The sequence below is a fragment of the Scatophagus argus genome, chromosome 8 (assembly GCF_020382885.2).
Source record: "Scatophagus argus isolate fScaArg1 chromosome 8, fScaArg1.pri, whole genome shotgun sequence".
Lineage (NCBI taxonomy): Eukaryota > Metazoa > Chordata > Actinopteri > Scatophagidae > Scatophagus > Scatophagus argus.
Window position 1 is genome coordinate 9,000,051 of NC_058500.1, and position 572,287 is coordinate 9,572,337.

The following is a 572,287-nucleotide window of genomic DNA, read 5'->3' on the forward strand; positions in this document are numbered from 1 at the left end:
AGAAAAAAAAACCCCCAAAAAATCAAAAATGTTAGCCATAGCCACAACTGATTATCACAACTCATTAATGATTATTAATCTGCCTATTAATCTGTTTGTATTTGACCAGAGCCAGGTTCTAAATCACGCACTTTAAACCTTAGTTGTTGCAATCATTAATTTTAATCCTCTGCTGTTTCTCTCTCATGAGTGATTGATGCAGATGACATTTATTTAATTAATGGGCTCATATGCTGGGTCTTCTGCCTCTGTAAATTGGTTGTTGTATTGGTTGCAAAGTCAGTGTCATTGACTCTCCACCAGAGAGCACAGTTTACTCACTCATAGCAAACATTACTTCTGCTTTCCTTTAACACTTGAAGTTGCCACAGCAGTGTTTTTCAGTGCAAAAACAGCTGAGATGGTTGAGTCTGAGTGCAAAGAGCAAGTTCACAGCAGGTGAAATGAAGTGAATAAAAACAAACACACACACCAGTAGTGCTCTGGGAAATGGGAAAATTAGATTATTATTTAAGACTAAAATATTTAATTACATCCATGGGATGCGGCATACAGTATGGGATTAGAGCTGAAAGAATAAGTTAGTCAATTAAGCAACTGACAGAAAATTATACTGAAAAATATTTAATAACTGATAAGTCATTTTTTAAGCAAAAATTCAATGATGTTAAATGTGAGGATTTGGTCCCTTTTTTGTTTTTTCAATATTATAATGAATGCTTCTTTGAATTGTGTGCTGGATAAAGATGGCTGTTTCAAGATGTCACCTTTGGGCTGTTTTTATTTTATTTTTATTTTTTAAATTTAATTAATTGAGGAAGCAATGGGTTAGTCAATAGTGAGGCAAATGCACTCAAATTAAACATGAGTAAAACCTTAAATACATATACATTTTAACAAACAGCCTAATTTCACACACAACTGTATTGTGCAGCTCTTTGTTCCTGCAACATGGCTGCCTGAAACCACTACTAACCACTTCAGAAGAAACAGTTCAGTAAAACACGTTTCCGGTAGTAAACAGTAAAGTTTTACTGAGTAGCCTAATGAAACACCTTATACTATTTGCCCCTTCCAGTGTGCAGGAAAATTATGTGACATTCAGCCAAATGTATCCTGTACAGCCCTGTCCAATGAGCGTCCAGATTTTCCTGTATTAATAAAACAAATTTACAAAGTATTTGAGCATACTTGTTGATTAATTACTTATGTAAATATAAATAAAAACTACTGGCACCATAATGGACTCTCAAAGAGGCTGAGCTCCTTACACATAAAGGCTTTACTGACTCATTTTTTGTGAAGGTTCAGTTTCAATATTCCGAAATTATGTCATCCATTCATGAACAAAATTTTAGATTAACAAAAAAACGACATAAGGTATTGCATCTGAAGACAGCAACGCGCTACAGAGTGAGAGTGACCCTGTGCGACATTAAATCCATTAGAGCCGGTGAGAGTAACACATCCATAAGCCCCAAATCTCTTTAATACAACACCCATTAGGAAAGTGCTGAGCTCTTTACCAACAGCTAAGATGGTCCACCACTGAGCAACACTGCTGCCTCTGCTCTACATTCAACACAGTACAGACAATTGACCACTTATTACACATTAGACCTGAAAATATATGAAGAAATTTTCAAATCCTGAATCTTCTGCTGCTGTCTTGGCCGTTTGACAGATTTTGAATCTCTTCATATGGTATATTTTCATGGTTAAACCAGGCCTGTGTTGTAGTGCTAACTAAAATGATCTAGGGAAATGATTCTGTCATTTTTGCCCTACTATGCGTTTCGCCATCTTTTAGAAATAATCAGACATGACTAGCCTGTTATTACATGAGTCCACGAGTCATTCTTTAGTATACAATTACACTGTGAGAAAACCTGCTTCCGATGAAATTAAGAGCTCAAGTAAAGCTATAGTAATTATTCAGTTTGGCGATTAATCAACTGACAGAACATTTTTTAAAAAAATCTAACAATTTTGATTAATCTTTTCAAGGAAAAATGCCAAACATTTGATTGTTTTTGGAAGATTTGCTGCTTTTGCCTGTCCTTTATGACATTAAATTGAGTGGTCTAGAATGGTCTATAATACCCACTTATTTTCAGATATTTCAAAAATATTTTCAGAATTAGACTAAAAGCACATGACTTTGGGTTTGCTTTTAAAATTAAAGTTATATGTCATAGCCAATTTTGATTTTAAACAATCAGGAAATTAAGCTTAGTTCAGGGTCAGGGTGTCTGGGGCATCTCACAGCAGAAAGCAGAGAGATGCCTTGAACGGGTTGCCACTCTTTACATTCATTCTTAAATTGACATCTATTTACAAGCAAACCAATCCCGGCTGTCGTCTCTTGCAGCTGCACCCTTTTTGCGTAAGGACTTGGGAGGTGTTGGAAAAAAGCCACACAAAGATGAGGAGACAAGCAAACTGTGGACAGAAGCAGTCACTCTTAATTGCAACTTTCATATTCAGCGGACATGAATTACTGCCTTCAATGCAGAACAGTTTACTTGTCAGGAACCATTTGTAAAACCATTGACAATAAACTACATTCTGTTTTTGTTTATTTTATGATAGATAGATAGATAGATAGATAGATAGATAGATAGATAGATAGATAGATAGATAATTTATTGATCTCGAGGGAAATTCAAGTGTATTTGTTTTACCCATTATCACAACTTTTTGGGAGACGTATTTGTATATACATGAGGTGTTATAATCGTGCTTTAACATAATGATAGACATGGACAGGTGTAACCTTAATATCTTGATGAGTGATCAGTTATGTTTGCAGTGATGGCTGGATTAGATATTAACTGTGGCCTAAATCACTTTGTGCTGACGGATTTGGAAATTGATAATCCAAGGTGTGCCTTTAAAAGCCAGGCCTGGGTTCATTTGTAGCAAGGTCCCTCCCCATCACTCTCCTGAACAGCCAGAAGAAATACCACTGAAGGGCTGATCGCAACCACAACCTGCAACCATGAACGGCACAGAGGGACCGTTTTTCTATGTCCCTATGGTAAACACCAGCGGCATTGTCCGGAGTCCTTATGAATACCCTCAGTACTATCTTGTCAGCCCAGCAGCTTATGCTGCGCTGGGTGCTTACATGTTCCTGCTCATCCTTCTTGGCTTCCCCATCAACTTCCTCACTCTGTATGTCACCCTCGAACACAAGAAGCTGCGGACCCCTCTAAACTACATCCTGCTGAACCTTGCGGTGGCTAACCTCTTCATGGTGTTTGGAGGATTCACCACAACGATGTACACCTCTATGCATGGCTACTTCGTCCTAGGACGCCTTGGCTGCAACCTGGAAGGATTCTTTGCTACCCTCGGCGGTGAAATGTCCCTCTGGTCGCTGGTTGTTCTAGCTATTGAAAGATGGGTGGTTGTCTGCAAGCCCATCTCAAACTTCCGCTTCGGGGAGAATCATGCTATCATGGGTTTGGGCTTCACCTGGACAATGGCCTCTGCTTGCGCCGTGCCCCCTCTTGTTGGCTGGTCCCGTTACATCCCTGAAGGCATGCAGTGCTCATGCGGAGTCGACTACTACACACGTGCAGAGGGCTTCAATAATGAGTCCTTTGTCATCTACATGTTCATCTGCCACTTCATTATTCCACTGGCTGTCGTGTTCTTCTGCTACGGCCGTCTGCTCTGTGCTGTCAAGGAGGCTGCTGCTGCCCAGCAGGAGTCTGAAACCACCCAGAGGGCTGAGAGGGAAGTCACCCGCATGGTCGTAATCATGGTCATTGCCTTCCTGATATGTTGGTGTCCCTATGCTGGTGTGGCCTGGTGGATCTTCACACATCAGGGCTCTGATTTTGGACCAGTCTTCATGACCATCCCGGCCTTCTTTGCCAAGAGTTCATCTATCTACAACCCCATGATCTACATCTGCATGAACAAGCAGTTCCGCCACTGCATGATCACCACCTTGTGCTGCGGGAAGAACCCCTTTGAGGAGGAGGAGGGCGCATCTACTGCTTCCAAGACCGAGGCCTCATCTGTCTCCTCCAGCTCTGTATCTCCTGCATAAAAGGGCCGTCAACACAGGCTCGATGATCCATTATCCAAGAAGAAGACTTCTGCCCCCTCCCCCGGGAAACGACTGAAGGCTAATGTCTACAGAAATAACTTCCTTTTTGTACTTTTACAAATGAGTTGGTCCAACCTAAGGACAGTTGCAGGAAAGGTCAGCCCATTACAGAGTTTTTTCCTGTATGTTCAGAATATCCAACTTAACTATCTATGAGATGTTTTTTTTTCCTCAGAGGAAAGAGAAAAAATGTTAATCTTTCACAGTTGGATCCTATATGATACTGGCTTATTTTTGAATGTAGAGGCATGTAATCAAGGCAACATAAAATAAAACGCACTTTGCAAATGACTCATCCTGTTTATGTTTTACTTATAATTTGGGAGACAAAGTTCAAATGAATGTAGTATATTTAATCAAATGAATAAATGTGAATTACGTATTCAGAATGCATTTATGTCTTGAGTCAATTTCTACTTTAGAGCTATATTATTTTAGCGACTACTGTTTTCTGCTACAGAGCTTAATGGTACAGACATGTGATACAAGATGAGATGGGTGTTTGAATTTCTTTTGTGGTGACATCTACATTCATTTCCTGTGTAATCTCATTTCAATCACAGGTCACCTTGGACTTAGAACTTGGCCTAGCTGAGGGATTATGACACTATTAATTAGGGATGAATATACTCATCACATCAACAACTTTATCTGATGACGAATATTAATCACATTAATTAAAGGTTAACACACACTAAGACTCATTGGATAACACAAATCAGTATTACCAAGAGACACCTTGATGCAAAGGTTATGAAGTGGGTTTACTCCTGACTCATGTTGCTTACTTTCATCATATCACACACAGTTTATTAAGTCTTGTATGTAGCTTACAACTGCTAAATAGGGAACTTAAAGACTATCAGTTATGACTGATAATAAGTACATAAATACATACATTAATAAACATTTAAAAATATTCTTATTGTTATGTACACATTGCAGTGTGCTATGAATTTTTTATTACAAATTGTTATGCAGCTAACAAATGCAAAACATGGCAACTTAAACCTGCATGGTTAAACTTCTGTCTTAGTCACAACAGTTTGTGTCTAGAGGTCTGACGTTAGATTTGTGAAACTCTCACAGATGCACACGTAATTCAGCAGAGTAGCAAATGACTCGGGCTCTCAGTAGCCCTGCTGTGTCCAGAGTGAAACCAAATGTCAGCATTGACTTATTCACCACAAACCATGATTTTTCCCTAAACCTAACCAAGTAGTTTTGATACCAAATCCCAACCAAACTGCGACTGATAACTGTAAATGTTATCAACAATAATGATCATAATAATTGTACTGGTCCCTTTCCTGGACTACAAATACAGTCATTGAGCAATCTGAAATCAGGCTCCAGTTGAGAACTTCAGGAAAAACAAAACCGATCATTCACTGCTTTAAATTTATTGCTAAAAAAGAAAAGCTTCTCTTGCTGTTGTTGCACAGTTGTGCTCTAATAATTATAATGAATGTTTATGAATGATGGATGGCAATGATATTTCCCCACTGTGGGACTAATAAAGGCCTATCTTATCTTAAAATTAGATTTTTTGTTCACACATCATTTACTTATAAAATTAGTAAAATAAAAGTTAAATTAGTAGAATATAAATTAGTGCCCTAAACATTTACCCAGTTCTTTCATTTGTCTATTAATTAGTTTTTACTATACTTTATATTCTGCCATTTGAGATTACAAAATATATCAGTGGTGCTTTTAGTGTCACTGTAGCACTGGCTGTTTGTAACAGTTAAAAGAAAACATAAATTGTGCTTTTGTTCTACAAATTATCCATTTAATGCCTTACTATGACAAGAAAGACAATACGGTTGACAGCCCATACCACTGACTTTTTTAGTTTTTTTTCCCCCAACTGTTCTATTTCCATTTTTCTTTTGTGGATTATACAAGTGATTGAATCACCATACAGTCACTGTTAGAGGTAGTAAATTTTACTCCAGTGTCATTCTTCAATAATACAAAGCACTGCATATGAAAGCATAGTTTGATCAGGAGTGACACTGCAGAATGATTTGATCAAAGAATACACAAACTAAAAAGACACCCCAGAGACATTACTGAAAAACAGCTGTGTAGAAATATGAAATCCTTTTGAATTTGTATGGAAAACTTTATTTGATAATAAAAATAGCATTCACAGACTTCTTTTGATAGCTACATATACATTGTAATCCATCTCAAGGAAAGAAGCTGGATAAGTCCACATCTACTTGTACTTAGACTAATGTTATGTATAGCTTCATGGATCAAATAAAGCTATGAACAATGTAGTATTTATATATGCATAGTTTTATAAAAAAAAAACAAAAAACAAAAAAAGATTGGCCCATATACATGTACTGCTTTTATCAACACAGAGACAGCATTATGTCCGGAGCACATTGCAAGAACTAATGCTTGAAGAACACAGACTGCATACAAGTGCTTTATAATACAAAGGCAGGCTAACCATCAAGAGAGATTCAAACCATCAAACAGTTTCTGATTGACCAAATACAGTCATTTCATTTTAAAATGTCTTTACATACCTGATCCAGAGTAAATCAACATATTTCCCATAAATCATCAGGTCCATTTCAGAGATATAAACACAATATCACATTCCTCACTGCTGAGGTTTATCATAAATTTCTCTTTTGTACAAGAAAAGGCAACATTTTATTCCTTGACAGGTTCCTAATAGTTATGTTGGAAAAATTCTTTACAGGTGATGGCCAACAGATTAACTTCTTAAATGTCTTTTTTATTTTTATTTTTTTTAAATATAGTACCATGGCGACAACAGTGATCAAACAATGCATTTGTTGTGGTTGATCCAATATATTTTCAGTTCTCTAATGAAACATAAAACAGAGAATACACACGAAACACATTATAAAGCAGCAGTCAGACTCCAGTGGCGTGACAGCATGGCTCAGCATGGCAGATTGGACGTCTCCTGCACTGGGAGTCTCCATATATTACCAACACATTAAACCACATCAGCGCTTTGTGTCAGGACCCAGGAGGTGGTCAGTGGTGGGTGTCATTAACATGAGGACAGGGCTAACAGTTACTGTGGGATTACATTGCATGTTCCTTATCGATTATTCGCGCTCAGACCTATCAGATAAAGTGGTTAAACTACACTCAGATTTACACATGCATCTTGCACATTGATAATTTACACATTTGTTTGTTTGTTGTTTGACAAATCATATTTATGGCAGCTTGAAGCTGGTATTTTGGCATAATTCAGACTCTTCTAAATGGAAATTCTGATGCACAACAAATTTTGATAACTTTTCCCACTACCAGAACAGTTTTACCTGTAGTTGAAAGTGAGTCAGGTTCCTTCCCTTCTATCCATCAGTACACACTGAGGAACAAAGGGCAGGAGTATTCAGTATATTTTTATAATGATACTCCAAAGGACAAACTAAAAACATAACAGCCAATTTTCATTTCAGTTATTGTTTTTTTTTCTTCTTCCTCTTAATTTGGGGTGTGTGGGCATATTTAGACAAAAGAGGGTGAGCTGCCACACATTTCAGGGATGCAACACAAGTAGGGTACAGCATGCTTCTCCCAGGTACAGTGTGCACTTCTACCTTGGTCCTTAAAGATTTAATGAAGCTTGTTCAAGATATGTGCCAAATTAAAAATAAATAGTGAACAAATGCAAAAAAGTAATATATTATTTATATAATTATCACTCTACTTTTACCACCAGATCTTGAATTTAGATTTTTGCCTTAAGTCCAGCGTGACTTTGACAGTTCTTGTGAACCATCGGTGTCTTGTGCTATAGTTTATTCAGTAAAGCAATTGAGGAATGGAAAAGACACCTAAAAACAAATCGAAAACAACCTTATTAGTTAGAACCACAACTGGAAGAATGTTTCATACCTCTGAGGGAACAAATATTTAGATTCAGCAATGCCTACAAAAAGCAATATCACTTTTTTATATGCAGGCACATACAATACCTTAACTATAGTACAACAACTTCTGTTATGTTCAAAATAACTATAACAATGACAAAACAACCAGTATGAACTGATAGAAGGATTGTACTCCTGCTGTTTTATGAATCTCTGGATGGGATCACAAGTAGTTAAGTCAATCAAATCAATCAATAAACCAAGTGACCAAATAAAGCACAAGAGTTAGTATCCTCAGAAGTCCAATTCCAGTGTATGGTACATAATTTGCACAGATAGAGGAGAGAGTGGCGAGGGGGATCTCTGCTCTGCTCTAGATGCTGAGGTCTTTGGGGCTCTCTTTGTACAGCCTTCTCTTGGGCTCAAGGAGCTGGTTTGGGCTGTTGCCTACTGCGATATTGTTATGGCCTGTGTTGTTGTAGGCAGCATTGTTGTGTGCAGCGTTGTTCTTCATCATACTGTAGTAGTCCTTCAGTCTGGGTGCTGCTGCACAGTTCAGCTCATCCCGGCTGTAGTTGCTGTCAGGGGAAGAGTCCCGCTCCACTCGGTATCGTCTCTCCGGTGTCCCGTTCATCCGGTATCTCTCCTCCCTCCTCTCTGAGGAAGAGTCTCTCAGGAGGTTGCCGTTCTTTGTGGCTCTATCATATGTACGGCCCCTGGAAAGAGACAAGGAATCCCCGTTGTTGTTGGTGCGCTCAGGGGTTGTGGTCTCCCTGATTCGCCCGGTCGTCTGGGAGTCCTTGAGGATCCTCCGCTCTTGGAATTTGCGTTCAGGGGTGACTGTGAGGAACCCTCCATCGTCATACTCCCTCTCAGGTGTACGGTCCCGATGCACTCGCTCTGCCCTGCGGTCCATCGACTTGGCCCGCCGACGATCAGGAGACAAGGCGCGCTTTCGGGTTGGAGAGCGGTCAAGGGAGCCGCGACGCTGTAGACGAAACCTCCCGTCCAAAGTAGAACTGCTGCTTGAGAGCTCTCGTCCCCTCAGTTTCTCAGCAGCTGCAGCTTTCTTCCCCGAGCTATCTTTCCTCAGAGTCTTTAGGAGTTTAGAGATGCCGCTCTCCGACTCGGACTTCTTGACTTTGCGGCCCCGGCTCTTCTTGTTGCCACTGCTACTGTTGTTACTGTTGTCTGGAGACTGCTGACTCGGGGTACTTTTACTGTGATTGTTATTCCAAGTGTAATGATGGTGGGGGTTAAATTGCCGGCCTTGGTTGTCCATCTGATCTGACCCAACCCTGTCCCTGTTCCTGTCCCTGTCTCGGCCACGCACAGCCTCCTCCTGGCGTGATGGTTTGTGAAGGTCTGGTGGATAACTGGACTCCAATGAGGTGTGATATCTGCTGTTAGGTGGCAGCGTTCTCACTTCCGGAGTGTTTTGTGCCCCGGGTGTGGGAGGGTGCCCGTCACTGCTGCCGTCTGCAGGAGAGGAGAAAGGAGGAGAAGCTTGTTGACCAGAAATACGTTACAAGAGGGATGAGGTTTAGGAATACTTTTACATCAATAAGGTGGCATTTATTGTGCTATGGAGACATGATTTTCTTTGTTGGCTCACGTGAGGTCCTGTCATTAACATGATGTAAATTCAATGCAGCGATTTATCATGCATACATGTGTTATTTTATATGCTATATATCCCTAGAAATAATCAGGCTAATTGATGTGTCACATTCTGTTCTGTTCTACAGACATAAAATGCATTGAAGTGATGAGTCACTTCAATATGTTTTCTCTATAGGGCTGCAGGTTGAGACACAAGGTGACGTCAGCAACAACAGCAAGGGCAACACATCGGCACGTGTAGGGCAGGGGTTATCAACGACATAGCAGGCACCTAGGAAATCATTCGAAACAAAATGGTGAGCAACTCAATGCGTGTCATTGGGAAGACCAAACCAAGCGCAAAAAACAAGAGGGTGTTTGGCTGCAGCTCACCCCAATTTGAGACAGTTTGCTATGGCAGCAGTATGTGATGAGCATTAAATAGTTCCAGTAAAAATATCCAGTGTAGGGCTTGCAGAAGGAGAGGGTTTTGACATGTAAAAATTAAATTATGTTGAGTTTAATTCAGGCATGACAAGACATAAAGCATGCACACTATGTAAACACACACAAAGTGGGATTCGGGTATTGATGAGCTTGAAGGGTGGAAAAATTTTAAAGGAAAAATATGACAGGGAGAGTGGACTCGGACAGACTTTTGGCTACAAACCGTGGTCTGATTTTGGCCCATTAGGTAGAAACAGGGCTCTCCCATCTTGTCATTCCTCATTGTACCAACAGCGAGATGAGGAGCCATCATCGCTGGAGAGAGGAGGAAGAGCCCAGCAACAAGAGACAGAGAGAGAAAGAAGCAGGAACAGAGAGGAGAAAACAAATAGAACAGACAAGAGGCTGTTTTACAGTGCATCTTAACAGAGAGAAGAAGGGGTTTGTTGTGAAAGACAAGAAGATATCATATTTCATACAGTATAAAGAAAAACATCTGTGAAAGGGGAGAAAGTCAGAAATAAACCTCAGATAAACCAGAAAATAATCCTGAGAAATATAACAATGTGACTCAAAGAGTGAGAGGAATAATCCATCAGCAGCGCATACCACTCTTGGAAAGGAATATTACTTCAAATGCGAAACATCTGTGCTGCAGATCCTATAGAATATAAATCAGTGAACAAGCTTTTGTGTCAGCCATTCCTTCATGAATCAATAATATCTGACAGCTCAATCTTTGACTGAAACTGTGACAGGCTGCTTTAAATTAATGAATCAGAAAAATGGTAAATGTTCATCATTTACAGTAATAACATTCATGAAATTGTGCCTGCGGAGCAAAAATCTGTGTAGTGAGTGTACCACTGGAACAATAATAAGGCCTCAATACTGGCATTAGAAGTGTTATTTACGCAAAAAAGGTAAACAGATGGCAACCTGTTCACTTACCATATTCAGGTACAGATCCATCTCCACGTTTGAGGACAAGCCGTGCTCTGCGACCACCGTTCTTGATCAGTTCAATGGCACGTGAATGCTTCATGTTCTTTGTGCTCTCGCCATTAATCTCCAGGATCTCATCTCCCACCTAAAATAGTGTGCACAAAGAGAACATTTAGCCTGTCAAGATGCACAGGAAAAAACGGAAATTTCTGTAGTCACAAAGCTGACTTCATACCCTCATCTTGCCATTTCTGACAGCCGCCCCATCTTCTGCTAGCCTCAACACATACAGGTCCATGTTGTACTCCCGTCCTCCTCTCAGACTGAAGCCAAAACCTTTACTGTCTCGCTCAAGGTCCACAGAATAGAACTCAGCGTCCTGCAAGACAGAAAAGTAGAGCCAACGAGAAAGTCACCAAAAGGGAGGGAGGTGTGACTAATCCATGGTGCACACGGGAGTCAAAAGGTGACTCCTCACTTAAAGGCATATCAGGCCATGTCCCACAAAAGCTCACAAAATGTCAATGGAATACATGAATAATTAATGCCAAATGAGCTTGTGAGCAGGGTACAAATCACTGAGACCAAAATTTACTATACTCGGGATTTCCCTCATAACACAAGTATGACCTTTCCAAATATAATTTTCTCTGACTCATCGGCTCAAAGCTTTTTGTTTTCTTGATCAAACTGTTCACTCATTTAAATGTCAGAGTTGACAGAGACTGCAGAACTTTCACATCAAGATGACCAAAAGAGGTAAACTCAAGTGAGGAGTATAGAGAGCCTTGCTAATATCATGCATTTGACTATACAATGGAGCTCCAAGATCAAGTTGTATGTTTATGTAATAGAAAAATACTGTTACAGTTTAGCACATGACACACCAAGTTAGACATGAATCAGAAATATGACTTTGTGTGTGATATTTTGATATTTTTGGCTGTTATGACACTTTCAGCTAGAATGCAAGTCTAGCGATCTCTGCATGCATATTATGTACGCATGCAAGACTTAGCAGTGATGTACACTGGACATATAAGCTGCCCGTATGCTTCATCAGAACTGCTCAGCAGACAGCCGGATCAGCTTCAGAGCCCCCCCTCCCACACACTTTTCTGATGTCAGAATTTGGAGGAGATGTGTCAGATAATTCCTGTATCTTTCGTCTGAGATCAACAATTTGACATTCACGCCTTCTTCACATCATGTCTGGCATCATGTCTCTTTTAACATTCGATATGCCACTTTTTCTTTCACTACTCAGACAAATAACTGAGTGCAACACTGTGAACGCCTTCCAGGAGAGACTGCCTGAAAATGTGCTCCATTACTTGGCAACCAAGATTAAGCTTTATGTAACTTATGATCAGTAGCTTTCCTCTGTTTACTGCAATAGAATATGTTATGGTATGTGATGTGAAACCCAGGTGATCATTAACTGTGGACTGAAAAAATCTATTCTTACCTGTGTTGTCTGAGTCTGTGTGGGCGGAGGAGGAGGTGCTCCTTTTGACTTTGAGTTATTCCTTTACAAAACAGAAACCCGTAAAAAATAGATATTAGAAAGCTGCATTTATGCATATTTAATAAAAAAAGCATTCATTGTCACCTACCGGGACTCTGTGGACTGGTGAGATGTGTGTGTGGTGGTGATGGTAGCTATCTTCTCAGCATTAGTCAGCAGAGAAGCATTGGAAGATTCTGGGAAGAAAGACAGAAAAAAATGAATTAAAAAGAGAAACAGCTAAACCAAAATAAAGTGACTGCTTTGGTTAAATGCATTTGCCCCCAGTCATGTTTTCAAAAGACACTCTGGAGAACAAAATGTTACTGTCCGAAAGAGTCCACTGAAACGCCCACGGGCTACTCTGTTCAACCTGATGCTAACTGCCTGTGATGTTGTCATTTGCCATTTGCTCATGGAAAACACTGGCCCCAACTGCACAAAAGAAAAACAGCAGTTAAGAAAAAAAACAAAACAAAACTAGTGCACTCGCATCATTTAGTTTTATCTACTTTTCCAGGAGGGGAAAAAAACAAAGACAACTGTCTTTTCTTGCCTTTTCTTCTTATCACCAGCAAGGACACTGGAGCACACATTAGTTACTTTTCCACTGACACTGGCAGGAGTACAGCTGTCTGTGCTTAGCAAGAACCTCAGCCTGACTCATTCGTCTCAGGCTCCTTACTCACCCTCCACTCATTACAGAAAGATATATGACTTCCTCGTGGCTGCCTCTCTGTCTTTCTGAGGTACAGTTTTCTGCAGCCATCACTGTAACATGGCTTTGTCTTGCTCCCTACTAGGAAATCTTGCATTGCGCATGCTACACGCACAAAGTCTGTGAGTTCGTGTGTGGGAGTATGTTCCCATCTCTCTCACCTCCAATCTTAAGTAAGCTTCACTTTCAGTCTCTGTGGAGGGTGTTACAGCAGAGCTCCGCTCAGTGTTTTTATGGGTTGTCCAGCAGCACAGCCAGTAACAAGCACCCTTGTTACAGCATGTAATATATTTATATTTTACCCAAAATGTGGAGCTTTGGGTCACAGACTGCTTACACTGCAATATTCTGCAGTTTTATTTCCTTTTCTAATCTATGCTGAAGAGATTAACACCAACCGGAAGCCCTTGATTAAATGCAAGCACTGTTTTAAATCCTTTCAAACTGACAAATATTACAAATGGTAAAATATCTGCTGGAGAAGAAACAGAGAACAGGGGGAAGAGGCAAGAACTGTACAAGTGCTGCAGTAATTTCTTCATCCTACTCCCAGTCAGTGACTCACTCTCTGAGAGACCAGGGTTCACACCCTGATGAAAAGTACTCTTCCCTGCGTAAAGCAGCGGTGCCCTTTCCTTTCCTTTCCTTTCCACCACATCCATGAATAAGTCACATCATGCTGCATTATGAAACAGCCATGTGAGGCTGGAAGCCAAAAGCCTTACCATCACCCGGTATGATCCTGAGTGAGACTGTGTTCCCGGCTTCCTTGATCAGGTTGACGATGTCCGAGTGTGACTTGTTGGTGATGGAGCAGCAGTTAACAGCCAATATTCGGTCCCCTACTTTCAGCTTCCCGCAGCGGTCAGCTGGGCTACCCTCGATGATGCGTCCTATTTTGTGGGGCATGGCCACACAAGCATTTCCAGCTTTTGTGTCGACATATGTGTTTGTTTGCATGTATATTGCACAAGTCAGAGGTAGTGTGTGATGATGATTTGATTGGTTGTGTTGATTTTTTGCATTGATTTATATTTTTAAAAAAGGAATAGACAGAAAGAAAACAGGGAGAAAGAGATGAAAAGAAAAATTAATTATCCAGATCATCCATCCATCCATCCAGATCACCACATCCCAATTCACCCAAGTTGAGTGCTAATACCAAGTTAGCATACTGTATGGCAATCAGTAAACATGCAAAATAATACAGTACATGCCTCAGAAAGCGGGGGGAAATTTGCAGTTTGTCCAAAACCAAATTCATAGGCTAGGTGGGAAAATGGAAAATCTTCTTCTTCTGCCCCCATTCGTCTGACATATTAAGCAATAGGCTGTGAATCATATGCCAGTTGTCCGAGCCCACAGTGGCTGATGGTTGACAGCCTATCCATACACTGGCCAGAAGATCAAGATTCCACCTCCCTTCCGGGGATCACTGAGCACACAATTGTTACTGTAGTGTAAGATATTTGGAAAATTGAGCTGTGGGATCTTGATCAGTTCAGAAAATGATAAGGATTCCTTAAGAAGGTCACTCTGAGATGAGATATGCAGCCTGTAGTCCATATGACACTAATCATGTGGTCAATGCAAACACTGCAGGAAATACAAGCTGCATCTGAGTGACAGTGTTCAGTAGTGCACGTCTTGTTTGCACAGAAGCTTTGAACAGACCCTGGGGATCTCCAGTTCCTACCCTCCCACCATCTCACTCCCTTTATCTCTGCTCCTCCCTATGCACCCCCATCCATCCAGGATTTGCGCAACATCCATATTTATTACATCACTTTACAACCCTGTTAGCTACCCTGCCTGTGTCCTGATTGAAAGATGCACCTATATCTCATGACTCTATCTAAATAATGTGATGTCGGACATTAAATGATGTGGCGTGTACGCAGGATTTAATGCTCAATCTGCGAAGCACAACACCAGCCCCAGGTCATCGTAGGAGCAGATGAGAAGTGGTGTGGGCTTTGCTGAACTGGAAGAAAATGGTTTACATATCCATCATATATGGGAATCGGCTGAAACTGTTTTGTTCTTCCCAGGACTGACAAAAATCTGGTGCTAAGGGAAGAATCCTCAGAGCCATGTCCGTAATAAACATCCCTCTGTCATGTTTCAGCTCATGCCTCACATGGCTGGAATCCATTAGGAGAGAGAGAATACAGGATGCTACAACATGATTCCAGATCAGCATATGAAAGCACATGGTCTGGTCATCTTACCATCCCAAGAGGAATCGTGACAGAGCAGAACAGGAAAGCGCTGTGAGACAGCAGCAAAAACAGGAACCTCAAAAGACTACGAGACGTTTAAACAAGGTTGTTGACTAGCGCCATCATGGGTGTCTATAAATAACATATTAATTGTTGCTTTGCATTTTGCAGAGCACCACCACTAGCCCACGAGATCAATGAAGTGTTCAGTGAATGTGACTAACGTCTCATCCATTCTTGTGTTTTTCCTGTGACACACCACAGTACATTATCATAATGGCTAACTATGCAAGGGACCTTGGTGTGACATTGGTGCTGGTAATTCATCACCTGGAGGTTAATACCAAGTTTGTTCGAGGGGGACATCTATAATTCCTCATCAGTGCCCCAGCAACTTTAATACATGCACTTCTGCTGCTTTGCCTTGATACGTAAACGGTATAGACAGATATGGACTGTGCCAAGTGTACTTCAATTACATGCTGAATGAATTGGTGAGGGCAGCTGTGAGGCATGAATCTGTGATGATGGTGTTTGTGATAGAGCTCCAGCCAGGCTGATCCTGAGGGAGTGAGTGCTGCACGTCAAGAGATTTCTGTATCCCCAAGCTCATGATAGTAGATTTGTGACCTTGTTCTGGGGCATCAGCCGCACTCCTGTCAAACGCCACTTGCATGATATTCATAAAGTGGGGGAAACTCAATGAGCAGTAATCGTTAAAAATATTGTAATCCTGCCAAGAGATGGCATAAGTCATTTTACCCAGTGGTTCGTTTTCCTCTCTGAGTTCATGCGCCTTTTCTGGAGGTATACGTAGGAACTTTTTTTTCTTTTCTTTTCAGAAAAACTACCTCTGAAAGTATTAGAAAGTCTTAAACTTAATTTGCAAAAGTTAAGTTTGCCTGTAATAGGCAGTAATTTAATGAAAAATACTTTTTGTATCAGATGGAGGGATGACAGGAGACAGTGATGTATGTATAATGCCACTAAAAGTAGGATAGTTTCAAAAGTGAGGATGCTGTTCAGTCTTCCAGTCAGCACAATCAGACCTACGGCAAACACTGTCATTATAATGAGCAAGACTGGATTTAAGAAAGAATGTTAATGAATTCCATTCCCTGGTTGCGCTGGCTCAGGTTATATACCACTGGGAAGTACTGAAAAAATGTAATTTAATAAATAATTCTTGGCCATATTATTGTACTGGTCCTCCATGATACTTTTGTGCTTTGCACAGTATGGTCGTGAAACAGGCATTAACTTGCCTTTTGTGTGTAAATAAAAAGGTCTTAAAAAGTTGGCGAACCCTGCAGAAACCCTATCCAACTTGTGAAGTTTGAAGCCGATTTATCGTCAGTGCCATGTGGTAACCTTTGAAGAATGTTGCTTTGAGACCAAAGCATTGCTCTGTTTTGAAGTTATTTGTGCTGCTGCTCACATTCAGAGAGTAAATTAACCAAGAGAAAAATAATGATCTTCAGAAAAAACATTTGCAGTAACATGCACAAAGACAGATTACAAATGCCCAAATAATCAAACCGTTGAGTCAGATTAAAATCTAAATTGAACCATGTTGAAGTCGAACAGAGTTTGTAAACACGTTCAAAGTTCTCATGTCAAACAGAACAGAAGTCCCTGTCAATCTCAACTAGCTTCAGATCGGTCTGCCTCACTTACCAAAGGTGGTGCCGGCGTCAGGCCTGGAAACAGATGACACTATGACAAAACCGAAGCCCTCATTTTCTCCACGCTGGATCTCCACATCATACGGCTGCAAGGAGGCAGGCACCACTGCACTGCCGCTTCCACCTCCACCACCGCTGCCTATGCCGCTGGTGGATCCACTGCCCGAGCTCACGGTGTTGAGAGAGTTCTGGCTCCCCTGTGGGGTCCGCTTGCCCTCTGTCAGGCTGGGTGCCTGAGTGCTGCTGTGGTGGGAGGAGGCCGGTGATGGGGGAACGTCACCCTCCCCTTTTGACACTGGAGATGAGGAGGAGGATGAGAGGACACCGGTTAGACACACACTACTCACGCATTTCCTTAACTTCATGTTCAAGTATTCATGTCAGGAACCCTGGTGAGGTTTTCTGTGCACATAAGAACAAGCGCTGTATCTCTTTATATAGCCCGCATGAGACACGTGTGAAGTTTTATGTTAAACTCTCATCACCTCCGTATCCGGGGGTCTTGCGTCTGACAGTAAGGTTGACATGGCCCTGTTTGGCGGCCTGCTGCATCAGCTGCACCACCAGCTGGTGAGACTTGCCCACCACGGCCGTGCCGTCCACACAGATGAGCTCGTCACCCGACCGCAGGCGGCCATCCTCATCTGCTGCTCCATACTTCACTATATGCCCTATGTAGATCTGGAAAAGGCAAGCACACACAATGTATGACGTAACGGACTGCTGACTTTTTCATTGTCTTTCAACAGAGTGATGTGAATACATTAGCTTTATCATCCTGATACAGTACTGAGGCTGATTAGGAGTCATTAAAGTGCAGTAAATTAAACCACCAGCCAAGAGAGGGAGCGTAATGATTCACTGTGACTTATCTCCTCATGAGTTTGAATTAATCTGTTAAACACAGCAACGTTTCAGAGTCCTCTGTCACATTACTTCAAGATATTTGTGGTTGACATTCAGAGAAACCAAGAAGGCCGATGCAGCCTACTGGAGCCACGGAGAAGCTTGGGTGCTTTAGGTATTGTGTAGGAGTGTACACACAGCTCTGACAGAAACAAGTGCACAACTACCACCCAGTATTGTTGGCACAAACAAAAAGTACCAATTCCTGTGCGCTAGACCTGAAGCCTGTCATTTTATTTCCCTCTATTCCTCAGTATGTGCTTTCCACTCCCTCCTTTTAAGACAAATATATGGTGCACAACCAGAGGGATTGTGGGTAAGGCTTTTGTTTCTCTTAACAAGCTGTCTATATGATCCTCTGGAGAGCAACAGCTCCAGTTAGAGGCAGATTGATGTGTTAGGACTTTCTGCGACTGCGTTTAAAGGTTGACTAAACAGGCAGCAAGAGGAAAAGGACAGAGAGAATGAACCAACAAAACATTTACAGATCTGGTAGAATACTAAAAAAAAATGACAAAGCACTAAGATATTTAAATTTATTAGCGTGTATCTTTTAATTCATTAAATATCGTGATAAACTATTGATGGGATTCTTAGGTGGAGGGATACTTACGGGCTCTCCGGGCTCATTTCCTCCCAAAATACGGAAGCCGAAACCTGTGTCCTTCCGCCAAAGGAAAATGTCCTGTTCCTGGCAATCTGGCACTGAAATACAGAAGAGAAACAGTGAGAGGACTCCACTGAGATCAACCACCAAATCCACGAAAGGACCTGCAGGCACTGCTCAGCATAGACTGCTTTGCATCTATATGGGCTAGTCATTGAATCAACAAGTTGTCTCTTGCGCTGTCTAATTATCGCAAATCCATATCCACTTGTGTGATCAATAAAATGTTTGTTTTTCTATTGGCGTTAGAATGACAGCAGGTAGGATTAAGAGCTGCTCCTTCTCCTTCTTCATTCCTGACATGTTATGGAGATTGGCAGCTAAGCTGCAAACTATGACCTCCTCATACTTGCAGACCTGCAGTCTAAGAAGTTACTCAGTGGATTTCCCTATCATTAGCCCCCATTTATACCTGAGCCGATCTTACACACACACACATCTGTAGCCTCACTTTTGCACATTTTCCTCCTGCACACACACACACACACACACACACACAAATCCCTGCACATTTGCATCTTGCCATGGAGGGAACAGACTGTGGAGTAGGACATGGGCAATTTGGTGTCAGCTGTTCAGCCCACAGGGCCAGTCCGCACAGGATGCACAGGCCATTTCTTCTTGCACTGCCTGCTGTCTACACGGCTGCCACGCAGGGCCAGTAGTAAACCCATTAGCTTCAGCTCTGTGGTTCCCCTGATAACGTGCTTGGTGTGAATTAAACTATTGTGGCTAGACTTCTAATTAACCCTCCACTGACCCATGTCTAAAGAGAAGTGATCAAAGCGACCCAAACGAACAGGAGGAGGTATGACCATGTGCATCAGGAGGCAGGTAACACAAAACTCCCCGTTCAGTCACACCGTCCTGCCACTGAAATGGTGCCGTTCTGGTGCACTCTGCAGATGCATGGAATCACCTGCTCACAAATTCAAGAGTGCGCTCTCGTGTGTGGCAGCATGCACATGAATACTTATGAAAAATACAGGCAGAATCTAGGCCTCTTTGTCATTCGTTGTCTCCCTCTCTCTCTTTCTTGTTTCTTTGTGTCTCCCCTTCTTCCCCCGCAGACTCAAAAGGGGGCTGCAACTCCTTCAGGGGTTATCAAACAGATATACCAATCAGCCGCAGCTTAAAGCAGCCCTCTCCGGGCCCAGTTAATATTTAATCAGTAGTAGTCCTAGTTTCTACAGGCAGCCATGATTATCAACCAATGCTGCAACACATGGCATGTCCACGTTTGTCTGGCAACAACCACAATGTGCGACAAGCTAAGCTATGAGACCTGCCGTAGACGTCATCCCTTCACAATCACAAAGCAATCATTTACAACACAGATGTATTTCACAGCATATACAGACCCATTCTCCCTTTAAATATCACCGCCAGTACACGTGCAGGAACTCTGAAAGATGCAACTCAGCCAGAACAATTGAGTGAACCCATTATTTCTTGCTCTTCTTTCCCTTTCTCACAGACTCTTCTGTTAGAAACAGAAAAGAAGTGGTTTGACACCCTTACAGTGTTTGACCATGAATAATGTAAGAATAGGCCATGACTGCAAATGAAATTGGGGAGTCTCACAGAGGGGCTGCCTACTTTTTTTCTTGTGTTCCAGTTTTGAATTTTGGATGTTCTGTTTTTCCACTGATTAGACTGGGCATGAGACAAGCTGTTTGGCTGCTGATAATGTAAATGTGGTCAATTTTTAAACATGATTTAAAAGATGAAGTGCGCTCTGGATGTTGTGTAGAGATGTGTTTTTTGTATTTGCTGGTTCTTTTAAGCCAAGAGGAAAGCAAGAGCAGTGTATGAACGAGTGACACACACACACACACACACACACACACACAAATACCATCACTTCACTTATCAGCAAGCACTCATGTGTTTTCAAGGACTCTTTCCTCTTGCAGGCACCCTTTGTCACCAGGATCAGCTGTGACTACGTAAGCATACAGTTTTTTAGCATTTCATGACAGGAATGTTGCAGCGTTATTCTGCCTTGCCATTATGACATGTGAAGATGTCATAGGGGGCATCGCTGTTCTGTCTTTAAGCCAGCAGCAGAAGTCCTCTTTTACTGTCATCAGGTTAACAAAACATACCCACCAGCACCTACAAAGCAAAAGATAGTCTGCTCATAACACCTGTGAAATGGCAGATTGCGGTTTTTACACTTCGAGTATTGATGCTGGCTGCCGCTTCATACGTACTGACAAAGATCTTCTTATCTAAATCACGCTTCAAAATTTCTTTAAATCATTACATAAATGCCCACTTACAAAAATATATAGCCTCAGTGTAGGTAGGTCATTCCATAATAGCTTTTCTTAGCTTTTATCTTGACTCTAAGCCATCAGGTGTCTCTTGAGAGATAATCTCAGGCCATTTCCACCCTTATAGAAGATTAAAAGGTCTGTAATATCACAGGGAGCTAAACCTCGCTGACCATTTAAACTCTAAAGTCAGCAAAACTTTCAGATTCCTAAAATAAGCCAGAATTCTACTCACGTCGGCTCTCGTACATGCTCCTGGACTGCGCCCAAATCTTAAAGGGGTCTGGCTTCTTCTGGAGGGTGAGGGTGCCATCTGCAGGGTCCTGAGGGGGCAGGCCTGGCAGAGGCTGGGTGGGGGCAGCAGGAGTGGGAGCCACAGCCTCACTGGGCATGACAGAGGGTGGGTGGCTGGGAGAATCGGTGTGGGTGCTGCGATGGCTGCACACACTGTGTTGGGAGCTGCTCTGGCTGTCTTTCCTCTCTAACTGGTGCTGGGTGGACAGAAAACAGAGAGAGAGAGAAAAAGAGAGAGAGAAAGAGTTGCATATGTGTAAGGGACGGGGGTGGATATAAGCGGGAGATGGAAGTAGAGGGCGGAGAGAGGCAAAAAAAGTAAGAGTGGTAGGTGAGTCAGTGATAAGAGTGTGATATAGGGGAAAAGAGTTGAGTGAGAAAGGTGATGATGAAGGACAAAGAAAAAGAAAAAGCGTCCAAGGTCATCTTTTTGTTAGACATTGCAGTAGAACATCTCTCACTAAAAATGTCTAATGGAGTGTAAGGAGAAATGACTTGGTTTCCATGGCTGCAGGACAAAGACAAATGGAGGGAATTTTATTGAACAAAGATATTGCCTTTTATGAATCCTATGATTCTTTGTTGATTGCACAGGGTCCCACATTGGGAAACTCAAGGTCTCAATTAAAACAAGAATGTGTAAAAAAAAAAAAAAAGCCAAATTGTGACATCTCGCCAGCAGAGAGGAATCCTGGTGGGTAGGAGAGTCATGTGCATGTGATGTTTGCTGGGTTTTTTTGGTACACGGTTAACAAAACCTACTTAAAATTTAAAAAGATTTAACAGTGAGATAAAAAAAAAACAGGTAACAATTAAAATATTCAGCATTATTTTTGTCTATTTGGCTGCTGAATGTGGCTCAGCTTTCATCTGTAATAAAGTGATATCATCTGGCACAATGCTGTTGTAAATGCTGTTGTGATAACTTTGTCGATTTGGAAAATCATGTCTTTTTTGTGCCCCTGATAAGCTTTCAGTTACTGCACCTGTTATACAAGCCGGACTTCCTGAATCCCACCAATGAAGTCCCATGAACTGTTCTAATGCTGGGCTGTTTTGTAAAGATTGCGATGATTTTTGTATGCCCGTTCTTTTGCTGCAGCACCTTATGATTATCTTTGTATTCTGATTGTGCATCCAGTGAACGCACACATTACCACGTTATTATTTGCAGATGCACAACACAAAACAATTCATAGCTTTATGACAAATGAGCCTTAGTGAGAAAATGCAATTACTGACAGTGAAAATGCGCCAGAATGACAACTGAATCATTTTTTAAATCAGATATGAATAATAAATCAGTGCATGATGGTAGAGTCTAGAGTTACGGCACAGGGTCCCAGTCTCTCACCCATCATACTGTATGAGATGAACGGTCAAATATTCCAGTAATGCTTCTTAATGAGGACAACAGCCATGTGAAATTGACTTCTCATTTGATCACTGGAGACTTCCTTAATGGACAGAGACAGCGCTGTCTCTCTTGCATATGTGAGCTTACTGAGCATTTATTTAGACTCTGAACTGGAGGCAAAATGGTTGTTGTGGGATGACACGAAGTTGCATGCAGCATGACATTTCACTGACATAACACAGAGGGGGGAAAACTGGCTTTTCCTCACTGGAAAACTAATCTAAAGTGACAGTCAGCCAGTGCCACTATTGGTCCCACTCGACCCCCTTACAGCACCAACCCCTCCTCCAGCCGCCATGCTGCGTGACCTGAATAGGTAACATCCAAAGCCATGACTGATACCATTTCAAACTAATCCTGATTCTAACATCCAGCCAGCTGAGGGGAGGGCTTTTAATGTCAATCAACAGACACGGGACAAGGTCTTCTTCCTTTCAAGTGTTAAGAATGGAACCCAAAACTGACCTTGGATGAGCCTGTCCAGAGGAAACATCCTATTGCTACAGCTCGGTGGCTCTCAAGAGGTGAATTGGGGTGACAGTAATTTAAACCTGCAGTAGCATCTCTTCTGAGCTTGTATTGATTTTTTATCAGGTTGAGATAAGTCATAAAAACGAGGAGGCGCCTGCTCTTTAAACTCCTGAATAACTGCACTGTCCCTTAAGAAACCTTCACTCAGAGAGCTGGTCTTTCTCTTTCTACTGTCTTTTCTCTTCCTCTCTTGTCCATAACAGCTATGAGCCACATTGCAATCTGTTGCAATCTCTCCTCCAGCTTCCCCAATCTCCCTCTGCTTTGTTTCCATCTCACTCTGTTGTCATTGCCCTTTTATCCCTCTCTGTTAGCCCCAGTGTGTCCTCTGTATCTGTGGGCTGTCATAGTGATTCACTCTTGTGGGACAAACATCTACAAACTGGTCTTCCGCTCCCTCATTCACCTTCTTTTTTTCTCATCTTTGCTTTATGCCTCGCTCACATCTTCCCTTAGCTGTGGCTGTCTGCCCTCCCCAACAGCTGGTCACTGTTTCAGCGTTCTGCCTAGTCTATGCATAATCAGTCAACAGGATGGCAGCGTGGCAGGAGTGGAGGGATGAGATAAACGGAGGGGATACAAAGCAAAGAGCAATGACAACACAGAGACAAGAAAGGCAAGAAGAGGAAGAAAACAATGAAAGTCAAAGTGGCAGACCGAGAAAGATGCGAAGAGCAATGACGGAGGCAAGATAAAATAAAATGTTATGAAGCTCCGGTTGCAGAGTTATTGTTCTTTAAATAGCACTACTTTCACTCAGTAGAGCTAACATGCACACACACAAAAGAGCTGAAGATCATAGTACTCACCACCAGCTTTGGACTCCTCTTGGCTGGCACCACTCCTGCAAAACATCGGCAGAGAGACAGAGAGAGCATTAATGACCTGCTGTGCTCTTTCCTTGTCCCCTCTGATCAAAAACTCCCCGGGACAAAAGAATGGACCCTGGTTCCTGCTGCAGAGCAGAGCACAACTGACCCAGCTCTCTCTCCTCCTCCTCCTCCTCCTCCTCCTCCTCTCTGTTGCTTTCTCTCTCTCAGCGCACACTGCGCTAGGCTGCTCGCTAATCCAAGTGATCTCCTCCCCCTTGTGCTGTATCCTACTATACTCGGTGCTCTCACTCGTGCTATTAGAACAGGATCATCTGACCTATCTGCATTAGATAAGCTGACTTATGCTGCAGCAGTCCTGTTCTGTTGGTCCGAGCTACAGGTCCCCCCCTCTCCAACAGTTTGCTTGCCAGCAGTCTCCAACACCAGCTCTCCATCAGAATCTCAACTATTACCCACTGAGAAGGAACTCAGCAGCTTGAGCATCATATCAAAGGAAAGCCTGAGCTTCTGCATTACTATACACATCTTCTGAGTAACTAACTACAGAGCTGTCTCCTCTCCACTCCACTCCCTCTTCTTTGCTCAAGGCTTACATTGCCAGGCTGATCTTTTTTATTTCTTGCCCACCCCCTCTCGCCTTTCCTTCCATTCACCACGACTAGTCGCCCCCCTCTCTGTCTCTGTCTCTCTCTCTCTCTCTCTTATTCCAGCTAACATACTGTAGAGAGTAACCAAGAAGATCAATCTCATTTGTGCTAATGAAATATTAATACATGGAGCCAGTTGTCAGGGGAGACGATTCACAGCATACCAGTGTAGGGAATAATCTGCGTTCCCACTTTAACCGCTTTATTTTCATCACTCATCACAACCCACAATTCATTCATCATGCAGTTTCCTTTATCTTGAACATATTAACGCGAACTGATTTTGATTCCAGTTGATTGTTTACCCAACACTTTGAATGCATACATTGCTTTCCAGGAAAACCCATTTCTCTCCCAGAAGCTCCTTTTCCTGCCACTCACTATACAGCACACTATATTCATATTCAGACAAAAATAGACAAATGAATGCATGAACAACATGAGGCAGGACTGGGACAAAGATTTGCTGTTGCCAAGGCAATCAAATAGTTCTGTGTACAGTGGCAGCATTCTACTTTGTTAAATATGAGGAGCGAGCAGCAGCAGCAGCACATTTACATTAATGCCAGACCTTTGATCCATTTCAGCATCATCCTCCTTCAGTTCTGCGATAGAGACAGATAAAAACATATTCTTCCTTCAACATTTTATACAAAGCCTGCACAGAGAAAAACCTGCTGATAGTATGAATAGAACCTTCCATCGACATTAAGACATGCAAGCATCCATCTTAGCCTTTTTCTGCTGCATTGGCAAAAAATCATTAAATGTTAAAACTCTCTGTTGCTGCAAAGCCCTTCTCTCTACACGATTCATAATTTATCCTCCCTGTTTTCCCTCCTTCTCAGTCTCTCCTTCTTCCTCCCTCAGTTTATGGGGTGCCAGCTACTGGAGCAAGTGGAGCATCTTTGCTGCTGAGTGTGTGTGTTTATCTGACCCCGGAAGGACACACATCAGCAGGTCAGATGTCAATAATAAGTGTTTCCCATTACAGCAGCAGGTTGTATGACCCAGAAGCCCTAAATTACACAGTGTCTGAGGTCAATAAAAACCTTTCACTTTGAAACAACCTCTGAAAATCTTCAAAGTGGCGACAAGGTCGACATAATTAGCATCAAGCATACATAAATTGAATTTAACGATGGCCATATGGTTAATAAATTTGAACATGGAACTGAAGGGGAATAAGGATTCAAGGAACTGATGAAGTTTGACCACAACTTAACATTCACCTGCTGTGTCAGCTAGAACAGCTGACTTACATGCTGCATGGTGTGAACGCATCTGCAGTCTTTATATCTCCTTAACACTTTCTCTGGCATTGTGATGCTCATGTATACATGCAACTCAGAGTTGATTGAATCTAGCTGAATGCAACATTTATGAGCAGTTGAGGCTCGGGTAAGGAAATATAGGAATCGCATGTTCCTGCACACACGCAACTGTGTGTGGAAGCATCCATGAATTCATGCATGCCATACCGATGTAATATCAGCATAAGCAGGTATGCAAGAAGAAGGTGAAGCATTTCCTTATGCACAGCACGCAGACATGGACAAGTATGCAGGCACGCACAGACACACGTAGCACTTACATTATGCATTGAAGTCATAATCCCGATATTTTTTACCCTGCTGTAAAAAATGCTCTGCTCCACTCGGTACAACAGAACGCTGCTCCTTTTAAAAGACTCTAAATTGATCACAGAGGATGCATCACTCTCTTAAAAGGCCTGATTTTATTATTACAGAGGAACCTTCTGCCAGAATGACTGAGAATGTGTCCATTATCATTCAAATAAGAGGGGAGATAAATAAACTGGAAGTGAAAGTGAGCGCTGTCAGTTGTTTGGTGACCTAAACTGGCTGTAAGCATTAGTGTGGAGGAGGATGCTTTGCTTCCTTTGCTTCTTTACAACAACAACAACCAGCAGAATTACAAAGAAATGTGCTAATGAGGAAATTACTGAACAACACTAAAGGCGGGAGAGCACATTATCAATCTGCAATATGATCATTAGTATTTTTGCTCAATAGCTTGTATAATTTGTGTGTGCTGGTGATAAAGGAGTGGGTCAGACATTTGCTTATCCAGATTAGACTTTTTTAAAAATGCCATCTGTCAGATTTGTCAACACTATCAAAATACATACACATAGAGACAGAATTCTGAGAACTCACAATTTTCACCGCGGAGCAGCTTTAACATTTCAGTACAGACATACTTGTGTAGTTACAAATGTGTGTAAGTGTGTGGGGGGAAGAGTCATTTTTTTTTTCATCCTGAAGCAACAGCTCTGGAAAAACTCAAGCTTTTCAAACTGAATATGCAGCGCGACGAGTGGCCAGTAATTCAGTATGCTGTTGAAGCTGTGGCCTTGGTGGATCTATGCAGAGCCCACACAGAGTGAGTGAATGGTCCTTCCTCCAGGTTTTCTATATACATTGTCAGAGGGTGTACGACATGAGTAATGCTCTCTTTTGTTGAGTCAAATGTGTAAACATTTGTCCTTGTTCTACTTATAAGATTGTCCTATTATCCAGTAGTTCTCTCTTTTCATCGGCTTTAAATTACATTGTCTTGCTCTTCCTCATCATCTCTGACTGCTATATTTCATTTCTCTTCCTTTATTTCTTCTACATTTTATATCCTTTCTCTCTGTCCTTTCATTTTCTCTCTTCCTTCTCTTTGTCTCTCAGGGGACAGGAGCACCGTGCACGATTGTCATGGCAACAACGATGGGAAGACAAGATGGAGGAGTAATAGTTGTCCTGGCCTCTTTTACAGGGTAAGATCCTGTCTGTGAGAACACCAGATGTTGCCTTTAAAATTTTACTGATTGATAAAAATTTCCAAGACTAAAAAAGCTTAAAGTAATAATATATATTTTAACAGGTACACTATATAGACGAGAGTATCCAGACATACCTATTTTAGGGGGCTGTTTTTCCAAGGCTTGGGCTCACTTCCAGTGAAGGGAAATCTTAATGCTTCAGCATGCAAAGACATTTTGGACAATGCTATGCTTCAACTTTGTGTCTATAGTTTGGAGAAGGCCCTTTTCTATTCCAGCATGACTGAGCCCCAAGTCCATAAAGACACGTTTGGATGAGTTTGGTGTGAAAGACCCTGACTGGCCCACACAGAGCCCTGACCTCAACCCCATCCAACACCGTTGGGATGAAATGGAACACAGATTGTGAACCAGGACTGTGTCTGATCTCACAAATGCCCTACTGCATGAATGGGCAAAAATTCCCACAGAAACACAGAAAATCTTGTGGAAAGCCTTCCCAGAAGAGTGGAAGCTGTTAAAGGTGCTAAACTGTCTATAAATTTAGAATGCAAGGCTTAAATTTTGTCAGGTTCAGTTTTATTTTTAATATTTTCATAATGCTGCTTATTTCTAATTTTAACTGAATATTTTGCATTAATGTAATTAATGTGACACAAGTCAGACTACATAATATCATACATGCAGTTAGAATATTACAGCTGCTGCTGTTTGAAAGAAAACAACTTCTGTAGAAAATCACTGTGTGATGTTTTTTATTTGACCTTGTGCTTTGTGCCCTCTCTTAAAAACTGACTGCTGACTCAGAGTCAGGCAGCGCAGATTGATGAGTCACAGATGAACAGATTAAGGCTTCTTCTTCTCTATCAGAAGTCCACCTTGTTCTTCTTCCTCCTCCTCCTCCTCCTCCTATACTTCTCTAAACCAATCCCCTCATATATGCTCCCTTTGCTGAACTTCCAGAGCTGTTCAGCAAATCTCACACTCTCTCCTCTAATCCTCCTCCTCCACTTTCTCAAAACATGATCCCTGGTCCTATTTCTCATCCTCTACTCTCTCCTCTTATCTGCCTTACCTCGCTCCTCTTAGCTCCCATAATTGTTGTTTGTGAATGATTATGCGCTAGCTGCTAGTGATCACTTGAAAGGTCACCGCATCACTCTCAGACAGAGAGCTGAGCACGTATCTCAGACCCATGAACCTTTGTTGTAGAGCACAGCTGCAGCTGATGATTATTTTCAGTGCTGATTAATCTACAGTGTTTATTTTGGATTCATCAAGTAAGGTGTTTAGTCAAGAAAAAGTCAAAGAATAGTGAAAAATGACCATCAGAATTTTCCAGACTGCAAGGTGACCTCTTCATATTGCTTGTTTTGTGCAGTCAACAGACCGAACATATTAAATTTACACAGATATTAAAAAGGGGGGAAAAAAAGCAAATCCCCACATTTGTAATACCAAACACTCCCTAGTGAGCGCGTGGCCGTCTTGCCTGATAAATGACTTGAAAATTGTTGTTGATTTATTTCCTCTCAGTCGACTAAAGGTGCCATTGCTTTGAGAGACCACAAAGATCGAGGGAGCTTGTCACGATGTGCGAGGTGACTCTGATAAAATCTGGGTCACAATCTGTGTCAGAATGTACACAATCTTTATGGCTTGAAGGTTCAGCTTTGCAATGTTTTCCTCTCTGCCAGAGTCTCACAACCTTGTATTGGATTGCGTATGTGTGGCCAAGCATGTGCTTTTCCCACTGAACATTTATGAAATGTAGTGCCAGCTAGGGTATTCTCATTTTCTGATTTGCAGATGTGACTCACAGCAGCAGTCTCATTGTGAGAATTCTGGTTCAAAAATTGTGACACTGTCAGAACTTTGTTATGGGTTGTCTTTGGTCATTACACTCTTTATCGTGTTTCTCTCATGATTGCCACCTCAGACAGCCCAGATCAGCTTAAAATTTCAGCAAACTTATCAATCCCCTTGTATCAGCCTCCTTTCCTCTTTTGCATCTGTATTCTTTAGACCAGATGTGTATCTAAGGGCTGCATGGCAAACCTTGAATCACCAGAAGCTTGCATGGAACACTTGTTTGGACTTGTACTCTTCTTTACCTATTCTAAAGCCCACGATTCGAATTTTAAGTAACATACAGCACTACATCTAAAAATGAAGATAACCCCCTTACACCCCCACACACATACACCCTGACTGCATATGTGTTCAGTTTCTGTCCCTCGTCACCTGGCCACTCACCTGAGACCATAATAATGACAGGCTGCTGTCAGAGCTAACAGAGATGATCCACGCCCCAGTAGCTGCCTGTAGCCTCCTTCCCACTTATCCTCTCATTTATTTCCTCTCTGTCTCGCTCTTGTTCATATCCCTCCATGCTCTGATAGCAGGAATACTGTCATCTCTCAAGACACACTCGCACAGGCCCATAATGATGCTGACATTTAACACAATATAACAGCATCATTCCACCAGCAGTGCACAAGGTCAACTCATTAGAGGGCATAATTGATGTGGGGTGCATATCCCAACATGCTACTAATAGAGATCTGGGTCAGCCAGCATGGACAGCAATTTAACAACAATAAGGGCTGGGCACGAATGAGGGACCTCGAATGTCATTCAGTGTCAACACGGATACTTTACACTCTGGCAAACAATTTGTTTTGTTTTGTCATGTCAGTGAGAAATACATTCATCTCTGGGTCATTCCAGGCCAAAAGTGTAGGAAATGGCTCAGTATGCCAGTGAATAAGTTGAGAATTCAAAGAAAGTGACACCGGCTGTATAAAGTCCACATTAATAACATAGGATTAAATGAGCAAACAATTTTCTAATGCACATTAATGACGCATTCAGTCATTTAGGCTCCATCTTCTCACGCAATCATTTCAAGTACAGTATTTCTTAAAAAACCTCACGTCCTTCGCAACACACAATTAGCTTACAGGCAACCTAAGATGATAGCAAAAGTGAAGACTGACAAAGCCTCTAAGGTCCAATACAGGAGTATCCATATTCATAGCACATACCAGTCCCTGAACTATGTGGTTCTCCTCCCCTCCGCTCTCATTCATCCATCTCGCCTCTTTACCCAGCCTCCCACTCCTTCCCACACTCATCTGCTCATCGACTGCCATGTAACTCTGCCCATCGTCTCTCTGCCTATCCTCGTTTCATCCCATCCAGTCCAAGCATTTTCAACCCACCGCCCACTCTCTTCATCACTTTTCTGTCCTGCTTTCTCATTATGCCACTCTTTCCATGCCAGCTATTCAAGCTGTTGTCTGTTCAGCAGACAACAGTGCATTCTTTTGTGTAGTTAATCACACATCCTTTCAAGTCAAAACTTCAGTTCATGCATCTGTTTATCCACCCCTGCTGACAAATATTTAACACAAAGGTGTAATACATACCTCTTTGCACCAGCATGGTGACCTCACTGCCTCTGGGACATTTGCTCAGCAAGTCCACCACCTGATTGTGACTCATATTCTGAACATTCCTCTTATTGACCTCCATCAGAATATCCCCCTCTTTTAGGCCACGGCAGCGTGGATAGTCCACTATCTGTTTCACCCTTTGCCCTCCTCCTGTCAAGCTGTCGGCGATGGTGAAGCCGAATCCCTTGTCGCCCTTCTCCATGTGGATGGTGATCAGCTCGGGCTGGGTGGCTATGGACGACGCCAGGGTGACCACATCAGTGGAGTAACCGTGCGAGCCATTAGACGCCACCTCAGCCGAGGGGCTGTGCGGCCGCGGCTCCCTCATGCCGTTAATGGGTCCGGACTGATTGGAAGGCAAGTCAAATGTCTCCTGTCCATTGACAATGATAGGCTCCTTGTCCAAGATTGCCACTGAGGTCACCAGGCTTGTGTTGGGGTCATCTGGGTCAAAGGGCAGAGGGTAGCCTCGGCATAAGGCCAGGTCCACCATGGAACCGATGGGGATGGATTGGAAGATCTTCACCACCTGAGCGTGGGTGTAGCCCAGCACAATGGTGTCATTCACACTGACTATCACATCACCTGCACCAAGGAAAATTATACTGTTAGCAGTGCTATAATTTACACAATGAACAGCTGTTCACTGGGGTTTGAAGTTACTATATCAAATCAGATCATTGTTTTTAAACGCTGTTGGTGTTTTTATCCTCCAGATGTGTAAATGTCATTATTCAATAACTAAATGAAGCAAGAGCACGACAGGGCCTGTAATAGCCAGTTAATAGGGGTGTACTGTTCCTCAGACCTAGTGTATACTGGAGTATAATCCAACCCAGCCCCACAACCCTGACACATGACTCGATCCCAATACCCCCACCCAACACTAAGCAGTAAAAAGAGAAAAGAAGAAAATGGATGGATGTAGTGGATGTGATTACTGTGTGTGCTGCTGAATGAAAACAGTGCCCCCCTGTGGGTGGTGGTTGTTTACTGCACCTGTCTCCATCTTGCCATCCACAGCAGCAGGACCGTCCAGCACCAGGCTTTTGATCTGTAGAAACTCATCTGGCTCATCACCTCCAACCACAGTGAAGCCAAAGCCACGGCGACTCTTCTTCAGCTTCGTGTTGATGAAGGTTCCTTTCAGCTCTGCTGGGTTTCTCGTGAAGAAAGGCTTCCCTCCTGCAGAGCACCAGAGAAACAACTCTCACCCTCGTGTTTACATTCAACATTGAGATACAGTGGTAATTCTTTTGTCTCAGATTAGTATCATACTTTGTAGACTGCGTTCTTATAAGTGGACAAATCTGCAAACTGAGACAGGAAGGTTCAGACTTAACAAAAACTGATTCCTCAAACAGAAAAGTGTTGTTTGCTGATTTACGTTTGGCTCCTGCTGGGACGGGAGGTAGAGTTGGTGGGACCTGTGGGTCCCTGTAGGTCTCTAGGTGGTTTGGAGCGTAGTTTGCTAACGGAGCCGCTGCTGAGGAGTGCTCCTCTATCCACTCTGCACAGACACAATCACACAAACACAATAATTGACACACACTCAACACAAAGTTGTATTTACATGCTGTACACATGTACACATATAAACACTTAACAGCAGGACACGTATAGACACACAGAGCTTTAAGCACATATTGTAGTCTACATACTTTTTACACTTCAGCTGTAATTAGCTCTTCATTTACATCAGCTTCTACTAGTGTTAATTTTTTTAATGTAAGTGAGGTCATGTAAACAATCTCAGCAGTGATTATGCTGCAAAAATAAGAGAAATTATTAGCAAAATAGTTAAAATGTTATGACATTGCAGGGTAAAGCAGGGTTTTTCAAAGATGTCACTCCAGAAGCCTGTGTCTGTGTGTCCAGTGATTTTCAACACAGAACATCAGTATATTAGATAGGATAGGTAAGTGTCAGGACAATCTGAGCCTCAGTGCTGTCAAAACACGCTGACAAGGCAATATGAAAAAGTTCATATTGAATGAATATGATGAATATGATCATTTCTAACCTTATTCTTACTGTCTTATGCCTAATTTGGAAGCTTTTTCCTGGAAGTGTGACACTGCTATGGATTCAATGAGTTAACTGTGACTATAATCTCATTTTCTAGCCCATATTTAACTAGTTGTTAACTTTTTTTCTTTTTTCTTTTCTGTGATTTCTAAGCAGATTTATTTATGTTTATTTGTGACGGACATCATGGATAATGATATCCTGTGGAAGTAACACTGAATCTAAATTGGAAGTAACACTGAATCTAAAGTGGAAGCAACACTGAATCTAAAAAAAAAAGTGTAACATGTCAGTGTGTGATGCAAATTGTGGCAACAGGCCACCGAGAGATTTAATGTCCTTTAACTGCCTCCTTGAGCTGTCTGACACACTCCAGCTCCTGATTGTACTGATGGACGAGGCCTAAACTACGATAACTAATTCCCAGTTTTTTTCAGAGGTGCTTGTCCCTTTCACCTCACATCACTCTGACCACGTCCCCCCTTTAACTTTTCTGTATCTCAGGAATGCACAACAGTTTGAAAATCACTGGATCAAAGTAAAAATCTTTTCCTTGCCTTTTCATGAGAGAGCAAATCAAATGATCAAATACAAAATGGTATACGGCATTTATGATTTAAAATCACATAAATTAAAAACCTAAACACCAAAGACAACACCAGGGCTTGGGCCAGCTCTACTTTAGTGACATTTAGTGTCAATGAGAATCAAAATTACTATTTAGTGAAAATGTTTGCTTCTATCACGTCTTGACAAAAGCAGCTGTAGTCACAGAGAATAGAAGTCTGGCCCAAACCTGGGAGAACACTGGACAAACTAGAAAGACATGACACTCACAGACATGAAGAAAGAAAGAAATGGTGCCGTGCCAGGGCAGGAAACGAACCTCGAATATACCGCTCACCTTCTGGAGGCTGCGGCTGCTGCTGCTGCTCCAGGATTTTCCGACGCCGCGCCTCCACCACTGGGTTCTCATACTGCGTCTTCCTGTTTATATGACTGAGGCAGACAGACAGAAAGATGAAATAAGATAACACAGGCAAAGGTTGATGAGAAAAAATACACTTATAGTATATTAATGTTCCACCAAATGAGCTCTTATCAATGTGAAGCCTCAGATTCACTGTGGAAAGACATGTAAGAGGGTCTTTCACTGGAGAAACTGTTTTTCTCTGTGAGGCGATGTGTCAATAAGGTGATTAACTTACTCTACATAGTACACCCCGTACACTGGGTCCTCTATCCTTTCCCATCCCGGAGGCAGCTCTGAAATACAGAAGGCACACAACATTAAACACAGAATAATAACACTTTAACCTCAGTCACTGGCAGAGCAGAGTGAGGCAGTGTGGTCATTTTTGTACAATTACAGTAGATATGGTATTCAGAAGTGTAGTGGATTACATTCCTTTATTTATCCAACATCTCTGATTATGGCAATACAGGGCACAGATTACTTATACTGTTTTCCACACAGTTAGTTGTTCTATTTATAAGCAGGATTTGTCAGGGCTTTCGGTCTCTATGGCATGGCATTTTGCTGTTTTGAATTCTTCCATAAATACCAAAATGGGACCAAATGCTAAGAAAAACTACATAACTTAAGCCATGAACTTCTGTACAACAGGATGAATTAGGGCCGTTTTTATTTGATTCTGAAAACAACTTTGTTGTTGTTGTTGTTGGTCATGGGGGGCCCAGACAAGCAGTAGAAAAATAAATAAATAAATAAAGATTTAAAAATAAGTATTACGTTATATATTATATTACTATATGTAGTAGTACATCATTATATTTCTTAAATTCTAGCTGCCAATAACTCACAACACTGTGAAATGCTCCTTTGCAACATGTCTGTTTTATTGGATCACTCTCCCGCTGCCTACAACCCCTTTTATTATGCTCATTATGTCTAAACATCTCACAAACACTATGTGAAAACAAAGACACCACACAGCTTCAAAAAGCCTTCATCAGAATTAGAATCAGCACACAAGTGGCCTGCAAATTTGAAAAATCAAGAGCTACCATCTGCATTTGTCTACATGGAATTCTGCAACCAACTATTACCATAATATTCTGCTCAACTTTGCCTTACTACACACTCATTCACACACCCATGCACATTGGACATACACCTAACCACTCTCTATGGAACCGGGCAGATAGATGAGGCCTATTAAACTGACACATTCCCATTAAGATGTTGGCATCTCAGTTCTCTTCCTCACTGTATTTGATTTCAGACAAAGATATTACCTCCTTGTGTTACTGTGGGCCTCTCAAAGTCCAGTAAACACTTTTATAAGAGACTGGATTTCACAATCAATAATCACAGACTGTCTGCATCTGAGCAGCCAGCAATAATAAAAGGCTAACTGCCAGACATCCAAGGCCTTGTTTGAGACTGAGCTCTCGTTCCATTACAGGATTGTTTGCGCTACCTGCCAGTGAAGTGAGAACCAGCAGCTGAGCCATTTGCCAGTCTCTGAAGCAACTCCAAATTCATACATAAATTAACATCCACAACATTCTCAGCTAAAACCTCAGCATAACACAGTCCAGATGTGTTTTTGTGTATCTGAGAGCAAAACCCCTGAAACTCATGCTAGGTGAGGAGTAAGAATATGAAATGTTGAAGGCAAGTTGAATTGTTCCGTCGTCTGGTTTGTTTCCTTCCAGCCACAAGGCAAGTTGAATGATCCAAAAATCCACAAAGGCACAACCTTTGGATATGGATATTGAAGGCAGAATTATGATCAAAGAACATGTAGCTAAACCACAGATCAAAATATATCAATGTAATACATGCAAAAGACCAAAACCATTAGTTAGAGGACATATGGAGAGTAGGGCAAGAAGTGCAATAAAACCAACTTCCCAAGACATCCAAGTCATATCACAAGACATGGACGCAGACTGCCTGTGGAGAACAGGGTTTGCCATATTTTCTTTTTTTCTAACGGCAATATCAACATTGCTCGGCACACACTGATTTTCAATTTGTGTACTGGTCAGGTTTACATCAGATGGATTTATTTACAACTCTACATATAAACCATCTCAGTTCTACAAGAATGTGAGGAAAATCCATTATTCTTTAAAGGCATGCTATGTAGGATTTCCCTAAGACAATATTTACACTCATATGTAAAAATAACAACAATCATCTCTTGTGACCTACTAGGAGCACGTGACAGTGTATTTATCTGCAGATACCCTGCCCTCTGCCTGGATTTTCTTATTTTCTTAGTATTTTGCTGTGCTTGGGACGTTAACCTTTTGGCAGTGAATGCATAGTACCCAGCCAACAACAGGGAGCAGGGCGTGAGGTCTGGATTATGGATAAAAAAAAAAATCATAGCAACCAGGTTACGTCTCTTGCTTGACGGGGGGGCAGTGCTGAGCTACACAAACACAAGCAGAGCAGAGAGGCAAACAGCAGACAAGTTGAAGCATTCACATAAAATCTGGCAACGCAGCAACATCCAGCAGGGTTGTGCAGAGGTGTTGGCTTGTTTATTTGTGCTTTAGAACATAACCGCTGTGAAACAGTCAGAAAATAATGTTTTATTTCTCTGATTCACGGCGTTGCTCATTTTAACACAGCTCCCTCTCTGCATTCACTTTAGTTCGCTTGACCACCGCTGCTTTTACTTTCAACCAGCTGGGTGGGAGGAGTCATTTTTGAATGGTGTGTTTTCAGACAGCAACCAACAAATCCAGTATACACTGATTGCAGCCATTTACAGATCTCACTGTGTGTATTCTTGGAGCCTAAAAATGGATGCTAAATCCACTGATAAATCCATTTTTTTTTTCTGATGTTGTGAAACCTGCCTTGGTTACATTAGCATATATTCTCCTCTTGTTCAGATATTGCTATTACAGCACATTAACACCACCAACATTTGATGTGCACCACTGCTCTCTGCAGCTGTCACAATCATATCATGTCACCTCCCTGTTTGTAGCATGCAGAGCGCAAGCTGGAGGAGCACGAAATACAAATATTGCAACGTTACTGCACAGCTCCAGTCATTTTGAAAAGCTCCTGTAATTCCTAGATGGCAGGTTTTATCCTGCCTCAAGAATCCCTCCACCACAGCCTGCTGACAGAATTTAAGAGGCTTGAATTTCATACAATGTGAAGAGAAGAATTATTACCACATTTATGACCAGTTTTCAAAGATGGTTAATTAAAAAAAAAAAAACACCTTACCTAGGTCACTCTCCAGTTCCTCCGTATGTATCCCTTCTTCTCCAAGTTGAAAGCAGAATGAAACAGAGAAAACAAAATAAAGAATGGAAAAGGAGATGGATAGCAGAGGAAAAGGTGTGACGGGGATGAAGGAATCAAGATCAAATAAAGAATGAGGTGACAGTCCAGAGAAAGGCAAACAGGGAAACACCTTAGTTTCAAAATTGATATTAACAGGACAAAATTGAGCGAGTGCAGCATGCCACTTTACATTTCACCACTTGATGGTGCAATTTAGCAATGTGTGTTCTGAATTCTGAACCACTCATCTGAAATTTGAAATTGATCAAATATTTTTGTGTGAATTTGACATCTTTTATGTGACAATAGGTGTGCAAGAAAACAAAATTGACTATTTACAGCATGGAAAATGTCGGACATGTGCCAAATCCACCAGTCTTGCAACCAAAAACAAAAATAAAAACTCAGATAAAACGTGTTTCATATGATGTTCAGCAGCTTACCATCGTCGTCGCACTCTTCCAGAGCCCTGGAGCCTTTGTCTCTACACCGAGGATCCAGCCATGATGTAGTCTTTGTGTTGTGGCTGGAAGGAAACAAACCACACGACGGAACAATTCAACACAGGCCATCAAAGTGACATATAAAAGCACAGCAGGGGTGAATGCATCAATAAGAATTAGAAAGTAAACCACGTCAGCAAGTTTACAGAGGAGAGCAGTCATCTGCTGCAAAGAGAAATGAGAATAACAAAACAACACAAGCAAGATAAGAAGAATAAATGATCAGACTTTTCCCTCTATTGTCAAACAAGAACATACTGTAATTCAGTGATAGCAGAAATGAACATACAAGCTCTGAAAATACACAGCCATGTCCTGGTGGTGTGTCTTTGTCGTGCTGCAGAGAGGACAGAGAGGTGGAGGTAGTCAGGTGGTCAGGATGTGATCTCCTTTAGAGATCGGGACATGCAGGGATTAACAGGGAAGCAGTGGCACCCAGGGGGCTGGGCAGGTTGGCTGGGAAGAGGCCTAAAAACCAAATCATGGGGGGAAGACAAGCCACTGGACGAACAAAAGGAATAATAGTGCAGGTAAAATACAGAAAACACCAACGACGGTATAAGCTACGGTGAGAAATGCTTAATCAGGCAGTGTGCGTGTGTGTGTGTGTGTGTGTGTGTGCAGCAGATCATACTGTAAACCGCTGCAGGCTGTTGATACATACTCTATGAAGTAAAGTTCTCCATTCTCAGTGTAGGCCATCTCCCAGTTCTCAGGCAGTGGTCCCAGCGGGTCTTCTGGAGAGACCTGGGGTTCTGCGAGAGTCTGCTGCCCGCTGTCTGAGGTGGAGGTGGCCGCATTGTTCAGACCACAGGATGGAGCATTGTCACGTGCGGGGTACGGCCGGAGGATGCCGCCGCGGCTCTCGTCCTGGTCGTTAGGGTTACCTGTGCACAACAAAGGAGAGGGGAAGAGACTACGCACTAAGGATCCTGGGTAACACAACGAGCACAACACAGAGCGACAAAACACCAAAAAAAAGAACAAAAACACAGTTTATGTCGCGTGCATGCAAGAAAATTGCAGATGCAAAAAGCAGACAGGCTTACTCTGAATCCTCTTTAGCAGATATCATGCAAGTAACCACACCAAAGCCCCAGTACTTCCCCTTCCCCCACGTGAAGTTTGGCTCCCGCCCATTTCTAGTGTACTGAAAGGGCCCCAGGAATATGTTAATTCTTTTAACAGCAGTCTTTCCCAAACTCTTTCTGACCCCCGCCCTGTTTTACCTCTCCAGCCATAAGCCTCTTTCTCCTAGCCACCCCAACCCCCATCCCTCCCCACTTGCTCCCCAGTTCTGGCCCAATGTTCTCCACCACTTCCGTAGGGCTTTTCAGGGTTGATCAAATGCTAATTCAACACTCTGGCAGCCTGGATGGGGGGACACAGAGAGGGCATAGATTCACAGCATCAAGAGAGGGAAAAAAAAAATACGCCACCTCTTGCACTCAAAAACAGGATCAAGCTCAATGGAGAGAGGAAAAGGTGGTACACACAATGCTTTCAAATTTTCACCTATTTTCTTTTTTTAAATACAAACACACACGCATGCACGGACACACATATACATATAAATATGTGTATAACGAAACTGATTCACATGCAGATGATTGCTAAGACGCATTGACAAATGTCTGGCTTGAAAATACTATTATCACCTGAGGGAAAAAATAACACTTGATGTTCACACGCTAGAGGAAACGCGATGAGCAAAGGCACAAAAGTGAAAAAACAAGATACTCGTATTCAAGGATGTGAGGCCTGCAGCATGGAGACAAAATGATGAATCTTGTGAGTGTGTCCTATAGTCTACTTCCTGCCCCACTACATCCCTCCTCACAAGCAGGTGGCAGTGTTTGGAGGCTCACAGAAAAGGAATCAGCATCACAAAGATATGATGTAACCACGAGACACCACCATGCCATACAACAGAGGAGAGGATCATAAACATACACACTAATCTTGCGCAAACAAATTTGTAGACACTCCTAAACAAGCATCCACTTGAGAACAAACAGATGGGGAATATTACACATGCAAAGACACAGAAACCTGCAGCAAACTGAAATCCGCAAACACAGAGGCTGGAGAGGTATCCTACGCTCTCACCTGTAAAACTGTTGTTCATTTCCGTGGCCTGGTCGTCATCGTCATCGTCAGCAGGCACTACTCGGGCGTTTTGCATGTCATTGTAGGACTTGGTGCGCTTTGGGGTGGACTGCTGGGAGCCTGCATCACTGAGAATCACTGTCCCAATGATGGGCTGCCTTGGCGGCTTGGGGGTCCCATAATAGTTACCTAGGCAACAAGAAGGACATTAGCATGCTTGAGAGAGAGACACAGAAGGAGAGAGAAGGAGAAGCTGAGACAGAGACAGAGGAAGGCAGTGGCTCTATGAAACCTTCTAATCTTTTGCTGAGAGGAAAGCTGGATCACAATGTGCCCACAAATCGTGGAAATAAGCTGCTGGTGGGAAAGCAAAATGGTTCTAGTTTACGTTTGAGGCTGCAGAGCTGTATTGTCTGGACTCTGAAAGTATACTGAACAAAAACAATGGACCAGCTCGCAACATCTGCTTGATCTAACAGCTTTTTCTGACTGACTGCTGTAAGTGCTCCAAACAAAAAATGTATCAAATTTTTTCTAGCATGATATGAATCATGTATATAAGTATTCTTTGTAAATATGAGAGAGAAAAGCTCCCTGGATAGCTATGTGTCTAATGCATACCAAGTAATGGCAACACTAAAAGGAGATCAATACCCACTTTTATATCCATCAGTTCAGTATGAACCTTCAGCAACATCAGTTAGCACGGCATAAAGACTGGAAACAGCTCACCCAACTCTGTCTATATGTAACAAAATCCACCTAGCAGTCATTAATTTAATCAACAAGAAAAGTTTAAAAAGAATTATTTGTATGTGACTGTTTCTTTTGTTGGGTGCAGTACTTTCCTGGACTCTGGCCCTGGTTACTTAAAAGAATATGCTAATTCACTTCAGATCAATACTACTGTCATGTCTGTCTGTTAATTTAAGGCTACAGGCAGCAGCTGATTATCTTATTTTAGGATTAAGGCTGAAAGCAGTGGAAACTGCAAGCATGTCACTGTCCAACAACAAACAAGATATGATGTGCTAATTAATAAGACTGAAAAAGTGTCGGTAGGCAGATTTTGCTACCTTCAGCCAGAACCAGCCAAGCAGTTACCCTGTCTTTTTAGTTTATGCTAAGCTAACTATCTTCTGCCTGTAATGTATTTATAGCACATATACGAAGTATTGATCTTCTTGTTTAACTCTCAGCAAGGAAGTGAAAACCAGTATTTAACAAAAGGCCGAACTATTCCTTTAACAGTTAGTATTCAGCCATAGATGTCTACAGTTGAATGTAATCTCTTCCTGTAAAATCTCTGCTGGACATTATTAAATAAATTAAACAAAACTTACCAAAAATTCTCCAGAAAATGGAGAGAAAAATTACAAGCATGTACATATAATCATATATGTTTCTCTGTAGTCATATATCTATAAACATCCAGATTTAGTAATGAATCAATAACCCTGTCTTTCTCTGGATGGCCATAGACTCCTGTGGACAGGTATTTGACATTGTCTGCATGAAAAGGAGAAACGTGCCAACACACAGCAGAACCGGTGCCAAGCAGATTAATGTCGTAACATCCTCTCCCGGCTGCGTGCTCACAATCTCTCTCTGTCTCTCTCTCTCTCTCTCTCTCTCTCTCTCACACACACACACACACACACACACACACACTAATTAGACTTAGCTCTGTGTAGCACACAGGCTCACAAACAAACACACAATGCAAAAACACACATCCACCCACACACGCATGCACACATGCTTACACACACAGGTTTGTGTCAGTATGAGACTTAGTGCTGCACAACACTGTCCTAATCAGAGTGAGAGGGGCAGATGTGAAGTGACCTGCTGTCTCCTGGATGCATCTCTCCCCCCCCCCCCCCCCCCATCATGCACAGTCTAATCGAAATCAACTGAGTGCACAGTGTTACAGCCCGCCTGCATGTAGGAAAAAATAAATGTTGATTGCTTCCACGTTCATTGTATCTGTGGAAAATCAGGACACCTGCGCTACAGTGAGTGTCAGTTATGATCATCATCATCATCTTCATCATCATCCACACCTTCATATGTTCCTATTTCCAGTAGTGTGCCACTCTCCTCAAGTTCTAGGAAGTCCTCCACAGACAGAAAGTTGTAATCCACCCCTGGGACCTCTCCGTCTCGAGGGGGGCGGGTTGTACCTAAGGACAGACAGACAACAGACAACAAACAGATGAGGTTTAGGATGCAGTCAATAACCCGTTAAAATTCAAACCACATGCTTACAGTTGAAGGTGAAATCATATTTTTGCTCCTGGCACAACAACATGTTCAATATGCTTCTCTCACACCTACCACACTGAAAGCCTATCATTACTGTTAAAATGCAGTCAACATCCAAAAGATTGATTCAGCTTTCTGAAATGATGACCAGCCATGGTGAAGGGTTTCCAAAGCAGTAAATGAGAGAGTTCTGAAATCAAGAGGATGTGATTGTAATTCAGCGCAATGATTGGAGGCCAAGTGACTGGTGAGTGGCTGTGAATATAATGTCAGGAAATTAAACTGAGGCTCACATCTCGAGCTGTGTCTCTGCCTCATGGGAAACTGCTGCCTGCTAAGTCACAAGATAAAATAAAGGTCACCTTAAACAGTAGCCTTGATACTGTTACCAATCCATCAGTTTCTTCATGGTGAGTCTGGTATTGTAAAATGCACCATAATAACAGTATTACACCCGTTTTACTTGAGTGGTTATTGATTGTTAAAACTGCATTGTCCTCATTTGGAATGCAGTGACAAACAGCGACATTTACTGCATTCTCAGGCGTTCTTAAGTTTAATTGTAGTACAATAAAAGCTTTTTTTGTCGGAGACAATATTAGCCAGGGCCAATTCCTTTTGTAAGGTTGCATCGGCGACAACATGAGATAGTGGAACTCAATCAATTGTTTAGTTTTAAATTCTGTTAAAAGGTAAAACATTAAAATGTTCCTTGCTTGCCTTGCTGACCTGAGCCCGATACTGAAGTTAATGATTAGGAGTCTGGGGTGTTTTTACTTTATGGAGGGAACATTGTGCAGTAGGAAGTTGACACCAGACAATGAAGACAGGGGCTATTGTGTCTCTGTCTTAACAAAAGGGAGATGAGATGGCAGGCCAGATGGTTGACAGAAGTTGTGAACCAGCTGTGACTGGAGTACCTATGCTTATATATGCTTATACTGTGTTTGTCTCTCTATATATAGATACAAGTACACGGATACAATGTGCTCTCACATTAACACCCCTCTCAAGTGACATAAACATCAGACACAATGCCTCTTACTAGGTCTAAATGCCAGATCTTAGTGTGGCGAATTATCATGGTAACATCCATTCATTACCTCTAAATACAAACTAAAGCTGGGAATTGTCATTAGTTTTGCGAGTACTGGCTCACAAACCAAGGTATTGGACAAATTAAAACCTTGACTTGACGATGGCAACGGGTGAGATTTCAGAGGATCACCAAAGTGATGACAGTTACTTCTGAGGGATCATGGATATCATCATCAAATTCCATGGCAATCCTTCTAATAGTTATCAAGGCATTACAGGCAAAGCCACAAACATCAGCCTAGAGGAAAAAACTCACCACCCAAATCATCAGGATTTATCCTCTGTAAATCATGTCAAATCAATGTCTGTACAAAATTAGCGCCAACCCATGAAGTAGATGTTAAGATATTTGAGAGAGTAAGTGAAAATTTGACACTCTGGTGGCCCTGCAGTAGAAGTCATGGGACCACACAAGTAATTACGGTTTACGCTCTAGGCACCATAAAGATTTTTACAAAATTACATCTCAATCTGTATAATTAGATATTTCGTTCGAACCAAAGTGGCTGACCCAACGACCAACAAACCGACATTACTAGACCAAAATCCATGTCCCTAGTATGGGTGAAAACTGGTTAAAAATCACTTAGGTATACCCTTAAGCAGACAGGTGGAGAAAAAGCAGTTAATGCTACCACTTTGGTATCATCACTGTGTTCTATTCTAGATGAGTGAGAAAGCTCATGTTTGACACAAGTCTCTTGCTTGTTCAAGTGTTTACCTGAGGCTCTCCAATATGCAAGCTCACACTCCATCCCACAGGGTACATCCAGCCCACAAACACCTGACAATAAGCAAGTCTTTGCAGTGCACTACTCGCATCTCCACTGCACTGGAAAAGCAACACTGATTCTCTTTAGCGCTTTTTTCTTTCTCCCATTTTGAAAATGATACTCAGGATAAACTGATAAGGGGGAGGTGATTATACTGACAAGACACAGAGCTCAGCATGTGAGCAACAAAACAATCAATCACATGAAAAAATAAGAAAAAGCAAGATACATCATCTAACTGACCGCTTACAACAGTAGCGCACAAACAAAGTGCTGCTTTGTATTCACCTCAGCGGATCAGGATGAGATGAAAGTGAAACAGTCTGGGAGTTTGAGTCATAGGACTGGGTGGTCCCATGGTGGGAGATGTTTCTCAGGCTCAGTGTGCTCTAATGACGCTATGTGCTGAACAGGGAATGGAGCTGTTATTCCAGGCTATTCCCTATAGTAGAGAACTCTGCAAGTATGACTAATTCTGACGTTAATATATTACAGAATATTGAAGGCTGAGTGCTGCCTTGTTATGACAAATCTTTCAAAGTCTATTAGGTGTTATGTAATTACATTTTGGGGAAGTTTATTTGTCAGACTCTGCAAACACTTGATAATTAAGCTTTGCCATGAAACTTGACAGTCTGAGCTCCTGGGTTATTTACCGAGATACTCTGTTTGTACTCTGTGAAGTCTTATAATGTAAATGCAGTATTTTCAGAATTGTAGCCCACATTGTGAAGTAGTTTATGATGTCACAACCATGGATTTGAACTCATTCAAATCACACTGTGGTGTCACCCGTATGTCCCGATGCAGTGGGAAGCAGTCACAGAACCTCACATTTTGTAAAGGAAATGAACTGATGGCAGCAAACTCAGAGAGTAAAAGAAAAGGTGTGGATTCCAGTTTTAGACATCTTATAATACAGCAACATAATGATACAGTTTCTGAAATCAAAAACTATAATTTACAAGTGGAAGAACCCATTTATTATTGAAGTAAACGGTGTGCAATTTCTGAGGATCTTCACTAATCTTGTGAAACCACACACTGGTGGGCAGAAACACAGAATTTTTCTGTCGACCCCTGAGAGTTTTCCACCCAGTGCCAAACAAGAGCAGCATCTTGTTCTTCTGAAGATAGAAAAACAAACAGAAACTGAACTGTTCAACCTTTGGTCAACATGCATCTATCAGCAGTTTAAAGCAGAACTACTTCAATAAAAATGGGACCACTGTGCGCCAGCAGTGCATTATAGATAAATTAGCAGAATTAACAACAAATCAAATGTCAAGTGGGCACAAATATGTGGGTCCAATGTCCAATGCCCTGATAGTAAGATCTTCATGGGAACAGTGTGACCATACAGAAACCTTCAGATACATAATGTTGACATGATAATCAGAGGTGTATATAGTATCTACATATTGTCTATATCATGATATTTCAAGAGAGCAAAAAATAAAGAACAATGAATCCAAAATTATCTTGAAAATCGATTCATTTTTTTAAACAAATAGTCAAATTACAAAAATTGACTGCTTTACTTCATTTTACATGATAGTAAATTCTTTCCGAGGTTTTTAGACATGAAATGATATCACCTTCTATACTTCAATATTCTGACTGACATAATGGTATCAGTGTATGAGAGCGACAATGAGGTCAGACTCATCACTTGTGGATAAATTCTCCGGCCAGAGACTGAACAATGACTGGGTCATACTCTGCTCTGATGAACTAACTTTGACTGACAGTCATCAATGGGCTCCATTCTTTCAGTGTGAGAAACCAGCCAGTGAATGCATGAATGTAAAAATGAAACACAAGCACATTTGGAAACATCTTCAGTTTTGAAATACCACCCATACCAGCAGAGAGTAATCTTTGTTCAGGAACAAGTTGGGTACTTATTCATCCAGACAGACACTATAAAAATGCATGCTTGTTCATTTTTCTTTTGAACTACATTGTACTGGTAGGACAACCAGTATAAAGCTTTCAAAAAGTCAACACTTGTAAAATAAATGTGATTCAATACAACAAATACAATACAAACCACTGCTGAAAAATAACTAGAAAGGTGAAGCAATATCTCTCTGTAACTGTTGTTACTGAGCTTCACAAAGTATTTATTGCAGCAATACTGCATTGGATTACTTTATTTGTTTCCACTCTGTATTTCCTAATTTATGGTTTTGCCCATAGATTCATACCAATATTAGTTTTATAAGTTTTATCAATCCAACTTCATACATTTCTAAAAATAATTCTAATAATTAATCACAACTGAAAGATCTTTTGGCTGACTGCACATTAGTGTAAAAAAGAAAAAAAAAATCAGAACAGTTCTTTGAACCATGTGTGCAATGAAGATCTCTGTGTCCTGCTGTCTAGTCTGTTTTGATTTTAGAAAATCAAATGTGACAGGTCAGGGTCGATTTCTGCAGGCATCAAATATGCTCTTGAAAAGTGACTCTTTGCACACTGCATTTTAAACTTGATATGTCGGTGAGTATGAGTATTCACTGAAGGAGAGGAGAAAAATTGGTTTTGGCCATTGGTTTTATTGATGGCATTTTAACTGACGGAATTTAATTTTGTGGTAAGAGACAGAAAAGCGGTACATGTAAACAGCTACCAATGCAGTGTGTGTCATGCATTAATGACACAATAAACATTACACATATCGGTAGTCTTAAACAGCGACAGGTTCAAAATGTTTTATGACAGCTTTTAGAGAGGCTTCACGTGCATCCAACAGTCTACAAAGGAGCTCCTTCCACAGTGAAACCCTAATCCCAGGCTGAAGATGCCACAGAGACTCTGAGAATGTGTTCACTGCTGGTTAAAGTATTTGTCTAAAATCCACCAAACGTTAACACCAGAACTGCATTCGCTAAAAGCTGAGGAAAGGAGTTTTACAGACTCAAAGAATATTCACTGTGCTCAACACCTCTATGTAGCATGTCATTTACAATGATATTTGTTGACATTAGTTTTACAACTACCTGAAATCATTAGGACAATAGTTACTGAAAACAGTGTTAATAGAATATAGCGGTATTCTTATGTATTGCTTAACAAGAATGAACACTGAAAACTTAACAGAGTAATTCAACATTTTGGAGCTCATTTGATTATATAAGATGATCAATCAAAACTCTCATATATGTTAATACGATTATAAAGCTAGTAGCCTATTAACTTAACAATACAAGCCAGAGGAAACAACCAGGAGGTTTCTGCTCAAGGGTAAGTCACAAAATGTGCCCTCTAGCACCTCTAATGTCCATTGATTAATATGTCATATCTTGTTTGTTTAATCTGTTAGAAAACCAAAGTGTAAAAATGAGCTGTGGTTTTATGTGGGGTTATGTGTGGGACTATTTTTTGTCCTTGCACCCACACAATAAAACCACATACTTGTCATTACATTTTGTTTTTGTACAGATTAATTAAACAAACAAGAACTGTATGCTAATGTGTTAATTAGTGATCTTTAGAGGTGCTTACCTTTGACAGAGTTGAGCTAGCTGTTTCCCCTTGTTTCCTTGTGCTAAACTTAGTTTACCATCTTCAGGCTGCAGCTTGAACATGATAATAGTTCTGACAGTAGTACTGATCTTCTACTGATCTCATCTACTGTGACTCTTAATGAGAGACTGAATAATTCCCAAAATGTCAAATTATTCTTTAACTGTTTTATTTTTCATCACTAATCATATCACATTGCATTTTTGTTTTTTTTCCAAACATCTATAAAATACAAAATTCTTTGTAACGATATAAAAATAGTCAGTGTTTACATTAGAGGCTACTCAAATTTGTGTGTTTTTTTTTTTTTTTTTTTTTTTTTTTATCTGATTGCAGTTCTGCTGATGAAGCATGTAGATGCCAGCTACAAGTTGCTGATCAATTATCACCATCCATCCATCCATCACTGTTCAGGGTTGGGTCGCAGTAGCGACAGGCTAAGCAGGATATTCCATATGTACCTCTCCTCAGCAACATTTCCAAGATCCTCCTGGGGATCTCAAGGCATTCCCAGGTCTGATGAGACATGTAATCCCTCCAGCATGTTGTGAGTCTACCCCAGGCTCTCCTCCTAGTTGGGTGTGCTTAGAAAACCTGGGAGGCGCCCAGGTTTCCTAATGAGATGCCCCAAAAAACCTGAGGTGGCTCCTTTCAACATAATTAGTGGCTCTGCTATGAGCTCCCCCCTGATGTCCAATCTGTCTTTATGGCTGAGCTCAGCCATCCTAAGGAAGAAACTCTTTTTTGGCCATTTGCATCTGCAATCTCAAAGCTCCCGATCATAGGTGAGGGTTGGATCATATATCAATTGTTAAATTGATATATTGATATAAGTTTTGACTTTCAGCTCATCTCCCTCTTCATCATAACATTCCAGTATAACACCTGTATTACCAGACTGTCACTCCAAGATTTGAGGGGAGAATATAAAAAACAGTGAAGGTTGATAGACAAACCAAACAGGAAATTCAGTTATATTCTAACAGACAACATAACACAAACATAAAGTAACATAAAGTACCACTGTCATCAACCAAAGAAAATGTTTACAATGTTTACGAAGCCTACAAGGTGATTTTAGTTTGCAGAAATAGTTCACACACACTCTGTGCCATTCCAAAAACATGTTCTAACAAGAAGCAGCTTCAAAAATATTAACAAAACTGACAGTCAACTGCCATGTGCCAGTGGCTCTGTGAGGTTGTACCCTGGAACACCAGTGCTTGCTGCTAAATGCTAAGCTACTACAAAGAGAATACAGCACTACTGCAATTTAACCGTAGGCAGATTTTACACAAACAAACTGCGTTTAATGTTGTGAAGCATACACTGCTTCACAACATTAAATGCAGTTTGTTTGTTTGTTTGTTTGTTGCTACAACCTGCATCACTGCTTGATTTGCTAGTAGCTCACAAATCATCTTCGTGTAACCAAATTATAACCTGATTCACTCATTCCTTTCTAACAGAATGGTAAAGTCAGCTATTGTCTCTCAAAGCACAGTACTATATACACTGGTATATGATACATTGTGAGATGACAGAAATGTGTCTGCTATACTGTTTATACCAACGTTACAATCCTTTTAATCTCTCTGGCTGTGTTAGGCTGTTGCAGGCAATGTTGCGATCCAGTCAACTGGATTGGATCCATAAAATGGCTTTGAAAAGAAAAGAAGAAAAAAAAAATCACCAGCAGTATGCCCACAGCTCCCCTTTGTTACCCTTCCCTTTTTATTGTGTAATGAATGAATATAATTCTCACTGTCCGCTCAGCATAGCTCTTGTACCCTTCTCACCACCTCTCTTGATTCCTCTTTTGTATCTTCTTCTTTTTCCTGATGTGCATGTTCTGTACCTCACCATTAATTCCTCCTCTTCTTTCTCAATTTTCATTTCTCACTACGAGGATGTTTAATTCTATTTCTGTCCTCCCGCTTTTGAAATACTCAGTATTTTAGTGGGCTGATACAGTGTTAGTTTGCAGGTATGATGAAGCATCTACCACAGCGCAGATGTTTTCCTGCCAAACACACAACATCCAATCAGTATCAATCTCTCTCTTAACAACGACGTCAATCAGCAGCTCCAGTCCATCCCCACAGGGAGAAGAGGGGAGGGGGGTGGGAGTACGGGGCTGTTGTGACAGGGTGCATCTGCCAAATGGTGGAACAGCAGAAAGGAGAAAGATGGAGAGTGGAGGAGGACGAGGGTGGCACAGACACATGACACACTAAAGGAAAAAATAATCACCTAACGGGCACGTGAAATCCCTTGCACAGCAAACAGCTCGTGTTTTCTCCCTCATTCTCACCTCTTGCTGTCTGACAAACAACTGCCACACCACCAAGAAGCCAAACACAAATACACAAACACTGCACCTCTGGCTTGTTGTGCAGCACGCTCTCCATCCTTGTTCTCCTCACACGCGTCCTCTCCACTTTCATCTTGTCTGAGCATCGTGTTATTGAGAGAGTAACATCTCGTTCTCTTTCACACAAGGATAAAGCTGGGTATGTGCATGTGTGTGAGACAGAACTATTGATCTAAGCACTGCTAAAAGGATAAAGAAGTTCAAGCAAGCCTGTCCTTCCTTCTGTCACGCCATCAACATTATCTGTGTGTCTGTATGTATTCTCTGAACTGGTAGCACTCATCTGTACAATGAAAAGCAGACCAGTGTTGTAATGAATAGTCCATCAACTGATTAGTTGACCTTTTCTGCTTTTTTCTGCTTTTTAGGGCTGTTTGTAATGATTATTTGAATTGCTTCTTGATTCCCAAAGCTCAAGATGACATTTCAAATTGCTAAAACCAAAAGGTATTTAATTTACAGTTTTTTATAACAAAGCTTGCCCTTTATTTTGCTAATAATTTACTTAAATGATTCATGCTTAACATTTTCATTCTGTTAAACGACTTATCTCAGTCTTAATCTGTTTTATATCGTTAACTGAATATTTCTGTTCGTTGGACTACTGGTGAGGCCATTTGAAGACATTAACTTCAGTTCTGGTAAATTTTCGTAATTTCTTTACAGACTAAATATTAATATACAGCCTAAAGCAATGCAGTAACCCAAGAACCCCACTTTTATGAATGACTCCAAATAGTAGAGCTCTTAATTACAGCAACAACACGTGTTATTCTGCTCACCTGTACAGGAAGTGGAGGGCTAAAACGAGCTCTATCATAAGCCAAATCTTCACGTACAAGAGTAGTGTTACATGTCTGCTCACTATTCACCCCCCAATGTGCTTTGCTCTAGATTTAGCTGAAGTCTGTGTATGGCATTAAATTTACAGTAAACACACACACATATGCAGGTATGTGCATCCACGCTGGCTGAACCAAACAGACATACAATCAGAGAGACAGATAAAGACACAGATAGAAGGGAAAAAAGGTGCGTAAACACATACAGTGTATGGTGTATTCAGAGTGTGAACTATAAATAGGAGGTTGTGGAAGCAAGTTTCTGTCCTCACTGGCAGTTCATAAAAAGCTCTGGAGCAGGGGACATGTGTCTCTGAAGTGGCCTGTTTGAGTGCCTGCTATGACCCACATCCTGCCTCCTAATACTGGGCCACTCACTCACTGCTACTGAACACACATCGTAAACTGCAGGAGCATCCAAGCTGTCGTAAGTCATTAATTACAGACCTTGGAGTTGTAGACCCTGGAGAAATGTTATCACCTTACAGAAGGTACTGTACCGTAAATTTCAACTCTGTCATGGCAAAATGAGATTATTCAACCACACATGAATGTCCTGGAGTAAACAAAGAGTTTGTATGAGAAGATTAACACACATTGAGCAAACCAACTTGAAGTGCATTACAGCAGCAACATCTCTCAACGAGGTCCCACAGAAAGCAGCCGAAATTACAGATAAAACTGTGATTACCTTTATCTGTGAGAAACAATTGCTGTAATGAAGAAGCTAGCTTTCTTCAACTATATGATGGCAGCATGTCCTAACACTCAAATTGCGACACATAGATGATGCTGGATGGACTTATCCACATTCTCTTTTGATTACTTGAAAAAAGGAGTTTCTGAAAGATGAGACCACCATGAATTGATACAGAAACCTACTTTAGGTTAGGCTATAGATACACAAGGCGTTTCACAATCAAGTTAAGCCTCACCTTAACCTGCACCAAAACATGCACAGTAAACAGGAACCATCCTCAAGTTCCTTAATCTCATTAAAATGGTCTCAGACAGAATCTGATCAGAGTAGTTTGCTTTTTCCGAATGTTTCTTCATGGCTCTGTGAAAGCACACTGAATAAGCGCAAGTACTAGTGGACATTTTATCTGGCTTCAGAGAAAAGCAGATTCTAAGGCCATCTGGCTACTGAATCTTTTACAATGCACAGGGCTCAACTTCCACAGTTTTTTCAGCCAAAAGTTCACAATTTTCTACTTTTTTTTACCACATCATGAGGAATTTTATCATCGGAAATACTGAGCTAATATCCATCCACTAAAATGGTACCATGCTGAGCATCAGCACAAATGCCCAACGTCAAGGAAAAAAACAAAACAGACAAACATGAACCTATTTTTGCAAGAAGCAAAGTTGCCTTGTGGTCTGAAGCAAGCTATGTGAGTTTTACACTATGATGGAAGCTGTTATTTGTGGAGGCTGGCTAAATATTTCATTCATGTAGCTGAGTGAATGTTTGTATCATCTAAAAGGGGCCCAAGCCTGTCGGGGATAGCCTCATGTAACATTATGTACTGCACAAGTACGAAGGCTAAAGGATTAACAAATGTGACCTGGTACTATTCAGAATTTATGAGCTACAAATGGAAAGGCTGATGTTAAAGGTTTTGAGTGCATCTGAAAATATATTTCATGAGTCAGTGACACTTTAAAGTGTTGTCTCAAGCCATGCTAGAGGGCGAGGCTCTGTGGATAGCGATGCTGGTCAGTCGGCTCATTATTTTGTTCCAGACTAATATATAACTATTGGATGGATTGCCATGAAATTTTGTACAGACATTCATGTTCACCAAAAGATGAATCCTCATGATACTTTGACTTTTCCTCTATAGTGACAAGCTTTTAAGGTCAAGCTTTTAACTTATATGGTGAAATATTTGATCTACTGGACGGACTGATGCTGAATTTCATACCCACAGTTATGTTTCATAGATAACATTAAAAAAAATTTGGTGATCCTTTGACTTTTCTTCTAACACTTGAGTGCCGCAGTGAAGTTCGCATTGAGTGAATTGCCTCAACAGCATGGTAACATGCTAAATTAAGACGATGAATGATGATGGTAAATATTAGACCCGCTTAACCTCAGCATGTTAGCACTGTCATGTTAGTTATGTTGATGTTACCTCAAATTCCTGGTGTGCCCAAATTCAACCCAAATTCCAAAGAAGTAGGATGCTGAGTAAAATGTAAAAAAAATAAAAATAAAAATAGAAAAAAGAATGAAACCATTTGTAAACAAACCTGTCAAAACATAGAATAGGCTATATTAAGCAAAAATCACTGAAGTTGTTTGTTGAGCAGGTGTGGTAACAGTACATTCCTATATTTACTTAATCTGCACCAACCAAAAATTAATTTTAACCTGGGACTTCATCTATTTATCTATCACTAACGCCTGCCAGTAAATGAACCCTAAATCACTCACTGAATGTCGGCATACTCACGCTGTTGTTTCACCTCAAGTTCAGCAGATCGCTATTGTGTGCAATGAAGTGTTGTTTGAAGTGTATGTTAGGAGAACCATGCAATAAACCTCTTGGCTTTTTGGCTTTATCTCATCTGATCTGTTATTACTTTAGTCTACTTTACTGTTATTACTACGGATTCTTTCCTTTTGTTTTAACCTGTCAAATTTTGCTTTTATACTTCTATTTTTATCTTTTAAACAAACAAGTTTGACAATATCAGAGGCTTATATCTGTCTTTACATCCTCCGTAGTCTCTCTTTTGATGTCTTGTCCTGAGCCCTGGCTCATTTTGTTTCACTGTTGATCTGGGGTCAAGATAACCTGAATACCTCTCCAAACACAACCACATCACCTCCTGTTGACTGCTCAGATCTTTACTGCTCCACATCATCACAGACACAAACTCCTTAAGATTATGTATGCGATAAAGACATTGAAAGAAAACCAGAAAGCCAAAAAAGGAAAAGAATATCCTCCCATGTATTAACAAAAGGCAGTGGAGCTGATAGCACTGTGGTGACATCTAATACCCTCAAACGCCTTCCTGCTGTTGATGGTCTGAGAAGCTTCCACTCATTGTCTAACACAGACATACACACACGTAGACACACACAGAGACACAGCCAAACATCTGCTGTTTTAACCCCTGCTGGTTGTGAGTGTAAGCTTGTTGGTGGACACACACACACACACACACACACACACACACACACACACACACATGCAAGACTGAGCAACTTCCAACTGACCTGAGAGTGAGCTTAGCTTGACAGTAGGGCTGTAAACTGTGCAAGGGAAAACTCAAAAATACTCGAAAAAAAAAAAATCTCACTACTCATGCTTATAACCGTCTCCTCCACAACATAAGCAGCCACAGCAACAGCATAAATTGGGGCGTGTTTCCAGGATAAACACACAGACTCGGTGTTGATGGGGAAATGTGTTATGAAAACAGAGGATGAGTGAGAAGAAATTACGTGCATATCTCAGAGCAGACAGAGCAGGGGAGGGGCAGAGGAGGCCAACAGTCACACAGGGAGTTAGCAGGGAAGTCTCTTGGGCCTCTAAGCCAATTACTGGAGCAGCATTGATTGAGGCAGCACTTTAAGGCCTCATCTACACAAGTAGTCCCTTAATACACTGGTCAGATGATGGGAGTATCTCGACCACAAACTATGGATAGATGTCCATTTGCATCCATTATGGTGTCAGCTGGACAAATCTCTTTAGAGATGCTAATAGGACTAACGCAGATTATTACAAAATATTTGGTTTGATCATGGGTTGATCTTGTTTTAATTAAAAGATGTTTCCCTCCATATTCAAGCTCAAAGGCTTCTGTTGCTGAGATGGATGGACACTGGACCCATTTCCTCAGTCCTGATCAGCTGACCTGAAGACCAAGGTGAGTATTATGTCCTGAGTGCCGTGGCTGTGTTCAATCAGCACTTCCATCCCCCATTAAAGGGATTGCTGGTCCATAATGATTTATGAAGGCGAACAGAGAGAGAATCAATGTAGCGGAGGCCCTCAGATTAATGATTAAGCAAATAGCAGCCCTACTCCAGATCCTATCAGAGGCCGAGGTGCTACTAAGAGCATGCTGTGCTGTAGTAAGTTCAATTAACAAGGGTTGAGGAAGCTTCATCATAGAGCTACAATGCCTCCTCCTGCCTCCCACAATGAAACACAGATTCAGATAGCATTCAAAATTTACTATTAAACAGAAGAGAACAAGTCCCTAGGATATTTTCTGTCAAGCATATCCGCAGTGTCACCTAAAGGCTCACATTCATATACGTCAATACTTATAACGGGAAGTTTGTACTCTGATTTATTTGTTCTTTGATCAGACAGTTCTTAATTTAACTCAGGATATTGCTATCTTTATTACAATACTTTGTTTAGGGAAACACCTTTAGTTATGTCTGCTTGTGTTTAAGACTGAACATTTTTGAACACTGGCTGTTTAAGCCTGCAAATAATGATATTTGCATTACTGTCTGTTTATGACTAAGCAATATCCAGGGTTATGTCTTTAAACTTATCTGACCAGAAGTCTACTTTTCTACAATACTGGGTTTCTAGGCCTGTAGATCATCACATTTTAGGAGCTGGGACTATAAGAAATACTTGGATTCTAAATGACTGAAACAATTAACTGATTATCAGAATAATTTAGTCTTTAGTCTTTACCTAATTGACTAATTATTGCAGCTTTACATTTATTGAATGAAAAAAGGGGCAGTAGAAAATCCTGTTTGTATTTCCCAAAGTATCACTAGTATGGGAACATTTCAAACAATATCCAGCCCCAAATTAATGGAAAGGGTAACTTTCTTTATCAAACAGTCAATTTTTTTTTTAAATGCGAAGAGCAGGTTCTTTGTTTTGATTGTTTGAATAAAGGGATGATGTAGTTACCCATTAAAGAAAAGAAGGACAGAGGGAGAGAGAGTGAGAGAGAGGCCAGACACACAATACTGCTCCTGCCCAACACAACAGGCCATTCTTTCAGCTCGCGCCACAACACTCCTCACAGCTGAGTCCCAGTCGCTATTCTCCTGCTGTTCCCCCTTCTCCCTCCCCATCTCTCTCCTTTCAATATGGGGCAGAAGAATGGGTGTGTGTGTGTGTGTGTGAAAATGAATAGTAGGCAAACCCATACAACCTGAAGCGTCATTAACTTTAAATCTTGTGGAATTACACAAAAGATGGCAGGGTTTTCACCAATTAGAAACCACTGTTTGTGAAAGAAAACCAAGATGACACAAAAGGGGAATGAGTTTTCATTTACAGCGTAAAGCCAAGAGCAGAGAGCCAGCGCATAAGCACTGGTGACTCAAGGAGCTAAAAAATGAAGGGATGATGGAAAGATGAGGGAAAAGATGTAACTGACAAACAAATGCACACGCATGTACACATCCGCCGTCATCACAGACACATGGCACAACACATCACAGCCCATCAATATCACACCACAGATCTACATAGGCACTGATTCCCACACTCTCAAAACAAAATCCACCTGCCTCTGTATTTCTGCCTCTGTGTGAACCTGTTTATTCTCCCCACCCACATCCCTCTCAGTCTAATCCCAGAAGCCAGGGCATCATTCCCAGGAGAAGAAGTAAATGTCACAGAATTACCTTTACGCCACCACACTACTGTCTCTGCTGCTTTTCCCTCTGCACGTTATTCCGCAGAAATATCGAAAAAGATAAATCCAAACAGGCTGAATTCTGCTCTCCCTCTCCCAACCAAACCGTCCATGGATCATCCAGTTGTCTGTGAACAAGTGCTGGCTCCAAGCATGCAAGCTCATTGAGGCAGGCAGCTAGTAGGCAGCTGCCGTTTTTCTTCAAAGCTCCACAAGCAGAGCAAATTAGAGGTCCAGCCCAGCTTAGAGGCTAAGCCATTGTGAGCTATTCACACTCCAGTTCCTGTCTGAGGCCAATGGCTGAAGCCCCTCTGCATACTCCCGCCCACTGCCTTCCTCCCTCCTTCTCGCTCTCTATTCCTCTGTCTTTCTTTTTTCCCTTCTACTTCTCCTGCTATCTTAGCCATAAATATAGGCTCTTGACATTACCTAACACATGGTTCTTCCTGATAAACAACCAGCTACAGACAGGTCTAGTGACTGAGAAAACCACTCCAAGGGTGAATGCTGGATCATGGCAGGGTGTAGAGGGCAGCAAGAAAAGGATGAGGATCAGGATGAGAAATGGGATGGGGGTACTGGATAGTAAAAGTAAAATATGTTCCTATTGCTACCAGCTTGGTAAGATACAAATGTGTAAATATGATTATCAGACGTTTTAGTCTTATATAGGGATTGCAGAGTTGGTTTCAGGCTGGATTTGTTTACTATATGCCTTGACTGGACTAGAGAAGAGAGCCGAGGAAAGCCTGCACCTGGCACCGCAGGCCTGTACCTGCATAGACATGGACTGCTGCCCAGGCAACCTGACCACAAAAGCCAGGGGCTGCCCTGAGGGAAGAGGACTGCAGCTTTATGTTTGGATTCACACGGTCCAATCAATGGCAGTAAAGCTACATTTAGAAACTTGATATAACTACTCCATATGTTTACTTAAATACACTGGGGGACAGTTGGAGTTTCTACATCTAATCCTGATACATATTTATGGGTGATCAGAAGTTTTGATAAGCAATATATCATTTGATGTTCTTGTCAGCACGGCACATGAGAATTCATGCCGACCATTTAGCAACAGTTGCGAATTGGTAGGCTAAGCAATAGCAATGTGAGTCTAAGCAAGAATAGCATTTGTTGCTTGGTACACTTATTTGCTTTTTTGTTAGGAACAAAAGCACTCATGTATGAAGCTACAGCTAACATATTAATCTAGTTTAGAACAACAACAAAGAAACAGCTAACCTGCACTGTCTAAAGGTTAAAAAAAAAGTCTACTCAACAGCACCTTAACCTCAACAATTATCTGTATAAAAAATGAAAGAGTAAAATTATGGTTCGAGCTATGCAAGAGCCAGTGGAAGCTGGGCTCCCATGGAGAGAGGACGGGCTCCCGCGAAAGCAGTAAAATCAGACACGCACACTCTTGTGAACGCAGCATGGTCGCACTTGCCATTACGCAGCACAGGAGTATGTTGCACAAACTATCCTTTTGAGAGTTGGCGAACATTAATCCTTTCAGAAGAACCACTTGCTCACTTTGGTTTTGTTCACTGGTTTTCAAGACAAAGAATTAATAAGTTATACTACTGAGACTACTGGCTACCGTGCCACCAAAATAAAGGCCACTGCTGCCGACATCGGAAGGTATTTATGTAAGTACAATGAACCATGTAGCCTCTCACTCATGCAAATCGCACCTGTTAGGCTATTTATTTATTTGTGTCCACACAAATAAGACTTTACAAGATCAAATTCTAACTTGAACCCTTACTAAAATCAATGATTTACTGTAAGTTTTATGGGGAATAAACAGATAGTCAATTAGCTACTGACTGTCATGGCTTTCGGTCTTTAAGTTAAGCTAACTGCTTGCTGAATGCAGCTCTATATTTAGTAGACAGACATGAGGTTACAATTGATCTGCTCATCTAAGTCTAAAAAAATAAAACAAATTTGTATTTCACAAATTGTCAGATATTCCTGTAGATATTTGCTTCATTGACAAATAGCATTATGGAGGGGGAACAAATAAAAAATGAATATAACAAATGTCATTTACAGCAAAATAGTCTGGCCCAGTTATTTCTGACAACCACACATTGAAGCAAGAGTAAAAAAATATTCAATTACCCCTGAGTGAGTGCGTGACATATAAAATAAAATATGTGGTCCTGAAGTAAATTTGTAGGTTTGTTGAACCTCTAAATATTTACATGTGCAAACTACACTGACAGAGCAATTTTTTGTGTGCCACTCAAAAAGTGTTGCTCTGGGATAATAAAAGTGTGCTAATCTACAGGAGTAAATATGATCGAAATACAATGGGTACTGTAAGCACCCACATGAACACAAAGTTCAGTGAAGAAAGTTATCAGATTTTAGATCAATAGGACATCATCATCATCATCACACTCACTGCTTGGAGGCTCACTAAAACTAGCTACAGTATGTGGGCTAGCTGGCCGCCAGTAGATCCACATCCAAACCATCACAAGACACTCACACACAGATGAGCCTTGTAAAAGATAACATGATCAGAACAGAGAATCTTTGTGCTGTCAGTGAAGTTGGACATTTCACTTCCTTGACCTCAGAGACGGGGTTATCATCATCATACACACTGACAACAACACAAAGACATACACTAGCTATCTGTCTGCAATAACAATCGTTGATCTGTTAAGAGAATTCACACCTGCTTTAATCATCAATCCATCCAAGTTCTGGTTTAGTTCCATGTAGACAGTCAGCTGAACAGACTACATGAAGCATTTCTGCAGTTGTGAGGCAAGATTGTGGTTCATTAATCAGGGAGTGATTGCTTTAAATTGATCTGAGTTACTCTGGTCTGATCCTGTCAGCAATCATCATATCTTTACCTCACAAGACCAAAGGACGGTTGTCTTACATGAGCTTACAGTGTTCTAAACTCTGGTAACAGAGGTTGTGTCACTGAAATGGTTCCTTCTGGATAATGTAAAGATGCCTTTGAAATGGGTCTAGAACAGATTGTCAATAACAAAAACAACATCAGAGACCACATCCTTTAGTGCCACCTTCCACCCACTTGTCAGTCACCCTAACGGTAAAACAAGAAGGAAGATCTGCAGTCCTTTTGGCCTATATGTGATTTATTTGAATGATGACAAATGATTCCTACTTATGACTGTAAAATATGCTAAATATGGCAATGAATACATCGACGCATGCATTAAACATAAACCTTTCACACACATACACAGTCTATGTTAACACACACACACACACACACACATGCACACACAGTCTGCACCTGTCTTCATATATCATTACTATGCAAAAACACATATTTGTCCGGCTTCTTCAATGAGCTTGGAAGCCATCCTTTTTCCATACCCTGCCATTTCCAGGGAGAGCCTTGTGTTAATACGCAGATATTTGATCACATGAACAAAATATGAACCATGCGTATGTGAAAAGCGGGCAAACAGAAGCTGGGGCCCACTCATCCGTTACAAGAATGAATGGCCATCATTAGCATGAGGCTCCCCGGCAGCACCCTGCAATGCAGCGACACACACAATGGCGAGTGCCACGCTTCCCCCTGCCGTTCCCCCAGAGAAGCCCTTTTGTTTGAGCAGCATCTGGACCTGACCTCCATGCATTCGAGGCTGATGACCCCCTTCTCCGCTCCCTCTCAGCTCCTCATCTTTTCCCTTCACCTCTCCGATCCAAACCTCTTAAAAACCTGCTCTGCCTCTACAGAAAACCCCCCCTCCTACTCCTCCTCCTCCATCTCCTTTCCTTTCCTATTCCCTGTCTGTTCTTCACACAGATAGCCCCTCTCCCTCCCTCTTCTAGCTAAGGAGAGCAGCCATCTCTTGCTTCTTGAAAAGAGGGTCTGTGTACTACTGGGCCTTACAAAAAGCCTGCAGGGTGAATTAGAAAAACCAAAGAGGAAAAAGCACCAGGGCTACTGGCCATCTGTCCCTCTGGGTTGGACGTGCCTGCTCCGAGTGTGCCTGCCCCCCCCTTTCCCTCACATAATTCCCACCCCTACCCCCACCTTCCCTGATTCCCTTAGCCTATATACACAGCATCAACCTTACACACACACACACACACACACACACACACACACAAACACACACACTCTGCCATGCATACATCACAGGCATTGGATGGTGGATGGCGGTGAGAGTGGAAAAAGAAGGAGAGAACGATGAGAGAATAAGGAGCTGCCACTTGCCTGGATGCAGAGCGAGCCCAGAGCCAGCAAATCAAGCTGTAATCCCTTTCTTTGTGTGAGCGGCAAACAGAGAAATTTGTCTCCGACAATGATTTCCCAGAGATCGGCAGTGGAGTGGAAAACAAGGAAGCGAGGGAGTGAAGGACAGCGAGGAGGGGAGGGAGAAAGAATAAGCGAGAGAGAGAGAGAGAGAGAGAGAGAGAGAGAGAGGAGGCGATGGAGGGTGAGAGCAGCAGAGGCAGGGAGACAGTAGGAGCAGCTAGAGTGTGACAGAGAGAGACAGAGGAAGGCAGCAGCCACCGCCGAGCCACAGGGACGCTGACACTCACTGGAGGATTTGAAGTGAAGAGAGGAGGAAGACAGAGAAGAGAGCAGAGAGCGAGAGAGGGAGGGAGGGAGAGATCAGGTGGGGGAGGGAGGATTGGTTTGCTCTGTGGCTCAAATGCTGGGATAACGCCGAGATAACCCTCATCCCCAAGCAGCAGCTGTAGACGTGAGAGGGAAATGAATCCCACGAGAGAGTGACTTCTCTATCAATTGTGACATTTGCTGCACATGATAACAATGGCCATCTGTAGCAACAGGGCTGTGAAGGAGAGGGGAGGAGGATGGGTGTACAGAAGGAGGGGGCTCGTGTTCTTCCTATAAACACATATGCTAAAAAGAGAGAGAGAAAAAAAAAAAACACCTCGGCCAGTGGTGGAGGGGAAAGGCACCTGTTCGAGTCAAGCACGGGGGAGAGGCAGCAACACATGTGCTCAGGAGAGGGGGAGGAGACGTGAGAGACACAGGGACAAAGGAAACAGAGGGCTGAGAAGTGTGGCTTTTATTTGACTGCTTTTGTTATTCTGCCTTGTCATGCCAAGGAAATGTTTGCATGTGTGTGTGTGAGGGAGAGACAGAGACAATAAACAGGAGGTGGCAGTGATAGTAGGTCACCAGGAAAGGGAGAGAGGGAGGAAGAGGAAGATAGAAAGACTAAGAAAGGAGGCGTAAACACTGTAAACATTTAAGTGTTAGACTTGAGTCGTGGCCTTTTTCTTTTCTTTTTTTTTTAAACCTTTTTCAGGCATTACGGGACAAAATACACTGTCAAAACACATAAAAAATTTGCCCCTTTACTTAAAACTGAATATTACACCTCACACAGGATAAACCTAAATTCTACATATTTTTCTGATCGTAAACAAAACCCATGAAAAGACAAAAACTGTGGAAGAATTAATTCCGCTTACAAGCTGCATGTATTCAAATGTATTACTATGTATTCAAAATCTTACTATATATATATGTTATTCTTCTGTTCACATCAGTTCTTAAGGAAATGCCAAGTTCTTGCTAACTTTCACAGTGGAGCCACAAGAAGCATCCTGATTGGAAACATTACATATTGGCATGGAATGCGCACAGGACAGGAGGGATCTGCAGCATGTGATTAAACCCACCCAGAGCATCATTGGTACCAAGCATCAGTATTGGTTTTGTGAGGTGCCCACATAGAGCCAACAAAATTAGCAGTTATGTAAGTTTCCTTAAATGTGGGTAAACTGTCTAAAAGTAGGTGATTGACTCCCTTCCCATTGCCCGTTGAGCATTTTGCCTTTCCTGCTTTGCAGTCCTGCATTCAAAGTTTTGCTAAAGTTCAAAAGTATTAGCAACAAAATGTGCTGAAGTATTGCTTATTACAGAATGGTCCTTATCAGTGTTATATTATTACATAATTGGGTCATTATAATGCCCTAAAATCTAAACAGCACTTTAATGTTGTAACTACAGGTGGAGCTAATTTTGACAGCTTAATATACTGTTGTATAGTTGTGTTATATTTTAAAAGATGGTCATGTTTCTTATTGAAACACATTAGGATAATGTATCCAGTATTTTCCCAGTACTTTTAATGCAGTGTTAATGTATAATGTCTGTCCTCTGTGAGCAGAGGTCTTTCCATCGTCCTGTGAACTCCGCGAGAGTCCAACATGTTCATCACATAATCAGGCAGGAATCTATTTTCAATATATCAGAACATCATAATCCCAGGCAGGGCACCAGGGGGAAGCTCAGAGAGGCGGATTTACCGGTCACATGGCTGAGCGCAAGAGAAAGACAGACAGCCAGAGAGCAGTGAGTGAAAAAGCACAAGAAAGAACAAGACAGATGAAAAGGGTGAAAAATACATTAATCTAGTCCAGAAGCCGCATTTTAGGAAGCACTGCGATGCAAATAAAAACACACATCCAAACCTCAGTCCATAGAAACCAGAGGAAGTGGTGTTTGATGGGAATGATGATCCCTTTCTTAGCTGATTAAATCATGTCTATGCGTATGTGTGATAAAACAGTTTCTCACAGGGAAACTCGCACAAACACACTGTCTCTCCCTAACCACTTCCCAAATAGATGCACTGTTTTGTTTTATTTAAACATTTTAATCCTCAAGCTTTGTGGTCACCACAACTCAAGCAAAACATGTTCAGACCATGACAGGAGCGCAGAAGGAAAATGAACTGAATGGAGCTGGGCTGTGTCACCCAACCACACATCCGACTGTTTGTGACGTAACTGACCCAGCTGTGGAGTCTGGCACAGTGCTGCCACACTTTTTGTATATTTTACAGCCATGAGAGACAGCTGCAAAAATGGTGCTCTGGCACAGTCAAGGCACGAGTGGCTTTATTGGACATTAATACATAACAAAAACTACAGTTACGTTATGTGGAGAACATAAGGTTTTTGCCGCTTTCAGCAATTAGAAATAGAATGTTAAATGATAAATAAATAAATTTTTACCAATTTTCTGGGTAAGTGAGAGGGAAGAATGAGAAACAAGTGAGAAAGAAGCCAAAAGAAAGTGGATAATCTGAAGAAATGATGCTAAATCCTGGTTAAATACACAATTTTTAAGCCAGATGTCCTAGATTAAGTATCCATCATCACATTATTATGATTACTATTGAAACTCACAAGGCACAGCATGGCGATACAAATTAGCTCGGATGGTCTTCTGCAGCTCGTGGTCAGGGGAGGACTTCTGAAACCTCAAGCTGAGGTAGTGCTTCAGGTCCTTGCTGAGCTTGTGACCTGGAAACAGCAGATAGACAAAAACTCAAGTAAACAAACCTCAATATCACAAAATCCTTTGCTGTTCACATGCTGTCATTTGTAAAGTTGTGGTAGGCCATGACATTTCCAGTGTTGAAATACTCCTAAACAAACAAGGCCTAACTGTTAGTACAAGAGATTTAGATAATAAAAACTATACTGACATACATATGCTACATAAAGTATAGTTAAGTGCAAAGAAAGCAGGTCGACCGACTAAAAACTACAGTGTAAACAGATGTAAACAGATTACTGCCCAAAACATGAGTTATAAAGTGCAGTTGATTGTGCAAAACATATAAGATAAGGTGCATAATGGAATTTACACCAGATGTGACTCAGGCACAGATTGGGATCGTGACCCCTGAACACCTAGAGATGTGTTGTAGAGTCGAATGGTGAGGGGGACAAACAAGTTCCTGATTCTGTTTGTGGGTATAAATAAATAAATACATTTATTAAATACATACATTTAAATACATTTAGCTCAAAGCACAGCTGTACTTTGAGCTAAATGCTGACATTTGCTAATCAGCAATAAGCACAGTGTACACCTGAAGATGATGATAAGTAGTTTTGCAGGTATTTAGTATTGGACAAAGTGAAATTCTGACCTGATGATAGAAAAGTGAAGAGTTTCATCAAGTTATTAGAATTTATCTTTGGGGGGAGGAAGCAATCCTTCAATTGAAATATGTCACTCAAAATAACAAATGTGACCCTCATGGTGGCACTTGAGAAAAAATCAGTGCATCATGTGGGCATCATGAACTGTTGTACCAGTTTTCATAATCCATTTGATCATAATCCAAAGCACTTCAGGTGAAGTCAGGAAATTGTCAAAGTAATTTGGATTCATCTTCCAGAGAAGTGTCTGTACCAAATTTTATAATAGTCCACCTGTTTTTGGGATACTTCACTCTGGACTTAACTGGTGAACTGACTGACAGATGGACCAAAAGACATCACCGTCCTTAGAGCTATACAGCTCTTCATTACACTACATTTGACTAAAACACGAAACAGAGCGAGGGAGAAAAAGTGATATTCAACACACTGGATTTCATTTATTCCAACTTTTATCTAATTCACTGAATGATAATGGAGCAAGTAGCAAAGACACAAACCATGTTGACAGTTAGAGCAACAGGTAGTTGAGCAGAGAAACCACAAAGTGTGTAACAATAAGGTGAATTCATAGAGGAATGCAGAGACTGAAGTGGGTTTGGGTAATTGATTAAAAGAATCTCTGATTGGCTGTAATTCCTAGGCTTACTCTCATCCATCCAATCAGAGGTGCTGATGATGCTGGCTGAGTTTGAACAGAGTCCCGGCACTCACAATGGGGCCAGATGGTCAGAGCTCGCTCTCACGCCAGGGTCTCATTTAGGACCATTTAATGATCTCCAAATATATCATCCGTGTCTGGGAGTGCTGGCAAACAGTTCTTGGGGGAGGTGCCATGGCCTCCTGTCGGCCTCTGATCACAGTGGAAGAGTTTCTCCTGGCTCTGAGCTATGGGATGGCAGGGTTTACTTTGGAACTGAAGGGATTATAACATGGCTTAAAGTCACTGTGAAACAGCATTTAGAGCGCCTTTACCTTCTGTGATGTGATATTATTCAGTATGGCAATGAATATGGAAGTGAGGTAAAGTTAAACATTTTTCAAATTTGACTGTATCACTTAGAAGTTTGACACTACTCTCATGTTTCGGCATTAAGTAATTAGCTGAAGCCAGCAGCCAGTTAGCTTAGCTTAGCATGAGGACTGGAAACATGGGCAAACAATGAGCATCCAGTAACAAAATCCACCTGCCAACAACTCTAAAACTCTCTCATTAATACATCATGTCCCATTTTTTTAATCCATATGGTGCAAAAAATAAAAAATATAGTTTTACAAGGGAGGTACTAGACTATTTCTTATCCAAAATCAGTTGCCAGGAATTCAGCAGGAAGCCATCCAAGTTTCAAGTCTTTATACAAAGATAAGCTAACTGTCTGCTGGATTCAGCTTCATTTACTGTACAGTCATCATGCTATTAATCTCATTATCTACCTCTCAGCAAGAAAACAAATAAACATAGATGCCCCAAAAAATATTTCTTTAAAGTTGGATTTAGGGCAGTGGTCAAGAAGCAGGCAGGAAGTGTTTGCTGGCTGAGAGGAAGTCAGTGTCAAGGACAGACAGATCAGCAGCATCAGTGTAGTAGCTGAGAAATTGAAAATGGTCTTAATGTAGAGGAGTATCTGTCATCTGCCCTGAGGTGTGGCCCTGTGGCAACATCATCATCTGTCAGCCCCGGCTTCACATCCACCTCCTCCTCCTCCCATGGACGCTGCTATAAATACTGAAGTATCTAACACAGATAATGTGTAGCACAGAGTCCGAGAAAAGACAACAGCAAACATCTACAGTGATATACACTGATGACGGACAAAATGAAACTAAAACCAAATCACTTGCCGGTACATTGCTGTATTTTCTACACACACACTTACACTCACTCATACACACAGTCGTGTTTCTGTCACTTTTGGGAACATTACAAAGATTTACATTCATTTCCTGGAGGCTTAACCACCACCTAACCATAACAATAAACATTTCTTTCCTAATCCTAACCCTTAACTTCACCTAACCTAACTGTAACCTCAACCTAACCTTAAAGCAAGTCCCCACCCTAATAAGGGGACTAATTGTGGGGTCTTGCATTTTGTCCCCATAAGTAAGACGAGTCCTTACAGTGTGACTGTGTAAACAGATTTTTGTCCCCACAACTACTGGAATACACATCCACACTCTCTCTCTCTTTCTCTCACATACACACACACACACACACACATCTCACAGTGTAATTCAGTGCAAGTAAAGCACAGTCAGGTAATTGTTACCTAGCAACCAGTCAGTGCTGACGACCATCATTACGGTCCCTGCTAGGCAAGCAGCAGTCAGACTGTAAAAGGAAAAACAGATACAACAGCACACTTGTGTGCACACAGTCACACACACATACACACACACACACTTGACATACACAAGCATTCTAACAATCAGAGCATCCAATGATTTGATTTCTAAAAACAGTACCTCATCAAAAATAAAACATGTTACACATACATTAGTGTTTCTATTCACTGTTGTGTCAGTTTTGCTGGCTCAGATGCTTTCACTGAGATAAGGACCACTGTCAGGAGCAACCCGACGACCCAACCCCCGCTGTGGGTATGTTCAGCTTCCAGAGGGCAGGCCGCCCAGGTGTCATGCTCCATCAATGAGAAAGTCATCAAATATTCAATATTTATGAGGATTAAAGCTGTGTGGCTCAGAGATTACAATCACACCACTGTGCCATGTGTGTTCATGTGTGTGTTCATGTGTGTTCATGTGTGTGTGTGTGGCATGTATATGTACAGTTCACATGCTGGTTCTCCCTGGATTTTTAATCACAAATGCTATTTTGCTAAACAAACAACAAACAAACAACAGACACTATGGTGTTGTATATGTAGCATTCTGCAAACTGAAAAATAATATCCAGCTGCTTGACAAAATAAGTTCCTCTCACTTATTATAACATGCACCTACACAAGTATTAAATAACAGTCTTAAAAAATAGTCTTTGAGACTTCAGAGTAAAACAATAGAGTTTTTTTTTTCTTGGCCCATTTAGAATGACTTCCCAACAGCATGTAACAAAAAAAAGCCAGATGTGGTAAGAAAATAGAAGATATTATCTCAGCTCCACAACCACAGATCTGCAGTGTTCCACAGATTCTGAACAACAATTCATTCAATGTTCAATTCAACATGTGTTTTGAATGGAGATCCCTGTTTTGTATACAATTAGATGCAACATATTGTTAGAGGGAATGTGTGGGACTTTCTCAGATACTTTGTCTGCTAATTCACTGCTCTCTGTTTCTGCTAGCTTAAATATAGTCTGAACTATGCTGACTGTTATACAAAATGAGCTTTTGTTACAGGAATAAAACTGAGATGGTCTGTTAAAGAAATGTTAATGTTAATGAGTAAGAGTAACCACACCAACATAATCAATATTACTGTCTTAATGCCAATATATCTTTGTAGTCAAGGAAATTTATACTGAAGCAAAAATTACTCCGACTGTTGTGTTTTTTGGACTCTGAGTTAGCAGTTACAAAGGCACCAATATTTAAAAGTATAAAGACAGAAATAAGAAATGAGGGTCTAATGATTTAAGAAAAACTGTGGCAAATGATCAGTGTCATCATACTAAGCAAGGGAAACACCACATTCACCATCTTAGTCAAGTGTGTCAGCATGCTAACATCAGCTAATTTGCATTCCACGCAAAGCAGGAATAGTTTACATACAGGTGAGGAATTTCTTTTTTCTCTTTCTGTTTTTCAGGTGTTTGGTCATATAGCACAGTATTGAGTAAGTTGTTGAGTTATTTCAGTCTGGACTAAAATGGTGGACTGACCAACTGTCCAACACCTCTATTCAGTTATAGTCATTAGTGATTAGTAAATTCACTGAAAGTTAGTCTGCAAAAATTGTTACAAGTAATTTTTGTTTTTAACTATAAAATGTGCATATTTGCTGGTTTTCTTAGTTTTCTATTATAATACACTGATGTTTATTGGTTTTGGACTAGACATTTCTAGACATAAAAGGTAATTTAAATAAGTCATCTTGGGCTCTGGGAAAGCGTAATGGGTGTTTTTTTGGGATTTTTTTAGTTGCAAAAAATAAATACAACGTTATTCTGTCTGCCATTGAAAATACTGAAAACAACTGACTTTCAGTCTGTCTCCAGATGATAAGTGGGATCATCTGAGAGCTTGGAAAGGATATTCTTGATTCTCATAACAATGAAATCATTCCATCAGGGAAATTGTCAGACATCAGGGACATTAGAGCATTGAGAGATGTTTCCTGGAAGCAGAGATGTTTGTGGAGCCGGCTGGCAAAAGACTGTGTCACAGAGATCGGCTATTTTCCTCCCTGAATGAGATATAAGAGAGGATGTGTGCGGATGTCAGGCCTCTGTCCTTTTACACTTAGACACATAGACAGACACTGTGTGTGAGAGATGGGTTTAACCCAAATAAGAGTGGATTATACACATCCTCCATGCCTTCAGTTAGCATTACATAACCTTAAATCTAGTTATGCATCCCTATCTCATTTTGGGACTGGGGAAGGGTGGGTGTGCATGTTCTCAAACATCTAAAGGGATAATGATTTACATATTCTCTCATATGTATTTCAGTTAGCAATAATGTGATTCTAATTAGAGAGGTTGTATTAAGAGCTCTTTTCAAAAGCCTGACATGTTTTTATCTCATGCTGCATGATATGGAAGAAGTGATATTTGGAGAGGATTCAAGCCAAAGTCAACATTAAAAACACACCAGGCATATAACAAAAAAACACAAACAAAGAGTCGTGGCTGCTTGAAACATCTGCAGAAGATTGCCAAGCAGCTGCAGCCTAGACGACCACATAACAGCTGTTACCGCCACGAGTCACCGCTACTACCTGTCAATCATGCCAGGTGTTTACCATTTCAAAAGAGCAGTGGTGTTTTTTTATTATTATCTGTATGAAAATCAAATCAACATCTTACAGAGAAATGCTGTTAACTTGACAAGACGTCTGTGTGAGTGTGCCTGTCGTGTGAGCGTGTGTGAAGCTCTGTTCAGCTGCTGATTGGGATTCATATCTAGTGCTCCAGCTCAACACTGCCCTCTGTGTCTTCAAGCCTCACCACTGAAGGTGTTCTGCACACAGAGTCGTTACCACAGCAACCCAGAGCCAACCAGTGAATAAGATGAAACATGTGTGGTCATTATGGGCTGCTGCCCCCAAGTGGTGAATCTCGATTACATGAGGCTGAAGAAATCAATGGAAATACAATGTGACTTCAAAGATGTGATTCTTAATTTCTTGTGGTTGCAGCTGGAGTTGATTTGAAGATTTGAAACAGTCTGTAATATCAGCAACTAACTGAAGAATGAGGATGATTATCCAACAGTATATCAAGTAACAACATGTTACATGTATGTATATGTTATGTGATATAACATGAATGCTTACATGTTAATATTTCTTTATGAAACTTTGAAAGGGACTACTTTAACTGATTTTGCTGCTTATTTTTTATCACTTTTATTTAAGAAAAATCTTTCACATAAGACTTACTTTTAACAGGGTATTTTTTACAGAGTTATTTCTATTTACTAACAGCACCAAACACACTTGATGGCAGTTAACATCAGTTGCATAGCAAACAATCCGCAACCACACTATTGCAAGTCTAATGGGTTTCGTAAAATATCAACACAGATGTTTTTTTTTTTTTTTAAGATACAGACCACACATGGATGTGTCATATTATAGGGGTTAAAGCAGAAAAAAATCCCTAAATTATAGTTGCATTCTGGGAAAATGCAAATAGTTAATCCTCTGCAACTGGTAGGCGACTTATTACTGTAATCAAAATGCATATTACAAGATAAGATAAGCACGGCAACACTGAGAATGGAAACATTCTCAAACAAACTCTTGTTTTATTACTATTTACACAAAAGCAGGTTCAAAACAAACGTCACCGAAGAAAAATCAGCTTTGTAACTCCGCCCAACTCCTGGAGGAAGCTGGTGCAAAAGAGCAGAGAAAAGACCCAAAAGATATTTCCAAGAGCCTGTAAGCAATGCAGCGCCTGGTCAGTGCAAACATGGTCGAAACACATTCAGAAAACTCTGGCTTGTCTTTTTGTCTTTCTCTCTCCTCTGGAAGTTGTTGCTGGCACAGATTAGATGCTAAATAACAGGCAGGTTGCCCTTACTTTAGGTAGAGGAGAACAAACATTGCTGCTGTAATTGGAAGACACACACACACACACACACACAGGTCTACCTAATGAAACACCACCTGTAGTGATGACAGAGAGGATTATGGCAAAAGACAAGACGCCCTCCCAGCCTTGATCCCTACCTGAGGATGCTGGGCTGAGTTGACACTGTCTGAGTGTTTGGCCATGAAACAGCCAGGTGAGACGTCCATCGCTCCTCTAACTTCATGCAATGGTCCTGACATGCTTTAAAGGAACAGTTCATCATACTGTGAAATAAGCTTTTTAGCTTTGTTACATAAAGTTAGATGAGAAGATTGGTGCCATTCTTGGATCTGTCTGGTAAATGTGAAACAACCAGTCGGTCACTTTAGCATAAAGGCTGGAAACAGGGGAAAACATTAAAAAATCCACCTGCCAATTCACTAATTATAATTCGGGATGGGGGAGTGCCCATTTCTGGGCAGGAACCAGGTAATATCAAAAAATCACAAAATTACAATTGAGACAAAGCAGCTATTTCCTGCTCTTTCCAGTCCTTATGCTGAGCTCAGCTGACCAGATGCTGAATCCAGCTACATATTTCTGCACAAGTATGTGTCTCATTTGTTTAACGCATACCAAAACTACGCATAAAAATCCTTGGCAAGAAAGTGGAGACCTACTGCGTATTTCCCAAAATGTCAAACTTTAAGCTTTAACATTATAAGTCTGGGTAGCGGACAATACACAGAACACTGTTGTACAGTACTCAAAAGATGTCAGAAGCAGTGGTCAGTGGGGGATTTCACAAGCCTATCTGTTATCACATTTTGATTAAGAGGGCTCCGCTCTGTCTGCATCCTTTCTGCAACCTATCTGGTATGGTGCTGTGGCATACTAAACACACACAACATACACTGTCATAAACTGTCAAATACATTTTTATTTCTATCAAGTTATATTCTGAAGGTTTACATTTCCCCCCTTTTTAGTCATCATCTCATACAGCTCCCAAGCCATTTCAGGACAATAACCCAAAGCTCAAACTAAGCACAAAGAGACAGCATTTCCTCCAGAGGACAAATATTATTGTATTTCCTCTGGCCAATTCAAAATAATGGCCACAGAGTAGGAACTGGAAATGCTGGTTCTTAAACAGTAAATTCCATTGTTTCAGTGGCTTCCTGTGGGTCTCAGGACATCCCGTCAGTCAACAGTGGACTCTCCAGTTTCAGATGAGAGCATTTAACTCTACATTATCCAGCAATATAAGGAGGGGCCTCTGAGAGAGGTGAACATTGGGAGGGATGCGCCAAACAAAACTAATCAAATATTCCTGCACTCGGTGATGGGTTTCACTAGGCTCTCTCAGTGTGATAAAGTAGCTACAATCTCCAGCTATTACAAGTCCATTATCGGGGCTGAGAGGTCATGACAGCTGATACAGAAGACATGATAATAATGACATCAGAAATGGGACACACTTGTTTTGTTCTCATGCCAATTAGGAACATACAGACATAAAAGTAGTGGGTTTAGCTTCTTCTGTTCACCACTTTCTGCCGCCGTCGTATTCCTGCCTTCCACGAGCCCTGCAATCAGTGTGGCAGGGGTGGAGAGGAAAAAACAACAATCACAGAGAGCTCTGCCGTAAAGCTCTCGACCGATCCTCTGCCTTCTCCTTCTATAATTACCTCCATAACCAGCCACACCCAGTGCTGCTTTCATGTTATTCCCAGTCCAAATCCAAGTTCAGTGGGTCTGCAGGGGAACACTGTGGAACCAGACAGGAGCCCTGAACCAGCACTGACCAAAAGTGTTTTTCTCCCTCATTACCTCCTTACCTCCTTGCCATTTTTAATTCAATATACTTTTTACATTTTTCTGTACTTTACTCTGGGATAACACAGCTCACAATCAGAGAAATATAACATATAACAACACTGATATGATCGTAAATGTGCTGTATTATTATTTTGCAGATAAATTGATTAGTAGTACTATGTACTAATAGTACTATGTTGATAATCAATTAATCGTTATCAACTGAGACAGAAATTCTCCCATTCCAGCTTTTTTAATTTGAATAAAAGCATTTTTTTTCTTTGTCTTCTATCATATTAGACTAAATATCTTTGTGTTCTTCATTTGCACTACTGTCGTTCATTTTCACTACTGTCATTTGCACTACTCTGCCATTTGCACAATATCGCAGTACTGTGACATCTCTTATTCTGATTGTTTTTTTTTTTATATTTATATAGTGTTGTTTATATGTATTTGCATTAGGTATTTTGTTAGGTAATTGGGCTTATACCGGGAGTGGGGAAACTAATTTCGTTCCACCTCATGTTTCCACATGTGTGAAATGACAATAAAGCTCCTTGAATCCTTGAATCCTTCTTGTGAAAAAAAAGAAAAAAATGGAGGCATGGTTTATGTGAGGAGGCGGACAGACCAGTTCTGACCCAGTTCTCCAGTGCTGTCCTGCTGAGTCAGTGTCAGCAGTGCATGATGGGAAAACTGGTATGAAGGAAGAGTCACAGACAAAGACATACTCTGGCACACACACTCCAAGGCGAGCAGAGGCGGTATGTTCCGCTCCAGTGCGCTGCATCTGTTCATTGCTAAATATAACTAGAGGAACCCAGGCCTACCGCTCCCTCTGCTCTGTGTTAATAGCTGAGTAGACCAAAGGATGGAGGAAGAAAAAAGGAGGCAGGGAGGAGAAAGAAAGGTTAGCATGATTGTAAGGACCAAGAGGAAGAGTAAACGCTTGAGGGAGAGGGGCTGAGGATGGCCAATCTTGAATGGTGTTGACATCATCCCAGAGTCCCAGGGACACAGAGATACTGCTTATAAATTCTGCATTCGTCAAAATCTTTATAAAACAGACCAAACATGGACGGCTATTCCTGTCAAACACCAAAATACCAAAATACTCCATATGGCAGGATCTTGTGGGAATAAGAATAGTTTGATTTGCCATGTTTGAATACATTTCACACAAACTGGCTATTTTAATGTCCATCTATGTCCATCTGTGTGGACAATACATGCAAAAAAAAAAAGACACTAAAACGTCAAACTTCAGTGTTCACAACGCTGATAGAAAGCACCAAGCTTCAGTCGGTATGCGAACATGCCATCAGTTCTAACTGGCTGCCTCTGTTAAATGTCATTGCCTGCCTGGCCGTCACACACAAAGAGCCCCTCTGTGATTAAAGTCCCCTCTTTCACAGGAGTTGATGACCACGGGCAATGAGATGGAGATGAGATACACGTCCCCATCTTGCCTGCCTCCTTCGGCTGCAGCGGCAGACTGGAACACATCACACCACAGGGACAAGTGTGTCATCAACAGCTGGCTGATGTGATGAAACTCACAATATAAGATGAGCACCTCCCACATTAGGCCTGAATTCTACACTCTTGGATGAAGGAGTGGAAAAGGAGAAGCCTTTCCACTTGGTGTAATAACCACTAAATTGTACCTTGAGGGTTGTAATTGAAGGGGTCCCCTGTGCTGGTGATATAGCACATCAAAAAACCAGTGGGTTTGACTCGAAGGGGAGAATAGGCAATGGGACATCAAGTAACCTATATATCTGAGTTCTCTGCTGTGATAAACCTAATATTAATTAACATATATGGAGCACCCACTTTTACAAAAATAGCCGTTCTAACCACGGGGCCATCCATCAGATACACAGAGCCGTGACTAGGGAAATGGCTGACAGACAAGAGGCCCCACGGGGAGATTCATTAAATTAATCTGTCATGTGAATTTCTTCAGTTACTTACCCAATGTATGCTGCTACCAGAATTTTGTGCTGAGAGGCACATATAGCTAGTATGTTTGTCACAGGATTTAGTTAATATGCTGAAAAGTGTTCTTAACCAGAAAGTGAGGCAACATTTCTAAGAATTACAGTGTTTAAAGTAGAAGTCAAGGAGCCTGCTTTCAAACAGATGGGAAATGCAAGAATGATTCACTTACAGTGGGACACACGTCTCAAGTTTCTATCAAAACCGTCTGAGAGGAGAGATAACGCGCTGCAGACTGACAGCTGGGGATCAACAGCTGAGATAAGATTAAAGAGAAGCCTTGGATCCTAGCAGTCGGCCTTGTTATGATGCTGCAAACCTCCTTAGGTGCCTATCAGTCCTACCTCTTAAAACCTAATCATCCTGAGCAACAGCACAGCAGCAGCAGATTGCATACACAAGTTCTGTTTCTTGTTATACAGAGAAAAAGAGAGTGGGAATGAGAAAAGTAATAGGAAACAATTTTGATCAAACCAATAAAGAACGCCGTAAAGGTCGAACACTACATGTAACAGCATGTGAATGGCAAAAACTGACACGCAAGATACAACTTCCAAACTCAGTGTTTCCAAACTCATGTACTGCTCTTGAGTTTTAGTGATGGAACACAATCGATTTGTCGGGTACGTCTACCAAGTGTCCCCATGGGTGACGATTTGACAGACGTTTCAGAACACAAAGTCCGTCTGTTTTCATAAGGGCTGAGTATGTGGAGAAACATGCAAAAATGGACCCTTCAACCTACAAAGAAGCCAATGGATCGACACGAACAAAAAACGAAAATGCAAAACGATTAGGACATCTTCTCCAAAATGGTGTGTGTTTTCAGTAAGACATTAATGGATGTCAAACCATGTCAAATGTCCAAGAGCACCTCACTGTGCTCAGTGAAAGGAACATTAATTAAAAAACTAGCTGCTTCAGAAAGGTGCATGTTTCTGATGTTAAGACTTCTGTCAAACACGGTGCATCCTTCACAAATCACTCTCCATCAAACCGTTAAATATCTGACCTTCACACTGTAGGAAATCACAGACTCTCATTCATAGATGGGTAGCAACAGACACAGAGATGAGTGTGAGACATTTGAGATGGAAGTATTAAAGGAGATAACCACACAGAGTGGTGGGGGAAAAAAAGGTTTCTGGACATTTTACATGTCAAGAAAAAACAATCCATATAAACTGATCCTAAAAATAACTGTCAGTTGCAGCTCTAATTTCAAGTTAAAAGAGAAAAAAAGAGTAAGAGAGGAACACAGGAGTATCTAGAGCATTTTGATCAAAGCTTTAAGCTCCTCACGTTATCTCCCTCCCTCCAGCTTTTAACAGTTTCCACTTCTGCGCTCAGACATAATCTTACATAATGGGATCCTTTGGCACAAGCTGTACCTTTGAAACCTGAAAATATAGCTGAAAACCATTGATGTTGACTTTCTGATCACTGAAAAGATGGACAAAAAATGCTGACAGCAATCATAAATAATACATTCAAATAAACATTTCTCTGAATCACAGAATATTACATGATCATTTAACATGAATGTGTTGATTTTGGCTCTGCAGAGCGACACTGTGGCTGCTGTGAGAGCTTTAATGAGGCAATAATTCATTGTGTTTGATGTGACATATTGTGTCAAGTCCTTGTCCTCTTGAGCTTTCTCTTAATGAGTCTGTTTGTCACCCAAAATTGAGGGCCATAAACCAGGATACAGAAAATCCCCCAAAATTATTATATTTATAACTGGATGTGATGGCCAAGAACGTGTATTGTAATAATTACGACATGTACACACGCCCTCACCAAAGTTCTAATATGCTTAAAATCTTCCACCCCAACATAAGAAAAAAGCATGCTAACATACACTGCCTTCGAAAATAATCATTAGCAAACGTAATAATTATCATGACTTAATTTAACAATTTGCCATTATTATTACTACCAGTTCTGTTATTAATGGATTGAAGCTTGCAAGCTAGTTCTGGCAATCAGCTCGAGCTGCACTGCTACATACACATGGAACATGCCTCACTCTCCCCACTGATTACTTAAACACACCCTCCCAATTTGGTGGTCTATTTACGCTGCAAAAATTCCCATTTTGCCCCCTGCCCCATCAGCACTACTGCCTGTTCTCTAAGCCCCACCACCAACCTAGCATCCACCTGCAGGCTCTGGCAGGGGGGGGGGTTCAAAATGTCTTCTCATCACTTCCCAATATCTCATGTAAGCATATCTGCGGGGAGTGATGAAGCTGGAGCCTAGATGCCATACTCTAACATGTTCCGCTGCTTTGATAAACATTTGAATTGTGAGTTGGCTGACTGAACTGCAGTTCTGTTTGTGGTTTAAGTTTTTAAAAGACCTCATTTTGTATATCTTCTTTTGCTGCCACTTTTCTGGCCTGCATTACAGCATTGTATCTGTGGTGGTGGTGCATTCAAGGCTATTGTCATATAAATGATGAAAAACCTGATTAGTAGTTCCTTCCTTCCCATGTCCTTCATACTGACAAGAAATCCACCAGAACTGGAGAGGTGCTGACAACAGCACTGAACAATTTCCAGTGTTGGTTTGGGCATTTTCACAGCACAGATGAGCTCAAGCTCTAAGAGAAGGAAGGATGTGTATTAACTTTGGCCAGACATAGTGCCATTCAAAAGATAGCTCAAAAGTATCTGCATAGCTGGATACCACAAGAGGTGAGTGAGAAAATATATTTTCACTTCTTTTGGGCAAACCTTGAATCTTAAGCGTTGTTAAATCCATAACTTTGGATATTCCATCCTGTGGATATAAAACATGGACAGTTCTTGGAAACTTTCTTTAAAACTGAAAACTAGTCTGAAGGCTCAAGGATCTTAAAGTCTCTGACATTAAATATTTGAGAGTTTGCTGCCAAGAAGCATCGCACTCATGAGGTACGGCATAACAAATCAAAGACAAACAGCTACCAAACAGTTTCTTTACAGAAACCAATATGGAGGGTTTTCAGAGCGGTCCCTGGCTGCAAATCCGTAAGCAGGTGATGAAAATGATGAAAGTGTCGCAGCTCTGCTGGAAAAGGATCTGTCCAGAATGGTTGGCAGTAATACAGACTGTGTATTTTCTCGTTAATAGACTTAATTAATAGACTAAAACATGCCAAACCACATGGATCATCATAACATTTAACACCTTTCTAAGTGTGTCTCTCTTTGTCTCACCCTAAAAAATTGACTGTGCAAATTATAGCCCTGTCCTCTGTCTAACCCTGCATGACCTTCTCAACACAAAGTATTTCTCTTCCCAGTGCACTCGACACCCCCACCACCTCACCTCACCTCACCCCTCAGCACAGCCAGATGCTGCCAACTTCTGACGAACAGCTGCAGCTCAAGGTCACTCCCTCCCACGAACAGAAAGAAGCTTGCAAACAGTCCCAGACCATAACAGAACAAATCTGCACTGTGTTTGAGTTAGAAGGTATCATGTATGTATCTCTTCTATCTTTCAGGAGCAGCAGAAACAGATATTTAACTTTTATCATCTTGCCTGCTGAGTATTTAAAAATATGCCTGCACTTCATTTTAAGATTTGCATTTGCAGTGACTGATCATTGATTAAACAGCCTGAGCTACTATATAACCTCACTCTGAAGCTCTATATTGAGAACAGAGACAAATATGAAAGAAGAAAACATTGTTTTCCTTCTGAGAACTCAATGAGAGACTGACTGAGACTGATTTCAGTCAGTTTAAGGTCAGGCTTTCAAAGGCAAGGTAAAACAATGTAAGACAGAGAGCGAGTTACACAAGTTAGGTGTTCAGAGTGAGTTTAGGTGACACCAAGAGCTCTAGAAAAATCCATCATTATATCACTTTGTCAAGAGAGTCTAAATTTACTCTAGAAATACAGGGATTCAGAGCCACAGCTGGAAGAAAAACAGCGACTGATTTGATAGGCGGAGGCATGTGTCAGATTGTGGTAGATATGTATGTCAAAGCAGGCCAAAGGACTGAAGGAAAATACTGGTTTTTAGGAAGGTTCTTGTAATATGTTTACCCGCTGGATCTGACCAGAAAGCCAGCCATGTAAAGGAGGACAGCGCAGACAAGCCACAAATAGAAATGCAGAAATTTTAGATTTAGAACTTTGCAGGCTTGAAACTAGTAAAAGGAATGGCTGAAATGATTAACGATTGATTAAGTCTATTGTCAGCTATTTTGATAATCAATTAAAATTGTAAGCAAAAAGAAAAAAATGCCAAAAATGAAGGTCACTGTAAACTGAATATTTTGGGGTTTTGGACTATTGGCCAAATAGCTGGGGGACTTTATGATGATTCCTCGCTGTTTTCTGACATTTTAGCAAAAGATTAATCAATGCTGAAAACAACTTTCAGATCCAGCCATTATTCTGACAATCGCACTGTCACAGTTCACTTTCTTTGTCTCTATGGATGGAAATGCTGGTTGGCTGGTCTGCCACTCTGCTTCAGATTGAAATATCTTCACATCAATATGATGGATTGCCATGAAATCTGGTGCATCTGTGGTCCCCTGAGAATGAAGCCTAACATGATTTTGGTGATGACTTGACTTCTCTGCTATTACGACCAGGATATTGTGACGTTTAGCAAAACATTTAAGCAACTACAAGATGGATTTCCATTCAGTCTGGCTGAGACAGTTCATGCACTTCTCTGGACTGGATCATCTGACTTCTCATACAGAACCAAATTCTCAAACACTTTGGTTTCTGACCAAATTTCTTTAAAAATAAAGAAACTAAGATGAGAAGTCCCAGATCATTAGCTAATGTTAGCATGCTCACACACTGAACTAAGAATGTGAACATGGTAAAAATAAATACCAGCATGTTAACATTTTCATTGTGAGCATGTTAGCATTTCGCTCAAAGTGCAGGCAAGTTACAGCGTCACAGAGCCTCTAACATGGCTGCAGACTCTTACACTCGCTTCAACTTAAACTAATAATTTTGTTTTTGTTTTCTTTTAAAGATAGAGATGTTTTCAGCTTGTGGAAGCATATCCGAGGTCTGTCGTACAAAGCTGTCTTTGAATTATGTGGTTAACTGCTGGTTTAAAATCAGATCAGTCAATCCAATCTGGAACACCAGTAAAAAGAGAAGCTGTGGTTTTTACTTGTTTCATTATCGAGGTATTTGACATTCTTCTCTGTGAGACAGTGTACTCGAGCAATAAGTTCCTCCAAGTGTTAATAAAGGTATTTTATGGACAGGTCAGATTTTTTCCTTATTGGTATATTTCTATATTGTTTGGGGTTAAGTCAGTAATTTAACAGAATGATTATCCTGTGTATAGCAGAAAATATCGCATAGGTTCAGGTCAGAAAAACTTTAACCTTAAAATAAAATAACTACCGTAAAACTGCCAGAGTGGCAGGTTGGAAGATTGATCAGCCTGTTTTTGCCAAAGAAAAATCTCTTATGGGTATTATGCAAACGAATTCCAGCTGTTTACATGCAAAACACCAATCAGACTGTGAGAAGCTGCTAAACGTGTGAACTCTGAGGGTTTTTTTGTTTTATTATATAAAACCTTTGTCAATTATACTACAGTAGCTTCAGTTTTTTTTTAATTATTATTTATTTCCTTTTGATGGGATTTTCAGGAAGCTTCGGGAATATCCACAGTATACGAGAGAAGCTTCAACACTAATCACCTTCGTTCGTCGTGGCCTCTCTGCCACTGTGACTAAGTGAAACCACCACAACCGGAACAGTCGTCAAGCTTCTTGACAGTAATGAGAATATCAGATGGAGGAAACCAGCTCCTGCAAAGCTGCTTTGATTTAGATAAGACGTCCATCCACCTGCCACAAGACGCAGATATATGATTGGGAATGGAGGAGATAACGTGGATGCTGGGACACACTGTCATACACAGACACACAGATCTCATACGGGTGTTTGAACCTGTTTGAAGCTGTCGATCCTTTGGTGTGATTTAATGTTTTCACCTTTTCCAGGGTAAAAATTCCTGGGAACAGGATCATGAGAAAACTAGCTGGGTTCCTCGAAACCTTAGACATCAAAGCTGGCTCTGCTTACCGACCCTAGCTCCTGTGTATGTGTGTGTGTGTGTGGTTGACTTTAGGTGTAACATGGAGAAGTACATTATATTTTCATACTCACAAATGCAAAAACCTGTCAGTTAATGAAGGTCCTGTTATGTAACTGAAGTTTAAAATAACATTGTTTCAATTTTAGCTCCAATCCAGTTTAACTGAGAAAAAAGTAAACACACTTTTCTCACAGTCACATATCATCACACAGCTAGCACACAAGGCACTGTGTCATTTACAGCCATGCATCTCTGAATGTAACTCCTGACACAATGTATTTCCGTTTATCACTGTATTTCCACACATATTTTCTGTAAATAGAATGTTTATAAATAGTAAATAGTAAATTTTCTTTTATAAGTCATTTTAAATTTAAACATGAATTGCATTCTTTATTTTCATTATTTTAACCAAAACAACTGACAGCAGTCCATCTAATTAAAATACACAATTCCACCACTAGAAGGCTCTGTGTAATACATTACATATTTACTGACAACACCATCACCTGACACATTTTTGCAATATAGCAACCATTTTCAGCTGTTTTGTAAAACTAAATCAGAGTGTTTCCCTTCCCAGCTTTCACCATTCAGTGATCCAAAGTATTATTATTTGATGAAGGCTCTGACATTTCCTGTTCTACCCTCCTTCGCTGTGAGAGTGTCCCTCTTTGCCAGCAAACTTCCTCTGCTGCAAAGGAAGTGATGCATTTTAAAAATTTCAGAGGAAACAACGGCGGTTTGTTTGGGATAAACATGAGAAAGGAGGAACCAGAAAAAAACGTTTAAACAAATAACCATTTATCAATATAGTTGCCAAATATTTTTATGTTGACTGACTAATTGATAAATGGTTGATAAATGGTTGTTGGTGTTTGAGCTCTGCACTTCAAACAGAAAATCTAATGACACAGCAGTACAGCTGAGACAATTAGTTGATAATCGATTGATTGTTTCGGTGATATGTTTCAAGCAAAAACATTTTCAGCTTCCAAAATGAAAGGTTTTTCCTGCTTTTCTCTGTGTAACATCACTGTGAAAATATGTAGGCTTTGGACTGCAAGTCAGATATCACCTTGGACTGGCAGGTCCATTTGATTTATGACTGTTTACTGAAGACTGTTTACTCAGACTGTGTGACTGAAGTATGTATGACAGCTCAGCTCTTTGAAGATATTCCATGAAAAAGAATGTTTCTACACCCTTCTCTTCACTGTTCTGTGGTTTCTATAAGGGACACTGTGATGCATCAGGAGAACTACTTGTACTAGAATCCAATACAATATAGTACAAGCCAATAGAAAGCATCCTACAGGTGCAGTCATTGCTACAATGTACAGTACAACAAGGGTAGGCTGGAGTTACCATGGACTCCCTTTCCTGTAACATTTGCTTTAGAAACCATAACTGGCCGTCTTAAGTGGAGATAAGAGATTAAGATAACGTCTTGACATTTATTACTAGTAGAGGGCTGATTTCAGATTAAACAGCAGTGTGAACATTAGTGTCAGGATATCAGATGATAGTGTTTTATGCACTGGTAAACCAAGTAGGGTTGGGTCATCCTCTCAAGGGCTTACGAGCAACCTGAATCTCTGGAGATCTGACAGACTAGGAGGAGGGGAGGGATAGAGAGATCAGCAGCATGAGAAATCCTCTGAGGATCATCTGCGAACCTTTCACCTCGGCTAAACAACACACCAAGGTTTAGATAATAAGAGTCGTGCTACAAGTGTAGCAGCACTGAGCTCAGACAATTTCCTTACATATATTTTCAATGCTAAAGTCCTGCTTCAGTTTACGAAATCCAGCCTGATAATAGAGGACCTTTGAGAAAATTAGAAAGCTCCTCACACTCTATGCTATTTGCATCTTAAAGAAGGTGTAATTACTGTGGTTACAAACCACAACAAAACCAGAGAAACGGACTAAAAGTAGAACTATGATTCATGTGTATAAAACGGAGCCTGTAATGGTGCGTAATCCTTTCCAGATGTGTGAATCAAGGGGGAGCACAGCTTAAATGTCAATTTATCTCCACTATACGAGACTCTCTTGCAGTGAATGTGTGTGTGTGTGTGTGTCTCTGTTTGATTGACTTAGCACAGGCGTGTGTAAAAGTCATTGCACATGCATGTTAGTGCAGCAGAAACAGTGCTTCCTCTACAACTGCACAGGCTTAGCAGGCCACCAGGCCAACGGGAACCCCCACAAGGCCAAGATAAATCTTTCTTTACTGCCAAAGATAACGCTAAATATCCATTCATTTATTTATTTTGAAATTATGGGTTTGTTTCCGCTTTCCTCTCTTCCTCTGCTCGCTCTTTCTGTGTTATGGATTTCTGCTGTGATCATTGTCTCAAAGTCACTGATGATGTAAATTTGAGTATGACTGCTACAAGGTCCACAGAGTGCAATAACTCAATTTTCTCTTTGTAAGTCATGGTGTTGCACCGTCTAGCTGATAAGCGCAGTGGAGTGAAGTTAACATTAGTTGAGCTGACGACAACTCCATCCAAGCTCCGTTCAGGTGAGTCAAACCATCATATTCTTGCAGGCAGGGTGGAGACTAGAGACTACCAGTCAGGTAGTCTCTAGTCTCCACCCATCCAGCACAGAGAAGACAAATGAATCAGAAGTACATTGAAGAGTTCACATGAAGAACTGTTGTCAAAAGAGTGACAACAGCAAGCGCCTCATCCGTAGGAGGCGAAACAGAAACACTTCCACTCCAGGGTGGCAAAAGGTAACTTGCAAATAATCAACTGTGAGTTTACACTACATGAATATTACTGTATTCATGAAAACTTTATTAACAAATCCGAAATAAACCAAAAAGGTTTTCTTACTTGCCACACTGAGAATGCAAGGTTTTAAACCGAACATTTTGTTATTTGCTGCCAGCAAGGTAAATGTCTCATTATCATTTGGACTATTTGTCAGTTTATGTTACAGTATATTTTTGCTTGTTGCCTGTTGATAACGAGGATCAGAACATGAAGTAGTCTAAAAGGCAAAAGATTTTTGACGGGGTCACTGCTCTTTCAAAATCATCTGTTCTGTTCTGCACAGTTTGAACTGAAAGATATCAGTAAAATGCTGTTATAATATTCAATTATGATATTCTGATATAAATACAAATTAATTTAACGTTAATTTCAACAACCTGATCATTCTTTCAGTTTGGACAATGGCACAGAAGAGGAGGAGAGGACGTAATTCTAATTTTCAGACTCAAATCAAAAACGTTTAGAATATAAGTCAATGCCAACCGTCTTGCTGCTTTCTCTCAGGCTCTCCATGCTTATTACAAATAATGTGACTGGCATGCTGTGGAGGAGGACTGCATCTCCTCATGAATTTACTGCACAGACATGAATTTTTGTTCCCTCCTTTATCAGCTGGAGGAATCCTTTTAAGCTGAGGTCATTACGAAAATGTAAGCTCTTCATTAGACACTGTATGAGTGCTGATGAGAAATATGCAGCATGACCACAGTAACGCCGACGCATTAGCTGAATTTTGACACCAAAACCAAAACGACACCTATTTTACACCTTACCCTGAGAAATACAAGTGTTTTTGTCTACAAAATCTATGTGACAATGGATGCCAACCCTCTTACTGTTAAATGTCAAGACACAATCAACTATAAGATGGTTTTTATTTAAATCAGGAGGTGACTGATCTGAGAGTAAGTTATCAAAATCACTGATCCCAGTTTTATTCTGGGATATGGGTAAATGAGGTTTCATGATCAGCCCAACTAGTGTATAAAAAAAATGACCAAAAAACATCATATAAGACATGAAAAAGTGAAGTTACATGGCTACAGTTGACTGAATTACAGCAATGGATGTCTCTGCTGGACTATTGCATCCACAGCACCAATGGTTGTTTCTGCTTTTTGGTTTCTTGTGTGTATTTCATTCCAACCTTATTGCCACCACACCTGAGGCAAAGTCTCTGAATTGCACAGCAGTTTGTTCAAGCTTAAATGACACAAAGCTGTTTGTGTGTGGTGCTACTGCTGCCATTGTTGCCATTGCTAGTGAGTCACTTCATCAAGATCAAAGTAAAATTACAGCCTTGTAAAAATAAATGTAACACATGCAAAAAAATACGATTTCAGCAGTTTTCTTTGAAGACACGAGTAGATGTTCTCAAACTGTCTTCGTCTGTGTTGCTGTTTGTGCTTCAAAAAGCTGAACATTTGAAATGATAAGACCACACAAAACATCTGAGATCCCTCACTTGCTATCTAAAACACAGAGCTCATAAAGGGAAGGTGGATGTGTGAGGAAAAGGAAAAAGCAGTATACTTATGCAGTTGATTGCACTTAATCCAGTCAATCAAAATCACTCAGATCTGGATACTTCTGGATATGTGTAAGCCTTCTTAACCACACACAAAGAACAGAGACACGGCTTCAGTGACAAACCTTTACACAGTCTTTACATAATCGAGACAGTTTACAGATGCACAAAACCCACAGAGCTTAGACAGTGAATAAGTTTCACATTTATTTGTTTTTCTGAAGTGACAGCCTCCTCTACATAAGTGTTCTCAAGGAGGCGAGAATTCCTGGTTCTCACTGACAATGTTTGTAATTTGAGTGATGTAGTATCTGGGTCAGTCCGTAATATCACTTTACTCAACCAGCTGAGATGCACCGTTAGCTGTCTTCAGTCTTCAGTCTGTTTTATTGCTGTCACCACATTTGGATGCATGGAAGACAAACAGCTAATGCTAGTTAGCCCATCTCCTTCATGTGACGTGGGATATACAAAACAACTGTTTTTAAATTTTTTGGATTAAAATGCCAGAGTTAAAATAGCAAAAAAGTTAGTTGAGGTGGTTGTGTACTGGGAAAAACAAATGAAACCAGACTCTGCATCAAACCAGAATAACGAATGAATAAATAATGATTGGCATCAAAGTTGGCCTGTCAGATGTTTTCAGCAAAATGAATAAATAAAATGATAATATAATAATCTTTATACTGTTTCATTTTTTGTGATGTAAAGATGGTCATATGCATATGCATGCATGTATACATGCATACGTAGGACCACAAATTAATATTGTCTGAGCACAAGCGGGCAAAGTTACACTTCGCACAAGATGTCAGTCTGTTAAGGGAACTTGGGGATCCTTGGGCACCCCTGATTTAATAGCACCCCACTGTAGGATTACTGCCATTAAATGCTTACGTCAATGAGCTCAACTTTTAATATTTCGTAACAGAACTGTTGCTTCCATTACATAAAAAGAGAGTAGAAGCCTTTACTGGTCTACAGTTTCGTATTTACTGTACTGGCTTGCTTTTTGCTTTTTGCTCTGTCTATGAAATGTTTCATCGGGATGTACCAGTGAACTCCTGGCCCCACTTTTCAGGAATGCCTGGCATCCAGTAGGCTGCCCTGATTCTCTCTGGCTGGGTTCAAGTGAAGGTGAGATCTAAGGGAACCAAAGGCCATTTGTCCTGGAGATCAGACAGGAACCCGGCCAAACCAACCCATGATCAGAGCTCCATAAACCACCAGATCTTTAACTGGTGGAGGGATTTGTTGCTCACTTCAAATACAACTTAAAAAAAATAACTCAAATGCCAAGAAGAATGTCCAAGTGGTAAAACAAAGGAACTAAAACAGAGTGTTGCTAACACCTGTTTTATGATTTTGTGTTTAATAGCGTACCTCATATTTCAGTCTCAAGACAACCTAATCTGCAATTGCTGCACCTTTACAAGTACGCCACTGTTATCACTCAGGAGACAAGATAATGACTACAAAAAGCTTTCACCTCTGATGGTATCAGATAAAAGCTACATTGGTAGGTCCCAGTTTGTAATTCATGTGAAAGTACTCCGTCTGTGCACTCTGATTTGAAAATTACTCCAAATTATAAATCTATTCTTCACATGCCTGAGCCTGGGCCTTCACCTGGTAAAAAGGGTATGATTAATGTTATGTAGTTTAAGTGACCGCAGCCCATTGGAGGCAAGCTAGAAGAATGTGTTGCAGTCACTGAGTGTATTTGCACTAAATGTGTGCTTTATGTGAATTTATGTATTTAAGTTTGCATAAGCCAAAGGCTTTAAAAATGTGAAGAGAAACTTTAAAAGTGTCACACACACACACACACACACTGAATTCCCCTGGAAACAAGCTAAGATATTCAGATTCTATTCAACACCAAGAGATAATGTTCAACAACAAAAATGACAGAAACTAGAATAAAATGTTTTAAGTTCTTGTTGATTAAACAAATGTAAACAAATTTAAACTAATATACAATTCATCAAAAGACTGAGATTAAAATGATCAAGTCCACAGTCATTCTGGTGTATCATTATATTTGTTGTGTAAATAACAAGCTCTCACATTTTTTTTTACTTCTTTCCACTTTTAAGTGTTATTTCCAGAGCTTAATTGAAAGCCAGACGCAAAACCTCTGGAGCGAAATACTCCACCTCTTCCACAGGAATGCACAGACCTCATTCAGGTGGTTTTCTTTGTGCATTCCACAGTGGCGCGACACACCTGTGGGGCTGTAGCACAACGGCCTGCCTACCTGCACACACCGATAGAGTTTCCAGCTCCAGAACTGAGGTGATGTGGCCTCCTGTAATATAACCCTCAGCTCTTCAGAGAGGAAAGAAGAGAGAGATTCAATCTGTCCCCACAAAATATCATCTGCTCTGGGACGGCTGGGATCTCCATTGCTGGCTGGTTCCGCATGGGAGCCCAACAGACTGCGAGGCACAATGGAGGTCTTGTAAGCTACTTAGATAGTCAAAGAATATCCCCCTCCATTAATTACCTACAAGAAGAATCTGCTGACCAAGAAGGTAATAAAAAAAAGCCACAAAGACAACTCATGTTCTTCTTTATGTATGCAGTGCTTACAAGCACACCGTGCTTCCATGAGAGATCAGAATATTTAGAAAACTGGTTATGGATGTTAAAACTAGATAGTGCAAGCTCACTCTGATTATATGTCAAACAAATGCCTGTTCTGCAAACACAAAGCAGCATTAGTGCTGAGCTCTGGTCCCCAGGGGTCAGGACTTGAGCTGCAGAGGTCAAGCATTCAGCATGCAGCCACTAATGGACATACAGTACAATAAATATGCAATGATGCTACACTGAAACTAAACCACTGTTATATAACACAGTTAATGATTTCCCCAGAGAGAGGGCACTGTGAGCTTTGTCAAATATTGGGCGAGTGTGTATGAACGAACAAGTGACCGTGAGTGTGTGTGTGTGTGCCATCTGAGGTGGAATATACAAATGCTTTTGATTTAAAATAATTTGGAAAATGATTTCAGTACTCACTCAGGCATCACAGAACATCCGGATTTGGCCAGGATGAAAAGCAACAAAAAACAGGCTCAATACACCGGAGACTGTGAGAGAGAAAAAACCCTACGTTTGAGACAGCGGCTGCATCCCTCTGCCTCTAGCTGTCTCTCAGACAAATGCAGATTTGGCAGGCCATAGGCAATGGGTCAAGCTCATCTGACACACAGAGAGCACTTCCAGAAATAACCCCAATGTCCCGCTCTCACAAACATAACCAAACTACTGCAAACAAAACACTCAACAGAAAGAATCTGCACTGGAATTGTTAGCTGATTAATCAAGTAGTTGGTTCAGTTATTTTTCAAGTAAAACTAATAAAATACTGCTTCACGTTCTCATGTTCCAGTTGCTCAGATTAAACATTTTTGCTGCATCTCTTTGTCATAGTTAAGTGAATATGTTTTGTGTTTTACCTTGGGCTCTGCGAAGTTCTGATGAGCATTTTTCACTACTTATTGAATTTCACAGACTATTCAGCGAAAGTATTTTTTGACAGGTTAAATGATAATGAATATTAGTGTTAGTTGGGGCTAACCACTTTCATTTTTGGAGTGGAAATGCTTACATTTGGGTACTTGTCAATACTGAGTACCCATACGAATACTCACACAATCATTTAACAAAGTGATTATGCAAAAGTTAAACAATATTAGTGGTGCTCATATTCAGACTCAGATGTTCCTCGAGTGCCCTTCTGCCCAGTGAGAAACTGTAGGATGTCCTGTTCCAGTGATTCTGCATGTCTTTGCTGGACAATTAGAGTAGAGTTTGTATTCTATTCTACTTTTGCCTTCATTGCTTGTCCTAAATCATCTCCTGAATGCTGACATTGCTCTTCCTCCACCTACCCGCTCAGCTCAACTAACAAAAGGTTAACATCCTGTTGCTGTGAAGTAATATCGGGTGCAGCTGTATCAGAGTAGTGTAATGAGTATAGCACAAGTATATAAGCACAGTATTATACTGATACCCAATACTGTATCAGTAAAGTAATATTTTAAACCTAGACTGACAGATTAAAGGATGCACAAATATTAAGATCGTTACAACCGTGTTGGTATGTGTTCATTTTTCTGTATTACCACTATGTGCAGGTTGTAAAGGACTCAGACTAACAAGTAACAAGTGGCATATGGTGACACTGGTGAGTAAAGTATGGACATTTGCTCCATTAACGTGACACTGGCAGCAGAAAGCGTGTGCTGTTAAGCGTTGAGTGTAGATGAAGCTCCGGAGCTGCTGTGACAGTAAGTGGCCTAATCTGTGACCCTGCAGGTCTGACCCACAGTGGCTTTAGCAATGCTAGACAAATGAGGGCAGGAGGACTGTCAGGGCAGCTTCATGTCAAAGACTGTGAAAACTCCAGGCTGCTGTGCAGAGATGAGCAGCATGCAGCTCCACTCGTTTGCCTATAATGCTGTGCCACATGGCAATCAGGGGGGGGGGAACCTTTCATTTCTCAGCTGTTAATCTCCCACACATCTTTCTGTCACACGCACACTCATTCTGCACTGTTTCTAAACTTCATGTTTCTCCTACCTTGACGCACAGTTCTCAACCTGACGGGATCTTTGCAGCACTGAATCAAAGTTAAAATGTCATAGAGGGGTAATCCAGACACGGGCAGACCCTCGACCTCCAGGAGCAGCTCCCCCTCGCAGACTTTACCGTCCTGGTAGACCACAGCATCCTCTCTAATTTGCCCGACGTATGGGAACTCTCCATTCTCAGCTCCGCCGCGCACCTCCACATTCAGCTCCCCACACGCGTCACGGATAACCGCGCACTCACTCACTTTGGTGATCCAGTGGTTCTTCTTCTGAATGACTTTTGACATGATGACTCTGGTCCAAACCAAACCCGTTAGTTCCGCGGAATGGTGGAAAAACCAAGCGATGCATAGCACAGAGGTAGTCCCAGTAAAAAGAAAACTTCAGGGTGTTTAGTTTTCACTCCAAGTTGGAACATTTTCATCCACCTCCTGAGCCAAGGCATGCTGCTGCCAGCGCATAAATATCCCGATGAATCAAAATCCGGATTGTTGTTGCTTCTGTTGTTGTTTCCGCATCTTTGGCAGCAACACACGCTCTGATTCCTCTCTGTGGGATCTAATCCGCTCTCTGATTGTCCGCTTTGCATTCAAAGACTCTTCTCCTCATTAATCTTCTTGTTCTGCCTCCTGTCGAGTATTTTTGCTTTTCTTGTAAACTTTGCAGAGGAGGAAATAAAGTGTTATCTTTAAAGTGAGCAGGTTGAGATGTTCGCACAACCGGCGGCGCCTTTAAGCAGGTAACACGACAACCTCATCCTATTTGCTCCTGCGCTGTGGATGGAGAGAAGTTGGGTGGGGGAGTGGCGGGGGGGGCGCATGCGTCCAGCTGCTACTCCACGAGGGAAATCCAAGCCGAGCCCACACCTACTGGGCTCTGAAGCTCCTCCTCTTACGAGTTTCCAAACGGATTAAAGCTATCTGTGTGTCTAATCCCCCCAGGAGCTCCAGTCTTTAGTCTTTATTCATAAATAATGAAACCACAGCATAAAGACCAGTTTCCCTCTGAGGACAACTGAGCTGACGACAGAGTTTAGTGAGCCTGTTGGTTCAAACTCCAAACTGGCAGCTCTGTAACGCGGCCGTAAAGCTAAGACTTTAGACAGGACAGAGATGACATCTGAGAAATTCATGGCAAGTATTTCAGGAATGTGGAAAAAAAATAAATACAATTATTTACAGTATGTACGGTAATTTGCTCAACATAAATGTAATATTCCTCATATAAACTAAAGAAGAGCACTGAAAGTAGGTCTACTTTATTTTAAAGTTGGTCAAATTTAGATGGATGCTACAACATTGTGTAGACTGTTAATGTCCCACGTGCACACTTTTCTGTCACAAACTCACGTGCTGTTCAGGTGACTTTTGTTCGTATTTCTCTTACATTGATGCACAGCATAGTGATTTGATGCCTCCCTCAGCGTTGACCATATCTCTAATGATAATAATGGTATTAGTCCAGAATAAACCAACTACCAGCAAAATGTACTTAAATTTAAGTAGTGTGTTCAAAGTAATTTCCAAGTTATTTAAATTGACAAGCATGTTGAGTCTATAGTTGGTGTTCAAATTTACCAGCAAACTGTAAAGCACAGATAAATGTAGTAGATTAATATTTCCAACTCATATTTTATTGAAAATATTCGAGTTAAGTGCAAGCCGTACTTGTACACTTGAGTTAATGTACTCAGTTACTAAGACACAGTACAAATAATCCACAATAAAGTATGATGCACAAGATGAAATCACCCAAAATCACATAAATCCACGACCAGAAGCCCTTTCAGTTCAGGGCAGTTGCCTATAATAATACATCTACTTTGATTTCATTTAAAACATGAATATTAAAGCATATTTCTCAAGTAGTAATTTAAGGAAGACTCAGTTTAAACTTCCATTATGTTCTTGAAGCAGAATGTGACTGATCAATGTGAGGAAGTCACTTTGCATGACTCAGAAGCCCCTTCCACACATACTTCAGTCTGAAGTTTCCTGCACCTCACCACCTTGAGACATATGTGTGAATGCAAATGTCAGAATCAGCTCTCCCAGACATGAAGCAGACTTTACTCGGTCCGTTTTCTATTTGAAGATCCCTATAATGTCCACTTGATTTTGTAGGTCAAACCAGTTTTCCTCTAACAGCATGTAAAAAGAAGCCAAACCAAATTAATTTTAGTAAATGAAGGAAAACTTTGTCAATGTGCGACTGATGCAGTAGTTTGGAAGAAGCAGTGTGGAGGGGGGGGATGCACCAGGTGAGGAACACATGCCTCTACAGGGGAAAGACAGACTCTACACGTTTCCTGCCTGCTCTGATAAAGTACAGTAACTGGCACTCTACCACAGGCTGCGAGGGCAGTGGCCTGGATATCAGTGCATGAAAGGCTGCTTTCCATCTCATTTCATCTCAGTGTTGAGTGCTGGGAGTACTCATGGTGATTCGACTGTCTTGCTTTTACCTCTCCTGCTTGTCATATAGATGGTGTTCGTCTCCAGCAGGTACAATATGACTGTCAGTCTCTATTTACACAGAGTGGTCTATACTAAATTAATATCTGTGTGTTTGGTAAACATGCATGAAACTCATGTCTACTCTGTGTGTTTCAAAGTGCTGACGGTCTCACATCACATGACATTTTCGGTGGGGAGAATTCAGTGGCTGCAGGCCACCAAACGTGACACACATCCATGGCACTGATGTGCTCTGCCTGGTGATGTGTGTTGTGTGTTTCTACTATACAGAGCTGTGATGAAATTGCTCTCTGAAAACCTGACTCCATATATCAACACTTTCTGTGACTTTTCTGTTCCTCCCAGTCACATGTAGACTTGATGTTGGATGACTTGCTGCACTCATGTTTGAGAAAACAAATTCCAGCATCCTGCCAGATTTGAGTTTATTCACTCTGTAGCATTTTGGTCATGGTTATTATATTTACAAAAATAATATATTTCCGCTAAAGCCACAAGCTGCAATCAAAAGAGAAACCAAACACCTGAGATTTACCACATTGGTAACTAATAATGATATTCCTAAAATCAGATATAGAACAATGTATTGTTAAAATGTTTAAGAAAGAAAGTGTTAGAAACACACACAATTTCACTCATTCATATGAACACACATTCAAGATAGATAGATAGATAGATTAGAAAATTTTGAAACTACAGATGACCACACCTGTACAAGAATTAACCTACGTAACTTCCTGTAACTATTTATGTTTAATAATTAATTTATTGATTGATTATTATTTGTACCATGAGTGCCAGATAAAAATCACGTTTAACAAATCCCTTAATGAAGACCATCATAACATCCATCAGAAAGAAACTTGAGGTTCCACTCCCTGTTCATTTTAATGTTTCCAAACAAGATTTAGCAATGTGAACAAACTGTTTCTTTTACAAGCATAGAAAATAAACAGTAACTCATACCTATTCTCTTTGTTAAGATGGATGAGATAAGCCTAGCTTTGATTGGGACATAAAGGCAAGCCTGCAAGCAACAACCCGTGAAATAATGAATGCAATTCATCCAGAGTTGTGTAACAGAGACTGTGTTTGGTTTTATGAGTGACAGTAATCAACCATCTAAAGCTCAGGAATGCCGTCAGACCACCATCACTGCACAGTAATTAAATATTAACTAGCAAGTCAAACATTGTATTGATCTGTCAAGGCAGCCAGAGAGTAAACGATGCTGCATTAAAGCTCTTGCTGGTGACAACAAAGAGACCCTAGGACCTCTTTGTCTCTCTATATATTTTCTTACTCTGATCTAAGTAGTAGTATTGATTTAACAAGTTCCTCTTTTGTTATCTGTGTATTATTAAGGTATTCGCTCCATGGTGTCACATGACAATCTGAACTATCCACTTGTCCAATACTTAAAATATTTACTTGATTTGAAACTGTGCCTGTGGAAAAATAAACATTGAACTCCTCTTACTTCATAATCAGCTTGGACTTTGATGTACTGCCTTAATTCAATCAACTGGAGTGCGGCTTGAAATAATATTTAACTTTATATGAAAAATACCGACCATCAATTGATGCATTGTAGAGTATATGCCTATTACTATATATTAGCACACATTATACTTTGTATTTGATAAAGTTGTTGGTATTTTCACAGTGTGAGGCAAGCTCCAAAGATAATATTGGGACAAATTGTCACATGGCTCTGGAATGCCAAGAAGTCTCTTATGTTTTGGAAAATGGTGGGCATGGTAGCATGATGATATACGCGTAATATAAAAGGTATAAATTATAGTTATAAATTATAGGTATAAATTATTTAGTTATATGTTTACCAATCATCCTACCCCATGCAATTACATTCTGCTTAGCAAAAGAAAATATAACACTTGCTGATCACTCATCTCAAAGACACTGGTTACTTCAACGGCTGAGTATTATTCACTTGTTTATGCAGAATTTATTTATTTATTATGTATTTATTTATAATGTATTTACTGTATATTCATTTTGAGGTGAGGTAGAGGTTCATTTTGTTAAACCTGCAGCAACTGTTTCGGCCTCTTGAGAGCAGTGGAATCAAGCAACACATATCATCACTTCATAGTGATTTAGACACACAGCAGGTACAAAGCAGCATCATCATTCATTCAAAATGGTGATTATAGCTACAAGTGAAGTGAATGTTATTTAGATAAGTCTAGTCAGCTAGCAGTGTACATGGCAGACTGATGCCTTCAGTTACTTTCTTGTGCATGTGAGAGGGATTAGTACAACACAGCTGAACAGCTGGTCAGTGCAGTTCAGAAAGATTTATTTCTGTCCCACATAAAAAACACCCAGATTCTGCATTGTACACACTGAGCACACATTTGTGTTTAGTTACAATGCTGTGCATTTGATAAGTGCCTCAGATCAAGTGTATCAAAAAGCAAAGTATATCTAACCTTGTGAAAAGGATTTGATTTCAGACAGCCTGAGGAGGGCTGAGAAACAACCACACTTTCTGCAATACAAACAGAAACACAAAGATGAATTCAGTTTGTAATTCTGAGAAACAACTGAAGGCACAGTGTTTGTGCTATGTAAAATCATGAGAAACAGACTCATGCACACCTGCAAAAGATCAGGTGGCTGGAGGGTTTGTTAAATAATGCAGGAGTTACCAGCTGAATCCTCATATTCCAGATGTCTCACAATCTTCAAATCTTCTCTTTTAGAGAGATCTGTAATAGATGCACCAAGCAGCAGTTACATTTCAATGAGCAGCCTGCAGTCTTCACTTTTAGTGTGTGCTCTTAGCATACACAAACAACATTTGGTCATGTAAAATCCTAATCACATGATGGAAGCACCTAATTGGCAAAATGAAGTGCTCTATAAGAAGTCTAAAATGGTAATCATGAGTGTCCAGTCTGCCTGTTAAGAATAGACCAATGAGAGTGTTGGGGGTCAGGACGAGAGCGCTAAAGATATAAAGCTGGAGGCAGATGTGGACACATGGATCAACTCAAAGAATACATCAGAATAACAGAAAATAAAACATAAATACAAAATAATGTTTGTGATGATGATTTTGACTTCTCATTAAAAATGATTGCATTAGTGAGGTCGTAACACATAGAAAATGAGAATGAGGACAAAGCAAACACATGACGATGGAGTGACAGGAGTTGTCATGCAGTGGATGTTGTTCTTCCCCCAACACACCTCCCCCCACCTCCCCTTACATAAGACACACGCTTGGCTGCAGGCGTAGAAAACAAGGCCTGTCCCCATGCATTGAGCCTTCCCCTTCACTGGTTCTTAACCATGCAGTACACAACAGGAGCAGACAGTGAGCAATACTGAATTATTCAGGCACAGAGAACATTGCATCAGTGCAGGGAACAGGGATCTGTTGACTTTAGTCCAAAGCAGTGAGAATTTTAAAAAGCAAAGTTGGTTATTCATGCAAATTCCCAGAGTGTTTCTCTGTGTTGTTTGTTGTGAAACTGTTCATAATGCATGTGTGCACACCAGGCAGCTGTATTTATTCAAGTACTATATCGGTTTGAGGTGACTGTACTTTGCTTAAAGCTTTATTTATAATAAATATTAACAACATAGATTTATCAACTGACTCTGCAGTTCCCTCTCAGTCATTTGCAGCATCTTTCAGCTCATTGTTTTAGTTTTGCTAAACTTTACTGCTTCGTTTCAGGCTCAACGCCCCGATGAATCTAATTTCCAGATGCAGCTGGCAGAGCTAAAAGGGGAGTGAAGACTGGACTTTGATTCATCAATTGGAAAGACACAAGTCCAGTTCAGGATTGTCTCTTCCCCTGTTGGGAGACATTCCCAGATGGTTCCATAGAAAAGCACAGGGAAGCAGTTCTTAAAGGCAGTTAATCACACATACAAACATGTCTGTCGCCAAACAAAACGTAGCCTTAATCCTTAAAGTCTCTTCTCTTGTGAAACTGGAAAATATTATTTGAAAACACTTTAAATAAAGCAAAAATCTTGGTCCAACTTGGTTTTCTAGTGTGTGTGTGTGTGATGTGTCAAATGATGACAATTTGCTCATTACTACCCCCCTGAGGCTGAAGGGCAAAAAACACCCACTGGAATAGCTGTTGATTTATCAGTGTACTACCTTTATTTGACAGCTGTAGTTAGCCATGCAGATTCAGATTATATGCAAACTACGATCATCATAGAAACATGGCTTGTTATTAAATGTCCCAAAAAGTACATTTGCCTACAACTTAATGCATCATTAATTCTAATCCAATAATTCAGTTTTGCACTAAATTAAAATTCTGAGAGAAAGAAAAAACATGAAAAACAACTGAAAAACAATGACTACTTTTAGGTACTGAGTACTTTTTCCAGCGCTGGTGTACACACAAACACATTCCCTGCTGTCACGTTAAACCACATGAACAGACATTCCCTTGATGTATATTTTTAGCAGCCATGAGATTCACATCGCCTAAAGACCTCATGCTTACTGTTTCACCAAACGAGATAATGAAGGTTTTGCAGATCTCGACTTGATATCAGCTTGCACTTCCAAAAAGATTTCAACCATGTGAGGTGGACATAAAGTTTTTATGACGGATTATGAGTTGTTGTCTCAAACAGGGGGTGGGGTTGGGGGAGTTGGATGATCTTTGAGGTGCATTTCCTGTCATGTCACATGCTTTGATATTTGTGTTCATTGGTTTACAAGGAAACAACTGACCATGAGTACTGCCTTCAGTAGAGTCCAAATAAAATTATAGCCTTCATTAAATTTCGTTCAACAAATTGAGTGTATTTATTCTGTCTGTGTATGTTTGGAGTCCTATGGACCCGGTCGAGGGTCATTTTAAACCACAATTTATCCCATTCTGCAGAAAATGATGTATGTTAATGAACAGTATGTTGCGTAAAATAACCCATACTCCCAACTTTCCTATTTTAATCTCTGTCTGTGAAATCTCATGGGGTACGAATGACAAATAAGGGACATTTATGCCTTTGAGGCATCCTCAGACACCTGATGAGGACTGACATTTTAATAACTGAAGGTAGAGCCATAATGTATCTGGGACAAGAATGTGCTTCACAGAGTTTATATTTAGCAAACAAAGAAACAAATATAATTAATTAATTGAGTATTAGTTGATCTGTCATAAAATGCTACCACCTAATCATTTGTTAAGGCTTTTACCAAAATAAGACTTTAAGTGCATCTGAGATGGAGGAGATGGATGAGATCTTTCAAAAAAAGTCCGCAGAAAGGCCTTTCATTTGCTCTGAGAGGGTGCTGCAGCTGTCTCCCATCAGGCTTTACATAGACTTTACACCTCTTCTTGAGACAGCCATTCAAGTAATAATATCTCCTAATTTTAAGTTTTTTTAAAACATAATTAGACACCTTCAACAATCAACAAACAGATGGAAAAGTTACAAGAAAACATAAATCACCTCTGAATGTTTAACTACCTACATTCCATCCTTTTAAGTGCTTTTGACTTTAGGGGAAACAAGCTGTTTTCTTTATTTGTTTTGTAGATGTTTTGCTTTAATTTGCTTCTGAAGAGAGACCATCTGCCCATTTTAAATTAACTGTATGGCTTTTTATCATATCTCAAGTCTATATTAAACACTCAGTGTCAAGTGTGTATAAAAGCCTAATTTCATATGATGCACAGTTTTGGTAAGTAGAACTGCTTTATTAGGCCTGCTTTCTTATTTTAAAAAAATTGCTTGGGAGCGAAACTGTGGCTGACGATGCAGAGGAAATGTTAGCAACACTCCTGAAAGTCAAACTGCATAAACTGAAACAAATTATAACACTCAGCAAACCTTCCTAAAAGAAACATCATCATTGTTGAGCCAAAAAGTATGAACATTAACATGTGTTGTTCAAAGATAAAAAGCACTCAAAGACTTGAAGAATGGTCTGATATGAACTGATTTTGATTATGATCTCAGATGAAGTGAGTGTCTTAATAACTGTGTTATGCTTTAAATGAGTGCCAGCTTCTTAGATGTTTCTATGAGAGCTTACACAACACAAATATTCTCCCTTTTATCCATGATAAAAATCAGAGTGTGTCAATGACAAACAAACGAGGATCTTTGCCACAAATTTGATGACAAGACAGAAACCACGTTTGTGTACATCAATTAAATGTGAAGCTACAGCCAGGAGCAACTGCCTTTGGCAGAGCCTTTCCATGGTAATATTTACCAGCTGAAAATTTATGAAGTTTTGTCTCATTTTAATAGATTCTTTATGTGTATGAAGTGAAAAAAATAACAGAAAGTAAATATTCCTATTGTATGATGACATTATCAGAAACTGGCTCAGGGAATGTGACAAGCAGGGAGCCCATAAACTGCATTTACATAAAAGAAGAGGAATTTATTTAAATTAAAGTTTAAAAAAAAAGAAAAGAAAAGAAGACTGAATAATGCAGGGTCAGGAAATCACTGTTGCCAGCCAAGTGAAAGCCCAGCACATAACCGCATGTTAAAAAAAAAAGCAAATTGGCATTTAACATGTTTCATGCCTTTATACCTGGCTCAGAGAAATGTTGATGTCTTTTGATAATAGTACACATAAAGTAAAAGATTTTAGGCCTCTTTTTATCAGTTTATCTGGTTGCCTTTTCACTATTCATTAAAGGTAATCCTTCAGTACACTTTTGTGCAGTTAGGGGCAAATAAAGACTCCCTTCAACTCATATTTTAAGTAATTTATAGCCAGACAAGAGACAAAACACACTTAATTGTTTCTTACTACCAATAATCACATAGTGAAAATCTTACTCTTATATACTCTTATATACTCTTATATCTCTAATATTATGACAGCCCTAAACCGTATGTTCAGTAATAGCTGGTAAAATGTATGTCATGACTTTTCTCAACAGTCTCAACATTTTTTTTTCTCCATTTCATTCAACCAGCAGTTTTGTTTTCTGGTAAATAATCATCATTCCAACCTTTAGTCCAGAGGCCCTGGGAAATTCTGGCAACATAATTCAAGATGTATTGCTGAGGAAATCAGCGGAAAGCAACAAAGCACTTCTTGGCAAAATGAAGAGGTCATAGAGACAACAGAGATGACAAAAATAGAGCTGATACAATGATACATTTCCACGTCTGAGTCAGCCCGTTATTGTGAACCCTACAGAGAGGATGTTTGGTGGGTGTGAGGATATGGATACTTGTTGTCCAGGATGTCACAAAGCTTAGCAATTAAAGGAGGATGCCTTTTTTTTAATGAGGATATCCTGTGCTCACTATCCTGTCATGTGATTGAGGTAACCAAAACAACTCAGAGAGAGACAAATACTACCTTTGTTCACTGCCACACACGTGGACATTATTGGATTTATGCTTAGTGCATTAAATCAATTTATTTCAACAGGGTGAGTGAAAGAGTGAAAGAACCAAAATAAATAAATAAAATCCTATGCCCTGTTGATTCCTTCTTCCCTACTTACTTTTCAGCCCTTAGACTTTCATCCAGGATGTTTTGGTTTACAGTCAAGAGTTGTTGAACTTATTTGCATATGTCAATAAGACTTCATGGTCTGCAAGGCAGATGCACTTTATAACGCAGCTGAGGCTGCATTCACTGTTTTGTGTTTGTTTGTTTGTTTTTAGAACAAGAGTAGAACAAGCTCAGTGTATTCAGACTGTATATTTAAACACAAGCTTCAATACCACAATGTAAAATTTATCAGGTAAAAGTAGAAAACTCTTATTAAACTATGTGTGCAAATATCAAAAGTAGCCCTTGTCATTGTTATATCATGATACATTAAAGTACTAGATTGCTGTTACTGGTGCATAAAGCAGCATTTTGACATTCTAATCACTTCATGCACTGTTTGGCATTTTAATCTGTAATTGAATTATACTCAGCAATAGGTTGTATTTTTATAATCTGCTGAATAACCTAACTAGCAAATAAGACAGCTTTTAAATATGAAAAACTCTCTTCTATAGAATCTGTGAGTTTTTAAGAGCCAGTTTTATTTTCTGATAAGCATGTATTTATTAGTTGAATGATTTACTGGCCCATAGTGGGCTCTAACAATGCAAAATCTGATCTCATAAATATGAGATTTAAGCCCACTGGTCAAATATTTCTCTTGACAGTAAACACTACACTTATTTGACAGGAAGCCTCTGTTTTAACAAAGCATCAAGCTTTTAATTGCTGGATCTTTGAAAAAGCTATGGAATATGTTCAACCTGCCAGTGGTCTGAATAGCTGTTCAGACAATGTTTTTGATACTCTGCAGTAGAAAACAGTTGGCTGCACAAAGCTTTGTACTTTGGCTTTGCGCTCTTGTTTATTGAATCATTTTGGCTCCACTGCCGTCACTGCTGGGTGTCTCTTTATGTGAGCTGGCTGCATTTAGTGTCTGTATCTTTTGATCGTGTGCACAAAGCCTTAAATACTCTCTCTCTTTCTCTCTCTCTCACACACACACACACACTTACTGGACAACACTCACAACTCATAACTCTCTTAAAGTCACACCTGATCATATGATTGAAATCCTGAATCAAAGCTGTTGTACGTCATTTTAAATTATTACATGTTAACATCCGTTGTGCATGTTTCACATAAGTCTTGTGGCCACAGTCTGTGAGCAAACCACCCCACAAACTTTAAATTCTTGAACTCTAACAGTATTTGAAAAGTGATAGCAATAGCCAAGTGTGTCGTTACAGAACTGTGCGTTGAATTAGATCACTGTTTAAATGAATTAGAAATTATGTGGGTTGTCAACAGGAATCATGAGGCAAAACAAGCACCAATCAGCATGACTTAATAGTAACAAGGAGATCCACATAAACATGACTGTGTGAGTGTGGGCCTGCTGTTATTAATATTCATGCATCCACGTGATGGATTGTCACACATTGTGGCGTTGCAAACACTGATTTTTTAAAATATATTTAGTTTTTAACATCTTCAAGGTCACCTTTATCTTGATTTGTGCAAATGATCTGTATGGACTGTAATGTTAGCCCTTTTTCAAAATTGATATTTTGACATGTCAGATTAAAGGTAAAGGTGTAAATAATAAAATTACTGATGGATGAATTCCATTTAGTTGTCTTAGTATCGGGGTCCTTGAATGTTGGCTCATTGTAGCACTGTCATCATTTACTGCTGAACTTGAATAAAATAAAGTCATTGTTGTTGCTGTTAGTAACATTATGGGAATATCTGCTATTAAAAAGGCCAATTTATGAATGTATTTTATTTTTGCTTTATTTCTTTCATGCTGTGTTTTTTCTTCTGATATGCTATTACAAATATTTTGTATATTCACATAAACTTATGTAATATTCTGTGATAGGGTTTCTTTTCTCTCACGTAGTAGATATCGATTCAGTCTGCATAGAGGTGGAACAATAAGTAAATGATGTGGGTAGACACACACACACACACACATTCAGAGTTTTGTTTCCATCACTTTTGGGGCCATTGTATAGACTTATATTTATTTCCTGGAGACTTAATCACCACCTAGCCATAACAATAAACATTACTTTCCTAACTCTTTGACTGTCTGCTTTACATTGTTTTTTTTCTTGGAGTGAACATCAACAGCCAAGCACCTAGCCCTTACCTTAACCTAACCTTAAAACAAGTCTTTACCCTAAAATTCAATCATTTACATTATGGGGACTTGCATTTTGTCCCCATAAGGAAGGTGAGTACCCATGTGTAACTGTGCAAACAAATTTTTGTCCCCACAAGGTAAGTAAAACACATCCATCCTCATGTGTTATGTTTTCCAAAAAGGTAATATGTGACTGGGGGATGCAGATTTCCTAAGGTGAAATTTTCTCTCAGTTTTGTTCTAATGCATTTTTCTCCAAGCGCATTTTTCTCCAAGTCCAATGCTGCTCCCTGCTGGCCAGAAGCGATACAGCATGTTTACTTCTCTAAAAAGGTTCAAGGTGACACAAAGATTTAAGAAACACTGATTCATAAAGATAAACCAGGCTAAATAAATAAGTAAAACTCAAATACTCACTTTGCTCTTTGGGAGGATAATATATGACACACCTACAATATGTTTTGATTATCTTTTTGTCTCAGTTTATAATTATTTAACTTCTGTTGTGAGGGCAGTCCCACATATTGTCTCCAGATGGAATCACAGTCTTGTCATCTCTAATCTGGAGTTCACTTCTAGTTAAAAAACACAACTGAGCATAAAATCAGTGAAACCAAACTACTGCTCTCTGCTTTTCTGTATTGTAAATTGTACAAACCAACTTTTTAGAAATGAGCCAGAAACATACAAACATTAAGCATTTTGCGGTTTATACCAGCTGGTCAGAATTTGAGGTGATGTTGTTATAGCTTTTGAAGTCAGGCTTGCGTGATACTTCCCTCAGGTCGACTTTCCTGCTTTGCCACAACCACTGCTCTGCTTCATATCTTTCTTATCATGATAGATAGCTCACAACCCTATGAGACCCTCTTACATGAAGTCTGTCTCAGAGGTGCATCCATCAGCACATACCCATTTAACTCTGCTGTACCTAATTCAACAGCCTTCTCTTATATAAACACACAGCTTTTTGTACTTTCTTTTTAATGATCAGAAAGTTAACTTTCTTTCTAAAGAATAATGAACATTTCTGTATCTAGCCAGTTTCAACTTGAGAGCAGGCCTCCCAGGGAATATGAATGACACTAAAAAAGTATAAAGCCAAAAACAAATCATCTTCCAGGAGGTGGGTTTACATTTCCCATGCCCAAGAGTAGAGCAGTCTAACTGGAGAGGTGGGAGGCCAGTCAGGAGTGACGCATGGGTTCCTCTGTGTGGTGTGGGAAAGAGACTTTTGGTGATTTGTTTAGCCAAGTAGGTCCAAAGTCAGATGACTGTGAGATTGTCCCTAAAATGCTTCTTCAAAACCAACCTGTCAGGCTAATTGCAGGCCAGATAAGGCAGGTACTGTCCTTTTCATGAACAGAATGTGATTTTATTATCAAAGGATTACACAACCATGTTTAATGTGAAAGGGAACCCTCATCACAATGAGCCCACAGAAAACTATCATGGAGCGAAGCTGTTTAAACCGTTGTAGCTACCTTTTTTGGTTTCTTGGTCCAGAAAAACCCTCTGATAAGCCCACTTTAGGACTGGAGTTTGTAGTAAATTCATGATTTACATTTATCCAGAAACCCAACTGCAGTCTTGATTTCTAAATAGCCAAACAGTTTGCTATTATGATTGCCACAGCGACTTTATAAGGTAATAGTAATATTGTGTTTACGGCCTGCTCCACTGCCTCCATGAGGCCGAAAATCAACTGTGTTCCAGGTTTAAAGTAGCAATAAAGATATGATATGATTTTTGGTCCCTTCTAACTCCCAAGGGAAAGATCAGGCTCTTTATCTATGAAATGCTTCACTTTGATCACCAGCAAGTGGCTAACTGTGTTTATCTGCTATTTGGTCCTGAGCACGCAGTGCACAGTGGCTATTTAGAGCTTTTTCACTGAGACCAGCTGCTGCAGCTCAAATTATGAGAGCAGTAAGAATGAACCAAAAGAGTAAAGCTGCAAATTGGACCGCTAAACAATGAGCTGACACCTTTTACCCTGCCACTTCTCAAAAGACATCTTTTTTTCTTTTTTCAAAAAACAAGCCAAAATAAAGCTCATTTGAATATTTTCATGTTTACGACTTGCATGCAAGTAAATATGAACAGTGTAAATTACGATTCAGTTTTGTTGTTGTTGTTGTTGTTTGTCATCACTGCCTCTATCAATTTCTGGAAGCTCAGCCCACAGGGAGTATCTTAATGGCTGACCTCTGACCTCCACTTTGGCTGTCTGAGCTTGTTCCTGACATGGACCCTGACATATCTCCTGGCTCGACTGGGTGGTCGGTACAGCACCAACATATGACCTCATCCTCACAGGTCAGATACTGTGGGAATCCTCCCTGGGGTAAAATCCAGTAAGAACCAGAATGATTAGGTGTTAAGCCGTACATGGTCCTATTGGAGCAAGAACTACAGTACAGAAACACAGTACGCTGTCAGTATCTCTCCACCACATAATATGCTCGTCATGAGCCCCGTCTTGTGCCGATAATCTCTATCTTAGACCTTGAACTGAACCTACAGACAGCGGTCCTTCCCCTTAGCTCACTAATGTGAAAATCAATACTCATGTGGTACACAAGCTGCAATGACCTTTGCATGAAGAGAGGAGTCAAGAGTTAAGGGTACAAACCTGTCAGCTTTACAGATAAGGAATTGATGGCTGTGGGAAAAAGAGACAAGACAGGCTGAGTGTTATCACCTGCGGCAATCAACATTTTAATTCACACTGTTGTTTTATTCAAACATTTTCATCAAATCTGCTGTTTTATAAAACCAGAACATATTTCGTGAAAGCAGTTAACAGATGACAAGAAAACTGATGTCTTAAAATTAGTTTGTAGAGCTTAGTCTGCAATGGCATACATTTAAAATGACTTGTAACTGAGTTTAGTAAGCAACATTCAGCTAATCTGCCCTGACAGCTCAGAGCATCTTTCAGTCCCTCTAAAGCTTCTCACAGCCGGGCAGACAAGGTGTCCGTCCTACCAACGTCAGCAATCTCAGCAGCTCTGCACCCCTGCTTTCTGTCTTCGATGTTTTTTAAGAGGTCAGAGTTCAGACCTCTCACTGGGACCTGTTTATCACAGAAGGGGTTGTGTGACCAAGGCAGAAGGGTAAAGGGGGGGTGAGTTGGGGGAGGGAAGCGGTGCTTGTTTTTCAAGTGGTCACCTCAAGGAAGGCTCCCAGCCAGAGTTAGTGGCCTATGGGTGAGAGCACGGTGAAGAGGACATGGTATAAAAAGAGTTGAGGGCCCAGGCAGACAGCACATAGAGAGAGAGGCAACTTTTCTGAACAAATTTTTATAAACGAGGAATATATTCACAAAAACAGGAAGCTTTGCAAATACAGCGTTAATCACTGCCTGTTATCAGAAAAGCCACCATGGCACAACTCATGAATTACTGGATATGTTTACTTGCTCTATCAATGACAGCAACCTCCAGCTATGCCTTGAGAAGGTAAGAAAATTCCTCAATATGCTTGCCTGCTTTGCTTGAAGAAATGAGAATTTACTGTAGCAATAAGTACTTACTGTATGAAAGCATTCACATAAGAGAAAACGGCCAAGCAATGACTGCAAATAACCAAACAAAGAAGTACAGGGAAACAAATGTGTTTTATCGGCTCATTACAAGAGCTGATGTTTTCAGCACTGGCTTAACGTGTTTTTGTTCCTTCTTCTGGCTTGGCACTGAGAACTAAGCAGCCTGTGCTCTATTAAAGGATTATTGTCATATTGGGATGAAGATTAAGCATATGTATCGGATACAAACATGAGAAACATTCTTCACAGGCCCTTTTTCAGTAATCTTGCCCACACTTCCTCTTTGTATTAACTTATTTTCTGTTGCTTGAAGATACTTTTTCCACTCTTCTGTGCCGCTTTCAGAATCAGCCTGCACAAGATGCCATCCATCAGAGAGACGCTGAGGGAGATGGGTGTTTCTGTGGAGCAGGTGTTGAGTGAGCTGACTCTAAAGACGACAGATGAACCAAACAACGGGACTGTTCCCACACCTCTAACCAATTACTTGGATGTGAGACACTTTTGTGCTTTACATATTTAGAGGGACATTTTAAAAAAGCCAAGGTTGTGAGTCATGTGAAGATTATGAGTCAAAAAGGTAATGGGAAATGAGTCAAAGGCAACTGGAATTGGCTGTTTTAGCCTTAAAGACAAAAGCTAATATTTTCAGCACTGACTTAAAAACAAAACCTGTTGCTGTCACTCATCCAACATACTTCATCATTCCTCATGGACCAGTCCTCATAATGTCTTAAAGAGCAAAACGTAAGATCCAGCTGCCTTTGAATTTGTGCTTTAAAATATTTTCTGTGTATGAGTCATTCTCTAAATGTCATATTTCATACCTCTGAATTATATTTGTGGCTTACTGCCCTAGGAAGCAAAGGTTTCAAAGAAATATTACAACACCACTGAAACTGTAAAACAGAAGACAGAAACTGCATCATAAATTCATATTTTTACTGTTTCTGATTAATAGACTCAGTACTATGGGGAAATCATCATCGGATCTCCGGCACAGATGTTCAACGTGGTGTTTGACACAGGCTCAGCAAACCTGTGGGTGCCCTCGCAAAGCTGCTCCCCTTTCTCCACTGCATGTTGTAAGTGTCCAAACATACAAGTTAGAAGATTGAATTTAATTAAAGCAGCAATAGCTGATGTTTTTATCATAAAAATGTATCAAAGTAAGGAGGTCAATCTTAGTGATTAACCTACAGAGAATTATCCAAATCAAGTATATGACTCAAAAAATTTTGAACTTTTAGTTACCCACAATAGGTATGATTCCTCCAAATCTCGGACTTATGTCCAGAACGGAACTGGATTTTCCATCCAGTACGCCTCTGGAAATGTCAGGGGATTTCTCAGCGAGGATGTGGTTGTGGTGAGTTTAAAATATTGTAGACAAAATAAGAATTATCTTTTAATACTTTCAGTCTCTGATCTTTGGTTTGTTTGGTTTTTTTTTTGTTTGTTCACTACAGGTTGGTGGTATTCCTGTAGTGCAGGTGTTTGCTGAAGCTACCTCACTGTCTGCCATGCCCTTCATCTTCGCCAAATTTGACGGAGTCCTGGGGATGGGCTATCCAAACGTGGCCATCGATGGCATCACTCCTGTGTTTGACCGTATCATGTCTCAGCATATCCTCAGGGAAGAAGTGTTCTCTGTCTACTATAGCAGGTGGGCTGAACTGGGTCAACTGACATCCTCATGCCATTTTGTTTGAACTCAAGGAAATATCTGTTTTGTTTTACAAGTAAATTATAGTGACTGTTCAGACGCTGACTTGAAAAATGACGAGAAAAAAGTCTTGAACATATGGTTGGTGTTCCTGGTGAATGTTCCTCATAGAGCTAAAGAAAGAAAAAAGACTATAAGTAAAGAAAAATGGGAGACAAATGAGACAAATGGGTGTTTTGAGAGTATGTTATTACGTTCAGTGACATCCAGAATGTATTGCCTTTGTGTTGGGGCTACGTTTAATCATCGTAAGAATGAGAGGCCAAAGGATTAAACCAGCAGAAGGCACATGCAATGAAGATGAGAATATGCACAAATACTGCACAAAAAGTTGAGTTGATGCGTCTTTTTCAGAGATCCAAAACACTCCCCTGGAGGAGAGTTGGTCCTCGGTGGCACAGATCCAAATTACTACACTGGAAACTTTAATTATATGAACACCAGAGAAATGGGCAAATGGGAGGTAACCATGAAAGGGTAAGATCTTTGCTTCATAATTTACACAGCATGTGTGCACCCATTCGGATTTAAAAGGTGGCACATTCCCTCTTTTTCATCATTCCAGGGTTTCTGTGGGGATGGAAATGATGTTTTGTGCTGAAGGCTGCACAGCTGTGATCGACACAGGCTCCTCCTACATCACGGGCCCGGCCTCCTCTGTGTCCATGCTCATGAAAACCATTGGAGCAGAGCAGGACGAAAGTGGAGTAAGCTCTAACACACACAACATGGTTTCCCACAATAAGCATTTGTCTAAATTCATTAGACAATTTAAACAATTAAATTCATTCTCTTTGTATTGTTCATCAGTACAAAGTCAACTGCAACACTGTCAAGACGTTGCCAAGCATCGGTTTCCACCTGGGTGGCCACGAGTACTCACTCACTCAGGAGGATTATATCCTCTGGGTAAGCAGGATGATCATCACTGAAACAACTGATGATAAACATGCACTTGCCAAATGAAAACAACTACATTTACATTTTTTGAGGGCTGTACTTGAGTAAAATTTTGAGGTACTTGTACATTACTTGAGTATTCCATTTTATATCACTTCATACCTCGACTAAACTAAGAAGTTGGAAATATTGCACTACATCTATTTTACAACTGTAGTTTCTAGCTAACTTGATTTTACAAGCAAACCATGTGATCAGCTTATAAAATATGATGTTTTAATGAAGGTTAAAGGCCTTGCATATCCAGGTGTTTCCAATTATGTGTCTGATTATACTGCTCAAGTTGGAGTCGTGCAAAGCCACATATGGCGGGATTTACATTGGTGTGGTACGTTGTAATTATTGACTTTGTTTTATAAGATAATAAACATAAATGAACACAATATAACGTCTTGTCCACATAAAATTAAAAAAAAAATATAATTCAGAAAGTGGGTCATTGTGCGTCACCATCAACTTTTACATTATACATTTTGTAGGTAACTGTACTTTTTACTCGTGTAGAACTGTGAATGCAGGATGTTTATGTTGTGTTATTACCACTTTACCTTAACGATCTGTGTGCTTCTTCCACCTCTGCAAATGTCTCACTGTCATTATTGTGATAAAACTGACCTTTTCCTGTTGCTTCAGCAATCACAGATCGAAGGGGATGTCTGCACTGTCACCTTCAGGGGCTTGGATGTCCCACCCCCTACTGGTCCCATTTGGATTCTGGGAGCCAACTTCATCGCTCGCTACTACACAGAGTTTGATCGTCGCAATAACCGAATAGGATTTGCTACAGCAGTCTGACAGGAACATAAACACTGGCCACATTGCTCCATTTTCTTTTTTTTTTCCATCTTTGGTGCTATGTCTTTGTCCAGTCTTTGCTTCGGTTGCTTTTCATGATAACTCATGATCACATCTGTTTTATAAAATGCTAAAGACAAATGCACGATAAACCAGTCTACAATTTCCAGAAAATTTCCTACATTCACTTTATATATAAGAAATAGAAGATATATAATTTGTACCAGTGGTACTGAACACCTTCTAAACCTTTTTTTGTTGTTGTTGTTGTTTGTTTTTTGTTTTGTTTGGTTTTATTTATACACATTTACCAGCAGTTACAAAGTTTCTCTGTATGTGAGACTGCTGATTATTATCAGGCAACAACACCGGATATCTGTATCTGTAATGCAATAACGTAGCAAGAATAAACTTGTTTTCTGGGGTCAAATTAAATTTGACTTCTTTAAGGACTGCATTGTTTTCCTTCAAGTCTGCTAAATCTATTTTGAACCATGTGAAAGTCAAGGCTGAAGTTCAAAGCATGCTGCCAGACCAGTCACAGAAATATGCGCCATTGTTTACTATAACCTTGGGTAGCAAAAAAAATGGGATGCTGTGTAAAATGTAAATAAAACATAATTTTTCTGATCCTTTTTGACATTTCAACTCAAGATAACACAAAGACTGTATATTTAATGCCGTACCTTATCAGCTTCTTTGTTTTTTGTAAATACCTGCTTATTCTGAATTTAATGTTGGCAACTCGTTTCAAAATAGTTCCGACTGGGCAAATTGTGTATATGTGTAATAGTTCTGACTGGGAAAATTGTGTAGTGCCTCAGGCAGCACTGCATTAAAATAGTTTACAGAAAGGATATTATTACATTGGTTCTCGTTGCTGCTTCAAGAAAATGCAAGTTATGACTCAAAAGTACAAACTAAAAGCCATATAGCAACAACATCGAAAACCTTTATCCGGGCCTGAGCTCATCTGAGTGAAAAAATGAAAAAAGAGGTGAAAAAAGACATGGTTGGCTGAGTTTGGTGTGGAAGAACTTGACTGGCCTGCACAGAGTTCTGACCTCAACCCTACCAATGGGATGAACTTGAACAGAGATTGCAAGTCAAGTCTTTTAGTCCAACATCAGTGTCTGACCTCAAAAATCTTCACAGAAACACTGCAAAATCTTGTGCTATAACTGCAAAGCTGTCTGGGTATTTAGAATGCAATGCCATTAAAGTCTCTGATGGTGTAACAGTCAGATGTCCCAATACTTTTGCCTATAATGTCTATATTGTGTATCTTGTCATTATACTGTACTCAAATGAACAAAGGTCGAAAAGAACATGCAGTTTATTGTATCAATGTCCCAGCTTATCCGGAGAAAAGTTGTAATAACTGCAAACATATATATTTTTACAAACACATTTTCAGCATAGAGACTCCATCCAGTCACCACAATTTCAAGGTGGACATGGAAGATGAATGTCACCAATTCAGTATTTGGCCAAAAGTGAAACATATTCATAATCTATTCTGTTCCTGCGTCTTGGTGTTGAACAATGGCCAGCTATGGCCAAAAATATCTTTTTGTTTCTGTGATCTTGATCTTTGACCAACAAATTCTTATCAGTTCATCCTTGAGTCCTGTGGAAGTAAAATTATAGTGTCATCATTTATTTACTCGTGCTCCTCTTCTTACTATTCTGTTACTGCCATGTGCCTTATTATTCCCTGTTGAGGAGGCCAAAAGCAATACTCTTGTGTTCAAGTCCTGAAAAGTAATGGCTGAGTCTTACATGTAAATATTACATTACATTATACTTCATTTAGCAGACGCTTTTATTCAAAGCGACTTACAGAATCACAAGTTTCAGTACAATAGGAGTAGATTAACGCAATAAGATCTACAAGATAATTAAAAGTGTTTAAGTGGAGGAGCAAGAGAGAGAGTGAAGGGGTGTTAGAAGGTTAGGGTTGGTAGGAGAGAAGGTGCAGTTGGAAGAGATGAGTTTTCAGGTGATTTTTAAAGGAAGAGAGGGATGTCCCTGCTCTCACTGTGGTTGGTGTTCCACCAGCGTGAGAAATAAAGGGATGTCCGTCATAACGTATTTCTGGTTAGTTACCGATGTAAACAAATGCATTGCCCGGGAAGTGAACCCTGCCCTCCTGCATGGCAGGCGAGAATTCTACCACTGAACCACCAATATAAAATGAGAAGACATCGTGTCTGTGCAGTTGTTATGGCCTCTTGTGTAATTTCTGTAATATGTAATTTTCTGGAATTAGCTTGTTGTTCCTCGACTTGGAAAGCTGAAAGACAGCAACTTTAGTTGTTCTATAGAGGGCTATGTCTGTACTCACAGAATCTGGGGTCACAACGGTAACCAACAATTTTTTTTGTCTGGACACAAGTACACATATTTGCGCTCATGCACCCACTTCAGACAGGCTGCGGCTAATGCTTTTAGCTTAGTACCTACAATGAAGTTTTCAGCCTAAAAAGAGGAAAATTACAACACAGGTCCTGTATGAAACCATTTAATGTTTATTTTGGGTGAACTGTTCCATCAAGACTAACTCTACAAAGTTGTTTCTGCTTAGTTAGCAAACAGAAGAGAGACATAAATAACGAAACAATAAAAGCAAACGCATTCATCAGATACTCTTGTCAGATCTTTTTGTTTCATTTTCTCTGAACTGGTCAGAAAAGTCCTCTCATGCTCCAAAGATGTGACAGTGTTGGTCTCATGCTTTGTTGCCCTCACATCCACAAATTGTCCCGTTTATGTTTTATCTGTTGATAAAAGACAATAAGGTGACGATGGATATTTCTGTCCTGGAATTTCATCAGCTGACTATTACAGCTATTCAAGCCATTGCAAAACTGTCTCAGTATGAGTAAACAGAACTTTTCAGGCAGGAAACCAGTCCAAACAACCACACACAATCCAAGCTAATATCTATCTCCCTTATTACAAATTTTACACTTGATGAAAGACAAAATGGTTGTACTCATCTGTTGCCATGTAAGGCTTAAGTCTCAAGAATAATGTCATATCTTGCTGGTTAAATACATACAAAAAGCAAGGTGAATAAATAACACATTGGGCTTTTACAAGTGGTTATTATGCGCAGAATTTTGTTACCTTTGGACAGAGCAAGGATAGGTATTTCATCATGCTTTGTTATCTTATTCATTTTGAAAAGAATAAGTACAAAGAACAAATAGAAGTGTGTTGAAATAGACAGACACTGACTTTTAAATAAAAATGTCCTTTTAAAGATCCTCTCCACACATGTATTAACTGTATTAAGGCAAAAAATAAAATGATCTAATGTTTGTCTGACATGTTTTTGCAGGAAATCACATTACCACATAAGATCCTTTAAATGACACATAATCCTTCTCTCGCCTCGAAAATTCCAGAATATAAGAACATACAAGTATTTTTCAGTTTACGGCTTTAGGCACAAAATGTTTCCTTCCTTACTGTAAAGTCAATGACTGGGACTGATTTCCGGGGGCATTTCTGATGTCGGATAAGTCATTTTCATGGGCTTCACCTCTACACAACATTCCAACCCTAACAAAAAAAACAAAAACAAAAACATTTTTGACTGGAGGGCAACTTTAACCACAATCTGATATATTCTGCTCCCATGATTAGGTTTGATTTTTGGTGTTGCTGGAATTTGACAGATCTTGTGAATTTCATGCATGCAATAAAATGAAGTACATTAAAAGCTGGGATAAAGACAGCTATTATTTTGCTGTAGCTCCACTTTGTATCTTGATCATCACCTGATCACACACATTCCAAAAACACATATCACAGAGAACATTTCATCAGATGTTGAACTGTTTTTTTCTAACAGGCAATGTATCCAATGAGAAGAGTGAAAAAAAAAAAAAAAATTTATAAAATATGTTTTGTAAATTTTTAGTCCACGTCTAGACAGTTTAGAGAAGCATCAGAAGTCCTGTGAGACAGACTAACACATTGTAACACATACACGCACACAGGAATAAATGTTAGAAAGTGTTACAGGAGTAAATGGCGCATTTGTTGGTAACTATTTTCAATGCTTTCACTGCATACCAGCATTTTCACTGCATTGATAATGGTGGTCACAAGAATTAGATATATAAGGCTTTGGAGACACAGACCATACTTGGTAGGATCTGGTTTCGAAAATAAGTCTGATCATAGTAAGCTCGTGAAAAAAAATGACCCTACCCTACTTCTTAATTGAATTAGTAATTAGCTTCCCAATTTCTTGTCTCAGTTGTTAGTTTCAAATCTTCTCCAATAGAGCAAGTTTTTAATTTTGTAAATTATGGTCACATTTAGAGTAAAAATTAGACAACAAAACAGTGTATGCTTTATGACAATTATCATAAACTGGAGGCACACAGGGTCATAAGCAGTCTGCCAAAGCTCCCCATCTGGTCCTCAGAATATTAACTACCACAGGAAATGTAATAAATTTATTGATAGAAGAGGCCCGGGACTTCAAATGGCTTGTTAACCCCTGCAATGCCTCAAAAAGTCCATAATTCATTTGTTCTACAGAATCAGATTATTCTCCATCTCCATCTTCTCTGCTCTGTGGACCCACCATCACTATCAGGCTTGCCGTTTCCAGCAGCGCATTGGCTGGACTACAAGTGGTAACTGCGGAGTTGTTAAAAATCACAAAGTTTGTCTTTAAGTCAGAAGACGTTACTTGGGTTAATTTTAGATGGACAACCGTTGAAATGAGACTCAAACGATGGCAAAGGTCAAAATGCCTGCGTTTAAATTTCAAAACAGTAGTCCATAAACCAGTACAGTCTATGTCTTCAATAGAAGATGCAGTACTGTTACACTACGTTTTAGCATTTACCAATGAAGAGTTATGGTAAAATCAGTAATACCACTGTGTTCTATCAAGTACAAGGACTCCAGTGGAATTTTTACTAGTGCAGAATTACAATATATTTAATATCATCACTCAAATTTGCCCAAGTATCAAGTGACACTCATTACACAGGAGGCACATACTCATGTCCCCTTACATGAGTATTATTATACAATTATGTAATTGTATTATTGCAGAATGTTGGTTAATAAGTTGATGTGCTGTAAGAGGACCTCATTTAAACTACTTTAAATTCTGCTGGGTATGTACAATAAAGTATCATGTTCTGTTTTCATGTCAGAGGTTGATTTTCAAAGTAACTAGTAACTACAGGTGTCAGACATATTTAGTGTCAAAAATAAGTCAAATGTACTCAAAAGTAAAAAAACTCAAGCTTGAAAACGTAACTGCAATACTTCAACAGTAAAAGTGTTATTACGCAGAACATTTCACAGTATCTAGAAGTAAATGACTCTGACACATGAGTTTACAATGCGAGGTTGACGGTTGCATTCACTAATTGAATTTACTTCCTGTGTTAATAGATCCCAGGCCAAAAGCTTTATTCCCCCTCCTGGAGTTCGTAAGTCTGCCGTGAGAAGAATTTCCCAACAAAAGCAACTCATTATCTCTAAGGTAAAGCCATGTCTTACAAACAGTAGCACACACCCACTGTCAAAATAAACCTAGAGCAATGTTATTTGATTAAAATAAAAAAATAAATAAAAATAACAAAGAGTTTGGGATTCCTTGAGCAGCATGGAACATCTGCTGCCTACAACCCCTCTGCAGACCTCCTTTTTTTTGACTATGAGTACATCTTATTTTTCTTTACTCACTGAGTACACTCGGTGACATGATTTAATCTCTATAGGAAAACGCTTTGTACACAGCCCATGGTTAAATTTATAACATTCTGATCATTCATATGTGGATCATTGTTTTCCATGCAAGCTGCTTTCAAGATAAATAGAATAGGGATAGAATTTCAAGAACAAGAACAGATGTTATTAGCGCCCATTTCAGGCACCCATAAGCCCATTTTCTTCATTTTTTAAAATTCTTAACCATACATGTTAAGCAAAACCACATTATCCAATCAATCTACAACCCAAAACTCAATTTGTTTGAACGATTTTGCCGAGACGTATAATCCTGTGTCAAACAGAGAAGAGGTGGGAGGTCTTTAAAAGGGTTGCCTGTCAGCTGAAGCAGTTAGTCTCTGTTTGAACTCGCTCTGTGCAGGAGGCGTACACGAGACAATACACTGAAGAACAGCACCACATGACAAAGTGTCAAATTTACTTAACAGCAGATTCCTTTCTGTGGAGTGGAACTGAGTATATGAAAAGGATCTCTTTGCTTCAATGTGTGTGACAGAGGAGTCTGGTGTTTTCCATTGTCAAACACGTACCAGATGACCATCCTTGTGTCAACCCTGATTCAGAGCAAAGCTAAGGTAGGCAAGAGCTTTTATTCAGACACTGCAGTAATAATCCAGTTAAACTTACTTTAAGAAGAGAGCATGTTTTTGTTATGTATGAGGTTGCTTGCTTGATTGTGGGGTTTGCAGACCTAAATAGATATCGCAGACAGTGTGAAGAAAACAAATCATGTGACAGTTCCAGTTGCATCATGTGCTCCTGCCTTTGCCACATACCCCTGACATTAATAGTTTAATTAGATTACATTTATTTAATTATCTGTCATCATCATTCATCGAGTGGGTTCCCAATAACAGTCAAAGGGCTTGCGTGATAGTTTTTCAGCTCACACGTAGCATCTAGTTTTAAGTTAAGAACCACGTTTTATGTTTTATGTTTTGAATGCCATGAGTTATATGAGAAACAGACAACAGAATATGAAAAGAATACTATTTGTCCCTGATGGATTGAAAGAATTGTCTTTTGTGTGTTAATGCAGCTCAGAGGTCGATTTCATTGCTTCAGTTCAGGGTTTCTCTGGCATCTGTTTTGACTGTTGCAAAAGCTGCATTTGAGGCACAGGTCAATGAATCAAGAAACTAATCATTTAGGAAAATCCTACAGATGTTTTGACTGCAGTATGAGCAATGCATGCTCATCACCATCTTTTAATTCTCAATAGCGGGATTAAATCCATCTGAAGGTGCTTGAAAACAGGCATCATCAGACAAGAGGTCTGTGCATGCTGCTCTACCAAACCAAGCTTCAGTGGTAGAGGGCACTATTTGACCATAAGTGAAATTAATCTAACACCAGATTAGGCTCTTCTGAGGTTGCACACAGCTAAACACTGGTCACAGTGTTGCAGCAAAGAGGCGCTATGCATATTGCCCAAACTCGACCTGAAACCTGATTCTTGGCCAGAACCCTGGTCAATAAGTTGAACTGTAACACATTACTAATGTGTAGGGGTAGGAAAGAATGTGTAGTCACACGTTCTTTAGCACATTACAGAGTATATTTTGGATGGAAAGGCAAAAATTGCTCAAATGGGTACTGTTGAATTAGAAGGGAATTCCAATAAAGTTTGCTTTGAGTTTGATTTTCCTTGTAAAATACTTTTAATAGAATGTTTTCCCATGAAGAAAAGATATTAACTGTTTAGGAGGAAAACTGAATCAGAGAGATGTAAATGTTGACTGCACTCTGGTCAGGATGCCACATTTGCACTTAATGTTGCTGTGGTGGAAAGTTGGTGATTGAATGTATTCTTCACTTTGTAATTTTACAATAGCAAAACGAAGAGTACTTGAGGGTCAGCTCCCTCCTCAAAAGCTGTATGTAAATATAATTTACTGTTGCAGAGACATGAACAGACATTTTTAAGAGCTGTTGCTCTAACCTGAAAAAACAGCAACCCACATGTTTCCAAAATTTCATATAAGATTTCATGGACATGCTTTTGGGCTTTACCACCCCATATTTCACTATAAGTATTGTAATTATTTTGCTCAGTCACAAGGCTCTTCAGCTCTCTCTGAATTGGAACGTTTGGGATTATTCCCAGAAAGAAAAGCACTCTTCAACATCATATTAAAGGTGAAAATTAATTCATAGGCACAGATATAATACTGTATGATGACATTTATCATTGAATTAAATGTTTTCTTTTAGTTAGTAATTAGCCTACTTCCAACCTGCCTAACTTTTTAAAACAAATGCTTCTGAGAAAATAGTTCACATCAATTATGTAGGAAATGGTTGCTTGACATCTCTATGCCCTCTTACTGAAGACAGAAACAAGTAGACTCAAGAAGAGTTTTTTTGCACTTTAAACCAGCACAAAGTGATGATGTGATGTTCATACAGTCTGTGCAATAATTATTAGAGTTTTTGCGTTTTCTTTCGTATATATTTATTCATGCACCTGCTTATTACTATAGCCCAGTTATTGTAAATATTTATGAAAATCTAAATGCTAGTCTGTGTGTTTGTGGATCTATGTGCATCAAATGGAGCAGGACTCAATTTCATTGTATTTTGCACAGTACAATGACAATAAAGGTTTTCTACTTCTACTTCTTCTATCATAATGCTGTACATGCTGGCCTGCTTGTACTGTAGTCTGAATGCAGCTCTGCTGCCTCCCTAGCAAGCTAAGATTGGCTCACGTGATATGATAATCTAACTATAAAGCAAGGAATCTCTCTCTTTCTGTATATCCTCCAATCATCCATCCAATCTATTTCACACTTGGTAGGTGCATTGCTGGGGACACAAGGATGTGCAGTGTCGAATTTGGCATCATTTCAACATGCGACACATTCCATATTAACATATTTTGAAAAAACAAGCAAAGAGTGGGGGCAGGGCTTCAGACCTCAGGAGATACTCACAGAGAGACAAGATGAGAGACAGTCTGAGAAATGAAACAGTCAGAGAAAAGTAGTTTCACATGGCGAGCTCTTAGAGGAGAAAAGACAGTGAAGTGTATAGTAGACAGCTGCTGGGTTTTACTTTGGAAAAGTAACAGGATTACCTGTTTAGGAAGCTAAGCAATAAATGTAGTGCTCTGGACCCTGTTAGTTACTGCATTACACTGTTAATACAAACTACAAATTGTTCCTATATCTCTTTCAAATTGAAAGCCCTCCTAATTTTTCAGGTGAGAGAAACCATGTGTTTCCTAGAAGGCTGGGATCAACAACAGATCAGATTTACTTACAAGCAAAATCCAAAGTCAGAAAATAGGATGTTCCCTACATCTACATGTGATGTTGAAATAAGAGGCCATTGCGCTGTAGAAATATTTGTAGTAACCCTTGCTAGCCACAAACATGTCATTGCAGAGAAGATCTCCAACACTTAACTATTTATAAACTTTCTTAAGACTCGGTTGTGTTTATCCCACACTGAGTACCACTGTAACCACTCTGAAAGCCTTGCCTCAAGCTGCAAACTATGTACGTCAGTGGAGCTATCTGTGCACTGCTCATCAGCTAACAGTAGATTACAAGTAAGGAGAGAAACAGTAGGCTTTCTCTCCTTAATTTTCCTCTGTATACCAGTTCTTCCAAACTCTGTCTTTTAACATCAAGTCATCGCCCAAGTGCCATGCTACTCAAGTCTACTGTCCACTGTGTTGTGATAAATTCAGTGACTTGCTCTAAATTATATCTCCATGATAAATTCAAATGTAGCTACTGCTACCTATTGGCACTTGTACATCGCTACAAACAAAAGCTGGCTGAGACATTTCAGGAACACCCATACAGTAACTGAAATAAGATGATAACACAAAGATTAATCCATAATCATACAACTGGCATGCACATCATATGACAGGCACCAGGAGTTTATCAACCCTTGTTTTTCTTTTATCTGGCCTGTATTTTTGGCCACTGTCACATGGCAGAGGGGTACAGGGAATCCAAATCTCTTCCATGGAGGCACATCTATCAAAAATAATAAGTTTGGATGATACAGTGATTTAATTTGGTCTAACTTTAGCAATTACGGACTAATCATATTTATGTAGCCACAACAGCAGAAATAATACAATTAGTTATTTACTTTTTCCTTCAGAACAGCAGCTCAGGCAGTGAGGGCAAATGAGTTTTGTGCATGTCCTTGTATTGCTGACATAAAGATAATATAATGTATTGTTGTGTCAGTTGCAGGTAAAGTGTCTGTGCGTGCTTATATTCCTGAGCTTCCCTCTAGCTATGACTGAGGTCCCTGGTCCATGTAGACACTCCATCACAAAGGAGCACTTGCTGACAGTCAGGCATCTGGTAGGTGTTGAAACAGCTTTAGAAACCGGCAACATTAGAAAGGAGGTGTTGATCAAAGCACAAGGCCTTGGCTGAAATCTTCATTTTGTGGTTTCTGCAGATGGATAACCAGTTGAGAAGTGGGTGCTCGATAACTTACACATTCATTGAACGGAGAAGTTTGGTAAGGTAACATTAGTTTTATGAGACTTGTAGGCTTTGATTCAAATTTTCCATTGATTGGACTGTGCTTTCTTGTTTATTACCTTTTGTTCTGATATCCCACAGAGCAAATGTTGCTTTGTAAAAGCCGCATTCCCCTGGATCCTCGAGCTCCTCACCACCCACTTCAAATATAGTCGGGGCTCAGTCAATGATGGCTACGTTCAATCCCTGAGAGCGCTCATCCTCAACATCTACTCTCAGAAATGTGTGCCTCAGATTAATGAAGAGGTTGAGGTGAGTTTGTAGCATGTTTGTCAGGACCGATGGACTGAATTTTCTATAAAATGAATAAAACATGGAAAGTAAATATGATGTGAGCAACTGCCCAGCATGAGGAGATAAATCTGCAATACTTGTGAAAATATTTAAGCTATGTTTGTTGGCATTTGCCACAGGACAAGCCAGAGAGTTTTGAAATACTCTACAGAGGGTCTCCTTCTGAGGCACTGCAGAGGGTTTCAGAGGTGCTGTCTGTTTACTGGGAGTTGGTGACGATGAGCGATGTACCCATCAACTGGAGATGCCAGCATGAGTACATAGAAACCTTTGGCTCTACCACAGAGCTATCCACAGAGTCATCCTTGCAAGATTTTACAGGTGAGAGTATCTATTCTATGGAAATCTTTGTGATAACCTGTGCCACTGTCTGAATACACTGGCATTCGAGATTATGTGTCTTTTTCTACAGAAAGTTATGTTAGGAACTCAGCAAAGGCCTCACACAGAAGTCCAGTCAAAGACATGTACAAGTTCAGCTTCATCATCATCATCGCCTCTGTCTGCGGAGGACTGCTGTTGATAATTACTCTCTACTGTCTCATTACACAAAAGGTATCAGTGCTTCCGCTTTGTTCCTAAATCCCATGTACCCTGATAGAGTCTAGCCATGCATTCCAGTCATATTGTAATAAAACAAAACTTGGCAGCATTTGTCTGTGCTCTCCAGGCCAGAAGGACCAGCTCTCCCTTCCGGGTAATTACTGAGCATAACAAAACAAGCAGGAGGCTGGACTTGCTACTTAGAACAGAAGTACTATTTTGCAGCAGCACATGAACTGCAGTCTGCAAATGCTTTTGGGCACCAGCTATTAGCTATTATTTCAGATAATGCAATGTGCAGTTCAGATCTGCAGTCGTCTTCATGTTCTGTCTTCATCATCTACACATAATATTATTTATTCCTAAAATGTGACATAACGAAAGATTTAAACAACTTTAAATTGTTTAACAGGATTAACCCCGCAGGAGTTGCAGTGCCTTAATGGCTTATTAAAAACACAGTGCCGCCAAAAAGTATTAAGAGCTTAAGAACACAATAAAGTAAGGGCCCTGAAACAGCACCAGGTGCAGTTTATTGCTGGTAAAAACACAGATTTTCTAGAAAGCACTAATGTCCTTAAAGGGCTGCTTACAAAAGAGACACATGAGTGCGTTGAAGGAGAGGAGCAAAAGCATTTCAGAATAGTGTAAAAGTTAATGGTGAACAAAGAAGAGTTTGTAATTAGTGTTTACTTTGTGAGGTTAAGGAACTGGTAAGCTATGTTTTATTGATTCTTGTAGAGAAAAGTATGCTCTACATCAGGCACAGACATATATATGTAGGGGCATTGAACAGCCACAGTAAAGTGCTGGGGACTCTGTCTAACTCTGATTCTGAGGCCAGAGCTTTGATCAGCATGTGTTTGGTGTGAGATGTGAATTTAGTACCTGCATGAACATGCAAACTGCACGTGCAAAGTTGTGCTTAGTTCTTTCACATATGTGTGCTATGTGGAATGCAAGGATGATTTTGATCACAAGGAAGGCAGGAGATGGGTTTTCATTGTCATACTACACCAGAACTGGATGATTAAGTTAGTGACCTTCAGCATTAAATCACATTAGAGCTGATTCTTCTCAGTATAATGCTGTTTATTCGGCTAATAACATTATACATTCTCCATTCTGAATACATTCCTTGATGATTATGGCTTAAATCAGACTCTAGATGGACATTTAAGTTTTCCACTGGCCGGCAATCAGTGAAAGACCAACCAGTGATCGGTAGACAAACTTGGAATATGCACCAGATAGAGAGGCAACTCTGGACATCAGTGAGTCTCAGGGTTTTGGACAAATTTTGTTGTTGGATTATTTACACGAGGAAGGTAGAGAGCTGCATCTGCTTCCTGTCATGAACTGATCTTGACTGGATAACAAGAAAAATTTAAAAAAAAAACAAAATAACAAGACGAGACAGCTTTAAGGAAGTATTACTTGTTTATAGCCCTAATTAAAATGACTGCATAAAGTGACATGATGTCAGCAGCAGAATAAGAGGGTGCTGCGTGTTTAAATTCACAAATATATATATAGGGGGTGATCGAAATATGAGTGGAATACCATTCTTGGCCTGCTGACAGTAATTTCTTCTGTAACTTTAACTTGTGTCTTGCGCTCACTCTGTTTCCTGTCTTTCCTGGTTTTTTGCCACGGTGTGTGTGTGTGTGTGTGGAAATATCATCCTTTCAACTGCTGCTGAATTCTCTCAGACTTTAACTGACAACATCCAATGTGCTCAGTAGGAATGTGAAGCCACAAGAGGATGCTAAGCATTAAAATGCTCCATGAGAAAGTGGGCAACCTTCTGGAAATCATTTCAAAACTTGCTGCTGCCTTTAGTTTTTTGCCGTAAAGCCTGCCTTAGTAAACTATAATAATAGCTATCAGCTGAATAAGCTGTGTAATTGCAATATGAAGCAGCAGCTAATACGTGCAAAAAGAAATCTTACAAAGTCAGACAAAGCAGCATTTATCTTCACTCAGTGCATGTGCAGTGATAGATGGTCATGCATATTCCAGGTTTTTAGTGTTTAGATTGCATCAAGCTGAGCCCTGTGAGACTTTACAGTTATAACATGAATGTAAATCTGTGAACTGTCTTTGACACACAAGCTTTTTTAAACGACCTGGAATTCCCATCACTGCTGCACAGTTTCCACACAGTGGGAAGCAGACTAACTGAAAATCCAGACCAAAAAACGTCAAAACATAGATTGATTTTGACCGGGATCCTTTTGAATCTGACCTGTAACCAACTTTGGGTGAGGACCTGCCAGTCAAACCCCCCCCAAAAAAAACAAACAAACAAACAACAAAAAAACAAACAGAATTTAGCTTTGCTTTGTTCCTGCTCTTTTAAGAGCCAGGGACTTAAAAGAGATTCCCTATTGAAAATGTGTTTTTTGATGCTCAGCTGCTGTACATTTGAAGGGTGGCTCTTAACAGGTTTAACAAGTTCGCCCAATCAAGGAGAGATGGAGGCTGTTGGAATCACAGCAGTTAGAATCAATTCCAACAATGATAGCTTTTCATGATATATCACAAAACCCCTAAAAATGTTCTTTCAGCATTACACACCTTCTGTTACCTTGTCAAGTATGTTTCAACTCTGATACATGCCAAAATATGTCTCAGTCTTTACCCTCTACTATATGACCTCTGTTGAATTTATTTGAAATGATGTGGATTTATTTCATAATCTTTTCTTTTCCAAACAGAAAACTCATAACCCACACAGGTCAAGATCATATACAAGCTCAAGGTAAGCACTACAACTCACTGAGAAGTGAAAAATGACCAACAATGTCTCCATGTTTGTTCACCCTAATGCATACTTTTGTCATCTGGATTAAAGCAGGAGCCTGCGTGAAGTAGAGCTGGAGCATCAATAATGTGAGTATCCTTTTGACCTCTTCAGTTTTTTGAACCGCTGGAGTTGGAACAGATCAAATGTCTTAAACAAACACCTGTGTTAGCCTTGATGTGAAGTATGACTGCGGTGCAGCAAAAAAAGGCTTTTCCTTCAGTATTGTTCTCTCTCCTCAGGAATTAAAGAAGATATCACTGCGGAAGCAGACGAAGCATATGTGAAGCTGTACATTTTATCCATCGTGAATGTTTTCATATCAGTATTGTGTGTGTAATGTATCATAGTCACCTATTTAATCAGAAGCTTGGCTTTGACTGGAAGCAAAGATGGACCATATTTGGAATAATATGCTATGTATATTATGTGTATGCATTATCTATTGCAAATATCTTTTTAAGTTCACTTAAAGTTTTATTTTTACACTAGATATGTATGTTGAATAATGTGTCAATCTTTTGCTACCACTTAATCAATTGTTTGTAATGTTGTTTGCCAAACACAAATTATTTATTAGTTTGATTCTATTCAGTCTCTGTATTGATAATAAAAACTCCATCAATACCATATCCAAAATACAATCGTCTCCACCTGTCCAGCTTCAGTGCATTTATTTGCTAAGCCCAGTGAAATAACATCTAGCGAATAGTTAAGGACAAAATTTAGGGCACTTTATAGCTCTCATTTTGTTTGACTTAATACCTGGAGTAGCCAAAAATACCATTTTCCTTGTCAAAACGTCTTCAAGCAGCTTCTTAACATTATGACCAAAGATTTGTCCATTCAGTTTTATTACAAAACAGTGTAAATAGTTTCAAAATGTAATCTGCAGAATAAGATTAGGCGGGAATAATGTGGTACTACAGTTTACTCATATGCATGCATGATGTTTAATCATCACAGCCTGGTAGTAGCTACATATCTGAATAACACTCAGAAAGGGAGAGTGTGTGTGTGTCCTTAATATTATCAAGACTTTCACTCGTGTTTTCTCAGTGATGTATAATGTCTGACTCTGAGAACAATTCCCAACAAAGCGAAACATTGATGTGTCCATTGCAGAGGGGACCACATCTTTATTCCTGTCAAAAGGTTCCCACATGTGTTTCAGTTCATGTACTCTGGCCTCTGTTTTGTTTTATGAAGAGTCAGTATAGGAAACAGAAAAGAAAAAGAAAAAAACAGCCCAGTCCCAGAGACTACACAGAGTCGCTTGCGGCCTGCAATATAACATGATCTATAACACTTAATTTCACAGGCTACTGTTTATCAGTGTGCCAACCACTGTTGAGAAGGCAGTAATCCATTTTCATACCAAGACACTGCATTACAAAACAAGGAAAGTATTCTTCTAATTCTATTTAGTGCCTTTCTGCAGTGGATTAAAGGCAGCTGTGGAAGATGAAAAGGCAAGCTGTCTTCAACAATAAATAAGAGGGAACTGCCTAAGACCAGTCAGAACTGTCAAGCGAGCTGCTGCCCTTTTTCCCTCTCCCACTCACTCTGCCTCTTTTACCTCCAGATTAGGGGGAAAACAGCATGTTGTTGCTAAAAATCACTGTCAACATAGTAGGAATAGTTACAAAGTGGTGGACTCAGACATAAAAGACTAACTTGACACAGTAATGTTCAACTCATAGTTTTCTGGCTGAGTGGATACAAACTGTATGCTGACATTGGCTGACTGATTCCATCTGTCAAGAATACATTTGTCTGTGCTATACACTTTCATACACATTGGCTGAGAAATGATGGCCCTTTTAAAAAGTGAATGTGTTTAAGTTACCAAAACAGTTGCTGATTTAAACAAACAAATATATGTATACGTAACTGATAGTTTTATCAGTCTTAAATTCAGTATATGATTATCTTTGTATAATTGAGCTCATTTGAGGGGAAATGCGTGTTTTTCGTCTGTTGAAATCACAAACACTTGATCAAATAACTTTAAATGTTGACGGGAAAATTATGAAGTCTTCACAGTAAAAGTATTCTGTCGATGCAACAGCTCAAACAGTAAAATCATTATTCCATGTACATCATTGATGTCAAAGTGACTTTTGCCAGATATTATTAATGACAATGATTACTGCTTAGTTTGCTGTTCTATCACCTCGTGCCACATGGTGGAGGCAAAGATCCAAACTAAGTCTCACACTGATGATTTTTTTCAGATTTTTACAGGTTACACTTTGTCAAACATGACACCAGCTGAACTTGCTGTCATCAACTACAGCTTATTTACACTTTAGATTATAATTTTAGCCAGAATACTACAGCTACTCATCAGTTCAATTTGTTGAAAGGGTGTCGTTTTCTGTGATGCACATGCTTGTAATCTGGATATGTGATTGTACAACTATGGAATTTCCTGTTGACTAACTGAAACTGATCATTTGGAATAGTAAAAGCAGCTTTCATAACAGTTTAACCACATATTATTTGAAAAAAGGTTGGGGTGCTACAGCCCGAGCAAAACTATAGATGAGTTGGGACAAATCCACAGGAGAAATCAGGAAGAGCTACACATCAACAAAGGCAACATGCCGCAAACAGTAGGCAGCTTCAGCGGGAATGTCTTTGGCGCTGATTCCATTGGCATCCAAACGCAGCATTCTCAGCTTGGAGAAGTTTGTCATGTCGACTGCACTGCAAAAACTTCTTAGGGAGAACTCTGAAAGACAAAATAAAGAAATATGAAGGTAGTATTGATGTCTATGTCTAAGGCCAGAATTGGTCCTGATATTATTATATTACAGCTACTCTGGTTAAAATAGTAAGTACCGATAAAAGTAACGATATCACATCATTTAAATATGGTCTAGCTTTATTTTATTACACCCAAGCCTAGGGACCAGTCTACGAGCTCTGTTTTTCTCTGACAGATTGTATCTGATAGTTCTCCTTTTCAGACAAGTTTATCTAATATGGGCTGAGTCTGATAAACAACCAAACGTATGGCTTCAAGAGGGAAGTCATGCATCAAAGAAAATAAATAAAACAAAGATAAAGAAAACAGTTTGTAGAGGCAGAATATTTTTACAGGCAAGTCATTTTTTAGTCACGTTAAAGGTTTATTTCATCCAAACCGCAGTTGATTATTATTGCAACAGCAGAAAGACTAACCAAGATGGTTTTGGAGAGTTTTATTTTGCTTCTGTCAAATTCAAGTATCAAATTGAAGTGTATTTCACTGTGATCTACGAGATAAAATTACTGACTTTATCAGTGGAGTCTGGTGACACAAGGAGAGCGATCTAACAGCTGCTTCTGGTGAAACAAAAATCTTACTCTTTAACAGGGTGGTCTAATGTTGTCAGACACTAACAATCTGAGCGGTTAAGCTGCTGCCAAATGAGACAATCAACTGGACTATTTCAAAACTTGTGTATCTTTGAGTCATTTAGAGAGCAAAATATTGAAGCAGAGGGCAGAGGATGTTGCTATGATGTTATGTAAAGCCCTTTGTGTGTAAAAATGGGAAGTTGTCCTGACTTGTCTAAGTTGTCTTGTCTTGTCTTGTCTTTTACATACTTAAATGTAGATTTGGAATAACACCACTCCAAGGCCGTTACAATTTCCTTGTATTCGTTGTACATTGACAATAAAGGCTCCTGATTCTGATTCTGAATGTTCACAGACATATGGATGCTAGACCATCAAAGTTCCTCTCTGCACACTGCTGTCTGTCTGTCTTGTATTTTTCTGTCACTCAGTGCTGTGTTACACTGATACTCTGGCTGCAGATCTGTCCAATTGCAATTTGGTCCACACTCCCTGATAACACCCTATGGAACTTCAAAATTCACTGACAGGTTCTCGACTACAATTTTTGATAAATCACCTTTTACACAGTTCAAGGGTGGTTTCGATATAAAATTAATTGTTAAAAAGATATGATGTTAATCACATCACATCATAATCACATTACAGTTCTTAGTGGTGTAGTTTACATTGCTTTTATATTTCCAATGGAATTTTATATATCAAAAAAAAAAAAACTACTACTACTACTTAACTTTGACCAAAAATGCTAGGTAACAGAAGTGTCCATACCTTTGATCTTATTGGCTTGCAAATAAAGGTTCTCCAGGTTCCGATTGACAACAGGGATTTTCTCCAGTTTATTGAAAGAAAGGTCAAGCTCAACCAGCGTGCTGATATTGAAGACATTGGAAGGAAGTCCTTTATCTGTCAGCTTGTTATGAGCCAACCGGACAAACTGCAGTTTGGGATACATGGTGAGGAAGCCCAACGGCACACTTTCTATGTTATTAAACTCCAAGTAGAGCTGCTGCAGCCTCTCAGGGAGGTTGTCAGGGATTTTCCTCAGCCTGTTTTTCCTCATATCCAGCATGGTCAGTGACTTCAGTCCCTTGAACACACCTCCAATGTCCTCAATGACATTTGCGTGGAGCTGGAGGGTGGTGAGGTTGGCCATCCCCTCGAATGAATTGGAGAGGATTTTTGAGATCTTGTTGTGACCAAGTCGCAGGTCCGTGATAGACTTTGGTAAGTTTGGAGGCACGCGTGTAAGCTCGTTGTGATCTAAGAAGAGCCGGTCCAGGTTCTTGAGCTTGCTGAATACGTTCTTGCCAATCTTGTCTGAGCTGAGCCGGTTGTGAAACAGTACAACCCAGACCAAGTTAGTAGCGTTGTCAAACACCCCATCCTGAATGCCTGTGATCTGGTTACGCTGCAGGTAGACATACTTAATATGTGAGGGGACGTAGGGAACATGCTGAAGGTTGCGGCTGTGACAGTACATAGCTGTGGGGTAGGCTGAAGGGCAGTCGCACTCCAGGGGGCAGTCCACATCCTCGGCATGCCAGCTGGCATGCCGCTGCCGCCCACGCAGTTGGGACAGCCACTGGAACTGACTGTAACGTTGGCCGATGCTCATATCCACTAGTCCCATTAAGAAGAAGAGTGCCACTGTCCCCATGATGACTGATGGAAAAGCCAGAGACAGAAAAAATATAATTTAAAGCTGACATGAAATCACATGGTTACCTAATAACCCAACCCCAAATCTGTAATATACTGATAATAAAAGTTTTTTGCAGTGAATAATGAATTATCATGGTTGAGTAAGACAGATCTAATTAATTCTCTCTGCTCCACTTTTTAAATGGGCAGGTAACCTGTACCTACCAGTTGCTTGATCGAGACGATGCTTCCGTCCTTGTTCACGTCGCCTGTATCTTTCACAGACTGAGTGGAAATTGTTGTTACTATAGAGTAAATACTCCTACTACCCCCCACCCAACCTCCTGTATGCAACTGCAGTCCCTGCCACCAGTCTCATTGGAACACATAGATTTTTCCACTTGCGCGTAAAACCTGTAATATAACATATCTCCTCCAGCCATGTCAATATCAATCCCATCTGTGAACCCGTCCAGACATCTGCTTTTTAACAACCTTGTTTACCCTTACCGTGTTATGCCTTGTCATTAGTGCAGCCACTCAAAGTCTGGCTTCCAGTTTACGGGTGTGGAGAGATTCGGGGGGCTATGGTATAGAACATTTAATGAACCAGACAAGTCGCTGTAAAGGTAGATGTGTTTCTTCACAGATAAAATGACACAACTTTGTAAAAGTTTAAAACCTAACTCTTTATGTTGCAACATGTTTTTGTCCATTACACACTGCATGGTTTGATACCTACAACTTATGACAAACCCTGTTATTCGTCCTCATTCATCCTCCTTAAACATTTTTTTTTCTTTCTTTGTTCCTACCTGCTTCAGGTACGTGTTACTTTTGTGAATTACAGTGTTCAAGGTGTGGAGAAAGTAAACATATGTTTTTGTGCTGGCATCTGCAGACCGAAGACCACCATTATCATCCTGCAGATTGTCTTCAGAACAGGCCTTTCACTCATGTCTTCCATTGGAGCAGGAAAATTGGAGACAGAATGTCGGGAACTACGTTTATACCTCTCCCTCCCAATCTGCTTCCCTGGCCCCTTTGAGGAAGAAAAAGGCAGGGTGCTGATTTGAAAATGGATGTGTTCAGCAAATAATAGACCTTAATCGTCAAACAATTACATTCCCTTTGAGAGGATAAGGAACCTGAGGATACACAGATGGCAACCTTTAGTGCAAAGGACTTAGCAGATTTTTAGTTACAACACAACATTCTTTGATCAAAAACAGCTTTTAGTCTGAAACTAAAACCAAATATGTAAACATTAAATACTGTTTTTTACCCAAGTGATGTTATATTATCTTATATTTAAGTAGCAATGCCTTTCATTCTTTTACAACTACGCAGTCAACATTACAAATGTCATTACAAATGTTTCCAGGATACAATGTCATTTGATTCTGTTGGATTTATCATTCAGTTTTGATCAAACAACGTCCAAATCTCCCTGTAATTCACTTTATACTATAACAGACGTTACTATTTTGTGTCTGGCAAGACAAAGCTTTACTTTCTGTGTGTCTGAATGTACCACAAAGAACATCTGAATTAAAACAGGATGGAAGAGCTGAAAATATTATCTTGTAATTAGAACTTCATGTTTAAAACATTTGGTGTGGACCTCATTTATTCAAGGCTCCAAGGACAGCTTGGAAGCCTGAAAGGCTAAATCCAAATTATATGACAGCAGACAATAAACAATACAGTACGGTCTGGAGCTGATCTATGATCTTGAGGTATGTCACAAGGTCAAGTCGAAGCCATTCTTTGGTATGAATGGATTTCACTTGAAATTACAGATGGGGTGGAATGTAAAGAAAATAAAATATACTAATTTAAAACACATCTGTGTATTTTCTGCATAGGAATTCTTGGAAGAGCACAACGAGAAGGTCAAAGAGAGGTGAGTGTAATGTGTGTCATGTAGCCAGTCTAAAGGACTGTAACTGGCACCTAATTAAGGCTACAAATGTCCTACTGGTCGTTTCCTATACCAGATGTTAGACGGAGGTCCGAATTTTTAGCCATATCGCTATCAGAAAGAAAGAAGAAACTATTGATTGAGTTGTCAGTAGTTGTTCAGCAATTTACACTGTATATGACCTTTTTATTGCCTTGGTCTACATATTTGCTGCCATTCAGTTTTCAGACTTCATGCACTAGTTTTATATTATTGCGTTGGGGGAAATTAATGCTACACAAACATGAATTCCAGTGAGTCTAGTTAGCAGCACAGTGTCCTCAGTCAAATGCAATTGTCACCACTCTCATAGGCACAGCAAGTATGATTATTGCTTCACATGGTAAGTAAGTTTTAGAAACAGCACTATCCATAGTGCTGTAAGAAAATTTCCATTTACAACAGCCTCAAGACAATAAGTTTGCCTAAATGGTTTTCAGCACTTTAGAGACAGAAACAGCCTAAAGACAGTTTGTAAGTCAACGTCAACAAGGCTCACTCAAATGACTCACTGAATATGAGTTCAAAAGTCCTTAAAGCACATTTACCAAAATGCTTAACTGCATTTTAAGTTTTAAAATAAGCAGACTAACAGAAAGAAATACAAACTGCTAAAAAACTTCAAATACAAATACAATACAGTATATGAAAACAATATGCATAACAGGGACATCCACTTTGAGGTTAATATTGAATGGATTTTGTTTTGCAGTGACAAAATCAGGTATGCATAAAAGCATAAAATATTAACACAAAGCATTAAAAAAAATAAGCCACATGGTCCAAAACAAACCCATGCTCAACCTATTCCTGATTTTCAAACTGAGACAAATCCTTTGAAACAAAGCCTTTTCTGTGTGTCTAAAGAAGCAGCAACAAAATGACGCATGAACAGCACCAACACTTACATTAACCTTCTCCCAGACATCTTATTCTTCTTGTAGCATGTGGCTGCTGTGAGGAGGCGTTTGTAGGACCTCGACTGACGGCTGCAGTGGTGCGGGAATATGGACGTGTGGTTCGCTAAATCTCACAGACATCTTCCAAAACCGGTGTTCGCTCAAACAGATTCAAGCCTACAGCGAGCTGCTTTCATTGATACAGGGATGGTTTATGAACTCAGTGATGCTCATTCTCTGGGTGGGCTCAGTTTTCAGCAAGTGGCAGATCAGCTGTTTGGCTGAAATGGGAAATCATCATCATCATTATAATCCTAATCATTAGCATCATTGTTAAATGCTCATCTGTGTCTCTCAGTAATACGAGATGTATATTTAACAGTCATTGCAGTAGCTGCAATTTTCTGGGACAGTTTTTGCTTCCTAATGTTATCAGTCTCAATTCTTGTAACAGCATTTACATGGAAGTGAAATAAAAAAAGTATGAGATCAGATTGCCTCTGCAATGCATACTAAGGTATAAAGAAGACTATCATTTAATGCATGAAGAGGACAAACATTTAACAGTCACTGCTTTGCCACTGAAGCCACAGAATAAACATCGTTATAGCAGTTACAAAGAGAAAAAGGCTTTTCTTCTTATAGTATTTATAATGTGCTAGTAACTGACAAATTCTGTCAGACAAAGTCTATTAGACTTATTGCAAGTGAATGAACATTTACAGAGAGTAAAACTTAAAATAAAGGAGCATTAACATGATTAATTTGCAGTGTGATAAAGCACTCATTTCAATGATCTCACCTGCCTCAGACACCTCAGACCACTCTGGTTTAGGGAAATCATATGGTTCATTAAAATCCTCCTTTTCATTTCTGGGATATTGCCAAACCGTGATGTGAGAAAAAGGGAGCATATCCACTAACTCTAAGGATTAATAATTTGGAGAGACCAACCATGCATGACTGCAATGTGAAAATAGTAGAAAACAACATCATGCTGATTGACTTACAGGATATAATGACACCCAGAGACCACATGTCACAGGATATGTCTCATTTATCTGTACCGGAACCTCTGGCACTGCCAGTGTTGAAAGAAATTATTTAAATTGGACTGGAGAAATACCATTTCATGAAAAAGCCTGAAATGTGAAACGCTTTATGCTCTTTTAAGAAAGGGCATGAAATGTGAAACTGGAAAAATAGCATGTCATGAAAGGGAATAAAATGTTTCGCATTTCATGCCCTTCATAATTCGTCATAGAAGACATATTATGGAAAACCCCATCTGATTAAAGTAGCATATATACTAACCCAACGAATTCACAGGATTTAATCCTTATAAGCCACAACAATATAATCACTTTCTTAAGGGCCGAGAACACCAGATGATTTTATGTTAACTCAGAGAAAGACTGGATACGGTGACATACGTCTCATAGGAACTCACACAATTCAATGTGACAACAAAGTAAAAATCCATAAGCATCAAAGACACATCTTCTAGTGCAGGCCTATTCAACTTGTGGTCTTGGAGTTGCCTGTGGACCTTTTGAATTTTTCTATGGCCTCCATGACAGCCTGCAAATCAGGGTAGCATGTGTGAGAGATGATATATAATAAGGTACATATTTCTGCAGCACTTTGAAACATCTGAGACTCATTGGCTCTGATCTGAATTTGCAACGTCTTTATGTTGCACAACTGTGTCCTGTGATTGGCTGCAACTGGATTACACCTTTGATTTGATTACTCTTGACTAGCAGGCCTCAAAGAAACTCACATTAGCTAGGCTAACAGCAAGCTTCAAGTAGTGCGGCCCACAGTCACTTTTGCACAAGAGAGAGGCATAGTAACATGCCTGTGTGTAGCCTGGTTCTGTTTGATATCGATTCAAACATGCCGGTTTATTGTTAGTCTGCACACTGTTTTACTTGTTTTCACTTTTATGTAACCACCATCTGCTTGGAATTTCAGAAGATCACAAGAAGGTATGTTAGAAAGTAGTGAAAATGCTATCATTCAGATTGCTTGTCATGTCTAAATAACAAACAAAGCCAAAAAATATGCAGTTAAATACCATTAAAAGACAACAGGAAATCTTCACATTTGAGCAGCTGAAATGAGAGAAATGTAGTTTTCTCTGCTTGCTCTGCTGTTGGTGTGAAACAATTAATCGATTATTAAAAAAAGGGTAATTTCCTGATGATTGATTAATTGACTAACTATTTGAGCACCAGTAATTTTAGTGATTTAATGAATTAATGCTACTGCACACTAAACATTCTCTACTGTTGCTGCTTCACATTCAGCTGACAAGACACTGATGACTGACAAGCACTCACAGGAAACAAAGTGTTTTTGTAAGTATGATCAGCACTGGCCACCATCATTCAAAACAATCAAAGATGTGACTACAAAACAACAGTTCAGGTGTGTGTGTGTGTCATTTGGCTGCAGCCTGAACAGGAAGAGTTTGTGCTGTCATCACCAAGGGGCACAAGTGAGCCAAATCAACCGAAACTGAAATCCTAAGGGATTGTAACTTACACTTTCTAGAGAAATAACAATCCCATTACTTCTTTCTGTGAAAGCAAACAGTACAATAGACAGGAGTACAGCGTGAGCTCTTTTACTACTTAATGAAGAAATGTGGCAGCAAAAGCAGGAGGCTGTCTGAGGACTATGTATTACTAATATTCACATATTTCACATTTCAGACTTCACATAACATATTCTCATGCTGAGACCATCAAGTCAGTATAGAACTCCTCAGCGTTTTGTGCAAAACAAGTGATTAAGATACTACAAATTTCACAATAAACTGCCACTCAGTTCTTCAGGTACAGTAAAGAGCCATGAATGAAAATCAACTACAGCTGGAAAAAGTAACATTAAAACCATTATCAACAATCATCATCTTTCAAAATATTTTTCTATTCTTTTGTGACACATGAAGTGGATGTGGACATCAGGTAGGCGTCTTGCCTTATTATACTATAGACAAAGCAGCCTCTGCCTGGTTTTTATCACTTTCTGCATTAAAAGAGAGTTGGCTCTAAAAACACACAGAGCAGATAATACAAGCCACAATTCCCAGGAGCAATTTAAATATGAGCAATGCCCAGGCCAGGAAGTCTCCTGTGTGTGTGTGTGAGTGTGTGTCAGCAGGTATGACTTTAGGCTACTTTCAGGGACACATTCCAGACACATTTAATTGGACACGGCTGGTGTAACTGGGTTCAAAAGCTGGTTCCTCAACAGGGAAAATAGATTATGTTTGGTCAGTGGTTATGGTCAGGGTTAAGTTAGTTTTAGCATTAGGAAGGTAATTAATGTATGCTCATGTAATTTCTTCAGCAGTGAGTGAACTAAGTGTGTGTCTGTGTGTGTGTGTGTGTGTGTGTGTGCGTGTCCGGGTGTCTGCAAAACAAAACACCACCAATGGAAATTAAGTTAGGATTTTGGCTTCTAATTTTATGAAAATAAATGCAAACAATTATTGTGCCATTTTGTTCACTTTGATTTTGTCTTGTGTAATAAATTATAGAACAAAAGATTGAGACCGAGGCTATGTCACCCCAGGGTTGGTGTAAGTTCAAAAGTGAGTGGCGCTCACCCATGGTTATAAATGCAGGTCATCCCTTTCCGGTGTTGCGGAGTGCTTAAAAGAGCTCTACCTCCCGTCTTGCTTCTGGACAATACTGTAGCTTCTGACACATAAATATCAGGAGGAATAATTCAGAGGTTTCTTTAAAACACAGGCGTGTCCCTCCTCTCCTTCTTTCTGGCTGGGAGCATTTGGAAAGGAAAAGTCAACATGGCAAGCCAGTGTACAGATCAACTGAACAAAACATTGTTATCATTTCCAAACTCTGGAACAGAAATTAGACCCTGAACAAGGCATCCATGTATAATCATCTAAATGCCTGAAAATTACAGCTTTCCATCAGAAAACATCTGTGACTCAGATCTGACACTAACAGCGAGGCCACCTCTTGAACTCTAGTAGGGCTCACCTCTAACTCTAAATACTGCCTGTCGCTCCACATGCACCAATCATACCAGGCACTCTATAGTTGGATAAACATCACACATGCCTAACAAGTGACTAATTGATTTATGTGGAATGTACTGGGGCAATGTAATAATTTATTTCTTCCTACTGGCTCTAACTAAAAGGGGACACATATTGTCCTGATGTGAGGAAACAGTGTATAAGAAGCAGATTTTCAAAAATCAAAGATTAAAGAGAAGCATCTGTTAACTTTCATCTCAGAGCTCAGTTTGATACCTTCTGGGTTTAGCCCTGACTGAAGTTTCTGTGAGTGACGCTCAGAATGTGACAAGACAAACAACTTGAATGCGCAAAGGTTGTTAGTAGCCAGCCTTTGATCATGTTAGCTCCTCACAAATCATCAGAAATCTTTCTCTAATTATGGAAATTAAGATAAAAAGTAACAAGCATAAGAGAGGTCTCTAAGTGAAATGTTGGGTATGTGGGTCTCAGTCATATTTTAGTTTAGAGAATATCCCTGTGCTACTAAAAAAAAAGACCCTGAATACATTTACTTAGCCAAAAGCACGCTGTGTGAAATGTGAATCCTGTCACAACCAGTGGTTTTTGTTTGTTTATTTTTGTTGTTGTTGTTGTTTTCTTAAATTGTGGAGAGTCCTCGGGAATGTATCAGAAAGTTACAAAAGGCTAATGGGCATTTTGGGGAATACTCGCCTATAGTTTTCTCACAAATGCACAGTGCACTGCGATATAACGATGTAACGTTATTTGCAAACAACCACAACCACAAATAAATTATTTTTCTCATCATAGGCCCGTCTCCATGTCCTTCATCGCTAAAGCGGAACTAATATACATCGAGATGTCGCGGTACTGTTTCGCGTCGGAATTAAATACATGTCGTACCATCATACCCATCGAGGTTCATCTGTTTATTGTGGAGCCAATATAAGACATATATTGGGTTATTTCGCCGGCGTGGAGGCGTTTATGAGTTAACGTGTTGATAAAAATAATACAACTTTCTCAGAAGCGGCCATGCTGAAATCCTCGCAGTGACGACTTGTTTATATTCTGAGAAGATGTTTGCCAGACCGTTTCGTGTCAAATCCAATACTGCAATCAAAGGCTCAGACAGGTGAGTCAGTGCTGAGGCTGCCGCCCGTCAATTCGCCACAGATTCGTGCTGGTCGACATTTATATGTAGTTATAGTTTATATATTTTATTTAGGCTGCGCAGAATTTTTCTTGCGTTAACCTTCAAACTATACAGTTCCAGCCCTTGCATTTTATCGTTTGTTAGTTGTATTTACTGAATTGAGCAGATAAAATTAGATCATTGTCAGCTGGCAACATATCAGTGTTTAGTTGTGGGACTGTATATTATTGTCAGTTGTAATTTAATATGACAGCGTCTAAAATAATACTGCAAAGATGTATTTTTCCTAGATCTATGAAATGATTAACGTTTTAGATGTATTTGTTCATGTCAGTCTGACTTCTTATCCAGCCCAGTGTTATAAAGAGCAACCTCTGCTTATTACGTTGCTAAGCCCTGTGTTTACCAGCCATGATACAGTCTTAGAAGAAATGTACAAATAGCAAAGTGCAATTTTATCTCAGACACAGTATTTTGAATCCTTTTTGTGAATGAATAGTGTGTATCTTTTGTGGCAGTTCTTACTAATATGACATAATCCCAGGACTGAGACTGTTGTTTTTGTTCTTACCTTTAGGAAAAAACTCAAAGCTGACATATCCACAATCTTTCCTTCACTGTCTGCTGATGAGCTGTCTGAGCTGGTCCCCAACAAAGAGGAATTAAATGTGGTGAAAATTTATGCACATAAGGGAGATGCTGTGACACTTTATGTTCTTAATAAAAATCCTCTGTTCTTTGAACTGGAGAAGCGACTTTATCCTACAGGTGAAAAGTTGACCTTTAAGTTGCATTGAGATGAGTGAGTTGAGTTGAGTGGATAAAATGCTTTAAGCTCCTTCAGCTAAAGTTTAACAGTGCATTGTCATCCTTTTCAGTGTATGTGCTTTGGCGCTACCCTGGTCTCCTACCAACATTCAGGACATGGCCTCCTGTGCTTCAGAAGTTGATAGGAGGTGCAGGTATGCCTTTTTTCTTCATAATCAAGACCTGGACAGACGTTTAATACTGTATATTTCAACTGATATACAGCAAACAAACACTGAACTTTGTTTCTCCAAAGATCTTATGCTGCCTGGTGTGGTGGTGCCTTCAAGTGGTCTCCCTGAAGTAAAACCGGGCGACTACTGTGCTGTCACTGTGGCGAACAACAAGTAAGCTGTGATAAAAGATTTGGAAAGCATTTTGACATGTTCGTCACAGATTTCCATGTGATGTTGTTCCTTTTCGGTTACAGAGCTCCCGTTGCAGTTGGCACAGCTGCGGTGTCCAGTACAGAGATGCACAGATTGGGTATGAAAGGGAGGGGAGTGTGTGTCCTTCACACATACATGGATAATCTGTGGTGAGTAGGTCCCATCTTTCAGAAGATATTTTTGTGAATGAAAGTTCAAACATTTCTTGTCCAAATTAGGTGAGGTTATTGCTACAGTTCTCATGTCTGTCATGTTGTCCAGTCATTATGAGACCAAAGCCACTGGATGGTTAACTTATCTTAGCATAAAGACTGGAAACATTTGGACATAGTGAGACTGAAGGTAAAATGAATCCATCTACCACCACCTCTAAAGCTTACTACTTCATATGTCATGGCTTTAACCAAACTAAGTCTAAAGTATAAAGACATCATGTTGGAATTTATTTCTTTTCTTACTTTTTTTCCAAGACAAATCACCTTCCATGACTCTGCTGGTTGGAGTTGTATCAATCTTCTTATCTAACTCTTAGCAAGAAAAGCAAACAAACTTATTTCCCAAATCGTCTAACCGATTTTTGAATATTGAAATCATTCATTTTTTGCTGCATGTGATCTCCCCTCTCTCTCCTGCCTTTCCTGTAAGAACAGTAATTATGTTTAAAGGATTCACTATGCAGCCCTACAGTTGAGCAAAACCTACACGTGTTTTCATGCACTTTTTTTAGGGCTTTTGGAGACAAGTCAGGTCCTCCATCTTTACCATATGCAGAGAGTGACGGACAAGGGGTGAATGGAGAGGAATGTGAGGTCAATGAAAAAGAAGAGGAAGAGGTTGAGAAGTGTGTGGAGGAGGTACAGAGTCCCAGTGAAATGGTGACTGATCAACCCTGTTCTGGTATTGAGGAGCTGAGGCTGACTGAGCAGGAGGAGGAAGAGAAGGTTGAAAAGGGTAATGAGGAAGAGGAGGAGAACCAGGATGACCAGAAAATTATACAAGGTATCAAATTTAAGCGCATTGCCTATTATAGTTATTAATGTCATTTAAAAAAGATCGCTTTCAACTTATAGAAGTAACAATATCATACTTCGTACCACATTTGCAGTGAATAACCTTTTAACAAGACTCATAAATAGCGTTATTCCAAAATCAAATGAAGACGTTCACTGAGAAATGTTGGCAAGAGAGGTTTGAGGGCTTGCTGGGTTAGTTTTGCAACCATGTGGCTGTGTTTTGTACAACTGGAGAATTTCTTTTTATCAAGATTTTCTCATATGACAAAATGGGAGCATGTTCAAAGAGGAGAGGATGTGACCCAGGTCATGCCCTGATTCCACAGAGAATATGGATGCCTTGCTGTTGCAGTGCTTTCTCCATGCTCTCAAGAGCAAGGTGAAGAAGTCAGAGCTCCCTCTGCTGACCAGTACATTTCTCCGAAACCACATGTTCTCGTGCTGGTAAAGTACAGTTCATCTTTTAAGAATTGTTGAGGAATCATTTAATTTTGTTCTTTTTTTTTTTTTTTTAAATAGTAATTTATTTATGTGTATTTTTTTTTAGCCCAAGTGGAAAGAAACTTGATATCAAGAAATCCAGCTACAAAAAGGTATGTCAAATGTCCAGATGGGAAGATTTTGCACAGATAAATAAACACATTTTTAGTTCCATTAAAACATTAAAACAAACATATATTCAATGTTTCATCCAACAGCTGTCCAAGTTTCTACAGGCCATGCAGCAGCAGCATAACCTTGTGCGAGTGAAAGAATTGGCCAAGGGTGTGGAGAGCATTGTGGAGGTGGACTGGAAAAATGAAGAGTGAGCCAAGTGCTTCCTCAAATTAAAGATGTTATTTGTTTTAGATTTAAACTCACACATCACACACATTCATATTAACTAGCTCCTTGCTTTTCTTCTTTATTACATTAACATTTTTTAGACTGCGTTCGTTCCGTGTTCCCGAGGCGACAGATGTTGAAGCGGCGCCAGAGCAGGATGGAGGGGAAGGAGGAACTCCATACAGTCCTCCTGAGATCACACCTCTGTACTCTGTCTCAGCTCGAGTGGAGCCTCTCTTTATGGATGCTAACAAGAGGTGTGTGTGAGTGCTGAACATTCTTATTTACCTACCTGAATCCAGAAGAACTGTTCTGTAGCTGACCTACCCTTGAGGGGATAAGACAATATTCTCCTTTCAATTAGTCTGAAAACACTGCCTTGTTCACCCCTCCCTATAAACACTGAGTGGTTTTCTCTAGTGATTGGTCGATATGCCATGAGCAGTCATCATTTTGCATTATCACTGACAGGTCCAATATTTTTTGCATCCGTAAATGGACTGTTCTAATTTAGTGGGCTTTTAGTCTGACTGACCACTCAAAGTGCTTTACTACACAACCCAGCACAGACGTTCATACACTGGTGGCAGAGGATAACAGGCAAGGTGCCACCTGCTCATCAGGAATGGCAAACATTCACATAAACACTCACACATCGATGGAACAGCCATTGGGAACAATCTGGGGTTCAGTGTCTGGCCCAAGGACACTTACATAGGTAGACCGCAGGGGCCAGGGATTGAGCCACTGACCCTCCGATTGTTGGACGAACGCAGCCACCTCAGCTGCCCACAAAATGTGATTGTTGCATTGTGAGATTGTTACCAGGGAGAAGGGTACATGCCACTTATACTAATACTATTATTATATGGTGGTGGGCTAATGATGATGAGCCTGCATGCACAATCAATGCCAAGACCATCAAACTGAAGTTATTCACACCACTTGGCAAGTCAAAAACAATTACTGTGCAAATTATGGATGCTACAGTATAATTTTAAAATTTATCAATCAGACAGTACCATTATATATTCCAAAACACCTCCTTTTGCCTGCCGACTGTTGCTGCTTTACAGAAGCCCACTTGAGTCCATAACATTCTACTGCTCCTGTTGTTTTCTCGCCATGCTGTCTGTTTCTAGTTTGTTCTGGGTTTCACACACTTTGCATGCTTCCACACAATTGGTTTCCCAACCCCTAACCTCAGCAGCTCATGACCCGGGCACCCATCAATTCATTTTTCCTGCTATCCCACCCAGTCACAGAACACATTTTAGCCAAAGCCCTTCACCCCCTCATCCATCACACTCACACACACATACAAACATGCTGTGCTAAATTCAATCACAATAGCACACTATGTTCCCTTTATCTGGTAGCTTGTGTACAAATGTAGGCTTTGTAAAAACTATTTTCTGTCTTTGGGATATACAAATTACGTAACCTAACTACATAAGTCTGAAGGTACCTTGACAGAGTCCTCACATATGCACATATATTCTTGTATTTATGTGTACTTTGGTGCCCCTACAGGAAAGGAGCAATACTGCAGCCCACTGAAGTGAGAAATATTGTCACTGAGTATGTGAAGAAGAATGAACTGGTGGATGAAAATAATAAGAAGTAAGTAGATGCTTAAATTTTTACAAAAGGAAGTTGGTGTACTGTAGAGTGCGCTTTTTGAAACCAAACATGTCAACATATCATTATTACAGCCACAAGAGTATGTGAGTGGATTTCCATTTCACAATCAAACCGTGTGCTTGTCAGCTGATATATGATTTGGAATCAAACAACACTGAAAACAGAGTTCAGTTTGAGTTAGTTTTTTCCCATAACTGGCTGCATTTGAAAAAGGGCAGCATTAATGTCCACAGAATAAATGTAGAGCTAAAAACTATTGTGCATCATCTGATGCCAAATAAATTGACAATGATTAATGGAAGTCATTAAATATTTTCAGCCATGGAACTAGCATAGCTTAACAAGATGGAAAGTTCTCTGATGGGTGCCATCCATCCATCCACTGTGGGATGTGCTATTGTAAAACAAGTCGCTTCAGTACATTTTTCTCTTCTTTACAGTTATGTGACCATAAACCCTGCTCTGTGTGACTGCTTGCTAGAGAAATCAGAGTACCAGGAGGTAGATTCTCTCAAGTGGGATGACCTTTTTAGCAGGTAAAACATAAATGTTGTATGCCACACTGATGCTTATATCCAGGGGCGCACATAACTGGTATGCAGGTATGCAAGTGCGTCAAAAATCAGGAATGCATAATGTTACTACTCATCTTTGTGTGCTTGACGGTCAACATGCTCAAGAATGCAAAGGGGCGTAGTACCACAAATGAAATTTCGCGTTATGATTTTTGTCTCGCTTGCGTACCTGCATACCAGTTATGTGCGCCCCTGCTTATCGCCCACCCGTACCAGATTTGCAAACCCATAATCCAAATCTGCTCTGTAAACAACAACAAAGCCGCTGCTGACAAGTCTGATACTGACGACATCTGGTTTTATAACCACTTCAAAAACAAGATACACCATTAAATAAACAAAGACAAAGTCCATAATGATTTTACTTCTTTTACCCTTGAGCAAAATCCATTTTGCTCCCTGCTGCAACAGAATGAGTAATGAATATGTTGTTTGTGGAAGAATCACAGCATGTGTTGGTGATTCTGGTTGAAAAAAGCAAAGATCTCCCTCCCTTTTTCCACTCCAGGGACTTGTTAAGACCTATGATTCAGGATTAGTGTTGACCTGTATATTTTTAAGGGTAATTTGGCAGAACAGTTTTAAGACAGCGTCAGAACTTGTCATTACAAAGACTGTTTATAGTGAAGACAAAAGAGATGATGAAAGGCTCAGTGCCCTTTTCCTTTTTAGGAAACACAAGACGGATTTCCATTCTGTGATGTCACCTCAACCATTTTCATTGCAAACCTCATCCTTGCGCTCTACGAAAAAGCGATGGAAAGAAGTATAAATACAACTGTTTACATAGTTTTTGGTGCTCATGTGCTATACATTACTGTGTTATTTTCACAGGACGTTGGGACGAATGCAGGAGTGCTATCAAGTTGTTTTCCCTGGACAGGCACCCATTATAAAGAAAGGCCACATTGAGCCTATAGACATCTCTGTGGCTTCTCGAGGATCGAATAAGAAGGTGACATTTGTGACAGTCACTTAATTTGACAGCTGTAGCAGGGATTTCTTCAAGTTTTTTTTCTAGTAAAACTGATATATGAAAGTTTAACAAGATAAAGAGTGAGGGTGTACTTCTGTACAGATTGGTTGGTTTGGATCTTCAAAGTTAGAACAATGTGTCCTGAGGTGGACTTTACTGACACTAGACACATTGCAATTGTAACCACAAATGTCAACTTCATGGTGGCTCTATGAAAAGTCATGGGGTCATCAAAATTATTCTAAACTGTGGGCCTCAGCAGGGAAGCCGAGACTGTCCCATCCCCGGCCACTTGCAGAAGGATATAATCCCTCTATCGTGTCCTGGGTCTGCCCCAGGGTCTCCTCCTGGATGCATATGCCCGACACAACTAACCAGGGAGATGTTCTGGTGCTCAAACCATCTCAGCCGGCTCCTCTTGATGCAAAGGAGCAGCGGCTCTATTCTGAACCCCTCACGGATGTCCGAGCTCCTCACCCCATCAGGCTGAGCGCGGCCAGCCTGCAGAGGAAACTCATTTCAGCCACTTGTATCGCAATCTTGTTCTTTTGGTCACTACCCACGGCTCGTGACCATAGGGGAGGGCTGGAATGTAGATTGACTGGTAAATTGACCACTGACCTCTTCTCCATGACAAACTGGTACAGTGTCCGCATCACAACAGATGCTGCTCCGGGTCACCTGTCAATCTCCCGTTCCATTTTACCCTCACTCATGAACGAGCCTCAGAGATACTTGGGGTAGAAACTCTCCGCCGACCTGGAGAGGGCAATCCACCCTTTTCCGGCTGAGAACCATGGCCTTGGATTTAGAAGCACTGATCTTCATCCCAGCGGCTTCACACTCGGCTGCAAACTGTCCCAGTGCGAGCTGATAGGACTACATCATTCGCAAAAAGCAAAGATGGAATCCTAAGGCCATCTCTAAGGCCAATCCTCTGCCACTTGGCTGCTTGTGCTAGTTATGGACAAACTGTGACTTGCACAAAAGTCCATTAACTGAACAACACTTGGGTTCAGATGAAGTAGGCCATTCCTTCCAATCACACCCCTCCAGGTCACACTGTCATTACCCACATGAGCATTGAAGTCATTAAAGGAGACTGAGAGTTCCAGAGCCCAAGCTGTACGTGGAGGTGAGCCTGGCTATATCTAGCTGGTACGTCTCAACCTCTCGCACAAGCTCAGGCTCCTTCCCCACTTGTGAGGTGACATTCCAACAGGTAGCTTCACCAACTGGGGAATGGACTGCCAAGGTCACCACCTTTTGTCTGCTGCCTGATCCACACTGCACCAGACCCCTTTGACTGGCCCTGGCCGTGCCCCATGGGCAAAGGCCCATCCACTAGGTGCTTGCCGGTAGGCCCTTTCCCCAGGCCTGGCTCCAGGGCAGGTACACTTGTCTTTGGTTTTGCCTTTCATAGAGGTCTTCTTTATATTTGTATAAATTATTTAATACAAACATTGACCTGTCTGCACTTCAGTATCTTACTGGCTGACGTATATACAATACAGATATGTCAGCAGTAAGAAAATATCAGTTAATTTATCAGCCTGGCTGATTTGTTGTTCTAGCTCTAATAGTTTCCATATGCTACTTGTAGGTGACTCTGATAAAAAACCTGGAAGTGTATGGTTTGGATCCTGCAATCGTTGCCTCTACTTTGCAGCACAGAGTCCAAGCCAGCTCTGTCTTACAGCCCATCCCTGGATCCAAGGACAAAGTCCTGGTCCAGATCCAGGGCAACCAGATTCAACAAGTCAGCTGTTTGCTGCTAGGTTTGTTACTTAATAGTATTTTAAATATCTTATAATATCGCTCAATTGGTTCATCTGTACAGAAAAGTTTGCCTGATCTTTTATTTCAATTTCAGATCACTATCAAATTCCTCGCAAGTACATCCAAGGACTAGACAAAGCTTCAAAAGGTGGCAAGAAGAAGTAGCATTTCAACATGCTATACCAAACATTTACTGTCTTTAACTGCTTTACTGTATGAAAGCACAACAAACACAATTCACGTAATAAAGTTGATTCACTATCATCTTTTGAAGACTGAACTGAACTGTTGTCATGGTGAGATAATCCAGTGCTAAGAAACTGATGAGCTCATTTATAACCATAGTGGCAGGGTGATTCATTTCTGACAGACACATTTACCACATTTTTCTTAAAAGGAGGAACATTTTTAACAAACCAAATTTATTTTATAATCACATGGTGCTTTTCTTCTCTCTTTCATGTGACTGTAATCAGTGTTCAGCTTTTAACATTTTATTGACTATTACAATTTGCGAATTAAATAGTTTCCATGCATGCTACATGTTTTTGCACCATTTTAAAAAAGCAGTTTCACTTTCATACCTGAAAGACCCACTTCAACAGTTAAGGGTCGGGTGTCTTGCGTTGGTAATAGGGTATATAAAAGATTTTTAAAAAAAGGTTTTATTTGTGCAAAACACAAAGAAACAGGGACACAATAAAAGTAACTGAAACCTGGTTTTAACAAGACTATTTTATGTTTCTTAATTGAAAACAGCATTATTTAGCATTGAGTAAGTCACCACACCAAAGACAAATTCAAAATTCCTCACAGATTTTGCCGTTCTTGATTTGACTTTGTTGTTTTTGTCAATGTTTTCTTTATTTTCTTATTGACAGTGACAATGGGGCTGTGTGCAAACAAACAGCCTCAGTTATGCTGAGGTCAGTTTTCTGTGGTTGCCAATCTAGTGTTCCTTCTGCAAATGTGCTCTTTGAATTTTTATCGTGTAGTTTCTGAAGAACTTTTAGTGGGAAAAGATGATCCAGTCTGTTGTTTTCCTGAAAGCAATCAAGATTTATTTATCCTGTGCACCCAAGGTTGTAATTTCCATGTCCACCAAGTGTGCAAAAACACTTACACAAAACATAATAATAATGATAATAATAATTGCAATAGATTAGGTAGTGAAAATGGTCCAGGATGTTTCATAAAGGAGGTACAGCACAGGCAAAAATATGGTCCCCATATGTTCTTATTGTACACCTTTTTTTTTTCATATTAACAAAACAGAAGGTATCTTCAATCCAGGAGTGATGTGGAGTGGAGGATTTCCACTTGACAAGAATCTGGCATCCAACCAACAAAACCATGAAGATAGACAATTTGATATTGCAGACATGAGGGTGACTCAGCATGAGTCAATGATTGCAGAAGGTTTGACAGAGATCAAGATAATATATGAGACTGTATGGAATATTTCAATCCAGAAGTTATGCAAAGAGGAACAAAAGAAGGATATAGAAAGCTGGAGATTAACGACTTCTGTCACCTAACAGGAAATTGTTTCTATTGGCTCACTTTTAACAGCATTATGATGATTAGGGCAATTAGAATAGAACTGAGCCATCACCAGTGACTTATTAGTAACACAAATGCTTTTCCTATGACATGTATTTGTACCACTGCACTTTGTTCATTTAATCACCAACTTGAATGAGGAATGCTGGTTGTTTAATTTCACGCGTACCTAATGGCTGCAGTGCACTCTCGAGCTTGTATTACGTCATAACATATCAGTATTTATTTTGGAAGTGCAAGACATTTTGTTGCTTTTTATTGTATTAAGTATTAAATGTTTACATGCTATATGCGTTTAGGTCATATAAAGAATAACTTCCCAGATAAAAGGCTTTCAGTACACATTTAGCTAGCTGAGAAAATGTGAGAAATATAAGTAGAAGAAATTACGTAATTTTGTTAGCAGATCAAAATCATCAAATTATGAATTAACATATGGTACAAATTAAGATAGGAATAAATGCTTAAATATTAGAATGTTCTTTGTTTTATAGACAATAGCTGTTAAAGTATTCAAGGATAGTACATATTCATCATGGTATTTCTCTGGTTCTGATGACACGTGTAGAATATTACACACAAAAGTGACAATAGCCTGTCAATCAGGCCTTTGTGTTTGTTCATTCTGGGCCTGGAAGGCCTGTTGCAGGAAATTAATTATAAAATGTCAAATGCCATGTCAAACAGTGGTGATGTGTGTCATGATTGTTAACAAGGAGGCAAAGCCATCTCCCTTTTTAATAGAGGGACAGACTGAGTAAAACATCGTAATAAAAGAGATTTAGAGTGTGTTTTAGAGGTCTGTGGTTCAATTTATGGCCTCATCTGCACAGAGAAAGTGATTAAGCACTTATGACTGGCATGAGATCATTTCCTCTGTTCCCAGAGGGAAGTACACCTGTATAAACTGCCTTTAGTGTGTCAGTAATTGTATTTATTAAAGACACAGAGGAGGTTTTATCCGTCTAGAGTCTTTTTTTTTTTTTTTTTTTTTTTGCAATAGAGAGACATCTGTTGGACACAGGCAAAGAACTCTTGCCGAAACTTGGACTGGGTACACACGTACAAAAACATGTCGGCAACCGCATTGCTCAGGCTTAGCATAGTGCCAGTGTCTGCTGCTATGTTTATCTGGAGGTTATAATCATTCCCATCCATAGGGTACATGTGAGCCCGGGTGACAGACAGCAGCATAAAACTCATAGACACAGTTACCAGAAGCACCACAGATTTTCTTTTCCTGGAGCGCAGCAGAGGCATGACTTTATTTACCCTTGAAGTCAAATCAGCAGTGATATGAACCCGGTTGCTCAGAGAGATTAGGTGCAGAGTCAGCCCATTAAGTGTGAGGATGATGATGAAGGGAAATATGTAGGCTGACAGCGTTTGAAACCAAACCAGGGTGTGATTGAAATGAGATGGGGCCTTTGGATTGTAAATACAACTGGTCTGGTTGTTGTAATAGACTGATGCATTAGACCAGTAATAAGGAATGGCAAAAAGATGACTGAAGAGGAAAACAGCCATTATAGTCCATGCTGTACATCTGGGAGTGCAGATTTTGGTTTTTATTTTCCATGTGATGATGGCAATAAAACGCTCCACTGTAAACACAACCACCAGCCATGTTGAGGTGTTGTATGCTCCATAGTTGAAAATGTCTCTCAGGTTGCACCATGGATCGTAACTCCAGAACGGCTCCTGCTGGTGGTACTTTAGGGAAAGCTGAAGAACCACGATGAAGATCAGAACAAGGTTGTCAGTCACAGAAACTGCCATCAGGTAGAAGGTGCTGGATTTGGACAGCATGCAGTTCCTCTTCCAGATGATCAGAAAGCTGATGGTGTTGGCTGGGGAAAAGATTTCTGTCAAACTTTTCCCTAAGAACTAACACTCACACCATTGTTTGTTAAATATCTTTATCTGCTAAAACCTCCATTGTGTTCATTGGAGATGAGCAGGTTATGTACAATGGGTTTTACAGGGTTTTTTCATTGAAAACAGTTAAACAATCACCATCACAGAAAGAATACACTAAATCATAACAGATCGCAGAAAATTACATGGTACTGATAGCAGCATTTCTCCAGGGATGGCAATGTTGGTCACCACTTAGCTCCAGACTAAAGTATTTAAACACTTTGATAGACTACCATAATATTTTACAAATTCATGGTCTCTAGAGGATAAATTGTAAAAAGTTTGGGGACTCAATGCCTTTTTGTCAAGACCTGCCGTGAGGTTAATGTTTTTGTTTTGTGAAATCCCTTGACAATGACAAAATGGTTTTGTGATTCAACATGCAATTGTTTTATTTGATGCACATAATGTTTGAACATGTAAGTAATAAAAACAAAACACTACACTTGTTTCTACACATCTGCATACACAGACTTATACACACACCTTAAAAGTAATCACTGATAGAAAACTGCACTGTTGCTGGGTTTTTTGCTGAGCTGAATTTAGTGGTGGCAGTGGTGGTGGTGGAGGGGTTATTGTGTAGTCTGTGTGGTATAAGCTGGTCTGTAAAACTGAGCATAGTCATACATCATAAAAAATTGTTTTCACAGTGTGGTACAAATTGTAGTATTGCTGTGAAAGCAGCTTGCTGCCCTCTTATAAGAGCTCCAGAAATAATAAAGGGAACAAATATGAGGTTTGCAGTCATGCATAAGACTGGAGTTTTTAGCCTAGCAGCCAACACTTCTCATGTCACAATCTTTGTATGACCATAGGGAAACTGATTAACAATAACAAAAACAAACACAAAACAATAAGAAACGATGTACTATGACTGAAAATATAACACTCAACTCGTAAACAGGAGAACTGTACAAGAGGTGAGAGACAAAAGGGGCGAAAACAATTTATAGTACCACAGAAGAAGAAATGAGTACGGAGGGGCTTTGATAGTTCCGGTAAACATGGAAACTGTTGAGGCTCTGACAGCCATGCTTTTATACAGTCTAGAACATATTTTGTGTAATTATAACAACAGTTATAGATTTGACCAGGTTACATATAGTCACAGTAAATGACATTTAATGACACTGGTGCTGTCTGTTGATATGTTGTTGATAAGATAAGATAAGATAAACCTTTATTAGTAAACTCTCAAGAACATATGATGAACATATCTCATCATAACTGTTGTTAAACTAACACATTAACACGAAATTAACACTGCAACAAAAGAACCCTGGTGGGAATGAAAATAGGAAAGCTGCAGTTACATGGTATATTAATCATCTTAATGAATTAACCCTAGAATGGTCCCTGTAAATAAGATTCATCTCTCATTTGTGTTAGCATACGAACAAGGATATTGTTTGTGTTCTGTATGTTTGTCCCAAACCAAAATGTCTCTTCCATGTCTTATCCAATTTGGCTCAAAATCTGTATAGGCCAACATTCAGTCAAATACATTTGTACTATTCATGTTATTGAAATTGACAGTAAATGTCTTGGCCAACTGATGTAGCAAAGACAGACTCAGTTTGAGCTGGATGTCCCACTGTTGAAACTTTGACATTTTGAGGTCTTGAGGATCTGACTTGGATCATTTGCAGTAACACTTTACTATTGATATTTCAGAAATAGTCTCCATTACTCCATATTTTCAGTGTTTTCAGACAGTTTGTTCCACCCCCATCTGTACACATCATGTTCACTGAAGCCATTGCCATCTGTTTGTCTTTAGGAAAAAACTTTCCAAAACTTTTTACAGGGTTGACTAGAGGCAGTGTGTGGTACACGTATTAGAGAAAAGTAGCTATGGAAAGTTCAATGCACTCTGTGCTGAAATACAAGAAATAAACAGTGTTTTGAGGCATAGGTGGTCTCCCCTTGTGAGCCCATTCTGCTGTGATGCTAAAAGACTCACTGGTTGAGTCTATCTGTCTATGAGCTCAAAATGTGAAGTGTCACAATGTCTCATGACTCATAAATTACAAATGCAAAACACTGACATGTGAAGCAGAGCAAAATCAGCAAAATTAAGCTGATAAATGCAACATCTGCACAGCATTAATTTGTTTTCAACAAGTCACTATGATGACTAATACAGTGGTAAATAACAAGTCAATATGTTTGGACTATCTCACTGGTCTTGTTGTGATGTGAATCAATAAAGTATTTCTGATTCTGATTGATTTCAGCCCAGTAAGACACTTAATCAAAAATTAGATGTCAAGACCAATGCCAGTGTCTATTAAATAGGAAAAAAAACCCTCTACTTGATTGCTGTTTGTTATTGTTATTGTTTTGATGGTGGCGGTGGTTGTTGTAGTTTATTATTGTTGTTATTGTGGCGGTAGTTGCTGTTGTTGTTGGTTGTTACTGTTGTGGTGGTGGTTGATGGTGGTTGTTATTGTTGTTGTGGTGGTTGTTGTTGTAGAGTACAGTAGTAGTGCCGAAGAAGTACAGAAGAAAATTTGGTTTCTACACTGTGATGTTGTCACTCCTCACAAGCAAACACAAAGATCACATTAGATATAGAGCTGTGAAATCTACTATGTGTGCATTTCAAAACACAGTAGGTAGATACTAGTTACCCTGATATGTATACATCTGAACCAAGCAATCCAACTGATAAGCAGCAGCAAGTTACAGCACATGAAAATCTCACAGTAACAGGCCAATAGTTACTCAAACATGTGAGGCACCAGAACTGAAATTCACAAGAATCCATAACTTGAATGTACTGTTGAGTAGCACATGATTGTAAAACATTTGGCATTAACTTATGCATACATTTCTACAATCAATATACATTTGGAGTTGGCAATGGAACATGAAACAATGGAAACATAAGTAAAAACAATCAGGCCAAAACCAAAGCAGGCAAGACCAGCCCAGATCTCAGCTCAAGGCTGAGTGCTTGAGTGTTTTTGTGAATTATCTGGGCCTCATGGATGAATTGACATGTCAGAGATCTGTTGACTTTGATGACCCCTTAACTTTTCATCAGTGGAAGGCAGGATTGTATTTCAAATACTTGGATTTCTGACTAAATGCCTGTGAAACTATTGCCACCTTGTGAGTCATATGTACTTTGTTTTGTGCACAAAACAGGCTAACATGCTGAACATGCTAAACATTATACTAAGCAGATAAAGAAGTATGCTAAACAGCAGTATGCTAGCATTGTCACTGTGAGCATATTAGCATGCTGATGTTAGAGTATAGTTCAAAGCGAACTGCAGCCTCACAGAACCACTAGTATGGCTGTAGACTCTTGGTCTTGTTTATGTATTGTGGGGCATTTTCATAATTTTATTGGATGTAGTTAAAGGCATGATATCCCACACAAATTTCAACAGAGGGAGCGCAGAAGTGCAGCCTCTGATTGGGTAAACCAAGGCTTGACCTACAAATACACCTACATGGTCAATGACTGCACGGACACCAGCTTGTCTCACCTCTTTCTGTTTCTTTTTCCCTTTGTCTGCTCTATTGACTTTCCTCCCTTCCTCGCTTTCTCTCTCTCTCTCTCTATTTCTCTGCAGAACATGTGTGATTGTCAGTAGACTGGACAGCAGGGGAGAGGGCAGATCTAATCTATGTGACAGGAGAGAGAGAGAGAGAGAGAGAAGGGGGGGAATTAATATGTGCTGGACAATGTTGATGTTTTGGCGAGCCAACACAAATAAATGAATGTATGGGAAGCCCTGCAGAACACAAGTAGAAAATGGCCACATGATTTAATGTGCCAAAATGTGGAAGAGATCTGGTCTTGTACACATCCTATTTTATGTACTTGGCATAACTTCTTGAGGTTGACCTTCTTGTTTTGACTATGTAGATGATGGAGTGATATATAGCCAGTTGGATCGCTTTGGTCCAAGCCGGGTAGCCATGTCTCTCTCAGACCCCTCCCTTGTATCATCAAGCTTTTTTTTTTATTTTTTTTCCAAAGACAGCATGCAAGATATTAGGCAGGGATAGTGAACCTTAATTCTCAGTCTTCCAGCATTTTTTCATCATTGCATATATCTGCATATGAACCAAAGGGTTATATAAAACTTAAATAAAACTCCAAAAATAGCAAAAATTAAGCACCTTGTAACTGGGGCTGAGGCAAAAGCATCTGGACTTGGCTGTACTATCACTATACCCATCCAAGAAATAATTGAGCACATAACCCCTGAGACAGACTGTTTCACACACGTGTGCTGATTACTATAGCAGACATGGAAGCCAGGATTGAATGATCTGTTCTCTGCAGAGGAAGATGATTCATCTTGCTCCGTTTAGCTCAGCGTGCAGCAGGGGTCCCTGCTCCTCCCAGCCACAACCCACTGAGGAGGACGGGATAAGAGTTTACTGATACTGTGCCAGCAACACAAAAATATGAGTGTGATTGCTGTGTGGTGCAGAGGTTGCGTAAGGCTGTAAGCCAGTCATTAGGAAAGATGTTTTTAAACATTTCTGAAATCTGCATTTGGCACCTCCTGGCTATTTAGTAAATGATTTTTTGCTCCATTTTGTTCCAGTTCGTGTCTTTAAAAATAATGAAGGAGGCAAATGTTTCAAGGAGAATATCTCATATTTTGATTTGTCATGCTGTGGCAGTAGCGTGTCTAAAGTCTAAAGGATTATGTTAACTAATGATTCCACTTGCACTGGTTTCAATTGAGATAACAGACCTGCTAGTTGCATAATGGGTGTGCGGCAATGCTTCTTTTGTGCGCACATCAGGATCACTGAGGTCGTCATGCATCACTACTGCTCCAATTTACAGCTGAGAGGATGAGAAGACCAATGTGATTTGGGTGTAGTTATAGGAATTATTAATCTGGTTCATCCTTTTATGGTCTGTCATCACCAGCTACGTGTTTTAATAATCCATGAACAGCGTTTTGAGCATTCTAATGTGACTCATGAAAATAAGAAAAAAAAAAGAATATAACCAGTAAACCAGGGTTCTTTATATCATATCTGTCTTGTTATTCCCCAGTGAAGATGAAAATCCTACCACCATTGCTAGTTTAATTTGCAGTCGAGAAACAACACAGATGTGAAAGGATCTCTCAGGATCTCTCAGGAGGATCACTAGTGACTGTGGTATGAGATGGTATGATAAATGCAAATGATCCTACCAGATGAGTGTCTCCATACAGGATAAAAATGAAACTAAATCTTTGAAAATAGTTTAACTAGAAGACAAGGAACAGACAAGTATAATATACTGTTACCTACTTACAGAATGACATAAAAACAGTACTGATAAAATGGCAGTTCACCTTAATGGTAAGGTGCCAGTAATCAGCAGTGATTTGCCAGGGAACTTGCAGACACAGCCTATGTCGCCATCTGTTGTTCACCATCCAGCACAGCAGGAAGACTTAAAATATCTAAAGCAGATAGACAGCAGTACACAAAGGGTTACAGCTTACAATGCCTGAACAATAACGGCACTGTAACATGTTGGCTCTGAGTCAGAGAATTCAGTACAGTTAACCTCACTTGAGCACTTTGAGACTTACAGTGATGCTATTTATTGCATGGTTATTGTATTGGTTTGCAGAAGAATGTAGTATTTATTTATATCCTTCTGTGATGTAAAAAAAAAAAATGAAATTGTAAACTTTAAATAAGCACAATGTTATTCAGTTGAGTTTAATTTGTGTCAGTAAAAGCTGAAAATATATCTCAGGAATACATGTGGTGCTTTGACAAGGAATATTTGTCCAATTCAGCAATAGAATATCACAGGAAATCATGAAAATAACATAAAGGTTTATGCAAAGATAACCATCTTAAATTAATAGTTCAACATTTTGAGAAACACTTATTTGCTTCCTTACCAAGAGAAAATTGATATTGTCATCATTAAGTCCTATGGGCTAAGTGAGGCTAAGTGAACTTCAGTTGTTTTAGGTTAACGACTGGAAACAGACCTAAATATAAAAATGTCACTATAGCTTCATATTTATTTTAAAGACATGAGTGTTTAATTGATCTTCTTGATCAGCACTCAAAAAGAAAGCAAGGAAGGGTTTTTTTCCTAAAATCTTCAACTATCCCTTTAAATATAATGCTAACTGAACATAATAGTGATGAAATGTTTCTGTACTTTACTATCTGAGTTGAAGGATTTAATTGTTACAGTTCCTTTCATCCAATGCACAAGATTTCCACCAATCAACTAATGGAGTTTTTCTATTAAACACCTGCAGAAAACATTAGCAGACTTTGCTACCTACACATTGTTCAGTTCACTTACTAAACAGGCAGTGCACCCTGGGTTTCAGGATACATAGAGTGAACTCAGGAGAAGCTGCTGCCTGTCACTGGTCCATCAGACAGGCCACAGTACGTCAGCATGCTGAGAGGATTGAACTGGATTACACCATTTGACATTTTTCCCCAAAACTGCTTAACCACTTTGATTAGAGACCTAGAAACTCCCCCAAAAAATGTTATGATGAAGTGACAGATCAATTAAGAATACTTTTTTCTCCTTATGTTGATTGATGTGGAAGAATCATGCTTGGATAGAAGATAAATCAAGCACAGGGATGTGTCAATGCTGTCCCACTGTGCAGCTAGTGTGAGCAATATAGTATCAGTGTTATCTCAGTATCTTAATGGATGGTTTAAAATGCCTAAATGAAAGCAAATCAAACACACAGACAAAGATGAAATACAATACACATTCTTACAAGCTGTTCCTTTTTGTGAATGCATTTACTGTTCCATAATTGAAATGAAAGACATTACTGCCAGGTCTATGCTGTCTTCTGCTGAACAACACTGCTGCAATACACCTGGTCCCTTTAATGTTTTCCGTGCTGTTATTTGATTTTAATAGGGCAGGTAAAATTCAAAATGCAGACTCGATATCGACATGGACACTATCAAATATAAAACGGCCATAAAGTGCCAGATGTCAAGAAACATCTTAGCCTCAGTGTCAACATCAAGTGTCAAGTGAATGTATCACAACATAAATGTATTTGCATGAAAAACCGACAAAACAAGTTCACAAAATGACTAGCGATATTAGATTAGATGTCACAAAATGCATCTCTTTTTCTCTTAAAGACATTTTAGCAGCACCTTTTTACAGCCTACTTCATACTTGTGATCAATACTGTTCAATATGATCCTCGGCTTTATTGAACCCCTTTGGCAAGTCTTGTTGAATCAAAATGTCAGAGATCAAACTGAGGTCATTCAGGGGACAAAACCATAAAGGCTGGAAAAGAAGGCAGAAATTTGAAATTAGAGAACTGCTGCGTGACGCGGCATTGCTTTGGACTTTGGACAGTTTTGTACCACTGCAGGAAATTTGCACAAAGTTTGCCTTCCTCACGTGCACGCACAATGACAAAGTAGGTGAAATGTGGACATAAATTGTCAGTCCAATTATCTCAGAGTGTTTTGAATAATTCATCATCTGGGACTCCTTCATTCTTTTGCACCCATCTATCATCTATTTTTTATTTCACAGCCCTATTGTTATTGTCAGATGGTCTGGAGGGCAGGACCAGAGATCATTTCTGCCTTTGAATGTCCACGCAGAATCCAGCTTCAGGACAAATTCAGAAAAGCTCTTTTTCTCACCCCTCCTCCCAACTGCTTCCAGAGCACCATATCAGTCATAAATCTTAAACCTCCCAGGACAGCGTTGCCAATAATGACAAAGCTGCATCTATATGTATTAAAGGACATTTGCACATTGCATGTCAACTTCATGCCCTGCAGCTCTGTGTGATGTGGCACCATAGCAAATGATAGTGAGATAAAAGAGTTAAAAACAGGTTTAAGTTGTTCTGTCAGGATTTGAAGGCTATGTTTATTTTATTTCCTGTTTTATTTGGAAGATTTTCTCCTCTTGTGTCCTGTTTAACTTTTCAGTTCCTGTCTTTTTCTGTTTTCACTCCTTTTTTGATCGTTTGCCCTGCCCTGATTGTTTTCACATGTCTGTAGTCCCCACTCTCTCTCTCTCTCTCTCTCTCTCTCTCTCTCTCTCTGTATATATATATATATATATATATATATATATATATATATACCTGCACTCTCCTTGTGTGTTTTGTCAGTTTCTCTGTGTTTGCGGTGTTCAGTTTGCGCCCTCCCGTGTCCTCTGAGATCCCTGTGTTTCTTGTGTCTGCCATTATTGTTTCTCTGCTGGGACTATTACTACTTGGACTCCCAGTTGTCTTGCTGCCTTTTTCAATAATTTCTGTGTCACCTTCCATTTGTTTCTGTTTCTTTTGAGCAAGTTTGCCATTGGAATGTCATTCAGACTAGATATGTGTGGCTGGATTGTAACAAGGGGGGGCTGGGGGTCTTCCATTTTAAGAATGTCATCTGGTGTATGCCTTTTTAGGCTGTTTATTTAATAATCACTGTAATATAACATACATACTACTTCTTAAAATTGACTTGAACTTTCTTTTCCATTTCAACTGGTTTGTTTAAGAAAATAAATTTTATTTGGATGAATTACAGCCCATAGGTCCACTGGCTTTGGCCACACCATGCTTGTGATTAACAAAACCTCTTTCTTTTCATTTGAGAGTACCGCACTGATTAATCTGGTCTGTTTTTTTGTTCCTTGTGTCAATAAGTTTTTCAGTTGAATATGTGTGACAACAGTGAGGTGTCCTTTCAGGGCTGAGGTGCCAGAGGAGCCGAATAAAGAACAGCGAGCCACAGAGCAAGGCCTTGTGCTTGATCAGGAAAAAGGAAAAATGGATTTCAATCCAGTGCTCATGGCCTTAATCTGCAGGATTAGGATATCCGAAAGGTCACTCTGTTGTATTTTGTGCTTGTGTGTATGTGTGTGTTTGCAAATCTTTCTTTGTAGGTAACTTGTTTGTGTCTCGAGAGTGCTTGCATGTTTTTGCATGACAACATAGGTGTAAATGAGTGTATCAACAGTTGTATCAAGAACCACATGTTCAGCAGCAGCCGTCAGGCAGGGAGGGAGGGAGGTGCCCATGGGTTAAGAGCTAAAGCCGCTTGGCCCAGATGAAGATGGGCTCTCAGGCTCTCTGCCAATCAAAGCCCAGCCAACAGTCCATTCTCGCTGACTGGGTGGGAAAACAGTTACCACACGCATACTTAACGTACATGCAGATATAGTGTGGTGCATAAAATCATGAGGTATTACAGGGATGGAAACAAAGATGGATGGCTTACAGATGCTATAAGCAACATTTTTATATGAAAAGCAGATGACTTACTCAGCATGTGAGAAAAGGGTAGATCCTAAATAAACTCTGGAGTTCCCATCAGCAAATTTTTGCATTTTACAAATGCAACTTGTTTTGATTCACTCTCACCACTCTCACAGAGTTGTTTTTGCCTACAGCATGCAGCTGTTTTCAGAGAAAAATCAAATGTATACTCCTAGGCCAGAATCAAATAGCGGACAGACAAAGTTAGTGAACACAGTGGTACCATTTAGCTGTTGTAGAGCCAAGTGTTTTACTCAGCTGGGGGAGTTGGGGGGAGACCAAAACAGAGCTGAAAGTTTTCAGGTGGCCTGAAACTCAACTCCATATGAATAATAGTGGTACTCCATCTGCTGAATGTATAATAAAATCAACCATTTGCTAATGTTCACAATTGTATTGCAAGTGCATTTGCATCGACCAGTTTTTACTCACATCAGTTAGAGCATGAATTAACCTGAGCAGAAACACTGAATATGTGAAAAAGAAAATCTCAGAATATCACAAAAGTGTTTTTATACTTGATTGAGGTGGAAAACTCGGTGTACTTAAAAACAGAAAAATGCTGAAAATTACCATAGAAACAAATAAAGCATAACATATCTGAATCATGACATAGACGAGTAGTAAATAATGGAAGAAACCCACTGTTTGGTTTTGTTAGTGGATTGGTTAATCACAGAGCATTACAGAGAGTTGGATTCTGCTCAGTTTTGACTGTTTCCTGAGTGTTTTCCTACTTTTATACTCGTCAACTAGTCTTAGTTTACACTTCCCATTTAAATGTCGAGAAAATTAGTCGTATTCCTATACTTTATCCTCCTCATGCAAATCCTTGATTTTCTGAATCCTTGATTCTAACAGGCTATCTGTCTTCTTTATGGTCTTTTAAACACTCTTCTCTCACTAGGGTAACATGATTGATTACAGTCTAAAATGCCCCATTATCTTTATAAATTACCTATTCCACTCTTGTGACTCTCAGTTTCAGCGCCGTTCATTTTCCCTGCATTATTACTGTTTCTCTTCCTTCGTCTTTCTGTCACTCATTATGACTGTTTTCTGGTTTCTCTTACAGTAATTACACTGACGAGAGAAGAATGCGTGATGTTTAAAACATCAGCCCCAAGGTGAGACACAAGTGAACATGATGCAATCTGTATCTGGTGCCACTCAGTGAGGATAAAGTCTCTCTGAACATCTGCCAAACCTCAGAGATCATCTAACTAGAGTTGGGCACACAGTTCACTGTGACATAATGTCAAGCAAAGAAATACTAACGGTTTGGAAAAAACTGTCATCCATTAAATGCCAGTTGTGTTTTTGGCTGTGCTATCTTTATCACTAGGCAGGCAGTGAGGATTAGTGATGCTCTCTGAATTTCAGTATGGGATGATACAAGAATGTGACTGCAGCTTTTTAGTCTTTCTCAGGCACCTGTGGGTGTCTCTTTCTTGTTCATCTTTTCCTTAACTGTCTCATCTTCTAACTTGTCCTCATTTTACTATCTTGATCTTCCAATTTTGTATCTTTGTCACCTTTGCCCCCCATCGACTACCTCTGCTACATCATTTGCCGCAATCTATCATTTTTATCCAGTAAACTTTATTCAAACTCACCATTCTGATAAAATAATATGGTCTTGTAAGAGACACATAAAATTCACATATATTACAGCAGAAGCTAGACTGTGTAATTTGACACAATGCAGAGTTAATTTTCCTTTCCTTTATTTAAAAAAATACTCCATAGAATTTAGGAGGAGAAGGAGATAGTTGACTCAGTAGTTTATTTATCATTTTATTTATCTTCAAAAAGTCAAAACAGTATTGCAAGATCAAATTGCAATCAGTTTCTTTACATCAGGAAAAGCAAGATATGGTCAGATTTTATATTTCTCAGGGGGGAAAATGTTAAAGTTTAATCATTTTCTATGATGATAGTCAGCCAGGCTTTGCTTGTCTGACTGCTTTATCTGCTTTGCCAGAATCCATTCAGAACGTTGTCTCTTTTATGATCGGCATTAATAACTACAATATTGTGCTTGTCCTTGTTTGATTTGAAATAGTTGTATATATCTATCAATCTCTCTCTCCCTCTCTGTCTAGAGAGATATAGATACATAGATATAGATATAGATATAGATATAGATATAGATATAGATATAGATATAGATATATTTAAGTTATTCTGAGAAACAGTTTTCCCAGTATTAAACCCTGTGGAACACCGTATGGAATGTAATAAGATATGAAACATGCTCACCAACCCTTACAAAAAACTGTCTGCTTGTTAAAAAAGGTGTTAAAAGAGTCGCAGGCCTTTCCAGAAATACAGACTACATTTATCGATCTATCGACACACTCTGATAGATATCAGTTCCAGCATTTAAAGCAAGAAGAAACAGTATGATGAAAGAATGATGAAGTATTTAAAATTACTATTACTATTACTACTATGTTTCCCATAACTGCTTATAAACCCATTCAAAGCAGTCAAGTGCCTGTTTTTCCTTTTAGGTTTTCTCATTTGGACATAGATTCAGAATAAAAAGCAACCCTATAAGCTAAAATTCAGAAAACAATCTCTCTGACCCTCTTATCCAGGAGACCAAATAATGCTGACACCAGGGCAGTTCAACCAGTGTGTGTGTGTGGTAACGGTGAGAGGCTTGCATTGTAATTTCACAGAGTTATACAAGTGCAGCCTGCAGCCCTTCTACAGATAATGGGCCAAGACCATGCAGGAAACTATAAAAGAGAGAAGCGGTATTGGAGAAAAAATAATAAAAGAGGGATGAATACACAGTAATGAAATGGAATCTTGTCTTCCATCTGAAACGAACATCAAAGACAGTATTTTGTCATTTGACGTGCATCCCCTCTGTCTTTCAATCCCACTCCATCCATCCTGCTTTCATGATGAGATGGATGATGATGAACGTGCGTGAGGAATAGAAAGAGGGAGGGAGGGAAGTAGGGAGGGATAATACCCTCTGAATACATGATGAATGTAGTCATCGGGCTTAAACTGTCTGGGGGGCAAGTGGTGCACGGAGACTGAGAGCGTGCATGTGAGTGACACTGAGCACCATCATCAGCTCTCCCCTGCAGCCTCTCTCAGTCTCTCCATCCTCCTCCTGCAGAGAGACACAGGGAATCAGGCAACAGACAAGACAAGTAAAAGGGAGGATAAAAAAGACTGTTCTTTTACTGTTTGTTTCTTTACCAATCTAACAGAGGCAGGTAGAAGGAGGCAGTGACACACAGAAGTGAAGTGCACCTTGTCGTTGGCACCAGCCCACCCAGAGCTTGTTTTCTAAGCAACAGCATCAAGTGTCGTGCCCAGTGCGCACAGCCTGAGGAGGAGAGAGGATGCTGAACAACATGACAGACTGTGAGGAGGGAGAGGGGGGACCCAACAGCCAGGGTGAGTGACGAAACCTGCCACAGAGCGATGAGAGAGGAGTGTGTGTGTGTGTGTGGGGTGGAGTGTGTGGACGTGGCTGCGTCAGTTTACGTATGTGTGAGCGCACACATGTGAGTTCGAGGCAGGTTAGGGACATGAGATTGTCAGTTCACAGTTGCAGATAAGTGTTAGTCCCTTGCATCTGATTTTTGCGTGTGAAGAGATGAGAAGGACAGGGATGAACAGAGAAAGCCTCCAAACTCTTTTAGTTCTCGTTGAAAGAGTCTGCAGTCTATTAACATTCTACACAAGAATGGAAACAACAAGTGGATGTGCTCCAGTCAAGGATCTGCCTGCTCTGTAGCACCTTCACTTATCTCTCAAGCATGCACCCTCTAGACTGCATATGTCAACCTCCATCTGCTCTCTCTTTCACTTTTTCTTCTTTTCTGCTGGTTCACTGCTGTTTCTTTAAAATGAGCTATTTTGGTCAGTGGATGGAGGAATTTGGCAGCACTAGATGAGTTTCACATGTGGTTAGCCAGAGTTTCATGCTGTGCTTATAGATTCGTACGTCCATATCAAGCACTTTCAGCATTCTGCATAAAAGGTTTCTAGTGGACTGAGTGCAGCCCCTGCAGGGTGTCTGAGGAAACCAGCTTTTCACTCTCAAACTCATCCATGTCTCTCCTCAACAAGAACATCTTGAGGGCCAATATTCCCTTTGCTCATGGTGCATGTGTGTGGTTAATGAGTATGTCTTGGATGGCTTTCCATATTCAAAGTTGTCAGTTGTTTTGTGTGTGTGTGTGAGAGAGAGAGAGAGAGACAGAGACAGAGACAGAGACGGAGACAGAGACAGAGGTGTTCCAGAGATCTTGACATCTTGACTGTTTTTCTGGTTTTGGCTTGTTGTATGACTTTGGCTTAAGTATATTTTCTCCCTTGCACATCACAGAACAGGATCCAGATTGTCAGAATCCACACGTGTGCAGCAAATGTGTGTTTGCAATAGAAAAAACTCTCCACTGAAGGATTTTATTCTGTTCTGCTCTGGATAAAATCACCTGGCTGATTCCTGAAAAACTTGCTATATAAAGGGACACTTTAGGCCCACGTTGGGTGGAAATTCATTTTGCAATTGCCCTCCTCTAATCTTTTAAAATCAATTTACAGAGTAAGTGAAATGAAGCTGCATGAGGCAGACACTGTATGCCATGAATTTCAGCTTGTTCTGTGCATTAGACTGCATAACAGAAAGACAATGACTTTTTGATTTTTAAAGGTCATAATTTAAGCTACACCACTACACCACAGGCGTGTAAAATGAGGTGGCATCTGTGGCGCAAGCGGAGTGTGATCACAATAAGAACATAGAATACTGCACAAGAACATGTTAATTACCAAGATGGGATGACACCTGGTTATAAATACCATGTATCCCTGCCTTTTTCAACAGAGCAGACAAGATAATGGATATATGAGATTCCTGGATGCTTTTGGATGCTGTCCACCAGCAGTAAAAATGGATGAGTTTGGATCAATAAGCTGAACAAGAGTGACTGCAGGGTGGAAAGAGGAATTTGTTAGGGATGGTTCAATCCTGGTTCATTGCTTTCCATGAAAAACTATTGACTTTTCTGGCAAATTACTCTCCCGTTCAGTTGCATATTGATGTGCCTATGCTCTCTTAAGTCCCGTCTTGTGATTCATAAAACTTTTTAACATTACCAGTAACACTGTCCATAACATTGTGGACCATCGTTTAAGAATTAATTATCACATTGCATTTTGTGCAAAATACAGGGAAGGCTTTAAGGACTGATGAGTAGCCTATTGTATGTGTGGGAGCTACCTCATCGAATTATAATATCCTTCTCCAAATATGGCATACAGATTTTTTCTTTGAGGGCTCATGTAAACAGATTATACTCACAGTAGACAGTTTGTTCGGTATAGCTCTATTGTGCAATGTAGTTCAATACAAATATCCTGCAATTTTTCTAACCTGTGTAAGGCTTCAATTTTGGTTGAGTCAGTTTTGTTAACTTTCTTGTTAAGGCAGCTGTTGCATTCGACTGCACAATGGTGGACGAAGTAATGCAATTTTTTACAAACGTAAAATTATAAATATATTCTATTACAAGTAAAATCAACATTTAAATTCACTACATGTAGAGTATTAGAAATAATGTGTCTTTGAAAGACACACACAATGGAACTATTCTGAATGTTAAATGTATCACATATTTATATATTAGCGGAGCAGGTAATTAGGATTTTTGTGTTTTCAAAATGAAGGCAATCATAAATACCTTATATGCTGTTGAACACTGCAAATCTGAAAAGTAACTAGTAACTTTTAGGTGTCAAACAAATCTAGTGGCGCACAAAATCCAATACAACCAACTGAAATGTAGTGAAAAAAAAACATGAAGTGGTAAACAGTGGAAATACTACAGGAACGTACATGTATGTGGATGCTGTCAAAATACAAGAAACAAAGTTTAACCTAATACAATCCATGTCAACACAACTTCAATCTACAGGGAAATATAAAAAATGACCATATAGTTTAATACCCCTCTGACAAACAGAAGCCAGTTGTCGTAGTGTCCTTGAGCAAATCATCTAATCTTTAGCCACCCTGGAGTGATAAATCCTGGGCACACCATTGGGCTGTCAAACGGTTACCATTTGTCAAACATATGGTAAAATCTTGGAAATACAGTAGCAACTGAATGTTCACAGCACTCTAGAATCACAGGTTTTACAATGGAGCTCCTGTAGCACCTTAACACAGCTTGCTTTTATCTGGGGCAGCAAGTGCAGGAGATAAAAAACAGGTCATGTCAATGTCAAATCTTTGGCAGCATTTTTATAAAAGCATGTAATGGAACCGCATGTGGGTAAGGCTGGGTCAGAGGTGAGGGTTTTATTATCATACTAGAACTATAGAAATTATATATGCAAAAAATAGATCCAAACTGAAAAATTTTTTTAAAAAAATGTTCTTCCTTTGTAATAATGGTTTAATTAGATATGAGTGTTTAATATCATGTATTCCAGTGTTTCAAAGTGCTCAGTAAGTGTTCAACTTAAACTTGAAACACCTTCACAACATGAGAGGAACATGCTTTTGGCCGTATTTGTTGCAAACAGTCAAAAATCCGAGAGGAATGTGCCAGTCGCTGAGTTGATGTTGAACAACAGGACCAAGGGAACAAACATGGCCCACACAATAATGTGAAGTTGTGCAAAATCTATTTCACACATGGTTGTGTTCAGGACTGTGTCAGTATGGGGATGGTGCCATACCATTGTTCCAATGACCCATTATTGAGAAACCCCAAACGTTTAAAAAATGTGAATAGAAAATCAATTTGTCCGACAGCTGCTGAAAACAAATGCATTTTGCTCTGAAAGTCCTGTTGTTTCGAAAACACACACTTGTATCAGCATACTTAGCAGATATAACTAATGCACTTATAATCTTTTCTGAAACCCAGCCAAGTAGTTTTTAATGCCAAATGAAGACCAGAGTGCATCCTAGGATTTTAATAACACAACATAATATACATAAATATAATTTAACATAGCTAGAATGCAAATTGTTAGTCTCAAACTATTTGGGGAAATTTGGACATGTAATATGTGATGCACTAAAATGCTAATTAAAAACACAAGTTTAATGCTGCAGATGATAGCAAGTGAGTAAGTAAGTAAGGCTAGCTTTCAGAAATATAAATGATACTTGAAATCCTACTCTTGTTAGCTAGCAAGCAAAATTTAAAAATTATTTGGTTTGTTAAAATAACAATCAAAACATCACAAACATCAAAAAATGTTAACTCTCACTGACTTCTTAAAGTGAGTGGACCAATTTAACCGCGTACTCAGTGTAGCAACACTAACAGTCACACTGAACACGTGGCCCCCTCTAGTGGCTATGACTCTGAACAACCACATAGAATGTTTATGCTAGTGGCTGTCCCTGACTTGCATCCATTTTCACAACTTTAACCACAAGTTTATTATTGTTACCTCACTTTATTTTCCTGCACATTTCAATACATCAATATATTGTGAGCAAAAAAATCCAGCGAGAGCGTGTGTTTTCAAAACAATGGGACAGAACCACAAAAGAGAAGTGGGCCTTTGTTATAGAGGTAAGAGACCATCACAGTGGGGTTTTCAGTCCATTTCTTGGATTATTGGGGTGTTGGAATGTTGGACCCTTGGAAAAGTGGGAAACCACCCCAGGACACTATAGCAATGAAACAACAAGAGGAAATTGAAAATTTCTGTTTGGATTCAAACAGAAAAAAAACATAGCAATTATACAAAAAGTCTGCACATGTCCTTACGCATAGGCACATTTGTGTGGCACATCATTCAGACAGGAATGCAACTTAAAACAATTTTCACAGACTCCTGTCTCATGTTTGTTTACTGGTGTGATCATGGTAACACACTGTGATTGGTGGTTTTATAAGTTAACCACAGGAAAGCCAGAAGAAGAACATCTGGTATTACTTAGACTGTTTTCACTCTAGACAAGGAATGTAGTGGCCCCTTGTCATCTGGAGTTACATGACTCCAATATATAATAAGTCCACCTCTGTCTCAGTGCAGATTCAGGGTTGTTCTTTGGTTCTCTTCTGGGTCTGATGACGTGGCTAAATTAGCTTTAACAGCTTGTAGCCTGACTGATTTCAACTTCATCAGTTCTGTGATCTGATTAGCTCTATATTGTTCATCGGGGCAAGTGCGAATGTCATTACAGCTTGGGGTGGGGGAGTAAAGTTCTGCTGTAAAATAAATGTAGCACTTAATGTATCGGAACCTCCAAATTGACTGGTGGTAAATGCAATTCATTATTATAAGGTAGCATGGCAAAATGAGGAGGAGGATGAAAAAACTAAGAGGAAGACAAATGAGAAATACAGAAGGGACCATCAGCAAAATTGTAGAGACCAGAATAATCATCAAACCTTGAAATCATGTGTCTCTAATCCACACAGCACAATGCCTGAGTGTTTTTCAATCCTGTCCTGCATGTTTAAGATGTTTCCATTTGCCAACACATTCGATGCAAAGGAATGAGTCATGAACTATCGCACACTGATCCTGAAAATAGTATGTACCATTTTGCTGTGGTTTCCAAGCTGAACGACATATCCACATATTTTTTCCTGTTGTTTGGTAGGTGTGTCAGAAGTGTTGCCCAATTAGTAGACTCACATATCCAGACCTATCTCTGCAGCACTGTGTCAGCACTGGAGGATTCAGTTCAGTTCACTTCCAATACACGTCAGGGTATTCAAATCATCAGCTTTTCCATTTAAATAAATGTTTTGCTACGCTTTATCAGTGCTGAATGTGGCCCTGTTTATTCTACAAAAGCCAGGGATGAAACTCACAACCATAGATACCAAGTTCTTGACTCACCTGCAAAGGAAGACCATTTTGTGTGACAGAAAGATTTTTTTCTTTCCTTTTTTGTTATTGTTTTTTTACACTTTGGTTTTGTAAATTAAGCAAACAAAACATGTTAATCAGTAATCAGTAAGAATTGGAGTAGCCAGGCTAACTATTTCCCCCCGTCTCTAGTCTTTGTGCTAAGCTAATTTAACTTTTTTTTCCAGCTGCAGCTTCGTATTTAGCACTACCAATTTGGTCATATCAATCTACTCATCTAACTCTCGGCAAGATTAGGGTTAATGTGCATGTGAAAGAGTATCTCCCAAAATGTCAAACTATTCTTTGTTCATCTGATATGTATGCACTTCCTGCTCTCCATAACACAACGTCGGCCAGCCGAGATGGACTTAATCTGATTGCCAGATGGTGCTAGCTCATCCGGTGGTGTTTGAATCTGAGTCAATTTGTCTGATTGCCTATAGGTTAATGCAGAGTGTCCACCATTGTAATTTCACTGAGAGAGAAGGGTCACCTGACAAATTCATATAGTTTGATGAATGATTCACCACTAAAACCACCACCCTCCAAAACCACCTTCTTCTCCTCTTTATGCAGACGATTCATTGTCTTTTCCAGGGCCATAGTTGTAGGCTAAATTTAATTAAATTTATTTCAAAATATCACCCTTTGCTACATATTTGCACATATTTTTACATAATATGCTTGTATTTCCATTTGGTACAACACTAAGGACATTTTAGGATGAATTTTGTTATGCTTTTGCTATTTTGTATGAATGTCTATTTAAATTTCCATAAAGGTTATATTGTTATGATTTTACTGTAATAAACAGGAATTTAATCTGGGAAACAACAGTAGTTATTACAAGCTTAGATGAGCTGTATTGAGCGGTCATGTAATTGTGCACGAGGCATTATCTCATTGCAAAGGAGGGCTGCATTATATAAAGCTGCTTTTTTAATGCCATATACAGGATTTTAATGATGCTGCTTCCTTGTAATTTCACTGATGTTTAATAAATGTTAAATATACTGGCTCAGCAGCGGCCATTTGTCTGTGATATCCAGCAATACTGATACACTTTGACTTATGAAGCTCATTTTTTACCTTCAGTGTGTGACGGAAGTGTATTACCAAAAGGGGGTTTTGAACGATGAGGAAGAGGAAGATAAGTCATGTCAGTGATTGTCAGTAATCCTTGTGCTTGCTCTTTGGTTACTGAACACTAAATGAGGCAGACACTGAATGTGTCAGACACTGAATTTAATCCACACAGAGTCAGATGGTCAGAATGTCGTTGGTCAGAAGTTGAATTAAGAAGGTCTTGACATCTTGTGCACATTTGCATTGATTGATCCAGTTCAATGTGCTTAATGTATGCATGTGGTCTGTTTTAAGCATAAACCCGCCTACGTTACATTTACTATGATGTCTTCTTTTTGGGCGAACCTCAGCCAGTAAACTTCTGTAGATGATGTAACATCACTGCACTGTAGAGACAGCATGCTGTATTGACCTTTATTTTGGTACTTTCTTTTGGTATTTTTGGTTGAAAGTAAATAACACAGGTAAGTCAGTGTCTCAGTAATTTAAGTTCTCCATTGCTATGACACATTTCCGTCAATTGGATTAAGAGACTGTGCATGAAGTCAGTGTAGCTCGAAGGAAAAAACATGAGAGGGGTGTTATGAGACCCTAATAGGTGACAGGTAGCTGAATGTACAGGCATACAATCCAGTACTGCCATGCATGTCTCCAAATCTAATATTAGTACATCACTGATGATTTTATACCACATTGTTTATGCTGCACTGCATGTGCAGCTGATTGACTGACATAGATAATCTTACTTTAGACACAAGATTTATTTTCTTATACCCCAACCGCATTAGGCTTTTCACCTGCCTGATCACAGAGTTTACAGGCAAGTGTTAATGTCAACAGTTTCAAGTTTCATATTAAAATTCAGTGTTTCTTCCACAAACAGAGGACACGATGACATGACTTGAAACACTTAGAAAGTTGTCTTCTGTAAATATTTTAATGCCCAGCCATCTGGCCAACAGCCGGTGCTTATGGAAAACTTCAAGTGATAAGAGGCTTAAAACAAAAACATTGTTTTAGCTTGTGCAGAAGGATACATGAAAACATATGCGCAAAATTGTTACGTAGTTGGTCTTCAGTACTCTCCTACCCTGTTGTCTTGGAGATTATTGAACACAGCGTGGTCTGATCCTTTCTTGCTCATCACGTTCCCTCCCACAGCTCACGGCCGGCGGTCCAGTCACATCTCTGGGTTCACCTAATGAGCCATAGCACTGGACTGGCTGACATGTTCCTTCTTTATTGTGAACATACAGTGAGCACAGGAGTTTACACAATCCTACACACAAGCTGCCAGAAATATTTTTACTGCTTGTGCACCAAATCTGTGGTTGAAAGTAGTCCCGGACAGATACACAGATTTCCCCTATTTCAGTGGCAATTGTTTTAGGAAATAATTTGGCAGTTTTCTAAATTGAAGTATGTGTTCGTCATATATTTATTTGTTTTCAAAGATTTACTGCAGTTGGAACCAGTGGGTGAGAGGCTGAGACCTGTGTGGGGAAGTCAGAAAATCACATTAACCCTAAACAATTCAGCATTAATTGACTGCTGGCTGATGGTCTGAATAATTTGGACAATGAGGACAAAATGAATGGGAAGGTACACTGGTCACATATAGGCTTCAGTACAGAACTTTGTAAAACAAAAAAAAATACAAGCCTTTCTGCCTTCTCTTCTCTGCATCCATCAGTTGACATCTTTGTCATTTTTCCACTCCATCACATGCTTTACATGCATGTCCAGAAACCTTAACCTTGACGTACGCACCATCACTAATGATTCTGTCTTAATCTGCATTTGTTCATACAAATGTTTCATACATACAAATGTGTGTGTTTTCAATCTTTGAAACGCTTTACAAGCGAAGAAAATCACAGAAAACCAAATGACGAGACAATGAGGTGAGGGAAAGTGAATCAGTGAATGGTGAGCATCTCTTTCCTCTGTGTCGTGTGATAAAATCACCCTTCGTGACCTTCATGCAACCTGGAGTGCTGCTAGATACGAATGAATCATTTGAAGTTCCCATGACGAGGAAAACAGAATAACAGAAAAACAGAGAATAAACTGCAGCTGTGTGTACAGATGAGTCATTATAAAGACTTTGTTGGTTCAGTCTTTGTTTTTCTCCTTTTTTCTGCAGCAGAGAATATCGTTACTCGACAGATTAAAAAGTGGACTGATATCCAGCAAATAAAGCATCCATTTTTTCCTCGTTTCACAAGTGGATTGCTCTTACAAAATTCCTGAGGCCTGGGAAGCATTTGGACTGGTACTTTTTCCCATCAACAAAATGTCGCGTTCTGGCATTGTAACTTAAACCAAAACACCCCTTTCCGTTTGTGCTGGAATGTTCTCTTTTAAAGACTGTCCTCACCAGGAAATCAGCTTTGGTTGTTTGTTCAAAAAGCTCTAAATTGTGTTTTTTTTATTCAGCAGCCACTGGCATGACTAATACCACCATTAAGTGTTTGGTGTTAAAATGGCAGGATGGTGATGGTGAATTCGTGTACCAACAATCTGCCTTCACTACCACTAACTGGGGCCATGCAGTACACTGCAAAGCTGCTTTGGAAAACAATATTTTCATTTAAATGTGAGGAATGTTTGTCAGTTTGATAAAACTGCATGCTCTTCCACTCATTCAGGACTTGAGTCTTCACCTCAGGTTAAATTTTAAATGGAAAGGGTGACATATTAAGAAATGCATTTATATGTCAGGAGTTAGACAAGAAGATCAATGCCATTCTCATATCTAAATCCGAAACCAACTCTAGCAGCCAGCCAACATAGCTTAACATAAACACTGGGATGCAGCAGTTAGCCTAGCTCTGTCTGAAGGTAACAAAATCTACCTAACAGCACCTCTCAAGCTTGCTAATCGACATGTTTTATCTTGTTTATTTATTTTTTTTAATTTTTTATAAAACTGTTTCTTGGTGTAAACTGCAAAAGTCTCGCTTTTTCACTATGTGAGTAAAATAGCAGTGCATTGAGCAGATGGAGTAATCAGATTACACGAGTGTAAAAATATTTTGTTAGAAATAAAATGTTTGTATGCAAATCTTTTGCAGTATAACCCCCTATATTTATGCATTATCTGTATATGAAGTACATGTACTGTAGGTCTCTACAGGCACACATCTGAACAAACACAGGAACTAGGTGGTCTTATTAGCCGCTGAGTAAAGCTTGCCAGTTTTCATCAGCAACCGAATGTTATTCTCTTTGGCGAATATGTTTTGGAAAAGCATAAAGTGTAAACTGATGTCAGAGGAAACAACACTGTTTTGCTGTTTTTACATCTGGAAATGTTGAATCTGGTTCTAATTTTCAATTTTTCACCACCTTTTTCTTTTGTAGACTTTTTTTCTTTTGTCGTTTTCAAGAGCTGTTGACAAGCTGATGGAGGCACTCAAGTTCATGTGCCAATTTTATTTTGTTTTGGGACTGGTGAAGCATTGCTACTGATTAAGTTTTTTATAGCCACCACACCAGCATCAGGACTTAAAACAAATAAGGTAGCAGAAAGAACCGATGAGAGTTAACAATACATAATTACTACACACAGCAGCTTTACTAAAAAAACAACGCAAGTGCACAACAATTTCTACACAAAAATACAAATAAGCTCTAATACGCTTGTTTTGAATAAAGTGCTGCTAAATGAGATTTGGTTCTGAAATGTTTTGTAAATGTCTGAAAATCCCCCAAAAAATTGAACTAAAACCCAACACAAAATAAGACAAACAAATTCTGCTGGCCTTAAATCTGCTCTAAAGTGTTTTCTCATCTGTGTTCGTGACTTTTTGGTAACAGTTGAGTAAAGCATACTAAATATTAAGTAGTTGCCTGGCAACAAATGAGGAATGAATGAGAAAAGAACTGCTAGTTACCCTTTGGTTATTAGATAACTCCTGATAAAATATCTAACAATTAAATACTAATTAAGCAAAGAATTAGGAAGGACTTGAAAAGTGATTAATCTTTAAAAAAGAGTTAAAAGAGCACAGACTGGGACAGACTACTACTCAGTAATGTACCACTCAGAGTGTACTGAAACAGGTGAATGGTAATGACAGATATTTAGCAATGGCTGGTTCAGAGTTAAGAAAGAGGTCATTCTGATGGATTCACAGATTCACTGTTATTGTAATGATTACCTGATGATTCAATGTGAATGATTCCGTGAAAACAAACAAAAATGTTTTTGTTAGGATCATTACTCTTGTAATACTCATTTCAACCACAAGAGGCAAAAGTTCAGCACTACCCCATATTCTATACAGGACTAGAAACATTAGTGTTTTCTTCCAGGTGAACTTTAAACACAAGCTATGTATATTGTTTGTTCGCAAGTTATAGCATATTGCTGTCATGTCTTTCTTTTGGGTAGCCTACAAATGTATTTTAACTGGCTAACATTAACAGCAAATTTATGCTGATTAAATTTGGTTAGCAGTAAGAAGAATTGCAACCCATCAAAAGGGTCTTGAGATATTTCAGTCTGCTGCTCCTGCAGCAGCAAATGCAACATCATTGTTTGACTCAGTATTTTGCCCTCATTCCTGTTCAAGCATCACACCCCTGCTCACTGGATTGTGCCTGAGAGACAGACGACAGTGAGAGAGTGTGTCAGTGAGGAGATAGATTTAAATTAAACAAATGACTTCATGGAATTAGCTTTAATTCCCCAGTTACAGCAGGCGAGGTGAAAATTAATGAGGTATGTGTGTGTGGTTGATGTAATTGTGAAGTTGCTGTGCAGCTGATTGGTGCAGTTCTCTCACATGCAGAAGTTAATTTCTGCCTTCCTCTGTGGCCTCCAGCAGCTGTTAGATAATCCCCTTGAGCCTGTGTCCTATTAAGCTTTTAAAAGCCGGTATAAACTGTCCATTTTGTAATAGCCATGTCACATCAAGGGTACAAATCTACACAACCCGCTGCCTTTCATCTGCATGCTGAGGTCAAGTCGCAGTCACAGCTCTGCTTGCTGCTGCCGCTTCAATGTGAAAGCACAGATCTTGTAATTCTGCAATGATGTCATCATTCTGAGCTGATCACTTCTTATCAATAGATCAGTGCTGTCTGTCCTGAGGCTAGAGCAGGGATATAGACAGAAGGATTATCCATTAGTGGCAAACAATTCAAAGCCGCTGAACATTTGAGCATCTCACAAACTTATCTGCACATGTTTTGTTTTCAGGATATATTCAGTACAGCTATTTGATGTGGGTGTTTTGCACAGATGACTAACTTTGCACAGAGCTCTTCCTCAAACATAACCACATGGACTCTGCAAGGTCCCACTCCAGAAATGCCATATGTTAATAAAGCAACAGAGTTGAGCTCCAGTTAATGAATTCATGGTTAACACTTTGTAATGATAACTTATTTTTCTGTGATACATGAAGTTTGTAGTTTGTACTTGTATATGTGCCTTTTCTCTTCAAGCAGCATACACATAATGTATGTTAATCTTAAGGGTTAGAGCATTAGCATCATGTCTCTGAGGCAAAAATTAAAGTTTTCTCAGAGATCTCTGAGATCCCTTTATCTTAAGTATGGAGTTAAGTTTAGCAATTTAGAGGAGCACTCTATTGATTGCACTCCTCGTGCGTTGTTTGACTCAACATGGACACTTTTAAAAGTCAAAAGTATTCATATTGATGCTGCAGATCCAAAGATGTCATCTTTTTTTTATTTTTATTCAATAGTTTGGTCTGACATCTAATGCTTTTTTTACAGCATGTAGCTTTCAAGTCTAGACTCAAGTGACATAATTGGAGGAAATTTATTAAATCTCACATCTTTGTGGCTCCCTCTGGAACCACAAAAATAAAATGCTTTCACATATTCAATAGTACTCTCCCAAGTACCTTTAAATTTTAATTTTGATGTGTGAAATTGATGGAGTTCCTTTTCAAAACACATGCAGTTTTTCATTTTTATCATTTATTATTTATCCACAGCTTTGGAAGAACTGCCATGAGACTCTGTACAGACATTTATGGTTTCCAGAGTTTTCCTACTGACTTTGATTATCTCCCTCTAGCACTATGCAGACATTATTGACTTCACGCTAAATATTGATAAATTGTTTGGTGATCCCTTGACTTTTCTATAGTTCCAGCTTCAGCATCAGAATCAGCCCATACTTTGGTTGCTAATCAAATACCTGCAAAGTTAAAGATCATTCTCATCCTGCTTTTGTTTCCACTTAAGCAGAAAGCACTGCTGCTGTCGTAAGTACAGCCTTTTTTTTTTTATCCTGTTCCTTTGACAATTTGCATTTTTTCAACAGCATCTTTATTACGGCTACCCTATATCAAAGTACCTCAATTGCTATTTGTTGTTGTTATTGTTTTGCTCAAATGTGCACCCCTACAAGCTAATCAGGAAAAAAAAAACTGTTATATAACTAAAGCAGTCTAACACAAAGGCTAAAGAGAAAAAAAATACATACAGTGAGTGCTCAAAATGCTGTTGCATGTGTGCAAGATGTAATTCATTCCAATATTTTGATTAAGCCATGGGCATGAGATAGGTGTTTAGCCAGCACCGTAAACCGTAAACCAGACTTGTTCATCAGAGCATTGAACTATTCTGAAGGACTATGAGTTGACACTTTGAGTCAAGCAAATAGGCTGTGCTATCTGATTGTGTGGTTAGTTTGTAAAGCAAGTAGCAAGCTGCGGTGTTGATAAAACAGACTGTGAGCTGTACTTTCCCCAGCTGTCAGTCCTTCCTGCCTGATCTGCTGCTGATGCACTTCTCACTCCTCCTCCTACTCCTCCTCCTCCTCCTGAGCTGCTATGGGCTGCCGAAGTGTCTCTTTGCTAAGCAGAGCAGGCAGGACGGGACAGGTGTCTGCAGGGTGAGCCGCTGAAGGAATTAAGCGCAACCTGGAAACAAATCAATCAAAACATGGGAACAAATCGTGTGCACACAATGACATTTTCAGCAGCACTCGGTGTAGTAAAATGTGTCCTAGATTATTTTTTTCCCTCTCTATGGCCACACTGAAGCACCTTATTTTTTAGTGCATGCACACAGACAAAAGAGCTCATCCTCAGGCAATAATTTGCTGTGGACATGATGAATGTGAGTCAGATGGGGCGGCTCGTCCTGACCTGACCCACACATTAAAGAGAAAGTCTGCACAGCTCTGTTTGTTCCTTCTCATATTCACAGGTCCACAGTAAGCTGCCACCTCAGACACCCTGCTGTTAGTTCCCCGGTGCTTTAATGAGCTTCTTCAACTTCACTTTCACTTCACTTCACTTTAAACGTCAGTTTTATGGATATTTCCAGGTATTGGAAGCTTTTACAGCTGAATAAAGACAAATCTTGCAGCATGGTTAAAACATTAACAGCTGCAGCAATCTAATAAGTCAAAGACTTCTGGTTTAAAGCAATCTCAAAGTGGTGAAAGGCTGACTCATTGGTAACACTTTTTGATAATGTTATAATGCTTGAGAAATTATAAATCCAGGAATGAATGCAGGATTTGTCATGAATTCCTGTCGCTAATGATTGTTAAGCGATGATCCAGTAAGTTCCATAGAAAAGGTCCGGAATTGGATCAACCTGTCTGAAAACATTTTGTTCTTACAGAAATACGAATTTGATCAAACTGGTAGTCAGGTTCACACATCTACATGTTGCTGCAAGGCTTTATTACAAAGTAACACATTTCTAAATGCTGCACAAATGACACGAGGTGCGCAGCACTTATTATTGTATGAGTGTTCTGGAGTGTAATGAAGGAGGTTTATTACACAACACTCCCATCACACGGGTAATGTCACTGCAAGAACTCATCACTGCTTATTCACCGACGTTGACATGCAGGTTCATTGTGTGATAAACATGAAAATGTTTAGCAGTCATGGTTGGAGATTGTGTCTGCTTTTCACATAATTCCTTTAACAATTATTCTCCCGTCACCTTTCTGCAAATCACATCCCACCCTCAACACACACACAAAGGCATTCAGTAAAACATGGTCAAATCGCAATTTTTAGAAAGCTGATTTCAGTCTAAGCCAAGAGCTGAAATGAGCTTTAAATGCAGATTTAAAAATCGGGGTGGATTACAGAATGCTCAGGTGGTCGGCTTCAATATAATCTAAACTAGGCTTACAGCTAAGAGTGGAAATAGAAGACCGGCTGTCACAAAATGTTCGACTGGCCTCATCACAACAGCTGACAAACAGATTGTTTCATTTCATTTCAAGGTCTTTTCACATCACTATTGAAGAAGTCCAGAGAAAAATGTCCAATAGTGTTCAGGTGTTTGGAAAATGTTGTGTTCAGGTATTGATAGAAAGCTTGATCTGTCATGCCAATGCAAAACACAACATACAACTGAAATGCTTTCTAATCCAATTTCACAGGCGATGCATCTTTTGGAGCGCAGTCATTCAAGGGATTATGTGCCGCGTGAGAGCAGTTTGGCTGCCATTTGACTCTCCTCTTTGCTTTAAAGATTAGTGTGTAATGCTGCTGCAGCTCAGGGACTTGAAAGAGATGACTTGTTTGCACTGAGTTGACCAACCAGGAGATGCAGGCTATATGTATTGATAAACCGACAGAGGCTTATCCCCCAGTTTCCCTCAGTTCTGTTCCCTTCAGCTCAGCACAGAGTTCCAGCATCTTTCAGCTCACTGTTTTGGTTTTCTGACCCGCATTCGCTTCACTATTTTGATTCACTCACATGAGCTTCATTTCCAGATGTAGGCAGCTGTTTTCTGTGAAAAAGCTCTGATAAGGTGAGCAACCTGTCCAGCAGACACTCACAGTTAGCGACTGGTTGGTGAACACAGTGGGGCATTTAATAGCTAAAGAGAACAAATATAGAGCAAGAGTGAACATTGGGCTTGGATTCATCCTGTTTCCTAACACTTGACTTCAAGCTAATGGTGATTTCGCTCTGTATACACTGGATGTGTAAATGGATAACTGTATGTTAACGCATTCATCATACCAACTTTGTAAGGTGATAATGTGTTTATAGGCCGTTGTGCCGTCCCAAGGGAGGAAAAAAAAACAATGACTACAGAAAAAAATAGTTTTGTTCTGTTTTTTTCAAATAAAACCACCAAGATGCCTTTAATGTGTTTAAATGTTGTGAACAGCACTACATGATATTTCCTGGAGGAAAATCTTGTTTTTGTTTATGTCTCATTCAAGCTGAATCTCATTTGAATTTTACTGAGTTCCGTCCTGTTTTTCCTAAACCTAAAGCAGGAACTCTTTTGCTTTTTTCCTTGTAAAACCAATACAAAAAAACCTTAACAAGTGAAGTTTTGCTACCTGATGTTGATCTCCAAAACATTTACAAGATTTTCAGTTTCAGTAAAACTGCATCTTGCTGAATCATGTAATGTTGCTCTTCATTTAGCAATGTTGGAGTGTTAGGGTTAGTGTTCACCCTGCGAACAGCTTGGTTGATGCATTTGATTCTGACCAGTGTGGATGATACAAGCGACTTTGATTTCTTAATGTGCATTGCATGAGCCGTGAAAAGTCTCTACCAGGACTCGAGGCAGGTTAGGCCCGTCTCTGCTGTTACAGTGACACATTTACACTGAGAGTGTGCGTATGTGACAGGCAGCACAATAACTGAACACCAACTAAATACAAACAAGATGAGCACTCAAACGAAGAGCTGAGTGGGCAAAATGATGCAGCGTGTTTGTGTAGTCCAAAAATACTTTGCCGTCCATTCTTAACCACCGCTAATTCAAAATTCACGACTAATTCAAAATCTGCCTCCATCATGTCTGCAGCTGTATGAGTGACAAAGAATCTGCTCTAAATGTGCTGGTTGGTGTTTCTGTGTTTCAGGAGATGGGAACCCCAAAGAGAGCAGTCCATTCATCAACAGCAGTGCAGCAGGTGATGCCGAGAAGAGCCAGCAGTATGACGGAAAGAATATGGCTCTGTTTGAGGTGGGGTCAGATTTCAACACCCAGCATAAAAGATACATACACATAAAAGTAGAAATCTTTCCTCTTCTCCACTGTTGTATGGTCAAGATGTGACTGTGAGAAAAGAACAGATTTTAAATTGGAGCCTCTGAGTTGATGCAGTCTCATATTACCAGTTGATCCTCATGTCTAATATGTTTACATGCTTCTGTGTGTGTGTTGCAGGAGGAGATGGATACAAGTCCAATGGTCTCCTCCCTCCTCAGCAGTCTAGCCAACTACTCCAACCTGCCGACAGGCAGCAAAGAGCACGAAGAGGCCGAGAATAACGAGGAGGGGGCACGTCCGTCTAAAAAACCCGTCAAGGTAGATTACTACTTGTGGTCTGTCTATCCATACCCCGCAACAGTTTGAACCAGAATGCATTTTTTGCATTTTTTCTGCTCCCTGAGCCTGGTTTTTATGAAAGAGGGTTTTGAGATTAATTTAATGCTGTATTTGAAAAAAGTCTCACAGGGAGAAAGCTTACGTGGAAACAGGAAATTGATCTGTGTATTCCAAAGCAGTACAATCTACTGACAGAATAAGCAGTATGAAGTGCACACTTTGCACTGTTGTTGACATTTACATTAAGTGTTGAGAGGAAATGATAAAATAGTGTGTATCAAATTCGGATGCATTGTCTCTGTCATCGGTTTTGATTCCATTTCCTCCACTTCTGCTGTGCTTTACAATGTCAGACTCCATCAGCACCACACTCAAAGCGATTTTGGAGCGTATCAGCCAGGCAAACCAACAATGAAAGTATTAGATGGATTCCAGATTATTATCAGGGTGAGCCACCTAAATACCCTTAATATGTATTTTTGACAAAGCAACCTTATTACACAGAGTTTTCACAGGATGCTTACTAAAGAGATGTTATGTAATTGATGATGGATTTCAGTCTGTATTTTCTGATTTCAAGGTACAGTCTGGGGAAGTGAGCAAATATTAAGCAGCTGTTGATTTTTAAACCTTTTGATGTAGATTTATTTAGTTGTGTTTTCACAGCTGCCTGTACTTCTCTTTTATTGCTTTTGGCTGGCTTATCACATTGGCTCTCATCAGGGTTTATGCCGACTCAGTTATCCTTTTGCTCAGTGAAGCATAAAACAGGGTTAGTCACACAATAACCCGAATCCTCTCTGGACTCGGCTTTCTCTCATCTTGTCATCTTGTTAACTTTGGTTGTCTAGAGGACCTTAAATAGACTAACACAGGTCAAAAGCACCTAATTCTAATTAATCTCAATCCATCCATCCATCCATCCATTTTCTATACCGCTTATCCGTCAGGGTCACGGGGGAGCCTATCCCAGCTGACTACAGGCGAGAGGCGGGGTTCACCCTGGACTGGACGCCAGTCAATCGCAAGGCCTAATCCCCCCCCCCAAATAAAATGCCTTCAAACATGTTTAAAAGAATGTAATGTTATATAAAATAAAATGAAGCTGCTATTAAAGGTAAACAAATTATTTGGAAATAATATTGATATAGCTTTTAAATGATAATAAAGTACCAAATGACACATCTGATCTTATGCAGAATGGTGACTGAGCTATCTGTAGAGGCCCGTAGGACAGGAGATTAAAGCTGGATTATAAATGCTGCCTTTTAGGACATTCTCAGGTGTGTGTCATGCTGTTATCTTCTAATTTTACAACTGCAGTAAAATACAATCATGAGCTGAACTGCAGTGCAGAGCTCCAGGTAGTTCACAGTACACCGCTGTCCTCAGCAAGTGACTGGCTGCGATAAACTCATGGATTCTGATGTCTGAATTATTCTCAGTGAAACCTTGTCTCTTTGTTGACAGCTCTTTTCTCTTTTTGAAAACCATTTGCAATTTTGAATCACTTGTCCATTTCAGGTTTACATCCCTGCTCACGATGATGGTGCAATTGGTATAAACTACAAAATTGCAAAATTACGCCGTGTATTATTTGAGCAAGATATGCATAGTGAGAATAAATGCTCCATCGTTATTTGATCATATTTGCAGGACAATTTTAAAATCTGTTAGCATTTTTAAGCGGCGGTATTCTTTATACTGTCATCATTGAGAGCATTTAAAATGTATTATTCTGAATTTTTTATTCTCTTCAACCATACTCAGTACTTAAAACATTAGTGGGTGAAAAGGGATATTAATATTCATTTATATATATTTAAAACTCAGCTATGATTAGTGTATAAATTAGTTTTTGCTTTTAAGGTTTATAGCTTTATAAAACTGAATTTATGAATAGATGTGTGTAGATATTTATTATGCCTATTTATAAAAAAAATATTTTCAGCCAGCTGATTTTTTTTTTTTTTTTGATAATTTTCTAATTTAAAAAGCTTTTCAATGATTTTTCAGTTCTGTTCAGGTTCAAACAGATACTGACGACAGACGAAATGGATCCATTTGAAAACAAAAAGCTGTCCTCCTCTTCTCCACAGGATTATCTCTTTGTGTTTGTAAAGAATAAACTCCTTTCTTTCTAATGAAAACTTTGTCGGACCTTTTGACAGATTTCAGAGCTCGACTGAACGCCAACACACGCACAAACTCTGACTAATCACCTTTCGTGTTTGTGTTTCTCAGGCTCCACAGCTGGGCACTCTGATGGGAGTGTACCTGCCATGTATCCAGAACATTTTTGGGGTGATCCTCTTCCTGCGGATGACCTGGATGGTCGGGATTGGTGGTGTCTGCGGCTCCTTTATTATTGTCTTCATGTGTTGCTCCACAGTGAGTGAAACTGCAGATGTTCTTGCTGTTTGTTGCGCAACATGAATGCTCTCTGCAGTCCAGTGAGAAAACAGATGTTGCACTAAAATATGCCTGATAAATTTGACGCAGATCTATCCACATGATAGATCCGCAGATCTATCAGTTAAAAGTGATTCCTTAGCACACGCACACCCAGTCAGAGGAGTTTGTGATTAAACTGCAGGCTGTTATAATTATGATTTGTATTGCACAGATGCTGAAGGTGAAAATAAATCTCGACATAAGGCAATCTGCCAATAAAGGCACTAACACCCCATCCCCACCACTTCTCCACTTCTGGAAGCTGTCATTTTACTGCTCAGTCAACAACCAGGTTTCAAAAATGTAATTTATGAGATATTGTGAATTTTACACAGAAAAAACACCAAATTCCCTCAATCATGCATTTATTTTTCTACAACAAAATAAAATATACCCACCGCAACATCCTGGGACATCTGCAGCATTTAAATTAAAACTAGATTAAATACTTCTGTACTAAATATGAAATGAAGAAATGTTAAGTAACTTATCACAAAATTCCTCAACAGCTGTTGTATGTATTACCCAGGTCATCTTGGTAAGTTTTAAAAATCATTTAAAACTCACAGACCCTGTGGGGGGAGTCTGCAAACCAGAACAAGCTCTGCACATCTGTTGTGTGTCCCAGTAAAGATATCTCACTGCTTCCATAATGGATTTGTTTGTTGAAAGCCCTCAATTTGAAATAAATCCTGCTGAAATTCTGTTTTAACCTGAGGTAGTCTAATTTCTTTAGTAGTTTAGAACTTCATATACATGAGCTGCATTTGGGAGCATTTCTTGAAGTTCCACCTCAAGCCTCAGTCATTATCCACTCAGCATTTTGGTGGACCCTTAAGACAGAAAGTCTCCCGCAGGATGTTTATGCATGAATGTTTCAGTTAGCGTACTGTTACCTCAAAAGTGTACTTAACTAGACTGAAGGTATCACTGAAGTAGCAGTATGCGCCTCACCAGTGATGCACTCATCCCTGCATGAGCAGCCCAGCAAATGAGTCAGACTCAGCTCACTGTCAGAAATATTTAATCTGACGTGCCCACCTGCTGCCTCTCAGACTCCTGTAACCCTCCTCTGTTGTGTGCTGCTTTTTTTCAGACGATGCTCACAGCCATCTCCATGAGTGCCATCGCAACAAATGGGGTTGTACCAGGTGAACGGATGTCTGAAGGGGTGTATTATGGTGTGTTTGTGTGTGACACAGCAGTGTGCTGACTCTTGTGTGTGTTTGTGCCACAGCTGGAGGTTCATATTACATGATCTCTCGCTCCCTGGGGCCTGAGTTTGGTGGAGCTGTTGGGATCTGCTTCTACTTAGGCACCACTTTTGCAGGTGCCATGTACATTCTTGGCTGTATTGAAATTCTGCTGGTAAGTTGCCTTAATTCTCAAATAACACACATTTACTGTTTTGTTCACAGCCTTATATTTCATCTATGTGGGCCTTTGTCAATGTGAAAGCCTTCCAGTTGAATCAGCTGCTTGAAAAATACCTGCTTCTCTGACAAAAAGTTGAAGGTCTGATGGTGTTCATGTTAAGGGGGGAAATTAACTCCCATGGTGCATTTTGGCAAGAAAGATCTAGTCATCAGATTTAAAATTTGCATTACAGTGTTCACTGACTGAACAGAATTTAAGCTTTTAATGTTGTGTATTTTGAATACAATGGCCCCAAAATGAGATTATTTTATTAGACAAATGTTGTATTCACAAATGTAATTTTTCTATCACCAATATCCTCCCTTTTCCCTCATAATTTTACATGTTTATAGAATATATATAGATCGAAAATTTCAATTCTAATTATTTTTCTAATTTTATTCATAATATTTAAGCGGCATTGGAGCAAGAGTGTCCTGTGTTTAATTGTTCTTATATTGGTATTTTCTCACCCACCTTTCTCCACCATACATGGATGCCAAATTCATCTCCGTCTACTTCATCTGCCTCCATCTTTCCATTCTTTCAGATTTACATCGTTCCTCAGGCAGCCATCTTCAAGATCGAGGGCCTGGAGGGGCCTGAGGCGGAGGCAGCTCTCCTCAACAACATGCGGGTGTACGGTACCATTGTGCTGAGCTTCATGGCTGTGGTGGTGTTCGTGGGGGTCAAATATGTGAACAAACTGGCACTGGTCTTCCTGGCCTGTGTCATCCTCTCCATACTGGCTGTTTACGCCGGAGTCATCAAAACGGCCATCGACCCCCCTGTCTTCCCGTAAGTGACTCATTCATTGCTCAAAGTCTTCAGGGTTGATCTGAGTTTGTGACGATGATGCCTTTGTTGATGATCCTTGCCAGAGTCTGCCTCCTGGGAAATCGAACTCTTATTTCTAAGGGATATGACATCTGTGCAAAGGTCATTGAAATAGACAATGAAACTGTCACCACCAAACTGTGGAGATCCTTCTGTGATTCTGAGTACCTGAACGCCACGTGTGATGAATACTTTACCAACAACAACGTCACAGAGATACAGGGCATCCCAGGGGTGACTAGTGGCATCCTGGCAGGTAAGAGATGTCTTATCAGTGGAAATGACAAAGAGGAGCCCACCTCACATGCTCATTCAAATGCTCCTCTGTCTTTTAGAGAACCTGTTTGGTAACTATCTGGAGAAAGGGACAATTCTTGAGAAGCGTGGGCTTTCGGCAGTCATGGATAAAGACAGTCCCACAACAAGCTCCAACCGTTATGTCCTGGCCGACATCACCAGCTTCTTCACTCTGCTTGTTGGGATATATTTCCCATCTGTCACAGGTTAGCACCAGATGAAGAGACAAGAGCAGGTTCTCACTCAGTTGAGGGCGTGTCCTCATCAAAAGCTGCATCTTTTCAGCTTCTTTTGCCTCATTGTTTTGGGTTCAATGGATCACAAATTTACCCTTTTGGTTAACTTTTATCTGCATGGTTTCAAAATGCAGGGGACTATTTTCAATGAAAAAGATCCACAGATTCAATATATGCTACCCACACAGCACCAAACAGCAGGCAGACAAAGTTAACAACTACCTGGTGAACGTAGTGTAGCATTTAGCAACTAGTTATGAGTTGCTGGAGACCAGCAGAGCTGAAAGAAGAGTGACGCCTGGATGCACGTTTAGTGGCAAATGTCCAATGGCTCCAAATGAAAGCTTGTGTGTAATTGATGTGTAATGACACTCTGTGTCTACTGGATGTGTAGCTCCAGTTTGCATTCATTTATCTTGGTTTATTGTTATGTTTTAAAAAATGATCTGTTAATGTTTTAAATTATCCACAGTTGTTTCACCTTTCCAAATGCAGAAACTGGCAGGTCCAAGCAGATCCATAGCAGATCCATATATACACCTCCCCATGTCCATGTAAAAGCACATAGCTCCTGATAATTTCATCTCGATGCTCTCACAGGTATCATGGCGGGCTCCAATCGTTCTGGAGATTTGCGCGATGCCCAGAAGTCGATCCCCATTGGAACGATTGCAGCCATCACCACCACATCTACTGTGTGTATCCTTCTCGAGGCCAAATTCAGTAAAACAGAAACTGTGGATTTGAAAGAGCTGATTTGTTTCTTTTACCTAACTTTTTGCATGCTATCTATATTATCTGAAAGTAACATTTTCAGTGATGCATTTCTTAACAGTTTTTTTCCCAGACATGTCTTGTGTGGTGCTCTTCGGTGCCTGTATTGAAGGAGTAGTGCTAAGGGACAAGTAAGTATTATTATGTAGATATGAAATTAAACCTTTATTGTTAATATTATTATTAAAAGTCAATAAAAAGCCTATTCAAATCATGTGGCTTGGTAATTGCAGGTCTAACCCCAACCCTCTACAAAGCCATAAATATGAACAACAGGTTATAAATCTTACCTGTTTCTTATTTCTTCAAGTTAAGTAGCCAAAATGAAATCTATTTTCCGAGTAATATTTATAATACTCCTACAAACTAGTTATACCCTGCAGTAAAAGAACCATGCTATCTTTTAATTTGTTTATCTTCCTCGTGGATTGTCAGTTGGTGAGGATGCTGACTGCCCTGCAGCTTTAGCTGCAGGATCATAGCATGCATGTAGGCGTAATGTTAAGAACTCTCTCAACAGCTCGATTAGCTAAAAATAGACACTGACCAGCCAGAACTTAATTGCATAACTGTGGAAGAGAGAAAAAAAAATACATGCATAGTCGCTGTCACATGTCCAGTCATATATTAGCTTAATAAAATTAAGTAGATGTTTTATTAAGTTAGATTATTAGATTTAGATTATGCTGGAATGTGAACTAGTGCATGCATTGCAGCTTTTGAGTATTTTGTTTTCGCCGCCTTCCACAGGTTCGGTGAAGGGGTCAGCGGTAACCTGGTGATTGGGACTCTGGCATGGCCGTCTCCGTGGGTCATCGTGTTTGGCTCCTTCTTTTCCACTTGCGGAGCTGGGCTGCAGAGTCTGACTGGAGCTCCCCGTCTCCTACAAGCCATCTCTCGAGATGGCATCATCCCGTTTCTCAGAGTGAGTAATGTGTCAACTGGACCGGAACTTTTGTTTAGCCGTGTGTATTTTCTCCACCTTTAGGCTGCAGAAAAAGGCAGGATTGCTACATTATTTTACTCTCATACTCTGTTTGTATAGCAGTTACCATCCAAGAAAGTACAACAAAATGCGACTTAGTTGAATCCTGTTTTGCTGCTGCAGGTATTTGGGCATGGCAAAGCTAACGGGGAGCCCACATGGGCCCTTTTGCTCACAGCGAGCATTTGTGAGATTGGTATCATCATTGCCTCCCTGGATTCAGTCGCTCCCATCCTCTCCATGTAAGTGCACAGTGACATCACTCGTACTGCATGTTGACTGCTGTGCAGGCCTATTGTGGTTGGGATCCTTCTTTATGTCTGCTTTTTTTTCCTGTTTGTGTATTTCTCTTACTCCATTCCTTCCTCCTTTCTCCTGCACTTCTTTCTATAGGTTCTTCTTGATGTGCTACATGTTTGTCAATCTTGCCTGTGCCCTGCAGACTTTGCTGAGGACACCAAACTGGAGGCCGCGCTTCAAGTTCTACCACTGGTGAGCTTGTGCGTCAGTCAGTGTTAAGAAAAAACTAATGTGAAGAGGATTTTTTTGATTTTTGTTTTGAAAGGTACTATGTTTTATGATTATGATTTTATGCACCACAGGCTTTGTAATGCTTGCATTGGACACAATTTCATATTATTAACCGGTGCCGTGTGCACTAGAATTGCCATAAGAAACTGAAACTCTCTATCCCAAAAGGAGTTTAGCAGCAGCACATTAAATACCATTTAAAACTTTCTATCTACAAGCTGTGGTCATGTGTGCTGTGTGAAGCTGGTGGACGTCTCCAGTCAGACCAAACATGTGGCATCCTGTCACCTGCAGGGCTTTGTCTTTCTTGGGTATGAGCCTGTGCCTGTCGCTCATGTTCATCTGTTCCTGGTATTACGCCATAGTCGCCATGGGCATCGCCACCTGCATCTACAAATACATAGAGTTCTGTGGGTAAGTGATCATCATGACAGGGTAGAAAGAAGAAAAAGACTGTATTGGAGAAGCCACTGTCCAGTCGTTCAGTCACTGGTTATTGTTTTAGCTGAATGACAATGATGGATTGGGTTTGCTTTGATTTAACATACGTGTTATTGATGCCTACATCTTGTGCTAACCCGTCAATGTGCTGTGACACAGAGCTGAGAAGGAGTGGGGTGATGGGATACGTGGCATTTCTCTCAGCGCTGCACGCTTCGCTCTCATGAGGCTGGAGGAGGGACCGCCGCACACCAAGAACTGGAGGTCATTCCTTACATCTTCAGCTTTATGACTCTGTTAAGTTAAGCTTATATCAGCTGTTGTGAATCTAAAACACCATCTTTTGGTGCTTCGCTTTTTGTTTTTTGGTCAGGCCTCAGATCCTGGTTTTGGTGGGTGTGGATGCTGAGCAGAACGTAGAACAGCCTCGTCTGCTCTCTCTGACCAATCAGCTGAAAGCAGGGAAGGGTCTGACCATCGTCGGCACCACAGTCCAAGGAACCTTCCTTGACAATTATACTGAGGCCCAGAGGGCTGATCAGGTCCATCCGCTAACCTCTAATAATATCACACAGCTTTTACTGTGTTTACAAACACATGAAAACAATTAGTTTTTCTGACAGCCTTCTCTGTGTATGTGTAGTCTTTGCGTAAGCTGATGGAGACAGAGAAGGTGAAGGGCTTCTCTCAAGTGGTCATCTCGTCCAATCTGAGAGATGGGACGTCCCACCTGATCCAGGTCGGAGGACTGGGAGGTCTGAAGCACAACACTGTGATGGTCAGCTGGCCCCGAAACTGGAAACAGCCTGAGTGCCACCAGCAGTTTAGGAACTTCATTGGTAAGTTGTTAGTCCCTGATACACTAATGAAACGATTATAAAATGGATTATAGTTTTAAATGATTTCTCTCTGCATCCATTCAACACCTGATTGTCCTGATTTTGATTATGGATGAAAATAATCATCAGTTGAGCATGTATGACTTTAAGTGGTCTGTTCAGTAAATAGCTGAGATATAAATGACATAAACTGCCCCTTAAATTTCTGTTGTAAAATAGCCGAAACTACACTATATAGACAAAGGTATTCAGACCAACCTCTTTATGGGGTTGTTTTCCAGGGGCTGAGCTGGGCCCTTTACTTCCACTGAAGGGAAATCTTAATGCTTCAGCATACCAAGGCATTTTGGACAATGCTGTGCTTCCAACTTTGTGTCTACAGTTGGGTGAAGGCCCTTTTTATCCCAGCATGACTGTGCCCCAGTGCACAAAGCAAAGTCCATAAAGACATGATTGGATGAGTTTGGTGTGAGCTTGGTGTGACTGAATGCCTCCCCTTTCTGTCTAATGGCATGAATAAAATGAAAAATTAATGTGAGGTAAAATCTGTTTACTTCTGTCCTTCTGTAGAGGTGGTTCGAGAGACAACTGTGGCCAGTCTGGCCTTATTGGTCCCTAAGAACATTTCCAGCTACCCGTCCAACGGAGAGCGCTTCACTGAGGGCCACATAGATGTATGGTGGATTGTCCATGATGGAGGCATGTTGATGCTTCTGCCCTTCCTGCTGCGACAGCATAAGGTGAAATATGAAATATTCTTCACATCTGAGAAGGTTTAATACGATTTTGTCTGAGGAAAACTTCTACATACACAGTGTAGAGACCTAACGCTGATAATTTTCTGCAAATGTTCCTGTTTTGTCCCACAGGTGTGGAGGAAGTGCAAGATGCGTATTTTCACCGTAGCTCAAATGGATGACAATAGTATCCAGATGAAGAAAGACCTCATCACCTTCCTCTATCACCTGCGCATCGATGCCGAGGTGGAGGTGGTGGAGATGGTGAGAGACTTGTCTGACATATAATCTGAGTTCACAAACAAATCCTGCAAGGAGAAAATTTGTTTTGTGTTCTGAGATAAGAGGCCCATTTGTTTTAATCCACAGAAGCAAACTTTCTTCCCTAATTTGGCTGCTGTTACAGTACTTGCATGACTGAATGAAAAAATGTCTTTCTGCTTCAAAGCTTGACAGTGACATTTCAGCCTACGCCTACGAGAAGACGCTCTTAATGGAACAACGATCACAGATCCTCAAACAGATGCATCTGACCAAGAATGAGATGGAGAGAGAGGTAAATGTTCAAACTATACTTAACTGGAGAAAAGCTCGATATCTATCATTTTAAATCCAAACAGAGCAACCTGAAGTTTTAGTCAGTATGTGGCCCTGAGGAACATGATATTTATTTAGAGATTTTCATTATCGCTCTGCACTCCAAACATCAGCTCTGGGGCAGGGAATTGGTTTATCATCAGGTGTTGGTGTCTTCACTCGTTTTTGCGTTGGTCTGAGGGAAGAAAGAATGGATTCCAGAGGGAAATCATAAATCATATCATCAGCCTAATCCATTTCCTCACTGTAGATCCAAAGCATAACGGATTCATCCCGTGGGTCCATACGGCGTAAAAACCCATCTGCCTTGCACTGCCAGCGCAGTGCTGAGGAGGGAGCCAGCTTGGCAGAAAAACCAGAAGACGAGGTAATGCTGCCATGGCCCTTTTTGAAGAAACAACATTACGTCTTTCCACTTTCCCTCTGCACCTGTTATCGCTCTGTGCTCTGTATTGGGCCAGATTTTCTGTTTGTACCAAGCGCAGCAGCTATCACAGCAATGTGTTACTCTTTCCACTGGTTGCTCAGTGATTCCCCACTGGCCACTGGATTCCAGAGTTTCACCTAAACTGACAGGTGTCTCTTTTCTCCTTTTCACCCTGTCACACTGTCATGTCGCGGTGTCCCTGTCTCAGTGTTTGGCTGTCTCCAACCCAAAACAGGTACAGCTGATACACAGTAAGAACGCCTCCGCGCCAACAAGCCCTACAAGCCCCATGTCCCCCGGGGGGTCTGTAGGGGGAGTAGACAAGGGGCCGGCCTTTTTATCGACAAACCCGGAGGCAGGCAAAGACCTCTTCAACATGAAACCGTGAGTGACCTGTCAGTTTCACTCAGCTCAGCACACTGCACAGCAGGCAGCCATAGCACATGACATGTACACAGGAACGTGGGTCAGTGGTAAATATTTGTGCATATCGACCCATGTTCAAGGGATTCAAGGGTACTGCTCCTGCACGTGACAAACAAAATTTTGAACTAACAAATGCAGATTTCTGTGATAGCACGTGTAATTCACCACAATTACCCCCCACCCCCCACCCCCCAACATGCTGCTGCAGGGAATGGGAGAACTTGTAAGTACTGACATTTTTTAACCATATGGTGTGAGCCGAGCAGCAGAATGACTGATCTGTAAACCCGCTGTGACATAATGTTTTTTGCATTAGAAACCAAATCGATGTGAGACGCATGCACACAGCAGTGAGACTCAACGAGGTCATCACAAAGAAGTCCAAGGAGGCGAAACTTGTCCTGCTCAACATGCCTGGACCACCCAAGAACCGTATGGGCAATGAAAACTGTATCCTACATTCAGTGTTGATACTGTGGCTTTTGAGGAGACTTGTTGTGTGTGTATATATATATACATATATATACATATGCGTACAGAGAATATTTAACCTGTGACAACAAAGAAACTGAAAAACATCTCAGTGGTTTTGTATTATGTATGATGTTTTCTCACTCACACGGAGCTCATCCAGTACTTGTTAGTCAGAGGAAGCTCAAAGAGGATGTTGAAAGAAAACATGTGGTGTGTTGCATATGGTGTGTAACAGGAACTGAGTAAGTCCCCAGAAGACAGAATGGTGTTATTTATTTATTCTGTAAATTATCAGAAACTTTCATGTAGGAATAAACATGCATATTGACAAGTGCTTTACTATTAGCCTGTGATTTATTTCAGGAAAGTGAATATACAGGAAAATATAAATTTATACAAAAAAAAAAAAAAGACAGTGGCGCCAAAACATTCTATTTTTATACAAACTAATCAACAGTGTTTAATTATAAATCAGCTTAAAACCCGATTAAATCAATGCATTTGGAACTTGTATGTATCAGTAAAGGGGTACTTGAGTTCATGTGACAGGGTTGAATTAGCCCAAAAAAAAAAAACTTGTTGGAAACTGCTGCTCTACAGCACGTGAGGACACTACATTCCTTTACTGTGATTGTTTGTCAGACATGGAGTTCCTCGAGGTTCTCACTGAAGGCCTCAATCGGGTCCTCCTCGTGCGCGGAGGTGGACGGGAGGTCATCACCATCTACTCCTGAAGGCATTTTAATGGCAGCTATGTGGACTCTTTCTCTTCCCCTCTATCAGTCCATGGAAATCGTCCTACAGTCACCTCAGCATCGACACATTTAACCTTTTAACTTTTTAAGCACACAAAGAATTACGCAACAGTCACCTTTCTGCTCTGGACTCGTCAGCTGATAAGAACAGATGAATTTATGGTTGGTTCTAGATAGAGATATTTATTGATGCCGAGGGAAATTCAAGAACAAATTCTGACAGATTCTTTGCAAAACAAACAATTTTTCTGTTGTTCCATCAGATTTCTGTCCTTTCAGTGTTGTTTCTGGTCATTTATAACAGAGGAAAGCTTTTTCTTTGTCATGTTTCGTTCTCCCTTATTTTCTCTTATTTATTATTGATGTTCTTTATGTATTTATCCATCTCATCATGTCTGTCTTTGTTCTTTTCTGTTTTATCTCACTAAATGGAAGCACATGAGTAATAATATTAGAGTACTGATAATGATGGTAAATCATGTACATATGTTCAACAGAGAAAAAAAAACAGATTTGCTACTACTTTGCACTCATTTTAGTGCCCCAAGTCTTGCATTACACCATCCAGGACAATACATGTGATTTGCTGTTAATGCCCAGGCAGTGAACATTATAAAAGCAACTGTCATGGCTGGCTTGTCCTTGTTATGGCAGGAATTTACCCACACAATATTTGCTAGCATTGCTCTCCCACTGCTGAGAGCATGGCATAAATATTTAAAATTAAAACAAAATGATCTGATGCAGATTATCATGGTCACACACCTGATTGTCTGACCTCATTATCTCCACTGTTGAACATGAATCATGTAGATTGAATGGACAGTGGAGTGACATGCTGTCATACAGAGTCTTTGAATACTGCACATTTGATATTTATTACCTCCAGTGTTTCGCAGTTTTCCCAGGAAGCCCAGAAACATTCTAGTGCAGATGTTGTGCAAGTAGATCAGGAAGCAAACTGCACTGGGATCTTCTTGTTAAGATATTTGAATACTCAAAATCCAAATGTTTTGTCGTTTTGTTTGTTTGTTTGCTTTTACATGATTTCAAAAACTAAATCAACTTCAACTCATCTGAATGTTTCTATTCAGCATTTCATCTCTGAACAAAAACCATCACCATCACAATATGTAATGAAGACATACTTATAAACATTTATAAAATAATAGTGTAAGTTGTTAAGGAGAAACTTAATGAGTCAAAGGTTTTATTTTAAATTTTGACATTTATGTAAAAATATGAATTACCTTGTTACTTACTGTATCATTTGTTGTGTTTGTAAGCAAACATTTTACAGCATAAGTCAGTGCTCATAGATACACACGTATAATGCGTATATCATAAATTTTATCTTAGAGAATTTATTTTTTTTTTAAGTGTGGCTCAGAAAAATAATAATAACAATAATAATATATTTATTTAAATATTTTCAAATGCACTGTATTTTATGTGAGTATTAAAGGAGTAGTTAGGATATACATTTGTTAGATGAGAAAATACATACATGGCTCTCAGTTTGAGATTTGAGACAGTGAGCTTAGCGTTAGGCTTGAAACATCTGGCACAGCTGTGATGAAAGGTGCCTACCAGCAAAGTATTAAGGTGACACTGGACACAGTATTGGAAGCAGGGCCCTGTTTGTTGTTATGCTGACTTGCACAGTGGGGCATGAGGACAGAAAAGTTTGACTTCTTTGGTGTAAAATTACCAGGATCTTCTGCATAGCTTCTGGCTTATTGGTGCCATACAGTATTTTACCGTAATTTTAAATCTGCTTCTAGCAAAAAAAAAGAAAATCATTTCAGCATCTTTTCCAGGAGATCATAGAGCTTGTACGTATCTTTTAGATTTATGATATACATGTATTGTTTTCAACGCAGTAGCATATACCTCACCTCACCTCATTGTATTGATATGTCTTACTTTTGGTGAATATCTGTGCAGCCCTCAGTGTTTCCCTTATAACTCTGAAAAGTGTGAGTGCATACATTTAGCACCAAGAAAAACTGTATTTACTTTTGACTTTACGAGAAAATGGAGTAGTTCTACAGACTGATACACTGGTAACTGGCCTGCAAAAGTTTTTTAACTCCTTCATTCAGAGTGTGTGTTCATGTTGTGACTACATGCCTGTATGCCGTATGTCTGTGTGTGAACCTGAGACTCATATGAGTGAGGACAGTGTGTGTAATTTAACAGCAAGATGGACGTCTGTAAACAGATCTGTGATTTTAGGCTTAGAGACAAAGCTTGTCATTGGTGTTGAAACAGATTTTATAGATAGAGTAGGCCGTTTGTATTGTCTTTTAAAATAATGAACAAACTTTATTTTATGTTCTACCATGTCTTATACAATTATGTACGAGTAATGGTTGAAAGAGACCATTTTATATGTTGGCACAAAATGCAATAAACAAAATCATTTTAATACAACAGTGACACGTCAAGTGTATGTCTATTATTTTGTATTACGCTGTCTGCTTAGATTAATCGCATTGCTTTGCTTTGCTTTACATTTTGTAATTTGCAAATGTCAACTGAATATGCGTCCTTTTCCTCAGCTCTGGCTGCATCTGGGCTAGAGTTGCCACAGCCACTTTCCACCTGGTGAAAGAAAGTATTCATGTTATTCTGAAGGCAAAGGAAACGAGACTGGTGTGTGGAGTGTGTTTCAAAGTCAAGGAATAATCTTGAAATGGCTGAAATTCAGGGATGCTACTTCACTGAATGCCGCTGAAGGACTGTTTCAAAATCCAGTATCTACAAAGGACTGAGTCCCTTGCGCAGACATGGAAGACCAACTGAGACAACAAGTTGACAGGAGACAACTTTAATCTTGTGTTCTCACTTTAGTGTACTTCTTGAAACATGTCTCAGTCAAAGTGAATGATCTGGACAAAACTAATTACTCTGATAGCAAGTTGAAGCACATGGCGCTGAATCCACAATTGAACATTATGTCCCATCTGACCGACCGAGAGGCGAGAAAGGTCGTCCAAATTCTTTTGTAAATGTTTAGAAATGGAAATCAGCCAGCCACAGTCACAGCATGATCAAAAGCATCCCATTTTAAATCAGTTTTTTTAACATGTTTATTTTGTTGTAGGAAAGTTAAACTTTGTCAATCCATCTGTTAAAATTTGATTCTGGTGTCTGGTGCATGTACGCTTTCCAAGAAAAAGTATTGTGAAGATTCATGCTGTAAAGTAACCACCAAAATGCTGATGTATCGGAACAGTTAAATGTCTTGAATGACCAGGCAGCTGGGCTTCTTTGTGAGGTAAATATTGCTTGTGTATGTGAGAGACAGCAGGCTTGACAAATCCCTTTGACCTGTCTTATCTACGCCTAGATAATGCTGACTGCGAAAGAAACGACTTTCATTTGCTCCACTGAGCTGTCAGGATGAAGACACAGTCGACCAACCTTCGAGTCAGGTTACCCGTGTTCGTGTTTGCCACAGAGGTGGTTATTGTTTCCTTGTATGCTTTTTTTGTCACCTACGATGAGAATGCGGATGCCAGATTTCAGAACAACAAGACTAACCCCATGGACAATGCAGTGTACAGGGACTACCCATTTTTTACTGACATACAGGTCATGATATTTCTCGGGTTTGGATGCCTGCTGGCATTTTTTCGACTCTATGGCTTCGGGGGGATGGTTTTTAACTTCCTCACAGCTACTTTTGCCATCCAGTGGGCCATTTTGGTGCAGGGGTACTTCCAGTTCAGCCATGACGGTAAGATCCATCTTGGAGTCATCAACCTGATAAATGCAGAGTTTGCCTGTGCTGTGGTGCTGATATCTTTTGGGGCAGTGCTGGGGAAGACAAGTCCTTTGCAGCTGTTGATCATGGCTCTGCTGGAAGTGCCAGTGTTTGCGGTCACAGAGTGGGCCGTGCTCAAGTATCTGAAGATCAACGATGCAGGAGGTTCAATTCTCATTCATCTCTTTGCCTGTTATTTTGGCTTGGGGGTCACTTTTGTACTGTACAGGCCGCAACTAAATGAAGGTCATGCAAAGGAGATCACAAGCTACCAGTCTGACATCCTCTCTGTGATGGGGACCTTGTTCCTCTGGGTGTTTTGGCCCTCCTTCAACTCAGCATTGACCCTGAAAGGAGATGACCAGCACAGAGCCATCCTCCACACGTTCATCGGCCTCAGTGCCTCCACGCTCACAGCCTTTGCTCTCTCGGCCATGCTTAACAAAAATGGCAAGCTCTCCATGGCCGATGTTCAGAACGTGACCCTGGCTGGAGGTGTGACAGTCGGGGCCTCTGTGGATATGATGATATCACCTGCTGCTGCGTACGCTCTCGGTATGATGGGCTGCACTGCATGTATGCTGGGCTACAAGTACTTGAGCCCCTTCCTGGCACGGCACTTCAGGATCCAGGATCAGTGTGGGATACATAATTTGCATGGTCTAACGGGACTTATATCCTGTGCTGCAGGGATATGTGCCATACTGATGGCTAATGAGGAGCTTTATGGCCCCAGTTTGTATGAGATCTTTACCCACAGAGCACCAGTTGAAGGAGACCCTAAGCTGCAGGAGCTCCAGGTGTTGATACCCGGTTTACAGCCAGGGTTGGGGAGGACTGCCCAGGAGCAGGCTCTCTTCCAGGTCGCAGCTGTGTTCTCCACAATAGGAGTGGCAGCACTTGGCGGTATCCTCACAGGCTTAGTCTTGAAGCTGCCATACCTCGCCTCACCGTCCGATGATTTGTGTTTTGATGATGAACTATATTTTGATGTTCCTCCAGACTACGATTCACCACTTAAACTGAATAACACAATAACAACAGAGGACTCTACTGCTTGACATGCACAGTACATGTGACTGAAGAAAAAAATGTGAAAAAGCCTGTAACTATTAACTACTGATTTAATGTTTATATCTATTGCATTGTAGTCAAACTAGTGATCATAAATAACAATGACAAACAATGCCAGTGTATCTGTCTAATGCATACTGTCTAATTACAACCAGTAATTGTGTTATTTATTCCCCTACATGAAAACATAATGCAGAACTGAATGTCATAATTCTCTTGGCCGGTTCGTCTGAAGTTTCTGATGTAAAATAAACTCTGCATAAGCTGTATGCACTTTTTTCCAGTAATTACGTTAATAATCCAAGCAGTGGAAAGGAGGAAGAAGAACATTTCAACATGTAAGTTTGCCAATAAGCTCCTTGAAATGCACCTTTTTGTTTTCAAAGGAGTCAGACACAAAAACATGGACTCTAACAAACAATTTAATAAGAATGAAATGAAATAAACACACACAAAAATCACATGCAAGAACATAAAACACACAGATAAGCAAACAGGGTTCAAATCTCTATTACAACAGTCATCTACATGAAACTAATGTGGAATAAAATCAAATCGAATAAAATGAGCAGCATGTGAACTGAGAAATTAAACCTACAGAAAGTACACTATAAAACACAGCTGAGTTAAAAAATAACTGAGCCTTAACCCCACCGCTGGGCCACTAAAGGACAAAGCACTCGTTGTTTGCTGTTCGTTTGGCTCAAGCTGGTGTGTGACATTAAATCTCCTGCTGAGTTACCCGGGGTTATTTCCTGTCTCACCGTTTAACTCATTCAGCATGGGAAAAAGAGAGAAGAGAGAAAAAAAATGAAGAAGTAATAACAGCCTGAAGGCTTCAACTGATTAGTCAACCTACAAAGCAAGAGACCTCAACAACAGTTGAAACAAGATGGCTGTTAAAGTTTTAGTTAAGACGTTAAGTTGACTTTTATACACAATGCAAATAATCAATTTTTTTGAAAACATTAGCGGCCTTTATAGAACGTGAGACTACAATCACTTAGCTCCTCAGTCTGGTACATGTGCAGGGCTCTGCTGTGCTGCCAGGCCAGCACTGGTCGGTGTCATCAGTGCACAGTGATGAAGGTGCAGTGAAAACAGTTTTTTATTCTACTGCAACACAATCAACATGTAAATACAGACTGGATTACAGATAAACCATAAATGTTTATTACATAACCTGGTTAATTGTTGACATTGGCCCATGAGCCAACGGTTAACAAATACTAATACGTTCATACTACCATCTACTGGTAGAGAGGGTAAACATCAACTTGATTTAACCTTTACTCTGCTTTCACTCAAACAGCTGCAGTAACCTTAGTCTACAAACAGTAGCAGCGCTGCACACAATAATCCCCCAAGTTAAACTATATTACGGACTTCATTACACCAAACAGTGCAATCATTAACCGATAACTTGAGTCTTGCTGTGTATATGGACAAATACACAGTATTAAGCTGCATGTAAGCCGCAGTTTTTGTTTTTTGTTGTTGTTTTTCTTAGAAGAAGAAGAAGAAGAAGAATCACTTTATTGGCAGTACATATACACTGAATTTGTCTTCTGCATTGAACCCATTCTTAGTTGAACACACATGCAACACCCGGCAAATTACATGCAGTGAAACACACACACAGGAGCAGTGGGCTGCATCAAGCACCAGGAGAGCAAATTGGGGGTTAGGTGCCTTGCTCAATGGCACATCAGCAAGAGGGGCTGATGTGTTTTTTTGTAGTATGAAATGAAAAAAAAACTTTCCAGTGTGTATAAGGGGTGTGATTTTGTAATCTGTATGAACTCTAATTGTGCATTATCGTGTTTGTTATTTTTTCCCCTGTACTGAATAAAGTTCAAAAAGTGTTTGTCGTGGCAGTAAGGCAGTGCTGAATATTGCCACTTCCATAAAGACTGAAGGTTGAAGAGGAATGTAGAAATTACGTGAGTGGCCTGCAACAGTTGTCTAAATATCTGTCAGATTTGTGTGCGTCTTCCTTTTCAATTAAGTAGTTGCTTTCTTTTAGCAATAACTGTTTGCTAGTTGGCAAAGCTATTTTGATTTTTTTTTTTTTAACTATACCCGATTACACTCTGGAACGCTGGGGGGCAGCATTACACGTTATACTGTACAGCCGGCCGGAAATGTATTTGGTGAAGAAGAAGACGAGCACGAAGAAGACGGAAGGAGAGGAATTTGATACCAGGCCACGACCTGCTGCGGATGGTTGTTAACATTAAAAAATAGCTTACATAACTTCGAAAATCGTGATTTCATCTCAACATTGTGTGATCTACCGAGGGGAAACCATCGAGGCCAGTCTCTTCAGCAGTGCTTTTGCCGTGGTATTTTGAGTTTGGCACATCATTTCATCAGTTTCAAACGGTAATGTCTACGTTTGCTACTAAATGCTAGCTCACTGCCGCGGAAATGCTGTAGCTGGCCATATTGGCACGATACTTGCCGCTTGTTTTTCCCATCGCAAACATTATGTGAACCGCTGTGTACGAGTAATGAGGTTTAAAACCGATTCTTACTGAGTATATTTACACATTTATTGATATTCCCATTATCAGTCAGTTCAATGCAGCGGAAAATTAACAAAAACAATACTGGTCATTGAAATAAGCTAACATGAGGTATCGTTGAAACGACGAGGACATAAGTTCCCGAGGTGGCTAGTCAGCGTTAGCTAGGTTCGTGTTACGTATAACGCGTGTTTATCCTTTATGCTACCTAATTAATAAATATCAGTCTGCTGTTAAGATCTGTTGAATCTGTGTTGAGATTGGTATGGTTCGCCATTTCATTTGCATATTAACTGTCGCCTTTTACTGTTATTTTGGACTTTGCGGGACATACTGAGGAAGTCGGGGCCAACTCCTTGAAACACTCCGTGTCATAGCGTTACAGACCAACAGATCTTAAATGTTAATATACTTTTCAGCCTTTGGGTCTACATTAAGGCTGCAACGAACGATTGTTTTCATTATCGATTAATCCGTCCATAGCTGTCGATCAGTTAATTGTTTAATCTGTAAAAGGTCCCCAAAAGAATGTGAATAATCTTCAACACACTTTCCCAGAGCACCAAGTAATGTCTTCAGGTAGTTATGACTCTGCTGTTCATTTACGCACATCCTCATATTTAAGTTGGAATCAGCAAACATTTTTGCTGCAAAAATTACTGATAACTTGTATTTCTTGTACTTCTAGTTTTGCTCTGACTAACAATGCAAAGCAAAACCGTGGTTAAACCTTGGTTAAATGTACATTTCTGACATGTCATAAATCCTCAGCTAGTGCACCCCCCCCCCATAGTTTTACTTGTATGCTGTTATATGACAAAGATCCAAAACACCAAAGTGATTATTCACAGTAATAGTGAATGTAAAAGTGTAGTCATTGTCGTGCTCTTTTCACAGGATCATCATGGCTGATGATTTTGACGTAGAGGCCATGCTGGAGGCTCCATACAGAAAGGTGGGTTGCAGACTACAGAAATGAGGCCTGTTTTACTGTTATGATTTACTCTTGAGTCCTTAATATTTGCTACTGTGACAAAGTTTACTTGATTGTTGTGTGGTGTGATTGAGTATTTAAAACGCAATACAGACTTATAAATAAATCCACATCTATCTCTCTTTATAGACTTCCCTAATGATATCTCACCTCTACTCCCATGAATTCATCTTTGATTCCACTGTGAACTGTGAAAAAAAGGAAGGTAGTTATTGTGCATATACTGATGTACTGTGGTTCACCTTAGGACTAAAAGAGATTCAACCTAGAACATCCAATCCGTATTCGGTTTCAACAAGGTGAATGCCAATGGTTGATAAGCCCATCCTTACCTGTCCAGCAAAGGAGGCAGTATTCAGATTTACAATCTGAATGCCATCACTGTTTCCAAATGTGTAGTCTTGTATTTTCAGATTTAAACCTCAGTTACTCTCACTCTGTGACTTTTAAGAAATTCTGATTTCACCAAACTGCTGTTTAGCAAGACTCGCCATGTTTTAAATTGTGTTAATAAAATTATTTCCCAAAACTAGTAAGGTGCACATTAGAGTTTGACATCAGTGTGCTTGAAAATGGAGATGTTGCGATTATGGAGCTTCATTTTGCAAGCACACAACCATGTTGTGATTTTGTGGCAAAATACAGGTATATAATTATTTTCCTTTGTGTGTAAATATGAATACTGCCTCTTTGCCATAGTCAATTGTAATGTGAATAAGCATCTTGATTTTGCATGCTACACAGCACCACAGATATTGATATATTGGTAGAATGACTGATACTTGTATCTAGCATCATTGTATTATAAAGTGAGTTAGTTTTCAGTAGTTAATGCCTTCTTAAGTCAAAAGGTTGGAAATACTACATACATATATACTTATATGAATATTATAGAACCTACAGATAATGGAAGTGTTAACACGTGGCTGAATTGATGGATTTATCTTTTTTTTTTTTAACTTATTCATTTATTTTCTTGGGCGTCAATATTACTAAGAAGTGTGAATCCCTGTTTGCTTCAGGGCAAGATGTGTGACAGAGGTGGCATCGAGCTCTTACAGTCCAAGAACGAAAATGGGTGAAGATCACTGGACTGACACCAACCACACAGGATCTCTTTTAGTGGTCGTGGGCCATGCGTGGTCACATGATTAGGCACAAATAGTGGCAGTGGCATTGGTACGACCTATTAGAAGGGGAATGGTGGAGATGATCTGACTGTCAAAGCTTCCTGAACTCAGCTAATATGTTAGACACTCTCCCTTAACTTTGCTTTGTTGCATTATGTACTGAGCAAACTTGTTAAAAACGAGAGAGAGAAACAGCAGTGGGATGGGAAGCTATTGGGGTGGAAGGACACTGTCCAGACATGACAGTAGGAAGTTTGAAGTATTATTATTAATTGAATATATTCTGCATTTTCTCTTGTCCCACCCATCCCCTTTACCTTGACGACATGAAATGTTTCATCTACGTCCTCATGATGTTCTTCTATCAACCTTGCTTAGGATGAGATCAAGTCCTCTCATGCAAACGGACATGACGACCAGAACAAGAAGTAAGTTTTGAATATATGGTATTGGCTTTGTGTCTCTAAACTACGTTAAATTTTTCCATTTAATTTTGTGTATATTGTACGACGATGGAACCCTTGTAACATGTTTCAGGAAAAGGAGAAGCCGAAGCAAGAGCCGAAGCCCAGGCTCTAAGAAGAGACGAAGCCGAAGCAAAGACAGAAAGAAGGGTAAGAAGAGGAGCAGGAGCAGAGAAAGAAAACGAAGCCGCAGCAGAGAGCGCCATCGTAGCCGCTCCCGCAGCAAGGAACGTTCTGGGCGATACAAAGCGCGCAAGAGCCCCGTGTACGTGACATTTTTAAATTTAAAACCACTCATACTTAGTCATCAAAGTTCATAGTGTTCAGTGTTTGGAGAGGGGCACATAAATGTTCATTTGTGATGTTGGACTAGGAAAATTCTTCATCACTGGTTTCCAGTACAAGGAAAATTGAAAACAGGATTCTTCTTGATATTTTAGCAAGAAGCGTTCCAAAAGTCGGAGCCCCTTCAAGAAAGAGAGGAGCCCCATCAGGTGAGAAGAATAAAATCCAAATGTCCAAATAAAATCCAAATCCAATGCATTTTTGTTTATTTATTTATTTATTGTTAGGATGCTATTGCACCATATTACAAAATCAGGCACTATGTTTGTGTATGTTTAATTACTATTTTGACTCTTTATTTACTAAACGGCTTGTTTTTGTGTTTCCAGAGCTCTAACATTATTTAATTTGGGGTTTTTTTTTCTTTTCAAGGCAACCAATTGACAATCTAACACCAGAGGAAAGGGATGCCCGCACGGTTTTCTGCATGCAGCTTGCTGCAAGAATCCGAGCCCGAGACCTGGAAGATTTCTTCTCAGCTGTTGGAAAAGTCAGTTGATTTTTCAAGTTGTTGTTGTCATGTGTGATCCTACAAGTCTGTATGTACAAACAACCTTGAACTATCTTTGTTTCTCTCTGCAGGTAAGAGACGTGAGGATGATCTCGGACAGAAACTCCAGGAGATCAAAGGGCATTGCATACATCGAGTTTGTGGAGGCCTCCTCTGTACCACTGGCAATTGGATTGACTGGCCAGAGGCTTTTAGGAGTTCCTATCATTGTCCAGGCCTCTCAGGTTATTGTAACTTCATCTAAATATAAGTGGTAATATAAGAGTGGTTGGTCTGACAATTTTAGATCATGACCGATCTGGAAGGTGTCCACAATCTACTTTATAGTCAAATCAGAGATTGACTATTATTATCTTCTTATATTATGTTACGCCCGTTTTCAAAATTCACTTAACTTTATCGTTCGGCGGAGTTGTGGTATGTGATCATACCAGTTGAGCGGTGTAGTCTGCAAGATGGCTGTGCTGATTTGATGAATTACTTCACATAGTTCCTGCCTTACATGACATGTTATAAATAAGGTAACCTGAGTTACAGCTAGCGCATAATGATCTTGTGCCCAAAATATCTATCTTTAATGTTGTGTTTTTACATTATGGAAATGTAGAAGTCTATAGGCTGTTTTGGGTCAGGTTGTAGTCAACAGAGCATTTCAAAATTGAGCAAATTGACAATTTAGATTGTGGATCATGATAGCAATTTGTAAATTGTGAATATTTATTTTTATTAGGCCAGATTGTTCACTCCTAGACTGCAGCTGGGTTTCTGATGTGACTGAACATATTAATTAATTTGTTGTCGACACAGTCATTTAATGAAATGTTTGTTATATTAAACAGAAGCATGCAGAAACAAATGACATATTTCTACATTGATGGACTGATTGACATAGTTAAATGAATGTAATTGCAGGCAGAGAAAAACAGAGCTGCTGCTGCTGCCAATAATCTCCAGAAGGGCAGTTCAGGTCCAATGCGGCTGTATGTTGGATCGCTGCACTTCAACATTACCGAGGAAATGCTTCGAGGCATCTTTGAGCCTTTTGGAAAGGTCAGAAACAAGTTTCATAAATTATTATCATTATTTTTACTACTTGTATAGATGCATTCATTACTCTTCTTTGTTTGGGTTTTTTGTTTCTAAAGATTGAGGGAATCCAGCTAATGATGGACAGTGAGACTGGACGATCCAAAGGATATGGTTTCATATCGGTAATTAAAGCGCCTGTTTTTTCATTGACAATGCTTTAAGGTCTCCAGCTAGTTTGACTCTAACGTCTTTTGCCTTTTTTTGTTTGTTTTTTTTTTTGCAAGTTTGCAGATGCAGAATGTGCAAAAAAGGCCTTGGAGCAGCTGAATGGTTTTGAGCTGGCCGGACGTCCAATGAAGGTGGGGCACGTTACAGAGCGCTCTGACTCGTCAACAGCGAGTTCATTCCTGGACAATGATGAACTAGAGAGGACTGGCATTGACCTCGGCACCACAGGACGTCTGCAGCTTATGGCTCGCCTGGCAGAAGGTTAGCCATAATTTATGTACCGACAGTACAGGGACCCAACTTCTCTTTAATAGAAATTACATTTCAGTAACTTCTTCAGTCATAAGTTTGAAACCAGACAAATTCTGAGTGTTGCTGGTTTGCAAGATGTGTATAATGTTGTGTTTTGGCATGTAGTACTTTAAAGGTACAGCCCACAGTTTTGAGGAATACAATCGTTCAAGAGTCATAAGAAGTCCACACGCTTGACACTTGGCTCAGTTTCTCCCATGTCATCGTTCAAGATGGAAAATTATTGCACCAGTATGGATCGTTATTCACAAGGCGTTATTGTGGCTTGTCATAAACATCACACTGATAAGTGTTCCTTTTTTGGAATAAAAAAAAAATGGAGGCTTTGTAAGCCAGTGATGTACTGCAATTTTGTAGAAGCGACACACACTGGGAATTGTGGAGTTCACATGGCAACAAATACCTTTTAACCTCCAACTGAATATGTTATTAAAGCAGAAATGATTTGATGATTATTAATTAGTCTGCAAACAAAAAAAATCAGAGTATTATGATAACTAATCATTTCAGCAATTTGTTAAGCAAAACTGATGAAAATATGCAGTTCTCAGGCTCCATCTTCTCAGGTTAGAGATCTAAGGTGTGAATGCTTCCCATTTTTACCTGCTGTGATATAGAAAGGAAATTGATCTCACGTAACTGGTAATCCCTGGTCAAAATCCCTGTCAGTATCCCGAAACAATTGCTAGATTTAAGTTCTGAAACTAAGCCTGTCTTTCCCTCCGCAGGAACTGGTCTGAAGATTCCTCCTGCTGCTCAGCAGGCCCTGCAGATGACAGGCTCCCTACCCTTTGGAAACATCGCTGGTCCAGCAGGTGAGTCTCGATGATGAAAACATTTTGTGTGTTGTATTTTATTTTTGAAAATTTGGTGAGAATCTTTTTTTGTTTTCTTTCAGCTGTTCCAACTCCAGCTCCAAGCCAAGCCCTGAACCTTCCATCTCAGCCGCTGGCTACACACTGCCTTCAGCTGTCCAACCTCTTTAACCCACAATCGTAAGGACACTATCATTTGGATGGGTTCAAGGGAAAATACTTGCGTGCCCGTATCAACATTGAGTTTCAGTCTCTCTAATTGAAGCTTTTGTAGTTGCAGGATTTTAAACGTTACCAAACATGTTTTTCAGAGAAAATGATCCCAGCTGGGCCATCGAGATCCAAGATGATGTTATAGAGGAGTGCAACAAACATGGAGGAATTGTTCACATTTACGTTGACAAGAACTCTGCTCAAGTAAGTGGCCTCTTCAGGATGCATTAGAAGTAAATTCCACTCTGTAGGGAAACTTGTGTTCATATTCCAGTTGATCCACAGATCAGATTTGGTAGAAAATACTCATGGGAGTCTTTTGTCCTTTATTTTTCACACAGGGTAACGTGTATGTTAAGTGTCCCTCAATACCGGCAGCAATGGCAACTGTGAATGCACTTCATGGACGCTGGTTTGCAGGTATGTAATGATTTAATTTGGTTTTTAAGCCTGCATATATCACAGAAAAGCATATAATGGAGAACATTTTCTAGATTTAATTTTTTTTTCTTTTCTTCCCAGGCAAAATGATAACAGCAGCCTATGTTCCTTTACCAACCTACCACAACCTCTTCCCAGATTCAGTCACGGCAAAGCAGCTTCTAATGCCGGCCCGTCGATAGTCTGAGACATGCTTATGAAAGCCAGTGTAAATACATTTGTTTGCATTCATGGAAATGTCAGAAACATTGAAATTAGTTGGCTGTGTAATAAAAGTTGCCTCAAGTTCATGTGTTCACAATTGAAAAACTAGGCAGGATTTTTTGAGTTGCTTTTCAATTTTTTTTTTTTTTTCGTGAGTTTGTGTTGTAAACTACCACTGATAAGTAATCTGCAGGTATCTATTGGTCTGTGTTTTTAAATATTACTGTCTTATCTGCTTGTTTAAATCATTTTTAGATTTAAAATAAATTGCAAAGAGTTACAGAAATGTTGGGTTAATAGGCCTTAAATGCCAAGTATATCAATGTCAACAATAATTCTTTGTAACTTTTTACAGCCATAATTTCATTTTTTGTATGAAGGCTCCCAATAAAACTTTGGCAGATTTGACTTTTGGTTAATACCCCTCCCCCTTTTTTAGAAGTTTGTCATCCACAGTTCAATTTAAAAATGCCTTTGTGATTAAAGTCTTAATTACAGCATTGGACCCCATGTTTCTCTCGTCACAACCATTTCTTCAGCAAGTTGGATTTAAACAGGTATGCGTTTTAAACAATCAGCAATAATTGTGGTTTAAAAATGTGTCAGCTATTCAGTGTGAAAATTACTGATTTCAGTGTTTTGTGCACGTTAAGTCTTACCCCTCTATAACCATCACATTCTGACAAAATTCGACCAGATTTTGTGATTTACAAATCTTTTTCGCCCACTGGGATGAAATTTGGTGTAATTGGGATGTGTTCTCATGTCACTTTTAATATTTAGCTGCTGATAAACCAATCTTAAAGTGGACCCTACAGGGTGAGAAAAGCTTGAAACAATCTTAACCACTGAAATGATGTCAGAAAATTTTTCACTCATTTTGTCTATCACTAGTTGCTGCCACAATGTTAATGGGTAATATGTCTTGTAGCACCGTTACCTCTGTCGCCTCACAGCAAGAGAGTTCCAGGCTCGGATGCCGGTCTGGGCCCTTCTACGTGGAGTTTGCATGTTCTCCCTGTGCCTGCGAGGGTTTTCTATGGGTACTCTGGCTTCCTCCCACAATCGCAAAGACATGCACATTAACTGGCTATTCTACTTTTCCCCGAGGTGAGAGTGTGTGGTTGTCTGTCAGCCCTGCGACTGACTGGCGACCAGTCCAGGGTGTACCTCGCATATCGCCCGCAGTCAGCTGGGATAGGCTCCAGCCCCCTTGCAACCCTGACGGACAGGCGGTATAGAAAATGGATGGGTGGAAGATATTGTAGAAGGTAGACATGAATCATAAAACACATTGTTCCACTTGAGTAAAAAGGTTAAGTCATGGGAAAAAAACGCTTCCTCAATTCAATACAGAATCAGGGCTTTTAACAGCTACAGCTGAGACCATGTGCTCATGTTAGCCAATGTTCACTTTAGATGTTGCAGTATAACCAACAATCCAGGCTGGTCCCATAGACAACCTGAGGGTGCAACTGAGCATTAATTTCCACCTGAGGGGGATGGTAAACAACCAGGTAACCCATCACATGCAGACTAGAAAAATACTGTGCACGAAAAAAAAAAACCCACTCACCTTCACTTTGTTGAGTTTTGTTTTTGAGACATGAGCAACAAATGGTACATTTTTAAACCTAAAGTAGATGCACTGCTGCATTGATATTTGGTGTTTAACAAACAACACAAGACTGGTATAATGCATAAACCGTAAACTTTATCATTTAACAAAAGGTAATGCTACAACAAAATAGTTTTAATTTCACAAATGTCTTCATTGTCATTTTAATCCGCATACATTTCTTTTTTTCCTTTTTTTTTTTTTTCAAAATTTTACTCTTTTTTTCCTCATCCAGAAAGTCGTTGCCATCTGAAAAGACATGAAACAGTTAAGCCTTTAATGTGGTAACATTTAATGTCTATGACTCACACTTTCTACGAGACAGATGTGCACGGTTCTTTCTGAACTATCACACTCTGACCGAAGTCCTCAATTCCTGATGTTTTGCTCAAAGAGTAGCTACTAACAAACTTCATGGACTTAAAGTTGAAAAACTAACCAAATGAGCTAGCACTTTGATTTGATGCAGATACATGCTAAACCATTGGGGACTGGGCTGAGTGTGGACTTTTCTCATAACAGAACAATATCTGAACATGGTTGTTTCTGACCTGAAAGGTCTGACCTTCACTTTGGAGAACATTCCTTCGCCTGGTGAGCCTGCAGGACAGCAATCGCCTCATCTACCTGGCCAAAAGAGAAGAAAAAGATAAGTCACTAATGCCAGTCTTATCGCTGATAATATCCATGTCTGTACAGCAAGTATGAAGCCACAGACAGAAGAGGGTTAGCTTAGTGTTAACACAGGAAAATGGGCAAAACTGCTAACTTCCTAACCTTTCTGTCAATTATTTTTATTGATCTTGTTGAGTTAAATGTTTAACAAAACATTATTCTAATGACCTACACTAGAGCCTGTTCAATAGAAACCAGACCTGATTTGTAAAAATAGTTTAAAAGAAAATTACCATGTAAAAGACTAGAAATTTTAAATATAAAAAGGCACAAATTGCCAAAAATTACAAGACTTCAGCTGCTGTGCTGCTCAGACCACAACACATTTTTTTGCCAACTGACATCAGGCTTAATTCTCAAGTCTCAACTGCAGTGAATGGATTCAAAGGTCTGCACGCAGGCAAACAAACTACACAACTGATCTCAGACCAGTTGTACTGATTGGAAGATTCTTCCACTTGGAGGATTATTACAATATTACAAGATATTGGCAAGTGCAGTGTGTGGTGAATGTACTGAACGAAAAAGAAGCCATAAAAAGAAAAAAAACAAAGAATTGCACAGAATCAATATAACAAAATGATGGGTCTGAGACTGTACATGAACATACACTATATAAACAAAAGTATTGGGATGGGGCTGTTTTTCAGGGCTTGGGTTTGGGCCCTTCTTTCCAGTGAAGGGAAATCTTAATGCTTCAACATACCAAGACATTTTGAACAATGCTATGCTTTGTGACAGTTTGGGGAAGGCCCTTTTCTATTGCAGCCTAACTGTGCACAAAGCAAAGTCCATAAAGACATGGTTGACTGAGTCTGGGGTGACTGACCTGCAAAGAGCACTGACCTCAACCCCATCCTTCATCCCAAAGGTGTAGGATGGGGTTGAGGTCAGGGCTCAACCCCTTCCTCACACTGGGATGAACTGGAACAGAGATTGTAAGTCAGACCATTTGGTCCAACATCAGTGTCTGACCTCACAAACTCTCTACTGCATGAATGGGCAAAAATTCCCACAGAAACACTCCAGAATCTTGTGGAAAGTCCTCCCAGAAGAGAGGATGCTGTTATAGCTGCCTGTGTATTTAGAATACAATGTCACTGAAGTCCCTGTTGGTGTAATGTTCTGGTGTCTGTATAGTGTAATTAAACCTTAGAGTGCAGGGACTCAGGCGACTCCAGCATGTGCAGCAGCTCCGAGTTGTCAATCTCCAGCAGCATCCCGGTGATTTTTCCGGCCAAGTTTGGGTGAAGGGCATGGATGAGTGGATACAATCGCTCTCCTATGCATCACAACAAAGCAGGGAGGATTAACAAACAAGTACACAAGTTGCTTTATCCACATAAAAGGAAAAAGGGACAGAATGGAGTGATGCCACACCGAGAAGCTGTTTCTGATCCATGAGTGGAGCTGCAGCCAGCATCGAGGCGGTGAGGGGCTCTTGGCCTTGAATGTGGACTGGTGGCTCCATCACAGGTGCAGGAACAACCTTCAGATATCAAGTACAACAGAGTTACTCCAATGACATTTCTTTTGTAATGTCATAATCTTCTGAAGACTTTGTCTTCATTAAATAACATTTTTAAAAGGTATGCACAAAGTACACAGAATATAAAGATCTAAAAACAACTGTGAAACCCAAGTTTATTTCATAGTCATTTCTTGTTCCTGAGTGTGTATTACAACTATAGTACAGTACAGTACAGTACAGTCTGAGGTACCTACCTGCAGTCTTGTTATGGGTGCAGGTACAGTAATGACCTGCTGGGCATTTCTCACTGCAGACGAGTACTTGTACTGGCTGCTTCGGGTCACAGGCATGTCAGTGCGCCCTCCTACAGTCTGGGTCCCAATGTTATCTAAAAAACATCACATGTGTCTGATATTACCAGGCAAATGGCACATTTTAGAAGGATGGAGTTCTTGTCATCAGATCTGCTACTTACTTGTCTTTTGTGCGGAGGTGATGACACGCGGAGCCTGGGTGGAGGCCTGTCTGACTGTAGCGATGGGGGTCGAACCACGTCGGGGAGCAGAACTACCAACTGACTGGGTTGTGTAAGGGCCTGAACGCACAGAAGACGATATGTGAATACACTGCACATAAATAAAGAGTACATCTATTCGAACAGAACAAATTCTCCATTCACCCTGTAGCCTGGCTGGTTGTCCTGTCCAACGTGGTGCTGGCCTCATGTTGCTGACAGCGTTGTGGTTGTAGAAGGAGCGAGTGGGAGGCTGCAAGGTAAATATTAGTTACTGAAGTCATAACACAGACCAACCTCTGAATCAAACCAACAAATTCCAGTTAAAAAGTCCTATTTATTTATTTATTCACCTGCCTTGGTCAGTGTCCCACCCTTACCTACTCCTAATTTAAATCCCATCTTTCTATTTTAAATTAAACTCTGCAGGAAGAACTGCTTGTCCTTCTACTGCATTTTATCAACTCAGTTTGAAATCTGACTTTTGTGTGAAAATGTTTTAAGTTGAAAACATTACTGCTGATCTGACAGACTGACAACACACACACACACAGGTAATTAGGAACAAATAAGATAACAGGGAAAAAAAGAAAAATCAGGGATTTTGATGCCACATTTCAGTTAGTTTAATTTTCTTTTTTCCGTTTATGGTCTACTTGATGGCCATATCACAATCTTAAAATCGCGTTATACTCAGCATGGTGATGTAATAAAAAAATCACTACTTGGTGTTTACTTTGCTGTACAAATCAGAAAGCTGTGATGTAACTGATAAAACATCCATACCTGTGGTACAGTCACATAGTATCCAGCCTGCTGGTATGAATCAATGATTGGATTTGTCATGGTCCTCATGGTTGCAAGTCTCTGCATGTATTTATTGGTCAGGATCGCTTTACGCTCCTCCCTCCGCTGAGCCAGAGCCACATACAGTGGTTTGGTTGCAACAATTCTCCCATTCATTTCAGTTACTGCTTTTGTGGCCTCCTCAGGTGAAGAGAAACAGACAAAGCCAAAGCCCTTGCTTTGGGAGCCATCTGTCATGACCTGAAGGAAACAAAGAAGCTCAAGTTCAAAAATGTTTTCATCTGAGCTGCAGACTTGGAACTTGTCAACTGTGAGACAATTCTGACGACAATTACAAGAAAGTTTCTTCTCACAGAACAATCACGTCTTCAGTGTAAACAAGAAGAAAGGGCAGCGTTATCTCCTATGAGCGAAAAGAAAAAATAATGTGGAACTGCTGAAGATGGCGAGTTATGTTTGTTCAGAGGTAACTGCAGTTTATAAGGAATGCGGGAAATGGGACCGTAGAACTGCTCAGACTGTAAAATTTCCGACGTTCCAGATATTCAACCAATTCTAAAGTTAATTCAATTGAAGTCAAGTCAGTTCATATATCATTACAATACCTTGGCGCTGGTGATGGTGCCATAAGGAGCAAACTCCTTCCGGAGTCTCTCGTCATCTATGCTATCATCCAGGTTCTTCACATACAGATTCACCCCCTGGAATCAGAGAGAGTAAGCAATGCAGAGTTTCTCGCTTCCCAACCATTTTTTCTGTCCGTCAACCTGATCAACAAAAAAACAAAAAAATGTAGAGCAACAAATCCAATTATATTAACTTAGCATTTATATTTACAGCAGTTTTTCCAGTTTCCCATTTTCTAGTACAATCTCCTACCAGATGTAAATGATACTGACACCATTGCAGGACAAAATGGTTCCCTTTTCCATCTTTCTGCAGAAATGTTTTACAAATATATCCAGACATACATTGCATGTTTCATCAAAACATGTGGGGGCAAACAAGAGCAAAAGGGGATTATTAAGTTATTAAAATAAGTTATTAAATGACAGTGGCCTTCTGCGTGGACCTGATAGCGCTGGATTCGGTCCTGTTTGATCTGGTCAAACTTGCGCTTGAGCTCTCCTTGGCGCTCAAGCCGCTTCTGAGCCCGACCTACATAGATGACTTTCCCATTGATCTCTTGTCCGTTCATTTCATCAACTGCCTGGGAAAACAAGAGGAGCATCATGTTACCTTTACAAAAGATAGGTAGGACAGGTGTAAGTGGGAGAAGAAATCCTGCAACGAAATAAAAACAGAAGATAACACTGCCACACAACATCCCCAGCTGTGGAAAGCTAGAGGCTGGACAACAAAGCAACAGCCAGGACATACAGGATGTGTGAGCAGTACATCACTTAACGCTGCTTTAAATGTTCAAACAACAATCAGGACCATCTTGATTGTGTGTGAATACAGCAGCCATGTTGATGCAGGGAATAAAGCTAACTTGGCTGCAAAAAAGAAAAGATCAGCTTTAATGTCAATATAATTAACTCCTTAACTGCTTCTGTTGGCATCTGTCCAATCTGAGTGGACATCGAAACTTGGCACACACTACCTTCTGCGCATCCTCGTGGTTAGCATAGTTTACAAAGCCAAATCCTCGTGAGCGGCCCCTCTCATCCTTCATCACCCGCACACTGAGAGTCCTCCCTGAAAATGTGAGCACCAGCCAGTCTGTACCCATGTCATATATGAAGTGACAGTTACACAAACCAAATACCTTACTAACTGTGACAATCAGCTTACTGTGGAGAGGCCTCTGAATAGAGCTGAACAATTAATAATTTTAAAAAAATATATCAAAACTGCAATATGGCCAAAGAATGAAAGACTCTCTTACCAAATGCAGAAAAAACTTCCTTGAGTTTCTCGTCAGTGTAGTCTTCACCAAAGTTTTTGATGTAGACGTTGGTGAACTTCATAGCTTTGGTGCCAAACTCCACCTCTCTTTCTTTGCGTGACTTAAAATGGCCAACAAAACTGCAGACAGAATCAAATCCATTGCTCATTTGGGAACAGTAATCAAGAAAGAGCAGTTAGTCAGTTTTAAACTTCTTTGCCCAGCGTAGAAATCTGGCACACGGCAACAAAAACACAACATGACAAATGATGAAGACAGACATCACGAACAGAACGTCAACAAACATGACTGCAAGACATAAGTCACAAAAATATTTTTCCACATCCAACATTTTAATGACAAATATGGATCTATTTCTCCTACACTGTAGCAATGGCTTTTTAATGAACCTGCTACGCCTGTTTAGTCCTGAAAGTACACACACAAGACAACAAACCTAAACATACAGCCAACCTACTCACTGACCTACACAAGGACAACTGACTGTATTTCCCCAGGACATGGGCCTTTGTGGTGACATAGCCAGATTCCAAATGATTATGTGTCTCTTGACTGAACAAAAACAAAAAAAAATTAAAAAAAAAAGATGGAAAAGTCATCTGTGACGTGTTCCAGAGTTATCACAGACATTAGCATTCATTAACAGTTTAGATGGTTAACACAGGCCGCACACACACACAGCAGTGCTACACTACTCTTTGCCTCCACTTACTTTTTTAGATAACGTTTTTACCATTGTTTGATTACACCAGTTTAGTTTTTCCAAATTGTTCAGGTTAACTCACACTTTCCTATCGTTGAGCAGCATCCCATTCATGGTGTCAATGGCCCGGTTTGCAGCCTCTTGAGTCTCAAAGTGAACAAAGCCATAGCCTTTGGATCCTTTCTCATCGCAAACAACCTACAAAAACAAATGCTTTAAATCATGCAGCTTAATGTAATAATGAGCCAATCATCATCATATGGTTCCCATTTCACAGTTAGTCTAGGCAGAGTTCAGGATCAAACACTGAGTTTCCTTGTTGAACATGCCCTCTGAAGTAAGCCCCAGGCCACTTACCTTGCAGGACAAAATATTGCCAAAGGCTGAGAAGGTGTCATACAGTGCCTTGTTGTCAATAGACTCATCCATGTTCTTAATAAAGATGTTTCCCACACCAGACTTCCTGAGTCCCGGGTCACGCTGAGACCACATTATTCGGATAGGTCGGCCCTTGATAACATCGTAGTTCATTGTATCCAGGGCACACTCCGCTAAAATAAATAAATAAATAAATAAATAAATAAATAAATAAAGGTAAAGAATTTTCATTATACTGGCAATAAAGCACCACCACTCTTCATGGGGGACTGTCAAGAGGATGTTCCTCCTTTAAAACACAATTATATTTAGATTAAGATTAAGATTAAGATTATAGATATTAGCTGAGCGATATTAGTTAATAATTTATTTCACACTATATTTCATGTGTATGACCAGTACTTGCTTGATACAAAGAGGTCATTAGTCCACTTGTACACTTAAAATTCTGATTTTTCACAGGACAGTTTCCAACACACTTAGGGAGCATCTTCTTCACATAACATATCAAAAATTGTTGTTCATGTCTGTAATTTTCAATCAGATTCTGTGGATCTATAATGCTGACACTAGTGACGACTCTAGTGTATTTCAGCTTATTGTATAGCACCTAAAGTCTGTACGACCAAAATCTGTCCTGGGTTGCACAACCATAATCACAACGTAGCAAGAATCTTTGAGAAACATTCCAGTGTGTAGTTTTATATAAAGTTTCACTGGACTTGAATTTGAGTGGATGAGGCCAAAATGGGTATCATACCATCAGCTGGTTGCTGGAAGTTAATGTAGGCATATCCCAGAGATCTGCGGGTGATGATGTCCCGGCACACACGAATTGACATGATGGGTCCAGCAGGACAGAATTTCTGATAGAGCATGGCCTCTGTAACATCAGGATGCAGGTCTCCTACATACAAAGAAGCCAGGGGATATGCTGGTCCGCTGCTGTTCATGTTGAGTAAAAGCTAGTTCAACAAAGAAGAAATGTTACAAGTTTTTTTTAAAAAAGGAAGAAAGACATATTCTTACATGTATGAGGACTATATCCTCCAGATAAGGATGGGAATCAAGAACCAACTCTGTTCTACACTGTATTCAGAGTAGGATAAACAAACAGCTGTGTTGATGCTAAAAATCTGAGTCAGCCTATGTTTTCCCAACACAGAAAATTGTCGAGGAGGACAAGATCGTATTCTGTTCTTGTGTTGATTCTACTATATGCTCAGTTCTGATGTTACAGTCATATTAAAAACACTCCTCAGTATGACCATGGTTCCATATCCTAAATCTGCTTAAACTTGCACAGCTGCACAGGCTTTGTCATCCATATTTTTTAGCTGCATCTTTATTTTTCTGTGGAAGTGTGTCCAAGTACACCTAGAGCGACTAAAAACTGGAGTCAAATTCCTTGTACAGACACATACTTTGCTGATTCTAAGACCAAATTAGCTACTAAGCTACAATATAATTAAATTATATGTGTCTTCACTGGGAGAAACTGGGAGAGATTTTAAAAAAAAAATCTCAATCACTGTTTGGAGTAGGTTTTGTAAAATAAATAAATAAAATCAATTTAAGTCTATGATTGTACATTGGGATGCATGGTGGTTACTATGAATCCACATGCACTAAGTAGACAGCAGAGAAGATTTATTAAATGCTGACTTGTATTTAAATTTAAAGAGTTATACTCTCAGCGCCTTTTTATATGACCCACTATCCATCCATTTTATGTCAATGAGGGAGGACTCCATAACAGAAACACCTCATCCACCCATGAGGTGCAACACAGTTCGAGAGCACCACTAAGTTTGAACGAAAACTGAACATTAACTAGAACCTTCATGACCAACTGCAGGAGTGATGCATTAGAATAGTTAGCTAACTGTAGCATTAGCTTTATATAGGTGCACCTGATGCATGTGTGTATAAGGGGGATCGAATTCTAAAAATATGTCGAGAGAAAAAGTGTGGCTATGTGCCGAGGTTAAAAGGTGCAAGTCAAAGTCAGCATTTAGAATATTCAAAACTCTAAGTTTAGAAAAATCTGTTCAAAATTATCACTAACTGAAAAAACAACAACAACTGGAGACCAACGTTAGCTCAATTTGCACCCTTTCCTTCTACACTGTAGTCAAAATTATCTCACGTGAAGGAACTAAATATCATTACACAACCCGATTAAAATGTTTTTACATTAACGTTACTTACGGGTTTTAAATAGCCAATGCGTCGTTACTCTGATGTATGATTTTCAGTGCAGAAGGCTGTAAGCGCCGTTCACTTTCCGCATGGGGTCACCGGTTGCTTTAGACTAATTACGGCCGTGGAACACCTGCATCGGTCCTTCGCACATCGCCATTTCAATTAAGCCGTGAGAGGGCCAGAGATTAACTGACGTGAAACTCCGCGACGAAAACTAGTTCTAGAGCGTAAAAGGTTAAAACGGATTTATTTCTCCCTCTGGCGGTAAAGAAGAGGGGAGACTTGCCAAACAAATGCTAGCTTAACGAATTCATATTCCTGCCACGACTAAACCATACCAAATAAACAAATACGGTTCATACCATAAACCAAAGAAAATATTTCTTGCGGGCAAAAATGAAGACGTAATTTGCCTGTTATCTTAAACGAAACTTTATTTCACTGAATGGTCTTTGACACTTTCCTATTTCTTACATGTATAGTGAAACTAGAATGGTTTTAAGATACATAAACACAAAGCTAGAATTACACCAACCATTGTTTATCTCCATTTCGTCATTGCTTTTTAGAGCTATTCTAAATTTTCACAACCACGTGTGTGCACTGGGTAATAGACTGTTACAGAAGCAAATTTTAGCCATAAGACTTGTCAGTAAAAACAAAGCAAGTAGAGACCTGATATACAGACAGGCTTCGTTCCACATTCACTAACTGCATTTTCATCAAGCATAATAATAAACTGACATGATTTTTTTTTTTTTTTAAACATAAGATTTCAATTCATTGGAGCATTGTCAGAATAAACAGACTGTCAGCTATAATGTGGAATGGTGTCTTCAACTACAGTATGTGGAATGTAGTGGTGATACATGGTATTGTGACACTGAGCTTCTTTCCAAAGTGATGGAGTGAGCTTCTCAAAACTGCACCTTCAAAACAGACCTGATTTTTGAGGCGATTATTTGCACCAGCAATCTTTAACAGAAGAGAGATGCATGTGGGTGAAAACTGAGGTCAAGATTTAGTTTTTTTCTGGGTTAACTCGTTTTCTTTTAAATATCTAAAATCTACAAGATGCTGCCACCTTGATGAAAAGAGAGGCTGCAAGAGAAAGCCAGGCACATTTTTTTTTTTTTTTTTTTTGGGGGGGAGAAAACAACCGCTTTAAGAGGAATATTTTGCAAGTAGGGTTGATACAGTGTGGTAAGACATTTCAGTTAACATCAATAAAAGGTTACTTTAGGTTTTACATACAGATGATAGTCAATCTTGCGAAATACATGGAACCACATTTACGCACATACGATTTCCATTGCACTGACATTAAGCAGCACCTGAACAGTGAGGAAAACTACAATGACAGTCCATACTTAGTTTAAAAAAAAAAAAACTAAAAACAAAAAGGAGCACTGCCTTTTCAAAAGCCTAAAAACATGGAATGTCTTAACAAATCTAACATGACAAATTGAGGGGGTCCCTTAAAACTTTAAAATTGTGAATTTGTGAACATGATCAAGGAGCATTTCACCAAGATGTCAGTGTCACAATACAGCCTGCCTCCTTTCTGTATGAGCCCACAGCAGAATTGCAGTTAGTTGAATACAGGATTGTACATGTGTCTGGAAATTCAAACATAAAACTGTTTTGGGTTGTGAAGCAAATGGAACGGCTAACATCACAGTGTTTGGTGGAAATCAACTGCCAGTTCAATTACCATACAATAAAGCCTGTAAATATCATGAAGAATCACAAATAAGAAAGTAACAAAAAAAGGGATGAAAAATGCACAACAAACTAGCTAGGACAAAGGGATTTGGAAGGACGATTAGAATTCACAACACCCCCCTCCCCCCCCAGACCTTACACACAGTCTTTCACTTCCTTTCATACTTGCTCACTCACTAAAAACAGACATACACACAAAGCAGAAAAAAAAAAAACAACAGCAACATGGACTCACTAATCAATACAACATGTTTCCACAAAGTGACTGAATCTGCTAACTGAAAATTACCCTGTCACCTCACAGTGAACTGAGAGGGGTAAACTAGTTGGTCAGGAGCAATTCAGGCTGCTTGTCATACAGAAGTGGGAGGAGCTGATGGAGTGGAGGGGGATGTATATAAGCTGTCTGTGTTTAAGATAAGAGTGTATGTGGATTAACAGTGCAATTCCATTAGTTTTCCCCATCTCCGGTCTCTCCCTCATCTGCCTGGTTTTCTGATGTCCACAGCTGAGAACAGAGAAAAAAAACAAAATTATGTGTTGTGAATACCACATTAGGATCTATCAAAGCCAAAGCAACATGGGACTTGAAACTCACAGTCAGGTTATCCCTTAGTAGTTGCATGATCAGAGTGCTGTCTTTGTAAGAATCTTCGTTCAAAGTGTCAAGTTCAGCGATGGCTTCATCAAATGCCTGAAATACAAAGATTAAACTTGTTGTTGAAACTTAAATAATCGAATAGCTTCCCTGAAACACTGGAAAGTTCTATCGAACAAATTGTGACTGAAAATCTAATTGTGATGTTTATAGTTTTAAAAATCTTTAAAAAAATATATAATTGAACTGCAAAAAGATTTAAAAACTATGTCTTTAGGCTTAAGTTCATACCGTCTTAGCCAGGCTGCAGGCCTTGTCCGGGTTGTTGAGGATTTCATAGTAGAAGACTGAGAAGTTGAGGGCCAGACCAAGCCGGATAGGGTGCGTTGGTTGCATCTCCCCCTTGCTAATGTCAAAAGCTTGCTGGTACGCCTGCTGGGAGTTTTCCACTGTATCTTTAGGTAGAAACATAAAACCGAAAAGAAAAATTACCATCACAATTTATAACACATTTTAAAGCAGTAGTAATAGATTTTTTGGCAACAATGACATACTATTGTCATTATATATGAAATGGCATATGTATTTGGAAACAATTGGCCTTTACATATTGCAGAGACAGCACATCACTAGCAGTCTAATATTAACTTTCTTTCTTGCTCTGTTTTAGTCCCCCTCTCCAAAAAGTCCTGAGGGAAGTATCTTGCTTTTTTGGAACTTAACACTTCACTGTGTTCAGCAGCTGGGGGCCAACTACGTTTACCATCTGAGAAGGCGCAGGTGGTTTGCGTTCTGTGAATTGGATTTAATCACATTGTTAGAGCACAAAAGTTTGACGTTAATATTTCTTCACTTACCCTTCTTTGCATCCCCAGATGCAACTTCAGACAGGTATCTATAATAGTCGCCTTTCATTTTCAGATAGAACACCTTGCTTTCAGCAGCAGTTGCGTTGGTAATGAGAAAGTTGTCCAGTAGCCCCTGAAACAATAGTTGAGTTTTGAGATCATCGGGCTAAATTACATAAACAAATACAGTTTTTAAAAATCAAAGAAATTAGAAACCCTTACGAGCACATCATGGCAGATTTCCTGCAGCTCAAATTCAATCTTCTCCCGGTATTCACGTGCCATCTGCTGTTTTTTATCATTGCCCTCAGTCTTCTGCTCGATGCTGGAGATGACACGCCAGGAGGAGCGGCGCGCTCCTACCACGTTCTTGTAGGCAACAGAGAGAAGGTTGCGCTCCTCATTTGACAGCTCCACACCTTGCTCCGTCACCGACTTCATGGCTGCAGCCATGTCATCATAGCGCTCAGCCTGCTCAGCAAGCTTGGCCTTCTGTACCAGGTCGCTCTTATCCATTTTCTAGACTGTTGAATAGAAAATAAATTATTTTCAGCACTTATGTGTAGTTCGCTAAAAAACACACACACAAAGAGAAGAATATCTAACAATAGTCATCACATTTTCCATTCACCGAACATGACTGTGTGCTCTGAACCCTGTTATCAATTTATTTTATTTCGCTTTGACAAACCAATTCTTTTAAGTAAAGAAATCACTGGATTCAACGTGAAATAAGCATTGCGATCTGGGCCCCTTGGCAAGTGGGTCAACCATACACATCGCTAAGGTTAGCTGCTAACGTTAGCTAGTTGATCCTGTCTGTCTTTATCGTTCTTAACCTAATTTTGAATGAATAAGACTGCATCCAGTTCATCAATGGTGTTAGCAAATGTCACAATCTCAAATTTAATAAGCACAGAGGTTTTACTGGTTCATTTAATGTTGTTTCAACCGACACTTGTTACCACCCGAAGCCTTTCCGAGTCAGGTTTTAATGCCCTCCCTCAATATTGCGAGCATAGCTAGCGCGATGATACATTTCGTCAACTGACATTAGATTATGAAATGCGACCAATCTGTTTCATCGCGTTTTTTCCTACTAGTGTTGGCGACCCAACTTGACTAAATAACGGTATTGCTGCTAATCTGTCGTATTCATGCGAGTGGAGAGGGTAATAGCTAGCTACCGTCGTCTAATGCACCGTTACCGCTATCTAACGGTAACGTTCGTTAGCTAGGCCAGCAAAAGCAACGATTGGCTTTCGTTTAAAAACCCCGGTTAGGGTGTTGGCGATCAACATTCGGTATTTTTATACACAGAAAACCAAATATGGTACTGCAAGGTATTACTTTCGCATTTAATTCATTTTCAACAGCTGTACCATGGCCCGCCCAGGATGACGAGCCTGTCAGAACAAAGTGTCATGGAATCCGACCGTCGGTTAGCTCACTGGCTAGCATTAGCTGTACCGTTATCTTGCATTAGCTGCTAGCCAGTAGCTGAACGTCAAGCCTTTCACAAATCCAAATAGCCTGTTTCGTTAGCTTGATGGCTTCTCAGCAGGATTCAACCGGACACGATGAAACAGCCATCTCCAACATTGATCTACGAATGGAAACCTAGTATTACAGCTCGGAATTCATTATTGCAAGATTATTACACTTACAATATTGGCGACTTTTAATCCTGCTTTTTTTCTCTCTCTGGACTATTCAGCCTCCGTCCTCCGTCTCGCTCAGCGCTCAGGGCAGTACCACTTCCGCTACATTGGCACTTGTGTTTCCTCTTTTTTTTCTCCACACATCTGCCTTACATAATGCGACCGCGGCTCATATGCTAACTAAGATCATTAATATGGCCAAACTTTAAATTAGGTTTTACAAAAAAACGCTTAATATGTATACTTACATCACATTTTGATAATCTAACGGATGTTAAAAGAACCATATCACCATTTTCACAACAGGCCTGTTTATTCGAAATGAGATGGTTAACGTTACACATTTTAATCCAGATTTGATCAGATCAATGAGTGCATATTAACGTAGCTACTGTATTTCTGTCACGGATTCTTGCTTGGCTTCTCATTTTCTTAATTACTCTGACAAAATCAACTCTATCCCGACGTTTCTTAAAGGCTGGACACAGCAGTAGTGGAAAACCCTCTTCTGGCATTTCTGCTTTAACATCAGAGCTGTGTACACCATTTAAACAGGTTACATAACTATATAAACAATCGTGGACAGGAGACTAATAATGGCCATCATTGCATGAAAACATTTCGTGGGTAAATATGACATTAACGTGTTTGAAAGCTTCATCTGCTTTCCCCTGCTCAGCAAGGTCAAAGGTCCAAGGTCAGCTGCAGAGAAGTAACTGAAGGTACTATGGTTTCTGTGATTTGCTCAAGAACACTTGACAGAGTTGAGATGTTTGTCAGTGCACAGACTTGAATGGGATATTCCAGATGTTCCGTGATTTCGCAAATCAACAAATCACAAAGCAAAACAAAATACTTAAGTAAAACACCCTTGACTGTCATTTAAACCGCCTCCTTTTTTTACTATATTGTTTATTTTTTAAAATCTTTGAATGTTGTGAAAATTTCCCAAGACCCAAGGACACACGTTTGTTAGTTTTGTTTGAACAATAGTTCAAAATGCAAAGAGATGAAATTTGCTGATAAAAGAGAAACAAATGGTAAATCCACACTTTTGAGAAGTTGAAAGAGATGTTTGGCATTTTTAAATATAATAAATAAAACAAAAATAAATAAAGATGCTGGCATCACATTACAAACCTCCAGCTACAAAAGTTCAGTGATGTAGCACATGATAAAATTAATATGGAGCTGTCAGTGGCAAGAGCAAACAGTACTGGAACTTATATTGTTTTAACATGGCAAACAACAGCACACAAAATGTGCTGTAATTATGATTTCTATTTATTGCAAAATTTTGGATCTTTGAGTCCTGCAAATATATTGAGATCCATGTGGAATAGGGTGCAGTGGGTTTTGTTTTGTTTTTCATGTTCTATTGCTTTTATCGTGTTTCGCTTCTATTTAGGAAGCAAAATAACAATAAAAAAAAAAGTTGACGGCAACACATTTAAGGCTACAGGCTCAAAAGGCCACATTGTCTCATGGAAAACTAAATTACTCTTGAAGACATTTTTGTAACTGTCCAGCTGCTGAAATGTTCATAATTCAGAAAAGGGATATGACAGCGCACATTCTTGAAGTAAGCTGCCAGAACTCATCAATTGCAAGCTGACTCAGAGACAAACACAAAAAAATATCCCAGCACCCTTGAAGATGGCTGCTCCTGCAGAAGTAGTCACTTCTAATAGAAAACAGCCTTCTCATAAAGAGACAGAGGGCACTAACTGCTATTATTAAGGTGGTATTTGAACTGAAGCATTATGTTGAAAAAGGAACATATTCAAAATAGTTTTCTCTTCCCAGTTCAGTGCTTGCTTTGGCAATTTATTTTATGAATCACTCCATCATTTCCAATGAATTACTGGGAACCAGGCCACTAAGTGTTTCCAGGAAAAATATTCTAGAAATGCAAGATATGGTTTTTTTTTTCTTTTTAAGTTGATACCTATAACCCTTAATTACATGCATCTCATGACCATAACTGATAATTTCACATTTTGTATTTTAAAAGCCTGGAGTTTTGCACACCCTGAGGAATAAGGTGATGTAGATGTAGTTTCTCTGAAAGACATATTTGGCTCTATAATGTAAGCTGTGCAGCCGCTTGACATCATAAGTGTGACAACAGTGAGCTGCGCTGGTTATACTTCTTCATTCTTCTCCTTCTTTTTTGAGTTTACTAATAGATCCCACCTTACGGTGCTTAGAGGTGCATACCACAGCCTGCTGAATTGGTGTGGATATGGTGTCAATGAAAAGCAATTTGGCTTCATATTATCTGCTCTACTTATTGGCTAGAATTTCATCATTTATCATTATATATCTTACAATCCTATAACATTTTGTCACTTAAAGTAAAACTTAAAAGCAGCATTGGCTGGGTTTAATGAATAATTTGCCTCTTACCAATATTTTAGTCAATAACTATTAGCAATATGTTCAGCTCATCATAAGACATTTTTCCTAAAAACAGAAAAACAGTCTTCGGAATCATCCTGACCACTGAGACGGACATGAACACAGCATGTATTGAGTTAAAGTTTGTTTCCTTTTCTTTCTCGGCAGTACACTGGCAGCTTAATAAAAACTGGATGGAAAATTTTCCTGCTCCCTTGCACCTCACATCCAAGCCTTGCAGACAGTACTCTCCTCTCTCACCAGCCACGAAGAAGACACAATGTTGCAATTAAGGACTTTAATTTTCACATCCATTATGCTCCCATGGCTACTGTCTTTTGCAGCAAAAGAAGAATACATGGAAGTCAGAAAACCTAAGGTAAAAATATCTTACGGGGTTTATTTATACTGAGTAAATGAGCAGGTAGAAGAAATGCGTAAGAGTCTTGAGTTGGGAGGAAATGCAAGATATTATGAAGCTTTCTTTTTTACAGAAAGACATTGTAAAATTTCCAGACTATGATACCCCTCAAGATCCAGACACTGACCCAGCAGTAGCTCCAAAAGCTGATGGTAAGATTTGTTTTAGCAGATAAAGAGTTTTTAACAACTGTTTCAAAGCTGATTATGCAACACTTGCTGAGGCTTTCTTCCACATTTTTGTGAATGTAGCTAAAGCTCATATTATGTAATAATGAGGCTGACCAAGTGTCCTCATCTAAACTGTGTATAGTGCATTTTAAGCCACACATCTCACGTAGCTGATACCAATTATTCGACTTATCCAAAAGGCACATAATAGAAAATGTTTTCCGTAAAAACAATGTGATGAAATAACACTAATTTTTTTTCAGAGCTGCCGACATGTCTGCTGTGTGTTTGCCTGAGTGGATCCGTTTACTGTGAGGAGGTGTCCCCTGAAATGTCAGCCGTCCCAGCACTGCCAAAGGAAACGGCATATCTCTATGCACGTTTCAACAAAATCACAAAAATAAGCAACAAAGACTTTGCAGACATGGGTAAATAAAAGTCTTTAGGATAGTCAACTCATCCCCCTCTTCAAAGAATGTCACCTTTCAAGCTCTCTCTCCTTTTGTTTTTTATGTCTAGCCACATTAAGAAGAATTGACCTAACTGGGAATCTCATCACTGAGATAGACGATGGAGCTTTTTCAAAACTTCCCAACCTCGAGGAGCTCTTTCTTGCAGAAAACAGACTGACTAAACTTCCCACGTTGCCTACCACACTAGTATCATTTAATGCTAATTTGAACCAGCTTAACACCCAGGGTGTGAAGGCAAATGCTTTTAAAGTAAGTTAGCGGGCAAGCCTATCGATCTCATACTTAAATGTTGCCGACATTATGTACTTTGCTTGTGTTTAGATGTTTGATACAGCAAGCAGTCCAAAACAGCAGTCTTTTGTCGTTGCAGAAACTCACAAGACTGGCATATCTTTACCTTGGAAACAATGAACTGACAGCAGTGCCTCAACTCCCAGAGTCTCTTCACGTTGTGCATCTGCATGTAAGTTCATCTGCAATTCACTGCAATCACAACAATTAATCAGAGAAGCTTTCTAGAAGCAGTTAGATTTGTTTCTGCCTGCTGAGCCAGTAGTAGCTACACAACGGGCCAACAGAATGTCCTTGGATTGGTCTCCTCTGTCTGTTCTGCAGAACAACAGAATCAAGAAAATAACAGATGAGACCTTCTGCAAAGGTAACACGAGTTACTACATCCGGGCCAACATGGACGAGGTGAGACTGGATGGGAACCCCATCATCCTGTCGAAGCACCCTAACAGTTTCATCTGTCTGCACTCTCTCCCTACTGGACAATACAAATGAAATAACCAAAGCAGGCTTTTGTCCAAGGTAAACCTTGACGTGTGGAGTTCTGTGTACAATGAAGGAAGCGTATTTTTTATATATTATATATACATGTATCTATATGAATAGAGACAGTAGAAATCAACAGTTGCAGTTCTTAAGTTACATTTAATCAAGCCTACCACACAGTGCTAAGACCTCTTAGCATTTATTTTTGTTTATCAAAGGCTATCTAACAGCATTAAACACATCTGAGGAATATCACCCAAGATTTCTCTAAATACAAACAACTTTTGTATTTTTATTTTTTGGCTGAGATAACTTTGTCTAGTAGTTTCTAACACATCGGCCTAGGCTCTTTGTCAAATCATTGCAAGACCACCATTGAGATGATCTCAATTGATTTCACACAAGTAATATTGTTACCGTTAATGTTTCTTAATCTGAAGATCACATTAACAATAAAATCTGCATGTTGGAAGTGGTGTCGCTCTCATTCATAACCCAGTAACATGCTATGAAGTCCATTCCGGCCTGTTGGAAACAGGAGAACAAGAGTCCAACAATGTGTCCTTAGACAACACATGTTAAGTCCACATTAAATCTGGCCATCATTCATTTGGCTTCGGGTTCATTATGAACTACTAAACCATCTGTTATCTTCTGCTGGTGCTCCCGCTCTGATTGTTTTCTTCGATAGACATCATCTGGAAAAACGATAAGAGAAAGAGACCGAAATGAGACAGTTTGAAATGCATTTTTGATGCTGGACTACAGAGACAAAGTTTGAATGTTGTGTGCTTGCCAGCCATGTATTATTAACAATAGACCTCTTTCACAGCAGACAGACTGATGTATCTTAGCAATAAACCCATGGATGTGAGTAACAACAGTAAAGATGACTGTGTTGCATTAAGGTGAGCCAGTTCCATCATGCTCACTGGCTTTCTGGGAAACTTAATGGAAATGAGCCATCTTTAACGAAAAGTGTTTCACCTGTTCTGAAAAAAAAAAAAAAGATTCAAAATTATGTTTTTCCAAATGTAAAATGTCAAACTTGTCCTGCAGATTTTTTGAAAATTTGGAAAAAGTTAATGAAGTTTGAGACTATAACAAATATGCAAAAATGAAACTACTTAAAAGCAGAGGAATAAAGCCATTTTTGTCTGTATCCTTTCATGGCCTCAGAATACTACAGAATTCAATCAAAATTTATTTATTTGTTTTCAGGACAAGAGGATTTTAAGCTTTTTTACTTCTCCAATAACGGCCAATAAAGTACATTTACTCAAGCACTGTCCTAAAGCTTGACATACTTATACTTTACTTGATTTTTTTCTTGTTATTCTACGTAGTACTCCAAAGTGCCAACTCCTCTGCTGCAGCACGTTAATATGTGCATAACATGTTGAAAGGGGCCATTATACTTGAGTATTTTTAGTTTTTAATATGTTAAATTGAGTGGATGCCTATGTCTGGACTTGAATGGCGTTTTGAATGCAGGGATATTTTTAAAATTATGGTATTGCTTAAGAATTTGAACGTTTCTTCCATCACTGGTGATCTGCATCTTAATATTATCTCAGATTTTGGTTATCATGATGTGCTGTACCATATTTTGTCATTTGTTTGTTTTTAAGGCTGCATCAGGGTTTAAAGTTATAAATTCATCACCCGCCTGTAGTTAATGTGGTATGTAAATTAAACATTATCACTTAATCAGTACTGAGGTACTAAGTCTAAATATTATGTGCTATTTCGCTTTTTTTTATGAAAGCTGTAAGGACAGGGTGTCCTCCAGCAGTTTGACACATGTAACTTAATGCTGCTTTTCAATATTTCCTAACAATAGTGGAGCAGTGGAGAGGAGAGAAGCTGTAGCATTGAAAGTTTGAGGACATATTCAGAGGGTCAACGAGGAACCAAGTTCCCATATCTGTATGCAAGCACAGACTTAATAGTAGGCCCACAATCAATGACTGTGACATCATGGTAAACACACTGCTGACATACAAGTTTTATGCCTCGTTGTTAAAACGTTTTGAGTTAAGTGAAACAGCCTGCCAGACAGGAAGTACTTAATATAGGCCAGCGAGTAAGAATTTGCTAATTGCAAATCAGACAAGCAGCTTCTCTCACTGTGAAAGAAGTTTTTTATCAACTAACATTAATAAACGCTAAGAAGCTAACAGGCTAACAGAAGTCCCCACCGTACAAACGTCTCCTAACTGTTAATAAAACTACCAAGTTAAGCCAGGGCCTTAGAGATTAAAAGAAATATAATTATTTGTCATTTTTGCACTCACAAAAAGTCTCTCTTCCTATCCTCACGTTGATCATGATCCACTCCATGACGCCTCCAATGCAAAAGAAGACAGGAAGGAACCTGTACATCCCAAAACGACGTTTACCCGGGACAAGGCTGAGCAAATAGCGTAAGTTCTGACGCCTATAAAACATGCTGGCTAACAAGCATGTGTAAGTCGTGTGTCGATCAACAGTCTGCAGTTGGGGAAGACTGTTATGAAAGCGCTTTCAAGGATAGCATCGACCCTTTACGTGCCCTTCACGAACGTGCGCGGGTGTGCTCGTTTTTGTACCAGGCACCAAGCAGATGAGCGGAGTTGTCTGCAACGCAGAGAAGAGCCTGTGGCCGCTCGACGGTGTAATGCAAAACGAACGCACCCAGGAAAAGCCGTAACATCCGGTTGTATGTGCATGTTGAGATAAAATGGGAGTTACCGTTTAATCGTTAAACCTTGTAACATTAAAATTAATGGCCACATGACTTTATTAGTTTGCTTTTTTTTCTGTGCACACATTAGTTAAATAATAACATTTCAAAAGCGAGAAAATATGTACAAATAAATATATTTAGAGATATAAAAGATTTTTGGCATGTAATGTGTACCTTGAAAATTTCTGAATTACTAACCACTGGTTCAGTGCTTATATCGGTATATTGGATAACATTGGTCCATGTTGAATATCTGTCATTTTTGGACCAACATTAGTTTGCTGAGTAATTGCAGTGTTTTCTATTGGGATTCAGTAAATAACCTAAAATGGTGACTGGATGGAAATCAAATGCTTCCACAGGGATGCACAGGCATACAAAATAATAATTTTTGGGGCAACACTGGGTTTCTTTTCCACTTATTTTCAACCAATGAATGGTGACCACTGCAGTTAGTTAAGTGTTTTGTTCCTAGCATTCAATATACTCAGATAAATCAATTTTCTGGGAGGGAAAATTTTGTTTATACTTCATGACAGGAATATAGCATATATGTTTATTTTCTCTGCCGGAAAACATTTTGTAAGAAATACTCTAAAACTAATGTTACAATTCTCAACTACTGATGGTGGAAGAAGTAATACAATTTAAAACATGTGCCATCTGTTGACTTGCAGTAGAGGGGTGCAAAATAACAAGTAAAGGTGAAAAGCAAAATTTGTGATAGACAAATACACAAATGGATTTATTTTAGCTGGGATGACCAAACACATCACTGCTGATATGATCTCTAAAGTGTAACAGTATGACATAGTACTATAAAGCACACACATCAAATACATATACATACACAAGACGCTCAGACACATGCAACAACTAGGGAAGAAATAGTACCGTACAAGGAGATAATAGAGCTAGGAGACTAAATTTAAGGTCTACTGTAAACTCACCAGTACAAAATTGGGCCAATTATTATCATCATTAGTATCATAATTATTATTATTTTAAAAAAAGATACCTTCCTGTCAACTCAGGATTCAAAAGAAATTCTCTGTTCCTTTTTCTACACCAAAACCTGACAGAGACAACTCGTGTATTGGGTACAATCTAATGTATAACACAATTTACAATCTCCTCTTTTTCCTACAAACTATGATCTAAATTTACATTAAATGCAGGGTACGATGTAATTTTGACACTGTATGTAGACAGCGTCTCAAATCATGGCTTCCTGTTTATTACTAACTCCAAATAAACTAATGCAAGTATTGGTAGCTTATTCCTCTGAAAATCAGTGTACCCACATTTTTTGCATCATGAGTATAATATAGTGCCTTCATAGGTTTAAAAAACTCTCATGATGAATGCTGTTTTTGGTTTGGAGACCTTAAGCTCAATGGAAAATTCACATGAAGAAATGTGTAGTCGTAGCAGAGATACAGTTTTAAACTGGACTCAAAACAAATGAATAATTCAGGAATTCACATTTTCATTGTTTTTTATGCTATTTGTCTGGACTTGTGCACTGTAACACAATGATCAAGATGAGGGTGAAAAAATATTATTAGGGATACGTTTCTGAAACAGCAGTAAATTTTGTCGTTTTTTTAATCATGATTTTGTAATATGAAGACAAATCCAACAGTAACATCACCCACAACACCTGTGCTGTAACTTAGTCTTCGACTTTGTGAGCCGGCCTACAGAAAGTCCAGTGATGCTCCACCGTGTTCTCGTTTGCACGCTCACTCATATGATGAACACGCGTGTTGCGGATGGTGAAGCCTTGTTTCATTATGTAGTCCATGAGGTGAACCCTTAGGGACACCTCTTGGTGGTAGTCACATGGTCCGAAGGTGAACGACACTTGGCAGTCTCTGGTGTCCATCATGTGTTTGTTCCACTTGGTGAAATTGTTTGAAATACCTTCCAACAGGCCGTGAACCTTTGTGGTTATGGTTAGCTGTGTGATGATGACAGCAACCGGGTTTGAATATTTTGACAGTTTCCGAGTGCTAGAGAGTTCTACAACCTGTTCAAAGATGTCAGGAGGATACAGCGGTTTGGGATCATTAAGGCACTGAATCAGAGGTTCGATCTGGTAGAAATCTGCCTCTTTCCTTAGGAGATCCGTCTCTGTGAAGTCCATGGGGAGGGTAAGCTCAGATGTCCGCAGGAAGTTCAGGATGTACCGGAAAAGTGTTCCATCACGATCAATGAAATAATTCCCTTGGGAGTCGCGAGTTGTGGGGAAATCTCCCCGGAACATGGCACCCAGCATGGAGTCTGGATAGCGCTGCAGTGTGGATAAACTGGTGGTGTACAGGTGGCCTCCCACGTTCAAGGTAACAGGAGTAGTCATCTACGCCAAAAAGACACAGAAAACGGGATAAGAATTACGCACTTTTGCAGTTAGTTAATGTAAGTTAGCAACAAACTCATGTTGCTCTCATTCTAATATGACTTAAGTGTATCTCTTACCCTATGGCCCCAGTCTCCATTATCCATTTGTAGAACGATACTCTCTTGGTCAGAACCAAAACAGAGAGGGAACAGATATGGTTTTTGCCTTACTTCAGTTTCACCTGTGAAACAAAAGGCACATTAATATGATCTGTAATGCAGTTATACATAAATGCAGGACACAATCATAGTCAAATCATTTAGCAGCACTGTGTGTGGACTGAATTACAATAGCAATGTTCTGTACATGGGAGGCTGTTTACTGAGAAGCCATTGCTCATTTTGTAGATTAAAAGAACATACTGTATTCCAGCACTTGTGAGTTGTGTTTGTTTTCTTTCACACAATATGAATGAGTGGATACATGTCTATGGAAGAGCATTTCAGTGTGCTTGCTGATAATGCAGCAGTCTGTTTTTGATTAAACAATCCAATAACAAGGTCGGTTCTGTAACGTTTCAGGTGCTTTTGATCACATTACATTAAGCTCATCAGAGGATGGAGTTTTGAACTTTTTAAGCCAACGTGGCTGTGAAGTGGTCAACATTTTCATAACTAGCAAATTCCCTCTCCTAATGAAGATGAAGTGATATAATCAAGAGCTCCATAAAAAATGTTTGGTCAACTGCTGTTTCCAAGGTAAAGAATGAACTTCGTACCTAATGTTTCTGTAGTTATTCATATTAGTCAGGATCGGAGGGGATCCATCAAAATAGCATTAAATCATAAAGCCACTTACTTGAAAGTGAAACCTAACGCTACTGAATGAACATATAATCAGGATTTTTTCTTTCGCATTTTTTACGTTACCCAGTTATGCAGCAGCACTGCGACATTCACGATCTAAAGTTAACGTTATTTAAGCGGTGGGTGCTGGTGAAGCCAGTTCGTTTAATACGGCCGGTGTTAAAAGTAGCCATTCAACCGCTTTTCACGCATGAAGCAAGGTGGCTAACGGAATGATACCGCAAGCAACAAGAAATGCATTTCTTCAAAATCAGTTATTAACTTGAAAATGTAAATCGGGCTTGGATGCACCGGAATTACGTTGCGTTAAATACAGAGCTACTATAACACACTGGAAAATTAACTTTGCCTTCTAGCTAAATACTAGCTAGCGAGCTAACATATGCTAACATATAGCAGTCATTAGCAGTCCACGAGCCATTGACGTTAGCTGTCGTTTCTACTAAGGTTAACGCCGGGATTTTAACTAAGACTGCCCGGAAGCAACCTCCTAGATACTAAAACAATACCTTACCAGCTCGCTTCCTCTCCTACTGCTATTTTTGCCCCCCACGCAGCTCGCGTTAAGCATCTAAGGGTTCAGCCAGAAAGTCACTGATGTTTGCCGCTGGTCTCACCGGACAGCTGTGCTCGGCTGCAGGCTGCAGTAAAACTGCGCACACAAGAGGGGTAAAGGAGGGGAGGCGGTCCTGCTGCAGCCACAGGCACCTCTGCATGAATACATTCACACATCTGAACACCACAATCACATACTGATAAATGCATAGAGCATTTATTAACAAGATGCAGTTCACACTACAGATTAAATGCGATTTATTTGTACCATATATGAAATACTGGAACACTATAAACTTTGCTTACTATTTTGTAATGCAATTTTTTTTAAGCTTTTACATCTGTATACATATGCATGTCACGTGCAAAGAAATGTAACAGTCTTTAGTTCATGAAGATTTCTTTGTGCCACCCCTGGCATCTTGCTGCAAGATGATAAACTCCAGGATGAGTTTGGCTGTCCGATAAGGCCTCTCCATCACCACGGAGTGACCACAGTTTTCCAGCAGGTCCACTCTGCATCCAGGCAACGCCTCTGCAATGACTGTGGCTCCAGAGACATCCACCACCTGGACAATTATCGTGTCTTTGTCAATATGTGAATGAATCTTCTCTGTTCTGACCTGAGCAGCTAGGGAGACCTGACACGCCAGCTTCAAGTTGCAAGTTCCAATGAATCTTGAGATTAATTTAGAAGCAAAAGCTTCCATGTAATCTGTATTTATATAGACTTTGATGAGTCTGTATTAGCAGAAGATCATACATTACCTGGTCTTGTTTGCCCCATATCACTTGTAAAGGTGCAGTGATGAGATGCAAATGCTCCTGTAAGGCATATCTTGATTTCTCACCAACAATCTCCATAAATACTAATAAAAAAAAAAAAAAAGACAAAAATGACTTGTAGGTCACATGATGCTTACATAGCAAATCTTAAAATGTTACACACCAAAGTGCACTGACCTTCATGGTAAAATGTGTTGTGAGGCTGCCGAACATCTACCAGTCCTTGAAGAATCTGAACAAAGAAAACACGTTTAAACATCCACAAAATGTAGCTGCTTTTGAAAAACGTGATCAGTTTAATACTGTCTGTAACCGTTTCTGTGATTGCCTGTGAGCGCATATAAAGTGAAACGTGTACTGTGTTTATTTTCAAGTGTAGACCTGACCTGTTGAGGAATTTTAAAGCGAACATGAGAGCAAAGTCTGAACATGTCCTCCATCTCCTCGGTTGTTGTAGGGATCAGCGGGATGTTTAATGTATAATTGCTGTGCTCCAAGTCCTGCAGATGATTGTCAAACTTGGTCTCACATGGGTGTCTTATACCTGCAGGATGAAATTAGTGCTTTCTGATTAGAAACTGATGATGAACGCTCACATTTTGTGTGGAATAAAGACTGGTAATCAAATGAAATGTCACAAACAGCAAATGATTACGAGCATAAAATTAAACCAGGATTTGTATTTATTTATTTGCTTAAAATGAGTACTCCAGCTATTTAATATTGCATTTCTATAAAGATGTGGCATTTGCATGAGACAAATTCACAGAAAGATGGCCGAGATGTCCAGACTGTCAAGCACCTAAAATGTATAGACTTATACATACACGCTTCCTATAATGCAATTCACTACCATCTTACATTACGTAACATAACGAAGGTGTGGGAAAACAGAGCTGTTTAACATCACCTTAGTATACACAGTCATTTTGTGTTTGTCGTGATTACTTTTTTATCCTGAGCATGAAGGAGGTAAAACATTCTGGAAAATACATTTTTTATTTCCAAATTTTAAGCATATGTTTTGCAGGAATGAAGAGTTCATGAGTCACTAAAATCAAACACTGTCATTAATACAGAAGACAAGTTTAAGTTTTCCTCCAGATTATACATTACATTGCAACCAGTTTCACAGTGGTTTTATACAGCTAACATAGAGCTTCTTCAGCAGGCTAATATCACCTGCACAACACAACAAATAAAATATTAAGCCATTTTTTACCTGACAAAACATCATGTCAATGCTAGTTTTCAATTTTCCAATCGGACTAATTGAAGACCTCATGTCTGGGGACTGAACTCTCTTCCCATTGGCTCACATGGGTTCCCAAGAGCTGAGGGCCACAGTCAACACCATTCAAACTCAGGACTCAGCCCCCCGTTTGTATCAAAGATTTTCTGTTAATAAATTGGATACACCAAGCTGAAGCTGAGATAACTCAGGTGATGTGAGTGTGACATCGTCAGGGTTAGTCTCAAACTCTGAGCCACAGAAGACATGAGACAAGACACACACACACACACACACACACACACAGTGACTGACCGTCTGGACAAATGAGAGTCATGCTACAGAGCTGTGAGGGGTAGCAGGCCGCATAAACCCCGGCTACATTTCCCCCCATGGAAGTTCCAACCAGATGAAAAGGTTTTCTGTTTAAGCGAATTGCTTCCACAAACTGAGAAAAACAAGGGACACAAACAGATTTTTAGCAGAATAATTTAGGCACCTGGCAAATACTGCATATTTCATTGTTATCCCTTTTGTTGTACCTGATGGATCCTTCTGACCTGCCCCTGAATGGAATAATCATCTGTGTTGGTGCGTGTTGTTCCCTCATGGCCGGGCATGTCCACACACACAATGTGAAGATGTTTTGGCAGATACTAGAACAATAGGAGAGAGAACAAACAGATTTAAACCACTAGTGTATAGAAGCCAAGAAGGGCTTGGGTTTTATGAATCTTAATCCAGTGAGTTCAAATAAACAGTTATGCTCAGTGTTGATCCCCCTGACCTTGACAACACTGAGCCACGTGTCTTTGTGAGTAGAGAAGCCATGCAGCATTAAAATGGAAGGTCTCATCCCAGGCTTTCCTCTGTAGGTGTAACAGAAGCGATAGCCGCTGTAGTCTGCGTAACGCACCTGCAGGCCGAGAGTCCTCCTCCAGTACCTGAAGGGGAGCAAACACGTCCGGGCTCAAACACGTGATGGCCCTGGAATTCAAATTTTGGCTTTGATAATGGCCTTGGATGCAAATTTCTATGAGCATGTGTCGCCAACATTGCCAGATCCCTTTATGTTACAGCTCGGCCGCAATAAAGGTTTCATGTTGAGGCACATTTAGGATTTTGGGCCATATAAAAATGTACTTTCATGTTCACAGTGGACATTTTAGTCAGTTTTTAAAGCATTTTAATGCAAGTGATGAGGGACAAAATTCAGTCCTCTTTCAGTGTAAAAATACATTTTTAACCAAAACTGAGGTTAATTTAAGACTTAAGTCAAATCAAGTGAGTGTCTTTCAAAGTTGCAGTCCTTTTAGTTTGAAATTCAAATTTATCTCGGTAAACATCATACAGCTTCAATGATGGGCTGGCAAAGGCTGGTACAGAAAATGTAAGGGATAATATGACAGGAAACTGCATATTATTCAGTTTAAAAGTGTTTTAAAAATTAATTATATGTGATCTGAGAATACAAATTATATGGTTTGGTAGAATTACTCCTTCTGGCTCATCTCTGGAATTAACATCATGATTAAACATATAAAGTCAAAGGCACGACATGACAGTTACTAGCCTTACCAGTAATACACTTTAATCAGAGCAGAGGGCCAGAGGAGCACGGAGGCAACAAAGACCAGGATGGGAATAGCCAGTGTTCCCCCGGCAATGATAAACAGGTTCACCACATCTAGATCAGCCGCCATGACTCACCTACAGACACACATGAACACAAAAGTTTAAAAAAAAAGTCTGTACCTAACATCCATACAATATTTTATTGAAGCAATCAATTGAAAATGAAAATAACATATGATACGCATGCAACAAATACCTTTTCAATAATAATAATAATAATAAAACCTTACTTTTCAGATGATTTTTTTCCTTCTTGTTTGTTTTGTCACAGACAGAAACATGTGATCGCTGGTTTAACTGTGATGCTGATGTATTAAAAGCATAAATAGTCAACTTATCGTTCTGGAAGTTAAAATTAAAATAACATGTCCCTGTGGAGTGCAGTTAGCCCCAGCAGATTGTGTCTGCTCTGGATAAATTCATTGATTATCTCACATCATTGGGGAAACCGGGCCACTACATTGTTCGGTCAATGTTTTAAAGTGAACGTACAGGCCAGACGTACAGGCCTTGCTTCTGACTGAGTCAAAGTCAAAACTCTGCAAAAAAAACAAACAAACAAATGAAAAAAAAAACTGGACACAGCATTTTGTACACTCACAACAGGTGCAATAAAGAGACAGTATATCAGAATCAGAATCAACTTTATTGGCCAAGTTTGCGTGTACAAACTTTGCCGTCGAGTACAAAAACAAACACCTAGCAGTAAGAACACAAAGGTACTATATACAGTAAGATAAACATAAAAAAGATAAAAAAAAACACTATATACAATAGCAGTGAATCTGTGGAGTAATGCAATGACAGTAAAGGTAGACTAGGATTTAAACAAATAAATACAGTGCAAGGCAGTGCTGTGCAATAGACAGATAATACTGGTAATGTGTTGTTAAATTAGTGAGGTAGATGAGGATGACATTTGTGATTGTATGAAAATACAAAAATAACTTTTGTACAGCATTATGGGAGCAGCCTTTAACAACATATGCAGCTACAATCAGCAAAGTGACTACATTAAACCTACAGTAAAGGAGTGTATTAGTGTTGAACAAATGATTATAATGACAGAAGCTGCAGTGGAGACCATGTATGCAAGCATGGCCCCCCTCAATCATGTACTGTAAATATGTGCTCTATAAAGAACCACTTTGTTCTGTAATGCAGGAGAGGAATAAACAGCAGGCTTGGTATAGAAAATAATAAATAAATTTAAAAAACATACTTCATTTGTATGTTGCTTTGGACAGCAGCATCTGCCAAATATGTCAAATGTGTAAATGGAAACATGTGCCCATAGTTAATTAAGGTATATTAATTGATGGTGCTATTGAATTGTGTTTTCTATGTCCACTGTTAAATTTTGCTTGAAAACATACAACATTCACGTTCGATTTTCAACTTCCAGTGTCAGGTCCAAAACGTACCACTGGGTGTCGCGATAGAGGCAGACGGAGTGTCCGCTGTTCACAGTCACGTTTGTGCACAGAGCACTGAGTGTCGTGACATTCACAGTGTGAGTCGTCAGTTCTGCCTCAGTTGACAGCAACACTTTGAGTGATTTGGCTACAGAGTTTGTTCTGAGATGTGAGGTTTCCTTGACTGGAGGGTGGACGCAGAACTCGTGAACCCGTAGAGCCTCACAGTGAACATACTGCCCTCTAAAGGTCACTTGATGCCTATGTTCCGTGTATGGCCAAATGATTTAAAATGGTCAATACCAGCAAACCAGTCTTTTTCCCATGTGCTGGCCTAGTTATTTTATAAATGTTTATATGTTACAACATGTAGTGTATCACAACTATGAGCAGATGTGTCATTTCCTGAATAAGGAGGGAAATGTTTGAAATAAATATTCATCTACATGTTACAGTCCTCAAGATTTTCATGATGTCAAATCCCAACAACAGCTATGGACCCGTTTCATCTATGGCCTATTAACCATATTTTTTTCCATAATTTCAAATACATTAAAATATCAAGAAATACACTTGGAAAATTAGATGCTTAACTAACTGTTGATATGTAGCCTACTATAAACATATTAACATTTGGCAAAAAAGGGCTAAGCTATTCACTTGCTGTTATTTGTTTAATTATTATAAATACTGTGTAAAATGAATTTTAATCAGTAGCAATGTACATTAGAGCTATATGAAGCCCATTTTTTGTTACACAGGAGAAATACCATCTGACGCAGCTGCTGTTCTGCTGCATCTCTGGTCCACTACAGATGACCTACATACAAAGTAGAGCAGAACAAATGGACACGGCAACTCTGCAGAGAGACTCGCCATGCGTGGGATGAGTCCCATATTTTGGTTTATATAGGACGAAGAAGCTGTCCTCGATCTGCTCACATACACGGTGAATTCCCCAGGTCGTCTGAGCTACAGCCTCACATTAGCCACATCATGCTGGTGATCATAATGTATCCTGAGAGAGATCCTCGACACAGCAAAGCCTACAGAATAGATTTGACAAAGCCCAAAAAGGCACAAAAAGAAGAAGAAGGAAAAAAAAGAGGATCAGATGTCATGATGGATGAATCATCTAAATAGAGTCAGTGATTTCCTCTGGAGCCACAACCTGACACACATGGTGAAATGTGAAAAAAAACCAGAGAAAGACATCGTGTTGAGAAATTCTCTGCATGCTCTTCCACAGGCCTACCCCCAGTGTGTTCAGCCAGCTTAAAGGGTGTAACCACACTAAGTGCTTAACCTTATAATCATCCAGCAGATGTTAACTCATATGATCAAACTCAGACCAAACATCTGTAGTGTAATTAGGGATTGAGCCTTGAAACAGCCCCGTGCTGCATGGGTGGGGGCGTGTGGTTTGAGGTGCCATTGAGACGCTGAAATAAGATCCAGGAAGTGCAGTCGGACTGATTTTAGATGTCAATGTCAATGCACTGCAAAATTATTTATTAAACCGATTGTTGTGGTATGTTGCAGCGAAAGTTTAAAAAAAATTACAAGCCCCACTCCAAATTAATGAGGTTGGGCTGCATTTTTTTCCACACAGGTCTCTGTTTGGTCTGAATGTGACCCCAAACCCAGACTAACCCTGATGACATCATTGGAGCTACTTCTTCATCTCAAACTACAACAAATCTGACCCAGAACCATCAAAAACAGTGTACGCTGTATTTACAGAAAGAGCAGTAATCTTCATGACAAGTGAACTCAACCCCATGTCAAGAGTTATCTTGGTACTTAATGAAGCTGTGTACACTGAGCTAAATGATGTAATGATTATGCAAACTGTTTCCTGTGTAGAAGAGGGGGAAAAATGAAACTGATCAAATGATTTCAGAAACTGAATGAAGATTTAACCCCATAAAGGCCTCCTAGATTCCAGTGTGACTCCTGCTCCCATCCATGACACTGTGCGTATATGAAGATTTTTAAGGTACTTTTCTGGAGCAGATGAGTGAATACGCTTATATGATTTCTCTGACTCACATGTTAATACCAACAAGAGCTTTGTGCAGAAATAACATAAATATAAATAAATTTTTTACTAATAAGTCCGTCCCCAAGTCACACACATTCACTGCATTTATTCTGTTGTTTTTGCTTGGTCTTTGTCCACGGTGCATTGTTGGCAAACACACGCACACACTGCGCTCACCTGAGAAAACCTCTCTCCAAGGAAAGCACACCATGCCCACAGCTGTCAGCATCAATCAGCTCCTTTAAAGGCCATCTGCAATACAGGGAGCTTATTGAAAGGGAGGGAATAAGACAGGGAAAATAAGATATGAGAAGATCTAACCTAATAAATTGTTTTGCTGGAGGGCAGAAGCAAAAGTATCTGTCAAAATATTTATTTCCCCTCCTTTACTATTAAAAACAAAAGAAGAACAGCTTGTCTCAGAGATACAGTAAGCAACCAGATGTTCTTGTAACTGAAATGACCTCAGCGTGACAAAGATTCTGATGATTCAGAATAAAACGAAACCCACAGCAGCAGTAGGTCTGACTTCATCTCCATAAAACTTGGTGGCTACAGCAACCGCCTGCTTATGCAATGACTGTAAGGTGCAATTATGTGTTTAAGATCTTTAATTGAAATCAGTCTTACATTTTAGAGCAGTTATTCATAAACATCAAACCCAAGAAACTGGAGAGATTTCCACCTATCAGCAGAATGCATAGATTTTGTACTCGACTACCACTGACACAATAAATTAATATTTTCAAAGAAAATGTCCACAAAAATCACATAATGCATGCAAAAATATAACAATCAGAAAACTGTGAATGAGAACCTAATTAAGATTTAAACTCGTTTACAAGTTCAGTGTTATTCCAAATTAAAAACATGACATGAAGTATTTCTTGTGGAAACTAATGATAGAATATGTTACAATAACAATAGGAGGGATTTAAATTATATTGTGTTGACTTCCCTCTTCTAAAAAAAATGTCATCTATGGTTTTCATTATAAATTGAGTGTTTTCATTGGCACAATGCAATAAAACTGAAAATTGGTACACTGAGCTTTAGACTGCTTTGCAAAAAACAAAAAAAAACAAACAAGAGATGCGAGGACGTGGATAAAATGCAGATAAAAAAAAAAAAAAGAAAGAATATAGTATTTTATTTTCATTTCCTTTACTGTCTATGGAAGCTTACCTTAGATGGAACACAGGGTTTGGGTGACTGTTTGCTCAACTACATTTTGTTGTTGAAGGAAAACCTTTCCTTGTCTTTCCACAGCTCATTTATTTCAAAACTGGCTGTATAAGAGCAACCATCATAAATTATAACCAGCTTTCGTAATTATTAAATATGCCAAAAGTCATTTTGCGTACCAAGACAAATACCTTCCCCAGGTTGCTCAACAAATGTCCCAAATGTCTTGACAAAGCATTTGAACATCATTATTGGTTAAGAGACAGAATCATAGCAGGGTTCCACCACAAAAATCCACTGAGGTGTTTGGAGCATTCGTCATGCATTCAATCAAGGACTGCATTATTGTGACAATATTTATTCTTCTGACAGTAACGGAGTTGTGTTACATTTAGGGAGGTTCAAACTCCAGGTGATCCATCTAAAATGTCATCATATATTCTGAGAATTAAGTGTGTTGACCATCTTTACATTCATAAATGGATCATCATATAAGTCAAGACAGTAAACAAAAACACAGACCAACTAGATTTCCTTCAAATACTACACATATAAACAAACTTCTTTATTTGCACACAAAATGGACATTCTTTATTAGCCTCTCTGTCATCTAAAATAGAGCATCTTAAAAATTAAACAGTGTTAAGTAGGAGCCCTCCTAAGTAATAGTGCAGATATGATAAGGGGGCAAGTGCAGTTAAATCTGATGACAAATATGGACTTATTGTGTGTATGTGTGTGTGTGTGTGTGTGTGTGTGTGTGTGTGTGTTTGAACATGTTGCCCTCAGGTCCTGAAGAGCACAGCAGCAGTCACAGCTGTTAGAGCCACAGCAACCACTGGCCCCCAGATCATCCACAGCTTCTGAAAGAAACAAAAGTGATGACACAGAAATAGAGACATGAGCATCACCAAATGAAAAACACCCAGCCAAAGATTGTCAAAGCTTTGACAGAGGGAGCTTGCCACTGAGACAATGCAGCGCACAGAGAGGCTCTTCCCATCATAAGGGAACCGAGAGAACAGTTGTTAAGCATTAGCTGTTCAGACACGACAAACAGATGTCAGATGTTGGAATTGAATGATTAGAGGGGTTAGAGTTTCTGAGACGTCAATTTTTGAAGACACCCCCCCCCCCCACACCCACGAGAAAGGCATTCTGGGGAATTGGGAAAACCTGATTAAGTCATGCAATGATTTAAAAAGACACTGATGAGAATGACAGATGTAGGCCGACTTGACAGGAGTAATGTGTACCTTACTACCACAATGCGCCGAAGCACCAATACAGCAAAGCCAGGATAAGGCCGATGACTATGGCTTGAACAGGCAGCAATAGGGATGTCTACAGAAGGGAAGGGATATTATAGTAATCAACTGCAACGGGACATACTTTAGTTGGGTGTAGTTTTATTAATAAACCCCTCAGTCAATAGTCTGTGTCTGTAACTGGTGTTTATACAAAGATGTCAAAGTCTAAAAGCAACAGTAAAAGACGGTGGATGAGTAAGGCGGAGCAGGTGTGCTGAGATTAAAAAAAAATAAATAAATAAATAAATACAAAAAGCATTGTGAATCCTACAAAAGATTCACTTCTTTATGCTTGGAGATATTTCATAAAATAAACATATGCTCAATACATTGCTGTTGCAAAATCTAAAAGAGAGCTCATGCTTCAACAACTGATGATGTTTGCATGTTTGCTTTGTCTGCAAATATAAAGACTCTTCATGTTGTTATTATCTGTCAAACAGTTTTATGATTTTGTTAGTTTAAAAAAAAAAAAAAGTGTGATAGACCAGCACTCACCTTTGTTCCCTTTTCCTGTAACTCCTTCACGCTGGCTTTGCACTCCTCAAGTTCATCTGCAAGTGTCTGTTTTTCCTGCTCAGTCTTCTCATATTTTTCCTTCAGGTCCGACAGCTCTGTCTTAGCCTCCTCATACTGCATGAAGCACAGTAGAATTATACCGAGTAACCACAAGACAAAGCGCCTTTGACTTAAATGTTTCAGGTTAAACTTGGCTAACAAGGGAGGATTGATATGATTGATATAAAAAGGTGGGAACGGGCTTCTCATAGATTTTGTGCCAATCTATGTATTTTAGCATAATAAATAGCATGATCGCATGGATGGATCATTCAGTGACTGAAAGAGCAACACCATGACTTGTGGTTAAGATGACCTCATCTCTGCTTTCTGCTATTCGACAGAGCCACTCGTGTCTGGGTGTCACAGCAGTGGCTCTTCCCCATCCAGTCTGCTAAATCTGACTGGGAGGATACAATAGGGCACCACTGCCAGCACCAATCAACATGTGGACTGTTTGGATTGCTTGTAAATGCATCACATCATATTCTAATGTCTTGAATGTCCATAATTTGTACATTGAACTTTATTCTTATGACATTTTAATTGGTTGTAAGCTAGGTTGTAGGCCACAGTATACAAAGAAATAAATTACTCAGGTAACATGAGACGGGCAGGATAAAGGATCAGGGTCAGTATTTATCGAGCACTGATGTAAACTTATGGACTTTCCCAGTTGGGAAATGTCAACATTGAGCCACTATTAACAACGGTAAACATTTGGAATTGTTAGTTTCTTGCTCACATAAAATCTTTAGTACAAATATAAACAGGAGAATGAACTCTAAATTGAGAGATGCCATAGTATCAAAACACAGCATTACGTATACTTGCACTTAAATGCACCAAACAGTCCACATGTACAGATGTATGGTGACTACACAAACAGACCAATGACAGTTTTGACTAAACTACTACTATAGTCACAGTGTGCGAGAACAGAAACTCTTTGAAATAACCAAAATAAACACAAATTCCTTGGAGTGATTATGAGATGCTTGGCACTTGGTTAAAGACTTTTTAGCTTGAGAACATACCTCTCTCTGCAGAGTCATGCTGCGACTGTCTGCTTCATCCAGCTGGGTTTGCAGCTTGGTGCTTTCCTGCTGATGCTGGAGCTGCAGGGACGCCAATCTCTTCTCCAACTCCTGCTGGGATCTCTCCAGGGCTTGGATGTTATTGCTCAGCTCAGCATTCTGGGCACGCGAACTACCAGAAACAAAACAACACTGATTTCAATATGTGAAGGTTCACACAAAGAGAGCTGTGTGGTATACCATGTAGCAAAACATGCTGGGGCAGAGTCAAGCAAACGGGACAGAGGGAGCACAAAGGTGGGGGTGAAGCTGCGCTCTTCATAACGTAGCTGAGTGCACCGACCTAGCAAGGTCCTTCTCCAGCTGCTTCTGTTTCTGCAGCACTGCCTCTTTTTCAGAGCGCAGTGCTGCACATTCACTCTGCAGGCTGCTTTTCTCTTTCTGGTGAGTCTTGAGAAGTTCCTCCTTCTCAGCCCTGAGGGAAACACACTCTGTCTGCAAACTGCTCCTTTCCTTCTGGTGCTTATTAACGACGTCTTGTTTTTCAGATCGCAGGACGGAGCACTCCTTCTCAAGCCTGGCAAACTCCACCTGCATCGACTGCAGCTCACTGGCTGTGGAAAAAAACATGAGGTTTTGTTTAATGGTGCTGTATCTGAGCAAATATTTTTTGTTTTAAAAAAAAAAAAACTGGCTTACAGATTAAGAGAAAGTTTCTAACAATATGTGCAATATTTTCTGTGGACTTGGACAGGTGCATTTGAAAAAATGCACAGGTGACTAGTGTGCATTTGAGTATACCGACAAGTCTCTTAATGGTAGGAACAAAAGAGCCATATTTTGGGTAGTGGGTAACATTAAGATTTAATTAGAGCTGACACTACCTGAAATTTTATTTAGTTACTGAAAATTGTTCTATCCAATCACAAATGTTATTCATTGCAGCTACCAATCAGCCTCAGTCTCAATCATGCAGACTCTTGTAAGTTGTACATATTAAGAGAAATTTAAAGAACTGCTTATTTCAGGAATATAGAATGTGCGTTTACTTTCATTTATGTACGAATAAATTAAATACCCTTTTGATGATGACAACAATTATTGTGTCAGATGCATATTGTATCCTTTTTTTACCAGCTATCATCATCATCACATTTTGTTTTACGGATTGTATTTGCACCAAGTAGCACCTTGTATTTCTGCAGTTTTCTGCCACTGCTTGCTCTGCTGTTGAAGGTCACGCTGTAGGTTATCAATCTCACGCTCGTATTTGTTAGCAGTCTCACGCCATTTGTCCAGGTCCTTGGAGGCAGTTGAGAGGTTAGTCTGGATAGCAGCAACGTCACGGTCCCGCTCGGCAGCGGCTGCCTCCAGGGCACGTTTCAGCGCCTTCGCCTCATCACGTGCACTTTGCAGCTCGTCGTGTGAACTGGAGGAGACAGCTATCTGCTCTCTGAGAACGCCCATTTCATCCTGGAGCTGTCGCAGCTGGCCTGTCCAAACCATGGTCGGTATTTAGTAAACACTTTCTATTGGAATCAACAACACTGTCCATCTCACAAACGCACAGACTTACCTTGAAGAAGTTTTATCTGTTTTGCAGATTCATCAGCTTGTTGTTTGTTCTCTTTTCTCTCTTCTTCCAGTATACCTACGAAATACGACTGCATGAGTGTGCACAATATAAAGTGAAAACATCTGTGTGTAACTAACATCAAAAATTTGTATTTTTTACCTTGTAACTCCATGCATTTGTGCTTCTCAGTATTAGCTAGCTCCTGGGCCTCTCGCAGTTCATCATTCAGATGCTGAATAATCTTTTCTGAGTCACCAGTGGACCCCATGTTTGACCTTGTTAGGTCATCTGATAATGAAAAAGAAAACAGAAATGATTATCCAAATCAGACAATCCTTTCTGAGTGTAGCTCTAGCTGTAAGGAACTTCTTCTGACTGAAAAGTGCAGATAAGAAGCTAAAACGGATTAAAATACTAAATTTAGAGCGTAATGATACACCAGGAAGTGATGGTGGCAACTCAAAAAATAAAAATAAAAGAATAGCTGAAAGTTCCACCGTGTTCATTCTACTTCAGTCCCAAATATTTAACCAGGGCTGACATACTAGATGATTTCCCAAGATATTAAAATGGGACTATTACATAAACTAATTACTAACCCAGAAATAGACACAACTGCTTTATTTGCATTTTCTATCCAAGCTTTCACTCTAAATTGTCCATAAACCCAGTAATGTACGAGCCTCTGGCACATCTACGTTGCTTGTTAGCAGCACTGTCACTGTAAACAATACACAAAGGGAATGAACAAGCCAAGGTTGTCAAGGGTGTGTTGTGTTTCCCGGAGGTGGAAACAAACCCCACAAATACTTGGGCTTTGCAATGCACAGTGAATATTTTGATCCCCTAATCTACTATGGCTGGGAAAAGAGATGACCTCATCCTAGACCAAGCATTTGGCAGAGGGGAAAACAAGAGTCAGGACAGGTCAAGCATGTGCACCATAAATGGACACAACAGAGCACGGAGACTGTCATGAAATGCTGCATTTGTCATGAAAACTGATCTCACTGTGTCTGGCACACACAGTTACATAAACACACTGTGCATACGTAAATATATAAATACACACAGGAATATTGTAGTGCTAGCAGATGGCGTTGATAAATGTCCCTAAAAAGAAGCGTATGAAGAGACTGCTGGAGGCTGGTGGCACCCTCTGACTCAGGCACATGACCACCCCGCTGTGTGCCAGACAAAGGATGGGTGGTCAGCAGCCCTGTCCTACATGCAAGTATGAGGTTGTGTGTTCCTTTGTGCATGCATATGTATGAGTGGGAGTTGGAATGTGAGTGGGCTTGTGCTGAAGATGAACGTCCTCTGGAGAGCACGAGATAAAGAGTATTTTAGATGAGGGCGCCTAATGCGTTATCTTTAGTAACATTAGTTGTTACAGTCATTAGCTCTTAATGTCAGACTGACACCTGACAAAGTAATAATGGGATTAGTCTGTGTGTAAAAATACCTCACTGACTAGTTGGGGATGTTGAGTATCACACTGCCTCAAGTGACGACAGAAAAAAAAATGTAGGAGAATGTCTTTTTTTAGCTCAAGTGCTGAAGGCTAGAGCCATCGTGCTCTATCTTTCCCCGCTGTCAGTTTCCTTCCCAACGAATGTGACGACGCTCTTTAACTGAATCAGGGGGTTAGCACTGCTCGCACCGAATGCTGACAATATACGGTGAATCCCTACTGATTAAACTGTCAGGGGCGATATGAATTTACAGCCACAGAATGTGCTGCATGTGACTGAAATTGAGAAATGGCTTCAGCATTTTGAAAATGCTGAGATACTGTTGTCTTGAGGAAACCGTGTGCTTTGTGCTACCCATATGCTGTGCAGTGTAGCATTACAAATTAATTCATCATGCAAAATTGATTCACTCACTCAAATCCCCACACATTGCATTGCCTTATCCACTGCAGTCTATTTTAATAAACCACTCTTAATGTCACTAACACACATTAGTCAGCTGATGTGTCCTCAGTGCAAGGAGACTCCATCTTCTAATAAGCTGGTGACACGAGAGAAATCAGCCTCTAAATCAAGGCCATCTACAGCACTGTAAGCTCTCAAGCCAACCAGCTGCCCTTACAGCTACAGATGCTCCTAAGTGTGACTCATGATTTTTTTCTCTCGCTCCACACTGTCAGTAAGATATGCTGTGTCAGGTAGGAACCAGGAACAGCAAAACAATACCAAGTCATTCACTTCAAAAATATCATACAATATATAATAATAGAGTTGGGTTACCTTTAATGAGGGATACGTTATTCAGGGGATCACTGAGCTCTTTCTCATCCATTTGTTTATCTATGTATATATAAAAAAGAAGTATAACTACATATCACATGATCAAACAAATAAATAGCTCTAAATCAAGAGTTAATGTTGACAATTTAAAATAAATGTCTCAACAAAATAATTAAGACTATGGTTGCTGTTGTTATTGTTAAGGAGGAGTATTTTTAAGACCTAAATACAAAAACTGATGCTCATCTACAACACATAAGTAGTTTTGGAAGAAGAAGCTCCACAGTTGCTGAGAAATCCCCTTAGAAAATTAGGCCAGAGAAAACACACACGTAAAAGGTTTAGAATGAAACTTGCCAAGAAAACATTACCTTAGGTGATCCTGGAGCTACAGTGCTCTATGTGCTGAGGCTACAGCAGTCCCTGACATGAAGAACTCCTCTCCAACTATCAGATTTTTTCAGATGCGAAATGGAACAGTCCAAGCAGTGAGGTGGGGAGGGGACACCGAGGGGATGACAGACACTCTGTACCAGGCTTCCCTGCCGTTGCTGATCTGAAGCCAGAGAAGGCTAAGATCAGGTTAAAGTTAGTGGACAAATACACGAGTGTGGTTAAAAACGCTACTCTAGATGTAGGTCGGATGAGTGCCCTCAGAAACTTGTCCCCCTATTTTGTGTCCAAGTCCGCAGCCCCTCCACACTAGGTCACGCATCCGAGTTGGGCATCTCGGAAGCTGCAGCTGCATACTGACACAGAGGGGTTTTGTTCAGGGGTCTGAACTGCTTTCTGGACAGTGGGCCCTGACATAAAAATCTACAGGATGACAAAGAATAGTGAAGGCCAGTGTCACATATGTGCTGCAGCTACCTCCTCATGTTTTGCCATGTAGGTCTCTCCTCTGTCACTTTAAAATAATATATTATTGACCTTTAGGGTTAGAACCACATGTCAGCCTGAAAGGTTAACTGTTACAGAGGTATACCGTTTGTACTTTTAATCTTATTTGTGTTCAACTATAAAATATCAGTCTTTTCAGGATACTTTTAAATGTTTGTCAGGCTGAGGTAAAATCAACATAAAGAAAGCAGTGATCTAAATTAAAAAGCATATCAAACTAATAATTAAATGTGTCTTTTTTTGTAAGAAAATAAATATGGCCCTCTTGAAGCTTTCATAACACTCAAAAAGATGCGTGTGTGTGTTAGACATGCATGCTAACTTTCCTGATGTATCTTATTTTCAGTTCACCTTTTTATTTAAGGTTGTGCAATTCCAAAGCAATTCCATAGCTACTGCCCTCCACAGGGTGAAACTTGACTATTGCAACTGCATTTTGTGAGTGGCTGATGTGGAGGCAGCCTAGGTCTCCTGTCAGTTTTTAGTTGTAGTTTTAATATTCATTCACTAGTGACATCAAGTGATTATATTAGGGTTCAGTAATGAAATGCGTTATCAAGATTTCTTAATGAGTTTGAATTTTGGCTGTTTGGTCACATTCTAACATGATATCTTAACCTTGGTTGGTAGAGTAACATAGCAATGAGGTAAAGGTTTACCAATTAAAGCTACAAATCACTGACAATTGTCAATAATCAACCATTCAACTTTCTACTCTCTTTTCAATTAACTTACAATCTTTACAAACTTCTGTATCTTCCACAAAGAAAAAGAGTCTCACTTCAGTTCAGGACATCAATAAATGTTCTCTGCACAGACAAATGGAGTGCCGCATAAAGCCACATAAACAGATTTGAACCACAGATTTGATGGGTAGAAGATTCAGCCACCTTTAACAACATAAAGTTTTGCAGCAAATTATTGTTTCATAAAACTGTTGTATCTAGGTAAAACTAATGCACACACATACAACAGCCCTACAATTAATCCCAGCTCCATGGGGGTTATAAGGCTCAGGTTTTGTTGAAACCGTTTCAGACAGGCGTTGATTAACTTATATAACTTCTTAGTATTTATTTCAGGATAAACTGGGTGCGAATTAAGTGGCAATTGTGTGTGTTTTAGGTAAACGGATGGTTGTAAATATATAATTTTGGCCACATATTACTACATTTTAGGGAGAGCAAATTTAATTAGCAATTATTTTTTTTAATGGTGGAATTTGGTCATCTAAAAGAAATGAGAGTTTCTGAGGCAGTTTGAATAATGATTAAGATGGCTTTGTCATATTTTATGGTCCATACTGGTATTTCCAGTACTTCCAACTCATCAACTATTCCATACACTAATCTAGAATCAACTGGGTTAACGTTATAAATTAACTTAAGTAAACTTGCTACATTTTTATCGGTGTACTAAGTGGAGTACTTTGCGCTCGTTAGTTAGCGTTCGTTTACAAATTATTAATTCGTAGGGTTAATTAAAGCTACTTGCTTTGTCATCTGTTTGAAACACCTGAAATCAAACATTTCCTTAAAATGCACTAATTTAGAGGGTTACATTTGGCTAAACTCTTTTAGAAATGATTTCAGCTGACGTAACTTACCAATAAACAGCTCCAAATTATAGCTTGGTTAGCATTAATTGCTTGTAACGGCTAATTCGGTCTTAACTTTATCAAGTGACGTTTAGCGCTAATTGCAAACAGGAGGTGTAGTTTGGTGTCAGTGGATGTTAGCTAATATTAGCTGCTTTTATCCCCCTCAGTGATAACGACTGTTAAAGCTTAATGTAAAGCTGCAGTCTCAAGTTACAGTCTCTGCAAGAATAGTGTGTACATCCATCAAGTGGGAAAAAAACACCATTGAAAGTTGCCTAATCATTGAAGTGGGTGTTGCCTTACCGCCATTACGTGTCAACCTAGCGGTCTCTCAGAGCACTTCGCTCCGAAGAGTTAACCAGAAGTGATGAAGTTACTTGCTTAGGTGGTGAAGTTAACAGAGGCGGAGATATCACAGATCTCACTCAGTCAACCTAAGTCGCCAGATGTCCTTCAAGTAATTTACCCGGTTTACCGAGTTTGCTGCTGTTGCTGTTCTAGTGTATTTTCTGATTCCCGATGACTTCCTCTATCTCAGCCTGGATTTGGAGTGAGAAATTTTGGCTTCCCGAAAATGTTACATGGGCAGACATGGAGCGTCCACCATCTGGTGTGGAGTATCCCCGACTGGGACACCTACTGTACGCCTTGCCTCTGGCTGTCGGAGTTTTATTTCTAAGGCTCCTTTTTGAAAGGTAAATTAGAAGATATTTGTCAAGTTTCCACATGGATGCCTGCCCCAATGTGAGTGCACTATTGAGGGCTTCAATTAAATGTGGCTGTCGTTGTTTTCATGAAGGAACAAAAAGAGACCGTTTGAAAAATGGGACTAGACCAATACAAATGTTACCCTTTGCAGCATAACGTGAGTCATTCTGTGTGAGCACAAACTATTTGGAAACTGGGAGGGAAACTGCTCTCTGTTGGCTTATTATTCTGAGCTATTGCTGTCACGCAAAGTAAGTTGTGATGAAATTAGGCAAATATATATATTTTTTTAACAAATTCCCTTTAATTCACAGTTGGGACTGCAGCTTCTGTCTTTTCTTGTGTCAAAATTGTTGTCTGCTTCTCTCTTTGCCTTAGATCCTAAGAATGCAAGAATTCATTGTTCATTCATTGTTAACTTAACCACTTAATTAACATTGTCAGCATTTTTATGAGGTGATGGTACTTGAAAATAACTTCACTGGCCTGATTCACCGGCTTGTCTTGTTCAGCAATGGTAGTTTTCCAAACAGAAATGGCATATAATTATCACTGAATACACAGTCTGAATTGAACATTTTTGTTCCTGGGTTTGTGGCTTTTAGAACTAGTCTGTTCAGTATATATCAAACACAAAGTCACCCGTTTGCAGCAAAATTAAAGGTCATGCAAACTTTGTCAGGAGTGCTTCATTTTGAGTAAAACCACCACTGACGGGGCAGGCCTAAGCCCAAGTCTTTACTTCTATTCATTCAGTTCCATGTTGGGGAAACTCATTCCTGATAAGTGGGGTGTTGTGAGAGTTTGTGCATGAACACTGGTCAACTCAATCAGGTGATCTTGTGACACACATCAGTATTTTGATGAGAGGTGGTCCTCCCATCTCTCTCTCTCTCTCTCTCTCACATGACAGGTCAATATGCTCTGTTTAGACTAGGTGCTACATTCCCCAGAAATCCTTCTACGTCTCCTATAGGCCCCATTGTACTCTCTTTCCCTCCCAATGAGTACACACACATGCATGTCAAACATTACTTTGTGTGACAACTGCTGTAGCTCAGCATTTCATGTCAGTGAAGTGAAGTAGTTCATCTGTTCCTTTAGTCAGAGCAGTGCTTAACTATTTGACTTTCCCCTTGTCTCAATGTCTCTCTTAATACCACACCATCTCTGTGACCCCCTCCCTGCCTCCTTTTTTTTTTTTTTTTTTTTGCCTCGGTCTGTGTATACAGGCTAGTGGCCAAGCCCTGTGCCCACATACTTCAGATTCAGGCAGGAGTGCCTCGAAGAGCTCAGCCCAATGATGTCCTGGAGAGGGTGTTTCAGTCCAAAACGGTACATAAGGGCCATGTTTGTTCTGTAGTCCACTAAATATTCCTCTACACACTGGAATAGAGATGTCACTGTGCTCAAATACACCACGGGCATAATGATATGTTCAATAAATAACTTAATGTGGTGTGACAGTCATAACCTACTGGTATTGTGGGTTTAAGCAAGTGATTACTATTTGTCCTGTACTGACTTCTTTAGTGTCCAGACCCGAGACAACTGGAGGGACTGTCAAAGCAGCTGGACTGGGACGTACGGAAAATCCAGAGATGGTTTCGTGTCCGTCGGAACCAAGACAGGCCTAGTATGCAGAAAAAGTTCTGTGAGAGCATGTAGGTTGCTGCTAAACTGCTGTGTAGTGTGCACCCATTTAAAGAGTCCAGAATTATTATTATTATTATTTTTTTGTTTTTTAAGTCCAGCACTTTGGTCCATACTGAACTTTGTGGTTTTGAGTGAGTCTCGACAACTGTTGGCTGGACTGTCATGAAATGTGATTCAGAGATTTACGTCCCCTCAGGAATTGCAAAAGAACTGATCCCTTAACTTTTCAGAGAGCCATTATCGGGTCAAAATATCTTTTTCAAGTCAAGTCACTTACATATATAACACCCAGATTTCTGTTTTGGGGATCAATACACGATAATCTTAAGCCTTGACATTCCCATTAACTAGTTGTAAGCAAATGTTAGCATGCTAACACACTACACTAAGATGGTGAAGGTGGTGAATGTTTGTTATTGTGAGCAGGTTAGCATGTTGCTCACAGCACCGCCGCGCTTGTGTAAAGCCTCGCTGAGGTGTTAGCGTGACTTGGTTTTGTTTTTCAAGAAGAGAAGAAGTGACTTTGTTCACTTTTGCTAATTAAACTTTTCTTTCCCTTCAGGTGGCGATTTACTTTTTACCTGGGGATTTTTATCTACGCCATTCGCCACTTGTGGGTGGTGAGTTGAATAGCTTGAGTTTTCATGTGTTTGTTTATTTTTAATAAACCTACTGTATTTTTCTTTTCTGTTTTTGTTGCATTAAACATATGCACGTTCAATCTGTTTCTATTAGTCACCTTGGATGTGGGATATCAGACAGTGTTGGCACAACTATCCTTTTCAGGTAAACAGTTTTGTCTTATTAACCACATAATTATTATATCTGGCCGATTATGTATCACTCTAATCTGTTCAGCACCGTTATGATGGTTAGCCAGTGGAGTTACATATTTGTCAAAGGTGTTTTGCTTCACTCCCTCCCTTAGCCTTTAAGCTCTGGACAGTACAACTATTATGTAGCTGAGCTGGCTTTCTATTGGTCTCTGATGGTGTCCCAGTTCACTGACATTAAACGTAAGGTGAGTCAGTAATTGCTTAACTAGCACTGTTAGCACTGTCAGCAGACCTCCTGAACATTCATGCCTGTTTTATCTGAGCTGTTTTGCCTGCTTGTCATATTCCCTTCACACCATTTTTTTTTAATAATGAACAGTGAGGATTATTCTACAACCAGCAACATTTAGTTGTTCCATGAACTGCAAGTGTTTTATATTGTAAAGTGAAAGTAGGTTGAGCATCATATTTATCATCTCTTTGTCACCTGTCTTCATTTCTCTTGATGGCAGGATTTCATGATCATGCTTGTACACCACCTGGCCACCATAATGCTCATCACATTCTCCTATGGCAACAACATGCTAAGAGCTGGCACACTGGTCATGTGTGTGCACGATGCATCCGATATCTTCCTTGAGGTAAAAATCTGTAATGAAGATTTTTCTTACAGCTCCTGTTTTAGGAAGAAATTTGAGGGGATTCTGGGTTTAACTCGGGACAAAATGTGTGCAAACTTAGCTGAGAACATACAAGCTGTGCTGTGAGTTATTTGTATCACCTGTCAGGACAGGATAGGAAGAAACAAACTGATCTCTGATTAGCATTTTAGTGACCCAGTGTCATTACTGGAAACTACAACAGAGATACTGGTGTGATATTTTCTTCCTGTGCCATCATTATAATAAATTCCTTACTTATTCACTTATTCACAAAGGCTGCCAAGTTGGCCAACTATGCCAAGTACCAGAGGCTCTGTGATGGCCTGTTTGTGGTGTTCAGCATAAGCTTTTTCCTAACTCGACTTGTCATCTACCCTTTCTGGTGAGGCAATTTAGAGCTTGTTTACACATCAAGTATCATATTTTTTCCAGCTCATCACACGTTTAACTATTTCACATTTGTGAACAAACCAAAAGTTGTAATGATAATACTACACCAAGAGCTTGAGTAACCCCTGTATGTGTGTAATTTTTTGCAGGATTGTTAACAGTGTTCTGTTTGAGAGCTGGGAGATCATTGGGCCATACCAGGCCTGGTGGTTGCTTAATGGGTTGCTGCTGCTGCTGCAGGCTCTTCACATTATCTGGTTCTACCTCATTGCTCGCATTGCTATCAAAGCCATATTCAAGGGAAAGGTTAGTGTGAATGTTGTGTGTGTGTCTGTCATACAATTTTTTTTTCGCCATGCTAGTGGCATACTTTTTGGATGGCAGTGTCGGTCAATTTGTCCATTTGATGGTGCATTGATGTTTCCCCCAAGTGTCACCATGAGGTGGACATTTCTGTTTCTTAGTAATTTATGTTTTGTAGTTTATGTCTTGACAATTGAATGTATTGCTGTGAAATTGAGACATGTGTTGTCCACTGGGTATAAAGATTAACTTGTCTCCTTCTCTACCAACTGAACTTTCACAAGATTTTGTTTAGTCGTTTCTACCAAAATGGTGAATCTTACTAATTTCCATGTCCATTTGCCCTGTTTTGTAGTTTATCTGCAAAATGTCTGTATAAGATAATTACATCATTACATACTCATCTACAGCTGTATTTTGTGTTAAATGCTTATTGTTAATGTTAGCATGCCAACCAGTTACACTGGTTACACATGACTTAAATCAGCATGTTAGCATGCGAAGAGCCTCACAGAAATGCTCGCTTACACTCTGAGTTGTTTTTACTGTTCACTATTGCAAATGTTAGTAAAACCGTCATTCCTAATTATGTTTCATTTTACAGGTGTCAAAAGATGACCGCAGTGACGTTGAGAGCAGCTCAGATGAGGAAATTTATTCTAACTCCAGTAAAAATTCCAGTGAGAACCCAAAACCAAAGGACAGCAGTCGGAGTGGTAACCTTAATGGAGAAACTCATGACCACTGAGCACCATGAGGGACTATCTACTCCCAGTGTGACTTTTATTCACCTTCTGTGTGCCTGTGTTCCGCTTTGTCACTTTGACCCCCTGAGAAGACTTTAAAAAGATCTGCTGGGCTGCTCAGAAGGACCAGTTGGATACAGAGGAAGTCCATATGTGGAATACAAACTTGCCATTGTCTTACTGAGTCAGGTTTACACTGTGTGAAGTTTACACCTGCTTTTTGCTTACAACAGTAGACAGAGAAATGTGTGTGGTCTGTCTGGACAGACAGTGTGTGTGTGTGTGTGTGTGTTTGTGGTACTGTATTGTACAGCTGTAAAACAAATCACTTCATCTGCCTTACTGCAGATATTTCTAAAAACGCCAAAGGTTTTTAATAAAACATGACTGTACCGAACCCGGTGAATGTGTAAGATCTTTATTTTGTTATAGATGGTGAATTTGACACTATAATGAGTAAGACTATAGCTGAATTTTTTTGTTTTCAATTGAGACAACTTAAGACAGCTGTTTTAATTAATGTTTTAATTGAGACAACTCCCTAAAGGCAAGAATGTATCATATTCCTTGTTTGGTTGGAATATGATACAAAACCAAAACATGAAAACTTTAATTGTCATTTTACTGTCAATTGGATTGATCCAATGGTCATTTCAGCTCTAATAATAACATGGCAGCCCTCAATACAGTGCTGTAGATGATCCTGCAGCAGTCTGTGAGACTCATGGATCACCCGTCTTCTTCAGTAGCTTATTTTATCACACTCATACATGATGTCAAAAACTTTTTCGCTGAAGTCGTTGTACTTTAGGCTGAAAGAGTTGGGAGAATGAAGCAGTGGTTAGATGCTGGTTTAACATGTTTGTAGTGCACTGGCTCTAGGAGATCAGCATAGTTTATAATTAGCTGAAGTGAATCAGACTTACTTCATCTTTTGTATGGTTTGGCTTTCCTGCATGACTTGAACAAGGGCTGGAACGGAAGCATCAGTCAACGAGTTGTTTCTCAACTCCAGACTCTTCAGTCGCTGACTGGCTCTTATTGCAGCACACAAGTCCTCAACACAGGCATCCGTCAAACCGGTCATTTCAAGGCTATGATAAAAGAGAGGCAGACAATTTTGAAAGGCATGCACACTACAAAGTGGTAATAAAAACCAGTAGTGTTACAGAGGGTTGAACTCACTCCAGTTCCTCCAACAGACAATCTGGATGTGCAACAGCATCCAAAAGGTGTTTAACCCCGTCGTCTCCTACTTGATTTATACCTACAGACAGAGACTTCAATTGAGAAGTCCCACTTCTCAGCACTGAGCCCAGCTCTTTGAAGACCAGCTGTGTTAACTCACATCTTACCAAGCTGTAAGGGGGAGCAAAATATATAGTTATCTGAAGTACACCAAATATTGGTGAAAGGTGGTACTTTTCTCATTGAAAAGTGAAAGTAGTATTAATAAAGCAGGCTTTACCCAAGTGTTACTACTGGACATTCAGGTCGACTGAGGGCTTGGCAGAGCAGCAACGCCCCCTCCTGGCCCAAATCGTTCACTGACAGCTGTAGCTCTGAGAGACAACAGTGCTCTGACATCAAGGCCTCCATCAAATGAGAACAGCACTCGCCTGTCAGCTCGCAATCAAAGAAACTAAAATAAAAGATTAAGAAAGTCATCAATGACACAAAAATGTGAATATAAAAAGGTATCATTTATCACATACATTCTGCCTTTTTGGGTTGTTAAGGGACATTCAGATGAGGTATTTTGAGCGTCCTTTTCACATGCTCTCATCACTCATCAAAGGAACAGCCGTAAAAGCAGCTTTATTATCTTGAAACACACACTTACCTGAGGCTTTGCAGTTTACAAAGTGGGTGTTGCAGAAATTTGCACAAAGCCTTCACTCCACTGAGACCAATACTGTTTAGGTTAAGGTCCACTTTTCTCAGCTCTGATGGGCCAGAACACAAAGCTGCTGACAAGGCCTCCATGGACACCGCAGTCAAATCGCAGCTGTGTAGCCTTTGAATAAACAAAATAAGGTCATTTTTCAAACCTGAGAGTCATTTACTTAAACATAAACTGAAAGCTCTGACAAAAAACAGCACTTATCCAAGTGCTGTGAAATGTTAGTGTAACTTAATGCATTTCAATGTTTAAAACCGTTCAGAGGAGATACGTTTCAAAATGTTTGTATTCATAAGATTCTGCAAAGGAAAGCTGAAATATGCAGAGCAATGTGCAGTAATGTGAACTAATAGTGACAGGAAATGCTTTTATTTTGAAAGTCAGAAGTGACGTGTATGCTCGCCAGTGCTATGGTTAGAATGGGGTGAGAATGGGATGAGATGTAACGTGAACGCCACGCCAAATATTATTTACTTTCCTTTTTTTTGGAACACTGCAGTATTCAGTTATTAAATGTTCAGTGAGAAAAGAAACACTTCGGTCATTATTTGAAGCTTCCACTACATGACAACAATAAAATGTACATACAGGAGCTCCTGTAGTTTGCAGTGAGGACTGTGTAGTGCTTTACACAGTTTCATTAATCCTTCGTCCCCGATCTGATTACACATCATGTTTAACCCGGACAGCTGAGAGGTGCCTGAGGTCAGGACAGACACCAGATCTTCACAGCTTGACTCTGTCAGTCTGCATGCTAAAAGGCTATGTAAATCGAAAGAAAAATACAAAAGTTTTATTAACAGAACTCAGTGATTTTCAATTTACAAGAATGTCTTGAGCTAATCTTACTTTAATTTCTGCAGCTTGCAGTTTCTGAGTCCAGTGCAAAGGATTTTGAACTTTTCATCTCCGAGGCGGGTGTGAGAGAGATCCAGTTCCTTGGTGATCCCTCTGCTCAGGGCAGAGGCCAGATGAGGGACAGCCTCAGTACTCAAGGAGCTGTCTGACAAGCTGGGGGACATAACAGAGCGATCTTACATATTACAGCAGACTGAATATATAAAAGGAAATGTTCCTGGACATACAAATTTTTACCATGACTTACTTTATTTCATGTGACAAGCTCATAGTTGGAACCAGCACCTCTGCTTTCTCCTTTGTCAAATTCCTTGTACGGTAAAGATTCAAACTCTGCATCTCTCCAAGGCACGTGACAACATAATTCAGAGCTACACAGTCCTGGAGGCTCAGGTCTCCATAGCTGATGCCTATTCGTGCTGAGGGGTTGATGATCTCTTTTACCAAACTCTCATTTTGAGCTTGATGAAGCAGATGGAAGCAGCGGTGATGCTTGTCTTTGTAATATCCCTTCAGTGTCACCTCTGAGCTGCTTTTAAACCAGCCTTTGAAATCCATGATCTGATCAGAGTTCATCTCCCCCAGCAGGGTCTCCAGGGGTCTGCGCTGAACTGGCTCTGAGAGCGCTGACAAGAAGATATCTAGAAACTCTGCATGACCTTTGTGCTTTTCCAACATCTTCTCAACACCCTCATCGGTTGACTCGTCCAAAAAGAAAGACACAGCCATGAGGAAGTCCCGCATCAGGTGAGAGGGGAAGGAGAAAGCACTTCTATCTGAATGGTCACCATCTACCTGCAGGAAAACGCCAGTTGAGGTGGGAAACCGTTGCAAACCAAAGGAATCCATTTCTTCTTTGGTACAGCTCGAATACTGGTCAAGGGAGCAGTGAGACGCCATCTTGCCGAGGGCCAACACTAATTCTCTGTTGCAGGTCTCGTTCAGCGAGAGCGGCTGGATCAGGTGGACCAGAATAGCTACATACAGCTGAGATAAAGTCTCAGGAAGTTTTGCTCCAGCATCCATCAGTGACTTGTAAATAGAACAAACTGTCCAACAGAATCTCGGGGATGTACAGATATCATAAAAGCCAAGAGTCCTTTCCATGTGCATTAGTGCTTCGTTGGCAGTAGCTGGGTCTGTAAGGAACTTGTTAAAATAGGCCTCTCTTTGTGGCTTCAGAAACCCCAACACTTCCACTCGGGTGCCACTCAGAAAGTTCAGACATTCTGTTGGCCTTGTTGCCACCACAAAGGCAGCTCCTTTCAGCAGTGACCCATGAAGCAAGCTGGCCACTAGACAGGACAGTGAGGCCAGCTGGCTGGGGTCAGAGCAGAGGGTGTGGGCAGAGGGGTCCAGGCTCTCTTTGCACTGATCCAGATCATCAAAAACAAACAACACATCCGCAGGCTTCTGTACAACAAGGTGCATGGACTCAGGAGGGATATGTCCGTGATGGTGGAGCAGCAATGTCTCCAAGGATAGAGTCCCGCTAAGAGACTTTAACTCCCTGAACCGGAAATGCAAAACATAAGAAAAGCTTTGAAGGTGTTCTCCTTTTGCCCAGTCCAAGACGAGTTTCTCCAAAGCAGTGGTTTTACCTGATCCTTCAGAACCGATCAGTATGACATTTTTGATTTCATCAGACAGTGCAGCTCTGACGGCATCATCAAGAGAGGGCAAGTTGTCTTTCACACTTCCGTCTGTTGTCTGAGCTTCAGAAGTCAGGGGGGGTACGTATTTATTGTTGTTTATAACACTGACTGGCAGCTGCCCACCAAGAAGTGTAGACATGTCCTCTGACAGCTTATGAGTCAGCACGGTGTTTTTGTCCATTGTGTAAATCACTGAGTAAAGGCCTTCAAAAAAATTATAGTCTTACGAGGTTTAATTCTGTACTTTTAAAGCTGTCTATCCACATTTGAGATACAAGACACAAAATACAGTAAGAGTACATTGCATGTTGTAATTCTTAAAAAAAAAAACGGAAGTAGAAAGTACCGTTACCTTGTACGCAGTGAAGCTGGAAAGCACAGTAAATGAGACAAAGCGTCGTAAGGAAGAGAAAAGTGAGTTTAGAAAATAGAAATATTTTAATGGTGAGGTTACGCCTACACTAAGAGCGCAGCTTTCAGTCGCACACGAGCTACCCGACAATTAGCAGCTCAATACAGGAAGTACACTGTGATGTTACGCCCTGGACGTTGCCTTACAGGCTACAGGGACACTGGCAGCCTATCTGAAATAGGATTCAAGGATTCAAGGAGCTTTATTGTCATTTCACACACGTAAACATGAGTGGAACGAAATTAGTTTCCCCGGTCCCAGTATAAGCCCAGTTTCTTAACAAAATAAATATAAATATAAACAATGTTATATAATATAAAAACAGTGTAATATAAAGTGAAAAACAGTAGATGATATAAACACCAGTGTAAACAGTATAAACAGTAGTGCAAATGGCTGACAGGGTAGTTCAAAATGACTGTAGTGCAATGAACATGAGCAGTTTGAGTTCTGTGCAAATGCTGCATTGTGCAAAATGTTCCATGGGTGGCAAAATGTTCCAATAGTAACACAGTATTTGTACACCGTTGTTGTTACTTCTATTTGTCTAGTCTAGTATGTCTTCAGCTAATGGAACAAATAACACAATTAGTGTTGTTAATCAATTTCAAAAATAAAATCTCAAAATACAAGGGTGCTTAAATGTAATTTTGTGTTTATTTATTTGTTGTCAAAATAACATAGCACCCTGCTACTGTTCATATGTTAGCGTGTGGGAAGATCAAGTCACTAAACCTTCACTGTAAAACAGCCCTTGAAACCATGAAGGAATCCATTGTTTTATTTCCAGAGCCCATTGAAGAAGGCTGGATTTGATTTATAAATGTCAACTCAAACAACTTAACGAAAGTTAATTGTCTTTTTACTCTGTTTTTGTTCAGTGTCAATTTGCAGCATGTTTTGATGGGGAAGTAATACAAAGAATAACAAAATATGCAATATGTTTACTTAATAATTATCCAAGAAAACAAACACAAATAATAGTGCAGCTGAATACATCTTTATTTTAAACACAGAAAGTGGCAGTTGATGTGATATCAAAGACAAAGGACATTAGCAGATGATATGCATGTTTGGCTCACTGGTGCTGTTGTCATAATGTAAATTACAAGGAGATTCATGCAGAGGTTAGATTTAAATGGACTCCTGGTAACAGACAGTAGCACTGCAGTATGTCTGTTTCTTTTTTTCACATTTAACTGTATGATTTGTTATGGATCTCCACTGTCTTGATGAGAACTGCACCTGACTTTCGATCCTGCTGGGTGTTAACTGGGGCAACTGTTGGAAGAGGCCAGTAAAAAAAAAAATCACATACAAAAACACACTGCAGGCTGCCATAACAATACCAATGTCAGTGGTTGTAATGATGAGTCTTCAGCTGAAAATGCTGTAGCCTAGTTACCTTTGGTGGGCACTGTGTGGATGTTGATAAGAGAATCCTGTCCAAGTCTGTCGGTGAGAAAGCAGGAAATATACTATAAGTATGATTTACTGTTAAATGGAATCTGCACTTATTTTACACATCAGAATATGTTCAGAGCAGCTCTCCTCTTAACAACCGTCAAGTAGGTTAAAAGTGGGTGTTTTTCACCCTTTGGCCACGTGTGGCAGTAATGGCAAATTAACGTTACATTTTGGCAGCATACACCAATGAAACGAAGAAGACGTCGCACCGAAAAACTTGAGCAAGCAAAACAAAGGTGAGATTTATGCTTTGCCGAACGCACTGTCAAATAGACTCAAGAACAAAGGATACGCGAAAGGTCTGGCAAATGTAAGTCTAATTAAAGGCACAACTAGAATTTACCAGATCTCTTTAGCCGCTGCTCGACTAGCAGCTCGACGCTACAGCAGCGACAGTCTTCCTCTTTCCTCAGTTGACTCGCGCAAACAACTTCAAGGTGCATACTGCCACCTACTGTGCAAGAGTGTAAGATCATCTCATTTTACCCATTTCCCAACACTTAAAATTCCGAACACCAACCTTGTACCTTTCAAGAAAGTAAAGAGTGTTTTCCTGGTAATTCTAATTCCCCCTCAGACTCCTGTTCCCAGCATCCACAACAGATTCCACGTCTTGTTCTTTATTATATAACCTTTCTCTTTCTGCTTCATACATGGTGCAATATTCAACATTTTCTTTAACACAGTTTGTAAACTTGTCACTGTTCCTTTTCCCATCTACAAACATGATGCTGTTTAGTCCTGTGTGATCCTTCTGTCCCTTGTTTATAGATCTACAGACCAGCTTCTGTGTTGTGATATCCCCTTCATCTCTCGTCTTCCTACCACACATTCTCCTTATCGTCATTTCTTACTTCTTGATCACTGCTTTTCCTTCTCCTTTTAGAAGTGGAACTGGAACTGTTTTGTAATGTCCTTTTCGCAATGTCCTTTTATAATGTCCCTTTCACTGACTTATCAACATACTCATTGCCTTTCACCACCCCATGTGCTGGTACTCAATGGAGCTGTTTATTTACGCCACCTCTATGAAGTTTTAGTAAGCTATGATAATAATCAGTGAGCATATCTTTTCTGACTGTTGTTGTTTGCTACTAGCATAGTACACATATCCTGACTTGCTAACTGTTGGTAGTTGAATTGTGGGTAGCGTAGACTTTTGGTTTTGGCAAGAAAGAATAAATTTGAATAATAAAGTGTGATAATAGACAAATTAAGATGATATTTCTGGTTTTGTTGCATCGATTGTGTTGTTTTTTTCCCGTTGTGACTCTGACCTTTTCATAGGACTGTGATGCTAAATAGATGGAGAGTTCTTTTAAACCGTTCTTTTAAACCCCAAAACAATCAAAAAGCAAATTTCTGAAAATTTGGAGCCAAATGATTTTTCCCTGCAAAAGCCTAAATTCGCTTATAATCGGTGTGTTATTGCTGCATGTTATGAGAGCTTGGCACTGCTGAGTTTGTCTAATACAACTCACCTTTCCTCCTCTCCTTCCAGCAGCTTCCTGTAGGTGGAGATCTCTATATCCAGGGCCAGCTTCACATTCATGAGCTCCTGGTACTCTCTGAGCTGGCGAGCCATGTCCTGCTTGGCCCTCTGCAGAGCCATCTCCAGGTCCCTGATGCGAGCCTTGGCATCCTGCACAGCCTCCTCACCACGCTGCTCCGCTTCGGCTACCTGGCCCTCAAGGCTGGTACACTGAAAAAGGTGCAGGGGTCAGATTGTGTAAAGTATTCAGTAAGATCTGACCATGCAGATGTGGGATTGGAGATTTTTAATTGTCACGACATCATCACGTTATTGAGGGTTATGGTAACAACCAAAGCCAGAACAGTCTGATTGTATCATAATAATTCGTTTTTGGGAGTTTAATGCTGCCTTAGAAGGAGTATTAAGTTTGAGAAGTGTTGTTCTCACACCATATAATATAGTTGACCTTTTCATTCCCTTTTTGGTTTTGCCTATCATGCACTCTGTCAACATTTCACTCACCTGTGCCTTTACAGCCTGGATCTCATTCTGCAGGCGGCTGATCATTCGGTTGAGCTCAGATATTTCTGCCTTGGTGCTACGCAGCTCATCGCCATACTTGTCTGCCTCAGCTGTCATCTGGTCAAACTGGTGCCGGCAGAGATCAAACACATGAGATCAGTAACTTTCAGGTTTGACAAGGGTGCTTCCTGTCAAAAAGACAACATATTCTCATAGATTTATGAGCCAGATTTATGACCCATTCATATTTTTAGTTTTAAAGAGGAAATGTATTTTTACAACAAACTTTATTACATAAACTTAGCATGTAACTATTCCGATTTCATCTTGGGTAACGTGTTACCTTATTCTTGTACCAGCTTTCAGCTTCTTCGCGGCTGCGGGCAGCAATGTCCTCATACTGAGCCTTAACCTCAGACACGATCTGGTCCATGTTCAGGCCACGGGAGTTGTCCATCTGCACCACCACAGAAGTCTCCTTCAGGCTCTCCTGCAGCTCGCGCAGCTCCTGTTTTATAAAACAAGACGTATGGCAACAGTAAGAAGACAAATTCAAAACAAGATCACACACTGTATGCATTTTCCCTGATGTAATATCTCTGAAATTTTGCAAATGTTTTCAGTTAATGATTATTTACCGTATCGTACAAAGCCTTTAAGAAGTTGAATTCATCGGTGATAACAGACACCCTGTCGTCTAGCTCCACTTTGGACAGGTAACCCGTATCCACATCCTGCAAATAGTCAATTAAGAAAAACAATCTTTTCTTAATGCTTAAACTTTTGCATTTGACACACACATTTACATTTCTTTTGGAATAGCTTTAATGTGTTGACTAGAAGTTTTGTAGCCCAACAAGTAAAATTATTGGCAGAAAAATGTCTTGTCAAACTGTGAATGTAGTGAGAGTTCATACAAATGTTCAGAGCTTTCTCCAGCTAGTATCTGTCATGGCCATCACCACTGCATACTTTACCTTCTTGAGCATGACAAACTCATTCTCAGCATCATTCCTCTTGTTGATCTCATGCTCATACCTGAAACAGCCCGCATGTATCAGATTACTCATGGAGATCTTATCATTACGCATGTAATTACAATGTGTCTAACTATTCCACTCCAGTTCACAGACTTTCTTTAATAAATGTCTTACTTTGTCTTGTAGTCTTCCACATGTTTGTGCATGACATTGTTCTCCATGTCAAGTCTGTGTTTGTCATTGTTGAGAAAGTCCAGCTGCCGTTGTAGGTTGGTGATGTAAGTCTTCAGCATGGGCTCAACGTTAGAGGAGGTAGCAGTCTGTTGCTGCAGCAGCTTCCACTTGGTTTCCAGCATTTTGTTTTGCTGCTCCAGATATCTAACCTGTGGCACAGTGAGGTCAGACGGATATCACTAAAGCAATAACATATCCAAAGGGATTACAAGGATTATCAGAATGATTTAAATCTTCACACACAAGAGTTTTAGTGAATTTTCATCTTACCTTATCAATGAATGAGACAAAACGGTTGTTGAGACTCTTTATCTGTTCTTTTTCCTGGTTACGAACAGCATGGACGGTGGGGTCGATGTCTATGTTTAGTGGCAGCAGCAGGCTCTTGTTGATGGTAACAGCTGTAATCGGGGCTGCATGAGTGGTCCCGGTGCTGATCCTGGGGATGGAGTAGGATCCCGTAGACATGCTGCTGAAGCCCCCTGCGGACATGCGTACTCCTGGACGAGTGCTGCGCTTGCTCCTCAGACTCATGTTGGTGCTGTTGTGGTGCTGGAAATGCCGGGTGGAGGTTGAGCTCCTTTGTGCATCTCTCTATGTTTAGGGTCCTACTTTATAGGCAGGTCTGGGTGTGGTGTGATAGTGAAGTTATGTCGCTCTCCAATGTGGGTAAACCAGTCTGACACATGCCACCTGTTCTCCCACCTACCCCCACTGTAAAAGTTGCATTGTTTCTCTTGTTACGCTGGAATTCAGGCACGCTCTGTGGTTTCAGGTGTGCTGCATTTGAGCAATTCTAAAAAGTGTTTTCTCAAGGTAAACAATATGTCTGTCCAACCTTGGAAGGTAGAAGTCAGAACTCAGAACTAAAAGGTCATCAAGGGCCAAAATCTTTCCTAATGATAAACTAAAGCATGTGTGGAATCAGACTATTCCACTATTCCAATATTTCTATTGGCTTTATGCCTTTTTTATCAGTGTAGTGTACAGTAGTACACAGGAGCATTGAAGGAAAAACAAACAGACTACCTAGGAACTACCAAATAAGCCAAATAAGATGTATTTGTTTTGGGAGAATCAAATTTTTTAATACCGATTTGTCGGTGTGCTCTCTGGCTCTTCAACTCTTATTAATGTTGTGTCTTGATAAGCAGCCAGTTGTAAACAAAGAAACTGGGCTGTACTCTTGATGTCAATCAGTCTTTGCTTTCTTTGTGAGTCTTCCTTTCTCCTTTTTGAGACTGATTGTGCAATCATCACCTCCCTTTAAAAAAAACAACTACATAAGTCTGTCGTACAACCAGGTTTAGGTTTATTGTGGACGTTTGTCAAGGCTGTGTGCCAGTGGAGGGGTGCCATTAATGCAACACCAATACTTTGTTTTTGGTAAGTACAGCAGGGTCAGAAAGAGCTGGGAGAGACTGAGTGTCCGGGTTGTAAACAAATGACTCATTTTAAATGTCTCTGTTAGCTCTTGAAAACCGATGATATGAAGATTGCATCATTCAACGCACAAAGATTTGGACTCATGAAAGTCGCAGATCCAGATGTCCTGTCAACTCTGGTTAAGGTAAAACATCTAGAAGAGTAAAGCACCATCCAGTTGACTGAGCCAACACATTACACAGTAACAGATCAGTAATTATAACAAGGGTTTTGCTATTGTACAGTTGGTGTCACTTATGTGGTATTTGGGAAGTAGCCAAGAGGAAAGGAAGGGCCGGTATAAGGAACAGTAATTAAGAGTCAAAATGGCCCTTCTGTTGTACTTTGGTAATTATAGCTGTCTTTGAAAGTGCCACATGCATAAATTAAAAGACTAAACCGCATTATTATATTTCTTCACACATTTGCTGAGCTTTTGTCTTCTGTAGATTGTGTCTCGATATGACATCATAGTGATTCTGGAGGTGGTGGATGTGAGTGGAGCTTCTGTTAAAATCCTCTTGAAAGAACTGAACAGGTAAGATTGAATGAAGCAAAGAGCCCTACTTTTTACTGTGCGTCTGCTTACTTTCACTGTGCCAATGCTATCTCAGAGTCAACACCACCTGTCACTACGCTCTGCAGCTCAGTAGTCGCCTGGGCAGGAACAGATACAAGGAACAGTTTTTGTTTCTCTACAGGTAAGATCAGATTGTAGACCAAAATCTGCAGATCAGTTCCAACATTAAAACCACCTAATACCTTAACCTTAATATTTTGAAGGTCCCCCTTGTGCTGCCAAATCAGCTCTGACCTGTCATGGGAGCGAACACAGGACCTCTGGGAGTATTTGGTGTTTAGGTTGATGGTGTGTGTCAAAGAACATCCACAGATGTTATTCACTTCACCTGTCCGTGGTTTTAATGTTGTGGCTGATCAGTGTACTTTTGTAGTATAACCGTCACACGTGCATTAAAAAGCCATTTTTGTCCTACTGGAAGGGATGATGTTGTCGACCTGATTGACTGCTATCAATACGAAGACAACCAGGTGAATGATGTGGATGCTTTTGCAAGGGAGCCATATATTCTCCACTTCAAACCACATAACACAGGTCAGATTCTGCACTTAACTCAGTCTTAAAGAGTCTGTTAAAGAGAATATTGTGGCTATCTGTGTGTTTGTTGATTGAGTCTTAGTCGGTTGCTGTAGACATTATGACATTGTCACTGTGCCTGTCTGTGGTATGTCTGAGTCATGTCTATATATGGATCTGTTTGTTTTGTGAGTGTGATTCGGTCTGAGTTATAATTCAAATGAACAAACGGCAGGTTTAGCAAGTTAAGTCACTCTGCGTCTTTTGTCTACATCCGTACACACACTGTTTTGTTTTGGTTCCAGTGCTGAAGGATATAGTGCTGATCCCTGTTCACACCACACCGTGGGACTCGGAGAAAGAGCTGGATGAGCTGTTTGATGTCTTCTTGGTGGTCAAAGACAAATGGAAAACTGATGTGAGTTTCATCAGTGTTTCACCTAAAAGTGGTGCTTTACTAAGTTCATACTGCACATTCTAAAGAGATTTATGACCACTTTTTATAGTTCTGTTTAATAATCCCAATAATCCCATATCAGAGGAATCACACCAATTATATGGCTATAAATGGTAATTTCAAAGTGCTGTAACATGCTTTCTTTTGATGGAATTCCTCTGTATTCCTACATCCCATCTAAGGGCAATAGGAACTTTTATTACTACAAAAATGATCATTTCTGATTCCTTATAGAACATAATGATCCTGGGGGATTTCAATGCAGATGGTGTGTATGTCACTCGTAAGGAAATGAAGACGATCCGTATTCGCAGTGACAAGAATTTCCACTGGCTGATTAGTGATGACATGGACACCACTGCAAGCACATCAAATGAACACACCTACGACCGGCATGTGCACATTCATAAACTCCAGTCATGCAAATTCAGAGAAGACGGTTTTATGTTTTCACAAATCAATCCGTGGCATGATTATTTCTGCCAGGAAGAAACAGCACATGTTGTCATTGCATATTAACTGATGTAGTTCATTTCTATATTTCTCTCACAGGATTGTTGTGTATGGAGATGATATGCTGGCAGCCATTGTGCCAAACTCAGCCAAGCCATTCAATTTCCATGATGAGTTTGCCATGACAGAAGAAATGGTTAGCTGTCCCTCACAACCAGCATGTCATGTTGTGTGTTTTGTAGGAATATTCCTCATTTGTGCACCTTTCCGTAGGCCTTGAGAGTGAGCGACCACTATCCTGTTGAGGTAGAATTACGTCCTGCTCCTCCTTTCTGGAAGGCAAAGAGCTACCGAAGACATGAGAGCATTGACCCCCAAGGAGCATCAGTCAGCATAGCTGTCACAGGTAAAGAGCGAAGCTGTAATTTACTCTCTCCTGCCACTAATAAACATGGAGTGAAGCATCTGAGACAAGAGCCTACTCAAGCCTACTTGTACTTGATGTTAAGTTCTTTTGACATGTGTAATTCGGTGTTCCCTGTGAACAGTATGGGTGCAAATAATGAGGGGGAATGTTTGGTATTTGGGAGTGTTTCTTGTAAATCAATTTTACAGCTCAATTTAAAGGTTTTACTCATGCTTTAAATATGGAACTTCACACTTTTTGAGGTTTGCCAGTGCTAATGGATTAACTCAGATTTACTTTATAGGGCTAAAAGAGTAGGTTTCATGACATTATATATTTTCAGCAGGCTCAAATGGAATTAATTTTTTAGTGGTGAAACGATGAGCATTTAAATACCGTGGTAGATGTATTTAAATTAAGATCTTGTTAACTTAGCTCATTGATTCAAATAAATGGCAAAGAAGAAACACAATTAGTTTGTCTTATCCCTGTGCCAAAACATGTCATGTCATTGTGGGAATTCAGTTGTATTGCCTTACTTAAAACTAAATACAAATAGTTCCAGCTGAAAATAGTTCCCATTAGTAGAAAAAATACATACTCATGACCTGTTTTTAAAGATGGGTTAATGCGGGTGGGGGAAGGTTTTAAGAGACAAACTAACTCAGTGAATTTGGGCTTTTCAATAGATTTATTTATTTTTACGTTTTTTGACAATAACAACACTATCAGGCTTTAGGACCATAGCTGAGTCTACTGACTCAGGTTCAGAGTTTCTCTTCTGTACTCCTGTGAATGTCCGAGCATTTAAACCCAAACACCGAGACACTAATTACCCTTTCATTTGCCAGATCATGGCATGATGAGTGTTCGTAATGCTTTGCTGCTAAGAAAATTGCCACATTACACAAATCTGAATGATGATGCAGTCACAGTGTTTTTCTCCTTAGAAGTTAAATTGAAAATGATCATATTTGAGTGCAGATTTTTTTCCAGTGACATTCATTACATTCTGTTTAATGACTATTTAACCTGTGTGTTTCTGTGTGCATTTTTCTATTTTCAGAGAGTTTGCAGGTTGATGTGTTGAAACTGCAGAAGGAAAACCTCCTGCTGGAACGAGAAAAACTTCAACTTCAGATCTCCTTGTTAAAACAGCGTCTTGCCATGCTCCAAAAGAACAAATATGACTAGATGATCTCAAATATTAGGCTACTGTTTTTGCTAAGGTGTTATATTTTATTTTCGTTTGTCATCATTTTTTATGAATGTATGAATGGAATGTATGTTACAAATGAATAAATATTGTTCTTATACGCATATGTTGATCCCTTTACTGTAACTCAGTGAGGTAAACAGCATTGATATGAACAGCATTATGGTCTGTTGTAATGATTGATCTGACCTCTGAGAGGAACAAGCTGGTTCAAATGGTGAACTGAAACAGCTTATTATTTTTGAGCTCTTTGAATTTCGATTAAATCAACGTAAAAAAAACAATTTAAACAACTAGGGAATGAGCTAATCTCAGTTCTATGGTAATAATCGGCTATCATAACAAACACAAGTGGAAAAACAGTCATGCTGCATTCAAGTGTACAGCCTGAGCTCCGATTTTCAGCTTCCTGTATAGGCTAACATGATCTAATAGTACGCATGCAGGTGACATACCTGTGGTAAGGAATAAGAACAAGTTTTGACTTGAAGAATTGGTGTTTAGATTGTGTCACTTCACGTGATATAATACATACGGTGGTACATCGCCTTTTGTGCGATGAGAATAACGCGCCATCTGCCGTCCTGTGGAACGTGTTTAGTTTAACAGTATTCTGTAGACCAAGTTAAGTACACACTCAGTCACGTGACCGCTGGATCTCCTCGACCAAAACACCGAGGACCCGAGCTGCTTGTCAACAACCGTGCAAGAGGGCGTGAGAGCCGGAGTGCAAACTTTCTCAGCGTCGACCGAGCAAACTCAGAAGCTCCACCAAATCATCTCCCACCTGTCCGGCAGACAGGCCGCCTCAATGCATTACAGAGGACAGAAAACACCGCGGGGATCATGGATGTGTACGATTTGTTTAGTAGTTGCAGAAAGGGCGACATTTGTAGAGTCAGGTAACCAGCGGCTCAGCTGACGTTGTTTTCCTTGGTTGTCTTTGCCTGTGTTCTGAATGCTAGCTTCATTTGCTTTACATGTTTGCAGAAATGTTGTTGTTCTCTGTTTTCCTGAGTCATGTCTTACAAGGCATTAGCCTTCGTATATTAGCTAAACCCAAACGAACTGCATTGCTCTGCAGATGGATAGGAGGTAAATACGCAAGGCAGGGTTGCCAACATTAGCATGGATGAGCAAGCTGGTAACTTTAGCTGACGTTTGTAGGTCAGCTCCTCAGTTTCCAGACGTAGCGTAGGTATGATAGTGTAATATATGTCAGTGTCAGTGCTTTGGGATAGAGAGGTGTATCCTGCAGATTATGATCGGAGCAGGAGCTGGTCAAACCAGGACAAGTCAGTACAATCCTATGCAGCCTGGTGGAAAGTAGCTTCATATCTCCAGCAATGCATGATATAGGGATAGATTATATTAATGTTAGATGTCGGTGTCTCAGTAGATCTGGTTCTGATTTAAAAAAGAAATAAAAATACAACAATACTTTTTGTTTTAGGATTTAGCCAAGAATAGTAAATCCAAAGAGGTCATCATACAGGATGCTTGCATACAAAATAATCCTGCTGTTTGTAATCTGTGTGCAGATGTGTGGACGATGCCTCTTTGCCATTTTTCCTTTGTGCATTCAGATATGTTCAAGCCTCTTCCTATGTGATGTAGACTCCAGCTCATCACTGTAAACATTCATTCTTTTTCCTTTCTCTCCAAGATATCTTGTTGAACAAAGAGATGTGGACCTCAATGTAAGAGATAAATGGGACAGCACCCCTTTGTAAGTAGAATTTAGTCAAGCTGCCCTCTGCCTAACCTGTTTATCCTCCCATCTTAAAATGTGAACACTCTTGTTTTAAAGGTATTATGCTTGCCTTTGTGGCCACGAGGAGCTGGTCCAGTACCTGTTGGCTAGTGGTAAGACTGAAATTTTACAGGCTGACTGTGCATGTTATCTTTCTTTTGTTTAGTAATATAGTTTCTTTTTTTTCTTTCAGGTGCCAAGTGTGAAGCCAACACGTTTGATGGTGAGAGGTGTTTGTACGGCTCTCTGAATGACTCTGTACGACGCCTGCTCAAGGACTACAAGTGTATCAGTGTCCGAGCCATGCAGCGGGATGATTTCAACTACTTTCTGCACATGTGAGGATCAAGAAGCTCATTCTCTTCTGCTGTTTAAATAGCCTACAGTGGAAAGAAACATGGAGATGAACCCAGATACCACCATCTAATCCAAACGTGTTTTTCCTTTAGGTTATTGGAACAGGGTCAACACAGCGATGTCAAGTTCTTAGTCCATGGACAAATGTTTACAGCCCACCGCTGTGTTCTGAGTGCACGCTCGGAGTACTTCACTGACATGTTTGAGACCAAATGGAAAGGGAAGAACATGATCACCCTGAAACACCCATTGGTAGGTGAAAATACAAATCCTGGTTGAGTAATTCCAGTTTGCTGTGTGTTGTTGGCTTTGTTGTTAGATTGCCATATCTAATATACAGCTGGACAGGCACATTGTGTCTATTATAAAGAAAAGTGGTTTTGATTTCAGGTCAATCCTGCAGCCTTTGGAGCCATCCTGCAGTATTTCTACACAGGTGAGTATATGTTAGAGCTGTCAATATTCTGGCTTCTAATTAGATAGTAGTTTTAAGCCTTTGCAGGAAAAGTCAGTCCACACTACTTTTTTAATGTGTCAGCAACAAAGAACTGGATTAAATAATTTATTTTCATGGGATATGCATCTTGTAACTTTTTAGCTTATATGTGAACAATATAACCATAAATAAATTACCAAAAATATTCAAATTAGAAATTAAATTATAAAATATATTATAATATTGTGATGTTATATGGTATTATGAAGACGCATATAAAAACTTGTCAATTCACCGAGTTGTCATTTCAGTTTGTTCTTAAAGGACTGGTTTAAAATGTTTCTTATTTGTCTAAAAACAATAGCCAGGTGCCTATACGAACGTTGAAACAGGTTTTTCTGGAATCATGACTTAAAAGCTTGAGAGCAAAATCTTTTTTCTTCGAAAAACACCCTTTTTTTTCCAGATAGACATCTGGAATGTATACGTTAGTCTTTTTAGTACCAAATTGCTGTTTTTTTGTTATTTCTATTCCACAGCAGCTCAGCAAGGAAACACAGCAAATACAGTGAAAGCATTTGCATATAAATGTAACATCTCCATTCCCTACGTAATTATCTGAGTCTGGACTGCTGGAGCCCATATTAACTCAAACAGAACCTGGGAATTCATTTCTGCATGAAACAAGGACTGTAGATTTTGTCCCCAGTCACTTAGTTTGGAAGGGAACAGTACATGAACAGAGGTAATGATTACAGCGAGCATGAAGTGAATGAAAGGATTTCTTTGTAACACACTTGGGAAAAAAAATATGAACCTATCCTTTAATGAGTGAATTTAATGTGTCTGAACCAGAGAGAAAAGCATTTGGAAATGAATATTTTTCAAGGGGACTTAAACGGTCACCATGCTCACGCTGGCCTACTGTGTGTGTTCATTCATTGTCCTCTTAATGAAACAGGACGAATGGATATCGACATAAGCCTTGTGGAGGACTCCAGGCGACTTGCTAAACAGTGCAAAATGGCAGATCTCATAGAGGAGCTGGAGAATAAATGCAAACAGGTGTATGATTTTGGTAAGGCGGCACTCTTGGCTCACATGTACACTTTTAATACGTGTATGTGTATTATCAGCGTAATACACAGATATTTTTAAACACTCTCAAAAAATACCCAAACACATTGTAAATGTAACGTCTCATTAAACTCTTGAGCTTGGATTGACTTTTTTCCCCCTACCGGATGGATGTCTGTCTGGTCTCTCTCTCTTTTTCTTTTTTTTGTTTTCTTTCTTTCCTCATATTTTAGTGTCCAACAAGCCAGGAGTTTGTGTGAAGGTTCTCAGCCTGGAGCCTCACAGCTGTCAACTTCAGGAGGAGATGGCTCAGTTAGCAGATTGTGCACTTCCCACTGAACTGAGAGTAGGGACATCAGAGCAGAAAATCTACACTGTAGCTGCTATGATAATATTTTCAATGAGCCCACGCTGATTTAACTTGTTCTGTTGATTCTCCACAGGTTGGATTTGGTGAACTTCCTTTTAACAGAGTAGACCACTTCCCCACTTATCCTGACATCTGCTTCAGAGTTGAGGGTTACAGTTTCTTGTGTCATAAGGTACTACAAAGCTCACATAACATTCCTGAGCCACATTACAAACTCCCAGATCCTGTCACTCAAATTAACGTGTTTTGTCTTGCGTTTGTGTTTGCCTCCAGGCTTTTTTCTGTGGTCGTAGTGATTATTTTAAAGCCTTGCTGATGGACCACTTCAGTGAGGGAGAGCAGCTGCAGTCTCAGCCCAGCACCCCAGTGATCACTTTACACAACATTTCCCATGAAATATTTATCCACATCATGTATTACATCTATACGGATGACACGGAGGTCAGTGTACAATTTCTGTGGAAACTATTTTGCAGAAGTGTTTATTTGGGATGCAAACTTGTCATCTAGTGAGAAAACTAGAAGCAATTAATTGCCAGTCTACCAGTGAATCACTTGTAGAAAAAAAAATAATAAATAAAAATAAGGCCATGAAACAGTAGCATCACTTGTACAGACCAATTTGTGTCGGTCAAACTAGTGAATTCGTTAGGTACAGGGGTGTCATAAATTTTTTGATTTTTTAATAATGATACTACTGCCTGATACTAATACTGCTACATCAAAGATCCACTATTAAAACACGCCTAATTAATAATTTTATATTAGCAATGGATAAGGTGACTACTTGTGATGGACTCTGCAGCTCCCCTCCCCAGCTCCCCCTTTGTTGTCCTGAATGCATTTACGGAAAAAGTTTTTATTTTTAGTCAGCGGTTAACTGAACAGTATGGAATGACTTTTTTTGCAACCTTGAAAAAGAATAAGCAGATAAATTGGTTTCATTTTAAGGTTTAGTCAACTGCAGAGAACATACAAACCACTTTAACAGTAAAGATAATGTTTCATCATTATTGTCTGACAGCTGACTGGATATTTATTTTGTTCAGCTAACAACAGAGAATGTGTTTGACGTGCTGTGCGTGGCTGACATGTATCTGCTGCCGGGGCTAAAGCGCCTTTGTGGGAAGACACTCGCTAAGACTATATGTGAAGACAACGTTCTCTATATGTGGAAGACAGCGAAGCTTTTCCGTCTGTCTCGGCTGGAGGATTACTGCACAGAGTTCATGGCCAAGAACATTGATCGCGTGAGTGTGCATGTCTCTTTGTTGACCCTGGAAGGAGCTTTATTTTGGCTGGACATCAAGAGGGTGTCAAGGATATAGCAACTGGTGGCTGATTTGCACACAACACTGGAAATTCATGATTTCTTTCCTGTATATTTTGAATTGTTTGGTGTTTATACCTTGAATAGTGTCAGGGAAGTGCATTAACAGAGCCAAAGCTTTTCCTTAACAAAAACAGAAAGACATTTGAGGAATGGGGAATAGTGTTAGCTGAGAAAATGGATCTTCTTTCATGTCTGTAAGTTCAGTATGAAGCATAAATACTGGAAACAGGGGCAAAACCCAAGAACAATTTGCGCACAAAACTCACCACAAAACATTTGTTGTTTCCTCACATTTTGGGTTTTGTACAGATAAATAAAAATAAATAAACAAGAAACAAAGCAAGCAAAATAAACAAGATTTAATGTATAAACAAGTAGGGTTTAAAGCTGATGGTACGCAGATTTTTTTTTTTTACCTTTGGATGAAGCCAGGCTGGATATTTTCCCTGTTTCCAGTCTTTATGCAAAGCTAAGCAAGCCATGTCCCAACTAATTTCTGGCAAGAAACCTAATAAGGGTGTTTCTCCAAATGCCAAACTGTTCCCATGAAGGGACATGTTGCTATGTGAACTATCTTGCCAACCAGTGAACTAGTTAGTTTAATTTCTGCGGGCATCAAAACCAGCATTACGCAGTGATTTGCAAAAAGCAGTATAAAAAACAGTGAAGACACTAAAGAGGAAATTAAAATCACAAGTCACAAGAGCCTGAGTTAAAAAGTGAAAATATATAGGGTTTTATGGTACTTGACTGCCTCTTGGACATCTGTCACCGCCATTATGTCAAAAGTCACAGCAAAGACAGACTTTTGAGGCCATTTAATAATGCCTTTTGCTGTTGTGTCTGGAAACTACATGAGCTAAATCCCATTTTGCCATTTAGCACTCATGAGCTGAGGTTGATGTTGTGGATGTTCTGGTTTGCCATGTTCAGTCCCCCCCTTAAGCCAAATTACCTGTCTAACTTGTCTTTCACAGCTGGTGGAGCAGGCTGAGTTTGCCGAGATCATCAAAGAGGATGCTGAGTCATTGGAGGAGCGACATGAAACCGACTCTGTCCCACTGGTGGATGACATTCGCTACCACATCGCCAGCAATGTGCAGACTTACAGCGCGATCGAAGAGGCCAATCAGAAACTGGAGGCCTTGGAGGAGCTGCTCTCTAGAATTAATATTGACTGCTGAAGGGATGGCAAGTCGTGGTCCGTAGTTACAGCTGCTGCAAAGTTTGAAGTTTGGAAGCTGGATGCTTTGGGAGGGGACATGTGGTGGTGCAAAGACCTGTAGTGAGAAAAACATATGGGTCTGTATGTTTGTAGGTTTTCTTTTATTTTCAGCTTATTGTACAGAATATACAATATATTTTCAAAACATATTCTAATGTTAAAGAGGAATAATCAGAGAAAGCTATCTATGTTGGCTGTTTTAAGTTTCTTTGAGAACTACCAAATGTGAGAGAAGATATTCGGTATAAAGGTTTTGAGGGAAATATTTATGTATACTTATGAAAGATGATCTTTAAATTGCACTTGCATGAATTTATTTTAAGGATTATTTGTAAGTGCTACAAAAAAGCAAAACAAAATTTGCTGGTAACTTAACACTTTTAAAATGTGCTTTGACTTTAAATCAATCCATGTAGTGACAGGCACTTGATACGTATGAGTAAAAAGACAAATAGCACAGTTTACTTTACTCATCCAGAAAATGTTGTTAACCTCTATGAAGCTACATAGAATATAGCTTTATTTTATGATTTTGAGATGCAACTTTTATTTTGGATTTAGCTGCAGAACTTAACCTCACGATTCGACCTGTAACATTCCATGAATGCTTACAATTATCCCCCTCTAACATATTTCTACCTTTTCTTCACACTTAAAATGGAGAAACACATTTTCTGCTGCCCTATATGACATCAAATCTGTTTTATCCAGTGTACAGTGCACAAGAAAATACAAGTGTTACTAAACGAAACCATTTGCATGTTAAATTAACCACTGACACAGTTAAAATGAGCTTAAATATCAAGTATTTCTCAGTCTCACCCTGCTATTATAAAAATAAATGAACAACTGGTCTTGGTTTTGGCAATTAAACATATTATTGCAAGCATGAGTTGTGTTTTATTTCACATATAAATTTTGAGTGGCTTCAAAAAATTTTGCTGCTTTTACTTATGTAAATAATCAGTACATTTTTTTTTTTAGCCATGTTAGCAATGTGTCCCTGCCCAGTGATGGCAATGTTAGTCTGTTGCTCAGTCCATTATTTTGGTCCAGAAAGAAACATCTCAACAACTGATGGATTGCTGTAAACTTTGGTAGTAACATTAATGGCTCTGAATATCAGGATGATCTCTGTTCACTATGATGATCCACTAACTTTTCATTTAGTGGCATCTCCTGGTCATAATTTAATTTTGTTCAAACCTAATGATACTCGGATCAACTCTAGGTGTGCTGGTAAAACTTCCTGTGTGTAGGCTAGCATTTACAAGCAGTATACAAACCTCTGAATGTGGTTTTAAAACACGCTCTCATGTAAGCATTCATTTTTATGTGTGTTAAAAAGAAAGAACTTCACAATAATATTACAAAATTTACTCTAGCTATATGTCGACATTTCTCCAGTGAAGACTTTTATATAACTGTGTTTAACTATAAGGTTATTATTTGTTAGACCATACCACCCTCAATGGTTAAAGACCATTATTATGCTTGATATGTTCCAAATGTATACTTTATGGTAATGTCAAGTTATAAGGTGTACTTATGTGTTATGTATTATGTTTACTGTTAAGCAAAGCTGACATGTGAAGCTAAGATGGCAAACAAAAAACATTTGCCTTCACTGTGAGCCTGTTAGCATGCTAACGTTAGCACTAAGCTAAAAGGCACCACTCTGGGATGCATACTCTTGGTCATTCATACATTTTAAAAAGGCTTAAAGTGAGTTTGCAAGTTTGCAAATATTTATTCAACATTTATTCAAAGCGGAATGAAAGTTAAAAAATAAAAGAAGGAACACTTACCATGCAATTACATTTTATGAACTATAGTAAGGCACCTAAAGATGGCGCCATTTCTCAGCTTATCATTGCTGTTGCTGTGGTGACTGGCCTTTTACCTCACAGAATGGCTGCTTCTTGAAAGCTACGCACCTTCTCATGCATTGTGGGAAACAAATAAATCCTTCATCCAGGTCTCTGAATTCATGGGAACATTTTCTGAATGAGGCAGTTAGACGGTTGTCCATTTTTCAAATCAGTCATTCATCACAAGTCCACAAAGGTGTGAAGAAGGGGAGTATACAGTGGGCACTGACATGAGCCATGATTTAAATGTGTGTATGTGTGAGTCAGTGCTCTTGTGCCATAGTTTATAATTGGCGTCCCTGTGGGCTCCATCACTCTGATTTCAAAGAGTCTTGGAGGTGAAGACAAAGCTGCACGTCACATTAATGGAACCCTGAGGTTCAGAACAGGGTGAGCTCAAGTCCTAACAGCGATTACACTGTGGAGCAGAGCTACAGTTAGGACACATTAAAGCCCAATTTAACTGAAACACTAAGGCCATCCTTTAAACAACAAAACCCTTGGCTTTCAGCCCAGAGTCTTGAAGGCTTACATGTTGAAAAAGACAAAGAGTAAACAATACAATTAGTTATTACCCCAGCAAGCTTTCTTTACAAATGTTTAATGGCTGCTGCTAAGCAACTCGGTGTGGTTTTGGTCTTGGGAAAGTCCAGTTTATTTGGTTTCAGATTGACAATACACTGTGTGGAAAAGTGGACATTTATGCTCTGTACAGGAAGATCATATATTTCTTATTGAAGTACTATAGTCACTTTATTCAATTTCCAGAGATTGCGTTTACAAGTCAAACCAGTCCCTCTATGATAGCTGCTTGGTGCCTCAGTTGGTTTCCATTTGTCGTCTACACTGGCCCCAAGCCAACTGTGGTCATTGGATTTAGTTGAAAGCCGGAGTTTGTCCATAAAGTTTTGACTTTTAAAGGTTGGTTTACACTAATGCTTTTTAGCTGTATTAGCAGCACAATCGATATACCACTTTGGTCCAGGCTGAAATATCTACAACTTTAGGACCAGTTGAGGTTAAATATTGTGCAGATATTGATGGTCCCCCTACCCCAAGCCTAGGTTGAAGTATTATACAACTATTCTATGGATTGCCATTAATTTGGTGGAGATGTCCAGGGTGCCCATGGATGAACCAATGACTTTGATGATCCCTGCCACAAGCACAGAACTTTTTCACTTTATCTTGTGAAATATCTCAACATCTACTCAAAGCAGTGTTACTAAATTTGGTGCAAACATTTGTGATCCCCAGAGGATGAATCTCAATGACATCATTGAACCTGTGACCTTTTTTTCTAAAGCACCACCACAGGGTTCACATTTGTACTTTTGAGTGAAATGTCTCAACAACTGCTTTTTCTATGAAATTTGGTTCACTCATTTATGTTCCCTTCAGTATGATTTGCATTTACTTTGATGATTCTGACATTTCACCTAGTGCCATCATCCGACTGCAGATTCTTAGTCTTGTTTACCTCACCTTGGTTGCACAACTCCTTTGTTGTCGGTTAACATGGTCAAATCTATTTACATCTCATGCTCAATTTGTTTCTTGGCACAGCAGCAAAGCACTCTTTGCAGCCTGTCAGACAATTAATCAGATTGCCCCTTTGACCTTTGTGATGCTATTTTCTTTAGTTACATAATTTACAAGTGAAGCCCTATAATAACTCATAATAGGACAAATATCACCGCCATTGCTTTTAATATATATAATTAAGTACTGTGACCAGGGCTTTTCATATGCTTATCTGTTACATACTTTGATAAGGTGCACTCCAATCCCTTTTGACAGTAATTCAAACCATCATTCCCTCTTTTAAAATCACTTGCAACATCCTGGCTTACATAAGTTACAAAATCTTCAAGTTGCAGCCTCCTTGGCAGAGAAAAAAAATGACTGGTACTAAAAGTTATTTTTTATTTTTTTCTACATCAAAGTCATGACTCATATATGTGTCGTGTGTCCAATACAGTCCTTAAAAACATATCTATGTCCTGATGATTTCCGTGCTTTTGCAGAAGGAAATATTTTGAAGCGGGCAGCCTCATTGCCTCGTGCCACTGTGTGACTCACTGAGAAGTCACTGTAATCTCTGTCTCCCCATACGGTAATCTTCAAGAGCGGAAATTTACCAGACAAATTGAGAAACAGCTCTGTTTTCTGCTTGTTCCTTTATTCTCCTAACAATAAAGGCTGTTATTGGTTTGACTCCTGGGTGTGCCGTGTAACAAATAGCTTCTCTTACTGCAATGACAGACAACAAAGATCACTACTGTGAGGATGGAGTCTGCTTCTGGTCCTACTGTTTTCATTTTGCTTTCTCATTACACCTGAAATCTCTGTGGTCCTCAATTCTAACTCAAATTTTTATATCAGGTGTACAGGACATGCAGGGCTATGTCATCCATACCATCTGTTCACTTGTCGTTCCAGGAACAAACAAGCTCCCTTCTATATGTGGTTTACATACGAGATTCATTAACATTTGGAACAGATGGAAAAAGCTGCATGTGGTTGGACATAAAGCTGATAACATGGCATGTGTTATATATATTTTACAAGAGCATTTCCATTTTATGCTACTTTTATGCTACATTTTTTTCATGAAGTAGATATTTTTCACTCTACGACATTTATTTATCAGCTATAGTTACTTGGTAAATTTCAGTAGTAGTGAAAAAAGTATTCAGATATTTAAGTAAAATTAACAATAAAATAACATAAACAACTTACACATCTGTGACCTTGTCTCTGTGTATTGACATGTCCTAACAGGTGAAGGAAAACATAACTCACTACTGCTGTCACTGCCAATATCCTAATTTGCTATTAAATAGGGATTACCGCCTGAGAGAGCGAGTGAGAGAGTGGTAAGCCCATACTTAGCCAAAGACTGACCTGAAAAGCTTGGGCTCCAACATCTTTACTCTATCTAACACCTGACTTTTACATTAAAAAAAAATAAATAAATAAAACAACAATGCAGTACGACACTGACGCACACAACATTTTTGGTTTTATACTGTGATTTAAGTCCTAGTTTGGCACCACCCAAAGCCCGTGTTTACATCTCATGAGACAGACCTAGGACCTGAGCCAGTGTAGTGTAGTCTCAGTCATTCATTATGTAGGAAATGGAACCCTAAAGACTATAGATGCACTAAACTGAATGACCAAGAAGACCTCTTTATGGCATTGTCTTGAAATGAGGCCGATTTTCCCCCACGTTTCCACAGTCATGTCATGCAAATACCATACTGAGGATGCCCATAGAGTTTCTTTAACACAGACTGTAGCTCAAGCTTATCAACCACGAATTCTGTTTATCTCCCTGCTCTGCATGGGGGCCCCTCTTGGAAGTGTGTGTGACAGTCAGATGCTTACACTTAACATAGCCGTGGTAATATGGGATTAAGCCTTACATGCTCCCTTGAAGTATTAGCAATCAGGACACAGACCAGTAAGTGAGCAGTGGTCTTATTAGTCAGCTTTGTCAAAGCCTGTGGGCTCTCTGAGAAAGCTGAGTAAATATATCTGGCCACTGCACATGCAAATCATGGCAACAGGAACAATTCATCCCATGCTGCAGCGGTAATACATGTCTAAGCGTTCAGTCATCCTTCATCCAGTGCCTGTCTTGATTGTGTTAGTGTACAGTGCAATGCAATGCTCCACCTGAGGTGAGTAACAAGGTTACCAGTAGAGAACACAGCCAGCTCTGCAGATAGATCACATCGTCTGCATGTGAGACAGGATTACACTGTTACCATGTGACTAGTGTGCCCTCAGACAGACCTCTAACAACAAAACACAGGCTAAATCAACATCAACAACAAGAAAAACAACCTCTGGGCTTTGAACTCTTGGAATGGAAACACTCAGGCCGATTTCTGTGAGGAGAAATGTTTCAAACCTGCAGTATGACGAATAGTGCCTTGGATCTGAAAGGTCCTTAGCAAACAAATAACAAATGGTTTATAGAATACAACTAGAAGAGTGCACTCAGTTGAGTGCAGATCTCTGCTGGGTGGGTCTGGAAGCAACAGGATGGTGCAGGGCAGACTGTGTGTTCAGTGTTTTTGCATGATACTGGACACCGGTTGACACCTGAGTGGAAACAAAACTCCAAACTGAAGCACTTCTTCATTGTTTGCCATTTAGGAGGAGTGTAGAGACAGCAGACAACAGCATAAAATTCAGCCACAAGGTAAAGAGGCATTATTTGACTGGTCCTCATGTGTACAACATTCAGGGCACTGATTGGTGTTTTACATGTAGAACCTTGTAGAACCAAGTTAGAAATACACTGAAGACAGCACCTTCTTTTTTCAAATTTAATTAGTGCACTAAAGTCAGAACAAACCCATACAAAATACTGTAGTCCAAGAACAGTTCAATGTGAATAACTCATTTTCAAACAGAAAAGTTAAACAAAAGTCAAACAGAAGCTTATGGTTTTGAGATCACAAAGTGGTCTCCATGTTTATGGATACTTGCAAACTGCAATTTCACACAAGTTGTTATAAAGGATGTTTATTCTGTGGCCATGCCTTCTGTTGTATGCTAGACAAAGCTTTTTCTCCCCTGTGTGTGTTCAGCTACTTTAGATTCAGGGTTGGTTTTTGTCACAGTGACAAACAGTCAGTGTTGAAACTTGCATTTTTTTCTTAGTCACTTTCCTGTTTCCTGGCTTTTTCACACTCAGACATCAGAAAACAGTTGCCCTGCTGACAGAGTTTTTGTTCTCTGCAGGGAGAAACCAACTCTGAAACTCAAGAAGACCCGGTAGCTTAGCATTACAAGACTGAATTGATATGCTACTTCTAAGGCTAAGGAGGAAGTGTGCAACTCATCACACACACGGCATAAAATAAAGAACAATGTGTTCTTCTCTGTAGTGATTTGAGAGTATTTTTTTCAGAAAATTTCATAATGAAATGCTTTGCTTCATTTGACTCATTAGTAATCGTGTCTTTACTTCCTGTTTCTGCAACAACAATCTAGCTAAAGGTGATCTTGAAAGACTCCATGCTAACATGCTAACAGCACATGATGACTTGCTGAGAATATGGCTCATGACTGACCTCGTGATGAACAGACAGCGGTTTGGAAGAGGATGCCATCTTGATACCCCTTGATGCGCCATCTTGACCCTTTACCTGCAATACATGACATACAAACACGTGGCTGTGCCATCTGTTTGGCATAGCTGATGCTCCAGATTAAGACAATGCCACAGTGATGCACGTGCACTCACTGCAGAGACAGACAACATTGGTGCAGCTGGTAATTTGTCATCTTTGTTCATAGAGCATCTTTTGGTGTCTCAGTCTCATTATGTCAGTGTAGCATATTAGCATGCTATCGCCTGCCAAGAACTTGACTTAACTAGAAGTGATGGTGAAGCTTTAATTTAATACCTTTTTGATAACGGCGCATGAAAAGAGTCATTCTTTACAATATACTTTTTATGATTTATTTAGGAACTGGATCAGATAGATTCAGATAGAACTGAAACTGATCAAGGATCGAGGTGGGAATTTTGAGGGAAGCTACCCTGAGCTGAACTCTGAACTGAAATGCAAAAGTAATTTAATAAAATTCAAATTCTCACCATGAAGTTCCGTTATCTAATATCTCCTTATATATAGGCTTAGGCTATTCAATAACTCAAGAAAAACAAAAGAACTGTTGTGTTAGTCACTGCAGGATGTACATATTGAAATCCAATTCAACGGCTGTCAACACATTTCATTTTTAAAGGCCATATTAACCTGCTGGTGGTGCTAAAGTAAAGTCTGGGGTCTCCAGCCAGAGAACATTTTTCATGAGTTACAAACATTTAAAAATGCATGAATACTTATGTAACTGATCTTTAAAGCTTTATCATTTTTATTCTTCACCATTAACCAAGGCATTAGTTTACAGCTCATGAACATCTCATTAGAAAGCATTACCAAAATTATTAACAACAAGCAGTTTCTGGAATTTTACCTCACATATCTGCTTGAATATCCATTGCCTGTGATTTTAAAGCAGGTCAAATGTTGCAAATGAATGGAAATCAATATTCCTCGTGTAAACACGATAAGACAGTACTATAACTGGTGATTCATTTTGGCAGTTATTACAGTGACTTACATTTAGAGAAGCAGGTGAAGGGTGGAAGGAGGGAGGCTGTCGCTTTAAGAAATTGTTGCATGGAGAAGCTGGTGATTTTCCACTCAAACTGATATTAAATGCGCACCAGCTCATAGAAACAATGGTCTCACTGACAACAAATAGGTTAAATTGTCTCACATAGCGTTAAACGTAGGCGACAAACCAAGGATCAACACTTTTGCTTAGCAAACGAAGACAGGTAATCCGGCTTCTTCTGTCCTACATATCAAGTAAGTAATTGAGATTAATATTGTTTTTTTTTATTCGCCTGAACTCATTTGTCCCCGTATTTTCATGTTGGATAGTTAATGCTGCTTCATTTTACTCTCTGATGGAAATACATCACGTTTGCTGTGTTTCTCTTCGATAAAATAATCTGTGCCCTTATTATTTCAAAATGATTCCCCTAAGAAACAAAAAGAAAAAAAAACGAAATCCTGAGTTTTTCTCACTTGAAATAAAACAACCCAAGCAAATAATATATTGGCCATAAAAACGTGGGTCTGGCCTTTGAACCCTGTACCCTGTGTTTATGGCTGATAAGACCCGCTCCTCGTTTCTCTTTGATAATTTTTTTGCAGCCTTGCGTGATGCGTTCAGGCGCACCCCGGCTTCACAGGGACACGTGATGTGCGTGTTTATGTGTAGAGGAGATAATGTTTATAGTATTTTGCAGGCTCCAGGTGCACCTTCACCCTCCACACCCACAAGTCATCCACTGAATGAATGAATGTATGAATGAATGAATGGATGACTGGGCGAGTTAATGGCTGCTTGTGCACACGTTAGAGGGGATGGTTGAAATAGGTCTGATGGACTAAGGCGTTTACTAGCTTATATATGCTTAGTGGCACATACTTAACCCAGTTTTTCGCTGTCCGCCCCATCCAGTGTATGATTGATTGACGTGTGTCCTTTAATAACCCCAATCCTCCCTCTCAGTCGGATAAAAACTGAGGGGTCACTGTACTGTTTTTAGCTGCGGGTACTGAAAACAAAGTTCTCAAACTGGCAACTTGTAACAGGGGTCTGGGAAGGGTTTCCTGAGAGTCCCCTGCACAAATAAGTAGCGATTTATTAATATTCACAGTAATTTTATTTACTACTATGTATGATGATGTATGATGTGACTTGATTTCATGGTATAAAAACCTGTTGGAGCTCATCATTTGAATTAAAACTGTCAGCATTTTTAACCTACTAATGAAATAAAACTCTTGTCAAACCTTCAGACAAATGTTGTTTTTCTGCTAAGTTAAAAGTTTGATTGTCTTTCTAGCGCTGTGATTTCCCACAGGATATGTGATCACCACAAGGTGATCTTCCACAAGACACTTTAAATTCACAATTTAAGAATATTTCAGGAGAAACAAAAAACGATGAAGCTGACCACTGAAGAAGGCGTTTAGAAGTTGCAGAAACAGAACCTTTTAAAACAACTAAACCCCTTTTCAGAGGCTTGCTAAGTCATGGACAAAAACAGCCCAAGATTTTCTCTTTATTAATGGTGAACACTTTGATGAGTTGATCCATGTGAAAAGGCCCTTCTTTCTGTTGCAAGCTTCCACTTTCAAAATCCAAACCCTGAGGTCTCTCTCACAGTAGATTAGACGGCGTTTGTCGAGGCTTACATAACCACAATGGTACACAGAGCATGACACTGACCAAAATATGATGGATTATGGCGTCGTGCGAAGCTAAGAGGTGTCAAGGTGTGTGTGTGCGCAGCGTTTGAATGACACCTCGCCATCAGCTGATCCTTGCCCCCCCATTAAACTGCATAATCCCGCAGAGGAATTCATCAGTATTTAATTGACCCTTGCATGCCACCATTTGTCCGGCCACAGTGAGCAGTGAATGTGTAGCCTGTCCAAACAGACCACGAACAAGCGGCGAGGACACATTACCGTATTAGGACTTGTTATAAGCTGATACTGTACGCGTTTACATTTCCCAGATAACAAGCCGCATGTCGTGAAAGAACAGAGGACACTGATTCGAAATGTCCCGCATACCAGGAATTATCACCGCGAATAAAAATAGTTTTCACACAAAGATGCTTGGAGGTGGCGTGTTGATGTCATGAGGGGTTAGTTGTGAAACCGACTTCATATTTAGTGCTGTTTGCGGCACTGAAACAGAAGAAGAAGAAGGAAAAAGAAGAAGACACTGAAGCTGCCTTCAAGTTCATCCATTTGTAGGCTACCTCATTGTAATTTAAGACAAACCCCCAGTGTTGAACGAGCCCAGCCTTTCTTTTCCTCTGACTTGTCCTCTGTGTCTCCGACATGAATAAGAAGTGTGTGTGTTTGCATGTGTGACATACACTCACTCGTCCTCCAACCACCACCACCACCACCAACAAGCACTTGGCGCTGTGTGTGTTTTGCGGACAGGGAGGAGTGGAAAGTGGAAATTTACAGTCTCCCACGTTGGTACCTGAGTTGTCCGTCACAGCGAGGCTGCGTCCAATCTCTACTTTGGATTTAATTGTCTTTAGCCAAGAGGCGGGCCGTGCTGTCAGCTCCACTTCTTGTGACCCTTGTCGGCATAAAGGCATTCAGTACAGAGGAATGGTGACAGCTGAGGGAGAGGAACTCTATACATAGTCGCAGCCATGAAGGAAATGTAAGTTTTAAAAACTGCTTTGATTTTTGTGCTGTTTTTTTTTTCTTTCCTGCACGAATGGGCTCACAAATAGTTCGGTCAAAATATGTATGATAGTTTGAGGTATGATAGTTTGGTGCTTATTCTAAGAGTATATTTGTTGGTTAAAGGTTAAATAAATAGAGGAAGGACCGCAAATAGATTTTATTGTTGACTTTTGTGCTCGATATTGATGTTGAAAGAAATAATGCTGAGCTGTTTTTTTTTAATTATTATTATTTATAAGGAATTTGTAGTCCCATGTCTGGATTAAATCCCAAGGACAGTTTGCCTTAAGATTTATCTGGCGGGCAGACATAACACCACGCAGGCAGGTGAAAGCTTGTAGGCTGAGCAGACGAGAGTCAGAGTGGAGGAAAAGGGATAAAGGGGACATACGAAAACAGGATGAGAGTCAGAGTGAGCCAGAACTGATCCAGTTATGTAAGGAGGTCTGAGAATGGAATAGCAGTTCAAGCTGACTTGTCATGCATAACAGGAGCGGAGAAACCCCAGAAAATGATGCGACGCAGTTGGCACTCAGTGTGCATGGAAGGTTGTTGTTCAAGTGCTGACTAAGTGAGCAGAAACAAAGTTTGCAGAAGGAATGTGATAGCTTTTCACAGAGTTTCCACTTCAAGTGGGAGTAGTAGATTCCTGAGAGGAGAAAATTGTTCTTATCGCTCTGATGGTTGTTATTTTGTCCTGAGTTATTGTCCTCTAATTTTCTGCTCATTGCTGTCCGTATTTAAATGTTTTTGTTTCTGTTTAAATGTTAGCAGCAGTTTCAGCAAAACTCACGTTCATGTTTTCATCATGTTTTGAATGTTTTTTGTACCATCTGTTCTTTGATCAAAGCTTCAAAGAACAACACTGTCTAAATTTAAGAGGAAATAGTCGATGTTGCTCTTGAAAGAAGAGCAAATCTGCCTAATTAACTGTAATACTAGATTACAGTTAATTATAGCTTTTTAAGTTTCCCTCTTTGGTTCTTTATTACTCTTCTCCTGGGATCTTAACTTACTTTCAGTATTAGCATGTCTTACTCAGTTATTCCTGTCCTATTAGGGTTTCTTTTCTCATCTTTGGCTCATGCGGGGAAATTGGATACTTTGGTGAGTGATAACAAATCCTGTCTTTCTTGGAAAGGCGGTTTACAGTCTACACACTCAAGTGAATTTAAGCTGCTGTATCTTCGAGCAGACAGGGCTTTGGGACTGCAAAGGGATATCTTGCTCACTAAATCTCGTTTGAGGTGGACTGACCTGTTGCTGATACAGTAGCATAAGAAGAAAGAATTGGGGAAAGTTTTCCACTGGGCAGGAGCTTGAAGGCGTGTATCGGATCCAAACAATCCCTTCCTTTTCCCTTCGGTGACAATGCGTCCCCCTCTGAGCAGAAACAGACTTAAGTTGGAAAACAGAACTCCATGTACAGCTTATCAGAAACACTGTTGTGAATGTACACGTGTTGTCTGGGTGTTGTTTTAACTATGCTGTTTGCAGCGTGCACATAAAATATTGATGTTTCTGAAGGCAGTGGATGTCAGTGGATATTTGCACTGCTTGATTGTCCCAGTGTACAGTAGATTCCATTAACCGTTGTATGTTAAACGCTGGAATATGTATTCAGTCGTGAAGCTTTTGCTGTCTGTTTCAACACAAATCAGCTCCCCAAACATTTCTTTAGTCTGAATGACCTCCATACATCACTTATTCAGTAATGTATTAGCAAGATTAGCAGCATAGTACTGTGTAACTCAGTGGTTACACAGCATGCTGTAACACAATCAGGAAAGAGCATTATCTCCCCGATGCTCCTCCCTATCTGTGTCTCATCCATCTGTCTTTGTCTCTCTCTTTCCATCTTACATGTCCTTTTCCTCTTTTTTGCCATCCACAGCATGGCACAAAAAGAGAAGCTCCAATGCTTGAAGGACTTTCACAAGGACACTCTGAAACCTTCGCCAGGGAAGAGCCCAGGCACGCGGCCCGAGGACGAGGCTGAGGGCAAGGTTCCTCAGAGGGAGAAGTGGGCCAGTAAGCTCGACTTTGTCCTGTCTGTGGCCGGAGGCTTCGTCGGATTAGGAAACGTCTGGCGCTTTCCTTACCTTTGTTATAAAAATGGTGGAGGTAGGCAGCAGATACACAACAGATGCCAGAGTGTTAAAGTAGCAATTTGGTGATCGCAGCATGAAGATGTCTTACTATGACCTGTTTCCTTTATCCTTTACCCAGGTGCGTTTCTCATCCCTTACTTCATCTTCCTGTTTGGGGGTGGCCTGCCTGTGTTCTTCCTGGAGGTTGCACTGGGCCAGTACACCTCTGAAGGAGGGATCACCTGCTGGGCCAAGCTCTGCCCCATCTTCACAGGTCAGTCCAAGAAACAGAAGCACTGCACAGAAACAGAGGCCCATCGCAAATCACCAGTGATAAAACTGTTTAATATTTAATGCTAAGTGAAAGGTTCATTTCTGCAAAAAGGAAATGCTGCCCTGATTTACTTCCTGTTTCATTACAATATCCGCCCCCACCCCCACACACCACAAATTATTCTGACCAGACTTATTTCATTAGCCTGCTTTGAGTTGTGTAAACAACACTACACAGCACAGTAAAGCCGGACTGGAATACTGAGAGGACTGAACATAGAGTACCACGAAGGGAGAATGATGTTATGTTGTGTAATTTTGTTCCATGATCAGCTTCGGGTAAAGTGCACACGTGCATATTCCTGCACACGCACATTTCATTCTTGGACTACAGTTTTGGTGTGTATAATGGACTCATGAGTTGGTTACCATGGAAACAGGCTAGCAAAAAAAAACCAAAAAAAGATAAATAAATAAATCAAGTTGCCTAGCAATCGACACAGTCATGAAAAGCTAATTTTTCTTGTCATGGAGCTGCAATGTGGATCCACTTGTTTTGTCTCATAGGATCTGAAAAATTCAGTATGCCTTCTGTGTTCTGGTTCTCTCACAGGTCTCTTGACCTGAAATCACCATCAGATATTGATACTCGAATACTATCTAGGGCCTCCGATTGTGATTAACTTTGAGTGACAGCTGTAGACAAGCACTGGGGCATCGCACCCTCAGCAGCTGCTGTCACACCCTTACTCATGTTCACACACGGACTGTGACATGAAAAGAAAGGAAACTGTGTGGCACCGGATCTCTAGCAGCTGCTGATAGTCTCCACTATTCACAGAGCACTGAGGTTGCTGTCTGTCCATCTGGCAAAGCGTCTGGCACAGCAGAGAAAGTCCACAAGTGGCTGCAAAACTGGCCAATCACAAATCTTCCCATTGTTATCCCCAGGCGCCTGCCCCCCCCACCACCACACACACGTTTTAACACACAGAGAAGTTGCCACTTTACTCCCAGTGCACCGCAGCACACAGTCGTGTAACACACCCACACACACCTGTCATAGCGCTGACTGGTCTATCAGTTTACGTTTGGAATGTGGGAACGAGGAGGTGGGGGGTGACAGAGATGATCAGTCCCAAAGTTTAAAAATACTCTTTGAGGAGTGGGAGAGTAGCAGGGATTTCTGTGCACAGGTTCATGGCAAAGTCATCTAAAAATAGCTTAAAAACACTAAGGACGTTATCACAGTCACGTTTAGGAAGTTTCCCCTCTTCCCTTGAATTAATAAAGGGTCACTTGTTCTTCATGTTTGTGATAGGCTGATTTTGAAGTTGTTCTCCACCTCACACGAGTAGTTTTAATTGTTTACTTAAAGTTCTCATTTTAAAGGATAACCCCGGGCTTGTATGCATACAGTATAGTCATGTTAACTGAGTCTCATATGAACATGTTCTGCATTTAGTTCCTCCATATCATGAAAAATGAATGTCAGCTTTTGTTAGTAAAATATGACCAATTCCACCAACAGTTTTTAGGCATTTGCCCACTGGCAACTATGGATATTCCATACACATAAAACTATGTATCTGACGTAATATTTTTGTGGTTGATTGGGTGATTCTATGTGTCAACACTAAAAATAAAAACATCATTATTATGAAAAAGAATTTTTTCTTTACAGGGTTTGTCATGGTTATACATATGGTTGCGTATCACTGTAACATGAAGCATGAACAGCCTGTTTCTGCTGGATGTATAAATAAACTGTTTGCCAACATGGTCACCATATTGAACTGCTTTTGCAGGTTTAAACTGAGGGTTCACACAAGCCACAGCTTAACTGTAAGATGTGAATAAAACAGAAATCACAGTGGTGTCCTGGATGAGATCTTGAGCTGATGTCAAAATTTGCCTTCTTTCCTTCTTCTTTGCAGGTATTGGCTATGCCTCTATTGTGATCGTATCTCTACTGAACATCTACTACATCGTGATCTTGGCCTGGGGACTCTACTACCTGTTTCAGTGCTTTCAGCCGGAGCTCCCCTGGGCAAAATGCAAGCAGCCGTGGAACACAGAATACTGTGTAGAGGACACAGTCCGCAAGAACAAGACCCTGTGGCTAGCTGCCAACATTACCAACTTTACCTCCCCCGTCACTGAGTTCTGGGAGTGAGTAGTTACTGTCAGCATGCCTAACTAATGCGCACACACACGTGAACAGACTAAAGTAACACTGCCTCTTTATCTTGCTTACGTAAATGTGTTTGAACAGGCACAGTTCCTACAAAAGGCACAGTTTACTTTTAGTTCTCTATTAGTTTATCATAAACTTCATTTTGACAGAGTCTTTCATGCTTTCTGTGCAGCTTCTGAAAGTTTGAAAACAAAACTAAAATACACATTGTAAATCTCTGCTTTTTTCATGCCCATTTGCTTTGTTACATGCATGAATGTGATGAAAATTCATCCCAACAAGTTGCACTAAAGCAGAAGTGTTTACGCAGCATTAGACACTGAAAGGTTTTTTTCCTCAGCATTTTAGCGTATTTACTCTGTGAACTGTCCAGTGCAGCAGACCAGCACAGAAAGTCATGTGCCTTTCTGATTTCCAATTTTACCGTCATTTCGATTAGTGCAAATCTAGAGTTGTCATATGACCTACTTTGTTGCATGTTTTAGAAAAATAGGTGCCCTTTTCTGTTTCAAGCCTGACAAAGTGCCATTAACCTGTTCTGTGGGTCTCTGAATCCCCTGCAGACGAAACGTCTTGAGCATCTCCTCTGGGATTGAGGACATAGGGCCCCTGAAGTGGGACCTGGCCCTGTGTCTCCTAGCAGTGTGGGTTATCTGTTTCTTCTGCATCTGGAAGGGAGTCAAGTCCACTGGGAAAGTGAGTGCTTAGGCGTAGACACATCCTGTACTTATTGTGTTGCCTTGGATGCTGTTTGGCCTTTATTTTTTAGCCTGACAACTCAGTGGCAAAACACTGTTGCTCAGAGAAAACCCACATGCTTGGAAAGCGGTTAATTTGGTTGATTTAAAGACACAAGCCTCCGCTGTCCTGGAAGTGACTTCTTGGCCAGACTCACTGTCGGCTGTAAACAGTGGATCGACCCTCCTTAGTCCTCTTTCTGTTTCTGTTAGCAGGACAGAAATTGGGCCAGAGCCAATAGGAGGGACTCTGTTTTATTTTGATCAAACTATTAACTCCATTCAGGACCGTTTCTGGATTTATGTCAGTATTTCAACGTTAATTAGTGTGATTAGTGTACCGTAAAATGATAAATCTTTAACTAAACAGCAGTTCAAAATCAAGAAGCACGTCTGCTGTGCAGTGTACTGCCTTGTGCTCTATTGTGCCTTCAGGTAGACCATGTCACTGTTCACAGGCCTTACCTACTTTTTCTCTGTAAAAATACTTCAGGAATGGGGAACTGCTTCCAGATAACAATGTTTCTTTTGTCCTGCAGTCTGAAAAATATTAGAGTTAGACATAAAAACTTTAAAACAGGAAGTAATTTTCAGCATGTGGATGATGAGTCATGAGTTTCTAAACTGAATTCCTTTGTTCTCCCTAGGTGGTGTACATCACGGCAACTTTCCCATTTGTGATGCTGATTGTGCTGCTGGTGCGTGGAGTGACCCTGCCCGGAGCAGCCGAAGGGATCAAATTTTACCTTTACCCTGACTTGACCCGCCTAAAAGACCCAGAGGTAGGACCAGCACTTTTATTTTTCTCTAAAGGTTGCTTGTTCCAACTCCCCCGTACATCTTTCACGTTTCTATCTCACTGTGTTAAAGGAATAGTAGACATTGTAGGAAATGCACTGATTTGCTTTCTTGTTGAGATCTGGGTGAGAAGATTGATACCACTCTTATGTTTGCACAATAAATATGGTAACTACAGCCAGAAGCCAGTTAGCTTAGGATAAAAAAGAAATGGAAACAACTAGCCTGACTGTCTGAAAGTAATGAAATTGCTCGCTTGCCTGGAAGGTGAATTTTGTTACCTTAGGGCAGAGCCAAGGTGTTGTCTCCGCTGCCTTCAGCCTTTATGCTACCCTTAGCCAAGCTAAGCTAACCTAAGCTAAGCTAAACTAAGCTAAGCTAAGCTAAGCTAAGCTAAGCTAAGCTAAGCTAAGCTAAGCTAACTGGCTGCTGTGTTTAAGTTGTTTCAATCTTCTCATCTATCTCTCAGAGACTAAATCACTGTATTGTTATACAAGCAAACAATAGGCCTAGCTTTGATTTTTTGTTTTTTGTTAACTTAAAATTATTAACTTGACTGAATAATTTCCCATGAGTGACTGGATTTAAACCAAGCAGTCTCGACTGAGTGGCCCCTGTGTGTCCTGTGCAAATGCTGAGGTGTTGAAATAAATCAGATTTAACTATGCGTCACAGGGTACATGATGTTCACAAGGTTTCAGATACGCTGTGTGGACAAAAGTATTAGGACCATTACACCAACAGAGACTTTAATGACACTGCACTCTAAATGCATAGACAGCTTTGCAGGTATAACTGCTTCCCCTCTTTTGGGATGGCTTTCCACAAGATTTTGGAGTGTTTCTGTGGGAATTTTTGCCCACTTATGCAGTAGAGCATTTGTGAGGTCAGACACTGGTGTTGGACTGCAAGTCAGGTCGACTTGCAGTCTCCGTTCCAGTTGGGGTTGAGGTCAGGGCTCTGTGTGGACCATTGAAGTTCTTCTACACCAAACTCATCGAACCATGTCTTTATCTAGCTTGCTTTGTGCACTGGGGCACAGTCATGCTGGAATAGAAAAGGGCCTTCACTAAGCTGTTGACACAAAGTTGGAAGCAGGGGGCTGAACCCAACCCCTGAAAAACATCCCAAAACCAATAATTCAATAATAAAGGGGTGTCCCAATATTTTTGCCCATATGTGCAGAAGTACTGACATTTCATCATAACATTCTATGGAGTCCTTCTAGAAGCATGGCTGTGACTGACTGTAGCTCAATTAAATTAGTGGATGCAATATTTTTGAATTAGAATGGATCCCATGACTACTTTTGTTTAATAAACGGGCTTTTCTGTGGAGTTCTATAGCATCTTTAAGCTCACTTTCTGTAACTTTAGTGGTTATAGTATAGATATAACATATATCTTATATTACAGTATTTAGAGAGTGGATATTGTCTCGAAACATGACTCAGCATCTGCTGGATATTCATACAAGCAATTCTTTGATTAGCTCAAAGTGAGGAGCTCATGACAAAATATCCAAAGGTTGCCCTCATCAAATCTGTGAAAATCAGTGAACCTCTTCCCCTGTCTGGTCAGGTGTGGATTGATGCGGGAACCCAGATTTTCTTCTCCTATGCCATTTGCCTGGGAGCCATGACGTCACTGGGAAGCTACAACAAATACAAATACAACTGCTACAGGTGAGTTGTGTTCCTGCTGGGAGGAGTGGGACAGTAGTAGTGACAGCAACTCGTGTCAGAGACGGTTGCGTGAAAAGAAAATGGGAACTTCGGTTCCGCTTGTGTTCATTAACAACCTCCATGACATATGTGTGACATAGGGACTGTTTGCTGCTGGGAGGCCTCAACAGCGGTACCAGTTTTGTGTCTGGCTTCGCAATATTTTCCGTCCTGGGCTTCATGGCACAAGAACAAGGGGTGGACATTGCCGATGTGGCAGAGTCAGGTACGAGGGTCCAAGGTGATGGCAGCAGTGATGGTGGGCGCTGCTGCCCGAAAAAAAGACAGATTGGAAACTTATCAAAAAGAGATAGTCAAGCAACAGCAAACAGGAAAAAAAAAGTAATTCAAGTAATTAAAGTCTCGGAAACGATGATGCTGAAATGTAGAGGTATCGGCAGTTGCGCACTCCTTGAACAAAACCTCAAAGAAACAGAATTGTGTCTTCAGTGGGAAGAATGTTCCACCTTTTCTGAGGACAGATTACATTGCATTGGTCCAGTGCTGTGTGTCTTTGCTACACAATGAACTGCGGTGTTAAAGAACTCCAGTACTGGGCCATCATCACTATTCCAGGTATTCAATGGCACCAGGTGTCCTCTTCATGTCCCACATTCAACCGGCTCATGTCATTTAGTAACCTTACATCTCTGTGACCTGGGGACATTGGTAAGAATATTGGCTGTTTGTACTCTGTATGTGCACTGGCATTCTGAGGTGATATTTCTGACCAGCAGCACTGCAACTGTAAGCCCAGTTCTGTTAGCGAGTTGTGGATCTCCTGAGGTGGATGCCACCGGTTCTGTTTCTGTCTTCCTTCATACTCTATGTGGACTTTGAAGGCGATGCGTCTTCTTTCAGCATGCTCGCTCTGTTCATTTAAAATTAAACCTTGCTGTCTGTAATACTGCAACCTGAACATACTCTTATGAAATCAAACTACAGATGTGTGACAGTGACATCATATATGAACGCAGTACCAAAATTAATAAATTAAAGCATATTTTTCATAGAGATGTATTTTGCTAAGCTGTTGAGTTGAAGTACCAGTTTATGTGATTGCTGATTTTGTGTCTCATGCTCATGCTATTTTATCCTGTAAAACTGATTTGTGACTTTGCAAAAGTCCTCATATGCTTTGTCTGTGTCAGATTAGATTCCACTTTGTTGTAATTGTACTCAGTAAGGAGCAGTACAATAAAATACAGTGTTCCATCTTACCAGATAGCACAAGATATGAATAAAAAAGAGATCTAACTGTAATATATAGAAAAATATACAAAATGTAAGACAGCTATGATATGTCAGTATGTAACTATGAAAGTACAGTATTACAAGAACCTGATAAATAGAGTATGCAGTACAATGATCTGGTTCTGTAATATGTAAAGTGTAGACAGTATATACAGTTCAGTATATTGGTTGATGTTTGGACTACATGTACAACAATACAGGACACTTGAGCATGAAGAAACACTCTCGTATTTCCTTCTAGCCACTTAACACAGACTCCTCACACAACACAATGATGAATAAACACTCCTGTTTAAGTTTATCCTGTGTCTTTCAGTGTTTTGACACATTGGATCATATTTCCTGTAGATAATTGGCAGTGGCAGACACTGCTCAGCCTCTCTAGCTCAGCCTATACATTATTTTCTAATCCCCTCAAGTCGTCCAAGCTGAAATCAGACAGAGATGTTAATTCGATCTTCCGCCCCTTCTCCCCTATCCCCACTATGTTCTCCTTCCAGGTCCTGGTTTGGCCTTCATCGCCTACCCTAAAGCTGTGTCCATGATGCCACTGCCAACCCTCTGGGCCATCCTCTTCTTCATCATGCTGCTGCTTCTCGGCCTCGACAGCCAGGTCAGTGTTTTTACAGGGACTGTCGTGTCAAGATATGTACAGAATAGTTAGTTGGTTTACCACCAGTTGATTTCACGTACACTTGCCAAGTCCCATAGGTTAGTTGGCTCCTGCTAGCCCCAATGTGTAAAATACATTTAGTGTCTCTCTCTCTCTCTCTCTCTCTCTGATCCACATTTAACATCTCCGACATATCAGGTAACTGACAGACAGGAAAAGCAGCCCGTTCCCACAAAGGCATTTTACTAGCTACTCTTGACTGCACTGTGGCAGGATTATAGCCCTTTTAATGTCCTCTAACACCTCAAATTAGGTTTTCATAAATTGATGAATACAAGCCAAACATTTACTTGGTAGAAACCATTATAGACACTTGCAGGTATGCCATCTAGCTTTGATAGGAGGCAGATCTTTGATTAAGAGAGGATAATCTAAGGAGACAAAACATTTCCACTCCAGCTATATCACATTTCCTGCCTCCAAGTGTAATTCTACTCCTGTGCTAACTCAGTCGTGCACATGACTGGCTACTCCTCTCAGCCAACTGCGAGATCAGGCCGATGCTCTAAATTTGAGCTTGTGTAAATGCTGCATGAGAGAAGTGGTGCCAGTGACAGTGTGTGTGTGTGAGAGAGAGTGGGTGTATTTTATGGCCATAAATTTCATGCAGATTTGTAGTAATGAATGCTATATATTGTTAACATCCCTCACACATACATGCCTCCGTTGTGTGAGGAGTTTTTGTGTGGTTTTTCATGCAACAAAGCGAGCATGCTCTTGGTGCAGAAAGACAGCGTAGTTTGATAGATAGGAACGATTTAGTAATTTTGTTATGACATTATGCAGCTTATGAGGCAGTGCAGAGACACAGGGGAGTAAGAACAAGAGACACCGAGAGGGAGATGGAGACAGTGATTCACTGTTGTTTTGTTTCTGTTCTGTCTTGCTAGCAACAAACCAGTGTTGCAGAGAGGAGCTCTGTTTAAATTCTCATTACTGTCCAACAAAGACAGCTCTCATTCTCTAATCACTGGTTTGTAGAGGCGAAACAAGAGCTGCATACTCACAGAAAGAGACATTGATTTTTTTTTTCCAACCATGAGAACTTAATAGTTGCTTTTGTCCCCACAGTTTGTTGAAGTGGAAGGACAGATCACCTCTATTGTGGATCTATATCCATCCATCCTCAGGAAGGGTTACCGACGAGAGATTTTTATAGCTGTGATGTGTTTCATGAGCTATCTCCTGGGACTCGCAATGGTAACGAAAGTAAGTTCACCAACAGTCACTTCATGGAGCCTCTGTGCTCTCACTTCTACAGCTTATCCTGTTTTGGAAAGGGAAATGAGACTGTGTATTCGGATCAACAGCAGAGATAACACCACAGACTTTCCACTTGTCTGATGGCTGCTGCATTGTTACGACCAAATATGGCTTCCAACCACCACTCTTCAACACTCGCATCCCGCATGTCTGAACGGAACAATTCAGAATGCCATTTTCCATTTAGCAGTTAACCGTACTTCAATGACGTATCAGCACCTGTTGCACTCTGCCTCTGTTGGTAGGGCGCCAGCATTCTATCAACACCTACAGGCCCACTCTGCTTTAATACCCACTTCTATCTCTGTGACTTTCTTTGCTTCCATACACATCAGGAAGGCAATTAATGCAGCTTTCCTTCTGTTTTTTTTTTTTTTCCAGGGTGGCATGTATGTGTTTCAACTCTTTGACTACTATGCAGCCAGTGGTGTGTGCCTTTTGTGGGTTGCATTCTTTGAATGCATTGCTGTAGCCTGGGTATATGGTAAGTGGAAGCCACTCTGTGTGACAGGTTTCTGTATTGTGTATCGTTTTTCAAAGTAATGGTCCCAAAGAGTTGAATTAAAAAAAAAAAAACACACACACAAATGATCTCTTTGGTGCTAAACAAAGGTGTCCTTGTGGTTCTTGCCATGTCAATATGTTTAACTGCAGGCAGGGGCGTGGTGATGGGGGTGGGGATGGCGTTGGTCCCACACTAGATAATGATTGGCTAGCCAGGGTTGCCTCCCACCAAATTATATCCTACTATAACTAATGAAGGAAAAACAGTCAGCCTGATGAGAAAACCCCTAACTGGAATGGAAGTAATGCTGTGTGTTCCAGTAATAAACTAGTTTAATTAACACTTTACTGTGTTTGCATAAAGATTAATTCAATTGCAATAAATCATGCATTTTCCAAATGTGCAGCCACTATTTGTGCCTGTATTATTGTGGCTGTGAGGCAGGAAGTACATTTCCCCTCGTAACTCTCCCGGACTCAAACAAAGAAACAAATAAGTTTATTTTCTTTTATTTTTCATTGATTAATAACTTTCCCAAGTAGTACATTTATCACAAATGGAGCAAATATACATTCTGCATTTCTCAGTCACCCTGTACCCCTGAATGTCTGTGAAAATGTGAAACCCCTTCACAATGATGTGTTTTCTTTGTACAGTGGAAATGCAGGTTTTGTGTCCTTATATGTGCAATGCTTATTAATCAAATGAAAATAGAGAGACTGTTAGCCTAGCAGGCTGCTTGTCATATCAGTAGTAGCCTACTTTTTCAGATGTTAAAAATGAACCAACAACATGTGACAGCGTTGGCACATGCACAGCTTATACACATTTACGAAAGAGTGCAATAAAGCACACAGTTCACTACAATCAACACATAAAATGATGACCTAATAAACTAATTGATAACTGACAAAGCCAGTACTATTTATTTTATACAGTCAGAGGTACGTGACCTAATGGAAATATATGCTGCATTTCAGGGAATGCAATAGAGATAAGAGGCCATAAATCTACTAATTTCCAAAGGAAGATGTAGGTCATTCTACGATAACAAACAATAAAAAGTGAAAACACCTGAGCATTAGAGTATATCATGTACAATGCTCATTTGACAAACATAGCTGAAAAATATGCCAGAACTCATGTTATTTTTTAATTTCTTTGTACTGGACAGGAGTTGACAATTTCTATGATGGAGTCGAGGATATGATTGGCTACAGACCAAACCCATGGATGAAATGGAGCTGGACCATAATCACTCCTGTCCTCTGCATGGTGAGAGATCGGCGGTGTCACTTTATGGTGCTGGAGTCATGGACATGTGACATGTTGCTGACGCTTTCAAGGTCACAGAGAGATTTACAACTTCTACTAAAAGAAGCATGTGTTTGTTTTCCAGGGCTGCTTTGTCTTCTCCCTGGTTAAGTACAAGCCCTTGACCTATAACAAGGTGTATGAGTACCCGGACTGGGCCATCGGGCTGGGCTGGTGCTTGGCCCTGTCATCCATGATCTGCATCCCCATGGTGATGGTCATCAAGATCTTACAGTCTGAGGGACCCCTGATCGAGGTGAGCTGACTCAGTAGTGATTTTATAGGAAGGAAATGTTGGGATAAGAGTACTTCCTGGACTCAGATTGGGTTTATTATATGTGCTCTTTGGATGGGGATAGACGGGGTAGACATACAGATCACAAATAACCTCCAAGGCACTCTTTTTTAAACTGTTTCTTCTTGTTAGACCTTAAAACAAATGCATTAGGGAGGGGGAGTCAGGGAGTCATACTCATACACATTTGTCTAGTTTGTTTGTTTTAAATATAAATAAAAAAGATTTCCGTGGGGTTTTTTAAGTGCTTCTGAAAGAACTGTTTTGAATTTTCTGAAAAAAGCTTGTTTGCTGTCCTGCTGAGAGAGGATCGTTATCTCTCTCAACCACACACTAAATATGAAGCTTGAGCCAGGACATAGACATTCACCAGCCAGCCAGTAGTGGTCAGACATGCTAGCAGCTGAAGCGGTAGTGATATCTTAGCCATTACACGAGTGACGGTGTAGATATTGAAATATGTCACAAAATTTTAGTTTGACATAGTATGGATTATTATTATTATATGCACGCAAATATGTGCCATAACTCTCTTATTGAGCCTTAAACTGCTCCTGCTAATCTCATCTCTCACTTCTTTACCTCAGAGGATCAAAGCTGTGGCAGCCCCCGCGAAGTCAGGCGTCAGTTCTCGTCCGAAAGAGTACAGCTTGAAAGGCAGCGAGCTGACACAGCCCCTGGACCCAAATGGGAACAACGGCTTGATCAAGCCCACCCACACCATTGTAGAAACAACGATGTGAGCGCTCTCTGTGAGAGGCATATGATTGATGTGCTTTCTGTGTTATTATAATATTTGCTAACATCGGTAATGGTAGATTTACATTGTTCAGTATATTCACGTTAGAGATTCTCTGGTTTGATTTCTATGACGAGAGTTATATATTACTGTTGTAATTTTTTTTTCTCTTGTAATTTTTTTTTTATTTTTTACTATATCAATATTGTTGATGTTACAATTGTTGTCGCTGTAGTTAGCAGTGATCTCAGTTTAGGCAGTATTTTGAGATGGAAGACGGGGGTATACCATGAAGGAAGTGTGACATAGCTGGGCTTTTTTTTTTTTTTTAACGTGAGCCTCCCTGACAAAACATAAAACTCCAGTCAGAAATAACAGTCTTTATCAACCTTCTTTGTTAATCCAGGCTTTCAGTTTCAGGCTGTGTGCCATTCCCAGAAAAAGGGAAATTTTCAGCATCATTAGACTTTGCACAAAAAGGACAGATTGCGTAAATAAGGCAAGAAGAAGAATGCTGGCGGAAAATTGCTTGTGTAAACTCGTAAATTAAGTATTTATTTTACCACTCAGCGCACACTTAATGCCTCCTATTTGTTCATAACAGCTGCGTGTTGCGGAGCTGTTGAACTTGATAAAGACACTGTACCATGTTGAAGGATATACAGAAATCGCTTAAAGTTTTCAGCTGAAACAAAGTTAATTTTGAAAACATCAACAACAACAACAATGAAAACATCATCCAAGCCCGTTTAAAAGAGAGCCAGCTTCCTTCCCGTGACAACCCTGGCTGTAGGCTCAGTCTCCCTTGCTAAGTCATTAATCTTACTTCATTGTACACCTCTTATGTTCAATGTTTACTACATTTCTGTCGATTGGGGAGAGTTGAGGAATTTGCTTTTTTTTTTTTTTGGTGTAATAGAAGTTAAAAAATAAAATTCTCACTTTACATAAAATGAATGAGTAATTAACCACGTAAAAGGTAGAACACATTTAAACCTCTGTACTTGAGCGTGGCAGTCTTGTCGCCCGAGCTAACTTTCTAATGTCTTCGCCGTTACTGTTCAACCCTGCAGTGAAAATGAATGTACCAGGAGCCGTCCACATCTATCAGAGTACATATCTGTGACATGTTAAGTGGCAATATGGAGTGCATTGAGCTGATCTTGCTTGCCGTCTTTTAAGTTACAAGTTGAACAAGGCCTTGGCCAAATACTGTGAGAAATGCATTAATAAGAAGATCCATCTTCAAAAGCAGTCGAGACAAAATAATGAAAGAGAAGAACAGCTAAGGAAAATGAAGTTAGGAGAAAAGGGAAGTGGCATTTTTAGAGTATTCGTACACTGCCTGTGTGACTACTATAGTCAGTCCCAGTGCATTTATTGAAACCGCTCTTTGCACTTTATATGTCCTTTCACCTTTATTGTAGTATTTGTTTTTATTGTTGCAAGGTACTGCAGTTACATTTGCAACACATATCAGGAGGAAATATTTTTAGCTTCTAACTTTTTGATATTTTAAACTTTGATATATACATTATTTGTTGTCTCCTTGCTAAGACAATGACAAAATAGACTAGAAATCTGACATCAAACTTTCTGATTCATAATTATTCATGCGATCTGTGAGAACATCTCTTAAAAAGTAAAATCATAACCTCTTTCTAAACATCCCAACATCTCTCTACATTGTGCTCCTTTCGGTGGCAGACGTGTTCTGCAGAACTACTACTGGGTTCTAGTTTCTAATGTTCACTTTAGGCATTTTTATTGTAGAACTTGAATTGTTTGTACATCACATATGCCTTTTTGTAACAATTTTATACTGTACATCATATGAACACCACTGATTGATTAATTTTAAGGCAAACTCAGAAATTTATTTTCTAAATGTCGGTTACATTGTGAGCCTGGATTACATTTTTCAGTGTGCAATATTGAAGCAATAGCATTCTCTGCTTGTTCAAAATGCACCGTCAAATTTAAAATAATTATGAAGTTCAATAATGCAACAACTCGCACAGTTAAATGCAGAATCTGAGGAAGCAGTAATCCTGAAGCAAGTACTCTGCTGCTTTGTCTGAAAAAAATCTTGTGCTACTTGGAGATTCAAGTGTACCAAAGTTGTTTTTTTTTTTCTTTTTTTTTTTTGTCTCACAGTTTTCCCCTTCGAGATGCATATTGCATCATTTCTATGTAGATTACAAATAAACATCTTTTTCTTTGGAATTTTTTGCTGTCCGTAATTCTTTTCTTTTCTAAATGTGAACATCTCTTTAACGTTTACACCTGCAAAGGGAATACATGAATAATGTATGAGCGTGAAAACTACTGGTACTCGAACTGTGCAGAGGAAGACATCTACTATGGCAGAGAAGAGAGCGAAAACTGGGCCTTTTGCAGGAAGTACCTACATTGCGTTCCATACATACAACATAAGGCAGTTGGCTGTGCAGTGGGTCACAGCTTTACCTGTCACATGTCCTTGAAGTTTTAATGATAGGTCCTTCATTTTTTCAAAATTTATTCCACTTTTCTTTGAGTTTCATATTGCTTGTCCCCAGCATCTGTGAGTACCTCTGCTGTCATTTTGGAAAGGGAACATTGATATTCTTCAGTAACTTTCCCATCTGAGTTTTGAGAGATTATTCCAAAGCCTACTTTGTTATCTTACTGTATACCCCTGAGGTTTTAGCACCATATTGACACTGTGAAATATGTTATATCATAATTACTTTATCAGAGAGGTGTACTACGAAGCAAGATTACTGCTTTAGCAAGGTATGTTGAGCCTAAAGCTAGGGTAACTTGTGATGTACACCTGACTTGGTCAGGGTTATGTTTAGAGTTTCATATTAAAATGGCTATTAAAAGGGTGCTGCACATCTATTTATTCTTTCCCTGACTGTTAGTAACATAGATTCTCAGCTGAGGAAATGAGCCTGGGTTAACAAATAAAGTTTTTAACCACCGTCGTGCCTGCCTATGTATACCCCCCAGTTCCACAGAATATTTGAGTTTTGTTTCCAAATAAGGGCTGTAAGTATTATTGAAGAGCCGAATTCTCAATTACAAAACAATCATGGCTGCATATTGAAAGAGCTGTTTGCTGCGGGGACATCAAGCATCAAACCGATGATTTAGAAGCTGAATTTCAGCACAATATCATCTTATCTGTCTTCATATGCATCACAGGCCTGCACGAATCAGGTATCATTGCGAGGTATCATTGCAGTTCTTGAATTTCAAGATGACTTAACTACAGGCACTCGGCAGTGCGTGCACAGCCTCTAGTCTTTGGTTTAGGGAGTCTGGTTTGTTACATACAGCTTTACCCACTTAGCAAACACTGAGTATTGTATCAATTAGTTTTTGATAATGAGCAGCAAATTTGAGTTTTTGCTCCACCCCTGAAACAGCTTTCTATACGTATTTGAACATCTTCCACTGAGCTGATTATACTGACTGTAACACACCAACTCCATCCTCTCTCTCCATTCCCCTGTGATGGCTCATTGACATTTGTCCTAAATTTTTCAGGGTGTCCACCCCACCATAAATCTAACGCTCCCCAGCAGGTGGTAAGTGCATTGACATCTCACTCACAAAGATGGGACTGGCTTTTTTGGGCATGTCTCCGGTGTCCTACTGGTGTCCCTAGGACACTGAAACCTCAAAGAAATTATGTAAGAAAGAATGACTTTTGATACTTGCATAAAACTAGAGTGCTAATTAGATTTTAGGCTCATTCACTGATGAGGTTAGTCGAAGTTGTTGCAGTTATTTTAGCTAAATTCTAATGTCAGCATGCTAACCATGATACCATGATAACATTAACCAGGTACAATGTTTACCAACACAATTTAGCATGTTAGCACAACAAACATTCACTAATTAGATCTGAACACAAAGTACAGCTGACGTTGTGCAGGTATTTGGTCATAAATCAAAATGTTGATCTTAAGATGACACTGAAGTCAGCTGACACATAAAATTATTATAATTCATCTTGAGTGAACATGAATGTCTGGTGTTGTTGGGATATTTCAGTCTGGATCACCAAATGTCCATTAAAATCTTTGTTAAACCTCAGTGATGAGAGAATTTTGGGTCCCTGTTCAGAATCAAACACCCTGTTCATAAAGCCAAATCAACAATGGTTTCATAAATTTATTCTCATAAAAAGAAATACATTTCTTAATTTATAATAAATTAAATAACAAAAATAAAATGACATCCACTAAATCTTTCAAGTTCCTTTGAAAGGATTCCTGACATAATCAGGGAAGTTGTGGGAATAAAACAAAAAAGAATTAAATCAGCAGCCACATTCAGTATCACAGCTTACATGAAAATACTATACTGTATGTGCATGTACTGCAAATAAAAATAAAGCACTGCATACAATGACACATTATACAGCAAAATAAAGATACAATACAGTAAATTAATATAAAACCTTAAAAATAGGCCTCTCTATACAACATGACATTTAATATAAGACACAAATCTGAAATGGACTGAAAAAAAAGTCACCGTCCCAAGGATTAATCAGTCTCTAAGGCTGCTCTAAATGGGACAGTGCAACTATTTCACATCTTCACATCAGCCTGACATACATGAAACTAAACATGTTTCTCATTTCCACAGAGGCAGTTGTATCAGCAGGCCAGACGATTTAAAATAAAAAAAAAAGTAAGCATTCTCACAAATATTCTGTCAGAGCCGAGAGAGCTTACCCCCATGCTCAGTGTTTGGTTAAGGAAGAGCTACTTGCTGAGAACAAACCCTATGCATGCTTAACATGCTTAGAAATACTGATAGGAAAAACAGCTACAGTAGAGTGGAAGAGAACTGATAAATCTGTTCAGTCCAAAGTAAAAGTGAAAGCAAAATCATTCAGCACTGAAAAGTGAAAGGCATTTCATCCTTCGTTTTGGGAAAGAAGGTGATTTATCAACAATGGACCACAAACCGGCCCATAAGTCATTCTGGCGCAATTCCACATACAGAGATGAGGATTCACATAGTGACAGTGAAACGTGAAGAAGTGAAGGGGAGATTTCAGAGAAATGTGTGTTACACGCAAATGCAGCGTTGAAGACGTGTGCAAAATGTGAACCTGACATCTGACATCTTTGCAAACAGGTGGCTGAATCATCAAGACCTGAACAGAAAATAAATTTAAAATGCAACAATGTCTCTTAACGTTGGAGTCTCTCTGGAACCATTTAGAAATTATTTATCCACCGTGGGACTGTAAAACAGAAAGGTTGGAGTGTCTTCACAAGCGTTTATGTCTATTTATTTATGTCTGGTCACTGTCCCCTGTTTAGGGCAAGCAGTGTGGAGGGGAGGCTGGAAACAAGGGCTGTGAGCCAAGTTGTGGCTGAAATAACTCAAATATGCACAATGTGACTTGAACCTTGAGTTCATTAACACCTTGTGTATCAGTGTGCGTGTGCATGAATTTCATATGCATGTAAAGCATCGCACGTGCATATTTTCTGTGCCATTGTGTACAACAAAAAGAAAGGTACAACTGGGTAAATGTTCCTTCAGTGGGAATGAGAAACTCATCAATGCAAAAGATAGTAAATATATGCAGTGTGTGAGTGCAGCATTTGACTCACTCCAGAGCTGAGGCATGTGTTGACATCCTGGCTCGGTAAGAAGCTGCAAGTCCCCTGTTATATAACCCAGCATGTGGCTTTGCCTCTGGAGATCGAAGCAGTCGGGGGGGTGGGGAGGGCAGAGCCTCCTCTGAACTGCATCATGTGAACACAGTGACTCAAACCAGAAATGGTGAACACATGCACTTTGTGAGTGAGAGATGCTGAGAGGCTGTGAGTGTGTCTGTTTCTGGATGCTCTGCATGCTGAACATGAGTGTGAAGGTTTGTCTGAAAGGTACAATGTGACAAACTCGACTGTGCGTGGTGTAAAGTGTGTGAGGTCCCAGCGTGACAGTTTTTCAAAAGCTAGCGTCTATCCTAATGGTCACAGGGCGATGCTGTTGGTCCTGCGCTCCGGAAAACAGAACAGTGACTTTGAGGGGTTGTCACAGTCGTCTGGCAGCCCAGTGTCCGCTGCTGCCAGCGGATTCCTGCTAATGACCAAGTCCAGAACATCTCCTGCCTCTATAATTAGGGGCACAGTCAGACAACAGTCCAGATCCCTGGTCCTGACACGGTTCACCTGCAAGATCAGACTCAATAAGGTCATTCACCATTCAGCATGCTACTACGCTCATAATTATTTAAAAAGAATAGTTTGACATCCTGGGAAATTTGCTTATTGCTTTATTTATGACAGAATTCATTTCATTTCTTATTTTGATACGAAAGCGTTGAAAAGCATTACCAGCTATGGGGCCAGACTCAGTACAGAAACAGTGATAAAATAGCAAAAAGATTGGACAAAGTTAACAAATTTAGCAAACAATATCCTTTATATTGAAGAAACAGTTATTTCTAAAAACGAATACTTCATAAAAGGAACAAGTTTGGCAAAATCAAGGCAGTGAATTTTCCCAGTAAAGTCAGGACACAATTAGCTGAGCATAAGATGGCTTCACCTAGTAGTTTCACTGTGCTTCCTTATAGACATGAGAGTGGGATCCACTCATGTAACTCATGAATAATATAACATTTCCCCATATTTCTTTAAACACAACTTGCATATATATAAACAGTACCTGAAGAATGCGGTCGAAAGGTTTCAACCCCGCCTGGTCAGCGGGTCCGTCTGGACGGATCATGTTGACATAAACTCCTTTTTCCAGGAGCCCATCAGATACACTGAAACCAAAGTCACAGCTCTCAGGGTCCTTCCTTAAAGTCACCTACAAATACAGGGAACCTCAGAGTTACACAGAGGTCATACAGCACAGCACATGTGCATAAATGTCTAGAGGCTTTTACACAAAAGCCTAAAATGCTCACTTTTAGCCCATAGCATGAGTAAAAGCCCAAAAATATTGGACCCTAGTAAAAGGGAACTCAGCAGCATCTTTCATCCGATCACACATCTCTGGTTGCTAAACGGGTAAAAAAATTCTCTCACAGTCTCCAAGACCAAATCCCTTGACAAAAAAGTGTAAGAGGACAGTGCCTCTGAGACTCTCTATGCCATATAAAGTGATTTTGACATGTTTGCTTTTGACAGTCAATTCAATGCTGGATTAGAAGATGGATATCACTCTCAGATCTGAAAATGATATTGATCATCTGACCTTTACTTCAGACTTGCAGTAGTTGTTACTTAGCTACCGTGCTTGATTTTACAGCACTATTCAGGTGACCGATTGTGTCCACCATCCACATTCTGTATATACTAAACAGTTTGCACAAGCGCATGATGCCGTGTCATTTGTTTCTCTTTGGATTCAAAACCCTACACTGCAATACAGTGTCAGCAGGTTTAAGCATAACAAAAAACAGCTTTAAGGTAGGATTTGAGATGACTTTCCATGATATCATGCAGGATGTGTCAACTCAAAACATTTTCAATTTCCACAATACAGAACTGTGATGCACTCTGTTAGTACCGCCCCAGTTGCAGCCCAGTTAGTTGCTCAGTCAAACACAGTAAGGTGAGATGCGCAGATGACGCCGAATGAGCACGCAATCACAGGCTGGGATCACAGCATGCAGCTGCCAAGGTATAGTGTATAATGAGTGTTGTGTGTTTGTCATACACACACTGCAAGTCCTGACTGGCCAGGTGTCCACTGGGTCCAGTTACACTGCACCAACAGGAACAGCGAGTCAAGTAGGTATGAGTAAGTATTGTCCCAGGACGCTGTTGTTTGTACCGTCTACATCAAGCTGCGAGCGCAGCCGACTATCAGTCAATGATCAGATTTTCACCTAAATTTTTCACTCTTTAGATTACAGTCCAGGAATGACAGTTATACAGTACATATGGGATATCAATAAAATACTTGTTGGGTACATATATGCTAGTACAAAGGAAGAGGTTAGGTGTTAAGGGATTACAAAAAAAAGGAAAAAGGAAAAAAAAAACTGGGGTGAAGTATAAACCTACTTGGGTAAATTATAAGGGAAAAGCATTTTTTCCTAATACACAATAATAATAACATCTTTAAAATTAACTGTTTTAATATACATGCATTATATTTTTTTAATAGTATTGTTGCTGGGGATCAAAACATTAAGCCAAGCCCGGGTAGAGTGGTGTGGATTTGCAGCTATCTAAAAGTAGTTGGTTTGTCTGTTTTTAAAAATGATAATACTGTAAAAGGACAAACACAGCATGTTGGTCCCCCTTGGTTACTCTGTTGTTCCTTGTACAGCTTCCCTGTGTGTACCAAGTAAGTATTTCACTGGCACCTCTCACCTCATGTGCAAAACATTTGCACTGTAATTTGTGGGTTGTAATGGAAGGAAATTATTTATTCTAATGTGAACTTTTTTAAATTCCTCATCAGATCTACCTTGTTGAGTGCCAGGGAGGAAGGGGACAAAATATCGGAGGCGTCCCCTTTTCCTTGGGATGGTGCGGCTCTGGATCCAGTCGAAATGTTCAGGTTGCTTTTGTTCTTAGACTCGCTGTGGATTCCCTCTCTCTTAACAGGACTAATTTCAGACTGAAACATTGAGTCCTCGTTGGTCTTGGTCTCCTCTAGGTACAGGCTAAGAGCACTACCTGTCATGGATGCCTGGCAGAGCACAAAATCACACGGGTTATATTCAAGAATCTTGTGTTAAGAAGAAAAAAAAAAAAAGACTTAAACTATGTGAACATAAACACACAAACATAGTGTATAATTTCACATGGAATGAAAGCAGAGTCTGCTTAGAGGCTAAGGCCAGTAGATATGGCAGCAGGTGTTCAGGCTGTCTTGTCAGATTTAATAACAGATTACACAGTCTGGTGATTATCATAATGCTTCATCTGGCATTGTCACTTAGGCCGACACCAGTCGATGAATACACGAGTAGGACAAAGCAGAGGGCAGAGGAAAAAAGAGCAGAAGGGGGGCGGGGTGGAGATGACAGGTGGGCCTACCTCCAGCTCCCTGAGAATCTCCGACTGGCCGCAGGTCTCGAGGTCCTGCAGAGCTTGGGACCAGAAGCTGTCTTCCTGGTTCAGGGTGCCATTGCAACGAGGGGGGCTGATGAATCTATGACAATGCAGGAACCAGAACATGAGAGCAGCCCTGTGGTCTCGAGGTCGGTGCCGCTAGCGAAAGCAGCATGGGAAATGCAGTTTTTGGGTTGTGGTCTTGACAATCCCTTCGGAAAATCTCTCAAATTGAGGGTTTACTGTAAATTTTCTTGCTCGAAGCAGCTCACACGCCGAGTAGTCCACTAGATTAGATAAAGCCTTTTAGAGTTCAAGTTTATAAAAGTCACCCAAAAAAAGAAAAAAAGAGAAAAAAAAAAACAGAAAAGTGAAAGCATGTGACACAAGAGTTCAAGGGAATAAAAAAAGTCAAGTGTGAAGAGACAGATAAGGCTGATGTATCCTTGGGCGTTTTAGGTGTTTTCTGAGGAAACACTTTTGGTGTGGACAGGGGATGACAGAAAAAGACGCATCAATGTGAAACACCAAAGAACTCGTGGGCAGTTAGTAAAGCAGATGAGAAAGAGAATACCTGAGAAAGAAGAGAAAAGGACAGTTTGGAAAAGCACAAAACATGAAAGCATCACACAAAATGAAGAGAAAACAATCCAATTTGCCTTCATCAATGAAACCAAAGTGGGGAACAGAAAAATCACAAAGAAGCTTTTTGTGGATACACAGTGGTGGAAAAGGTTCTCAGATCTTTTTTCACTTAAAGGGCCAGTGTGTAGGATTCAAAGGGGGGATTTCGAGGCAGAATGGAGTACCTGATCTATTCTTTCTTTTACTGATATTTTTATCCAAACCAATCTCACTCCTCATGCCTCAACCTAACCAACCAAACCAACAAAGGCAGTGAGTCACAGCCAATCACAGGCAAAGTAGGGCGAGTCATCTGCATCTGTCAATCTGCAACCACACTGCTAGATGACCACTAAATCCTACACACTGGACACTGGACTGACACAAGTAAAAGTCCTGTATTCAAAATTCTACCTAAGTACCTAAGTATTATTAGCCAAATACAATTAAAAGGATCACAATTAAAAGTACTAATTTTTGCAGAAAAACACAGTTCTGGAATAAATGTACTTGGTTGCTTTCCACCACGATTTGTACACAGAATATGATTTAAATAAAACAAGCCTTTTACTGTGAAATCAAAAACACTTAAAGCTGTGCTGACATGAAATGAGATGCTGACAGGAAGGAAACTGCAGGTGTGTGCACCTACCCGGGTATCTTGTCCCACTCATCTTCAGTGAATCTCCCATCATACAGTGCTGAGTGGTGGACTAGACCCGTAGAGCTGGAACTGGTTTGGCTCCTATGCTTTGTACGGTGCCAGTCATTTGGATTGAGCAATATATCGGATGCTTTATGGAGATATGTCCCTGAAAAACCAAGAAAATTGACTGACCTGATTGCATGCAACATTACATTTTAAGACTGAAAGTGTCCAGCAGACCTCACCCTGGCTACAGTAGCCTGCATCAAACCCTGAGCTGTCCCAGGAGCTCATTGCAGAGTCTAAACTGGGCACAGTGGCAGAGTAGACCTCAGAGAGTTTACTGGTCTTCTGGAAGTCAGTCAGATCATCCTCTGCATCGCTTAAAAACCCGGCCTCTCTCTCTGGAGCTCGTCGCCCATCAGACTCTGGGGAAAAAAAAGCAAATCAAATCAACATTAAACAAGGAAGAGATGCACTTCCTGCCATTTTCTCTGCGTGACTTTCACTGACTTTAAGCTTCAGAAAAAGTCAAAGCAATGCACATTTTTAAAAGCATATTAAAAATTGTGTGTTTAATACTAAATGTAATAATATTGGGTGAGTGTCCAAATATCTGTCTTCTGTCTTTTTCTCATTTCTTTTACCTCTTCTTTAATGTACTTCTCAGTTTTCTAAAAAGTGGAACATAAAGTTCTTTCCTCAAAATGCTTTTTCACCATGAGGTCAAGAGGAGAACAATGAAGGGGATGTATAATTGAACACAAACCTTTGACATAATTAGAAATAATCTTTTTGGTCTATGGAATCAAAAAAATGAAACATGAAAAACATGAAAAGTGAATTTTAATGTTGTGTCATGATGCAACTTATTATGAATCCTTCTACCTTAATTATCTACTCCACATTTGTTGGTTGTGATTGTTTCCCCTTTTACATTTTGCTTGTTTTTGCCTTCAGTCTGCAGCTGTATTTGTAAGATTGTATTTCCACTTCTTGTGGGTAATTAAAAGGAAATTAATAATAAGTTGAGGGGGGAAAAAACAACATACGGTCGGCTTGTTTCTTGATCTTGAGGGTGACGGACTCCCCTGCCATCTGCAGGAGATGGATCGCCTCGCTCAGTGGCTTTCCTTTCAGACTGACCCCATTGATGGCCAGGACTCGGTCCCCTATATGGATGGCCCCGGTCCTGCAGGGGAAGGAGAGCAGAGGAGACAGATACCAGAGTATACCAGACAGTACTGACAGGCAGGCCAGGAAACCTGACAGGCTGCCAGTTCGCTGACTGAGCCGAAAACAAAGACACTTCTTGTTAGAGAAAAAAGTCGAGACGGCCATTGTTCACTGTCTTTCCGAAGGGCCACACTACACATCTGAGTAACCTCAGCCCAATACAAGTGTCACCATCTACTCAAATAACTACCTTGACCCTCGACCTGACCTTCGCATCCCTTCCCCTCCTCTCACCTCTCTGCCAGGCCTTTCTTGGTGAGGCCAGAAATGACAATGGGGTCAAAAGGCTCCTCTGTGCCAGAAATTGTGATGCCCAGTGGTCCGTTATATCTCTTCAGCTCAACTGTGTAGATTATAGAGCCTGACATCTCCAACTCATCTACAGCACGTGGGGGACACAGTAGACATCATGCATAAACACTCAAGAATGCACAGGGGTTATAAAACTTAGTGTTGACAGAGCAATTATTACGATAAAATACAGAATGATTCAGCAAATCAACTCAACACTGCACACACATTTTTATTTTCACTGTACTGCTTCTGACTACTGCATCGCTTGTATACAAATATCAACTACAAGATATGCCTTAAGTGTATCACTCTAAAATGGCGGACGTGATTAGACGGGTAATACATGGTGAGGCTTAGTATACATTTAGGTAATTAGTCCAGTGTAGAGTGGACAGGATTCAATTGACAGAAAATTAAACTGCAACTATTACATAGCATATAACAAAATTCACCAGTTCCAGGTTTTGGAATGTTAATACATGCTTATTTTTTACATGCTTATTTTTCTTAATTTTCTATGATGTTAAATTAAAACCAGTCATTTTTACTTGTAGCCCTGCAAAGGGTCACATGATTTGTCTGAGGGGTCATGAGATGATTAATGGAGGTTGGGAAGAAGAAAAATAAAACAAAAATAAAGCTGTGCTACATAAATATGCATACTTTTTTTTGTACTTTGCTTTTTGTGAAATGCCATAGTTCAAAAAAAAGAATTCTTGGTTTAATCCTTGACAATGTAATGTATTTTATGTATAAATATCATATCTATTTAGATCTTAATCTGAAGAGTAACTAGTAAGTTTAACTATCAGGTAAGTTTTATGGAGTAAAGAATGTAGTGGAGCCAAAGTATAAGGAGCAAACTGAAGTACCGGTACTTGAGTAAAAGGACTTGGTTCAGATCCACTATTGGTTCTACAGAGCATGTATATAAGCATATATATAGTGTTTTAGAGCATTAATGTACCAATGTTGTCTTCATCTTTCTGGATTCGGAGTTTGACCATGTCCTCGGCCTGCTGCAGGACGTGCATGGCGTCCTCCATGGTGCAGTTCTCCAGGCGGACACTGTCGATGGCCAGCAGCCTGTCTCCAGGCTCCAGAGTGCCTGTTCTGCCGGACACAAGAGCAAGAGGATCACAACTATTAACAGGAACCTGGGAGCTGCATCTCCTGACTCAGTCTGAGAATCCTATTAGCCTGGTGTCTCACAGGGATGCTTGGGGGTGACCGTAACCTCACCCTCAACCTAATCAACACTGAGCCCTTCTGAAATGTCGCTGCTCTGTCCTACTGATCCAGTTTTGATAGCTCAATCCAATTAGGTGTGTATTACACAAAGGATTCACAAAACAATTTCATTTTGCTCATGAATAATCCCACATAAGCCTCAAAAAATGAGTTCACCCTGATTTATAAAGTGCTGAGAAACGTCTCCTTGAGCTCCACCAGAACCGAACCCAAAGGTTGTGCTTACAAAAATAAACAAATGGCACGACTTAGTGAGGAATAAGATGCTCAGCAGTAACATAACTGTGTACGATGATAGGACATACCTGTGTGCTATGCTTCCCTTCCTGATGTCAGAGATGATGAGGGGCTTGCCGGGTTTCTTACTTGCTGGTAAAAGAGCAGAAGAATAGAAGTATATTTATTTTAGGATGTGTGATATGAGAATAAAACTAATCCTGACCATCACACAATCATTCAACTTCCTCTTCTTTATTTCCTCTTTATGCTACACTAATCAAACCAAGCTTCCTGTTTGTTAGAGCAGAGAGGGTAGTGATGAATGCGGGTACAGAGCACTATTATTCAGAGGTAATGAGGTATGTGCCCTGTGGTTTTGCAAGGCTCAGTTTTATGGATCACAGAACATTGATTCAAAGGGGGTTTAACAGTGCGCAGGTCTGTGGACTACTGTTGAGCAACACTGCCCCCTGCTGCATGTCTCCGTGCTGACAAACTCACCACTGATGGTGATGCCCAGCTCCACTCCTCTCCTCTTGGGTAGTTTAACGTGGAAAGTGCCGCTGCTGGGAACGACTGACTCTGAGTGGGATTTAAAGTAAGGATGGATGTCAGTGGGAAGGTGCAAATGTAGCAACATCTCACAGTGAGAAATGATCTGAGCAATATGATACCTGCAACGTCAAACTCAATCTCAACTGTGACCTTATTGGCCAGAGCGGAGTCTCGGAGCAGCTGATGGGCTTCCTCCAAAGTGCCGTCCTCAGTCGGGATCCCATTAATAGACAAGAGTCTGTCCCCAACCTGCAGCAGCCCACACCTTCACACAGAAAAAAAACACACAGTAGTTAAAAAAAAGAATAAATATAAATGGTTAAAAGAAGTGCATTTGGGTGTGAATGTAAAAGGATAATAAAATGGATCATATTCAACTAAGGCTAAAGACTGATGACCGTTATTATTATTGACTGGTGCTGCCCCGCCCACTCAGTCCATTAATGGTTTGATTTAAAAAATGCGAGAGAGAAAAAAGTAATTGATGACCATTACCATTTCTCAGAGCCCATGGTAATGTCTTTATTTATTCATCTGAGGTCAAGATCTCTTTAATGAAAGAGCAAATCACATCCATACACTCAACTGCCACTCAATTGAGTGTATGCCCCTTTATTCAGTTCATTTAGCTAAAACCAACACAGTCTAATGCAACAGAGCCACAATAAATCCTCCATCTGTGAAGTTTATGATGTCAGTTTTTGTTGAAAATATTGTAGAGAGATGTTGATTCATAATAATTAGATGAAGACCGATAGTTAGCTGAACTTCATGGACAGAAGTGACACAAAGCACTCATCACATACTCGGATACGAATTAAAACTGTTCAGCTCAGAAAAATAGAAAGTCTCCAAGGCATTATATAAAAACAAAAAAGATGTCAACCCGTGCTTCAGAAATGACCAAGATTATTAATCATTTATCAGAATTTTGGGGCTTTAACTTTCTGTCTATTAACTCATTGATTAAATATACCTGCACTCCCATCACTGTTTATTTCTGCGTTCAGTGAAAAGTTTCTGACGAGCGACACATTAGGCTCGACGGGACGCCGACATGCCACACAGGCCGAATATGTAAAATACCATCTATAAAATGAAATATAGTCTCCAGGCTTGACATGAACACACTGACTCACTAACCTTACCGGAACTTGGAAAATCTCAAGAAGCAAGCATACATTAAAAAAAAAAGATCACACATATCACACATTTAATCAGACCCCTAATTGTAAGGGCAAACACTGCAGCACTGTCAACTGATATTAATTCACTAACTACCACTGCTCATTAACCTTGTGTGGAGGCTGAGACACTAACATCCCACTCGGATGCTGTACTTGAGTCACTCCTGTCCAACTGCTGCTAGATTAATCGTGCTACAAGACCCAGGGGAGAAGGCCCCGCGCTGCCGGCACAGACTCCATCATTAATCTTGTAAGACAAGGACAGATGCAACGCTTGATCAGAGTCGTGCGTTAATTGGACAGCAACATGTAGTCTTGATCAATGCACTACAACATATCAGTATAGGGCGGGGTTTTCACCATTTCACCATTAAAATGAACCACTGGCTGCATCAGTGCATCATGGATAATGTGTGATAAATCTACTACGACTCCTCTACATTAGTCAGAAACACACTCAGGACTAAAGTTATTGTCATTACAAGCTGTGGAGAACATCTGCTGACCTCATGACATTTTGGGCTATGACCTCCCTCACTGAGGAAATAAACCATCATCACTCCAAGGGTTGACAAGCACTAAAGCTTTTTTGGCTTGTGTGAAACAAAGCAATTATCCAGGCCTGCTTGTGACCCCATTGCTGCCAGTTACGTACACCAGTTCACTCAAAGACAACTTTCGCTTGTTTGAAATTAAATTTGAAGAAAATCAAGATTAATAATCTAGCAGGGCTATATGGTGCTCATTTTGTGCTCCTTCTGCAGCTTTGAACCGCTGCGTTAGACAAACGCATCTCTAATGTGCCCGGCTTCAGTTGAAATACTCATTGAGACACCAGGCTAAAATTAGCCCTTTTTTCGCACATGTGGCTGAATGATCAGCACTCCAGTTCAAGGTGACTCCCTATATGATATTTGTTTACTCGTTAGGTGTCTCAGCTTGTTACCTCTCAGCCGGGCTGTCGGGCTCAATAAAGCGGATGACTGGGGGAGCGGACAGGGTTTCTGTGGCAAAGACACCCCCCTGCAGCTGGATCCCAAAACCTGTGAGTGGATCCCCCCTCAGGATGACCTCGCTCGTTTCCACATGAAAAACCTGCCCCCCTGGGCCCACAGAACTGGATGTCAGAGATACTGAGGCGCAGAGAGGAAGGGAGGGGACATATCAGAGAGAGATATTAGTGGAGATGTGGCAGATAAATGGGGCAAGAGAGGGAGTGTGGGAGACACAAAGGGGAAGGGACGTGCACCCACAGAGACGTCACGGGAATGGAAAGAAAATGAGTCACTTATCAGAGCTCATGTCAGTCATGTTTACATTAGTGATCAGTCAAATCTGTTCACACACTGAGGGGCGAAACAGGAAGGAAAGGTGTTTCGACAGAGCTCAGTTTAAAGGGTCAGTTCACTTAAATTACAAAAACAAACAAGGAAAACAACAACAACAACAACAAAAAGTCCTCACTTAACCTCAGCTGTTATTTGGCTCTACAGTGGATGTGGGCATAAATGGATGGAACTGGAAAATCACTCAGTGATACTCACAATGTGCAAAACTTACATCCTGATGGACAGCAGGTTGACCATTTTCACTTTCAAAGTTTAGTGCGTTAACATAATTGACTGTGGAAATGTATTTTATGTATAGTTAACAGCATTCTTTTGCTGATTTGCACTGAACACAAAGTACAGCTAAAGCTGAGGAGATTGCCATTGTTTTTGCAGGTACTTGATCCAAAGTACTGGACACATTGAAAGTTTAACCTGATGATGATGAGACGAGGACAGAAAAACGAATCTGAATACAAACCTGTACGTTTGTACTGCATATCAAACTACCAATAATGTAAACTTAGTGGCAAATTTATCAGGTACTTTTATCTAAAACAGTGTAACTCAAAAACTCTTTGCTTCGCCCTACTATGCACAACCCTTTAATGTAGAAGAAAAAGAAAGAGGCAAGTGTTCGGTCATACGTGAGCTCTTGTGGTCCTTCTTCCTGTTCCTCCTCTTGCCAGTTGAGCTGCGGGGGCTGGTGGGAGCAATAGGAGGGATGGGGCAGGGCAGCGTATTGCTTCCCTGGCTGCTGAAGCCTGAGGTGGCTGTGGAGGAAGGGGAGAAGCCACCACTCACCAGAGCTGAAAGGAGACATAGCACTACACGTATCAAAAGGCTGGTACGGTTAGAACAAAACACTTGAAGCATGACATTTTATTCAAGCCCACAGCAGCAGCGTAAGCTCATGGGAACATGCAACAAAGGAAAGACATGAGTTCACCGTGTTGGAGCAAACCTCTCGGAAAAGATTTAACAAAAGTGCTGAGGAAAAAGGCTCCTGCTATGGTGTCTCGCCAGCAGCAGTGCTGTCACAAATGATAACTTACATTTGCAGTGGTCCTGCTGGTTGTGTGGGTGGCTTGGGCTGCTCCATGTCTTGCCGTGGCTGGCATGTGTGGGATGGCAGTAGTTGCTGCTTTGGTCCCAGTGATGATGGTTGCTCTTCTGCACTTTAACTGCAGCAGTACGGAGGCAAGCACATCCATTCAGTAAACCAAATGCACTCCTCTGTTGTGTATTTGTTAAATTTCACCCATGAAATCCCGCTCTCTTTCCCGTGTCTAAATTTGTACCACATCACACAGGGCCTGGAGGATAATTCAGAGCAGAGTAATTGATATTTAATGTTTTTCGTCATGGCACACTAGATTAAATCCTGTGCTTTAGTGTATTTTGATGAGCAGGGGAGCAGAATTGAGTGATGAAGGGTCTGCAAAAAAATAAAATCTTACTTTTACTAGCAAGCTTCCAAAACGCTAAATGCAAACTGGAGATCATTTTTAGAATTTCATTTTCTAAAGAGCCCAAAGGTGCAAAAACAGCCTGAGTAAGTTGACCGCTGGGCATGATGTTGTTGTGTTCAGTAGGAGGTGATAGTGGCTGTTGGGAGGCATGAGGCTTGACCTTGATTGGACACAGCTGAAAGCTTGATTGCTGATGATGCAGGGTGTCCGTTTCTACATCTGATTGGCAGACAGTTTGCTCTTAATGTGTGACGATATTCGTTTTTTAGCACTTCTGTTGACTCTTCCCACTTCAAATGAAATGGAGAGCACAGATTCTTGTGAACGGTGAAAGGTGTCTTATCCCTCACGTCTGCGTGACGCCATGCGTTTAGTCAAACAGTTTCTGTGAGGCATTCGAAGGGAAAACAACTGACCTCCTGTGTGACACACACCTCAATTAACTTTCTTTCACAGATTAATGAAGCTAAAATTGTCACCGAGTGTTACATGTGACAGTAATCCTTGCTGCTTCATTTGCAGGCGTCTAATCTCTGCCAACTTGCTCACATGGATGGCGGATTTGCTGGAAACATGCATGGCTGCAGTAGTGTTTGGGACGTTAGCCATATTCAGGAAACCTGGTAAAATCCAGCCATATGTAGCCAGAACACATTACACACAGGAGGAACCTCTGGCTGTTTTTAAGAGAACCGGTTTCAGTCAGACTCAGTCAAAACCTGTAAAGCTTTGGCTCTGGCGGCTTATGTTAAGCTCACCTAGGGGAAGCTCTCCAAGAAATGATGTTTAATAGATCTCTGCTCAAACATTAACTCCTAATCTCTTAGAGGCCACACTGTATCAGTCTTATTAAATCCCCAGAGGAGATTAGACAAATTGCATCTCATAATCATGTTTTATCCCTGGGGGGGAAAAGAAGCTGTGAAAACATCATTTTATCACAATGTCTTGGCGCCTTATTCAAGAAGTGTATAATTATTGAATAGAAATTTCAGGAGACAAAATACATGCCTGTAATTTCATAGAGACATGATGGCTGTGCTACACTTTGAGCTGAGACAGTTCAATTGTCAACCAGAGCCAATGCAGTTTAAGTCTTTCACTGAGTATTCATATTATGCCTTCCTCAGGGGATTTAACCCTGCATGAATGTAAGACACTGGCCAAACATACATATCAGTAAGGACGTCTGGCACATGAAACTGAAGTGCTGCAGACTGGAAAAGATTAAAAAAAATGAGCAAAAGAAAACACTTTAGAGGAATGGATTCAGCGTCCTCAGAAACGAGTAAACCACAGCCTATTTCCCTTTGTCATGTTGTGTGATTCCTCCCATGCTCACATGTTAAGGAGCCCCTGCAGCTGCTGACCCAGAAATAAGCCTGCCCAACATGGCACGAACATGATCTCTGACAGAGAAAGTGTGGGTGTGTTTGTGTGTGTACGTGTGCGAGCGGCTTGTTGGTATGCACAAGAGGCCCGAGCGTGTGCCCAAAGGCAGAGGGATTGTGGCTGTGCACACACACACACACACACACACACACACACACACACACACACTGATTCACAGCACATGGAAGAAGGCAGCTGGGAGGCAGCCAGGCTCCTTACAGCTGTAGGTAAGATAGCTAAGCAGTTACAATACATATGGTAAATACAACATGTCGAAACTCCAGGCTGTCTGCTGTATATTCCTCACAATCTATACGCAGAACTTCTTCAAAAGATTTAAATGATGTAATGAGAAAATAATCAGCAAATCAGTCATTGTCATCTGTGAATCCTTTGCATTTGAGTGTGAATTTTTTTTTGTTTGCCATACTTTTTTTAATATCCTTTAAAGCTCCACGACAAAAGTTCCACTACAACGCCGCAAACGTTAGATGGGTCATATACGTTTTTTAAATTATCTTATCTCCGTTGTAGTCTTGTGTGATCACACCAGTTTGTGATTGTTATGTTTGAATTTTGAATTTTTTGTTTAATTTTTTCCTTTCTATAATAATCACTCTTTATTGCACACTAGATTTTAAGTATATTTTTTCTGCGTGACATACCGGTGTCTTGCGGCCTGACAGGAAGTCCACTCTGACTGGATGGGAGAATCTCCAGTTTTACGACATCAGAAGTGCTGGCCAGCAGCTGAGTGGCCTCCATCAGCGAGCAATGCTCCGTGCTGGTCCCGTCTATAGACAGAAGGATGTCGCCGACATGCAGCGCTCCACACCTGACAGAGTGAAGTGGAGGCAGATTGAGTCAGGAAAGTTTTTGTTTGACAGGAAAGTATCTGTAGAGCACATGAGGGCATAGTTTCACCTTTCCACCACGCTGGCCGCTTTTATCTTGTCAATAATAATAACTTGTTTACTCCTGTATATTGTTGTGGCGAGGCTGATCCCCAGGCTGGCAGACAGACTTTTCACTATCTCCACCAGAAGAGGGCCTGAGGCCTGCTGCACCGCCTCTGAAATGGGATAAGAGACCAACAAGATCACTGGATGCATCTAAAGCTGGATGCTCTTTGTGTCTATTCACAGAATTGTTTCATATTTTCACAAGAACTGATAAGAAGGTGAGTCTTCAGATTCGGTTTGTAACATCCTCAGTTCTTAGTGCAACTTATCACATGTTGTATCGCAAAATATGGACTACAGCTGCAACTCCTCAACTATCATTCACACCGTAGGTGGTAAAAATGTTTTTTGTTTTTTTTTCTTAACAAACATCAGAGAGGAACAGGGCGCTCAGACAGAAGAGAACAATTAAAAGGGCACTGAATGCTTTCGGTTTGTTGTACCAAGGCAGGACAGAGACTGCTCGTTGCCCTTAAGGGTGTTGCATCATGCCAAACTATTTTACTGTTAGGCAAAATATCATATAAAAAATGCTGTGACCACATAGTGATGTGGTCACAGGGTGATGTGGTGAGGGGGATTTACGTTTTTATTTTAAAAAACCCCTACCTTTCCCCTACCTTACATGAATTTCTTGTGCACTTGCTTTTATTGTACTTTCATTTACTGTACTGAAGTGTTATGCAGCTCTGTATGCCACAATAGCTCTTATTTTTTTCAGAACTGCAACGGAGAGTAAGTTTAACCAACTGAGAAACAAAACTGAAAATGTTAGGCTTCCTTCGGATTTCAGGTAGAAAATAATCTCACCTTTGTGAAGCCCCTGAATGGTTCGTTCTGGAGGCAGGAGGTCTGAATCCTGAACTCCCACAAAGATAATATGCGTCAACTGTCCTTGGTGACCTGCCCTATTTTGCTCACAGCAGTGCAGAGTTTGTGATCTTATGGAGAATTAATCACCATGACCAAATGGAGGTGAGTTTGTGTCTTTGGTGGTAGATTTTACTGCTTTCTGACCCAAAGGTGAGGAGCTCAAAATAGATTTGTTCTTTACATTCAACAGCCAGATTGACCTGTGCTGATCTGAAGAAACATTAAAAAATCCGTGTGGCAAACTTTAATGATATGTACTGTTTACTGTATGACATTCCATTAAAGGGACATTCCACCAATGTTGTATACTGTCTTCTGCAGCTGCAGAGGTGTTCAGTCATGGAGACTGCATTATTCATACCACAAAGCCTGTGTCACATAATGGAAACATGGAGTTTGAAGGACAGGAGAAGTCTAACAAAAGCATTATGGGAAATGTAAGATCCAGTAATTTTGCAGCATAGCTCAACCCAGGAACTATCAGTCAGGATAAATTGAATTTGATTTTCACTTTTCCTTTTTGTAATCTGTTTTGTAAGTCTTTTTTGTAAGTCTAATTTTATAGAAGCATAATATTAAGTCACTGGAGAGCCTTTTTAATAGATACAATGCTTTGAAAGTTTCATGTCCATCTTTCTTTAATGATGTTGTGAGTGACAAACCCTGCCTGAAAAATAGAGACAGGAACAGCAATGATTCTGGTACATAAAAAAAATACACACTGTGTTTTTGGAGAGAAAATACTGAGATTAAACCTACCCTGACGCAGGAGTGTAGAGGGAACCGCATATATAATACAGTAAAACACAGAATATTACCAGTTTACTGTTTCCCTGTTGTACTGCGGGCCAGCGTGACTCCCCTGGTGGCGTCTCCAGCACCAACACTCACTCACATCCATGCAGCCAAACGGCCACATTATTTACCCTCAGAGCAAAGCTGCCCTACTGTGCCTATTCCCTGCGTGTGTGTGTGTGTGTGTGTATGTGTGTGTGCTCACCCATGACAGAGATGTCATACTCAATCAGGAACAGGGCTTCCTGGCCACTCTGCATCAGCATAGTCAAAGCGTCAGCGTGCTTCTCTCTGTTTAAAGGCATCCCGTCTATGCTCAATACACGGTCTCCGGCCTTCAAAGTGCCCTCTCTGGAGAGACAAAGAAGGAGAAAGGGAGAAAAACATTAAACCCAGGCGACCAGCGCAAGATGCTCATGCAAGCGTTTAGGCACCAGTCACAGCAAATCATTAAACAGTTCCACATGAGCGTTCCCTCCCAGGTGAGATGAAGGATAAAGGAGATAAACGGCCGTAAAGTCTTTGATAGTGAATTATGCTTGCTCCAGTGTTTCCGTGCTTTCAGTTTTCATGGAGAAAAGTGCAATGTTGCATTAGCCCAAGGATGAGAAGTGCCCTATCTGCTTTGAAGATAACGCACACTTTAGGCGTCACGGCCACAATTTCATGCAGCGGACTGAGCATAGACTGATGCAAAAGAAAGAATGCGCACATAGAAGTGGATGTACAATCATTCAGAAGCATGCATCCATATGTGTGATAGATAAGTACTTTGGGTGGTGGCAAAGAAAAGGCATTTAGTAAAACACACATCCATGGGGCCATACATCTAAACACACACACACTATAAGATACGCATGCATGCACACTTGCAATAATTTGAATAGGCTCATTCATGCACAATAAAGACATAAAATGTATATAAGACACAAAAGTAGCTACACTTGTACTCACACCAAAGGTAACCCATCCTCACCTGTCAGCAGGTCCTCCGGGTCTCACATATGTAACCACCAGGGGACGGGACCTCCGCCAGTCCTCGTGAAAGCCTCCTAACAGACAAAACACAGAAATAAATTCGTGCAAAATACTGAAGCTAATCTTTTTTTAAATTTTTCCTGAAGGATTTACACATAAACATCACGTCCGCCTACCTCTCATGACAAACCCAAAACTGTTTCCTTCCTTGTGTAAACACACCTCTATGGTTTTTGTCATGACTCCTGAGGGGTTGTGGACTGAAGCGTCGAGAGACAAGGACAGAAAAAAAAAAAAGACATAATATGAAGCATCAGTAATGCATAGAGTTTGATTATAGCATCATATGAGTGTTGAATCATGAGAATGAACTAATCTCAATGGGGAAATGAATCCTCTGTGTTTGACCCATATTAATGATTTAAAAGCAGAAAGCAACTCTGTTTGTGAGGCTGGTGCCTTGACCAGGAACATCCAATAAATCTTGATTTACAGGTTGAAAAATTGTCTAGATGTCAACTGGTGGGCTAAATTTGGTTGACAATTTTTAGTCTTCTGGGTTATAATTGTTGTTTTGTTATACTATAATTCACTGTGAAGCTGGTCTGCTTGAAAAACTTTTCAACCAAATTGACCAAATCCAGAAATCTTTTGCCCTCCCATTGGTACACACAGACACATACGTGGGACAAGATCAATATGTTAAAAATTATTAAAAAAAGAAATTACAAGTTAGGTGTTTACATTACTCCACATACGTTATATATATATATATATATATATATATATATATATACACATTGCACTTGCAGTTTATTTCAGGTCATAACTGACCCTTTTTAGTATTTCTTGTAAAGTGTTCACGCCTTTGACAAGGTCTTTACCCGAGAAGATTCTTATTAAACAACACTCAGATGCAAGTGTAGTTTTGACAGGCAGTAGTGTAATTTAGCTTGTATCCTGTCAGTGTTAGTGTGAGAAAAACAGCACAGAGAGTCAAGTCTAGCAGCTCTGTTTTTGGAGCTTTTATACAAACAACAGAAGAATATTGAAGGTGGGTCAAAGTCTTTGGTGATATAATCCTTTTCATAGGGTGACCACTTCCTGCTGTTAGTCATGCTTTCTTTTTTTTGAGGATGAGTGTGCTGAGATCAAGAGAGATGGCTGTTCTAAGTGATCCTCAATAGTGCAGCTGCTTTAACTGGTGTATGTATCTAACACATCGTTTTATGGTTTACAGTCTAATTACTAATAAGCTTGTTTAATAAACCACCCCCTACCTTTGAGGGTTTGAAAATACAAATTGTTTGTTTTAGTGACCTTCTCTAAGGCTTGCCGAACTTCACCTACCGAACAGGGGCAGCTCATACTCCACCTCCAGCACCACTCGCTCCCCGATGTTCTTCAGCAGGCTGATAATCTCATCGTGGCGAAGCTTTGACAGGTTGATGCCATTCACTGACTTGATGTAGTCTCCTACATTCAGCTGGTCGCTCCTGTAACAAGTCAGGGACAGACTGTCAAGATCAAGGCTGGATTGCTAACTGCCCCAGGGTCCCAAAACACCTGGGGCCCCAAAAGGCTCCAGATTCTCTGTGTGGTTTTGGAATAGTAAGTTTGTGACTAAAAGCTATCAGCTTTTTGTCTGACCTGCCTCACAGTGACAGACCCACAGAGCATCATAACACTGAAGTCTCCCTCAGCTTTACTAAGCTTTTTAGCCACTATCAGCTCATTGCTTGCAACAGCACATTTCAGTCCCAAACAAGTTGATCCGGTTGTGATCAAAATAAGATCTGAAATTAATATTCTGTCTGTTCGGGCAGATTTTTACTGCCTGACGGCACCGTGAACATTTATACAAGTATTCATGGGTGGTTGTATTAATTTGTGCCCAGACAGTAGCGATAATTTGATTATAAATCCCTCGGCACAATGCAGACTAACACACAGAGCCAGCTGTGTAGAACAGCGAGTTTATGCTGGGATGGGATGGCTGAAAGCGTCAAACCCTCGGATCCTGACAGAGATGATTGTACATGGTGTCTCACATATGACATTCTGAGTCAAGACGCTGCTCATTGGAGAGCAAATTAATTAAATAGATGCTCTGGCCTGCTCGCCCTATCTCACCTTTGGGCTACTGCCAGTCAGCACTGACAGCAGACAGAGAGAAATGTCTTAACCAGCAGAGCTGACCGGCCTGTCATCCAGTCCGGTCTCATCACACAATGTCACTGCGGGCTTCTCTCCTGTCTGAATGAGTGTCTCTCCACCCAGTAAATTAGCTTGCTCTTCCACACAAGCATGAACTCAGCTGTGGGAAGACAAGCTGCTTGGAAGAATTAGCACAATGTCTGTTTTTAAACCTCCTTGGACTTGACAAGCGATGGCATATTTGGCCAAGACATTTTCAGAGGGGCTGTGTCATTCTTGCGAAAGTGTGTGTCACACGCTGCTTACTCATCATGAAACGTGAGTCCTGCACTACATTTTCCTTTCATGCGGTGTTGATGTTGGGGAAAATGAGCTTAATATAATCTTTATTAAGCAATCTCTGAAGAAAAGATTTATACTGATTAATTATCACCATACAGTGAATTTGGCGTGAAAAGAGAACACACACACACAAAATTAACATCTAAATTTCAATCTTTGGACACATCTTATTTGGTTTCTCGGGGCTTTTACTAACAAACGAGCGGTTTTAGGGTATTACTCTGTGAAATAGCATCAAGCTGATCTTTTAAAACGCCTACAGTCCTGCAGTCAGCGCATGCTGGTGCAACTTTGCAACACGTGTACGTTTGTGGGAGCAGAATAACAAGGACGGACAGCTTGGTGTGGTTGCCAGGTTTTAATCGCATCACAGAGCAGAGATCTCACCTGGCAGCTAGCCCACCTGGCCGTAGGTTTGACACTCTGGGCTTGCCATCCTTATCGGACCCTCCGGAGATGGTGAGGCCAAGGCTGCTGCCTTCCCTTTTCATCAGCTCCACTGTGGTCACTCCTCGGTACTCCTCTGCTGACAGACACGGACACAGGCACACATCCATGGTCTGCATTAGTGTCTGCTTGACAGAATCACCCTGTCTGAGAGGCAAGGACTCTTTTCTTCTTCTTTCTCTCCTGAATCTCTCACAGAAATGCACTCTGACGCACGACCACATACTTTTCTCACTGTCCTGTCTTTTTCTTGTTCCTTCACATCTTTCAGTGTGAGTGAATCTTTGTGACGGATTCAGGAGTAGGACAAGGAGGAGAATGGAGTCCATTTTATTAACTCCACAATTAAATTCTGATGATGGAAGGAATCTGAGTGCATTATTACAAAAAAAAAAAAACCTCACTGAAAATTACAGCAGACTCATCAGGTCATAACTTAAAATCCAATTGTATTCCTAAGTGAATGAAAATGAGTTTGACCTTAACTCTGATGGATCTGTGGTGATACAGTGCCATTTGAGGACTCATTCTGTCTTATGGTCCACATTGTGCTGTGCTGTTAAATTGTTCTCAAATGTGTGGTTTAGTGCAAATGACAGGTATGCAGCACAAGCATTTCCCCCCCTCCATCTTATCTAAGCATTCAAAAGAGCACAACGTCAAGCAGACAATGGGTACTACATGCACAGAGAGACAAACCTCAGTCAAACATGACTCGGGATGTAAGTGAAATTGGGCACAACAACATGAGTCAGATAACGGAACGGAAAACAAATATGTAAGTCAGACGTGACTGTACCTGAGAAGCTGCGCCTCTGGGACAAATGTGATTGGTCAGTTGTCCCGGACTCCTTGCTTCCCTTTGAGTATGGTCCTTCATCTGAGGAGACAGCAGAAAGGTGTGGAGGTGCTGTTACGGGGCACTGAGGTGATATGCAGCGAAACTCTACAGCAGAAGCCTAAATGAACATGACCATCCATTGCACATCATCGCAGCTGTACACACGTCAATGCTTTGAATTGCCCCCAGGGTAAAGTGGGGGCTCCGGGAGGGAAACAGCACTTAACCAGCAGCCACATCCATCAGGTCAGGCATTAGCAAACCGAAGAGAGTGACCAGCCTGAACTCAGGATCCTAGAAGGTCACTCTACTTTGCTTCCATAACAATGCTATAAAAGGGTCAATGGTTTAAAATAACTCCTCTCTGTCTGCAGCAAACCCTCAAAAACCATTCATTTAACACAAGAAAACATTTGCAGGAGCTTGACGTATGCAACCACTAAGGCATGGGAATTTTCCAGAAGGAACAGCATGCAGTTAATGGATTGCTGGAGCATGGAGAGAAAATCATCATTTTCATGTAATTTACCGCAGCTGCTACAGAAAGTCAGGAAATGTTCAATCTGCTCTGCACGGAAACTGATTTTTTTTTTTTTTCCACCCACAGCGGGACCCATTACTGCCACAGCACAGGCCTGGCCACAGATTAGCAGAGCCACTGCTCGGCCATGTGAACCTGAATGCAGCCATACAAGCATGTCAGCAGTCACAGCGATGAGAAAACTTGACTTGGCACTTCTCTAATCCTGTCCACTGCGGATTACCTTTACAGCTGTCCAGCACAGTGTTTGAACATCATATTGCAAACTTAAAGAGGAACAGTGCCATGTCCTCTTTTTTAAACGAGAGCATGTCAGTGTCTTACACAACAGGCATCAAACTGAAATCTTCAGTGACTGCTTTGATACAAAGATTAGATAAAAATCTCATTTCTCTAACACTCTGTATTAAGAAATTGTGTCAATTATAAACCAGAGATTTTCAGAATGTGAGGTGGGAGAGACAAAGATACCACACGAGGTATGGACAGATTCAAGATTTTGTTATGTCATAGTCTCATTCCAAAATGGATTAAACTAAATTTGTGTGGCACTGTTCATCACCTGGCCAATACCATTCCTACTGTGAAGCATGGTGGTGGTAGCATCATGCTGTGAGGATGTTTTGGGGCAGCAGGAACTGGGAGACTAGTAAGGGTCGAGGGAAAGATGACTGCAGCAATGTACAGAGACACCCTCGCTGACAACCTGCTCCAGAGTGCACTGGACCCCAGACTGGGGCGAAGGTTTATCTTCCAACAGGACAACGACCATAAGCATACAGCCAACATCACAAAGGAGTGGCTTCGGGACAACTCAGCCAGAGCCCACTGAACCCTACTGAACCCTATTGAGCATCTCTGGAGAGATCTGAAAATGGTTTTGCACTAACGCTTCCCATTAAACCTGACTGAGCTTGAGAGGTTCTGCGTTGAAGAGTGGGAGAAACTGCCCAAAAATAAGTGTGCTAAGCTAATAGGATCATACTCAGAAAGACTTCAGGCTATAATTGCTGCCAAAGGGGCTTCAACAAAGTACCGTACTGATCACAGGGTGTGAATACTTAGGTACATGTTGTATTTCTGTTTTTGATTTTTTTTAAAAAATAAATTTACAATCAAAGTCAAGCAAACTTGTTTCACTTTGTCATTATGGGGTATTTTGTGTAGAATTTTGAGGAAAAAAAATGAATTTAATCCATTTTGAAATGAGACTGTAACATAACAAAATGTGCATAAAAGTGAAGCAGTGTGAATACTTTCCAGATAGATAGATAGATAGATAGATAGATAGATAGATAGATAGATGTAAATCCATAAATTACCATGGAAAATGAAAAAATGAAAAAGACGCTCCATATAATTCCAGGACCTGATAATTAACACCTCTTTAGATTTTCTTTGGTGTTTAAGTAATCCAGTGATAGTCATCTGTATATCCACAGGTACAGTACAAACAGGAAGTGCTAACTATTAATACAGGAACCTTTTACAGGTGACAATTTGTCAAAAATGTGAATACAAATTTGAAAAAAATGGGCTCAGCTTGTTGCCCATAATTTACTGAATCCACGGCAGCATTTTATTTCATGTTTACACTCCCCCAAATTTAGGCTATGATTGTTTACCAAATAGAAGTAGAATTATAATCGGACTAACATAATCTATTTATCTACATTCGACTACGTTGCACTATACATAGGTAATATTTGGGAATTTAACGGTTGTCACGCTTCTCGATGTTGTCTGCAAGCCTGACAGTCCATAAATTTTATCTGTGCTGATTTGTAAAGACTGAACTGGGGGCTTGCAGGGCATCAAACCCACTGCCTTCTCTCTGTCCACATCAATTGATTCCACATCTGTCCAACCGAAGATGAGGCTTTTAGACAGCTGAGAGGCACAGATCCTTTGTCAAACCTCCGCTGACCTGAAACCTTTGGGCAGGCCCTGCAGCAGAGAAGAAAATCCAGCCTTCTTGTGCTCACAGCTGCATGAGCCAGACCTTAACCTCAGAAATATCTTCGCTGGACTCTGTATATTATGGAATGTATAGAACATACATATGCATATTATGGCATTTCATACCAATTAACACACATCCCTGCACAAATATTCTGTCCAGTAGCCGTGGGGCGCAAACGCACACATACACAAAGTGAGTGACACGTCACAAACACATTAAGCTGGGCAAAAGCCTCGTAGCCACACTGGCTCCTGAGGGCCCCTGACAGTCCGGCAGCTGTCATTGCAGTCAAAAGGCAACATTAGCTGTGGGTAATGCAGACCCGACTTGCTGCACGTGACTGAACACTACTGTACCACCAAGCCGTCCCCCAGCCATCCTGCTCCAGCTTAACATAACCAAATAAATTTACGCTAATGGCCAGAATTTATATGAGGATGGAGCTGATTAAAAAAAAACAGCCCCAACAATAAAACAACCATTGCAAAAAAAAAGTGGAACAAAATCTCTGCTCTGTAGTCTCTGAAGAGGAGCTTTGTCATTGGCTCAAGGATGAGGTTTACGAAGAGCTGAAGGACCTCGGAGCGTGATACAACTAAAGTAAAATTAGATGCTACTGCATAAATATGCAGTGAGTTAATAAACTCCAGACTTAATTCAGGGCACTGTACAACATTCCTCTTACTACCAATCAGAATGTAGGTTAAATACGGGGACGGCACTGACAATGACAATGAAATCATAATGCTATTTTCAGATGTAAAACTTTATTTATAAACTGGGCCTCGCCAGACCCAGTTTACGTTGCTATATCTGCCCCAATTACACATGGCAGGACGGTATGCAGGGCTGGTGGTGGAGTCCACTCACATTTAAAGCTCTTTCAAACGATCACAACCAGAACACACGCACTGTGATGATTTTGCATTCAAGTTAATTCATTCAGGCTTAATGGAGTACAGATTTACAAACAGTAGGAACACAGGAGTGATACTTTTCAGTAGTAGTGGCTGCACCTCAGATTAACTACACATTGAAGGAATGGGCTGCTCTTTACAGATTAGTAAACCATACGGGTGATCAATGAACCCCCCCCCCCATGACACAAATCCTCATCTATAGCACACAAGCTCAACCCCCTTCACTCTGCAAAGATCAAAGTGTGGTGCTCTTACCAATGCTGTTCTTGGTGTCTCTCCTCAGACCACACAGCATGGCGGTAATTTACTCAGCACAGCCACCCTTCGGGAAGTAACCTTGCTGATCTGAAGTAGTGGACAGGGAGCTGAGGTTGCACCTGAGGTAAAAAATAAAAAAGTAGGCGACCTGCGAGACCAAGCGTCAGCCACTCAGATAAAACACAGACAGCATCTTCTTTTCTTCATTCCTTCACCCTAAGTCCAGCATTTCCTTGACTCTTGTCCCTGCTTGTGAAACCTTGCGAAGAATTAAGCTCCAGAGGGTAAATTCTGATCATCAGATGGTCTCTAGTTCCCTTCTCTATTTAAACCCTCTTCGGTCCTCAAAAATATAAATCTACCAAGCTGTCTTTTTTTCTATAAAATCCAAAGCAAGCTGAGCAATAGTTCACGTCCTTTTCTTTCCGCCTCGCCGTGGTTCCATTTTTTGAGCTGTTCTTACTAATCATTTGTCCTTTTCCAGAGGCTTTTTTCATACACTCACATGAGCTCACACACAGTCCTTGTCTCTCACACAGAGCCAGAGTGAGTGTGTTTGCTCCCTCTCTCTCCCTCTGCCAGAGGGGTTCAGTGAGGCAGGCACACACTATAGTCACTCCCTCCCCCAGCACGCGCACACACACACACACACACACACACAGACACTCACTAACTCTTTATCCATTTCCCAGCAAGTCAAACACCCCTCATATGCACATCCTCAAACCCACCCACCCACTCACACATATACACACACGCTGAGATTAGACGTGACAAAACACTAAACTCTCAGCACAATTAACACCACCTGCACATTCATTGTCAGACTGAGTCCTACACAGTGTCATGTTTTTCTCACATAGAGAATGCATCCATTTCAAAGAGCTTGTTATCTTCTAGTATCTCCTTCTCTTCCACACACGCAGACACACACAAGCAGATAATGGAAAATGCATATGCAAAATTCCTGTGCAGAGCAGCTGCTTGTTTGAGAACATGTCACAATGTTATTCAGTGCAGTTGTTGTGCACGAGGCTGCGATGGCAGATTCTACCTCTCATCACACCACACTGAAAATAAATGAACTGCGTTCAAGTAGAAGGAAAAGATGAATATAAAGAATGTGAGTGATTGTGTGAAAATTAACAGCACTTCCTCTAAAGCCTGGCACCCCAACCCCCACGAGGATGAAAGCAGCCTCTGCTAATCCAGGGACCACTGAAGTCCCTCCACCCAAACATGGAGGGACTTCATGTTTGGGTACACACTAACGGGTCTGCTAACGGGTCTGCTGGCTGACCTGTCGCCCACACCTGTCTGACCATTTGTCAAGCACACAAGCCTCAGTGCCTGCCACTTCCTGACCCCCACCTCATACAGCCACCACCAACAACAACCGCCCTCCTCCAGCCTCGCTGCAGCCCCTCTGGACCTCTTCTGCCTCATTTGTTTCAGCCATTGCAGACAAATTGTTGTGATCACTGAGACTTTGGAGGCAATGAAGTCAAAAAAAAAAAAAAAAAAAAAAAGTTACAACACCAAAATACACAAAGTACACAAAGAAATCAAGCCTTCTACTCTACAACTGCTTATTTCTACAGATGTGTTAAGTGATAAACATTTTTCCATGTTTCTACTCGCTGTTGCATGGAGCCTAATTAGTCAGCTGTTCCAGTGGACACAATACTCTTTGGTGTAGATAATTTCCTGGGAGACTTTTGTCCTTAATACCCCATTTACAATGTGAGTGAGCACAGTCTTTCAGAGCGAGACTAATTAATTTCCAACAGAATAGAGCAAAAAGAGAGAGAGAGAGAGCAGTGCATTGGACTGATAAAAACCTCTGGGAACTTGGGCAGCACATGTTGGGTTACAATAAAGATTGACTCCTGAACTTCCCCTGGACCAGATTAGATTGACATTTTTGACATCAGGTGATGTAATGATGATATTAATAAACCAGAAGTTTGGCAGTGATCTTTTCATACATACAGGGTTAGCAGTGCTAAATCATAAAATATACAAATTAAAGCAGAATTTAAGAAGATGCTAAAATATGCTAAATATTTAAATATCCTGTGGTTGTTTTTTTGTGGTGCTTTTTTTCTGGCACATTTTACTCAATATTTCATCCACATTTATGCAAAAAAAAAAAAAAAAACAACAAACAAACAAACAAATGAACCCTTCTGAAAATAACCCACATTTTCATTATACATGGCCAGAATGGGCTATTCTTAACCTGCACCTCAATCAAACTGACCACACTGCCATCTTATGGTGATGGGATCCAGTTGCAAGTGAGAATCTAAAAAGCAAAATGACTAATTTATTTGTCAGCCAGCACAGATCAGTGTGTGACAGAAGAGAGCCAGAGGATCAGGATGTGTCACACACACTCATGCATCAGTGTTCACCTTAAAGGTCTGTCAAAAGCCCAGATGTTACTTAAGCAAATGTTTAGTTTAACAGGCCTGCACACATGCAAACACTTGAAACTCGCTGTTTTTAAATTCATTCACATAATGCATGATTTAGTGACGTGATGGAGAATTAATTGAAGAGAAAGAAAATTCTGCAAATTGCAAATAACTAAAACTAGTCTCACATGTCTTGTTCTATCTGAAAGACAACAACTGAACACACTAACACAGCACCACCCCCACTCAAAACAAAGACATGAGTTTTACCTTTGGTTCTTCCTCTGATGATGCCCAGTCGACATCTGAGAGAAAAAGAGAAAATCCTCCTCTTTCCACCTGCAGACCGGCTGCCTTTCCTCAGGGAATCTGACTGAGGGAAAGCGAAGGAGAGCTGCTTTGGAGCGAGGCGCCCCTTTCCAAACACTACCCTTGCTGACATGTTCATTTTCTGACCAGAGATGAAGGAAAAATGGATTCTGTCGACTTGATGACACTCTCTTAGACATTGTGGTCTCTGCCTGTCCTGCTGTTCTCATGTTCTCCTCCCTCTCTGGAGGACTTCCAGTCCTCTCAGGTGAGTTTCTCCAAGCCACTCCTTAAACATGTGAAGCTTTTCAAAAAGAAGATTCAGATTCAACACTGCAGCTTGGTTCGTGTTTTTTTTCTGAATAATTTTTCCCAAACACCATTGGTTATTCACTTCCTTTAGCTCCAAACAGCCACAAGCTGACTGACTGAATAAATGTTATGTTTTTGCATCTCTGGCAATGTCAGCTTTACAAGAACAGATGGCAGAGGGCTCAGGGCTGTGGGGCACAGCTTGCCTGCCAGAATGCAATGGAAACTTTCTCTACAGGGAGCCGGCTATGAACATCGCAAAACGATATACGGTCTGAGCTGCCATTTCAAGGCAACAACTTTCGATAACATTTTACCCAAGCAAACTATTACAACAGAGCGGCAACTCCAGATTTGTTGAAACACCCTGATACATAATATTCACAGACACTTTACCATTAGTCCAAAACCCAGGAGGAGACTGTGATCTGGCATCTTTGTGGTCTTAAGTTTGTAAATGATTGGCTTAGGATATTTTAACCTCATACATTTTGTTATTTAAATGACTTTGGAACAATTTTTACACATCTAGCTCAGCTTCCTGATCATGTTGACCCAGCTCACAGCCTGTGAAAATACTGGTATTACATCCTCTGTAGTTCTGAAGGAAAGGGTACTGTTTAGTACTTAATTAAAAGTAGTAAAACCTCTGTATAAACTCTACTTTGTTACAAGTCCAACATTCAGGATTGTACTCCAGAAAAAAATATTATCACCCAAAGTATTACGGTAAGTCTTACTGATCCCATGACACTTTAGCAGCATTTTAACTGTTTTGTATGCTGTTGGTTCATTTGATCTATATTGATGTATCACGTTTTTGGAAATTCATCAAGACAAGACCAGATCTTTGTCAACTGTAAACTAACAGATGTCAGGCTAATATGGGAGTGAAAATTAAAATACATGCCCCTGAAATGTGGTGGAAGCATAAAACAGATGCACCAAGTACCTTAAAATTGCATATTTACAACAATAATAAGTACAATACTCAAGTAAATCTACTTAGTTTTTAGAAAACAGTTTCATTAGTTCAAAGTTAAGTCAAAACTGATGTGAAGAAACACAAGAACATCTACCAGTCAAGGAGTCTAATCAGACTTGCATTATGGGAAATGTAGGATCAAGGGTTTTTGTGGCTTGATAAATACCAGTTCAGTACATTTTGACCAGTAAATATATTTCTAACTTTCTATCAGCCAAGCCCCCAACTTATTGAAATGTCAATAAGTTGGGGGGCTTAAACCATATGCAGCACTGATATAAGAACTCAGTCTGTTTCTGACTGTATGTGACAAGACTTGCAGACTCATCGCACAATTAACTCAAAGCTTATGAATTCATTTTAGTAAAAGCCCAGAATGTTCTTTGAGAGCAAGAAATCTTTCAAAAGCTACCCTAGATCACATCTTGGAAAAAGGAAAAAAAAAACAAAACAAAACTGTTGATGCAAAGTTACATGGCCTGTAGGTTCTTATCGTCCTTATTGAAGTTTTTAGCTTGACGCTCGTCTGACTCTCTTGCATCAACAGGCTCCAAAAAATAAATCCACGAATCCACTTCTTGATTTTAACTGTTTACTTGAAAACTTAAAGCAACATTACAAAACATAAAATATGTCCACAAAATTAAGACTTGCAGGCGTTAAGATAGAAAACGAGAGCGAAAGCAAGAGCGAGAACGAGGTCAAAAAACTATTTTACTCCAATCTTCCTTTCCTAGTCCAACTGACCCCGCTCCCATGGCAACCAAGGTCACATTCACCCCACTGGTGGTTCCCCTAAATGTCAAAATAAAAGCGCTCTCTTACCAATATACATCACTGAAATGCACATATGTAAATAGTATTTACATCTTTTTCCAATCATGAAATTACAAATTATATTTCTTATTTATAAATTTGTATCTTTTACATGAAAACTATTTTAACTAAAATAAACTGCATTTAGGCTCCTACATTACCGGCCCCTAATTGTTATCAATGCCTTGAAACAATTACTCAAATTTAAATCAAAGGAGCCTAATAACACACTCTTTGTATTATCTAACTTTAAGCTCACATCAGTCAAAACTAAATAACATTTGAAGTACAGCACACAACTTTATCACACTATCACCAATGGAAAAGGATATGTGAAAGTCCATTAATCAGTCTCTGACTCTTGCAGCAGGCACAGCTTGGTTACTGGGCGCAAGAGCTCGTTGGTCCGGGTCTTGACCTTCACCTGCCGAACGATACCTCTCCGATCTGGAAAAACTTCTGTGATCCTTCCAAGCGGCCAGGAGTTTCTAGGAGATGTGTCGTCGACAATCAGCACCACGTCACCGACGCAGAAGTTTCTTTCCAGCGTTATCCATCGTTGGCGCTCTTGTAGTTGCATGAGGTATTCTCTGCACCAGCGCTTCCAGAATATGTCCGAAAGGTATTGAACCTGCTTCCATCTTCGATTTGTATACTGATCGTCTTTGCTGAACACTCCTGGAAGCAGCTCAGGCTTGACTTTCAGTAACAGAAGGTGATTAGGGGTTAAGGCCTCTAAATCATTGATGTCAGAAGACGCCTTGGTAATGGGCCTACTGTTTATGATGGCCTCCGCTTCGCACAACAAAGTGTGTAGGCTTTCCTCATCCATGACTTGCTCTTTCACTGTGGCGTTCAGAATCTTTCTCACCGAGCGGATGAGCCGCTCCCAGGTTCCTCCGTGGTGGGAACCTGTCGGAGGGTTGAAGTGCCACTGTACACCTTTCTGTTGTAGGTGCCTCTCAATCTTGTTGGTGTTCCATTCACTTATCATTTTCCTCATTTCACTTTCGGCTGCTCTGAAGTTCGTCCCGTTGTCTGAATACATTTCTCTGACTTGTCCTCTTCTTGCTATGAATCTTCTAATTGCGTTCAGGCATGCATCAGTGTCAAGCGAGGACGCAATTTCCAAGTGCACTGCTCGAACAGCAAGACACGTAAAAATGACACCGTATCTCTTTACATGTCCTCTTCCTCTTTTCACCAGGAATGGGCCGAAATAATCAACGCCAACTCGCGTGAATGGAGGATCATCAGGCAGAACTCTGCATGTTGGTAAATCTGCCATGAGTTGTTTGCCAGCTGTGCCATGCAGCTTCTTGCAGCTGATGCACTTAGACAACATTCTCCTGATGGCTCCATTTGCTCCAGGGATCCAGAATCTCTGCCGCAACTGAGCCAGCATGTGATTCCTTCCCGCATGTGCCGTTACATCATGAATGTGTCTAAGAATGAGCCTTGTGACGTGTGAGTCCTTTGGCAAGATGACTTGCTGCTTGCAGTCGTCTGGCATTGCAGCACGGCTCAGCCTACCTCCCACTCTCATGAGTCCGTCTTGTACCACTGGGTTCAGCTTGCGAAGCGAACTACATTTCTTCACCCTTTGTCGTTCATTTAGCATTTCCAGGTCTTCTTGGAATCCTTTCTTTTGTGTGTATCTTACAATTTCTGTCTCTGCTTTCGTGAAGTCGTCACAGGTAAGTCTTGTTCCTTGGAATTTTTTCTTGAATCTGTCCAGTCTTTCCTTGCTTGACAAGCTTGGTTCCTTCCTTTTGTTTGCCTTTAGCTCTTTCAGCAGATCTTTCAATTTCAGGTACCAGGCTACAGCGCGTTTCAACTTTGTCCAGGATGAGTAGTACAGCATCAGCTGGTCCAGCGGGTCCTTGAAGTCTTGCACTTGTACAGCATGAGATTGAACCTTTTTGACCTCTGGGTCATCCACGTGTATCATTCCAGGATCTGGATTCTTTGGCCATTGGTCTTCCTCGCAGTGCAGGAAATCTGGTCCGGAAAGCCAGCTTTCACACTCCAAGAATGCTTCGACCGACTGACCTCGGGACACAAGATCCGCTGGATTTAGGTTGGTATTGACATACCTCCACTGCGAAGCCTGAGAGTGCTGCAGGATGGCTGACACCCTATTGGCCACGAAAGTCTTGAATCTGGAGCTTTCACTGTTCAAGTACTTAAGCACAACTGTGCTATCTGTCCAATATACTGAGTCATGGAGTTCCAATTCAAGCTCTTTCTTCAACAGCTTGTCCATCTTTACTGCAACTGAAGCTGCAGTTAACTCCATCCTTGGTATGGTCGGGGATTTCAAGGGAGCTACCCGTGCCTTCGCCATCATCAGAGTGGACTGGGTCTCACCGGCTAAGGAGCGTAGTACAAGGTAGCTAGTTGTTCCATAAGCATCTTCACTTGCATCAGCAAAGTGGTGTAGCTGAGCAAAGACTGGTACACCAAACGCCTCCATCTTGATGCATCTGTCAACGCCAAACCCCTCTAGCTGTTGCAAGTCAGACGTCCACTTAGTCCATTCCTTTATGACATCTGCTGGCAGGCTGTCATCCCAACTGTACCTTTGCCGGCACAGATCTTGCAGAATTTTCTTGGCGGGCAATACCACTGGAGCTATGAGCCCCAGAGGGTCAAAGATCGAGCTCATGAACGAGAGCAGGCCTCTCCTGGTGTGTGGACGGTCTTTGATGTTGATCTTGATCTTAAACTGATCCGTCTCTGCACACCATTGGATTCCCAATGCTCGCTCCATGGGTAAACTGTCCAAGTTCAAGTCGAGATCTTGAAACGTTTGAGCTCGCTCGTCATCAGGAATCGAGTTGAGCAACTTTCTGCTATTGCTTGCCCATTTGGTTAGCCGAAAACCACCTCTTGCCAGCATGCCTCGCAAGTTGGAGCACAGAGTGACTGCTGCATCCTCATCAACTACTGACTTGAGGCAGTCATCCACATAGAAGTTTTTCTTCACTGTGGTGGCAGCTTCTTGCCCAAATTCATCCTCGAAGTCAGCTGCACACTTCTGCAGAGCGTAGGTTGCAACGCTTGGCGACGAGGTCGCACCAAAGATGTGCACCTTCATCTTGAATTCGGCAAGCTTTTCCTCATGATTTCCTTCTGGCCACCAGAGAAATCTGAGTAGATTTGTATCTTCTTCTTTCACTGCCACTTGGTAAAACATGGCTTCCACGTCTGCCATAACAGCGATGTTCTCTTGCCTGAACCGTGTGAGGACCCCAACTAGCGAACTTGTCAGGTCTGGTCCCTGTAGAAGCTGCTGATTCAGTGATATTCCTCCAAAGCTTGCTGCGCAATCAAAGACAACGCGCAGCTTGCGCTTGACTGGGTGTCTGACTCCATGATGGGGCAGATACCAAGTTCTTCCTTCAGGTGGTTCACATTCAGCACTGTTGACTGGAACTGCGTAGCCTTTCTTCACAAGGTCTTCCATAAATGCAACATACTCTGCACGATAGTCTACATCCTTAATGAATCTTTTTCTTAAGTTCAGTGCACGTTGCTCTGCTACTGGTCTGTTGTTTGGCATGCACAGCGATTTGTTTCTTAATGGAAGGCAAATACTGTAGTGGCCATCTTTCAATTGTGTAGACTGAGACACCATGTTCATAAATTGGTGGTCTTCTTTTGACATTTCAATGTCTTCACTCTGTCCCGCATCGGGAAAGTCCAGCTTGAATTGTTGGTGCCAAAGCTCCTCTAGCCTGGCTACTGAGATTCGGTTAGCTGTTACTGCCGGTGACCTAGTTCTCAGTCCATCATTTCCTCCTTTAAGAGGTCCGTTGACTGTCCAGCCCAACGCTGTTCTCACAGCATATGGCCCGTCGTTCACGCTACTCACCACCTGAAGTGGTTCCATGGCCTTGGGAATGTTAGCGCCGATTAGCAGTCCTACTCCTGCTTCAACGGCTGGAAGCTTCACCTCCTGTAGGTGAGGCCACCTACTGACATCCTCTTGGCGTGGGATATTATCCTTCGTCACAGGAATGGCCTTCTGGGAAAACACCTCTGAAAGCTCAATAAACTGGTCACCTTCCAGGTTACTGATTTCCAGTCCTGTCACTATGCGTGTGTTCACCACAGATTCATTCCCCATGGTTCGCAAGGAAATATTTGTGCGGCGTCCATTCAGTTTCAGCTCTTTCATTAGTGACTCTGTAGCAAAGGTAGCGGAGCTGCCTGGGTCCAAAAATGCATATGTGGTCACTATCTTGGTTCCTTTCTGTGCCTTGACTTGGACCGGAACGATGGATAGGAAGCAATCTTCTTTACCGGCCCCGGTGACACTGCATAGTTCAGATGCTTGAACAAGAGCGTTGGTGACGGCTTGCTCATCTTTGCTTTCTTTGTCTTTCGACATTTCTTCCTTTGACTCTTTGAAAGTGATGTGCAGCAGTGTCGGATGTGAACGAGCACACTCTTGACACTGAGCCTTTTCCGTACAGCTGCTACTCATATGGCCATGTTTCAAGCATGCAAAGCACAGCCCTTTACTTCTCAAAAACTCTAGCTTTTCCTTGTGTGGCTTCTTCTTGAATCCTCTGCAGACCGCTAAACTGTGATGCTCTCCGCTGCAGTGTAGACATGGTTTTGCATGGGCATCCACTGATTTTGTTTTGTTATCTGTTGAGCATTCGTTTTCCTTCTTGCCTTTGTTTTCTGCTGACAAAGCAATGGATGTTGTGAAAACCTTCTTGGATTTTGCCATGTCTTTCTCTTGTGCCTTTGGCTTCTGTCGAACTGAGTCTTTTGTGTTGATGGTGTTGTCTTTAATGTTCCCATAGAGAGGGTGTAGTAAATACTTCACTTGTTTGTTCACAAACGCAACAAAATCCTTGAATTTGACTCTTGCCTTTGTTCTTTCTTGCAGGTCGCAGGCGTACTTTCTCCAGGATTCCTTCAGCTTGTAGGGTAGCTTGTTAGCTAATGCCTTGATGCAGGCTGCATTGTCCAAGTCTTCCATGTAGCTAATATCTGCCATTGTGTTGGAGCACCCAGTTAAGAACAATGCAAATGACTGTAGCGCAGCGCCATCTTCTGGTTTGATTGTCTGCCAGTCCACTGCTTCCTTTAAGTATGCCTCTGCAATCCTGTAGTCATCACCAAAATATTCTTGCAACATTTGCTTTGCTTTGGCGTATCCTATTGAAGATGGCATGTGAATGCAGCTCTTCACCAACTCATGTGGCTGTCCACTTGTGTATTGCAACAAGAACTGCAGACGATCACTGTCATTCTCAGTACGGCTTTCAATGCCATGTTCAATGGATCTAATAAAGGTTTTAAACTCCAATGGGTCTCCTTTGAATGTTTTAATAGTGAGATCAGGAAGTAGAGATGCTTTGTGATTCCTCACTAAGTACTCTGTGACATTAGCCTGTTATGTTATGGCTCGGCACAAGCTATCCAGCACAACTGCCTCACTTTCATTCTTTTTTGCATCAGTTGCGTTTACTTTAGGTCTAACAGGCAAGCTTTGATTAAATGCATCAGATTGGGATTGGGAATAATTCAGAGCTGGCGTGTCATGTTGTGGCAATGTGAGTGGAGTGCTTTGCACTGCTCCTTTGTCATCTGGAGCATCAGACTCACAGCTGCTCACACCGTCTTGCTCATCTTCATATCTTTGTAAAACCTCCAATTGTGCATCTGTTTCAGCTAATTTTGTTTGAATTTCATGCATTTCTTTCTTAGCTTTAATTCTCCTTTGCTCTGACTGGAGCTCTGCTTCCTCCTGTTCAATGGCCAATTTTTCCCTTATAGCTGCTGCCTGAGCTTTTAGGGATGCACGCAGCAACTCAGTTTTCATTTTGATTGAGCAAGTTGACTTTATGGTTGAACGTCGTGAACTGGACCTTTTCGTGCGCACAGACCTGCTACCAGTTCGCTCTGAACCACATTCCTGTTTCTTTGCCTGTTCATCACATTTCATAACGTCTTTCATCCAATTTTCACATCTCCAAAAGAAATCTGTCATTGAGGCTTGTTTGGGCTCAAAATAATTGGCTTGGTTTTCCAAAAATTCCTCCTCACTCATATATTGCTGCAAACTGTAATTTATGTCTGTAAATTCGGTCTGCAAACCACCGAAGTCGACACGCAGCTTGTTCTTAACGAGGTCAGCATTCGCGTCGTCCGCCATCAGTTCCTCGAGCTGCTTGGTCATGCTAGTAAGCTGGGCTAGCTTGCCTTTACGTGCATTCAACAGCCTGGTTTTATGATCTTCCGTACCCTTTTCTGTCATTTTTACTGCTCGTTTATATTCTGATCGTTCCATGACAGTTTAAATCTTTCACGTTTACATCCGTTTGCAACTGTTTAATAATCAGCTTTCCGTTGCATTCCACTTTGACATTCGGCAGATAGACGTCCTTTTGAATCCTAACTGACAACACGGCCAATCCGTAGCAGCCTTTTAACTTACAGTCGTCGTCTTCTTTCGAATGACAAACCTCCAAATCCGTGCAGGGTTCTTCTGTTATCGTTGTCCTTAATCATCCAGTCCGGTTTTGGCATCCAGTAGTCCGTGTAGAGCGAGTTTTTTGACTGAAAATGTAGGTTCTTATCGTCCTTATTGAAGTTTTTAGCTTGACGCTCGTCTGACTCTCTTGCATCAACAGGCTCCAAAAAATAAATCCACGAATCCACTTCTTGATTTTAACTGTTTACTTGAAAACTTAAAGCAACATTACAAAACATAAAATATGTCCACAAAATTAAGACTTGCAGGCGTTAAGATAGAAAACGAGAGCGAAAGCAAGAGCGAGAACGAGGTCAAAAAACTATTTTACTCCAATCTTCCTTTCCTAGTCCAACTGACCCCGCTCCCATGGCAACCAAGGTCACATTCACCCCACTGGTGGTTCCCCTAAATGTCAAAATAAAAGCGCTCTCTTACCAATATACATCACTGAAATGCACATATGTAAATAGTATTTACATCTTTTTCCAATCATGAAATTACAAATTATATTTCTTATTTATAAATTTGTATCTTTTACATGAAAACTATTTTAACTAAAATAAACTGCATTTAGGCTCCTACATGGCCTATTCCATTTATAATATGGGTCAACACTCTTCTTCAGGCATCTTGCCCCTTTTGTTCTGTTCCAGTGGCCAGTCATCTGGAAGGAGGTGAGGAATAACCCCATTTGCCAACAGGAGAACACAGCAGGCTCTGCAGCCATCAGTGTAGACGCCAACTCATGTATAAAAGCATTCTGTACTATTTTGACGCCTGCAGACCATGCAAAAATAGCTTTAATCTCTGAAGTATGACCCAAATGAACTACCATTTATAACTCCCTGGTCACTCCGACATCTGTTATTACATATTTTCCTTTCTGAAACAAGATATCCCTCCTGTATTACTATGTGACTTTAAATGCAAAAAGAAAATGTAAAAAGAAAAAAAAAAGATCAAAGAGCCACTTTTCTATTTTGAAATAGAAACATTTATTGTAAATAACCAGGTTATTCGTTCTCCTCACTCCTGAGCCTGGCGTTGGGGTTGGTGATCTTGATGGCCAGCTGAGCTGCCCTCTCCACAATCAACTTCCTGTTCTTGGAGGACACGTTGTGGGCGATCTCAGCACAGTGAGTCCTATGGGGGTAGAGGGAAAGGGAAAGATTAAGTTAATGGAAAAGCACGCATGTTCTTGCTGCCCAGTTTGCATCTTTAAACATACAGTAAATAAACAATCATGTTGTCATTAATCCTCTACATAAAGAAAACGCAGCCACAATTGAAATTTCTGAATCAGCCAGGCAAAGGGAAGTGATGACAACACACCAACTTAAGCCGCACTATGCTGGAGCACCAAGCCAAAAGAAATCATGCAACTAATAATAAACACTGAAGATGATGAATTAAGAGTAGCCAATAAACATGACAAATTATAGTAAGAAAAACTTGACAAGACAGAAAACATTCCTGTATCCATCAATAGTACTTTGACATTACGCTTCCAAATTTTCACTTTACGCATCTTAAGTTTTCCCCTCATCCAAACCCAAACGGGGGGGGGCTACAGTCAACATTTGACGTTATCTAAACTATTGATACAACACCTGTGGCCAGTTAAGAAAGCAGCACCACCATATCTGGAATAAACTGGATTGCAGATCATCGATTAAAGCAGCTCAGTGAGCTAAATTTCTGCTCAACACTCAATATTTTTTTTTAACTCCAGCTGATTATCTTGACTGCATCCCAGCAGTAAACATTTCCTCATTATAAACTGGCATTTTGAAAAATCAGTGTGTTCAATAACAGTGCCTGGCTACTGAACTGTTTACTTCTGATTTTTGGACAATGTTGACCAGCAACGGTCTACTTGCTCTTGTGCCAATTAACAGGATGGAGTTATAGGCGCATGTTGATGAGTGATCTCGGTGAATTATCTCACCTTGTACAACTTTAAATTATACACCTGTTGATTCTAAATGCATGTTACAATCTGCAGACATTTGATGGACACTGGGCGAGGTGCTATTTTGTAGGGCTAAGCAATAAATAAATTTTTAAAAATTAACAGGATAACGTGACAGCAGTATTTAAGAGACTGTAACACCAAACACCAAAAACTATGAATGACATCATTAACACAAGATGATGATTTTTCTTCTTTCTTTTTTTTTTTTTAACAATTACAGAGCACAGAAAACAAATAGGACAAATCAAGGGACATGAATTGTGTACCCAAATGCATCTCTGTAAAATTATACAAGTGCGAAATGCAAGCATTTATACCCCATTAACTGTGGTAACATCTCTCTGTCACTCAGCTGTACTGTCTCATTGAACAAACTGAATTTTAGGCAGCAGATTATTGTCTAGTTGTGAAAAGATGAACTATGGACTTACACAGGTCTGCAGTTTATCATACAAGTTTACACCTTTACAAAGCCCAAATATTTGTCACATGAATTTCAGCAGCTCACAGTAGCTTCTAACCTTCTTTTGATAAGATCTAAGAGGGTTCTTCTGCATGGTTAGTGATCACAACTTTCAACATTTACTCTATTTCTCAGTGTTTAATAAAACCTTAACCTAACAATCAATATTGTACTGGGGATGAATGGACTTTCTTTTACGGTGATTGGCTATTAAAAATCTATATCTGAAAATCCCAACAACAATAACATAACTTCATAAAAGAAACAATGTTACAGTTAGTCAAGAAGGCAGTAAGGTCATAAATTCATTCAAAAGCTGCCAAATATAAAATGCATATTTTCTTCCGAAAGCTTTAGTCAAACATTTGCACTGGGACTTCAAGTCACCCTTGCTATGCTGAAGATGCAATATCCCAGCAGGTATCTCAAAATCTGTGCAAGCAGAACACACTTTGCGCAAGTCTAACACAATTAACTCTGGTAGAAAAAGGAAAAAGTAATCTACATTATTAACTTACTTGTTGCTCATCATCAGGACTTCAAGCTCCTTGACATTGTGGACCAGGAACTTCTTGAAGCCAGTGGGCAGCATGTACTTGGTCTTCTTGTTACTACCATAACCAATGTTGGGCATCAACATCTGACCCTTGAACCGCCTGCGGACCCTGTTGTCAATACCTCTGGGCTTACGCCAGTTTTTCTGTTGGCCACATCAAAGATATTCAACAATTAATTCCAAGTACAATGTTGCAAATAAAAGCAGGGGTCCAGCCCAGTGGAGCATGTGTATCATGTCATACTGTTTCTTACCGCAATCTTCACATATCTGTCAGACTGATGGCGAATGAACTTCTTGGTTCGCTTTTTGACAATCTTGGGTTTTGTGAGGGGCCTGAGGGCTGCCATGGTGACTGAGGACACAAAAACGGAGGTTACAACCATATCGGTGTGCTTATTGTAATCAGAATTGCAGCACTACACCTCAACTTGCTAAATAATAGGAAGAATTTACTAGCACAAGCTACTATGAGTAGGTGAACAAACGTAAGAGCTGTCAGAAACTTCCGATGTTAGTGTTCAGGTCCCTGCAATTAACTGACGGCCACATTTCTAGACATTAGGTCTCACTAACAGAACGATCGAGACTGAAACCAAGCAATAAGTAAAAGTATAAAATGATTTTTCTATGACGTGAAACTTGAGGTAAACATGTGAGCCAACGTCAGCTAGCTAGCTAGCTAGCTACTTCGGTGAATTCAATGTTTAGCCAACTAGATAGCCATGCTACTCTGCTTCATGCACTCCAACAGTGTCCAACAGTGTGCTCGGAACAAAAACAGGTTCGCATGTCTAATGTTGCAAATTTGAAGTTTATATTTCAAAATGATCATCTGCAAGCCACGCTGTACAAAGGGCCTTTACTGAATAACCTTAATACAACCATTTTCACGGAGAGAGCGCTAGCAAGCACTCAGTCGGTGTAGGAGCAAACACCTCGCTCCAGCACGACACATTTCAGACGGTATACAACGATAACATAGTAAATTTTATCTGGTATATACTCCGTGGATGTCTATAATTGATAAAACATTTCAGCATGATCAAAAAGAGCCACAAATATCACGGATTATCATAGATTGCATTGACTCACCCGCCGATGAAAATCCAAAGAGGGATCTCAACGTCGGCGGAAGGAAAGAAAAGGACTTCCGTGAGTGCTGCAAAGGCTTATGGGTACTGTATTTTATCAGCGTGTCGCACTTACAGGCGCTTGTTGTCCACAGGTATTAACCTCCTTTCTCATAGTATTTCCATTAAAATAAAACAACTGTAAATTCACAGTGTTGTTCCCTTAATGTTAGATAAATTTTGGATAAAGTTGTACGTACAGCTGTATCCCCATGTATTATTTTTCATGAAATAGATTTGTGCGTACTTCCTGAACGGATGAGATGTTTTGGGGGGGACATGGGGGAGGAGGGGGGGACTTTCTGTTCTTCTCTAAACTGGGTGGGCTCGTAGTCATAAGGGTTGATCTGTCGCATAGCTGTCGCATCGCTGTAAAGCTGAACCAAGAACAGAAGTTCCTGTTTAACAAGAGAACGCGGTAGTTGACTGACATGTTTCAAAGGTGGGTGGGGTAAGATAAAAGGTAAATCATCTGCTCTTTGTCACATGATGATTTCCGTCTGCTCGTGAGTGGAGCACGTAGACTGAACACTTGGACAGTTTGTATTTTCTGGTTTAGTTGTTTTCCAGCTTTGTGAAATGGAGAATCAGCCTATTTTGAGGTGAGCACGTGTGTGTTTCACTCCAACCCGAATGTGGTGCGTGTTGTTTTCCACTTCATCGGCCTAACTTTCGTTTCCTCTTACTTACAGCCAGAATCGCACTTATGGGGTTGCCAATCCTGGTTATATACCAGCAGCAGAGGGGACACCTGGTAAGAGACATGGAGGTTCAATTAACGTTTGTCATAACATGGATGTTTTTACAGCCTTATAATACGTTTCCGTTTGTACGGTTCAGTGCACAGCACATACACAGTCAGTCGCACGTCTAGATGACGTCATTCGTACGTGCAGGTCGTTTGAGGATTTTGACATTACGCTAGGCTGCTGGGTTCGTGCGCGCTACTAGTCTGACAGAAGTTGCAGACGACTGTTTTTTAAATGTTAGATAGATAGACTAACTTTAGTGTAAGACGTGTAAGACGTCCCGGAATGTTTAACGATCACACAGAGGGGCAAGGTAAGTCACTCACTCACGACTCTGTTTTTTGTGTTGACGTAAACATGTTTGAGTACCCAAGAACTCAGCGGGATTCACTGAGAAGATGAAGTGATGCGCGTTAGGGTCCCAAACCCGTTTTCAGTAGGCTAGTCGTTTGTGTAATGTGTGAAAACTTTACAAGATTTAACCTTTAAAAGTCTACTTTCATACACATAACTGAACTGGTTATTCTGGTTTGTTTTAGCAATGTTTGCCCCACCCACGGGAAACTTCCAGGGCCCCAGCGCTCCTCCGGCCAGCATGTTTGACAGCGTGCCTGGCTATGAAGGAACAGTGGCTGGAGGAGGTACAGTATGCTGCACGTTCTCCTTAGTAGTCTTGTTGGAACAAACAATAGTTCATATTCATATTACTGTCGTACTGTCATATTCACTCACAGATCTCTGTATTAGCTGTTGATCCAGCTTTGCCACTTATTCTGCCTTTACTATATGTTATTACAGTGGTTGTGTTGTACTGAACAACATTATGTTGACATATATTTCGACATCCCCCCCCCCATGTCTGTAAATGAGGTGACTAATACATTAGAAACACCTCTCAATATAATGCAGTGCAGTGCACCAACAACACTGCTGCAAACTACATCCACAACCATGCATCTATGACAGTGTCAGTCAATACTTATCATTTTACTGTGTGTAAAGTTAGAATGTATGGCTTTATGACTTGTATTTGTGGTGTATCTAATAAAGTGGCCACTGAGCTTATATCAAGAATAGTTACTTTGAGGATAAAGCAATGAAGCGGGACAAAAAAAGTATAATATCTGCTGTAGGTGGATTTCTTCCCCCTCCCATGCCTGCTTTCCCAGTTCCTCAGCCTGAACCTGGACCTCAGCAACCAGACTGGAAGTAAGGCTCAAACTATTTTCTTTTAGTCAACACTTAGTTTATTACAGAACATTTTCTGTAACTTGTTTGAAGATTACTGCAATCCAAGCACTTCATATGCCAAGAATGAGAACTCACACTTCCTCTTAAGAGATCAGAGCACATGACACACAGTAACTCATTCTCTCACTGCTGACAGCATCCCATCAATAAGTGAAGATACCGCCCGGGAGGCATTTATCCTGTTTGCCTCCAGCAAGTGCTGCTACAGTTCAGCACCAGCAAAGGATGGTGTGATCACAAGCATGGAGGCATTCAATACCTACAGGGTAAGAGGACAAAAAAAATCAGTAAATGTAATAGCTTACATAGTCCTTTTGGGGGTTCAGACTAACCAAAGTAAATGGTGGCAGATCATTAAATACAACCAGAGAGAAGATGCAAATTACTCTTGTTTGTTTTCTCCACCCCTGCTTTGTTTTAGTACCGCATGGAAACATTCACTGAATCAAGATCTACAGAGTGGAGTCATGAGCCATACAATGGTTAAGTACAGTTACCCTGTGAATCAGTCGCATGAGCTGGATTTTGTCTTCTGCTGCCAGTCAGCTGTTCAGCAACACTGATAATCTAACATGTTGCTTTATTTGGATCAGGCCAGCCAGTGGATGCATTTTCACAACCATCTCCAGGGCCTTGGGACATTCCTGCTCAAGTTCCCAGTTTTTTTGTGGATAGTAAACAGGTTATCAAGGTTCCCTACACATCGTCTGTTAAGGTATGTTATATAGCACACTTTTGGAGAGGAAAAAGCTCCTGTAGCTGCTTTTAGGCATTTTTCCTGATAAGAAACTTTTCATACACAGAGCTGCCACGCTTGTGTGGGAATGGGGAGGAAACCTTGCAAAGACTGTGCCGGTGCTGGTAATGTACGTAATTTCCACAGGCTTCATTTAAACATTTACTTTAGCTTTTAGTGAGTTGATCTGATCATGTGATTTCTTTTCTTGCTCCTGATAGAAAGTTTGTTGGGTGTGCAATGGGTCTGGCTTCCGTCATGGAGATGATCGCTGTCACCACTGCAATGGCAGAGGAAGGGAAAAGTAAGCGTTACCCATTGTATCTTATAGATTTCTAATGACCTACAGCATAAGTGACTGTAAGTTCCATACAGTTTGTGCTTCTTCTGAAAGATACTAATAGTTCTAAAACATTATTCTTTTTACAGTTGCAGCCACTGTCACGGACAAGGATCGAGACCATGTGGCACATGTCGTGGAAAACAGCAGCTTCTGGTCTACATCAATCTCACTGTGAAATGGTGCTGCTTCCTCGGCAATGTTTATCTGTCAAGAATGTCTGACTTAACTTAAAGTGTTTCTTGATATTCTGAAGGTCATCAACATTTAGTGTTACTTTACTGGATTTTTTCTCTTTTTCATGTACATGTTTTCAGGACCAACAACTCTGATAGCTATGTGGTGGAACAGTCAAGTGGACTGCATTTGGACAACCTTACCAAAGTGTCCGGGAAGGAGCTTTTCAGAGACTCTCAGTACATGGTAAACATTTCTCACTTTATCAGGGAGCCCAAGATGTAAGTGTGGCAAGATTCTATATTTTAATACATGAAACATGCTTAGATTACTTACTCACTTACTATTTTGCTTGTAGTGACACAGTTGTTCCACATGTACACTATATAGACAAAAGAATCCAGACACATCTCTTTATAGGACTGACTTTCATGGGTTGGGCTCGGTCCCTTACTTCCAGTAAAGGGAAGTCTTGATCCTTCAGCATGCCAAAACATTTTGGACAATGCTATGTTTCCATAAAGACATTGTTGGATGTGTTTGGTGTAGAAGAACCTGACTGGCCTGCTCAGACCCCTGACCTCATCCCCATTGAACCCCTTTGGGTTGAACTGGAACAGCAATTGCTAGCCAGGCCTTTTGGTCCAGCATTAATGCCTGACATCACAAAAAACTGAATGAATGGGTCAAAAATTCCCAACTTGTGGAAAGCCTTCCCAGAAGAGTGGAAGCTGTTATAGCTGCAGCTCCATGTTAATATCTATGTATTAAGAATATTATGTCATTAAAGTCCCTGTCAGTGAAATGGTCAAGTATTCCCATACTTTTGTCCGTATAGTGTACCTTCACTTTTATATATTGCCTATATACCTATATAATAAACTTGCTGACTGTTAACAGAGGATGCCTTTCAGATAAGTTCTAAACAAATCTTACACACTCTGGAGGAGCTGATGAATCTTTTTGGCTTCAAGACAGTTTCCTTCAGTTTTCTGCATGCGATTGCAGTTATTGTGTTATGGGCTCTCAGTGCCACTGAGATGTAGATGATCACACAGAAACTCTGTGGCTGAATGCATTTGCTGTGATGGAGCATTGAAGCTGCTTCTGCTGACATTCTCCTTTCACTATCCAGCATATGTACTGTGTAGACACTGCATGAGACCTAATACTGAGCGTTCTTCCAGAGGTCCTAGTTGTTTGTGTAAAATTTCCTCTTAATTAATATTTTTCTGATTACCTTGTGCAGGTGTACCCAGTGATAGGCTTTCCAGATCCTGCGGTGGTGAATGCAGCACAGCGTCTTGTCAGTGAACACCAGGCCAAGTACTCTCAGACATCACGCATTCTACAACAGGTACTGTTTCAAATACGGTCCAGCACTGGTTACTGGTCATGGTCTGCTTTTGTGTTTGTGTAACATGCTCATATTTGCTTTCTTTGTCTGCAGCGTCAAACCATAGAGCTGATCCCTGTCACGAAGGTGACCTACACATGGAAAGGGAAATCACACATTTACTTTGTTTATGGGAATGAGTTCAAAGTTAATGCAGATAACTATCCTGCTACTTGTTGTTGTACTATAATGTAACTGCAATGGTTGTGTATGAAGGTTTGTTCCTTTTCAGATCATTGGTTATCTAAATAAGTTTTAATTACAATTCTTCTACTGATTAATGGGGAGTTCTCTGACATATTCACAGGTATTTAACTTATGAACTCCCAACAAGGAAGTGGAACTGATGAAGCCTCTTGAACAAGCAGTCTTCAGTTCTACACAGAAAGTCATTTTGTCTTTCACTAGCCACTAACCACAAGATAATTATGGTTAGACAGTCATTTTTATTGTTATATGCATGCACTATAGAAAATAACTGCTTACTGATGCACATTGATACACATTCCATGAATCCTTTATGTTTTTGCTTTTATATGGCAGCAGTGATTTTTATCATCAGTGACAACTTTTTAAAATTTTATATGGAATATTAATGTTTTGAAGCATTTATACTTTTATTGCTAGTAATCCGTTATTTGTCATGGCAAAAGTTTTTATTATGGCAGCAAATCTCTAACTCAACTGAAATCTCTTACAGAAGAAAACTATGTAGTACTTTGTAATAATTCCTCTGTTTGAATAAATGGTATTTTGCAATGTTTTGTTGGTGAATCGTTTCGTCATAAAAAGTGGACCGTCGCTTGTGAAACGACGTGTAGAGCGTGTTCGCCATAATGATAATAAACCGTGGACACAAAGCTGCATTAAAGCAAATAAAGCTTTGGTTGTGAGACGTTTATCGATACGTGGATATTCATCGAAAAGTAATCAGGTTTGGACTGATATCGGCGTATACAAGCCTTGGTAAATCTGTTAACACGGGAGAAGAACTAAGCGGAACAACGAGGTAAACTTAGCATGCTAGCTAATAGCCAGGTTTACCTGTGATGCTGCTCGCTAATACCTCAGTGCCAGGTTACATGTGCAGGCAAGTTTGGCTGGTTCGAGAATGATTTGAATCTCACACAATATGCCGTGAGTGTCTGCACAGCTCAGACTTAAAATAAACTATACTGGAATTCATAAGTGACCGTTTTAAGGGTGTCGCTAGCTGGCTAAGTATGTGAGCTTCCTTGTTTAGCTAGCTAACATTAGCCAAATATCGTAACAGGCAATGTCTTGAGTTTGTCACTGTAAACTATGAGTGAAAGCAGGAAAAAACACAAAGTGTCGGAGCTGAGGTTGTAGTTCCCAATCAAATCAGCACAGATGCTGAGATTCTGTGTTAATGTATATGCTGACTTGAAATGTAACAGTCCGGCGTGTTTGACAGTTGCAGTCCCTGGAGGGCAACTGCACCTGCACACATTGTGATGTGAAGTTTGTGAAGCAACGGAGCGAATCCGCTTCTTCTCTCTGTTTTGCCGACCAACGAAATATGTCTGTATATCCTGTAAATGTATACACGGTTTTACGTTGTTTTGTTCGTTGATGTTTTCTTTTATTAATCACGAGTAATGACATAGAGCGGCGTACTTTGTTACAGCCCTCCGGAGTAGCGGATAAATGTGGACTGGATCGTAAAGAATGTCTTGATGATGAAATGAACGCATATTAAGCACATGCCATCCTGACAGGCTGCGCTATGGCGTCGGCATCTGCCAGTGTGGACTCCAAGGCAGAGCTGACTTCTCTACTGGAACAGTGGGAAAGGGAGCAGCAAGGCAGCACACAGGAGCTGGTTAACATCCTCACCAAGTCAGTGGTTATGCTTCTTGTTTATTGCAAGACTTGATCATAGATTAGTTTCACCTGCTGTGTTTTTGTGGGTGTGACTTACCGATGGTAGATGTGCTGATGTGTTGTAACTTTCAGAACTTCAGAGCTTGTTGAGAAAGAGACAGAAGAGTACCACAAAGCAGATCCAGACCCTTTTGATGATCGACATCCTGGTATGAAAAAAAGAGCATATAATGGTAAGAGTACTGGGGGTTTAAAATAGTGTGTATGTTTTTGACATTTCTCTCTTGGCCACTAGGGAGAGCTGATCCAGAATGCGTGTTAGGGCACCTGCTCAAGATCCTGTTCAAGAATGACGACTTTATGAACACAGTAAGAATGGATGGACTGAATGGAGACTGTTCTCAAGCAAAATAAAGGGGCATATTTATCATCAAAGTCAGAATATTATTTATGCTTATGTCTTCATGCTTTATGTTTTTTTCCCTTCCCTTTGTAGCTGGTGAATAGCTATGTGATGACTAGCAGAGAATTTTCCCTCAATGCAGCAGCCTGTCGCCTGCTTCAGAACATCATGCCTGGATTGGAGACAGCTGTGGTCTTTCAGGAAAAGGTGGGTTATTTCTGAGTTCATGATAAGATAAAAGCATTAAGTATTTTTGCTCTGTTCTCTTGTTCAAACAGTGTGTTTCATGTCACCGCTATTATGCTACCCTGTTATGTTCTTCGTAGTTTTCCAGATGTGTATTCAATGTGCTCTGTGTAGTGGTTAAAGGTTCAGTAAGTAGTACATGTTAACATGCCTCCCACCAGCAACAGTACACATTTGCTAGTGTAAATAAAAAAAGTCAACCATCACCACAACCAAAAGGAAGCAGGAGAAGAAAGGAACTGTTTTCATTTTGTCTTGGGAGGAGGATCTATGTGGGGTTGCTCAGGCACACTACTGTCTTTGGTACTGAATCAGCTGGATAAATGGATTAGGGACAGAAGGCAAGTTATCACTGAGTCAGTAGTATTGAACAACAACTCCATCTCTTGTAAATAATCGCAGACCTGTTTAGATTTGTTGTCTGAAAATCTTTTGTTTGTGGAGTCACAGTCCAGCTTGCAAGTTAGTTACACTTTGACCTCTGCTCTTTGCCAGCTGACACAGATAAGCTGTCACCTGACTCTTCTGTTTAAGATTACAAGGTCTTTTGAAACTTTTGAAAAGTTAGTATAGACTAAAAAAAACGGTATCAGCAATTTTATTTAGAACTGCACTTGTGAAATTCTGTTGGAAGCCGTTAAATGTTCTTATTTGCACAAAAAATGGGAATAAGTTGGGCAAAATATAGTAGTACTAGCAGTTTCCTGATTAACAATCTGGTCATGTTCTTGTTTCTACGCCTATTTCACTGCTGTTCTGTGTTCGTTCTCCTCAGGAGGGCATAGTTGAAAGGCTGTTTAAGTGGGCTCAGGAGGCCGAACAGCCCCTCAGAATCTATGCCACAGGCTTGTTGGCTGGTGCCATGGAGAACCAGGACATTGCAGCCAACTACAGGGAGGAGAACTCTGTTTTGGTCAGTGGGAGATATCTGTTGTCTCTAATGTCAGTTTTACTTATGAATTATCTTAAAGTATTTAGTGATATACAAGGTACTACTACAGCTGATAGAACTGTGTTATCCCACAAAGCATCACAGCAATTTGCTTGTCATCAGTAGTTAGTGTAAAGTAGCAGCTTTCCATCAAATTGTATTTCATGCTTTACTTTGACAGGTGCCTTTGATGCTGCATCGACTCCGCGAGCTTCAGGATAAGGATGCTGAGAACAAAAGGGAAATCAAACGGCCCAGCCCCAGGAAGACTTTGAGTGAGCCTTTGCTTCCTTTGGATGAGGAGGCTGTTGACGGATCCTTTGAAGAGAAGCCCTTCACATCGGGCAGAAACGGAGGTGAAAAGGAGGGGACGGGGCCAGAGGAGGATGGCGAAATTCCCCTCTCTACCATCGAGCCTGAAAATGAGCTGTCTTTCCGACTCAACTCCCCTCATAAGACCAGCAGCCGTGCCAACTCGGCTGTAAAGACCATGATGAAGCCCATGTCTGCCCCGGGTTCGCTGACATACCAGTGTGTGTCTGATGGCAGCAGTTACTTTAGAAGGAAGGCAGAGAGGGAGAGCGGCAAAACCGCAAAACACAAGCTAAATTTCTCTTTGCCAGAGCCAGAGAGGAACTTCAGCGAGCTTTCCAACAGCAGCTGGTCTGAGATGAGCCCCTGGGTGATTGGCAACAACTATCATCTGTATCCTCTGACCCCAGAGATCGAGCAGAGGCTCATCCTTCAGTATCTCACACCTCTTGGAGAGTATCAGGAGGTTTGTCTCTTACCAAAAGCGTACAAAGTGTTTTGTTTGTCACTTTATGCAAGTTGTGCTTTTCACTTGTCTTGTCACAGTCTCTCCAGCAGATGTCAGTCTTTCTTAATCAAAAAGAAATGGTTCTGTTCTCATACTTTGAAAAAATGGCTTTGAAGTGATTAACATGGTTTAACGTTGGTTACAGCAAGAAGTTGTTATGGGGTTCCATAGTAAAGCAAATTCACATTATTCACATATTCTTGATGTCCTCTTTATACCTGCAGTTGCTGGCGGTTTTCATGCAGATGGGAGCCCGTGAGCTGCTCATGCATTATATGGATCTAAAGCAGACCAATGATGTGCAGCTCACTTTTGAGGCTCTCAAGGTAAACGCTTACCTCATCTAGTTAACTCTCCTCAGTGCTGGAACACAACATCAAGCCTTTTCAACCTATTTGTCTACTTTTCTATCCTCTCACAGTATCTGGCTTCTCTGCTACTGCACAAGAAGTTTGCTGCGGAGTTTGTGGCTCATGGAGGAGTTCAGAAGTTGCTGGAAATCCCAAGGCCATCTATGGCTGCAACTGGAGTATCTTTGTGCCTCTACTACCTTGCCTATAACCAGGACGCCATGGAAAGGGTACAAAACACACACATGTTGTGCAGATGCAAAGTGAAAGCTGCAGTATTGCTATAACTTTGCCAGTGAAATGTTTCATGCAGCTTTATGTGTACTGTATGTGTCCAAAGAGAGATGGTAACCTATTTCTATTTGTGGTCATCAGAGCATGGTGTCATTATATGGCATTGTGATGTGAGATATTGTCTAGAATTTTGATAATGGTCATATTATGACATATCTCAAAAGCTGTTGCTCCCTGCACCTAAAAATTACTTAACAGTTTAGTTAAATGAACAAGTTCTTTTACCTTTATGGTCATCAATTTCACTTTATAAGTAATTTTTATTAAACAGCTCCCTGTGTGTAAATGTGGTCTCCTATATGGAGCTACATTTTGGTTAAAAGTGCTATATGTGATTAATTGAACAAAAATATCATCATGTATTAATTTACAGGATCATCTTCATGTTAATGTTGAGGTATATCATGAGAAATTGTACTTTTTAACAGTATTGCATAGCTCTTGTCGCAGTGGACATCTGCAGTCACTGGTTTGTCCTCTCTTCTCAAGGTGTGTATGCTGCCCCACTGCATCCTGTCAGATGTGGTTGGTTACACACTGTGGCTGCTGGAATGCTCACATGCGTCTGGCTGCTGCCACGCCACCATGTTCTTCTCCATCTCCTTTTCTTTCCGTGCTGTCCTGGAGCTCTTCGACAAGCAGGATGGGCTCCGACGCCTTGTTAATCTGGTAGGACAAACCGCACGCGATCCTCCCTGTAACTACGTAAACTTAACCATCCGTATCATTCGCAGAAAATGTGATATATTTCGAGAACTGACATAACATAGCATATCATAACAGGTCCTTATTGTGTACTAATGTTGGTTATGAACCAACTGTTTTCAGATTAGCACACTGGAGATCCTGAACCCTGAGGACCAGGGAGCTCTGCTGAGTGATGATGAGATTTTCTCCAGCAGGCAGACAGCCAAGCACACCTGCATGGCCCTACGTAGATACTTTGAGGCCCATCTGGCGATCAAGGTGGAGCAGGTGAAGCAGTCCCTGCAGCGCACGGAGGGGGGTGCCCCCATCCACTCCCAACCATATTATAAGGTGCAAAGAGTTAGTGAGATTGTAAACATTTTTATACAGATGTTATGTTTTTATTGCCCTTGTTATGCTTTAATTGTTGATACTGGATTGTGTGTACCTGTAATGATTGCTTCAGTTCACGTCTCGTTTCCCAGGCTGTCAGCTACAGCCGTGAGCAGGTGGTGGAAATGATGGAATTTTTGATAGAGTACAGTCCACCCCGACTGTACTGGGAACCAGCGGAAGTCTTTCACAAGCTGTCTTGTGTCCAGCTCCTCCTGCAGCTCATTTCTATTGCCTGTGAATGGAGGACCTACTACGGCAGGTGTGGACCAGTAATTCTCATCAATTGCCTTATCCTTTTTTTTTTTATCCACTTTTTTTTAATCAAATGACTTGTTATGTCATGATTATTTTTCTTTGCCTCTAGGAGTGATACGGTACGTTATGCCCTTGACATCCTGAGTATCCTCACAGTTGTTCCAAAGACCCAGCTGTTGTTGTCTGAGGCTGTCGCTGTGCTTGATGAGGGGGGATCATCTGTTTCCACTGTTGGTAGGTCTTACCGGTTTAGCGAAGAGCCATCTATCAAATATAACTTTCAGTTATCTGGTGTTCTTAAAAAGTCAGAATCGAAGATGGTTACATTAAAGGTTTTGTGTATTTTATTTTAAGCAACAATATGAAACTATTGTATACAGCCAATATTCACAAACACATTCAAGCAGCTGTTCCAGTGCTTTTTGTAAATGTAGTGCATTAAATTTAAAATGACTCAGAGAATGCAATAACATGCAGTAGCTTTGCATTTTTATTTTTGTTTATTTTGTAAAGCTTGTGTCCTGTCCTTCTGAGAGAAGGCACAACTCCAGATGTTACTCTCCTGCAATATTTTTCTTTAAATTGGTGTTTCTTTTTTCTTTCTCAGGAATGAGTATAGTCCTGGCAGTGGCAGAAGGAGAAGTATTTGTAAATGATGCCGAGATTCAGAAGTCAGCTCTGCAGGTTGTCATCAACTGCGTCTGTGCTCCAGACAAACGCATGTCCAGCATTGGCAAGTTTATTGCTGGCACCCCCCGTCGCCGCCTGCCTCAGCAGACCAAAGCCAGCGAGAGCGTGCTCACTAAAATGTGGAATGTGGTGCAGTCTAACAACGGCATCAAGGTACAGTTACATTCTACCAGTGAGCAATTCTGTTAACAGATCAATTAATTGTGATTTTTATTTTTTTAAAGCCTATACTCGACATTTTTAAAGCATTAACAGAGTGTTTCCTCAAAGTCCTATTTCCTAAGAGTGTTGACAGAAAAGGCGTTGAAATTTTGACACATTTTTGCATCATGATAAATGGTAAATGGACTTGGTATTTATGGTCCCATCAGCAGACCATCACAGCAGGAGATCTGGGGGACACTTTGACATGCAGTTGGGACGTAGCAGAAAGAAAATTGGCCAGGTGGAATGGTAGACATATCAATTGGTATGCAGCAAGAAGAATGCTGCGACTACCTTACACAACAGAATGTCCTCATCTTGCATAGGAGGCTCCACTTATACATGATGTATACATGAAACCTGAGAACGTGTAGTTAAATATTTTGTTGATTCTGTAAATCACACATTTTATCATAAAAACCAAATCCTTGTATGAAAGTTGACTGGACAGATGATTAAGAATGTCCTTATTGTGAGTTCAGCACCCTGAGCAAACAATTATAGGGCACCAGTTTCTCCTATCCACTTTTAAAGAAGGATCATGTATTTCAGAGAATCAATAAGATTGTAAAAGATGTATTGAAGCACCTTTTTCTTAACATGTAGAGAGTTTGTCCACCTCTTTTTTTGATTGGTGCCAGGTCAGATCAGTCTGTGGCGAGCATTTGGAACATGCCTTGACTTCCGTCAGCCGGTGTTTTTAACTTGCATTCTGTATCTGTCCTGTAGGTGCTGCTGTCCCTGCTGACAGTAAAGATGCCCATTACTGATGCAGATCAGATCCGAGCTCTGGCCTGTAAGGCTCTTGTGGGTCTGTCTCGCTCCAGCTCAGTCAGACAGATCATCAGCAAGCTGCCTTTGTTCAGCAGCGGACACATCCAGCAGCTCATGAAGGAGCCTGTGCTCCAGGACAAACGCAGCGAACATGTCAAGTTCTGTAAGTTTGCTGCTGAGCTGATAGAAAGGATCTCTGGGAAACCGTTGTTGATCGGTACGGACGTGTCTCTGGCGTGGCTGCAGAGGGCAAGTGTGGTTGCACAGTCCAGGATCTCTTTCCCTGAGAAAGAGCTGCTTCTTCTTATTAGGAACCACCTTGTGGCCAAAGGCCTTCATGACACAGCAACCACTCTCACCAAGGAGGCTGATCTCCCAATGGCATGTATGTCTCATTCTTCACATTCACCTTCTGCTTTTCCACCCGTCGCTCCTCCGCTACCCGCTCCCCCTGCTGCTACTCTACCCCGCACCCCACGGCTAGCCAATGGTGTCGGGTCAAGACTCGGAAACCATCCCTCTCATTCGTCCACCCCAGGATCCAGCAATCCTCAAACACGTCCTTCAGCATCACAACCCACTGGGTCTTCTTTGACTGCTTTCCCCTCGACGTCTGTCCACCACTGTAGCAATGGCTCCCCGCTTATTGGACGGATTGTTTTCTCTCGCGAACGGCTAATGGGGTGCAGTGCGGTGAGCTGCAAGAAACCTCGGGTGCTGAGGCAGAAGTCTGACCATGGGGCCTTCAGCCAGAGTCCAGCCATGAAGAAACAGTTTGACAGGCACCTGCCCTCCCCGCCTGCATTGGACAGCATCATCACCGAGTACTTGAGGGAACAGCATTCACGCTGCAAAAACCCTGTGGCAACATGCCCACCTTTCTCTCTCTTCACCCCTCATCAATGCCCTGAGCCCAAACAGAGACGCCAAGCACCCATCAACTTCACATCCCGACACACACGGAGGGTTATATATCCTAAATACGGAGGAGTGGATGGAGGCTGCTTTGACAGACATCTCATCTTCAGCAGGTAGGTAACTTTATTTGATTCATCTTCTCGTCCTTGAACAGAAAGTGCATTGACTTGTCCACCCTTCACAACCATTTCTCTGCATTTTTTTTTTTTATTTTTTCCTTTCCCAGATTCCGTCCCATTTCAGTGTTCAGAGAGGCAGACGAGGACGAGAGCGGGTTCATGTGCTGTGCCTTCTCAGCTCGCGAGCGGTTCCTGATGCTTGGGACATGCACAGGGCAGCTCAAGCTCTACAATGTGTTCACAGGCCAGGAGGAAGCCAGCTACAGCTGTCACAGTTCAGCCATCACTCACCTGGAACCCTCAAGGGTCCGTAGACAAAGCTACTAATATATCAACAATTGTATGTTATGTCTTCTTATGTCTTCTTGGCCTTGTAGGTCCACCAACACTCAAATATGTTTTGCAAATTGTTGCTTTACTTGGATGAGTTTAAGCCATGTACGTGCAAACAGGATTTTGTGACATCAGAACTAGTTTTGCAGCCAGTCACGGTGCAACTTAAACGTGTGTTATGTGGAAATCTGAAACCTCCAGTATCCATACTCTGGGAATAAACATCTTATATGCAATTTTTTGTAGAAAAAATGTATCAGACACAAGTTATTCCAAGCACAGTATGTATGTAATATAACCTGTATGGAGACCTTTAATCAGCATATGTTATATTTTTTAGGATGGTTCTCTGCTCTTAACGTCAGCCTCTTGGAGTTACCCTCTGTCTGCACTATGGGGCATGAAATCAGTGTTCATCATGAAGTAAGTAATGTTTGCACAAGAGACTGAACCTATATTTTCATCTGCTACATACAGAATTCATTCTATGAAATAAAAATCACAGCTTCGAAATCTGAAATGTTTGGAGTGCGAAATTACTAGAATACATCTACACCATGACTGCTGTCTGACCACAGGTTATCAATCAGTAGTTAAATTAAGCCAATCTGTGGTCCCATTGCCTCCATGTATGTGGTCTTCTCTGCCCCATGATAAAGCAGCTTTATGCTGTCAAAAGAGGGAGCTGCTGAAAGGAGATGACATGCTGCGTAATTATGCACGCTAACAGCCTGAAGGCTGCCGTCTTCAGTTCATGGGATACAAGCACTTGGTTTCATTCATCCGCACAGTTTCATGTCTTTAAGCATTCTCAAGTTTTAAATTACTCAGCTTTTGTACGCACACTGACTTCTTGTTTTTGATGCCATGTTGAATTGTTTGCTCTTGTTTTCATCAGGCATTCCTTTCTGGGTGACCATTACGTGGAGTTCAGTAAGCTTTCACAAGATCGAGTCATCGGGACGAAGGAACATGTAGCACGAGTGCGTATGTCAGCATTGTTCGAACCTGACAGTATGAAATGATAAATATACAAAATATTACCCATCAGTGGTGAGCGCCTATGTTTAGCTCTTCTCCTTCTTGCCAGATTTATGACATCCAGACTGGTCAGGTAACTCTGACTCTAAACAACCCAGACCTGGCCAACAACTACAAGAGGAACTGTGCCACCTTCAACCCAACAGATGACCTGGTACTGAATGACGGCGTGCTGTGGGATGTACGCACAGCTCAGGCCATCCACAAGTTTGACAAGTTCAACATGAACATCAGTGGCGTGTTCCATCCCAACGGCCTGGAGGTCATCATAAACACGGAAATTGTATCCTCTAGACCTCAGTATTTGGTTTGTTAAGAGTACAGTACAGTAGGAGTTAGCTTGTTTTTGTTTTTTGCTGATGTCAAGACACTTGCATAATGGTGAGAAAAGTGAAACCCAAACTCATCCAGGGTGGTTTCATTAGGGAGTCCACAGAGCAGAGAGGATGCAGTTTGGGAATATCTGAATCTGTAGAATGTGTGAACCATGAGTTAAGGAATTTTTGGCTTGTTGCCCCAGACTGGCAGCTTAATTTAAGATCACTCTCTGGACCAGCTGGACCTCTGGTGACCAAGGTGTACACATTATCTGAATTCATTGATATTCCGTGGGCTAAATGTGGCCGGCAGGCCACCACTTGATGATCACTACCTTAGAGCCATGAAGCTAATATAGCTAAATGTAATTTATCTTTTTCCAGAGCATGTGACAGTGCAGTGGGTCCTTACGTCTTTGTAGAGTAGGGAGTTAAAAATAAGTGAAAATGTTTGTCACCCAAATACACACTTTGTGGCTGCCAACATTACTGTTACATATGTTGGAAAAAAATACTGCCAAATTAAGGGGACAGGGTTTTTTTTATTCTTTAATTAATTTTGAAAGTTAACAACTAAAACAAACTAGAACATTTCATAAACCTGACCAGGACCTCCAATGATGGGATGACTATTGAACTTTTATTTCACTGCTGAACATTAAATATTTATAGCAATGAAAACTGATTTTACTACTGGGCATGGTTTTAATCTCTGTGTGACTGCATTCCTTGGATATTTAGTTGCTGCAAATAAAAAAAAACAAGTGTAACGATCCTTAGCTTGAGTTTCAGTGGGATCTGCGGACCTTCCACCTCCTCCACACAGTTCCTGCTCTTGACCAGTGCAGAATAGTCTTCAACAACAATGGCACAGTCATCTATGGAGGTAAACACAGAAGCTGCTGCATGATGGGTGATGAAGTGCAATTGGCATGAAGCCTACAACTCACTCCACAGTCAGTACTAATGTGTGAAAGGTGTGTTTGAGTGAGAGGTTGATAATTATGAAGCAAAGTGAGCATCTATGTGTCTGAAGACAGAGGTGTGAAAAGAGCCTGTAGAGGGGTGTGTGTGTGTGTGTTTGTGTGAACGCTTGACACCACGGTCATTCTGAGCCATATGGACAGAAGGCTCAATGTTGGACCGGGTACAAAGAGAACCAGCTGGTTTACGCCACCCCACAGGAAGACCCATAGGTGCACTGTAATGGCTCTGCCCATATGACCAGTTGAACCTCTCAGGAACCTGAACCATGACTAACCAGCTTGCTCTGAGCAGTTTTTATTTACTCTCTCACTTGAGCTGTTTTTATTTTGTTTGTTTGTTCGTTTTTTTGCAGCAATGTTGCAGGCTGATGATGAAGATGACATGATGGAGATGCAGATGAAAAGTCCATTTGGTTCGTCGTTCAGGACTTTTAATGCCACAGACTACAAACCAATTGGTGAGGCTTCCTGCCCTCACCTCACTTTAATTTCTTTTCTTATTATTCTTAATTAAGGAGTTAAGGAGTTTTGTTTTGAGAGCTTTTTTTTTTAAATCCTACTTACTGTTCATTTCTGTAATATTCTATACATGTGTAGTTTCGGTGACTGACGTCTGACACACGTTCTTTGTTCTCCTCTCAGCCACAATTGATGTCAAGAGGAATATATTTGACCTTTGCACTGATACCAAAGACTGCTACCTGGCTGTTATTGAGGTATGTGTTTATGTCTTACTGTGGCATTGCAGTGTAGTTCTTTTTTTGCTAGCATTTGTAATAATTTATGTATAATTTAAATATATGAAGGAATTTAACTTCCTTTTCCTCCTGCTTATCTCACAGAACCAGGACTCTGTGAACACTGACACAGTGTGCAGACTGTATGAAGTTGGCCGGCAAAGGCTTGCAGAGGAAGAGGAGGAGGACGAGGAGGATCAGGTTCTAACTTGGTTCTCTTTAATTTGCAGTGTCTTTTTGGTTCCTTTATGCAGAAATTAAAAAATAGTTATAATTTAATCATCTCTGCATTAGGAGGATGACGATCAGGAGGAAGACGATGACGATGATGAGGATTCAGATGACGATGTCGATACAGATCCTCTGATCGCCGAATTAGAGAATGAGAATGGCGGAGAGGATGAGGACGAAGAAGAGGAGGATGATGGGAATGATGAATTCTCTCCCTCCGATGAAGAGGTCGCGCGCCTTCTCGAAGAGGATGTCGACGTCGGGGATGATGATGATGACGATGACAATGATGACGATGACTCTGATAATGACGATGTTGATCTGGATGGTGACAATGGTGAGTAGCACTTACAAAGTCTTCCAGTGTTGTTGAGTTCTATCAGTTAAAGCATTTAAAATCTCCTTAATATGTATTTTTGCCTTTTGTTATTTTTTTCCCCATCTTGTTCATTCACTTTCATTTTTAAATGTCTTGGTCCTGTCCTTCCTTTGAGGACAACCAAGTTAGCTTCTTTCCACTGCAGATGATTTGACACAAGTCAGGATTGTCTTTTATTGAAAGTGGCGTAAAAGTTATCTGCATGTGTTGTCAGAGTCCTAACCTGCAAACTTACACTATATGGACAAAAGTATTCAGACACACTTTATGCTGCATTTTGAGGTTGGGCTGGGTCCCTTGCTTCCACTGAAGGGAAATCTTAATGCTTCAGCATACCAATACATTTTTTGACAATACTATGATTCCATAAAGACATGGTGGGATGAGTTTGGTGTGGAAGAACATGACTGGCCCACACAGAGCCCTGACCTCAACCCCTTGGAACATGCAATGAACTGGAACAGAGATCACTAGCCAGGCCTTTTCATCCAATGTTAGCCACTGACCTCACAAAATAAAAAAATGCATGAATGGTGAAAAATTCAGACACATTATTTTAAAGTAAGTGTGCACTGTCAGTGGTGATCTGCTGTCCAGCACACAGCTGGATGAGAATTAGCAGGGTCTTGTAGCCTAATTAATCCGTTTTTATCTACATTTGAAGAAGGGGGTCCTGATCTGCAGTCTCAGGTAAATAATGCAACAAAGCTGATGTTTGGTCTAGTTTCTGTGTTTTCATGCTTGTCTGGTCAGTGCAAAGAAATGTTGTCCTTCCCACTGGAATTTAAAAACTGCTGTCTGGCTTTATTTGAGATGTTGAGAGTAACAGAGGAGAAAAATATAAATATAGTGCTCTTTCACATTTTGCCAAAGCTGCTTTGTTTTTGCTATTTTGACACTTTTGCTCCTTACCCACTGACCTACGCAGCAAGGATCTGTATGCCCACATTTCTAAATCTGTATTTGTCTGTTTCACACACAGACAGCTCTGACAACTCTGACCTTGAGGATGACATCATCTTATCCCTGAATGAGTGAACGGCCACTGGCATCTGGGACTGAGGAACTGGATGACCCGTCAAGGCTTCTGCCTCATAGACATTTGAACTGCAGTACAGGAGGCAAGAAAAAGAGGACAACATCAGCAGATAAGGTGGGAGATAACTTGGAGCTCTGCCAGTTTGAAACAGTAGGTGTCTGCACGCATTGACACTCTGAGTGACCAAGGAAGAACGATCTCGCAGAGAGATGGCGGAGGGAGGGAAAGATGCACACAAATTGACATAATGGTGAGCAAAAATGATTGTATTTGATATAGTTTTATAAAATAAGTGGGCTTGATGATGAGCGAAATTGCTAGCGTGTAGATGCAGTGAAGGAAAAGTTTTATATTTTATCATATTTACGGCTCTTTAAATGAGCCTCTTCATTTGATATTGATTCTCTCACTTTATAAGCCTCTGTTTGGTCACAGATTAGTGTTTGTAGGGGAAAAGGCTTACACTGCAGAGCTGTGCGTCTGCATTTGTGTGGCAAAGGATACAATGCTCTCTCAAGTTTGTGTTTTGCCAGACTCCCGGGAAAAATCACCAAAAACTACTAAAGTATTGAATTAGGCAGCTAATGTAATGCACAAACATGTTGCCAACGCTTCATTAAACACCTCGCCCATCTTCAGGTTTTACGTTCACAATAAACCAATGACCAAAATGCCACACACAGCAGTGCCATTTGTGAACATCGCCCTCTGAGTTCATTATGTATATACGAAAACTAAATCAGCTTTCTGCTCTTGAATTGCTGACAGAACCACACTGTTAAAAAAAAAAAAAAACCCTTCACACCTGCTCACCATCAAAACATCACATGTACAGGCTTCTCCAACCCACTGCTGTTCAGTTGTTTTACAACCCTTAATTGTGCCATGTGAGGATTTGGGTTTAGTGGATATTCAAAAAAAATAAAAATAACAAGGTTTCATGCTGTTGATAATGGCACAAGTCCAATTAAACAGTGAAAATGTAACTTAATATAAGAAAACAGAGGGGGGTTATCACAGTGACTTTAGCTTAGAACTGTAAAAGGACAGTTAAACTCATCCCTTGGAATAAAATCTGATCTTGCTAAACCTTTAAAGAGAACATAGAAACATTTGAAATAAAAGATGTTGGTAAAATATATTTAATATCAAATTTGGTTTCCTCTGGAGTCACAGGAGGCTTCAAACTCTCAACATTGTGAAAACAAATGCCTTGTAATTGCACACTTTTTGAAAACAGTGCAAACATTTCATGATTTTTCTCATGTTTTTGCCTTGTATCTATTCATTTTGCCTGTTTTCTTCTCAACAAGGAGACTTTTATGTTGACGTTCTTGAGACAATTTATGTACAGCTTGTATGTATCTAAAGTATTTTTACTATAAATAAACCCGCAAAATTAACTTTGTGTGCTTCTTTAATGAAGTGTGAATGATACTTGCGGACATTAGACATGTATTAAGCTGTTATAGCAGTCTGAAACATCCATGGCTCTTAAAAGGAGGAAAACAAGAGTGCTTGCAAACTGGTATCAGTATAGAGGTCTAATTAGCATCCAAACTTCACTGTTATAACCTGAAAGCAGAGATCTTCTGGTGGGAATCCTTAATCTTTTGAACTGTAGGGAAGTTCGTTCGCCTGTGTTTCATCAAACCAAACTTTATCTAATAACTCACTGTGCTTGATCCGTTATACAATAAACATACATGGGTTTTGATGATTTATTAGTAGTGTAGTGTTCTGCAGACAACCTTACACTGAAACTGGCGTCGTCCAACCGTGTAAGTATTTGGCAATTTGGTCAGATAGCAGTTTTATTTTTAAACCTCGTGAGGAACAGATGGCCCAGACTCTTAATATCAAAATGGGTTACTTCAAATAGAATAAAGTGTATTTTTTTTTCTCTTAAGGACAAAAAAAACCCCACTGTGCAGTTGTCTATCATGTCTGTGGAGATAATCTCACGCTACTCATTCCAACTCAGTAATAACAAGAAGGAAACTACTCATTACCACTAGTGTTTATCCATGTATCCCACCAAAGCTCCTTTAGCGGTGTCATATCTTCCCTCAAATTGAAAGCTTATTTTCCTCAGACTGGCTAACCCTTGAAAGGCCACTAGTAAATACTGAACTGGAACCTGCCTTCTGGTATTTGGCACCACAGAGGACAGTGACATTTGTTAGTTTGGTCCAATTGGATGAATTTAAACTCTATAGTTAGGGACCTTTTCAGGTATGACTCTTATTGTTTCTGATGCTGTCTGTATGTGTTTGTGTGTGATTGGCTGTGTGTCTGTTTCTCCAGATCTTTCTTGCAGCACAGATCTACCTAAATGAATTAAGATTGTGATAATACCTTATGTTAATTCTGTCAGCAGTGTTCCTCAACAGTAAGGCAAAAATCATAATCTCTTTATCAGTAAAGGTATTTCTGGTGAAATTATTCTGATTTCCAATGAAATGAGATTACAAATTTGCAGGCTGCTTGAGGTAGGAGAAACTATGCAGGAAATGGAGCTTGTAGACAACCTGCAAGTGTACATTTGCATTAAGAGTGAGCAGCAGATTTTACACATACATTTTATGCTAATCATACAGTATATTAGTTATGCCATGCATTTGTTAAATGTAAATAATCACATATTTATTGCCCATAGACTTTCATTTTCCATGAAGTGACACTGGGTCTCTTGATTGTTGAATTGTGCATGCAGGGATTTGTCACAAAATTTTCCTGTGGCCTCCCCCACAGTTAATAATAGAACACATTAAAATAGTCACCCAAGCCACATTAAGAAGGATCAAGTAAGTCTTCTAAATTGTCTGTTTGTGCCTGCACAGGCACGTGGGTGTCCATGTGTACACACAGTGATAATTTGTACAGGGAGCACAGAGAGCATGAGATGTATGATCGTGAGGAGCATAAAGAAATAAGAATGTGTGAAGGCAGGTGATGGATGAGTTGGTAGGACATGCTTCTTATTACCTCCTCGGCTGGCTCTTATTGTGTGCTGGCTTTGGGAGAGCTGAAACAGATAGCAGCTCTCACTGTAATGGGCAGTCCCTGTTTGCAGTGGACCTGTGTCTCATCCTTGCAGTGCTGCTGCATGAGTGCTAAATGTAGCCACAGCTTTTCCCAAACTGATTAAGGAAAATGATATGCATGAGGCTTTTTTTTTTTACCACATCTTTTTATCATTTAGCATGTCCTTTGTGCCATATTTGTACCATTTGCATGCAGTAGAGTCACTTGGTGCATATTTTCAGCAAGTATTATGGAAGTGTATAATTTGATATATTTTATTTTTTCCTCAAATGTTCATTAGCTGGGATGCATATTTAGCTTGTTAAACGCCCCACACTCCTCCAGCTTTATGTATGTGATTGGAACACCGCCCACAGTGTTCCACTTGAAGTAATAGACAGATGGGAGTCAGTCACAGCGTCGCTATGATGGAGAGAAATTACCCTACTGAATACTGCCCTCCCTCCCACACTACATCAAACTCAGTGGACGCTCAATATTCACCAAATCACTCTTATTTTTCAATTCATGATTGCCTTGTCTATAGGACAAGACATCATATTGCACTATAATGACTGGATGTGCATTGAGTAATGGGTGAGATATTGTATTAAAAAGCCTTTATTGGATGAATACTGTATACTCTGTGTGTGTTTAGAACCATATGCCGGTGTGTTTAGTTCTGTGCCGTATTGCATCCTAAAGTGCTCTGGCCTTTGGCCATACTTAAATAATTAGGCCATATTAGTGGATTTGAATAGGCTGTTAAGTCCACAGGTCTGAAGCTTCATAGTAATATTCATAGTGCTCATCATTACCCCACAGACTATTTTAACAGCAGTGACTCACTTCGTGATAAACTGGCATGCCATAAACTCAGTCCACACATCGGTACTTTGTGCGCAAGTCTCCATGTTGCACGACATACGCATTGCAATTCAAATCAGTCATACAGCTAAACCTCAAAATTATCGGGAATATTTTAGGGTGATTACAGAATTTTGTTCAATATATTTAAATTGGACCTTTTTGGGCCATCAAAGGAGTACGTCACACTTTCTTTTGTTGTTGTCATGAAGTCGGAGGCTTTGAAACAGCACTAAGACCTTCATGTTTTCAAATGAAATACACAGACAGGCTAATTGAAAAGTCTACAGTTAAATATAACAAGAATAACAGAGTAGATGAAATATTTATATAGAAAGCAATACAATCATATATATATATATATATATATATATATATATATATATATATACACACTCAAGTCTAAAATGAAGTCCTAAAGTCCCAGGCCATATCCACACCTCACACACCTGTTTATATAATAGCATACAAGCATGAAATTATTAAGTCACAGGTGAATAAATAACAACGCTGTAAACTTCAGGATCCATCTTTTTTTTTTTTCCCGTGAGCACCTTCTATAAATCAGCCAATGGTTGTGTGATGTAGGTCTGATGGGAAATCCACGGTTTGCCAAACCTATCAATCAGCTGAAAAGGCGAAACTGACCGTCAGGAATTAGTTGCACTTCGTCTGTGTGGGAGCATGACTGCACTATGACAAAGCATCGCCGGTAGTGGGTCTGCTTCTTTGAAATGACTCAACCAGGAGGTGCTTCCCCACATGGTCTGGCCTGATCTGTAACACCGGGAGCTACTTGATGGCCAGGAGCCCCCAAAGCGACACATTCAATCAAAGAAAAGGCAGACTGCCAGCCAGCATCCAGCATCCTAGCAGGGGAAAATGCACTTTGTGTTTATGATGGATGCAACTGCCATGCAGAGACAGAGGAGGGGGAGAGAGGCAGGGGGGGGCGCATATATTTGCAAATGCTTGACACATCAGTGTTGACAAAACGAGTCATGTGATGACCATGAAGATGGCGCAGCTTATGGTTCATAGCAGTTTTCTCAGTGTTTCCTCGCACCGGCTCGACAGTTCGGATCGGTGAACATTATCGCGACTTATTACCTTCCAATTACCGACCGCTTCAGCCAGTTAACGCGTGCTGAGCAGCCTATTGTGGATCAGCTGGACTTCAGCGCGGTTGGCTTGGGGAAGGGGAGCGAGGGGGGGAGATAAGACAGGAAAAAAACAAAGAAATCAAATAAATAACCTTCGAGGAAAAGAAATATCTCGGTTTCACTTGAAACGCGGCTGCAGTATTAACACCTTTTGTGGAGAGAAGAAAAACGGCGTGCGTGCGTGCGATCGTGCGTGCGTGCGTGCGTGCGCATGTTTGCGTGTGTGCGCGCGTTACCTTAGGTGGAAACGGAGACTGCATCAGACTGGAGACACACGCCGGGACATAATAGAGCGGAGATATTGAGGCTTTGATGGTCCTTCCTCCCCCCTTGAACACACAAACGTCAGGATACTGATTCCGGTGGAGACATGTAGTCCCATGTATGAGCAGCCAGGATCGTTTGTAGCCTTCAGCTCTTATTTTTTAGCAGCATCATCTCACGATATCGACATAATGTGGCTTGCTCTACCGGAGGGAAAATAACCAATTATGTGGATACCGACAGAAGAGGAGAAAATCGGAGTTGGTGAGTCATTTACGCCCGTTCTTGTTAATTTACGGCGTTTTTGGTTTGTAGCTTTTCTTTCTTTCTTTCTTTTTATTTATAAAATGGACTTAATTCATACAGCGTTGTGATGGTTTTTGCACGAGAAACACCCAGTTTTGTTCATCGACACTCCGCATAGGCTGTCCTAGCCATTTTTTTGTTGTTGTTATGGCCATTACAGCCAATGAAGAACACATACTCTTAGAATGGCTGATATTCAAGGCCAGTGACTGCATAGAAAGGGAAATTGCGTGGGATGATACAGCCTACAACCCACCACCTTAAAGATGCTATCGCAGTTTATAAACAACCGCAGTAGCGCTTCACATCAGGCTCCCGTTCTTAGTTTTGTGGAAACTAAATTAAAAATGCGTCAGTGTAGCATTTTACCCTTTTCTTCTTATGAGCATATCTGGAGATGGGGGTGGGGGGGTGGGGGGGGGGTAAACGCGATTGCGATTTGTGTTGAAACCACGAGGGGGCATCGTGACTGCGTCCCTCCAACAGGTGTAGGCTGGAGTGAGGCTGAGTCTACCTGTAGACAGAAAACTGCCCTTCTGCTGCTGCAACGACACAAACCGCACTGCACTGGACTGTAGAGAACCGTTCAATGCCCATTTCAAGATCGGCATTTCTACAGTCAGTTTAGAAATGCAAACGTAAGGCGACTTTTATACAGCCCAATGACTGGAACATGAAAAAACAACGCCACAAGGTGCCATACGGTCATTGTAAAGTGGCTGCTGAACCCCACAGCTACGGCAAAGTGTCCATATCGTATGATTATACTATAGAGGGGTTTCATTAGGGGAATGAGTCATGTCCAGATGCTCTACAGCTTGTTACTTGCAGGGCTACTCATGCTGCCACATGATACTGCCCCCCCATACACACACACACACACATACACACGCCCACACATAAGCTATACACTTTGTTTGGAGGCATTTGTCATAATCGTTTCATAAAGACTGCAGTATGAGCGCAGTCCACCGTAATATCACTTTGAAGTGGCAGCACAGTAATCTTATCGCGTTTGATCGTTTTGCAAGCCCATCCATCCACCCATCCGTCCATTTATCTGTCACAGAATCACTGCAGGTGCTTTTTCAAGCGCAAGTATTTCTTTTCGGAGGAGGGGGGGGGGGGAGCAACAGTTCGCTGCAGCCTCCGCATCAGTCTGTGCGGACTGACCTGGCGCTGTCCGCGGTGCTGAAATGCGGGGAAGCAGAGTCGTTCTGTACCTACACAGTACATACTGTACCTTGTAAGGACAGCCCAAATCACTCTGGGCAATGCCCCCCCCCCCCCCCCCCCCCCCCCCCACACACACACACACACACCTCCGCCTCACGTAACGTGTCGACATGCGAGGTGTAACATTTCTCCATCATCTCTTGTAGGTGAAGCCCACGCTGCTGGCCGGCTCCATTTACTCAGCACGGCCGGTTGTCATCTGTTCTCCTGCTTCATCCGTGATTTTAATGGCACCGAATGCATGTTTGACTATAATCTTTGCTTGTTTTGTCTCTTTCCAATGTTATGCCATCATGAAAATGATTTCTTTTCTCCAGCGTTGCCTTAATGGACTCCTTCTAAACAGGAAACAGCTGGTGACCACCTCCTAAAATGCCTTTCTTTGAACCTCTGCGCATGTATTTTGTTGCTCTTGGTTGTCTTTGTACAGTAAATAATATTAGTTTATAAATCACTTGGAGAGTGGCAGCAAAGGCTCAGGTTTAATGTGCTACCCAGCTATTTACACCGTGAAACCCCAACTGGTGATGACTCGATGGACCAAGTACTCAATCATTATTTGTTATGTTTCTTAGCTAATAATTAGTCTGTAAAGAGTCAAAAAATGAAAGTAACTACTCTTTCAACAGATTATCAAAATTTCTCACCAATTTACTAACCAATCCTGAGTTCAATGTTCCTTAAAACGGTTTGGCTCTGCAAGTAGAATTTTCTTTTTCATTTTCTTATTTGCAAATGAGTCACAAATGGATTTGTCTCATAAGCAGCAATACTGAGAGAATTTATTTACACTTTTATTGGTAAGAGCCCTGACTGTAAGTCAGTACCTGCCCACATGAGAGAGAGAGAGAGGGAGAGTGGAATGAATCAGCTGGCTCTGTCTGTGGCCACATGGACGTGGCTCAGACACAAACTACTGCAACAGTACATGAAATAATCAGACTAGGCCACCAATATCTGAAACAGGCAGTGCTCAGATCAAACAAGTTCATGAGAGAAGAAAAGATAATTAATAATAACTAATTTTCAGTTGAGAGTGGGATTTGGGACATTATTGTTGCCCAAAGTAGCATTTCTTTGTGGTTTTAGTTCTAATCTCGTCTACAGTAGAAATTTGCTCAGCCTCTTTTTGGTGAACACTTTTAGGAATGATCACAGTTACTGAATCATGAAGGTCATTTGTACTGTAGTTTCCTGCTGGTGTACATGATACACATGTATTGTTGTGTGTGTGATAGTCATGCACATGGTCCTGCAGTTGAGGAGCATGCCTAGATTTCTGTGACACCGATTTGGGATCAGATATGGAACAATGCTTCTCTGCCTCTGTGGAAGAAATCCTCAGTTTAGCAAGACTTCAGCACAGTAATGTCTTCGAGAACGTGAGTGTGCATTCTGGTCGTGCTGAGCAACATGACTCAGTGGGCGAAGCCCAAAGAGCGTTGTGTAATTTTTCACTTTAGTTAGATCTGGGACAGGGATACTCAAGCCTGGAAAGCAGGACCTTCGTGGTCTGCATGCTCACATTACATTACTGGAATGGTTTCCGCAGTTCAGCTTCAGATGTACCAGTTATGATTGAGCCTGCAAATTCAAGAAAGTTAGTTTGTTTGAGCGCTTCAATTTAGATGAGGTCAATGTGCTGTTGTTTCTCAGCACAGTGGTGCAATTAGCACTCAGTTGTTTTGACAAAAAAAAAAAGTAGATAAGTTATAAGCCATAGCAGTGTTTACTGTTGTACTGGCAGGTTTCTCTGCAGAACATTTTCCCCCCTGTGGGCCATTGTTCTGTTCGGTACTTCATGTGTCTCTCATTGATTCTAGAGCAAGTTCACCAGGCCACACACGTTGTGTTTTAAGCTTGGCTCTATTACATGTAGAATGAAAAAAAAAATGTTTTTAAGACATAGCAGCATGTAACACCACTTCCACTGAAATATGACATTAGTCCCACTTCATCTGTTGTAACAGAATATGTGTATTTGAAGAAATTATGGCCTACATATTGGATTTGACTTGTCCATAAATATTCACAACTGGATTAGCGAAAGGCAGACAAGCAAGATAGGTTCAAAGGTCACCCTCAAATACAGCTCTTTGAGCTCTTTGAGCATGTAATGAACACATTCTGTCTGTACATATTTGCATCTTTTTTATTATGTGTGGTTTACGTGTCGTGCAGGAAATACTGCAGGCGACAAAGACATAATGATGTGACACGCTGAAAACTCTGAATGGTACTACAGTTAATGTGATGCAGGTGTGTGTCTGTGATACAAGACAAACCTCTCAACATACGACTAGCGACGACTCTTTTTAAACCCCGTGGAAAGCTTTGCATTGCCACATTTTCTTTTCTTTCTTTCTTTTTTTTTTGGTTATTAGGTGCTGTTATAGAAAATCAACTCCAGCTTCTGTTCTCACTTCACGCCAACACAGAAAACTGAATTCTTAAGGGATTGATTTCAGGCAATAAAAACTCTCAGCAGATTTGCAAAGAATAAATCAGTGCATTGAGGATCTTATGTGCTTTGATTTAAATTGTAAATATATAAACTCTAACTATGGATCTGTTTGATTCTTTAACTCCAAAGCATTTAAAGTAACCAGACTTGTACTCTTCAATTGTTTTATCATACCAGTTACTGTGTAGATGTGTGGAACAACACATAAAAATACGGTATAAATACTACAGGAGAGGGCAATTCAAATTATAATTAAGGGGGATTCAAGGGAAAATTATATCAGGTATTGATCTCATTAATTCTCAGACCTTCTTAGTTATGTTTACAGTCAAAAACATTATTTGTGTCTAGATAAGCTGATGAGGATCACAGAATGAAGTTGACTTAAGAAGACTTAAGAAGTTAGCATCCATGTACTACATTAAAGCAGAAGTGTATTTCAGTGTGTGTGGTCAAACTGTACAATTCAGTGTGAAATGAAATATCTGTCTTCACTGGTTCTCTATTTTTTGGAAGAATCATTCAGCTATTTACATTGTTTTATTTTTGGTTTTTATTCATTGCTATGTTGCCTTCACCTCTTTCATTTGCTTTCACTGCAACTGAAAGTCATGACCAGAATCCAGTCTGCATCATGTTGTTGTAAAGTTGACACTTTTGGACACTTCTTATCTCTCCTGTAAGAGCTGTAGCTTCTCAGACCTCTGAAGAATCCACATCTTGTTACTCTTGTGGGGTAAATGTAAATTCTGACCACCAAACCAAAGTGTATTTTGTGCTCTTAATATTTAGTTTTCACTCTTTCCTCGCACTGACACAAAGATTCGATTAAATCCACATAAAACTTTCTTATATAAACAAATACTTGAACGGATTCATTATACGAGAGCCTCCAGAAGATTAAAATGTTTTTTGCAATATTTCCCCCAGTGAATAAGTGGGGGAAGTATATGACTGCCTTTTAAAAGCAGACTATTCCAAATGTAAATGAATGCATGCAGTGTTTAGTTATGCCTGAGACGTATACTGTATGTGTCATATATAGAACATTGCGAGTGTGGTGAATTGAGAGGAAAGTAGAGGACAGCAGGAGTCTCCTCATGTGCTCAAGCAGCATAATTCCTCCCAGACAGTTACCGGTTACACAACAGCAGCCATAAGATGCCATGTGGACTATGAATTCGACTAAATAAAAGAACAGTCTGGACTGATATACTGTTGCTGAGTAGAAATGTTCGCTTTTGCCAACATTTTCTACTGCCTGTCCCGTCAGTGCTTCCAACATCCTACGTTCAACATGTCGAAGTCTAAAGATGAATTTTGTTGGTTGTGCTTTGAGGATATGCTAATGCTCTGCAGCTTTTAGGCACAATGAAAGAGTGTTTACACAGCTTGGAGGTTTTGTGAGGGACGACTATGAAAATATGAGGCTGTGTGACACTCGCATCTCTTTCGAACATGACAATCTCATCTCGTTCTGACGTGGCCTCCGCTGAAGAGTTTTCACATGGTGTGAGTGCAGGTTTTGCAATTCAAATGAAATAGAGGCCATTAAAGAATAGGTCTCTCAAATCAGAAATACTTAGCCCTGGCTGGAAAAAGGCCTGAGGCAGAATGAAAAAGGTGACAAGAAGGCTCTTTAAGTCTATCCATCTCCTTCCCTCTAATACATGCCCAATACAGCTTGACTAGAACTCCAGTGCCATGCAACATCCATAAGCTTGCCATTTTAAGAGGCCCAGATCCCTGCAGCAGTTACAGTGAAGAAAGAAAGCCCTCCAGTTTGTAGATGATCTGTTGCCATAGTTACCCGAGCACAGGAACTGAGCACTTGTTACCCTCAAACAGGCAACGGAGCCGAGCCCAAGCCCCTCCTTTCCTTCCTCCCCCTCACTGGGTCCCCTGGCTAGTTCATTAGCATAATGATTCACACCAAACTCTCCTTGAAGGGCCACCATTTGTAGGTTTTTAAAATCATCAGTGGAGCCCTGTCATGATTAAACAAGTTTGTCTTTACTAAGGCTCGTGTACTGTGTGCAACATGGCTTGTGGCGCAGTGCTGCACAGATAAAAACAGGCTTTGGATGACAATATGTTTCTGTATATGGTCAGAGACTGCGTGATGGTGCAGAAGCAGGCGGAAAGGAACATTTATGTAAATACCGATTCATGATAAAGCAACGTTTAGCCGCACTACTTAGCAGTTTGTGTGGGCTCTATTTTGGGATACAGTTCAATTAACTTAACACTGCGCAAAAATCAGGCTGCTTAAGAATTAATTGCCTATTAAAATGACTACCCACTTCAGGGTGGGAGCTTGTTTACAGTTTGCTAAGCAGTGGTTCCTGCGTGACACTGTGTTTGGGTGTTTGCATTAAACAGCTTATTAAAAGTGCTGCTACGACCCAAAAACGCTTGCTGTGTGGAGACACAACAGTGCAGGGGAGGTACCTTTGCTTAATCAGATGTCACGAAGATACAAAGCAGAAACCAAGCAGAGATCCTTATATGTATCTTAATTTCCCTTGACTGTCAGTGCTCATATAAAAATACTGTAAGGTCAAATATTTTGTCAGTGCTGTTGTTTCATGATTTCTTTCTCTCTTTTTCTGCACAGTGATCTGCAACTTCCGCTCACCAATATGTCAAGCCCTGGTGTTGGAGATTGGAGAAACTGTACAGATTCTGGAGAAGAGTGAAGGTAAAAGCAATCAGATCTCCTTTAAATTACTGTGGACGAGCGTGTGTTTGATTGTAACTGCAGTTCTGGCAGATATCAGGTAATTAAAGTGGACGCTGCTATTGTCCAGTGGGAGTTTTATCAACCTACATCATACCATACATAAAATTTCTTTCTAGACTTAGTATTTAAATTTGTTAACTTTTTGGCAAAATAAATACATGAATAAAGAATTCTGCATTTCTCCATCAGAACTGTATTCCTAGCAGCATGGATAGGGCTTTGAGCCAGCATTTAGACCTTTGCATGGAGAGGTGAAACTTGAAAGGCATACTATGCAGGACTGGTTAGTTGCTGTTCGTAGAATTGTGAACATTTCTGGAACTTCTTTGGCAGTCAAATACCAGCATTTTGGGTTGGTGACTATCTGATGACCTGGGAATGAGACTCAACAATTGACAGTCTTTTTGGCTCGGAAATGCCGCAACCATTTGTAAAATTTGTATACAAAATTCCTCTTAAGAACTATGCATGTTGGTCCTAATTATAGGGGGAAAAAAGCAACATTTTGAGTTTGGTTAGTTGAGTTTATAAACATTTCATTGTTTCATTTCATTGTGTTTTTTGAGCTCCTAAGCTGAATTATGTGACTGTGCTCCGATGAAACAGATCAATACTGGTGTTAACACTGACTTTAACCAGATCTATAAAATGTATGAAATTTGCATGGCTCAATACACCATCTAGTGTTTTAAATCCACCTGACCCTCACGAGGCTTATGCTAACAGAGTCAGCCATTTTCGAATAACCTGTATCCTTAAATTTTTATTTAAAGAGGAATGCTAACACTCTCCAATCAGTGTAAACTGCACTTGTGAACTTGTAAGGGCATTCTCTAACTCAATTTATGTAACATTTGTTATAATGTAATGTGTGTAATGTGTCTAGAACGCAACTCATGTTATTTTAATCCATCATACTGATTCTGTGATGTAGCCTAGCGAACTGCTAGCTAACAGAACCCCAGTTAATGTGACTGCTGCCACAGATCTGTTTACTATTTCATGTCCAATAGATTAATAAAATAAAAAAGAATATTTTTAGCATTTTATTTATTTAAATCAGTCTTACTAAAACTGGTTTGATGAGTAGTTAGATATACACAGTATTTGAAAACATTTTTTACTGTTATTTGGCAAACATGACTAAAATATACTGCAAAAAAATGATGTTAGTGTGATAACGCTATTGTAATAAAACCAAAGTTATTGTTTATTCTTGCACGCTGGTAAAAAGCACCACAGCAAATTGTGCAATAGCACGTATTGCGAGATTGTGAGGTTTACTGATGTGTGCTTGCTCTTCTTTCAGGCTGGTACAGAGGCTTTTCTACCAAGAAGCCTTCTATCAAGGTAATTAAATCCCACAGATTACTGGTTTCACATTGTATTGATTCCTACAGGCCACATACAGTATTCTGCATTTAGATTAATAATTACTAACAATCTAGAGTGAATAAAATGCACATGTAGACTCATATGTGAAGCGCAAACACATGTTAATAACATTTTTTAAAGACTTGTACCGAAAGGAATTCTTCCAACCCTACCTAAAATTTTATGAAACACATGAAAAGTCACCAGAATTATAACTGGTAGGCTGATAATATAAAGTAACCTACGCACAGAGGTTTTATCACAGACCAGTGCATATAGTGAGTATGAGAGATGCGCATCTTTTGTCGACAACAAAGACCTCAATGACTGATTAACTTATTGAATGGAACTTTGATTTGACAAAAATTTCAAAGGTTTCAAAGGTGCTTTCATAAAGACACCACTATAACCAATTTCTTACTTCATAGCACAAACACACAAAATGACCAACTGTACTATGCAGTATTGTGCTGTTTTCGTTCATTTGCAGAATTCTTTGGAAATGACTTTCAGCCAGCAGATGGTGCAATTAGTAATAAAAAAAACAGTCATTATGGTGTTTAAAATAAAAAATAAATAAAAAGAAAATTAAGCTCCAATCCATAAAAGTAAAAAACTTGTTTTCTTCAGTGACGTCTGCAGCACTCACTTGTTGTGGTGTTTGATCGTCATCTTTGATCATGGCAGAGAAAAACTTATTGTGGAACACAAGACAGAGGGAATGAAACCAAACTTCTCATACAGTGATGCATCATTGTGATAAATCGCCTGCACAATGTCAGTGAGAAGAGACCATATCTACTCAGAATACAACAATACCACTGCTGACCGAGATCAATACTCTGCACTGCAGTAGGTGTTTATTATATATGACTTGACACGTGCTTCCCATAAGATTGATTGTTTGTTACGGGATGTTCATGACAGCCTCCATCCTTGATAACCTGTAGCAGAGCTGGACAGTCATTATGCAAAGTTGGAGAACAAGGGTGTAAAGTTTGCACATCCACACACAGCACAGTAGCATCACCAGAAATACAAATATGAGATATAATATTAGAAAAATGAGAGCAGCAGGTAATTTTAGCTACTTTGTTTGTCCACTCTACCTTAAACAGCAAATGTCAGAAGCTGAAGTGTTACGTGATGCTGCTGGGATGTTTTAAAGAAAGCACGAAAGCTGTCCAGTCCTGGTAAATGTAGGTGTTAGTGGCTACATGCTGTCCTTCTCTACTCTCATCAGCTATTTACAGTTCTCACTAACACCCCTCCATTTTGTTATGTACTCCACTGCCCACATTCATTCGCCCCCATACTCTCTCTCTCTCTCTCTCTCTCTCTCTCTCTCTCTCTCTTACTCTTTCTGTGTTAAGAGAATTAGTTGTGCTCACTGTGGCCAATTCTTCACATCTGGCAGATTAGAATAAGGAAGATGAACTGCAAGGGTAGCAGTTGGCACCACTCAGTCTCCTATGCCCTCCCCATGCTAAGCCAAGCCATAATAGGGCTCCTGTACGAGGCTCTGCCTCTCGTTTCTGAAGTGTGTGTGTGTGTAAACCGTCTTCTTTTTTTTCCTTGCATGGCAGAAAATGTTAGCACACAGCAAAGCAAAAGAATGAGGAACTGTAAAACCTCTGTCTCTCAACACAGTTTAGGTTTTTAACACAAACATAGCACAGCACTATAACCTGCATTTGCCCAGGAGAATTAGGAACATAATCCTGTCACACTCAGTAACATCTCTGCTCCCTCCTCTGTCCACAGGGTATTTTCCCAGTCAGCTATGTCCACTTGAAGAAATCCACAGTGACCAACAGAGGGTGAGTTGTGTGATAAAGTGTTGTTATTTGAGCCTGGGCAGCAAGCAAGGTTTTTTTTTATTCAACTCCAACCCCAAATCTTAATGGATTTACAGTATGAGTCAGATGAGGAATACCTAATCTCCAAACAATGGCAGGAAACCATATCAATGTGCCACGTCTTAACATATGCCCTCAAAACCAGTTTTGCAAGATATTCAGCAAAGGTTAGATTGAGTTACAACAGACATTTCTATGTTTATGTTTTCATCCTTGTTATTACATTTGAATCCAGATTTGATGACAGCTGTAGACTATGTTTGTTTTTCAAACTTTAAAGGTTGTTTTTTCAGCCATTAATATTTAATGTTCAATAGTGCGACATAAATGCACACACAACGTGATAGAACATTTTAGCCATGTCGCCCACCACCTCTAGGACCAGTCTCAGTTGTATACAACAGCCACACTAAGATTTAGGGCTGTACCAAATGTCACTTTTTTCAAACATGTAAAGCCTCTATTGTCATACTTTATGAGTCACCACCATAAAAAAAATAAAGTAACAATATCCTGGAACAATATACACAATAAGAATAAAGTGAGGAGGCCCTTTAAGGAACAGTGCAGGGTGTGATGTGTGTGCGTGGGCAGCACGTGGTTGAGCAAGTGAGAGGGAGCAGTGAATGCAGCGGAGCAGGAGGGAAAGAATAAGCAGCAAGTTGTCAGTTTAGCAGTAAATGCTTAGTGCTGGTTACAGATTGTCAGTCAATAAACACTGCAGCTTCTCAAGTCAAGACTTAGGTGAAGATCCCATGTGTTGTTTCCCAACTGCTGGAAAGGTGAATGGGGTTAGGCCTGAAGCAAGAGTCGACTTCAGCTCCGGAGGAAATAAAAGACATCCCTTCTGCTCCCCAACTATGATCTGGAAAGTGAGCAGGAAAGGCTAACAAACAGATTTTCTGTGGTTATGGTTACGTAAATGTAAGTTATGGTGCCGTTAGATTGCTGCTAGGTGTGTGCCTCCTTTATGTGCAGTAAGCGCGAGAGCAAATATTTTTGACTGCAGTGAAAACGTGCTTTTTGAAAAGCTACTAACCAACAAATATGGACTGAGGCAAAATAATTAGTTAGTGAAAAAGATGTTCTAAACTTATGGAAATGATTAAATTGATCTTCTTTTTTAATAAAGTTTGATTTTTGGGCTTTAAAAAGATCTGGTGTGATTTGAGATGTTTGGCTCGCACTAGTCAGAAACAATGCTGTGAATCTACAAATATAAGTATAGTTGTATACTAATAATATACTCAGAATATTAGTGTAGCCTGATCTTTCTTTGCAACTGTGCAGATACACCAGTTTAAACAGAATAAATAGACATGCAAAAAAAAAAGAAGAAAAAAAAAGCTGTGCAGAGTGAAGCTTCGAACTGTGTGGGACAGCCCCACTAAGATTACAGACTGAACACCTTCACATTGCATCATCTGTGTAAATATGTTCATAATGAAGTAGGCACATAAAAGCCAGTTAAATGCATTGCTCTTTATGTAGGAGCAGATTGCAGCTCAGTTTTCTAAAGACCTTTATTGAGACATATTGGAGATGTTGTGAGCATTGATGATCAAAAACAATTCTGTTCATTCTTTACTGGTCAGGAGCGCTTATTGCACAGAAAGTGTGATATAGATTCTGATCAATGTCAGGGCAATGTGATTTGTGACAATTCAACCCTTAAGACAATTTCCATCAGGCGACTGCTGACTTGCCTGTGCATTACCCCCCCTCCCACACGCATGAACACCTACACGCATGCACACCCACACACACGTGCATACACACAGCCATCATCTTATCTTCCTGTCACATCAGGCAGTCACGGCTGTATAGGCCAGAATAACGGCAAAGACAAAAACAGGAAGTAGAGCTCTTTATCAGCATGAACTCCTGGATGTTAAATCTGCATGCTGGGATCTGGAGCTCAGTGTGGACTGGCAGTTTGCTGTTATACCACCACCCTCCAGTTGTGCTGCCACATAGCAGGAGGATCCCTCATCTGTGCTCAAACAATTAAAAGTGCAGACTTGGAAATTGACATTATTATACTTCCTCACTGCAGGAGCTACACTTTGCGAAATCTGCTTTGCTGTCTGATGGAGTTAATGAGGTGACACACCTACTGCGAATCTGTATTCCTCCCAAAGAATCCCTGCCACAGTCACCCTGACTCACTGTGTAATGGCTGGAGATTCTTCCGTTGTTGCAGAAACTATGATACAGTATTAAAGCATAATTCTTTGCAGCTCAGGGCAGAACTGAGTGAGAAAAGTGCATACTGTCACAAGAGATCTGCCCTTTGGATTCTATTTCCCTGCGACTGTGGTCACACCGGAAGACTGTGTGTTGTTCCTAACTGCAGCCAGAGAAAGTTACTCACATATTACCTTGTTGTCTTTCTGTTTTTTTTAAAAAAAAAAAACTAGCTTGAAGCAGTGACATACATGTATGCGGTTGTATGGTGGCCAGTTCTCTCTTTGAAGATTATGTCTAAATGTCTAACCCATAAAATTTTATAATCAGACATTTTAAACCCTGTAATTTAAAGCCTGTAGCAGAAGGTGAAAGGTAATGGACATAAACATATGTGTCCAGGCTATTTCCTGAGTTTTACTGATGATATCTGAGCTATAGAAAACAGAATGGAAGTTGCACCAACATTCATCACATTCGGCTCAGTTGTATGGATGTTAAACTATAATATAGCATTCAGTCTTTGATACAAGTAAGATCAGCAAAGATGTGCCTGATGATGTTTAGATGCTGCGTATTTTTGCTAAATCTCCAGGCATGCTGCAGCCTGATGAACTGCATCAGAAAGTGACCTTCATTCTAATCTGCTTTTGTTGACCTGTACATGGGAACATAACCGGGTACTTGGCATTTCTCTTACCTCCGTTTAAGTTGAAACAATAAATTTCATTTCAACTTTCATTCATTGTTGGAGCTGGAGTAGAATCCACCAACAAAACAGGACAAAAACATGAGTTTATTCATTCATTTAGTCTGTAATGGAAACATGAAAGTAGACAGAAATGGTGCCGGGCTGACAGCCTGACTGGATCGCCAGTCAGCCTTCATTTTCCTGGGAGGTTTCATTCCTGGTGCCAGACTAAAATTGCATAGTGAAAGTGAGGTTTGTAGGGAAACAATCTAAACACTGATGGTGTCATTATCATCGCCATTACATTGTACAGACAACATTTGCTTCATGATGACACGTTAAAGCAAAAACCTTCTATTGCCAGATTAAAGACTGAATAACACACACACAAAAAAACATCCATCAGGATACGTCTTTCACTTGTTAACTGAACAGTAATATGAACAAGCACTCGTACAACATATTAACCTCCGTACAAACATGTACACACATGTAATGATGGTCACAGAATATGGTGTAACACGTACTGGACCAGTCTGTCCACTGAATGTACACTGACCACACTGATATAGACCCTTCATCGCTCTGATATTTGTGTGCGTTTCCTTCATGTACATGTCTTTATTTCTTCCTTTAGGCTCTGTGAGACGGTGGTACCCCTCGAGGACCCTATTATCACAGAGACCACCTCCACACTGCAGGAATGGGGTGTCTTGTGGAAGCAGCTCTATGTGGTCAGTAGCACGATATTACAGTACATATCACTCATGTGAAACAAAACACTAAGCAATAAATGTGAGACTGGATCTAACATAACCAAGATTTCCAAGGGAGTTGGGAGAAAAAAAAACAGCTTTTGCAAAAAGAAATTGCATCCATTGTTGTTTCTTCTGCAGCCTCCTAAGGGGTTTTGATGGAATAGGCTTTTCCAGTATGTTTTTCTTCCCCGTGCTAAATTCAACACCTGGTATAACTAGGTCCGCCAGCAAGAGTAGTGAATAGCCTGAGTTATAGCGCAAACATGCAGTGACAGCTCCTTTAGATTTTTCCCCATAGCATGTCGTTCTGACTGTCACCCTACATTTTCATATACTATCTATGTAGGAGCAGAAGTGGTGGTTGGACACAGATAATGGCCTACAGACCTGTCGTACACAATTTCATGCTGTGTCATTCAGTTATTGATTGATCTTGGCCTGCCTCGTGTAGTTTCTGCATCATCTTAAGATCCGACGCTGCTTACCACCTTCAGCCTTTACTTGCCGGGCAAAAGTGATTACTGAAAACCTAAAGCATTCTTAATCCTGCTACATGTCGAGGGGGCAGGCAGAAGTGGTTGGTAGGATTTTGAGTTTGGAGCTGAGTGGATACGTTGTGGAGCTGGCAGCGAGTTTTTACATAACCTCTCATTGAGGACTGCTCATGCTCTGAGCGACTAAGGAGCCCCAGGCATTGGTGTGGTGATGTAACTTCCTCTGAAGCTCGACTAATGCGAAGCACTGATTTAACAGCGCTCATTTTGGTGCTCACCCCCTGTGTGATATGGGCCATGTTGCCACAGTTGCATCCATAATAATAGGATGTAGCATTGGCAAGATGTTGATACATTTCACCTTATTGTTGCCAATTACAATTCATGGTATTACTTCAGGGAGCAATGGCCTAAGCACAACTGTGTATTTGTTGTAATGTACGCAATTAGCCCCGAAGAATAGATGTCTTAAAGGGCTCATCAAGCCAGACAAAAATCTTTGTTTTTCAGCAGCTACCAGCCTTTGAGAACATGCAGTGTTTATTCTCATTAAATTTACATGGGCACTGTGGCGCCGCTTAATCTTTGCATTTATGTAAACAAACCTGGGTGGTAATTTGGACTTGTCATACCATTAAGGAGAACAGAAATTGCCTGAATTAAAAGCATTGTCCTTGGTCTACACGAAATGGAGATGAAATTTATTACGCTGAGGAGGTCAAAGCAGACTTGCAAAAGAAATTATTTTTGTCTTTGTTTGTTTTATTAACAAAACCAGTGGGCTTTAGATCTTATAGTGGTTGGAGTGTGGTTAGAAGGTGATTTATGTCTTGATCTTGTCCCTGAATGTCAACTACACCACCTGATGTTGATTTCAGAGAACCACTTGAATGTTTTTCCTCAGTGTTCAGTTTTGTAATTAAAACAACACTGCTCTAGAATTAATAAAAGTGATGGTATCAGATAAACTTTGGAAAGAGTTTCTTTAACCCTCCTGTTTGGTTAATAGATGTTGTGTGAATTCTCCAGCTGGAGGATATTGCAGATCCTGATGAGGGTTTTTTGACTGTTTCTATAGAAACACAAGGTGGATCTTTTTCATAAGCTGCGTCATGTGATGAATGAGCTCATCGACCTGCGTCGGCAGCTGATCCAGGGTCATCTCGCCCAGGACCAGACTCGTGAGATCAAGCGGCACATCACCGTACGGCTGGACTGGGGCAATGAGTGAGTGGGCATGCTCAAAAAACATTTGTTTTTGACTGTTAGCTGCCGAAGAATGCCATATTTCTTTGGCACTGGAGAGATCTACAACACTGGATGAGTGGGTGCGTAATAGCATCCTCTATGATGTAATTTCATGGTCATTTAGCAGATGAGTGAATCTCAAGCGGCTTAAAGTCAATGCACATTCCCCTGGAGGAACCGTAAAGCTATAGTCTTACTGTCGCCACTTTCAAACTCCATCCAACTGAGCTGTGACAGGCATCCATTAAAGAGATAAAGACGTGAAAGCTCCAGCTCGGCTAAGGAGGAGCTTTATGTGGAGGGGCCATCTGTCAGTTTAACACAAGATTCATTAAACAATTGGAACAAACAAACATTTTCTTTGATCTACATCACTGGAGTGGTCATATATAACATGTTTTAATATAAAAAACTTGAAATACGCTGTATTTTACACCCTGCGTGCTGAGGTCAGTGCTCTGTAGTGCACACTACACTGACCTGAGAGCTGTTCTGATCTAATTTCATGGTCAAAAGATCACAGTAGCTGTGATAGCAGTGCATGATTTGAGGCTGCACAATTGTGTTTAAGTGGAGGGTTACAGTATAACTGCATGAAGCAGGGGTGTAAGGCAACGAAGTACAATCACTTCAGTACTGTACTTAACCGTTTTAATCCCACAGATCCTTTTGAAGGACCCCTTACAAACTCATGTACTTTTCGAAGCTGTAAATCCTCATTCCCCTATAAGATCCCATTGGCTTCAGAGGTGGCAGGAATGTCTTGCAGAGTTGTTGAAATAACATAATGCACATGATTGATCTGCAGTTATCATTTGGAGCCATGAAATGTGGAGTTATCTGTTTGAATATTTCATTTGTTAAAAACATTTATTAGAACCTTTTTGTCTTATTTCACCTCCACTACATTCCATGGGAAAATCACTGGAGTTTAAACTGACTGCTAATAATGAATGACAGTAATAAAAAAAACACTCATGTGTCAGAAAGCCCCCTTTTAGAGTGGCTATATGATTAAAGAAATGATGCACAAATCAAACAAGCAGTGTGTTAATGTTGCGGCTGGTTGAGGTGAAGCTACTTTTAACAACTTTAAATACTGTTAAAACAATTTGTAGTATTTGATAAAGTAATCCTGTGTTTTGTTATCTTAAAGCAAATGTTTGACATTTTCGGAGATACGTCACGATTAACTGCCGCTGTTTCTTGGCCCTGAGCAATTGCCAGGCTATAAGTGGAGACTTTCTGTACTTAGCCAAGAGCTAGTCTGGCACATACCCGCCCCCAGTAAAACAGCAAACTGTCGTTTTTACACTTTGGATTTTGTAATGGATTAAACAAAGAAGAAATAACATGTTAATTAGTGAGCTTTAGAGGTGCTGGAAAGTGGATTTTTCTAGCTTTGGAAAGAACCAGTTTAGCTGTTTCCTCCTGTTTTCAGTTTTATTGCTATGCTAAACTAACTGGCTGCAGCTTTCTATTTGACAGACAGACTTAAGAGTGGTATCAATATTCTCATCTTATTCTCCACCAGAAAGAATGATAAAAAATATTTCCCAAAATGTTAAATTATTCCCTTAATATGCAAACTAGTAACTACAGGTGTCTACAGATAAATACAACGGAGTAAAAAATGTAGCAGTATAAGTTATAAAGTAGTGTGCCATAAAATTCCAGTACTTGAGTAAATGTATAAAGGTGTTTTTGTAAAAGCATGTGTGATTATATATGTAGCTGGATGAGACACGTTTTGACACTCCTAATCATCTTTAAAGTTAACTAACTCCAATTGAATAAGAACACAGATTTTATGGATGGCGCTCAATGTTTGACATATTTACACCGAATGTTGAAATGGGATATTGTTTGACTCAGAAGCTCTGATTCCTTTCTCACTGCTGTTTTTTTCTTCTTCTTTGTTATCCACCCCTAATCCCTCTTCCACCAGGCACCTTGGCTTAGACCTTGTTCCCAGAAAAGAGTTTGAAATGGTGGATCCAGATCAGATCAGCATATCAGAGCTATACAAACTGGTATGTTGGATGGGATTGCTCTTCAACCCGTGCATGCTGTACTAATTCACTCCTATTAATTATTAAATGCAATGAATTAATAAAGTAAATGTATTTTCATTAAAAGATAAAAATGCAATAAAATACCAATTCTGCAGCATGTACATACTGCAGGTATCAGATGATTCTGAATTATACACTATGAGCTTTCTGGCTTGCTGTTTACCTTTTTCTCATTGCACAGTATGGTTTGCGTATAAGACTGTCTGTGTTGGATGTGTATGGATGTGTGAATGTACCGATTATCAAATCATCCATAAGAAGGGTACTCACAAGAGAGAGAGAGAGCACGATTCAGCTGTTGGAGCTGCCTCATGTGACCCGTTCTTTATGCTTATCTTACCGCCATATTGAGTGTGTCCCTTCCCTTGCATACACGTGACTCTCACAAGTGTGATTGCCAGCTAGCAACGCAGACATAATGCGGAGTGACAGGCCCAGGTGAGGCTATGGGAAAATACATTTTTTATAGTCTTTTTTTTGTTGTTGTTGTTATTTGTTTGTTTTTGTTTTTGTTTTGTTTTTTTGAAAAATCACATATTTTAGTTTTGGTCTCTTTAAACCACCAATCACACTAGAGACATTTTCATAAATAATCCTCAGTGTGTTTTAGTGATATGGGACTTGCAGACCTATCCACACACAGAGAGAGAATCTGAAGCAGACCCAGTTTCACAACTGTGCGACTACAGCACAGATGTTATGAAATCTACTGCTGGAGACTGTTATGTAGGAGGGAGATCCTTTCTGGTCAGTTGGTGAAGCTCCATATGCTGATCAAAACACTCTCCAACTGCCCTGCAGCCTCCCGTTATTCCACAGCCATGTTTCTCAGCTTTGCACTCAGAATGTTTGTGCACTAAATGCTCTGTCCAGCAACAACAGCGTAGCCCTTCCTTGCCAAAAAGCCACCTGACTCTGTCGATGAAAGTGAGCTTGTTTTTGGCAGGGCACAGGGCCTTGGCACCTCTTCAGGAAGGGGAGTACAGGAGTTCTTTTAGGCTGTTGAGCAGAGAGGTGCGTGTGGGCGATACTGGCTTTGTCCTCTCCTCTCCCACTCACTCACGTTTTGCCTCATGTGGGCTTCTATTAGCACTGCAGGAGAAGTAGTATGGCCACTCAGCAACGTACGTAGGTGAGATTTTTTTGTCAGATTTGAGGCATCGACCGCGGCATTGCTCAGGTAGTGTGTGTCTGAAGCTGCTATAAGGTAAATAAGTTCAGTGCTGTGTGGGAAGTGTAAAGACTGAACCGACTGATCTGAAATCTTTCCTTTGAACTTCTCTCTCTCTCTCTCTCTTTTTTTAGCATGTATCCAGCAGACACTGTGGTCAGCAAAGCACAAACCAGGTATGGTCAGGTCACTTGTTTATAGAATCATTAGAACCTTTCACACTGTGCCTGTGCTCTTCAACCCTCATTTTCTGTTTCTTTTCCAAACACTGTGCCAAATGAGTACCCTGATGTCAGGGCACTCTGGCTGACTGTGGCCATCACATTTAGACTCTTTACTATTGCCTGTAATCTTAGTGATCTAGGAATTTCTCTAGTGGCATTAAAGGAGGAAACAAGCTTGTAAGGTTAAAAAGTCTGAACATAAAATTGAAAGTACAAGGTGTCACCTCCATGCTCAAGAAAAATGTCACACCAACACTGCCAGAGTGGGTCGATTCACACTGGGAGCACATATAACCTATATGTGCACAAATGGAATAGTTGAGAAAAAAAAGAGTTGTTTACTTTATTGAATTAGATGAGAACATTGATATCACTCTCATGTCTGTGAATGTGATGCCGCTAACAGCAGCCAGTTAGCTTGGCTTAGCACAAAGACGGGGGAATAGTTAACCTGGCTCTCAATTTGAAGATCACAAAATATCTACAGCTTACATATTAGCCTCCTGTAAAACCACAATGCACTGTTTGTACACTTTTTCCACACAAAAAGACACAATATAACGTTAATTAGTGAGCTTTAGAGGTGCTGGCTCATGGATTTCTTTACCTTTGGACCTTGTAAGGCTGCATCTTCCTGTTTGCAGTCTTTGTGCAAAACTAAACAGTTGTTGTTGGCTTCATGTTTATCAGGCTCATATACATGTTTACATTTAACACTGCAAGAAAAACATCTTTCTGAAAATGTCAAGCAAAGAATGGAGTCCTTTGCTACTTAGACAAAAAAATACAATGAGAAAGACAAAGGAATGCAACCTCCCTGCAGGTGGTAAATAAAAAATACAGACCCAACAGAGATAGTTTGCCATCATTCCTTTATGTGGATGACAATCCTTATGTCTCTTAGTTTTACTTTAAATAACTTGTGCTTATGACAGGATATGATTCACAGCAGAGCATGTATCAATAAATTATTCACCCCCGTACAGTACCCCCATCGATCTGTTAAGTAGAAGGGACCCGTCTTGCTAGCGGTCACTTTCTTCTTCGTTCCCAGGGTGACAACATGAGACAGCGCCATGGTGATGGCTGCCGTGTCCCTGTGTCGCACCACCTCTTCATCAATCTGAAGAGTTTTACTTACAACAGCATCAGCGAGGATGCTGACGTCTTCTTCTTTCTCTACGACACTCGTGAAGCCAAACAGATCAGGTACGCAGCGGAATCTCAGTGTGCACACAACTGACCCGAATGATCCTCTGATATGTATTGTATGCATGTAGTAAGATACAGCCACACACGTGTCTAGACACTATCTCTGTCCTGCATATTGACTGAGGCATTCTGTGGTTGTCAGACACTCTGAAACTGTGAATGGACCTCTTTTGCAGTGAGAAGTTCATGGTGAAACTGAACAAAAATGGAGGACCAAAGAACCCAGAGAAGGTGGATCGTCTGTGTGCTCTCTTCACGGTAACCTCATTTTTCCTCTAGGCAGGAATACAGATAATCTAGATCTCAACTCTTACTGGGGTTGTAACATGTTTCTGCCATTTCTCTTTAGGACCTGAGCAGTAAAGACTTGAAGAGAGACCTGTACATTGTTGCACATGTTGTAAGAACGGGTAAATAAATTACAGTGCACAAAAACTTTTTCTTCGTATTTAATGGCAGAGATTTCCGATTTATCTGAGCTTCTTCTTAGCACGCCCCTCTCCTTTTTTTGCTTCCAGGTCGTATGCTCCTCAACGACTCGAAGAAAGGCCCACCTCATGTGCAGTACAGACGACCTTATGGCTGTGCTGTTCTTGCCATGAGTGATGTTTTCCACACCATCACAGACCTCAAAGAGGAGAAGGACTTTGTGCTCAAAGTTTATACGTAAGTTTCTATGTGTCAAACCCTTGTTCCTCTTATGAATACAGCAGGACAAGAAAGAATTCTTCTGGCTTTTTAAAGTCTGAATATTATCATCAAAATGGTCTGTCTACATTTCAGTTTTTCCATTGCAGTCAATCTAATTATTGGCGGCTGTGTGGCTTTTTTGATTTTGGAAACAGAGTTAGTGTATCCAGTGAGGCGGGAATGTGTGAATGTTCTGCAAATGTTTTGCATGACAACCTAGTGCTTCAGTGTTGATGCCTGGTGTGTTTTGACCAGAATGATAATGAAGTGTCCTCTGGAAAATCAATAGCCGCTCACCCCAGGCCTGAGATAGGGCACTTGGCGTGTTGTGAATCTGGCTGCTTCTGTTAGGCTTCACCACAGAGAGCCACTCCTGTACGCCAGCCAACCCAGAGAAGGAGGAGGAGGATAGGAGACACAAGGAAGGAGAAGGGAAGCGGCAGAGAGAGATGACACTTAGATAATTGAACAAAGTTAGAGGACAAAGAAAAATTACACCGAGCTCAGCATTTTCTCCTGTCAGTCAACAGCTAGGACATCTCATCAGTCCTCCTCAGGGTCCACTCCAGGTCAGAGGTCATTCATACACTTCACCATCCTGTTGTATGACATTTTTCTTGTGTAAAATTTCAGGACAACAGTATAACTCAGTGTGAAATAAAGATTTCTAGAATAGAAAGCTGTCGTTGTTATTGGATTTCTCTGCTGAGGCAAAGAGCTCTTCCCTTTAAAAAGCAAGCAGTGATTCAGTGCTGAGCTGCCTCCAAACTGTCGGCTCCTATAACGCTCCAGTCTGTGCATTTCCCCATGCCATCCCAGGGGCCTACGGGCCCACAGTAATGAAAAAGGCTGGTAGAGAGCTGGCTGTCAGGTTTGCTTAGTGAGCTGTGCATTTGGGCTAATGTGCTGCTTGATAGCACCTCCCCCTGCTGCTACCTTTTCTCCAGGAGGAAATCGTCTCTGGGACACATGCTGTTCATGTAGTCCCCATGCGCACACTGCTGATCCCTCCATCTGGACCCACTAATGGGTGCGTTGTTAACAGTCCTACCCAACTGTCTCTCTCTCTCTGTAGATGTAACAATGAGAACGAGTGGTACCAGATACATGAGAACATCATCCGCAAGTCCAACACCAAGTACTCAGCTCCCAGCACCAACTATGGTAAATATGATGTCTCTACAGATGTGTTGCGTGTTTCCCCAAGGGCCAGATTTAACTTTTTTTCTTTTGGTTAGTTTTAAAGAGGAAAGAAAACATCAAAGGCAGTCAATGTTTTTATCCAAAGTGAGTCACAGTAAGCAGGTTAGGGTGTCCTTGTCTTGCTCAAAGACAACTGCCAACAGGTCATGTGATTGCTGATAGATATATGTACAGTACAAGTCATGTACAGGTTATGCAGTCATGACATTTTGATATCTAGACATACATACGGTTTTGGTTGTATTTTATGTTTGCAAATATTCCCCTTCTGAAAAGCTGGAACTAGCGAATTTCAGAATTTTGTTTTTGTTTAACAAATAACTTTGATGAATGACAATTAATTGATTCTCAAAATTGTTTGTTTACCATTTTTTTCTATTTAAACAATTAAGATTGTGCTCTGAAAGTTGTTTGTGCCTCTAATTTCCCAAAATATGGAACTTACTAGTAGACTATAACCTCATATTTATCAATGTCAATTTAATTTCATAACTTCACATTACAGAAGACTGTAACCATCTCTAGCTCTCAGCATGATAATAATCACCTGACGGAGAAAACGCTTTGTAATGCAGGTCACTTTGGTATTAAACAATCTTGCTGTGTGGAAGTTTCAAAATGGCTTCAGTGTGAGCGTCTCCTCATTCACTATTAGTTCTCTTTTTATGAGCGTCTCACAGTTTGATATATGACTAATGCCTTACAAAAACCTGTCACTAGATTTGTGCAGAACCCACATTTTTCTTTGCTTCTTTGCGTAATTCCATAACACCGTTTCTCCTCGCTCCCTGTCTCTGTCTGTCTTCTCCTCCCCCACATTCTGACTAATGTCCTTTAAATACCCCTCTGTCCCTCCCCTCTCCCATCTCCCATCTCCCATCTCCCTTCCTCTTCGTCCCTTCACTTTCTTTCCTTCAATTCCACTTTCCTCCCACAACCCTACACCTCTTCATTTGCCCTTCCCCCCACCATTTACACACACACACACACACACACACACACATGCCCCACCTCCCTACTGCCCCCAGGCCTCATCATTTCCCTGCAGCTGCTGCGGGGTGAGCTGGAGCACATCAGACGGGAGAACCAGGCTGTGTTCAACAGGGCCCTGGCACTCACACGCAAACTGGGTTTCCCAGATGTCATCCTGCCAGGTGAGGAGGCAAAGAGCAGTGGGCGGTAATGGGGACAGAGAGGTTGAGAGAGGAGGTGGAGACCAGAGGCCAGATGGCTTGGAGGAATGAAAAGAGGGTAAGGTCACAGATGAGGGTACAGAGAATGCAGATGAAGGAGCAGCGGGAGAGGGCAAGATGGCTGTAAGAAAAGCGAGGATGGAGGTTAAAGAGTGAATAGAAGAAAACAGTAGAAAGTAGCATTAAAAAGATGTAGGTGAGAGCAACATGAACTGTGGTGATGAGGAAATAGCCATCTAAGTTGGTTTCACAGTACGTGCTGTATTTTCATTCTGCAGTGGTGGAAAGTACTGCACTTAAGTACAATTTTGAGGTGCTTTACTTGAGTATTTCTATTTGATACCACTTTATGCTAAAACACCACTAAATTTGAGAGGAAAATATTATAGTATATTTACTGCACTCCATTTATCTGACGGCTATAATCAGTGGTTACTTTACAGATTAGGATTTTAGAAACTTTAAATACAATATTTGTGCAAAAGTTGGCCTCTTGTCACATTTCAGTTGTTAAGTTCCACCAAAGAAACAATCTCCCTCTAAACCTCAGTTTGAGCCTTGGAAAGGTAAATTATCCAATATTTTACAGCAAAGATTAGAGAAAAATCATGAAAAATTAACTCAAGTTTGTTTTCTTCCGTTGTACCTCATTTATCATCACATGACACCCGAGATATTTCTTGTTGCCCTTCCCGGGGGCTCGACACCTACGTTGGGAACATTAAACTACCTAACTGCGTATAAAGCAGTTTAAACTAGACACACGTCTACCAGCTACAGCAGTACAGTGTCATTTATACACTGAGACACAAGTTTGACCAGTCTTATAACATCTTTTAATATGACACTCAGAGAGGCACTTTTTCTTTTGATACTTTAAGTACATTAAGCTCAGAGTGCTTCTGTACTTTTGCTGCAAGTACTGCGGGAATTTTTCCTGTAATTGAGTATTCTCAATGATCTCTGTTGTATTGTTACTTTTATTTCAGTAGGAGTGCTTCTTTTTGGAGACTCTTCAGTCCGCCTCTCCCTGTTTAGACATTTAGGTCAGGTGCTGAGCGAATTATGAAGAGCACAGGTCTTCAAAGACAATTTAAAGAGAGAGAGAGAAAGGGAGAGGTGTGTGTTTATTTCTGTATATTTCATCAGATAACACTGCTCTGCTTTCTGGCTACAGAAAATGTATGATCTCTCCTCTCCAGCTCCTTTCCAGTTAGCCCGAAATACCTCCCAATATCAGCCCTTGTGACTCATCCGTCCCCAAGGAAATGACTTGGATATAAATAACTATAATCTGATTTTATAAATAACTGCTGTATCGTCCTCCACTGTTGCCACTGATATTTATTCTATTAAACAGTGACCTCACATAAGCTGCTGAGGCGGCCATGAGCTACAGTGTATTACAACTCAGCGAGGTCAATTCTCATTGACAGGAACAATGACGTGTGGTGCACGATTTATTCGCACTGCATCTTAATTTATGTTGACCACTCGCAGTTCATCTGTGGAGCAGACGCTGACGTGTGCGTTCTAACATATTAACATCACCACGGCAGGTGATATGTTTGTTATCACAGTTTAGGAATTTCTGAGATGTCCTGTTGTTGTGGGTAACACTAGACTGGAAACTACACTGGAGAGTCTGAGACGGTGCTGTAGGGCAATTATTTCGCTCATGATATCCAAGCTAGTGTGTCAAGCTTAAAGGAGTACGCAGCTGAGTTTGCACTGCACCAAAAATCATGCAGCAGAACCAGAGAAATTTTTTAGTCTCCTTCTTCCTCTTCAAAACCTGACGCCTACATTACCAACAAGGCATGACGACTGTAAAGTGTTCTGTTGGAGATGTATGTATTATGGTACTACTTGCTAATGTACCCTTAAGTGATCAGCTGATAAGCAGTGGGCTATAGAGGTCTGGTAACCTCACTTGTTTCTCAGTAGCACAGATGTATAAAGAGAGCTGGATACAGTTCCTCACTCACTACACTGTCAGTTTGTCCCAGTGGCCACTCAACTTGCATTGTAATTTAATTAAAATTTCTCCTGTGTAATTATCCTAGGTGACACGCGCAATGACCTGTATCTGACCCTGGAGCGAGGGGAGTTTGAGAGGGGAGGCAAGAGTGTCCAGAAGAACATAGAAGTCACTCTCTATGTGCTTTACGCTGACGGGGACACACTCAAAGTATGACACACATGATGGCTGTAATGTTACATCCGCGTGGTAACTTGTTACGTCAGTAATGGTATATGTCACCCAAAATATTCTGTCATATTCTTCTCTCTCAGGACTGCATCAGTTTGGGCAGCGGGGAGCCCAACAACAGTGAATATCGCTCCTTTGTACTGTACCACAACAACAGTCCTCGCTGGAGTGAGATGGTCAAACTGCCAATTCCTATAGATCGTTTCAGGGGGTCCCACCTACGCTTTGAGTTCAGACACTGCTCCAGTGAGTCAGTTATGCAGCCCAAAGGCAGTAATCTCTCTCTGTACCTGAGTACATGGGTTTATTAGGACAGATTGGACCACACACTGAGTTACACAAGTATGATTTATACTCTGTAGATACTGTATGATGACGATACGTGATGTTTTTGTGTGCTTGGTTTTAGCTAAGGACAAAGGAGAGAAAAAATTGTTTGGTTTTGCCTTCACTCCTCTGATGAGAGAAGATGGGACCACACTGTCAGATGAAAGCCATGAGCTGTATGTGTACAAGGTATGCGCAGATTCAACACACACAGTTTAGATGTATGCTGTTCTGTATCAACTTTAAGAACCACTGCATAATGTCTTCGTAATGGCTCATATATAAACACAAAGTGAAGTGAAAGACACACTTGGGTGTCTCTTTAACTTTGATCTTTGTGCCTTTTGCTTTTAAATTAAAAGTTGAGTGTATTAAATTGGCCTTTGGCTGTGGTGGGGTGTACCTCCAATGGTGGGGTGTCCCCGTGCTGACAGACAGTTGCTGGCAGCTCTCTGCATGTCTTTATTGATGTTTCTCAGCAGTGCACCCTGGGTCACTGTCTGCTCTGTCAGCCTGTAATGAAATGCACCATCCATTTTGTCTGTGCTCCTTCACCAAAGCATGGATAGTAGCCACTCTGTGATAGTTGAGCAGCCCTGAATAACTTGATCCAACAGTACCATGAAAAGGGTTTTTGTCCATAGGATATAGCCAGCCTTTTCTCACCTGGGACACCCACCTATAGGCCCTAAAATACAATAATGAACACAGAAATTAGAGAGTTGCCTTATAAAAAAATTGTCACCAAATAGCTACAAAAGGATGTAGATGATATCTCTGGAAAGTTTTTCCGTCTCCAAGTCCAGTTGGCTTTGACTTAGCCCCTCTTCCACAACACAAGTAGCCAGAAAACTACTCAATGTAATATGGACATTATGCTAATAAGCTAAAGGGTTTTTTTTTTTTCATAAGGACAGGAATAGAAGCAAGATTGAAGACCCAATCAAATGTCTCCCAACCTTAATGGATCTTCTCTTTCCCTCATGTATCCATCCTCTAGTGTGATGAAAATGCCACCTTCAGTAACCAGGGCCTGTATCTGAGTCTGCCCTGTTGCAAAGAGGACTTCAACAGCTGCCCAAACCTGCCGGCCAACCTGCCCTTCCAGAGAAGCCCCAAAGAAACCTTCTGGGTCTCCACAATACTCTGCTCCACCAAACTCACACAAAATGGTAATCTAACACTGTACATGCTCTTATGTGCATACTCCCACTTTCTATTTATTTCAGTTGAATTTGATTTGACTTTATTCTGTTTTCAGTGGACCTTCTGGCTCTTCTGAACTGGAAGGCCCATCCAGACAGAGTTTTGGACATCCTGGGTCGATTACGTCAGATTAATGGAGAGGAGATTGTCAAGGTCACTGCCATCACATTATTTATCTGTTATAATCTACTGTTAAATAATTATTTACCCTCTGTGAAGCAGCACAGCGTAGTGAACATCCTTGACATCAACTGCAATGAAAATCCCTCTCTAATTGTATTTAGATAGAAAAAGTAGTAATGCATGGTAACTTTTTAAGTTTTAAAAGAAAACTGGAGTAAAAAAAAACATCATAACACAACATGTTACTGTATAAAAAAAGTCACATAATCGTTTAAGAATTAAAAGAAAAGAGCTTTTGTTGCCATGTTTTTGGATGAAGGGGCTACCCTTTGTTTCTATTTTAGTTTCACCCACAAGGTTTTTAATGTGGTGGTTTTGCTGAATGTTGTTCCTTTCTCTCCTCACAGTTCTTGCGAGATGTCCTGGATACACTATTTTGTCTTTTAGATGACAACACTGATAAATACGGACCGCTGGTTTTCCAGTCACTGGTAGGAAAATTAAACGAGCACAACTATATTCTTTATTCTATATGGTGTATTTTGCCTTTTAGCAGAGGAAACAAGAATAACATCTCTATGTGTGTGTGTGTGTGTGCATGCGTGTGTGTGTGTGTGTGCATGCGTGTGTGTGTGTGTGCGTTTAGGTGTTCATCATTAACCTGCTCAGGGACAGCCGTTTCTACCACTTCAGACCTGTGATGGACTCCTACATCCAAAACCACTTTGCTGGAGCTTTGGCATACAAGTACAACAAGATTTACTTAATTATTTTTTGCTGAATTTGTTCAGAACAATTAGGAACATTTGCATTTTGATACCTACAGAGTTACACTTGTTATTGATTGTTATTGATCGTTTCAAACCTGCAGGGAGCTGATTCGATGTCTGAAGTGGTACATGGACCGCTCGGCTGAGGTCGTCCGACAGGACCACATCCAGGAGGCCATGAGGGTATAGTAACACACAGTCTTCCTTTCTAGTCTGTCTTTCCACTGGGACTAATCAGTGAGACATGGGGAAAAGGTCAAACAGAAAGGCTGATAAGGAGTAATGTGATGCCACGTAAGGTCTCAGTAAGTGAGAGGAAGGAAGTTATCAAAAATCTTTGCAGTTATTGACGTGTGCGGATTAAAATGTTTCCACATGGTCTCTGAATATCCTTTTCCGGTGAGATCATATGACAACATATTCTGTTACAAGACCTGAGAACTGGACGTGTTTCTTTTATCTATTTATCCCTGGATGATCAACCACAAACCCAGCCTGTGCTCAGTGCTTATCCATCCTACTAGCTGACTGTATGCCCCCACCCCCCAGGCTCTAGAGTACCTGTTCAAGTTCATCGTCCAGTCCCGTATCCTGTACTCGAGAGCCACCTGCGGAATGGAGGAGGAGCAGTTCAGAGCGAGCATCCAGGAGCTCTTCCAGTCGATCCGCTTCGTCCTGAGTCTGGACAGCCGCAGTTCAGAAAACCTGGTGTTCACGCAGGTCAGATAGCTCACACCTTCAGACATTTTCACTGACTGACACTCTGACAAAGCATCGTATGTGTTATTTTATCTTTGTTTATAAATGTTTTTATTTTCTCTTTTATTCATCCTCTCAGTTTGCATTCATGATTCATTGACTCATTTTTGTTCGTTAACGTGTTTTTCTTGTTTCATTCTTGTTACTTATTTAATGTTTTCATTCTGCGCGGTCTGTTGACTGGTGCTTCAATCCCCCACCCCCACCTGTTGTCCCATCCTTGGCTTGCTCTTGGACAGTATAGGGGTGTGATCAGCTGCATGCCTTTCTGTGGTTATGCTATGGTGCTGTCATCCATCTCAGTAAGTCACAGCGCCCCCCTGTGTCAGTTCCACAGTGCAGCAGAAGCAGTGCGTCTCCACCAGCCTGCCTAAACAGGATCATGAATTCTTAAGTCGTTGACATGCAGGCAGTCCTTTGGATTTGACTGTTGTACAGATTATTGGAGAATCAGTGGAGGGAAATTAAGATTACTGCTGTAGTTTGTGATGTTTTTTCTACATGTCAGTGTGGCTTCTTTGAAAAATGTTATTCATATGGAGACTGCAGGTTTTTTTTTATCTGTGTCCTTGTTATGTTTCCCCCTTAGGCAGCACTGTTGAACAGTTTCCCTGACATCTTTGATGAGCTGCTGCAGATGTTCACTGTTCAGGAGGTAGCTGAATATGTCAGGGGCACCTTAGGGAGCATGCCCAGCACAGTGGACATTGGCCAGTCTATGGATGTAGTCAAACTGCAGTCCATTGCTCGTACAGTTGAGAGCCGTCTCTTCTTCTTCCCTGGTGAGACAATTTAAAGGCTTCTGCAAAGTGTTTTCTTTCCCTGAAGATACCAAAACAATCACATGTGTAAACCTAATGCGCATAGAGCATCTTTATCCTCACTCTTCTCTCCTTCTTTGTCTATGCCGGCAGAGTCTCGTAGTATTCTGCTGCCGGTGGTTCTGCACCACATCCACCTGCATCTGCGCCAGCAGAGGGAGCTCCTCATCTGTTCTGGCATCCTGAGCAGCATCTTTTCCATAATTAAGACAAGCTCCATGGTACAGAACTTTTTACAAGACATATGTAACTGAAATTCCCATGTAATTTCAAAAACGTTTAAGTGATTCAGTAAATGCAATAGAAAATGTCAGTTTTCTTTACAAATATACTGGGTCATGTTATAATGCAGCTGTGACATTAACACTAAGGCCATTCAGCAGCATGTGTGCATCTCTGTAGCTGACTCAGCATTTCTGTGCTTCCATCTACTTGCTCTCTTTGTTCAGGAGTCTTCTGTTCAGGAGGAAGTGGAGATGATGGTGGAGAGCCTTCTGGATGTGCTGCTGCAGACCCTGCTGTCCATCATGAGCAAGTCTCACTCTGTGGAGACGTCCAGAGGACAACGCTGTCCCCAGTGCACCGCCGAAATAACGGTCAGCATCTGCTCAATGTGCCTCTTTGACATGCAATAAAAAACAGTTGGAATTTCGTGAAAATTTGAGCTGATTAACCTTAAATAACCCTAAATGCGTGTGTCCACATCCGCCGTGTCCTTTTGTGTAGGGGGAGTATGTTTCCTGCCTTCTCTCTCTGCTCCAACAGATGACTGAGATCCACTTTCATCATCTACTCAACAACTTCCATAGCAAGGAGGAGCTGAAGGTGAGAAACTCCCTCAGAGTCACACAGCTGATCGTGACTACAAGATTTTGGCACAGCTTGCTAACTTCATACCTGCATACACTTTCTTAATCCATCCTTTGGCAGGAGTTCTTGTTGAAGATCTTCTGTGTGTTCCGCAATTTGATGAAACTGACTATCTTTCCCCGAGACTGGAGTGTCATGCGACTTCTGACCAGTCAGTGAGTGTGCTTTTTCCATTTCTGTCGAGCGGTGTTTGTCCCTGAGATGGTAAGGGAATACAGCCAACCATTAGATCAGGCTCTCCTCTGATAATCCTGTTCTGAAGGTGATGCTTGTCTTGCAAGTTTCTCCATCTATTTTTGGCAACTACCTCGTTTTGCAAGCTGACGGCATGTTTGTTTTCTGCAGTATCATCGTGGTGACAACGCAGTTCATGTCTCCTGCGCTACACAAGAACTTCTCAGAGGCAGATTTTGATTTCAAGGTTTGTGGCTGAACTGCAGGAAAGCCACTGCAAAATACAAAACACATAATTCGGTTTCTGAAACTTTTCAACATGCATTTTACTGACCTTTTTTTTTTGTCTGCGGTGTGTGTTAGGTGTGGAATTCATTTTTCAGCCTCACCGTACTGTACATCAACCAGCCCAGTCTGCAGCTGGAGACGCTCGGTCCGGCTAAGAGAAAGAAAATCCTTGACAAGTAAGAATCCGGCGTGTATTCACCGTGTGCATCCTCTCCGACACAAGTTAATTATTTCTCAAACTTTCTGTACTAAACCTCACACTCTTGCCTTTGTAGGTATGGCGATATGAGAGTCATGATGGCTTATGAGCTTTTCAGCATGTGGCAAAAATTAGGTGCGTCGCAGGACCCACATACACACACGTATTGCAATGAAGCGCCTACATTTTTATTCGTATGAGATTAACAAGAACGTGATGCTCCAATCTTTGTGAATCTGTGTAATCCAGGTGACAACAAGCCACACTTCATCCCGGGAATGATGGGTCCCTTCCTTGGCGTCACCCTGGTACCTCAGACCGAAGTTCGAAATATCATGATCCCAATTTTCCATGACATGATGGATTGGGAGCAGAGGAAAAACGGCAACTTCAAACAGGTCAATATGACATTATTATGTTATGAACTACAGACTGCGCTGCAGCAGATAAAGATGGCCCGCTTTTGGCTGAATGTATGCGTGTGTGTGTGTGTGTGTAGGTGGAAGCAGAGCTGATGGATAAGCTGGACAGCATGGTGTCAGATGGGAAAGGCGATGATAATCACAGAGAGCTCTTCAGCCTTTTGTAAGCATCAAACCTGTTTAGTGAGCCTGTGAAGTGATACTCAGGATAATCCTGCCCTCACATTATTTACTTCTCTCATCCTTCTCTGTGTTGTTTGGCTGTCACGCCCCAGGACCCAGCTCTTTGGTCCTTATCCAAGGTGAGGTGAAACGCCCTCGCACTTGAGACTAAGACACATTTTCATTCATATCTGTTTACTTCCTGTCCTCGTCATCTTTAGCAAAAACATCTTACTGTATTTTCTGTGCAGCCTGCTGGAAAAGATCGAGCAGGAGACCTGGAGAGAGACGGGAATTTCATTCATCACGTCAGTCACAAGACTTGTGGAGCGATTACTGGATTATAGGTGTGCTGAGATTAAGTTGCACACAGCAGCGCTAATGGTTAATGTCATGAATTTGTAGGTGAATGAGAAAAATAAACCATTTTTAATGTTTAGGGATTGCATGAAAGGAGATGAGATGGAGACCAAGAAGATTGGTGGTTCTGTTAACCTTATGGTGAGATGTTCTTTACATTCTAGCCTGAATTTCAGAAACACACTTTGAATATTTGCACACGTGGACTAAGATTTTAACAGTATGGTTTCGTCTTCATTCAACTCCAGAACTTTTACAAATCAGAAGTCAACAAGGAGGACATGTACATCCGTTACATCCACAAGCTGTGTGACCTGCATCTCCAAGCGGAGGACTTCACAGGTAACTGGAGATATTGGATCACTATTTGTGATGTGCATGGCTCAGTGATGTGGTATTTTAATTTGGAGTGGAGTAATTCGGAGTGAGCCAGGAGCAAGAGTCAAGTCTTTGACTCACCTCTGTTACTCTCTCTTCTAATTCTAAGTCTTCTAAATCTTCTTCCATTCACTGGATTTTACCAGTGGAGGCACCTGGAGAAGAAGCAGAGCAGATGCAGTTGAGAAATTACCAATGGATCTTCATCACCTGATGAAATCCACTTTGACTGCACCTTCAGGGTTGTCTGGTGGTCCTCACTCTCTGGTTTTGTTTTACGGCTGTTATAACAGCACAAATATTTATCTTAATCTGTATGATTCTTATCAGCACATGGAGTCCCATGTAGAGATCTGATTGGCAACTGAAGACATGTTTTAAGTCTTACAAGCTGACTTTTTTAGACCTGGATGGTTTTCTGTAATCAAAGTACAACAGAGTCTGAGAGCATCATCTTATGAAAACTGGTGAAAACTCCACCACATGATTCCCTTCAGCCACAGACAAGGAAGATACTCATAATAGATAAGAAAGTGTGATGAAAACATACTTGCGAGGTAAAGACCCTTGAATGGCTAAATAGACAGACTAAATGTCAGGAGATCGGCTGACATAAATATGTGCTGGCAGTTTAACATGAAGACATTAGACAACTTTTCACTTTTCTTGTGATTTGGGACTTTAGATCACATTTGTGCATTATGCATGAAAAAAAGGCTAAATCAGTCATTTGCAGTTTAAAATTTTAATCAGGTCTATTAATGTCACTCTCAATCATGTATACTGGGAATCAGGGGAAGTTGTCAGTTTATGTAATCGTGTAAACAGCTTAAGTGTTCTTGCTTTACTCACATTATTGGCTGTGGAGGCTTTATTGTGTGCATGTAAATGTAGCCAAATATGACTAATTAAATACAACCTTATTCATCACTTACGTAAAACAAACAACAGGCAGCTGGCAAGATAATTGCAACAAATATCAGTGTTCTGCAGAGCTGGCCTGGCTGTGCTTGCACATGTTTTAACAGTGTGAATCATTGTCTGCCTAAAATAAAAACTTTCTTGAGTTAAAAGATGTGAATGCAACCTTGATTCAATGTATTCATGATTATTTCAAGGTTCGCGACTAATGATTATATTCATTATTGATGAAACTGCTAGTTATCCTTTTGACTGATCAAAAAAAATATGAGAAAATATTGAGAAAGCACAATTTCTTTACAATTTTTCCACAATTCTTACAGCTAAGACAGCCAAATATCTAAAAACAATTTTAATATGGCAGGAGTCACTAAAATTGTTTCTTTGTCTCATTTCGCATTAAGACTTAAAGTCACCTAAAGGTCAAGAATAAAGAAAAATCTCACAAAATAACTAATGTTAGTTAGTAACCGTTTATAAATGTGTAATAATAATCTGTAATTTTCCTTCAAAGCTTTATTTTGGGTTTGAAAATTTCACTGTGTTTTCAGAATTAGGATTCTCATTTGAGGATTGTTCCGAAGCAACTGAGGAAAACTGTTAATTAAAAAAATAATAATAATTAAAAACAGGGGAGCTGCTGATATGATTTCAACTGTGCGGGTGCACTTTGCACCTCTGGTCACCAGCATATCTGAACTTCCTCACCTCACTGTGGGCAACTTACACCACTGACTGAGCCTTATGTCACACGCCATCTGTTCACAAAAAACTGGCAGATATCAGTTCATCACTGCGGCCAGACGTGAACATCTGCTGCCGTACTATATAGCACATAGTCGAGGTGGTGCACTTTTACCCTGATGACCTTTGACCCATACTTTTCCTCGACAACAGAGGCGGCGTTCACCCTGCTGCTGTACTGGGAGCTGCTGCAGTGGGAGGACCGGCCCCTGAGGGATTTCCTCCACTACCCCTGCCAGAGCGAGTGGCAACGCAAGGAGAACCTGAGCCGTAAAATCCTCCACTACTTTAACAAGGGCAAGGCAAGTGAATTTTTACGGCTTTTTCTCTTGCTCTTTTTTTTGGTCTGACTTCAGGCCAGTTAAAAGCACATCATTAGTGACCCACACTGGCTTTGGCTGAGCTGCAGCTGAAGCTCAAACAGTAAAAACGAGAAAATGGAGGTAAGGCCAATTTGTATTTATAGTGACGGAACAGTCGAGTCACATCGCAATGAAAGTCATTAAGTTTTATGGCTTTTCAAAATGTTTTTTTTTTGTACAACATTCAAGCGGCTGTTTTTTCTCATCTGCAGTGCAGCTGTTCCCAAACCTAATTAAATTTCGCCCTCATTAACCCTCATTAGAATCCTGCAGTCTTTCATGGAATCTTTCTCAAATCTTTTTTAAACCGTGTTTTTCATTTTTTGCTAGCTGCCAGTGATTTTTATGGCTCTGTTATGATGTTTTTATTTTATGAATAAATGTATTTTTCATAATATTTAGTCTTTTTTGCACCTAATGAATTACATTTATACAGTGGTTTAGAAGTACTGAGATCTTTACCTTAAGTGAACACAACAATACAGATCAAAATGTAAGTGGTAAATGTATAGTAGTGTTGGTACAGTACTAATTGTACTGTAATTATGTTAATAGTTATACAAAATAGCCATCAACAATGTCATTATGTATTTTAATATAATATAATAGTAATAGTCAAATAATAATTTTATATATTATTTGACTATTACTGATAGGGCTCAGTAATGTTTAAGTAGCACTTTAATATTGTAGCTGGTGGAGGTGGAGCATATTTTACTAGTTGATCTTGTGTTTTATATGTGAAAGTGTATCAGCTATCAGCTAGAAATATAAATGTAGTGAAGCTGAAGTATAAATCAGCATAAACTGGGAATATTCAATATTGCACTTAAGTGCATCAGCTGCGTAAATGTACTTTCCACCACAGCTTTTATAGCTAAAGCAACATGCTTCTACATTGTTAAAAGCCAGACCTTTGTATTATTAGAACAAAATCATCTGATTGTCACTGCTTTGGCATATATCCTGTTTGTTTTCCGCAAAGCAGAGCTGAATGTCATGTAATATGAATACACACATGTAGCCAGCCTTTGCCCACATCACAGTGCTACTCAGTAAGGGTCAGATATCAGCTCAGATGTGATTTGCTTTTTCAAATCACTCCTCTCTGGCTGGTATTCATCCCCGAAATTAAATTAGTTGACGGGTCTCTGTGCTTTGGAGAGGACAATGCCCTCTGGACGCTGGGAGCAGCTGAGAAGGAAATAAAAGTGGCCTCCTTCATTTGTGCCATTCATTTGAAAAAAACAATAAATAAATAAAAACAAGTACCGGTAGGTGTTTTGTACCTGTGGAATCACCCTCTGTTTCAAATGAATTAAAATTCAACCCGGCCAAAAATGAAGCTTAGAAGTCCTTGGTGATTTAAGTATTTGTTTGAAGTTGTTGTTCTCTTTGTAGTGATCGCATACATTTTTAGGACATATTGAATTCCAGCTGTGAAATTCCTTCTTTTAGCTTTGACCTTTAGTAAATATTGCTCAGAAGACGAACATATATAGCATAGCATATGACATATAACATTGCATAGACTCTTATGAAGGTAATTTTCCCTCCTTGCAAATGACAATACAATGCAGTGATTTCTCTTTATGGTAAAGGACAAATTATGCTTTAATGACGTCTTCCATTCACTCTGTATGTCTCGTTTATATTTGACTTTGCAGTGCTGGGAATATGGCATTTCTCTCTGTCGGGAGCTGGCTTTCCAGTATGAGACTTTATATGATTATCAGAGCCTCAGCTGGATACGGGTGAGAGCATACTTCCTGTTTCTTCTGTTAATGTGATGCTGGAAGTTGAAATTTTTTTTTTAGCTCCCACTGTCATTCTGATCCTCTTATGCGGTGTGAAGTGTGTATGGCAACAACACAATGTCCTGATTACCTGTGCACACCCACGCACTCATCAGGAAATGCAGAGATTCAGCAATGTGTGTGATTAAATCATTATTCATCATGACTCCTTTGCTTGTTTATCATTCCGTGACAGAAAATGGAGGCAGCATACTATGACAACATCATTGAACAGCAGAGGATTGAACCAGAGTTTTTCCGAATGGGCTTCTATGGCAGGAAGTTTCCTTTCTTCCTCAGGGTAAGACTTAATGTATCTGGCTTCATCGTATCCATCCTGACACAGTTGCGATCCTGCTTATTGTCCTTCATGCTTCAGCGGGAGACAAAGTCAGCTGCAGTAGTTTGTGCGAGACAAAAAACATGAAGAAAGTGAAAATGAGACCAAATAAGTGAGTAAGATAGAGATGAGAGAGATGCTGATCCATTCTTGTAGTTCAGTTCTTAATTATCCATATGTGAAGAGTGTAGGAAAGCAGGAAGATCAGCAGCGTGACATGTGGCATTAATGCGACTAAAAACAGTGGAGCTAGTTAAAAATTTGTCGCTGCATCAGTTGTCCCTCTGGCAGTTTTCTCAGCTGTTCACATCAAGAATATCATCAGAGTCTCAGTCTCATTTCATTTAGTGAATCTTTGAACCAATTCCACTTTTCATTTGCGGGAAAATAACAAGACTAAATGCGAAACTGCTCGTTTTGATAACAGATATTGGTATGAAATATATTAAATGATAATGTGAAAACAATGTGACAATGTTAAAGTGATCATTCATAATGATGAACTTACAGAGAATTATCTGCTGCTCTCCTCGACTTTACGAAGCATTATAACAAGTTTCACTGTTTAGCCATCCCAGCTGCAACTTTACTGATTTTGCCACAGCGGGCAGCTGAAGCACAAATTCTCATGTTAATTCGCATTAACAGCTAAAGGGCCAGATCTTTCCCTTAGGAGTTGGTGGAGAACCAACTTAGAGCTAAAAGAGTGAATGCTGAACTTAAAGTAATTGGGTGACCAGAAACATGACTATATGGCTTCCTCGAGTGTACTTCCACTTCGCTACAGCTCTAGTCACATGCAACAGTTTCCCATCAACATGTTACTGTCAGCTTTGAATAAATCCAGCTGTTGTTGTGCCCCTTTCTGTAGAACAAGGAGTTTGTCTGTCGTGGTTATGACTATGAACGACTTGAGGACTTCCAGCAAAGGATGCTGGGGGAATTTCCTCAAGCCATTGCCATGCAGCATCCCAACCAACCTGATGACACCATCCTGCAGAGTGACGCTCAGTGTATCCTGCTCTGATTAGAGAGCTAAAATAGACAATCCTTTTTATTATTAATACATATGTAGTTTACTTTTCTATTAAGACTGGTAAAAACTATGTGAATATTTGGCATTTTTACTTGATAAATTATCAACTGATTATTTAAACTGTTGATGCTTAATTTTCTTTTGCGTAATTAATCAAATAGTTGTTGAAGTTGATTTCCAGAGTCAGACGGTCATACCAAAGTCTCTCTGTAAGCATTTTCTTTGAATATCCCTCTTGCTCGACCTCCTCTATGAATATGCATGTCTGTCTGTCTGTCTGTCTGTCTGTCTGTCACTTCCTTGACACTTGGCTTCTAGACTTGCAGATCTATGCGGTGACCCCAGTGTCAGACATCTCTGATGTGCCTCAGCTGGAGCGTGTGCCTGAGAGGATCAAGAGTTTCTACCGCATAAACAATGTCAGTCGCTTCCACTATGACAGGCCTTTCCACAAGGGGCCCAAGGACCGCGAGAATGAGTTCAGGGTATGGAGAACCGGCCACTTCCTGTCCATTTCTGCCTTGCAATTCAACGTTTGAACACTCCAAAAATACTGAATTCAGATGTAACACTAGTTTAAAAACAAGAAATGATTGAATTCATACCGCAAATCTTTCTAAATGTAATGAGCCTTCCAGGCAACGTATATCAAGGCAGTTTCATTCATGTAGCCCAGTATCACAAGTTTATCTCAAGGGGCTTTACCAACTATGCAAGATGTGACACCCTTGATCCATCCCAGGATGGAGGATGGTTACACAAGCTACACAGAGTAGCTTTAGTGAAAAGAGAAGACAAGAAGAAGAAACGAGAGAAAGAGAGAGACAGAGGGAGATTCAGGCACACAGCTTGAAAGCTCATGTGTTTGAGGGACATCAGTCTAATAAAGGGTCAGAGAGCGGCAGGGGTTTTGTTCGTTGTGAGTACAAACATGAACTAAGCTTAGCAGATTTATTCATTTATCGAGAAAAATGTGAGGTTTAAAGAGCTCAGACAGATATGAAGGGACATACTTGTAAGTTATCAGAACCTTAAAATCTGAACTGAAATGGACAAGGAACTAATGAAGTGAAGCAAAGAAATGGTCCAATATGTTCAGATTTTCTCATTTTACTTGAGTTGTGACTGCAATATCAGAGATTTCCCGAAAAATGACATTTTTTTGAAACAGTTCTTGTAATTGTGACTAACAGCAGTGCCTGCCCGAACCGCAGAAGGATTAATCACCAGTTCTGCAAAATGATGGAATGTGGCAAGACAAAAACAGAGACAAAAAAACTGAATTAGCACAAAGTAAATGACCGCAAATTAAATAAATATCCCAGAGAGTTTCAGTAAATGATCAACCGTGGCTACCATATTTACTGAATTTCTTTTTTATTGCATTTACGGCAATAACTATTGATCTTTTTCATTATAGATGAATCCCATGCCCATGAAAACATCTTCAATTTACTAAGCAAAACTTATAATAACTTTGAATAGATCTTTGTATTTTGAGAAGCAGGAAAGGTTGTTGATCCTTTTTTCTTTATAAAATGACTGATGATTAACCATTATCATTTTCTTAAATTGCTAAACATTTCAGCCCTAATTGTACTTTTGTTGTTGTCACTTTACTCACCCCCTTGCATGTAGTACTGGTACAGCGAACGTGCTATAAGACCCATGGGGCTTTAGAGGCTTGGACGAGACATGATGCTGCACTGTAGTTTCCTCCGACACAGTAACCTACATTCGAAATCAAACCACTGCAGGACTTTTCACTGTTCCTCTTGACTGAACTGACCCACATGCTACACTAAAATGCTGTTTTGATGTTTCACTTTTCCCAGCCTGGTTATTTATCAGTTAGACACAGTTTTCCGCCAGACCTTCATGATGTTACCATCTTTAGAAGACAGATAGATTGCTTATTTGTCCCCGTAGGTAAATTGGTGTGCAGCCGAATCACAAGGTATTTCATTCCAACAACAACGACAAGATAATCTTCTTGTATGCACCTTTCAATAACAAAGATTACCATATACATTAAAATGGAAAACATTTAAAAGCTGAGGTACAAATGAAAACAATGATGAGTTTTCAGTAAATGGGGGAGGGAAGCAGTATTGTGGTCTGAAAGGCAACAATTCAAATGAAAGGGTAAAAGGATGCCCATGGCCACTCACAATGCAGTGAGCCTTTTTCATTGTGTCTTTTCCATCGATGTTTTCTATACTTGTAAATGTGCTTCTTATCAGTTTACTGGCTATTGTTATGGTCTTCCTGAGGGTCTTTTTCTCTGATTGCTTAACCTCTGTTCCCTGTCTCTGTGTTTAATAGAGTCTGTGGATTGAGAGAACAACCCTGATTCTCTCCCGTCCTCTCCCCGGGATATCTCGCTGGGCGGAGGTGGAAAGGAGAGAAGTGGTGAGGAGCTGAAACATTCATTCTCTGTGATCTTATACTTCACATGCTCCTTCTCCTGAGGGATGCTAGACAGTTTTCAAAGTAACCCTGGTAACCATGCCGCTGAGGGAGTGGGAAATGTGTTTATATTCATAGACCTAGTCCCCTTTTAAGGTGGTTTAGGCTGAATGTGTCTATTCGTTTCCAGGTGGAGGTGAGCCCTCTGGAAAACGCCATTTATGTGGTGGAGAATAAGACGCAGGAGCTGCGGACTCTGATTAGCCAGTACCAACACAGGCAGCACCATGGCAACATCAACCCGCTCAGCATGTGCCTAAATGGGGTCATAGATGCTGCTGTGAACGGAGGCATTGCCAGATATCAGGAGGTAGAGAGGAAGGAATGAATGTCTGGGTTTATTGCATTTGGGTTATGAATTGGGATGCTCATCTTTTTACTCTTCCGCAATAGGCCTTCTTTGATAAGGACTACATCAGCAGTCACCCAGAGGACACAGAGAGGATCACACATCTGAAGGATCTGATGCAAGAACAGGTCAGCCTCGTATGCGGAACTTCTGGTTAAACAATCTAATTTGTTAATGAAGGAAGCATCCTGCTCAGTGCTTTTTCCTTTCATTTCCTGTGACAGGTGCACATTCTCGGGGTGGGGCTGGCTGTTCATGAGAAGCTGGTGCATCCAGAGATGCGTCCCCTGCACAAAAAGCTCGTAGATCAGTTCCACATGATGAGGACAGGTTTACATCACGTGAGTAGTCCCACATGTGTCCCAATTTTATGTGTTCTGTCTGAGCCATGTTCATTTTATTGTTGCGATTCTATTTCTGTGTGTGCATTTGTGAGCAGTGTAAATATTCAGAGCAGTATATGGTTGGGTCCCAGCAGGGTGTGCCCAGCATGGATCGGTTCGGCCCCGCAGGGTGCCAAGGGGTCAACTCTCCCAGAGGCGTCCTCTCCTCCCACAGCCACATGAGCCCTGAGAGTGTGCGCCTCATCCACAGACACAGGTCAGTCAGTCACATAAAATTTGCACTGCTCCTCTAGTTTCCACCCAGAGCTGGCAGCGTGAAGACATGGCCAGGCTGAACAAAAGGTTCACACTTTGTATTTTAATTCTCTATTTCCATTTCTAAACTGATCGTCCTGTGAAGGGTCACCTCAGAGCCAGAGCCTGTGGCAAGAGGTAGCCACTCTATAACAGGGCTACCACAGAAAACACTTTCACTCTATAAATTATTTTTGGACAAATGGGGAGAATATGCAGTTTCCCATCAGAGCTGCAGCCCAATTCAAATTCAAATTGAATTCAAAATGCAGCATGAATTAAACTCTTTGACTTAACCTCAAGTGTAACTATGGTAACAAATCAGGACTGGTTTAAATGTCCTCTCTTATCTGTAATGTTTGAAAAGTGGTGCATGAAAGTGAACTGCATATGTTCTACACGTTAGCGCACGCACACACACATGCACACACAGGTTTCAGTGTTTTTTACAGTCTCCAACATTGTCCTTGTCCTGCAGCCCTCTGAACCTTCAGGGTTCAATTCGTCACTCGTCCTCCTCCCTGTCCTCTCACACATCAAGCGAGGCGGGTAACCTTGTCATAATGACCGACGGCTTGATGGGAGAGCACCCTGAGGAGGCATTACACATGCAGGTGAGACACGGACTGATGTGAATGTAGTGGAAATGGTACGGATTTGTAATGCACATTATGAAGCCCACCTCACATGTATTTTCAGGATGTGGAACATTATATAATACTTGTATTATTCAACATTGATGCTGTAGCTATATACGCATTTTTATTAGTTTTCTCTCTGTTGGATAAAATATAAATTTAGAACACGTTTTTGTTTTGCAGCCGAGCCCGTCCTCCTCCAGCCTGAGCTCAATCCGCTCCAACTCTTCCCAGATTATTAACTCTGCTCCCTCGAGTGCCAGAGGTAAGTAACACATCTGCAGAAATGATTTTATCAGTCAAAGATCCTTTAGAATCTTTCATAGATATCTCATAAATTATTCTTAGAAGGTAGCCGGACACAAATTACCTGCATTCATGGATCAGTAAGAAATCAGCAATTAGAAAGTTTTTCATGTCTTTTGTCTTTCCAGGCTCCCCGTCCTTGCCTGATAAGGCCAAACACAACCGGGAAGTGATGATTCTGTTGCCATCTCATCGTGAGCGGGCCAACAACTCCATGTACTACAACATGGCAGAGAACGGACAGGTGGGGCAGATCTACAGCCCAGCAAGTGGGAAAATGTATTTGTAATCATGGTCATCAATAACATTGATAGGAGAAGGTTTTTGGTCGAATACACTGTTTAAATCCTGGAGACCCTGTTTTCTGAAGAGTTTCCCATTTTTAGCTGTTACTAACTAACTAAGTCACTCACTCTGTTGTTTTCAGAACAACCACATGCAGCGTGCCTTATTCCAGCAAGTTAGTCCCTGTAAGCCATGTGCTGATCCTCACGTGAACCTACCAGAGAAAGGTACCCCTCAGGGCGTACTGTATATTATGTAAACGAGCTGCAGCAAAGTGTGTGTGTGTGTGTGTTAACATGTTAATGTGTTACCATTCCAGTGTTTCCTAACGCGCCCAGCAGCTGGAGTCTGGATGGTGAGAACAGGGAGCAGGTGTCCTACATGCCAGCTTCTACTGGAGGGGTAATCATGCCCCCTGTCCCACCCAGATCCTTCCCACCAGGTACTTTCTCCTTTTACTTCATACTCATGGTTTATATGGTGTCGAGAGCCCAGATTTACTTCCAGCTGTTGGGCTTACTGGTGCTGTTATCCAGACGAAACCTGAGCTTGTGAGAGGTCAGCTGGCTTTCAAGGTTATTTAAGACCTTTATGTAATGTATAAATGATCTCCGCGTATGCATTTCACTTCACAGGACACTTCCTGATGCACTGTGATGCGTTTCACCACCAGAACAGCGACCCTCCCCCTGCCCTGCCGGTTCGTTCTCTTCGAAAGGTATATCTAGTCTTGACGACAGAATTTGAACTTCACAACAGATGAAATATCAGACACAAGCAGCTTGTTAGTATTTTTTTTCTGTGTGTGTGTGTGTCAGTATCTTGGCCATATTTGTTGCTCAGTCAGTTTTGCTCAGAAAGTAGCTGTATACTTTGATTCCTGGAACAAGGTCACCAACTGAAACGTTTATGAACTGTTTCAATGTTACCTGTCAGATAAATGTGTTGGAGTAAAAAGTACAATAGGAAATATGGTGGAGTATATATTTGCAGAGACTTCTTCAGTCCATAGTTGAGAGCCACTCTCCTTCCTCCTCCTGCTTTTCCTATTCGTCCTTCCCTTCTCCTTGTTCCTCTGTCTCTAAACTTACTCAAATACCACATGTAGATTTGATGCTGAAAATGTAATCGTAACTTCCAAAATTCTCATCCCTTGTCACGCTAACCCTGCCTCAAACAAAGCTCCTACTCACTGCCTTCACTTAAAGTCCATTAATTGAATATATAACACTGCAACAGCTTATGATTGAGTGTAGACAGTTTGTTTCTCACTCCAGTAGTTACAATCACAAAGCCATATTCAAGTGCTGCAGTGTTTGAAATCCAAACAATGTCGGAATGATGAAGTAGTTGTTGACTCCTCAACTGCTCTCATTTGTCACTTGTATTTCCAATAATTCTGACAGCATGTGAAGGCAGCATGAGTAGTGAAGAAGTCCAGGACACTCTTTCTTTTTCTGTAGATCAAGAGAAGTGCACCCATGACACAATCTCTCTCTCTCTCTCTGTCTCTCTCTCTCTCTCGCTCTCGCTCTCTCTCTCTCGCTCTCCAGTCTCCTCTCCACCCGATCCCTGGCTCCCCCACCAGTCCTCAGTCAGCTTTGGGTGGCAGTAACTCCACTCTGTCAGGAAGCGCCAGCAGTGGGGTCTCCTCTCTGAGCGAGAGTAACTTTGGAGGCCAGTATCCAGAGCCTGGCCCCATTAGGAACGATGCCTTGGAGCCTCTTCCCAGTCACCTGTGGTCCCCCCCTGACGAGTACCTGGCCTCTCCGTACCTGCACATCCACTACGGCGGACCAGAAATCGACTCCGTGGACCAGGTCCGCCCCTTCCATTACCGCAGCCCTGCCTCACATCCGCACACCCACCCGCATCCCCACGCTCACGCCCACCCGGGCCTGGAGAGCCATTCCCACGGGCCGCCGCCTCACCACCACGTCCCCACTCATGGCCCTCACCACATCCCTTACCGCAGGCCCCAGCCTCCAGCCGTGCCACCTAAACCCTACCTGAGAGAGGGCTGCATCCCTGAGGAGGAGCTGCCGCCTCAACCCATCCCGCTGCCCCGCAGGATCTTCCACTCCCCTCATGGCCACAGGGAGGACCAGGGGAAACACGCTTGGGAGCAGTGCATCAGCGAGGAGCATGAGGAGGCACAGTGACGAGGAGGCTCCAGCTACATTTCAGACAGAGCTTTCTTCTCCTTGTCTTCTTCCCTTCATTTACACTGAATAAAAGGAGCATTTTAATGGAAAGAGTCTTACGTGAAGCGGCGGAGTGCGTCCGGCTGACCCTTCTCGCCCTGTGATTTAATATCAGTGCACATGAAGGAAAGAATGATGAGTCTGTAGAAACTACAGGCACAGCTGCCGTCACTGCTCCGTGTGGCCTCTTAGATATAGCTAAAAGAAAAACCTGCTGAACAATAAGACAGATCAGCTTTGTTCAGAAATTGATATTGATTGTACACACTTGTACAACTCGTCTGTGAGCATGTTTTTTTTTTTCATTTAAGAATAATACGACCACAGTTTTGTGAAATATGACAACAGTGATCATAACCAATGTGATCCCAGGTGCAGTATAGGCTCTGAACTCCCTTAATTTTGCATTTCATGTAATTTTCACAACTCAAGGCAATGACCGAAGGTTATCATTCACAGTGAAGTGACTTCTCTGCTTTAAATGCTTCATATATATATGAATTCTTATTTTGATAAATAAATACATAATACAAAATACATTATAGTGTTTTCAAAGGCTTATATCCACTATGTTTTTCAAAACACTGTTAAGTGCTCCTTAATAGTGAATCATATCAAATGGCTGTCACAAAGCGCAGGTCTAGAAGGTTGGACTCGCAGCTCTTCTCTCGGATCGGCATCTCAAGGGACATGAACTTCAGTCGCTGTCACTGATGACCATTTCCTGTCCGTACCACACGTATGGACACCTTCGTGAATGTATTCAGACAAGATGTTCTATTTGTATTGCATAAGCTGCAATGCTGGTTTTTGTTTAAGTGCTTTAAGTTCAGTCTTTGTTGAAGAAGTCTCTATTTGTCTGTTTTGTGTGACAAAGAGATATCTTTGAGGGGAAGACTGAGGGGAAACTGAGGACAATGACAGACAGGTCCCACACCCGTCATGTCTCATGTTCATAGTGAATGAAGAAGGCATGGAACGAGAACTCTCCACACCTCAACCGCCTGGACAATGGACTTTGTTGGACAATGAAAACTAACACCATTCTCTCTCTCTCTTATCCCCCCTTCCATCTTTTTCCTTCTCTGTGTGGTTGTCAGACCATATTTCGCAGTGAGGGCTGAATACTGGACAGCTGCATTGGCATTGCGTTGTGTCTGATGACACTGTCTAGACCCCCGCCCACTGAGCGGCCAGTCGAGGAGCCCGCTCAGACAGCATTGGAATCGCCTACCTGCCTTAAGTGCACTCAAATGCAGTTTGACCTCTCATCCGGACTGTGAGAAGCTCATTTAGAGACAGCCGCTCTCCTTTTCATTCTTTTCACTATTCACTCCCTGAAGGAACAAAAAAAAAAAAAAAAGATATCTACCTAGTGATGTTTTTGTATGGTTTTGTCCCGCTTTGGTTTCAGGTTGCTGTTTGCTTTGTAGCGCTAATATTTCTTATTCTGCCTGCGGCTCTTTCTTGATCACCTTCTGTTGTGTGAAAACTAATGATGTGTTTCAGGAGATTGCCTAAGCCCGGACAGAGAGAGAGAGAGAGAGAGAGAGAGAGAGGTTCACTGTTTGTGGAGCAGAAGAACAGCACTGTTTATTGTAGTGGGTTGGGAGGATATAGCTAATATTTTAACAATTACTTGTTTTACTGGTTGTTTTTTTTTGTTTGTTTGTTTTTTTTGCAGGTGGATGCTTTGTGTTACTGTACATCAAGTTGTCAGCTGACTAGACAACATCTATTTTTGTATGTGAGATCATCAGTTGTGTGAACATACTTCAGAAACTGTACCGACACAGAAGGCCCAGGTACTGCGTAAGCTGCTGTACTTTGTATGAAGATGAACCTGAGTTTAGATATATACAATATGTGAGTATCTTTTGTGAGTCTGATGGCACTGAAGATAAGTTGTGACTGAAGTGATACTCAAAATATAGGTACAATAGAATTTTTCAATGTAAATTCTGTTATTGTACATACAGCAGTATTGTGAAATATTTTTGAGAATTATTGCAGACACCCCAAAAAGGTTTATTGTTGTTTTGTGTATATACATGTACTCCAGAGATCAATGTAATTGATAAATATCTATAATCAGTGTTTGAAAAAGGACAAATCCATTAGACTGTGGCTGTCTCCACCGTTCTTGACTTTGAGTCTTCTCATATAAATACTTTATACACTTTTCAATGTGCTTTCCTGTACATATGGTGTTAGCATGATCAAACAGTGTTTGGTTGTAAAAGTGGTTTTCCTACTCCCATAACTGCTGTGGTATGGAATTCATTAACGATGCCAAACATTAAAGACAATCTTTTATCAGCTCCAAATCTTCCTCCTGACCTTTGCTGTGCTGTGATTGGTGGAGCAGTTTGTTGAGTCGACAGTAGAGGGCGCTGTTTGTCATGGAAATACATGAATCAGACACCAAAGTGGTGAGTCTCTGAGTCTGTGTGTGTGTGTGTGTGTGTGTGTGTGTGTGTGATTAATTGGTGGAGCTATTACGGAGAAATTTAACTTAGTGGATGTAATCCACATAATGATAACAATTAATCAAACAAGCAGTTATGATGAACCTACGGAGAATTTCTTACCCAAATCTGCAGCTCCTATCAGCATTGCTGACCTTTCTATTGACTTCCAGCTCTTGATTCAGCTGTCTGGCTGTAACATTACCGTTTTGGTACACTCTCATCTCCCTCCTGTCATAGTAAAGCCCTGTATAGTCCTTGCACCAATAGCAGACAGACACAGTTAACAACTAGCTGGTGAACATGAAGGTGCATTTAGAATCAAAAGAGGATATTTTCCTCAGGAGCCTGGAGAGACCAAAATCCTAACCCAAATTAAAAATATTTTCTCTCTGAAACTGCTGGGTATGTAAGTATAAATGTATAAATGCCTCTTTCCTAACAAATCCACCATAGCGGCTTTAAAGGAAAAGCTCCTCAGTTTCAGTGACAGCTAAGGTCCCACCAGCTCAAGCCTCACACTGCTTTGATATTAAAATACACCACGTCTTTGTTTGATATATGGTAATGCAGCTGGGGTTAAAGTGAAGTTTCATTCATACATACATATACAAATATAAAAAAAATAATGTGCCATGTGTTTCTGTGAAGAATGTGGATGCTCTTCAAAGTCAGTTCACATCATCTCAGTAATGAGTACTGATGGGCGGCCTACAGGTGGCACAAGTCACCCATTAAGACGTCCTGTGGGCTAGTCAGAAATAATGATCTAATCTGTATATCCATCTTCAAAGTTACATTTCTATTCTGACTGTATATTCTTTAATAAAGACAAAGAGTAACATTTTAGCTTATTCGGTCGCATTAAGGCTGATTTGTTTTCCTCTCTTTCTATTTCAAAACTTCCAAGTGTTGTGCTGCTGTCAATTCAGATGTGAGAAGAAATATGATAGATAGATAGGTAGAGACCTTTCATGCAAAAGAAAAGAAGAATCTCAAGGACTCATCCTTGTTACATTTTAGCCTTGTCGCTCATTGGACTTGAAGTTGTAGGCGTGGGTCTGTTTGCCTCTGAAAGCAAATGCCTTTGGTAGCAATCAGGACTGCACTCTCACTGTCTCACATATCCTTGATGCAGTCACCAAAAACAAAAAAAAAAAGCAAAGAGTTAGGATGAAAGGATCCTGGCTGCCTCTCCAGAGGATGATGATGCTGCGGTGCATGTTGATGCAGATACTGAATTTCAATTTTACAGCATTGCTGTGGCAACTCTCATTCTCCCAATTCTCTCTCTTCCTCTCTCGCTCTCTTTGTGTCATTTTCTTTGCTGCTCACAAACTCCTCAGCTAAAGTCTCACTGTATTTATTCTTAAGGGACATAGAGCGAGTGAATTCAGGAGAATGTGCTCCGAGCAGCATGTGACTCTGAGTCTTTTTTTGTGCACACTTACATGCATGTCAGTGCACTGCTTGGCATGCAGTCAGAGCTCTTTTCTCTTCTGGGGTTTTCTCTGTCTCATTCTGCTGTTATTGTGTGGAGCACAAGAGCACAATGATGTGAAAAGCATCTCTTGTAAATTCTGGCAACTGGAATGACAAGCTGCTATCCTGCCTGTGTTTGGAAGAAAACAAAAATAACCTGGATCTGGCATTGCTTCTCTTTGTGTACGCCCCCATCCCCCCACCTCCACCCCACCCCGCTATATCAATTTGACATTGATTTGTTTCAAATGCCGTGTCTACTGTTTGAATGGCTGTGAAGCAAATCAACAGACTCAGTGTGCTACAAATAAAGGTAAAAAAGAAAAAAAAAAGAAAAAAAAGGAAAATAGGACACAAATGCATCAGGAAACAAAGACTTTTAATAAATGAAACAATACTAATAAATAAAGATTAAACCAGTTGCACATTCAAAATAAAATCCAACAAAACGAACATAACACTGAACAGTAAAGTACAGTACCATAGCACAGATTATTAAAAAAAACACCCTCCCCCCCAAAGACATTTACAAATTTTTTAAAAACTTCAAGAGGCAAACATAGACATTGTATAAAAGCATCATACAGTAGGGCATTTATCATCTGAGTATAATTTACAAATTTATTGTAGGATAAATACTTACAGCTGATCTCTAACTTGAGATACACATGTAAAAACTCATGTTTAAACATGTGTTTCTCAGGTGAGGTTCCAGCCCTTCTTTCAGTGATCAATAACAGTGATGAGGTGACAATGAAAGCGGTCCATCAACTCATGGGAAACTCACAAATTATCTATAACCGTAAATAAGTTTGAATACCTTTTATCCACATCCCCATTGGTCTCTTCTCTGTTGGTGCATCACAGAATAAAAGTCAAGAGCATCTCTGCTAGTGGATATGGCTACATCAGGCGTTCGTGGACAAACACTGCAGCTGTCCTTCATCTGACTCTCCGATTGCAGACCCCGGAGGCTACATCAGTAAGGAGCAAACTTCTGTCTCTCTGGCTTTTTGATGCAGTTGGCTGAGGAGATTTTGGCGGTGTAGGCGGCCAGAGTAGTGTGGGAGGGCGCTGCCGTGACGGCCACCGCCGGCGCAGGGCTGGACAGAGTCAGAAAAGGGACAGACTTCACCCCCAGCAGGCCAGAAAGTGGCATGGCACCGTAGGGGGTGCCCAGCATATGAGCCGGGGTCAGGGCGCCCACAGCGGCCAGGGTGGGTGTGGGGGAGGCAGCTGGGGAGGCTGGCTGGGTGAAGGCCATGTTGAGGTCGACCGGAGCTGCCACTGTGGCTGCCTGGGCTGTGGATTTGGCTGTCTCTAAACTATGAGGCAGAGATAGGAGGAGGGAGGACAGGGAATGGTGGTCACAGGATTATACTGTTGCTACAACACTGGGTGAAGTTTCTTGAAAATTACTAAAGGGAAACTCCACTGATTTTACACATCAAAGTCTGTTTATGGGTCTAGGAGTACCACTGTATATGTGCAAAAAGGTTTTGTAAAGCCTTTTGTGGCTCCAGAGGGGTTCAAGTGGTGTCAGCTGCCTGAGGTGATGTCACTCGAAAAGTCTGAAAATGATAAGAAAACTCTGGAGGTGTGGATTTAAAAAGAAGTGAGTCTTCCAGACCTCTGTAGTCCACTCTTTAGCTCTGCTTTTGGCTTATGGCTTGAGGCTACATTAGCTGCTACTGACATAACACACCTAAATATCCAACCGAACTGTCAGCGGCCAAGTCGCATTTCGGGTTAAGTAGGTGCCATGTTTCGACATAAAATAAGAATGCATGGAATAAAACAGACATGTCTTGTTTTGATGCTTTGACTTTGATGTTTAATGATGTCATGAGTCTGTCTGTTGTAGAAGTGCAATGCTAAATCAGCGCAGTGCCCTTTTAAAAGACATTAGAGCTATATGCCAGTTACACACGATAACTACTGCTGAAGTGAAAGAATGAAGCTTTTGATTTAACCACAATATTCTTCTTGGGCTCCTGGAGACGTTCTGACCTCTTTAGCATCTCAAAAACTCATTGCTTTATCAGCTTGATGCTTGATGACATTTTCTAATTTTATTCATATTTCTTATAAACAGGCTTTTGACCCGACTGAGAAATCCATGACAGAAAATTGTGCAACACTTCAATTTGTGCTGTAAAACAAGGTTAAATACATTTTAGATGCAGATTTTCATATGCTATATATGTGATTGATACTGGCAGCGCTCTTCATGCAGCACTGAGTGATAAATGAGTAGCAAATGAATATTTCACAGGAAGAAATAAGACAGAGACAGGTCTCTCCTACTACAGGGAATATCCAAACAAGTACTAACTATAGTCTTCCTCAATTGAGTCACAAAAAAAAAGCTTTTCCTCTTTTTACTCTCTAATAGAAAGAACTGATAATTACCACGAGAAGCTCTATGAAGTTTTAATTTATATAAAGAAACAAATCCCAGGTAACTAATTCTACTATTTTTATTGTGAAAACATGCATCACAGTTTTTGTTGTATATTATTTGTAAGATGTCTCTTTATTCCGTTCACTGGTTCGGCTCATTTTATTTGTAGGCTATTAGCTACTTTAATGTGTCTGGATATGATCTGTTTCCTATTCTTTCAATAATTTACTATAAGATATTGTTTTGCGTTTCATTAGGATCTTTATGTACTGGAAAAGTTCATTTAAAAAATAGGTCAGAGCTGCTCTGCAAATACTGAATTCGACAAGACACCGCTGCTATGTCATACAGCACAACCAGGCTTTTTACTCATTCCCTCGAGACCAATTACCCACAGTGCAAGGAAATCCCTCATTATCACTTATCACTCTGTGACATAACCTTTGACCATTTTAAACCAATGTATTTCTCTCGCAGTGATTCATTAGATGGCTGCACACCAGGCCTTACCAGGAGGTAATGAGGTACTGGGCCAAGTTGATGCTGACTGGTGTTCCTGTGATGGTGACGTGACGGTCACTTGTCCCGTCCAGCTGGCTGCCGATCTTGATCTGAGCTCCTGACACCTGCCTGATCTCGTTGATCTTAGTGCCCTGACGGCCGATGATCGAGCCGATCAGCTGCAAGAAAACAGAAGCCGGACAGATCAGTCAGTTTTGTGGGAAAAAAAAAAGGAAAAATAATGATTACGTACGTATACCAAGGAGGACAGCAGACATGCTTTACAAGAAAAGGTTTCAACAAATCGTTTGTTGGTTGTTGCTGTTGCTGAAGAAAGTGATTCTGATGAAAAGCGTAAAAGCAAAACATTAGCACTGTTGAGCTGACATAAAGCAGACCACTTCAGATATTGCAATTACATTGTCTTCAGTGGATTGGTCATCCATCATGCATGTCAAAAGCACTTTTTTCCCCCCAGAGTCTCCCTTAATTGCTACTGCGTGTGCATCAGTAAAAGAGACGAGAGGAGGCACATTTGCCTCTCATTCATCTGAGTGGCTAAAAGGTTATTGATTCCTCAGAGTGGTGGTGACTTCCCAAACAAATCACTTCCCAAACACATGCCAGCTAGATGCGTCTCCACACTAATGGAAATCATAATGGGAAAATAACTCAAATATATAATATGCAGTCCCATCAGCTTGAGCGTTCCCTCTGCTGAGAGTAGATTAGACAATGACACGAGTTTTATTGCATTCCAAAATACATTATCACTCTTCTTCTGTTTTCATTACCAAACCTGAACCCCTTCCTATTAGCGCCAATAGATATTTAGCAGAGCCCAGGGCTGCGTATCAGCTCAAGTGGAGGGTGTCAGGGCTCAGCGACAGGGTTGGCTGCCAGATATGCAGTGAGTGGGGCAGTTATGAGGAACTTGTAGTGTGTGTGTGTGTGTGTGTAGACATACTAACTGAATAGACAATGGCCACTGCAGACTTTAAATCACAGATAACGCCTCAACCCCCACTGAGACCAAGAATCTCCACTGGACTCTGGGCTTTTAAACCAGCTGTCAGTAAAGCCCAGCTGTCAACAGCTCACCCACTTTGGTGCGCATGACCTCAGACAACAGAATTCCTACGAACAACCGTGAAGAAAACAACACACAGCCACAGCTAAATAAATGAAACAGGAGACAAGACAGGTATGCTCACCATGGTGTTAATTTTTCCTGAGCATACAAATAACATTAATGCTGCACCATGCTCCTGTTCTTCAAGTGGCCTATATATTCTATATATCCTGCTGAGGCAGTCATTTGAAAGGACACAGGAAGAGGGATGGGATGGTGAGGGTGCAGCCATTTTTCTTATGGCTAAATCTTCCTTGTGCAGAAGTGTGGTACATACTGCTGACTGGGTGTAAGCAGTTTCTCAATGCATCTGTGTGTCTGTGTGTGTGTGTATGCACAAGTGTTGTTCAGCGCTCAGTGTGTGAGCACAGAGCCGGATTGTGTGGTTGGACTGTGGCCGGCCTGAGGGGGGGAAGGAGGGCTGAGGAGGCTCAGTCATGGCTGTAAGTCCTCTCTTCTGGAACAATGGCTGGACCTCACAGCTGTCCCTGTCACTGGACTCCCTCATTCCTCTGATGCATTGTGCCACTTGCCACGTGGGAGTTTACTTATGGAAAAAAAGCCTTCAGGCATTTTAGAAATGTTGTTGAAGCGCTGTGGCTATATTCTGTACAGTACAGTGAAACCTAATCAATCCAGTTCTTGTTTTTCTTCTGTCTTTTGTAAAACTAAGACAGCGAAGCAAAAAATCAATTTTATTGCCTGGAAATAGCTGGAAGTTTTTTTTCTTTATTTTTAATTGAGCTAGCATTTTGAACTGATTTCAGCATCTCAGATTATGAATTCCAAGAATGGTAATACCCTATATTTTTGTGATTATTATAAACCCTTAAAAAGTCCAAAGGAGGACGCACAAATAATATGGACATGGGCCTTGCAGTTTATTTTGAGTCAATAAATGTATATATCCGCAGCTGAAAATAGTCCCCAGCAAATGCTTTATTTACCCCTGTTTGAGTAATGTTTTCTTAAAACTAGAGTTACTGACTGTTGTATTAAATTTCATTCTTATTTATTAAAAAAAGAAATTACCTATCTACATCCTCATTAGGGTGTAATGAGGCTGAGGGAGTTGGAAAGTCGGAAAGAGAGTGCTTCTGTTTTGATGCTGGATATAAAAGCTCAAAATGGAATTGTACTTTATGAAGGCTTCTTTATGCATTTTACATCAGAAGAGAGCGTTCTCTGTTTATCGTTCTTCATAATGAAATCCAGTAGGAAGCACAGAACAATTAATAGCCAGACGCTCTCCTTCCAAACCAGCCAAACCTAATGCTAAAGTGCCCATTTGAAGGCAGATGTAGCCCGACTTTATTTGGAAGTGAATCTATGCGTTGTGATTGGAGAGACATTTCATCAAACCCCGGCGATGGCTAAGTGAAGAGGGAAAGGATTTTTGTCTGTTTTCTTATTGGCTGTTTTGACAGCAGCCAGCCTCTAAGTAGGTCAGAGAACATGAGAGGATTTACTGAGCACTCATGGGAGTCTCTCTAAGACACTCCAACTGCAGCCCTGACAATAATGCGAAAGGATCCATATCAGCTCAGAATCCCTTTAACCTTGGGTTAGTCTGGGGTTAGAATAATGACGACAATTAGTAAGATGCCAACATGTCTCTTGTCTCTTTCGAAGTCACACCCAACGTCTTTGCAGTCGTAGCTACCGCAGCTGAAGTCACCTGCTACGTGCTGTGTACATGTGAGATGAGCACTGATTTCCTGTTTTCTTCTTCTTGTTGTTCAGATGGGAAAATAATTACAACATGAACAGTAACAATTTTAAATGTTTTGCATTGCTTACATCATTGGGAATAAGCAGCTCCTGAGATGTCTGTGAGTTGGAGTCCATTCCTGATGAGACAAAATAAAGGCGCTGAGTGAATAAAATTGACATATCAGACATTTCAATATTCATTCGACTCCACACAAACCACCGCTGAGATGCTGGAAAAGCCCTTTGAGCCAAGACCTGCTAGATATAGTAAAGCAGTTAATTTCCATTTTAATAGACTGATGTTTAACACGGCCCTCATTCTTTTCTTTCTGCCATTTCTCTGACTCTGCTTCTCATTTCACATAATAGTTTCCATGAGAGGGCCATAAAGCCTCTTCTCCTCCTTCCTCACTGGCACAAGCATATAAAAATCAGCGCGGTTAATGACAGGCAGCTTTTACTTCTCCTGTCTAAAAAGAGGTTGAAAATCTGTGGCAAGCTACAGATGGAGAAGCAATGCAAAGACATAACTCTGCAAGCTGCTTATTTTATTTAAGACAAATTGTTTAGTTTGACTGGCAGAGCAGTGGGATATAATCCAGAGCAAATAGTTATTATTCTTGCTGCTATACATACCAGGTATGATAGTCGAAGCAGGCTGGGCAATTGGACTCAGACCTTGCTGCATTGACAGCTGGTGCAGCTTGGCCAGCTGTAAGACAAAAAGCCAAATTTACTGCATTGTATGCCAAACCATAAGCTACTCATGTTATATTAAATTATAATAATATTTCGACAAATGCTCATACCTCTGAGTGTGGAATGCCATATTGGTTTTGCAAAGTATAGGCCTGAAAGAGAGCATCCTGCATTAAGTAAATTAGAGTTATAAAACATCACACACAGGCAATAAATCCGCAGCCTCTTAATGGAAGTGCTTCACTGTCAATACATGCCTGTTCAGCCTTGAACTTATGCAGAAGAGAAGCATTGAACCAGCTGACCATATGGTCACAAAAAACAAAAAGAGTTGATGTGCATCTAGTGCAGATATTATCGTTTTGGTTGTCCAGGTGTTGAAATCTCTGATACAGCAGAAGTGAATGAAAGTTTGTTTGTGGTTCTTGTAGCCATAGATGTTCTGTGTCTATGCTTGCAGCATTAAAACAAACAAACAAAAAAAAAAACATTCAACAGGAACACCAAAATGTCCAAAATGTGTGAACAGCGTGAACAGTTATTATTGAATATGAAGTAGCTCCTGTGGAAAGTGTTGTGGACTATTATTTGTGAAATCCGCAGAGCTGTTGATTTTACTCAGTTTGTGTGTGTGTTTTTATTTGAAATCACTTTTACCTCCCCGCTGTCTAATTTATATGTCAAAATAAAGAAGAGCAGAATCAACCAATTCCTGTTACTTTTGAGAAAATACTGATTAAAAGTCAGCATGAAATCAAAAGCCAAATAAGAAAATGTTTCATGATTTATCTATGTTACATACTGAAATATAATCTCTAACGTTTGCCCTCTGCGACAATCGGTAGTTTGCTCTCCCCTTTTGTCTCTTGCTCAGTCTCATTTCTTACATCATCTTTATCTGTACCTGCAGCATCGCCCATCCCCCAATTATCTTAAATAATGCAGACTAACTCAATTCTGTCTGACGCCAGCTGTCTGGCTACTGTTACCAGTCCGTCTTACATGGTCATAAACTGGAGAGGAGAGCCAAGCCCTTACAATGCATCAGTACATTACAGCTGAGTTTATATGGGTGAGCACAAAAACACCACAAATTAGTAGTAATAATCGTAATCATTTCCAGCATCATGAGCGATTGAGATTGGGAATTTTTCATATTTCATTACCCATGATTATATTTTTTTTTTTCCAGCATGGCTCTAATTTGTCAGAGGCTGCTGCTCCATTCGGATCTTGTGATAGTATCTGCTATTGCTGTCATGGGAGGAATATTCCTAAAGCCGAAGTGTTTCTGGTGCAGAACTAGGCAGAGCTAAAAAAGACATGGCAGAGCTGTGGTGGTGGTGTGTGATGGTATCGTGTTTCAGGAGGGGTTATAGCTCTCACAGGGCAGAACAATAGCTGCAGCTTTACGCTCAGCTGTTGTTTTTAATGCCTCATGCCAGATGATCGACTGTATAAATTTGGACATGCCACACAACCCCTGCTCTCACTCACCACTCAGATCTCACACAGCCCTGAAACTCATTCCTATGCTCCACAATTAAGTTTAAGACTTAATTGTGAGCTCATTTCTGCAGAGATTTGGTTTTTTTTAATATTCACAAGAATGGAGATGTGGTTACCTGCTGGAGGTCCAGACCACCCTGGGTGACTGAGTACATGGGGTGGGTTGCAAATTCTGACGCATCGAACACCTACAAACACACAACACATGAGAGAAGCACAAAGTGAAAATATGTAGCTATTTACTGAAATATTTTCATGTTTATAAAGCCTGGACAGTCATTATTTTTGTAATGGGAGTGATTATAAGAGACGGTAAATATGTGCTTACCAGCTGGAACTCTCCACGATAAATTTTACGTAAAAATAACAGTAAATAAACTTCCAATTTCAGGTTTTTCCACGCTTTCGCCACAGATCAAATTTAGCCTGAGATGGGCTCCGGAGGCTGCATTTCTGACACTTTAACACACCTAACAAGCTTATAGGCCATGACTCATCCAGAGACCCTTTTCCATTCCACTTCATTTTCTCCACTGACAAATTATACAAACATCCCTTATCACTGCGCAGCCTTCATTAAAGCCATCTCCCACTGACCAGGACCTCTCCCAGAGTTTAATTTGATAGCGTATTATGGGGAATATCAAAAACACAAAGCCATTCCATAAATTGACTGGAGTCTGAGGCAGCACAAACAGTGTCAGAACTGCTGACAGCTATGCAGAATATCTGGCTGCTTCTGTAGCCAGAGGAGACGGCGGGTCTCCGATCCCACTTGCTAATCTTGTGACTTATTCCATGGGAGGGTGGATGTCTGTCCCTTCTCAAACAGCGGCATCTATACCACTCAACCCTCTCTCTCTCTCTCACACACACACACATACACGCACCCTATCTCACCTACACGAGTTTTGTTTCCCCAAAGGAGTGAGCCGATAACATCAATAAAAGACCTGATCCATGGTAACAACTTGTCTAACAATCATTCTCTAATGATAATTTGTTGTTTCATGTAATTTGAGAAGGTGAGATTGACAGCCCCAAATGCTAATCAAACTTTCTGGCACTGCTAGCGGCACGGCTTCAAGGATGATTACTTTGGTCCACAATAAAATACCTCTACAACACAACTGATTTCCAGGAAATATTGCACAGACATTCATGATGCCCAGAGGATGAAACCTAATGATTTAGTTGATCCCATGACTTTTTATTCAGTGCCACGTGCAGGTCAAAGTCTGATGCCACCATAACATTTGATATTTTGAGTGAAACGTCTCAAAAACTATTGGATGGACTGCTAGGAGAAAATGAATTGTAATAACTTTAAGATAAAGACCAAGTTTGGAAAAGTGCTGTCCGACCTCATTGAGATTTTAGTTTAGTGTAGGGAGAAGGGTGTATGGAATGTATTGGAGACTACCACCAGGGGGCAATCAAGATGTTTTGGCTTAATTTTTGCATGCTCTCATGTTGTCCAGCTTTATGTACAGTGAGTGGTTTCATTAAAGAAACATCTTCAGCTGTAGTTTGTGTGTAGTGCAATGTTATATAAAGATACCAAACTATGATGGCGAACATGTAAACATTGTATTTGCTAAACATCACAGCTATTGTGAGCATGCTGGCATGCTGACATTACCATTTGTAAGGACAGCCTCACAAGCTAACAAAGAGTTAGCTTGGAAGCTAATTTTGTCCTTTTGTCCCTGTGAAATATTTTGAAAAAGTATCAATATAGTATTGGGAAAATTAGTTAACAAAAAAGCCAAACTGAATGTTATTATTGAAGATATTATCTCAAAAAAGGACTGCATGTATCCTTTGGCTTGTACGTAAGTTTCTGTTGTGTAGACATAATATTCAGCTTAAATTTTGCTCTGTCTGCAAACCTGAAAGCAAGGTCATCATATTTCTTTGTGGTATTAACTTGACAAACATCACCTTTTCTTCTGTTCATCTTGTTCACTTTCACCATCCATTCAACTTCTGCTCATTCAAGAACCACATTTTCCCCCACTATTACTTTAACCCCCATAAAGCCCTTACAAATGCAAAGGGCCATTCAACCCACATTTTGAGAGCCACTGTGTTAGTGTATCATATAGGAGGAACCCATCCATCCATCCATTTTCTATACCGCTTATTCGTGAGGGTCGCGGGGGAGCTGGAGCCAATCCCAGCTGACTACGGGCGAGAGGCGGGGTACACCCTGGACTGGTCGCCAGTCAATCACAGGGCCAACACACAAAGACAAACAACCACACACTCTCACACTCACACCTAGGGGCAATTTAGAGTAGCCAATGAACCTAATGTGCATGTTTTTGGTATTGTGGGAGGAAGCCGGAGAACCCGGAGAAAACCCACGCAGGCACAGGGAGAACATGCAAACTCCACATAGAAGGGCCCAGACCGGGATTCGAACCTGGAACCCTCTTGCTATGAGGCGACAGTGCTAACCACTGCACCACCGTGCCGCCCATAGGAGGAACCTGTCTTCTAAAATCTCTCACGCTGTCTCTCTCTCTCTCTCTCTATCTTACCTGGTTACCAGCGATGAGGAGTGCAGCTGGCGAGGGGCTCGGTCGATAGGGGATGGTGGCACCCTTTGGGGGAGACTAAGAAGTCAAAAATAGGACAATAAATCTTTATTATAAATCTCTTAGACGTGGTTAAACTCTACACATCTACTCTGAAACAACGTCACTCTTCTGTCAACGAGCGCAGCAGTAAGTGCAAATGGTGTTGAACATTAAGATACAATAACAATTAATGATGAACTAAACTGCTAATGACACTGACATTATTCTCTTCCTTGTTTTTCTTTTGATAATATTAGTCACTCTTTGAATAATTGAAGAGGTGTAGTGAGAGCTCTTTGTGGATAATAGCTCAGTGCTTTAGTTTGCATCGGAGCTGCAGGCTCTGCAGTGGTTTGCCCTTTGGATAAATCATGCATCCACTGACAAGGAGACATTTGAAGATAAAATTCTTCAAACGCCAATAAGAATAGAAGATTATACAGTGTACATGACAATGTATATCTTATCGAGTAACTGCAATGCTGGTGACACAGTTTTTGGCTTTAAAATGTAAAGCATCTTTTCTGCCGGAGCAGTCACAGCAATTTCTTTGTATAACTTTGCATAATTTAAATCTTGGAACCAAAAGCAAGAAGCCGCTGGTACAGAATCCTAATGAAACTTGCAAGCCTTTGAAGAAAGCCCTGGAAAACTGGATCAAACTAGCAATTAGTCAGTCAGGTCCAGCTGCAATGCTGAAACAAAAAGGACTTGTGCACAACACACAGGGAGAAACTGTGCTTGGGGTTGTTTTTCTCTCATCTCCTCCTTGATTTTCTCAAGAGAGTTGTTGTCTGAAGGTGGACAGATTTTACTGCAGGCCACTTTGTTTTCTGCTAGCAGTTTAGAGTCATCTCCAACAGCACTGAGCTCTGACCTGAGAGCCACACCTTTCGACTCCATCCGATGTCTTGCCCGTCACAGAAGGTCCAAACAATAAAGGGATGTTGTTGTACTTTCTGGATGTTTCCTAGTAACGCTACAGAATCTGCGTGCAGCAGCAGAGTATAGACGACCGCCAAACAACACGTATTCAATTCAATTCAATTCAATTTTACTTAAAGTGCCAATTCATAACAGAGTTATCTCAAGACAGTTTACAGGTGTGTAAACAACACATTCAAAAAGAAAAAGAAAAGAATGAGAGAGAAACAGGTCCCTGGGCAAAACCCCACACTGTATGTAGTGCAGACAATGACTGCATGCTGGTGAGATGAAGTAGACTTCTGACAAAATGTCAGCTCGGTGTGGTTGTGTGAAGTAAAGAGAGGACTGGTATGCTTCCTACCTCCAGGATTACTGTGCAGATGAGCTTGACACACTGGATTACAGAGTCCTGATTCCCAGATATCGTGACCCCTCGCTCAGTAGAGTTGGGCAGCAAATCCCCTGCCACCTGTATCTGAGCTCCAGTGCTCTGCAAATGATAGGGGTTTTAAAAAAAAGATTAAGTTTGATTCTGCAGATAAGACAAGTTGTGATTGCACTGCCATGGCTCACTTCTGCGTCTACCTGCTGGCTTTGCTGATTTTACCACCTATACCGAAAGAGACCAACTGCACCGTAGTTTGCTTAACATTAAGTGTTGTCAGGTTAGAGTTAAATGAAAAGTCACCCATGATCAGTAGATGTAATTCTCTCAGTTTTAGCGAATATTTTCCAGACAGGCTACACGGTTTTTGGTGGCCATTGCTTAACCACACACATAACAAAATGCTTCTGTAAGCGGTCGTGTTCCTGTGGCAACCAAACAAACAAAACAAATTTGTACCTGAAACAAACTTGGGTTGTGAACAAGACAAGAAAATCCGTCTAACCACAGAAATTGACTGGATGCCATTGCCAGCGAGAGTAAAGGCTAAAATGAGAGAGATGCTATTTGTAGATCAGTATGGAGCTAACGTTACAGTGTCAGATGACACTGGCAACAGATCTGATAAATTTAATCCTAATGTTTCAACTGGGCCTCGATGTTGTCAGGAGTTTTTCCCTTTCAAAGTTCCCACTGCTGAGTCACACTGTGTGCTGTGTTAAGTGATCTTTCTGGGCTGCATTGTCTCACTTATTTCCTGCCTCAATAGTCTGAACCCAGTTTTAGTCTGATGTAGATACCACCACTTTGGTCCAGAAAAATCTCAAACTACTAGACGGACTGATGTTAAAATCTGTTCAGACATTCGCGGTTCCAAGAGGATGAATCTCAATGACTTTGGTGATCCCTTCACTTTTTATCAAGAGCCACCTATAGGTCAAAAGCACTTTAGTCAATGATCGAATGCTTGCAAAACTGTGTTCCCGTCAGCCTCAGTTGTACTTTGTGTTAACTACTAATTAGTGAATGTCATCATGCAAAACTAAGATGGTGGACATGGTTAACATCATACCTACCAACATCAGCATGTTAAATTGTATGTTAGCATCGTGATGTTAACATTTATCTTAAAGTGCTGCTGCGTCTTAGCCTCACAGAGTCATTAGCATAGCTCTACACTTGAGACCCTGCTGGTGCATCTCTGAATTTCTTTGTATTTTTGGTAAATTCTGCTCGGTATTGCTTGTCTGTAGCATTAATGCAATTTTTGTGCCATGATCCATAATAAATTACATTAATTCTTTCATAGCATTTTGTTTCCACAGATAAATACGATCATCAACTTCCTAACCTTGTTATAATAATATCAATAGCTGTAATTGCAGTGATTCTGAAACATGATTGAAATGCATTAGCAGCAGGAGGACTTACACTAATAGGGCAAATAAAATGCAGCATGAAAAAATTGTGAAAATTGTTTGTGAAGATATTGTGAAAAATGAAATCTTTCCATTCCACCTGGAAGTTAAAGATATTTTCCCCTTTTACTCCAGAAGCTTGTTTGTCCTCTTCATATCTCAGTGTTTGACCAGCCTGTGCAGCGAGGACAAGGAGGATGGAACAGATTTTTGCTCTGGCTGCTCACCTCTCTGATCTCCTTTATCTTGGCCCCTCCCTTCCCGATGAGAGAACCGCACTGGCTGGCAGGGATGACCAGCCGCAGGGTGACTGGTGGCTTGGAGCTGATGGTTCCGTTGGCTACCAATGCAGTCAAGTCCTGGAGGGAGATATTACAAAGTAACAAAATATGGAGAGTGTTGGCAGGAAAGAAAAAGAAGAGAGTCCCAGAGGACAAACTCAGGCAGTGGAGGTCAAGGTGGAGATTGAAGGGGAGACAAAAGCCACTAAGGGGGTTTTAACTCTAACAATTAGGACTGGAACTGGGATTGAATTTGAATGGAACCCATTTTTATTGGTCATATTAATCTAAACACACTTCAAATTTTATTTTTAAATTTCAGTTTTATCAAAGTCTGTTTCATTAAGTAGCTTGGCTGCAGGTTTGGAATACTGGAAACCAAACAGTAAAAACTGAGTGAAATTAAAATCACTCCAATTAGGCCATTTAATAATGAGCCAAGTCAACACATTTGGTTTTTTTGAGGTAATGCTTAATACACTGCAAAAAACTGAAATCTAAGTAAGTTGAAATATCTTAAATCAAAATCAACATTATTCTTCTTTTCTGCCTGACAAGATATTTCTTCTTACCGGTTTTTATGTTGGAGAATTTCACTTGTTCTTCACTTGTTGCTATTTTGTCAACAATAATATTAATAAGATATTATAATTTCTTACTTTGACTGTTTTACTGGTTCTGACCTACTTCTACTTAATACTTGAAACTAGAATTACCAGAATTTTAGCACTGTTTGATCAAAACTGACAAGTTTACTTTGTCAAATCAGAATTTCTTATTTTAGCCATTTAAGTATATAAGTATATTTCAGTATAGTCCCATGTCAAAACAATCACAACAGCATTAGATGTGAAACTGCACCCACCTGCTGGCTACCGTCATTCTGTGTGGATTTGTATCGTGACATATGCAGGGTGTGACCTTCGTCTCGCCTAATTTCAGCTGGGCACACCTCCAGCCAACTGTGACCCTCCAAAGGGTAAGTGGATTTATAGATAATCGATGGATGGATTGATAAATGTACTTGTTTTTAATGTATCTGTACTAGCTTTAAGATATACATCCTGAATATAAAGCCTTATTTCAAGACAATGGCACAAGCAATTAAATTTAAATACAATTTCTTGCATATTGAGGAACTGATTCAAATGCACTTGTTTTTTTGTCTATCAACCCAATATATCTTTATCTTTTAAAAAAATCTTGGCAAGTGAAATTTCCTGTTCAGGTAGATTTTGATTATTTTAAGCAACATTTTACCCCCTTTTGTGCTTTTTCTTGTTTTTGAAAGCTGACTGTTTGCATGATCTGGCCTGAACCAATTACAAGAGAACCAAGTTCAGTTTGTCTTGCATCAACACAAACTGAGCAACAAAAAAAAGATGGAAGAGGTATGTGGAGCTTCAAGTGGGAAGCAGAAAGAGAGAGCAATGAGCAATGCAGCATAATAAACCTCCACCTCTCTATCTGTATGTCTCAGTATGCGCTGGAATGTATGTAGTACAGTTCAGGGTTGGCCTTGAAAAGCCTTTTACATCATTCATATGAGCTGCTGAATTCTATATGAAAGGAGAAATATTAATTGTGGCACCAGTGGTAAGGAAATTGTGCTTTGAGCTTTTCATTCCACTGCATAAAACTGAGCCACGCGTCCTTCATGCTGCAAGCACATCAACCTTGATTACCTTGGAATTTCTTAATAGAGATCTTTTGAAAGCGACTAAATGGGTATACGCACTTTAATGTACTATTACTTTTGTGTTTAGTCCTTTTTTAAAGAAACTGTTGTGAGATGATGTTCAATTTAAAATAATAGTTTGGCAATTTAAAATATATGCTTATTTCTAAAGTTAGATTAGAATACTAATGCATAAAATATGAAGTACAGGCAGTCAGCTTTGCTTAGTATGACGACTGAGGAAACAGCTAGCACAGCTCTGCCCACAGCTAAAAATAGCTGCTGAATTCTAAAGTTCAATAATTACAACGTTTATTTAATCTGCACCAGAGCTGAAGTGTAGTCAAGCTTCATGTTTAAATCACAGATAAGACATTAGTGTCAGTGTCAGAATGGTCGCAGTCCAATAACACATCATAACAACATAACATGTATTTAACATCAAAACCTCAGTGAATCATCTTAAAATGTCAATATATGCAGCTAACGAGGTCTGATGATGATAACAGCCCGAGAACAAAAGGGCGAAGAATGAGTCTATGTTATCTGTATCTATTATCTGTGTTTGTAAATTCAGACATATCAATTTGAATAAAGAGCCTTACTGACTTCAGTATTTTTACTGAGCAGGTAGCAAACATCCTGTGTCTGCTTTGCTGTGGGTGCAGATTGAACTTTTAATTAATGAACAGTATGTCTCTGTGAAGCTTTGAAATGTAAATACGCTGCGCTGCTGTCTCGCTTCCCATCAGAGTTCAACCCACAACAAATGTGTAACAGAATGCAAAGCACGCTGGTTGTCTTTGAATGGTTTCCGCTATAAAATTAGCAGAGTTTGATTTAAGATGGGGCAGTGTGCATGTGTAACCTCAAGGGATTTTCATAATATTTCTAATAAATGTGAACTTTAAACTTGAAAAGCATATTCTGACGTGGCTTTTTTGCTTCTCTGCTATGTGTCTATATTTAGTGAGGCCGATCAGGCTTTCTGACGTCTCGTCTCATTAGAAGAGGGGCAAGCAGCTCTGGGCGTCATTTTCTTGATTTGATCTAAAAATACGAGCCACCTCTTAGCAACTGCGAACATTTCCATTAGGGTTGCAGTGGTATACATGCATGAAACGTATGTCGCTGCAAATGTAATGGAAACGTTGTTAACATGTAGTGACATGACGCATACGTTACGGTTATGATACCGTGCACATTTGCTTATCTACAGGATTGAATTCTACAGTATCAGTGTTATACTATGTTACTATGTATGCTGTTACACTGTGGTACCATGAAACTGTGGTATTTTCTGAGGCAGTTATCATACTCTGAAGAAAATCATGCTGTTACAGCCCTAGTTCCCATACTTCCCTGTGCCATTCTAGTAAGAAAAATAAAACAAGACTCTAAAAGCAAATTGGCGGAAATAAGAAAGGGGGTTACACAAGCACTGCTTGCACAAAGAATTGCTGGGATTAAATCCCCAAAGCATATTGTATTGCTTGTGGGATAAGGACTCCAATACAGAAAGATTATGTGGCTTTCATGCATGCTGTTTCTCAACAACTAGGAAAGAAATTCTTGTACAATACTGTGGTGCATTTAGTGTGTTATTAGACCTTTTTTTTTATTGTCATCAGATTACTTAATGCACCTAAATGTGTGTTTCTGCCTCATTTGGGCAAAATTTCATCCATAAAACTCACGCAACTTACGCAAGTGATCAACCGCCAAGTGTAAGAACTGAAAGCCTGTGCTCCTGGGTAATCATAACCACTAAGACAGAAACAAACGCCAAGTCTAACGCTGCGGTGACCACAAAGCAGATTATTCCCCTTTGTTTTAATTAAAGGTGTCAGACATACAATAACTCAACTATGGTGGAAATGGTGCACAGTGGGTCAGCCAACATGTTGCCATGGAAACTCAAGAGTTTCAGGGTTGAAAAGAGGTGAGCGCAAAAGATCTTTAATGAATACTGCACTGTGCTCCCAGCCAACGTGTGTTTACTGAACGCTGTCGACCTGAGCAGGGAGCACCTGTTTCCCTGCCAGCGTCTGCCATGATGCTAAATCGGAGTGAAGACGGCTCTCATTCCACTGTATTAATTAGTGGGCAGTCACTCTGGGATTTAATAGCATGAGGAACCATCTATATCTCATTAGAAGATGAAGAGAAGACATACAAACCCTTCTCGTTAACAGGTACATAATATTGTCATTTGCCCTTTTTTGGAGTCAAATGAGCATATATAGCCTCAAAAAAAGAAGTATAAATGTGTTCATGCAAAGTGGCAAAACAAATAACTGGCAGGTTACTGTACAGCACTCACTTACAGTACTTTTACAAGAGTGGCTAAATCCACTTATCCCAAATTTTCAACTGTAGTGCAATCTTATCTGAAAGCACATCAAGTGCTATGAAACGCAGCTAAAATCTTTTCCTTCCATCACTTCAGTTTAGAGTATAATCGATAATGATAAAAGCACATTAGTGGTGATGATGAGATGAAGGTAAGGAAATGATTTCTTGTAATTATGTGGTAAAATGGCATCTTTTTGGCTCCACCAAGACTATGACATACATTTTCTGATTACACCCTGACTAGTGCCCTCTGTAAAACACCTTGAGACACATGAAATGATTTTCAATCCCATCTTACAAAATGAAAAATTGCTCCAATGGCTTGTTTGTGGGAGATGCCAATATGAGCTGATTTCACTCATATGTGATGCCAATCGGTGGCATATATTAGAGTTACAGCTACCTCTTCCAGTTTGTATGTGATCATGGTAAACGCTCTGAAGACGCAGTCTGTGGAGCCGGTGATGGTGATGATCCTCTCTGGACAGGAACCCTCTGAGATGTTGACCCGGGCACTGCTCTATGGGGAGAAAGGTACTTTAGTTAGTCCTTAGTCAGCATTAAAAGAATAGCTTGACATTTTGCAATATCATTTTCATGTTCAAGCTAACATATTTTCATGCCTATTTCTTGAATTACAAGAAAAAGGACTATGCAATTGCAAATAAACAGAGAAAAACAGCTATCCTGGCTCTGTCCTAAGATGGTAAAATCTACACCACCTCTATAGCTCACTTATTAACACATTATGTCTCATCAATGAAACAGCCATTTCCGTGACTGACTATTTCTTGGGTGCTGTAGCTTTCTTGAGCTTCTGGTATGCAGAGTTTTTTCATCTTTTAGCAGAGCCAGGCTAGGTGTTTCCCCTGGCTTCCAGTCTTTATGCTAGGCTAAGCTAACCAGCTACTAACTGTACAATCATATTTACTATACACACAGACTGTGTGAGTAGATGTCAAGCAAACTTTCCAAAGATCGACTGCAGTACAGCACGCCCCTGGGTGTGAATTTCAAGCGACATGAGGTGAAGCAGGTAAGCCCAAAAGCTGTACAGCACATCTCTGTTTCTCAGACTGACAGTCTAATAGCGTTTTTCCTCTGGGGCATTGCCCTCAGACGATCAATCTCTTGCCTTCCTCTCCTTCCATTTTGTGTCCTTATATTTCTCTGACTTAGTCATGTGACCAGAGACGGGACAGTAATGTGACCTCTGGGAGATTCACTCCAGTGAGTCATGCTCCCACTGTGGCTGTATGGCCTGGGGACTGACTGACAGGAGGCGCCTCATACAGTTGGGAAGTAACAAAAGCTATAACAGGCTGGCTGGATGAGTGGTCGGATGACTACCATGGCTGAGTGGTTCATCCAGCAGCTCTGCAGGGCTGCATTGTCCCATGACCTGACTGTTCCTCTGTTTACCCTTCAGCCACATAAAGTACAACATAAAACCGTAGCAGACACAGAGAGAGTCAAATGTACAGAAACAACGTCAGTCTAATTACTGTTAGATACAAAGAGTTAACCGAGCGGCCTGAGTTTGGCTGCACCCTTGAGATTTATAAAGAGTGAATGGAGGGGCAGAGAGAGTTACTTTGAGCAGGAAAGAAAAGAGATTTGGTAAGAGAGCAGCTAGTGGAGGAGGAGGGGTAGTGAGTGATGGAGAGCGAGGATTTAAATCGAAAAGGTGCTATTATTGCCCAAAAGGCAATTTGGACAGTGTACTTGTTCTTGTTTTTCAGACTCAAAACTTCCAAACAGGCATAGGAAACTGAGCTTTATTAATAAATCATACAGAAAGCCTGACCAGTATTAGAGGCCTTCTGAGACTGAATTTTATTTTCTATTGAGATGAACCAAAAGGACACCTAATCATCTAATAAGACAGAGAAGGCAGAGATGTGGTCAGGTTCAGGTGCTTATTTCGGGTGTCTGACATGCTGACACGTTCACAGCCATTCATGTATAATCAACAGCGCATAACATAACTCGCTGTACATGCTTTATTACAGAATTATGAAAAGTTGTTGTCTCAAAGCTCTAAATCATATACACGGTACCTCTTCTCGTATTCGTTTCACCGTCTCTCCTTTCTGAAAAAGAGAAAGATGAAGGACACATTTAAACAGGATCAAATGTGTCTCGGTTTGAAAAATACTTACATCACAGTGTCTCCGGCCTCTAAGTGCAATCTTCCATTTCAGACCACGTAGTCTGACTGGAATTTAGCAGAACAAATTTCTGCTAGAGTTTCATCATGCAGTGTCCTTTGCACTGCTGCATCAAAAAGATATCAAATACATCTGTGCCTCTGAAGGGGACATACACACCCACTGTAATGGCTGTATATGCAGTGTATGTGAGGACCTCCCGCCAGGGACAAGAACAGTTTGTCAGACTTGTGTCACACTGCAGCACATCCTCTGCTGGTTTTTAGATTGCTTCTTCTCCTGCCCCCAATCTCCTTTTGGCTTAAGTCCTTCCAAGCTGTCACACCTCTGTTCACACCTTCATGCATCCGCTGACAAACACCTCCTTACAAGAGTATCACAGACAATATCATCTCATGCGGTGGGCTAATTTCTGTTATATTCTAGGAGGACTTTTTTGTGGTCCATTTTGATTCTGGTGCCGGTCTTCTATTGATGAGAAAGAGATGAGAGGTTTGCCAAGGAGATAGGAAGGGAAAAAAGGCTTGGAGGGTGGAGTGGAAAGTTATTAGCCCAAGCACTGCAGATCAAGTGCCTCTCTCTGTCAAGCTGCACAGTACGGACCAAGCTCATCTCCTAGTCCCTCTCCATTTCTTTCCATTTTCTATTTGCCTTATAGATATTTTGATTCTTGCAACACACTGCAGGGTCCGTTGTGACATCTTCCATTGCAGCACTCTTTGTTTCTTACATTCATTTGTTTTTTGGTCTCTATTCTTTCTTCCAGTCTTTTATAGGTGTTGTTATTACAAGATGTGATTGTGGGAACTACTGAAGCAACATGGAGCAGCCAGGCCCTTCCTAACAGACACTTAAAGTGCCCACAAGGGGCCAACAGTAATATGTCTTTGGAGCTCAGTTTCAACAGGAGGCTTGCAGTCAATGCACTAATGCTTCTGTTTGATGGATTACTGTGTTGCATTATGGGTTGTGGGGGTGGTGGCGAGGTCTTAAGAGGGTTGGTTTAAGGCAATTACATTTAGGATGGGGATATTCAAAACAACAATTATTTGTTAGAGGGCTTTGAGGAAAATGATTCTACAGTGGCTTATTACGAATCCACAAAAAGGCATCAGTGAGGTATTCGACTTAGAACAATGGATAATAACTATAGATTTACTTAAGATTAGACACAGGCATAGCAATTCAATACACTGACCTCATCTGATGAAGGAATACCATTCTGTCTATTATGATTAATACCTCTATATATGTAGCATTTTGTATAGTAGAATAAAAATAGGAATCCTCACCTTTCCTATGATGCTGCCAACCTCCTAAAATACAAGAAAATAAAAGTAATTACAAACAAAACACTTAGAATCCTTATGGTAACATCTAATTATTTATCAGTTCTCTGAATTTAAGGTATACATTTTTTACTTCTGTGACAAACCTCATACTGAAGACGGCCCCAAGAGCTGCAGCACACATTCATTCATACATAAGCAATGTGAGTGGGAGGCTTGTACCTTTCCATGCATGAGCAGTCGTAGTGTGAGGGTCACTCCCAAGCCCCCGTCGCCAAAGTCCTGCTCACAGTTCATAGTGATGTGGGAGTGGCACTCAGGGAGACGCATGAACAAGGCTCATTCGCTGGTCACAGAGTCAAAGGAAGGCCAGCACTCGTTCTTTGGCTCTCCGGGATCCTTCAATGCAGCTCTGAGGACAAAAAAATTGTTTCATTATTTCAAATGAATGTTCCCTTCCTTTCTCTTCAGAAAATGTGCAATTCAGGTCATACACCTATGTATTCATGCTCACACATGGGACATTGTGTTGACCCAAGGTGTAGTAAGAAATTCAGTTGGTTTATTCACTACATTACTCATTACGCATCACGTGCCACCTAAATAGTGGCCATTTATTTCTAGGAAACAACGTGTTTGTACTTAATTGCACTGTTGAGTGAATGATAATTCCCAGAGATCAAACATATTTAGATGAACTGAGGACAAATCAAAGTCAAAATCAAAAAGATTTCTACCATCGAAGGCCTTTGAAAGCCCATTGAAATCAACTATCCCTGTGAGGATCATTTTCATTGGTTTTAATTGATGTAATATTGATGCCGATTCATAACAAAGTCATAATGAAGATCACTGTGTGTGCAGGATATTGACCAGAAGCACCAGCAGTGTCAGCACTGTGAGCTCTGGGGTCCTTTGGCCATCGATGACTAACACACCATCTTCATTAACTGACAGACAGTTCCTCTCACTGTGAGCTGAGTGAATCTTGAAATTGGATGTAAAAAAAAAAAAAGAAAAAAAGAAAAAAAAAAGAAACTTCATTTTAGACGAGCGTAGCAGGAGACTCGTGCTAAGTTAATCAAATTCAATTCGAAACAGTTTTCATAAAACTGGAAATGTTCTGCGTTTCTTTGGGGACCTGACTTTCTATCTACTCCATCACAGTGAGTCGGCTGTTATTGAGAGACAGTGCAGAGTTTATTCACATACAGAAAATGAGAAGCATCTGCACTGATCCAAGAATGACAATGGGGCAGCGGCTACGTGAATGTCAGCTGTGTGACTTACGCTATGATGATTAATGTGTGAGTCACCTGGCTGCTCACAGCCTCAGCATGCTGTGTATAATTAGTATTTGAAATTATTCAAGCTTCCTCTTGATTTATATTTGCTTACATCTGTCAGCGTGGACATGGGAAGTAGACAGATAAATATATGGTGCATAAATATAGCTACAATGTAGATGCTGTGTGATTCATAGAGAACTTGGAGGCAATGACTGACTCCTAACATTTCCCAGAGGAGGTGACAATTTCTTGCAAGTGTAACAAATGTTTTATTTGACAATTAATTGGCTGATTATCTTCTCAATTAATTCATACTTGATATTGACATATATGGAAAACAACAGTCCAAAACCCAAACAAATTCAGATTTCAGCAAATCAAATAGCAAATTCTCACACTGGAGAAGCTACATCCACATGTGCTGGCATTATATGACTAAAGCTGCCATTATAATCTGTCAAAACTGCCAGTCACCCATCCATTTTACACTGTGATTGGTCAGTTGTTGTCATGTGAACAATATGAATGTCTTCCAGGTGAGGCTGTTTGTTATCCTTATTTTTAAACAACATTGCGTCAGCCTTTGCGGGGCCGTACTTGACGTGGCAGGGCTTTGAACTTCTGGGGAGTTTTTTTCTTTGTCTGAATGAAGGGTGTAAAGACGGAGTGTGTTGTACAGTGTACAGATTGTAAAACCCCTCGAGGGGTTGTGATTTGTGATATCAACAAAATAGAACTGACAGAAAAATGCTATTGTAAGCATGCTGACATGCCCATAATAACTGCACCTGAAATTCCATACTCATATGCCGTTTAGTAGGCTAAAACAGTAGGCCTATGTGAGACATTTTAGCACATCTAAGTAAAAAACCAAAAGCATGTGAAATGCATACTATATTACATTATACGTGTACTGGACACTGAGCCAGCAAAAACAGTGCGATGCAGTACTGACAACAACAGCAACAACTTAAGAGACGATAGCAGACAGCAATCAGCACAGCTCTGGTGTAACATCAGTAAGTTTTCACTTTATTACGCACAATTTATTTTTATTTAATTTTTAAATGAATTTAATGCAGGCACAAGTTTCCATGGTTACGTGCCTCCAACTGACATGGAGGCTCTCGGGAAGTGACACAGTAGGTGGCGTAAGTACAGCAAGATACATGCTGCTATTTATTCACACACTAGTGTGTTGAAACATCAACTACTGACCGCAGATGTCTGAACACCAGGAAAAGAAACAGTGGAATCCCTCATCGTCATGGATGACATTAACCACTCATACTCAGTAACAACACAGTAACAAACAATCCTCTCCTTTTTCACTCATCAAGGCCACTCGTTTGTCTGCCAAGTGCATTCCAGCCAGCCTACAGTGCCACTGTATACCAGCCCACTGCTCCAACCCTACTGACACTGCTTGACATATGCGTGTGTGTTTTATAAATCTGCATGCTGTCTGCAGATTTGGTGAGCTATGTGCAGAGATCATGTTTAATAAATGGGTGTTATTTTAGATGAGATCCAATTCCTGAGAGACTTGTTGTAGGCAGGTTTATTGCTTTTGCTTAGTGCACAAGGCCACCTCTGTCTCACTGATTTATTTATGCACTGCATGCTTGCAAAGACACGTTCAGATGCTCACACACATCCTTCTTAAGATTGTATGCTTGTATGGATTTAACATCCCCTCCATGGCCGTAGCACAGGCGTGCCAGCCCATCAAAATGTGGTTGTAAGGAGAGCTAACTGTCATTTTACTTGATGAAACTGTACCAAATAAAACTCAGTGCTTTTAATAAACAGAATCTCATTGGATTGACTTACATCAGTTGGAAGCTCATCTCCATACAATTTCCATAAATATCAAAGAAAGCCTCCAGGGGGGCTGACTGGAGATAAACAAGAAATGGAACATTTTGCTCACTGTCAGCTGCAGATGACGAAGGCCAAGTAATCATGATTTTAGGCTTGATCAATGCAGCCTTAAAACACATGTTATCACAGAGTACATTTGTGCAACCCTTGGGCTAACTTCATTATGTTTACTGTGGGGCATGGCTAAAATGTTAGCACTTCATTGCATTAGGAGCTAATGGTTGGAGGGATCATTATGTGCTGCTCTGTGGGTTGATAACAAGGCATCTCCTCTGTGTCTGTATGAAGGCTGAAAGCCTCTGAACTCCTCATTTCCAGAATCCCAAGCAGCAGCGTTCCAGGATGAACAGAGCTCCTCTGTTCCAAATTAGAACTAGTAACTCAGAACAGGGAATTAGCAAAGACTGCAGCACCAGGCTGCCAAAATACAGTCAAACCAGGAGCGAGAAGCGGAGAGCCCATCTACTGTCCTGCCCCTCTGTCACTGACAGTGCAACCTTGGTCCTGTTCTGCCTGACTGAGTCCAGCATAGAGGAGCTCCTTGCAGCAAGTCACTGCTTGTATTCATCTTTATATACAACGAATTTAACATCACTTTGGGAAATGACTGGCACAATAACAAATAGTCAAAATAGTCTTCACTCTGCTGTTGACCAATAAAAAATAGCAACCAAGTTTTTAATTATTAAAGGAGGATTAACTGTAACTCTGACTTTTTATTCATTAAGTCAAATTTTTAATGTATAGAAATAGGGGGAAATTAATGACATTCCCATCAGCTTTAGCTATATCTTGTGTTCAATGCTAATTAGCATGTCGGCATGCTAACATGCTAACATTCATTAAAGGATTTCACTTTGGGGATAAATAAAGGAATTCTGATTCTGATTCTGATTCTAACATTCCAAAATAAGATGGTAATCTTTTGTATATGTTATTGTGAGCATGCTGATGTGCATTTAGCTTAAAATACTAATTTCTTCTAAATAACCTTGGCTAAACCTGTTCAAACATCACAGCAATTAAACTGCTGATGCTATAGTGGCCATTGAAATGTCCTGCAAGCCCAAGACCACCTAGTGTACTGTGAACGTCTTAGCTTTGCTTTGTGTATTATTTAATACATTCTAAACTGTCTTGTGAATTAATGTGAATGAATTAGTTGAAACTTTTGATTGTAACATCATGAGTGCAGGTGAATATTACATCTCAGATCCATCCTTTATCAACTTGATGTTCTTTTCTGTATTACACACTATTACATGGTGCTACATGCTGCTAACATGGTCAAAGGCTTGTTTTGATCCACGCTTGCACATTTGTTTACATCTAAATTAGCACAATGTTTGTTTTTTTAATCATCTGATGTCAATAATAAAAATGCAGGATAGCATATGTCAGTATTCTAACACCAAAGAATTAGAGATGAAGAAATTAATCAGTGGAAAGAAAATCTGCAACTGCTTTGACAAACCATTAATCATTTCAGCTATTTTCCAAGCAGACAGCTTCTCAAACATTTTTGAGATTTTCTGCTTCTATTTATCACACATATCACAAAAAATGAAATATCTTTAGATAATTTTGATAATCATGACTTCTTTTGATAAAACTAAAACTACTAAAAAAATGTAAAAACTAACGTGATCCTTTAAGATATCAGGATATGTTTTTATTTTGGTCTTCCTTCCATAACGCACACATCAAAGACGTCCCCGATAAAAGCAACCAGCATACATCTCTTGACAGCTGCCTGCAACAGCTTTTTCTTCTGGCGATGTTTTTAGGAGCATCCATGCCAGAGAGACTGTCAAGATGAAAAGGATGTCGTACAACCCGCACGTCTAGAGGACTGGACACCTGTTCTGAGGCAACCATGTCCGTCACACGACCAAATAACAGACGGCTCTGGGCCCGCTAAGAGGAAATGAAGACGGATTGAGGACATGCTTGGTCTCCATGGTGAGAGATAGAAACAGGGTTCCCCACTGCACATACATATACAGGGGGGTCGAGGGGGTATTGAGTGTCTGCTTGATAAACACACAGAGCAGAGAGATTAGGATGTCCCTCGGGTGGGCACATATAGGGAGGTAAGTGAGAGGGTGTCAACGTGTGTACACGTGCACGGTAAAGGCAAGGGGTGAGAGACCATTCACACATGTGCTTTCACAACTACCGCACACATAAAGGCAGCCAAGTTAACAGGTCCATGTGCACAAACACAAAACACACACATACCAACATACAGCTGCTGGGATGAAAGGAGCCAACAATTCACACAAACTAACACACACAGACAAACACTGAAACTCAAGAGTGGATGGATGGGCTTTGATCTACTGAGAAGTCATGAACAGACTCAGTGCTGTCACGTTTGAGATGACACAACGAGAGCGTCATCTCCCGAGTTGATTATAACAGGGGAAAAAAATCATATAGAGTACGAGAGGGGAAAGAGAAGAGTAGGCAGGTTCCTGTACGTTCCTCTTCACCGATGATGAGCCAGTTAGAGTTAAATGAGATCGTTAAGGAACAAACATATGTGCTTGCATTCATACAAGAACTCACAAACACATGTAAAACAAGAGGCAGCTTTGATTGGCTCTGAAAATTGACTAAATACCCTACTGTTCCAAAGACAATGTGAAGAAGCTCTGCATAGTGGAAAGTTTCGGCCTAATGCGGACAAAACCTTTGCATATTCAAGAAAATTTAAGCAGAATTACGGTTTTATGCAAACGCTTGTTTATTAAATGAGCGCCAAGTGAATGAAATATTTTTAGAAAGGCTGCATGTTTGAGTTAGTTTTAAACAAATCACAGCCACAAGCCTGGCTGGGATTCATCAGTTCAGTTGCTTTATGAGCTGAGCCACAATGTAATATTAGCACAAACAAATACTGTATATGCAGTTTAACACAGATTTATAAATGAGGTATACTTTAAACCCTCCCTTCAGACTTTCAAGAATTGTATCTCAGGCCCCATCAGCTGTAGGTACAGTAAACCCAAATGAAAACCTAACACAAATCTCAAGTGTTTCTCAATGACATTGAACAAAGGTCAAGTTAAAAAAAAAAGGTTTAATACTCTAAAGCTCATGTAATCTGCTTCCTCACTGACAGTGCTCACAAACACTACTGCTCACCCACTACTGTCACTGCTCTTCTTTTATTTCTGAATCCTGATTTGTGGAAGGAAATATATGACATCTCTCTTTTTCCCCAAGTGAACCCCGCCCATGTTAATTAAACAGGAAGAGCAGGAAAAAAACACACACACACACACAAAAACAGCTATCTCTCATGGGAAAATAACCAAAACAGGTCCAACTTCTGCCAAAATAATCTGTTCAACAGGGTCCTTGCCTGGTGCCATTAGTAAGAAGATGACTTCTGGGTCAATATATATAGTATGCATCTTATAGATCTATTATATGACACTTTGACAGGCAAAGCTCACAACTTTAAGGCTTAAAAGCATTTAATTTAAGTATGAAAAGGTTGGTTGTTTTTTTTTAACCATGGTTGCACTTCCACAATCTCTCCACTAAGATGAGAGGGGGGGAAAAAAGCAAAAATAGACAGGAGGAGAGGGCTTTAGTTGTGAAACAGGAGAGGCTTGAAATTAAAGGGCAGTGTTTCATGTCTCAGCGTGTCTGTCTCAGCTCTGTCACATATAATGGGAGGGGTCAGTCCTCAGCACAGAGGGGACTGTCCTCCCCTATCAGCCCCCAGCTTCATCTGGTGCTAAAGCATAACCGTGTCAGCCTGCAGTGCGAGCCGCCTGTCAACCACAAGGCTCCAGAGAGGGTTATCAGACCCCTGGGCTGCCTGCCGCTCCTGGAGTCAGATCGGCTTCCCTGCGGCAGAGGCCAACAGCCGCATTCACTGCAGCCACTGCGACTAAATGTGGGCAGACACTGATAAGATTACCCCCAAGGCGGTATGTTTTTAATCCACAATCTGTGGCGCTTTAAAGACTGAATAAAACTACAAGATTCCCTGCTGATTGTATGAACGCATCTGCTCAAAAGTGCCACTGAAAGTTGGTAATTCAAGGGGCTGTGATGAAATTGCTGATGTACATTTTTCTAAGCATCTTCTAAACTTGTGTGGGATTTCTGGATGACATGACAAATATATAGCACTAACAATGTGGTTGTTAAACGAGATTCTAATTCATGACAAAACACGCCAATAACTGTCTCATTCCCTATATCAGAACTAAAAGTCTCTTTTCCGTGCAAAAAGAGACATTATTTCTCACCATTGTGCCAAGGTCTGTCATATCTCCAAGCATTGTAAATCAAGAGCTTCTCTCTTGTCACAGCAACTTACAGTCGTGTCAATCTAGCGGCAGAATCTGCATAATTACAAGTGAATCCAATAACTAATGAACAGCAGCGTAATGGTCACTCCATTATTGCCATCTATCCAAAGCCATCAGTTTCTGTGACTGTCAGGCCAGAGCAGTATTTAGTTAGTTCTGGCTCAGTGGTTATTAATAAGTACATACCCTTGAAAGAACATAGCCACTCTGCACGAAACATACATTGATCAAGTGTTGATGCAGTTGTTTTCACAAAGGATCCCGTCAGCTTCTCATTAGGTAAACCAGAGTCTCTTCCTCCTTCTCATTATTGCCAGGAGGGATAAAACAACACAAACATACAGATAATGAACCTTACAGGTCTGTGTGTCTGGGCTGTCAATTGTTATCTCCCAAGCGGCTGCTGGTTCCAGACACACAGTGACACAGTCTGAGCCTGTTGGCTTTAGCTAGCATGGGGACAATGTGGCCTAAGCCCACATAATGTATGCTTGTCATTTAACTTTCTTTATCACAACTTAGGTCTGCAAATTAATCAGTCATCTTGATGAATTGTTTTGTCTGTAACATATGAAAAAATATTGAAAAATATCTTAAGTGACGTGGTGACTTCTTCAGATTGAAAAGCAGCCAATCATCACATTTAAGAAGTTAAAACCAATGAAAAGTTTGGCTTTTTATGTTTAAAAAGTGACTGAAGTGTTTAATCGATTATCAGAATAGTTGCTGGTTAATTTTCTGCTGATAGACTGACTGATTGATTAATTAACTAATCACTGCAGCTGTAGCTCTGTTGCAAACTGGTCCATTTCATATTATAAACCTCTTTCAGCGCATTCAGGAGAATCTCTAACTGGCTTTGTATGTCGGTGCTGTTTTCATTGGATTATACAGTTTGACTTCTCCAGGGTGTTTATCCCTGTGGATTCAGCGCTGGAATTTTCTGTTCATTTGCTTTGCCTTGACTTACAATGGCATCCTTCTTATTATTAGAGAGCTTCTATTTGGACCGTATATCATTCTGAATGCTTTTTCTTTCTTTCTTTTTTTTTTTGGCATGCTGGAGAATACACTTTGGCAGGGTATTAACTCTAGCTTTTATCCCATCCCTCTTACTGGATGAAGGTCACTCTCTCTCTATCTGCAAAATGACTTTCCTCTCTTCTCTTTCATCCCTGCTTTCCTCCCATCCTCCACGCCAGGGCATGAGTCAGAGAATCTGACACCCCAGAGGAGAGAGGAAAGGGAGGAGAGCAGTTAGAAAGAGAAGGGATACAAATGGAGAAAGAGAGGGGGAGAGATGGGGGCAGTTGGAGGGAAGAGAGACGAGCTGATCAATATCTCAGAGAAACATGAGAAGATGCGGCCTGGTCCTGCTTCCTTGATGTACAAGATATTCTCTTAAAAATGGCAATTAAATTAAATCAAAGCACAGATGGTGCAGGAGTCCTTGCTCCCATGTTCTGTACAGTATCCTCTATGGTGTCGTACAGTATGGCTGCAAACTCGTCTTGTTTACAGCATCACTAGCTTTAAGTTGTCTGAGCCGCTGGTGTGTTATTTGGTACCCAACTGCATCATGCTCGTTGAGCTGAAACTACATATTACATAAGCTCCTCAACAAACTGAGCACAAACCCAAAAATAGTGCAGTCCCTGTTAAATATTTCAGGCACTCGGCAGCTGGGGGGGGGGGGGGATAAAAAGCTTCTCTCCTTCTTGGTCGCACAACAAAAATACAGACACGCACACACTGATGCAGATGGCCAATTGAAAGAAAACCTCCATTTAGTGTACTGTAGAGCAGAGAGGATTAATGCCACACAGGCAGTCTTCTAGCACTTTCATTTGATATAACAGCACTTGAGTGGTGTACTTAGCATATACGTATCCTTATTTCTTGAGTCACGTTCTGTACAGTATAGACAGCGTGAAAGCCGCTCTTTGAGGGTGACTTCTGAGCTAAATAAATCACGCTCATGAGACACAACAGGAGAGTCATGAGGCCTGCTGGGTCAATCTTTGGAGTTCAAAACAGTGCTGTCTTTTCATAGCAGGGACAGCCTGTGGTTCTGTCAGCCACAGGGCCAGTCTTAAGAACAGCAGCAAGGGTCACATTCTGTCTCAGAAGAAAGGCTCTCTTCATAGCGGAACAAGAAGGGCCAAAACAAAGGGATCAACACAGTGTATTTGCATGGAAGCCACCAGTTCAAATATCAATTAGCGCGCATGTGATTTTTGTCCCATGGCTTTCTCGTGTGACATCGCTGACTACATGGTAAAACATAAGGATAATGAACCCGCAGCAAAAATCTATTTTAATCGACAAAGCCAGAAAAGAGGGAGTTGAACCTCAAGAGTCTGTAGTTATTAGATAGTGACAAGCACAGGTTAATTGCTAAAATGCAGGTTAATTGCTACAGGGGATTTATCTCAATTATTGGAGAGTTAATTAATTTGTATCACAACAACACTCCTGCGACAACAACAGCTAAATGAATGCCTGAGTGAAGATGAGGATACTGATTTGCCTCATAAAATGTGGAGTCCAAAAGCATTGCAAGTTATTACAGGTTTTCATCCTTCGTGGCGAAGAACAGAATCAATGTGCGACTCACTGGATTTTGGCATGACTTAAGAAATGAAGAAAATAAATTAAAAATCTGCACACAGTTATGCACTGTACATATCCATGATCTCTCTCTGCAGGACTGTTTAATAGACTAAAGCTGCTGCGATGGGCTACATTTACTTGATGACTGCACACTAAAACTAAGCATTGTGCCTCCTTGTTTCCACCCCCTTCAGCCTGCAAGAGCAGCATCTTAGCAGATGAGAGGGATTATTGGCAGTTCCCAGACGTTGGAGCAGCACGTGTCAGGTCTGGTTTCTGTTATTTATGAAGCCTCTCGGCCCCAGCCCTCACTCTGCAGCAGAGATGCAGGTGGGGTTTCATTATTGAAGATGCTCTTCCACTTCTTATTAGATCTCTGCCTCTCAGAGTGCATTAAGGAATTGCATTTGGACAGAGAGTCAGCAATACATGATGGTCTGTCTTTGTACCCCCTGGAGTCCCTCTAATAGATATGTGTGCCTCTCACATCAGCCACAATGTGTGTGTTGTTCCCTTTTCCCCTTTCAGGAATAAATAGTGTACTTGCACTCAAGTAGACACCCCCTCTGCTACACACATATGGAAGAAAATTCTATTCCTTATTGATCTCAGTTATGCACTCGCGAGGACAACTCTGAATCACGTTTTCCTACTTCTTCTGGTAAAGTACTCACACAGTGCAGTCCAACCAAATGAATTCTTCCCCAAACAATTTCCAGTTTTACACCCCATAAGTGAAGTGCAATTCTCCAATCGTGTCCCATTTCTCTCCACTTTTTTTATGTGAACATAAACACACTGGGGGTGCAGATGCAAGATTCATGAGCATCTCCAGGGAGCCAAGACCATGATTTCCTGAATCAATCGGCTGCTCCAATATCAGATGCGAGAGATCTGTTTTTATTGATTCTATTGTCCTGGAGAGTCTGGAGATTATTGGTCTCTTGCATTTCATAAGGGCCTGTTGTGTTGAAGTGGATGCATGTGGTCCAAAACACATGTAATAACAGTGAAAACAGGATAAAATTCATCCCAGATACTACAGTCTTTGAGAAATGTCAAGACTGACTTGTATTAAAGCCTGTTGTTTAATTACGATGTTGACAAGCCTGCCTGTCCCCTCTGTGCTAAATGAAGCTAATCTTTTAAAGGAGTAGTAGGCCTATTTACAGGCCGTGTCTAAAAAACAAAACACTGGAGATATCTGGAAACAGCGTGGCCAAAAAATATAACTATCTCAGAAATAATCAATTAACGGACTACAAATTTCTCAGTTGGAAGGCAGAAACGTCTAACTAAACAACATCTGCACTGAGTTTTGGCTTTCATTCAGGTCAGCTTATCAGGACAGTTTTTCTATCCAGTGTAAGACTAATGCAATTAGGCATCTTGGTGAATAATGGTGCTGTCACACACACTCGCTGCCTCAGCACCAGGCAGGCGCCCACAGTACCGACTTGTTGAGAATGATCTTTGTGTTCAGGACTGGCCTGGCCAACGGGGTCCACTTTCATTATCGTAAAACGTCCGCGCACAAGAGACCAATTGTCTCCTCGGTATTACTGTGTCCCTCCCCCGCTCATCTGGCGACTTTCTGCCATATGCTGCAATCAGTTTATAGCTTCATTAATGATTGTAGTTCACTCATATGAGTGCGTCAGGACAAAAACAAGAATTAGAAGGACGCTAAGTATTTGATTCTGGCTTTATTTCGGTGATTGCTTGTTAAGAAGATTGTGCAGGCTAAATAAAGAAGAAAATAAATAAATACACGTCTCGATATTGTGTAATTCGAGGAATAAGACACTGAATTGGACAGTGGATAGCGATCAAGAATGTCACCTACTGGACGAGAGCGGTTTCAACTTGGAGAATTGGGAACATGCTGTCCAAAAATGCTTTTAAGAAGAGTCACTTACCTGTTTTCATGTAAATGGTCGCAGGCTGCAGTTCCCACTAAAGTATCCCCATGGATCTGTGTTCACCGGGCTTTGTATCCACATAGAGTCCAATGACACGGACGTGTAGTGCGGACTGTCCTCCCAGTGTGTCAGCAGACTGGAGTGCAGGGCGCCTGTGCGCTGAGGAGAGGACACACACACACACACACACACACACACACACCCTCTCTCTCTCTCTCTCTCTCTCTCTCTCTCTCTCTCTCTCTCTCATATAGACACACACACACAGATGCAGGCGGCGACCACCCCGCTCAACCTGATCCCAAATAACCGAGGCAGCCCATGGGAGAGAGCCGAGTGCTCTCTGGGTAAAAAGGACCTTTGGCTCATCTGCCTTCAAACCTCCGGTGTGGTGTCGTCCTGTCCCCGCAGGACCTCTGCTGGGAGCGCAGCGCGCGTCTCCCCGTGCGTCGCACCGCAGGTCCACACATTCAGGATCATTAAGCCAATGCGCGGTGCGGAAATCATAGCAAAACCGAGCAAATTTCATCTGCTGAATCAATCGGATTTTGAGAAATGTGCGGCATGGCCTTGCCTCACTTATAGTGTATTGGACAGTGTCTAATGGGGTGTCTGTATAGTTTAGAAAACACCACGGCTGCTTTTAGTTCACACTTAATTTGCTATGCATACCCATTTAAACTCCAGATAACCGCATGTGAAACACCCCGCACCTTGTGTTTACGAGATCTACACAACACGTAGAGACGATCAGAAATCATGAGACACATTTTTTATAAACAGGCCTACAAGGCAAAGTCCATCGGCTTGGTCAAAGTTGGTGGCGCAAATCATAGCTCTTCGTATTTTCTTTTGAAGATTGTGGCGTGTTTGAGATTGGTAACTTTCTCTCACATAGCGCCATCTAGTGTATCTATCTCGATATTGCAACTGTTCAATCATAACCATTTACTTTAAGGGAGGCATATTGTGTGATTTATGTTTTGTATTATTGTTCATCCTCGATGTCTAAACCCTCTTATTCAGTGTAGATAGCAATATTGTAAATTACACAATAACAACATAAAGTCCAAGTATCACATTCTTTCCGTTTGCAAAACGAACATGAAAGGAACAGAATGACATGGATCAGTTTATTTCACAAAAACACAAAATGTGTCGATGATAAATATTCACTTGACAAACGGCTCATCAATTTAAAGACACTGAAGCAAGACGCCTCGAAAGCTCCCACTGCTCCTCTGTGAGGGAGGGAAGGTCTGGGTAATTTGAACATGACATCTCCATCTATTTCACAAATTATCTCAGTTGTTTCTCAGGTGCTTCTCATTCACGGCAAAAGAAATGAGAAGTGGATGGATGTGAACTTGTATTTATATTTCTAAATTAAAGACATTCAATCATCAGTGCTTGACATTTTCGCTGCCGTTTCGAAGCTGTTACATTTTGTTGCTTCTTTGTCTGTCTGAGGGTGACATTTTCTCTTGGCTGGGAATCAAAGAGGCTACGTAAAAGTAAATAATATCAGGGGTGGGCAAATGAGCGGATATTCATAGCATAAAGTCACACAGTTTTTCTATTTTTATTAGCTCTATATTTCCCAAATGTATGATTAAAATTATGACTCATGCAGCTGCTGGATTTCAGCACTCACAGGGTCACTTGTGGAGGCAAAAGTAATACAATTATCTGGTATGATTACCACATCCCTAACCCAGGACTAAAGCCATAACAGATGACAGCCTTGAGGGAAGACACATAACAGTAAGTCTTAAATATTTTGACAAGGAAACAACTTTGAAGCAAGCAGTAGAAGAATAATATGGTCTATTATTGTTAATCTGCCAACCAATGAAAGGCAATTCTAGGGGAGTTTCTACATAATGGCACACTATGAATCAAGCACCTAACCATATAAGAGTTTTACTGAATAACTTGCTATAGTCCATCAGATCCAGTGAAGTTGATTCTCAAACAGTAGGAGGTGCTGTATGATTTCAGATCTGTCTTGCAGGGACAGTTAGAGGAAAAAAAAGAAAAAGTTAAAGAGGAAAAAAAAGGACAAAAATGCAATCACCACAAGAGGCATGTGGATCAGATGGCTGTAAACCATCAGTCAAGTGATGTGGTTTTTAAAAAACTGTAGGTTCACCATATGACCCAGTCATTTACTGTGAGAAGGGATTGCGTCAACACACACAGTGAGATCAGCATAAAATCATGACTGGATGCGCTGAGCGAGTGTTTATTTGTAGAATCTTTGTAAGAGTGAAAGGTACGAGTGTATGAGAGAGAGAAAATTACATGTTAATTTTGGTTACATTTTATGGTTTGAATTCACACTGGTGTTACGCATCTCTATTGGGATGATTTTTAATTTAGTTTGGTTAAGGCTGAGCTTCTTGCATGTGTTTTTAGTGTAACATCACCATCATTTTTAAACTAAAAATTCAATAGTGATGTCAAAGTCACAAAAGCATTGTTGGCGTTGGACTCAGCCAGGGGTATATAGACTCCCATTTGCTTTGGCAAACACAACGTATATCATCCCTGCTTGTCTGGGAGCATTCAAGCTTAACAAATACCTCTCACACTAAATGGCAGTGAAACAACGAGAGATGACACCAGGGCAACAGCTACAATTACTCAACCGTGGAACATCTCTCTTCTTCTTTCCGATCCTCCCATGCACAAACAAACATGCTTTAACATTCCCTGCACTGAATTTCACACCATTATTTTAACGTTCTTCCAACAAATTTTGATTGAAAACATATTCTGCTTTTGTCTGCTTCCGCATGCCAGTGCACACAGCAGGTTCGCCTTTCATTAAAGTAACTTCTGTAGAAGCTTGATCTTCTTGAAGGCTGCAATCATCTTTGATTCCCTCTCAAGCAAGGAGCAATGGTTTGACATTTCTTTTTTGATGTTTACTTATCAAACATGAAAGAGATTTCTTGTAACAACAAGTTTCTTTAAAACTCACACGGTAAGAGAACAGAAGCTCCAGGTATTGTGATGTCCGCTGCACCTTAAACAACGAAACAGACCCATAAATTAATGTATACACAGGCTCCCGCACAGTGAACGCCCTTATAGCGTTGACCACTGTGCATTTAGATGCAGAGTGATGATCTATCATAGAAAGCACATTTCCATACAGCTTTCTTTGAAGACGTACGGCTTTGCTTTGAAGCAAACGCATTATTTTGAACAGTGAATGCAAAGGAGACATTGGACTGAGCAGACTTGGAGTTGGAATACTAATAGGAGATTGAGTGCTAAATAGCTCACAGAACAAAGATTATGTTTACTTGTGCTGTTTTGTATGTAATTACAGAAAATATCATGCAAAACAGGCACTCAAGTGATGCCATATTTCCATTTATTTTCTATACATGACATGAGGTCTTACATAATCAAATTTCCTTCAGGGCTTCTTTCTCAATCAGTTGAAGACCCTTCCTTGTGCAGTTCATACAAGCAGAGTGAAAAAAGACTAAAAAAGTTCACCTATGATACAGAAAAGCATGAGTACACATACTGCAGAAATGGAGAATGAGCAAAAACTGAAAAAAATGGAGGAGAGAGAAATTACATGACAGCTTTACAAAATGACAAGGTTGAGCAGCTTCTGAAGAAATCCACTGATGAGCTTCCCTCACATTCCCCAGGGGGGTTGTTTCATGTGATTAAAGGCACTTTTAGTAGTGCATTTGATGTCTGATAACCTAAGATCACTATCGACAATATGAAAGGCGTTTATAAACCTACAAAGAAACATCGCCTGCATCTGTAGCTCTTCTTGGCTTTATGGAACTTATCGGCTCATTGTTAGCTGTCAGGTTTTGTTCACTCTTGTCATTCTCATGCTGTCATGCAGCAGGCAGCTGTTTACAGAGAAAAAGCTCTATAAAACCCACTGTACACTGCCTGCTCAGAAACACCCAGCAGACAGACGCAGCTGGTGGCTGTAGTGGATCGTTTAAAGAGCCAGATATTTAGCTCAGGAGTTGGAAGAGAACATAAACAGAGATAAGAGGGAGTGAATGGTAAAGTTGCCATGCTGACCTTCACACGTCAGGTAAAATCTTACATCCGCAGAGCATGTGGCATATGTCCAATATAAAAATAGAGACAGATTTTAAACAGATATTATATATAGTCCTCATATCATGAGAGTTCTATGGTTGATGAATAGATTGTTAAAGACAGAGGTCAAATCTCAGCATAGGGCTAAGAAAGTGAATTATAAATATCCTTCAGCTATCACTGATATGCCCTTGAACAAGGCCTGCTTGCGCAACATTGTATGGACACAGGCTTAAAGTAACTGTGTGCTAAGTAAACGTTTAATAAAATTCTAGATAGAAGATAGATGACACCAGCAACCAGAGAGGTGTGACCTCACGATGACGCTATGATGCAACTTAGTGCCAAAAAATACTTCATTTAAATCTACTTTACAATTAGTGTTTTAAAGGCTTGTGGGTGCAATACTATGTGAAACCTTCCAGAGCTTTTTAGAAGAGACAGATCATTACTGCATTTCTCTTTCATTGGATAAAAAAAACATTCCTCCTGCACACAGATAAATGAAGCTTTTTTCAAAAACATGTTCCACTGATAACTGAACCAAAAAGGAGATTTCATGCATGTCTTCTCTACCATTTTACAACCATATAGAAAAACCAAACATATGATTGTTAAATGTCTCAATAACAAGACAAACAGCCATGGCCCTGGGTCGTAGAAACCCTAATTCACTGTCTGTAAAAAAAATAAAAGCAAACTGAGGATGAGATCATGGCAGATGTGTGAGAAAGTGCTCCTCCAGGCTATGTCTCAAATAGGCCAAAGGATACTGTGTCATCCGCAGGTGCCACAAATATGCAATGTAGGCAACAATATGACAGTATAGTTTCTAGTGTTGTGGCTGGAAACAGCCTGTAGGCAGGAATTTAATCTGATAAGCATGTTGGAGAGCGTGAGAAGTTCTGGCCTTCGTTTCAAAGAGGTGCAAAAGAGGGAACTAGAACTGAAATCAGCAGCATAAATAGAAACTGAAATAACCATGTGGGGGAATAATTATTCTTTTTAATTCTGCACTATTTAAGTTATCTATTTGATGTTGACAAAATACAAAGCAGATTTGATATTGTAGATAAGGCTTGAATTTTCACTTTTAAACATAAACTTCAGAGAGAAAAGAGTGAAATAAACCTTTTGCATAACTTACTAATAACTTCCTATCCCAGGACCCCATCAAAGCTCCTGACTGTCCTGGCTATCTGCTGAGTCTCATGTATCAAACATGATGAGTGTCTTCAAACAGCTTTTGATCTTGAAAGTGCACTGGAGAAACAGGTAATGAGATCTGTGCTCAAGCACAATACTGCACTTTTGCACAATACTGCAATAGTGGCCAAGACTGAAAATTAGCAGCTAAACCACGGGTTTTGATTGTATTTGTTGGCAATACACAAACCTTGAAAGTAATATGCATAGCATTATTTACATGAATACATTTGCAACTTCAGATCCACACTCAAGCAACTCAGTAATGAGCCCCTCATATACTTTTTGTTTGTAACTATGCAGCCAAGAGAAATACTTTGTTAGAGAGCTGGTTAGCGTGCCAGTTTGTGCCTCTTTCTGGTAGCCAGCTTCTGTGCCCCAGGCTTTAATTATTGAAACCATTGTTTATTCATTGTTTTTTAACCCTTTGCTTTACCAGTCAGTATTTTGCTGGGCACACATTCAGTTACATGCCTTTGACAAGAAGCTATGCAGCATAGCCACAGCGTTCTGCTGTTTGTAACTGAAAAGCTGAACCGGGGAATAAAGATGGGTATTAAATCCCAACATTTTTTGGTAAAATGAAACAAAATTAAATTTGCGAACTTGCAATTACTGTCAGGTCTTTTCTCAATCGGATAGGCTGTGATTTAAATCCAAATTGTATAGTTTTAGACAATTTCATTTGGGTGGTATACATTTATGACTGCTTGTGTTCAACATTTGAGAAATTTGTCTTATTTCAGTCAACATTTCAAAAGGCTTTTGTCCAAGTACGTGTTTGTATTTATTAAAGTAGGGTGCAGTGTTGCTACATCTACATTATCAGTTTTCAAACAATACCCAGCTTTAGTGGGGATTCATGAACTGACAGTGCTGATAACAGGAAAATTATTATTTTTTTTTTCACAAGCTCACTGACTTGATGTTTAGGATATCAGACCCATTGCATGGATTATTTTCCATCAACAAGTCTGAGCATTCAGAAGTCTTTAATAATAATATGCATCCACTCATATTGTGAATACTCTTCAAGCACTACAAATATTTTTGTGTTGGATACTGATTATCTAGACAAACCGTCTTTGTGCCAGCATCGCTGCCTGCTTGGAACTATTCTTCTTTGCTTGGTATTATACTGGAGTGAAAAAGAAAGCAATGGCTGCAATTTACGTCTGTGACAATAAAAACAATTCGGGCAGACGAACAGAACAAATACATTGTGATTTATATTCTATAACACACATTTGAGTCCGAGGGAATAAAGGAAGAAGATCTTCAAGGTTGTTTAGCCTGCACATGCCTATACACATTCCAGGAATGTGGAGAATGGTGAGCAAGCGACAAGAGAGGCCTTGTATTTGTAGGTCTATCTCCTGCCCACCCTGTAGATTAGACTCTTATCTGCTAAATGAGACAGTGCCGACAGATTTGGATAACAGGACTTTGGCATCAGCACTGCGCTCCCTGCACTGAGAGCTCTGCTGTACCACAGAGAGTCCCGGTGCCAGAGCTAAGCAGCACAGACAGCCTTGGACCGAGAAGTGGGTGGATATGGGGAGCCACATAATAGTGAGTTTCAGATGCTGCCATTACTTCTGCTTGAGCACAGCTGATGTTTTTTTTTCTCCCGGTTGTCTTTTATCATAGATATGACAGTAACATGGGATTATGAGTGATACACCCAAGAATCTGGTTTCAATTCACGTTCTCCCACATGTCACCTGGATGTGTGGCTGTGATTCCTGTAGCCATTGACTCATTCCATTTCAGTGTGCGCTGTTGCCATGTGACTAGCCAGGCAATAAGGTGGGTTGAAATGCATCCTGCAGCTCTGCCTCATGATTTGATCTGGCTTGTAGTCTCCTGCACCTTGGGCTAGCACTGATAGGTAGTGTTAAGGGTACACCTGCGACCCAGAGTTGGGCTTTCTCCCCATTTCCATCACCCCTAAGCCCAGGATGTCAGACAGACATTAAGCAGGAGTACTGCTCCACGCACTTGGCCGCCCACGCACACTTCCTGAGAAAGAGCTGCCTTCCACGTTAGGTGTGAGTGCCAGTCACCGTCAGGTCCAATGGACAAAACTGGAGCACATTCCTGAGACCTTACACATTGCTTGCTAGTTAATAAATCCCTTAGCCCACCAAGAACAGAAAACACAGGAAAGTGATGATTATCTCAACCATAGAGGTAACAGAAGAGGACACAGAGTCAGGTTACACTGAACAGGCTTCTCACTCTGTACAGGGACCTGAATCTCCAAGATATGTAGGCCACATACTGAAGGTAGGTCCGACATGCAAGGTTACCTGTAAGGACTGTATGAAATAACAAGACTTAAGAATGTACGGTCATGCTAGCAGTTCTGTGAGGCTGCACTTCGGCATAATGATGCTTGGCAGACTGGCAGACAGACAGTCATTGTTATCCATAGAACCAAGACATTTTCCATCATTCTAATCCTGACACTTGGTGTGTAGAAGAATTACAATCATAACTAAACAATATGTTTCAAATGTCATAGCTATTATCCTGATTGCTTTACTTTTGCTCCTAAACTGATCCAAATAAGGAATTGATGAGAACTTGTATGTAAATATGGTATCATAGTCAAAGTGTGCAATGGAGTTTCAATAAGAAAAACTTAAGGCTGCGTGCTCATATTACTGTACTGACAGACTGGGCTAAGGGTATTACAGGTAACTGCTAAAGATCACAGCACACATTTAGGGCTACTGAGAGACTTTTGATTTGATTTGACTTTGGCTCTTGACTGGGGGTCATCGTGAGGCCACGCCATTTACAAATTTCTATATTTGCTGATGTCCTCTTGATGTGTTTCAGAATCATTACGCCTGTTTGTCACTGATAACAAAACCATTGCCCAAGACATAGAGGCCATTAGGGCCTTTTCCTCAGGCTTCCATTTAGCATAAGGTCTTCTGAGTAGCTGCATTTTCACCCTGTAATAGAGTATCCTGATTTGCCACTGGTCGAACGTACAGACCTGTTAATGACCAATCTTCTGTAATTGCCTTCGGGGGTCTCTGATGGTGGATTAATTATGCAGTGTAATTTTGCAAATTATCAGCCAACTTGCCTCAGCAAGACTTGAACAGGATTAATTTACACTGAGATACATGTAAATATGACAAGATGAAACTACAAGTCCCAATTTGCTTCTCAATAAGACATAACATTTGGCAAATAATTAGTTTTTCTATAACAACGAGGTTGTTTTCACAGAGCAGTACCTCACACACAGTCTATTTAAGTATAAAAATGTACAAGTGGTGCTCCTTGGGAAACCTTATTTGTGCTGAACAACGAGAACAGATAACTGTGGGCAGGCACAAACAAGAACGGTGTGCTGTGCTAAAAGGAAATCCTCCTTGTTCTTGTTCTATTATCAGCTCTATATAACCAGTGACGAAGTAAGCAGACACCCACTGCAGACCAAAAACAAAACTAACAGGTAAATTATGTGCTCCTAAAACATTCTTTAAAGCGTTTCAGTGCTCATCTTGATGAAATGCCCCTGGGGAAAGCAATCCAATGGCTTTCCATGTGAGAACCAAAAAGACTACCAAAGGGCAGCTGAATTATGATTGTGACAAAAACTGTGGCTGAACAGGAGAGATCTGTGAGCACAACATATAAAAAGCAGAAAGGTTCTTTCTGTTTGTTATTGAGTGAAGCCGAGAAGGGCTGTCTAAAGTAATCTACCATTGTGAGAAAGGGGAGATTGGCTCCATTGAGGGTCTCACTACTCAGCCAACCCCCCTTAGCGGTCCAACAGTTCACTTAGAATAACCCTTCTAATAAGTCACTTGGAAGAAAATGTGGGGAGTCAGCTGATTCGTAATCCGCTCTCTTTCTCGGTCTGTGCTCACACATCAAGAGTCAGACTAATATGTGCAATCACATGAAAGCCCCTCTGCGGTGGGGCTATCATGGTCTAGTAGAACTGCAGGTGTTTTTCTGTATGTGTGTTTTGGCAAAACAAGAGCTGTGTGATGCATTTGCAATGAAAATCCCTCATCCATAATACGCCTCAACTGTAAAAAAAAAACAAAACAAGATGATAGAACACAAACCGCAGGGAAATACATGTTTTCTTCTCAGCTGACACGGATAGAATTTACACATTGTGTCTGCACTGATGGGGTATTCATTAGATTTAGACACAATTGAGACATACAACAGAATGTTTTATGTAAAGTATAAATGCAATCTGTGATTAAAGAGAATGAATCCATGGGACATTCATGTGATAAGATGTTTTTGGAAACAAGTTCTGAAGAAAATTTCATCACCTGTGCTTATTCATTTTCCATAGAATGTTCTTATAAAGTCATTTTCCAATCTGTTCTCTAAGATCTACATGCAGATACGACATACATGCTCTTTTTTCATACTATCGCCTTGCAGGGGTGAACGTAGAGCCAATAAGATTCAGATGATTGACAGGTCTGTGAACTATTACAGACAGGCTCCGTTTCTCTATCTTTATCGTGCTTGCCAAGGGTTTTATTAAGCTCTTTTCTTTGCTGCAACAAACAATGATTCAATTTTTGCTCCAAGATATTTGCACAGCTTATAGTTTATGATAATGTATGATGATGGCATCACATAAATGACACTACATATTTCACGCAAATATCTTCTGTGGAGTAAAAGACATCTAATCATTTGTTGGCAAAGTGAAATGTAACAATGCCTGTTTCCACTGTTTTATTTTTGCAGTAAAATGACATCTGAGATTGTTGTTTCATTTTAAGTTTTTTACTGTGCCTCGTCTTCGTCACTGGTTGTCAGTCTGGGAGATGTTCCTCTTTCTCTAAACGTTTCTTTCCTCTTTCAACTATCGTTCCCAATAGAGCTCATGCCCTATTTAAAACCATAATAATGCAAGATAATATAACCAGTCATTCATATAAGCTCAAAGATATCTCAACAAAGAAATGTCACCTTCTTTGTATGTATTTGTTCCACCTTAAAAGGGGAAAGTAGGAAGTCGTCAGAGTGAAGACAAGTAATCTCAAGGAATCTTTTCCAGTGCAAAATGCCTGAGAGCAGAAAGTGAATTGAGCTGAGCCAAGAAACCTATTCTGACTGTAGCCAACACTTTCAAAACATGCCAGATTACTTCCAGGATTGCTATAACATTAATTAAGTAATATATGACATTTAACGTCGTTCCTGCAGATGACCTAATGTACAAAACAAGATATGCTTTAACTATAATTATTTTTGCACACCTCATCCTTGAACTAACCCTTCAACAACCACATGCTTGCAGCTTGTCACTAATATCGCAGTTGCCTCCACTCAGCAGTCAAATGTTTCTGTGAAACTGAAGACACTGAAGTACATGCTACATGCAGTTACTGCAAAGCATGTGCAGTCTGGTTGCATGATAAGCCTTCTGTGCTAAGATACCTTCCACGACTTGTCAATAAAATTGAAGATTATTCCTTATCTAGCTGACATTTGCTCCCCCTGAAATTTGATTTTCAATTATGACAATATGAGTACCGATAACATAATCAATACTGGTATTAACAAAGAAACTTGAATTAGGAAATCATGTGTTATGGGGGTTGCAGAAAAGTTCTGAAGATAAGATATAATACGGACATCATTTTTCACAAGCACAACAGAAAATGAGTCACTCTGTAGTTAATCATTCGAGCAAAGAGCAAATATAACCTTTAGAACGTGAACGGCCTTCTGACTGGAGTTTCTGATTTTGGAAAAAATGAGCAGCAGTTAATCTTTTCCATCAGGTTGCCAGTCTAGGTCTGTTAAAATGAACACAATGCAAGACAATATCAGAAAGAGGTCTTCAAGGCTGTATTTAACTTTTGTTACTTATTATTAGCACAACCACTACAAGATATTAATGTGGGTAGAAGTACTATCCATTATTCAATTAACTATATTACCTCATTAACACCTCATAACACCTTCTTTCTGCAGCATGTTGTGCACCTTCTCAAAACATATGGCAACCACAGACTCTTTCTTAACTCCTGCTTTCTTTATTTCATCCTCCAGACATACTACTGGATCATTAGTGCCCTTCCCTTTTGTAAATCAACTTCGGTAAATAGCCACATTAGCATTATTCTTTCATTTACTAGGCACTTCATTAACATATACATATATGCTGTCAAGGCTACAGGTCAATAATTTTCTAGATTGCTTTCATTTTTAACTGGCTTTCTTATAGGCACAATGGCACTTTTTTGGTATTCACCCTCCTTCCCATGCTTTATTATAAAGTGCCACTATCACCTTGAATCCCTCCTCACTCAAATTCTTTAAGATTACATAACATATTTGATCCTTCCCTTGGGCTGAGTTCTTGCATTTGGGTAGAGCCATCTTTAGCTCTCCAAAGGTTAATAAAACATTATATTTGTCTTCCATGTAATCTTTTCTCTATATGTTCCTCTGTTATTGGAGACTGCAGTTTGAACTCCATTTGTTATCCATCACCTTCCATCTTCGTAACCATCCCCGCATATGTCGGCCACAGGTGTAGTGCTTCCAGCCGAGTCACAACAATTCATATGCTCTTTTTGTCTGTCTTATTGTCCTTCTTAGCATTGCCTGTGCTGTAGAATAAGCTTTATTGTCATTATACTACAAGTATAATGAAGTTCCGTGTGGCTTCTCTCCATACATGATATAGACACAATTTGAACTGTGCATGTGAAAAAAAATAGAAAAAAAAAATATAGGAAAACGGTATACAACAGAATAAAATAACAGTCAGTTTAGCAGCAAAATTATAAAATTTACAAAGGTTTATAGATGCAAGGTGTAAATATAAGACCTGTGTGTGCAAACTGAAGTATGTGCTTCTGAATTTTCTTCATTACATTCTGTATATCCATTTCAGTTTTCTTTGACCAGAACTGTATTTATTTTGCATAGCACACAGTCTTTCATACACTACACCTCTCAGTCACACTTTCCTATCCTATTACAAACAGATGTAAGGTCCAACACAGATTGCCTGTTCAAACATCCACCCTTGTCTTCCTTTCAGTATATAAACACAACAGTTTGCCTCCATTTAATACCTCCTCTACTACCTGCTCATTGTTTTGACCTTCTAAGTCCCCTCGCTTACTTAAACTATTACAATCCATGCAAACATTAGGATCTAGCACCACTAGGTCCTTCCTGTCAGACCACACCTCTACTACATATCCCTGCTCCTGTCCTACTCCTAATACTAATACTGTTTTAATAAAGTTGCTTAAAGTCTTTCCCAAGCTTATTGCATATTATCCCACACATGAAGGCTTTATTGGATTCAGATTTCATTCAGATTTCTCATGCCCACTGCTGTCTTTACAATGATATTATTGGTATGTCTGGCGTACATGTAACCAGGTATACCTTCTCTTTCCACATACTCTTCCCTTTTTCCTTTGTTATTTCCATTGTATCTTGCATCCTCCTGACATGCCTACCTCCTCTGATCATGTGGTCTTTCCTTCACTATTCTGTGCTGGATTTCAACCTCAGGTTTCATTACTTAAGTATGCCACACTGTGCTCCCCTCTTCAATTATAACACCTTAAGCTCACCCCTTCAACTAAGACCATAATAATCCCAACTCCTTGCACATTTTCTCTCCCTGCTGCACATCTTAGCTATTTGGCTATAGGCAAATTTCTGATATTTTAGACTTTTATACATCTGACTCCTATGAAGCTCTTTTGAAAGAGACTCTACCTCAAACTGCGCTGCCACTGAGTCAATTTCTTTTCCTTCTCTACCTCACGTGGTCATCCTTAGGCACTTTTTTAGTAAAACCTCACCCTCAGCTTTATGTTTTGGGAGGAATTCCACAGGTCACCCCCTTTGCATGCTGCCATCCTGCATATTTCCATCCTTCAAAAACAAACAACAGGCCCACTTCCTCTACCTGGCCTCTGTGTTTTTTTTTTTTGTCACTTTCAGTGTGTCTCTTCCTTGCTCCTCCTTCTCCTTCAAGCCTCACCACTGGACTACATTTAATGACAATACCGCCTTTGTTTGGATCCTTGTCTACACTCTCCCGTCCCCCACTCTCCGATCCGCCATTATTTTCTTTACTTTCTCTTAGGCTACTACCCGCCTTTAGCCCCACTTTCCCCCCACTTCTTCTCAAAAAAGCCTGAAGTTTTATTCAGTCCATGGTTAACTCCAATTTTAAAAAAAAGACACTCAGATAGTAGAACTCCACCGCTTAGACTTACTCTGTTGATCTTTTCACCTGCATGTCTCCAAATAAAAGGGAGGCGGAGTCATGCGAGTACACGCGATTGGCCCCAACCTGTAGTTAGACCTGTCTGCGAAGAGGACAGAAGCGGCAAGGGAGGGGTTGCCATCGACATAATCACAGTATAGAGCAATGAACTATCTGTAGACTAACCAAACCAGAAAGATAAATTCCCTATTGATTGTGTTCGGATACACTGCAAGCTAAATTATCTGTCTGTGGCGTTGAGGGGAAAGCGCATGTTTAATGGCATTTTGGAAGTCTCCGCGGCGCTCTCCGGGTAGAAGAGGAGACATTACGGCGCGAGTTAGCTAACGTTAGCTCGCTAACAAGGTCAGTTTGAATTTTGGGTTATGTTGGTGTTTGTGCAGTGGCATCGTTAAAGATGCCATACTGGTCATCTTTGATAGCTCGGATCATTTACAGAATTAGTACTAACTCATGTTCGCTGACAGTACAGGTAACCAGCTATTTTTGTCTTCGGCATACTCTCTTGACGTTAGCTTGTTAGCCTCATTCGGTGGCTATCAATGCTTAGTCCAGTCGTTCTTATTCGACTTTGCTGCTCGACGGTTGAAAGTGATTGAGTTGGTTCGCGTTAACACGCTATGGAGGTTATTGCAAAGAAGTCAGTCTTTTGTTAGTAACAGAATCAGCTGTGCAGTTTGACGGAGCTCATTTTAACCGAGTAATTTTGAGCGAGCAAAGCATTTGTTTGGTGGATGCCCCAGCATCAGCAGTTCGCTGCCCGTTTCCGCCTAGAATAAAACAGGTGCATCTCTGCGTTAGCGATGGTCAGATTTAGGATAGCACTTGACAAAACCAGTTACTGGATTCTTAGTTTTTCATTTTTGGGCTTTTGTATCGATCACTGTTCTCAAAAAGAAATAGTTCATTTTATGTGGGCACCTAAATTATTGATCAAGGTTGAACGTAGGTGGCGTTATCATTTATAAAGGCCTCGTCTACCGACCCCAATACTGCTATACGGGGGCAACTGAAACGGGCCCCGGTAGCTAGTGTTATAGTTAGTTAGCTAACGTTAGCTGTGCGACAGTCACTTGCTATTAAAACGACTACGGGGGCACAAATTTCTGTCAACCCAGAGACATTTTTATTATGATACGTTGTCGGTATTTTGTTTAAATAACGTTATACGTCAAAAACTACTTCTGTTGCCATCATCCACGGGGTCTTAATCATTGCTGATGTTAGATTCGGAAGGGCTGGTGTTAGCCTCACTTACTATTGTGTTAGCGTGAATTTCCCCAGATGTTTAACGTTGCAGCACTGCCAGTAGCTTTGCTTTAATTTTCCGTCTAACATAAGGAGTTGGAAATTTTGTTGCCAGCAGCCTCACATTGTTCAGCTGTCGCAACTGGAATTTATACGAATTACGAAAATCAGTGATTAATGTTGCATCTTAACGGCTAATTTTTAGATACAACCGTCACTCGTTGTGAAGCTCTACAGAGATTTAGCTTTTCCATTGTTTCGCCCCTGAAACTTAACTTTTGCTTGATTCTTTAGATTCATCTGAGTTCATAGACATACACAAAAGTGATTTGTTGACTTCCAACTTTGGGTTTTGACAGAGTACAGTAGTATTTCTGTGGCGTTAAACGACTTGCTCTCAGGTCATCATGCTAGGTTAGACTTTCACTCAGCCAAGCTCGACTTCGTGTTTTCTCTCCACATATTTCATTACTTTGTCAAACAGTTGTAGAGGGAAACACAAGGGAAACATCCAATAGCAAAGCAAGCTTGTCTTGTGGATATGTTTGTTATTCAGCTCATGCACTAGAGGCTGCTGGATGTGTGTGTACGTCAATTCAATTGGCCCTGAGTGCCACTGTGCATCGGAGCCCTAATTATTTTGATGGTTTTCAAGTTTTAACTACTGTTGAACTGCAGACAGCATGGATACAACATGGTTGTTCACACTTTCGTCCTTTCAGTAGTGCAGGCCTTACTGTGAAATGGGCAGAAATCACCTCATTTAATCCAATGTCTTTATACTGGAGTTGTCACAGAAATAAGTGTTTAATAAGTTTTCCAGTGGAAAATTAACAAGTTGTATTATATTGAATGCCCAAAGAAATATTTTAAAAATATATGTGATTAGTTAAATTTGTTCAACGCTTGAACTTTTAAAACTACATTTCTCAAATGCTTTTGCAAGAGTAATGAGAAATGCGATTAGTGCTGGTTGTGTATTTAAAAAAATGAAAATGTAATTGTGCTGTATTCTTAAACCACTCTGTAGACAGACTGAGTGATAAAGTACAAGATATTAGTTTTTACCTGAGGCCTTTAAAGTCAGTCCTCTCTGCAACGGGCACTATGTGTAGTCTTTTTGTTAAACCATGCTTTGATTGTTGGCCTTTTCCTCAAATGACACATCCTCATTACTGCTGAGGTTTACTCATCTTAAACATATTATATTATGCACTTTTTTAATGTTAATTTGAATGGCAATTTGGAGCACCGCAAATCTACAAATTAAAAGTTTTCATATTTGTTAATGAGATTTTGTTTGAATTGGATTCTGAATTACTCATATTGTGAAATGAGAAAGTAAGGTGTGCTCATTCTGAATAAATTAGGCTTATTTTTACATGTAAGTACCAAGGGATGGATGAATCAAGCATGATATTTTGTCTTTACACATATACAGCTGTCATATTGTAGGGCTTTGAAAAAATTCTGCTTTTAAGTATCCTTGCTTGACCATGTCTTAAAGAGATTGCTTCAGGGTTTGTTTTTTTTTGTTTTCGTCTACCTTTGTCTAGGAATCTGAGTCGGAAGAGGGGCATGGGCTAGAAATTCCACTGAACTGACTCGGTAGATATGTATGTCAGATAAAGTGCATGTCTCAACCTGGTTAATCGGTTAGGTGAGACATGACTCCATCCCCTTCGTGTCTGAGTAGGTGACAAAATATTAAAATTAACAAAATAGATTGCCAATGGTGTAACACCTTTTTTATGTTTTAGAGTGATAATTTTTGTTATTGTATTTGAAATGTTATTTCCTTGATATGTCCATCTAGAATTTTAAACTACCTGGCAGATGATGGAGGCCTCAGAAGCCCTGTGTATGTGAATTAATTGTGTGTTACAGTTTTCCCAGTCGGCAGTCTAGTCATAACTGTCCACTTCGATACTGGAAAAAACACACTATATAGCTGCAGTAGATTTTAATAATTTACACTTAAAAATATAGATTAATATGGTTTGAGTTTGAGGTCCTTGCATACATTAGCCTACATGTTTACATTAATCACTAACAGTAGATGATCTACTGACACAATTGATTTACCGTCAAACATGTAAGTGTAGCTGCCTCAGTATGTGTTTTTTTTGTCTTGTAATGAATCATACATTTTTTAAATGCAAAAGCAGTGGGTTGGCCTGTCTCAGTAGCGCTGGATGAGCTGCACACCATCATAGAGATACTGGCTCCTTACGATTCTAGGACCAGATTAGAACAGTGTGGGCAGCTATTGTAAAAGGAAATAATGAGTGGGAGTGTACTTGCATCTATAGTATCCAGGTTGCAAAAGTAGCTGTTAGTGATATGAATTTGGCAGGTTAACAGACAGCTAGGTATTGATTTGTCAGGTTATTAATAATTTAAACTTCACAATTTATAGTAATGCAACAAGCTATTTTTTTTAATATTTTTTTTTTCTAAAAACTGAGTCATCTTTGTTTAAAAAGAATTGAGTGGCAAAATGTTAAGTATGTTTTGACATAACTTAAATGATCAAGTCAACACACAAGATCAAAACAACAATTACAGAAGGCATAAAGAACAGCTTTTGTTAATGTCATAAGATTGAAGCATTATAGAACAAAACTGGCACTCATGAGGATTTTTAAAATGGTACAATTCATTCTAGTTCTTTGCTACATCATATGGGTGTTGTTGCTTTTTTTCCTAACTTTGTGACCAATCTGAGTTACTGAATAGATGTCTGTGCAGAATCCTCAGGATTTCCAATCATTACTTTCAATTCCCACGGAGATTCTGATCACTCCCACTGGTAACAGTGTTTTCTATTGAAAATTCTTCATGCTCCATTCAGCAGAGAAAACACAGTCACTCAGCTATTTAATAAGCCACTTTTTGAATACATGAATTACAAATAAGTCTTATTAAATGGGCTGCAAAGGTTAAAGAAGCAGCTTCAGACAGTAGGAACTACAGCTGAATAAAAATGTTATGGATTTTGCCCTCATTTTTCAGATACTTGATGACATTTTCCCATAGGAACGGATGCAAACTGTGTCGGATGACAGAGCACCAGTGATAGTGGTATTGTTACAATTTGGATTGGAGTGGTTCTTCTAATGTTATGTTAGCATAAAAAATGCATTTGATTGATTGCCTGACTAAAGCATGAGAGAGAGAGAGAAAGCAAACTAATCTTCTAAAGCCTAACTTTATTTGCTGCTGCATTTTGGAGGTATGTGGTTTACTGGAAGACCATGCATTTGCACATGTGGTTAATTTCAATAATGACTACCTCTCATTATGTTCATTAAATTTTATAGCTTATTCCAAAAAAATGAGGATGAGCATCTGGTTCTGCTTGCATGTAGTGTGACTGCAACATTTGCATTAGTTTATGCAAGATCTTTATCCCATTGCAGTGCATTGTTACTGGCCGCTTTTTGTGTGACTCATCCAAATATTGTGGCTGTTCATTCAGACGGCTAAAGCATTCTTAGGGTTTTGGGTTTTGTGTAAATGGGCTCGTTTCATAATGTAAATTCTAGACCAAAATGTTGGCCAATGGCTGAATAGTAGTTCACTAAAACCCTCTTTAGGAAGTCTCCTTTTCTGGGTTTTGAGCAGTTTAGAGAAAGCAGTATTTTGGAATGTATAAGTGACGTCACAGCCCTGTGCCAGTCAGGCAATTGGATGACCCTCCTCTGGCTGCCTCTGAGTGCTACAGGATTGGGGTTGGCTGGATCAACGCAACTGAGACTTTTACTTCAGTCCCAGGGCACCTGATTAAAACTTACAACCAAGACAAACAGCCTTTGACACCAATGCATCTTGTGAGAATCATGATTACTGAAAATGCCGTGACAGCGAGAGGAGATCACCGTCCTTTTCATATTAATAGTCATGACTTGGACTCGAAACATGTTTTATGCTGTTGGCACAAATAACGCTACAATATGTTCAAATTAAACAGATTTAGGTAATTATTTTTATTCCAGCATTTATAAAATTGCACGTATTTAGGGTTCAATTTTTAGCCAGCCTTCATAATTTATTAATTCCCTTATATATTCCAAATATTTTGTACTTTAATACTTTGTCATAAACTGAAGTGAGAAGACCTGCTGTGTCCAAAATCATTTCTTCCTTATCATGACCAGTAAACCGAGATTTCAGATGTTATTTTTAATCATCACTGACAGATATGTTGTTGTCCTACTGTTTTATGTGTCTGTAAAATGCAGTAGCAGACAATACTATACATGCCAGTGCCACAGACTTTGTTTTTGTTGTTGGTTCCACTGTGGAATTTTTGAGGGCATTATGTAGTGCATAAATGTATAGAGTCTGATGCAATAGCAGTGTTGATAAGTGATCTGATCACCAAGTGGCACAAGCCAAGAAAATATAGTGCCCTACTGTAAATAGGGAGTGATTTCACATATAGCAAGTATGTTGCAGTATCAAGCTCTTTAAAGTAACAGAACAATGGTGCTGCACCATCTTACTCTACTGTAGCAGAATTTTTTTTCCACTTGTCATTTTGTCACACTCATGTTTGTTTTTGTTCTTTTTTTTCCTCTGTCATGCAGCTGGCTGACATGGCTGTCTAACAGGCTGCCAAAGCTCTCTTGATGGATCACAGAAGACAACAAAGAGAAAACCCACCGCATCTGTGAGCATAGCCAATAACTAGAGAATCCGACCCACAAGCATATCATCAGACTGACTTCAGTGCATGTGGCCTCTTAAGTTGTTCACAGACATCTGTTGGACAGCCCAAAGGCCTATTGCTATGCACTATAAACAGAGAGACATGAGCTGCTGGGATGCTGGGAGGAGCAGGCTTCTTTCGTGCAGAACTATCCCTTTGGTAATAGGACTTCTGGTGACCATGGCCCAGGGCATGGTGCCAGAACAGCCTGAGACACTGGTGGAGATGATATCTGTGGAACTAGAGGCTTCTATGCAGTCCTCTGTGCTCTCTGAGCTACAGGCTGCAGTATCGTCGGTTGGTGAAGGGCCGTCTACACCTATCCCAGATTGCTCTGGAAAGAACGGGGGAGTGCACAGTGGCATCCCTGACTCCTCTGCAATCGTGGGCCAGGTGTTCCAGTTGAAGGTTCCACCCGGACCTGCCAATGCAACCTGTAACATCCATGTAAGTACAGTAAAAATTAGACATAACAGGAAAAAGTAAATGTAGATAGATCCAGTGTTGATATTGCATGTAAATTATGTAACATTAAGGCCATTGGAAAGAATAAATCAAAGAGAACATTTTACAGTAAGGATTGGGTGGCGGGACACTTGTTGAAATTATATTTTTTAATCTTAATTTTTGGGAGGTGTCTTTATTTGTTTAAATGGAAGCTAGCTTAAGGGTAAACTTCCTTTCTAATCTTGATGGTAATTCTGAATAAAAACCTGAAAGCTGAGCTTCAGGTTTTAACAGTGCCAGGTTTAAAGCCTAACTGGATTGTAGTTGCATTGAAAAATACTGTATTTTGACCTACCTTGATCTACAAATGTACAAAAAAGGTGAAATTTACTATAGTGAAAGAATGAAAATTAGATGTCATTGAAGAAATGTACAGTTGTTCGAATTTACTACTTTATTTTATGACTCTTTTATGTCTCTTAGAGGGACTACAATGACTATTTTCTCTGTCACTATAGAAATACATAATATATGGTATTTATCCCCTCAGTTTTATCACGGCTGATTGAAAATGACTCTGGTGCAATTTGCCCGAGTCTGACTCGTGAATGAGATGAAATTATTACTGGCCCAAGTGGTGATGCAGAATGATATCCTGTCATACAGTAATAACTCAAAATGAATAGTGATGACTCACATAGTTAATATGAATAGAAGCTCGTTCTGCTTCCTGTTCATATTTGGTGAGATTTGATAAACTGAATAGAATATGGAGCCGGGTAGGAGTTGGGGAGATGGTGAAAGCTTTTCTGCTTTTACTGTAGATATTTGTAAGAACTGCATTCATCTGTATTTTGTGTGTTTTTTCTTGTTCTTGTCTCACTGGCACTTAAAGGGTTATATGTATGTAAGTTAGTTAACTTCTCACAAACTTCTCTGTTTCATATTATAAAAAACTGACATTCCTGGTCAAAATAAGTAAGTAATTTTAAGACTTGCTTGGGTCCATGGTAACTTTTAATGGCCATTTATAATTATTTTTGAAGTGAAATATCATTTAATGAAATAAGAAATGAGTTTTTCCTTTCCAGACTTAACTTACATCTCAGCAGTATCCCTAGAATATAAAACAGTAATTGTGTTTCTTTTTCTTTTTTTTTTTTTCCTCCTGTAGCTCACCGAAATGGGAAAGGAGATTTTACCCTCCTGGCTGTACTGGGACAAAGAAAAATGTATTCTGAGAGGTTTGGCCCTGGAGCAGGATAAAGGTGTGTATCATATCTTGGTGTCAGGAGAGGACATAATTGAAAAGACTGGCAACCAAGTGCTCCCCAGCACAGTCTTCTCTATTGAAGTATACCCAGAAGAACGAGCGGACTCTGAGCCAGCCCTGCTCACACTACAGTCTGATATCAGTGGCATCCAGCCTTTCACATGTGGCTCTGAGGAGCCTGTCACTGTCCTCACTGTCATCTTGGATGCTGACTTGACAAAGATGGTAGCTGAACAGAGAGTCAGCTTGCTTGGCATTATGAGAAAATTCTCACATGTGCCCATGGAGCACATGAGGGTGGTCCCTGTTGTCAACAACCGCTTATTTGACATGTCTGCTTTCATGGCTGGACCAGGGAATGCCAAGAAGGTGGTGGAGAATGGGGCCCTACTGTCATGGAAACTTGGATGTGCCCTTGACCAGGGCAATATCCCTGACATTACCAGCGTCCAGTCCTCAGCAAAGGATGGGACCATGTCAGCCAGGCTTGGATACCCAGTGGTTGGTTGGCACATTGTCAACAAAAAGCCCCATGGCGTGAAACGGGTCAGACGGCAGTTGTACAATACACCTACTCCAGTGCCCTCCCTGCTGCCCCCAACTACTCACTTAGAGCCCCCTGTACGAGTTGTTCCCACCCCAACATCGCCCTCTATTGCCCCAGCAACAGACAACTCTGCGCCCCCTGTGCGCGGCCCTTTGCCTCTTCCAGTGAAGCCCACTATGAGGGTCAGAGATCAGATAGCCCACACACCTGTCTTTGGACCTCCCCAACCGACAAGAGTATTAGGAAGTACAAGCACTGTCCATATTCAGCCTACCATGACCCGGCCTATATTTGTGGAGGCCACTGCTTTGCCAACACCACCAAGCACCACTAAAAGACCCAGAACCTCTGCCACAAAAAAACCCAAGAAATTCAAAACCACCCCAGCTCCCCGGGAACCCAAATCCACCACAGCTAAACCACCCAGACGCACCACTACTCTCTCTTTGGCTCCAGACTCAAATCAAAACCCAGAGATCCGCAATGCCATTGATCAGGTGAATGCTTGGGTTGGCACATACTTTGAGGTCAAGATTCCTCCTGATACATTCTTTGACAGGGAGGATGGTACTACTGATAAACTGCGTTTGACTTTGAAGAAAACCCCCAAAGAAGCAGTGAATGACACATCTTGGATCCAGTTTAACAGCACTATCCAACTTTTATATGGCCTTCCAGAAGAGCAGCATGAAGGGAAACATGAGTACTTCATGTTGGCCACTGATAAGGGTGGACGGAGCATTATGGATGCGTTTGAAGTTCAAGTCAATCGCTGGTCTGTTAATGACAAACCATCAGTTGTCTTTGCTGCTCGTTTTCATGGTGATCCCAAAACTTTAAGCAGTGATGTCCATAAGAAGATTCTTTTGACCAAAAAGTTGGCTTATGCCCTCGGTGATCGCAACAGCAGCACGGTGACTCTGAGAAACATTACCAGTGGCTCCATCGTGGTGGAATGGACCAACAGCAGTCTCCCACAGAGTCCTTGTCCTAAGGACCAGATCACAGCTCTCAGCAACAGGATCTCTGATCCCAGAGGCACACCTAAGCCTGCCTTCATTAAAGCCATGGAGCCTGAATTCAAACCCATTAGCATCTCCATTCGGGGCGCCAATAAATGTCAGAGTTACACGTTCATCCCACCAGGAGAGGTGCCAGTGCCTGTTCTTCCTACAGCTACACCTTCACCTGGGACAGGTCGTAGGAGTAGTGATGATGTTTACCTTCACACTGTCATTCCAGCTGTAGTGGTAGCAGCTCTGCTGCTCATAGCTGGCATCATCGCTATGGTGTGCTACCGAAAGAAGCGCAAGGGGAAGATGACCATAGAGGAGCAGGCCACATTTATTAAGAAAGGAGTTCCTATAATATTTGCAGATGAGTTAGATGATTCCAAATCACCCCCGTCCTCCAGCATCCCTCTTATCCTTCAGGAAGAGAAGCCGCCACTTCCCCCTCCAGAATACCCCAACATGGCTGGCCCTCACAGTACCCTGCTTGACCAGGATCTGCTTGAGGAGTACTCTGTCTATCAAGATGATGATCCAAATGCCCCTCCTTACCAGCCTCCACCACCATTTACTGTCCCCATAGAGGGAAAAGGCTCTCGCCCCAAGAACATGACCTCATACAGGTCACCACCTCCGTATGTGCCTCCCTAACGCACGCTAGAGCTTTCAGTTTGGAAAGCAGGTGCAATGTAGGGATGCTTGTTGAAAACTACTACATGAGTAATTTTACATGTGTTCAATTAAATGGCTTTGACTTTGTAGAGGAGCAGGCAACCATACACATATATTTGACCATCATGGATAAGACACTATCGTACAATTCTACTACTGGCACAGGGCAAATGGATGGGGAACAGTTTGTGATTCCAGCACTCTTTTTTTTTTTTTTTGTTGTCCTTCATATCTGCTTTTGACGTCTTGCATATTCTTTTTTTTTTTGTCTGGTTTTGCCAAGAAGAGTCAGTTTTATCTTCAACAATGTTTTATTTCTATTGTATAGAAAATAATAAAGAAGCAGGAAAGACTGAAGCCCACAGGGCTTTTGAGCAGATGTCTCCATGGCAACAGACTTGAGGCTCTCTGTCACAATGTTAATCTTTATGAGTTCAATATCACTCTTATCTGTCCTTCGGCTAGGTTTACTAAGATTTTGCACCTGTTATTTCTAGAGGGGAATGAAATACAAAAAGCCAAACTGAAAGCATGTACCACTTTATTTACACAAAAAAATCTGTTTGTTTCTTAGACTTTGATCTTTCCCCATTCTATCCTGTGCTTTGCTCCCTCTTGATAATAACATGCAAACCTTGCACTTATGCAAATTCTTGTTAAACCTTGCACTATGTGTCTTGCACAGAATTGAACGCAGTAAGTTCAAGACGTTTCAGAAAGGAGAAACAATGTTCTTCTGGTATCCTTGGAACTCACCCCGTGACTGAGATACCTCTGGTACTTGATCACCAAGGACATTACACTGATCACGCCTGTTGTAGATGTAGCCTCATTAAGTTACAAATCAAATAATGACTTTCTTTCTTTCTTTTTTCTTTAAAAAAAATGTGTGTGCCACTGAACCTGCTTGTGAGATGACTGGTTTTGCTGTTGCCAAGGTAATGTCTGTGGTCACAAGGCAAACCTTGTGGGGTTGCTACAATAATAATGAAGGGGCCAGGGGAATGCTTTGGTTCACAGCTTGGTGAGAATTAGTCAATGAGGTGGATCCACTGTCTTATATTTAGTTGGTTTTGTTGGTATGAGGGGTGGGTGGGCTTAGAGTACTGTATTATCATTGCTTTGCCTCTGGGTGTTGCACTCTTATGTTTAGTGCACTGAATCTTGTCATTTCAGATGAGGCATGGGGACAAGGGGATGTACATAATTGTGTGCCTGTGAAATTAAACAGCTCCATAATGTTAGTGTTTTATGAGTAAACCTAGTCCGGAAAGGGAGGGCCAGAGTGGGAAATAATTTTATTTTTTAATTGTACGTCTAGATTTATGATCACAATCATGGGGAAAAAAAAAAAAAGAATATAGTTTGTGAGGGTACAGACGAATGTTTACGTGCCCTTCACAAAAAATAATGCATTATCAATACGACGGGGAACAAAGAAACCACAACATGTGAATTATGTACATTTCATATCTGATATCACCATAAGAAAAAATGGTTAAAAATCTAATGTTTTTACTGAGTTTTTGATACAGTCTTAAACTTGTTTTATGAAAATATATTAATAAAATGTAATACTATTTGTAAAGCCTCAAAGATGGTGTATAGTCCCTTTTTATTTCAAAAAGACAGAACTGGATTAAATATATGTTTTCTGTGTACACTTTTGCATATAGGTGTATTACTGGGCTGACAAACATCTTGATTCTAGACAGTACATTACATTCACAGGTTCACAAGCAGATGTAAGCAGTAATGGGTTTTGGTCACAGCCTGAAAAATAAAGTGCACACTGAGATATGTTAAGGTTAGTACTGTGGGGAAATTAGGTATGTTTGAAATATCTTACACCACAATTCCATATTTATTTTATTTTGCCATCAAATATGATTATACAGTACATAAGAGCGAAGACCCGTGTCCTTTTTGTAATCTTCTGTTACAATATGTTGTCACAATCCTGACAGATTTGATAGAAGCAGGCGCAGCCCAATGGTTGGCTGGTTTTGGCTATAACATGAACTATACACCCTTGTTGTAATAAACCAAACACACAGCAGGCAGCCCCCGTCCCCCCAGACAGTGATATTTTAAGAGAAGTGCTCTCTTTCTGTAGCATTTAGTTGGGCAGTTTTTCTTTTTCTGGCTCTGTGCTCCTACGTCTCTTGGAGAAATATCAATAACAATGACTAATATCTGCTCTCAGATTCTTTTAGTATAGAGCTTGTGTAATGATGGCTTATTCGGGGTCAAAGCAGTTCTATTGGCTGGTGACAAGTTGCAGGACCTTGCTGCCTTGACAAATGCACATTTTCAGTATAAATTGCAATACATGACATTTTGATTTGTTCTTGTATAGTCCTAGAAAGAAACTGCTGTAGATCTAATTTTATAAGTAGTGTCTATTGGGCAAAAAGTTACTCTATGAATTAATCAAGGTACTGAAAAGTCTTCCTTTTGTACCTTTTTACAATGACCATTCAAAGCCTGAAATACACTTACGTTAATGTTAAAACTAAGAATGCCAAAGTCACTGATGACTGCTAGACTCATTTTCTAGACCATGACTTACTGCAAAAAGAGCAATGATCACTTATTTAAATTTATTTTGAATGTGGACTGTAGTTGTGCTGTAGTGCTCATTTATTTTTTCATTGTCAGGGCTGTAATTACATCATCTGCCCTGCTTTCATTTTCTCAGTCTTGTTTATTATAACACATAATTGATAATTATGAGATGGTTTATGTTGCAAATTGAATGTACTAATCATTTATCAATTAGCCAACATCAATCTAACTGTGGGAGACTGACTCATTTGCAGGAGATGCTGGACTAAAAGGCTTTGTTTTCTACAAATACAGACTGTGATTAAATACAGCTTATGTTGTTTATGCACAAAGAAATACTATTTCGTTGCTTGTTGCATCAATAACAGACATGATTTCTTATTTTTATTGATGTGGTTGCACCATATACAATCAATATATATAGTGTGTAAAATACTGGCAGGAATGCAGAACAGAACCTTTGCCTTATCCAGTTGCAATCATGTAATTTTGATGGAGCTGTTACAATTAGTTAATTAACTGATTAGCTGATTGATGGACATAATCTGCCAATTATCATTTTTCAAACACAAATGTCCAACATTTGCAGGTTCTATTTTCTCAGCTGTATAAATTTTAAGTTTTTCCTTGTCTTATTTGATCTAAATTGAATATCTACTGTTTTGGAACTTCACCTCTGGGAAATTGTACCAAGCGTTTTACATTGTTTTTGAAATTTTCATTGACTAAACAATGAATTGAGACAATGGCCAGATAAATTGATAATTATACAATGATTCCCAGTCCTAAAACATACATGGACATTACTACATACCTTTTATTATTCTACAATTATTATGTTATCCACGTCCTCCAGGCAGTTGCCATCACAAAGGTTACAGTGGCTATAATTTCAAAGCATACAGTAGAATATAGCAGCCAACAACAACTGCAGGAATGATCACCTCTGGCTGTCTCTGTTTGACAGCTCTGGCACACAGAGAATGCAAACACGACATGCGACTTGTGGGATGATATTTTATTCTGGGACACGAATGAGTTTTGACCACTGAGGTTTCAATTCAGGCAACTGACAGCAGTTCTATGAGTTTGAGATTGGGAGAAGGCACAATAATGTGCTCCAGTATTACCAAGGGCGTGTTATTGCAAACATGCCATTTTCTTGCAGTGACCTACTGTAAGCTTAAAAAAAAAAAAAAGGAAAAAAGGGAGTTATAAAATATTTTTTCAAATTTGACCTTGTGAGGTAAAATCCATCAAATCACCTTTAATTTTGTTTTAAATTTATCACATCTGTGATTGTGCAGGACTTCCAGCTTTCTGCAGAAGAACACAATCTATTGTAGTCTCTTAAAACATATTGACTGTGTATATGGATATGATGTCTATTAATACTTTCCATAAAGGATAATGTAACTGCTTTAACAGCAGCTGAGTAGTTTGAATCTACAAATGGAGTTGAGCTAATCGATAGCAGCAGCCATAGCAGGTAATGAGGCTGTATCAAAATGTTGAGTTGAGGCTATTTTATGCCCTGCCTATCTTTCACTTCATCAACTTCCTCACAACGCTCATTAAAAATGCACGGGGAATGAAAGTTAATGTATGTGATGAAAAATGTATAACCTAATGAAAACCTATAGAAGAACCTGACCTTTCAGTTGTTGATACATCTGATGCAAAGTGCTTAAAAACCTGTTGTCGTGGATGCTTTGCAGCTCTGCACACATAACCACTTGTCTCATCCATTCCACAGTTTTTAATGTCCAAAATAGTAGTATAACAGATAAAATACAGATGAATACAAATGCTTTGCTTCCTAATTGTTTGAAATTGCTTCACAGATTTTTGCATATCCACATTCGGTGTTTATAGAACACCTGCTGTACCTTTGTTATTTCAGACACTGGCAGAACACTAATCAAAACGGGTGTTTTGTAAGCGTGTTCATAATTCCAGGGGTCATAACAAATTCTAATTAGGCTTGTAGCCATGCCAGGCCAAGCTCTCATTGCAAACAGGAGGGTAATTATTTCCACTGCACAGTATTATTGACACAAACTTTTCTTTTGATTAAAAAAGAAAAACTAATCAGTCTTTGTATGCACCATAGTGGTTGAGGAGGCGGTAAGGTGATCTACTTAGCTGCAGAAATAGCAGAAAGGGTATAATGGTGGGCAGCGCCATGTGATATAGACAGCTCAGTAATAGGCCTCATTAGATGCCCAAAGGCCAAGAAATGTGGCACTCTGTTTTCCCTTAGGCTGGAAACACAATAATATAAAGAAAAAAAATAATAATGATGAATTGTAATTGTCAGGGAAGCCAGGGAGTATATATTTAATATTTTATTAAGAAAACCATATGGATGTTTTGCATGATAACATGCTCTTGTGTTCTCACAGTATGGTACATCTGTGTCTTTAAAGTTGACATCATGAACTAATTATTCGAACCATATTTGATCAACCCAGAGGCTTAATCTTTCACTGAGGAAATACCCTTCGGTTGTGAGTAACAATAACTCATCGTTAGACATAACTAACAGAATAAACACAAACTTTCTCTCCGTTTCTCTCAGATAGCATAGGCTTTCTAAGTATACGCAGGAGGTAACCAGTTGGTGTGGTAGTTGCTTGGTGTGTGTTTACTGTGTACACTTTTACTAATCACTATTGGAATAATAACCTATTCACAAAGGGTTTAAAAGCTGATCCCCTCAAGGTAATTCCGGTTACTGTAAGATTAGAGTAAATTAGGGTTGGAGTTAGAATTGTTGGGTAAATTGAGGTTTAGTATCCAGGCAATAAACATAATTTAATGCATTTTCCTCCTAGGTGACAAAAACAACTGTATGTGTACGTCTCCGTCTGTGTTTATATTCTCTTGCAGTACCTGAAATTATGATGAAGTGAAGACCTCACCTAATCTCAGGCTGCATCTTGTCCTCTTACCAACAATGACTACAGCACCATCTTGTGAAAGAATGAAGTAAGTTCATTTGAGTGCTTTTGTACATGTGAGTGCTTTGACATAATGAACTTGCTCGCCCTGAGCACCGAACAGGAAGTCTCTTCAGTACTTTTCTTTCTTTCTTTTTCAGATTTTGAGACAGGCTAGGGAGAACGCAGGGCTCTAAGGCAAACACAAAGAAAGGCGTAGATTGCGGCAGTGTCAGCAGATGGCAGTAGCATCACACCATGACAAAAGTACAGATTAATAATCTTTGCAAGAGATCATAATATCTTTTGCAGACACATAACAAGTAGCCTTAAGCTGTGGTAAACAAAATACAAAACTGCAATTATCATTTATCAGATTCTGCATATATAGGCAACAAGAGCCTGTTATCAGACAGTGGAATTTATTTAAATTCATTACCTTCTGCAAGGTTTATCGTAACACTGTATGCTAATAAGTGAGTGTATCACTGATGATTGCTATTTATTAAACAGTGCATCAGAAAAAGAAGCGATTCTCAGTTAATTCCCCCTGTTAATAAAATGTGTCAGCTCTCTCTTAAGTCACGCCGCTAATTAGAAAGTGAGATAAGTTACAACAACTGTGAGACACCATAATTCAGTCACAGATTTAGAAAGTGTGGACTAATTGCATTTTGCTTCTTATCTCATAAATTGGATCCATCCCAAAACCGGAATAGAAATCCCCCGTCTACAGTCATGGAAGGAGCCTGTTTGCGCAGAAGCTGTGGGCTTTCAGAAGCATGACAAAGCTAAGAAGCTGGGACGGGTTTCATAACCAGCTAAGGGAGAAAACATGACAGATGCTGCCTTGTACTGGCTGCTTGCACTGGAGTTAATGGTGTGAGCAGAATTTTAAGCTGAGGCTTGCTGCAGGGGCCGAGGGCAGTGGGCAGACACTTGACATATGAGAGGTTATTAGGAACATTTACATGACTGTGAATCTGAGAGTAGAGGAGAAACAGCAGCAGTGAGGTCAGGTTAATCCCCCCCTCGCTCTGTATTGTCATGTTGAAACAACCTTTCCCTGACTTGCAAAGATCACAGCTGAATCAACGTGTTGTTTTTGCTCTAAATTACATATAACGCCGCAGCAGGGTCCCTGTCACTTCATGCACCATACAGCATATTCCTCTCAGTGGCATTCGTTTAGCTGGAAACTCTTTGCCCCCCCGCACACACAACATCTCAAAATAAAACATGAGGTTTGCTCAGTATGTGGTGGCTGTGTACACCGTTTCTACCTTTTACAGGCATTGTGTGATCTGCCAGTCTCGTGTTAGCACAGGATGTTTGTGCAGAGCTTTGGTCTCTGCATCTCGCATGCTCCCTGCTGGCCTGATGACCAGATGGGTCAGTGACTATGTAGTCGGGGCTTGGCGGGCCCCTTCTGTTCTCTGTGTGGGTCCACTCATGGGATCAAAACCCCAGAGACCAGAATTATAGAGGCTGGATCACAAGGTAGATGGATGGCAAGCCGAGCTGAGACATCCACACACTCACACACACAGAAATACACACTGCCTGTGCACACAGGAGGACATGCGTAACATTTTGCACTTCTGGTGGGGGAGAATAATGTGTCAGAGGGCATAATGTTTTAGTGATTAACAGAGAAATTAACAAAGGAGAATGTGATTGGGTTTAATAAGCTAGAAGCAGACCTGATCTTTTGTCATCTCAGACAAGCTGTTCAGGAGGGTTACATTACTGAAGTGAAATTTTTCTTGCCATGTCATGTGGAAATTTAGTCAAGTCATCTTCAACTGTTATTGCAGTCCATTAACTCCATTGTGAAGATACATAATTGATGCAGCCTTTGGGTAGAGTTTAATCAAATGAAGAGTGCTCCACACTCCACCGCCAACTGAAAAATGAGACACGCAGTCCTTCGCGATGTAGTTTGCATGCTAAGACTATAATTCACACTTCGAATTGATTTATAAACATTTGACTGCACACTTCCTGCACAATGCCCAAAGCAAAACTCTGAGCTTTTAAAGGTGGATTCATGTAAATTTGGATTTATGTGTCTGAATTATGATCCACTTTAAGAAGAAAGACAAAATAAAAGTGTAACACTTAACAGCTGCTTCAACTAATCTACTCCCAAGCAAGCAAATGATGTGGTATGTGATTTATTTTCTGTACCTTTTGGGTTTTCATTTCATCTTTGTTTCGTGTGGATTTCTATCACTCACCCTCAACTCCCCATTTCCATTTCAGTATTTTGCTTCTCTTTAGGCATTTACTTTTCTTTGAAATAACAGTGAACTGAGTGGGATGTGGAAATGTATTGTTTATTCCGTGCTCCTTGAAATTAAGGGCTTAGCTCTCTAGTTAAATTTCACAGTCAGCCTGCACTTATCTCTGTCAACTCCTGTTTAAGCCACAGATGATCTGCCTTGGTTTGAATTCTGTCGGCTTTTGTTTTGCGCCGTGAACCTGAGCCGTGATTCAATGTTAAAAATGTGCTACTTTATTGTATACAAGCTTCAAATAGTGAGTTGTATCTTTCATTCAGCCAAAGCATAACAAATATGCAGCACATTCACAAGATGTATGCCTGCACTCGGTACTTCTTTTCTCCATGAATGCATTTTTCTGACGGGGGAAATTGGGGGAAAGCAGCAGATTAGTGCACCTACTCAGCTGCGAATTCTGAAGAGCATTCGTCTCACTCAGTCGTCTTAATAACACAGCAGTCAATTAAATCTGTGAAGTCAGATATGTAATTTTCAAATAATCGTTAACTGGGGGAAAGATGGAATTAGAAGTTTGGATATGATGGAGATGGGAGTGGAAGACAGTGAGAGAAGCATAACAGTCATTACAGTGGAGGCAACACGTACTAAATCCCCCAGCCAAAGATGAGTGAAGATAAAGGAGGTGACTGAGCTAATTGTGTACTGTCAGAATCCATATCTCTAACGACTGTCAAACGAGCAAATTTCAAATGTATTTCTCTCCACCCACCCAACCCCCCCCCCCCCAAGGAGTACAAGTGATGAGGGAAAGAGAGAGAGGAATAAATACCAGGAGACACTAATGTGATGAGAATGATGCCTGGTCTCTTCTGCTGATTAAAAATGCAATAACGCTGTGGCAAACACACACACACACACATTGTACAGCCTAAGCAAAGCAAAGAGTGGAGCTGGTGGACCCACAGATATAAAATGGCACCCAGTGACTCCAAACTAATTTATTCCCACAGAAAAATAGGCACGGTATTTTTTTCTTGGATCATTTGTTGTAAAACAAACATTTCTGTGTAAAATTAACTTCCTTTAGATGATAATTAGTGCTATTTAGGACATGTGGCTGTTGTGATCTACGTCCAACTACCATTAATTCTAAAATTTTAATGTCACTATGTGCTCGTGTACTGGCCTGATTTCTCGAGAACAGGGCATATACAAAGGAAGATGCTAGTAAACAAAAAGCATCATCAGGAGTTTTTGAGTTCAAGATACAGTGTGGAAAGAATAAGAACAGTGAAGAGTGTCTTTATCCACCCCATGTTATATCAGGCCTCAGTTGGTTACTGACGGGAAACAGATAAGGTTTCACTCTGGCTGGAGTTGGATAATTGGACATTTATGGAGAGATAGGAGAGCCCAGAGCCCAGGAGCCATGAAACAGAGCTAATCTAGACTCAGCATCAGTAAATTGTCTGTGAAAGAGCGCATCAGGAGTTCTGACAAGATAAAGAAGGCTTTCTTCAAAGACAGAGCTGGACTAAAGTGACATGAAAACTCATAGAAGAAAAGCCTGCGTTTTGGGGACTTTACATGTCACATGAAGCACACACTGAAATGACCATTTCTTGTGGCGGTGGTGTCACCTCATCATCATCATCAAGTGGGTCATGCAGACTTATAATACTGTACATTTTTCAGGATTGTTTTGTAACTAGACAGTCCTGAGGAGTCAAAAGCGCACATTTTTAAGAAATAAAATCTGTTGTTCAACTTCAAATGTTCTACACGTCAGAACCTGCGACTGACAGCCATTCGAGTCTGAAACATTTAAGTCCTCATAGTGGAGTGCGCCTTGCTCTCAGTCCACCATGATCAGTTTCCTCCCTTTGATGTTTTCCCCACTCGATTCTGCCAGGAAACTGCTACCTACAGAACAGGTGAATACTGAGCAGGTGGGCCTTTACGTAGGAGCCTTGAGAGTTTGAAACTGGAGTAAACCACCTCACGCTATTTGAGGCAGGTAAAAACCATTCCTGAACACACCATGTTTTGATTTTTCTGTATTTCTCCTGCATAGCAAAAATCACGTCTCTCCCAGTCAAGAGACAAAAGGCTATTTGCTGTTGTGGTATTTCTTTTCTTTTTGCTGAGCTGCAAATCTAAACGCCGTTCAGCCCCTACTGATTACTTGCACACAGACACTGACACACACAATTAATTTGGTGGGGGTGAGGCTATTCTTAATTGGGCATAAGTGGGATTTTTCTTGGCTGTGTGCAACAGAAAATGACAGACTGTGTGTACGAGAAGTAAAGACCATCTGGTCCCACAGGAGCTGAGAGAGATGCTAGACAAATGGAAAGAGAAACAACAGAAAACCTGTGTTGGTAAGGATCTCATTCCCCCTCTCTAACTCTTTCTGTCTCAAACACACACAGAGAAAAAAAAAGTGGAATCAGCATCTCTTGGTCGTATATCATTTGTCCATGTAACAGCCTAGAGGGAGATGCTTACCGGGTGACGAAAACTCTCATGGATGGCCTATTCACATTTTTATATAATAATCAATATTGAAAATAGTAGCATTATGCTTTCAGGCAGGGCAGGAATAAAGAGCGGTTAGCTCTTAAAGGCCCGGTCATCAGCAGGATAAATTGATCTGACATGTTATATTATTCATGTATGAGATTGGTGGTGAGACTTGGAAGGAGCAACAACGAGAGAGAAACTACAGATGAGACAGAGAGAGCAAAGGGTGAGTTAAAGAGTCAGCCAGTGGACATCCTCTCCTCTCACAGGGTCTCATCTTGTCTGCATGACAGCACTGCTCAGGGAGCTCACTAATGTGCCCTGTCACGGGGGTGAGACAGTAGAACGAGCACATGACATTTCCATCAGTTTACAGAAACCCACAGACATCCGAGTGATTAATTGTACTTATTCATACATCCGTTTAAGCACGCCGTACTCTCTCCTGAGACACAAACACACATGCATACACAGAAATAACTATGGTATGCTGTCCGGTTTAATTGTATAAAAGATAACAAAATGATTTTATTATATGTTCATACTTTGACAGACATCACAACATACTTGCATGATTGCTCTGATATTAATGCTTCCCACACCATAATTAGGCATAATATACCCAATACGAAACTATATAAAACAAACATGCTTGCAGATACAGCAGGGTGGAGGGTGGGTCAATTCAACAACAGATTAAAGCCATATTCTGTCATTTAATGAAGTCCAGTTCTGGTAAAGAAAACAAACGGCAGAAGGATGCTGAGGCTCATTATCATTTTCAGAATTTATTTCTCTTTTTCTTTTTTTTTTTCTTTTTTTTGTTTACATCAAATAGGACAGACATACATTGGCACATGCAAAGTGAAAACTTTGTGGTGCTTTTCATTACCATCCAAATCCAACTGAACAAAGACTGGATATCTATTTTTTTTTTTTGTACTCCAAACATGAAAATACTCTCAAATATTTACAAAAAATATACTTACAATGCCCATCACTCTAACATAATAATCATCTGGGACTGATTTGTGTTGGTAAAACAAAATACTGTATGTGGCAGAGCTTGCTGTTCAAGGTAATTAAATCAACTGCAAGAAAAAGAGGCACAGATGAAAATCACTCAAAAACAATACAAAACAGAAATCAGATAATGGGAACCCCAATAGAATATGGCTTTAATGACATTTCAAAAGAAAGTATCTTGAAATCAGATCCACTGTCCCTTTTTTTTTTTTTTATTCTTTTTTCTTTTATGCGGTCATCCTTGTTCACAGTGACCCCTTTTAGCAGGCAAGTTCTCTGTCAGAGAGAAGGGGGCCACAACACATTTAAAACCTAACAGTTTGGTTCGTGAGGCTGACCCAGCCACACTGGCCTACAGCTGTGGGAGAGTCAGAACTCGCGTGTCATGTCTGGATGAAGGTTGGATGGTATCCACAGTCCTGGAGTGCATAGGTACTGCAGGTGGTGCTGGGATGCCTGCGCTCGCTCTTCATTCCCTGTCCTTCTCTGTTCCTCTCGAGCTCCCCTCCCTTTTCCAGCCCAGATAAAGGACAAACGCTTTCAAGCAGATCAGATCCTGAGGTTGTTGTAACTTACATATGTTTTCTTGGTTGCTTGACCTGAAAACAACATTAAAAAAAAAAAAAAGAGAGATTAAGATTACTTTGAGCACTGCTTCAAAAATAGGAAAAAAAGATAAGAAAAATGTATCTTGCATTTGCAAATAAACATCATCATTTTTGTAAACTCATCCTACTGTGCTGTGCATTCTTATCACCAGCTGTATGCAATCAGTAGCAATATTTTCTGGCCTAATGTATCATTTCAACTCACAATGCCCTTGTGTAAAGCCTTAGTTTCTATTTTCAGATGTTAACTAATGATAAACACACACACACACACACACACACACACTAACACCACACAAGTGAGTGCCAAACAAATGCTAGGGCATGCAATGTGATCCCAGTCTGGATTACCATGGAAACATATCAGAATGTGGCTGAGTGCCTAGGTGCTGTGTGTGTGTGTGTGTGTGTGTGTGTGTGTCCTCCTGTAACATCTATTGCTAGAAGAACCAATTTGAGTTTCAAACTCGCAGAATGAAGGTGCACTTTGGTGAACTGAGGTCATCCGTGCTCGTTATGACTTCAAAAGTCCAGTAGGGATTCAGTTTGGTATTAAAGCTGCTCTGTGTTTTAGGTTGATTATGATGCTGTGGCGGTTAAAATTGGAAAATGAGGAAACACAGTGGACCACCGTCAAGCACAAGGACGTGCATATCTGTAGGTGCGTTGTTGTCTTTTCTGTATGCCAGAGAAGGTTGATGTACGTTTTCTTAATCACAGACATTCCTATAAATTCTCTTTCAGCTGCTTTAATGTTGCTATGGCGACCAACTCCCATGGGCTACGCAATTAAAGTCGCACCATCTCCTTAGAGCTACATCTTGTAGTCCTGGCTGGCAAGTATGATGAATAAAACATTAGTAAATGTACAACAAATTCTTCCTCTCAGCCATAAATAGTCTTTTACTTGTTTGGAACTGAAAGATCTACCTGCCCTATTATCTTAATTGTTAGCTGATCATTCATGTCCTTCGATAGCTTTTCTCATCCTATCTCCTGTGGGTTTTCTTTTTCTTTTTCTTTTTTTGTTTTCTTCCCCACTACTCATTGTTCAGATGAAATTAAATTGAAAATCATAAGTCTTCCTCACATGCCTGCATTGGTTGATCTGTATTGGAAAAAAAAAAAAAAAAAAACAGTACAGGATAGTGAAGCATCTCTGATTTGCAGGTTAAATCCCCCTGTCTCTTAGAGGCTTAATGATAAAGATATTACACCCTATCAATACCAATGTAAAACTGCAGAACTACTAATGCTCATAATCCTATAAATCACTCTGAGCCATCTCATACAGAGCTGATGGGCCCTGAAAGGGAGGTATTTGGCGCTCTGATGGTTACAGGAATTGACGGACAGTCTCTGGGGATGGTCGAGCCACAGTTCAGGTTGCGAGGCGGTCATGCACATAAATTCGCCATTAATAAATGTCACTTCTCCTGCAGTTAAAAAAGAAGGGCGAGAGGAGTAGAGGGTGTGCAAGGAGGGGAGACGAGGCGAGAAGACATCCGTGTAGGAGAGACAGAAGGTGAGAGACACGCAGGGCAGATGACATGGTGCACTTTTGGGAGAGCCTACTAGAGACCACGTGCCTTGCTTGGGGACTTTTTGAAGTGCGGCTCCGACAGATGTTAAGGTTTCACCCTCACTGCAGAGTATTTGCTCATTGAGCCACATGTGTGATTGGCAAGGATACGCTCCCCATCCCCTGATACACTTGCATCAGCTCTCTGACTTCTATGCGCGTAACTCACACGTTCAGTCGCACACAGATGCACACATTGAAAGCAACACGCACAGTTGTACACACACACACATGCGTGAGCTCATTCGGCTCATGACAGATGAGTGTGACAACTGTTCGGGTGTTTGGAGAAATTCCCAGGAAAATCTGTCATCTCATAGGCGTAATTCAAAGAGGGGTTGAGGGGCTGGTGCACCTGTGGGTGCCGCGATCGCTCTATGTGATTAGAAGCGTTGCGGGAGAGGAGATCTTTGGAGCCTGTGATGCGCAATTTGCATAAGCTGTCAATCATCTCATGTCTTCATCCTGACAACTAGAGAAGAGCAAAGAGCTTCCATGGCAACGCTGGTCTAAAACGTCTAAAAACATTTCTAATGTTGGCGTTTCTCACACAAAACAAACACTATATCACCTAACTATGGAAGCATGTCGGCTTCTCCACTCATGTACTAATGCTCGGTATTATCTTTGCTAACAGGATCATGCTTACTGTTTCGATGAAGGGTGGTATGAGTAACACACAGTCATGGAGACAGATTATCTTCTACCATTCCTGACAAAGCCCTGCTTCTTCAAATCTCCTCACAGAGCAAGTCCCACATTTTCTTTCATGCTCATTGCTGTGCATTTGCGCTAAAGGTCTACCGACTTATCAGGAAACAAGATAACTTGGTCCATTTTGGAGCACATTATGCATACTTTTTACCCAAGTATCCATCCAATTAAACCGCTAGAATGGGACTTTGAAGTGCAAGAAAGAAAATGTGAGAGAGATATGAGAAAGAATAGGAAAACATCTAATTTGCCGTTCTTTGAAACCTTGAGAGTAGAGTTATTCTGTGTATAGAGTTCAACCTCTGGATCTCTGTGGTCTTTATGGTCTTTACTTGATACGAAATTTATGTGTGTGATCCTGGCTTGAATAGATTTTATCACGGCCATTTTGAGAAACTCCGGTGCATAACTAACAACACACAGTGATAAATTTAGGCCAAGTGTGACCAAACAGAAAGCATTCATGTTGTGTTTAATGAATGACGAATTACTGCACACCGAGATTTAAAGTAGTCAATTACATTTTCTGATTACACATAAACTATGGTCCAGCATGGACCTAAATGTTCATGGTGCAGAAGTATGTGGCTCTGAGGCTTTTTGACTCTCTCACTGGGTTACTTACTCATCGGGTCAGCAGCAGGGTTCTCACACAGCTCAGTCTTAGCCTCTCCGTTGGGCCTCTCATTGGGCTTCTGGGACAGACGGGATGACATTGTGGCAGCTGTGACCACAGCCTTGAAGCTACGCTTCCTCTTCTGTACGTTCAGCTCAGGGTGGAAGATAATGATGTACACCTTGGGCATGTAGAGCATGCCCAGTGCTACTGAGGCACTGAGGTTCATGGAGATGGTCAGGGTGGTTGTCTGAATGTACAACTGAAAGGAAGCAAAGACAGGTAAAAAGTGATTTTAATAGCAGCAAATGGACAATTCATGTCTGTAAGATATGAATTTTGTGAGGCAGACAATTAAATTAGTGGCAGCATTTAAACCTTTATCAAGAAAAATGAGAGACAAGACAGCTATGATAGCTAAACATCTGTGGCCAATTACAGAACAGTCACACTGTTGAGCGCAGTGATGAGACAAAACCTAATAATAACCATCACCCAATAACTAAATATGAGCTTCCAACAAAAAAAGGTCCATTGGTGGTTGTTGTTTTTTAAAATCTTGCATCAGTATAGAATATGTTTGTTGTGTATACTAATATGATACAAAACCTCCTGATAATAACTGATAATTCCATCGTTTTGTGATAATCTAACATCAGATATGTAGGTGGTCTGGGTATTTGTTATGTGTAGCTGCGGATAAAGGAGCAGCCACGCACACAGTAACATAATCTAGAAACATTTCTTAAAGCCTGACCTGCAACTACTCAGTCAAGTCAAGATGGCTCAAGCGTATTAATGACAATAGCAAAAGCATCACCATGATTTTATCAAAATGTCCTCGCATGGCCTCCTCTCTACCAGTCTGTCTAACCGGACCCTTGACTAGATTGATAGACCACACTTCTGAGGCAAGTATTTGTCCATGACATGTTGCAGTCACCTTTCCTTTCCCTTCATAGCAGATGTTTTATCTCACCACTCGAGCATTCATCAGCCCAGTCTACAGCCTGTGAAATACCCTTTCATCCACTACTAATACGTATTGCTGCTGGGCGCATTTTAATATGAATTCCTCCTCAAGTAGTATAGTAGTCGTAAGACACTGTATCTGCATTATATAGTATTTCTGCATTTGTTTTTCCTGCAGCTCTGTACACAGTGGAGTGCAGCCTTTGAAAGTTGAGTTAAGTGGCAAGGCCATTCATAAGATTGCCATTCATGTGAGGCTGACACAGGTACATTTTTTTAAATGCTTCCTCCATTACATTCCTTTCAGAGGTTACATAACACCTTTCACGTTATCAAGCTGTAACAGAGAGCTTACATAACACTATGATTTAGGTTAACACAAATTTTATACATAACTGTATATGGCGACTTTGCGAAAAGGTAGGGATTTCGCTTAGAGGGAGCGAAGTCAGCAAATCAGAGGACATGCAAGAGCCTCTCGAGTCATTTAACGGTCTTGGAGGAGAAAGAATCACTTACAGAGAGGTTTCAAGAGCAGATCACCAAAGCCTCCTCACTAATCTACTTCACTTGAAAGCATCTGATGTCACTTATATGGTGCTTTCCATTCAGCCACTGGTGATGCAGATGTGGGTGAGGATACAATTGTAAACGCATAAGCCACCCCGGTGTATCTGCAGAGCAGCAAAATGCTCACTGATTCAGTGAGAGGAAAGTAAATGTCACCATTTGCATACAGTTTTCTTAGTAAATAGCACAACCAATGGTAATTCCTTTCATACAAGATTTCTCATCTACATGCCAGTCATGCCTTTGTCTTCCAATCTCCACCAATAATACAGATGCCTGATATCATCAGCATGCCAATACACTCAACTGCTCCCTTCTCTCCCCAACACCCCTCCTGTTTCTCTGAGGAGCAGCATCAGAGGCAGTGATCTGGCTGGCGCACCATGCATTAATAACTGTATGAATATCACAATGCTCTCGGTGCACTCTGTTCCGTGTCACTCGAAGCTTGGGGAGAGCGGACATATTGCGCTTTCTCTTGTGTCTGAGCTGCGAATTATGAGCTGCGTTTATGACTGGATATTGGGGCGACCGATCAAAGCATTTGCAAGGAGTACGCATGCCGTCAGATATAATCACCAGAGAATATCAGCCCGGTGCTGTGTTTTCCATGTTTGGTAGTTGTTAACCTGTCTGGTATCCATAGCAACACTACAGAGTTTGGTGTGAGCAACTAAACAAGGCTGGAATAAGCTTTTAATGAGATGCTGATACCATAGACGCTGCATTGCTGACCCTATCAGAACTGATTTATTGACCAAGCAGGAGTGTTGATTCGGGAGCAGGCGCACAATAAGGTGCTTACTCATACTCGTCACACTCGAGCAAGAACACACCCCACCCCCGAAAAATGTGTAGATATTAAGGGCTTCCACTCCCACTAATACAGCTACACATGCGCACAAACACACACTCACACACAAATAAACACAGCAAACCAAAGCCTTTTTTCTTACTGTCTTACTAATCAGCGAGACAGGGCTTTTCATCATGCCTCTCTATGAGCTTGACCCAAATTCGTAGCCCCTCTCACCCACCGCTCGAATGTTTAGCTTGTCACAGAACATTCATAATTAATTCCTGTTGCTTTAACATAAATAAATACATGAAGTCATTTTTCCCAACTGCTTGGCAACTCTCTATTTATAGCCACAGTAATGATTTATTAACATCCTCATCAGGAATCAAACGCCACCATTTGAATTTTACATCTCATTGACAAGCCAAATACCAACATCGAGCCACAACAAACAACATGTCTTCCATTTAGAGGAAAAGCTGTTGAGGGTATTTCTCATAATTAGACCCACTGCAGGGATATACTTACTGCAAAGCTAATTTAGTTGGGTATGAGTTCTATAAATTCACACAACTATAAGGACATGATTCGGTAAGTGACAAGTGGGATGCTCTCTGCCCCATCAGAGAATGCCTTCAATAATGGATCCGGGGGATTTTCAGTCCCCTCTCAACTACCTGGATGTCTCTTGTTGTTTTGGGTGGCCTACTTTCTACCCCGGCTCATGTCATGAATAACTCTCTGTGGCTTTGTGCTGCAAAGCTCTATCCCATATTGGAGACACCGCTCTCTGTGTGCGTGTGTGTGTGTATGGCCTTTCCTTCATTTTGGCTCTGCACACGAGGTGCCCATTACTGGGCTTCAAGACTGATAGAAAAAGAGGTTGTGACACATATGCCCAGCTCTGCATGTGTCAGAGCAGGTCATTAATAGTTAAATCAATCTGAGGAAGTCACTTTTGATGTTTCCTCTAGGCGATTTGTCGAGATGCATTGTTTACACCAGTGTTGATAGTGATATGTTTGTTGCTCTAATCGGCTCTGACTCAGAACAAAAGTGCATTATGGCATCTTTCCTAATAGAGGAAATAACTCCTCTCCTTGCCAGTAGCTCCATAGGAGTCCTAACCCTATAATGAGGAGTGCTCAAGCAGAAACAATCTGTGAAAGGAGACATTTGGTAAGATATCGTTATTGACCAAATCATTTTGTAATTACTTTATTGACAAAGTCATTTCTGTCACTGAATTTGAATTTGTGTCAGTGCAGGAAACACATGCTGCCTCCACACAAACCACTGTCGTCACAACATTACACACTTTTGCTAAAGGGAAAATGCAGCTTTACAACAGTGATGATTCTGTCCAAACCAACAGTAATAGGCTCGAATCAAATTTTGGTCTCTAAGCTTGTATTTGAAAACAACTGTGTCCCTCCTAAACTGCTTAATCATCACGAACGATATCTCAATGCCCTTATATCTTATTAGTTATTACTTAATTCAAGTTACAGCACAGCAGATGTTACAGTGTATTTCCTTACACTGGGTGACATGACAGGAATGTATTTCCACACAACCATAGGGGACATGAAGCATAAGATTTCATGTACTCTGTGGACAGGCCTGCCACAGCCCGCAGAGGGTTTCCGACATCATTACTGTCTGTGCAACAGTGAACAATACATGCAAAATGTGGCTTGCTTTGTAAAACGATGTGGTTGGATAGGGTTGATGTGATAATTTCATGCAGCTGAGTCAAATTAACTGCTATTCTAATTTGCATACATTTCTTTAAGCCACACGAGTGGCTTTCCAGTGTTTATTTAAAGTCTACTATGCAAATAGCGTGTTGGTAAATATCATTATAAGATTTAAGTTTTTTATTAATTTTGGCATCATATTTTTTTGCATCCGCAGTCAGCAGAGTTATTTGATTAGAACTAATACTAGACAGAATACTAGAATAAGTGTTAACATTTCCTGCATTTAGTCTAATTGCAACTGTCAGACAAACACGATTCGACATCCTAACTTCTACTTTGTGGTATCACAAAATCTCTCTCTGTCTTATCCAATAAATACAGCTGATAGTATTGTATTCATCTTGAGAGATTTTCATTATCTATTTTCAAAATAAAAACTACAACCTTTTCTTCTTTCCACTAATCTTGAGCACCAGTTTTAGCCTTCTGCCTGCAGTCTCCTATTTAAGATTTTAAGTATAAAACATCTAATAAGCAGCAGAATTTTCACATATTTTCAAAAGACTCATCATCTTGTGTCAAGTGTGTCAAGTCCAACCCCCATCAAGAGCAGTTGTTTTCAGAGAGACAGGAAGATTAGAAGTTGCAGTTTTCAAATTTTCCTGCTGAGAGCATGAATGACAACATTTTTGCAAATTGTAGTTAGTCACTGCTAATGATACTTGGCAGCAGGGTCTCTTCTCAACAAGGCTTGTGGGTACAGGAGACACCTTACAAGAACCTAAGTGGTTTCCAGACGTGTACTGAGGTATGCACGTATTCATGACATGAAGTTGTTCTTTAAGCGTGACAGAATCTTGGCCATCTTTTACTCGAAGGTTTCTGTACCTCAAGGAAAACGTTTCACGATATCACCATCCAACTCTTCCGGACTGTAACAAACATTCAGCCGAATAAGAGAGTTTTCTTGTTCTTGTTTTTCATCTTGTCTGTCTGAACAGTGACTCAGAAGTCAGCTGATCTCTAGGCCTGAGGACAGCTGAATTTAGATGCTGGTGACTCTCATTGTAATTAACTTGAGCGTTGAGTAGTTGACTGAGCACATGCAGGTGCACAGGAGGCGGGGTGGGGGTGGGGGGATACTCTGTGATCTTCTGTTCCCATTTTCGCATGGCTTCCCTTAAAATGAGTTTGAATGGGCAAACCAGAGGGACAGGAGAGGAGGGAGTCACAGGTGTGGAAAATAAGGGGACATATAGATGGTGCTGAGTTATAGAAATTCCAGTCACAGCTTCTGCAAATATCAAACAATAAAGTAACATAAGGTCAAACAGCCATCTGAATTGTTTGTGATTATCTCTGGCAGCTGGCATCATATCATCACAGTGTTTTCAGAAATCTTCTGATACTGGACAGCCTGAGGTGAGAGAGATTATTCAAATGTGCGTGTGGGTGTTTGGCCTCATCTGCACTAAAAACACAACAGTGCAAGGTGCTTAAAGTGAAGATACAGTCCAGTGCATCGCATTAGATCACATTTAGCCTCTAACAGTTCATTCACATGCACACATTATTTTTGTTTTTCAGGCCAACATTTCCAGTGAGGTATTCATGGAGGGATCGTATAAGCTGGTAAATACAGTCTACAGAAACAGTGAGGAATGGGTGTTCATACTGACAAGGTAAGTATAAGTGAACTGAGTGATGCAATATTGTACGATAACCTCACTTTACTTTAACTACAGTGCAGAAGCATGTTATCAACACATGCAAAAGCACTTCTCACTAGCAGCATCCAGGGAGTAAGCACCAACGCACCCACATAGGCCATTACACCAGGATGCTGTGGTCTGAACTGGAGGTGAGTGTAGGGTAGGAGCTGCTGTGAACAAAGAGTTAACTGCATAAAGGGGAAAGATAAACACATTACTGCCTCGCTAGTCGCCGCGAGTAGCATAATGAACTCCTAATCGCTGCTGAGGGTGTAATTCATCTATGAAATCAGCAGCAAATTGAGATGAGGAAAATCAGTTTCTGATCCATCTCATGCTGTAGCTTAGCAGGAAGGATATTGAACGGCGTGCCTCTCAAAAGGTTAGGAGTAACACTTTCCTGACAGCATCGATATTCTGTCAGTGGAAAACTTCCCCTCTGCTCCATCTTGTACATACGGCCTGCCAAGCAAGCACACACAGCTCGTGAGTCCAGCAGATGAATGCATCTGTATTCTGCTCAGTGCTGGCCACATAAGCAATGACTAGCACATCAGGTCAAAATGTCAGATTCTCAATCAACTCTAGTAGCACCCAGTGTCAAATGCTTTGTTGAGTAAGAGTGCAGCTGTCAAGAGATGGAATGTGTTGAATCAAACTTCTACTTGTCCCCCACCCTTTCTCCCTGCCCCTTCTTCATTCAGCTCCTCAATCCGCTTGTCTCCCTCTCCATAATAAGGCATAGTAGTATATGATAAGTACTAGGTGTGAGAGCTAAAATAACGGCATCTGGAGCTGCCGACATCCCCATCCATATCACTCCACAGGCACTGTGGTGCTTAAGATCAACCCTTCCTCCACCTCTGCATGCCTAATTCTGTCTGTGGTGGTCTTAGTGTGGGTTTCCATGCACATCCAAGTCCATGTGAATATGAAATCAAAAGAAAACGCATAACTTATACAGCAACTAGGTGTGTGTGTGTGTGTGTGTGTGTGTGTGTGTGTGCACGCACTCCATTTCTGCACTGTTTGTGTTTTCATTTTGTGTTCGAACAAATATGCATGTGTGCATGTGTTTGGACAAGATAAAAACAGGGCCGAAGGAATGAAAGGCAAATTTGTGACAGGAGAGACAGAGACAGACAAAGAGAAGGGTGGTGACGGACAGAGAAAGAAAGCAAGAGAGAAATAAATGACTCACCTTCTCTGCCGACTGGGCTGTGCCAAAGAAAATCGGGATGAAGGCCAGCCAGACTATGCAAGTGGTGTACATAGTGAAGCCAATGGGCTTGGCTTCATTGAAGTCTTCTGGTACATCCCTTGTCTTGATAGCGTAAATGGTGCAGGTCACCATCAACAGGATGCTGTAGCCCAGTGAGCAGATTATCTGAAGGTCTGTGATGTCACACTTCAGCACGCCACGGGCCAGCATAGGGTTAATGGTTTTCTGCTCATCGTAGTCGACGATGGTGTTCGGAGGGTCCACGGCAAACCACACCAGCACACCCAGCAGCTGCACACAAATCAGACTAGAAGTGATGGCGATCTGGGAAGTGGGACTAATGAAGCGTGGGGCCGTAACCGTTTGCTTCCCCTGCTCAAAGATTCGATAGATGCGGTTGGTCTTGGTGAGCAGTGCGGCGTAGCTGATGCACATGCCCAGGCCCAGGAAGATCCTTCTGAAGGCACACACAGCTACATCAGGCTTGGCAATCATGAGGAAGGTGATGATGTAACACAGAAAGATGCCAGTTAGCAGCACGTAGCTCAGCTCTCGGCCCGATGCCCGCACAATGGGTGTGTCATTGTAGCGTATGAAGGTCGCCATGACGAAGATGGTGGCAATGATACCGAGCATGGCCAGGAAGACGGGGATAATTGCCCAAGGTGAGTGCCACTCCAGCTTGACGATGGGGATGGGCTGGCAGGCGGTTCTGTTGGGGTTGGGCCTCATGTTGTAGGCACACAGTCTGCAGGACGTCTCATCGTACTGGTACTGGTAGCCATCACACAGCTCACAGTGCCAGCAGCACGGCATGCCCTTTACCTTCTTCTTCCTCTCCCCAGTTTTGCAGGGCAGACTGCACACAGAGATAGGCACCTCCTGCTCCCCATCTGGCCACTGAAGCTCCTCCAGCTGAGAGAGAGAGAGATCATACAGGAAGAGAGAGTTAGGGAGGTAGTGCTGAAAATAGGATTTATGAACCAGTCACTAGTTACTGTATTATGATTCTCATTAAGTTGCATCCTTTCTTTCTTTGCAAAAATAAAACACAAACAGCTGAAAAAGTTGAACATAGTCGAAAAATGATTAGCCTAATACAGTACAGCACTTTTCTCGCCAATTTCTTCCAAGGATTGCCTTTTCTAATACTTGAAAGTAATTGAAATCACCATGGCAACAGAGCTTACCTTTCTTCTGTGAAATAAAAATAAAGAAATGTGAAAATGCAAAAGACATTATGTTTTAATACAGGAGCCGGTGAGGTATGAAATATGTGATGATAGGGAAGGAGAATGGGATTTGGGATTGCAAAGTGCCTCAACTTTTCAGAGCTATTTCTATTTATGATCTTGTCATAATGAAAAGTTCAGTATACAGACACAACAAAGAACTATGGAAACTCCAGTACAAAAAGGATGGTGTTTGATGATTTAATCTCCAACTATAGTCTTAACATACAAGTCAGTCTTTAAAAAAGGAAAATGAATGAAAATGAATATTTTAGGGTTCTTAAATATTTTGTTAGGGCCTTAAAAAAAGCTGTAATAATACTCTCAACTCATCTTTTGATTTATTATGAAAGTGTCCTGATCCATGGCTTTAAAAACACCAGACTATTAAAGATATGCCAACATGTTTAAGGTGGTTTTCCCAGCAGTATATCGATAAAGTAACCAAAATAAATCACTTGGAGTCCGACAAACAAAAGGAAACAATAAAACTACACATTCTAGTGGTATGAATATTAAACTGATTTTATTGTCTTCTAAAACTCCTTGGATGTGACAGATTTAAAAGGTGCTTTGAGACAATGAGTGTATAACAATTTACAATAAAATCAGGATAGCATAGCGTAAAACTAGATTGGAAATGAGCAGGAATTAATTTTAGTGGGCTTTTTTTTTAGTATGCATTTGCCTTGATGTGAAGTTAATTCATGACTTAAAGGTACCCCGTGGAATTTCTTATGTCTAGTAGTACTATGCAGCAGGGGTTTTTTTATGACTGTGTCCCTGTTTTGTTTGACTCATGCATGTTCACAAGGACATGTAGGGACGCAACTGAAAATGCATACACAGTCCTGCTAACATTTTCAAGCCATTCTATTGACCTACAGGTGGCAGTAATGCACCCAGAAACACAGTGATGTGCCAGCAAAGGCAGGGAAGAAGAAGTAGAAGACTGCACACTAGTAAATGCTGATATAAACAAAGCAAAAATACTTATAAAATCAGCTTTGCAAAAGTGGAAGGAAACACATTCAGCACATTTATTACGCTACAAAGACACCGCAGATTTCATTTTAGTGAGTAACTGAGAGTTACACGAGAAGATTGATAAAACTTTGTCTGTTAAATCTGAAGCTACACTTAGCACTTAATTAGCTTAGCTTAGCATCAAGGGGACTCCCTAAAAGCTTATTTGTGTGTCTGATGCCCGCATTGAGTCATCTTGTCATTTTATGGATAAATTAGTTAACAATAACCTAAAATCCTTATTTAATCTAATCTCTGCCTTAACCAACCCAAGATTAAACTTATAGGACATCTATAGATTCTAACTATAGATTTTTTTTATTTTATTTTATTTTGTGATAATTGATTTTAGAAGATCATTAATTTTTTGCTGGTATGACTTTTGCTGACCATCATAACTTTATACAAGAAAATATATACAACTTAATAGTGCTACAATATATTGACATTTATGGATGGAACTAAATTATGTCCAACAACAAATATCTTCTCAGGTGAGGGAGTCTGTTTTCTGATATCAAAGCACTGTACCTTGCATCAACAAATGCGCAGCCCAAACAGGCTTCCAAGGCAGACTTATCAATTTTAATTTAAATGATTTATTTAAATGAATGAGACCAAATAAACAAATTATAGCAAAACATGAATAGTATATTCTATAAACCTTCATATACACATCAAATAAACTCTTCGCAAACATACATCAAGTAAACTCTTCGTATACATACATCAAATGAACTCTTGTGTGTATTTTTCAGTCTATTTTTCCTCATTTTCGAAGCTTTCTAATTTCTCACTCATAACAAGCTAAATCGACATGCACTGAGGGCTGAGGCGGCCACAGAGCTCACCAAGCATGCACTGCTACTCCCTGCAAAATCATGCCAAACAGGCTGAAATACCACAGTTTTTGTGAGTCCCTAGCAGCAAGACTGGAAGAAGAAAGAAAACAACAGGTAACAAAAGCCCCCTACCATAGTCTTTAAAACTCACTAATTAGCATATTACATCTCATTTGTTTAATCCGTACAAACACTGACCACTGGTTGCCTGGAAATGTCACAGTGACTACACGGCTCCAAGAAATAATCTAAAACCACAACTTTTTATTTTTACATTTTAGTTTCTGTACGGATTAAACAAATGAGAAACAATGTGCTAATTAGTGAGTTTTAGAGGTGCTAGTTGGTGGCATTTTTGTTAACCTAAGCTAACCTTTTTTTGGTTTTTGATCATATTTAGTACACAGACACAAGAGTGGTATCAGTGTTCTAACTACTACAATTTTCAGCAAGAAAGTAAATCAGCACGGTGCCAATATATTCCTACAAAAAATCAACCGCTCATCTTTTAATTTCTGTGGTGAGAATTTAAACCAACGTGACGTTTCTATGACAGCCCACTGTCTCTCCACGGGTAACTGTATCCTCACATAGCATAAATATCAGCAGCATAAACAGTTACCACATGGTGTGGCAATAATCCCCTGGAGCTCAATATGAGCAAAACCAATGAGCTTGTAAAATGTGGATGCTTCTGCACACATCTTTAATCTGACAGCACAGAAGATCTGTACAACCAGAACAGTTTCAAGGTGGGCACTTCAGATCCGTGTCACCAATTCAGTATTCAACCACATGTGAAATATAGTCACCAGTCTCCTGAGTTATGGTGCTGAATAATGACCTGAAACGTATTTTTGCAGAACATTATGATGTCACGGTAAAGTTGAGCTTTGACCTTTTGGACATAAAATGCCATCACTTCATCATTTTATCCTATTAGACATAAGCGTGACATTTTGTCATTACTACCGTATGAATTCTTGAGTTATGGCCCAAACCGTGTTTTATGAGGTAAGAGTGTCCTCGACCTTTGACCAAAATCTAATCAGTTCATACTAGGGTGACATTTGTGCCAAATTTAAAGAAAAGCTGTGAAGGCGTTCCTGAGTTATCCCAAACATAAGAAGAGGGGACATAGAGGGACAACCCAAAAACATGATGTCTCCAGTCGATGCTGTCGAGGTCATAAAAATTTCACGAGGTACAAATATCATCACATCCAACGTGAGTCCAGTTAAAGATGAGAACAGCCTCACTTCCTCTAAAATGTGGCAGGTGCCAGTAATTGCAGATACCGAGCTGCACACACCCACACGCACATCTACAGTGTGTTTGTGTCGTGTGCACCTGTATGACAAATGTGTTGTTTCTGTGGTGTCTGGATATATTATCATCTGCCATTTATCTGGGGGCAGGAGGGTGCCATTTGTTATTTGGACAATGAATAGTGCTCTCTGGAAAACCTCCCGATTACACACAGTGTGGAAACAGTAATGAGACCAACAGCTCTGTTGCCATGGAGACCAGAAGCAAGAATTTTGACACCTCGGACTCATATGGCTGCCATAGTTTTCATTTGGGTTTTTGCTTTGGTTGTTAGTTTTACAGCTAATTTGAGCCTCTGTGAGCTGGAACGGCATTACATCGTGCTTCTTTATCGATGATTGCAAAGTGCATCGCGATGCTCGTTCCAGGTTAACCTTTAAATTAAACTGCTCTTTGTGTGTTACTGAACAAATAGCTATTGCACTGGAATATAATTGGACTGTAGCAGCATTTGGTTTGTAATCACACTAAAACAGAATGAACCACAAATCTCCAGCGACAGACGTTGTTTCCACCTGTGCTATCAAATCCATTGGGTTGAGTTTAATTTGTGAACGAGAGATCCATTATGCAAATGTTAACTCATCTGTATGTAAATGTCATGTTTTCTGTGTAATCTGAGTTACATAGAAATACCTTAGAAATTTCAGCTCAGGTTTCATGCTATCATGCAGTATGGGCAATTTCAAACCATGTTTGCCTTGAAATAAAATCAGTTTCTTTATTGTCCACATGAATCACCCCAGCCCATTCTTGTGTTGTGACAGTAAAATCTATTACAGTGGCCCCAAACCAACACCTTGCACTTAAAAAAACAGCTCAGCAGCCGTCTTCAGCTCAACATCTAACACTGATATTAGACCGTATTTTTTTGTAGGTGAATTTAAGTTATTTAAAGCTTGCATAAAATGAAAAATGCCTTATCCATGCTGTTATCCTATGAGGACTCCACTATCTTTTGAATATGCCACAGAATGTCAAAATAAATTACATTTTCACACATTCCTCTTAAAAATCCTTCAGTATTTCTGTAAATAACCCAGAGCTTTCATATGATTTATCTTGCACTCTTGGTGTACCTTAAATTACAGATGACAAAATGTGATCATAGATTTAGAGTTTCATCATGTACAGGAAAACCTGCAGGAAAACTACCGAGCACCAGGAACAACATGGGAGGTGTGTATTCATGTGTCAGTTTCCAACAACATCAACATCTTCCGCAGCTCTCTGCTGCCAAATACTGAACATATAAGGTCTGACACTTGGGTTATAAACATGTTCTTCCTCTTCCTCCCACTTTCCTTCACCGACAGCCTTCCTCCTATGCAGTGGGAGAAGAGTAATCTCCAACAATGGAGCAGCATCATTCATTCTACTTTATCCTGCTTTCCTCTTTAAAGAGTTGAACTCTCACATCACGACCTCACTGATGTTTTAGTCCTCCCCTTAACCCTTTTCCAGGTGGAAACATATCAAACCCCTGTAATAGCATACAAAATGCAACAGACTAAAATTACCACATTTTATCTTTGTTCACACGCTGCTTTTAAAATCCTCTGCCCGTTTAATTGCACACTTTTTTCAAACAGCCGATGGGACACTTGATAACCTTTCATGAAACCGTGTTTCAATTATGAATACAAAGACTTGCCTAATTAAATAAAGTCTAAAAGTAACTTTCTCAAGCACTTACATTAGGAGGTAACACATTAACTGAGTGTGAACATTTTTCTATGTTTATTGTCTGAGGAAATTTTTACACCCGTAGAATTTTGGAATAAACATTAACACTTCCTATTTCTTTCTAAATTGCACCTTTTGCACCTAAAATACATCAATTAGACTGCAAGTGAAACTTGTCTGCACCTGAGCTCTCTCCGTATTTGAGATGCAAATTACATGGATGCCCTTCTACCAAAAGAGGCTTCAGTTTTAGAAAAAACACAGTGCTCTTCATGCTTATAAATCTTTAGCATCACTGAGCCCAGACATTCTGTTTAGAAGCTTTTAAACAACATTTCATACCCTGAGCTGCAGGGTCTCCACCCACTGTCCTACCACCTTATACTCTGGGGTGGAAGAGTTGGTCATCTGGAACTGGAACAGGTCATAGCGTCCGGGAGCATCGCCATTCTTGTTAAACACAACAGAGGTGCCGGCACTGCCTGTACAGAGCGAGAGAGAGAAAATACAGCAAAGGGACAGCAGAACAGAAACCTGTTAGACGCCGGTGTGACAGGGTACAGCATATCTTCTAACAGAGGACAACCATGAACTTTTAACCTCTTGCTTTTTACCGTGTGGTGGCCTAAATGGACCACAGATAGCACTGCAGTCTGTTTGAGTCTGTTTCTCAAAGTTAAAACCTCCAAACACAATGACTTATATCCTGAGCCTTCATGATAACCACAGACATGGAAGCAAGAATGTATTTTCACATGTAGAATACAGTCAGATATGTGGACTGCACAGCTGCATAGTGATATCAGAAACTCACTGCGATTTCAAACAAACGCAGACCTCCTCAGCAATGCATTTCTGTCCTGCAGTGGACAACAACATGAGATATAGGGAGGACACACAGGTCAGCCAAATCATCATATGGTCCCCATCTGCTCTCAGTGTGCAGCAGCCTGTCTCAAGCAGAGCCTCGAAGATGTCACTAATTAGCTCAGAGAGGACCGCAGACACCTGAAACTTTTTGTACGAGAAAAAGACTTGTTTAAATATGTATTTGTACAAGCTCTCGAGCCTATCGGTTGTGTCTACACTCGTATATGTATATGTGGATGTGCTCTCAATTATGCGGGCCTCATGACTGCAGTGTATGTGTGTACAAGGTAGTGTGTTAATGTAGATGTCAGTCAACATTAGATTTCCCTTGCAGCAGTGAATGCTGAATGGCATTAATGGGAAAAACGGTTGTACTGTTGTATTTTATAGATGAAGTCTGCATTGTCGATGAGGTCATTCTTACGTTCCCACAATGCTGAGAGAGAAACTGCTGCTTTTCACGTCTGTTCACCTTGGCACTGCATAGAGTAGCTCATAAGCACAAATGGAGATACCATTTTTGAAATGGGACGGAGGAGGGGAGCCTGATGACACTTGACATGGGAATTAAGTACTTTAATAGCTCTGGCTATAAAAAGTGTAGAAAAAGGACCAGGAGCATATGTCCAAAACACTTTTGGGAACATGTTGTCTTTTGTATCTAGAACAAAGCTTGTGGCTTTAGGATGGAAGGCCACTGCACCCTCTCCTTAGTTTTCAGCCAGAAGGGAATTTCATCTCCCTCCAGTTTTTTTTTTTTATTCAAGGACATTTGTCATTGAACATTCTACAAAAGTTTCAGGCCAAAAGACTTCTGTAAAACAAGAGCGGCAAAGGGAGAAATAGTAAAGCCCATTTCAGAAGACTAAGGGGGCATTTTAATAAAATACGACACACAAGCACTGAAATTTCCCTTTTTGACTTTGTGACACCATTGTGCATTATAAATGTCAGCGCATAAGACTTTAAGTGGCCATTTCCATGTTGATGCAGAGACACAAATCCCTCAATATCTGCTGTTATGCAAAGTAACAGCGCTTATATTCCACATTAACAATACAGAAATGCCACCACTGGAATGATTTGACCGATTTCTTTGACCGGTTTCTGTGAAACCCTAATTCATAGGTATGCATGTGTGTTAGCACAGGAAACAAAGCAAAGACGTGTGAATTTGAATTCATGTGTGCCTGCGAAGCTCACAGTGTCTCAATATGAAAACTAAACTAAAACTCAGTGGGAGGCAGTCACCGTCCTGTCACTTCTGCTTCTACCAGACAGTAGACTTGTTGACACAGTGTATAAAGATGTTGACAAGGTATTGACTCCTGTGAGCAAAAGCTGTGACAGGGTTACCATTCTTACTCCACGCCCCAGCAAAAACATACACAAATAAACAAACACGCAGAGTCATTCAGCATGGTGACATGAGTGATTGGGCACTTGGCACTCTTCAGCTTTAGAGCAAATAATTAAGTGGCATTTCTGTGCGTGCAGATAAAAAGGGATTCAGAATTCCTTTGTATTTTCTATTGCCTGATATTTTCAAGGGAACAAAATGGTCTGTGTAGACTCCTTAGTGAGAACGCTGTCTAAGATGAAAGATTTATGCATTTGCATGTGGCTCTGAACTAAGACATGACAAAAGTGCACTGCTGCTGTGCTGTGCTGAGCAGTGTGGGTGGACTGGGGATCCACTGCTGTGTTTCTCTCGCATCATTATTCTCTGCTTTTTTTTTTTTTTTTCCCCCTGCCTCTCACTCTTCAGCTCTGTGACTCTGGCGCAGTGGGGAGATCAACAAAGGAGGCTTATACTCCTTCGCTCTCAAACATACATTAGCAGAGGCACATACACAGGATAATGTGTGTGGCTCCAGTCTAAACGCAATAAGGGGCAGTGAGATATGCCTGAGCCACCACACAACAACCTATGCCTGCCAGTAAAAGGCTTGAGAATATAATAGCAAGACAGTAAGAGGTAGAAGAGATAGAGAAGGTAGAGATCTTATTTTTTGGCTCAGGTGAAATGAACCTCTTTCTTTGTTGCCACACTGAAGTAAATGTTTTTCAGTAGTTGAAAAGCCATAAAGGTAAGCTGAAGCCCAGGTGTTTTTTGAAACTGGACAACAGATTCTCAATCCCATGCATGAATCTGCACTTAGTTAAGGTCTCCTTGAAATCTTAGCACTGCTCAAGCAATTGCACATATTCAGTTTCTTGAGTTCCACCTTAAAATCAGAGGGATCCTTGCCTACTGGAGCTCTGCACTGCTGCCCTAACGACAGAAGCAGCAGCTCTCTCGCCTTTAGATCGCTGTTTTCACACGTCTTTGTATATATAATTGTAAAGATTTATTTACCCTGTTTAACGTAACCAAGGTGTTGCTCACAGTGATCGACAAAATACAAAATGTTCACATGAACAAACTGGATCGATATAATTTTAGAGCACGACGTTGTCTGTTGTACCTATGAGCTGTTAATCCTGGTGATATTCTAGATTTTTACCTGTTGTTTACAAGTCTCAAGAAAAACATCTCAAAATCAGCAAAGACGTGACAAGTATTATTTCTGTAGCCAAAGCCTGGCGACCTCCATTTTTGAAACACATTATCATCATCATCATCATCAAACTATTAAAAGCACATCAAAAATCCCATCAGCGCATTGGGTGACATGCGTCTACATTATGACAAATACGGACACTGTGGTTTATCTTCAGATTATCCTACATACACTGTCTTGCTCATGAAATACTAGTACACTAAATGCATATTAATAACACCTGATAACAGTCCCACACAAATGCACTGTTTGCCCTGTTTGAGTCATGCTTGCTAAAAACTACAGTACCCTTGAGTTTGACGAAATGAGCAAGCTTAAAATAATAATAATAATTAAAAAAAACAACTATACATTTGAGACCCATTTCTAAATATTTACATCCTTAGCAGCAGGGAGTGGGCTTGGATGTGTTAGATAAGTAAGTAAGTACTGACAATAAGAGGAATAAAGATTTTGTGCCAGCCTTTGTAGTAATTTTATAGTCTGTTTCCAGATCTCTGAATCGTGACCCTCATCTTTGATTTTTCAAATTGGTCTCAATTGTTGGTTGTGAAATAACAAAAGCAATCAGTGCTTTGTAGGCAGGATCGCTAATGCGGAGGTCATCTTTCTGTGCATGAGTCAAACGGCTCCTTTCATGACAAAAAGCAGCTGCAGAGGCTGTTGTAGAGAAATAACCACTCTGAAATGAGCAGATATCTTAGATCATTAGCAAAAGCCTCTACTTTGACTGAAAATTATCTCCGCAGGACAGATGTGTCACTCACTAAAGATTGATTAGAGCAAAACAACCCCAACTTACAAAAAGAAATCAGCTAACACAACAAAATGATGACATGAAGTACAACCCCTTTCAATGACTAACGGCACTAAAGATGCGCTGCAGGTACAAGATAAGTATGATTTGATCTGTGCTTTGATTCTCTTGTTTCTTATAGTCTGTGCTTTCTTTTTGAATGCAATTAATGACAAAAGAACATTTCAAAAGTGTTCATATTTTGTAAGGAAATGCATTTGAACGTGTTAGCAGATGATCAGTAGTGTGTTTATGTTTTTCTTTACAGTAATCCAACTTCTTTTCACTCACTGAATATACAGAAGTTTATTATACCACCGTTTATTTTTGTGTGAAATTTCATGTGGAAAATGTAGACTGAAATGCGGCTAAAAATAAAGCCTGAGATGAAATACGGGGACCCTTGTTGAGGTTTGGTGGGAAGATTCCTTACTTTAAGCAGCTGAATCTTATCTAGAACATTCTGTGAAGACACAATGTACTTCAGAAGCACTTCTAATGATCACTGGCTGACACACATGCCAGCACATTTGTAATGGCAAAGGTTTTTCTTTTTTTCAACTCATCTCTCATTTGGGGCTCGTCTTCCACTCCTTCCACTCCAGTCCTTTCAGAGTAGTAGTCATTAATAGCTATTGCGATTAATTGTTAAGTATCTTCCACATAACTTTCTGTGCAGGGCTGAATAATGTAGAGGTTCAAGTGCAGGCAGGCTCATAATATATCACATTAGCTTAAAATATTTCACAGATCCAGAAAATGCTGTGGCGCTTTAAGTTATGAATGAAATTTAATGTAGATTTAAATTATAACCAGCCCATGAGCAATTACATACCATACATAAAACAGAAGAGGTGGTTTGTACGTATCAACTATTGACTAACGGAGGTGACTCTCGTGTCAACAACTTTATTTTTCTCTAAATTATGCCTTAAATTGACACACATGTGGACTCAGCAGCTTAGCACATACAAATTACTTGAGGATAAAGTAGTAATTAAAGGAGTGGCTCATCATGTTAGGAAGTACTCTTATTAGCTTTCTTGTCGAGAATTAGATGAGAGGACTGATACCACTCTCACAGCTGCAGAGGAAATAAGCATGTGGCCCCATGGAGACAGTTAGCTTAGCCTAGCATAGAGGCTGGAGACATTAAAACAGAGAATAGATGTAGAGATAATATGTCGTAGCAATCTAATTTAATATTAATTACTAGCGACAGCGTGACGAAAGATGTCCTTCTAAACTCTTCCTAAAGTAATATCATAACTAATTTTACTTTTTTAACCCACACATTCTGTCAGCGTCTGGCGTGCAGACATTGAGGATGTGTCACTCACCGTTGAAGCTGGTGTTGCGTATGTACTTGAGCAGAGTCTTTCCTTCAGCAGACTCCATCTGTGGACAAACGCCAGGATGATCAGGACATAAGTCCCTCTGCATGTTGTGGAGAGCGTGGGCCATGGCATACACTGCGTCAATCACAAACTGCACCTTCCCTTCCTGCTCATACTTGGAGTCGATCCCGATGCGCTCCTGACCTGAAGGAAGAAGAGGAAGAGGAGGACTTGCAGCCAAATGCATCATAAACTATTAGACATTACAGCCTCTCATCACTGCTTATCATCGTCAGTTTAGGTTTCATTCCTCCAATTATCATCAGTCAGTTTAGCTTTGAGTTTGCAGGCATTATGCCTAAAGGTACACTGTAGCATACAAAATAATTTAATTCCCAAGTGTAAAACATCAAGCTGAGCTGTGAGACAAAGTGTTTGTGACAAATACAGCAGATTGAATAACTGCAGAATGGACCTCACTGTTCCATCTGCAAAGTGATGAACATCTTTATGAACCATGAACTTGAGTTACATACTCTTCTACAGTGGCTTCCTGCACTTTTATATAGTCCTCCTCCAGGTGTACTGCCCCTCTGCCATAGGCTGCTGTAAAGCTTTTGACACACTGCTTGAAGACATAATGTACAACCTCTGCTGGATCTTTGTTTTTGTTAAAAATCGAATTAGCTTTTTTATACTCCTGGTGGATAAAAGCTGCACATCCGTGTGTGAAAATCATAACAACAAAAACACTACTCTTCCTTTTAATAATAACCATCATCACCATCATGATCATCATCATTATCATCATAATTTTAATATTCAAGCTGGCAGAAAACAAAGAAGCATCATCAAGGAAACAACAGAATGCTGAAAGACAATCTTCTCGTCAGCGATAGCTGTTCATAGTTCACGTGGAGAGCTCAGTGGAGCAGCAGATGATGTTAATAGGAAACATATAAGGATGTGGGAGACTTGCATAAACTGAAGGAGGTCAAAAGCAATCTGTGCTGACATTTCAGCCAATTTCTCAGATCCTAACATACATTTCAGCCCACACATAACCTTTTTGCTTCCCAGAACCCTGCATAGAGTGCTAAATGGACAGTCTTCGAATGTAAAAGCCTCCCGTTTGTATTTAACATTCATAAATATCAACTCGGCTAGAGGTATGGAAAAAAAAAGGAGAATATAGAGACAGTTGTGCAGACATTTTCAGTGGGATTGAAGAGAAGATAAAAGACATTTACAGTCATTTTGCAAAGGGTTCGTGGGGCTCACTTAGTGGACGAGTGTCTTCTGTCTTTGACGCATGACAAAAGACGGCAAACAGCAGATTATAAAGGAAATTAAATCCTTCTGCAAACAGTGCCTTGTGTCGCACTGCCATTACGTATGCAAGCAAGATTAATACAGCATCCCACATCACAGGCATCATCCTCATAGATAATAAATGCAGTGCAATGCATGTCACACCATTGGCAGGCAGAGTTTAGGTAATCAAAGCATGCATCACTGCTAGCAACGACACTATTATTAATGCTACCACAAAAATGCGAATAAAGAATGGGGGCATGGACACTATTTACTTGGCCTCCTGTCATTTCATATTCTCTGTAGACTCCAGCCTAAATAAATTGTACTCTGGCTCTGTACAGTTAGTACACAGCACACAACTGTGCTGAGCTGTCAAGGTGACTGGGTTAAGGGGGAATACAGGGAATATGGGATGTAAGAGTTACAGGACATTAGCCACAGGAGCAGACGGCCTGTAACTGTAGTATGACTAAGACACGTGGTGCATTATTATTCTAATAATAAACTCTGCCTGTCCTGCACCCGCTGGGTAGAAACACCTGGTGTTAGACTTTCTGGCTGCGCTGCAGACAAGAGGAGTCGCATTATAAACCCAGCAGCCTATCTGCAGCTTCTAATGCGAACGAAAGGTCAAATTCACATCAACACAGCAGAGAGGGGATGGAAATATGCATCATCTATTAGTGTATGTTATTGCTTTGTTCATGTCAAATCAACTCATGTACCTGTGCATTTACGGCTCGTATCCTCCCTCTTTGAGGCACTGAGGAGCCTGCAGTCAAAGTTTTCCTCCCAAAACTCAGCAAACCACACATTCCGGCGATTGTTCTCCAGGGTGAGCGCAGTGAAGTATTCATCAAACCCTGAGAATAGAGGAAAAAGGAGGACGACTCAGTTCCGGACCAATTATCAACCAATTCAAACCTGGAGGAAATGAAGCAGAACTTGTGCAGCAGTGCAGTTGTGGTGCTGGTGTGGTGGTGCTGGCTGCTAGGTGTTGGAAGCACACCAGCAAGCGCTACTTCATCAAAATTTGACCACAGCGGTTCCTCTTCCTCTCACACCCCCATGGAACTTTAATCACTTCTTTCATCTAGGAAATTACATTAATTAAAAAACAGGATGCATAATAAATAATGATGGGATTGTAAGTGGTGCCACAGCCTGGTGCCTGAGGCTGTGAGGTCCTGTAGGTGCTGACAGGTTTTCTTAGCTTCATATAATCCATTACAATTGAACTGGATTGCAGGTATGATGTATTAGTTCAATGCTAATTTGAACAGGGCTTACATATGAAGCATTAGCTTGAGGAGGGACGACTTGCTGCAACAACGGAAAAAGAAAGACCGTGTGCAGAAATTTGTTTGTGCAACTTACTTACCTCCCAATGTGGGTCAGGAAACTGAGCTGGGACTTCACTGAGGGATTCATGTTGCAGTGTTATTTATTTTGTTTTATTTTATTTAAACAAAATTTTCTATCTTGAGAATAGCCAGAATTTTTTTTAAAGTTGCTGTCTGTCTGTATTTTATCCAGTCGTATCAGCTGAGTCGTGGGTTGAGGTGATAATGGCTAATCGGAGCTGAATGACTCAGCTGATTTTCTTTTCAAAAGACCATCAGTGATGCATGGTGGATTAATAACATTCTCACTGTCTCCAGCAGAGTGTACATTTGTTCTGGCTAGCCGTTCCCTAATTAGAGAAAGCTTCATAAAAGTCAGACTTTCGAATTTCCTCGATTGAGATGATGAGTGGTTATTAGGATTCTGACACTGGGCAGAACTTAAAGTAGATGACACATTCAGAGAACATTCTATTTCTGTGGTGGATTTGTACATGTCTTCCCGGCATATGCAGCAGTATAATTTCCTCATTTGCCTCCTTTTTCTTGTGGGTGGATTTATTTAAATTGCACTTTCAAGAAGAAGCCCACCCCTAAGCACTTAAAAACAACGGCTAATGGAATTTCTTTGGAGTGTGATGATGTGTTAAAATGTTAAAATGATCAAAAAAACCTCCCATGCTTAATAATAAAAATTATTTTCTCAGACCTATCATTTTGTTTCCTTTTCAACGATGATACAGCATAGACCAGAGTCACCATTTTATCCACAGACAGCAGGCCGAGATCAAAAAATTTGACAATTTTTAAAGCAAATAAGTGAAACCACACTGAGAAATATAACTGTGATGACTGCAAACACACACACTGACACAGTTCACATTCACTGGTTTCAATATCTACTGAGAAAAACCAATTTGTCCAAACCGACTTTGGTCTGTTCATGTACAAACCGCCACCAGATACAGCTACAAGGTCATAGTTGTTCTCTGAGAATTTTTAGGTCATTCAGAGAAATGCAGAAAGTCACCAACTGAAGTTGCACATGGAAATGTAGGAACACAAAAAAAGGGTAGGTGACGATATGTTGTCACAAATTATCTGTTCAAATGCTTGTTTATCTGACTTAAGTGGGTCAGACATGGGCATGGAAACACCAAGAAAAGAAGAAGCATTTTGGATGATTTCAGAAGTTCATCTCTGTGAGGGTTTTTATGTTGGAGCTTTACCAGTTGCGAATTAAATATTTCCGAATCTCTTTGATTATGATTAATTCTAATCTCTTATTTATGTGATTTTATTCTGAATCGCATTTCTTCTTTTAATAAAATCGTGCCTTAGCTTTTAGAATTTGAAGTCACTTGTAATTTGTATATATCATTTGGTTAAGTGTTAAGTGTCTGTAATGTACTCCACAATATGATATCAATTTTTTCACATCAACAGCAGATCGCATATCTACTTAACCAAGGCCAGAGGTAAAGAGAGAGTTCATATAAGACTTACATTCATCTGGTAGCCATAAACATGACTCCTAATGAATGCTAATGTTGCTCCATAACTGATTGTGTAAATAAGCGACCTTTTTGCCAACAAATCCATGACAGCAATAATATATCATCGTTGCGTTTGTTTCACTACTGCAGAGAGAAAATAGTTATTGCAGTTTCATTTCAGTTTTTCTCAATCTTTTAATTTTTTTAAATCCTGTAAGTAACTACACACACAATTAGATTGATAGAAAACAATGCATTAACACAACATGTGGTGAAGCACGCGGTGTGCATCAGTACCTTCAATAGAGGAGCGTTTGGGCAGTATAGTGACTGCTCCCACCGCCACGTCCTCGAGCTGGTGGATTGGACTGCTCTTGGCACCCCAGCTGTCAGATCCAATCCACAGAAAATGGCCCACCTGATTGGCCCTCTTGGTGGCATTGAGAACTCCCCTGCAAGGACATTTGTGTGTGAATTTGGAGAGAGCACAAGAGGTGTGTGATCTAACATCCATTACACAAAGGCACAGATCGCTTTAAGGAGTTGTGTGCATTTTAGTTGGGCTCACGGTCAGTTCCTCAGTTTATCTCATTAAAGGTTAGGAGGGGAAAGGAGAAGAAACTATTGTTATTTTGTGTGAACTGGTACACATTTTGTCTTATGTTCAGCAAAGATGTTATCCTTATATTTTATTTAAAGATAACAGAGAGATTTCCAGCCATTAATGTCCATGTTCTTCACATTTGCATTTCATCAATAGATCAACTTCTGGATTATTCATTCTGAATATACAGGTAGTAAATGTTTGACACTGTGTGTCTTTACAACACTTCCCATGGGCTGTTGTAAATGAAACAATATCTCTGTTGCTCTGTTGTGATCTGTATTCCCACTTCTCCTCCAAGGCGCGGTTGTGTTTGTGTTGTAGGAGGCATGTTTGCGTAGCACGCATGGTAAATCTGTGCCTCTAGCCTGTCTTCAGGAGCTGCTACTCAGAGATTAAAGACCTCAACATGGCAAGTCATCTACGCGCCTGAACAACACTGATGAAACCAGAATGCGCTGCACTTCTCACCGTATGTCTTCTTCACTGGCAAAGATGATGACTGCCCGCGAGTGGTGCGTCTCCAGCAGCTGTTGAATGGTTTTGTCATAATCCTCCAGCTTGGGGTTGTGGGGAATTTTTAAAGACTGGGCGATGCAGATCCCACCTTTTTAATGGGAAAGGAGTAAGAAATGAATCTCTGAGCCTCTGGGATGATCTCACCCATTCACTTATTCACACACAAAGATGTATGCACACACAAAAGCCTCGGGTCGCAATAGCTGTTTTTTTTATTTTGTTGTTGTTTTGTTTTGGATTTTTTTTTTCAAATGGAAATGGAAAACATCTAAACACAAATGTAAGACTTATATGGTGCTGTCATGCTTTGCAATAGATGCTCCTATAGTGTGTATACATTTACATTTTGGCAATGATCTGAAAACCACAGCAGCGTGCAATATCACACTGAAACTGTGCCCTCCGACTGAGCACCAGAATTATTTCACAGAGAGGCATTTATAAACGTATCTGCTGTACAAATTCAATGGTTCACTTCAGCAGGCGCATGAAGCTACAAATTTCATAATATGGCTTTGAGAGAATCCAACAGCTTGCCATTGACTTTTAATTTAAAGTCATTATCAAACATCTCTTGTTGGACCCTGAACCAATCAGATAGCACAGCAGGCAATAACAAAGAGGATATTAATACTGACAATAAATCATTCTCAGACAGGTCACAACTAATGAGTTTGTACAGGATGAAGGGTACTGATTGCTTCCGTGCATTGATAAATAGTTGCCAGATATTTGCCACAGTATATTATTACAATTGGCTTTTAGCAGTTTGCTAGATATTGTTGTCTTCAGGGTTCTATTCAACAGCTCATTATCGGCTAGAGAAGCAAAATTATATCTTTCATAAAAAAATAATAAAGAGTTTCGCTTCACTCTGGTGTGGTAATTATAGGTGTGAAGGACACGCTAACCTTTTGAGGCACTCTGGATAAACAGATAATATGATCATCTGCGTGATAGAACATCATAACCACTGCAGGCCCAGACTTGAGGCAGCAGCTTGTTTCCTGAGTCAACAGCAAAGCTCTTCCCAAACCAATTAAAATTTCTCCCACTCAAGCATTTTAATAGCCTACCCAATAACCTTTCAGTTTGAGTTTCCCTGAACAGACATGGAAATGGAAGGAATCTCCTAATTGCCAGTCTCCTCAGACTCATTACTTTGATATAAACAGCTTTTAGCTGGCGGATCACACATCTCCAGTTGAGGTTTGCTGTGGCATTTCTAAAGGCAGAAGATAGCAAAATGACAACTGCTGAACCTCCTCTCAACTAAACATTTTTCACGTATTAGCAGGCAGTATTAAGAATGTTTCTCAAAGCAAGAAAACATCCTGGATGTGCCAAAAGACCTCTGGGAAGGCTGCTGTTATCCTCTCTAAGTGGACTGAACATAAAAATGGAGATCCCGCAAATGGCCTAGCTATTGCTTAAGGGTTTCTGGTATCCTGTTAAAATGAAACATGCTTGGTGTCATTTGTGCAGAGCAGCCAACATTGTAGGTCTCCAAGGGACGCCACTAAAGCTCTTTTTCCGCGCACAGATTTCATTTGATTTCATCCAGGAAGCTTAAGTATGACACACTTCCAGGTTTCTGTTTTAGGAAACGCTCACACAGTATAGTATCTGATCCTGCTGTATTAACAGCACCTTTCTGTTCCAGGTATCACACATGCGTTAATTCCAGAGAGGATTTTTTTTTTAAGTCTTATGAAAATGCATCATCTCTATTATGAAAGAAAAAAAAAACCTGCAGGCTTGTGTAAAGAGTGGCACAGTCTTGAACAGAGATATATTATAGGTCACAACAGTCAATAACACAAACAGAGACCACGGGAGCCACTGATGAAGATAAGAAGCATTTGGAGCAGATCCTATCTTCAGAGAGAGAAAGAGAGAGAGAGAGAGCGAACACCGGGGCTGAGCATGCTGTGAGCTTAAGACTGCTCTACAGGCTGCGGACCGGCAGCTGAATTATTGAATGCCTGCAGAATACCTCATCTGTCAGTCAGTCAGGTGGTCAGTCAGTCAGTTAGTCAGGTGGCAGGCATGATGGAAATGTAAGCGTTGTATCTGCACTTCCAGCGCTGTGAATCGGACCGCCTTCACCTGTCACTGGGGAAGCTTTGTGTGGACTTGAAAGAGTACCGGACTCAAACAGTGGGTTTATAGAAGAGCTGCATGTCTGTCTTGGCTAGAGATGTGTGCTGTGAGACAGACGACTGTCAGACTCAGGGAGAACAGAGTGTTTCACTTCAACGCATTGAAATCTTATCCAAGAGACAGGATTGTATGGCAGTACTGTTCTGGTTACCATTTCACACACCATTATACAACTCGCTGATTCCCCCCCCTCCTCAAAATTTGGGACATAAATAAAAAAGAAACATATAACAGAATGCAATCATTTTGAAACAAACCTTATTTGTATAACGTGTTACCGAGCTCAGGTCGTAATATCTTTTATGCAATCACATGCTTCACAGAGTGGTGAATCCCATGATGTGAATGACTGAGCCTTTTATGGATGTCCCTTTCGTTCCAAATCACAATAATATCACCAGTTACCAATGAATGTGTTTACCTCTGGAACGTCCTAAACAGGTGATTTCTGAACGTTCTACAACCTTCCCAGTGTTTTGTTGCTCCTATTCCAACTTGTTTGAAATGCATTGCTGGAATCAAATCCAGAACATGCGTATATTTACACACAGCAAAGAAGTTGATGAGGTAACACATGAAATATATTGTCTTTGTGTTGTTTTCAATTAAGTATATGTCGAAAAGGATTAGCAAAGTATCACATTGTTTTATTTAGGTTTTACACAACTTTTATCACAACTTTTTTGGAAATGTTTTTGTACTTCAGCAGAACTACTTGACCAATGGTCAGTTTTCATGTGAAAATGTATGCCATAGTCACCATCTTCAAACCATTATAAACACTTTTCCTTTTTCATAGCAACCATGTTGGACATATACAAACAATGTTTTGAGTAAAACCCGGCCCTTACAGTCAGTGAAGACAATAAAAGAAAATATAAGTTTATCTTAACTATATATAAATCCTCAAAACTTACATTAGAAGATGTTCAAAGATGTATCAAAATTTTAGCTGCACTTAATTAATTTACCTTTGATCTCGCAACATAATATCAAAACTATATGCACTCTGAACCCCTACCCACATTTGATTAATATATCAAAGACAGCTTAACGATCATGATGGCCAAATTCATCAGACTCTTGGAAGTTCTATGCTTATCTGTCTGAGTGCCATAGGTCATGCACTGCATTAACTGCTTCAATTATTCATCCCCACTGCCCTCGGTTCTGAAAATGCACTCCAGGGCGTGGAATCCAGCTTCGCTATTTTGCTTAGTGAAATACAAATCCCTTTAAATTAGAGGCTCTTGATGGATTCGACCTCCCCCCCGCCAGCCGACTCAACACCCTCCAAACCCAAACCTCCAGGGGATCCGTAATGCTGCAATTATATTTATCACCTCGACATTCAAGAGGAAGACCTGCTCCCTCCAGAGTGTCCCTGCCTGAACACACAGGAGCACATCAAAATGGGCTGACATGCAGCTAACATTCATATTCTACATCTGTGTGCCCTTCCATATGCTGTGTGCCGGTCTGGGACTTGGCAATGTCAAGGGGTCATGCACAAGTATGGTGGCCTATTTTACAACGTTAGCAGATGCTTCACACTTCCTCCCCATTCATCTCCTAGTGGTAAATATGAGTGCTATATTTTACTGGGAGATTTTTGTTTTCCACCTCACAGCATCCGACTAGATCTAAGAACGCATTGTGTTGGCAACCCCCTGCAATCAATTCCACAGTGATACTTTGTGGGTGGTTTTCCTCAAATGCGAGTGTTTTTATCAAATGGGAAAACTGAACTCCATCGCTCTGGCCTGAGTCCAGACAGACACAGAAAAAATACAAACAAGATTAATCTCTGCCAGCTTCACCTGGAGCGAGGATGAAGGTGCACAATGGAAGAGTGCCTAAACTGAAGAGAGAAAGCAGAAAGCAAAAGAAAAAAAAAGAAAAGAAAAGGAAAAAACAGAAGAGATCAATACAGGCTGACCATCACTCCAGTCTCAGCTTGGGGTAATGGGCAGCCATATTGCATTAGTCCGCTAGATGGGTCTCCTTGAAGTGGTGAAGCGAGAATCCTACTAATGCATCTGACATTTCACTGCAACCAAACAGGGCAGCCAGAAAAAACGTCTCAAGGCCTCAAAGATCAACTTGTATCAGTGCTGCAACATCCACCAAGCTATGTGTTTTGTTGCTCTTCAGTTAAGCGATTTCTTGAAAATGATGTGTTTCATTTATCTTCTCACAGCACATTTACAGTATTTTCCAAATATTTTCTCTTTCCATATTTACAAAGATGTTTACTTCTTGTTCCATTCAATCTATTCCAGGCAGTTCTGGTGCCTTTGAATGAATCCTGTGAATATACACTTTAGGTATTACATAATTAATGTGCTTATTAAAGATAAGATGCCTTGGTTATTTCCTTTAGAGGAAATAATTCCCATTTGTATATGAATGCAAAATATTGCAAAGTGACTGCAGTAGCTGACTGGAGTCGCTTCAAGATAAGTCAACAACAACAGTGACTTACATTTTCATATGCCTTGTGTAGCTGCTCAAGAGTCATAATAATATTAGTGTGTTTACCACTCTTTGCATAAGAAAAAAAGAGAAACATCAGTGGAAAATATATCTGAGTCAAACGGCTGGAAAAAGAGCTCTGTTTATCACAGGATTTAAGATGAACTTAAACTTCCAAAATAAGCCTTAAATAAGGACTTTTCCTTATTTTTGTTTCTACATAGGCTACTTTATCTTCCTCTCTGTCAATGCAAATTACAAGGCCACAAACAGCTTCTTAAAGTTTTAATGAGTGATCACACTGGACACGAATGCACAAAGATAAAATATTCATGCTTGCTGGACTTCTGATCGGTGCCTGTGGGATATCATTAGCTTTCCTCATTTTCGAGGTTTCCGCACATTAGTCTATTAGAAGAGACAGAGATCACTCCCTGCAGATTTACAGGAAATGGATTGGGATCCACTGAGGTCGAGGTGAGAAGCAGTAAAATACTTGTTCCTGTTGTCATGATGGCAACATGATGGCATGGATGCGCTATCATGGATCGTGGGAGGCAAATTTTTCCAGCTCGGGTAACATTCATCTTAAATTGATTCTCTCACAAAATGGAAAAGGGATTGGAGTTCAGGACACACAGCTATAGCCACTTCTTACACATTAAACATGTTCTTGCATTCATAGTCAGACATAGTCAGACTGTGCAGTATTGCAAAAATGAATCCCTGTACTTTCAGCAATACTGCTGCAGCATTTTTAAATACTGCCGAAGCACAACTATGAAGCACAGCAGGGTAAACCACATGATTTGATGAAGACTGCAGACTCATTGTACTGTACAGCAACTGAGTGTCTCTTGGCGACAGCAGTGACTGCTGATTCACATGTGCTACCACATGCCAACAACAGCATCAGTGTAGAAGAGGCAGGTGAGTCAAGCATGTACGCAATTTTCAGCCTGGTTACAGGCAAAACCACAACAGCTAGTTTGAATGCAAATGTCGGTGGTAAGTACTCTACAAGATACTTAGTCTATTCTCTCAAAACCCAAATGTTAACTTAACAACTTAGCTCTGAAGCATGAAAAAAGAATCATTGCCACTTTAAACATTCATTTACACTATCGTTAATGTTACATTACAGAACCCAGCAAACAAGACTGATTCTAATAGCTTGTTATCGAGACCACTAAGTAGTTTGTCTCTTTCTGTTTAATCACGTAGTTTCTGAGACAAATGCCCACCGACTTTCACCTAAGGGCGGCACAGTTGTGCAGTGGTTAACGCTGTCACCTCATAGCTAGAGGGTTCCAGGTTCGAATCCCGATCTGGGTCCTTCTATGTGGAGTTTGCATGTTCTCCCTGTGTGCCTGCGTGGGTTTTCTCCGGGTACTCCGCCTTCTTCCCACAATACCATAAACATGCATGTTAGGTTAATTGGCTACTCTACATTGCCCCTAGGTGTGTGTGCGTGTGTGGTTGTCTGTCTTTGCATGTTGGCCCTGCGACTGACTGGCGACCAGTTCAGGGTGTATGCCGTCTCTCGCTTGTCGTCAGCTGGGATAGGCTCCAGTTCCCCCGTGACCCTGATGGATAAGCGGTATAGAAAATGGATGGACTTTCACCTAAGAAAGTCGGCTTCTCCTCTAAAAAGAAGAAATATTTAAAACCCTGATGCTTCCTTCAAACAATCAGATCAGAGTGGCTTGAGCTGACTGACCACAAAGTCATTACCTGTTCTGCACTTTCACTAGCAGGGTTAAAAATTAGTTTGAGAGAAAGAGAAAAGGAAAAGTTTACAACAAAACTCCCATGCCTTCCAAATGATGGTGAACAGAAATTCTGTCTCAGCTCTGCTGGCTAAAGAGAGCACATCAGACATTATTGCAAACAATTGCATTTATGAGTGTCCACACAAATGAAAGCTGAAATGTTTAATTTTTTTTTTTTTTTAAATGACATGACATGTATACATAGGTACACGCCATGCTTATTATTGTGACATGACATCCTCTCTGCAAGCTGTGTCTCTACATTTCCAGTAATACTCCATGAATCACTAGGGGATGAAAGCAGAAGTTGCCAAACAGATCAATAATTCATCCACCCAAAACAGATTTTTACGATGAATTGCAAATGCAAACTGATCTTCCTCTGGTGAAAAATGCAAGTTTAAATCATAGAAACAACACACACACACACACACACACACACACACACACACACAGAGAGAGAGTCATGTTTCCATCACTTTAGGGGGCAAATAATACATAGATTTACATTAATCTCTGCAACTTTTCACCCTAATATTTAATGATTTACGTTATGGAGACTTGCATTTTGATATGTCAGGAAGGTCCTCACTATGTGACTGTAAACAGATTTTTGTCACCACAACTACAGGAATACACATCTACACACTTACACACACACACACATGCACATATATACAGTGAGTGCTCATCACTGATCACACTTCTTTACCTGCTTCTTTGGAGAGTTGTGTGAAGGCCTCCACTCCCTTCTCTCCATAGCTGCCCTCTGAGGCAATAGTTGAGACGTAGGTCCAGCCCAGGGCCCGGATAATGTCCACCATGGCCTGGGCCTGGAATGAGTCTGGAGGAACCACCCTTGAGAAGAAGTCGTAGCGCCTGTCGTCACTCAACTCCGGTGCTGTTGACGCATAACTGATCTGCGGGATCTTGAAGAGAAGAAGTGGGGTTGGAGAGGATGTTTACTAGTGTGTTGGTACTATTCTGGTGCAGCATCATAAGTGGTTGCTCATGACTTCTCTGAAAAATCACATTTTTATGCAGATGTGTCAGAAATCACCCCCTACTTATTACACTGATGCACAAAAATTGTATATGTGTGCTACATTTTGCTAGCACCTCAACAATGAAATCTGCAATGATAGTAGACCTTTAGTCAAGATTTGGTTTTTGTTTTGTTTTTGTATTTTGCCAACATCGTTTGCAAGGACAAGAATGAAGTTGTTCATTTGATGTTCATTTCATTTGATATTTTTGTGAGGAATCTGTGACGGGAAGTTGCATGTGTTAACTGATGCTTCTATACTATGTGTCCTCCTTACAGAAAGTAGCATAATCACACCAAAATCAACCAAAAGCTGACATATACCATCAACTAACTTGTGGACATGCAGATAATTTGAAGTGTCTCATAACAACAACAGGCAATATCAGTCAAGCTCCTAAGAAAAATGCAAGATAGTTGCTTTTCTTAATGTTCTAGAAACCCCTTAATAGCCTGCAGGTGCTTCTTGCCCCCAGCACCTCTTTAAATTGTTCAGGTTTTTAGTCAAGCTAGTGGTTTTGTTCTGGAATGTGAATGTCAGTCTGTCTGTGAGTTGATAGTGAAATGTCTCCACAACTATTGGATGTATTGTAATGACATCTGGTACACATCATGTCACCCTCAGGATGAACTGCAGTACAATTTGGTGATCCCTTAACTTTTAGAGACACCATCAGTTTGTGTTTCATCCTAATAAGCAGAGGTTAGCGTGCTAAGGTGCTGATCAATTATACCTGCGTTATATCAGCATGTTAACATTGTCACTGTGAGCATTTTAGCGTGTTTGCATTAGCATTTAGTTCAGATAGTAAGTGAAACAAATTTCAGTGCGGTGATTGCTTACAAAGTCAACAGCAAGACGTGATTAGATGTGAAGTCACACAGGATGATGCAAACTGTGAGCTAGTTGGCTTTCTACATGTTTCCACTGGAGAGGAAAATCAACAAGTGGAGGGAAACTAGAGGGAAATAACACAAAGAACCAAAGTTTGTTGGAGTTTTTTTTCCCATAGTCATCTTTCGTGTGCCGGTTATTGCTAACAAACTTAACTAATGTCTGTACGCAGCACACACTATTTGGGGTATAAACACAAATGGTTCAGTATTCAAATTTGCAAAAATGACGTATGGCCTTGCTTTTCTGTCAGAATACACTTTTATGTTTCAGACAAGTTAAAAATCTTAGAAATTTAAAGAAGGAAGCAGAATCTATTGACCTGATTGCATTCCCATAATAAAGTAAATCGGCTCATAATGGGATTTAATATTAGATTGTTCACAATGTTGCCAGATAATGTCCTAAACATCCCATCACCTGTGTTTTGAAACTGCAATCACAACTGGTTCCATGTCTGGAATCAAAATGGTTACCTCCAAGACAGGTGGACACACAAGCAAGGGCAGACATTATTTGCTCTTGAACCCCATGGTACTTCATCACACAGTCTAATCTAAGCACTGTATGAATGCCATCCATTTTTGTTAGTGTGATCAAAAAGAGCCGGACACCGGGGAAACACAGGAATGAGGACACAGCAGCTTGCTGATGGGATTGCTTCAGTTCACACAGTGTGAGTTATAGCTTTGACCTGCAACTCAAAGGGAGTCAACCTCACAAAGCTGACAAATTGAGGAGCGGAGGAGGAGGTCAAGCTCAAGACAACTCAATATGTTTCAAGTCACCAAAAAACCACCAACTACAAAATCAGTAAACACAAAATCTGTGATGCAATTAAAGAAATTCACAGGTGGGAATGTTGCTGCAATGTCACAAGTTAAATCACTTCAGGGCTGCCTAAATTGAGTGTACTAGGTCAAGGAGGGAATACAGCAAAGTAATGGAAAAGCAACAGCAACACTGATTTGCATTTAAAAAAGACTGTCTTTTCACAAAGTGAAGCATCTATTTTGAACATTTCATCGGGGATGAAACAGAGCTGCTGTAGTAAAACTATGGAGTAAAAGTGCGTTATAGGTCTGTTGAATCACATCCTATCTTTGCCCAACTGAGACAGAAAGCTGCTTGAACATTTGTCTCCCTGGATCTCTTAGCTGCAGGGAACTATTTAAGATGGCAATGTATTTTCACTTTGTACCAGGCTTGTACCCTGTTGATATAATTTCTCCACTTCTTATTCCCCAGGAATCTACTTCTCCTTGCAGTACAAACATTTACGTTTCCAGCCTTTGCTTTTTTAATTACCACTTTGACCTCCAGGTAACAAAAGTGCTAAATCTTGATTGAGAAAATGCTGAGGTATGAGGATTAAACCAGCTGGAATTATGATACAAGGAGATGCTGACTAACTAATACCATTTAGAATCTAAGACCTTGGTATTTTTGTGGCAGCTAATGGACTAGAAATTAAGTGAACACAAAAGACAGTCTTTCAACCTTCTCTATGAAATGAGTGAATTTAATTGAAATCTTCTGAACTTGATGTCTCTGTCAGTACATTACAAATGACAAAGTTTTAGCTATTCCACTTTTCCCAGAATGGTTTCAACTAAATATGCTTTTGTTGCAACAAACTGAAGAAGATGAGGTTAATGCAGAAATAATCAAAGGGTGTTTTATCAACATTTTTGAATCACTTTCTGTATATAAAAAATGGGATAAAAGAAAAAAATGGGCAAAATGCTTGGAATGGGCAAAGAATTATTTTCTCTTAATCCTTTATCTATATAAGGAATTTGCCCATTTTACAGTTGCACTTGATACTGCTCTACAATTCCTCGTATTTCATCATTTAAATCTATTTGAAATATGGCATTACAACGTGACAGCATGAGCTACGCTCCAGTGGCAACAAGGTGAACGGGTGATGGTAATGCCTGCAAGCGGACTGCATTGACAGCGAGCACAATGACCATGAAATGATCATGAGCAACTGAATTCAGGCCAAGACAGAATGATTAACGATGCCCCCTTTCAGTATCACAATTACCCAAAGCTGATGTCTGGCACCTGTCATCTGCAGTATAGATCAAAGTTAGGATTGCTGAGGGTAATCGCCTGGCTTGCTCTTGAATGTATCTGGGTTGACAGGATCGAACAGAGGAAAACACAGAGGTCTGTTATAGGGGACACTGTTTTATTGATTTACCAGCACAAAGTGCTTCGGCCGCCCTGAATAAAAATCTGTTGCTGAAGTCTAAAGAAGGTTAAGAAAAAAAGACGGCAGGGGTGGGAGGTGATTGCTGGGAGGGAGGGAGGGTGGTAATCTGCTTATTGACATTAAATGTGAATTTCAACCTGGGTGTTTAAGAGAGGTGACTAAGTGAGGTTGTGTAAAGGTTAGACGTGTTCACAGTAAATAGGCATGCCAGGTGAAGTTAATTAGAGCGTCTTGGCCTTTCTGTTGCATTTTCACATACAGCAGCTCCCAAGCACCATAGGCAGCTCTTAAGAAAGGTGAGAGTTTGTAATGTTTTAAATGTCTTGCTCCGCTAATGTGGAGGTGATGATTCTGACTAGCTGAAAGCAATACTTGTAGATGCAGCTGGCTGTGCTGCTCTGCTCCATCTTTTCTCTCATATTCTAAATGCAAAAAAGAAATGTTATCTGAAGAAAAATAGGCAGCATATGGCACACCACGACTCTCAGTTGGGGAAATGGCAACCATCTATCCTTGCCAACCGGGAAGAGGAAAATCCACAGATACGACACGACAGGCTGTCTCCACAGAAAACAAAGGGGGGTATGACAGTCCATGAGTTCTTTAACAAAAAACAAAGGTCATCTTTCAAACAAAAGGCTACCCTGAGTAGACACCATCAGTGTCAAAAATTAAGCACAGAAAACTCTTGTCCAGACCGGGTTTGTTAGCCTTTAATCCAAGAGCAAAGCTCAAAACCATAGCTGCAAATGAACTGTGAGTAGCAGAGCTGAAATGTTTCTCATGAATGGCTTTAACTGGAGCGAGGGCAGCCAGGCAGTTTCTGTTGCAGGAATCCCTGTGCCTCTATTTGCTGCATGATTGACCTCTAAGTATATCTTGACATCAGTCAGCTCCACTCGACTGTTTGCAACAATCTCCACGGCGACACCGGCAATGACAGCGGGTTTTGACAGACCCAGCTCTAACCCCATGCTGTCTGTGGCCGGACGCCAATGCACAGATCTTCCTCATGACAGCAAAACAACGTAATGCACACACAAGTACGATTCTGTGAACTGGCCAAAGGGCCATTTTGAAAGCAATTCAAAAACTACACATCCCACCAATAATGGAATAAATATTTGCTCACAAAATATTTATCGAGTGGGAAGATTTATTAGTGGCTTCACTGCCCAGCGTTGTAAACCAGCAGAGGTCGATATCCTATAAACAAAATAATACAGTACGATAAACAGGCCTATAAAGATATTGAGCAGTTATCAAGTTTTACATCTTTTCTGCTAAATCAAGGCTCAGCAGCTCTGTGACAAGGAGGGAGGGATCAGACAGCCACGGTTTGTATTCAGAGAGCAGTGCCATTTGTTAGCAGGGCAGAGGTAATGACTGTGTCCATACATGCAACCTCGGGCTGGGCTTTAGTAATCTCTCTTCACCAGAGCATGGCACTGCCAACACAGCCGAGGAGGCAGGGAGGAAGGGCAAGGGAAACTGACAGCTTTCCCTCCCTCCCTCTGTCACTCTCTTCCCCTCTCTTCCTGCCCATCTGTGTCTCTGACTCTCACTCAAACACTTCTTTTGTGCAGGCTGTGTTTCCTCGTCGTATCCTCACACAACCTGTGGCTTTCAGCCTCGTTCCATTGTTCTCTGCCCCTCTGTGAGTTACATCCCCATCAGAGAGAAACAAGTGAGTTCCATCTTCCCGTGTGTCTCTCCCTCTTCCCTGTCATCTGTCTGCATGGAGACACGCCCACACAGATGATCAGCAGACACTTCCTGCCCAGAGAGGTCCTCGCCTCTGCCAGTTTCCCCCCAAGTCGAGACAATCTGCCCTCTGTCATTTGCTCGCCTGTCACCCAAATTTTCCCTCCTCGCTGTTCTTCTGGTCTTTCTCTCCTATTTTGCACACGTTTTTCATTTAAACTCTTGCAACTAAAAAAGCACCCTGAGGTATGACTAATTTGCATTAGCAAACCTGTTTTGTTGGAGATATAATACCAGTGGGATTATGTTGTTTTTTTTGCTTTTTTCCTATCAAAAAAATGTATCTGTGCTCTGTTCACTGCAAATGCAAAATCATTATCTGTACAAGGTTTGGTGTCATTGCATTTCAATTATTTTCCCTACGTTATTTGCTTGTGGCAACTAAACCATAGTTCCTATTTTTATAATTATCTTTAAGAAACTTGAGGCGTTTGATTAAACCAGCACTAATAGACTTTTTGGGCAAACGGGGGGGAGCACAAGAACCTGTAAACAAAACACTATGATGGTATCATGTTACAAAGTTATAAAACAAACATGATGGCAATATTTTAATTTCACATCCAACAGACACAGAACAACATCAGCTAGACTAGCTAACTTTGTCTGTGTGATGTTTGGTACTGGGCTAGCAGTGTGCGGTGGGTTTTTAATGGGATGCAGGAATGCCAAAGACCTCTGCTTTGTACACCCAGTCATCCAAATCAACCTCCTTCCTGATGCTTGTCTGCTGTACGACACACAGCGTTAACCCTGGCAGAAATTCCCTTTACGCTATATCGTATTTGACAAAGGAAATTAAATGTTAACAGATGTGTTTTGCAGCAGATACTTCTGTTTAATTCCCTCTCCTTGAGCTCCTCACCAAGACCAGACTTTTGCATCACACTCCTACTCATCTCTCCATCATTTTATAGCTGGTTATTCTACAAGGGCCTTACCTGAAGAGTTTTTAACCAGTCTGGATGTTTACTGTAAGCTTTTTCACACAATCACAAACATCACTTTCAGAGTTGCCCACACAGCTGAACTAGCCTTGGTGTTACATGACAGAAAGTTAGGCTTTCATAATCCTTTATCTAACATGACCTTCCACTGTCTCCTTCTTTCCGCCCACTTCTCTTTTTCCCAGTCGATTCCCTCACCCTCCGTCTCTCCTGCTCGCTCCATGCCAGTCCCCTGAGCAGCTCCAGTGCTCTGTGCCGGGTCTGAGCTTTTGCATGGCTGCCCTGCCAGAGTGTATTTTAAGACAACCAGCATGTTCCTCCATGGGTATAGAGGCTAGGTATGACTCACAAATCAGATATTTGACCAGGAGAGCCACACTGTAGAGTGGAGTCGAAGCGTGGGAGGAAAGTGTGGATAGCTCACAAAGGGAATCTGACCGACCTCCATCTTTCCATCTGGTAAACAAACTGCTATTTCAACTCTATTGGTATTTCAAAGAAATAATTGTTTCTCAACACCAGATAGCTCTCAAAGACTCATTGGAGAAGAGACGGTACTGACAACAGGCTCAACATCTATTTGATGTAGTGTAAAGGTATAGTGCTGTTATTACAAGCACATGCCATAAATGGAGCCTACTGACTCAAGTATCTTGACTTTCAAGCTGGCTGGCAAGACAGTTGAGCTTTTATTCTGTCACTCATTAGAAAGTCATTTTGTACAGATACAGTATCTCTTCAAGTCACTGTGTAAAGCTTCTTTTGACTTAGGCTTCACACAACGTGAGGCCCTGCAGAGAACAATGCAGTTCAGCAGAAGAGCCTTGATCATCATGGCTGTGCCGTGTGCTCTCTCCAGGTGCGACAGAAACACAGGGAGTCACGGTTAGAATAAAACATAGCCTGCAGGTTTATGACTAAGTGTTACCAAATGTATTCCTTTATATCCACAGGGTCTCACATTACAGATGGCTGTATTGATTTTTCCTGACTGCAAAGTGCACTGGCCGCAGCCTTGCTTTCTGTACTGTGTTCTATGCAGACTGCATGATAACTTTATTTTTTCTCTCTCAGAGAAATATGAAATATCATCAAATACTGAAAAAAATGCCTTAAGTGAGAGAAAAACAAGAATATTCTTTCAAGAGAGAGACACACCATTGATTTTAGGAACTGTTGGTGTGTGAAGCATCTATACATCTCTGCTCTGCCTCATTGCACCTAATGTGCCTCTGACATAATATTCACCAAAGAGCGACCATAGGTGCACTTTTTTCTGACCTACACCTGGAGCATACAGGGTGTGCTGAATTCACTGTCAGCCATGCACCTGCAGCATTCTGACCTGCATCCCAATGATTCCCTATGTACTATCCACCATTCCCCGTGCGCAGCTCTCTCTTCAGACTCGACATAGCGTCATCACCAGGCCCATTTCTCCCCTAATAGTGTAGACAAAGAGGGTGAGCCTCCTCGATCTTATCTTTACTCTCTGTCTGCTCCTCACAAAGAATTCTTTAGAAGGGCCATGTAATTACATACTGATCACAGCAGTGGAAAATATCACAGATCTCCTATTCCTTCTGTTAGTCTGTCTCTCAGCTCCTACTTGATGCAGAGCACTTGAGATACATGAACTGATTTAGAACAGAATGTTTTAATAGGTGGTTATCCGCTCGCCTGGCACTGCCTGTAGTGCTGCCTAGAACCTCTCCCTGAGTCGAGATTATAGTATTTTATCAGCAAGACCTGCATGCACAAAACTTGCAAAATCCCCTGTCAGCCCATACAGATCTATATGTCAGAGAGGCTGCAAATGTGAACACGAATGTGCACTTTTTTTGCGACAGTCTCACACATTAATAGCTAAAGCTGATTTAATGCATGCTGTTTTGTCTTCACAGATTGTACTATGCATTGTGGTAACTGCAATGATTTTCACGGCGGGTGTTGAACGTATGCAGCCAGAGTGTAATTTACGCAGAGCTGATATTCTTATCTGCTTAAACTGCCATCCACAGTAAGATATTCACACTCACAGACCAGGGCTTTATAAAACTGGCATAACAACAAAGAAAATAAAAATCTATAAAAAGGCAATAAAGGAGCAAGCATTCACAAGAAAAGTAGTTAAAATTAAATGGAAAAAACAAAGCGAAGGAATAAATTAACAAATACAGAAACACATAAAATATTCAGAATTTCGCAGCATGAAACTCTGAGTAGGCAAAAACCAGAAACATCCATTTATAAAGCTGGTAATAAAAGTGATATGAAAGACAACCTTGAGTGAATTTTATTTTAAAAGAATCCTGAAGGTTGGGCAGTTCACAGTCAACCAAAAGACTTTAATTCCCCGAGTTTAGCTGCACAGAAAAGACCTTCCTCCAAGGCTTTACACAAATCTCACCTTCTTCACTGGGATTGGGAGACTAACTGGGCCTCACATTAACCATCTATAACCTGAAGCATTTGATTAGTAGAGCTTGTTTGTGGAAATGCGCAGCCACAGCCTGGGAGGTTCCGTTCAGGGCATTGAAGTCCCTTCGGTCTCCGGATCCTAATGGCAAAAGCACAGTCACTTTTCCTTCTCTGTCAAGACAGGGCACAGTCACACTCAGCCTGAGGATCTCGGGCCAAATGTGACTCACGAGGAAATAAAAGTTTAGCTAGTAGTCAGACCACAGCTACATGTATGACCAGAATGCCAAAAGAAAACTCTTGTAGTCGGTGAGCTGATGCTAAAATCAAGAATGACTGTTCTCTTTATGGTTAAAATTAATGACTTGCTAATGGACGTTTGCAGTCTTGGAAAGCACTGGCTCTTTTCTGATGAGGATTTAGCCTCAGGGTTAACAGACAATGGCTTGGGCCTCCAGTGTAGCCAGTGGATGTCCAGATAACAAATATCTGAGCCAAGACTTCAGCGGGTCGGTCATTTTTTACAGTCTGATTAGCAACTTGAGACACAAGGATGGTGTTGGAGTTTAGAGACAATGCTAATCTCTGTTAGCAGCCAAAGCTAATGAAAAGCTCAAACACTGTCAGATTACAAATTCCAAAGTTCTAGATTACAGGTTCTAAGATTACACTCCACCTCTTTTTACACTCCACCACAAGGACAATTCACCTGCATACAACCAAAGCTCTTTCAAATGCTATTGGTCAATTGTAACTGGACTACAAACAGAAACCAGAAGGCTTCTGATACCAGAATCCATAAAGAAAGAGAGCTGTTCTATCACTTAAAGTAAAGCTTATTAAATTCTCTCTGTGTTTGCTATCTTCCCTCCCTGTGGCTCACATTCACTCTGATGAAAATTATCCCGTGTCCAGCCATGACCTTGCCACCCATGGACTCTCCGATCTGCTTTGTGCTGTTGGTGTGGTGCATTGCTGCGGGCATCTGACCTGGTAGTCCTCTCACCAACACACTAGTTCCTCCGCACAGCCAGAACAATGGACAATTGTCCAGTGAGCACAAGACGCTTTTTCCTGTGCCATAGTGAGTAACCTGCCAACTGTGAAAAAACTGGGCATAGTCTTTCAGATAGAGCTATTCTGTGTAAACAGACTCTCATTCTCACTGAGATCATGATTCATCAGAGCAAGTGTCTCTACTAATGGACCGAGAAGATTTATGTGTAATGTGTTTTTGTGACACGCACATTTCACATAACTTCCACTCGCAGTGAGACAAAGTGTCAGAATGCTGCACGCTGACATGTATTTCAGAGCCAGAATCAGAGATGCGCAGCAGACGCAAGATCAGACAATTACCCTCAGACAAGTTAACCAGCCGAAACAGGAGTGGGTCCCGTTGCATACAATAGAACTGTCACACACCGGCACTGAAGGGTTATCTTTAGTTTCAAAAAAAGCACTAACATGCATCTCTCTCAAAACAGCTCATGTGGATCTCAAGTCTGCCAATAAGACAAATCCAATAGCTTTAATATACATTTAGGTGTGGAATCCACTTAATCTGTTTTTGTATTTTAATTCTGTTTTATGTATTTCATGTGAGTCATATTAAGTAGAAATTTTATATACATATAAAAAACGTGATTCATGTACCAGTGTAACCACTGGATCTGCTAGATCTACACTGATAAAACATTATCATGGTAGTGTGAATTGGTGCAGAAAAACATGTAAAGGTATTCCCATTTTCAGGTGATTGTACACTAATAACAACATCAATGCAATTGTTATATTCCATTTCTGCGCTCATCACACTTCACAATAAATGAATGTAAACATGGTGACTGAATGGGGAGTGGTCTCCAGTTCAGTAATGAGACAAGGTGAAATAGGCATTTAACCCTGATGTAGCTCCAGTTCTACTGTATAAGTAGCCTACCATTACTTTATATCGCAAAGACAATGAATGAATGAACGTACACAACAGTTACTGTGGAGAATACAAATAAAGCATTATGTGGGCTGAACAATAAAAACAAAACAATTCAATAAATCTATGTAGTGTTGCTGCGGTGGCATTGATGAGTGAGATCTGACATCAATGTGTAAATAAAAAAAATTACACTCTAGGTACAGCAGGCTGTTAAACCCTTGTATCAAGCATAAGTCTGTCTTAACGTCAGTTCTCTAACCTCATCCATGACCACTGCAGCCAGAAACAGCCTTAACCAGAAACCAGGTCCAGCTTTATGTCTTCACAACATGAATATTTTAATATGTGCATCTTTGTATTAATGATTAATACAAACACACAAACAAGCTTTAAGAAGAAACTCCATACTCTTCAGTATGAAAAATGAAGTAACTTACAGAACACTTGATCAGGTTTGTACAATAGGAATCTTAAAAAACATCTCATCCAGCCTTCCTAAATATTCTATACATTTTACAATCGTATTCACTGGCAGGAGTGCAAGAGGGAATGAAGTTTGACTGGCTGATGCAACATACAGATGGTGTCATTTCCCAAATGCCTCAGTATATTTACTGGCAAATATCACATTTGATTGGCCTTCGACCTCAAGGTAGAGAGCGGATGACAGCTCTATGCATAATCCATTGATAAATGACACGCTATTGATCCTCCCAGCCTCAATGCCAGCCACATGCGAGTGCTCCAACACTGATAAGGCAGTTAAAAAGCACTGTATTCTGTCAGCAATAGCTCCTGTGCAGCAGTCAATTGTAGTTCAAGATTGAAAGGAACAATCTTCCCTAATTTGCAAAATGTCAATGGTGATTGAGGTCTTCCCCCAAATCAATGTTACTGTCAGATGCAGGTGTTTCAGAGAGCACTTGAAATCCCACAGGATTTGCATCTGAAAACATTTATCCTGTCAACTGATTCTTTATGTATGCTCCGGCTACTGCAGCACAGTGTAGGCTACATTTTTAAGCTCAAAAGTGCAGAGACACAGAAACTTGCTCAAACAGCAACCATACACCACTGCACAGCCAACCTGAAAACACTCGCCAAACATTATCTCAAGGGATATGGAGACGAAATGAAATCGAAGCTAATGAAACTGCAAAGCTCCACTCTTTTATTTTCATATGTAAAATCAACAGGTATTTCAGTAACTACCCGAGGCTGCACTCTAATAATTTAGTCTTCCTATAAAGGTTGAGACTGTGTTTGGGCCGATATAATGGTTTTATATTACTATCTGTTGTTAGCAACTGATGCGCCTTCAGGCCCTGCTGTAAAAACACAACTGAAGGACAAGGAATGAATCCCAATGACAGTTTATTATGTATGCTGTGAGACAGCCCACTGGGCCCTGACATCTCACATACAAACAGTACATACACAAGTGCATGTAAACACAGATGTTAAATTTAACATATTTTACATGGATCAGTTCCCTTACCTCCAGCAGTATCAAGCCATGAAGCTTTGGTCTAATTTGTCCAGGTTTTTAAATATCCACCATCAGTGGAAGAAAATAACTGAGGCCATCTACTAGGATTACTAATTAGGGTGGCACAATATTGAGAAAAAAAAAAAAACCCTACATTGTGATATGAAAAAATACAGGTAATTTCACGTAGAGATACACAGTTAATAATAATTGTCAGAATTTCTAGCAAAGGTATAACCTCTTCTAACAAAACAAATCTCCCACGGCTGGTTCAGGCCTTCACCACTTTCAGTTTCCTGTATGTGCATAATCTATCCGGTGGAAGGTAAACAGGCTTAAAAGATAAAGAGGCTTTTCCTGTATATTAGTCATTTAAAATGACAACCTTGCAAGCTTTCCCTCCTGTATCAAGCAGCGGAAAAGTTGTAGCATGACGTGTTTAAGATAATTTGCCTCACTTGACGTTTCGTGTCCTGCAGTGTGACTATTGCAGCAGCACAATTACTATTACTGCTACTGCTACTATATCAAAGTATGCTATTTCATGCGTAATAACTGAACTACTTAATGGCTCGACTTTCAATGGGAAACACAGAACTTTTTACTTCACTACATTTATTTGAAATTTTTAGCCAACAGTTATTTAACGAGTTGCTGCTAATTCTGTACTTTTACTTACATATCATTCTGAGTGCAGGATTTTTACTGGTAATTAATTAGCAATTTTTTTACATTACGTATTGCTACTAAAGGATGTTATGTGACAACTTCTTCCCTCACCTCAAGTCACTAAGATTTCACCTTCACCTCAAAACAATGGAGGTGAACATGATTTTGACTTAATTCACTTACTTTATTTAAAATCAACAACAAATATCTGTTTCCAGAAGCAACATAGAAACTGCAGGACACAAAAGTCAAACGACTGTATCAGCATTGCTTGATACCACTAGAAAATATAAACACTGCACAAGAAGGACCATTGTGGTTTCTCTTCCCTCTCTTGCAGCTCAAGCTGGCGTGCGGTGGCTCCCTGTCTATTTGCTGCCACTCTTCAGTGGCATGCCTATCTACATTAGAGTCCTCACATGGACATGCAGTCTAAGCAGAGTCTCGTGCCACCAGCCTCCGGGGACAGAAAGGGAGCCATGTGAGCAGTGCTCCTCCTGTCCCCTTTAAGTCGGCATCACACTACACAAAGCTGGCTGGGTTTTATATGTATTGTTGCATTAGTCTTTTGGAATACATGTGGCTGTTACCCGTAACTGTGTTGTGGAGACACTGAAGATGTGTGGATCCATGTGCAGAGCTTGAAACTGCTGTTCATTAGCGTAGCTTTGGCTTTGCTTCAGGGATAGCAATGTTGTTGGTCTGATAGATAGATAGATAGATAGCCTTCAGGGCGTGCTTTCCACAAGATTTTGAAATGTTTCTGTGGGAATTTTGCCCATTCATGCAGTAGAGAAGGTCAGACACTGATGTTGGATGAAAAGGCTCACAATCTCTGTTGCAGTTCATCCCAAAGGTGTTTGATGGGGTTGAGGTCAGGACTCTGTGTAGGACAGTCAAGTTCTTCAACACCAAACTCAGCCAACCATGTCTTAATGGAATTTGCTTGTGCACTGGGGCACAGTCATGCTGGAATAGAAAAGGGCGTTCTTCAAACTGTAGACACAAAGTTGGAAGCATAACATTGTCCAGAATGTCTTGATATGTTGAAGCATTAAGATTTCCCTTCACTTGAGGTAAGGGGCCCCAGGCCAACCTCTGAAATACAGCCCTATCCTAATACTTGAAAAACAGAGCTGTGTCTGGATACTTTTGTCTGTATAGTATATATATATATAGGGTGCATTTTACCACATTGAAATGCTATTGCATGCACATGAGATGCAATTAATTCTAACCTTTTCATTAATTCAATTCCATATTTTCTTTCACTCTTGCACAAGAGATAAGTATATTTTTACAGAGAGACATCACAACAGACCAGTCTCGTTTATTACAGTGTTGAGCAATTCAGTTAATTCTGAAGGACTAAAGTGCCAATGACAAAACATCCTGCGTTAACAATATGAATTAAGCACAGAGGCTTTATTATGCGTAGCCAAATCACAAATGTTATTCTGCTAACAGTGGTGGAAGACGTAGTCAGATCCTTGTAAAAGTACCAGTACAGGTATGTAACAATACTCTATTACAAGTATGAGGTCCTGCACGAACAATTCATAATTAGATTGCCAATACTGAAGCATCAGTGAGCAAAATGTTACTGTTGGAGACACCAGACAAATGTGAGGGTTTGTAAAATGATTAATGGTGTACACAGTTTTGGACTTTTCCTCTTATATTTGCATATTTAAGCATTTATTGTAGTGACAGGAAGGAGTTTAGAGGGAAAAAATCACTATTTGATGGAGCTGTTAACCCCTCACCAACATCTGAAATGTGACCCCAACAATAGTGGGTCAGCTTTAGTTAATAGTGACTAAGGCTGTCAAACAAATGTAGTAGAATAGAAAGTACAATACTTTCCCTTTGAAAAGTAGTGCAGTGGAAGTATCAAGTACAGTATTTGAGTAAATGTACTTATTACTATTACTAGTAAACATGCTAAACAATAGCATGTTAGCATGGTGTTGTTGGACTTTAGCCAAAGCACTGCTGTGTTTTACCATAGAGCCTCACAGAGCTGCTAATACATGGCAGTAGACTCCTGTTTCCATCAGTTTGCTCCCCTTTTCCTCAAAATGCAACACCTTTCACGTGTTAAGAGGGAATTGTCCCTGACAAGAAGATCCACGGGCTTAGACTTAAATGCAATAAGTGCCATGTGATTTTTAGAGCTGGATGGGGAAATTGTTGAGAAGGCGATAAAACAGAGAACAAAGCGCAGAACCAAGGTCTGAGAGGAACCACAACACATGCCTCCTTTTGAAGCAGCAGACTCTCTCACAGACAGACTAAAAGCAGGCTTTTAACGAATTCATTTAACTCATTTACCAGGATTTGAGAAACTGTGGGAGAACAGAAGCTCGCCTGGTAAAAACTGATTTAAAAGGCAAATTTCCTGTTGATCTATACAGACATTTTGTTCTCTGATGAGGTTCTCTACAGGGAACACAGACTTATATGTTATTTAATCATATAACACAGAAATCTGCTATGGCTGAGTGACTTTGTAAGTTCAGCTCTGTCCAGAATGTTGCATGGATCACAGATCATTGCGTTGAAACAAACTACAAGGAGCCAAGCGATAATGCTCTTCAGACCACACTAGAGCATTTTCTGCTGAAGCAAAGGGGACACTTTGCTTTTTGGAGGGATGAGTGAGAGGCCAACCAGCAGCCAGCAGAGACCTCCTCATGCTTCTCCACTCATCCCCGTAAGAGGATCGGACGTAATGGGGTTTCCTTTTCTCTGGCTCCTTCTGCTCGCCAGATAAACTGCAGAAAACTTCCAACAAAGGTCTAAGAGTGCTATTCTTGTCACATTTAACAGTCAAGCTGACAATAAGTTTTGAAGGAAAACTGGTCTGACGTCAATGTGAGCACAGCTAAGCTTTTAAGCAGGTGCCCTCTTCCCTCCTCAGATGCACTGGGAGAAAATGGGCCTGACTGGGAGTGTCAAGTCAAATCGTCTTTGCTTGCTGATTTGCAGCAGGGCTGACACCTCATTTAAGATACCGAATCAATATCTACCAGCTATGAGTGAAGCAAACTCAAAAATGACTGAAAACAAATGAACAGAATGAGAATGCACTAGCTGTGTTTTCACTGAGAGACATTTTGTCCCGTAGCCAAATAATGAAGTGCACCATCCCTGCCAGGCCTGTGGGAATAACTGTGGCATTAATACCAGGCATGCCAGGGTTTGAATATTCTGATGGCAGGCTGCTGACCCAATGACCTCATGTCAGCAGCAATGACAATGTATCATTTTTGCATTAGTTGTTCACACAGTGACATTGCACTCACATTGTGTTTGTGTGTGTAAACATATACCTTCCCCATGGAACACAATTCACAACACTGCTTTAGAAAAAAAAAAAAATAAATAAAAACACAGGATAGAAATTTGAAAAATTAGGTTCTCAGGCAACATTTCTCAGCAGGGTTATTTAATTATTTCCTTGCAGGTCTGAATTTTCCTGGAGTTTATTTCATGCTCTGAAAACAGTTAACAGCCATTCTGCCTCCCAACATCCCAATTTAAATATAAACTAAAAATGATTGGGTTTTTTTGTTTTGTTTTTTTCTTTATTTCATCCAGTGCCAGCGTCTGGATATGCACGTTATTGCTCCTGTCCTGGCACTTACATCCTGTTCAATAAGATAACTTCAATTCAACGCTTTAATCTGCATGCCGGGTTTACAGTGCCATGTTGATACCAAAATGCACTCCCCATAATTTCAGAAACACAGGTACAATGCATTTGCTTCTTGGCACGAACTGATCCTGCCTTATTCGCTTCTCACAGAGTTCAATCTGATTGACTTCTGACCTGTGAAAAGATTCATTGGTGTCCAGCCAACTTCAAAGAGGAGCTGGGATTATCGTCTGCTCGAGTAAATATTGACTGTTTATATCAATGCATTCTTTAAGAACAGAAGCAGCAGAAGAAGGTTCATGTCCTGTGGTTGGCCATGACAAGGATGGGAGGAGGAGGGACAAGAATATAAAGTAACTGATTAAGATGTTATATTTCCAAACTTGTGGAGTGTGACATGTGAATTCTTGGTCTCTAAGTGATGCTAAAACCTGCAGCTTCTAAGCCTGTCCACATTATATCCTGTCCCACCTGCTTTTTGTCACAGGGTGTGTATAAATTTCACCTTGCCGGTTCTGGTCTGACCGAGCCATAAGTCAGTATCAGATTAAATGGCTGGAATGAATATCAGCATGGCCCTCAGTCTCAAGGACCAGAAGTGAGAATCACTGGGCTGCAGATAATAAAGTCAGTTTATCCACACAGGAATAATAAAAGAACAAAGTTTCATAAACCTCTCTACTTCAGTTTATTTTACTACCTTTTATGTTTAGATTTTTTTTTTGTTTTGTTTTTGCCTTCAGTATGTTTACATTTTTAGTTCAAAAAACCTCCATTCATCCAAACTTCCATATGCAATCCAGTAGTTTTGTGCAATTTGTCTGGTTATTTCTAACTTCTTATGTGTATGTGTGATGCCCAATTAATGAGTGAGCTAAATGTGGAAAGGCTGCTATTAGGGCATAAAATAGCTTTCTTTATTTTGAAGATAAATGCGTGATGAACTGTTTTGAGAGAGCGAAGATTCTTTTGGAGAGAAAAACACCTGCTAGCTGTTAGCTTGTTCCCAAGGACAGAACAAACTTTCAACCACATACTGTCTGCTTCAGGGATGCTAGCTGCTATAGTCCTAATGTAATATTGATCTGAGATTCACATGGGTAACATGTGCATGATTTAATAAGTGGGCATATGGTTTATTTTATTGATGACCAAATTCACATACAATGTGTGACATGTCATCAGCTCATCTATAAATACAGGGGTGCTAACAGCCTCACTTAAATCTGAGGAAGAGCAGGTATAGTGAAAATGATGACATGTACGTGTAGAGTAATATGATAACTGGGAACAAGATGAGACTGTGTGGGTATTTTTTCAATGTGTGAGTGAAAATGATTGCTAACCAGTCATTTGCAAAAAAAAAAAAAAAAAAAAAAAATTATGAAATTGTCCAGCCCTGTGTGCACTGTGTACTTCCATCCTTATGACAACAAACTCAGCTCTTATATTTACTTTCATTATGTGTTAACCAAAGTGCTGAGCCTTAGTTGGACAGAAGTGTCAGGTTAGTTGAGGAAGTAAAATTATTGTCTTTGTTATCCATGTTACACACACTTGTTATAAGTTATAACGTGCTGTGTCTCACTCTGAGTAAAAGCCAATTAGCAAATGATGGAGAGAAAATGCAAGAGCCAAAGGCACCGGAGTGGATCATGAAATATCCACGAGACAGTTGTGTTTTCCTTCCTTCAAGAATGGTAATGGGGCTCTTGGCGCATTTGTGCATTTGCATCTATTCATATGCTGCACACTTGACACACCAACCCTGTCTCCTAAGACAGTGGCTGAACGCAGTTCCAGGGATGTGACTAACTGACCTGCACTGCCACATGCATCGGTATACAAATGGCAGCCATGTTTAGAAAAACATAATCAACCTCTGGCAGTTTGAGTCACTTTAAGATCTTGTTAAGTAACATAGACACACAGCCCTCACATTCCTTTGGTGTCCATCTTTACCACTGTCAGCTGAATAGATCACACAGCAAGGTTTCATATCAATCACAGTGATGATTCTGTGAAAAAGGAGAGATAAAAAGCCAACGGACGACGAAGCAGAGGACGTCAATGCCTCACTTAGACAGCTAGTCTGAAGGGGCCGCTTCCCCAGACACGAGGACAAGACGGAGTTCACCTGCATTCAATACAAAGTTTTGCTCCCGTCACTGGGAAAGGAGATGCGACAGAGAATAGCGAGCTGCACTCCCTGATGTAAATGTCATCTGCTGAAAAATCAATTTCATGATTCATTCAAGAGGCCAGGACTTAAGAAGAGACAAAGTTGCTCTGTCTTTTCAACTAAAGTGTTGCTCTCCTTGAAAATGTGTGGCTGCTCATGAGCACAGAGCAAGGACTGCACAATTTTTTTTTTTTCAAAAGGCGTTCAACATCATATGTCCCCATAAAAATTCAAAACTTTGGATGATTTTTTTTCCTCCTGTGGCATTGTTGCTTCTCATTTCCAACACAGCATGAGAAGCAGCGAAATAAAAACATCTTAGCAGCAAATCGGCCTCACCATGGCAACAGTATTGATCAACCCTCCTGGGTCCTCAGAAAAATCTATCCCTCATGTCAATTTCCCTGCATTAACACTTCAGCAGCTACTCATGTCCTGAATAGACAGCCATGATATTTAGCATCTGGCAATGAAATCTACAATCACTATTTTGCTTCCCTGATGATTCATTTATCACAGGGTGAGACACTAAATGACCTCATGATATTCACCGAGAACAAGGCGGGAAATAGGCTAGGAGGAGAGCTCAGGGGGAGGTCATTGTCCGCAGGCTCAAAGTGTAAAGATCTGACTTCAAAGTACACCGGATAGTGTGGTTACGGAGCACCTAAATGACTGAGACAGGAAACTTAAAACACGTTCTTTCACTTTGATTTGAGAGGGGGAAAAAAATCGGCTTTGCTTCTTTAATTATATCCGAACAGGTGTTATCTGAAGCTTTTGATGCTTTTGACTGGATCATTTGATACTTGATGGATTACAGTTGAAAATAATCTCAGAAACTTGCTGCCACGCACTCATCAAGTGATGTTAAACTAATAAGGGTAAATGGGCTGGGAGCTCTCACTTCTGACATGTATTGATTATGCAGTATCATGTGGCCTCACATTTAATTTATCATCATTTATTATAAGTACTCTCATGACAAGCAGTGCTACAGAAAAAAATATGTGATGAAGGGCAAACAGGTTCAGAGGAGAGCTGAATTTACTTGCAGATTTGGCTGGTGTGATTAAATCCACTTTCATGGTAACACCTAGGAGGAAAATGAGAAGATAAGCAGAGTGATGGACGGAGCTGAACGACAACTGCTGTCAATCCACAGATTCCCCGAGCTCGATTACCACATCGCACATGGACTACACCTACACTCCCACAGCTTTACACTTCCAGACATGCTGGTAAACCTGGTGTGAGCAGGACCGAGAAGAGGGAATTAAGAAGAATCCTGAAACCGTCTAAATTTGTTAGACTTGTTACACGGCTTGCATGAAAAAAGGACTTCTTACTTTTACAGCCCTCGCATTCTACAACAAATAACGAGTGCACTGAGGATGCTTCAAAGTATAACTGCAGGGATTTACCAATGAATGATAAAAATTTAATTTGCTAACACAGCCCACAAGGAGCGAAAAGGAACCAAAGCCAGGCTGAAGGTTGTGGTAGGGACCATCAGTCTAAATTTCCAGCCAATGACGCCATAAAACCCCAAAGGATGGCTGCTGCATAAAAAAAACAAAAGTGTTGCATGTGTAAGTGCATGTGTTTGTGCGTGTATGTGTGTGTATGTGTGTGTGAAAACAAAGGGGGGTGGGGGGGTAAAAAGCATGTTAAGCACTCAAATGCAGTTAACCAGCTACTTACAGCCAGGCCATTGGTTAGTCTAACTGAAGTGGAACAAAACCCAAAATGAGATGATTGCGAGCAACACTGCGGCTCTGATGACCCACCCTGGTCACACCGACGTTCTCACAGGAGGGGAAAAAACTGTACAGAAGTCTGCACATTTGCAAAAGCATCCACTTGGTATTCCAAGTAATTGGATGTTTTGCTATGGAGATGTGTTTTAAATAATTAATCTGCTGTATGGTGCCCTACTGTGTTTCTCATTCCACTGCAGCACCAGTAGTGGGTCAACGCTATCAGTTGACTCTCAGTCAACAGGAATAGATGTGTTCCCCCATCAACCAAGGCTAACTCACATTGAAATTAGTGGTGCAAATTCACGTCATTTACTTGCAGCCGTCAAGCTCAATTAGGGTGCAAAGAGTTTGGAACAAGCTTATTTCAGAAGGGGGGGGGGATCCTGCAGATAAAAGCGAGCCAAGTCAACCATAAACCCAAGCTTTAAGGTTCGAAACAATTCATAAAAACGCCTGTAGTCTTTCCATACAAGAGGCCCACATAATCATGTGCAATCACATGAAGCAGGCCTGTTATTCTCAGGAGGGGGTTGTTGAGTTTGGGTGTGATTGTGTCAGGCTGTCAGTGCCCACTCATCCAGACTCTGGAGTGAGACGGGAACAGACGGGAGCTGTTCTTTCAGCACCACCGGGGACAAGCAACAGCACACTCAGCTGTCTCATCCGGTGGTGTAGTGGAGGGGAAAACTACCCCAAAAATCACTTCACCCTCCTTTTGTTTCTGTATTTTTTTTTAAGATGGGAGAAGTCTAGATTAAATTAGTCATGAGAAAAAGCACAAATACAGTATAAATAACCTGAAAAACTGCAGATAAAAACTGTTAACAGTTCATCTTTTGTCCCTATGAGATAAGGTGTCTTTGTTGCTTACTGCTTATGGTACATCTGTATCTGTTCGCACCTGCTTCACTGGATGGGTAGCAATAAGGCACTTTTACTCGTGCCTAAAATGCAGTCTTTTACCGCAAGCCTGTCCATACTGTGGCTGCATTAGTGAAAAACACTATTTTAAAGCCGCAAAACTGTTGCACACGCTCAAAGACTTGCCTGAAAGAGGCGTAGGATGTTGGCAACCATAATCGATACTGAACTCGCCGAGGCTCCGATGACTCCCACCACTTTTTCAGGCTTGACAAACACCGGGGGCTCCCCGTTCGTGCACCTAACGTCGGAAGTGTCCTTCGTGATCAGGGCTTGGACGAAAGTTAAAGATTGCTCCAACGCGTACGTATCCCTCGAACAAGTGTCCAGCACCCGGGCGCCTAAGGTGATGTTGGGTAAGAGTTGCTCGTCCTGGTTTATTTGGTCCAGAGCGTACATCATGGCCTCAAGCCGCTGGATGCCGTTCTCCTTTTTGAGGTCCCCGCATGGCGTGCCGTCGGCCCCTCTGGCGTGCACCGGGAACAGTCCGCCGAGGGTCAGGTGCCCCTCAGTCCGTATTGAATGGGGTGCATAAGTCTCCTGAGGCAACGCGAAATCTATCACAGTCCTCATGAGCCATAACAATCTCCAAATGGAGCCCAGCTTCACGCACAAACCGGGACGAGCCATGATCAAGTTTTAGGAAAGATGGAGTGTGCAATCCGCGAAAAGATGGAACCAGAAAGGCAGAGAAGTTTGTTAAAAAGAATCCATTTCTTGTCACCAGAAAGGAGATTCAACAAGCTGGGCTGAAGAACCAAGACGCAGTAAGGCTCAGGAAAACCATCGCTTTGCTGCCGGGAGTGAGCGGTGCAGCTTGTTGAATGGTGAAACCCCTAACGGTATTTCAGTTCTCTCTAAACGAAAGGCTCCATCCATAAGTCAGAAATTATTCTTAACAGATCGTGAACACCCGCCGCAGAATAATTGGCCTGATTTTGTCCATTTATGCTAAATCCAACGCGCGGAGTGGAGACACAACGAAGCCGCTGCTGAGAACTGACATATCTTCACAACCTGAAGCTGCGGTTCTACCAGATAACATACAGTGATTTTTTTTTTAAAGAATTACCCCTCAAAATCAACACTTAGATGTTAAAACCCGCAGAAGTGGGTGACATTCTTTTTGCTCATACCAACTCCAAGGGAGCGCAGGAATGGCTCGGTCGGCTGCGCGGTCGGTCTCCCAGGGGTGCATAGCATCTCCTCAGTCTCCAAAAAAAAAAAAAAAAAGAAACAAAGAAACAAAGAAAGCGACCAGTACGACCTGCAATGTGCGTCCACCGGGCAGAGAGCTAAGAAAATTCAGCTAATTACAGCCCCGACTCTTTCTCCGTCTCCGCAACCGGTCGCATTTATACAAAATGAATGAGTCACAGCGAGGGATTCACTGTGTGCGCCGAGTTTTCAGCCCCCTTTCTTTGCGAGACGTCATTCAGCTGGCTGAAGAGAAGAGTGGCATCACTTCATGGCGAGGTTTTCAGGAAGTTGGCGTTCAGTGTTTTCAGACATGAAGAGATCAAGAAGGTAAACAAGACGAGCAAATGCACTTGCAGACTTTAATTGTTCCTCTGAGTGCCTCTCAGCGCGCTGCATCTCAGCATTCATAATCTCTTTCTCTCTCTGCTTCCCCTCCTTCCTTTATCTCCCTCAAACACACACGCAAACACACAAAAGTGTTTCTTTTCTTCTGATGTTGACGGTGCCAGGCGTGAAGCACAGATCTGTGGCATTATGAAAACACAGCAGAGCTGCAGGTATGGGAGGCTTCACCCGCCGACTAAAAAGTGCTTTTCCTGAAATAGTTTTGGATCCATTACTGATGCACCTTTAAAATCGAGGAGGAGGAGGAGGAAAGGAGGGAGAACAGGCACGTTTGGAGGGGTCCAGGCTGGTCTCCCAGGCAACCCTTCTTCGGAAGACACTCCTGATTCATCCTGTGCGCCCCCCCCAACACACGCGTGCGCACACATACACACACGCATGCACACACACTGGCGCACAGACTGTTGAGAATTAACCACACCTTCAGGAGGAGCAAGGATCCCTCACATCTCCCTAACAAAACACTATCATCACCAAACTATGTAATTGCACAGATGGTGCTTTTACAAACAAGCAGATTATGATAATTTGCTTTCGTGGGCATGCATTAGCCAGGGACTCACTTGGCAATTTGTGGCATTAATTAAAAACAGGTAGGTTGTGTGTTCAATTCAAAAAAAATCATGTAAAAAATAAAATCCTTGTTAGGCTGTAATGACTGTTGTATCCTTTCAGCGGTTTTACGGTGTGAGAAAAGGTGCCAGAAGAGCACTCTGTGGATACATAATTCATGCACGAGATCTTCATTTTCAAGTAACCTTAGAAACTGACCAGCTCTAAACCAGCCACCACATATCCAACAATAGCATTCACGTGGCTGCTGTTGTTGGAAAAATTACAGCAGCACTGTGGGAAACAGTCAAACTGTAAATGGATTATGGGATAAATCAGTTAAGTTGCCTGATCTTTGAGTAATAAACAGCCTCTGAGAGTTGCTTCATCCTGAAAATGATTATGAGGCATAGAATCCCAGTTTGTGAGCATGGTCGTCCCATTCGTTTCTGTTCAATTAAAAGATTAGAAAAGGCGATGTAGCTCTAATTGAAACATGTCCTATTGACATTACAGGCTCGGATGGACAAATTTCTAATTAATTAAGTTGAATAGAGATTAATTCAAGCCTAATCCCACCATGTTGTGTATTTATCTCCATTAGCTGCACTGATTCCATGAATATCTTTCAACGGGCGAATTGTTCATGTCCCAGTCCAAGCATGTTAATGTGTTTTTGGTTGCACAAACCGTACATCGGGGCCAAAATTCATGAGATGCACCAAAAATACATTTAAAGAAACTGTGTGGGAACTGTTGAGAGGAGACTGCTGAGGAGAGAAATGAGGGATGCGAGAGGGGAGGGAGGCAGATGGCCTCCTCCACTATGAGCACACCGAGACAGGCAGGCAGGCAGGCCTGGAAAAATGCAGCAACAATCCCAACAAATGACACCGTGAGAGACTGGTGTCGCCACGCAAGACACTAATTCTGCTGCTCAGACTCTACAGTGAGAGGCTGACTCCCACTTACACTGTCAACGGAAAGGTTACTTTTGAAAAATGGGGCCCTCACCGTGATTTAATTCACTGACTAACCCCAGGAAGAGGGGCTTTTCCCCCGGGGAGACTGTGTGATTTAGACTGAGATTACAATTCGGTTTGGATCTTCTCTCTTTCTCCTTCCTCACCTTTACAGACACACACACGCACACGTGCACACACACACACACACACAGGGAGAAATCCCATTTCAATTTCATCATTGGCTCAAGTAGAAAGCAAAAGCAAGAAGCAGTGAGCATGTTTCCAGGAAGAGGTGTATGTTAAATATATAGCTGACCAAACAAACAAATCCTGACATGGTTTCCCTGTGCCTGGGGTGCACTACATTTCAATGCATCCCACCAGATAAATTATAGACTTCTATGAGAGACCAGAGCTTTTGTTTCAAGCATTCGATAACACGTCTGCTCGATGCAGTCTTCTTTAAGTCAATTAAGGGGCTGGCACTGTGCGCTCCTTTCAAGAACGGCGAATCAAGGAACAATAAAAAGTCAACCTTCAGGACAAGAGGCAATAAGGTTTCCTCTTGGGTTGACACTAGGCACAATGGGGTCTGTCTGTCAAATTAATTAACCTGGAAACCTGTTTAATTCCCAGACTCAAATGAAAGGGCTGTCTTATCCACAGGAAAGAAATAACTCTGGAGCAGGAGGTAATTGCATGTCAGGGTGATTTGTTCGAAAACACGCAGGCCACCAGTCTGTTTGGAATCATGCATACCCTGTGAGGGGTGAGGTGTTAATGTTAGATCAATGTAGGGGCAATGTTAGATTAGCAACATGAAGGTCACCGAGCTGCTGGGCCCCAATGTCTCATTCTGTACCATCTGCTTTGGAATAATAAAATCAGGCTAACTATGCTTTTTTTCATCGCTGTGAGCAGAATCGGCGCCTGTGAGGAGGAAATAAAAAAAAAAACCCATATTGTAATTCTACAGGCACACTGTAACAGAAGACAAATTCTTACCTCTGTCTGCTGTTTATGCCAAAGATAAAGCAGGTGCGCTGTAGCTAGGACGATAGACTCTCCACGCTCTCAATTATGTTTGTAATCCATCTGTCATACCTGCTCCGTTCTAATTATGTCTCTGTAAAGATGCTGCTGTGAGCTCTGCACCCATTCACAATCTGAAATGTGAAAGATAGACAGATAATGCACAAGTGACCACTGGAATACATAACTGCAGTGTGTGGTGTTTTCTCCCCAAGATACCTTTGAAACTCATGGCTTTACATAACTGTGAATCTGCTTAGATGGTCACAGAGATGTGGCAAAAAGTTCAAGTGAGAAAAAGGAATATTAACCCATGACTGCTATTGTTTTTCTTTCTTAAAGATGTGACAAGTACCTGCTCCTGATTGGGAGTCCGTCTGGTAGCAATAATGGCCATATTATATGTGGCAGCAATGGGCCCAAAGGTGCTGACCTTCCACCCACACAGTCCTGGATTCTTCCAGAGACCCTATTAGTGGATGACTGGGCCTTTGTTTTGATGGCTAACCTCATGGTCCACTGGGCTTACGTGATAAGAGGTCGCAGCTGTATTAGTTAGCCAGGAGGACTTATGCCACAAATTTGATTGTGATAGCAAATACTTCTTGCCTTGTGTCTCCCAATTAGCCGACCTTCTGAGCAGCAAAGTATTTATCTGCCAGAAGGGGTCAGAATTGAGTATTAGAAAAGTGCATTTGCCCCAATAAATAAAGTTTCCTCTGCAAATAATTATTTTGTTGTTAACATTCTACCATAGGGTACATGTTACAAAGAAGCAAAGGAGGAACAAATAGGGAACTAAATGATTTTTTAAAAAATGATTAAGTTCCTAAATAACTTAGAATCGAGAACTACATGAATGAATTTGATATTTTGATCCATGTACTGTATTCATTTTCTTACTGAGATGTGCAGTAGATGAAAATCCATGCCTGTATGGTAAACATGAAGCTACAGTGAGCAGCTGATTAGCTTAGCTTAGCATGAAGATTAGAAATGGGGGGAAAATGGCTAACTTTGGCTCTGTGCAAAAGAAACAAAGTCTACCAACCAGCACCTCTAAAGCTCACTAATTATTAACACTTTATATCTGCTTTGTTTAATCTGTACAAAAACTGAGGTGTAAAGACAACAAGTTGTTATTTTTATGGAGGGTTATGAATATTTCTTGGCTGGGCGCAGTAATTTCCTGGAGTCATGTCGTCACTGTGAGGTTGCCAGGCAATTAGCGGAGACTCCTACCGATATATTGGCAGCTTCCTTTATGAATAGTTCCTGATGAACTCGGAATCAGCTGCTGTGTGATGTAAAACTAATAACTTAGCATAGTCATTTTAACCAATTGCACTGTAATTAATATTTTTTAACATTTTTGTTTTGTGCTAAAAGTAAAGTAAAGCATTGTCCTTTCTGTTGTTCGACAGTTAGACAGAATTCTGGAGAAAAATAAAGAACAGAGACCTCCACTGTGATAAACAGATTTTTTTTTTGCAATACAAGGTACAGCTGAACTGTTTTGATCTAAGAGTGCAATTTTATTCAACAATGGCTTGTTCTGAATTGATTTTTGTCTCTATGGTAAACATCGTCCAGCAGCGTAGACGTTCTCTGATGTACAAACTCTGCGTCCAAATGTATTGCAGCTCTGCTGTCGTGAAGTGACACAATGGAGAGCTACACTGAACTGAAGACAGGAGCAAGTGCCAAATGTCAGCAGGTTTTAACAGACCAGTTTGAGCAGATTACTACAATCTTCATGTTAATGAGGACGTTAACATGGAGACACTGCACATACTGCAGATCAGCATCATAACCTTACTGCGCTTTTCACTTTGGCAGGCAACCCTCCGTGTTTGTTATTCATTTCAATTTATGCTCTGGCAGCCGGTCACATACCACCACAGTGACTTAGCGTTCCTACTTGCTCATTGTATTATCGCAGCGCAAATGAGCTCATTCTTCCAGTTTTTTATGTGAACTCTGCGCTTGGAAAAAAAATGTTGTCGCCAAAACTGTGTGAGTGGATTATGCCTATGCTGCCTGAATTAACTTCGGCGCTGTTTGCAAATAACATATTTTCTTCATCTTATGCAGCTCATTACCATATGGAGCTGCTAGCGAGGACTGCGGTGGAGGGCATGCCTACTTATTTCAGATAAGTGCCCCGGCAGTCTTTACCAGAGTTTGAAAAGCATTCATAAAGGCATGCACACACGCTCACACTCATGTGCACAAAAGATTTTGCTTAGCCTGTCTGCTTACCGCTGTGCAATTCATCATGCACATGAATTAATCTCTCTCACTCATTACGTGGAAATTAACCCTGTTACAAATTACCACACATAGCTATCACATAAGGTGGAACACTAAATCACTAGCTTTAAGTATAAAAGCCATCCACATGATTTGACACTTATGGTAGCTGCCACCTACGCTGTGCGTCACCTCCTTTAACTGGAGGCTGCAATTAAAACAGATTCAAGTTAAACCGCTCCCAACTTTGACCATGTTCAAGCCACAGGAGCGTGCAGTCTCACAGTAATCCCCTGGGTTTATCTGTTCTGTGACCTCAGTGCCTCCATGGTCCCCCTGGTATCCCTCCTGTCTTTCAGACATGGTCTGTCTCCTTTTGGACTCCCCATGGCCCAGTAGTCCCATAGGGGCTCTGTGACTGGAACTTTTCCCCTGGGCTGCACTGCCAGTACCCTGGGTGCCTTTTTTTTTCTTTTTAGCCAACAGCTGATGTCTCTCATATGGAGTGCAAGGAGAGGAAATGCATATTTTCATACCTTTTTCGCTACAATAGTCATGGCTTGTTTGGGATGCACTATGGAGACAAGGGAAGTCACTCTTAAACCAGGGTGCCTGTCTTTAAGTGAGGGCTCCTGCTGAAGAATCACAGTTCAAAGTGAAAGAGAGAAAATGGGAGCACATTGTGTTAACAGAGTTTGGAGGTAGGAATGGTTGTGTATTGCAGCATTTAATGGGTGCCTGACAGTGTAGAGTGAACGTAAGTCCTGTCGACACAGGGGCACAGCACAATACAGACAGAGCAGAATGGGACTTCTTATGGCTGCTCGGGGATTGAATAAAGCCCAGTTCATTTGCAACATATCACGTTTTGTTACATGGTTTCCGACAATTCCTCATATTTCATCCGTGGAGCTAGCAATGGGCGTTTTATATCCTTCCTATTTCCTCCACCTTTCAGCTCGCTTTAAGCTCCTCCGTGTCATGATGGTGTTTTTTTCTCCTTTTGGAATTTCTCCCTTTTTGCTTTCAAGCTGAAAATCAAATCTATAAATCAAAGGCAATGGGAGAAAGACATGGAGACTGAAGGGCATTTAAATCCTTTCAGAGTTCCCAAAGCTTCAGAGAGTGAAATAAACAGGAAATTAAAATGGAGCTCGAAATGGTTGCAATCCCTCTTTTCAGGGTATTGAAACCAGGTGCATTTCTTAACACGTCTTCCTGCTTTATATTCTGCTCTGTTGGGAATGGATCCTCTTCCCCCTTATTAATTTCCTTGAGGATGGAAGGGAATTATAGTGTGCAAAAATTTATAACGTAAATTGTTTTAAGATTTTCGTTTTCATTCTTAGTCACCAAAGGAGAGAGAGAGAGAGAAAAGCTGTCATGCAAAAAAAGAAAAAGAAAAACAAACAAACAAAAAAAAAGAAAAAACATTCCCGTGCCAAGGACTTGTTAAAGTGTACCCCATACGCACTCAACCTGTCTACTGTATGTCATTAGGCTGAACATCTTACAACTGTGTCTGCTCACCTGGCTGCATGTTTTACTGAAATATTGTCACTGAACAAAATTGTTGGCCGACCTTCAGGTTGAACTTAGCTTGCATAAAATCATATGATTAGACGAGGCGCAGCCACTGCTGAGAAAACCAATCTGTTCACACTTGACAAGCACTGACCACCACCACGAATAAGTCAGTGACCACAGTTACCACAGGTATGAGCTATCGGTGCTAACAGAGGTCTGCAGTCACACCAGTGGAAGTTTTAGCTAAATCCAAACTCCACACTCGTAATAACATTTTTGACTTTTAGCAGATAATACTTACGTGTTTACCATATCCCTAGCACCGAACACAAAGTACAGCTGAGGATGATGAGACTGACGTTAATCATGCAGGGGATTTTTTCATGAACTAACTTGAAATTCTGACCTGGTGATAACATGAGATAAAAGTTTTCCTGGTGAGAATTTGGAAGTGTGTACCAAACCTCATCCATTCAATAACAGACACTTAAAACCACAAAGAAGAAAAATAAAGAGATTGGCAATGTTAATAGGACAGACTGTCTGGGAACCATGAATATCTGTATGAAATTTGATGATAATCCATTCAACAGTTGTTCAGACATATCGGTGGTGACTGGACTGACAGACTGACTGAGTCACACTGCTATCATAAAGCCACAACTGGAACGCCGGCTGTCTTCAGACTTTGCACCTCTATCCAAGAATCTGCATCCTATGAGGGGTGGCATGGTGGTGCAGTGGTTAGCACTGTCACCTTGTAGCAAGAGGGTTCCAGGTTCAAATCCCAGTCTGGGCCCTTTTATGTGGAGTTCGCATGTTCTCCCTGCCTGCGTGGGTTTTCTCTGGGTACTCCGGCTTCCTCCCACAATACCAAAAACATACACATTAGGTTAATTGGCTACTCTACATTGCCCCAAGGTGTCTTTGTTTGTCTTTTTGTGTTGGCCCTGCGATTGACTGGCGTCCAGTCCAGGGTGTACCCCGCCTCTCGCCTGTAGTCTGCTGGGATAGGCTCCAGCTGCCCCATGACCCTGACGGATAAGCAGTATAGAAAATGGATGGATGTATCCTATGAACCCAGAACACTTTTAGTCGTGTCCTCTCAGAAAGGCATTCACTGGAATACAGTTTATTTCAGACACACTCATCCCAGAAAAAACACCTACAAACAACCACCAACATCTGGCTATTGTTGTCAGTGGGAAAGGGTACAATCAGTATTCATTCACAGGTCAAATGACTCTGCAGTAGACATGGCTATTTACTAGCTCCAACTCCAATCAGCAGTGATGAGTTCATGACACCTGGGTGAACATGCTAATTTGAGCCTGTTTTCCAGCATGGTGCTGTGGACGTTGCGACGCACCGAGTTTTCCATCTGACCCTTTTCAAGCGGCAATATTGTTGGTGTTAATTTTAACAAAGAAACTGAAGTGACTGCCTTGACATTGTCGAAATATCAATGTGTCTAATTACAAATGTTGCTAAGACTTTTTGAAATATGTTTTTACGTCTTTGGAATGCAGTCTAAAGAGTTATGTAATCTGCTGCCACACCAGAAAAAACATAAAGAAGGCAAATGAAAAAGGAGTCAATCACCTTTTTTTTTAACAGTTTTAGCCACATTTAAAAAAAAAACAACTATATTGTAAAAATGGTATCAGATGAAATATATGACTCTTATTTATTTGTTGAGGAAGATGGCGCCCAAAGCTAACACATACATACCTTTTTTGATCACCTAATTAATGCTATTGATTAACATCCTATAGACCTTTTCACATAATGTCAAAACTCATGTTGATATTGACCATTAATTTCAGGCAACATTTCTTAATCAAAGAAAAGCCGTGAGCTCAGCGCTGCACATACCCAAATAGATTTACTGCTTGTGGTGGACAGATCAATATTTTTCCCTATTGTCTTGAGCTGATGTGTGAACGAGAAATCTGAAACTCAAACATAATCCCATCAAAGCGACTGTTGTATGAAAAATGATATGTCTGCTTCTTTTCTTCAGAAGACTCCTATGCAATAAATTGCACACCATCAAGCTAAAGCCATAAATCACAGCATGCTGAGGCAAAGGCAGGAACGAAAGGCATGCTTTCTTTTTAAGTGGAGGCTTACAATTGAACCTCAGGCACTAGAGTCCATAAATTGCAGCATCAATTATTAACCCAAATCTGTTTTAATGTGCCAAAAGAAACCCCAGTGGATGAGCTAATGCAACTAGCAGGAAACGAGGAGAACAGATAAAATGACCAGTGTGGCCAGTGTCGAGCCCTTTTTACGTCGGAGCAGCTCTAGAGTGCATCAAACACGAGCCCATCCTGTCAGACTTTAGGGGCCATCAGGAACCATATCAGCAGCTAAATAATAGAGAGTTGCACTTGTTTGAAAGTGGAAATATGCGCGCAGGTTGAGCCTTAAGGACATAATTGATGAAGGCCACAGAGGTACGGTAGTGCACAAGGGAGAGACTGGGGTCAGCAAAGTAACAACACTCCCTGTTTGCTCTCCGGATGCTTTTAGAAAACATCTGTGTTGAAGTTCACAAGGTGATACAAGTGATTTTGAAAGCGCAGTGAAAGTAAACTACAAACCATTAGGAGGCGACCTCAGCAATCACAGTGTAGCTGCAGGGATGTGGGTATATCATGATCACAGGCTGAGACCAAAAGCAAATAGAAATTCATTCCCTTCAGGGTCAGTAATTTTCTCTGCAGTTCATTCTGCAGCAAATGTTTTTCAGCGTTTCATTAACGTGTTCAAGACTCTCTCGTGGTCTGCAGCAGTTCACTGAATGCAAAACATTTTGAAGACACTTGACATGAAGGCTATAGTGAGGGGAAAATCACATAAACACCATATTTTATCAATTTCACTTCTAAAATCCAATTACAGAGGGGGAAAACATAGATAAAAAAAAGGTTTATGAAGGATGTTTAAGCTTCAAAAAGAACAAATTGCACAAACTGAATCCTGGAAGATATTATCTCCTTTTTCACTTAAAAAAATGAAGTTGAAATCACGTTGAGGCACTGATGACATGTGCCTTGCTTACACTATTTATTATTCAATTATTCATCATGTTTTCTGTAAAAAGAAAGGCGTTCTGATACTGAAGGAAGTCTTAATTTTGACAAGTGGGTGCTTGCCGACATAAAGCAGCAACCCAGTTGCCTCCAATCTGTTTACATGATGCAAAACCTGCATCTTTTTTTTTCTCACTTTAAAAAATTGATGGGGAAAAATACACCACTGCAACACATCCAGCCAGTCAGCTGTGGTTGTTCTTACTTACTTAAGCAATCGGCTTTATTTCCACCCGGTGATCACTGGGGAGGCTCTCTAGGATGCGCTCAGATCTCTTCCTTCATCTGACAGAGGAGAGGAGGGGTGTGTGTGTGCAAGACGAACACTGAAGCTGTCTTATTAGCACTTAACTCTACTGCTTAGGCCTTCAGATTGGCAGGAAAAAAAAAGAAAAACCGTTCATGCAGCCTGCACCATAAACAGTGGCAGTGATAAATATCTGCTGTCACTTCCAACATGACTCACTTGTCTGAGTCTCGGTTTTACTGCACACAAAGGAGGCTGAAGCAGAGCAACCATACACTGCTGCTAAATCTTTATCAGATTACAGATAATAGATGCACTCTATAAAATAGCTTATATTACCAGAGAGTGAGTTGAAGCGGAACACAGTCCTGCACCAAATAGTGAATAATGAGCATAATTCTATGAAAGCACACAAGCATTGATACAGGTAAAAAGCCATACAAGCCCTCATTACTCTTTGAATTGATGGCCCATTAATGTCATTTCATGTAGGCTTCAGTTGCTCACTCCTGTCCTCATCTTTGAAGTAGCCACTCCAAACCACCACCAGTCACTTCAGACCTGTCTGTGAGTCAGATGAAGTGAGGGTTTTTTTTTTGTTTGTTTGTTTGTTTGTTTGCAGTGTAGTCAACAGAAGTTTTGGAACTAATGTTGCAGGAAAATGAATATGGGGCCTGAAATTATATTACAGAAACCCATATTTACATATGCATTATATTTTCTGTGAGGCAGCTGGCTATAATAAACTGTCAAAGCATTTCAGCAGTGAAGTGTGAGTGAGTACTTTAACTAACATAACAATTTTGCTAAAATTGCGAAAATTGTCAACTTGTTTTACTGAATCAGTAAAGTCTGAGAGGTGGGCAGATATGAAAGTCTGGAATCATGAAAGTAATAGCAAGTTAAAGAAACTGCTGAGAACAAGGTCTGTGGATTATCTTGAGTAAGTGGGTCATGACATTATGGTTTTTTCTTTTATTTATTTATTTTATTATTTGTGGTGGGGGGGTACTCTGAGTGCCACAAGTGCCACCTAGTTCTCGGATGCTCCAGAGAAGGCTGGCATCTCTACAGCCGATATCCCCAAAATTTAGCGACTCACACCGACTCACCAACACAATGTAGACGGATATCTAGAGGAAAATATTTTAATTTGGGGCTAAAATCTCTCTTCCTTTAAAATCTCAAAAAAGTGCTTTCACAAACGTCTGTCCATGACCAAATCCACTCATTGCTGTTGACAACTGATACACCAGTTCTGAGTTATACATTTGTTCCGTGCATGTTCATGAGGCTTTCCTCCCACAGTCTAAACTCATGCAAATCAGAAGGATTAATGACTCTAAATTACCCATAGAGGTTAAGTGTAACTTGTTGTGTGAATATGTGATTGCTCTGTGACAAACTAGCAGTCTGTCCAGGCTGTTTTCCTGCTTTTATTTCCAGTGTATGCTTTGAAAGACTCATCTGGCACCAGAATAAGAATGAGAAGTTGAAGACAATTAATGGATTTTGTACATTTAGTTTCCCATTAACACAGCAGCATAAAAGCCAGCATCCCCACTGTCACAAATTACTGCAGAGCTAAGATCAGGACAATAAGTACAAAGTCTTTGAGCCTTCATATTACATCACATTACTTAACATTCATTTAGCAGAAGGGTGAGTTCAAACTGAAACGGAACAAGAGCTAGATTTTATTAAAATGATCAAATACCTTTAAAAGACTTGGGACATACTATACACAGAGCAATACATATTGGTACATTCTATTAAGGCATATTTTATATATGAAATAAGCCAAGAATAAGAATGAGTGTAATAAGAAAGGGGACTTTTTAGGTTACCAAGCTGTAGAAAATCCTTTTGGCTGCAGCACATCCTACTTGATTTGTCACTGTAGCTCTCTTTTTAAATTAACTGGCAAGAACCCTTCAAGGGATCATTTGACCACTTACCTTCTGCGTACACCAAAATCAATTTATGACCAATTAATTAACAATTACAACTCCAAACTTTTCATCTTTTAAGAGCAGAAATTCCATTGCGGTCATCTGGTGACCATGTACAGTATTAATGACTTATTCCCTTTCCGAGCAACCACAAATTCTGCAGAAGTGGATCTCGTGGATCTGGCAAAAGGTGAGCAGAGATTAAGAAGAAAACCTGCCAGGAGTTCAGTGAGTCCTTTTTTTCCTTGGAAACCCAGCTGTATAGAGGATTAGTCAGTGCTATTTGGTAATAAAATAAACAGTAATAATCAATGTGCTTTAATTAAATCTTGATTACTTGCAGCCATAAGCAAGATTAATCTATATATCATATTATATTAGATTAATAATATTTTACTATATTATTAGATGGTTCAGTTGGGGGGGGGTCCATGGGATGACAGCTAAAGTACCTCTGAGTAATTTAGATTAGATTAGATAGTAATTTGACTACCTCTCATAAATTCCATACCCACTGCCATTGAAGTGGGATTGGTGGTCCTTTAGAATTCCTTGTTTTTTATTTCCCATAACAAAGCCAACATACAGAGCACATGTGCTGCCAAACAGCTTTTGCAAAAAAAAAAAAAAAAAAAAAAAATCCTCCAACGTGCATCATGCACACAAACATTTCCTCTGTTTGGATGAATCAAGCGACAGTGGAAACAACACAATAGTGTTATAATCTTACAGCTTTTAAAAAGCTAATGTGAGCTCTCCCGTATGCAATAAGCCACTTTGTTTGCTGAAAACTCGCCAAGTGGCAAAAAAGCAGCTGCTATCTCTGCGGTCTCAAGGGGCTAGTTAATTTTAGAAAGATAATCTCCTGCAATATGCTGAGGGATTAAGACATTAAAAGTCCCAGTGTGAGAGGATGATAAGGCTGTATAGTCATGCACTGCAAGACGCATCCGGTGCATTTTAGGAATAAAGACCTAAGTTACTTATCATGTTAATCAGCAGGCAGATCACGAAAAACAAACAACAGTTGTTCAATGACATGTATATGTAATTTGCCACTACCCCTCTGTTTGAGCGCCACAAATGATGATCGTGATGACGGCAGTTCATCTTTGGTTATTAGCATTGTCTCCCAAGGCTGTAGTGCAGTACTTTTTCAAGAGATTACCTGCAGGAGGGGAATGCCACACTGAAGCAGGGGAAGTGGTGTCTCTGGCTTAATCAATGTCATTTGCATATGCAGGATAAAACTAATCCTCATCAGAGGGAGGTTCTCCACCTGAGGCCCTTTCTTGTCCTTTCCAAGCAATCCCTCTCTTATTAAATGATCCCTTGACAATACTCACCTTGCCAGAGAGAACAAAGCACGCTGTCACACTGTGTGCTAAGGGAGGGATCTCTACAGGGATACTTGGACTCAGTATGAAAATGTGATGTGATGCAGAGTATAAAGAACTGGATCTAGGCTGTGCTAAATGCTGGGAAACTGTGCAGAGCAGACCTTCTAAAATGCTGTTTGGGTCTGGAAGTCAACCAAACAGCCAGTTTCAGGTGAATAACAATGTGTGAATTTGCAGGAATCAAGTTCAAAGTCTGCCGGAGCCACAAAGTGGCCACCCGCTTGCGTCTTGGGCTGCTGCCAAGCTTTTTAAACACCCAGCCAGGGGTAACAGTTGGGCTTCCCCTGCTGTTCCTCCACTGTGCTTGAAAGCGATGCAAAACATACAGGGCAAAAAAAAAAATGCAACTAATGTACCTGAAGCAACCTGAGGATGGAGAAGCCATTCCTCTGTTGGAGGGATTTGTGTCACATTAGAGGGATGCTGAGCAGAAAAGAACTAGCTTTCAAAAGATCCCCTAAGGCCGCGTTCTGCGGAGACAACCTCTTCCCTCTCACTGGCTCCTTTCTGTATAAGATAAGCAATTTACACTGGCAGACAAATGTGACGTTTTCCTCGTGCAGGAGCTTCTTAAGAGGAGGCTTCATAGGTGGGCAAGGCTGATAAGAAGACAGCCGGGATTGGAGGGACCGGAAAACCAACATGAAAAGAAGACGACAGAAATCAGCAAGCGTGGGATTTCTCCCACCCTGTCATTTTCAAACATCACTTATGCAAAGATCCACCAAGAGGGTGAGCTTTGAGCAATGGTGATCCACCTGCACTATACTGGTGCTCCTTTTCATGCCTATTTCTGTATGGCATACACTCAAAATACAGAACCTGCCCGTGGACCATCTCGAGTCAGCAAGAGCAATGATGAATGTTTCAAAAAAAGAAGAAACCTTGACTTTGAATGGTGTGCTAGTGAACATCTAAGCATTTGGTCACAAGTGGTTCAAAGGCAATATGTTTGCTATGCCAAGAGAGTATTGCATTGTGCAAGTAACGAAACATCAAGAGATATTTTTCGATCAAGCATGCAAATTATGCCATAAACTCCATGAATATTTTTACAAAGCAGTTTACCATCCAAAATCGGCATGCTGTCATGCAAGTTCATGGATTTTCAGATGTCTATATAGTAGGGGCAACTAAACAAAGGTTTTTCCGAAGGTGTCCCAGATTGTTATAATAAAAGGTCCGATTTGTGTCCCTCTGCTCACTTTATCTAAGTTAGTGCGGCCCTCTGGAAAAAAAGGCTAGCCACCCATGCTTTATGGTAATTCCTACCTCAGGGTGCTGTTTGGCTGTCTTTTCTGGCTGAGGCATATGAGAAACTCACCCAGTTTATAGGCTATCAAATGGATTACAGACTCATTATCAACAGTGCCATGTGGCTATAGAGGTCTGTCGTTTACACCACATTTCTACTGTGTCAGCCACAACACTAAATTCCACGGCAGGAAAGTGTGGAGGTGTGGGGTTTTACGTGTACACGAGTGTTTGTGTGTGCAAAACACGGCGTAGAGGGAAAAAGTGCCTGCACTAAAGGCATGGCTGATCCGGTTTTACACGGTGTCTCGTTTCTAAAGTTGGAGTAAAGTGATTGGCCACTGAGTTTACAGACAGACTTAAACTTCATGACCATGGCAGGGAATTACCCTCAAATACATAGCAGCAGTATATTCTCCAGTATATGAAAAATAAACAGCTATTGCTACTTTGTTTTTCTGCTCTATTTTCTTACTGCCCTGACGGCAGTGCCACACTAAAAACACAGATATCCATGGTGGCTGCAGAGGACTTTCTGTGGCATGTTGGCATGATGTAATACTATGTGAAGCTCTCTGAAGGTCTGGGCTCAGCGACGCCATGCATGAGACAGTTTAACATCACTAGTCATTATGAATTTACCTGCAAAGATGACGGGAGAAGAAACTAGTGCTATTCTGCTTGGAAATGACAGCACTGGCCAGAGTCTCTCTAAATCAGATTGATGATCCATTTTCCCTGCCCCGGGGCCGCAGTAATGTAAGGGCCTGGGATCCACCGAGGCTGCACAGAGACAGATGGGACCTTGTCTGCTATGACCTTGCTGAACTAATATTTCTCCCAGGCCTTGTCTGTTGCCTCATCATTAAAGGTGCCATGGCTATTAACATTGGGAGAATACTTCAAAGACACTGTTTACGTGGACAGAACACAATCCGGGTGAAGAAAAATCACAACAGAGAAGTAACAAGGCAAAGAGTGATTGTTTGGCAAATGGTGAGAGAGTCACATGAGCAGCCTATGCAGTCTTTGAAAGTCATACAGTGCTATACAGTTTCTAAATTGTTAAAAAGACAAAGTGATACATGACAAAATACTGATTATGAACAATTTATTGAAAAATGGCAAAATTCAACTTGCTTCAGCCTCTAAAATGTGTCATACATTGAAAATTGAATATCCTTGGGGCTTTAGATTGTTCCTCTTAAAATATAATATGAATACATCACCTTGGACTTTACAAGGTTTAAAATTTATTAATTAGAATGAGAAATTTGTAACACAAATTCTCCTTGTAGTGGCCTTTGCTCAAGCCTTTCACTTATTGTTGTGGCAAAATTATTTAAGAGGTTGTCTTTAATAAAAAAAAAAAAAAAGTTTTACTTTTCCTAAAATTTAATAATGCCCTTAAAGTGATAGCGAAGCAAAGTAACCAACTCCTTTCACTGTGCCCAGCTGTTCACAGACTCATTCTGTGTGCAGCATAAAATCAGATCAAGGCTGCTCACAGAATGATTGGTAAAAGCCAATTACTAAAACGACAAAAGTTTGTGTTGCTCCATACGTGCTGTATCCGTCACCAAATCAACCAGGAAGTCTTCAAGATCACCACTATAAAGGTTATTTTCTGTCATTCGTAATAATCTTTCTAATATTGATGGATGCCAAAGTCCTAAATTTTGAAGTTTTAAGGTTTCTGCATAAAGTTTCACAAGGATGTTTTAGACTCACCTGTCGTGTTAGGCCAAGTTTAATATTGCTCTGAGATTTACCCCCCATTGCAAGTTAGACAGTTTCACGAAAACAAACTCACAACAACAAACACAAACTCATTTTAAGCCACCCTGCCAGGTTTCTATGGTAACAACCAGTGACACCTGCTGGCCAGTGTTTCCATGGTAACAAACGGTGACACCTGCTGACCAGTGGCACCTAATAACAAAAAAAAAAACAAAACAAAACAAAAAAAAAACCAAAAGAGCAGAAGACACGGCTCATAATTTGTGGTTTGCTGATGATGCTATGTGGCCAGTAATGAGAAGAGAAAGAGTTTTAAGAGAGTGCAGGAGATCTTCAGTCAATTTGGTGTCTATCATGAATCTGACTGATGAGGTAGCAGAAGTACTGAGATCTGTCACATTAACAAGCCAGCTCTGCTCTGCTACAGGTCTGTGCTGAGTTTATGTTGTTTTTTTTAGTATTTTTACACTCTTTGCTGATATTCCAAGTACACTGTCCTTGTAACTGTTGAATAAGAAGCCAGACATTTTCCGCTGAGCAGTATTATGCCACCGCTCGGTCTGCTTTGTTTTCTAGTTTGAAGAAAGCTTTAACTTACCTAGAATTCATGGCAATTTAATCTCATTTAAAAACAGAAACAGCTTGGTGGAACAAATTAATTTGACGTGTATCTGAAGTCTGATCTTGGCCATAGTCTCTTTGTTAAACTGGCCCCAGGTGTCCAGTGTCGTTTCATGTGTGTTATTATTTTTAGGTTCAGCTTTGATAACTGAATCAAAGTTATTAAATGCAGGATATTTGATGACGTTTAACCATTGCGCCCATACACAACATTCACATTTAACCTTCTCATGGCTGTGCATTAACTACATGTTCAACATAGCAATTTATTTTATCAAGACTTCTTCATCGGCAAGTCGTTCTTTTGCTGCTTCGTGGGATTTTAAGCCTCAGAATAAATCCACTGACATTAGGAATGGATTGCAATGTCAGAGTCAGACCAGGAAATATGGTCTAGGAAGCAATCCAGCAGGTCACTGTTACTCACAGCCAGCCAGTAAGAGAGAGAGATAAGGAAATAATCAAAACAGAGAGGCAAGGGCCAAATTCAACCAGACTGCAATGACAGATGGGCCCCTACTTTTATTCTTTGGTAGCCCTCCTCTCTTATTTTATCCAAACCAACCAACACTCTCTCTGTTGATATGTAAGACTATTTAGTCTTTTACAACCTTTCTGTGACTTTCGTGCTTAGCATACAATAAAGAACAACAACAACCCGCAAGCCCAAATTCCCTTATCTCTAGTTTCTTATCTCTCATTAGCTTTAGCCTATGATGAGTGCTGGTGCTTTGTGTATGTGTGTGTGTGTGTGTGTGTGTGTGTGTGTGTGTTGGGGGGGGGGGTCCTACTGAAATATGGTTTCATTTTGAATAGACTTTATCAGCAAAGCAATTTAAATTTTGATAATGAAGAACACTATAAATCCCCCAAGTGCCCTGGCGTACCGTGGCATACATAGCACAACAGTGCGCGGCGGGTGGTAATCATTGTGTAATCGCTCAAACAACACTACACATCCAAGCCCGTGAGTCTGCAGCCACTCCCCAGGCAGACCAGCCCCTGATATTTGCTGTGCTTATGATTTGTTCTGGGATCTAAGCAATAAGTAAAGCTTCCTTGTGGCTTTTCTAGCCAGATTGAATTGCAAAAACATGTTGCACCTGGTGCAGCTAGAGCCGGCAGCAGAAGCAGCAACACTGTTTGCATTCACTATCTGATGGCTACAATCTTATTGAAAATCTGATAATGATATTTGGTGAGCTTAATGGTTGCCCTCTGCAGGCTACAATCAGTCTCACTCAATCCCATCTTCTTACCCATGGCCGCATATCCCCCCCTTCCCTTTTTCATCTTCTTCTTCACTTTCACAGCATGCCGCTGACAAACAGAGACATGATATACAGCTGCTTCGCTCTCTTTTAGAACCAGCGGCAAGGCATCATTTTTCCTTTGCATTTTGTTTTCAAGGAGAATTAGTGTCCACGTTAGTGAATAATCAATGAGAATCACTGCAGGTGGCTGTTCACTTGTTGTGTTAGTTGTATGTCTCCATTATCCACACCAGAACAGTAAGTCTGTCGCCGGTATTCAGTGTCCCGCTCAAGGACACTTCAGCAGGAAAGATGTTAATGTGACAGAGGCTTGAATATGAACTTCATCATTACAGGAAAGTCTTTTTCTCTCATTACACCCCTGCTTAGGACGTCAATACATGCTATATGTCCAGAGTCTCCCTCTAACATGAAGGTGTAATGACCTAATTTGCCCAAAGGGAACATTAAAGTTTCATCTGATGTGTTCTAATGGAGCCATACAGGCTACACAGAAAGACTACCTACTACATCTAAGGCCATATTTACAGTATTTCCTGTGTCTGAGACCTTTTATTAGGAGTTCTTCCAAAAGCGCAAGCAATACATCATTTGAGCTGAAATAGCTAGAGGCTTTTGAGCCACATTGGCATTTTCATTGTAACACATTTGCAATAATTAACAGAGCTAACTTTTTTATTGTGATTAATAATGGAGTAGACGATAGCACTATTGAGCCCCACATTAAATTGCACTCATTAAAATGACTTTCCTGGATGCACCAACTCAGACTACTAAGCAGGACGGTGGAAGGTCAATGTGATCGTTCGAACAATTATTAAATGGTCTTATAAGAGTGATTGCTAATGAGCGGTGTGAAAGTGACACTTACTTCTCTGTGGAGTTAATGTATCTAACTGTCAAAATGCGAAGACCCATTTCAGAGTGAAACGCAATACAAATATGCAATTTAACCTTTTTTCCACATTCAGTGTTGCTGAGGGTACTTAAAGGGCAGTTCCATTATTTTTTTGTTTTTGTGAGGTTTTTATATCATTCTGCAATTTCCCAGTACCGTTTCTTGTGTATTCAAAGGCAAGAATTCAAGTTTTGGTCCAAATAGGTTTGCTTATTTTAGCATCAACATGTTATTTCTCCAAGCTCCTCTACAAATTTTTGTATAAACTGCCGAGCCAGTCTGTCTCTTTGTCTAATTTGATTTACAGTGTGATTTAGAAGTAAACGTCAGTTACACAGGGCCATTTTTTTCTGCATCATGAATATATTTCATGCTGATAATACTTTTACTTAAGTAGGATTTTGTAGGACTTTTGTATTGCTGCGTTGCTATTTTGACTCAAGTAAAGGATATGAGTCTTTCTTCCTCCCCAGGGACTAAAAGTAAAACTGACAGACTGATGTCATTTTATACAAGAAGCTACACATTTCTGTGTGGAGCACACACTGGGAATTGAAAAATGTATTTCCAGGAATTGGCTCCAATTTCAGTCCAAATACAATATTTTCCCTTCTGTGCAGGCATACACCTTTGAAGCAGGGGGCAAAGTTGGGAATGGTTCCAGAAGACCAACTCTCCATTTTGCTAGCTTCAGCACTCAATAGCTTCATGATTAAAGCCAGTCTATTTTATTGATTGAAAAGGAAGGAGAGAAAACCCAGAACCTTTCTACTCTTCAGTGTCCGTTTCTCCATCTGTAAAAGCTGTAGAAAAGCCTCCCTTGACCATGTCCAGGCAATTAGGGTGGAGCGGGCCTCTCCTGTTGCACTCAGTGAGTCTGGCCATGCTCTGTTACCTCCTCTCATCAGCTGGGAAAGTATTTGCGCTTGTAGCTCCAGAGAAGGTGGCCACGAGTTAAATTGAGTTACCTGTTCAGAGATGGTTTCATTTTCCACGGATGGCCCCGGAGATCCTTGATGGAACTGCTAACTGCTCATCACCTTTCATGTCCCCGAGTGTCTGTCTGAGCAGAGAGCAGCGACACGGCGACAGCGACGTGGCTCAGGTGGTGAAGACAGCTGGCTGCAAGATCCACCGCATCCATCTAAAATGTGCAGTGTGGTGAGATAAACCTGAGCTGCATAAGACATTGCCGTTTCCATCTTTCATCTTTGAGAGGGAGCATTCTGTTTCTCTACTTGCCTTCTCTTTTCTATTAATACATGAATAGATCACAAACGAAACACCAGCTACTTCCTGTCATTTTCACTGATTCCTTCTTGCTGAACTTCACTCACTCTTTGCAGAACAGCACGGCAGAGCAGAGCAATTGTCTGCGTTTGTGGCCATGCATGAGGACACATGCAATCAGGCATTTCAGATATTATCTGTGCGAGAGAATCCCTGAGCAATAAGATAATGATTAATTTTACGTCTGTGATTTATATGAATTCCCTATCTTATGTGCATTAATCCTTATTGATTAGGACAAAGTGGATTTTCTAAGATATGTCGATCTACCATAAGTGATGTGGAAGGGGAAGAGGCTAAAGGCTTGGCTCATGTCCTGTCTGTCTCTGTAGATAACCACAGGGCAGGAGATGAAAGGTGCAGGGGAAAGGTGTAAAAAAAGGTGATGTGGGAAGATAAGACTTGAGAGGATAAACCAAAGGAGAGGAGTAGAGGATGTGAGGAGAGGGAACAAGAAGCAAAGGAAGGGAGCAAGATGAAGATTTAGTGGGTGAGGAAAGAGAAAAGAGAAAAGGAAGGAAATGAGAGCAGATGAGATAAACAAGAGATGACAAAAATGGGAAAAAGAAGTCGAGGGAGATGAGAGGACAACAGATAAAATAGCAGACAGTCTGCCACCCCACAGTCACACAATTTACTATGTTCTGGGCCATAATGTTTTATAGCACAATCACTGATAGCACAGTAGTCAGTAGTGATCTCATTTCACAACCCATATCCTTCAGTAATGTGAACACAAAGGGAGAAGCAGAGCCATTAGCAACGTCCAGTGCTCATCCACTGCTACTCATGCATAATTGGCTTCCATGGAAGGAAGCAAGAAAGAGGTAAACAGCAAGCAATCATATTAACTCCTGTGAGTCATAATTGAAATCCGTTAACAATCAGCACAGATGATCGAGCCGGTTGAGGAGACGTGGGGATGTTCATAACCCGAGCCCACTTTCCTGCACGCTGCTCTGTGTGCACTGACATGCGTGAAGATGTGGATTTGCATTATAATCAAGAGTTATGCTGGATATCTGTTCTCACGGGTAGTGGAAACACAGCAGCTGAACATGTGAACATCTAGCTGAGAGTTTTACCAGTCAGAGAATTTTTCACATTAAAATCAGTTTCTTATCGTAAACATGTGGAAACTAGGTGGAAACAGTAAAAACATTCGGCACTGTAAGTGTTATCAAGAATGTAATCAATGAAATAATCAGGGAAGAATATTAAAGGATCTTATGGGAAATACATATGTTCACCCTCTTGATGAGAGTTATACGAGAAAATCAATACTACTCTCAGATCTGTCTGTTAAATATGTAGCTATAGCCAGCAGTCGGTTAGCTTAGCCTGGCATAAATACTGGAGGCAGGGCTAAACCGCTAGCCTGACTCTGTGTAAAAGGCAAGAAATCTGTCCTCTATAACACCTCTACTAGCTCAATAAATAATATGTTGAATCCGTGCAATAAGATGTGTAATCTTAAGTGTGCTGAGAAAGGACATCCCTTCTTAAGGTGCTTAAGCAGTCTGGCATGTGACTTCTCAGTAAACCCACATGTCATTTTCACACTTTGCTTTTTGGAAAGACAAAATAAACAAGATCCAACATTATATTAGTGAGCTTCAGATGTGCTGGTAACTGGATGTTATTACTGTCCGACGCTGGTTTGTTATTGCAGATGTAGGTGTATATTTGACAGCCTTGCTGAAAATTGCAATTCTAAAATATTAGCATCAAGAACGAGTAGTTTTGAGGTCATTTAGAAATAGTGCTTCCATAGAGCCCATCACAGAGCACGGACATAAAATATGTTCCACTCAGTAGATCAGTTTTTTGGTCACACTTTTATATATCGAAATCTTGAACTACTCCTTAAAGAGTATTTCAGCGAGCAGTTCTATTCAATCATTCAAGTAATGTGTCTACTTGTGTGTTTCATTTTAGGGTATTTTCTCCTCGTTAGCTTTAATTTTACATATTACAGTATTTTTTATTTATCTGCACTGTCTTTATTCTTATTCATGCACTGTAGCTCTAACACTAAACAGTGATACGTGAAAGGGCAGGATGCACTGGATGCATCACCAATCCATTTGAGTCTCAAACCACTAGATGGTGTGCTTGTCTCTTCACACTCACGGTACACAACATCCGCCAGATGGATTGAGACAAGATGAAGAAAATAGTCTCATACTGTCTTCATGTCGAGATATAAAACTACTGTCTCAACAGGTTTTAGGGATTTTGTGAAAGACATATTCAAATAATGCACTGCAATCACTATGCATACAGAGCATATGGAGCAGCTGAGCAGCTCCTCGTGACAAGCAAACACTCATGCACTGTTTAAAACTCCTTTTCAACAGAGAGCTCATCCACACTGCAAATGTACCGAGGGAAAGAAAGGAAATAAAACTCAATCCTTCAAATCTTTATCCCGACACTGACTCATTCGTATTTGAGAGTCTGGCTGTTAGCCGTGCTAACAAAAAGCTGTTGAAAGACAAAATAAATACTGAACAAGAGTGTGTACGTTCAGGTTCAAGGGATTGTAATTGCAAGACAGAGGTCCTGGAAACCCTTCAGCTGAACAGCTTAATGTTGGATATTTCAATGAATTAATGTGGCAGTCAGGCTCGTTCTTGTGTCCCGTCCTGCCCCGTCACTTTATCAAATAATTATTCACTAATTAGCACAGAGCTTGACACTGTGTAGTTCCCCTTCTTCAGTTCCAGTTTATCTTTCAAATCAGAGTACAGAGTTATTAAAGGAAGATATAAAGCAGCAAGTTGGTATGAAGTGATTGTGCTGATTGTTAACAAAATTTCAAGACTATTTTTTTATGAGCCACAGATTATTTGCATGTATAGACAAAGGGTAATAAGAAGTTTTAAGTACATGTCTGCATTCCTACTTCCAGTGCTTTAATGTTCAACAAAAATATTCCTCTGGCATCCACGGATATAAAGCTTTATATTATCGACTCTTATGTAGCTTTACTGCTTCTCAAGGGCAAGATAAGAGCAGACATTTCCGTGTGCTGTTGTGTGTTTCTTTTCTTTCTTTTTTTTTTCTTCTTCTCATCTGCAGCAGATGGTAAAGAGAAAATCACTTTCTGCTGGGGGCAGGATGCATCAGGGTCAGGGTTTAAGCTTTAAGGTCCACTCTGAACCTGGCTTATTTGACAGGACTATTTTGCATACGCTGAGTCTAATCAAATATATGCGGAAGGAGAAGGAGAAGGCGGGATTTGCAAAGCAGCTTGATACAAAGATACTGATTAGATTAGGGATTTTACAGAACAGCAGGCCGGGTGCCACACGGTCCAATCTGACAGCAGACACATACAGGAACATGCAGAAACAAATAGATTCACAGAAAGATTTTCAATCCACACTGAGTGAGAAGAAGAAGAAGGTGTTAATATTGACATTCCAGAGGACTTCATTCTGTTGAAACTGCACAGATTATGGCCCTGTGATGAGAGGCATTCAGCAGAAAAAGGCAAAAATAATTGTCGTACAACGCAAGCAAATAGGTCTGCACAGGAACTGCGCCTTGTTTACCTGTTCATGCTTTGACTGAATTGATCTCCAAGGACAATGACAAACGATTGCACTCGAAAATGATGAATCCTTAACAGAACGAAAGTCAATCCTGAAAATAATGGGGCACTGAAATGTTCGAATTATGTCAATAGCAGGAAGAAAAAGAGCTGCCTTAGAAAAAGAACATGTTCCCCGCACAATTATGCTGCAGCTAAAAACAAATGCAGCCACTGACGTCATGCTGGCAAAATGATACATCTCATTTAAATGCTTCATATGCTCAGATTCTTCTGAGCTGACCAAACCATGAATCATTAGCAGCTTATGCAGATGAACAAGCTGGTTTACAAGTCTTATTTGATCCATTTACAATTATAGGGACTTATATACTTATATAGAAAAACACTACATAGATGATTTGAGGAGCTCACTGAACAAACACGAGTGTTACACAATATCCCATGACAATCAATGAAACATGAATATTTTAAAAGATATTCAGATAAAGGCTCCAGCAGGACAGTAGGACAAAGTTCAGTTCACAGGAAAATTACTTAGAGGGCCATTTGAGCCATGATATAAACCACCCACACCTACAAGGAAGACCTGTTTAGAATCCTTTTCTGACATAAATGTACATGAGTGGGTGTATGTATTTCTTACATGTTCCAGCCAAGTGGATGACTAGCCTTGGGACAAGATTGTATGTCATGCTACAATGCCAAAGATGGTGATAGCTTGCTCATTTCAACACATCCAAGTGTGTTTTCTTACCAATAATCCTATTCTTAAGGAAGAAGAAATACTGTAAACTGATCTCAGACTGAAGCCTTACACCCACCCAACCCCCTTCACATTCCTGCATCCATGTTTCCGTGGCATCTGCCACCATCAGCCCACCTTTTGAGAAGTGGACCCCATCCAGCGAGCCTGAATCCATGGGGAATCAGCTATGTGCCTCTGCAGACTGAGTGAGTGAGTGGGAGTCAGTCAAAGCCCCAAGCACTTAGAGGGAGGGGGTGGAGGGTTGTGGGTAGCAGTGAGGAGGTGGCTGCTGGCAGGCAAAGCTAATTCACTGTGGCAGAAATCAGAGCTGTCAGGACCACCATGACCAAGCAGCATGGACAGCACATATCCAGTCAAACCCACAGCCAAGGGGAAGGAGGGATGTCGGGGGCTCAGAGAGAAAGGGGAGGATGTACTGATTAAGGCACTTATAGAGAAAGAGTGTGTCAATGTGTGTGTATGGTGGCGACGGTGGTGGTGGGTGGGTGGTAACCCCCCCACCCCCAGCAGCCTTACCTTGTCGTTTAGGAGGCTACACAAGTAAGAGGAGACCTTCACAGTCAGTTACTTACAAAATACACCAAGAGATCAGAAGGGATGGACAGGATTTACCAAATTCAAGAACGCATAAAAATAGGTGTAATTACAATGATAAGTAAAGCTACATCCAGACAGTTTTACACACTCATACATACACAAGTAAAGTAGGCATAGCTAAATTTCAGTCCCCTGGGATTATTGGTGAAAGGTTATGGATAACACATGTAATATTCACGAAGAAAGCTCCTGGGTTCTAATAAACTGTTAGTAAACAAAACATGCTAAATGTTTAATGGAATATAAGATGAATATTGCGAGAAAACTGATATTGTTGAGAGAGGGAGAAAGAAGGATAGGGAGCAGGAAGGGCAGCCACCAGCATCATTATTTAAAGATGAGAGAGGGAGACACAAGGCTGGTCTCTAAATGACACATTGGAGGAGGAGGGGATTGTGGGAGATTAAGTGAGCTTGGTGCTGTTTGCTATACACTGCAAAGCACTGCAGGATGTTTGTTGAGCGGCACTCTCATTTGGGATGAGGAGAAAGGAAGTAGGGGGACGTTAAACTTGGCTGAGGAGGAAGGCGAAGACCATTGTTCCTCAAGCGCCTCGGGAGGAGGATCTCAGAAGAAGATAAGGATTAGACAACAATGTTGTGGGGATTCACTGATGGGATGCAACTTTGGAGAGGAAGAAAGCACAGGAAAGTTGGAGTCTCATGTTGTCACTAAGCAGTTTACTCTGGATTTGTGGTTTGGAATTTCTTTTTTTCGTTTCTCTTTTTTCTTTTTTGGAGGGGAGAAGGGGATTAACTAACTGAGCCAAATTGCTCACTTGTCTGGAAGTGGTATGAACTTTTCCCCTTTTTGCCTTCAAATTCATCCAAATTTGCAAGTCAGCAGCATGAATTTTTTGTGAATTGATCTTGGATAATGTTCAGCTGCACATCACCTGATACCAGCTGCAAAGAAACGTATTTTTAAGGTGAAGTATTTGCCTAAGTGTGCGTGACTTTTAAAAGCTAGGCTCTTACAGCTTGTTTAGAAGTTTCTCTGTTCGTGGACAATGATTTGGAGACAAATCAGTGAGTCGATTAGTAAGTAGTTATTTTCATAATCAAAAGAAACCAAAGATTTCAGCCTCTCACATGAATACCTTCAGTCATGATCGTTAGGTCCTGAATAAAATGAGACACCACCTGTGGTGGCATTGAGAAAAATAATTTAAAATTATTTTCAGTTGCAGCCCAACAAAGATTACTGCAAAACAATACAGTGCCTGTATTGTATCTTCACACACAGAAGCATCTCTATAGTCCGATGTGAGTATTTGTGAGATTTTTCTGGGGTGAAAGGGACTTGTGGCTACTATATTTGAACCATTTTTTATCTTGTCATAGATACTGAGAGTTCATGTATGGAATTACCCTTTTAGTCATATTATCTGTCTGCTGAACAGCTCAAAGCAACAGGAGGGCCAAGAAAGTACTGCTCCTTAATATATAATACTGTTTCTCATCTGATTCTTATCTGACCAGGGACAGCCAGAGGGATTAGAAACCCTGAAGGATTTGACTTCCAGAAACATGACCTGTGGACTCCATCTCAGCACTCTCCTGGTGCTGCTCTGTCTCCTCCATGGCTCTGAGGAGACCTGTCCATCCATGTGCCTCTGTGTATCTGACACAGTGAGCTGTAGCTCCAGTGGTCTTGCCAAGGTACCTCTGTCCCTGCCCTCCTTCTCTGTCACCCTGGACCTCAGCCACAACCATCTGTCCTGGCTGGGTCCGGGCAGTTTCAACAAAATTCCCAGACTGGAAAACCTAAGAATGGCCCACAACCAACTCAGCTCCCTCGGTCATGGGGTGTTTCACAACGCCTCTCGCCTCAGGTTCCTTGACTTGTCCTCCAACAAGCTACAAGTGGTGGAGCAACACTATTTCCAAGGGCTGTGGAGGCTAGAGGAGCTCCTTCTCTTCAATAATAAGATCACACAGGTAGAAGCCGGCACATTGACCAGTCTCAGCAGCTTAAAAAAGGCCTACTTCAGCCTCAACCAGATCACATACTTCCCGTTCTTCTCCATTCAAGACCACAGTCATCCTTTCCTGACCATGCTGGACCTCTCGTCCAACCGCATGACTCGTCTGCCATGGGAAGATGTGAAAGCTTTGCCTGGCTTGGTGCAGAGGGGGCTGTACCTCCACAACAACTCTCTGATCTGCGACTGCTCCATGTACAGTGTGTTCTGGCACTGGGATTTGCGGGGTTATGACTCCCTTAAGGACTTCACAGATGAGCACACTTGTAGCATCTATGGGGACCCACGAGCGTCAATCCGGTTCTTGCGACACAGCCGTTTCTTCCATAACTGCACGGTGGAAAAAGCAGTGTCACAGCCCGTGACGGTGCTCCTCTCCAACGTGTTGGTTTCAGAGGGAGAAAGAGTACGTCTAGACTGCCAAACAACCCTCAGTAGCACAGACCTCTCATTTACATGGCTCTCCCCCAGCAAGGGGTACATCACCCAGAGCAGCATAAATGACACGTTAATTAGCCTCTTTGCTAATGGTTCCTTGGAGATCCAAGCAGCCAAGGTCAATGACTCAGGTCTGTATGTGTGCACAGCTCTGGATATTAAACAGGCACTGAATGCAAGTCGGGAGGTGAATGTGACAGTGTTACTGCATGCAGCCGAGTCATTCAACACCGGCTACACAACATTGTTGGGCTGTGTGGTGACTATGGTCTTCATCCTCATGTACCTCTACCTGACTCCGTGTCGCTGCAGCTGCTGCAAACAGCCCAAACCTCCAGTTATACCCATTGCAACCTACGATCCCAGCACTCTCACTTCTGTTTTCTCCACCTCCGCAAGAGACCAGCACAAAATCCAAACTAACAAGCATGTAGCTTTCATGGAGCCGATGATAGATGAAGAAGGAACAGAATGGACACCTGAAAGTTAAGGCTGAACATTTTCTTCTCTTTTCCTTTGTTGAGGTGGAAACAAAAGACCTCTGCACAAAGCAAAACTTGCTGCTCAGGAATTAGCTGTGAGATGCAATCAGAAGTGAGAGTTGTAAAAGGAAAAAAGAACATTGTGTCTCTTTCCAAACTATCAGTTGCAGTTAAAAGGTCTCCTGAACAAAAAAAAAAAAAAAAAAGAAAAGAAAGAAAGAAAAGCAATATCTTCTGTTCTCTTCTCTATCATCTGGCCCTGAAATTGAAAGTTTCAACTTTGGTTTATTACCCTCTGTGGATTTGCTAAATAACAGTAGAACCGTTATCAGCCCTAAAAATCAGCTAATAACTTCTCTGTGTAAGGGGTAATATTTCTCACGGGTTCAGAGGATGTATCTTGGTCATTTTTCACAGAAAGAGTTTAATAAGGATTAAAAACCCTAGAAAAATGCTGCAAGTTTATGACTGAAACAGGCTGTGGAAAGTAAGTTCAGCCTGCATATCGTAGTTGAGTTGAGTTACTCCATATTTAGTGTGGCACAGACAGACACAAGCGGTGAACTAGCTGAAGATAACTGAAGATAACTGACTAACCATACAGCTCATATCTCGCACAAAATGTAGCTTAAACAAGGAGCAACCTAAGACTCTTTCCTACCTCTGTTCCCCATGTTTGTAATAAAAGATTTGGTCATTTTGGACCAGTAGCCCCTTCTGCTGATATAGTTTTGGTTTAGAGGGCAATTTTAGCAAATCCATTACTATTATATATAAAAAAAGAGAATTAAGATATTGCAAGCAAAGCACTGAATGTTTTTATGCAGGACACCATAGCTTTCAGCAATTTAAAACTCTTATCTTGCAGAAAACAGAGGTGCATCCTGCAGTGATCCATTGTACATATACATATCTCATATAAACCTGTTGCATTAATCTGGCAGTGAAAAAACAATGACTCTCTATCTCTGCTATGCTTATCTGGCAAATAGTGAAGTACAGAAATCAGGAGTGTCAACAAACCCAAAACAAACAGCAATTGGACCGCTCTTCAAAGACAGCATCTCTTTGATCACATACAGCAGAGCACTTTGAACACTGTGGAGCAAACGCAACCGCAAAAATTGAACTGAAGTGACAAGTACTTCAAGTATAACTCTGGATCAAACCCCAAGAGGGGCATTACTTTGGATATATATCTTTTTTTTAATTCACTGTAACATGCCTCAAATGAGAGAATTACACACTGCAACACCACGGATGAAAGAAGCTGTTCGAAGGATCTGCACGCTCGCAAGAACACGTGTGTGGGACATTAAGGAGGTGACATGTAAGACCAAAGAGAGCATATGGGTCGTCGGGGATGAAGGGATATTTAAAACCTGATGAGGCAAACAGCAGCTTCAAAAGAAACAAATCAATTTCTTTAAATCCATGCATCCATGTTTTTAGATTGTACTTTAATCTTAATGCAAACACAGGGTGGGACTAAGGATTGCATGGTGATTGAATAGGATTAGATGTAATCCTTCATATAATGTCAAAGAGAAGTTGTCAGCAACCACACTTCTCACAAAGGGGAGCATGTTGTTAAAAGTGGAGCCTTTGATTATTTCTGAATCCTTAATTAAAACTTGACTTCTCTCAAGCCCGAGGAGGCCGTTATTGTTGTGCAAGTTGAAAGCCAATTCGCAGACAAAAAAAAAAAAAAGAGGAAATCTAAAATCAAATGGGCAGCCGTGCATGAAACTGGGACAGACTAGCTCTTTGACAGCACTGAGTGTCATCACTATTAAACTCTCAGGGATTAAGCAAAAAAAAATCTCTTAGATGAAGAGAGCACTGCACTCCGATGTACCACTTTGTTTAATGACACTGCTGCTGACATGTTATATTTAGCCAAGTTTAAAATGTTTTCATAATGATAAGCAACATTCAAATTCCTGAACAAAGATTACATAACATGCTGCTATGCCTGTGTGATGTAACATCTAGTATCAGAGTCTGACCTGACCCATTGTTTTTCAGAGGCTATGTACCAGAGACATTACATGGTGTGATGAGTTGGGGTTGGGTTTTAGGAGATTACCACGAGGATAAAAACCAGGTGCTTTGTCAATTGCAATGTTTTTAAATCCTTCTAATCTGGTTCCACTCTCTGACACACAGCTGGGATTTGGATTTATTGTTTCTGATATGATTAGCAGACAGGTTAAAACATAGAGAACATCATGTGAGCATTTTATTAAGGGCTTCTGAATTTCACAGAGGGTCCACAGGTCCACAGGTCCACAGTCCCTGGTTATATAAGCACACTGACAATTTTGGGAATCAACCTGCAGTGTAGGCAGCGTGTCAGAGTCAAAATGAATGAAGTTGGTATCCTGATGCCATTTGGTGTCCAGCATTTTATTTTAGCCCTGTGACAGCAAGTACTTTACTGATAATAGGAGGCCTCAGCTGTGCATTTTGGAAAAAAAAAAAAACAGGTATTAAAAGCACTCCATAAATGACAATTTTGCTCTGTCACACATATTCCTGCTCATCTGGAACACGAGGATGTTGGATTTAACTTGCTGAAATCAGGATTATTACAGCGTTCCCTAATTCATTGGTTCTAAAATTCAGACATTAATAGATTAGTGGTCCAAAAATTACACTTGAAAATGATATCAGAATTTTCAGGCTACACAGAAAGATGCAAGACTGCACGGCTTGGTCTGTCTTCAAATTGGTCTGAACCGCTCAAACAAATTACCCAGATGTAAAGGAAGGACCCCTTGATGCTTTCAAAGATGCCCTTCTCCAAAGCAAAACACTCCATCAGGCTTCAATTAAAGCATGCACTTCGCTTTCCAGATTAATTGTTTTCTCTAGTTTGGCTGAGCTCCGAGGGATTCAAAATCATCTTATTCAAGAATCTAATTACTGTGAAAGGGGAGTTTTACTCTGAATAGCACAAGCTGAATTGCTTTCACTGGCAGAGGGCTGCCTTGACTGTCAACAGGGGCTATTACGGAACTGTCAAAACAGTCATCTGGCTGAAGTGGAGGCATCCAGCTGAGGCAGATACAAACACATTTTTCAGATGCTGCAACGCCCACATACATAACCTCAGTTGAGGCTCAGTGTCACCAAACCAACAAAAACCCTTACTTCATTCTAATTGGACACTTTACTTGGAATATGTGCTTGAGGAACACACATGGGTGTCGTTTCAGGATAGTCCACTGACCGGCTATGCTATACTGCAAACCTTTTTTAGTAGGTAGCCTGGTTGCCTAAAATAAATGTGGACTGCCTCACACCAGACAACGGGCTGTTTATCATACCTCTGTACTGAAAATGCAGGATGAAGCAGCTGCATGTCCGACACGTCAGACAGGACCCTGGTCTCTGATCCTGGTCACATCGCTGTGGGGCACATTGCACATGAATGTCTTGTTAATAAAAATGCAAAGAGAGGTCATATTTCATTGCAAACAAACCAAGACCATTCAAATCAGTGACTGGAATCTAGCTGGATACTGTAAGATTTGACAAGCACATTGACTCAGAGTATTATAAGTTTCATATTGTTGCTCATAACCACTCTTCTACAACATCCTCTTGTCTTTTTTATTTGTTCAGCTTGTGTCATTTCTCCTACCAGCTTTATTGTATCATGTAGTAATGGTGCTTCCCTTGTTATTATTTGTCACACTTGTACACTAAACTGAACACTGAAATCTGATGAAATATGGCTTTATTATTTCCATTAAAAACTGTGAAAGAGAATAAAGTACCCTATCTATAATGTCTTACAGTGTCAGTGATAATCACTAATGTACTTTATGGTGACATTCTGCCATACCACGAGAATGGCTCCAAGGAGGCAATGTCAGATGGGCCACGACTGGATAAACGATTCCACATCATGTTGCCAAGCAAGGGGTCTGGCC

At 40.5% G+C, this 572,287-nt stretch overlaps 31 protein-coding genes and 1 long non-coding RNA gene across 74 annotated transcripts; 18 read left to right on the plus strand and 14 right to left on the minus strand.

Annotated features, from left to right (window-relative positions):
• The first annotated feature begins 2,873 nt into the window (after nucleotides 1-2,873).
• Nucleotides 2,874-4,408, plus strand: LOC124063409 (rhodopsin). Its single transcript, XM_046397050.1, has one exon. It carries the CDS (start codon nucleotides 3,002-3,004, stop codon nucleotides 4,061-4,063), a length of 1,062 nt encoding a protein of 353 aa, XP_046253006.1. The 5' UTR covers nucleotides 2,874-3,001; the 3' UTR covers nucleotides 4,064-4,408.
• A 1,631-nt stretch (nucleotides 4,409-6,039) lies between these two features.
• LOC124062837 (membrane-associated guanylate kinase, WW and PDZ domain-containing protein 1-like) lies at nucleotides 6,040-90,199 on the minus strand. 9 transcript variants are annotated; one of them, XM_046395844.1, is made up of 24 exons: nucleotides 89,401-90,199; nucleotides 63,605-63,721; nucleotides 41,948-42,067; nucleotides 39,882-40,070; nucleotides 38,437-38,659; nucleotides 38,062-38,109; nucleotides 37,713-37,795; nucleotides 37,210-37,245; nucleotides 34,196-34,253; nucleotides 33,874-33,986; nucleotides 32,347-32,469; nucleotides 31,959-32,144; nucleotides 30,933-31,544; nucleotides 24,037-24,071; nucleotides 21,221-21,476; nucleotides 18,653-18,744; nucleotides 17,619-17,814; nucleotides 17,126-17,428; nucleotides 13,952-14,155; nucleotides 12,618-12,705; nucleotides 12,470-12,530; nucleotides 11,237-11,380; nucleotides 11,008-11,146; nucleotides 6,040-9,486 (listed from the first exon to the last, which is right to left on the minus strand). In XM_046395844.1, the coding sequence occupies exons 1-24, from the start codon at nucleotides 89,696-89,698 to the stop codon at nucleotides 8,381-8,383; spliced, it is 4,830 nt and encodes a 1,609-aa protein (XP_046251800.1). In that variant the 5' UTR covers nucleotides 89,699-90,199; the 3' UTR covers nucleotides 6,040-8,380. The 9 variants fall into 9 exon arrangements, with proteins under 9 accessions (XP_046251800.1, XP_046251802.1, XP_046251799.1 ...); XM_046395846.1 differs by having other exon boundaries at nucleotides 13,952-14,119; nucleotides 37,210-37,248; XM_046395843.1 differs by having other exon boundaries at nucleotides 37,210-37,248.
• Nucleotides 90,200-104,728: 14,529 nt separating this feature from the next.
• Nucleotides 104,729-109,154, plus strand: ren (renin). The gene is made up of 9 exons (XM_046398114.1): nucleotides 104,729-104,993; nucleotides 105,425-105,572; nucleotides 106,041-106,164; nucleotides 106,330-106,448; nucleotides 106,549-106,745; nucleotides 107,160-107,282; nucleotides 107,371-107,512; nucleotides 107,616-107,714; nucleotides 108,399-109,154. Exons 1-9 carry the CDS (start codon nucleotides 104,917-104,919, stop codon nucleotides 108,558-108,560), a joined length of 1,191 nt encoding a protein of 396 aa, XP_046254070.1. The 5' UTR covers nucleotides 104,729-104,916; the 3' UTR covers nucleotides 108,561-109,154.
• A 5,526-nt stretch (nucleotides 109,155-114,680) lies between these two features.
• On the plus strand, nucleotides 114,681-123,209 carry csf1b (colony stimulating factor 1b (macrophage)). Of its 7 annotated transcripts, none has more exons than XR_006844157.1 (9): nucleotides 114,681-114,907; nucleotides 118,547-118,666; nucleotides 118,767-118,829; nucleotides 118,934-119,104; nucleotides 119,266-119,467; nucleotides 119,563-119,701; nucleotides 122,410-122,453; nucleotides 122,547-122,584; nucleotides 122,738-123,209. XR_006844157.1 is itself a non-coding variant. In XM_046397836.1 (9 exons), the coding sequence occupies exons 1-8, from the start codon at nucleotides 114,866-114,868 to the stop codon at nucleotides 122,581-122,583; spliced, it is 822 nt and encodes a 273-aa protein (XP_046253792.1). In that variant the 5' UTR covers nucleotides 114,681-114,865; the 3' UTR covers nucleotide 122,584; nucleotides 122,738-123,209. The 7 variants fall into 7 exon arrangements, 5 of the variants coding, with proteins under 5 accessions (XP_046253792.1, XP_046253793.1, XP_046253794.1 ...); XR_006844158.1 differs by having other exon boundaries at nucleotides 122,550-122,584; XM_046397836.1 differs by having other exon boundaries at nucleotides 119,559-119,701.
• Nucleotides 123,210-123,332: 123 nt separating this feature from the next.
• On the minus strand, nucleotides 123,333-127,506 carry LOC124063806 (fibromodulin-like). Its single transcript, XM_046397841.1, has 2 exons — nucleotides 126,615-127,506; nucleotides 123,333-125,232 (listed from the first exon to the last, which is right to left on the minus strand). The coding sequence occupies exons 1-2, from the start codon at nucleotides 127,501-127,503 to the stop codon at nucleotides 125,081-125,083; spliced, it is 1,041 nt and encodes a 346-aa protein (XP_046253797.1). The 5' UTR covers nucleotides 127,504-127,506; the 3' UTR covers nucleotides 123,333-125,080.
• Nucleotides 127,507-135,233: 7,727 nt separating this feature from the next.
• Nucleotides 135,234-143,800, plus strand: eif2d (eukaryotic translation initiation factor 2D). Of its 2 annotated transcripts, none has more exons than XM_046397600.1 (15): nucleotides 135,234-135,505; nucleotides 136,104-136,294; nucleotides 136,405-136,488; nucleotides 136,590-136,680; nucleotides 136,764-136,871; nucleotides 137,450-137,721; nucleotides 138,062-138,179; nucleotides 138,283-138,328; nucleotides 138,434-138,540; nucleotides 138,662-138,823; nucleotides 140,094-140,183; nucleotides 140,645-140,740; nucleotides 141,614-141,734; nucleotides 143,359-143,533; nucleotides 143,629-143,800. In XM_046397600.1, the coding sequence occupies exons 1-15, from the start codon at nucleotides 135,450-135,452 to the stop codon at nucleotides 143,697-143,699; spliced, it is 1,788 nt and encodes a 595-aa protein (XP_046253556.1). In that variant the 5' UTR covers nucleotides 135,234-135,449; the 3' UTR covers nucleotides 143,700-143,800. The 2 variants fall into 2 exon arrangements, with proteins under 2 accessions (XP_046253556.1, XP_046253557.1); XM_046397601.1 differs by having other exon boundaries at nucleotides 135,235-135,505; nucleotides 138,662-138,817.
• A 15,875-nt stretch (nucleotides 143,801-159,675) lies between these two features.
• slc12a5b (solute carrier family 12 member 5b) lies at nucleotides 159,676-191,240 on the plus strand. The gene is made up of 26 exons (XM_046398154.1): nucleotides 159,676-159,718; nucleotides 176,101-176,204; nucleotides 176,409-176,549; nucleotides 178,815-178,961; nucleotides 180,121-180,175; nucleotides 180,262-180,392; nucleotides 180,991-181,238; nucleotides 181,322-181,533; nucleotides 181,613-181,780; nucleotides 182,411-182,509; nucleotides 182,658-182,715; nucleotides 183,335-183,509; nucleotides 183,693-183,811; nucleotides 183,963-184,061; nucleotides 184,395-184,514; nucleotides 184,701-184,805; nucleotides 184,915-185,083; nucleotides 185,185-185,380; nucleotides 185,951-186,120; nucleotides 186,250-186,381; nucleotides 186,566-186,673; nucleotides 186,965-187,081; nucleotides 187,350-187,525; nucleotides 187,776-187,790; nucleotides 187,884-188,017; nucleotides 188,684-191,240. The coding sequence occupies exons 1-26, from the start codon at nucleotides 159,676-159,678 to the stop codon at nucleotides 188,773-188,775; spliced, it is 3,333 nt and encodes a 1,110-aa protein (XP_046254110.1). The 3' UTR covers nucleotides 188,776-191,240.
• An 806-nt stretch (nucleotides 191,241-192,046) lies between these two features.
• rh50 (Rh50-like protein) lies at nucleotides 192,047-194,088 on the plus strand. The gene has a single exon (XM_046397538.1). It carries the CDS (start codon nucleotides 192,205-192,207, stop codon nucleotides 193,627-193,629), a length of 1,425 nt encoding a protein of 474 aa, XP_046253494.1. The 5' UTR covers nucleotides 192,047-192,204; the 3' UTR covers nucleotides 193,630-194,088.
• A 1,713-nt stretch (nucleotides 194,089-195,801) lies between these two features.
• LOC124063829 (RNA-binding protein 39-like) lies at nucleotides 195,802-203,361 on the plus strand. Of its 5 annotated transcripts, none has more exons than XM_046397891.1 (16): nucleotides 195,803-196,027; nucleotides 197,068-197,125; nucleotides 197,294-198,343; nucleotides 198,673-198,722; nucleotides 198,832-199,023; nucleotides 199,199-199,252; nucleotides 199,476-199,593; nucleotides 199,686-199,838; nucleotides 200,527-200,664; nucleotides 200,760-200,825; nucleotides 200,928-201,132; nucleotides 201,912-201,998; nucleotides 202,082-202,178; nucleotides 202,310-202,415; nucleotides 202,553-202,631; nucleotides 202,734-203,361. In XM_046397891.1, exons 7-16 carry the CDS (start codon nucleotides 199,531-199,533, stop codon nucleotides 202,832-202,834), a joined length of 1,095 nt encoding a protein of 364 aa, XP_046253847.1. In that variant the 5' UTR covers nucleotides 195,803-196,027; nucleotides 197,068-197,125; nucleotides 197,294-198,343; nucleotides 198,673-198,722; nucleotides 198,832-199,023; nucleotides 199,199-199,252; nucleotides 199,476-199,530; the 3' UTR covers nucleotides 202,835-203,361. The 5 variants fall into 5 exon arrangements, with proteins under 5 accessions (XP_046253843.1, XP_046253847.1, XP_046253845.1 ...); XM_046397889.1 differs by having other exon boundaries at nucleotides 197,294-197,463; nucleotides 198,187-198,722; XM_046397890.1 differs by having other exon boundaries at nucleotides 197,294-197,369; nucleotides 198,187-198,722.
• A 1,189-nt stretch (nucleotides 203,362-204,550) lies between these two features.
• On the minus strand, nucleotides 204,551-213,307 carry LOC124063827 (embryonic polyadenylate-binding protein-like). 6 transcript variants are annotated; one of them, XM_046397880.1, is made up of 17 exons: nucleotides 213,146-213,307; nucleotides 211,695-211,899; nucleotides 210,914-211,107; nucleotides 210,639-210,754; nucleotides 210,319-210,405; nucleotides 209,833-209,972; nucleotides 209,548-209,642; nucleotides 209,014-209,151; nucleotides 208,547-208,642; nucleotides 207,921-208,181; nucleotides 207,300-207,387; nucleotides 207,096-207,215; nucleotides 206,875-207,008; nucleotides 206,530-206,638; nucleotides 206,301-206,431; nucleotides 205,040-205,097; nucleotides 204,551-204,723 (listed from the first exon to the last, which is right to left on the minus strand). In XM_046397880.1, the coding sequence occupies exons 2-17, from the start codon at nucleotides 211,885-211,887 to the stop codon at nucleotides 204,578-204,580; spliced, it is 2,106 nt and encodes a 701-aa protein (XP_046253836.1). In that variant the 5' UTR covers nucleotides 211,888-211,899; nucleotides 213,146-213,307; the 3' UTR covers nucleotides 204,551-204,577. The 6 variants fall into 6 exon arrangements, with proteins under 6 accessions (XP_046253836.1, XP_046253838.1, XP_046253840.1 ...); XM_046397882.1 differs by having other exon boundaries at nucleotides 205,026-205,097; nucleotides 213,146-213,306; XM_046397884.1 differs by having other exon boundaries at nucleotides 205,040-205,101; nucleotides 213,146-213,304.
• Nucleotides 213,308-213,555: 248 nt separating this feature from the next.
• Nucleotides 213,556-218,127, minus strand: LOC124063834 (14-3-3 protein beta/alpha-1-like). Its single transcript, XM_046397897.1, has 6 exons — nucleotides 217,978-218,127; nucleotides 216,533-216,834; nucleotides 216,320-216,443; nucleotides 215,754-215,917; nucleotides 215,463-215,558; nucleotides 213,556-215,372 (listed from the first exon to the last, which is right to left on the minus strand). Exons 2-6 carry the CDS (start codon nucleotides 216,824-216,826, stop codon nucleotides 215,316-215,318), a joined length of 735 nt encoding a protein of 244 aa, XP_046253853.1. The 5' UTR covers nucleotides 216,827-216,834; nucleotides 217,978-218,127; the 3' UTR covers nucleotides 213,556-215,315.
• Nucleotides 218,128-220,616: 2,489 nt separating this feature from the next.
• On the plus strand, nucleotides 220,617-222,221 carry ognb (osteoglycin, paralog b). Its single transcript, XM_046397896.1, has 6 exons — nucleotides 220,617-220,750; nucleotides 220,866-220,944; nucleotides 221,226-221,390; nucleotides 221,482-221,684; nucleotides 221,806-221,898; nucleotides 222,051-222,221. Exons 1-6 carry the CDS (start codon nucleotides 220,652-220,654, stop codon nucleotides 222,219-222,221), a joined length of 810 nt encoding a protein of 269 aa, XP_046253852.1. The 5' UTR covers nucleotides 220,617-220,651.
• LOC124063835 (small integral membrane protein 4) lies at nucleotides 220,655-224,868 on the minus strand. The gene is made up of 2 exons (XM_046397899.1): nucleotides 224,510-224,868; nucleotides 220,655-222,910 (listed from the first exon to the last, which is right to left on the minus strand). The coding sequence occupies exons 1-2, from the start codon at nucleotides 224,661-224,663 to the stop codon at nucleotides 222,819-222,821; spliced, it is 246 nt and encodes an 81-aa protein (XP_046253855.1). The 5' UTR covers nucleotides 224,664-224,868; the 3' UTR covers nucleotides 220,655-222,818.
• Nucleotides 224,869-226,420: 1,552 nt separating this feature from the next.
• Nucleotides 226,421-228,913, minus strand: kctd6b (potassium channel tetramerization domain containing 6b). Of its 3 annotated transcripts, none has more exons than XM_046397893.1 (3): nucleotides 228,768-228,913; nucleotides 227,422-227,525; nucleotides 226,421-227,302 (listed from the first exon to the last, which is right to left on the minus strand). In XM_046397893.1, exons 1-3 carry the CDS (start codon nucleotides 228,880-228,882, stop codon nucleotides 226,616-226,618), a joined length of 906 nt encoding a protein of 301 aa, XP_046253849.1. In that variant the 5' UTR covers nucleotides 228,883-228,913; the 3' UTR covers nucleotides 226,421-226,615. The 3 variants fall into 3 exon arrangements, with proteins under 3 accessions (XP_046253849.1, XP_046253851.1, XP_046253850.1); XM_046397895.1 differs by having other exon boundaries at nucleotides 228,665-228,907; XM_046397894.1 differs by having other exon boundaries at nucleotides 228,660-228,905.
• Nucleotides 228,914-228,993: 80 nt separating this feature from the next.
• Nucleotides 228,994-232,432, minus strand: abhd6b (abhydrolase domain containing 6, acylglycerol lipase b). Its single transcript, XM_046397892.1, has 8 exons — nucleotides 232,301-232,432; nucleotides 231,510-231,666; nucleotides 231,265-231,378; nucleotides 231,038-231,170; nucleotides 229,878-230,035; nucleotides 229,669-229,723; nucleotides 229,474-229,574; nucleotides 228,994-229,274 (listed from the first exon to the last, which is right to left on the minus strand). Exons 1-8 carry the CDS (start codon nucleotides 232,423-232,425, stop codon nucleotides 229,095-229,097), a joined length of 1,023 nt encoding a protein of 340 aa, XP_046253848.1. The 5' UTR covers nucleotides 232,426-232,432; the 3' UTR covers nucleotides 228,994-229,094.
• Nucleotides 232,433-237,343: 4,911 nt separating this feature from the next.
• Nucleotides 237,344-246,633, minus strand: slmapb (sarcolemma associated protein b). Of its 7 annotated transcripts, XM_046396489.1 has the most exons (12): nucleotides 246,244-246,454; nucleotides 244,109-244,309; nucleotides 243,738-243,797; nucleotides 241,642-241,770; nucleotides 241,483-241,557; nucleotides 241,097-241,399; nucleotides 240,333-240,520; nucleotides 240,250-240,287; nucleotides 239,907-240,078; nucleotides 238,810-238,944; nucleotides 238,258-238,345; nucleotides 237,344-237,864 (listed from the first exon to the last, which is right to left on the minus strand). In XM_046396489.1, exons 3-11 carry the CDS (start codon nucleotides 243,787-243,789, stop codon nucleotides 238,262-238,264), a joined length of 1,176 nt encoding a protein of 391 aa, XP_046252445.1. In that variant the 5' UTR covers nucleotides 243,790-243,797; nucleotides 244,109-244,309; nucleotides 246,244-246,454; the 3' UTR covers nucleotides 237,344-237,864; nucleotides 238,258-238,261. The 7 variants fall into 7 exon arrangements, with proteins under 7 accessions (XP_046252445.1, XP_046252440.1, XP_046252439.1 ...); XM_046396484.1 differs by lacking the exon at nucleotides 246,244-246,454 and adding an exon at nucleotides 246,541-246,633 and having other exon boundaries at nucleotides 240,250-240,520; nucleotides 244,109-244,293; XM_046396483.1 differs by having other exon boundaries at nucleotides 240,250-240,520; nucleotides 244,109-244,293; nucleotides 246,244-246,487.
• A 116-nt stretch (nucleotides 246,634-246,749) lies between these two features.
• On the plus strand, nucleotides 246,750-251,878 carry LOC124063139 (ceramide synthase 5-like). Its single transcript, XM_046396490.1, has 10 exons — nucleotides 246,750-246,932; nucleotides 248,178-248,280; nucleotides 248,479-248,609; nucleotides 249,164-249,221; nucleotides 249,337-249,387; nucleotides 249,530-249,622; nucleotides 249,890-250,018; nucleotides 250,315-250,421; nucleotides 250,579-250,735; nucleotides 251,337-251,878. Exons 1-10 carry the CDS (start codon nucleotides 246,757-246,759, stop codon nucleotides 251,478-251,480), a joined length of 1,149 nt encoding a protein of 382 aa, XP_046252446.1. The 5' UTR covers nucleotides 246,750-246,756; the 3' UTR covers nucleotides 251,481-251,878.
• Nucleotides 251,879-251,986: 108 nt separating this feature from the next.
• si:ch73-233m11.2 (NACHT, LRR and PYD domains-containing protein 12) lies at nucleotides 251,987-256,240 on the minus strand. Its single transcript, XM_046396481.1, has 8 exons — nucleotides 254,487-256,240; nucleotides 254,231-254,392; nucleotides 253,970-254,143; nucleotides 253,322-253,495; nucleotides 252,947-253,120; nucleotides 252,664-252,837; nucleotides 252,405-252,572; nucleotides 251,987-252,290 (listed from the first exon to the last, which is right to left on the minus strand). Exons 1-8 carry the CDS (start codon nucleotides 256,073-256,075, stop codon nucleotides 252,221-252,223), a joined length of 2,685 nt encoding a protein of 894 aa, XP_046252437.1. The 5' UTR covers nucleotides 256,076-256,240; the 3' UTR covers nucleotides 251,987-252,220.
• A 1,044-nt stretch (nucleotides 256,241-257,284) lies between these two features.
• Nucleotides 257,285-261,840, minus strand: si:dkey-222n6.2 (intermediate filament protein ON3). Its single transcript, XM_046398207.1, has 9 exons — nucleotides 261,254-261,840; nucleotides 260,924-261,132; nucleotides 260,747-260,807; nucleotides 260,408-260,503; nucleotides 260,113-260,277; nucleotides 259,770-259,895; nucleotides 259,255-259,475; nucleotides 257,712-257,758; nucleotides 257,285-257,587 (listed from the first exon to the last, which is right to left on the minus strand). Exons 1-9 carry the CDS (start codon nucleotides 261,515-261,517, stop codon nucleotides 257,502-257,504), a joined length of 1,275 nt encoding a protein of 424 aa, XP_046254163.1. The 5' UTR covers nucleotides 261,518-261,840; the 3' UTR covers nucleotides 257,285-257,501.
• A 185-nt stretch (nucleotides 261,841-262,025) lies between these two features.
• Nucleotides 262,026-266,140, plus strand: LOC124064025 (deoxyribonuclease-1-like 1). Its single transcript, XM_046398208.1, has 10 exons — nucleotides 262,026-262,369; nucleotides 262,455-262,553; nucleotides 262,858-262,946; nucleotides 263,023-263,109; nucleotides 263,410-263,522; nucleotides 263,810-263,922; nucleotides 264,196-264,353; nucleotides 264,514-264,610; nucleotides 264,688-264,820; nucleotides 265,887-266,140. The coding sequence occupies exons 2-10, from the start codon at nucleotides 262,473-262,475 to the stop codon at nucleotides 266,012-266,014; spliced, it is 999 nt and encodes a 332-aa protein (XP_046254164.1). The 5' UTR covers nucleotides 262,026-262,369; nucleotides 262,455-262,472; the 3' UTR covers nucleotides 266,015-266,140.
• Nucleotides 266,141-266,686: 546 nt separating this feature from the next.
• abtb1 (ankyrin repeat and BTB (POZ) domain containing 1) lies at nucleotides 266,687-273,473 on the plus strand. The gene is made up of 12 exons (XM_046398206.1): nucleotides 266,687-266,938; nucleotides 267,703-267,765; nucleotides 267,847-267,902; nucleotides 267,983-268,127; nucleotides 268,239-268,398; nucleotides 268,537-268,582; nucleotides 269,544-269,660; nucleotides 269,893-270,005; nucleotides 270,103-270,201; nucleotides 270,303-270,470; nucleotides 271,079-271,279; nucleotides 272,340-273,473. The coding sequence occupies exons 1-12, from the start codon at nucleotides 266,883-266,885 to the stop codon at nucleotides 272,544-272,546; spliced, it is 1,431 nt and encodes a 476-aa protein (XP_046254162.1). The 5' UTR covers nucleotides 266,687-266,882; the 3' UTR covers nucleotides 272,547-273,473.
• Nucleotides 273,474-280,712: 7,239 nt separating this feature from the next.
• slc6a6a (solute carrier family 6 member 6a) lies at nucleotides 280,713-299,370 on the plus strand. Of its 3 annotated transcripts, XM_046398203.1 has the most exons (15): nucleotides 280,722-280,859; nucleotides 283,026-283,257; nucleotides 285,178-285,407; nucleotides 285,513-285,647; nucleotides 287,584-287,818; nucleotides 288,407-288,539; nucleotides 289,228-289,362; nucleotides 290,959-291,062; nucleotides 291,203-291,327; nucleotides 292,856-292,968; nucleotides 294,100-294,237; nucleotides 294,673-294,775; nucleotides 295,971-296,071; nucleotides 296,196-296,366; nucleotides 296,993-299,370. In XM_046398203.1, the coding sequence occupies exons 2-15, from the start codon at nucleotides 283,247-283,249 to the stop codon at nucleotides 297,146-297,148; spliced, it is 1,890 nt and encodes a 629-aa protein (XP_046254159.1). In that variant the 5' UTR covers nucleotides 280,722-280,859; nucleotides 283,026-283,246; the 3' UTR covers nucleotides 297,149-299,370. The 3 variants fall into 3 exon arrangements, with proteins under 3 accessions (XP_046254160.1, XP_046254159.1, XP_046254161.1); XM_046398204.1 differs by lacking the exon at nucleotides 283,026-283,257 and having other exon boundaries at nucleotides 280,713-280,859; XM_046398205.1 differs by lacking the exons at nucleotides 280,722-280,859; nucleotides 283,026-283,257 and adding an exon at nucleotides 283,304-283,854.
• Nucleotides 299,371-301,297: 1,927 nt separating this feature from the next.
• grip2a (glutamate receptor interacting protein 2a) lies at nucleotides 301,298-330,877 on the minus strand. Of its 4 annotated transcripts, none has more exons than XM_046397265.1 (24): nucleotides 330,160-330,876; nucleotides 323,746-323,826; nucleotides 322,887-323,022; nucleotides 321,351-321,496; nucleotides 320,177-320,260; nucleotides 319,999-320,074; nucleotides 319,228-319,373; nucleotides 317,317-317,464; nucleotides 317,058-317,227; nucleotides 314,584-314,712; nucleotides 314,176-314,301; nucleotides 313,147-313,333; nucleotides 311,133-311,278; nucleotides 310,960-311,040; nucleotides 310,545-310,608; nucleotides 309,956-310,101; nucleotides 308,929-309,073; nucleotides 308,511-308,650; nucleotides 307,704-307,886; nucleotides 307,465-307,624; nucleotides 306,174-306,288; nucleotides 305,599-305,823; nucleotides 303,838-303,984; nucleotides 301,298-303,338 (listed from the first exon to the last, which is right to left on the minus strand). In XM_046397265.1, the coding sequence occupies exons 1-24, from the start codon at nucleotides 330,335-330,337 to the stop codon at nucleotides 303,141-303,143; spliced, it is 3,357 nt and encodes a 1,118-aa protein (XP_046253221.1). In that variant the 5' UTR covers nucleotides 330,338-330,876; the 3' UTR covers nucleotides 301,298-303,140. The 4 variants fall into 4 exon arrangements, with proteins under 4 accessions (XP_046253221.1, XP_046253219.1, XP_046253222.1 ...); XM_046397263.1 differs by having other exon boundaries at nucleotides 314,176-314,337; nucleotides 330,160-330,869; XM_046397266.1 differs by lacking the exon at nucleotides 330,160-330,876 and adding an exon at nucleotides 327,467-327,993 and having other exon boundaries at nucleotides 314,176-314,337.
• Nucleotides 330,878-339,781: 8,904 nt separating this feature from the next.
• rpl32 (ribosomal protein L32) lies at nucleotides 339,782-343,037 on the minus strand. Its single transcript, XM_046395700.1, has 4 exons — nucleotides 342,900-343,037; nucleotides 342,059-342,159; nucleotides 341,767-341,948; nucleotides 339,782-339,953 (listed from the first exon to the last, which is right to left on the minus strand). The coding sequence occupies exons 2-4, from the start codon at nucleotides 342,152-342,154 to the stop codon at nucleotides 339,824-339,826; spliced, it is 408 nt and encodes a 135-aa protein (XP_046251656.1). The 5' UTR covers nucleotides 342,155-342,159; nucleotides 342,900-343,037; the 3' UTR covers nucleotides 339,782-339,823.
• Nucleotides 343,038-343,235: 198 nt separating this feature from the next.
• Nucleotides 343,236-348,267, plus strand: ssuh2rs1 (ssu-2 homolog, related sequence 1). 3 transcript variants are annotated; one of them, XM_046395697.1, is made up of 13 exons: nucleotides 343,236-343,379; nucleotides 343,630-343,691; nucleotides 344,226-344,327; nucleotides 344,820-344,895; nucleotides 345,074-345,203; nucleotides 345,359-345,419; nucleotides 345,531-345,652; nucleotides 345,741-345,803; nucleotides 345,895-345,977; nucleotides 346,103-346,195; nucleotides 346,331-346,436; nucleotides 347,440-347,547; nucleotides 347,641-348,267. In XM_046395697.1, exons 1-13 carry the CDS (start codon nucleotides 343,369-343,371, stop codon nucleotides 347,779-347,781), a joined length of 1,158 nt encoding a protein of 385 aa, XP_046251653.1. In that variant the 5' UTR covers nucleotides 343,236-343,368; the 3' UTR covers nucleotides 347,782-348,267. The 3 variants fall into 3 exon arrangements, with proteins under 3 accessions (XP_046251653.1, XP_046251652.1, XP_046251654.1); XM_046395696.1 differs by lacking the exon at nucleotides 343,236-343,379 and adding an exon at nucleotides 343,386-343,539; XM_046395698.1 differs by lacking the exons at nucleotides 343,236-343,379; nucleotides 343,630-343,691 and adding an exon at nucleotides 343,834-343,999.
• A 189-nt stretch (nucleotides 348,268-348,456) lies between these two features.
• Nucleotides 348,457-362,402, plus strand: LOC124062759 (DDB1- and CUL4-associated factor 1-like). 3 transcript variants are annotated; one of them, XM_046395694.1, is made up of 25 exons: nucleotides 348,457-348,595; nucleotides 349,235-349,446; nucleotides 349,564-349,640; nucleotides 349,727-349,800; nucleotides 349,928-350,041; nucleotides 350,856-350,993; nucleotides 351,193-351,789; nucleotides 352,056-352,157; nucleotides 352,253-352,411; nucleotides 352,965-353,144; nucleotides 353,304-353,513; nucleotides 353,648-353,817; nucleotides 353,923-354,047; nucleotides 354,421-354,656; nucleotides 355,437-356,512; nucleotides 356,626-356,824; nucleotides 357,192-357,274; nucleotides 357,750-357,834; nucleotides 357,942-358,175; nucleotides 359,002-359,095; nucleotides 359,549-359,653; nucleotides 359,838-359,911; nucleotides 360,038-360,133; nucleotides 360,227-360,500; nucleotides 361,525-362,402. In XM_046395694.1, the coding sequence occupies exons 2-25, from the start codon at nucleotides 349,334-349,336 to the stop codon at nucleotides 361,578-361,580; spliced, it is 4,671 nt and encodes a 1,556-aa protein (XP_046251650.1). In that variant the 5' UTR covers nucleotides 348,457-348,595; nucleotides 349,235-349,333; the 3' UTR covers nucleotides 361,581-362,402. The 3 variants fall into 3 exon arrangements, with proteins under 3 accessions (XP_046251650.1, XP_046251649.1, XP_046251651.1); XM_046395693.1 differs by having other exon boundaries at nucleotides 348,458-348,595; nucleotides 349,326-349,446; XM_046395695.1 differs by lacking the exon at nucleotides 348,457-348,595 and adding an exon at nucleotides 348,616-348,723 and having other exon boundaries at nucleotides 349,326-349,446.
• Nucleotides 362,403-366,055: 3,653 nt separating this feature from the next.
• Nucleotides 366,056-413,604, plus strand: LOC124063562 (dedicator of cytokinesis protein 3-like). The gene is made up of 54 exons (XM_046397339.1): nucleotides 366,056-367,166; nucleotides 373,526-373,609; nucleotides 374,961-375,001; nucleotides 376,790-376,845; nucleotides 380,400-380,496; nucleotides 382,093-382,241; nucleotides 384,211-384,295; nucleotides 385,643-385,684; nucleotides 386,787-386,941; nucleotides 387,121-387,202; nucleotides 387,294-387,354; nucleotides 387,463-387,610; nucleotides 388,710-388,798; nucleotides 389,866-389,991; nucleotides 392,097-392,221; nucleotides 392,326-392,488; nucleotides 392,652-392,758; nucleotides 393,570-393,741; nucleotides 393,831-393,928; nucleotides 394,306-394,389; nucleotides 394,545-394,645; nucleotides 394,770-394,851; nucleotides 395,218-395,388; nucleotides 396,017-396,209; nucleotides 396,342-396,469; nucleotides 396,698-396,844; nucleotides 396,975-397,073; nucleotides 397,179-397,273; nucleotides 397,464-397,539; nucleotides 397,656-397,756; nucleotides 397,856-397,914; nucleotides 398,029-398,177; nucleotides 398,279-398,364; nucleotides 398,477-398,503; nucleotides 398,615-398,710; nucleotides 398,804-398,864; nucleotides 398,972-399,065; nucleotides 400,920-401,068; nucleotides 402,796-402,882; nucleotides 403,121-403,225; nucleotides 404,136-404,277; nucleotides 404,619-404,785; nucleotides 406,626-406,712; nucleotides 406,900-407,079; nucleotides 407,163-407,246; nucleotides 407,343-407,459; nucleotides 407,597-407,718; nucleotides 408,235-408,370; nucleotides 408,578-408,659; nucleotides 408,829-408,944; nucleotides 409,128-409,212; nucleotides 409,305-409,427; nucleotides 409,621-409,703; nucleotides 410,539-413,604. Exons 1-54 carry the CDS (start codon nucleotides 367,130-367,132, stop codon nucleotides 411,145-411,147), a joined length of 6,240 nt encoding a protein of 2,079 aa, XP_046253295.1. The 5' UTR covers nucleotides 366,056-367,129; the 3' UTR covers nucleotides 411,148-413,604.
• A 1,903-nt stretch (nucleotides 413,605-415,507) lies between these two features.
• LOC124063538 (poly(rC)-binding protein 4-like) lies at nucleotides 415,508-448,714 on the minus strand. Its single transcript, XM_046397292.1, has 14 exons — nucleotides 448,226-448,714; nucleotides 436,409-436,598; nucleotides 436,190-436,213; nucleotides 434,787-434,819; nucleotides 433,130-433,246; nucleotides 428,640-428,771; nucleotides 426,971-427,099; nucleotides 425,644-425,718; nucleotides 423,214-423,285; nucleotides 421,699-421,740; nucleotides 421,526-421,601; nucleotides 420,977-421,026; nucleotides 418,054-418,223; nucleotides 415,508-416,464 (listed from the first exon to the last, which is right to left on the minus strand). The coding sequence occupies exons 2-14, from the start codon at nucleotides 436,514-436,516 to the stop codon at nucleotides 416,119-416,121; spliced, it is 1,374 nt and encodes a 457-aa protein (XP_046253248.1). The 5' UTR covers nucleotides 436,517-436,598; nucleotides 448,226-448,714; the 3' UTR covers nucleotides 415,508-416,118.
• A 6,969-nt stretch (nucleotides 448,715-455,683) lies between these two features.
• On the plus strand, nucleotides 455,684-473,308 carry LOC124063235 (dystroglycan 1-like). Of its 2 annotated transcripts, none has more exons than XM_046396671.1 (3): nucleotides 455,684-455,815; nucleotides 467,642-468,210; nucleotides 469,385-473,308. In XM_046396671.1, the coding sequence occupies exons 2-3, from the start codon at nucleotides 467,788-467,790 to the stop codon at nucleotides 471,689-471,691; spliced, it is 2,730 nt and encodes a 909-aa protein (XP_046252627.1). In that variant the 5' UTR covers nucleotides 455,684-455,815; nucleotides 467,642-467,787; the 3' UTR covers nucleotides 471,692-473,308. The 2 variants fall into 2 exon arrangements, with proteins under 2 accessions (XP_046252627.1, XP_046252626.1); XM_046396670.1 differs by lacking the exon at nucleotides 455,684-455,815 and adding an exon at nucleotides 461,735-462,146.
• A 1,644-nt stretch (nucleotides 473,309-474,952) lies between these two features.
• LOC124063584 lies at nucleotides 474,953-477,748 on the plus strand. Its single transcript, XR_006844121.1, has 2 exons — nucleotides 474,953-477,271; nucleotides 477,384-477,748. It is a non-coding gene; the product is annotated as an uncharacterized LOC124063584 (long non-coding RNA).
• A 5,008-nt stretch (nucleotides 477,749-482,756) lies between these two features.
• On the minus strand, nucleotides 482,757-540,772 carry LOC124063583 (metabotropic glutamate receptor 7-like). The gene is made up of 10 exons (XM_046397375.1): nucleotides 538,933-540,772; nucleotides 517,602-517,818; nucleotides 510,432-510,567; nucleotides 509,654-509,808; nucleotides 507,243-507,380; nucleotides 505,204-505,404; nucleotides 499,976-500,115; nucleotides 493,498-494,433; nucleotides 486,550-486,802; nucleotides 482,757-483,619 (listed from the first exon to the last, which is right to left on the minus strand). Exons 1-10 carry the CDS (start codon nucleotides 539,434-539,436, stop codon nucleotides 483,570-483,572), a joined length of 2,730 nt encoding a protein of 909 aa, XP_046253331.1. The 5' UTR covers nucleotides 539,437-540,772; the 3' UTR covers nucleotides 482,757-483,569.
• Nucleotides 540,773-566,893: 26,121 nt separating this feature from the next.
• On the plus strand, nucleotides 566,894-570,183 carry LOC124063373 (amphoterin-induced protein 3). Its single transcript, XM_046396976.1, has one exon. It carries the CDS (start codon nucleotides 566,972-566,974, stop codon nucleotides 568,352-568,354), a length of 1,383 nt encoding a protein of 460 aa, XP_046252932.1. The 5' UTR covers nucleotides 566,894-566,971; the 3' UTR covers nucleotides 568,355-570,183.
• The last annotated feature ends 2,104 nt before the right edge of the window (nucleotides 570,184-572,287 follow it).

Coding starts and splice junctions, on each gene's coding strand:
- csf1b (XM_046397836.1), top strand. CDS start 114,866: ATGACCATCCTTGTGTCAACCCTGATTCAGAGCAAAGCTAAG. Junction 118,667..118,766: donor TGCTGACAGTCAGGCATCTG/GTAGGTGTTGAA, acceptor TGGTTTCTGCAG/ATGGATAACCAGTTGAGAAG. Junction 118,830..118,933: donor TCATTGAACGGAGAAGTTTG/GTAAGGTAACAT, acceptor GATATCCCACAG/AGCAAATGTTGCTTTGTAAA.
- LOC124064025 (XM_046398208.1), top strand. CDS start 262,473: ATGAAGATTGCATCATTCAACGCACAAAGATTTGGACTCATGAAAGTC. Junction 262,947..263,022: donor CTCTTGAAAGAACTGAACAG/GTAAGATTGAAT, acceptor ATGCTATCTCAG/AGTCAACACCACCTGTCACT. Junction 264,611..264,687: donor TTGCCATGACAGAAGAAATG/GTTAGCTGTCCC, acceptor ACCTTTCCGTAG/GCCTTGAGAGTGAGCGACCA.
- si:ch73-233m11.2 (XM_046396481.1), bottom strand. CDS start 256,075: ATGGACAAAAACACCGTGCTGACTCATAAGCTGTCAGAGGACATGTCT. Junction 254,144..254,230: donor TGCAAGCTGCAGAAATTAAA/GTAAGATTAGCT, acceptor CGATTTACATAG/CCTTTTAGCATGCAGACTGA. Junction 252,573..252,663: donor TGTCTGTTGGAGGAACTGGA/GTGAGTTCAACC, acceptor CTTTTATCATAG/CCTTGAAATGACCGGTTTGA.
- LOC124063235 (XM_046396671.1), top strand. CDS start 467,788: ATGTGGCCTCTTAAGTTGTTCACAGACATCTGTTGGACAGCCCAAAGG. Junction 468,211..469,384: donor ATGCAACCTGTAACATCCAT/GTAAGTACAGTA, acceptor TTCCTCCTGTAG/CTCACCGAAATGGGAAAGGA.
- slmapb (XM_046396484.1), bottom strand. CDS start 243,789: ATGGATGAGAAAGAGCTCAGTGATCCCCTGAATAACGTATCCCTCATT. Junction 240,079..240,249: donor CTGGAGAAGGACCTTGCTAG/GTCGGTGCACTC, acceptor TGTTTCTGGTAG/TTCGCGTGCCCAGAATGCTG. Junction 238,346..238,809: donor TACAGGAAAAGGGAACAAAG/GTGAGTGCTGGT, acceptor TCCCTTCTGTAG/ACATCCCTATTGCTGCCTGT.
- kctd6b (XM_046397893.1), bottom strand. CDS start 228,882: ATGTGTGAATGTATTCATGCAGAGGTGCCTGTGGCTGCAGCAGGACCG. Junction 227,526..228,767: donor CAGCCGAGCACAGCTGTCCG/GTGAGACCAGCG, acceptor TTTGTTTCACAG/GTGAAACTGAAGTAAGGCAA. Junction 227,303..227,421: donor ATGGAGACTGGGGCCATAGG/GTAAGAGATACA, acceptor TTTTTGGCGTAG/ATGACTACTCCTGTTACCTT.
- LOC124063583 (XM_046397375.1), bottom strand. CDS start 539,436: ATGGCTCGTCCCGGTTTGTGCGTGAAGCTGGGCTCCATTTGGAGATTG. Junction 517,819..538,932: donor ACATCCTACGCCTCTTTCAG/GCAAGTCTTTGA, acceptor CTTCTCTTCAAG/ATCCCGCAGATCAGTTATGC. Junction 483,620..486,549: donor CCCTGCTGCTGACCCGATGA/GTAAGTAACCCA, acceptor TGTTGTTTTCAG/GTCAAGCAACCAAGAAAACA.
- eif2d (XM_046397600.1), top strand. CDS start 135,450: ATGTTTGCCAGACCGTTTCGTGTCAAATCCAATACTGCAATCAAAGGC. Junction 136,295..136,404: donor GAAGCGACTTTATCCTACAG/GTGAAAAGTTGA, acceptor CATCCTTTTCAG/TGTATGTGCTTTGGCGCTAC. Junction 143,534..143,628: donor AGTCAGCTGTTTGCTGCTAG/GTTTGTTACTTA, acceptor TTTCAATTTCAG/ATCACTATCAAATTCCTCGC.
- slc6a6a (XM_046398203.1), top strand. Junction 285,648..287,583: donor GCTCTGCCCCATCTTCACAG/GTCAGTCCAAGA, acceptor TCTTCTTTGCAG/GTATTGGCTATGCCTCTATT. Junction 291,063..291,202: donor TACAAATACAACTGCTACAG/GTGAGTTGTGTT, acceptor TGTGTGACATAG/GGACTGTTTGCTGCTGGGAG.
- LOC124063829 (XM_046397887.1), top strand. CDS start 197,075: ATGGCTGATGATTTTGACGTAGAGGCCATGCTGGAGGCTCCATACAGA. Junction 200,826..200,927: donor AAGGATATGGTTTCATATCG/GTAATTAAAGCG, acceptor TTTTTTTGCAAG/TTTGCAGATGCAGAATGTGC. Junction 202,632..202,733: donor TCATGGACGCTGGTTTGCAG/GTATGTAATGAT, acceptor TTTTCTTCCCAG/GCAAAATGATAACAGCAGCC.
- abhd6b (XM_046397892.1), bottom strand. CDS start 232,425: ATGGCGGCTGATCTAGATGTGGTGAACCTGTTTATCATTGCCGGGGGA. Junction 229,724..229,877: donor GCTTTAAAATTCCTCAACAG/GTCAGGTCTACA, acceptor TTCTTTGTTCAG/ATTCTTCAAGGACTGGTAGA. Junction 229,275..229,473: donor TATGGGGCAAACAAGACCAG/GTAATGTATGAT, acceptor ATAATTGTCCAG/GTGGTGGATGTCTCTGGAGC.
- LOC124063373 (XM_046396976.1), top strand. CDS start 566,972: ATGACCTGTGGACTCCATCTCAGCACTCTCCTGGTGCTGCTCTGTCTC.
- LOC124063806 (XM_046397841.1), bottom strand. CDS start 127,503: ATGGGGACAGTGGCACTCTTCTTCTTAATGGGACTAGTGGATATGAGC. Junction 125,233..126,614: donor GCAAGCCAATAAGATCAAAG/GTATGGACACTT, acceptor TTTGTCTTTCAG/AGTTCTCCCTAAGAAGTTTT.
- ren (XM_046398114.1), top strand. CDS start 104,917: ATGGCACAACTCATGAATTACTGGATATGTTTACTTGCTCTATCAATG. Junction 105,573..106,040: donor CTCTAACCAATTACTTGGAT/GTGAGACACTTT, acceptor TCTGATTAATAG/ACTCAGTACTATGGGGAAAT. Junction 107,513..107,615: donor CAGAGCAGGACGAAAGTGGA/GTAAGCTCTAAC, acceptor ATTGTTCATCAG/TACAAAGTCAACTGCAACAC.
- LOC124062837 (XM_046395843.1), bottom strand. CDS start 89,698: ATGTCAAAAGTCATTCAGAAGAAGAACCACTGGATCACCAAAGTGAGT. Junction 32,470..33,873: donor AGGTGAGCGGTATATTCGAG/GTTCGTTTCCTG, acceptor GTGTCTGTGCAG/AGTGGATAGAGGAGCACTCC. Junction 11,147..11,236: donor TCAGAAATGGCAAGATGAGG/GTATGAAGTCAG, acceptor ACACTATTTTAG/GTGGGAGATGAGATCCTGGA.
- LOC124063538 (XM_046397292.1), bottom strand. CDS start 436,516: ATGCGTCTCCCTGAGTGCCACTCCCACATCACTATGAACTGTGAGCAG. Junction 434,820..436,189: donor TTGGCAGCATCATAGGAAAG/GTGAGGATTCCT, acceptor TCTCTTTTTCAG/AAAGGAGAGACGGTGAAACG. Junction 418,224..420,976: donor AGCTGCTTATTCCCAATGAT/GTAAGCAATGCA, acceptor GTTTTCTTGCAG/CTGATCGGCTCGATCATCGG.
- LOC124063409 (XM_046397050.1), top strand. CDS start 3,002: ATGAACGGCACAGAGGGACCGTTTTTCTATGTCCCTATGGTAAACACC.
- LOC124063835 (XM_046397899.1), bottom strand. CDS start 224,663: ATGTTTTATAGGCGTCAGAACTTACGCTATTTGCTCAGCCTTGTCCCG. Junction 222,911..224,509: donor GATAGGAAGAGAGACTTTTT/GTGAGTGCAAAA, acceptor TCGTTTTTCCAG/ATGATGTCTATCGAAGAAAA.
- LOC124063139 (XM_046396490.1), top strand. CDS start 246,757: ATGACTTCCTCTATCTCAGCCTGGATTTGGAGTGAGAAATTTTGGCTT. Junction 246,933..248,177: donor CTAAGGCTCCTTTTTGAAAG/GTAAATTAGAAG, acceptor CTGTGTATACAG/GCTAGTGGCCAAGCCCTGTG. Junction 250,422..250,578: donor CTTGTCATCTACCCTTTCTG/GTGAGGCAATTT, acceptor AATTTTTTGCAG/GATTGTTAACAGTGTTCTGT.
- ognb (XM_046397896.1), top strand. CDS start 220,652: ATGTTGCAATTAAGGACTTTAATTTTCACATCCATTATGCTCCCATGG. Junction 220,751..220,865: donor TGGAAGTCAGAAAACCTAAG/GTAAAAATATCT, acceptor TCTTTTTTACAG/AAAGACATTGTAAAATTTCC. Junction 221,685..221,805: donor TGAAGGCAAATGCTTTTAAA/GTAAGTTAGCGG, acceptor TTGTCGTTGCAG/AAACTCACAAGACTGGCATA.
- ssuh2rs1 (XM_046395696.1), top strand. CDS start 343,517: ATGGAGAATCAGCCTATTTTGAG. Junction 345,204..345,358: donor AGGCATTCAATACCTACAGG/GTAAGAGGACAA, acceptor GCTTTGTTTTAG/TACCGCATGGAAACATTCAC. Junction 345,804..345,894: donor ACTGTGCCGGTGCTGGTAAT/GTACGTAATTTC, acceptor TGCTCCTGATAG/AAAGTTTGTTGGGTGTGCAA.
- rpl32 (XM_046395700.1), bottom strand. CDS start 342,154: ATGGCAGCCCTCAGGCCCCTCACAAAACCCAAGATTGTCAAAAAGCGA. Junction 341,949..342,058: donor ACAGATATGTGAAGATTGCG/GTAAGAAACAGT, acceptor TGTGGCCAACAG/AAAAACTGGCGTAAGCCCAG. Junction 339,954..341,766: donor GTCCTGATGATGAGCAACAA/GTAAGTTAATAA, acceptor CTACCCCCATAG/GACTCACTGTGCTGAGATCG.
- slc12a5b (XM_046398154.1), top strand. CDS start 159,676: ATGACAGACTGTGAGGAGGGAGAGGGGGGACCCAACAGCCAGG. Junction 183,812..183,962: donor GTCGCTCCCATCCTCTCCAT/GTAAGTGCACAG, acceptor TTCTTTCTATAG/GTTCTTCTTGATGTGCTACA. Junction 186,121..186,249: donor TCCTGCTGCGACAGCATAAG/GTGAAATATGAA, acceptor TTTGTCCCACAG/GTGTGGAGGAAGTGCAAGAT.
- LOC124063834 (XM_046397897.1), bottom strand. CDS start 216,826: ATGGATAAGAGCGACCTGGTACAGAAGGCCAAGCTTGCTGAGCAGGCT. Junction 215,918..216,319: donor ATCTGGGGATGCAAAGAAGG/GTAAGTGAAGAA, acceptor TTCTACCTAAAG/ATACAGTGGAAAACTCCCAG. Junction 215,373..215,462: donor TACTAAGGGATAACCTGACT/GTGAGTTTCAAG, acceptor CTCTGTTCTCAG/CTGTGGACATCAGAAAACCA.
- LOC124063827 (XM_046397880.1), bottom strand. CDS start 211,887: ATGAACAGCAGCGGACCAGCATATCCCCTGGCTTCTTTGTATGTAGGA. Junction 209,643..209,832: donor GGAAGTTTTTTCTGCATTTG/GTAAGAGAGTCT, acceptor TCACATTTTCAG/GGAGGACTCTCAGTGTGCGG. Junction 205,098..206,300: donor CTGAGTCCCTGCACTCTAAG/GTTTAATTACAC, acceptor TTGGCCAGGTAG/ATGAGGCGATTGCTGTCCTG.
- LOC124063562 (XM_046397339.1), top strand. CDS start 367,130: ATGTGGATACCGACAGAAGAGGAGAAAATCGGAGTTG. Junction 397,540..397,655: donor AGGCAGATTTTGATTTCAAG/GTTTGTGGCTGA, acceptor GGTGTGTGTTAG/GTGTGGAATTCATTTTTCAG. Junction 398,504..398,614: donor CTCTTTGGTCCTTATCCAAG/GTGAGGTGAAAC, acceptor TTTTCTGTGCAG/CCTGCTGGAAAAGATCGAGC.
- rh50 (XM_046397538.1), top strand. CDS start 192,205: ATGAAGACACAGTCGACCAACCTTCGAGTCAGGTTACCCGTGTTCGTG.
- abtb1 (XM_046398206.1), top strand. CDS start 266,883: ATGGATGTGTACGATTTGTTTAGTAGTTGCAGAAAGGGCGACATTTGT. Junction 266,939..267,702: donor GGCGACATTTGTAGAGTCAG/GTAACCAGCGGC, acceptor TTTCTCTCCAAG/ATATCTTGTTGAACAAAGAG. Junction 267,766..267,846: donor AAATGGGACAGCACCCCTTT/GTAAGTAGAATT, acceptor CTTGTTTTAAAG/GTATTATGCTTGCCTTTGTG.
- si:dkey-222n6.2 (XM_046398207.1), bottom strand. CDS start 261,517: ATGAGTCTGAGGAGCAAGCGCAGCACTCGTCCAGGAGTACGCATGTCC. Junction 261,133..261,253: donor TTGTCTCATTCATTGATAAG/GTAAGATGAAAA, acceptor ACTGTGCCACAG/GTTAGATATCTGGAGCAGCA. Junction 260,278..260,407: donor TAAAGGCTTTGTACGATACG/GTAAATAATCAT, acceptor TTTATAAAACAG/GAGCTGCGCGAGCTGCAGGA.
- grip2a (XM_046397263.1), bottom strand. CDS start 330,337: ATGAACATGTCAGCAAGGGTAGTGTTTGGAAAGGGGCGCCTCGCTCCA. Junction 314,713..317,057: donor TGTCAGGCCGCAAGACACCG/GTATGTCACGCA, acceptor GTACTGCTGCAG/TTAAAGTGCAGAAGAGCAAC. Junction 308,651..308,928: donor AAGAAAGGCCTGGCAGAGAG/GTGAGAGGAGGG, acceptor CTTCCCCTGCAG/GACCGGGGCCATCCATATAG.
- LOC124062759 (XM_046395694.1), top strand. CDS start 349,334: ATGGCGTCGGCATCTGCCAGTGTGGACTCCAAGGCAGAGCTGACTTCT. Junction 352,412..352,964: donor ACCAGGACGCCATGGAAAGG/GTACAAAACACA, acceptor TCTCTTCTCAAG/GTGTGTATGCTGCCCCACTG. Junction 353,818..353,922: donor TGGAGGACCTACTACGGCAG/GTGTGGACCAGT, acceptor CTTTGCCTCTAG/GAGTGATACGGTACGTTATG.